Raw genomic sequence first — 525,249 nt, forward strand, 5'->3', positions numbered from 1 at the left:
CGTGTATGTGCCCCAGGTCCTGGGGCCCCTTTGGTGGCCGGAGCAACAAGATTGTATGATCTCCACCCAGTATAGCTGGCATTATCTGGTGCCGGCGTACAGGCAGGGCGCCCACACATCTTTTAAATCTTGCAAGTGGATTAACTGGAAAGTCTCTCTTGAACCCGCGCCCCGGGCACACGCTTTCTCCCCATGTTCTTCTCCAGGGATGAGGTCTTTCCTTTAACTTTTCCTACCTTGCGGCCTCGCCTCGGACAGCATTCACTGCACAGGATGTTTTTATTTTGTACCCAGCTCAGGTGGGAGTGTGCCAAGCGCACCTGCAGCGCCGCTGTTATTTTCCACCCAGCTGTTTCCTTAGCTCCGACCACGGGGGAAACGCATTCCACTGCCTTAGCAGCCCGTGAACACTACAGAAGTGCAGACAGCAGCGCAACCTCCTTCCCATGTTAACAATGGCTACTATGCAGGCTCTGGTGCTATTATTGCTGTGCAGGGAGGGACTCCAGCTCCTGAGGTCCCAGCGGCGTAGCCAGGATTGTCTAACCAGCGGGTTCTGAAGCTATTTATTTGTTTGGATTTATAGAGCGCCCAGCGTCCCGTAGGCATCGTGGCGCTGTTACAGTATATTCACTTAGTGCATGTTATGACATCTGTTACAAAAGTAAATGTAGACATTAAATGACAGTGTTGAGGCTGTTCCGATGTTACAGAGGAACAGTGTTAGAGGCAGTGCAGTGGTAGATGGTTTAGTTGGGCCCACCACAGTGACATTAGCATCTGTAAATTCCCATACACTCTGCTGAGTGGGCATTTACAGTTGTTGGGTGGGCCTTGCCCACTCAGGCCCAACCGTGTCTACGCCTCTGTGAGGTCCACCGCATTCAGCATCCCAGGCCCTGATGTCACTAATGCCAGATGACACTAATGCAAACGTGCATTGCACCTTGGGCAGGAGGCTCCAGTGCCCGGCCCCCTTGGCATGGAGCTTCACAGCGCTGCAGAGCAGTTTCCTCTCCAATTCAGGTTTCAAGCACGGAACACACCCCCATCACCTGATGACAGGGATCTGCAGGGGCCATATGCCCTTCAAACCTTGGTTTGGAAAGCTCTGGCCTCGTAGCTTTCCATTGTTTTATCCCTCCTGGCCTAGGATGTTACTTGGGCCTCCATCATCAGAGCTCTGGCACAGGATTGCTTGATTATTCGCGCTGCCAATCACTGTGGGGGCCATGTTTTCACTTTCGCTTCTGTGGCACTGTGGAGCTGTTGGGATTTGCACCTCTTTGCGCCACAGGATCTCGAAGGGCAGTGGGGTCTTTCTTCTGCCGCTTGAAACACAGGGCTTTTCTGCTTCCTCACCTACAGCCTGGCCTGGGTTGACATGGAGCATCAGGCATCTTTCCAGCTCTGACATGGAGTGCCTTCCCCTTCACCCCCATGCGGCTCGAGATCACTGTGGGGGACGCCAGCACAGCGAAACTGCAGGGGTGTGTTCCGCCAGCATGAGGCGCTTCCCATCTACACTGCCTTTCTGGCCTAGGTAAGCTTGTTGGGTCTTGGATCACTGTACGGCCATTATGTTATTGCTTGTATATCGCCGCAATGGCGCACTTTACCGTTGTCACCACCTGAGCACGGGATTCACAAAGGTCCATCGCCATTGCCTTCCTGCTCCGACATGGAGCACATCAAACATTTGCTGCTGTGCGGCCTGGGATCTCACCACCAGCGGCCTGGGAACTTCTAGGGAGCAGCGGGTGTTTTCTTCTCTTTGCGTCTCACCGCTCGTTGGCCCAGGTATGCTGTTGGGGCTGCCGGCCCAGCGAGATTTAAAGCATAAGCTGTAGTGGGCAATACATTCTCTTTTCCTTGTGCCGACACGCGGCCCTTCCTTACCTTAACCGCCGGCTCGCCCAGGTTAGCTTGTTCAGTGCGGCGGACAGCTGCTTCCCGCTGACAAGCGTGAGGGCCGGGCTGGACTCTCACCTTCCTCTTCATTTTCCTTGGGCGCTCCGGTGACGTAGCCAGGAACTTTCTTCACCCCTATGGGAGCACCTCTATTGACGTGGTGATGAACACTGCCTTATCATTTCCCTGCGGGCAACCGACTACACCAATGGGTTCTTCTCCTCCTTTATTCAACCGTTTCTTGCTTCTCTTTGCTGTTTAGTTTGGGGCAGCAGTGACGGACGCACCGCTTCTGTCTTCATTCATTCACTGAAACAGGGCATAGCAGACAAACGGGTGGCCGTACAACACTGCAGGGGTCCGTACTCCCTTGTGGCCATGGTTACGGTGGCCGACTATTGGCATCAAGCTGGACCCACGGGTGCTATTGTACACTAGCTCCTTGGGGGCCCAGGGGCCCAGTGCCTCAGGGGTTTGCCAGGAAGCGCCTGGTCTTCTGTGGGGGCAGGGCTGGGCATACCCAGACCATGCAAACCCTACCCACCTTGCTGGTACACGGGTCCCATGGCATCATGACCTGCAGGCCCGTGCTCACACGGTGAGGGCCAGGAATCCGCGTTATATTGCTGTACAAAACACCAGAATAAACAGCCACACAGACATGATTGTGTGGGAATAGATGCAGCCATTCCCTACCCTGCCGCAGTGCCCAGCCAGCTCTCCACTCGCCATGTAGTGCCCAGGCTGCTGCTTGATGTCGAAGGATTACCTGACATCGGATAACATGCTGGACAGGCAGGTTAGTGACTACTGCCGGAAGTGTGCGCCCTGCTCCCTCCTGGTGCTTTGTCAGTGGGCCCATGAAGGTTACTGTGTTCTGCTGCTCAGGGCTGCTGGAATTAATCTGCAAGTTGCCGCCCGCCTTGCTTTCACAGGCATTATTTTTGTTTGGGGTAGGTTTAATTTTCTCTTCCTGTCCATTCCCTTCAGGGAGGTGACTTTTCTGGAGGAGTAAAGGGAGGAGCGAAGGGTAGACTCGGTACTCCAGTGAGAGCCGATAGAGGGATGGAGGCCCGTGCAACATCAAGGAATGGAGCTGCAGGTGGCTAAGGGCACACTTTCATCTGGAACTTCTGATGGCCTTTTGCGCTGCGATTTTTGATGCGTTATTCAAGTATTTGCTATTGCCAGCTGGACATGGACTGTTGCATGTCACCCCCTCTTGGGAGCTTGGTAGCACCCAGGATGTGTGTAATGGTCACATGGTGGTTACCATGTGACCATGCTAATAAAAGGGACGAGCCGCTTCCGGCGACCTCTACCCGCGGCCCATCACTGCGAAGACCCTGTGAAACCAGCCCTACTGTGACAAGACCACACAGACCAAGAAGAAAACAAACCCACGACTACATACTCAACCCGAGAAGATGGAGTAATGAGGCTCAAGCCTCGGTATCCAAAAATCACCGCTGATGGATAAAAATCTATCAGCAAGAAGAAGAACAAGCGCTCGGCTCGTCAGTCGAACAAAGCACTGACTCCGGTGTGGTTATTTGGAGAACCCTGCTGCTGCTACACCAAATGCAGCAGGCCCAATGGCGGGGCTCTGCACGTGAACAGTGCCTCTGCTGGGCAACACCGTCCCACCTGATTGTCTCTGCCGGGGCAACGGGGTTGGAGGGGTGGGGAATAGAGAGTAAATAATTGTAATTGTAATTGTTTACTCATTTATAGCGTGCACCGGGCCCATGGGCATCTGGGCGCGTTAACAGGTTATATAGTTACGCAAGACATGGAAAAAAAAGTAGATATATATATACATATAATATTCGAAGCAGGCAGGTTACAAAATTACGCTTGGCATGGAGGTGAGGTACAGGTATATACAGGTGAATGGAGATCGAGGGGCTTCGAGGGTCTCCCCAAAAACTCATCCAAAAAATAACTGGCGATGCAACAAAACAGCACCATGACATGACTTATTATTTGTTGAGTAAAGGCAAAGTTTTGAAGAATCCAGTCGCAACAGGCAACTCGTGCACAATGTACCTCAAATAGCCCATATCGGCAGAGAACTGTCCCGATGCAATGCACTCAGAGTGGACGCCACTCTGCTGGAAATGCCCGCTTCACCCGTTGCTGTTTATTGTTTTTGGGACGCGCACTCCATGTAGCTAATAAATCTAATACTGGAGGTGCTACTCGAATCCTAAAACTGCCAACTCTTGCTACCTGGCCCTGCTAGACACCATTACCATGCAGTCAAATCAATGATACGAGACACCAGCAGTAAAATACAACTGAGCTTAATTAGAATTCAATAGAGAGAGAAGCTAAAACGGTGATTCATCAATTACACGTGGCTTTTCTGACTGCCCATTGGAGAATGATAGGAAACATAACCTAATGGTCCTTAACAACAAAAGCTCAAAACAAGAGAACTGCATGGCAGTACTTTTCTTGTGTTCCTCTGCCGCCTAGTGTTCAATAATCATAAAACACTGTGCCATTGGAAATAACGTTTGTTATTGTCTATGAGGCCCATTAGGAGTTCCACAGAGATTTTATATTTTACCTTCAGATACAATAATTACCTTAGTGATTCAATGACCCCTGAATCACTCTAGGTGTACTGTCTTAATCACGGCAGCAACTGCAGATTTGTTTTTAATAATACTGCAATAAATATTTCTGAAAATTCAAATACATGTGATTCACCTTTTTAGCTTTGGTTTAGTGCCACCTATACATCGAAACAGTTGCATGGGAGAACAGCAAAAAATGTTATTAAATCGATAGCGCATTTTATTTATTATTTGTTTTAATTGTAAATACTGGCTGTGTAAAACAACCTTATACTAATCACCACAATTACATCGATTACAGCACAGCGGAACGTTTCAAAATCTGCCGGGAACTAACCAACCCATACGGAGTCTCCTCCTCCCCAGGCCCTCTGCAACGCACTGGCCACACACTTTGCCACAAAAACCCAGGATATCCTGAACACCCTTGTTACTCAATCACACCACACCCATCCCACACCCTCTCGCCTCCTTTAACCCCTCACCCTGCTCCTTCCTCCCTCTCTTCCTTCTCCCGTCACACCTGAAGAAGTTACCAGAGTTGTCCGCTCCATGAAGGTCTCCTCCAAACAGGTTTCCCCTTACTCACCCAGAAACATCAAGGACAAAATTGGCTCCCATGCCCCCTCACGCGCTCACTTCTGCAACCACTCATTTGCCACTAGATCTTTCCCCTCCTGCCTCAAGCACTCCCTTGTGCACCGCCTCATGTCAAAACCTTCAGCAGACCCTACCTGTTCAGCCAACTACAGCCCTATTATCATCACCCCCTTCCTAGGGAAACTTCTGGAGAAGCTGGCCTTTCCCCAACTCAACTTGCACACTGAACTTTGTTGTCTCCACGACCATCAATCTGGATTCCGAGCATCCAGAGGCACAGAAACTGCTCTTGTGAACACCTGTGAAGAACTGCTTGCACCTCTGGACTCCAACTCCCCAGCTGTCCTCATGCTACTTGATATCTCCTCTGCCTTTGACACGGTAAACCATTCCATCCTCATACAAAGACCCCACTATACCCATGCTATCTCAGAACAGGCCCTGGACTGGATGACCTATTTCCTAACTGACCGCTCTTCCCAAGTCATCCTGGGCACCTTCTCCTCTCCTACCTCCTTCTCCACCTGTGGCAATCCCCAGGGTTCTATCCTCTCTCCTTGCCTCTTTAATATCTACTTTGCTCAGCTGACACTCCTCATCTCCTCATTCACCCCCAACTTCCAGTGTTATGCAGATGACACACAACGATTTTTGAAACTTCCTGCTGACCCTCTTGCACCTTCCATGATCCCTGACAGCCTATCTGCCATCCAGTTTTGGTGCACCTCCAACGATCTCTGACTCAATGACAGCAAACAGAGATCCTTCCCATTGGGACCCTTGCTCCCTCCCTCCTTATTTCCTTCACTCTAGCCTTCTTACATGAGGTCTCCCCGTGCTCATTCGTCTGAAGTCAGAAACCTTGGAGTCATCTTCGACTCCTCTCTCTCCTTCCTCTCTCAGACTCAGGACATTGCCAAAAAGTCCCACTTTCAGCTCTTCCTTCTGAAAGGAATTCTCCCTTTTCTTAATTCCCCCCAGAAACTCAATGTTACCCGAGCCCTCATTCTCGCTAGGTTTGACTATTGCAATAGCCTCCTCCTAAATCTAACTTCTTCCACACTGTGGCCACTCCGGCTAATCCTAAATAGGGCAGCAAGACTTATCCTTGGCCTTAAAGGATAGTTCCGGGACTTTTTTTTTATTGTCCCTACGGTTCGGCCATGTGTTTTTAAGCATAAATCGGTAGATCGTAGAAAACTTTCCTATGGACCTTACCCGACTTTTCGTCCATTAACGCACTCGAAATCAGCCGCCATTTTGTGATAATCCTATCATTTCCCCCCATCGACCTGGCTCACCTGCGTTTGCGGCACTAAATCAAATCCCCCGCCCCTGAAACAGACTTTATCAAAACATTCACATTCCCCGCCTCTATCCGTGACGTGACTGTGCTGCGTAGGCAAACGCGCCCAGGCGTCTTCTACGCGACTCCACACAGAACCCGGAAACCAACACAGATCAGCTCACAACACAGCGCGCCACAATTCGGAATATGAAACTGTACTTTTAAATCAAACCGCAAGATTGTAAATTTGGTAAAGTACATTTATTAGACATCAAATGTTTAGAGAATATTCAGCGATTTGCATTTTTATTTGCTCACGTTCCAAAAAGTTTGTTTTGAGGCACGCGATGTTCCTTTGCTGTACACAGGGTCTTAGATCATCTCACAATACAGCGCCACAATTCGGAATATGAAACTGTGGTTTAAAAGCAAACGGCAAGATTGTACATTTCGCAAAGTACATTTATTGGACATCAAATGTTCATAGAATATTCAGAGATTTGCATTTTTATTTGCTCTCGATCCAAAATAGTTCGTCTTGAGGCAAGCGATGTTCGTGTGCAGTACACAGGGTGTTGGTTTACGATAAAATAAGCTGACGGTCGCACTGATCATCGCATGGCTGTTCCAACAACGAGGCACTAGGCCACCACAACGGTCTGTATGTTGCATCTAGCCGTTAGTACCGCGTAAGGGCATACTTGTACTTGGCGATCGTCCCATAAAATGGTCAGGGTGGTAACGTTGTTCACGCGGAGAAGCAACTGGCGGCTGTAAAAGCCATCCGCCGGTGTCTGGTACTCGTGACACAGACAATAATGAAGGATGTACCTGTTTTAAAAACATAAAAAATGAAATTAGTCTCACCATCAGATCTTTATTTAAATTATTCATTTTATATATTAGGTCGGGAAATTATTTCATAGCTAGGACAGTGCAAGGATACTGAGACAGTCCCCCAGTGCAGGGGTTGACAGGGAGGCAGTGCAGGTGGAGAGTGGAAGGGCCCAGGACCGAGGTCGCAGACAGTGGACCAGTTGTAGCAGGGGAGAGGGAGAGAGAAAGCAGAAGCAAAGAGGAAGGTTTTGAGGTGCTTCCGTAAAAGGAGATGGTTCTCCTCAAGATAGTGCGCGGTACAAAACAATATGCCACATAGAACGAACAAGTACAACTTAACCCGTCTTTAAAGCTACTGTATAGTAATTAAATTGCGGTATAAAGTCATCTAAAGAGTTACTTACATTATATTTGCATTTTCCATTGTGTCTGTGCGTAGGGCAGCCCCGAAATACCACTCCTTCTATGCCAACGTTATTTCTTCTAATGAACGAACATTAAATGGCTTTCGTTTCTGAAATTATATTCATTATCGTTTACGTTATTGCACCACACCCCCAAAAAGAAGTCTTTCGGGATGGTCCCGGCCTGTCAAGGTCAAATAACAATAGAACCTTATACTGAGTCGTGGGCCATTCCGGCACCCGAGCAAAAAATCAAAGCAGCTGACCTTCACTTTGAACGAGCACACATTCCTAGTTAGCTACATTCAGTGTAAGGCCATCTCACAGGACTTGAAATTTACACTCCATCTTTGCATTTTGTGTGCGTGTATTTGCAGCCCCAGAGAACCATAAATATGGAGACATTCTATATTTTTTGAAAAATGATTTATATTACTGTTTGGTTTGATTCAATGCGCAAATGAACAAGGTTGGAGAGACACATTGCATGTACACTGAGCAATCACTTTTATTTACACATTACATAGATACACATATTCAATGGGCCTGCGACATGAGGAGACTCGAGAGCAAAGTCACAGGTGACACCCGGGTGGTTCGCACTACTGCACGGTGAAGGGAGGGGCAAGGGTGGAGAGACACATTGCATGTACACTGAGCAATCACTTTTATTTACACATTACATAGATACACATATTCAATGGGCCTGCGACATGAGGAGACTCGAGAGCAAAGTCACAGGTGACACCCGGGTGGTTCGCACTACTGCACGGTTAAGGGAGGAGCAAGGGTGGAGAGACACATTGCATGTACACTGAGCAATCACTTTTATTTACACATTACATAGATACACATATTCAATGGGCCTGCAACATGAGGAGACTCGAGAGAACAGACAATCAAATTACAATCATTTAAACCGTGATGTGTATTTCTCAATGAGCTCTGCTTTAGGTGGACATGGAACAGAGGCAATGTTGGGTGGCAATGCAGTTGTCCCCTGCACAGGTTCGTTCACAACTCCATGTATGTGCCTATCTAGGACATCAACAATAAGTCTCTCAATAAACTCATATTGCATATCCTGAAACACTGGTTTGATCACCCATTGTTTACTTCTTTTAGTGAAGGCCTTATTGTAGCAAAGCGTCCCTAAAGTTCCGGTCGTCCCTCTTTGTTGACGGCCAACATTATGGTTATGTGACAAGACCGCTAGAAGAGTCTGATTTATCATGCCCTCCATGCCAAAATGCAATCGTTTTGGCCTGTACTTTAGGCACATATTGTGGAACACCTCCAAATCTCCTGTGTGGCAGAATTCCGTGAGTCCCCTCAAATCTCTTGTTATAGTTTTATCAAATACAATCTTTTCAATGGCTTTGTGAGTGGGTGATGAAGGAATCAACCACTTCTTCTTCCGTGCCTCCTCTGTGGACAAATGGCCATGTTCACAATTGTGGAAATGTTGGTTCGTGGACCAGCGGTGAACGTTGCTACAGTGTAGCATTACTGACCGCCATTTTTCCAGTAGAATTTCCAACGACCCTCCACATGTTTTTGAGCTCCACCAAAGATGGTTGCTGATTGACTTGGACCACTGTGAAATACCTTGCATATCTTTTTTTTTACCTGCAGCCGACATTTTTTTATTGATTGTTTTTGCAAGATGCCACACGTCAAATTGGTGATTTATATTTTTGTACTCTTCTCTCATTGTCTTGGCAATTGAAACGTGTCTGTCCGTGGCGATCAGGTCGATCATCATTCCCCGCGATTGTAGTTCTTGCAATGATGCTACAAAGCCAACTTTCTCCATGGCCACTGAGGATGTACTTTGTGACACCTGCACCACCACCGAACTCACAATTTTCTTACTTTCCATGTCCTGAAAGTGGTAGGTGCAGTACTTGGCTGAAAATCCTGGGCTGTCGCACTGTCCATCACCGGCTAGCCTGAACCGTTTGCCCGCGAATGTACTATCAATAGACATTTTTTCCATTCTCCAAGCTTCGCTAATGGCTGGAAATAGATAATCGATTTGGTATTTGTAGAACTGAGTTTTCGCAATGAAATGGATTCCCACAAACTGAAAGAAATACTGTAACTTTTTAAAACTTGAACCACTAAAAAGTGCGGCCGCTGCACAAAGTAGATTGCCAGCTGACAGTTGCCCCAGCATGGGTTGTGCAGACCATGAGAAAGGATGATATTTTGTACAGGTGGCATGTATTTTGAGGTTAGTGCCTCGAATTGCACGAGTCACATTAATCAATGGCTCCCCACATACTTCCCCACCAACCGAATGCCGACATTTCATCATAATAATAATATCAATCAAACAACTATCGAATACAATGAATTTGGCCTCTTTCCTTATACTGTCACTCTGCATCCCAGCTGGTTCGGCCTGTAACGTTGAGGACATGTCACTCACATGAAAGGTAGAATCTCTGATATCGTCTTCCGCTATGTTCAGTGATATTGATGGTGTTTCATTGTCGTCCACTTCATTCTCTTCCATTGCAACATCTGTTCCTTCTCCGGCGATGGGTGAATAAAACAATTTCTTCAACTTTCTCGCGGTCTTAGTTTTTGCGGGTGTGGATTCTGTGAATTGATCTCCCACTGCATACGAACTACCATGAGGACATTCACTATCAATGGCTGGTGGTGGTATAGCTCCGTTGTCAATCACTTCATATTCTTCCCATTGGCACGATGCATCTCCAGTCTCAAGTCCCTGCCAAAAGGTTTGACAAGCAACATCTCTCGTTCGCTTCACTGTCTGTGTAGATCTAGTTCGTACACCCACTCGCAACTAGAGGACAGATTGGAAAAGGGATGTTCAGTTTAAACACAACTTACAGTATTGAACTATTAACAGTGAAAAACAACATAATATAGTGACCAGGACACTAACCTTCTTTTGCTTTCTTTTCTTTGAAACTTTCTTGCCTCGAACTTCAACATCAGGACGCTGTTGCTCCGACTCGTGTGTGCATGTCTCCACTTCTTCTTGTGCTGCAACGACTATATTTTCATGATAAGCACATCCATCACGCACTGACGCTTCATCGACTCCCTGAAACATAGAACTTTCATTAGTATGTATAATAATATTGAAAACACAAAATGTACTTGGGGACCAATACCCACGTACATCTCAATAGCAAAACACGAATGAACGCATTGTGTAGAACATTCAAACGACAATTATTCACGCATTGTTGATCTAGTTAGATGGAACTGTCAAGATCCATACCTCGGGCTCCTCATAGACTTCCATTGATGATATTATTGAAGATGATGCTTCAGTAACTCCCTGAAACACAGTAATTGCATTAGTATGGTTTTCTATTTTGTTAAAAAGAACATAAACTTTGTGCAGGCGTCAACGGCTCATCTAAATAGACCTGCACAATTGATCAGTTGTCTAAAATAAATAATGGATATCTAAATATGATTCGATTTGCTCGATCGTTGGAAGTGTCACCACCCAGAGATCTGCATCAACTACTAGGGGTGATGTTCTTGTAGAAGAAGCTCCGTCATCTCCCTGAAACATAGTACTTGCGTTAATAAAGAAGGAAGTATAGCGGATGTAATCACGTCATATGATTTCGCTTGATCGAACTGTCAGTATCCATACCTCGAAATGCATAAGAACATCAAGGGACGATGTAACTGCGGTGCACACTTCTGCAAGCTGTTGCGCCGACCCGTAACTGCATGCTCCCCCTTCTTCTTGGACTAATGCTCCATCGACTCCCTGAAACATAGTACTTTCATTAGTAATTAACACAATATTGAAAAAAGAAGACACATAGGAGGGCAACGACAGAAGGACATATCAATGGCTAGAAACGAAAGAAACATTGTGTGTAACAATCACGCTACAAGAATGCAAGATCTGATGATCTCCATCGATGGAACTGTCCGGAAACGTACCTCGAGCATCTGAGTGACATCAACGGTTGTCGTCAATACGTTGGACTCCTCAGCATCTCCCTGAAAGACAGTACTTGCATTATTTTGGATAACAATAATTATAACTGAAAACAGAGACTAGAGGACGAGTACTAGGGTGTACCATTAGGTAAAATAATTACACGATAAATTAAAACTATTGATTTACATGCCTAAAACAAGTCAGAGGCAGAATAGCTAAGTAAGATTACCCGATAGGCGCTTGAAGTGGCTGATGACTGCAATAACGACACGGATGGAGAATCTTCCGCCTTCATATTGAGTGGATACATAAATGGGGAAATTATTGTTAGCTAATGCTACACACTACCGCAAGGCCGAGAGCTAAATCCGTAAACTTGACTCACCAGTGGAGGGATGTGGACGAATAGAGTGGGAATAGCGGTTGAGAGCAATTTTCGCCTCGCTTCCGGTGTGTTCTTCTTTATTAGCGATGATGTGGAGTACATGTCTGAGCTAAAGTGCCTGCTGCAGATGCGGTATCGATCACCCCTCTTGTCCGCAAAGACTTCTAGGACTCTACTTTCAAGCTCAGACGGTGGATATCCGCAATATCAGACCCATTCTCTTATCTGATCTATTGTCTTAGGGAAAACATGCATTATAGTACCTTCAGATTTGTTATGGGTCTTCGAAGGGCAACCGCCAATTGGACAGGCAGGCATTGTGGAAAGTTCTGAAAAGTAAAGATCAACAATTTTCTATGAATACCAATGTGTTAAAAAATTAAATGACACATAAAAGGTTCCATGCAAGGTTCGTTTTGGTTCTTGGAACTATACACGTTATTCACATGCGGATAAGTATTTGAATAACTTTAAAAAAATAGAAAAATAATTTGACTAAACTCAGAACATGTGACTAGTTCCTTGCATGTACTGTCTTGAACGAAAAGAAAACATGGATGCAATTTGATGTTTACTAGCAAATAGATATAAATTAAAAAATTGGACGCAAAATGATTATGGTACATGGCCTTACCTTGACGAACAAACAGTTAGATGCAGGGATCAGAGTAGTTTCTTGTCGTAGAACAAGGAGCAGTTCACAGGTTGCAAACTGACGAGTTTGCTCAAAGTGGTCACGGAAGTTCACAGAGACGAAGAGCAGATAACCAGCACCTTCACGGGTTGACTAGCAAAGCGCAAAGAAGTTCTCATTAGAAATATGAAGTGGGTTATAAACAATTCGAAACAGGGGTGTGTTTGTGAATGAATGACGTGAATATGTCGTGGCATTATGCGGTTTGCAGGGGGGTGTCCAGCGTGAGGGGGGATGCTTGGCAGGAGACACGGGGTCTGGAGGTAAACTTGGGAACAACAACCCATGCTCTATAGACCATTTTGAAGTGTACATGGTCTTTGGCACCTCTTGGCCTTTATCGCTCCCTGACAGCTCCACTTGCCAGCGCAAGTACCCCGGTGCGAACTGCCTTTGATAGGGCGGGGGGGGTGGATTGGAGCGGTGGTCGTGCAGACAAGACACAGGAAGACTCGTGAATGGAGACACACTTATGTGGATTGCAGGGGGGCGTCCAGCGTGAGGGGGGATGCTTGGCAGGAGACACGGGGTCTGGAGGTAGACTTGGGAACAACAACCCATGCTCTATAGACCACTTTGAGACCACTTTGAAGTGTACATGGTCTTTGGCACCTCTTGGCCTTTATCGCTCCCTGACAGCTCCACTTGCCAGCGCAAGTACCCCGGTGCAAACTGCCTTTGATAGGGCGGGGAGTGGATTGGGGCGGTGGTCGTGCAGACAAGACTCGTTTGCCGCAGGGCCTCACCAAGGAGAGGCCATCTAACTGCATGTAAGAGGCAGGCTGCAGGATCTAGTACATGGAAGGCAGGGGGGTGAGTTTATAAATACCTCAGCCTCCCAGGAGAATATATGGGTGCAGTTCACTCTGGAGACCCTGGATGCCTAGGCAGTTAGTCAGCAGCAGACTGGCCTGTGGTGGCTAGGCGGCACGGGCCAGAGGGGGTCATCTCTGTACCCGGTGCCCAAAAGGATGATTTATTATGATCAACCATATTGATTATTTACCTATAACCATGTTTTGTATCAATAAAATCCAACGGCCTTTTATTGCCAAGGCTTGAACAAAGTGGTGTGGTAACAACCATTGTTAAAATATATGTTGGGTTTTATTTTAGATCTTATTTTCAATTGAACATAAATAATAAACATTACACATTGTAAAGTTCCGGTTGCAGCACATCCAGGGAAAATCTGCGGTATTGTCCACTGTCGCTGGGGAAATGTTGTCTAATGGCAAGTACCGCACAGGCAGGTATTACTCTCCGAACGCGGTGTCCGAGCCTCCCGTGAAGCCACCAAGTGAAGCAACGATAGGCCACCAGCCTGTACCACCTGTGAAAAAGAAAGATGCAAACTGTATTAAAATGACAAAACTTTCTTATCAATGTCGATTCAGGTAAAAAATGTCATTCTGCTTTGAAAAAAATTCTATCTCGAAAATGCACAATATGGAACCAAGTGGCATCACTGACATCACAACCAGAGTATACTTACTCGTTACTCGGATTACGCGGACGAACAGTGCCGTGAAGTTCGTGCATAAGCACCATCATCATCCTCAACACGGTCCGTGAGAGGCAGGCTTCCCTGAACTCTGGCAGCTCGGTGATGCATTGCGGACTTGGCTCGCCTTCCGAAATGTAGGCCAAGCATCCGGAATTTTCACGGCAGCAGCAGTTCTCCTCCTCAGTTGGCATTAGCTCGCACCGATTGCACGTGCACCAGGTGGAGACGCCGTCCATGCGACATGGTCCAGGCTCTTCATCCGTTGACTGGTCCTCCCAACTGCCGTCCGAATCCCCATCGTTTTCGCGTGCTTGCCTTTCCAGTAGTTCCTCCTCGGTGTACGCGGGCTCGTACATATACGGCATTATTGTAGCCATTGTGTGGTAAAGAAAGTAAAATAATTTACAGAGATGGTACAGGTGTTCACAAGGCCTAGAAGCGGCGAAGGTAGCTGACCAGAGCACAGAAACGAGTCACAGAATACTCAAAGTAACACAGAGAGAGGAATGGAATCGAAAATCTGCTGCTGTGTGTTGTGAAACGGTGTGTTTATACTTATTGAGGAAAGAGGCGTCCTGCCATTTCCATGGCGACATTTCATTAGCTGAGGCGCAGCGATTGTTGACACGAAACGTGCTTTGGCGTTGGGAAATGGGCGGTACGCGTCTGCTGATGTCAGGCTCAGGGGCGGGGGATTTGATTTAGTGCCGCAAACGCAGGTGAGCCAGGTCGATGGGGGGAAATGATAGGATTATCACAAAATGGCGGCTGATTTCGAGTGCGTTAATGGACGAAAAGTCGGGTAAGGTCCATAGGAAAGTTTTCTACGATCTACCGATTTATGCTTAAAAACACATGGCCGAACCGTAGGGACAATAAAAAAAAAGTCTCAGAACTATCCTTTAAGCCCAGACACCACATCTTTCCTGCCCTAAAAAGTCTTCACAAGCTCCCTCCCGGTTGCTGCACGCATTAAATTCTGCATCATCCACAAGGCTGTCTGGGGCCATGCCATACTATCTTCAACTCTCTCTTAATAAATACTCTCCCTCTAGACCTCTACATTCCTCTGGCAACAACTCTTTGTGGGTAAAGCGTTTTGCTAAATAGAGGGCAGTAGGTCGATCGCTTTCCTCAGCTGGCTCTCTCCTATGGAACAGCCTCCCCATCCCTCTGAGACTTGAGCCGGACTTTCTTAAATTCCGGAAGCTCCTCAAGACGTTCCTCTTTACCTCCTCCTTCCCTCCTCTGCTAATCTCACAGTTGCTCTCATTGGTATACTGGGCCCTTATGCATCCTCAGGGCCCTTGGCTGCCCACACCTAATCGCCCAAGCTTCTGTCTACCGTCAGCACTTGCCCCTGCACACGCTTCTGCCCTGGAGACTCGCACTTACACCCAACACGGCTCCAGGCCATGTAGCACTTACCATACCTTGCACTTCATCTGTGGCTCACCCACAAGCACTGACACCCCCGCACCAACCCCCACTGCCCTCTTCCTTGCTGCACTTGCACGTTCTGAACACTCACCAGGCATAGTAGGTTTGTCCTTTTTTCCCTCCACTGTATTTAATATTTTTGTGTATTTTAATGTGTTTCATTCCCATATTCCCTCCCTGTTGCGCTTTTGAACAGAATTTACTTGCTGTATAAGCGCCTAACAAGCATACAATAAATAAATAAACAATAAATAAATACATATTTAAACACTCAAAGTTGTTAAAAAATACAATCCCAAGACTTATTAAAAAACTGGCAACCCTCTTACCTTCCTGCCCTCCCCTCCAGCTTCTTAAAAAAGAAAAGGCTAACATTACATTTCAATTTAAGATCTCAATCATTTTACACTTAGAAAACAGATACAAATATAAAGTGCAGTTTTATACAGTAACAATCATCCAATTTTTCAAGTATTTAAAATTCGAATGCTTAGAATTAAATCCAGTCATCCGTTAAAATACAGTTTATAACAAATTTGAAACCCAGATCCTTCATGGGTTTAAGAACATCTTGAATTAAAGTGCAATGATTGACCTTAGCCCAACCCCCTGCCATTTACATTTGACCATGTAAGTGCAAGACTAAAGTGCTTTTTGTACACTACTTAGATGCCAAATACTTCGCAAAGTTAAAGTGCCTATTCTTAAAATAAGGTGCAATGAAGATACCAAATCATTCTAAAATGTAAAGTCCTTTGCTTAGAATACGGTGCAATTATGGTTCCTGCCCCACTCTCCCTGTTATTTAACCACGTAATTTGATAGGCCAGCTGCCTTGAGCCGTTTAATCACACTACATGTCAACCCAGTTACCTCCCCACTCGTAACTACATTATACAATTCTAAGATATTGATATACTGAAGTCCTGCACGTACTTAGCCCACAACTCTTTAATGGCAGCAGAGTTTCACATTCCATGATTACGTGAAATCTTGTTCGGAGAACACCTTGACTCTTACAGCAGCCACACTCCCCTGCAGAGACATTATTAGGGAGGCGGGTTTGTAAAACATACCCTGTATGTAAAACATTCGATCTCAATCTCAGAAACAGAGTCCTGCAATAGGAATTTGGAAACTTTTTCAGCGAAATTGCCTGTGTGCCTCTTCTTCTCTTGTCTACCGATAGCGGGTTTTTATACAGAACACTATCATTTGTGCAGATCCAATCCTAAAGGGGGGTTCCCCACCTCAAGACCGCTGTTTGAACACCTTGCAAACCCACCGCCCCCAATGGCTTTTCCGTACTCGACGGCAGAGGATGAGACACTGTTACACCAGAGACTCCTGGCACCACCCCATCAGACGTAGAATACAAAAACGTTATCACCTCCCAGTCAATCTGCCCTGAGCCCATCCTTACCGTACCCTCCTTGTCATCAACCCACCATCCGGTGGAGCTACAAATGGGCACAGTTTGGGATGCGCAATCCACCTTTAAACCACAGGTTGAAAACACCTCACCCTCAATGGCTTTTTGACCAACACAATGATTTTGGTCACACCACTTTGGGTTGTGGCATTCACCATTGCCATAGCCTCGTCCTCCGTCAGATGAATGTTCTTTAGGAACTTTCAGGATCCAGTTCTCTGCTTATTTCGACCATTTTTTTTCTTGAAGTTTTGCTTCCAGCGTGACTGCCCTCCTTTGATAGCGCATTTACATCTGCAATTAAGCTATCATATTAATTGCAGCTGTACATGCTCCATAGGTTTAATAAAAAAAAGTCTTAACCAAATGTGCCTTTGGCCATTTAATTTATATCTGCTCCTCAAACTGAAGTCCTGTTAAAAACAAGCATTGACAAAGCCAACAGTTTGGACTTTTGTAGGTATTAGATTACATTTACCAAGCACTGCGATAATCACACCATACCCCAGCTATAGCCAGCTTACCGGCAAGTTGTACAATTATGGCTGTGCTTGGCAAATTCCTATGCCATAACCACACACAAGTCAAAACCCTTGACTTTGCCAATGCTTGTTTCAAAATCAATTTCAATCCTCGTTTTGGGGAAGGAAATGGATTATGTACAGTAGTGGACCATAGTGCTCCTGTACTTTTTTCATAATACACAGGAGTGACATTTATGATACCTCTTTGCATTATATTGGAAAAAAATTAGGTTACAAGGACACTTTGTGTACTTTTTTCTTTTTTATGGTATCATTTTGTATTCCTTTGTGATATACCTAGGACAGGCTGGTGGCAGTGAACTGTGCTTTACAACATTTTCTTTTTTTTAACTGTGATAATGCAATGTTGGGGAACATACGCTTAAAATGGCTGCTCCTTGTGTTTTAATACCTGTCCTTTGGTCATCTTCCTGCCCTCAAAAGATTGAAAACCTCCAAATAAAGACATTTACTTTCACAGGGTTCAGCATTTTATTCCTGCTCAGTACTGTGTGACTGAAACAGGTTAAAACTGGGATTCCTAGAAGGGGTGCATGTCTGGAGCACAATATTCAAAGCCCTGAGTCCAGAATCTGCCTAACCCTTACCATGTTTCCTTCACTAATTCATCTGCCGTTTACTGGGTATCATAGTTGATTGTGGCAGAAGCAGTGGTCATCATCCAAGGTCGGTTGTCCTGTGCAGCTGTGAGGTTCTTTGACAGTGGCGGCTCTGTTGTTTGGGCAAGGGGCACCACCCCTCTCACCTGAGTGGCATTCATCACAGTCCATTATTTGCAGGGGAACTGTGCTGCCTGCTTCTGAGCAGGGGTACATCCCCTGCTATATAGTTTTGTTTGTACTGCAAATCCCTTTGTGCTCTGCAAAGTACAGTTGCAGCAAAAATGAAATGCTGTCGGGGCGTTGGAAGTATGGCCTCATTGCCTATCATTATTGCGTTATCAGCTTAGACACACTAGCTGACAGGAGAGGAGTACCTATTTCCAGCTAGTTAGACCTAGCCCCCATTCCCTTCCTGTTGCTACAGTACTGTGTATGCGCTGCACAGGCAGCCCCGCCTCTAAACCTATCCATTCAGGCATTATTCACTAATGGACTGCTAACCTTCATGGTTTTCCTGCATCCCTGTTATTTCTCCAGCTAACGAGATCTAGATTCCAGGTGAGAAAAGCTGTGGCACATTTAGTTGCATTTACAACTGCCTTTTTCATGTGCAACACAGATATCTCTTTGTCAAGATATCTCTTTCCAAAACTGCCACTTTCTCCAGTGGCCCAGGGGTCGCAACACAGGCACTAAGAGTAACAGAGGGGGAGCCAGGGGTAGCAGATGCTACCCCTGGCAGCCCCCAAATGACATCTCTGAATTAGAGGAAACGAACATTTCACAAATCTCTAATGAGTAATTCATTTGAAGAAACATCTCGTGAAGTGGGCATTAGAGAGAAAATACATACTTTGTGTGTATGGCTTGTTTGGGATGCCGTTAGCACATACACACTTTTTCAAATTGTTGCATCTCTTTAATCTGACATGATGACAGTCTAATTGCACTGGTGAAACTTTATAGCTGCTGAATGTTGCATTTTCTCTGCCTTCCCTGGGTACGTCACACCACAGGGAAGCAGAGGAGACCATGTTCCCTACCCAGAGGTTTGCACACCGCTCATCTACAGGCCTATCACATTGACAGCTTCTTGATAAAGAGAGACCTCTAAAGCTTTCCTGGTAATACACCCACTACTCCTTTTGTGTCATGGAACACTGCTGCGTTCAATGGTGGGGCTTTGCCATTAATAAGGCTAGTACTAAGTGTGATTCTTGTGATTGAAAATGCAGGCATTGTAGGTCTGTAGGTCTGTTACTGCGACAAACCCATGTTTTCTGAACTGTCAAGAAACAACCCAGGGGGAAAAAGGGAATGAGGAGCCAAGGAAAGTTGTGGAGGGAGACTGAAAACCAGTTATTTATTTATTTATTATTAGTGGAAGATGGTGCGAGGGTTGGGATTAATTCACAAAAATGTACACAGCAGCAAATGATCAGATGCTGATGGGCATCTCAGATTTGCATCTGCTGCCTTACAACTGCTTTACAAAGACTACATCTGTAGTGAATCTGGAGCTTTTTGGGTGTCTTTTGTAACGCCTTACCTGTGGACCTTGACAGGAATGTTGTGTATCCCTCGCCACCTCTGCTAATTGGTGCCCTCTGGTAGATAACAGAGTGAAACAGACTGATAGAGGGAGTGGGGCTGGGAATAGAGGAACTCACATTATTCCTTCAGTTGATGAGGACCCTGCTTCTGGATGATACAGGTACTCCTGCGGGAGAAGAACGAGTATGAGCCCTGCAAACATAATGTGCCTCTTTCTCTCTTTCTCTCTTCCCTGCAAACCTCTATGCCCCTGGTATCTGAATAAAGTTGAAAAGAACTTTGAAGAGAGAGTTCAAGAGGGCGTGAAACCGTCGAGAGGTCCCCGTGGATGGTGTTAGGCCGGTAGCAGCTCCCCGGCGCGCCGGGATCGAGTCTTCTCGGAGTCGGGTTGCTTGGGAATGCAGCCCAAAGCAGGTGGTAAACTCCATCTAAGGCTAAATACGGATGCAAGACCAATAACCAACAAGTACCGTAAGGGTATCTGAAGATGTGGAGAGCTGAGGAGTATGGCAATCTAAGGCAGTTGACTTCACTCATTGGCTGAAGAGACCAGCTTCTTCATTCCTTCCCCCTTCTTGGATGGTTCCCAGTTACTTCACTGGGTAGTTTTTGTCTGTCTCTTTGTATCTTTTAGTTTCAGGTGTCTCTGGGTATCTGAGATGTCTTTCCTTTCTGGCTTTCAAGCTTTTCTCTTTTATGTCTATGTCCTTCTTCTCTGATTCCTTAGGTTTATCGTATAATGTCTTTCTTTTCCTTGGTTTTAGCAATGTTCTTCTTTCCTAGCAGGTGCTCACAAACAGAGCGAGGAACAAGACATAGGAGAGAGGTGTAACTATTTTTGTTACTTGATAGTGGTTGCTTGTCCTTATCCCATTATCCCATTGGATTTAGGCTGGTCCATGTGCACATCCTGATGCCAAATCGACCACCAAGTTCATGGTGAGAGAAGTGTTTCCCCGATAGGGAGTGTGCAGAATCCTTAGGAGTGACAATGGCACCCACTTCTTTAATGGGTTGTTTAAAGAAATTGCAGCTGTTTAGGAATAAAGCACAAGCGGTGCTCTATTTAGCATCCTCAAGCCAAAAGGATTGTAGAACGGATGAACGGCCTATTGAAAACAAAATTCTCCAAGTTCTCCAGCTTAAGGACCCAGCCTTGTGAGGATCATCTCCTCTACCCTCGTGAGATTGTGATGGAAAGACATATGCACATGATGCTAACTCCTGTGTGGAGGTCCTCAGATGCTCACAGGGCTGCGTAGATCGTAGGGGATGAATTGCATTCGTATTTATCACAGTATTTATCACAGTTAACCAAGTGTATTAAATACCTTTCTCAACAAATTCCCCAACGGCGGTCGGAGGATGTCAACAATAGTGCTGCACCAGATTCTACGAGTTCCCCAATATTACAATTGTTCCAATAATAACAAGGGGTGCATAAAAAATGTCATGCATAAGTGGACTGAACCTTGTTATAATGGTCCATACACTGTAGTATATGCTACTCCTGTTGTTGTCAAAGTGAAAATAAACAGTGTTATTGGGTGCAGTCTGATGTTCATAAACCACCACAAATTGAGCCTCCACCTATAAGCGTCATGACAGAGTGTTTCTAAATTACTATTGGTGTTTGATGATTTTGGAATCTGAAATATCACCAGCAGTATTAAGTGTATTATTCATTTGTTCTTTTAATTCTTCTGTTTTTTTTAAATTATTGAAGACAGTTTTTGTGCTTTCTTATGTACCATGCTCATTCAAATGACTACAAGTATGGATCAATATTAAAAACATGTGTTCTTTGCATAGTCGCAGTGCTATATTGTATCCACTTGTGTGCGGATTTGCCTTTGGGTATATATATATATATATATATATATATATATATATATATATATATATATATATATATATATATATTAGTGCTGTTATATGGGTAGGCCATATAAAGGGGGGTAGGAATGTAGTAGAAGTGCTTCAAAGGAATGTACATATGTTCGAAATTTTGACAATTGTTTTGAAGCAACAACACCAAATGATGAGTATATAATCACAGTGGTAAACTTTAAACAAATGAAGGTACAGGATACGTTAGTATGGGATTTGAAAATACAAGGGAGAAGGGGTTTGGAGGATGAAAAGGAGTATGGCCAGTTCAAAGGGATTGTGTTTGATACAGTGTCCAATGTGCACCACCCAGAGGTTAATAATATATGTATAGCTACATGAATTCAGTGGAGATACAGAGGTATAATGGTAGTTGTTATGTCTGCTCCCTCATCCACCATGTATCGTGAGCATCTAAAATGTTACACCTCAGGAGATATCACCCTTGGAGGCTCAGATTTTAGTGCACTTAGCATTATGTCAGGTTTGAAGTCTGTTCTAGGGACACAGAGTACAAGTTCTACTAATGGATAAAGACGAAGAGAAGTATGCAAAGAATAACAGTGCCCTACAATGCAAGCCCCGGCCCATGCTGAAACTGGATGGAGTGTTGTTCATGTTAAAATGATGGGAAAAGGCAGTGGTCAGCTGTAGAGAAGTGGGGTTGACAGGGTTTGGAGAAGAAGTAATATGGAACATCAACAAGAACTGTTTTGAGATATGGTCCGTACACATATCCAAACTAACATGGATTTAAACACATGAAACACTGGTAAAAGTGCAATCAGGGGATGAATACCAGTTTTGCTTTCGAGGGCACAGAACTGTTCCAGTAGGCATGAACTTTAAGTGAAATAAGGCATTGTTCATTGTAGATCTCTGCATCTTCGACCCTGCACTCAGCTATCTTGGTGGTGCCAGAAGTACACTTGACAAGAGCATCTGAGGGAGAGATGTTACAATCTGTTCCACCATCCATATTATCACCCAAAGTGAAGAACAATAAGAGATCTTTGAAGCTGAGAAGTGAGAGGTTGAATTACTTGTTGGAAGAATCATCTAAGTTGCTTAAAGCAATTCCAGATAAATATCGATTGTACACTAAAACAGAAGTGTTCTTAGCGTGCCTCATGACCCCAGGAATTCAGGTGGCTGTGAACACTAAGTGACTGCTGATTGTCTGTTGGGAGGTGATCCAGTTGACGAATGACACTGAACAAGGACTTAATGCAATGAAAAGTGAGCTAAGAGTGAACTGGTTGATGACCCTCCAAAACAGATATGTTTGTACCTCCTGATGGCAATGGAAGGGGACGTGTGCAAGAAGATCAGGTTGTCATGTTCTACGTGCATACCCCCAAATGACACAGAGATCGGGTCCCTGACACCTATTGTAGGGGCATTGCATAAGTTGAAGAATGAAATGGAAAGAGAAGGAGGTTTACAATCTAAAAAATGGTTTATATGCTGTTCTCATGGGTGGTGTCCTAGTTTGAGGCACTGGTGAAGAAAAGGGTTGCGATCGTGATATTCCTGACGCTGGTGTTTTGCATGTGCCAGATGACGCTTCGGTGCTGTGTCAAGAGTATCCCAAGTAGCGCAAAAATGATAGTTACTATTGGGGCAGAATAGCTCTCCCAGGCACAAAAGAGGGGCAGGCTCAAACTGAGAATTTGAATAAGTCATTTATGCTTAGAAATGAACAACCTCTCCACCCCAAGGGACATTAACACCACCCCCACCAGATCCTGAGAACTACACAGACCATTGAGTGGATTTAGCGGGTGATGGGGATTGCAAATATCTTACATGCACAACAGAAAAGTATGCATGAGATGGGGTAGTTTGCATCCCATGTGTAGGGCTTGGGTTCCTAAGTATGAAGTGGACCGACAAAGAGAAAGGGACAAGTTCGTTAATGAGGGTTTAACTAAAGAGGGGAATGTTGGGATGCATGTTCAGACCACTGCCCCCCAGATGATTCAGATTGCAAAAAATATATTAAATTAATGGAGATGAACACAGGGCAGTGTAGGGGTAAGGGGTGGGGTTATGGGTGGGGGAATTGGTGGGAGTGGGAAATTACATAGGGGGAAATTATTGTGTAAAATGTAGGATACATATATATATATGACAGACATAACCTAAATTAACACTGTATTCATGAGAAGGCCTGGATCCCTGCAGGCCATGTTTTCACCGAAACACAGAATAACGAGGCATTGTCCCTCACCCCACCATTGCATCTCAACTCCCAAGCATGTCAGAGGAACATGTGTATGCCCCCACATCAGTTAGGCCTTTTAACTAATTAGGTAGGAATGCATGCAGCCGGAGAAGTGAAGGGCTGCGGCCTAGCACCAAGGTCGAACTCCTGGGAGTGAAGACAGAGGTCTTGGGATGCCAAAACATTAACTAAGATTTAGCGCACTACCATCCCCCATAATAATTGTCTCTCTATTGGAACTACCAGGGGCAAGATTACAGAAACTTTGCACCGGTGCAAGGGCAAAGTTGCATGGTATTAGCACTAGGGCAAAGTTTGCCCTATTTTTAAAAACACTAGGACATATTAGAAAACTATTGCACTATGACAAATGCACCTTGACATTGTTTTAGCACCTGGAGAAAAATTGCCCCAGTGCAACAAAGATACACTGTGGATGTGTTTTTTCATCAGGGCAAAGTTTGCTCTAGTGCTAATACCATTCCGTATTAGCACTAGGGCAAACGTTGCCCTGTTGCAATAATGAAGTGAAAATCTATCTTTTTTTCCCAAGAGCAATTTTTGCCCTATGCTTACACCAGGCCAAATTGCACTTGTCATGGTGCAATCGTTTTCCAATATGTCCCAGTGTCTTAAAAAATAGGGCAAACTGTGCCCTAGTGCTAAACCGTGCAATTTTCCACTTGCACTGGTGCAAAGTTTCTGTAATCTGGCCCCAGATGTGCAGGAAAATAGGTTCTAGATTATTTGTGAACTGAAATGATTAGTGGAACACTCCGTTTATTTTCAGGAAGCAGAATTGATAAGGGAAAGCGGGGAACAACATGATCTACGTTTTGTGCAAAGGAGAGCTAAGAATGATGCCGATACAGTGGGGAGGGCATGATGGGGGCTTCAACGTGTCTGGTATGACAAAAGGGCCACTTTGTTTACAAGGACCAGACTGATCTAAAAGTTACCTACTAAGTTCACATTGACAAACAGGTGTATGTCATGTGACTAGGATCGAAGGTTTTGGTTCAACAATAAAAGAAAGAAAAAAAAGGAGTCTGCTGCCCTGGTTCCCATGCCCGTAAGTGAAGGGAAACGGCATTGCAGAGGAATGGAGGAGTCGGCGGCACACAGCGAAGTGTCCTCCAGCAGGTAAATAAGGGGTTGGGGGAGTGCGGGTTACCAGAAATGTCCACGGGAGAAAAAAAAGAAAATAAATTTCATTTAACTGAGTTTCATTTTGTTCTCCCTCTGCCATTTCTCATTCGATCAAATCATGGACAACTGCTAGCGGATGTTAGCCAATTGCTTTTTAGCATCCCTTGATGGACAAAGATGTTACCCACATGCGGTGAGAAGGAGCGAGAAGACATCAGAACCAATTGGAGGATGGGTTATATGTAATCATTAGCATGTATATAGGCGGCAGCCAATGAGGCTGGTATATTAACACTGTATATCGAGTGTATCATACGTGATGTTTTGTGTGTTTATAATCTGAATTCTGTACGATAGACGTCAGAGAGCTCTTGGCAGTGGATTCATAATACCCTGTCACTTTTTCCTTTTGTATTCACAATAACAGCTCTTGTCTTTCTCAAAAAAGGGTACACCTAGCCTTTTTCCCTAGCTGGTTGTATTTTCTCAGTCTGATAGTTGGAAGTTGCCCCACATAAGTAATCCTTTTATCCCTCTGTAATGAATCAGGAGTAAGACTCGGTCGGACACAAGGGCAGGATGTTGATTTCTATAGACTTTTTTTTAACACAAAATGTGTTGTAAAAAGCCCTGTCTCACCCTATCACTATGAGATGGTTTGCCTTCCTCAACAGAACTAAGGATGTCAACTGTCAGAATGTCCAAAAGCAGAAGAGTTCTCTGTCCTGTGTCCAAAATCCTAACCTGACCCTTCCATCTCAAACCAATGATAACTTGAAAAGGGGTAAAGGACCTCATCACGAGTCTGGCGGTAACCCTTAAATGCGGCAGTAGTGCTATTACCACTGCATTTAAGGGTCTACCAGATTAATGCCTTGGCGGATTTCCCCCCAGCTCTGAGCTGGGGGGAAATCCGCAGAAAATTTGCCGATTTTCGGCGCTATTATCGCCAGCGGGAAATCCGCCGGCAGTAATAGCGCAAATTTTCCCCATTGGGTCCAATGGGGGATGAGGAATTCCCAAATGGGCCCAATGGGGAATGGGTACTAACCATTCCGCCAAACCCGTGATCCGGCGCTAATAGCGCCGGGGGTTTGGCGGTAGGGCTAATAGCACCAGCGGTAATAGCGCCAGCATTACCGCCCAACTCGTGATGAGGCCCATAGTCTCAAGTGAGCATTCATGGTTCTCTCCACAGTTTCAACACAAAGTTCTAAAGTGAAAAGGTACAAAAAGAAGTTCCACAATCACCTGGGGCGCCTCCCTTCCCCTGAGTTTCTCAGCACAAGCACAGTTCTTTTCCTCACGGATTTGTACTTTTGCAGTTCAGGGGGTATGGTTCCCTTACCCTGAATTTCTCACACTCAATGGGCACTCTGTTGCTCCTTGCCTTTAGAGTTCAAACAACATTTGCTCCACAAGGGTATAACTTCCTTCCCCTGGAATTCCCAAATTATCAAGGGGTTGCTTCCTTCTTCTTAATTCTCACAGTCAATCACTCTGCCTAGTATACTCTGCTGCCAGGCCTTTCCCTTCATACACTTTGGGTGTGGGCCCGAGACCCGCAGTTACATTGCCTGGTATGTTTACTTTTATTTATTTTATTTTTACTTATTGGACATTTGTATGGCGCCTATACACAAGTATTTCCAGGTGCCACAAGACCAGAAGGGGGCATAGGATATCATAAGAAAACAACAATAACAAAGAGATGGTGACAATCCGACCATGCAAGTGCTTGAATAAGGAGCTAAGTGCAAGGGGGTTAGGGAGCCAGAGGGAGAAGTGCAAGGGTAGGGGGAACCTGTGGGGAGGGGCCGGCAAGTGCTGTTAGGCCAAGGTGGCTAGTGCTAGGGGAAAGGGGGATGGGAGGAAAGTGCAGTGAACAGGAGGAATGGGTTGGGATAGTCTGCAATAGGGAGCCCGAGGGCATGTGCTGTCGAAGGATGCTGTGAAGGACTGGTAGGGAGGTGGTCTGATCCCTGTATGACTCTGAAGGGACCAGGTCCCAGGTGCAGTGGCAGGTGGAGAGCTCTGCAGGGGAGGGGGAGAGGGAAGAAAGGTTTTGAGATGTTTCAGGAATTTAAGAAGATCCGGCTCAAGTCTGAGCGGGAGAGGGATGCTGTTCCAGAGGGAGATGCAAGCCGAGGAGAGGGATATATCTCCCATTCTCTGCTTGGAGAAACATTTGAGAGTTGGAGCCAGAGGATTGAAGGATTCTGTCTGGGTGGTATTCAGGGGGAGAGAACTGGATGTAGAGTGGTCCCAGGCCCCAGACAGCCTTCTGAATGATGCAAAGGTTTTTGAATGTGATCCTTCCAGTCACTGAGAGCCAGTGTAGAGACTTTAGGGCTGGAGAGATGTGAGGGCAAGGATAAGTCTCTCAGTCCTATTCTGGATTATTTGGAGTGGGTGAAGGGAGGAAAGAGAAAAATTGAGGAAGAGGCTGTTGTAGTAGCCGAGCCTAGAGAGAACCAGGGCTCTGGAGACATTGAGCTTCTGGGGGCAGGTGAAAAAAGGTAAAATGCCCCTGAGGAGATGATGCTGGAAATATGACTTGTTGTCAAGGTCTGTGATGTGTGTAGAGAAAGAGAGAGAGGAGTCAAAGATGATCCCAAGGTTTTTTGCCTCACATGTGGGTGAGGGGAGGGGACCCAAGGAGTCTGGCCAGAGAGTGAGGGGGAAACTGGGAGCATGCAACACAATGAGAAGGATCTCAGTCTTGCTGACATTGAGGCAGAGATCATTGGCAGAGCACCATGCCTGAATAGCAAGCAGGGAGAGGAGGAGGTAGGGCACGGCAGCCAGAAAGAGAGCTGTGAGTTGTCTGTGTGATACTGGAGGTAAGGAGAGTAGGTGGGAATCAGGTGGGTCAGAGGGGCCAGATAGATGTTGAAGAGCCATGGAAATAGGGTAGAGCCCTGAGGGACACCACAGGTTGAGAGTGAGGTGGAGGAGAGAAAATGACCCATTTGAACCTGGGATGGTCTGTTAGAGAGGAAAGAAGTGAACCACGCCAGTGCTCTGTCCGTGATGCCTAGGGTATCAGAGAGACGGTTTACGAGGATGGTGTTGTTGACAGTGGCCCTCATTACGACCCTGGCGTTGGACCATGGTGCTAATAACACCATGGTCCATGCCGGTAACTTACCAACTCCGCCATGGCGGAATGGGGAATTACCGCCCCATTCCGAGGTTGGCGGGGCGGTAATTCCCCATGCCACCATGGCCCTTCCCCGTTCCCATTTTTGCCCCATAGGGCTCAATGGGAATGGGGAAGGCGCTAAGTACGGTGCCGCAAATTGCAGCACCGTACTTAGCACCAAGGTCCCTTTGCGGGTTGGTTTTTAACGCCTGCAAAAAGCAGGCGTTAAAATCTCCAACCCGCAAAGGGACCTCGTAATCAGGCGTTAAGGGGTTAACGGCGCCGCCACCTTTTACGGTGCTGTTAACCCCTTAACGCCAGGGTTGTAATGAGGGCCAGTGTCAAAATCAGACGCGATATTGAGGAGGATCAGAACAGAAGGAGAATTAGAGTCCATATTAGAGAGTAGGTCTTCTCAGGTGTCCAGGAGAGCAGTTTCAGTGCCTCTGGCTTCCCTGAAACTGGACTGGTGGTCATGGAGGAAGCCCACCAATTTGGTGTAGAGGGTCAGTTGGGGGATGACCAGCTTCTCCATGAGTTTGCCCATGAAAGGGGTGATTGAGATAGGTCAATAGCGGGGCAAGAGGAGTCAGCAGATGACTTTTTTGGAAAACAGTGCACAAGGCAGTGTTTGAAGGGCTGAGGAAAAGAGCCTGTGGCAAAAGACTGATTTCAGAGATCAGCCAAGGCAGGGGCAAGTGTGTCAATGTTTTCCATGATGGTTCTGGAGGAGCAGGGTAGCACCTTTTTAGAGGAGACTTTCATAGAGATGACAACTCTAGATATCTCATTGTCATGACCACTGTGAGGGGACACAAGTTATGCCACAAGCAGGCACCCACCAGAACCCTGAGGGCCTTAAAACCACTGCAAAGGGGCTCCTGGAGCCAGTCCTGGCACCTATGGCACTAGGCTCATATGTAGGAAGGAAGGGCTGTTCAAATTAGGTCCATTTATGTACATGGGCCTTTAAATCCAACATCGAAGCACCCACACAGTCTAGTTCTAAGAACCAAGCCATGCGGTCTAGTGTTTTGGGTCTGGCAGGCCTGGAACTGCTTTCCCTGGCACTACTTTTCCTGGGCTATATAAACCACACCTTGACTGCCGAACACACTTCGTATTATTCTGCAACCCGCAGCGTGACGCTCACTGTGTCCAGCTCCTGGTCTTCAGCATCTTCCTGTAATCCTGCAAGAACAAGAACAAGATTATTCTGTTTTACCTGAGAAAACACCATCCAGCACTCAGCATCTCAACTGGGCTGCAATCTGTAGAAACCGAGAGAAGAAGAAACATCACTCACCTGTGAGTACTAGCTTAAGGACTTCCGACGAACAGCTACAACAGCTGTTGTTCGAACATTGCGACCTGCAATAACGAGAAAGGGAAAAACAATATTAGAACGCGCGCTTCCAAAACATCGAATTCCATCAGTCTTACCTGAATTCCATCGCGCTACACCACGCTTCCATCCGGAGCACCACAGCAACATCTGCAAAGGAAAAGAGACATTCAGGTTTGCTTTCAATATTAAACAACCACACAGCACTGTACTTACCTTAACAGATTCCGGGGGCCAGTTTTTCATTGCGCTCTCATCCACCCACAGCACCACAGCGGCCTGTGAGAAGAAAAAGAAAACACAGGTTAGCTTTAAAAGACAATAAAAGGCGCTGCGCTTCGTGCTTTCTCTTACCTAGAAAACATGCCTCTCCATCCGGAACGCCAACATCAAGACCTTCGCACCTGAATAGAAGGAGATAAAGACATTGACAAATTCCCACATAAACAGAACAAAGACTTACAATTAACAAACCTACCTGCCTACCAGCAGATTCGGGGTCACAGCAGGCCTGGGCCCAAGGAAGGCGTACTGCACAAGTGAAGCAACTCGGGCAGCTCGCCAACAAACGTCAAGCGCCCCTGCACAAGAAATGCAGGACGGATAGCTCACCCTACAAATAACTAAGATTCATTATTCAGCACTGGGCAACTACACATCCAGGGTTCCAGATCTCAGAGCCTTCCAGATGCCCCCGGGGATATCAGTTGAGCGTAACCCATGGCTATCAATAAATATAAGATGATTTAAGAAAAACTGGTTTTGGTTGATACCTGAACTTCACTGTGGTGCAGTAATAGATGGGCGCAGAAACCCTTTTTCACTTTTTGCAAACGGAGTGGGGGAACTCTATGTCTCCGCTCTCTGCTCCCACCAGTGCGACACTGTAACACTTTTATGCTGTATCAAGTCAGAGAGGTCCAAGAGTGACTGCACAAAAAGTTCCCCCGAGCTCCATTAATTTGGATTAGTGGATTGCTGCCCTACCAGCTGCTGGAAGTGGAGAGGATGGGGAGGGGAGATATCTGATTATACGGGGCTACTTTAATCATAGAGAAATTTGTATTGTCAATTCATATTTTCTGAACAACGCAATCCCGCTTCATGTGCGCAAACTTTGTACTCTAACTACACCCAGGTGGGAGGTCTTCATTTTATGGGGTGGTGATTTTAACTGTGTGAGAGATGTAACACTAGACCGATCCCTCGCCCCCCGTGATTACTCTCTCCCAGCAACCACTGCCCTAACACAGCTTTAGGGGACCTACACCTCGTCGATGTCTGGAGGGAGTTGCACACAGAAGCTAGAGGGTACTCCTACTATTCTGCTCCCCACAAACTACACACTAGAATCAACTACCTCTTTACTGGGTCAGGTCATTTAATTGAATTCCATAACGTGGAATACTTGGGCCGCACATTGTTGGACCAGTCTCCTCTTATGGTGGAGTGGAGCCTCGCCACCCCTGGACCCCCTGTCCCGACATGGCTTCTGCCCACAAGTGCGCTGTTCGATGAGCCCTTTAGGAAAGAAATGTTAAAATCCTTGACCAATAGCTGGGGCACCATCTGGGAAACAATGAAAGTAGTAATAAGAAATAGGTCATAGCGAGTGCTGGGGGCATTGGCGCAATCTACAGGAGGGACTAGACACTACTGAGGAGGATATCAAAACACTAGACACCCATGGTCTGAAATGTCAAGCGATAGAAGAAAAATTACCTGAAATTCACTGTAGGTGTCACAAGGCATGGGGAGGCTATCTAAAATTGACTTTGCCACGAGGATGGCCCAGGTCCATATGGAGGGAGACAAACCTGGGAGACTATTGGCTTGGCTTTGCCAATGGGAACATTCTAGACCCCTGACCACATTGCTCCAGGACAAATGCAGGGCACTGTAAGTGACTTCAATCCAGCAATCCAACTAAGTCAATGCTTAGGGTGGGATGCCCAATGGAAGCCCTTATTTAGATATTTTTATGTCAAAGATCTTTGAATCTGGATGATGAACCCTTATATAACGCCCCTCTCTTTGACTCCCTCTGACCTCACTGAGCCAAGAAGTAGGTTTGTTTTGTAAATTAAAAGTTTTATTTGAAGAATTAAACAATATATATATCACACTTTTATGAACAAAATAATTTTCGAATAGCACACTTATGAATATGGATGGTAATCAACAACGGATAATATTACAAAAGTAACCATCTCTTTAATCACTTATGGAGTAGGTATATGAAGGATACTGTAGCAGAGAATACTTTATGTGATTAAAGGAAATGCAATAATGGGAAAGAATGCAACACAGAAATAAACCTGATATGATTTCAACAAAAGATAATATGATCACTTTTTCCCCTGTGACTACTCACTCCCCCGCTATGCAATATGAAGAGATGGAAATGAGGGCACTCAGGTTTCAGGGATACAATCAATAATGCAGTTCAATTCCAGTTTCCCGAGCAAGCTTAGAGAGACACAGGAATGGTTTTAAAACACAGGTCAAAATGCTTTTGAGTGTGATTGCAATGGATGGGAAAATATGCTAAATTGATTTATTTTAATTCACTAAAGAGATTCAGGATGAGTGATAGTTACTTTAGATTGGTTCAGGTCAACACTAGCAATGATTTATGAATGATTATCAAATTGGAAACGAAATTCAACAGTGGAAAGCAAGAAGCAGCTATTTTTACAAGTGGTGAAATGGAGCTGAATTGCAATTCGTGGCAATTTTTCTGCGTGCGTAAATCGCGATTATGGAAAAACTATGACAAATTGGAATGTCGTTTTTGGTTTGCTGGAAAGCTTAGGATCTTAGCTTTAAAATGACAGTTACGTTTTCTTTTACACAGTGACAGGATCAAACGATGGCGGCACATGAAAGAGTGGCCTGAAGAGCTTATGGAAGAAGCCAAACCAGGCAAAAAGGTGTGAGTGTTGGCTGGCCACCTGCAAGAGTAATGGTGGCAGAAAAGTGGTGGACAAGGGGAACCCAGCATGAGGTGATGCCCCCATGTAATAATGCAAAGCGTACTCACAACAAGAGGTTGCCTAGCATTCTTTGACAACAATCCTCACAAGGAAGCGGTCATTGTGCAGGATCTCAACTGCTGTAGGAATAGTGAGAGGAGCACTACTACACCCATTTCCCCAGCTGCTCCATACCATATACAAAGGGGATGTAAAAAGACAGAAATGAATAGAAACCTCATGCAAGAAATGTTATTATATCCTTAATAGTGTAGCACTGAAACTGAGGTGGTGTCTCTTAACAGCTCATCCTACATAATGCTAAGCAACTGCTTTTACTAGTGACATAGTGACTATTCTAGGATCCACTTGTCCTGCCAATGCCAGGGAAACCTCCAGTTAAAAGTGGAATACTGGAAGGAAGGATTTTTGAAACTTATTTTAGCTGCCTTTGGTCCTAATCCTGAATGCGCGTACAAAGAAAAGATCCTTTGCTGTACCACTGTTTGGGACATGAGGGGGAAAAGAGATTGCTTGAGCCTGTTAAAGTTGAAGGAGGTGCTACCTCCGACTGTTTGCAGAAAAGCTAGAGCAAGCTTGCTAAGCACTTTGAAATAAAGGAAACAAATACTGGCTAGATAGAACTTTGCTATAAGGGAGAGAAAAAGGGAGAACAATCACTGTGCTAAGAGGCTTGGCAGTGAAAAGTGAATTTGGGCCATGTCGTGAGGAACACCTTTGCGATTGATTAATGATACAAATCATAAAATTAGACAAGAGTTGCGGTGAAAGAATGTTCAAATCCTAGAAAAAGCCATTAAATAATCAAAAGAGGTGGAACTCAGGGAGCTATGCATCAAGCAATTGGACTCTACCACCAAAAAGGGACTTGATGAAGTAGGGATGACCTTGAGAGGTACTAAGCCACCTAGGGAGACTGCATGGCTGTTTACAAGTGGAATAAACAGACAAAAGGAATTGAGATATTCATACTTGAAATCTACCACTTCAAAAAGGAAAGGATCAGAAAATAAGCCTTCTCTGCCTACTCCCCAAGACTATGGAACCTCCTCCCCATCAGCATCAGGGTCGCCCACACGCTTCTACAATTCAGAAAAGAACGTAAGACCCACCTCTTCAAGGAGTCTCTCCTCCTCAACATTTAGGCCATCACGTTGTACTCGTGCCACCTGACTCGCTAGACGCCATCCGCCCCTCTCCTCACTGCCACCCGCTACAGCTTTACTCCTCCTCTGTCCCCCTCTGCATTCAACCCTTGCTGTATATCTGTTCTGTAGTTACCACTGAAAAGTGCCCTGTTAAGCATCTTCATACAGCCAGTGACAAGAAGTGCAAGTTAAGAATACAAAAGGCTGACTATTTGGGTCACGAGATAGCCGCAGATGGTATACGAACAAAGAAGTCTTCAACCAAGACCATTGAGAACATGCCTTGGCCCTCTAGCAAAACCAAACTACCCTCAGCAGAAGTTGCCTCATTGCACCTACCTAAACCTTCCCATTTGCATGTTGAGGGACATAATATACCTGACCCTCTGGAAATCTAGGAGCGAGGAATGCAGAAAATGATCCTGCAGGGACATCATCTGGCCCTATTGGCTGAGATAGAAAAAAAAAATCTTCAGCTCAGGAAGGGCATTCTAAAAGTCTCTTCCAACCAGGAAGACTAAGAGGGTTCTTCTAGGCCATCTAGGGGAAGAGACAGTGATCATTTTCAAGCCTACGAGGAAGAACCCACTATTATCCAACCGCTAAAATGGGATCATGGAAAAATAAGCCTGAGCAGTCCCAGAGAAAAGAAGAAAAAGAGAAACCTATGGCCGTACATCTAGAAGGCATTCCCGAAATCAGTATGATAGGGAAGACCCAGATCACAACAGGGAATGGGGTTCCAGCAGTAGCTCTAACTCTGAGAGAGAGAGTGGACTCAGGTTCAAAGATGTAAAAAGGGTAGATTACAAAGGAGTTTCATCAAAGACCCCATAAAACAAATAAAAGGCATCAAAAGTGTTATGACCCATTATCATAAAACCATGAAATATTCTGTGCGGGAACATCCAGAGTTGTATGAACAAATGATGTCCTCATTAGAATAAGGAATAATTTCAATAACATGGAGTATGCAAAATGGTCATTCTCTCCTGAGTTCTCAGCTTCTTTGCTGGGTTGGAGGACTAAATCCTCCAGAAATGACAAACCACTTTTCAACACACAGAAAAGCCCAAAACGTTGCAAAGATGCATACAATATGGTGTGTGGCAAGGACCAATCTCCAAGAGACTTTGCCCAAGAGTTGAAGCGAGCATTCCCACATTATGTAGTCATTACCAGATTTGTTGGTGCCCTTCCAAAATACATGGTCACCCAATAAATGAGGGTCGGCGATGATTTGCAAAGTCTTGAATAGGTGATTTCTCAAGCTACAAGGATGTTTGAGGTTGTGAAGGCAGCAGAAAGTAAAAACAACCCCAAAACTCCTGAACCACCTAAAACACCTACCACTGCAAAAGTGGCAGCGGTAAAAGGTGCTCCTACTCTGGATCTCTATTCAGGGGGCTTGATGAATGCTCCATATACTACCAAACAGAATGACCAACAGAGGCGGCCTCCTGCCCGGTCCCAATCGAGCGGTGCTCAACCTATTCCTCTTGCACCTGTACAAACATAAGTCCATCGTACATGGGTTCTAGACCCATATTGAGCTACAGATTCACTCTCCCGAAGCAAGGAGGTATCAACATAAAGGTACAGTTCCCCCGGGAAGTTCTGATTTGAATTTATCATGGCAAAGAAACCTAACACTCACTCCAAATCAAAATTTCCAAAATACTTACCCTTGGAATCACATTTCCAAAACAACTTTCTGGGAATGTGGTAAATAATTCATAAGCATATGTGCTTCTGGAATTATAGATTTGATCAAATAGATCTGAATGATGTGTATGTTGGGAGACCCCATGACTCCTTCTCTGTGTAAATTGCAAGCACAGAAGAATTATTTTGGTAACCAAATGATTATCCCCTGGGGTAAATACCTATAAAAATAGAAACACCATTGAATGGAATCTAGCAAACATGAATGTTAAATATACATATTCCTTTTGCAGGCCATGCACATGCAGGAATATCAAGTAGCCTATCTTTAAAGTAAGTTTCCTAGAATGCTGTTTAAGATATATATATAATATATAATTGTACTTTTATAATGTGCTTAATACCCAAGACGGTTTCTAAGTGTGAGACTTGGATTCAAACCTGTGTTGCTATGCATTGTCTTGCTTCCAATACAAACGCATTTCCCCTGAGCCATCAGCTTGGAGATGCTCACATGTCTATAGGGTACAGAGCAGGTGTTTATTTTCAATGATTAAGAAGTAGAGAGATTTAAATATGTAGGAATGTTCTGATTTAATTTTATTTTTTCCAAAGGAAAGCCTTCACCTGAACCCTCATACATTTCTCAATCCATTGCGGATGTGTGCTCAGGGTATAACTAATGTATAGATGATGATGTGTGTGTTTACAAAACTTTTGAACTTCATTCAAGTTAAATGTAGCAGTGAGACTCCATTTGCCCAGAGTATTGCTTATGCTTCATTGCAGTAATCATTGACATTGGGATTTCATTGATGTATAGTGTGTTTATATTTAAATTGATTTAATTATTTCTACGTTATTAATAAGTAGACCTTCTGTGCAACCTTGGGTGGTTCTTGTACCAAAAGTGGCAGGAGGCTGTATGAATCAATATTTATTTAATTGGGTGTTCCAGGTTCATTAAAAAAACTGTATTAAATAAGTATAAATTCTGTGTGCCTGATTTGGGGTGGGTGAAAAATTCCTCAGAAATAGTTTTCGCCCAATTAAAACATCCTACAATTCCACTTTCTTCATCTCCATGTACTATTTACCTGTTATGTTGTATTCACAGTCTTGACCCATCTGTTCTTATTTCTTTTATTTATTTGCATTTCCCAGATCCTGGGGGTTTTCTTTTTAGTGAATTTCACTGAGCTATTGTTTCCTCGTTGGATTTTGTGTGTCCTTTTTCTGAGTTTAAACCCAAATCTAGGCCCCCCACCGTTGGTTCTCTAACTGTTCAAAAGTATTAAGGATTCAGCTACATAGATCTGAACATTAATGGCTGAAAAATAGAAATACACCAAATGATCAATCTTTCTGCACTTCTTCAATCATACGCCTCCTCTCTTGAACAATCCAAGGCAAATTACTTTCAAACACTTATTTAATCTGAGTCTCATTCTCCTAAACCTTTCTTTCCTACCCTTAATAAAATACTTGCCCCACCCACTTCTGATCTCTCTATTTCCACTCTTACTACTGATGACTTTGCTCATTTATTTCTATAAGTCATGATTCTGTCATGATCTCTGCTTCCAAAAGGTCAGGGTTTTCCCAACTCCCTTGGAAGCAGATCCATAACCCAGGTTCCGAGGGCCAACCAGTCCCAATTGGGACCTTTTGGACAGAGTCCTGGCGCAAGTGGCACCAGGCTCATAAATATGCCCAGTCCCAGCGCTGGAAGCGCCGGGCTCATAATGCTTGGGTGGACTTACCTGCAGCAGACCATGCTGCTTACTTGCCTGCCAGCTGAGCCTCTGATCCTCTTCTGTTTGGAACTACTTTTCCTGTTGGGTGGGGCAGGAGCCACTCCCTAGATTCAGAACACTGGAACTCTTCTGGAAAGCAGGAACTCTTTTCTTACCGAGGCGTGGCTGTGGAAGGAGACACCTAAGCACTACAGGAGGCTATTTAAACCACACCCGGTGGATGAATCTTGCTTTGCGTTATTCTGCATCCTCTGCAGCAGGACGCTCATCGTGTCTTCTGCATCGGATCCTGGGCCTAAGGAAAAAGGCTTACCATCCTGAATCCAGTCTTCAGCAACACCTATAAAGACAAGAAAGAACAGGTTAGCATTCCGGCGTCTGAAAGACAAAGGCTTACCTACTCTTCGTGCGCTCCGGAGGTCTTCACACTGCATCCCGGCATCTGAAAGACAAAAGCTTACCAACTCTTTGCACGCTCCGGAAGCCTTCGGCGCTGCATCCTGCATCTGATAGACAAAACAAGGTGCGTTTAAAGACATTGGGGAACTTTAATACTCACGTGCCATTACTCTAACCCAGTGGGTATTCCGGCACCCTGCAGCCGCTCCGAACTCGTACCTGCAAAATAAAAGACAGTTAGAGCGCATCGTGAAGCAGGCAACAAGCGCTTACTTACGTGCTTCCAGGCGCTTCTATTCATCACACGGACTCCATCTTCAACTCACTTCAGCCCGTCATCCGCCATCGCCGGAATCTGCAAAACAAGAGACATCATTACTAAAGACTTTAAAGACAATAGAATTACTCGAAACTTACCGTTCGTGCAGTAAACGACGGACAGCAGTCCTCTGAAGTCAAGAGGCCTGCGCTACCGATCCAGTGAAGAAACTGGTTACAGCACCCTGCCCCGAGGCAGATGGAGAGCTCGGCATTCACTTACCTAAGGTGAGAGCGTTAACCTTTGGGGGTCTACAGGAGAGCAACAAAGGAAAGAGATAGGGACACCCCAATAACCCCAGTTCATTAATCCCATATTTTCTATCTGCAGACATCTTACTCTTGAAGTCAGGCATACAGTGCACAGAGGTCCAGCCCAAAGAGCCAACCGGGTGCTACACATCACCTTTGAAGATACGGTAGTCGCCCAGTCAAGACCGGCGCCTCTGCGAGAATCAGGTGAGCGTTACAGAACGCAAAGCCTACCGCAAAACTCTCGCCCAGGCGCTATGGAAACCTCGGATACTGACCACCTAGCCCGGTTACTTGGGGAACTGAGGACGGAAGTGCATGCAGCTCGTCAGGAAACAAATGCTCTAAGAAGGGAACTAATTATTTCCAAGGAGAGAACAGACGGTCTTGCTAGACAATTGCTACAGTCACAAGCTGGACAAACCCTGTTACCCGCATCAGTGGCAAATCTTCCTTCAACATCCTCTATGAATCCAGTGCAGATCAACCTACCTGGGAATGTACCTCTGGCTCCGCCCGAACGATTTTCTGGTGACCCAAAGAGGTTTGCAATATTTATCAGTGCCGGTTGCATTTCTTATGCCGGCCAGCAGCCTTTCCAACTGATCAAGCTAAAGTAGCTTTTGTACTTTCATACCTTAGTGGCAATGCGGCAGACTGGTCTATCCCTCTAGTTAATCAAGATGATCCGGTTCTCCATGATTTTCAAGCCTTTCAGCTTAGTATGGAAAAACTGTTCGCAAGACATTCACAGGGGCAGGCCTTGGACAATGAGCTTCTTTCGTTGCGACAGGGTAATCAAGACCTTTTGGCTTATATTGCATCTTTCAATAGACTAATAGTGGAAACTCAATGGCCTGAGGACAAAAGGATTACGCTGTTTTATAGAGGTCTACGTGGAGAGCTCAAAGACGTTTTAGCCCAAGTAGTGAATCCCCCACAAGACTGTTCGGATTATATAGACTTGGTCATTCAAATAGATCGTAGACTGCAGAACAGGAAGGCCGACCGTTCCAAGTTTGATGCTCGAGTATTTTCCAAACCGCCAACTCCTTCCAAAGGAGTAGACTCCGGGGAACCCATGCAAATAGGGGGTCTGAAAGGTCCTCTAACACAAAAGGAGAAAACAGTTGCAATTATGCCTATATTGCGGAAACTCAGGGCACTTTCTTCGAGACTGTCCGGTGAAACCTGCCAAGAAGGCAGTAGGAGCTGCAGTTACCAAAGTTACAAACTCTGAGCAGGGAAACGACCTCGCCCGACAAGAATAGAGGTCCGCTTGCCGAGCGTGAAAACCAGTTCCGTGACCTCGCATTTCGTGATACCTATGGTCCTCATTAGCCCTGATAATCCGGATCGATTACATGCAATTGAAGCTTACGTTGACAGCGGTGCCATCAGCAATTATGTGGATCATGAAACGGTTTTGAGGATGAATCTAACTCTTTGTCCCAAGGCTGTAAAGGACGTCATTACTACAGTGGATGGTACGGAGATAGCCTCCGGGCCTGTAACGCATACCACTCAAGAGGTGACGCTAGTAAGTCAAGATGGACACCATGAGAAGATCGTGTTCGATGTGATCAAGGCCCCTCAGTTTCAGATTATTCTAGGAATACCTTGGTTAGAGAAACACAATCCTCTGATCGATTGGCGAGCAAGAACGGTCCAGTTTCCAGAATGTGTCTCTACTTGTCACCCTCCACCTGGTGTTGCACTGGCAGCAATTTCTTCAGAGACTCCCCAGTTACCTCCCGAATACCTTGAATACCAAGATGTTTTCCGAAGGATCAGGCTAACACTCTACCTCCTCATAGGTCTTATGACTGCCAGATAGACCTGATACCTGGATCTACTCCTCCTTGTAGTAGAATTTATGCCCTCACCGAGCCTGAGAACCTTCACCTTCGGATCAATACCTGGATCAATACCTGGCGAATGGGTTTATTCGTCCTTCCAAGTCCCCTGCTTCTTCAGCTTTGTTCTTCGTTCCAAAAAAGGAAGGAGACCTTAGAACTTGTATCGATTATCGCTCCCTGAACCAGATCACCGTTAAGAATAGATATCCGTTACCTTTGATCCCTGAACTCCTGGACCAAGTCAGAAAAGCATGCATATATACAAAGCTGGATCTTAGAGGAGCTTACCACTTGGTACGAGTAAAAGAGGGCGATGAATGGAAGACTGCCTTCCGCACCAAGTATGGGCTATTTGAATATCAGGTCATGCCCTTCGGACTTTGCAATGCCCCGGCCGCCTTTCAATATTTTATGAACGATGTCCTCAGAGAGCTCATAGATGTGTGTGTTGTTGTTTACATTGACGACATCCTCGTTTATTCTTCATCGGAATCTGAACATCTAAAACACGTGAAAATGGTCCTCGAAAGATTGCGTCAACACAAACTTTTCGCTAAGTTGGAAAAATGTGTTTTCAACGTGACTGAAGTTGAATTCTTGGGATTCATATTATCACCTGGCGGAGTACGTATGGATTCAAAGAAGGTCGATGCAGTTCTCAAATGGCCATCACCATCCTCCGTAAAAGGTGTGCAAAGCATGTTAGGCTTCGCTAACTTTTACCGCAGGTTTATCCCCGAATTCTCTCGAATAGTCCAGCCCATCACTGCCTTGTTAAAGAAAAACAAACGTTTTGAATGGTCTATCGAGGCGGAACAAGCTTTCCAGGATTTGAAGACTAAATTTATCTCCGCACCAATCTTAAAACACCCTCGCCCCGAACTCCCCTACATCGTGGAAACTGATGCTTCAAGCCTTGCCATGGGGGCAGTTCTATCACAAAAGGACCCGGTAACCAATCAGTTGCATCCCGTGGCATTTTGGTCCCGCAAATTCTCGCCTCCTGAAATCAATTACACGATTACTGACAAGGAACTTCTGGCTATCAAGTCTGCCTTTAAGGCTTCGCGGCATTATCTGCTGGGGGCCCGACACACCGTTACTGTGATTACAGATCACTGAAACCTGCAATATTTGAAAACCGCAAAAGCCCAATCCTCTAGACAACTCCGTTGGGCATTATTCTTTGCCGAGTTTGACTTCATAATTACCTATCGACCTGGTACAAAGAACGGTAAAGCTGATGCCCTTTCTCGGATGGGAGTGGAAGAACACTTGATCAACCCTAAACCTGTACCAATCATTCCCGAACAAAGAATTCTGGGTGTAATCGCCACAGAATCCATAGAGGAAGTTAAGGATAAAGCCAGGCAACTTGTAACTCCAGCAGACATACAGAATTGGCATCTGCAGGGAAAGGACTTTGCAGTAAAGGACAACTTATTGTATTTCCAAGAACGATTATACCTACCCAGCACAGATTTACAGAAAAAAATAATCTCCTGTTATCACGATTCTTTAATGGAAGGTCATCCCGGTATGGCCAAGACCTCAGAAAAGATCAAGCGCTACTTCTGGTGGCCGTCTTGGAAAAAAGATATCAGAGACTTTATAATGTCCTGTGGAGTATGCGCCCAAAACAAGAGTCAAAAGGAAAGACCAGCAGGCCTCTTACGCCCTATTGACATCCCACCTCGCCCTTGGCATACGCTTTCTATGGACTTCATCACCGATCTACCTCCATGCTCTGGATATAATACGATTCTAGTAATCGTGGACTTATTCTCCAAGATGGCGCATTTCATTCCGCTCAAAGGCTTGCCAACAGCAGCAACTCTGGCCCGAGAATTTCTCGAAAACATCGTCCGACTACACGGTTTTCCTTCGGTTCTAATTTCGGATCGAGGTAGTCAATTTATTTCTCATTTTTGGCGAAGTTGCTGTCGGTCGGCTCAAATTGATGTGAGACTATCAACCAGTCACCACCCTCAGACCGACGGACAAACCGAGAGGACCAATCAAACTCTGGAACAGTATTTACGCTGCATGCTGCAACAAACTGAAAAAACTTGGAAAGACATCCTTTGGATAGCCGAATATGCCTACAATAACTCTGTCCATTCGGGAACTGGGAAAACACTGTTTTTTCTTTTGTACGGCAGTCACCCTCGAACCTCGGAGTTGGATCCCCTCCAAGATCTTGAAACACCAGCAGTAGACTACCTGCATTCTACAATCACCCAAGCCTTTAAGGAAGCTGTTTCTCACCTTCAAAGGGCTAAAGAACAATACAAGAAAGGAGCAGATCAACATCGGAAGGAAGCCCCTCAATATCAAGTAGGGGACCAAGTCTGGTTATCCACCAAATATCTACCTCTAAAAGGGCCACGCACATTCAACCCAAGATACCTTGGTCCCTATTCCATCACTACCATAGTAAATCCAGTAGCGGTCAAGTTGGACTTGCCCCCGCACATGAAGATACATCCGGTCTTCCACGTCTCTCTATTAAAACCCGTGCAACCTCAAACCCGACTAACTAAATCTCCAAAACCCATCCTAATTGATGGAGAACTCGAGTTTGAAGTCAAAAGCATTCTGGACTCCAAGATCTCCAAATCTAAACTATTTTACCTAATTGACTGGAAAGGCTACGGCCCCCAAGAGAGATCCTGGGAACCTGCTGAATATGTCCACGCTCCTCGCCTAATCAAAAGATTTCACCGAACATTTCCTGACAAGCCAAAACCCCCGGAGAAGCCCGGTTTGGGAGGGGCCTTGAGGGGGGGTACTGTCATGATCTCTGCTTCCAAAAGGTCAGGGTTTTCCCAACTCCCTTGGAAGCAGATCCATAACCCAGGTTCCGAGGGCCAACCAGTCCCAATTGGGACCTTTTGGACCCAGTCCTGGCGCAAGTGGCACCAGGCTCATAAATATGCCCAGTCCCAGCGCTGGAAGCGCCGGGCTCATAATGCTTGGGTGGACTTACCTGCAGCAGACCATGCTGCTTACTTGCCTGCCAGCTGAGCCTCTGATCCTCTTCTGTTTGGAACTACTTTTCCTGTTGGGTGGGGCAGGAGCCACTCCCTAGATTCAGAACACTGGAACTCTTCTGGAAAGCAGGAACTCTTTTCTTACCGAGGCGTGGCTGTGGAAGGAGACACCTAAGCACTACAGGAGGCTATTTAAACCACACCCGGTGGATGAATCTTGCTTTGCGTTATTCTGCATCCTCTGCAGCAGGACGCTCATCGTGTCTTCTGCATCGGATCCTGGGCCTAAGGAAAAAGGCTTACCATCCTGAATCCAGTCTTCAGCAACACCTATAAAGACAAGAAAGAACAGGTTAGCATTCTGGCGTCTGAAAGACAAAGGCTTACCTACTCTTTGTGCGCTCCGGAGGTCTTCACACTGCATCCCGGCATCTGAAAGACAAAAGCTTACCAACTCTTTGCACGCTCCGGAGGCCTTCGGCGCTGCATCCTGCATCTGAAAGACAAAACAAGGTGCGTTTAAAGACATTGGGGAACTTTAATACTCACGTGCCATTACTCTAACCCAGTGGGTATTCCGGCACCCTGCAGCCGCTCCGAACTCGTACCTGCAAAATAAAAGACAGTTAGAGCGCATCGTGAAGCAGGCAACAAGCGCTTACTTACGTGCTTCCAGGCGCTTCTATTCATCACACGGACTCCATCTTCAACTCACTTCAGCCCGTCATCCGCCATCGCCGGAACCTGCAAAACAAGAGACATCATTACTAAAGACTTTAAAGACAATAGAATTACTCGAAACTTACCGTTCGTGCAGTAAACGACGGACAGCAGTCCTCTGAAGTCAAGAGGCCTGCGCTACCGATCCAGTGAAGAAACTGGTTACAGCACCCTGCCCCGAGGCAGATGGAGAGCTCGGCATTCACTTACCTAAGGTGAGAGCGTTAACCTTTGGGGGTCTACAGGAGAGCAAAAAAGGAAAGAGATAGGGACACCCCAATAACCCCAGTTCATTAATCCCATATTTTCTATCTGCAGACATCTTACTCTTGAAGTCAGGCATACAGTGCACAGAGGTCCAGCCCAAAGAGCCAACCGGGTGCTACACATCACCTTTGAAAATACGGTAGTCGCCCAGTCAAGACCGGCGCCTCTGCGAGAATCAGGTGAGCGTTACAGATTCTTCTTATGTTGCTATGATAGAAGAGTCTGTATTTCTTATTTCTTCTGTCCCTGATTATTCCTTTTCCGTTGCATGCCTATTTTTGAGTTCAATGTTGTCCCTTCTATTTTTCAGACTCATCGTATTGCTGCTCATATGGACCCTATTTCTGATTATTTTATTCAATCAACCATTATTGTTAGTTTGTTTTGTTTGTTTATGTATTTATATTGTGCACCAGATCTGGCGGTATCAGGGCAAGAAGGTTACAGGAGGGTTCGAGGCTTGGGCTACAACAGTGGGTTACACATGGCAAATAAAAACATTAAAATCAGAGACATCAAAATCAGAAACATCATTAGATTTGGATTCTCCTTTACCAGAGTTAAAACCACAAAAAACAAGAATGCAGTAAATAAAAACCACGGTAAAAACCATAGAAAATTACACTCTATTCAAGAAGAACAAAATAAAATTCAGCTTTAGCTATTAACAATTAATAGTACAACATAAAACCACAAAGACAATATTAGAGTTTTAAAAGACGAACCCCATTTAAAATACCAATAAAAAGATTTTAGAAAGGTCTACCTAGCCGTTTCAATCGTTCTCTGACAAACATACAAATGTCTGATATCAAATTAATTTTATTAAAATTCATTAATAAGCTCATTGCTTTCTTAGTATATCTAATTCCTTTATTTATAAAATTGTTTTCTGAGCATTTGCCTTCTGACATCGTCCAGTATAGGGTAAATCAGCAAAGGATATAAACGGGTTTCTTCTCGGCCAGACCCATAGGCTCACTCTTTGGGGCCCCTCAGTCAGTTCATTCTTGCCAATAGAGGTAATATGTTTAAACAAATCAAATAATTAACATTTTCCTCCTATGCTCCTGAGATCTATAAGTGGTTACGATGCTCCTGTCAACACGGCTCTTGCATGCTGTGGCAAATTATTACATTGACAGTAAACCGCACATTCGTGTCAATATGCTTGCGTAGTCTAGCCATACCACCTTGTCTTTAAGAGTACGCTTGAGAATAGCCGGGTTATTAACTTGGCTGAGTACCATGTCCCATTTCTTTGCCAGCATAGTCACATATTTGCACCATGTATACTTCTGCTGTGCTCGAGATGAGCGGATTTTACTTACCCCATTTAACCTCTTGGAGTTTTTCACATCAAATGTGTTTGTTTTGACAAAAGACTCAGAAACACTCTATAAAATGTAACAGCACACGTCTTTCATTAAACTATTTCTTCCTGCTTCTGCTCCAATTATTTCTACTTTTTTCAATCTTTCTTTTTCTTCTGGAAATGTTCCTTCTGGGCTTAAATGAGCTTCTATTATTCATTTACTTTAAAAACATTATTACTCTATACAGAACCCTCACATTTTCATGCAGTGTCTCTCCTTACTCATTTGTCTAAATTGTCAGAACAGCTTGTACACTGTCAACTTTTTCCTACCGCAACACCCTCTTTCCTTCTTATCAATCAGGCTTTTGACTGGGTTTCTTCTATTCTGGTTTTGCTTTATCTTTGTTCAGCGTTTGACACAGTTGATTATCTTACTCTGCTTGTCACCCTTTCTTCATGGGTCTTTCGGGAAATGTTCTTCTCTGTTGTTTCCTCCTATCTTTCTAATCGCTCATTTACACTTTCTTGGAAGGGTTCCTACTCCCACCCCTTTTGTCTCCCTAATGGTGTTCCAAAAGGCTTGTTTCTTGGTCCACTTTTATTTACACTTTATACATCAGCCATGGTTTCCTTAATTTCAGATCATGGCTTTCAGGTTCATCTCTATGCTAATGATGCACAAACTCTGCTTACATTTCTCTTTTTCAAAATGATTCTATTCACAAGCATCTCTCTTTTCTTTCCACTGTCCTCTGGAAGTCCTCGCTTTCCTCGGTCGTAATCCCCAAAAAACTGCTATCCTATTTTTGCCTGATTCTTCTGAGACTTGTCCACCTTTTTATTTCTCCACCACCCCCTCCAGCTTCCTATTTCTCACTAGGTGGTAATCTTGATTGTATCTTTGATTCTTCTTTTTCACTACAGGCACAGATTGCAGTTGTAGCCCAATCTTGTCATTTTCATCTCTTTAATATGGAGACATTTCATCATTTGCTTACATTTGATTCAACAAAAACTCTTCTACAAATGATTGTTCTATCTTATCTACATTATTGCTGCTCTCTTTACGTAGGTCTTACTAACTATGCTGTTTTTCCTCTATGCTCTATTTTACACTCTGCATTAAGGATTCATTGTGGTTTACTTTTTTCGTCTAATGATACCACTTATTTGTCTCATCTTCATTGGCTTACGATTAAACAGCAATTCAAGTGTCAGTTCCTCTGCTTAGTTTTCAAACATATAGATGCACTTTCACAATCTTATCTTTGTTCTTTGATTTTTCTTTATCACCCTACCAAACATCTTTAGTCAGCATTAGAATTTCTGTCGCCCTGCCTGTGTTTCCTCGTGTTTTCTTTACATTTCAACTTCTTGCTCCTAAACTATGGAACTCCTTACTCTAAGACCTTTGTTCCTGTTCTCCTTTATCTCAATTTAAAAAAACATTCAAACTCATTTAATAATGACCCTTTTTCTTGAATAGTCATGTGAACTATTACTGTGGACCATGCTTGTTTTCTTTCATTACTCATTTTAAGATCCTTATCCAACAGTAATAAACATCAATGTTTTAATACCATCTGATACATTCGATCACTCGCATGTCAATACCTAGGCACAAATGTCACCCCTGTTTCCTGTGAGACTCGTTTTCTGCCTTTGGGTTTTGTCATATCCTCTCTCAAAATACATTGTGCCTCCTCTCGAGCCTTACGTACACAACCTTTGGAGTACCCCCTAGCCTGAAATCTTTTACTGAGCAAATCACATTCTTGTTCATATATATCTGACATTCTGCAATTCCTGTTGGCTCTATAGAATTCACCTACAGGAATATTACTAAAAGTTGATCTTGTATGGCAGCTGCTTGCATGGGCGTAATTTTATGGGGGTTGCAGGGGGGTTTGTCCCCCCATCTTTCATGGCACAACATTTTGTCCCCATTCATTTGGCTGGGGCACCTTTTCTTCAGATGTCATGTCACCCCCAACTTTTTCAGCAAAGTTACTCCACTGGCTGCTTGCAAATAATGTGGAATTCACTTCAGTCGGTTCCCTGTAGGTTTTAGTTGCTAATCGTCCTGTTGACACATATAATGTTAGATCAAGAAAATCTCTGCCTGTTCTGTCGACATGTCCTATGAATTCAATACCAAAAGTTTTTTTGTTCAGGTATTCAATAAATTTGCTAAATCTCTCCACAGTTCCATTCCACACTAACAATAAATCGTCTATATATCTTTTCCAACGCTGAATTTTACCCTGAAATTCATTCTCATTGTAAATTTACATATGCTCAAAATAGCCCATGAATAAATTGGCTAACAAGGTTGCATACTTCACAGCCCCGTTCTGTGCATAGTAATTATCATTGAACAGGAAGAAATTATGTTTCAAAGTGAATTCAAGAAATAGTTTGAGCATATCAACATACTCACTGTTGGAGGCTGAACAATTCCAATAAGTAAAATCTATAGTTTGAATTGCTAGATTGTGTTCAATAGTGTCATGTGTGACTACATGAGATTGATTGCATGTATCAGATGGTATTAAAAAATGTGTATTTATTACTGTTGGATAAGGATCTGAACAAATACATTGGGTATTGGGACAGTCCCAGTGGTTGAAAACAGGAAACCCAGATAAACTAAGACCATACCAACTGGCTTGGTGACAAATGGAATATAAGAAAATAATGTGACGAATAAAGAGACTCAATAAATGCGTATATATAACATATCTGTCACGTACTAATCTCACCTCTTTTTGCGAAATATGTTTACATGAAATGTATTGAATTCTGTTTTGAAATAACTGTGTGCATAATTCAATGACACACCAGAAATATTAAGTTTTGTTAGATGTTTTTTGTTTAGTGACAAATACATTTTGATATATATGTACATTTCTAAGAGAATCGATGTCTATTTCCGAATTGTTGGTAAATAGAGAAAGTATGGTACTGACCTTCTTGTGATAAAGTGGATTGAGAAAGGGGTAGTTGCTCTGAGCTGTTCTTTTGTTATATATTTAGTCCCCAGATCAGATCGACCCCCCGAAAACAAACAAGAGGGAAACCTACTCAGACAGTAAAACCAAATACATTGGGGACAAACCAAGATTTGTGTACACTCATGCAATGACCATTAAGATTAGATTATGTGCTTCATTTTTTACACTAATTGTGGAAAGGAAGAGTGTCAGTGAATGGCTAAGATGCATGCAGAGAGGGTCTCTTAAATGTGGAACATGCAGTCTATGCAGATATGCATTGAGTTCTGTCCCCATGTTTATATGCCATGGAGGAATCATTGCAGAACTAAATATACAGTTGATGCGGTTCAATTTATTTGCAAAAAGGTGTATGTCGGTAGTACTATCCATGAACTTCACATAAGAATTAGAGAGCATTTGTCCAGTTTGGGGAGTCAAGATCCCAAACTGCCATTAGCAGAACATTGGCAGATAGAACACCAGATGGACAATAAGGTGGATATCAAATTTGTTGGGATTCAGAAAATGTCAAGTGCCAAAAGAGGTAGAGATATGGAATACCGTTTAAGACAGCTAGAATCCAAGACAATATGCAGGTTACGCTGCACAACTTTGGGACTCCATATGGAACATGAAAAGCATATGTTTCTGTAATTTGAATATATCTTATTTTCTATTTTCTCTTTTATTACTGTGTTTGTTTTCAGTGACTGTTTATTCTAATGGCTTTCTGAATTATCTATGATGTTACATTTGGAAAATGCCATGTAAAATGGTATTTTATAGCCTATCACTACCACCTATCCATGAAATCGGAGCATAAAGAATTGTGTTGTAGGAATGTGGTCCTAGATGAAGCCATTTTGAGTGAGATATGAGAGATGGGGGTCATTCCGAGTTGGCCGGTATCCATGGTGCTGTTAGCACCATGGCTGCCTCCCAAACCGGGTTCGGTTCCGGTCTGGTGGAATGGGGACTTTCCGGGTCATTCCGACCCTGGAGAACCTGGCAAGTCCCCATTCTACCAACCATTCCCCATTCCCATTTGAGCCCCCATAGGGCCCAATAGGAATGGGGAAGGCGCTAATAACGTGCCCGCAAATAGCAGGCCCGTTATTAGCACCCTGGTCCCTTAGCGGGACCCGTAAAGGACATGTGGTCAGACCACACGTCCTTTACGGTTCCCGCTAAGGGACCTCGGAATTGGGTGGTATGGGTTTACCGGCACCGGTCTCCTTACCGATGCCCGGTATTCCTTACCGCCCAACTTGGAATGAGGCCCATGGTGTGTCATTTATTTGAAATATAAATAACATGAATTTGATATAAAAATATTTAAAGATGACATGGTTTCGAGCTGCAGACTGTATAACTATTTGTGAAGGTCATTATAAATGGATTAGGCCACCCTCTTCTCATATGCATGTGCAGTAACAGAATATGCTTATTTTAATGTCTACGAGTCTGATTTATAGGTGCCTTACAGTGGGGCATCATTCAATCATAGGTGGGGTTTACACTCAGACCCAACTACAAGTGGGTAGTGAGAGGACAGCAGAATTAACAATATTGCCCGAAATGATATAAATTAGATTAGCAGCATACCATTAGAAAAAGCCAACAGAAGTGTGAGTTAGATTTATTCTTAAAATACGGCTTTCAAATGCAGTAACCAGATCATTACAATTATTACTTTTGACATCAGACTTGGAGTGTTAAAATGGGCGAGAATTTGGATAGTTAAATATGTGCTGTCTCTTTAAACCGCGCTGGTTTGTACTGGTTTGTGCGAAATGGCTCTGAAATGCAGCAACATGGACAAGGGTCCCTGTTAGAGGGCTCCAACATCCTGTATAATATTAGTTTGGAGTGCTAAATAGGCGAACATTTGGCGAGGTAAACAATGTGCTGTGTCCTTAAATTAAGCAGGGCTTATGTGATTGCTTCATGTATAGGTAGAGAGTCACATGATCCGTGATTCTGCTACTTAAAAGGTTGCTAAAATGGTGCACGTGAAAATTGTTCGTGGACGCCGGATGGAGGCAGGGTTTTTGGAATTAGAAGGGACCCTTTAGCTCTCATGAGCTGTATTTTGAGGTAAGAGTAATGGATAACTATGAAACATGTAATACGGTGCAACTCTTTATATTGTGCGATTTTATGGACATGAAATTTATTTCAATCATTACAGGTTAAAATATTTCAGATGAGGACTGGAAGATTGAACCAGTATATTATAATGCACTGACTATCAGTTATAGTAATCAAGTATGAGGGTAAGCATACAACGCTGAATATCCAATAATATATATAAATAATCTACTCTGAATGCATTTGGGACATACGAATTATTTGATTGTCTTCTTTTTTACTATTGTAGGTAAATATCAATTACTGAGTGAGCATCCGTTATGTGCTTTTAGCGGACTGGAAGTCCTAAATGAGAATTTCGGGTTTCACTTCACAGGCTAGTTGATGCACTGCATATATAGGTGAGCCAGTGAGGATGTACATGCTAAAGAAATATGGTATAGTAGATTGATTGCAGGCTTTAAACTGAAATGCTATGGTTATAGCACACAATAATATGGTGTGTAGTATACCAATTGGAAGGGAGGTGACAATTGAAATGACTAAAAGCTAAGAGAATGAGGCCAATGTTCAGTCCTGTTTATCACGAGCAGTAAGAAAGTCACGAAACTAGATCATTAAGATTATCTCAATGTGGGATCTCATTTTGACTAGGTTATCAGTAGAACATTAACTATTAGCAAGTTAGTTGATCAGACTTTGTTTTGTGAAGATTCAGCTAGATGTCCTTTTATAAGGCACATTAGCATAACAGGGGTTATAATTTGAGATGTGTTGATCCGGTTAAAATATTTGCATTTATATAAGCAATGGGGCTCCCATAGGAAAAAAGGAAATAAGGCAAAAAAGAGGCTGTGTGAATTGCTAACAACATAAGTTAGAATGTTTCAATGCATCTTATGCGATGGCGATGGTGCATTCTGTTAGGATATGAAGCATGCTGTATTGATAAATAAATTGTCAAATTACAATAATAGGTTGACTAATGTTTGATTCTTTTTCTTTCTTTTTATCTCTTAATGTTTTTGATGATTATGTTTATGCATCTGTTCTTATGTGTTACGACGATTATATTGCTCTCTGTAAAACACTCGGCCTCATAAATAATGTTTAGGTATCATTGGTATCATTAGATACATATGTTATGAACTTTTGGTAGACTGACAAAGATAGTCTGGAGTTTATGATTTATGGTTAAACCATTACGCATTTGGAATACTATCAAGAATTAGAGATACTTTTAGAGCTTTGCCTTGAAAAAGACCAGAATGGTCGAAACACGTGTTGGCAAGAGTTGGTAAAGGCTGACAATGGTTATAGTTGAATAGGACCACTAAAGGATCTATTATGTACTAAGAGACACGTGTAGTCATATTTATTCTGGAAAACACATCATTGCCATTGGCAAGAGTTGGTAAAGGCTGACAATGGTTATAGTTGAATAGGACCACTTAAATAACTAGTATGTACTAAGAGACATGTGTAGTCATATTTATTCTGGAAAGCACATCATTGCTGTTTAAGATATAATAAATACCTTTAAAATCTAACAATCATAGGGCCTCATTACGAGGTAGGTGGTAAGGGATTACCGGCACCGGTAAGGACACCAGTGCCAGTAATCCCTTACCACCCTATTCCGAGGTCCCTTAGCGGGTCCCTTCCTTAACGTCTGGTTTTACCAAGCGTTATGGATGGGACCCGTTAAGGGACTTCCGAGCTAATAACGGTACCGCAAATTGCGGTACCGTTATTAGCTCCATCCCCATTCCCATTGAGCCCTTGGGGGCTCGAATGGGAATGGGGAATGGTTCCCGGAATGGGGACATACTGGGTCCTCCAAGGTTGGAATGACCCGGTAAGTCCCTATTTCGGGAACTCGGACACGGAATGCGGTAAGGGGGTAGCATTGGTGCTAATAGCACCATGGCTACCCCCAACCTCGTAATGACCCCCATAGTCTTTTGTGAGGATTAGAAACAAGCGCATTGAGCCTTGCACATATGTACAAGAAAATCCTGTAAACACGTTTGGTAATACTCCTGGGAATTGTCCATAAATAGAGAATAATTCTCATTACTTTAAGGTGTGGAGAAACAGTATATAAAGTGTCACTGCATTAATGCCTTGCTATATTTTTTATGTGTGTGTTAAACTTTAAGTCGATCCCAAATAGATCATAAAAGTCATATACAATAATTTAAAGCAGATACAACTCAATGCATGAAAGAAATTCATCAATCTCGGAAAAGACATATTTTATTTAAAAATAAATACAAATGTGAGTAAAATATTTCCAACATATGTTCTATTAAATAAAAAAAGAATAGAATGCCATCCTCATATGTGCGCTGGAGATGTATAGCCTTCTTGATGGGTTCATTGATTGGATAGTTGGCATTTGTATTTAAATCATAAGCAAAACAATAAAACATTAGCACATATCAAAGTACTTATATTCATAAGAGACTGAATGCAAGCATTTCTTTTAAAAATGGTTTATTTACAATCCGCATCATAATATACTTCACAAGAAGTCATCATCTTCAGTTTTTGGAATGGTATTAGATGCAATATCGTTGCAGCCAGTCGTTATGCATTTGCCAGGTGGTCCTCTCCCACCTGTGTATCCCTGCAAGCCAAGCTGTCCCATGTATCCACGTGGACCTACCAGGCCAGGTGTTCCATCAAAAGCGAGACCAGTTCTTCCTCTCTCACCTGACATGATTTCAGAGAAAACAGGTAATATTGTATTAATTCACTATAAAAATATTGTACAATCGTCTGTACAACAAAAGTCAAAGATCACAAACCAAGCATGCACATATGGTATGGAAGGAGATGGTGGTGCAGGCCACACTTCAAGAAAGCCAACATGGACCACTAAGCAATAGTGCATAGGGACAGGAAATGGTAACATGTCTTCAGGAACAGCTTTGTAAGGGTCAGGATGTAGTGGAGCATTCCACTATTAACCTTACTAGTTCTCTCCTCAGGTGTGCAAGCTACATCCTGCTATCGATCAGGCTCTTACTTTTCAAAGTCTATCATAGCCAGTCTTGCCACTCAATTGCCACATAGACAGCTATGGCATAACAGATGAAAATCCAATGCAACAAAACAAAATATGGTTGCTGTTCATCTTAGCTGGTCTGCCTATGCTGTAGACGATGTAGGCACATTTATTTTTTTAATTGTAATATTAGTTGTATCAAACAACCTTATATAAATAATCACATACATCACACAGTCACAAAAAATACAATATTACTCATTTCCTGCTTTAAAACAGGCTGGCCTCTGCAATCACTCTTTTGCCACAGGCTCTTTCCATCAACCCCTCAAGCACTCCCTTGTGCACCCTCTCCTAAAAAAGCCATCTGCTGACCCTTCATGCCCAGCAAACTATCGACCTATCTCTATCACCCCTTTCTTGAGCAAACTCATGGAGAAGCTGCTCATCTCCCAAACTGAAGCTTCACAGCAAAATGGACGGCTGCCTCGATGATCACCAATCTGGTTACAGGGCAGCCAGAGCCACTGAAACTGCTCTCCAGAACACCCGAGAAGTCCTACTCTCTAATCTGCTTCTGTTCTGATCTTCCTCGATCTCTTGTCTGCTTTTGACACTGTCAACTACTCCATCCTCATAAACTGTCTCTGTGATACCCTTGGCATCATGGACAGGGCGCTGGCGTGGCTTACCTCTTTCCTCTGGAACAGACCCACCCAAGTTCAAATGGGTTGTTTTGTCTCCCCCACCTCACTCTCTACCTGTGGCATCCCTCAGGGCTCTATCCTATCGTTATGGTTATTCAAAATCTACCTGACCCCTCCGGCCCACCTGATCTCCTCCTACTCTACTCACTTCCAGTGTTACACAGATGACACCAGCTCTCTTTCCGGCTGCCTTACCCTACCTCCTCCTCCTCCTCCTCCTCTTCCTACCTTCTACCTGACTGCTTGACTGCTATTCAGGCATTGTGCTTTGCCAATGATCTCTGCCTCAATGCCAGCAATACAGAGATCCTTCTTATTGGGACGCCTGCTCCTACTTTCCTCCTCACTCTCTGGCCAGACTCCTTGGATCACCTCCCCTCACCCACTTGTGAGGCAAAGACCATTGGGATCATCTGCGACTCCTCTCTTTCCTTCTCTCCACACATCGCAAACCTTGCCAAGAAGTCAAATTTACAGGGGCATTCTACCTTTCCTTACCTTCCCCCAGAATTTCAATGTGTCCAGAACCCTGGTTCTCCCTAGGCTTGACTACTGCAACAGTCTCTTCCTAAACCTTTCTCTTTCCTGCCTTTGCCCCTCCAAGTAATCCAGAACCGAATAGGACTGCAAGACATATCCTTGGCCTCAAGCCCATGGACCGCATCTCTCCAGCCCTAAAATCTCTCAACTGGCCCCCAGTGACTGCAAAGATCAAATCCAAAACCCTTTGCATCATCCACAAGGCTGTCTGGGGCCTGGGATCTCTATACATACAGCTTGCCCTCCCGAAATACCACCCAGTCAGAATCATTTGATCCTCTGGCTCCAACTCTCCACCGGTCAAAAGTTACTCCGAGCAGAGAGTGGGAGGTAGATCCCTCTCTTCGGCTGGCACCTCCCTCTGGAAAAACATTCCTCCACCCCTCAAACTTGAGCCAGCCCTTCTTAAGTTCTGGAAACGTCTCAAGACCTTCCTTTTCTCTTCATCCGTCCCTCTCCCCCTCCTGTGCTAAGCTCTCTATCTGCTACTGCGACTCCGGTCTGGTCCCTTCAGAGTCATATAGGGACCAGACCACCCTCCCTACCAGTCCCTGCCTGTTTCCTTTGCCAGCACGTGCCTTCGGGCACACTTTCCTGGACTATCCCAACCCAGTCCTCCTGTCCATTGCACCTCTCCCCCTCTTTCCACGCCTGGCCTGAATAGCACTTACCAGCCCCCACTCATAGGGCTCCCCCACTATTAAACTTCTCCCTCCACCCCCTCGCACTTATCACCTTGTCATGCATTTGCACGGTAGGATTGTCACAAGGTCAATACAACCGTTTCTTTTGTTGTTTGTGTTTTCCTTTGCTTCCTTTGCTTCCGCCCACCCCCTTCTTGCCGTGTGGTGCCCGAAAACACTTCTGTATAGGCGCATAGAAATGTCCAATAAAATAAAAATAAAATAAAACACATAAAAACATTCAACTTCAATCTAATACAACTTCAGGTCTAATCAACACATACATATTGGTAAAATTACCAATCTAATTAAAAATGTCATACAAGTTCATCAAATAGTCTAAAATGCAATTCAAATGTCAACACATACTCAGCGTTAAAACTTTGAACTTCCCAACAATTCATTCTATTCCTTTCCTAATAAGAAGTGCAATGCAAGGTTATCATTATTTACCCAATAACGCCCAATTATGATAAAAAAAACACTCATACATCACTAGAAAATCATCATTTCATCTTTACCATCTTAGTTGCATGAGCCCTGCAGCATTAAGCAGTTTAATTACGTTACAGGTCAAACACGTTTCCTCACCACTACTGAGTCGGCTACAGAATTCCCTCCCATTCAAATACCTAATGTCATGGACGTGTTTTGACCACAATTGCATATGCATTTCTGGCTGATAGCATAGTGCATAATTGCATAATTGCATGGCAATAATGAAGCTCGTGAGTGCTATTAGTGCTTGGGTTACGTGTCTAGCACAATCGGTCCAGATTATTGGAGATAGGTATCCCCCAGCCTCAGAGGATTCAGTATTTCTGGCAGAAGAAGGCAGTGATTCAATTCCATCATGTACATTGGTGCTACTACAATTTGGATTTCAAGTCTGGAGCTAAGGCCAAGTAATGGGGTAGATATCATCTGGCCTGAAAATATATGAAAAGGATCCGTATTGAGCCGGATTCCATGCCATGTGTTGGTCATGGTGGTAAATTGAGTGTCCCCGGCATTCTTTATGTGTTTTTAGGCGAAGAGCCAGGTTTTGAGTGCCTTCCTGAAAGCCATGTAGTCTTCACTGTGTCTAATAGAGGGAGGCAGTGAATTCCACAAAGTTGGCTTCTGGGTTCAGTAGGCGGACCCTCCGATACTAGCCAAATTGCAGGTGAGGACCACGAGGAGGAGGGCGGTGCTTGAACTTATTGTGCAAGTTGGGTGGTAAGGCGTAATCTTTTCTTGTAGGAATTTGGGGTCTGCTTTGTGCACTGCTCAGTGGGTAATACAAAGGAATTTGAAGGTTGCCCTTTATCTTATTGGGAGCCTGTGTAGGATGTGGCAAGCAGGTGAGATGTGGACCCTTTGTCCAAATGCGAGAAGCAAGCTGGTGAGAAGGTAGAGATCAGGTGGGGCAAAGGGGCCAAATTAGACATTGAAAAGCCAGTGTAAGAGGCTAGAGCCCTGGGGAACACCACATGTGGAGAGAGAGGTGGTTGAGAGAAAGGAACCAAGTTGGACTTGGGAGGGTCATCCAGGAGGAAGGAGGTTAGCCACTCCAGGGCCTGATCCGTGATGCCCAGGTTCTCACTGAGTCGATTGGTCAGAATGGCATGATTCACTGTGTCAAAAGCAGAGGAAAGCTCAGGAAGGATGAGGACAGAGGGAAGGCTGAAGTCACAATTAGAGAGCAGATCTTCATGGGTGTTCAGTAGAGCAGTTTCCGTGCCTTTGGCTGCTCTGAAGCCAGACTGCTGGTCATGGAGACAACCAATAGATTTGGTGTGGAGAGTAAGCTGGGAGATGGCCAGTTTTTCCATGAGTCTGCCCAGGAAAGGAGTGTTGGAGACCGGGTGTTAGTTTGCCGGTCACAGAGGATTGGCAGAAGGCCTTTTAAAGAAGGGCTGCCAAGGGAGTGCTTGAGAGAGGGAAAAGAACCAGTGGCAAAAGGGGGCGAGGGTGTCAATGGCGTCCTTGATGGCGCTGAAGGGACAGCAGGGGAGCACCTGTTTGGATGACACTTTCATGGATCAGACTTGGCTAAAAACATCACCGGGTGTTTGTCAGAGAGAAAGAGGAGAAAGGAGGAGAGGGAGCGGTGACCAGAGGTGGGACTAGAGAGGTTGAGGGAGAGGAAGAGAAGAGAGAGGACAGGATATCCTGAGTTTTAGTGTTAAAGCGAGAAGCCAGAGCTGTACAGAGGGCCTGGGAATGAACAGGAGAGGTGTAGACTGCAGAGGAATTGGCCAGCTCTTTGCAGAATTTAAAGAGTTTGGCTGGGTTGTTAGAAGACGCAGGCTTGCTTCTTGGAGAGGACATAGAGTCTGTATTGCCTTTGGAGCAGGCGGTAGGCCAGTTTGTCAGAGAAAGCACCCAAAGCCCTTGACTTCCTCTCAGCCACCCAGCACTTGCGTTTCAGGGCTAGTTATAGCAGGTGAGGTGGAGTGAGCGGGGTGATCCTGGGCAGGGGCACATGTAAGGTTGAAGAGAAGGGGAGAGAGACACGCCTCTTGGGCTACTCCAGGGTTTTCTGGGTCTGGAGAGGAGAAAAAGGGGAAAGATGAGTGAGTTGCTGTCTATTAGTAAGTAATGAGGCAATCCAGGTGAGTGCTGAATCTTGTATTCCTAAGGAGTGCAGTCTGTCAAGGAGGATCAAGTGGTTAATGGTTTCAAATGCTGCAGAGAGCTCAAGAAGAATAAGTGCTGCACATCCTTCTGAGTCTGCTGTGACTTAGAGGTCATCCGAGAAAGAGTTCAGCATGATTTCTGTTCCGTGGCGGGGACGGAAATCTGATTGTGTGGTGTCTAGAAATTGTTAGATTCCACAAAACCATTGAGCTGTGAGTATGCAGTGCAGTTGATGTGTTTTGCTTGGAATCGGGTGTTGGAGGTGGGCCTGTAGTTGATTGGTAGGAGAGGGTCAAGAGATGCTTTTTTACGCATAGGTTTGACATGCACAGTTTTGAAGGATTCTGGGAAGTTGCTGAAGGTGAGGGAGTCATTAAGAATGGACCTCGCCAACTCTGCTGCACGGGTGGAGGTGAAGATTTCTTTGAGGGGAGAGGTGGGATGAGGGGGAAGCCAGAGGGTCAGCTGATGGATAGTAGTTTCACAAACTCCTTGCAGAAAGAGCAGAAAAAAGAGGTGGAGGACGGTTGGATCTAGTAGAGCAGGTGCAGGACGAGTGGACAGGATGGAGTGTTTGGCATTGAGGGTGGCCATCCTGTCTAAGGCTGTTTTGTGGAAGTGTTCAGACAGGGAGTTGCAGAGCGTTTATGAGGAGGCAGTCAGACCTGCATTGCAGGGTGGGTTCAGGAATACTTTGATGATCCTGTGGATGGAGCTCTTTGCTGCCGCCATGGCAGCTCAGAATCCATTTATAATAATAGACTTTGTTGGCCTTTCGGATCTCTGATTTGTAATTTCTGTGGTGGTGGAGCAGTACTGATTTGCTTTGCGGGTTTCTGGAAGCTTACCATTTGAACTCAAGGGAGCATTTATGGCTTTTTAGTGTCTTCAGGTAGGGTGTGAATCATTTGGAGTTAGGTCCTTTGCGGGAGGGAGCATACTTGGAAGGGGTTAGGGAAATGAGGGAGTCGTTTAGCCAGGAGTCGAAGAGCTCTATGGATAAGGGTCTAGTTGTGGTCAGAGTGAGGGAAGGGCACTTAGCAGTGCCTCTGCCCAATCCGGTAGAACCTTGACCTTGTTCCAGAACTTTTACTGAGATGTAGGGGTAGAGGATAGCTTGGGTGCCGGTGGCGGTGTGAGGAGAGAGAAAGGTATGGCAGAGTGTGCTGATTAGATGAGGGGTTGGGGGGGTGGACGTGGAGATCAAGTTGGAAGAGCTGAAAATAAATTGTGTTGAGGGTGCGGCCAGCAGTATGCATGGCTCCTCTGATATGCTGGGTGAGGTTGAGTGCCTCTAGGCTGTCGACCAGGGGCAGAGTCATGGAGTTGTTGGGGAGGTCGAACCAGATGTTAAAATCTCCTAGTAGGGGGTTTGCAGGGTGGTTAACAGAAATGGCTGCTGTTGAGTCGCATAGGCTGTTGGCGAAGTGTCTGGCAAAGCTGGGGGGTTTGTAGATGAGTAGGAAGCTTTGTGAGAGAGTAGGCAAAAAAGAGAGGGATTCACAGTTAGCTGTGCTGAGTTGTTTTTCAGTGGGGGTAATAGGTAGAGGTTTGTGGAGGATGTCTAGTCCTCCTCCTCTACAAGGTCTATTGTGGGTGATGAGTGAGTAGTCAGGTGGGAATGCTACATGAACGTTAGGCTTGAGGTCATATGAGAACCAGGTTTCTGTAATGAAGATAAGATCGGCGTTCTCAGAGGTAAGGAAATGATAGATGCTGTGTCTGTTCTTGGCTATGGAGTGGGCATTGAAGAGGAGGCAGGAGACATTTTGAGAGGTAGTGGGGCAGAGTTTTCCCGGGTGTTCAAGGGTCACAGGTCTGGGATGGTCAGGGTCACCGGTGGGTTGGTGTTGGGGTTGGTGTTGGGGAGAGGGTTAATTTTGTAGGGCAGGGTAATAGGACGGACCAAGTTGGTCAGGGGGATACTGTAAATAGGTGCATGGAAGGTTGTGGGTGGTTAGGAACCGGAAGAGAGGACAGGCAGTCGTGGGCTTTGACTGGGTCTTTGACTGAGTAGTGGCATAGGCTGGGCAGTTTGTTTGGAAGCAAAAGGCTCAGAGGATTAACTGTGGTGCTGAGATGTGGTGGGCCATTCAAAGGTGTCTGGCTAGGTGTTATTGCAGATTGGTGCACCAGGGATGGGAAAGGGGAGAGGAGGAGGGTTGAAGGAGAGACAAAGGGGATGCTGTCTTCATGGAGGGAGGTTGGAAGCAATGGTGACAGAGGGGAAGTGGTGGTGGGGCTTGGAGAGGTGAGGTGAATCGATAGGTGCAGGTTGGGTGAAGTATGTAGAGTTGATGGCGAGGGGCATCGTCTACCTCTGAGTTTTGTGAGTTGGGTGCTGAAAGAGTGTGCGAAAGGGGGGTCTGCAGGGAAGGAGAGGGGTTAAGGTGATGGTTCGGGAAAGGGCGTGCCAAGCTGAGAGAAGGGAAGGGGGTGCCTTCTGAAAGTGGTTGGTGTGATGGAGAGGGTGGTAGGTAGGTGGGCAATGCTTGCAGAGGGAGGTGTGATCAGGGCAAGGGATGTGGAGGTAGCGCCAGAGTTGGCAGAAGGCTTAGGCTTGGACAGGGGAGGGATTGGGCATAATCTGCTGCAGCACCCCCGGGTTCCCTCCGGGGTGGGTTTGGAGAGAGTGTGGGACAGGACGAAAGTGTGTGTGAGGGAGGGTGTCTGGTTGGAGGGTGGACGAGGACAGGGGGGGTGAATTGTGCAGCGGGCAGCCCCCACTCATGTGAGAGATAGACTGAGAATGAAGTGTGGTGGTCTCTGTGGTTGTAGCTGTGGTGGCGAGGAGCAGGGGTGTGGCGAAAGAGGTGCAGCGTGTGTTCCTGAAGGTAAGCACAATGGTTGAGCTGGAGGTGGGGCAATGTTTTTTGGAGTGCCATAGGGCTCCTCCGGTCAGAGAGTTGGATGATAGGTGGTGGGATGCTTTGGGAGGGGGAGGCCTTCCACCTGGTGGAGCAGAGAGGGAAGGTTGGGGAAAGTGAGGTATTAGGCAGGGGTTGATGAGAACGGTGCAGGGATCAGTTGTTTCTGGCTGCAACAGAGTGCCCATCTGGTCTGAGAGTTGGAGTGTCAGCACTGAGAGGATGAGGGAGGCTGTGGGTTCTGTGGGAGGGAGGGCGGGAAAGGAGGTTCAGAGGTGGGAGGGAGGTCAGTGGTGGTAATTTCTAGGGGGTAGGCAGTGGGAGGCTCATGGTGGGCCAGAGACCTCCTCTGGTCAGTGAGTTGGAGGGTGTGTGGTGAGTGGTGGTGGTGATGGGTCGAATGAGTGTGGGGATTGAGTGGAGGGATCAGAGGTGAAACGGTTTTGTGGGGTGTAATGTGGGTTCAGGAAGGAGGGTGCGAGGGTGAAGGATGTAGGTCTGGTGACGTGTAATTGGGAATGTCTGAAAGTACAGTGTCTATGAGATTAGGGTAGTGTATGGAGAGAGGCGGTGTGTCTGTGAGGGATTCTGGGTGTATGTGGTACTGGGCTTGGGAAAAAGGGTGCAAGGGTGAAGGATGAAGGGCAGATGGAGTGTATTCTGGAAGATCTGAGAGCTCCTTGTGTATGTGAGTAGGGAGTCATGTGGTGAGAGGTGGTGCCTGTGTGCATGATTCCAGGTGAGGAGGTACGAGGATGAGTGGTGTAGGGTGGGTGTGGTGTATTCTGTGAATTGTGGAGTGCTGGAGAGCTGCTCTTGTATGGAAGAGGGGTGGTGTGTGGTGAGTGGCAGTGTTTGTGTGAGTGAGTCTGGGTGAGTGTGGTAGTGATGTATGGGAAGCGGTTGTTGGGGGTAGAGATCAAGGTTGTCTGTGTTTCTGGCTTGAGTATGTGCTGATCAGCATGTTGGTGTAAGTGTGTGGCTGAAGGTTCACGGCCTTGGGGGTACTGGGAGTGGCTGTGGTTGAGATATAACCGTAGGTGGGAAAGATACATTTGAGAGAATCTGATCAGTACTCGAAAATGCCCAGATGTAAGGCTACAGAGAAAGGGCCTAAAATGGGGCACAACAGTAAATGCAGCAGTACCCACGCCTGGGACACCTGGATAGAGGCAGAAAGTGCCTAGAATGGGGGCACAGCAGTAAATACAGTAACACCAGGACTTGGGACACCTGGATGGAGGGAAAAAGGTCCTATAATGGGTAACAACAGTAAATGCAGTAACACCTAGATTTGGGGCACCTGGATAGAGGGAGAAAGGGCTTAAAATGGGGGCAGGACAGTAAATGCAGCAGTACCCACACATGGAAGACCTGGATAGATGGAGAAAGCACCTAGAATGGGGGCTCAACAATAAATGCAGTAACAACAGGACTTGGGACACCTGGATAAAGGGAGAAGGGCCTAAAGTGAGGTACAACAGTAAACCAAGTAACTCCTACATTTGGGACACCTGGTTAGAGGGAGAAAGGGCCTAAAATGGGGGAAAAACAGTAAATGCAGTAACACCTAGATTTGGGACACATAGATAGCGGGAGAAAGTGCCTAAAATGGGGGCACAGCGGTCAATGCAGTAACACCTAGATTTGGGATACCTGGATAGAGGGAGAAAGTGCCTAAAATGGGGCAGACCATTAAATGCAGTAACACCTACATATGGGACAACTGAATAGAGGCAAAGAGCTCCTAAAATTGTGGCACAACAGTAAATGCAGTAACACCTAGATTTGGGACACCTGGGTAGGGGGGAATGCTTTAAATGGAGGTACAACAGTAGACAGTATGCAATTGGCTAAAATGCAAATTATGGTTACCTAAAACAATTTGAATGCGAGATATCTCTACCTAACACAATCTGCCCAAATGCGAGATATGGCTAACATAATCTGCCTAGATGCGAGATATGGCTGACTGACAAAATCTGCCTAGATGCGAGAAATAACTGATTAACACAATCTGCCTAAATGTGAGATCTGGCTGACTAACACAATCTGCCTAGATGTGAGATATGGCAGACTAACACAATCTGTTTAAATGTGAGATATGGCTGACTAACATAATCTGCCTAAATTCGGGATATGGCTGACTAACACAATCTCTCTATATGTGGGATATGGCTTACTAACACAATCTGCCTAAATGCGAGATATGGTTAACACAATCTGCCTAGATGCGAGATATGGCTGTCTAACACAATCTGCCTAGATGTGAGAAATGGCTGATTAACACATTCTGTTTAAATGTGAGATCTGGCTGACTAACACAATCTGCCAAGATGCGAGATGTGGCAGACTAACACAATATGCCTAGATGCAAGGCGTGGCTGACTAACACAATCTGCCTAGATGTGAGATATGGCTGACAAAAACAATCTGCCTAAATGCAAGAAATCGCTGACTAACACAATCTGCCTAGATGCAAGACGTGGGCTGACTAACACAATCTGTCTAAATGCGAGATAAGGCTGACTAACACAATCTGCCTAGATGTGACATATGGCTGACTAACACAATCTGCCCAAATGCAAGATATGGCTGACTAACACAATCTGCCTAGATGCAAGATATGGCTGACTAACACAATCTGTCTAAATGTGAGATATGGCTGACAAACACAATCTGCCTAGATGCGAGGTATGGCTGACTAACACAATGTGCTCACATGCAAGATATGGCTGACTAACACAATCTGCCTAGATGCGAGATATGGCTGACTAACACAATCTGCCTGGATGTGAGATATGGCTGACTAGCACAATCTGCCTAAACCCGAGATATGGCTGACTAACACAATCTCTCTAGATGCAGGATATGGCTTACTAACACAATCTGCCTAAATGCAAGATATGACTGAATAACACAATCGGCCTAGATGTGAGATATGGCTGACTAACACAATCTACCTAGATGCGAGATATGGCTGACTAACACAAGCTGACTAGATGCAACATATGGCTGACTAACACAATCTGCTTAAATGTAAGATATGGCTGACTAACATAATATGCTTAAATGCAACAAATGGCTGACTAACACAATCTGCCTAGATGCAAGATATCGCAGATTGACACAATCTTCGTAGATGTGAGATATGGCTGACTAACACAATCTGCCTAGATGTGAGCTATGGCTGACAAACACAATCTGCCTAAATGCGAGATATGGCTGGCTAACACAATCTACCTAGATGCGAGATATGACTGACTAACACAATCTGCCTAAATGCAAGAAATGGCTGACTAACACAATCTTCCTAGATGCAAGATATGGCTGACTAACACAATCTGTCTAAATGCAAGATATGTCTGACTAACACAATCTGCCTAGATGCGAGATATGGCTGACTAACACAATCTGCCTAGATGCAAGATATGACTGACTAACACAATCTGCCTAGATGCAAGATATGGCTAACACAATCTGGCTGGATGTGATAAATGTCTAACAAAATCTACCTGGATGTGACATATGGCTGACTAATACAATCTTTGCGAGGGGGAAGCGTCTTGTGGCTGGTCCCTTGGGAAAGAACAGCCTGCCCACACTCAGAAAAAGTAAACGGATACACAACCATCATGGTCACCACAGGTTAGGGCAGTGCAATAATGAGGTGGTCCCACCACTATGCTCATGATGGCTAAAGGGAAACAGAAGAAGACCAGCACTGAAGCTAAAATCGAGCACTATGCTAAATCCATACAGTCCACCCCCAAACAGACTAAGCAGGAAACCGCAGACAACCAAGCAATAGAGCAGTATGTCTTGACACCCACAGATGCCATGCAAGCCATTAATAGCTTGAAGATGGCACCAGAAACTAAGATCGACACAGTGGGAGTAGACGTGGAATTACTCCGTCAGGATAAGCACCAAATATCCTTCGGGCTGAGCATGGTGGAACAGAGAATGTCAGACTCTAAGGACATAACGTAAAGATGGTTCTCAGAAATATTGGGTCCTTCTGGCCTCTCCAATTTCTCCTTGATAGAAAGAGCTCACTAAGTACTAGGAAAACCTCTGCCACCTGGCGGCCTCATCCGTTGTGCAATAGTTGCCAAACCCCTCAATTACTGTGACCCTGACACAATTCTACAACAGCCATTAAAAAGGTCCTGCTGATACTTAATGCTGCCACGGTCAACACATTCCCAGATTTCACGAGGTTAGTGCAGAAAGCAAGGAAGTCTTTCGAGGCGGTCAAGAAGAAACTGCAATCTTGGGAGGTCAAATACATGTCATTATTTTAGGCAAACCTCAAAATTTTCCATGAGGGAAAAGCACACTCCTTAGGGAATCTGCAAGATGCCTGGAATTGGATGTACACACACCTCACTGCACCCGGACCACATAAGCACCGCAAATTATGTGCTGGTCAGAAAAACAACCAGTCGGAGAGAGAACCATCAATATCTGGGGAAAGCAGACCCAGACGATATTCAAACGATGAACACATAGACAGCCAACAGGGAATATTAGAAGGGATCTCACCAATGGGCTAACGTGCAGAGGAATGCAGAGATGCTGCAGCCATACCACAAACTGGTCAATCAGGGATATGGTCTGACACCACAGATAAGCATATAGTGCTGGTTCAAGGTCGGAAGCTGTGACAGGTAGATGAATTTGAGAATAGTTGGGGTTGTTGGCTGGTTGACAGATACTGCATGTTTTGAAGGGGTATGGCTGTAGTGGTGTGAAAGGTGAAGGGGTTCTTAGCCGTAGATAACTTTATCAGTTGGAAAGTTCATAAACAGATGATACCGACAAGTTCAGTTATGTAAAGGGAACATTCAATGTAATGCGCGGCCGATAGCCTTACCAGGAATTGCTCTAATTCCCCCACATGTCTGACTTGCAATGTTAATGGGGTGTGCGAGAAGCTCAAACCGAGTGTGGTTCTGAGATATTCAAACAGAATTAAACCAGAAATGGTGTTTCTTCAAGAGACTGATTTGCAAAGAGATGACTGTTCTTCTCCTGAACCAATTACTCCTGAGTGTACCATGCAGGCTACAAAGGTGGCTCTAGAGGGGTGAAGATGTTGATCAGGAAATTCTCTCCATGGTTGATAATAAAAATTGTAAAAGATAACAGCGGTTGCCTTCTAATAATCATGGGGAAGATATCAGGGAGCAAAATTGGGTATCCTTAACATGCCAACACACACCATCGACACATGGATCATAGGGGAAGACTTCAACGATTTCAATGATCACATCCAAGATCGATTCACCAGAAACATAGGGTAGAGGGGGGGAAAACTCATGTTTTTTATTTTTTCACACCCGCCGGCTCTATACGCAGATCCCTGCTTCAGCTCTACATACATTACAGAACTCCCAATCCAAAGCGAGATTTGAGGCTGCCCCCGTACTAATGAAATGCTCTGGAAATCACAGATGTCATTCACTCAACAATGATAGAATATTTTGAACTTAACACCACATCCGTGAATGAACCAATGGTTGTATGGGAGGGATACATGTTAGTGTTACGTGGGTACCTGGTATAGATATTAGCGGCCAGGAAGAGGAAACAAAATGGGAACCTCATCAGATTAGACATGGAAACTGAAGACAGGGCTAGACGATCCTAATAGACCCCTCTCCTGAGGCTCAACGAGCCCTAACAAAAGCACAAGGAGATGCCAAACAAGCACAGTGGGAAACTAGTGGGCGTATTTATGAAGCAGGGAACAAGTCCAGGAGAATGATAACATGGCTAGAGCGCACAGACAAATCCTCCCATCACGTTCGGGGAATTCATCGACTCTTTCACAACATGTTATATGTGGCTCTACTAATCACCTTATATACAGCAGTGCACTTGGGCGAGTGATCTGATACATACATGTGGCCTAAAAAAACTATTGGAGTCATAGAAAGCTGACCTGGATGTGGAGATGGGAGAAGAGGACATTCTGGAGGACATATCAGATTTGAAGTCAGAGAAGGCCCCAAGCATGAATGGTGATAGATATATGGAAAAAGGCTGGTGACCAAAATTGTCGAGGCACTGTTACAGATGATTAACCAATGTAAGGCAGAAGGTATACTACCTCCTCATCTTCCGAGGGCTCCATCATGTCCTTTCTTAAGAAAAACAAACCCCCTAACCTTAGAGAATCTTCATACCGACCGATATCACTAATCAACACTGAAGCAAAGATCTGCTGAAAATTCAAGCCAACTGCCTGCTCAGGCTGATTCAGGACCTGATTCATACAAATCAGCGCAGGTTTGCCTGCAGTCCATCAACAAGAATGAACATTTGCAGAGTGCATATTGCATTATTGCACATTGCAGTGACATCCTGACCGCCATTTGCCTTAATACCAGTAAGACTGAGATCCTCCTCATTGGGACACCCGCTTCCACCTTTCCTCTCGCTCACTGGCTGCCCACTATGGGCCCACTTCCTGCTCCTTCCTTTGAGGCTAAGAACCTTGGTGTCATCTTCAACTCCACACTATTCTTCTCTCCTCACATCTTTGATGTCTCTAAGAAGTCAAACTATCAGCTGCACCTCCTCAGAGGTATTCTTCCTTTTCTGACTTTCCTTTAGAAGCTCACTGTCCCCAGAGCTCTGGTCCTCTCTAGGTTGGACAATTGCAACAGCCTCTTTCTAAATCTCCTGCCTCTACTCTTTGACCTTTTCAACTTATCCAGAACAGTACTGCGAGACTTATGCTTGGCCTCAAGCCCAGGAATTGTATCTCTCCAGCTCTAAAATCTCTTACCTGGCTCCCCGTAGCTGCAAGGATCAACTTCAAGACCCTCTGCATCATCCACAAGGCTTTCTGGAGCCTCGGACCACTCTACCTCCAACTATCTCTTCCAAAACATCTTCCTTCTCAAGCTTTCCGCTCATCCACCTCCAACTCTCTGACGGTCAGATGCTTCTCCAAGCAGAGAGTTGCAGCAGATCTATGTCCTCGGTTGGGGCCTCCCTCTGGAACAGCCTCCCTGCCTCTCTCAAACTTGAGCAGAACCACCTCTGGTTCCGGAAGCAACTCAAGACCTTCCTTTTCACTTCCGCTTTCTCTCTTCCTCTCCCCTTCTGATGCACCTGACTTCTCCCCGCACTGGTCACCCTATGTACTCGGGCCCAGGCTCCTGCATGTCCAGTTTCCCTTGCACTGCCTCCTGGCTCCCCAGCACTTAAGGGTCTGTATCTGCAACCCCACAGTCCCTTCTCTCTGCATGTATGAGCCACCCGCTGGCTGCACTTATGAGGTAATTGCACTTCCCCCTTCCCCTCCCCCCTGGCACTTCTCTCATTCCCTCTTCCCCGCACTTGCGCAATCTGAATGACACAAGGCCTAGTAAGATCGTTATTTTGCCCACCCTTTGTTTCCCCCTGCTTGTCTTGTCGCACCTAGAAACACTTGTGTACAGGCCCATTATAAATGCCACATCATATCATATCATGTCATATCAAGTCTGCTTTGAGGTGGACTCCCAAGGTTTTGATTTGTTTCAGAATGAGGATGGTTGTTCCGTCAATGCTAAAGGAGGAGAAGGAGGTGTCCAGGTGTTTGACACATTGTGGCGATCCAACAATGAGGAGCTCAGTTTTCTCATCATTTAAGCACAAATTGTGGGTGGCCATCTAATTTTAGGTTGTACTGTACACTGAATTGATTGTGGCAGTGTCATGGGCATGATTGCCCATGATGCGGATGAGTATTTGAGTATCATCTGCAACGTTTCTCTAAATGGTCTCCTGTGTGTCGAGGAGATCAAATATAGGCTTTGTGTATGTGTTGTAAAGTGTGGGTGAAAGGCAGGATCCTTGTGGGACACCTAGTGGAGCAGGGATGGGATCGGCTGCTGATTTACCGTTGAATAATCTGGTGGTGTGCCCACTGAGGAAAGTATTGACCCATGAGGTGGCATTAGGGGAGAAATTGAAGTATTGGCTGAGATGATGGCAGAGGATGTTATGGTTTACTAGGTCAAATGCAGCTGAGAGATCTAATAAGAGGAGGATGGCTAGGTTTCCCGGATCTTATCCATTTGGATTTTTAGATCTAACAAAGCTGTTTCTGTGCTGTGCTTAGGGCGGAAGCCAGATTGCCTTTTACCAAGTAGGTAATTTTTCTCCAGGGATTGTTGGATTTGAGCATAGGCTAGGCGGTCAAGAACTTCGAGTGGGAAAGGGACGGTGGTGAAAGGACAGTAGTTGGTGGGGATGCAGGGTCCTAGGGAGTTTCTTTTAAGAGTGTGTGTGATCCAGGCAGATTCTGAGAGCCAGGTGTTATTAGGTTTGTTGGGTTTGAGAATTTTATTTTTAATCGGAGCATGCAGGTTGAGCATCTGGAGCTGACAAGCATAGAGTTGGTTGGCCAGGTCTTGGGTAGAGTTGTTCTGGTCAGATCTGGGTTGTTTGACCGAAGTCAAACAGTTTGTGGAAGAATTGTTCGTAGACGATTCCACCGCAAATCTGTTTGACCTTCACTGAAACAACCCCAATTCATGTGCTGGTAACATCCTCACACTAATCCCCCTCCCTTACTTACCTTCTTGCCGGGCGCCGGTGCTTATTCTACAGCCCTGCGGTATCAGTTCCATCCCTCTAACACAGGCCAGAGCTGACACGCAGGGTCCCTTTTTTTATTGCTGTTGAGTCCCCAGCTTCCCATGTCAAGGGAGCGGGGGACAAACCTGAAACCCCCAAACCCCATAATACTGAAAATAGGGAGTGGGGAACACTCCCGTAGCCCCCGCTCCTCATGTTCGGTAAATTAGGCATTCAAATAAAAGGTACACCCCAAATTCGATCAAAACATCCATACACACATTTTTCTTTTCAAACAAATTGGGTGTTAACTTCAGGTCGAGGGTGTTTGCTCTAAGTGTTGCTAGGAGGGAGGGCCATAGATCATCATGCATAAAATTGTGGGTTTTACAGACTTGTATTGGTGTCAGAGCAGTAGCAAGGATTTTGTGGTGCTTGGTCAGGGAGAGACTGAAATGGATGAGGAAGTGGTCAGACCAGGGTACTGGATCAATGGTTGTGACGTTAATCCAATGCAAGGTGCACCCTTTGTAATGAGTGGGTGCATATATTAGTTGGTGAAATTTGTGTCTTCGAGCACTACTGTAAGGGATGAGGCTAAGGGTCATGTGTGTCATTGTAGCCTAAGTTAAGATCACCCAAAATTATGCACTTGGTCAAGGGTTTCATAAAGAGCGTGCTAAGGAATGGGATATCTATGTCAGGACAGCTGGCTCTGTTAGGTTGTCTATAGATCAGGAGAAGGTTGAATGTGGTTTAGCAGTCTGTGGTGAGTACAAGGAGCAGCATTTCATACCATGGAATGGTGGGTAAGGGGCAAGACCTGATGATTTAGCTTTGAGGGCTAAACCTCCTTCTATTTATTTTAATTTTATTGATCATTTATATAGCACTTATACATTTACAATAAAACATTTCAAAGTACTCCAATGCAGGGAGGGTGAGTAGTGAAGCTTAAAATTCTTAATAGGCATTGGATCATTCAAGAATGTGCAAGTGCTAAGCATTTAGTGGTACCACATAGAACGAAAGCAAAACAAAATGTAACAACATGTGACAAAAATATTGCACATGCCCGAAGGTCGTTACAAGAGGCAAGAGCTAAACATGAAATAGGGAGAGAGAGAATGGGGGGGTAGTAAGAACAAACAGAATTAAGCGCATCTGACACATAGAAGAAGAGACAGGGGTGAGGAGAGTATAGAATGCACACTCAGAGAAATTACTGCAGATGTTAAATAAGGCATAAAACACAGAAGAACCAATGTGGCTGCAGATGTAGGCAAAACGCCTAAATTCAACTTTTAGCTAGAGCACAGAATATACAAGAACCAATGTGGATAAGGCACAGAATATACAAGAACCATTGTGGCTGGCTGCAGATGTGAGCAACATGCCTAATTTCAACTTTTAAATAAGGCACAGAACACACAAGAACCAATGTAGCTGCAGAAGCAATGTCACATGGCAGTGGAGTCATGAGAGCTGCCTATTTACATGTACAGTCATCAGGTGAGTCTTTCTGTTGATGGTGGGCCAGGCTCCGGGCTCTGGTGCAATCGGCAGGATGTGAATTGGAAGGCATCCAAGAGGAGTGGAAGCGGGGCACCGACCGGGTCTTCCAGGCGCAGACAGGAGCCTTATTAGTCTGGCCTTAGGGATGTGGGCCGGCGTTCGCCTGCCGGTTTTGTATTTGCCAGTAAGATGTAGAAACTGGTCAATCATACTGCAGCATCAGGCTGCTTCAGGTACGGCAGCAGAGGGCAATAAATCAGGCAGCAATATTGAGGTGTTAAGGCCAAACAAAGAAAAGGTCAGGCACGATGGTTACAGAGCCCCACGAAGGCCCTCACATCCTGCCCTCAAGGTGGGGGAGATCAGGATGCAATATGGTAGTGAGCACTGAATTTAAAAGCCAGAAAAGCCAAAAAATGGCCCACGAGCACTTTGCTCCAGCGAGGGTCTACCTGATGGAGAAATGAAGACTGCATCCCCCTGTGGCAAGCTGAGCCTCATGGTGAAGGAGGAGGCTCAGTGAGGCCCGAGATGTGTTGGCATCCAGCTTCTGTGCAGGTCGAGGAAGAGTGAGGGATAGAGTAAGACTAATGCAGCAGATTCACCAGGTGCGAGGAAGGGACCCAAGGACCATCCAGGACCCCAACAGGCACAGACAGTGTCTTCCTAGCCCTTATATGAGGCTCTTGCATGAGGGCTTGCGTTCGCCTGCTGACTTCCAGGGCAACAGACTTTGTTGTTGCTTGCAGCCAATCAGCTCAGCCTACAGGAAGAGCGTGAGGGACAGGGTCAGGCAGAGTCGGGCCTATTGGAAGGCGTTAAGGTGTTAAGGCAGTCTGCCCCAAAAGGTAGTGTAGTTGGGACGTATGGCTGGGAAGAGCAGGGGGCCAGAGACGTTAATGAGCCAAGATTCTGGGACGTCTAAGAAATCCAGGTGTTGTTCGACGATCAGGTCCTGTATGACAATGGCATGTGCGCCTAGTGATTGAGCATTAATTAAGGCACATTTTAAAGCCCCTGTTTGCTTAGGTAGTGGAGCGGAGGAGGTGTGAGGGGGTGCTTAAAGTGGTTTGTCAGCTGGCAGTGGTGGAGGAGGGCTGATCCGAGAACCTAATTCTGCCCGTCTGGAAGTTCCTAATAGGGGGAGGGAAGAGACATGAATAGGAAGAGTTCTAGCCCGTAGTGTCTGATGGCAGGTTAAGCCCAAACTAGGCTGTGTACTTCCAATGTCTTGGGTTTGTAGGAAAGGTGATGGGCTGTTGCTGCGCTTGGTTAGTGATTTGTACAAATAATGGTGACCAGATGCTGTGCGATGATGGTGAGGGAGGAGGAAGGACCGGGGCCAGGGTGCGCTGGGCGATGTTTTTCTAAATTGGCTGCTGGACGGCGCTTGGTTGGGAGTCTGCTGTGTAATATTGATGTCCAATGCCTGGGGATGGGGAGCAAACTGCGCAGTTGTGGGGTGCAGAAGTAACAGGGAGTCAAGATCAGCATGAGTAGGCATCCTATGGCATGAGGAGGTGGGAGGGAGAAGGGAGTAGGTGCATTGTAAGGAGCTAGAAGTGACGTACTTCAGCATCAGAAGTGGGGGCTGGAGCTGGACACTGAGGGGAGGAATGGAGTGGTGTGAAGGGGGTGATGGAGGCTGATGTGGGAAACAGCAGGGAGAGCTTTGGAGAGGAGTGAGCTGGTGTAGCTGCCCTGGTATTTGGGGGAGAACTATATCAGTATAGGGCTGTCTGGTGGCGGGTGCCTGTTAAGTACAGGCAGTCATGGGATACCGTTGGCTGTGTTATACAGTTGCACAGTGGGTGAGACAGATCAGGGAGTGGGGAAGAACAGAGGCGGCACTAATGCGGTGAGGCCTGGCTGGAGGGCCTGGGAGCAAAGCAAATGTGGCTCAGCGCAATGGGGTAGTCTAATGCAATTTGTGGGCGAAGATGCATGGAAGGGGGGACGCGGGACACTTGCAGATGGTATACGAACTTAGCGGGTTGTTGGGGGAGCAGCGTTCTGATTTTTGAATGCAGGCGACATTTAGGGAATGCAGTAACAGCTGCAGGTGGTGAGATGGGCATCGGAATAAAGTAGTGCATTGCGGGACACCTATGCAGTGCAGTATGATGTTCCGGAGATACAAACCAGCGAAAGGCGGGTGGGAATCTCATCAGAGTTGGTAAGGGGCCATTAGGCAGTATGATCACATACGGGCAAGGCAGACTAACGTGAGTGAGCGAGGATCTAAAGCTCCTCTTACCTTGGCGGTGATTTTGAGCCTCTGGTAAATGAAGCAGCAGAACAGCAGCAGGGCATTTCAGATGGTCGGAGCTGGGCGAAATAGTAGAATTTACTCTGAACCTTCTGACTGTAATGGCCAGTAAGGACACGACAGGCTTGGATAGTCTTGTGACTGTGCCTTTGGACTGGGCTGGCTTCACCTGCCTGCTCAGGCTGGGTTCCTCCTCATCATCAGGAGCCAGTCAACCGGCACACACGACGGTGGAGGAGGGCCCTGGGGCACACAGCCTACTCTGTGAGGCTGACGCGGTGGCCATCTTAACAGGGATTATGGCAAGAAGAGCTCTTTAGATACATAGAGCTGGCATGCGCACTGAAAACACAAATTGCTGATCTCAGGCCACTGCCTTCTTTATCTTCTCTAGAAGCAAACGTAATGGCCGTTATATCTGGCCATAATATTATTCACCTCCATGTCCGGACTGCAGATGAAAGGCAAATGGGTTGCTGATGTGGACCCGCTAGAGCCAGAGGAATGGGTGGAAGCATTGACGCATGCCAAAGAATACATTATCCCCTCAAAGTCACGGATAACACAGTTCAAATACTTACATAGTTTATACTACCCTAGAGACAAGCTCCATAAATAGGGCTGTACTCCCAACCCTTGTTGTATCTGATACAAGACAGAAATAGGCACATTTATACATACAATATGGCACTGACCAGTGATACAGATTTGCAGGTCCAAAGTAGTAACACACCTGTCGAAAATCCTTAACGAAGAGATACCGGCAGACCCCAAGCTGCTACGTGCTGGGCATTTGCGGAGGAGCCATACAAGCCGGCAGATATGGCAAATTATTCCTCACAGCTGCATTGGAGTTTGCCAGGCGTAATATTGCATGGCGATGGGACAGCACAGAAACAAATTGTATTTCAGAATGGAAGGCTGATGTGGATACCTGTATGGCTCTGGAACAACATATTTATAGAATGCGGGGGTATCCACAAACACACTACAAAATCTGGCATAAATGGGCAGAGTCTGAATAGGGAGGACTGGGGGATCCGATATGCAGGATGTTGCACTGCATTGCTGTTAGTTAGCCTAAAAGCTGAATGTTGGTTGCACAGTATAGTATATACAAAGAGCATGTCACTGTTTGATTGACTTACTACCTTGATTACGACAATGATCCAAAGAAGGTTACAGAGCATATACAGAAAATGACTTTAGCATGGATACGTTGATCACTTGGGGGAATGTTGGCTGAACACGGACATGCAACCATAATAGTACTCATTCATAGGTATGATTGTCATTTCGCCTACTGATGAACTTATTATGCATTTTTCACCAATTGATTTACCACTGATCATTGTCTTATTTTCTGTTTTGTTCACAGTTCTTTTCTTTATAAAGCTTAATAAAAAAAGATGTATTTAAAAAAGTAAGTGAAAGAAGGATCCTGACTATCCCTTTTTAAATTTGCATGTAGTAGCAATCGGCACACGTACAAGCATGCAGCTTTTGCCGCACTCCGAATATGCAGATGCATTGCTCTCACAGGGTGAGCTAATGGATGTCCAGAATAACAGAAGGATGATCCATACTCAGATTCAATAAATTAATTCATGAACCATAACAAATTCATAAGAAATATATATGGATTGTTTACAAGAGTTAATTTGACTAGAACATTCCTTTAAGATCGTTGAACGAGGTTCATTTTATATAGATAGGTTTTTTGTCAAAATGTGTTAAGAAGAGCTAGGATTCAACATTTGACACATGAAAGGATATCTAGAACAAAAGGAAGAAATTCCATAAAATGTGGAAATAGATTAGAAGTGTTTGTTGTTTTTAGGTGTGATTTGTCCTGATGAAGACCTATATGTAATTTGTTGTGGGAAAGGTAGAAGGAAGGCTGAAACATTCTGTCTTTGCTTTTTGAAGTTCTGTTGGTTAATATATGAGGGTGTAGCTATTACCAGGGCAGTTAGGTAGACTATTTGGCTGTACTAGGGGTGAGATTTCAATGTGTAATATATAAATGACATATTTTCTCATTATGTAAATATGAATAGTGAAGAGTCCATTATTAGACCTATCGGGATTTTAATATTGTATAATAGCAAATTCAATCTGAGACATTTTTATCAAGAGCTGCATCTGAGTGGATTTGCTATGTTTTAATCGATAGAAGAACTGCAATCGTTTTTTTTTTGTTTTTTTATGGTGGTGTGGCTGCTAATACTGATGAGCTTTTATATGGTGTTTCACAGGGAGCTTGTCTGTCCCCAACTCTATTTAATATCTTTAGGAAACCTTTATTTTCTATCCTTGATGAGGCAGGTGTCTTTTATACAAACTACCCTGATGACACCCAGATCATTTTAAAATTGTCTGTGTTTATACAGCTGATACTGCTATGATAAATGCTGGCTTCGATCTTGTTCAGTGCTGGATGGTGTATAATGATTTGGTACGTAATGAGACAAAGACTGAGTTACTTCTTGTTGGTACGCGTCAAGGATTGGATAAGCTTCCAGCTACTTATACAAATTTCCTGTTAGCTGGTTGTCTCATAGAAGTACTCCCTAAGGTTAAAACCATCAGAATATATATTGACGCCACACTTTCAATGAAAGAACAGGTCAACTCTGTTTGTTCCTTTTCTGCTTATTATCTCAGATTGCTGGCCCGCATTTGGCCTTATATATCTGAAAGTAATGCTGCTACCTTGGCTCGAGCAATCGTGGGGGCAAAACTGGATTACTGTGGCAGCCTACTTGCAGGTTAATCTCAGAACAATCTTTCAAAGCTGCAAGTAGTGCAGAATAATGCAGTGAGGACAGTGGCTTGTTTGAAGCGCCGCAACCGTGTTACTGAGGCAAGGCGGGGTTTATACTGGCTTCCGGTGGGAGAGCGGATAAAGTTCAGGCTTCTTACCATCACACACAAGTGTTTGTTTGGTAATGACCGTAGCTACATGAAGCAGGGACTATCAGTGAAACAGCATGATAGGGTTTTAAAATCCAGTCATATGAATGTGTTTGCCACAACAGGCTATAAATTGGAGAGAGCTGGTGAACTCTCTTTTTATTTTTCGCCCCTGACTTATGCAACCGCTTACCAACCCATTTGCTGTATGAGTCATCTTTGCCTCTGTTTAAGAAGCCATTGAAAACCTTCTTTTTTACTAGATTTTTAGGCTGTATTTTTTGTACCTTGTTTTTATTTGCTCCTTCCTCTTTTAGCCTTAGTATTTTAGCTTTCAGGTATTTTATTGGCTCTGCTGCTTTTGTTTTTAGCCTGTGTTTATTCAGTTTGTTGTGTTTTCATCTGGTTTGTTTTGTGTATCACCTGTTTGCCCCCTGGCCCAAGGCGCTCTACAAATTAAAAAATAAATAAAATAAAGCTTACATAAACAGGTTAAGATCTGTCATTGTGATGCAGCACAAATGTGCCTCTGTCTTTTAGGTTTTTTTTTAATTTGTTTAATGCATTTGTTTAAATAAAGATAGATATATTTTTGAAAGAAAGATAATGTGCAATTGCTTTGTGTGTGCTATTCAAGGGGTACTCGCCTAGATAATTAATAACCTTTCTTTGATTGGCTCATAGCAGAAAGTATTCTGCAGAAAAATGATAACCAACAAAGAAATCCTAAAAAATTAAAAATGTTTTCCAGACCTGATTCTTGTATTTTTTATAAGTTGATTAACCCTTGATTATGGGGAAGCAGTGCTCCTCTGAGTGTTTTACTCCTCTACACAAATAGCCTCTGCACTTAAGAAAGAGGCGGCCCTTAAGCAGTGGCCATTTTATTTAGCCAGTGAAAATATACTGCACTAAAGCGCATGGAGGAGGTTTCTGTAGGAAGAAGGATATAACTTAGTGTACGCATCCACAGAATACTGGATTGCGACACTGTCTTGATCTGTTGGATCAGATTATTCTTCGCAAGCAGAACGGTGCCTGGATTGAGGAAATATGCCTCGGGGCTCGTAGAGGGCCAAGAGATTCAACCCAACAGCTTGAAAACAAACTTCTCTATTTCCTCCATATATATCTCCCTCCATTTCGCAGTCTATTTTACCCGCTATTTTTAGATTCTTCATGTTCATGAAAGCCTACAGATAGGGATGGATACATGCTGTGTGGTCATCGTTCACCAACGCCGAGAAAGAAAGGCAGCCAAAAAAGAAGAGACCAGTTCTGCAATGGGTAAGATGTATATGTTACCAAACAAGGGACAGAGAGTTACACCCAGGGCAACTGCCAATGCAATTGTATGTAAATGAGAACAGAGGGAATTAACCCTTCAGGAAGAGGTTGCATAGAAATCCTGAAATTCAGCAAAGAGGGAGGTCGAAGATGCTCAACTTTGCCTGCCAATGGAGCAGAACAACATGCTCAACAGCTTCCAGTACCACCTAGCAATATGAGGATACTGACACAGATGACAACTTCCAATTGCCATCCCTACCCCTACACCAGCCGGTGCCATCCTGTCCCTCTGAAGACCTCAGGCCAATCAGAAACATCAGACGCATTCGCCTTATAGAGCCTTGACAGTCGCACTCACTCAACCTTTATTGCTTCAGCATTCAAAGAAAGAAGCTTGAGACATTCGATTTTGTAAATGGGCCATTATCAAAACTGAAAACAAAACAAATTCAAAATAAGAATTTTACTTTTTTTGGCCTCTCCTAAGCAGAATATATATTGTCAGCACAATGTCAAAGCTGACTTTTCACCATGAAGAACACGCTGGGGGACTGTGATACACAGGAGATGTGGCTTTAAGTAATGCAATTGGCCCAACACCCGCTCATGATCTTGGCAGTCTCCCAATCCCGGTCCTCCACTGGCGATTTGCCTCCAGTGCCACCAACGTCCCCCAACAATGAAGATGTGAAGCTTAAGGTGAACGTATTTTGTGATGACAAGATTTCATGAAACGCATTGATACGGTCAACAAGATTAAACATTATGTTGTTCATCTATTCTGTTTGAAATGAAATGTTGGCTTTATATATACATTTATATTTTGTTAGTAATGCATAGATTGTTTTTGGCTCAACATATACCATTAAACTATCACTGTCATGTGTTATAAAAAAAATAGCTTCAGTAAAATTACCTCTGGGACCTTGATCTCCTTCCGCACCAACAAGGCCATATCCCTTTGGCCCCTTGTCTCCTTCATCCCCTGGCTCCCCTAGAATTCAACAAAAAAATAATTGATTTGAGTTCTAGTCATGACTCCCTTTTAACGAAGATTGCTGTGACTTTCATGCTGTTGTACAAAAGTGCACACTCCATGCCTTTATTTATGAAAGGGTTCTGCTTCTTTGATCCAAAATGCACCAATTCTTTCTTCTGAAAAGCGTGCTGGATTCAACACACATTGAACATAGAGTAATAACAACGCAATTACAAAGCAGGGCTCGTTGATATCCAAGAACCAAATTCTCTCCTAAAAAAGGTCTTATTTGAAGTGGGTGGTGTCTGCTCTATCAGAATTGAGCCTGCATCATGCTATTGCCATCACGTACATTTTGGAGGAAGTAGTTCTATACACTTCAGTCCCTTTAAACCCAGCGTTGGCAGGTGATCCTGACCGTTAATGGCCTATCTGCCTGATACTTGCTAGGCCCCAGTGACGTGAGTCCTCGGCAAGTGGTTGGGGACACTAACATTCAAACCCAGGCACTAACGCAGGGATTAATGGCATTGGGACTCCAACCTGCTGTATGGGGTACAAGTGGTTCGTTTTTCACAAAACACCTTGCCCATTGATGAAGGGGTGCACACCGTCATGCAACATTTCAACATAGGAAGGCTTGGCCTGTGCTAAAATGGTCACCATGGACAGCCTAGCGTGGCTTAGGAACGAGCAAGCACCCCATTCGGAAGGAGCAGGACTGGTGGGCATGTGAAGGAATGGATTAGGCATGGGAATGGCAGAGTGCAGGCAAGCCACAGCACACTCTAAGATCCAAGAGGGAGGTCATGTTTATATGTGTGAAAAGAAGAAGCAATAGACTGGAACCTTGAGGTACTCCACATGTGAGATTGTGGGGTGGTGATCTGAAAGGAAACATGAGTGTTTCTTCTGTTCTCTCATTAAGGGAGAATGTAATCCAGTATAGGGGAGTTCCCTTCACCCCAATGTTCTCGAGTTTTTAGCAGGATCTCCTTACCGAATGCAACAGGGATGCCCAGTAAGATGAGTGCACTAGTTGAATCACTGCCAACGTTGTTCGCTAGCATGTCCAAAATGGAGAAAATTGTGGATTGTGTTTCTCTAATTGGCCTGAATCAATGTTGTGATTCATGGAGGAAGTTAAATTTCATAAAAAGTGTTCTAATGAAAGGTTTGTCGGCGATTAGTTAGCTGGGTTGTTTGGGCTGGCTGTGAGGATTTCCGTGGGTGGCTTAAGGAATGCTGTTTTGAAGGTGAGTGGTGTAGTCTTCTGTTCAATGGAGATATTGAGCAAGCAGGGATAGGAAGTCTGCTCCATGTACTGGTTGCTTAGTTACCATTTTGTAAGTGTTGGGGGGACACTGGTCTTCCGAAGAGCATGCTACATTGCTGGGGTTGACTGTGGAGTGGAAATTGTGAATAACAAAAGAGTGCAAAGAAGTACAATTCGACAAATCTGTACATACCACTTCCATGGTAGGATAGGGCCCAATTGGGCCTTTGATGCCAGGTAGTGTTTGGTTTGTTACTTTTGTTTTGCTAAAGTGTGTCAAGGTGGAGTATAGCTTTCACGCCCAGGCAGGGGATGTGGGCATGCGATTTAATGGCCGCTAGCTCGGGCTGGAGGCTGTTAAAGCACATGTCCAACCCCCCCCTCCCTGCGGGGCATGAAAGCTATTTGCACCCTGGAATTTACCAGGGTGCGGATAGGTTTCTTCTTTTTTACTTCCGATGGGAGATCAGCTCAGCACAAGCCCATTACCTGTCGGAGAAGAACATTTTTTTAAAAAAATGGATGCAGCCATTGAAATGGAAAACGGACTAGGCCCCTTTTTGGATGGCGGCGGCCATGGAAAACATGTTCCAAAATGGCTGCCATCCTCCGAAAAGGATCATAGTCCCTTTTCTATTTCAGTGGCTGCAGCCAGACGGGAGAAGCTCGGGGACCGGAGTGTAAGGCTCCGGTCCAACTGGTAAGTGTGGGGGAAGGAGAATCAGGTGATTTGAGGGCGTGGAAAAGGCAAAAGGCAGAGGCTCCCTGTTGGCTCCCCACGTTAGGAAAAAAATAGGGAAAAAAACACCCCCTGAGGAAGGGCCTCGGGTGGCTGGAACAGTGGCCTGGGATTGTGTATTCTCGCCCGCTGTTCCAGTCACATGATTGGTTGGCTCACCCTTTGCGGGTGCGAATCAGTTTGGGCCAGGGTTTTGGAATTACATTAGAAGCTGCTGGGTTCTTCAGTTCTTGGGTGATTTTTGAAGATTTCCTTCTGAGTGTTTTGCTTTGATTCAACATGTTAGTAGTGAGTTTATTTTTACTTTGATGGTTACTGTTCTGAAATATTACAAGAACGTAGGTCCGATTGTCCTTTGCAAGTTTTCTTCTGATCCATATTTTCATCAGCTTTTGTTTTTTCTTTTTGATTTTTGATGTGATTCCACTTGTGAGTACACCATTTGCTTTGGAAACCAGTTGTTTTTGGGAAGCTTATTTATCATATTTCTGGTACTTTGCTACCCATGGTGGTGTTTATCGAATTGTGAATGTCATTGAGTTGGTCATCCAATGTTGTGGTTAAAGTTTCAGTTGTAATATGGAGTTTCGAGGCTTTAAGATTTTACAGATAGGCATCAATGGGATCTTTTTCCATGGTCTGCTAAGAGTCATTTGGAGAGTTTTGCAAGAGTTGATTTTTCAGTAAAGATGGTGAATGGGATACAAAGCTGGACTACCCAAGAGACGCTGATTAGGGAGGAAACAGTAGTGGAGTTCTCATTACAGAAATGCCATCAAGGGGTGTCCAGCTTCATGGGTGCATCCTTTTCCAATTGTTTGAGGTGACGTGCAGTGAGGTATTTAGCTGCATTTTTCTCCTTTAAAAGCCAGATGTTAAAATCTACCAGTATGGTGAGGTGTTGCTTGTCTGTCGACAGATAAGCAACCACAACAGTCAGGTTGTCTCCGAAGGAAGGAATGTAAGAAGGTTGTCTGAGAAGGAAGTATCTGTGAGACCTAGCATATGGAGATTTGCATTCGAGAATATTGCTCAAGATTTTATTGTAACATTGATGGTGTATCTGTGAACAAGTGCAAAAGCTCCTCCTCTCATGTTTTTCATGTTAGTAAACTTAATTTTTTTGCCTTTGGGAAATGTTTTGTGCATGACCGCTAAGTGTCCCTCTCAGAGCCATGTTTCTGTGAATAACAGTAGGGTTATTTTTCCTCGCATAAAAGGACATACATATCGGCACAATGATTGGCAATACATCAGGCATTGATGAGGAGATGTCTGGTACCAACGACTGATATATGGCTTCTCTGAGAGGAGTTGAATCATGCATTCATTAGTTTTGTAATTATTGTCCGAAGTTTCTTAGTTGTTACCTTCATCCTCAAATAGGCTGACTAGTGTGCACAGTCAGGTTGTTCTGGTTCCAATGATGGATTGCAAAAGGGTGTTAATGTAGAGGAGCAGACATGTACATCACTGAAAGACACTGTCCCCTCACCTCCATCATACTGGAACAATAGTAGAAGAGCCCTATGTGTGACACCAGGTATCATCCCAATGCTGCATCGAGTGTATGAGAAACAATATGCACTCAGACAACTGTATCGAATGTACACTCGATATGAAAGGATAGTGGGAGATTTGCGGGAACCACTAAGCTTTGAAGAACTGTAAGGAAAATCTAACAGTTGCAGAGTGACGTCATGAAGGAAAGACACAAGGATGCACTGAAATGATACGCAAATAGTCAAAGAATGAAGATGTAACTGAATTAACAAGAGAAACATGTAATTGAAGGTGAAGAAATCATAAACACTGAGAAGATAAGTGAGAAGAGAATTAGTAGATGTATATTCACAGAAATGCAAGGTAGAAGTGATGTGTAGAAGCTTGCAGCAGAAGAAGATATAACATGACTAAAGCAGTCATGAGGACAAGATGGACGTTGTACTCATGTTCAAACCAATCAAGCTACCTCAGAGAAAGACATGGGCTGCACAGTCAGGAGATGCTGAAAAAACAGCTGTGTGTGAGGAATAAATAGAATGTCTAGTAGCCTGGGATCAAGTATGCCACATCAAGGGATAATTGCAAGGCACAAATGGAGTTAAGAGGATACGCCATGTATGTAAGACATATTTCTCTTAGATTAAGCAAAGAAGAAAACATCTGCAAGTGCCAAGTACTGGACAATCAAGGATGCAGAAAGCCTATTTGAGGTAGAGCAACCAAGCCACCAGAGTCTGCGAGGAGTAATGACATCAAGCCTTTTTGTATTAAATAGCACTAAATAAAAGATCAAAATGGACAAAATCGTTGTCTCCTCACACGTGATTTGGAAGTCGAAAACAAGGGCTATTCATTAAGCCTCAGACGAAGATAATAGTGTACCTACACTCCCTTGAAAGCCCCAGAGAAGAGCACAGGCTACAAGGTCAACTACAAGGGAGCAGCCTTGGCTTAGGGCCTGCCCGATGAGAGATGATGGACTAATTGGGTAAGTGGGTAGTAGTCGGACGTTGCTCTCTGCACCTGAGTTTTGTTTTGCTTACGTGCTGCTAACGAGCCCAAAGTCCAAGGTTGGGAGAGAATGCCAACCAATCATAGGGGTCTATGTAGAAACATGCTATACAGTGTTGCACAGGCCAATTCGCTGCTGTTATTCTACTATAATCCCTCCCTTATGTATTTAGTGGTGGTTCAAGGCATGCTTACCAGATAAGGGGCATCCAGTAACGTTACTAATACTTATATGACATATAGGTACATCTTTTCCCTTCACCAATCCCTCCCTTCAATAGGTTTTGAAGTTTGTTGCGAAGGATGACATCATTGATTACGCACATTGAGGTATACAACCTTTGTATAATCTGATTGTTAGTGTGAGTGCGTGGACTACAGTTTGTTGTTCGACAGATTGCCCTACTTTATTTGAGCTGTTAAAGAAAGTAGTACTTTTCCATATTCTTTGAGTCTGCCCGGTTATTTGGGTCTGAGATCATTATTCGTAATTCCATTGAGCACACAAGACGCTCCTAGGTGCTACTGTGCATTGCTCTTTGATTTAAGGCGTTATCAACAGTGACTCCTGGAGTAGCTTGTTTCTGGAAATTGCACCAGTTGGTGGTGTTGATCTACAAATTAACAAGGACGTTGCTTGATGTCTGTTGTGGTTTCTGCTGCTTTCTATTATTTCATTGGGAAGGGAGCTGCTGGCCTTTGGTGAGAGTTGGTTGTTTGATGCCGCTGCAGGAGTTGTTTGCGGAGGTATCTGGAGATGACGGCTGGTAAGGGTCTTTTGGGGTGGTGTGGCTACCTCCATTGTCCTTTTTGGACTGATTTTGTAGACATAGTGAAAATGGGCTTCTTGGCTTGTGAGGGTACAATGGATAAGGATAAGAAGGTTCTGTAAGGTACATTTCCACGAGGTTTCCTGGGTAATATTTGAGTGATGGTCCAACTTGCAGCTCTTGGGCTCCCGGTGCGTCATTGTAAAGAAAGGAGGGAGCTAGTCTGGCAAGGTAACAGTGAAACTGATTAAGCGACGTATGAGCCTGGCTATGCAATGATTAATACCATTGAAGAGCAGATAATAATATCTCTGCAGAAACTGATTTACTGATACGTAGGAACAGTTGGGCTGTGCAGAACCGGTCTGTGCAATAGTTAAGGTGCTTAAGACAGCAAAACTGTCTGGCTATCCAATAGGTGATTTGATTCAGTAACACTGAACCGTTCTACAAACATTTTTTTTAATCAGCAACACATAGATCTGGATGTGCAACAGTTGATTTGTTTAGGACATGAAGGAAATCGGGTCGTGCAACAATTGATTTGATTCAGCAACACATATATCTGGCTATGTGACAGCTGCTTTGGTTAAGCAAAAAGTAAGACTGGCTGTGTAATAATTAATTTGATTCAGTTGCAAATGAGTATGGCCATGTGGAATAGTCTGGCTGTTCCAACATAGATATGGCTCAGCTACGAACAGATCATAGTATGCAAGAGGGTCTGGCTATGCGAAAGTAGTGTTGCTGTGCAATCAGGATTTAACTCAGCCCTATTTACGTGTGGCTGTGTAATAAGTGATTTGATTCAGAAGTAGAGAGGTTTGGCTATGAGTCTTGTCAAGCAGCAATTGATTTGGTTGAGACTTCATGTAAAACTGGCTGTGAAAAACGGAATGGGTAAGCAACAAATAAAGCCTGATACGTAACAGGAACTTGTCTTCTTTAAAGCAGATAGTGGAATGTAGGTTTCCGTCTACCTCAATGAAAGAGAAGCAAGCACAGCTATAGCTGAGACAGGGGGCACTATGGGTAATGGATGGAAATCAGATCAGTTTCACCTCCAATGGTTTCAGGGGTAAAGTCATTAATCACTGCTGGTGGTGGTGGTGGTTTGGGGGTGTCTCCTTGCAAGCATGGTCAATGGTGTCTACATGCACAGGGGACAAGCAGTGTGTTCGGCATGAATTCACGGCAGGGGGTTGACATGGGGTCTCTTTGCTGAGGCTACTGACATACATCAGGGTATACTTCATATACGATTTCCAAACCATACATGTAACACATCTTCATACTCAAAAAAATACAAATGATTTATACTGTAATAAAGCCAGACCTATTGACTTTGCCAATGTTAGTTTGGCTTTTAGTGTCAGCTCCTAATATCATCTTGTAGATCGTGTACACTGCTTAATGTTCAACCTGTTCAGAGAGATGGATAAAAGCAGCACTCAAATGAAAGAGGTGTGTAGGAGAAAGCCCTTACCTTTGCCTCCTTGCTTTCCGTCATCTCCTTGCTCTCCGTAAATGCCCTCGGGTCCGCGTTCCCCCTTCTCTCCATCCAGCCCAGGCTTCCCCTTTAAATGAATGCAGTCAGAAGTGGGTAGCAGTCAGTTTCCTTCATTGTGAAGCAGATACCAAAGCAATAGAAAATCTCCATGTGTTGGTACCCAATATAGATCTGCCATTTTGAAAGATTTATAAGAAAACTGCCATGTCAATATTGACACAGTAGAAAGGACTTCCTTAATGAAACATTGCACACGCACTGGCTGATTGGTAAATTCTATCTCCATTTCTGTTGGAAATGTCTCTTCTTGTGTGGCACATGCAATTGTATGTGCCTTGGCACCTAGTACGCAGATACCAATTTACAATATTGTGCAACAGGGTACTGGAAATCAAGTACTGGAAATCAAGCACCCGGCACCTTTAAATAAAGCTTGGTTTTCAAAGGCAAGCTCTTATTGGATCCCAGATCAATGCTGCAGTATGCCAGGTCAAAAGAGGAAGGCAACAGCTGTCATCATGGTGTGCTCCTCTACTAATTGTTACACCAGCCTATATACGTGGTGGCCTGTAAAGCAACTTGGACAGCAACAGCACACCCAGGAACAAGTGCCGCTACCTCCATAGATGCACCTCTGTCTCCTAGCTGGAAGTGTGTCACATTTAAGACAATAAATATTGTGTAAAAAGAGCCAACAGAAGTGGAGCCAAAGTATTAGTCTGTGAAAGTCCAGATATATGGTCTAATTCACAAGCTCGCCTTGTGTGTTCCAATGAAATGGAAGGTTTCAAAATGAGGCACCAGGTTTCCAGTCAGTGGGGCCTAGATTTGGAATTTTACACCGACTAAAATATGGAAGATATCACGACAGTGGAATCTCAGGCATTCTCTGAAAATGTGGCTGTTCGGTTTACCTGTGCTCACATATCACTAGTGGCATGATGTATCATTCAAAAGACTCAACGAAACTCAACCATGTTAGGAGAATTTAACTGAGTTTTGATGCCCCTAGCAGAACTCCACTCGTGATATTTCCATGTCAACTCCCCGCCTCCCTCATTGCAGGGGAAGACGGGCCACTTGTTCATGTAGTGGCAGGGGGCAGGGTAAGAGTGGTGGAGGGAGAGAGCTCCCCTAGAGGTCGCCCCTAAAAAACAGAGAAACAGCTTCAGTTTGCTTCCAGCACCGCTGTGATGGACTGGCGCCCTACATTACACCCCTAGTTCTCACCACTAAATGAGATTAAAGTTGATTGAGTTCCAGTTACACATTTTTAAGACTGGACTGCATTTAAGACTATATGCAGAGTCATATCTCTTTCTCTCTTGCTCTCTCACCTTCTCTCGCTCTCTCTCTCTTTCACACACACGCAACACTTAGATATGAAAATGTCATGCATGGCACGCTTTAAATTAATCCAGAGCTTGATCTCAGAGATCACGAACTATGCACTTCAACGCTCCTGGATCTCCGACAAAGAATTTGAATTTCTAAACAAAGCCCATGGTTCAACCCCCAAATTCTATGCCAATCCCAAAATCCACAAGGATGCCATCAAACCACCGGGCAGACCTATTCTAGCAGGATGTGGTACTATTCTTGAGCCAATTTGCCAATTCATTGATAAATATCTTCAACCCATTAGCCAGCAAACGGCCACGTACCTTAGGGACAGTACTTCTGTGATTTCGCTTTTTGAAGGCAAACTATTTGACTCTTCCACGAGCTTTCTGGTGTAATTTGATATTGTAGCACTATACACTAACATCCCTCATGATGAGGCTACTGAATGTATACGTTCCAGCCTGACACGGTATACAGTATCGAGCCAGGCACCAGTGGAATTCATTATGAAATTACTGTCAATATCTCTTACCAAAAACTACTTCAAATATCGAGATCAGTATTTTGAACAAACCCAAGGCACTGCCATGGGGGCAGCATTTGCCCCTAGCTTGGCCATCATACTTATGGCTACTTTTGAAGAAAAATTATTTTTTTCAAACCTTAATCCATATCGTCAATACATTGACAGCTGGCGCAGGTATATTGATGATATTATTTTCACATGGCACAGTACTGCAGACAACCTTAATGCTTTTCTATAGTGGCTCAATCAATGCCATAATACCATTACATTCACGATGACTATGAGTAACATTCAGATATCCTTTTTAGATCTTCAGATTCGCCACCAGGCCAATAAACCCGTCTGTTCACTAGTCACCAAACCTACTGATCGCAACACTGATCGCAACACTTTACTGCATTTCAACAGCTTCCATCCACGTACCCAAAAAGAAAGCCTACCCTACTCCCAGTTCCTGAGACTCAGGAGGAACTGCATGTTACTATCTGATTACGACCATCATGCCCAGATTTTGACATCCAAATTCAAACAACGGGGGTACCCGAAAAAGCTAATCTCAGATTCATATAAACGAGCTAGATTTACCCCAAGGGATATTCTTCTTGAACCCACAAATCAGCCAATACAGGACAAATTGGTCTGTGCCCTTACTTACAGTCCACATACCTTTCTCATAAAAAAAATCATTAAGAAACATTGGGCTATGGCACAACCTCTACTACCAGAAGAACCACTACCAATTTTTGCCATGAAAACGCAAAAAAACTTGAAGGACCAACTAGTCCATGCTTCTGCCTCAATAAAATCTTCAAGATCCACAACTACTAGCTGGGACCTTCGTCCCCTCACAGGCCACTTTCCTTGTGGTCCTTGCTCAGTATGCAAATTTGCACTCAAAATCATAGCTTTTTTACTTAATTGTAAAACGTGGGATTTATGTCATCATTCGATTTGCAAAACAACCTGGCCTGTATATTGCATCCAATGCCCATGTGGGCTTAAATACATTGGCAAAACTAAACACCTTGTCCACACTCGCATCACAGAACACCGTTCCCGTATTAGATGCAAAGCTATCAATTCTTCCTTGGTAAGCCATTTTATGGAATATGGCCACTCCACCGAAGACCTTCGTTGATGGGTCATTGATGTGGTCAAGAATGCTGCCAATCCCCACCAAGTGCTGGCCAATAAGGAAGCATGCTGGATCTTCCTTTTGGACACCATTGAACATGGTTTAAATGAAGCATTTCCGCTTTGGTAGGGCTGCCCCATGCTGACATTCTTTTTAACAATTGCCCCGTAGGTGCATACAGTTTTGTTCTTTAGTATCCTACTGCTTCATTTATTTTTTGGACTATTGACAGTTCTTCCATTTTATCTAGCGACTTGCAGTCCATTCTATTATTTATTACATATTTACTTTTCCTTTTTTCCTTTTCTTCTCCACCCCTCTAGAGCTATTTTTCGACCTGCTATAGATCAGAGCATTGTTCTTTTCATTGGGTGACGTGCCCAGACATAGCATTCATAGCAATTTTATATTTTTTTTATTCTTCTGGAGGAGTTGTCTTGTATCTGATAACACTATATCTCTTCCCCTCGCGTCCCTCATTCCACACTCATTCATCTATAAGTACTCTTTTGCTTTCCATGAATGCAATCATTAACGCACCAGGAACCACACCTCCTTGACTTGGCGTAGCTGTGTTTTCGCCCTCGCGTCAGACCCAAAAATACGTCTGGCAGCAGAACGGCGGCGCATTCATTGCGCAGCCAGACAAATTGCTGGCCACAGGTAAGTTAAGAAGAGATACTAACTTTTGTTAGGCTATTCTCGATCCAGACAAGCTCGCGTTCTTACCCGTACGCTTTTGTTTCATAGGCTTGCTTACTTTTTGTTTTCGGCATCGGCATTCCGCCGCCATGGAGTGAGCTTCTTGGAGCCACCCCTTCATTCACAGGCTTCTTTTAAACCAACGGCATTGTCCACCACGAGCCTGCAGCATCCAAAGCAGGTATGTTTTACCTACTTAGGTACCTGGTGTCATTTGCAATATTTTCCTGACTATTTAAGCAGGGCACATAAAGAAATGCAATAAATTAACACTACCCTGGCTGTATTTACCTCTACTAGATCTCGCTGAGCTTTAGTGGAGACACCTTGCTATTGTTGGAGGGATGACCTTTCATAATATGGCAGCTTCACATGCTTATGCCTGAGATTGAAGTTACCACTCTGGTAGGTAGCTACGCCTTATTCTTATCTTATTCTTATCGGCCTCATGTCTACCTGCTATATACCTATTTGGCACTTTTTTCCCCTTTCTACATGCATTGCATAAATTCTAACAGGAATGGAGTTATCCATTTCATTCTGCATGCGGTTGATATCCGATATTTTCTTGAGATCTCCCCTGCTGTACTTGGTCACTCTCTTTGGGCACACTGACTGGGTGGAGGATACACACTAGGACTAGGTTGATGGTGAACTCCTTGGTTTAACCTCTCAGGAGGGGGCAATGTCCGGTTGTGCACAGTTCACATAGTGTCCCTCTTCTTTTTGAGTACCGTTCATGCTTGAGCTTGAATGTATTACAATATGGTTGTATTTTAGGGGCTGAAAAATAATCTACTATCCTGACGAAGGTGGTTTATCTTTTTTATCACACCACCGAAACGCCAGTCTAGCCGCTGCTCATACACGAGGGCTGTGACTACACTCGTGATCAATGATGGTGGCTAACCACGCTTGTTATCACTCATAGTAGCGGATGGCGTAGTACAACATATCAGCCACATTTCCTTTTTCTGCATTAAGCTTTGTGACTAATATCTAGGCAGTACCAAATCAAAGATTTGCTTTTTTGTCGTCTATATTTCATTACAGACTGAAACAATTAGCCTCAACTAAGTCAGGGACAGTTAGTTATTTTTGGAAAAGTCCTGCAGACAAAATAGTGTGGTACAATATTTGTGTCACATTAAGCCGGATTGGCTACATTTATTTCATTTTTTCTAAACTGCATTCCTGCATTTTGTCAAATATTGTATGTTGTATTTGTCAATTATAGTGTGTTGCTTATCTGCAATAAAACCAGCTCTGGTCAACATTCTGTGTATTAATACAGTGGTTATATCTGTTTCTTGATTCTTTATGATATTCACTTTGCGATTGTTGCTTTCAACATTTTTTATGTACCATTGATATATTATTAACACACTTTATGTATATGGTCTTGATTTGTCTATTTTTTAATATTTTTGTCAATAACCATATACTGCACAAGCAGAGCATGATCGGTACCATATGTTTCTTTAAATTGTGTGATTAATTCATTATAGTAACCAGCTTAGTAATTACTGGTAGCCTTTAAACTATTTGACAAATTGTGCAAACACGGGAAAACCTCATTGTTTATCTTAAATTAATCATAACCACGCCCAATTATTCTGCACAATTTCATTTTCATAGACTATATGCTGCACTGTACCATGGCAGAAAGGGGCCAACCACACGCAAAACAGTCTTGCCTGTGCCCCCAATAGCAGTTTAGACACACACGGCTAATACATAGCCCCTCTGCACAGAAACACAATCCACCCCAGATAAGTGTCATTCTGGTAAAATGGCTGCATCAGAAACGTAATATAGATTTGCAACCATTTGTCCATATTTCCATGTTGCCACAGTGATCGGGAAAAAACATATTTCCACAAGTAATTATTGTTGTTGGACAAATGGGTAGAGCAACTAGAGCACGGAATCTGCAGCAAGCACACTGTTCCAAAAGCCAGAACATTGTTAATGTGCAGTATTCAGGCCTCCTTGCAGTCTTTATCTTCATCTCTATGGCAGAGGGTTTTGGGGAGACTGTACACCAATACATGCCCAGGTGAAACCTCTTTTTCTGACCAAAGATGATTCAACCAAGGGGTCAAGGGTTCACCACCTTATGTAGTCCATTTTCCCAAGTGGTTTGGGTAATTTAAAACCTTTTGAAAAGGTCCAATCCTGGTTACTGTTGTAGCAGTCTTTGCCTGATGATGTCAGCATAAGAGTGTTTTGTCTGCTGGAAGCAGAGAGGTGGCCGGAAATGTGAGTGGCCTAAGCAATTCCCAGATGGTAGAACCCCTCTCTTGGCTGCAACCACAGCCAGGCTACTGGCAATCCTCCTCCACGCTTGTCTGTCTTTTGTCAAAAGCAATTCCAGCAATTAGAACCTTGGTGAGAACTCAAACCTTTCCTGGCAGGGCTCACCTTTGAACTGTGGTTACCATCTAACCTTGTAGGCATATGTCCTGTCTTCTAGGAAAGGTAATAAGCCATCCCTAGGAGAACAATGGAGAATGTCTAATGCTGGACCCACATGCCTAGCTTGGGAAGAACCCCTCTCTCAGACAGCTGATACGCATAAGGCGATGTAAGTGGAATGAGTCACTGGAAAACCAGGATAAGATTACAATTACACCAAAGGGTTTAGCTAGTTTATTTTATAATCCCATAGACCACCATACCAAGCCATATATGGTTTGTATTTATTCATTAATCAAACTGCCGCCAGGCGATGTACAATTGCATTGAAAAAGACCAATGTGAAATTTAGAATAATGTTTTTCTCGGTCCTACATCCTTTGGATGGCAACGCCGTCAAGTAGTCATAAATGATCCTTTGAATTTATGTGTAGACTGCTCTCTTTTCTTGTAGATTTGCAACCAAAAATGAGTTTTCACTTTTTAGAGAATTAATCAGCTGGGATACTTTCTAAAAGGCATGCCCCTCCCTTCTGCTAACATGCTTCTAGCATGCCAATTGCAAAGGGGGAGTCATATGTGGATCTGGTAATTTCCCCCAATAGCTGGCATACCCATCTGGGTACAAACGTTCCAACACAAGTTTGTAAGAAATGGGGCGCTGTCTGAATCCATTCACTAGAGCTTGTGAAATTTCACACGAGAAATCCCCCCAGAAGATGGTAATCCCTCACAGTTGGTATTTAAGAATTGTTATTTTAAGTCAATTGATCAAATGGCCTAGTTGATGGTGAGTAAGCTTGAAAGAAGCATAATATGAGCCTCCAGTCTCACAGATGTTCTATACCAGCGTAAAGGAAAGTCATGATTCTATTGAAGACACAGAATGTTAGTATTATCCGGCTAATGCAATCACACGGTGTAAGGTTGCCAGTAAGGCGGTTAGAAGTGAGCATATCTGAGCATGCCAGTAAAGCGTAGAGACTTTGCATGAATCACAAGTGGTTGAAGGAACATAACATGTTTCGTTGCTTGCCCACCCCAGAGTTGATGAGGGGCCTCCAGGTCTTTGTACGTCTCCTGTCCTGCAGGGATGGTGTTAAGCCAGATGGGTCTTGATGGGAGTTTTCCAGTGGCTGACAGAGGCGGGCACTGAGATTTCATGATATATTGAGTTACTTGTAATGCAGCTAAAGCTAGAGGACGTCGAGATGAGAGGGAGCCAGCCAGGGAGTAATGGTGCACTGGGATTGGTGGAATGGGTTAGGAGTTAAAGGCCCCACGTGCCATTTAAGGTGAACTACAATTTGACCATGTTTTTTAGAGTGATATTGCTATTGATGGCTACTCGAGTAAAGTGAGAGGGTACTATCTGCCGTTGCATCTGTGTCTTTAATACAATCATGGCTTTCTTAGGGCTAGCATGGAAAATATGCATACGCTTGGCTAAGTTCTATGTGATTTTAATGAATGAAATTATAGAGAATGCATTTAGAACCAAACTTTAATAACGACAAAATATTGATTATTTAAATCTTTTAAAAGTTTCCCCCCCAAACCCATATTCCTCCATGCTTTTAAACCCACCCCAATATATTTTTTAATTGTAAATGTTTTTATTGTAAATTCATTCTCTGTTTTCTATTCGTTATATTTACTGGATACCTCTTGGATAATGCAGTGTTCCAAGGACTGTTACTAAGAGATTAGCAGATTCTTATGAGAGAGACAAGTGGTGTTTCTTAAGGCTTAATCAGAGAATTACCTTATGCTTCCTAACAGCTTTATTTTATTTATTTTATTGTTTAGTTTCACTGGGCATTTGTAAGGCACTTATACAGCAAAATATAGTGTTTCAAAGCACCCAGTCGCATTGTAGCAAGATACAGGGCGGTCCTACTAGGCAATGTGAACATTCGGAGCATGCAAGGGCAGAGAGAGAGAAGGTACAGGGTAAATCGGCATGTGCAACATAAGGGGGAAGTGTTAGAGAGCCAGTTTTAAGGCAACAGGCAACTGCCAGAGGGTCAGTTGCAAGGTCTAACGCTAAGTGCCAGGCTGTGACGGCTAGGTGTAGGTGGGATTTACTGCCCAATAAGTGCATGCCTGAGAGAAATCGAAGGCTGGTGGTGCCCGAAGGCAAGTGCAGTGGGAGGCGGATGCTGCAGGTGATTGGACAGAAGGCCAGGACTCGGAAGGAAACATAAGGTCGCAGGCCACCAATCACAGCGACTGTGGGGTTTAGCACAGGCGGGGGAGAGGGCAGAAAGAGGAGAGTCTTGAGGTGCTTATGGAACTTGAGGAGATCCAGCTTAAAGAATTTGGGAGACTGTTCCAGACGAGGTAGCCAGCAGAGGAGAGAGAACAGCCACCCGTCATCTGTTTATAGAAGCGCATGGCAAGCAGAGAGTTGGAGCCAGAGGATCAGAAGGATCTAGAAGGAGAGTATTTGGAGAGAGTGAGTATCGTGGTCCCCGGCGTGGTCCCCGGCATGGTCCCCGGCCCCAGACAGCCTTATGGATGATGCAGAGGGATTAAAATGTGATCCTTGCAGCAACCGGGAGCCAGTGGAGAGATTTCAGGGCTGGAGAGATATTGTCCCTGGGCTTGAGGCCAAGGATAAGTCTTGCATCCCTATTCTGGATTAGCTGGAGGAGGCGGAGAGTAGAGGAAGGTAGATTAAGGAAGAGGCTGTTACAATAGTCCAGCCTGAAGAGTACCAGAGCTCAGGAGACATTAAGCATCTGGGGAACGTGAGGAAAGGGAGGATGAGTTGGAAATGGGCCTTCTTGACAAGGTCCAGGATGTGAGGAATGAAAGAGAGACAGGAGCTGAAGACAACGCTCAGGTTTCTGGATGCAGAGGAAGTATAAGGGTGAGGGCCCATATAGGGTGGCCAGTGTGAAGGGAGAAAGGCAGAACAGGAGTCCTGATAGAAAGAATCTCAGTCTTGCTGGCATTGAGACAGATATCATTGGTGGTGCACCAAGACTGGATGGCGGACAGGCAGTCAGGAGTGACAGAGGAAGTCAGAAGAGATGCAGGGGGTAGTCTGAAGAATAGTTGGGTCTCATCTGCATAACACTGGAAGTGCAAGGAGAAAGAAGAGACAGGGTGAGCAAGAGGGGCGAGATAGATGTTAAAAAGTCAAGGTGAAAGGATAGAGCCCTGGGGAACACCACAAGTGGCGATAGAGGTGGGTGAGTAGAAAGAGCCCAGGATAACCTGGGAGGAACGGTCAATGAGGAAGGAGGTCAGCCAGTCTAGTGCCCACTCTGCGATACCAAGGGTATCATGGAGTCATTTAATGAGGATGGATGGTGGACCGTGTCAAAAGCAGATGAGAGATCGAGAAGAGTGAGGACAGCGGGAGAGTTCAAGTCAAGAGATGCAAGCAATTTTTCACGGGTGTTCAGGAGAGCAGTTTCCATGCCTCTGGATGCTCAGAATCCAGATTGATGATCGTGCAGGCAGCCAAAAAGCTCAGTATGCTGGGACACATGGCAGAAGAGCAATTTCTCCACAGGTTTCCCAAGGAAGGGAGTGCTAGAGATGGGGCGGTAGTTATCCGGACACAAGGAGTCAGCAGAAGACTTTTTCAAGAGGGGGCACACAAGGGCGTGCTTGAGGGAAGAGGGTAAGCACCTGTGGCAAAAGAATGATTAAAGAAATCAGCAAGTGCAGTAACAAGGGAGCCAATGCCGTCTTTAATAGTTCTGGAAGAACAGGGGGAAACCTGTTTGGAAGAGACCTTCCTAGAGCAGTTAACTCTGCTGACCTTGTCCAATGTGATAGGAGAGAAGGAGTAAAGAGTGGATGAGTTAGGAGGAGGGTCTGAGATGGGCAGGGGGATGGGAAGAGGGTGGGAGAGATAACTCAGGATGTTGTGAGTTTTAGCAGAGAAGTTGGTAGCCAGTGCAGTGCAGATGGTGTGGGAGGGCAGAGGCAAGGTTCAGACCGCAGATGGATTCGCTAGTTCCTTGCAGATTTTAAAGAGTTCAGCCATGTTTTTAGTAGCTCCAGAAATATAAGCCCTTGTCTAAGAATGAATGGAGAGACGATATTGCCTTTGGCAAGGGGACAGGCCAGTTTGTCAGAGGATGAGCTTGAAGTCTGCACTGCCGTTCAGCAGCTCTGCACTTGCATTTCAGGGCTGCTAGATCAGAGTCGTACTAAGTGTTATGCTTGGTGGCCGGATTCAGACAGATTCTCATGACAGGGGCAAGAGTATCAAGCGTTAGTGATAGCAAGGTGGAGATTGTTGAGGACGGAGTCAAAGGTTGAGTCAGTAGAAGGAGGAGGGGGGATACAGGTGAAAGCAAATGCAGCAAATACACTCATTTCATCGGATGGATGGCTGCAAATGAGGCAGGCAGAGCTTGGGGGAGAGGTTCGGTCACAGGGCCGAGAGGTCACATGTGGGAGGAGAGGAGGGAGGGGTCAGACCAGGAGAGGGAGGGGGGAGAGAGAGGTAGAAAGCAAACAATCAGTATGGGTGAAGGCATCGAGAGTTTGTCCAGCCGTGTGGGTAGGACCAGAGGGGAGAATAGAGAGGGAGAGAGAGGTGCAAAGTTCACGGGGTGCAGTGGAGGCTGTGGTAGAGGAATACAGGTGGAAGTTGAAGTTTGAGGTAGGGCCTAGGGCCCCGTAGATAGTAGCAATGGTCAAAGAGGAAGTAGGAGAGATGCCAAGGTTGCAGACAAAGCTTTCAAAGGAGGATTAAGGTTGGGTGGGTATGAGGGAGGAAGGGACCGATTCAGGGAAGATCAAAGCTACTCTACAGCCAGCACGGTTGGGGCAGGGTTTTGAGATAATCTTGTAGCCATCAGGGACAAGGGAGTCAAAAGCAGTGACTGAGCTGGCATTGAACCACGTCTCGGTCAGAGCGAGGATGCCGAGATCAAAGTCTTCTAAAAGGAGACAGATGTCGGAAGAATGTTTGATAGCAGAACGTGCATTAAGTGGGCTAAGGTCAGCCGGTCACCACCCTTGAAGGATTTCCCATGTGGGGCACAGGGGGGTGGTACATCTGACAAAGGTGGTGAAAGAGGAGCAGAAAGAGAGGAGGGAGGGATAGTAGGAGTGGGAAGGAAGTTGATGAAAGATGGCAGGCGCCGGTCGAAAAGGGGGAGATTGGGTTGAGGACCCTGAGCCATGATAGTGCCATTGTCATAGACATTAAAGCACACCTGGATGTAACTTTGCCAAAGAGCACTAAAACATCACAAAATGGGGATGCAAAAATGTAAAAAGCACACCTAGATATAACTTTGGCAAAGAGCACACAAATAGCACAACATTGGGTTTCAACAATTTAAAAAGCACACCTAGATGTAACTTTGACAAAGAGCATTAAAATAGCACAAAATGGGCATGCAACAATTTTAAAAAGCACACCTAGAAGTAACTTTGCCAAAGAGTACCAGTGCAGCATAATAAAGAGTTATGCACAGAAGCAGCAGGATATGGGTGAGATGACCAGAAACTACTCATGACAAGTGGTAGGCAAAGGCAGTTGGCAGTGAGGCTTTGTAAAAGGGAAGACAAGAGTCAGTTTGCAGTCAGTAGGTAGTCAGGTGATGTGTTATAGGCCAAGCAGCTGATCTGGTGTCCACAGATGACACATTGTCCCTGGTCTTGGTTACAGGCATGCAGTGAGTTTGTTGTTTTTGCATCTATGGCTAGGAGGGCAGCAAACGCAGCGGCATGGGGGGGCTCCCTCCAGTGCCAAACAAAGGCCTTTTGTGTGGGCTTTTGCTGTGGGCCGGCATTCTCACCTGCCAGCTCCCGGTAGGCCTGTTCACATGCATGGCTTAGCCAATCAGGTGCCTAGTATTCACAGAGGAGCCATGGCAAACAATGCAGCTCTCGTGGCACTCCAGTGCCTAGAAAGAAGGTGCCCATTACCAAGAAGGAGAAACCTGCAGCAGGAAATGGTGGCGAGCGTGCCCACATGTGTTGACCTCACCTTAGAGGCAGCTGGGTCATGGTTGTTGGAAGAAAATGCACAACGGCGGAATTCTGCCACAATATGAGACATGCACGCAAGTTCACACAATAAAGTGTGCATGCTGTCCAAACAGGCTTACCTCGCCAGGGGGGCTGCATGAAGGCTCCAGGAACGGGCAGTAGAGGCAGGGTTGGAGAGGAGATGAAGGCAAACACCACGCCATAACTGAGAAAGGATGAAGGCACAGACAGGGGCCTTTTGTGTGGGCCTTTGCTGGGGGCCGCCTTTCTTGCCTGCTACCTCCTGGTAGGCCTGTTCACAAGCAGGGGCAGCCAATCAGGGGCCTTGTATTCACAGAGGCACCATGGCAACCAGTGCAGCCATCTGCGGCACTCCGGTGCCGAGGAAGAAAGCAGCCATTACCAAGAAGGGGAAACTCGCAGCAGGAAATGGTGGCAAGCACGCCCACGCGTGTTGGCCTCACCTTAGAGGCAGCCGGGTTATGGTTGTTGGAGGAAAATGCACAACAGCGGAATTCTGCCACAGTATGAGACATGCAGGTCACACAAGAAAGTGTGCACACTGCCCAAAAGGGCTTACTTCACCAGGGGGCAGCAGGAAGGCGCTAGGAAGGAGCAGTAGAGGCAGGGTGGGAGAGGAGGTGAAGCCAAACACCACTCTGTAGCTGAGTAGGATGTAGAATTATGATGCCCATCACAGTTGTATTGCATTGCCAGTATAGCATAAAAGGTTTAAGGCATCCTTGATGTGAGACATCCATTTAGGCTACCTCGGAAACTTGCTACATGCTCCTGAACTCATTATGATTCTTTACCACTCAGGCCATCAGAACAACCGGTTGTATGCCTTTACGTGATTGTCGTGCAGGCGTAAACACATGGATTCCAATGGTATATGCCTCACATTTACACATGGTAAATATCAGGCCAATTTCACTGGAATCCATTATAAAACGCTACCTGCAAAGCATCATTTGGAAGCACCACTTTATTTTTCATGAACTGGAGAGCAAAAGTGAAAAGTGTGCGGATTTTGCATAGATTTACTGTTCACGTTTATACTCTGTTTTGTAATTGTTGAAAATGTATATAGGGGACTCAACAGAAGTGCTATCCTTGGCGGTCCCCTGCATGCAAGTTGCATTTTATTATAAGAAACTCCCTAACTGTGATGTTGTTTGCACTTTGGTATTCCCTGCAAAATCCAGAGATTGCTGAGTAAACACGCAGATGCGTTCTTTTGTTTAGAAAACCTCAACCGATGGACACGTGAACGTTCATACATGAGGTTGTAATACAGTAACTTTGTGCACACATTTGCTAGTCTAGAATTCCTTTTCTCAAGGATGTATTCAAGGTCATTACCATTGCTCGATGGACATTATAGGGCAGGTTGTTCTTTCCACAATGCATTAGGAATGTTGACATCCCATTACATTTGTTTTTTATTGCTCATTTACAGTGTGTGTTTACTTTTGTGAAGCATGAGCAGTGAGTAAACAATTTAATTTTAATTTTGGAAAGATCTGTCATTTCAGAATAAATACTCAGAAGAGTCCTTTGTGAGCCACTGCTTGCATAAGAAGAGAACAACCCCATAATTATATTGAAGTGATGCTGTTTCTTATGCATACAGATTGGCTTAATGCTAGCTCGTTTATCCTGCAAGGAAACATACATCCAAATGCTTGCCTTTTAAAGCGTGCTGAAATTTGAACCATTACCTTTGTATGGGTCTACCACCTTCCGCTCACAAGATGTTTTACACTATGACTTCCATAATCCCTCACCATTACCTATAATACCTGGTGCTGAAGAGATCTGTCGTCCAAAACATCTGGAGAATCAGGTCATCTTCAATACTCCTATTCCCACTTTTAGTGTCCAAGGGACTGCACCTAGGTGTCTTATTTCAAAAATTAAGATCTATCAGCCAGTGCGTACTTTGCACTCCTCTGGGAAAAATCTCCTGGCTGTCCCCTTATCCAAATGCCTCTCCCGGGGAGACCGATGCTTCGCCATCAGGGGCCCCCAACTCTGGAATGCACTTCCAGGAGAACTGCGAAATATGTAATCTATTATTCCTTTCAGATAAAACTAAAAACATACCTGTTCTAGTGGTTGATGGGTTCTGTGACTGTGTCCCAATGCGAGCAAAGGATTTTAGCATCTTCGCCTAGATGCAGTTTACTGCTTGGTTCCGAAGGGATATGCGCATTACAAATCCCTAATCTAGTCTAATCTAATCTATACATTATTTACTCACGAAAGAAATCTGCTTTCCAACCGAACGCTTTCCTAAAAAAAATCTGTTTTTTTTTCTGTTGTAACCCCTTACCTCACATCTGGGGTGTAAAAGGCCTCACCTGTCGAAGAATCCTCCTGTGCTTACTATAGGAAATGGGCTGGCCTTACCACTGGGGAGGGAGGGGAGGGTGTCAATACTGCGACACTGTGATTAGTAGTAATGAGGATTACTGGGAAGTAATTGGAGCATTGCCACCATCTCACTCTTTCAAATTCCAGAATTTACTCATGATGTATACCAAAGACTTTATTAATTTATATAGCGTAGCCCAAGACGCCCGGAAGCATACAGGTGCTAAAAGATGTTAAGACTGAAAACAGACGCACATACACAACATCAGGGTACAACACTAACCGATAACCCCTACCAGTGAGGTAGATCTATCTAAATAAATGTGCCTTTAATCTCTTTGTGAACTCGTTCAAGGTTTTAGTTTCTCTCAGGTCGGTTCGGGTGGAATTCCATGCTCTCTGAGCTGATACGTAGAAGGCTCCTTTACTTACAATATGAAGCTTGCATCTAGACACCACCAACAAATGAGTGTTATTTGATCTGAGGGAATTCACAGCAGGTCTCCAAGCTATAGATTCCTCCAGATCCTGTGGATTAAGTCCATTCAGTCGAAATTCTATTCTAGCCTCAATGGGAAGCCAATGGAGCTTCTGTCTTGCCTCTGAAATATGAACAGACATAGGCAAGAACAGACAGATGCCCTCAGCATTGCTACAGGACCAACCATCCTAAGGAAATATAACTAAAAGGAACTGTATGTGACAACCAGGGGAAGAACCACACCTGACTTGATAATGACTCCTACTGACCGCCGGCTCTGTTCTTAAGGGGCTCACAGTCAAGTGAAAAGGAGCAGGATATCAAACCGTGGGCTTGAACAGCCAAGAAACTTTGGAGTGCCCCAAGCTGTAGGACAACCAACAAGGAGAGGGAGCCTAAGAATTGAATGACACATAAAATGTAACCATATCCAAGGAGACTCAACCAAAGGAATCCCTCACCGACCCAATGATAATTCACCTGGAACAACCTGACCAGTTCATATGCCTAAGCCGGGGGCATCCTGAACCCTCAACATAAGCAGCGTAATATAGCACTAGACCAGCAAGAGGAGATTCTGAGGGGGAATCACAGAAGAGAACCACGTCTAGCGCTTAATCAATCTCAATTCAAGTGATACCAGCAGGCTCGCTCCTTAAAAATATTGAACACTGGTAGACATCTATACTTGCAACCAAAATAAGGCAATCCCAGAATGAAAGCCTGACCTGCAACAGAATCTAGAAGCAATTGCCTCCCAAATATGAACACAGAAGAAAAGGAATCCAATTCTGCGCACTCTTCAGAACGCTACCACCATAAGACAACAAAGAATCACACTGCAGACACTACTGCTGTAAAACACATACATAGGGACGCGAATATGCACAGACAAGAGTAAGAGCCAGCAATGCAAAGAATCCCATGCTTTCTGTCAGGAGGGACCAGTCTTCATTCCAAAGCTCAATAGATGGTCTTTGACCAGGACCATGACCTAGGCAACCGATAAAAGTGCTGTGCCCAGCCGTGTTGTTCATCCGTTAGCATAGCCACTGGAAGATGCCTTCCACCCCTGTAACCTTGATCGCACATGAGCAAATTCCAGAAACTATTTCTGCACCTTCTATCCAACCACCCAATCTATATTGTCCAATAAGGAAAATAGTCAATGAACGCCACGTACACAAGGGGCCCATTGAACCCTCTGTAGGCATCCCAGGATTGTGTAGACTGACCCCCTGTGGGTGGGCATAAAGTAACAGAGTGGGATGTTGATTTGATGCTTTATCCAGAATTGTCATAGCTGAGAGTGGTCAAAACCATCATCCGGTGACTCACTGCCTACAGACATCTCATCCCAAGACTGCAACAGGAGGTAGGTTTAGAAACGCAAAATCATCTGAAATATCTACGAGGGCTCCATGCACCCAGCACCTTGCTTGTGAAATGACCCAATCATTAATACTTATGTTGTGACAAGTGAATATCATGGACCTAGCCAGCAGAAAAAATCACAATATTCTCCTCTTTACTTCACTAAATGCGGTAAAGTGCAAGTAGTTGTTTGATTTTCATTGGGGCCAGCGACTGCTCACCTAAAACAAAAACAAACACTATACCCCAAAGCTAGACCCAGGAGAATGTAATGCTCAATATCAAGCATCATCCCCAGCCACAGTATCTCACAAGGTGCCTAGCAGTCAACTATCATTAAACCATGTGGTGTGCTGGAGCTGATCTCGGAATGGATCCCCAGTACTCCACATCTTCCCTGCCCTCATTAATGGAGACAACAAGTTATTGTTCTAAGTCACCTGTATGTAATATGTTAGATATCCAGTTGTTAACAAATCCATCTATAGCTCAATCAACAGTTTTTATTTCCTGTAATCATTGCTTTGCTTCAAAAGATTAGTTTATTTAATTGCCAAAACATTAGATAGTCAATCCACTTTTCTAATGAGAAAACCGCCTAAGAATTGGCAATAAGACAAAAAGCCACTCCCCCCACCACAAAAGAATACTTCTACAACCATTTTGATTCCCCCTTGTTTCTTCAAATGAGATTGTTAGTTTACTTGGAAATCTATAAATCTCTGGGCCATTTCTGGTATAGAAGAAGCCCTTTGGGCAGTATCAGCCAGAACGTTTGCAGATTGCATCACAAAAGCTAAAAACATCACTTGTCAATACATCTTTTCACGAGGGATTGAACTCCTCTATATTTCAATCTTATTGAGAAAAAAATCAGTGGACCCCTTAGGATTGAATAATTACTGTCCAGTGGCAGGCCTTACTTGGCTGTCAAATATTTTAGAACAAGTGGTAACATCCAAACTCCAAAATGTTATCAAACGGAATTTGACAGCTTTCAATTTGGGTTTTGCTACAGCCATGGCATGGGAACTGCAATATTATCAGTTTGGGGCGATATCCTGGAATGTCCCAATCAAGGAGACATGGCACTCCTGGTGATGCTGGATATTTCGGAATCTTTCAGCACTGTTGATCCTGCTATTCTACTTTATGGTTGACACGACTGTGCATATATTTTGGCTCATGTTTTGAAATAGTTTTGCTCCTTTTCACAAGATAAAACTCGGCAAGAAAAGTGAGTTCTGTATTTGTGCCCATGTTAACATTTCTCTCAGGCCCTGTTTAACATTGTTATCAAGCATGGGCATAGCTATCATTCATCTGCCAACTACATTCAATCTACATATATTTCAATGGCCTGGACTCTAATCTTGGCAATCTTCATAGTCTGGATGAAGTTGAAACCTGGATGCTCAATAATGCCCTGCAATTGAACCCCAGCAAAACAGAGGTCCTTCTTTTGGGCTCTATACATAAATTGTTGACCCTTCCAATATTTGTCCCTCTCCCGCATTGATTATTTTCTACTTTACATTCTTATGACTTATGTCCTCAAAGTAAAACATTTGGTTAGTCATTGCTAACAGGATCTGGATGTAAATGTTCAAATTTACCAACTTCTAAAAACCTCCCTTAATAAGCTCTCAATCCTTCAAAGAGTCGCTCCTTATACCAACTCCCTATTGTAGTTAGCACTCCCCTTAATTCTAGCATTGATTATTGTAATTCGTTATGTTTTACATTGCTGTTTATCGTTTGGAACAACTCCTAAAAGTCCAGTACTCTGCAGTCACTCATATGTCAACTATATTGTTTATTTGCAAAAAAAGAATGATCAATATAGACCATTTCACTCTGCTCTTTTTGATCTGAAGAACAATGCTTACTTGTGATCCACATATCTAAAATGTAAATACAAGGCTGCTTGCAGATTTGCTGTTGCAGCACCAGAACTCTGCAATGCTCTACCTTTACCCATCCAGCAAATGGAAAATGTTCTGCAATTCCGCAAGGCATGGACAACTTGGCTCTTTTGTTAATCTAATCATCCTCCAAGGGTTTCCTGCAACTGGCTGTGGACTGAGCCTTATTACAGTATAGTCTGTACATGGTGCATTACACATTTTATTTCAAATTAATGTAATACAGTGTTGAGAGGGTGGCCCTCGATGGCATAGAGGATCACATCTTGCAAGCTCATCCACCAGAGGTGATACAGAAATGTAGGACACTATCATCAGATGAATCCATGTCACAGGGGATACCCTACTCCTGTCCTGGCCTTTGTCTTCACTTGATATTTATTTCAGTCCATTGTATTCACTTGCTATGACCCAACACTACAACTCCCATTTGCCCAAAGATGTCTTCTGGTGACATGGAGTCATTTGGGAACCCTAGTGATTGCAAGACATGTAGTGGAGTTCAGCTGCTATGGATGAATGAGTGAAGATAGGGCTACATGTTGTGTAGGCAGGGGTACAGTTACAGGGTACATGATGTGATGGAGAGTTACTTACCCAAGAGCCATGTCCATCAAGCTATATTTGTCTCAATGAAATTTGGATGAATGCTTGGATGACCCTGGAATCATGAGTTAACACAGGAAACCAGGCACAGAAGTGTGCGTTGGTGAAGATGGCATTACTTGTCATCTGTATACTAATAGTGTGCTGCTGGTCCTGGTCCCTGTAGTTCTACTGTATTGGAGCAGGGAGCACAGACCAGGGCACCAATGCAATTAGCAAAGCCTGAGATTTGATCATGTTCAGCCTGAATGGCATTGATGGCTTCCTGGGTAGTGGTGAGGGAACTATGTCCATGTGCCTGTTGCAAACGTGCAAGGACCACCTGTGCCAAGTCCCACAGAAAAGGTAGGTTGGAACAGTCCAGGTAACATTTGACAGAGTGTTGAAATGTGCCAGTTGCAGAGAAGGGCAGGACTTCAGGAGTAGTGGCATGGATTTGTGGAGCTTGGTAGCACTTCGTATGTCAAGCCTTATCACCTGCAAAAGGTGTGCAATGCTGCCTGTGTCAAGGTGGCGGACTGTGATCAGTTGCTATCTGGGAAGCTCTACAGTGATGGCCTGACCCTGGATATGTCGTTCTCCTGCCACCTCAATGTTTCCTGTTTCCTCTCCCACTGTATCAGCAGCTGTCTTCTCCCCCCAACATCCCAATGCATTCGTACACATGGTGGTTCAGCACTCTGTTTCCCAGCATGGACCGTTTCTTTGCTTCCCCTCGTGTAGGCCTTTTTCAGTGAGGTGCAGTTGGTGCGATGCACCTGTGGTTCTTTATGGTGTGATAGTGGTCAGGTGGTAGCAACTGACTTCCTGATGGCCTAATGATGCTACATAGACAACAGCACAAATGCAATGCAATGGCGTAAAGCCATTTTTATTTGCTTGGAGGGACTGCATAAGATTAATGTGTGTATTGTGCCTGACTACACGAGTGTTACATCTTCTTTGCAGGCTCTGCTGCCATTCTCCGTCCAGATGTTTCCATGTGTTCTGCCCTTCTGTTATAACCAGCTCTTCTGGGCTGGAGATACGTTTGGAGGGCTTTTCTACGTTCTAGATGAGCTTTGAGGCTTCAAGGGGCAGTGTTTACTGCCACTGGTATTTTAGGGATATCCCTGCACTGGTGGATTTCCGGAGTTGCGTCTCCAGAGTTTACTACGCGTTCCACGCGCATTTCTTTTTCCAGCAATATCAAAGGTGTTTGGGAGCAGACAGTATTGACATGAGGCATGAATAAATAGCACCCATTTTACCATTACTGCTGAGATTGTGTTGAGGCCTAAAGTCTGCTAGAAATGTTCCAGAGAGATTGGGGAACATTACTTCTGAGCTGGGTGCTAAGCTGCGATGGGCTTGCACCATGAATAGAATCATTCATCTTGTTGGGAGAAGGAGGTTAGGGAGAGGAAAAATTGTGTTAACTTTAACAAGGGAAGGGGCAGGGATAATGTTGAGGGGGAACAATCATTTAGTGCAGGGAAAGTACAACTGTTGTTGATGTATTAAACAAAAAAAGAAAGAATGAGAAAGATCGAGAGTCGCTGGTACTTTCGATAATGATTTAACATCAAACTTACACCACAATGTAGAAATTAAATTCCTTGCACTGGGATAGTGTAATTTAATAATATATGGGAGATGTTTCAATTGACAGAAATTGAAATGGTGGCCGTTTTCAGCTGTATTCATTTTCGAACTATGTTCTATGGCCAAAGTTGAAATCTGTCCAAGCAAAGTGCCCATTTTAATAAGCTCCTAGCCAACACATGCAATGTCCTAATACGATACATACACTTCAGAGAGAACATAGCGCACCGGCTTTACAGTGCAGAGGGCTCAGAAGGGAACAATATTGCCATTCTTCATTGACTTTCAAAATTATTTCTGCTTAATATGAGACACAGGGCTGTTTCTACAATTTGTAGCAATTCTATTAGTGGAAAAACATTCAATGTGGTCAGGAGTATGTCCTCCCAAACAGAACGGGGCATAAAAAGAAACAACATGAGGACAGACTCCTTCCAAAAAGAACAAGGGATAAGGTAAGGATTTCCCTTGAATTCAATTCTTTCAACATGTACATGAATGACGTGTCAATCTCCTTAGACAAGTCACTACCACCCAGACTGATGCTGGAGGGCACACAGCTTTGTTGCCAACCATGTACTGATGATCTAGTTCTTTTGTCACTGATAGAACAAGGCCTCCACCAAAGCTGCCCATTGTCAAACATAACTGTGAATTTAGGGTGGCTGTATATCCACAAAGCCAAGATCAAAGTGATGATCTTCTAGATAAAACCAAAACAAGAACCAACCAATACTAACTAGTTAAACTTAGACTGGGGCACAATTGAGTGCACATCCAAAGCATCTACCTCGGAATAATATTCAAAGCCTCCATAAGTTTAAAAAAGCTATGAAATACCTGCAATTAGCATCCTCAGGCGGTGTGTCCACCAATTAGGTTGCTCAAAACCTGGGTTGTATCTAACGATCCAAGCCCGGGTTCTGAGCAACCCGATCACCGGAGGAACCCGCAGGCCATCTTCCTTCCCTCTCGCCACTGTCCCCCTCTCCAGTCTTTCTGACTCTGTTCCACACCTCTCCCACTTACCTGTAGTGGGGGCTCTGCAACGGGCCCAACTTCCAGTTCCATGGGGGCCATCTTAGATGAGGAATGGATACCTTTGAATGCATCAACAGGTCACACAATCGCTGCAACCCATTGATGGATATGAATGTATTGCTGTTGGCAACTGGAGGGTTAGCATCGGCCTGCTAGTAGCAATGAGCACCCTTTCGGGAAGCTTCAAAGTCTGGTGCCAGAGCTCGGTTTTAAGGCACTCGCTTCACTCGGGCCTATAACTTGGGCCCCAGCATGTTACCAGCTGGTGAAGCCATGTGAACGTGTGCTTATTGCCATATTAGCTGCCAAGGAGAAGGCACCAGCCAATCAGAGGCAGAGTAACGCAAGCTGAATCTCATTGTGTATAAGCCTGCATTCCATCCTGTTGCCAGAATGTTTCTGCCCGAGCACATTCAAATCCACCATGTCTGCTTGACCCAGTGCCCCTGCTAACCTCCCACACACACATCATATCCCCACACTCTCACTTACCTGCTCTGCCAGCATCCACTCCCAGTTCATCTTTATGCATCGCCTCTCGTTCTGCCTCCCGCATCATAGACATAGAAGTCAGGCTCCATTGGATCCCATCTTCCATTTCTATAACAGGTTCCTCTGCCACCCACACTCAAACCCTGGGTCCACTTTTTTAAAACACTATTAGCACCTCAGCGATCAGCGATTAGTGCTAATACCAATAATACCTGCAGTGCTGCGCTGGATCGGATGGTAGCGACACTGCGGGCACAACATCAGGTTCTCACTTCATTCAAGCCTGTAACTTAAGCAATGGGCCATTATCGGCCAATCAAGCCCACCACTGTGGGTATACTCGCTTAAGAAAATTCCAAGCAAGCATTATATGCTATCCAATCCTAGCTCCATTGTGTGAATACGTGGTGAAACTCTGGATTAAGTTATATGACTGTGTAATGAAGCCTAAACTGTGATGTAGAAGTGAGGTCTGGGTCTGTAATACACCAAAGACTAAACAAAACGGGACAGCAGCCCAACTAAATGTTAACACCTGCTCTTCTGCTAACTCCCAACAATGCTTACTGAGCAGAAGTAGGGTGTGATCTGACCTATTACTAGCCACCATAAAGATACGAACAGCAAAGTGCAAGATACGTCTAAATGTAATTAGTACCCGGCGCACCAAACTTACCTTCGTATCCACGCACTGATTACTGCTTTTTCGACCCTTACCTGCCGGTAATCCCTCTCACGTCAAAGCGTATCCCTCGTGCTGGTGAACTGCATATTGCATTCTCCCATTTTGCCGCCATGGAAAGGGAGAAAGGACTACACATAGTCCCTTCTCCCTGTTCAGGCCTGTAACTATGGGCACCGTGGGCATTACCTGATGCGGTAATGGCCCCCCATCCCTGCCCCCTGCTTGGGGCTTATTGCCTAAGCAACAATGGATCCTTCCAGACCAAAGCACTCAACACCCATCTGCAAAAGCAACAAACACAGAAGATGCTACACACATTCAGGAATCAGAAACTTTGTCCGCCGAGAACCCCAGAGAAATGAAAGGAACTTGAAAACATTCAAAGTAGACGAACTCACAGAAGATGTGAAACAGAGCTACATCACCGACTGTGAATCCCAGACTCAGACATAAACAAAATGAAATGCTACAAGCTGATAAACAGAAAATACACAAAGATTATTACATTTTTTGTACAAAAAACCTAAAGCAAGTTGCCAAATACAAGTTCAGTACAGATTCGAAATTCAGGGCATTCGAGTAGTAAGGCTTAGAAAGCAGAGCAAGGTCGGAAAATGTCAACAACGTGACCTGTTACACTGCCCCAAATACAAGAAGACAAGGACACTACCGCGAATGGTTCTCCAGAACGATCGATGCATTCACAAATCTTAAAGATGAGCAAAATATCTAAATCTTGTTCAGAGAAAACCCAGAAACAGTCGAAAAAGCAGGAAAATATCTGGAAACTTGCAATACCATAAGAAACTCAAGACCCCACCATATTTGCAGCTAATCTGCAAGCGTTGGCAATACAAAGCATTCATGAATTTCATTCAATTGAATTAGCAGCAGGAAAACATCAGTTTCATGAACAAACCCTTTGTAGTCATCAATTCAAAGGGCGTTCCTGCATCATTGGCTCAGCATTTTACAAGTGCATGCGCCACACTGGGACATCTTGCTATTGACACTCTCTGCAGTGGGCGAGGCAGCTGAGGGGAACTGTGTGCACACTGACCACATTAGTGTGACCTACAAAGGCAGAGTGGGGGGGGGGGGTCACAGAGATTATGACCATTACTCACATTCTTTTCAGATCTGTGCAAGACGTGCATTGCACTTTGCCAACAGTAGGATCTATTAGCAGGCACTCTTACATTTGCACAAGACAGCTCTTGCAATTGGCTTATGCCGCCACCTACAAAATCCCCATGTGCCTATGACTCGCTTGGCGCACTCCCCTGCCATAAAAATGTAAATGTGTTTAAGAATACTTTGGTCCTTGTTCTCCACCAGCTACACAATTCAGGTGTACTTTAAACCTCTTTGGCATGCACTCATTGATGAAAGGTCTCAGCAGTTACCTGGGGGTTGTGCTTAGTACAGTGCATCCATGCACTCTAGCACGCTGAGGACACTGTAAACTGCGTTGTTCTTTCATATCTCCCAGGCTATTCTGCTAATTTACAGGCCACACCATATGGGTTCACAAATCCTTGTCAGTCTGGTGGATCCAGAGAGTTATACCTCATAGTCTGAGCATATTATCATAGTGTTATTTAGAAAACATGTTCATTTGGATTCTCGTCATTTGCAGATCCAGTGGGCCTGTGCTTTCTTGATGTAAGAGGCTGAGTATGAGTATGGTCATAACAGGCAAAGAGGCGCTATCTCCAATGCTGACTGCTTTTACTACCTGCTATATTATGACCCATTAGGTATTTATGGCATGTGGCGTTACTTAGGAATACAACTGTGGTAAATAGAACAAGACGAGGTGAAATATCCCATAAAAATCCTAAAATGTTTATCTCCACACAAAAGGTAGGTGGTACAAATTACAAAATTCTCTAGATAATGAAAAAGTGCTTGTCCTATATGGAAGGGATCCATTATCACATCCCTTCGCTTAAGGAAAATCAAATCTGCCAGAGAACCCCAAAGGGATTAAATAAATTAGCACCTCTAATGCCCCCATCTCACCGACTTTACAATGCAATGCAGAGAAGGGTAGGTGTTACCCTTCTCTGCATTGAGTAGCAATGATCATTGGCTGTATTATTCAGTGATGTACACAATCCATTTCTATCCTAAAAGGAGGGATGGAAATGGATATATCTTTCTTTAAAAATACTTCCTACATATTTTCGGACATACTGCTTGCGGTTTGTCAGAAAACCCACATGTGTTGCTGCCTGGAGGGCGTGACAGTTATAGTATAGTGAGACCCTGATGTTAACGCATCGTTACAACCTGTGGTATGACAGATGCACGACAGCTCGCCCCAATAAGAGGATCAGTTTGGGATTTCAATTTTTCATCTGGATGCACAAATCCTGGATGATGAAAAATAGATCTTAGATTGTCTAACCCTACTGTTTACAGGATAAATCACAAACTGCTGAACTGATGCATAGAATTCCCAAAAAAAGAGCAGACGGTGGCTTGCATTGAAAATTGTGCAGATTATGACGCCAGGTTATCAAATTTGGGTAATCTGAGGTTATCCGCAATATTATGACGTTGACACCCTCCCGGCGATAAGGCACGCTGATGTTTTGATTTTGATTTCCTATAATGAAAAGGAGTGCTATCACTTCATTACAAAAGCAAAACTTTTAAATGATCTGGGATGGGTTTATGATGTTTAGCCCAAACCTTGGGCGAAGTTAAACATTGCAGAATGTGTTTATGGCGCGTTTTTCCTCATAATCATGGTCCATTTACTGGGAGTATTCATGTTATATCTCCTAAATGCTGATGTCTCTTTCTTGTTGAAGACCAGTTAAGGGGGTATTGGCTTTCTACAGGAGAAGCCACAGCTGGCCTTGTGTTGAACTGTGTTTTACAGATGTTTGTGATGGTATAACAGACTCTCACATGTAGTGCGCAAACATCGCTCTGTTTCCCGCTCTATCTCTTCTGCCTATACCTTATTTTCTATGAAATTGTCCTTCAACCCACAATATTTACTTACAGTTTCTCCAGCTGGTCCAGGAGAGCCGACTGGTCCAGGGGGCCCCATAGGCACATCTCCATACAGTGGGCAGGCACTTGCACAACTCCTCCTTACAGAATGTGCGTAAGTTGACATTTGTTCCAGAAAAACCCTTTTGCACACTTCGATCACCCGGGAGGCTGGAAATGAAAATCCCTATTGGTAGAAAATGTCAGAATTATAAAACCATTAGGACACTCTGTACACATCCCATTACAGACATTTAATATATATTTCACTTAGATCTCAATAAATGTCTGTAATTGTGCTTCTATTATAAAAGTATTTTTTTTTGTATAACTTGACGAAGTTCCTTATGTAATTGTTCTTATGTAACTGATTCAAGTTTGCAATACATTTCTGGTTAACAATGTCTAGATCGATTAACTAAGAGAATGTCTAAGCAAAACCCACATATTTACACACAACAAACACCCCAAGTTAACTTCAACTCATTGTTTTTTTGGGTATTCAAATTTGAACAAATACATTATATCCTGAATATGTATTCCAGCTTGGCAATAATACCTAACGAGTCTCATTTATCAGGAGCAAAATGTCACTTCAAGGCAAGGTGTTTTTTATTCAATCTGTGCTTATTATTTTAAAAGTTGTATTTATTAGAAATGTTGTAAGGCGTCCTGTTGACTTGTAGGAGTCGGTTCGGGCAAATAGAAATGCTAATAAAATGAATGTAGTTAAAAAATTCATTGTTCAACTACAACCGTCTAATGACAATGTAGTTTTAAATGCCAGAAAAGCCCACAAAGAAAAAGATGACAGTGTTGTCAGAACCAATTGCACAAGCAATATGTTTGTGAATCACTTTAGACGTAAAGCCTTGAGCACAGATTGAGGAACGCGTATGCCATGGTCTGCCTTCTTTCTAAATGGCATTGGTACTTCCAGCATGAGTTCATTTTCTCATACCATATATCTTACAAGTGCACTACCTAGTCCGGCTTATTGGGATGTGTGTGCAGACAGCAGATATGCTAACTGGGACACACAGATATGAGCTGCTCCACTGCCACAGGTTCAGATGTGTGCAACAACTGAGGGAAGCGAGGCATGGGGTTCCATCCATTCACATATTTTGGAAGCCTGCCAATCACGTGAGGCCGCCATATTAAACCTCACCAACGTCTGACTAGACAGACCCCCTAGAATTCCTGACAGACATTTATTTTCGTCTCATATCTGAGCAGAACTGGGAAATCTTGGGCTCACAGAGGAATCCATTTGATAAACAAATAATGTCGTGGGTGGAAGGTTTAGAATTAATCTTAACAAATGGCACTGCTCTGGGAAAGATTTCACAACAATGTTTGTTAGCCCATCTGTTCCAATGCAGAAGGCTACCAGCCTTAGGAAAATCCGTCTTGTACTGCCACCAGTAGGAGCAGTCCTGCCTGAACCCTTTGCCACAACCCCTTTTCACTAAAACAGAAGGGAAAGTGGGCACCAGCACAGCTCGAAACAGCTGGATCCATGCACATGCTTGCACGCTGTATCCTCAGTGAGCAATTTGGGCTGGATGGTACACATCTGGATCAGTTAATCCAAGTGATGCTTGGCCTCCGTAACCTAATGAGTTTCATCACAAGATGTTCGTACTTGGTGCTGTTATCAACAGCAGTCTTGTTATCCAGCCACTAAATGTGTTTTTTGGATTTGTTGGCGATTCTCCTGACCCATTCCAATCAATTGGTGAAATCGTAAAGGATTTGCTTCTTCGGCACTTCCACTGCCTACTTCAGATCCAAAATCCTATCTGCAGACTGGCTCTAAAGCTCCAAGAAACACTTGGAGTCTGGGAAATGTCGGCAATATACCAGCGATCCATTTCTAAATCCACCTTCTATTTTACTGGTGGTGAACCCAATGCTGACCTTTATCCCCAGATCCAGACTCCTGAGAGGTGGCAAAAAAGCAGAAGCTCCATCGTTTTCTGGAGAAGGGGCTAAAGGCTGCTCTGGGACCTCCAGGTGGAGAATACAGAAACCTGCTGCTGCTCCATAAGGTGGAAGGTTCCAGCATCAAGGTGGGACTAAAGTCTACTCCAGCTCAGAGCCACTCAATGACATAATTATGTTTTACTTGACAAACCACTGCTTCCTCGTCATGCTCACCAGTGCCATAAATGCTTGAGCAGGTAGTCAATATGTAGACAAGGGTTGCGCCAGGGAAAATTTGTTTTCTTCAAGTTAAAGGTCTCGGCCCCTGTAGGGTGTGTGAGTGTTCCCCTGTAGGGTGTGTGAGTGTAGGAGGAACAATTCCTGTATATTCAGAAACAAAAAGTACTGACCAGATATGACATACATTTTTCTATTTCTGTAATTATTCACAGAAACATTTTGTGCTTTTGTCACCTTATCAATTTTCAAATATGAAAATATGACTACTTTACATAAAGAAATGTCCTCATAGATCAGGAGGGGCATTATATATAATAAAGCAGCCCTATAGTTAAGGTGAGTCGAACAACTTGGACATGAAACATTGACTTGAAGCCTTTTTGCGATGCCAGAGATAGCCAAGGGTATCAGAAAATGAAATACAGGGGAAAAAGCCATTTGCCGGTCAAAAAACATGCAAATGCCATCAGTCTACAGGATGGGGGAGGTAAGAGGACACCAAGTGAAATTTGGGAGTTGGAGTGGGTCTAGGGACTGAGTTTGTAATACAAAGCTGTTCTGTAGCCTCCGCTATGGACAGAATAGCTGCGAATAGATGACATTTGAAAGAAAACTGCATCACGGAAACAGTGTGTGTTGTGGGGAGAATGGGGGGATGGGTCAGGGCAAGGGGGTGAGAAGGCCATCATGGGTGTTTGGGGAGGGGGCACAATGGAGGGGGACACTTGCAGAGGCCCTCGGGGGCATTTTTATTTTCTGACATTTATCCGATATTCACGGCTATAATAAGACTACAGATAGGCGGGGGGAATCTGTAGTTCTGTAGGCATGGCTATAGAAAAAATAAATGATATGTTTACAGCTACAGGGATGTCGGGTGGAAAATCACTTCAGTCATGGCCATTAACACAATAGGCATCTGGGTTTCCCATCCATGCAGTAACTGGACAGACCCTGCTTTTCTTCAAAGCGAGGAAGGGGCCAGCCCTCTCAGGCCATTTAGCCTAATAAATTAGCCCTGTTACAAGACTACTTAGAGGAACAAGGCCCGAGGGAGCCAGCCCCTTCCTGACATTGAAGCTAAGCAGGTCACTTCCCGTTACTGCATGGACGGGTACCAGTCCACAATCCTAAATGCTGTGTGTTTCAAAACACAGGCCTCTTCATTATTTATTTTACCATGCTACTGTCAGTCCTTGAAAGTATTGAACTCAGAAACCCTTTTTGTTGCCTTTTGCTGAATTGCATACTGGTATTTGTAGTCTCCCTGTCAAGATGGGGGGGAATAATGACACCATTTTACAGTTTTCTATAAGGATTTATATATTTGGTTCACACTATGGTTTTGTGTACTTTTCAAGTTATCTTTATAAAGCAGAGTATTGTTGAAAGCCAGACATGGGGGTGAGGAGGGGAAATGATGAGAGGGCAAGTAAGTCATGAGTATTTTCCCATGATGTGGCAAGAGAGTTTGCAATCCTGGACACTGGTGCAGTTATTTGCCCCTGATTGTGTCTGCTTTTCAAAGCACAAGCAAAGGACACTTATGAGTGGAGAGCGTAACTTTTTTTCAGAGGGCGGATGCAACCACTTGGTTTTTTTTAGGTTGGCAAGCTTGCTCAAATATTTGGCTACCATGAATTTACTCAGGTTGTCATGTTCCCAGTGCAGATGCTTACCCACAAGCACTTGTTTCGTATTGGGTTTTTGATTTCCAGTGAATATTTCCTGACAGATTGTTGGGCTGATCTGTGATGTCATCTTTGTGGTTTCAGGTGGATTTTGCTGTATTAAAGGGGTTTCGTTGAGTTAAGTTCTCACCTTAATGTCCATCCAACTAGAGTTTTTTCCTATAATATATATATGTTTTAAATATTTTCATGAAGGCAAGAAGATGGAGGACTTCCTCTGGTCACAAAAGCAGGAGGTAGGAATAGTGACCCTGGGCACGAAGGCAAGTAGATAGAACACTTGCTAGAATACCAGACAAACAAATAGGGTGAAAGGGGGAAGCACAGAGACAAGCAGCCAGGTGTAGGAGGTGCAAATAGATCAAACAAAAAGCTGGAGAGCAAACTAAGCAATGGAAAAGAACAGTAAATACATATGTCAGTATCTCAGGCACTGGGGTAGATCAAGGCACATCCTACTTTTGCTGCCAGGTCTCTTATCTGATGTGCATGGTGAAAGTAAGACCATGCCTTGTGCTTTTTCTTTCCATGGGAATATACTACTACTGTTGTATTGAGAATGCATGAAATTCCATGCAGGTTGCCCAGTGTGCATTCAGCCTTTGTCATGAAATCGCACCCCCACCCCCTTTGGACCTCCTGGTCCCTTCGACAACGTGCCCCAATGACCCCAACACCCTCTCAACATGGCGGACGCAGCTCCTTGGTGCACGGTGCAGTTTTCAGCGCACCTAGATAAGCGCCACGCCCCTGCGGGTCTGCACGTGTCAATGCGCTCACAATCCTGTGTTCGAGTTCCTCCCTCCCTCCTCGAGATTCCCCCACCTGAATTGTGCCTTCCTGGACTTAGGCTACTGTGTCTTCCATGGCCCCCTTCCAGGATAGCTCTCGCGGTGCCCTCGAACTACCTACCGCTTGCCCAGGACTTTCGGAGCTTAGCTCACAACTGCTACTGCCGTGGGTTCCCTTCCAGGGCCGCTTCCGCGGTTGAATCGGGCCGGCTTACCGCTTACCCAGGATTCCGGAGCTTCCGGGTCTTGCTTGCAACGGCGGCCGCCGCACTGCGGCTTCCCATCCAGGACTGATCCAGCGGTTGCCCTCGGACTACCTCACTGCCTACCCAGAATTACTGAGGCATTCGGAACTTACTTGCAACGGCGGTTGCCGCGCAGTGGCTCTCCCCTCCAGGACTGTTCTCGTGGTTGCCCTTGGACCACCAACCACTTACCCAGGATTTCTTCTGAGGTTCCAGACCTCACTGCTGCTACGTTCCACAACTCTCCATCCAGGACTGACCTCGCAGTTGCCAGTGGACTATCACTCTCAAAGGCTGAACCTCAGGTTACCTGCCACAGACAGCGTGGAGTCTGCTGAAGCCCGTCCTTATCTTCAGGACACCCGCAGCTCTAGGAAAAGCGGGCAGACAACAAGAACGAAGCCAACCAAGCCTAAACAGGTGAGCCCCCAACTCAGACGTGACAGCCTTGGACGCCACACACCGATACACAAACAGATCATATCTGGTTTTGTGATCTATAGAGCTCACTCTCTGAGGCAACAATAGTATGGCTTTATAAGCAACATTCTAACCCAACACCCTATCTTGCATGTAGAAGATCTGGCTTTTTGGACTTGGTAGGGATAATTTCAGGGTGCAGTAGGCTGTACAGCACTGGAATACATACACAGCCGCTAAGAAGTGGAGCTCAATAAGACAGCTCTGCAACAAGACTTTGCAAGGGGAAAAAAGAGAAATAGGGTCTCTCAGGACCGCAATCAATACTTGTGGTCCTGGTGAGACGTCAGGTGAAGGTTCATCAGTGAAAAGCTTGATTAGCCAGGTTAAGTGAAACTGGCGCATGCCAAAAGGTCAGGATGAAACTTTCAGTGTTAATTGGGAAACAGAGTTGACAGGTTGGTTCTACATGTTTTGAAAGACTTTCTTTTGAAAGTCTGCAGTATTGTAATGTATTTTAGCTGAACATAGGAAAATGCATTCAGGCGATTGGAGCATTTTGTAGAAATGTAAAAAACAAAGACATCATGTCGGTAAAATGTTGCATTCACACACTCTGGGCTTCAGCAAGATTATCAATTGGTATGGTACATGGAAAGAAAACTATAAACATCGGTTCTGGGCTGCTATCCAGTATCTGTTTTTATTTACGTAAATAGTCACTGATGTTCCAGTACATTATAAACAATGTTCTGATGGACTGCAATGGACTACATGTTACCGAACGTAGCTTGACATGGCTCCCAGGAAAGGACGGATGAGACTGGATATAGATGTGACTGGAGAATATTGTTGATAAAGGTGACTGCAGAATATGTAAACTATGTTTTCGAGAAGCATGGCTGATAAATAGTTTAGGGTAATATGTAAAACAAACAAACTAATAGTGATATAAAGGGAAGATCTGGGATGGATGAGCAGAGCTGTTTGGAAATGCCACTGGATGCTGTTGGAGTGAGGCAGAGCTGAGGACTAAGCTAGCTGGGAAACATTCTCCATTCTGGATTGTAGAGGGAAAGGGGGGACATTGCTCCTCTCTTTCTGACCTGGGATTGTTGCAGCTTTTTCAGCACTAAAATTGATTTTTGACAATAGAGGCTCAAACACCTTCTCCTTTGGACTTTTTGAGATAACTGCCCTTTTTAGCATACTGTGTATGGAAGCATCCACCCCTTAACTATAGTTTAAACCAAATGAAGCTTCTTATTCAGATGTTGCTTATGTTTGAATCATGATGTACCCAATTGAGACCAAATCTCTTGTAAGGCTTTGTTATGTCTATTAAAGGACATGGTAGCCTTTTTGGTGGTTTTTGACATTGGCTTTGATATTTTGTAGATTTTGGGGATTTTGTTCATGATATTATGGCTGTGCAACTCAATCCTTCCTCCAGTTTCAGGATGTGAGTCCTCTGGTCTCGGCTATCAAAGAGGGCCAGTGTTAGTATGCGAGATGGTTTACCTGTTTCTAATATCACACTGAGAAAGAGGAGAGGTATTGAAAAGGCAGTTCAATTAATGAGGTATTTTAGTGTCAATTGAAGAGCATAAGATTGACTTTGAGAAGCTATTGTGGTTTTTGTAGGCTGTCTCATTTTTAACTAGACATATTAGGTAGAAAAAGATAAAACTGTTTTCATTGATAACCTTTTTCATATTGAGTTTGTTATGTGTAGTCACAATAGTTCAAATGTTTTTCTATCACTCATTTCTATTAATAAACAGAAATGCACTTTGCAGGAGAATGTGAGACCATTAACTGTGTGTTCTTTATTGTGAATCAATTCACCTTCACATATGTTCATGAATTGAGAGTGGGGCTTCTATTTGAATAGCAGTATATTGTCTTACAGTGCATTTTGATAAGGAATGGGTTGGTGGCAGTGTGAAGAATCAACTTCCAGGGCACCAGTGGTTCAGGGATCAATATTGGCTTCTAAACCATCAATCAGCCCCACACCTCTAGTACACCAGAAGCGATCCGAACAGATTGGAAGCACAAGTCAATTATAAACCTCCTTGTCCAATTTTGTTAACGTGGGCAGAATGGCAGTCTTATCTCCACAAGTTTGTGGATCACTGGTTAGTTGCAACACAGCATAAATACAATTATTACCCAATGATAAAAGGCACTGTACAGTCAAGGGTGCATCCAAATATCTACTTGAATATTATCACAACAGACAGTTCTAGCACACTCAAAAATACAACCCACCCTGTGAAGGAATACAGAGGACAGACAGTTTCAAGAAGGACAGGGGATGCACTACATATAATGACAGGAGGGTATTCGGTAAAGTAATTAATCACAATGTTCAAGGATACTTGGTCTCAGCACAAAAGGAGCAATTGGTCATAAAATGTTACTAGGGGCCTTTGGAGAAGGACCAGGAGGACAGAACCACATGTACCTTGTGCTTGTAGAGGTTCTTGGTGCTCGACAGCATCAAGTCGGTTTCAGGGCACTTTGCAGCTTCTGCAACAGAGCTCAAGATGGGAGACAGCTGAGAGTATCAGGCGGCAGGCAGTTTGGTGAGCGAGGGTGGACGGATGGCTGCAGACTGGCCTACACAGCGGCTCGGCATCAGGAATCATTGTCTCCGTGCTGGTTGGCGTGCTGAAGCACTGGTCGCGGTGTCTCGGATGGCGTGAGTGACTGCGGCATGACAACAGTCAGGGGTGCAGTCGGTTACCGGTCATGGGGCTCGACTGCCTTAAAAATGTCCTTAAGTTGGATGCTGGTTGATGCTTGTCAGTGCATTCCTCCTAGCTTCTTCACTGGGCTCAGTCGTCCTTTAAAGCGGATGGCCCAAAGCTGAAGAGAGTGTTCCAGGCAATAACCTTGTCCTTCTTTCGGTTCAGAGACTCTCTGGCTCTTCCCACCTAGGAAGCTTGCTTGCAGAGCATAGCAGGGCACGCTATGTGCTTGCTGGGTACTGGTCCTGGAGCTGCTAGCGGGTCATCTGGATTCAGTATCTCCCTCTGTTCACTGGGAGATATTTAGTGGAGGGATCTTACTTCCCTGTTGGAAACCCTGGCCTTCCTTCACTGGTGGAAGATGTAAGGCAGGCTGTACCTTCAGTCAGGGTGCACTATCAGTCCTTCTTATCACTCCTTGCAAAGTCTTCAGATGATCTACCAAAAGAGGGGCTCAACCCTCTTTTAAAGCCAAATGGGCCTAGTGATTGGTACAAGTCTACCTTAATGAACCAATCCTGGGTCCCCATCAACAATATTTTGTTATGCGTGAGGTCATATCCAGAGTGCTTTACAAAAGGAAAGGTAGAGGGGTGACAACATGTACTACTAAGTCCCACCCCTCTTCCTGTCTGTTGTGGATCAAAGTGTCTCTCTCTGGTTAATTGAGCTCTCTGTGGCTCCTGATAAAAACGCAGTTCTCCCTTGAAGTTATGGCGAGAAGAGACCTTCTGTCTCCATCAAATCACATACTCGTACCTTCCTGAATTGGGTCCCCCTGCGGGGATGACCACTGTAAACAGATGTCCCAGACATGACATTCACTGGCCTTCATACTAAGCAGCGGCAGCTGACTTCGAGTTGACACAGGTGCATATCAAAAGGGTGTTGGTGTTGGATTTCCTGTCCCCTTAGTCAGTTCTGCGACCGGTCTGCTTAAATTAACTCTCATCAGTATGGGCTGTCACCAGCAGGCAGACTAAGGATAGGGTGGAGCCTTTGATATTTAATTAGGCTGGCCATGGCAGGAGGATGGTGTTGCCCTCCTCCTCTTGCTGCTTTCATGTACTCCTGCCTGTCACATTCCAACTGAACATGACAGGAGGACTGGCCTGTAGGCTGTGTCCACAGAGAGTGCACGTGACTATGTGTTTTTCTGTGCCGTGAGCATAGGAAAATGTGTGCAGATTATCCCCACACATTTTCTGAGGTTTATCTCCCATCATTCAATTTCTTAAAAAAATATTTTTAAAAACCCAGGCAAGTGCACACCCGCCGTGCAGATGGTTGAATTCCTCACAGGGAGGATTAACAGTAAACCCGCTATACATCACATGTCATTAAAACAGTCCTGTGTGATTACAGGCTGCTATTTCACTGAAGGTGTTATTGTCTACTCTCTCTTTGATGCACAGTGACAGGTATATGCGTTTTGCTGCCTCTTTTCCTACCACAACCCCAACTGTGGGGTCTAGCACACTCCCTTTGGGGTGGAGGAAAGGCTCTGGTTGTAGAGGTGATAAGAATCATGTCAGTATGGTTGTGCACTTTTGGACAACCTGAATTCAACCAATGTTTTTTGTTATTGGGGTCCCTCATGCCGCTATATCTAATCACCCCCCTACTCCCCTACACTGACATACAATATACATGATATCATATCATATGATATTTTATTTGTATTGCGCTCATACACACATGTTTCAGAGTGCAAGGAGGCAAGGGAGGGGCACAAGGGAGGACAAAACAATGATCTTACTAGGCCCAGTGACATTGAGAAGGCGCAAGTGCAGGGGAGAAGGAAGGGGGAAAGGTCAAGGGAGAGGGGAGAGGTGAAAAGTGCTGAGCAAGGGATAAAAACAACAACTGGTAGTGCAGCCAGCAGGGTGGCATGTGCTAGGTTTAAAGCGCAGACATGGGGTGTCTGATAAGTGCAGGTAAGGGGACTGTAGGGTTACAGATCAAGGCTGAAATGCAGGGGTTGCCAGGAGGCACTGTGGGTTTGTGGATGTGTGGACAGTGACCTGGGCCTGAAATTAGAGGGTAGCCAGATGCACAGAGCCAAAGCGGACAGATCAGCAGGGGAGAGGAAGAGCAAAAGCAGAAGCAAAGAGGAAGGTCTTGAGGTGCTTCCGGAAGATGGTTCTCCTCACATTTTGGCAGGGAGGCTGCTCCAGAGGGAGGCCCCAGCCGAGGAAAGAGCTCTACCCCCGACACGTTGCTTGGAGAAGCGACTAACCCCGAGGGAGTTGGAGGTGGAGGAGCAAAGAGCTTGAGTGGGAGGGTATTTACAGAGAGAAAGTTGGAGGTATTTTGGACTCAGGTCCCAGAAAGCCTTGTGGACAATGCGGAGGGTCTTGAATTTAACCCTTGCGGCCGCTGGGAGCCAATGAAGAGATTTCAGGGCTGGAGAGATACGATCTCAGGGCTTAAGGCCCAGTACAAGTCTCGCAGTCCTGTTCTGGATGAGTTACAGGGGGCAGAGAGCAGAATCAGGCAGGTTTAGAAAGAGGCTGTTGCAGTAGTCAAGCCTAGATAGAATCAGAGTTCTAGAGATAGTAAGCTTCTGGGGGAAGGAGAGGAAAGGAAGAATACCTCTGAGGAGGTGCAATTGATAGTTTGACTTCTTAGAAACGTTAGAGATGTGAGGAGAGAAGAAGGGTGTGGAGTCGAATATGACCCCGAGGTTCTTAGCCTCACAAGTGGGAGCAGAAAGAGGGCCAAGGGAGGTCAGTCAGAGAGTGACAGGGAAGGAGGGCATAGGTGTACCGATGAGGAGAATCTCTGTCTTACTGGCATTAAGGCAGAGATAATTGGCGGAACACCACTCCTGGATAGCAGACAGACAGTCAGAAAAAGAGAAGAGGTGGCAGAAGGGAGCCTGAAAATTAGCTGAGTGTCATCCGCATAGCACTGAAAATTGGAGCAGACAGCGGCAATGCGGTGGGCGAGGGTCGCCTGATATTGGTGGAAAGTATACATATGCAAATATATGTATATGTAAGTGGTCGATTTGATCAAACGTTCATGACCAAATTCTAGAATTTCAAAAGTAAGTCTTGTAAAACATGAGATACCTCAATTTCAGGTGGTTAGCTTAAAGAAAAATGAATCATATCATGTATGTTATGTACCGTATTTATAATGTGCAAACACATTTCCCTAATGGGTATCAAAGAGGTGAAAGAAAGTTGACCCAGTAGTCGTAATATATAACATAATTTGTTATGACTATATAATATTGGGTTGGAGACAGAGATCTTGTAGATCAGGCTAAATTGCTTTCACATATGAAAGGGAAGGTTTGGGCGTCTTATGTTTGGCACTGTTTGACAAATCTGAATGAAATTTTCCAAACAAAAATACAAAACCAAATTTGGATATTTTGAGAAACTTTCATTACCATTTCATCTAGGGTGAGGGGGGCAAACCTGCAGAGGTGTAAAAAAATTCTTTAATTCTCCATTCCTAACATGGACAATATTTCTGTTGCGTGGACAGCCCGAACTGGCGGGCAGATTTGAGTCCAATTTTTACAAGTTGTGATAATCCAGAAAGTGTACTTTCACATATTTGGTGCAGTAGTTTGTTTTAAATATGTAAAACACTGACCAAATTGAATGAGTGACATTTTGTTTCTGTTTCCAGTGTTACTTCCTGTTCTTTGTGTTTGCAAATTATTTTATGACATGGATTGTCTAGTTGGGAAAGGAATAATTTGGTTGGTCGGTGGCACGCAAATGTTTTCAAAAAGCAATAATTGTGGTTCGCAGACATTTTTTGGGTTGGATGGTGAGTTTTGCAGAAGAATCAGCATGCTTTTGCAATTCCTGGGGCATATTGCACTCCCCTGCGACTCCCCTCAGTATGCCTAATTTTGTAGCGATCAAAGAGGAGGGTAATATGTTGCAAAAACAGTTTTTAAAGTTCTAATTTTACAACAAAATGTCCAGATGAGAGTTGTGTCTCAGACACATAGGATAGGTGAGGGGGTCAGTGAGAAGTTCAAAATGCCCATTAAAGCACAGAAAAAGGAAACCGCTGTTTATTGTCAGGTACTCAACCCAGAACTCAGGTCCCTAATCTTCTGTGAGCATAAAAGGGGAATTTTGTAGGCACCTTGGCTGCCTCTGATTTTATGCAAGGTGTGAGGGGCTGGGACATGGTCAAAGACCAATCCCCATGCAAATCAGCCACTGACAATGGCCGCAGTCCATTTCCAGTGGCCGACAGACCCACAATTGTGGTGCAGTGGAAATTGGGCCTTACAGCTGTACAATCCCAGTGGCCAATTCGGTTGACACATGAGGGAGCTGGGAATACCTAGGAGAAAGTGGCCAATAATCATTGTGGCCACAGCCAGTGGCTCAAGGAACCCTAAATGGGTAAAAGAGGCCAATGGGTCTGACCACAGGATTGTCAGGGCCTGTGGCTTATCCAAAGGTCAAACCCATGAAAAGTAGCCAACGGACATGGCTGCAGGTGGCGGCCAATGGCCCACGGTCCCAAAGGTTATGTGGCCACTGGATCTGGCCACAGGCGAGGCTCAGTGGATTCTTCATCTGGCTTAGCAGGCCATGGGACATGACCAGTTCCGAGGCATGTTCTTGGCCCTAGCTGACATAACCATTGCTCATGGACCCATAATAGAATATGTGGCTACTGCGTCCAGCCATAGACCAAGCCCAGAGATTACTTAGTGTGGTTTAGTGGTGTTTGGGACATGGCCAATGGCCAATGGTCAAGTCTCGGGCAAAGTGGCTCATGGACCCACTGTGAAATATCAGTGAAAATACTTTGTAGCACAAGAAAACAAAACCCCCAAAATTCATCATTTATGGTGGATCCATAAATCGATGCTGCACTGCTCATGACCCATGACATCTCAGAAGATACCACAAATGATGCCACCATAACGTCCCTTTGACAACGCTTTTTTCACTGTTTTTTAATAGGGGTTTATAACAGCAGTTGATTGCCCCTTTCACATATTATACCTATAGTTAATATTATTTTGTATAGTATAACACTGGAAAAGTAATACAGCCAATTATTATGAAAATTGATCTTTCAGTGATGTGTCTTTCAAAAGGCCCAACGTTACTAAGGTCAAGAAGGATGATAGCTTTCATCCTACAATCCTTAAATTACAGCACCTGTGATAAGGCAATGTATTATGACATATAAATGACAGATAAATGAAAAGAAAAATCTCACCGGAGGTCCAAGCGATCCAACGTTCCCCGGGATACCGTCATCACCAGGAACACCTTGCTCTCCAGGTGGGCCCCGACGTCCTGTCTCGCCCCCTAAACCTCTTTTACCCATCTGTCCTTCAGGCCCCTGCTGTCCTCTGTCGCCACCCTAAAAAGGAATAGCCAATGTTGTAAGAAAGTGACATCTCATTCTCAGAGGTTACACCAGTGAGGGTGCACTACTAGGTTCTACTTACAGTTCCCTTGGGTCCTTTGGTTCCCTTCTCACCCTGTCAATCAAGCAGAAGATGTATTTCAGTTTTCCTTCAGGTAAAGTGCCTATCGTTATGTTGTTCCACTTAACTTTTTTCACGTGTAAGCTTAAACAATAGTGTAAGCTTAAACAATAAGGTACACTTTGAGGTATGGTCAATCTCTTTGGAAGATAGCAACCCCTTAGCCCAGTGGTATTCACACATTTTTATACCGAGCCCTCCCTGAGTAAAATATTCTTCCCCTTTGGCCCCACAAGCTACAAATGCTTATATTTTCTATTAAAACTAGCCACTGTAACCCCTTTTTAAAGAGCTTGGCACCTACTCACCTCCACACATCCTTCGGGCTCCGCTAGAGGGGTCAGCCCCACAGTTTAAAGACCACTGCCTTAACCACCTACACAGAGCACGTGCAAAAGGCAAGCAAACCAGACAAGACAAGGAAACATGTCAGGCAGTAACCTTGGAGAAATAAAGGTAAGAGACCAAGAACAAAGTGTCCCCCATTCCGCTAATGCTTGCTATGGCAGGGTATAAAGCCCATTCGTAAACAATACCATGATTGCATACTCATCCCTGCAGTTGTTTTGTCAACCCATCAGAAGAGAGTGTTTTTAGCTCAGTCCCACTAGGCAGAATGGACCATGAAACATGATGACAGCTATCTTTGAGATGTACAGATGAGCTGGGGCAGAGGAGGGCATTGCTGCTTTTGTAGGCTTTAGTCACAATATGAGGTTTGGCCGAGTTACTCTACCATGTATGGAAATGTGGTCTACAGCAGTTTTACGCTTTTCACTCTTGCATTCATCCATTCATTTATACTCATGTACAGTGCAAAAGCCTGTGCCATCAAATCTGTTTTGGAAAGATGAGCACAGCACTCATTCCCGTGGTAGTGTTTACAGCAGCAGTCACTGAAAACCCACAAATCAAGTAGACATCAGGGCCTCAAGCGACATGGTAATTTCGTGGTTTAAGATTTGTCATTTTCCTTTCAAGATCTAAGGCAGAATTGGTGCTTCTTCTGGATAACGTTCTCTGTCGGCCAGCGTAGAGGCTCTGCTCGACCACCCAGTTCAGCCATTCGCATATGTTCACACACTACATACACCCATTATAAAGGAACTGGGAAACTATGGAGTACAGTGAGCAAAAATGTCTTACTTTAGTGTCGGGATACAGTGAAATGAAAGAGCAAAATCTAAACTGCATGTGGAAAGGTACAGATGTCTCCTGCCATGAGTATGGGAGTGGGTGGAGTTCAGACAAGAGCATGGGCCCCTGTCTCCTATTGCTTGTGTGATCCTCAAAGGATCCCAAGAATGCAGCCAGAATAAAACATGGTGGGAAAGAAAGAGCAGAATACGGAAAGATATTTACTGCATAAATGCTGCCAGGTCCACATCAAGGGAAAAGGGAAAGATAAAACACTAGGATACATGTAAAAATGGGGAGTCACCTAAGGTTTTTAGGAGAAAAGGGGCCATCATTGAGCAGTGGATAGGAATGCAGTGGGAAGGTGCCCTTACGTGTGTAAGCATGGAAGTAATAGTAAAGTGGATAGCACACACATGTACTAGTTGTAGCCTAGGGAAAGGTTTGTACAAAAACATGGGATAGAAAAGGAACGAAATAAAACAGAGTAGGTAGATGAAAGAATCTTATGCCTTTTTTTCCATATTCATTGCCCAATCCAATCTGTTATTTATCCCACACCTTTCATCGTTTTGCCAAACTCATTCTTTCTGCGGCAAGGGCTGCAAATGCAAGAATAAAACCTGCTGTTACAGAAAAAATACAGTTTAGATGCAGCGCTCCTGCTAGCTCCCTGTCACCCTTTCATCTCACCTCCCACCTGCAGCACTAGAGCATGATGTAAGTTGGGTCTGGAGAGCTTGACTCCAACAAGGATAGAATTACGAACATTAGACTGGCGTAGAGGCAGACAGGGAATTTATGAAAGGTCTCTGAAGCATGATGAAATGAGCTGGCCACTTCAATCTGAATAGTACACGCCCAGCAAGGCCTCAGCAGCAGCTCAACTTCGAGGGCATAATGTTCTTCCTTCTCTCACACTTCACACAGCAAAACTATCAAAAGGTTGGAGTCTAAACTAGCCTGCGAAGAGAAGACTCACAAGCAGTCCTTCTCCTGCCACACCCGACCATGTGGATCTCAATCCCAGTAGAGGCTCGAAATGCCCCCACCATCCTCCGGGTCTACAAAACACTAAAAACCTGTCTCTTTCAATAATACCTGCCAGATGAATAACAATCCCTCTCTGCATCCACCAACAGTACTGCGTAACTGTATAAAATGACAAGCTCAATTCTGGCACAATCCTGTTGTAAAGCACTCCGCTGCTCTTGAGCTAGGCTCGCACTTTAAGCAATAAAAATAAATAAATATCAGGAAGGCAAATTGGGACAGAGATCAGGAAATTAGAAATATTGATTCAAATTGAAAGATCACATGGAAAGAACAACAGTACTGGTGGCCGTTGCTGTGTTCAGAATGAGAGATGGTTCTCTATTTTCCCAGGGAGTGTGTTTCTACAAAATCAACTATCTGTTATGAATGGAAAAATAGCATCTCCCATGGGAGATACATGATATGATATGATATGGCATTTATAACGTGCCTATACACAAGTGTTTCAAGGTGCAACGAGGCAAGGGAGGGGGAACAGCGACAGCGATCCTACTAGGCCAGGTGTCATTCAGATCATGCAAGTGCATGGGGAGGGGCAAGGGGTAAAGTGCAAGGGAGGGGCAGGGGATAGTGCAGTACATGGGATAATAGAATAAATAACAGTAAGTAAAAGTACGGCATGGCTAAACACGAGCATACCACATGGATAGTGAGGGATTTATTTCTGCACATATTTCCATCACTCAGCATGTGTTATTGTTAGCCGATCTGTATGCAATGTTTAAGAAACTGAATGTCACAAGTGCCCCAACTGCCTGTTGACAGCCAATCCTCCTCAGAAGATAAAACCCTTCCTCCTGCCGAGGGCTTCAGAACCACAGTCCATGCCCTGGTAATCGATGGGCAAAACACCCTCCGAACCAGTTTTGCAGCCCCACTTATGGACACCCAACACATCACAGCCTGACTTACTACAGGAAAGAAAACATTCAACCACATTTCTCCCATCCCAAGGGAGCTGAACTGGCTGGCTATCTAAAGGACAACTACCGCTCACGAACCTACCATCCTAGCTGCAGAACTATGTAGCTGAGCTATTGCTAGGCTCTAGATGAAACTGGCATTGAAGGAAAAAAAAACAGGAAAAAGGTCTTCTCTTGCGAAGCCACTGCCTACTGGAACACCACCTTGGTGGGAATCTGGACAGCACCAATGTTGTTGCATGTCAGGAAGGAAATCAAGAGCATACCCTTCTGTCAATGTCTTATTGCAGTCCCACATCACATCCCACCCCTATGGCTGGAACATTCCATGTCACATACTGTAACCCGCTGCTCCTTTACCATATAGGTTATGTTATGTTATTATGTTAATATAAACTTATAAAGTGCAAACCTACGCCAATAGAGGCATCATGGCGCTAGGAACCAACCAAAGAGGAGAGCAGCAGGAGAGACCAAAAAGAGAAATGAGAACACCAGTGGCTTAAGCAATCTTAAGCAGATGGTTCTTAGTCGAGCGAAGGGAGCATGGCAGTTTATTTCAGAGGATAGCCGCTGCCACTGAAAAAGCTTGTCCCCCCATCGACGAGCGTTTGAACATGGGAACCTGAATCAGGTGAGCATGCTCTGACCTTAGTGCTTGAGTAGGCTTCTAAGGATGATGCTTTTCCTGAAGGAACTCTGCACAAACTCCATATAAAACCTGGCAGACAATGCAGAGCACCTTAAACTCAATAAAGCATACCACTGGCAACCGGTTCAGGTGGCGAAAGACTAGAGAGATGGAATCACGCAGAGGGGTGCCAGTGGCAGCCCTTGCTGCAGAATTCTGCAGCACCTGAAGCCTATTGAGAAGGTAGAGGGGCTGGGCTAAATACAAAGAATTACAATAATTTAGTAGCCCAAGGATGGAAGATGTTACCACCGGAGCACAAAAGTGCATGGGTAGAAAAGGGGGAACCTACCACAAGATTTTAAGTTTGAAACATCGATTATTGCAAATCAAACTTACCTGAGCTTCTGCCTAGAGAGACACAGCGATTTTACAGGCCAGGTCCTTCACCGCGCAACTGGGGTTGGAAGCAGACCAAGAGAAGTGGGCCAGAGGGCCTCAGTCAGGAAAGAAGTAGAAGAAGGAGATCCAACCACCAGAACTTCTGTTTTGTCAGCATTCAGCTTCAGCCAGTTATGGGTCATTCAGCTACCCACGGACTCCAGGCAACCGCGCAAATGAATAGCTGCGTCTGCCGCTGCCAGATCAAGACGCATAACGATTTGAGTTTTATCGGTGTATGAATAACAGAACCGGTGGGACTGGATGAGCCTCGCCAAGGGCTGAATGTAGATATTAAACAGTATAGAGGAAAGAGCGGAACCCTGGGGGACCACACATGTGATGGGAGTAGGATCAGATTGTAATGGATGAAGAGAAAGTGACTATGAACGATTGCCCAGAAAGGATCCAAGCCAGACCAGGACAGAGCCAGACATCCCAGCACTAGCCGCTCGAAGAAGCAGGGTGGGGTGGTCAATGGCATCAAAGACCACAGGGAGATCTAAAAGGATCAATGCACCCACCCGTCCCTAGTCGGACAACCGAGAAAAATCAGTGAATAGCAGAAATAACAGCAGATGAACAAGATAATTTGACCGCATCAGTAACAGTAGGACCAATGGCAACAACAACGTTTATTATCGTAGAGAGAGGTTTATCATCCAAAGTTGAGTCAGACCTCATTTTCTTTGTCGCATTAATAATATCCACGGAGACAACAATGGAAAAACTGCCAATGAGGGCCTCAGATCTTCAATTGGAGGAAGGTTAGTCTCAGCCAGCAGTATATGACACCATAGAGGAGGTAATCTCCTGGTGAATAGTCAAACCTTTGTCCAACAAATAGTTAGAGAGTGAATCACATAAGGCTTGTTAGGGGGAAATAGTGAGATGCTTGGTAGTGAAGGAGGACAGTGACCTCATATTCTGAAACAGCTCTTTGGGCTGATTCAGTGCAGCTTCTACGGGATTTGTAAAATGGAGGCGTTTAGCCTCAGAAATCGCTTTGTGGTAGGTTACAAGCACACTGCGAAATAAAACGCTCAAACCAGAACACGATCCATCCCTCCACTTCCAGTCTAGTTGCCTACAGTGTAGCTTGAGCTCAGCTAGATGTGGAGTGTACCAGGACTCGGCTGGGTGAGAGCAGGGGTGGGAAGGCCACAGAGGAGCTAGTTTATTAGCCGTAGATGTAAAAATTCAAGACAAACTTTCAAGATCCATATAAACTGAAGACAAACAAGCTTGACCAATCTGGGCTGAGATGTCAGTTGAGTTAGTCAATGGCCACTTACACCAAGGAAGATCTTGGGTAGGCCTGGTGACACAATTCACAATAGTATTAATACTAAAAGGCACCAAAAAGTGGTCAGTCCACAAAACAGGAAAACCAGAGCACACAGTAACCAGTGTTGCTGTTGAGAAAATAAGGTCAAGCGTTTTACCAAAGTTGTGGGTAGGCTGTAGAACCAGCTGAGGGAAGGCTAAGTCCTACATAGCTGTTATAAAGCCAGTAGCAGAAAGATTGGAGGGATCATTAGGATGCAAATTAAAATCTCCAATGATAAGAATATTTGAAAAGCACAATTTAAGATTTGCCGCTAACTCAGTAAAGGCCAAAGGAAAGGAGGAATCAAAAGTGGGAAGACAATAAACTAAAAGGACATGAAAAGTTAGAGGCTGAAAGAGCTTGCCTCCATTTAGGGAGAATGTGCAAAAGGCACAGTTATAGAGTGAAGTGAGGATAAATAAACAAGTGCTGAGCCGCCTCCAGGCCTCAATGAACCTCTGTGCTGACAGAGGATTTTATAATTAGCAGGCACAGCTTGAGCAATATCCGGGCCTGATGATTCAGTAAACCAAGTTTCATTCAGGAAGAACAAATCAGACTGATGCTCATACAAAGTATCATAACACTCCATCCTATGGGCTGCCAAAGAATGCACATTGGCCAAAAGACAGTTGAGCTGCTTTGAGCCAGCAATAGGAACTCCCCCAAAATGTACTGATCCCATTATAATATTTTTAGGGAAGCTAGTGTTGCTGGGTGCTAGAGTATGCAAATCAGTCCTGGAGTAGCACTTACCCAGCGTCTTACTTAAAGTCGTAGCAGAAGTCCAAGGCCCATCCGAGGCATGGACGGGCACAGACGAGCTCACCGTTTGCACACCTTTGGTGCGTATTCAGTGTGCCCGCGGCACCCGTCTGCTGCGCTGACGTGACTGCCGGCACATAAGTGCTAGCAGAGTGATCATGTGATTGCGGCAGACGTGGCCATAGAAAACAGACTGCTGGTAAGCAGGCAGTCAAAAAACGGCTCCAAAAGAGCTAAAATGCACACTATCAAAAAGAAATATAAATCCTAGGGAAGTTTTGGGTAAGTAACAGAACCCAATAAAAACACAAGTAATATTATTCCACAAATTAGTTAAGGGCCACACAGAAGAGCTGCAGCTGCCTCCTCTGGTGATACCCTCAATGAAATGTACAAAAAAAGAAATGTTTCATTTGTAATTTTTTCTTTAGGTTTGTAGCAAAAGTGGTGGTGCCTTGTATTGGCCTATGTTTGTTACAAAGAAAAATCTACTACTGGAGAACTCAGGAACCAAACATTCCTCCGGGTAACCAGACAGACGTTGGTTCTGCTTTAGCAAACGTGGAAAAGAGAAACGAAACCACTTGCTACTGAACCTACTTCAAGGAATCGCTGAATACATCTCTGAATGTAATATTGCTACAGCTGTAGTGATCATATGTGGCTATTTGCCCAGCCAACTTAAACACAAAAAGAACCACCTCAAGGAGCGCGTACTACATTAGCCAATAACCCACCTAAAATGTGAACTCCAGTTGTACTAAGGAATAAGAACGTGGCACCCCTAAATTATGACACATATCAATAGTGTGTAGAAAAGCAGTTATTGTCAACAATTATAAATGAATGACAACAAATCAATTGAAACATTTGTCCAGCCCACGCCAGGCTCCATTTTGCTGTGCTCTTTAGTCTCCAAACAATGGAAGATGACTATTGGTGATTGATGGTGGGAACCTGTGTGTTCCGTGCCTCTGGAAAATGGCTGGTCTACAGAGGTAGATCCAATAGGAATCTGCAAACACCAGCACATATGACCCTGCAAGCTGCCATTGGTCTCACGAATGCATGTAAAGACAGAGCTTCTTGGCCACTATGATTCGTTGCCTGTTCACATGTTTCATGAATGTAGTAGCATGCAGAAGGGAAGCAATGTGTTGTACTGAAGAACAGCATATGTTGTGTTTTATTTGATTTAAACTCTTGTAGGGCACTGCCCCTACCCAGAGTGTCTTTGAGCACCTTGCACAGTTCAAAGGTTACAATGTTATCAGGACATGGCAGGAAGGTTAGGATAGTCAGGGGTGGCCTGGTTAGGATAGTCAGGGGTGACCTGACAATGTTATCAGGACATGGCAGGAAGGTTAGGATAGTCAGGGGTGGCCTGGTTAGGATAGTCAGGGGTGGCCTGACAATGTTATCAGGACATGGCAGGAAGGTTAGGATAGTCAGGGGTGGCCTGGTTAGGATAGTCAGGGGTGGCCTGACAATGTTATCAGGACATGGCAGGAAGGTTAGGATAGTCAGGGGTGGCCTGGCTAGATTAGGTGTGGGGAAAGGGGCGTGCCATGGCTGAACCACACTGCACGCAGCGGGTGCACCCAATTTAAACACCAACCTACTTGAATAATAAAAGTGACACGTGCTAAATAATAACAGGCAGCAATCACTGTGCATGTGTGTGTATAGACATATTTCAAACTCCTTGCAACTTTATTGATTTAACATTATTTAATGGCTTGCTACCATTGTTAAGTTTACAGGGCTTCAGTAAATATCTTCAGTTCTGAAACAATACCTACCTTAGCGCCTTCTTTTCCCTTAATGCCAGTGATGCCAAGAGATCCCTAAAGATAAAAAAAATATATCTTTAAGCAGTCCGTATTAGAAGCATCTATCACTTTCTTCTGGTTATCCGCTGATTAATTACTAAGTAGTGATACTGCTATTGTTTGATAATGATCATATTTAGGATTCGCTTACGCATTTCAAAAATAAATAATGTTTCCATCAAAGTCATTATGTATCTACAAGTCAAGTTAAGACAATGAGGTCAGGATAAGGGAAACTCAGGCTGGACGGTGTAGGATCTTTACAGATCAGCACGCTGCAGCGGGTTGGCGCAGTTCAGGGCCATTCTTATTAGTTATGGATACATCACGCAGAGAGGGGAGAACAAGAGCTACAGATTTGGAAGGGGCATCATGCTACATACTCAGCTGCCGAATGCATATGCAGAATGTGTGCATGCCCTGCTCTGACTGTGGGCGCTTTCCGGTTGGCTGCAGGTATTGATAGGATTGGGTATGGAAACAGGCAGGGGACAAAAGATCACAGTGTCTGTCCACTGTCCTGCAAAGCTATTGCTCTAATGGGGATCAGTCTCCTTAAAGACGCACTGTCCTATGGCACAATCACTGCATCTGCTCTCATTTCCTTATCCCCCCATGCTCCGAAACCTGGAAGTCCTTTCTAACAGCATGAAACATTTTTGATGAAATGTTGCCATGTGATACTGATACCTTTAATCCGAGTCGTCCTTGTGGACCAACATGACCCTATAAAAGACAAAAGAAGAGATTTGCTGGTTATTTATTTTTTCCTTATGTTCCTTTGACAAATGTAATGATGTTTGCCAAGGAGACCCTAGCCAATTGAGCACTTGGTTTTCTTTGTTTGCGGTCAGTATTTTTATGATCGATCACCAAATAATTTTCAAAAATGCTAGAGAGCATCTGAGCAGTTTTTTTTAAATGAGAACCTCACAAACATGCAAAAAGCCAAAAAAGAAGCTACTCACAGCCGCTCCAGGTGGCCCGATGAAGCCAGGTCTACCAGGTCCTCCAGCCACGCCTTTTTGTCCTTGAGCTCCCTGCACAGAAGGCACAAAGTCATTACAAATAAGACTCAGATGATATTGGTGCATGATATAAGATTAGTTTAAATATTTCAGGTTTAAATGTCTGCAAGGATCACATTCTAGATACTTGAAGAGGAAGATTTCTCCCTGATTAGCATCCAAGAAACGTCACTCTTCTAATCAACCTATACTGAGGATCCCCCCTCTGAAGTGATCAACTTGTGGCGTCAGGTCATTTTCCAACTCTAGCTTGAGTTTAGACCCCACATCTGACAGTAGTGTCACACCCTTTTGAGTTCAAATGTGTAGTACCTCCCTAGGTGTATTATACCCATTATGTGTTTGTTTATTTTCGTTTTAGTGTTTAGATGCGGTTAGTTTTGAAGTGTTGCACTCAAATTAAATTATAATGGAGTTTTTCTGCATTACTGTGGTTAATGAAATGATTACAATTTAAGCATTGATTTCAGCACAGTTGTGGTCGTTCTATGAGAGATTCAATTGATTTGATAGGTTAGGTTATTTATAACACGCTTAATACCCAGAGGTTTCTAAGCGCAGACCCGGGATCGAACCTGTGTTGCTCCGTGTCGTCTTGCTTCCAAGGCAAGCATGTTGCCCCTGAGCTATCCTCCCGAGATGGTGAGGAGAAAGGAAGCAGAGCAGAGCTGGCCATGGAGCTACTTGAAGACCTGCTTCGCACAGAGCAGTTGGCTGTGGACTACACCTATGAGGATTCACCTTCAGATCTGGGCACAGGCTTGGTGATGGTGTGGCAGCACACTTTTGAGGAATCAAAGGAGTGGCTTCTACCGGGATCAGACAGAGTGAGATGTAGAGTAAAGGCTGGCATCAACTCAGTGACCGTCTGATGCGGCTGTGAGAGGGCAGGATGCCAAAGATGTCAGCAACAACCAAAAGACCAAAGCAAGGGTGGTGCACACATGCATGTATTTCTTACAACCACGGGAAACAAACGTGCTACTTGTGTTGTGCCGCAGCCACCACAGATGAAAGGAGAAGGTGGTGGCACACCAAGGGAAACACCTATGAGTCGCTCCAGACAGGGACGTCATTTGGGGTCGCATGGCTACCCCTGTGGTCTCGCTTGCTACCCGATAAAAAAAAGAAAAAAACACTTTTTTTCCTTTTTTAAAAAAAAATGTAGACTGCTGGTCTGTGGCCAGCATCACATGGCTCTTTGTTTGTGGAGTGGCTTGATTTCTTTCCGGGCTCTTAAAAAAACAGGGGGTTCTAAAAAGTGTAACGCTTGAGCAGTGACCCTAAATAAGAAAGAATAGGAATAACAAATAATTTGTTTTTCTGGAATTCTATACAATCATTGCTAGACTCATTCATTAAAGGTTTATTTCAGGCACACTTCAGGGGTAAGTCACTGATTTAGTCTATTCTTAAACACCTCAACTAAGCCTTTCATCCTTCTGAGGTCGATAAATGAGTACCAGTACAGGTTGGTGATATTCTATGCATATTTGTTCTATATAAAGCGCTTGAGCGTAAGTGCTATATAACACACATCATTATCATTTGGCCTATAGACGTCAACTTGCATTCACAGTCATTTGGTAATATGGGCCTATACCCACTGATATTAACAATACATATGGTGATGCATTCTTCTGAAGAAATGTATATCACATTATAGTGATATCGTAACCATATTTTTCATAGTGTACTGAAGAACAATGCTATGTGATGCCACTTCCTGTTTTGTCAAGGTTTGAAAGGTCGTGTTTCATCGCTTCCCGTGATGTCACTTCGGGGTGGGGCCAAATGACATCACTTCCTGTGATGTCATCAGCAGCCAAGAGTTGTGTGATGTCACTTCCGCTACCCCTGGCATTTTGGTAAATGACGTCCCTGGAACCAGAGCCACTGATCTGGAGAGTATATTTTCGCCAACTGCTTCTTTTCGGAAAGTGAGAGGTAGACTGAGCCAGTGCTCTTATGCGAATTCTAAATAGTCAAGTGGATAGAAACTTCCTGGCTACCCCTGCCAGCTGTAATTCAAGGCTGCATCTACAGTTTGCCTTGTTCCATAGTCCATGCGCACCGGCTGCTACTGCTTGCTTGTCAGCATCTGCTACTCTTTTAATTATCTTCATTGATAAACCGTCTATCACAAACTTACTAGATTTTCCTTACCATGTGAGATCAACACACAAGGCATCACATTTAATAGCCCAAGAGGTACGAAACAGAATATAAAATTTTCTGAAGGTTGCCTCTCTTTAACGCCTCATCTAATATCGAATGTGCCTATTTTGATTGGGACTAGCCTACTGCTCCCTAATATTGAATGTGCCTATATTGATTGGGACTAGCCTACTGCTCCCTAATATTGAATTTTCCTATATTGATTGGGACCAACCTGTGGTCCCCATTACTGAATGTGCCCATATTGACTCCTATTGCGTATATGGCAGCCCTTTATAGATTCACACTTATCCTTGCTACGATACATCCTCTACCCAATATCGACTTCTTATCCCACTTCCCAACCAAAGACATCCTACTACTAACATCTCAGCCACCCCTCACACTCACCATGACCATTGCCTATGAAGGACTGAATCAGGCACTCCTGCCTAGCCAGCCACTCAGCCCATTAGAATGGATTTGCCGATTTGCTGCACCGCCCACACCTTGGAACCCGTGCCCAGTGAACGTTAGAAACCGGAGACTTGGTTCCCGGTTCCAAACCCCCAGGACTACCACCACTAAACACCCCCTTCACTCTCCCCCCAACCAACCACAAGTCAGCCCTATGCACATCTTGGACAGTACCCTAAAAACCCCTACAAGCAGAGTTGAACACCCTCTGATCAGAGGTGCCCTCATCAATGCTTGGTCGATGGTTGCCCACGCGCTTGACATTGCAGACCTTTTCTCCGCTAATAAACTTCATTTTCTGGCTATCACTGAAACCTGGCTGCATCAGGCAGCATGCCCTGCTCTCTCCCTCGCCATACCTGAGGGCTAATCTATATTAAGGAACGAGAGGGATTCAGGTAAAGGAGGATGATTAGCCTTTATTGCCAAAACATCCCTTGTCTTTAGAGCGACCGCTTCGTCCAGGTTCCGATCTGCTGAACTTCTGTCAATAAAGTTCCAACTCTCACCAACACAAACCGTCCTCATGCACCTCATTTATAGGCCACCAGGCCTCATCTTCTCATTTGAGGAAGAGATATCTGACCTCCTGACTAATAATACCAAAACAGGATCACAAATCTCGCAACTAGTGTTTCAACACAGAATCAGAGCCCCAACACATAACAAAGGTAGAACCTTGATTGGTTTGCGGACCACAACTGCTGCACCTCCATCCTCACTAATGAACCTACTGCTTGGTCAGACCACCACATCATCACCTTCTCCATCCAAGGGAAGGTGCAGCCGAGCACCTTACCAGTGACCATCTCACAAACCCTCGCCAGGAATAACCGCAATATCACTATGCAAAGCCTCCACCTTCTAATCCACAATATCCTCGCCCCGACAAATTACGCCAGCCTAGTGTGGATAAACTTGCAGATCGCTATAACAAAACACTTGATTCAGCAGTTGACATTATTGCTCCCATCAAACTTACTAAAGCCAAACCGGCAGCCCACCTGAACAAATGGTTCACTCCTGAGCTTAAAATCCTTACCAAACGAGCGATGGAAGCCACATGGAGAAAAACACCTAACCCGGCCAACAAAGCACTACTCACGGTATCAGCCTCCTCCTACAAAACCTCCATCCTCAGAGCTAAAAAAGAGACCTATGACAACAGAATTGACAATGCCGAATCTAGAACAAAAGAGCTCTTCATTATCCTTAGGGAACTCGAGTCCCCCTCCACACCTACAGAAACGTGCAGGAAAGACGCAGACTGGTGTGAGAGAATACAAAAAGCTCTAGCAGACACATTTTCATGCTACAATCCAAAATCGAACAGAAAAAGACGAGCCTTGCCAAAAAAACAAACTCTTCTCCAAGATCCACCCCTAAAACTCCCACCTGCCCTCCCTTCTCCTTTACCCCTATCACAACCAAAGAAGTGGAAAGCATCATCATAGGCCTCAAGCCCTCCAGATGCCAAGGGGACTCCTGCCCAGCCTCCATCATTCAGTAAGGCGCCAACAAACTGGCCCGTTCATAACTGCACTAACAGCCTCTTTCAAAACGAGCTCTGTTCCTAGTAGCCTCAAGGAGGCGTGGGTCATGCCCCTCCTAAAAAACAACCTTGACCCTAACAACCCCACTAATTACAGGCCAATCACACCTGTCCCCTACATCCTAAAGATCTTAGACAGAGTGGCCTACTTGCAAATCCAGAAGCACCTGGAAGAGAATAACCTTCTAGGACTCAGACAATCAGGCTTTAGGCCAAGGCATGGAACTGAGACTGCACTTCCGGACCTAAAAATCCAGATGGATGAGGCGAAGGACAAGGGCAAGCTAGCCATTCTTCTGCTGCTTGACTTCTCAGCAGCTTTCGACCTAGTTGACCACCAGATCCTCACAGAACATCTGACGGCTTCAGCTGCATTCTCCAGCCAGGCGACCGCCTGGGTCCAATCCTTCCTCACCAACGGAACCACCCGGGTCTTTGCGCCGGGGGCTTCAGCCCAACCTATCCCTATCCTTTGCGGCGTCCCTCAAGGCTTGTGCGTCTCGCCAACCCTATACAATATCTTCACTAAGCTATTGTTTGACCATCTAGATAACCTGGGTGTCACACACACAAATTATGCTGACAATATCCAGGTTATCATTACCTTATCAAGGCGATATGAAGAGGATTCCACACGGATTAACAAACTCTACCTGGAGATCCAAGCCTGGATGGCAGAACATGGCTTATGCCTTAACGGCGAGAAAACTGAGCTCCTTCTCGTCTGCTCCCAACCACGGCTAAACAAGCTGGACCCCCGTTATGCTTCTAGCAACATAGATTGTAACCTAATCACAGTAGCTAAAGAAATCAAAACCCTAGGGGTTTATTTGGATTCTACTCTCTCGCTCAAAAAACAAGTAAACCGCACAGCTCCTCCATGGCATATACAAATAAGCTTATCAATGCCTGCAAAGCCTTCCTCTCGGCATCCAGCTGCATTACCCTAGCCAGAGCGCTTGTGCTATCAAAAATGGATTACTGCAATACGCTTTTCCTTGGCACCTCAGAACACAACTTGAACAAATTGCAGGTGCTGCAGAATAATGCCCTTAGAACCGCTCTGAGTATCCCACGGCACTCTCACATCTCCAGCTTCAGACAAACTGCCCACTAGCTACCGGTTCGAGAAAAAATTACCCTTAGATCACTCGTCGTCATCCACAAATGCCTCTCTAATGACGCCCCTAAGTACCTGGCAGACAAATTTAACAAACACATATCAGCCAGACCAACTATAACGTTGTATTCTCACTGTCTAGCCATCCCCAAATTCTCCCTAAAAAAATCTGGCGGCTCCAGGTTTCCCGGTCCTAGCTGCCAAACAATGGAATATTGTACCTGTGAACCTTAGAGCTGAACCTTCTTTCTGGATCTTCAGAGCAAAAACTGGCTTGCCAACAAGAATTCTCCCGCTGTCTGACACACCAACCTTTGTCCTCACTATTGTATTTCTGCTGATGCCTGACCTTGACCACTATGTAACCCGGTCACTTGCACTTGTTGTTATTATCTTGTATGCCTTTATTATGTTGTAACCTACTCTGGCGCCCAGCTACCTCAGGGTTCGGTGCAGTATAAATAAAGAAACAAACAAACAAACAATAAATAAGGGGTCACAAGAGGCCAGTGGTAAGTAGCACCCCCATTTAGAGTCAAAGGTCCCACATACGATTCCTGATCTGGCAGAATCATCAGAACAACCTGTATGCAAAGAGAAGTCAAAGGGCCAGCAAACACAAGTGCTCAATATTGGAAGGTGGTCAAGAATTAAAATCCGGTCTAATAAGAAGGAATGCAGAGAACAACTTGTCAATGTACGTACTTTTCATAAAGACAATGTATGCTTGCAGGAGAAGAAGTGAAAGGGAGAGTTCTAACACAAATAGAATGAGAGAAAATGTAGGGCGCCCTATAATTACTTGCAAAGTTACGAATAAATGGCACTGTCCAGCCTTGATCAGGTCAGGCAGTAATGGAATTAAGTAGCAGGAAATCCAACCAACACTGTGGGCCTCATTCCAAGTGCGGCGGTAAGGGGTTAAAGGCACTGGTAAGGATGCCGGTGCCGTTAACCCCCTATCGCCGCATTCCAAGGTACCTTAGCAGGTCTCGCTAAGGGACCAAGGAGCTAATAACGGGCCCGCTATTTGCGGGCCCGTTATTAGCTCCTTTCCCATTCCCATTGAGCCCTATGGGGGCTCGGATGGGAATGGGGAATGGTTTTCGGAATGGGGATTTACCGGATCTGCAAAGGTTGGAATGTCCCGTTAAGTCCCCATTCCGACACCACAGACCCAGACACCGGTTTGGAGGCAGCTATTAGCACCATGGCTATCTCCAAACTCATAATGACCCCCTGAGATTCCAAAGTCAACTCATGATCAAAGCCCAATAAGAACAACAGTGGGGTTGACAAAGTGTCATTCTGGTTCAATGGGGGATCAGAGCTAGGACTGTACATTGGACGATGTGGCAGGAAGCAGGTAGTATGAATGTCGACCATCAAATGAGTAGACAACAGAACAGAATTATCTCTGAAATGCAGAGGATGGTTCGACTAGCAGTGCCAAAGCCAAATAATTGTGTTAAGTTCATGGAAGCGCTATCCCCATTACCTCACAAGTAAAGTAACCTGGACTCTAGAAATAGGCGTAGGGTGCATTGAGAATAGGTGACCCGTCAGTCCTGGAGATGTTCGGCCACAGCATCAGAGATTCAAAAAGCCTTGGGGTGATCTGAGCAGGCCTTATACTTTATACATGAATTGGGTGGCCTAAATTTGCTCCATAGATTTGATCCGTATAAAAAGAACAGGCTTGCCACAAAGTAAAGAGTGCAGGACCGGCATTGTGTAAGCCACACCAGGGAATATACGCATGCATTTTTTATTGCCCAGAAGTTTCACATTCTGGGGAAAGTGCTAATGGTCAGTCTGCAAAATGTCCAAAACAGATATTGCTGTATCCTGGTTTGCCACCATGATGGGTTGGTAAAGAGAGTAGCCTCTCCATAGTACTTTAGATTGTTTGGGAATATGATTGCCTTGGCTCTAAAGTTGCTTACCACTAACTGGAAAGGATCAGCAATTTTGCATACACAATATAATACCATGTTTTCTGTAAAATGGGATGGATGGAAAGTTTTGAATGAATCATAGCCACTGCCATTGATCTTGGCAACTAGCCAAACCATTCTTTTCAGCTTTCTACGACATACAGAAGGGTCACAAATATATATGAATAATGCTAAAACCCACCAGAAAAGGGGCATTGCACCACAAACTCTCAGGTTACATCCCTTCTGCACTGAGACCGCATAACACTCTGGACATGGTTTGGCCTCCGTCATGGTGTTGTTTGGGGTTTTGTGCAGAGGGGATGCGCTTCATCAGTGCTATTTCACTGTAGATGGTGCCAGTACAGAACACTTTGTACGCAATTTTATTTTTACTGAATTTACCAATAATACACGCATCATAGTTACCATTGCTACTCACAGTTAACCAGACCCAAAACAAATATTCCTTATATTATGTCACATACCTACACTGCATCTCCACAATATCATAGATGTTATTAACAGCCTTTTTTAATTGAAAACAAAAAACTTCGGTATTGGTGCGCTCAGTGAGTATTTTCACCAAATAATGGAGATCCACTACCTAACTATCATCAAACAATAGTTATTAATATTGGGATGGTTTGCAGCTTATACCTGCTTCATCTACCCTATGCCCTTGTGACAGAGTAGAACAATCTGTAACAGATAATAACCCAGTTTATAAAGATGCTTTTTTGGAGAGAAGTTGCACCATACAACTCTTGATTTTTATTTTTTATTTGGGTACTGAATTATATACACATACCTGGCAGCTGCTAATTGCTGGGGTATGTGGCTGGTGTTCTTTGAGTCTTTATAGAACACATTCATTTAAATGTCACAAAATTGACACACATATTTTCAATTTGGTTCTTCAAATGATCTTGTGACAATGCAGATTTAATTGGTTTTGTTTTGTTCTTTCTCCACCTTTTGTTATTTTCCTTTCTCCTTGTGTTGTATGACCACATAGGTGGATTATGTGTGACCAATCCATGCACTTAAGTGTGCTAGTCATGTACTTTAGGTTCTGTACAAATGTTTGAGAAGATTAATGTTTTGCCTAGACAAAACCTGAAATCGGTGAAACATTTGCACGTGCACTGGTATGTGACTGCTGGCACAAGGGCATAAGGTAGATGAAGCAGCTATGATCTGCAAACCATTCCCATATTAAACACTATTTTTGAATGATATTTAGGTAGTGGATCTCCATTTTCTGGTGAAAATACTTATTGAGCGCACCAAGACCAGAGGTTTTTGTTTTGTATTACTTGAGGCTGTTATGTTACAGCCTCAACGGAACAGATGCTGCCAGACTTCCAAGTCTACCAAATATCAATAGAACATATTGTTTTTTTAAAGAATTTTGTGAAATTCAGATTAGGTGTGCGCTGTGTTTCCCATAACACTGTGTATAATTCTGATTTGTGTAATTGAATATGGTGAATTGTTTGCTATTATATTTGCTCCCACTTTGTCATCCGTGTTCATGATCCAAAATAGCATTTAGTTTCCCTTTTCCCACAATGCCTTAAAGTCATGCATTTATCTGGATCATTGCAATTGTCCTTGTTCATGCTGCAGAAATGTTGTAGTAAACGTTGGTTTGGAAATGTGCAACCTTTTCCTGCCATTTCCTGTTCATTCAAAGCAAAGCATCATTTTAATGAAGAATGTGACAACCTTTTACTGACTGGGATAATCAAAGAACACAAAGGGGTTTGTTTTCATAAAATGCAAATCGCATGCAGAGGACATACAACCAGAGATGTATTTACAACAAGGCCTATTAGGCCCAGTAGAATGCCAGAAGAGCAGCATTTTATTGTAGTTCATGTTCAATGTACTGGTTGTCATTTTTTAAACATAAAGCCAATTTTGTTTCTCTGAGACTGGTTGATCCACAACACTGCAAGCAATTTTAAGCGGTTAGCAGTCATTCCATTTTGACAGTTAAAGTCTTTGATGGCCAAACTTATATATATGCTTGATATTTGCAAAAACTTTATTGTTACAGTGATCTTTTTGCAACTAAAATAAAATAGGAAACGCGTACCAAACACAGCATGCTTTAGGTATTTAGTGATTCAGTCATACAACTCTCAGATATATATTTGACAGATATAAAGCTCTTTGGGCCTAATTATCTTCCCAAAATGCTCTTTAATATGCAAAACAGCTAAAACTGTGTTGGTTTTATTGGTGCCACTTCATATATCTTTGGAGTTCTTTATAATCAATAGACACATACACTGTATTAAGCAATCACTTTTTTATTCTAATACATGACATGCATTTTTTCAACTTTTGCAAACATGAGAGTTTCCCTTCAGAAAAGTAAAGGTTAAAAATGATGCATCATTTTACAATATTAAATGCATACCTATGCTTACGTCAAGCACAGAGTTCTCATAGGTGGCATTAAAATGATGTTCAGAAGCAAGTACTAATTTCCTTCCCTGGACCCACATTTCAGAATTTTGTGGCCACACAAAAGGTGCAAACATGAAATAGATCATAGAGAAGTTAAAATGGCGAAGAGTAAATCTGAAAGCACAAGTGCATCAAGAAACCTGTAAAAGGATACCCAAAGCCATAGAAGGATGAGAACAAAAACTGTGTGCCAAAGGTACACAATGTTTCACAGCTGTAAAGGTGTCCTGTAAAGATAGCCAGTCAACCATCTTTACAAATGCTGCTCAGTCCTAAGCAGGCAAATGGCATCCCTGCTGGGCTTATCATTTGTCTTTGATGACATTCTGCTGCACGCTCAGTACTACCAGGAGAACCAACTGCAAATTATGTCAGACAATGCATAACTGTGATGCTTATAAGTAATCTTTACATTAACCATATTTTAAATACAAGGTAGGAATTTTACCGTGAAACAGAACTTCAGTCGACAGCAGGACATCTATATCTATACCCACACATCTTAAAATGTTCCTATGTATTGTACAGTCCAACCAACTCTATGGAGTTAACAAACATTTTAAATTACCTTAAGCGCAATCTGGCAAGACCCATAGTCTAAACCACACCAACACAGGTAATATTGTGCTGGAACGCCATCTACTGCTCAATTTTACTCTTGGAGTGTTGGGTATGTTGAACAATTGCTTAGACAGCAAGGATGTAAACAGTATGTACCACTTTATTTGTTTTAGAAAAGGTGCCTGCATTGTGCAGCTAAGAGGAAAGCTGTTGCTTCCCACACATGAATGTTCAGGGGTGCTCTTATCCATTACTCCACCGTGAGACTGCACAGCCAAAGATTCCAAGAACCTTCTCCAACTGTCTGTACTCTACCGAGGTGTTTATGCCCAGGCAGAGTTTGCAAATTTCGCTTCTGATGTTGCCATATTTTAATGGTGTTCCAGCCCAAGGGATTGAAGATACAGCGGCTGCAGCAGGTAACTTGCCTTATTTGCGTTTTGCCCCCTGCTAACACCAGAGCTGTAACCATGAGAAGGGAGTTACACTCTTTTCATTCAACAATTTTATGAGATGTGCCTGTACCATTTGTTTATATTTGCATTAATATTACAGACCAGTCTAGGTGCTTCTCAAAGGCAATTTGTGAGAGGAACCAAATATTGGCATGGAAACCAAAATTCCCCGTTCCAACTTCTCTCACTTGTGTCCTAAAGGCAGACAGCTTATGTTCTTATTGCTTCCTCTAAAAGATTGTTTTCGAACATAACCGAAAGTAGACAATTAACTCTAACAATTGCCTCTAGTGCACTCAAATACAGAACACACTGCCTTCTCCAAATCTTGTGCAGCATAGATCTGAAAACACTCTTTCAGCTAACATAGCATAGAAGATGACAGGCTTGAATTAATAATTGACTAATACCTGCAACCGTAAAAATTTCCTTATAATGGTATCAGGTAATAAAGTCCTCACATATATGGTCGCCATATATAATGTAACCAGGAAAAGGTATTTGTTAAATGGAATAATGCCCCAGCAAAAAACGGCAATTTGTTTGTGCCTTTTTCGCCAGGTGACATTTTTGCGGGGACATTATTACATGGAACCCTTATAATGATATGGATTCAAAATGGAGGCCAAAATGTTAAGTGATGTTAAAGGTATTTATATAGCGCACCGTCACCAACGGAATTGGTCCCCAGGCGCGCTGGCGGATCTGCAAACAGGAAGGAGGGTGGGTAAGGTTAGTCGGGAGGAGGGGAGTAGGAGAGTGGGAGAAGTGGTGTGCTGTTGGCTGCTTCAGCTCAGTATGCACAGAGTGCTGGGATTTGGTGCAAGTATCTGGTTAGGCGAGACCTTGTTTACTGTGGGTGCTGTTTATGTGTTTTTGCTGTGGTGTGGTAAACTGTGTGCGGATTGCTGGGAGAGAAATGGTTGTGTGACCTTTGTGTGGATTAAGTATGCAGAAAGTCGAAGGTTGGGTTAGTGAGGTCTGTATCCTGATGCCATGTTTGTGTCAGGTACTTCTGGTTCCATTCAGGATGTATCCCTGTGGGTAGGGTTGTTCCTGGTTCCAAATGGGCCATCTCGCTGTTGTGGTGCGGCGCTGATCCAGCTTTATCGTAGTGCGTATTGTATGGAGTGCCTACCATCTCCTACCATGGAGCGATAGGTGTGTTTGAACCTTTCCTTCGGGTGTGGAGCTGGGTTGGTAGTATCTATTCTCTTGTTGAATAATGTGACCCTGGTCGGTTGAAGCTTTGAATGGTTCAGGGTTGGAGTGCTGTTGATGGGGCGTCCTAGTGCATCTGTCTAGGTCAGAATGTCTATTCAGTCATTCGTTTCCTCTTGCCATGACTATCTTTAAGTTGGTTCTTTGGTTTCCGTGGGTGACTTCCTTGGGCTGTTGTTTAGTTGTTTTAGTTGTAGTTACTGTGTGATGAGGCATTGTGCTTCCCGCTGTATCTTGGTAGATATTGTGTAGTGTGGGTGCTTATTCTGTTTCTCACCCTCTGGGTTGGTGCTAATGGTATGGGGTTTCCTGTTCCCTTGCTATCTGCCGTGATTAGGTCTGTTGTGGGTGGTTATAGTTTAGGGTCATGGTCCTATTCATGAGACGTCCGGGTGTATCAGTCCTTTGTCTTGCTATGTAGTCTGTTTTTGGTCTGTTACGCTCACCTGGTCTCCACAGGGGCACCGAACAGGACTGGCAGGTCTATTGTTAGATGGCTCACGTGTCATCTCTGTATCTGTGCCCCCATGATGGTGCGCCTAAAGGGTTAAATGATGCGTTACTCAACTTTAAGGCGGAAGACCCACACTTGCCTCCCGTGGTCTTCTGAAAGCCCCTCTGCTATGTCTCACCTTTGCTTTAAGAATGGCAGGCTCTCCGTCCTGCAGCTGTATGCAGGGGCACATAGAGTTCTAGGATCCAGTTACTTCACTGATCCTGTCGAGTCTCAGACAACGTTGACTCAATGAGTAAGTCTTTACCATTAAAATGGTTAGACCAAGAGTTCAAATTGTTCAGGTTTTCCCTTTGTTGCCTTTCCTTTGTAGGTTTCTTACTGATGCGAAAGTTCGCAGAACGTAAGTTGTTTTTTCCAAGAAAAGGTAAGTTCGCACCAGCGTTCTGTGAGAAGTCTGTATATGCGCTATGACTCTTCTGTGGACTGACCTGCTGCTCTGTTATTTTGCAGGTGCTGTAGGACCGCATGACGAAGATCAGCGAATCGCTAGTAGGAGCGGCCTTCAGGTGAGTATGTCGCTGAGTTAACTGTTTTTTTGAATGGTGTTTTTCCCAATTTGCGCTAACCTGATGTTTCTTCTTTTCGTCCGACAGGTGCAGCGACTCCGGCGTGGTGGGTGAACGATCGAGCGGTTGCGGGATGGAGGTTCGTTGGTTTGCCAGGAAGAGCAGCTCTCAGGTAGGTACGAACGAGGCGCTGGGTAGGGATGTGGATCCTTGGTCAGCACGGCTAACCTGATGCCTTTTCTTCCTTTGCAGGTTGCTCGAGAAGGAACTGGACTGGCATTGTAGCTGAAGGTAACAGACACAGCGTTACGCTGCAGGAGTACAGAATAACGCGAAGCGTGTTCTGTACTAAAGGCGTGGTTTATATAGCTTCAGAAAAGTAGTCCCCAGGTAAAGTAGTCCCAGCAACCACACCCAGTAAATAGTTCCCTAGGCAGGTAGTCCCTTCAGCCTGCCTCAGATTGGCCCACAAGTGCTTTACCTTATTTGAAACTTGCCATGTTGGTAATGGCAGCAAGAGCCTGGCGCCAACGGCGCAAGGACCAAGTCCTGGAGGCCCCTAAGAGCGTCTTTGGGGCCTTCAAGGCCCTCATGGAAGTCGAAGTCCTGGGAAGGTTGGTCTGCACCTGATGTGTGGGGAAATGGACCATGACATGGTCCTATTATGGCTGTCTCCCAATAAGCCATTTGGTATGTCATGGGATATTTTCCTTAAGGTTTTTGCCTTAGTTACTTGGTGTGGATCAGGGCCTGTCTCTTCATTCATCGATGTTTTATTTGTGTGTGTGCCTCTGTGGCCGGGCTTTCTAGATATGACGTGAAGAGCCACGTTTTGAGTAATTTCCTGAATAGTAGGTGGTTTCTTGTGTTACAGATGTACTTTGGGAGGTCATTCCAGGTTTTCGGCGCTTGGTGAGAGAAGGAGGCTCCTCCAAGTTTTCTTTTGTTGTAGGATTTCGGTTGCAGGCGGATGTCAATGTTTGTTCTGAGCGTTCTTGTTGGTTGATGTAGGCACAATTTGTCTCTCAGGAAAAATGGGGTGTAGGGGCATACACGGACAGAGTTTGTTGAAGGGGTGGAATCTGGTGAAGGTGCAGGGTCTGGCAGAGGTGGAGTAAAGCTGTTGCGGGGTGCCTGCACTTATTTGAGCCTAGGGCAGCAGAAAGCCTAAATACATCACTGCATCCAACAATAGAACTTACGCGCTGTTGGGTCCAGAGCTTGCAATTTTCATCACTCACAAAGCAGAGTATAAAGGTGAAGAGTAAAGCAAGATGAAATCATCTTTACTCTTCACTTTTACTCTCCACTTTGTTTTAAAATGGATTCCTACAGAATCAGCCTGCCTTACACCAGGCGTAAATGCAAGGCGCATTCCATAGGAATCCTTTGGGGTTCCGCCTGCATGAACATCTCATGCAAACTCTGCTCTGCTGCCCCCTACGCCTTGGAAAGGCACAAAAAGGGGTGCAAAATGAAAACATGTTTTATGCTTAATGTTGTGCTCCAGTCAGTTCAAAATTACCCCAAAGTGTCTAATTGATTAATGGCTGATGAAACTGTTTAGACCAACATTAACTCTTTGTTGTCAACTGGACACAATTATCTTTAAAAAAACACGTACTGTAGAGGTGTGTTATGTGTTTTTCCCTAAGTACACAGCTCATAACATTTCAATACTACCCAACTCATTTTATGCAATGTCAGATGGATGAAAGTATGCATCATGAGGGCTTGGCATGTGGCTGACTCTGCCTCAGCCCTAAGGCCGGTCCAAGGTTTCTTATTGAATTGCACCCATGGTCTCTCCCTATTATAAAATAATTAACCACAATGGTCGTCATGGAAGCAAAATCAGCCGGATGAAAATTCATGATTGACTTATCCTCAGCCCTGCAGGCTTTTCAGAGTTCCATGTCTGAAATTAATATTCTCTGTATTGTAATATAATAAACTTTGATAATACTCAATGAATAGGCCTCCAAATTCTGAAAAAGGTGATTTGGGGATACCTGACACGTGACTGCCTCAACTGAAATGTCATGAAATCTTACAATTGATCAATTTAATTCACCAATTTACTCAACTTCAAAAGGAAGGTTGAGTTGGTCTTACCCAGACTCAAACCATGGTCCTGCAGTTTTCACATATATCTCAGCAGCAGCTGCAATAGCACACTCAGATATCTTACTATAGTGCTTGATGTGCTGTTCTTCTGGGTTACATTTGCTGATGCACAGGACTCCATTTACTCTGGTAAACCCCATTTCCAGCCTCACCCCATCTCTCCCTTACCCCTGGTATGTTTCTTTTTCCAGCATTTTAAGTTATTTTGTAAATTGTTTCTCCGACGAATGAACCTGAATCTGCCCAAACCTCTGCTGAACTCCCAGGAAGATGTATGCCTCTTAAATCAGATTCAAGCAAATGATGCCTCTGGAAAAATCATGGGAACCGTTGAACCTTCTTGAACCTCATTTAAGATTCACAGGGTCCCACAGATCACTTTTAAGAAAGTTCACTCAGGCCTACTGGTCAAAACATAGTATTATAGTTAAATGGAGACAGATAATTTGCACATGGATAAAAAGAAGTCAGAATTGGGCAATGAGATTTTTTTGAACAAAAACATTAATTTAAAAAATAAATGATATTACCTGTCTTCCTCTTGGCCCTTCGGGTCCCAGCTGTCCTGGTAGCCCTTTCTCTCCCTTAATTATTCAAAAAGGATGAACAGGGAGGTATTTAAAGCAGCAGTGTCAAGCTGTACATTGTCAATAACAAATGCACTTTCATTTTGATGTAAGTGAATTGTGAAAGCGCTTTACCTTTGTTCCAATATATCCTTGTCGGCCCTCTTGACCTTGAAATCCTTGGTAGGCCTAAAGAAAAGCACAGAAACGTATCAGGGCAGATATTCTGTCACTTCCCCCAGAGCGGCTTCATTCTATCGCTCTGTGAGCTGCTGCTTCCGGGTTCATGCATAAGAGGTACTGCCATGGCCCCAGCAGCTATTTCTGATTAGTCAGTGATGAGCCCCTGTGGCCAGAAATAGGTTGGCACATGTGAAGAGTGGATCTTGGACATGACGGCACACTGCACTAGTGGATAATGGATCAATTTAGATTCTGAGAAGTGTAACCCAAGAGGTCACGTATGTTCTAAGCTCTCTCTGAGGCCACACGGGTTTAACAACTACATTTCACTGCATATATGTGTGGGGAGATGGGTTAAGCGAATAACAGATGTGGGGGTTAATGGTGGGCGTTGGGGGTCTCCCCCAACATATATATGCAGAGAAATGGGGTAAAAGGAAAATAAACTGCATTTTCGTCTGCACAGTCATGCATTCGATACTTTAACATAGATCCGAATTGGGCGCCCATTATGCTCAGCTTGGAAGGGGGGGTTACATTAATAGCACCCTTTGGAGCACAGTCAACAATGGCTGTCAAATAAGGCATTGCTACTGACCGGAAACATGGTCAACATATCAGTTGTGACGGATTGGAAAAACCAGGAATCGTGTTTCATTTTCATTCCATTGTACGAGTGAACCAAGAAAAAGAGGAATGGAGCGCACTACAAGGACAAGGCTATTATCCCTTTGGGGGGGGGGCTTGGGCAAGGGGTGGTTGTAGATTGTTTGCAATTTAGAGAGAGGGACTGTGGCAGGGCGGATAGAAGTGGAGGCTTTTAAGCGCCGGTAGAACGCAGCTTAATTCTGGATAATAAGGCATTGCATAAACAGGGTGGTCGTCTGTTCTCTTAAGCATTGCTAGAATCAGGGAGATATTATGATTGCCACAGCGATGTTTTTCCATATGCGAGAGCTGCAAATGAAGAAGAATTGCCATGGTTGGGTCTGCACGATATACATGTGGGCGTAGGCCAGGATTCCCGAGAAATAAAGGTGGTGTATTCATTTTATTAGAGCGTTTCCTTTTTCATACTCTCAGAGATCAGTCTAAAGGCTGCATTATTCCTTTTAATCACGTGCATAAGAATAAAAGGCAGACAGGAATCTGCACAATGCATACATACTCATGAAGGTTCCACAAAGATCTGCCGAGATGTGAATGCATGTCAATCTGGCTCCCATGGCTTGAACCCTGTTAATTGGCCTCCTGTTTGTCCCCCCTTGTCGGAGTCTCTCTGCATTCCTCCCCCTTTTTGTACCTTGCTCCATTGCTTGGCAGCTTGGTATGTACTGTATAACCAATGCAGTAACTTTGTTGAAAATGTAGGGGGGCACATGACATCTAAAGGAAAGGGCCCCCTGCCAAATGAAATCAGTGTGCTGCTAAAGTTTGGGGACAAGCCCCCTTATCCCCCCTAAAATGGCGCCCAAGTATAACTCACATACATCCATAAATACCTAATGTTTTACTCTTCTGCTGCACAACAATAATAGTTTGCACAGCACTGGGTGTGAACATTCTAAAGCAAGCAATGGAAACAAACCACTTCCCACTTCTCTGTGCATATTTCACACACCTGTTTTATATACAGATGCTGAAAACACTCTTAAATAATTTTCTTTAAGTCTTAGCACTGTTAGCAAATGCAATTTTGCATTTCTGTACATTTCATGGGCAAACCTGTGATCGTGCAGTACTTTGAAGACATTAAAGATGTAGACACACAACAAGTGCTTTTGTGAAAAAGTCACATTCTTGTAGTCATTTCTTGATACAGGCATACATTTGTCCTGGAAAGAAAGGAAGAAGCATTCATGCTGCTGACCGTGTGACATGCTACAAATTGGATCATCTGAAGGGCAATTGACTGCAAAGAAAATGTTTTGTACATTTGGCCTCTGTGTTGCATCTAAATCATCCAGTGTGTGCAATCTTTATTATTTTTCCATGAATGTGGGTGCTGTGTGTGCACTTTCTAAGATGGCTGCCCCTGCCTTGGGCAGAGGAGCCATCCACTACCTGCAGTCCTGCCCCCTCTACCATTGGCTGCCTCACTACACTTAGGCCAATCAGGGGCACCGGCAGGCGGAAGCTGGCCCCTCCACTGAAGGCCCACATTTTAGGCCCATATCTAAGCATATCTAAGGCCCTGTCTGGGCCAGGGAGGGCCCCCACGCATTCTCCTGCACCACAAACTATGCTGCAGCCTGAGCACCCCAACAAACTTTTGAGCCTCCAGTGAGTGATGGTTGAACTATTCTTTTGCCTCCTCCCCTAGCAGCCTGGACTATATCTTTGTACGTCTCACTTTGCTGATCCTCTTTTCCTTACTCTTGTCTCTCTGGTTTGTGCTCTGCTCAAAATTGTTTTTAGCTGTGTGAATTTTCACCCTGAACCCTGATTCACTGCATTTGGGGCCTTTCATGAAAATTGTTTTTAGTTGTGTGTATTTAAATTCTGCACCCTGATGCACTGCATTTGTGGCTTTTCATTGATATTCAATTTTAGATGTGTGTATTTACATCCTGCACCCTGGTTCACTGCATTTGTGGCTTTTCATTGAAATTCGATGTTAGCTGTGTGTATTTACATCCTACACCCTGATTTACGGCATTTGTGGATTTTTTATTGAGATTTGCTTTTAGCTGTATGTATTTACATCTTGTACTCTAACTTCATTGCATTGTGTTCTTTGCTACTATTAGGCCACCTGTGAGATTAGGTCAGAACTGTGCAGTGCAGTCACCCTTCTACTTTCAACTTCCCTCCATCACCCTAATGGCACTCGCCATCTCTCCTATCTCCTCTAATTGCTACTCTATCACCTATCCCCCTCTCTCACTAAGTCCAGAATGAAAAAGCACAAAAAAGACATCTTGCGTGCAAACCCTGGCCTTCCCATCGCAGACACTTACATCAGCACAACCTCTAGAGATGTCTTCATGGACATCCTCTTCTCTGTCCCCTCTACAGATCTTTGGACACTGCATCTCATCTCTACTCTCTCCCCTTTCACTTACTCTCCCATTAATGGTGGGACCAAGTGGGAAGTCCTCTTGGCTGGCTTCTCATCCTCACACTGCATCGTTAATGGCTACCACACTGCCACTATCCTGGTTCAGGGTCCTCAACCCAACCTCCTACTCTTTGACTGGCTCCTGTCGTCCATGATTAACTTCCTTCCTTCTGCTGCCTCTCCCCTCAGCATTCTCACTGTCCCTCCTCCTCTGACCGTAGTACCATGCCCCTGTACTCCTCCTCAGAAAACCTTCAAATGCCTAGACCGCCTACACCTAGCAACTTTTAACGCCCACACTGCCAACAAACACTCTGCTGACATCTGTCTCCTTCTTGAAGACCCTGACCTCGACTTTCTCGCTCTCACCGAGACTTGGTTCAATGCCAGCTTAGTCACTGCTTTTGACTCCCTCCTCCTTGTCAGCTTCAAGATCATTTCCAAGCCTCGACCTTACCGTGCAGGCGGTGGGGTCACCTTAATCTATCCTGAGTGGATTCCTTCTTCCATTGGACCCACCCAACTTTATACTTCCTTCGAGAGCCTGGTCTGCAAGTTGGTCATCTCTCCCTCCTCCAGTTTGACCATTGCTACCATCTACCTCTCTGAATTGGCAGATTTCTGCTCCTCCTTACTCTCATTTACTTCCAACCTCCTGCTCTTGGGTGACTTCAACATCCAATTTGATGACTCTGCCTCAGCATCCACTCTCTTCATTGACCTTTGCGCCTCCCTCTACCTCTCCATCCTCCCCTCCAGACCAACCCACTCGGCTGGACAAACCCTGGATGCCATCATACACTCTGACCTCTCGCTCACTCCTAGTCACCCCTCTTTCCTGGTCAGACCATGCTCTCCTCTCCTCTCCTCCCACCTCCCACCTGGGTCCCTTCGGCCCTCCTAACGCACCCACAAAAGCCCTGCCAACCTCGTTTTTCAACATTCTGACCACTCACACCCAATCTCCCCAGAATCTGTCTCCCTCAGCACTTGCCTAGGCACACCCTCCGCACTGGAGATTCACATTTTCCGCCCAACGTGGCTCCTGGCCGCATAGCACTTACCATACCTTGCACTTCATCTGCGGCTCACCCTTCGAGCATGCACACCACAGCACTTACCCCACTGCCCTCTTCCTTCCTGTACTTGCACGTTCTGGATACTCACAAGGCATATTAGGTTTGGTCGTCCCTTCCCCCTCTATATTTTTTGTATTTAATTGTACTGTTATCCCATGTTCCCTCCCTGCTGCCCTGTGGGCGCTTTGAAACAGAATTTATTTCCTGTATATGCGCCTAACAAGTAAACAATAAATAAATAAATACTGGGTATAGCTTTTGTAGTTACACAAAAGAGTTTATAACTCGTTTTATGCACATCCTACAATCACACATGCACTCTTTTCAGCTGTCAGAGCCCCTCTAAACACAGCCCAGCTGTTGCCAGAATTACATGTTGGGCCCTGACAGAACGAGGGTGAGCCTTTCACCTCATATCTAAGCCTGTCTATGGTACCCTTACATAAGTATAATGAAGTATAAATAATACAATCTAATTCACCTCTTCAGGGATGTAAAATCTGTAATAAAGTGAACATGTCTATTTTGGCATAAATCCTAATCTCATTCCCATCTTTTCTTACCTCGATGCCCAAATCTCCATCTCGTCCAGGCAGTCCAGGATCTCCAACTATCCCCTGTTATGGAATGACAAACAGAGCCAATGAGCACAGGGAACAACCCACCTCTCATTCAGGTTACAGGTCTCTTCTGTTGCACTGTACCTTGGGTCCTTCGGTTCCGAGCTTCCCTTTTGGACCTGGAATGCCCTACAAAGGAAACAAATGCACAGGCACGGGAAGGCATTATTGTTAGAAGAGATTGCTTTTATCATTTCCTCAGAATTCTCAACAAAATCATATGTCATATCATGGCAATAGTAGGGCGAGAGCAGCCATATGTTTGTCTCTGCTTATACAGCATTGTCAAACCCCTTGCCAAAATAAGGCGTGTTTCTCATGTTTGTTCTGCTAGGTCCAAAAATATGCCCACCAAGCTCTTCAAATTGTCCGCCTTACAGTGTTTTTTCCAGTGTTTGCCCCTGTTTGCTGCATAGTTAGAAATATATGTGCACACTATATCATGTTAGCGCAACATATACTGTACCAGACAATAAGAAGACATCAATGACTTTTTACGGTCATGAAAATTTAGATATTTTTTAATATGAGCCCCTTTACAATTTAGGATCTTGTATTCCTATTTTGTTCATACCCTAAAAACGTTTTTTAAATAAATGCAAGAGTTTTTTGTCCAATCTAACGATGTATTTTCCCTAATACAAGTGTCAGATTTAAGTCCAGCCAATGGCAAAAATCAATTGTAGTGTTCGCCTAAAAATATTGATGCTGAAGCTAAGATGTATTTAAGAGGAACACTTCCTATGATGTGGTCTCCAGGTGTCCCTTGCGAGTTTGATAGGATAGGTTCAAAGGAGCAGATTGATTGCTTACTGGGAGTCCTTTCAGCCCAGACGATCCGAGTTCCCCTGGATCCCCCACGACGCCCTGTGAGAAATATAAGAATGCTGCATTAAAATAGGATTCAAGTACACATGATCATTTCATTTACAAGAGTTAATCCTTCTAGAAAGGTATACAACAGTTATACTAGAATTGAAAAAGACATTGCGCCTCATTACGAGTCCGGCGGTAGCCGTGCTGGAAAAACTGGCAGGCTGCCGCCGGACCGGTAATTCCATTCCGCCTCAGTGATTGCCGGAATCACTGGAGCATTACAACCCCGTTGACCCAGTAATTCTGGAAGTGGAATTCTGTAAAGCCCCATTCCCATGGAGTCCATGGGGATGGGGACTATGGAAACACCGGTCCCGTCTATGACAGCGCCAATGTTTCCATGTCGGCCTGCATGCGCGTGGTGTTACTTGCGCCAGGACTCGGAATCAGCTAGTCTGGAAACAACGGTGGAGGCGGATTTACCGGCACCGTTGTGTCCGGACCGGCTGACTTGAAATGAGGCCCATTGGTTCTGAAAGCACATTTAAAGAGGATCTTCTCTGATCATGCCTCTATTGAGTGCACAGTTAACGTTGCGACGTTGAAGTAGGACTTTTTCTTTTATCAAATCCAATTTTTTTCCGAATAGAGTTGCCAAACACATAATACAAAGGTACTCGTTCAATACCGATGGATTTTGTTGAGGATTTTATCATGGTTTCAAAATGAAAGAGTGAACAATTTGATTTTCATTGGACTACATAAATTATAAAGCATGGATGGATGCCAAAGAAATGGAAAGCAAAGGTGGCCTGTGCACTTTATGACTGGCATGTTATTGCTATCAAATTGAAAACAATGCATCAATCTTATATTATGGCTTTGCACCGTGTGAAGATCAGGGTGGGCGTGAGCAGGCAACACCTTGCATGAAATATTGCCTTACTCCATTAGGTCATGATTGGCAACTCCCTAGGTAATGGCTGGCTGGTATACGTTGTCTTTACACTTATGTTGATATTACCCTCATATTCTCAAGTTTCATTTACTTTTTTATTGATTGGGATCGTGTAGTGCATCCATATGACCACAAACAGCTGATCAAACTTTATATTCTCTTCAAGTGGTATTGGATTCTTATTTTCTTTTTCATTGCTCAAAAAATATGTAAGAGAGCACTACAGAACACATCTTGCTAGTTAACATATGACTGCACAATGTTCACATTCACAAAATGTCTCTTTACATTTGTGAATTCAAACAAACTGTTTTGAGTTTTGTTTTCAGACTGCTCACTGCTCAGTTTTTGGACACCTGACATCTTGATGAGGGTCACTGCATATCTTCAGTTCAATGCTAAGTTAAGGTCGCCATTTTAATTAGAGTTGTTTATTGTTGAATTTGCTCACTAAGACATACATTTACAGTGAGGAAAAAAGAGTAATATGACCAAACGTCACTCTCATATACAGTACAAAGGGATTCCGGTGGAGAGGAATTGTTGGAAGGCATCCCAGGCATTGATTGGAGAGTCAGAACCACAACTTGGATGTTGTCGGCATACAGTTGCAAGACAAGTTTGAAGAAATGAGTCATTTTTGCAGGTGGTTGTATGAAAGCCTGGAAGAGGAGAGGTGATGGAGACACTACAGTCTAGAAATAGGTTGTGGGAGAGGTAAGGACATATTTTAATGCAATCTGATGTACAAGAATGATCTCATCCAAGTAACGACTTTTGTGTGTGATGCCGAAATGGGTCTAAACAGAGGCCAGCAGAATGGCAAGAGCAGCTGTTTTGAAAGTAGCCAAAAAGAGTTGCAGGATGAGCAAGTCCAGGCGGTTCTTTTCAAGAAGACAGCTCCACATATCAAAGAGAGTAGATTCTGAGTTATGTGAGAGTTTAAAGAAAGGTTTAAAAGAATCGAACTGTAATTTTAAACAAGTTCTGCATTTGGGAGGGGTCATGTTTCTTCATTTCCTTACTTTTGTGAGGAAGGTTTGAATTTATGGTTCTCAGTTTACAATTTACCCCTTTAGGACCCAACAGAAATGTGTGCTGATCGCATTTATTTTGGAAATAATAGCAAAACAATTCAAGTGCCCTTCTCCGTCACTTTCATTGTATGGTAGTCAGCAGTAATCTAGGGGTCCAGTGGAGGCTTGTTAGAGGACGAATTGCAATGTAATTTCATAGTCTTGCAGAGAAAGAATAATCCGATTATTATGCTCGTCAGTGAGCAATGTCAGTGTTTACATTTGAAGAGTGATTGTCTCCTTTGGGGACATCTTCTATCTGTCTATAGCATCAGGGACCCCTGACACAATGGGACAGTACATGCGCTCTACAAATACACCTGTTAGGGTAGGTTTAAATCTGGGAGGGCCACACACTAAGGCCACCGTAGTATTGACACCAGACTGATGATAATATTGGATGTCTGGTCCACTCACAGAGTATACATCTGAGTTACTTTGGTTGATCCCCCCTCCCCAAAAGGTTGAAATGTTGGAGAAATTGAACTTCAAGGTGTGTAATACAGGAAGTAGACTCAGACATGTTCCACTCTCCATTGTATCTGAAATAACACTTATTTGCCAGGCCTTTAAGATCTAAGGCCATTAAAGTAATTGTCATTACCCATTTTAAAATGTATTTGTACACTCTTTCAGACTGCTTGTAGCCAAACTCTGGAATGAACGTCCAGAATGAGTCCGTCATATATCAGATTCGACAACATTTCAGAAAGAAAAAAAAATGATACTTTTTTAATGCTTGACTGCATTGTACTCTACTAGTAAGCTTATGCAAATGAAGACTTGCACATTGGGTCCTAGTGGGGATTTGCCACCCCCCGCAATTCATGATCTGGTGCAAATTGCGCCAGACCAATGCATGTATGGGGTAAATCAAAAAGGTGCACATGTTCATGAACTGTGGGAGTGGCCTGACTTCCCCTCGTATTATAATCCCAGTTTCCAAATCAAAGGTAAACATCTGCACTGGAAATGATGGATATCAGCTGGGATGCATTTCTTAAATCCGATTTCTTTATCATATTTGCCCTCTTCCCCCTTTAGTTAGTACCGTATTAACCTTTATCAATCAATTAGAAACTTGAAACTTAGAAATCAATTTGCTTGAGTAAATTTTACTACATTAGATAATTTGCAGACATTGAATGGTCTAACAGGGACTGTGGTCACTTTAGATAATCTATCAGATTGTGAAGAGGTCAGCTTTTAAGGAAACACCAAAGTACATTCCACGACAGGCCAGTTTCACCACATAAGCACTTTTGAAAAATGTGTGATAAATGATCTTAAACTACTTGATAAATCGTCTAGGTGGGTTGATCACAATGTGTCACTCATACAGAGAAGTACTATTGCCTCATTAATATCTGTGAGAGTATTGTCAACAAGGAGGCAGATAGTGGTGATTGTGTGGTACTTCAAGGCACAATTGATTATAAAATGTAAGTGGAGAGCTAACTGAGTGTTATGTTCACTTCAATCAATCAATCAAAACATTTTAATTGTTCAACCAGCATTAGATTTTCAAGCAATAATACAAGTTTAAAAACCAGTTCCAAGGACTTTTCATAAAACAGATAAAACATACCAATGAGAACAAATAGGTTTTAAAACGCTGAAGCGTCTAACAGAGGAGCATACAAACAACTGCTTTATGCCTTTCTACCACTTTCTCGGCTTGACTAACTATGCTTTCAAAATTAAATGAGCCACTGCAACGACAACCTCTTCATTAACTGAGCTAGACACCCACTCCATTGCTTCACATGTGCACATGACCCAGTCTTTTTTAGCATAGGTTTCAGCAATGTATTCCTATGGGTCACAAATTGTGAACATAAAAAACAGTTAAAAAAGGAAAGCTACTATTATCTCCCTTGGTGCTCCAGATGCACAACATAAGTCTCTTGGATTGGATACTTTCCACCTCCCCACATTCTCATCCATGGGCAAAGAGCCTAGACGAAATCTAATATTAAAAGCCCTCATAATGGGATTTGGGATTTTCTATAAATACTTTTCCTGAGATAAACAGTTAATAACTTGTAGGTAACAAGCAATCATAGGGATTTCAGCTGGTTTTTCTGACAATGTAATGTCCATGCTCTCCCATACTTTGTTTTCAGGTAGCTCAAATCTTGCTTTGTGATATTAGTCAGATAATCCCAAAAATGGGCCAAGTCCAAAGCTACAAATTCTGTCTTGACTGATCTAAACCAAATACGATTTTCTGAACTTGGATATGTATGAAACTCTGTAAAGTAGGTTTTATATATAGACGGGCAAGATTTGCCCAAATCTTTACCAAGAGCATTAGGGGTTTTAAAACACGCTCCTCAGATATAGTTCTTATAGCTAGTTCTTTCTGGGTCAGGATTGATGATCTTGCAAACGGAATCCATAATAATGATTTCGAAAATATGTTCCCACTCTTTGTAATGTGAGCACATGGACATAGCCCCAATGTTCTCTGTCATACATTTCTCCATACAGCTTTGGCTTGAAGGGCCTCTAGCAAGGCACCAACAAAGTGGTAACTGAAGCGGCGAGAAAACCAGACTATCCCTCCCGCTACCTGTTTTAAAAACACTGTGCTTTTATCCACCTGCGGCTTGCACAAGCCATTACAGGCAAATCTGATCCCCAAATAATCAAATGATTTGACTTGTCCAGGGGGGTAACCCCACTTAAGAATATCTTTCCGATAATCATTGTCTTAGTTTTTGACCCATTAATAAATACATGTTTTTTGGGTGGCAAATGTCTTCGACACCCTCCATTATTTCCCTCAGACCATTATTTGTTTGGAAGAGAATAACTGCATCACCTGCATTATGTTCATTTGTCAAGTCATACAATTGACAATGTTGTGGTCTCCTTTAAGGAGCTCTCTTCCAAGGCTCTACACACCAACTTCCTGACACAAACTGAATTTGAATTCTTGTGGAACCTGCATCCTATTAGGCCATCGATATACATGCTTCCTAAAATTAACAAGTCTAGGTCTCCCCCAATGGGAAGAACTATAATTGCATTGATACGTAGATTCTGTGAAGAAAAATTGGAACATGTGGATTTTTCTTGGTCCCTTGGTGGTGGCATTAACTTCATGTCTGCGTGATATGAAACATGTATTACAGATTGATGATTTTAAGAGTGAAGGTGAAATTCTTCTGGCAACATTACATTCTGTATCCTTGTGTACCTCTACAAGGCATAAGGGTGGCATTGAAGAAACAAGATATATTTGGACATTGCATCTTCATTTTTTTCAAATCATGTGGATGGCAATTTGAGTCTTATTGAGTTTATTTTGAATAACAATGTCACGTGAAAACTTCGAGGCATGGCTACTGGGGCAATATTTGACACATAATATGTGAACCTTATGATGGGAAGGTATGAGGCTACTGTGATGTTGGAGGTTGGGTTTATGATCTTTGCGCCCATCGTCTGACTATGGTTTCACTCTATAGATGACTTATTGTTATTTTGGTCAGGTAATGAAGAAAAATTTAAGTCTTACCTTGTTTTATTGAATCACAATCTATTTACTATTGCTTTCACCATGGAAATTTTAAGATCTTCAATAATGTATTTAGACTTAGAGATATGCTAAGTGCCAATTAGTCATGATTTCTACATCAATGGATATTGCAAAACCAATTCAAGTGCCAGAATTCTCCAAACCTCTGGTTCTCATCCCAAATACACAATCAAGGATATTCCATATTGTTAATTGATTAGCATATAGAAACTGGTCTTGAGATATTGATTCCCAGCTTGAAGTGGATATCATTTTGTTAGAATGTAAAGCAAGAGATTGGAGTGGACAGCTTGTCAAATGAACTACACAGAGAGTTTCCACCATTGCTAGAACAACATTATTGAAACAAGTTCAGGAATGACAGACAAGCCACTGGTGATGAATAACTGAAAACTAGGTTTATTACCAGATATTCATATGGCCACCTAAAAATTCATGAAACTTGACAGAGACATTGGTATTTGTTGGCAGACGATGTGGGTTTCGCCTGTTCCGGTGGTCCCTTGATTACTTTTCTTTTATTACCAAACTTAAAATATCAATTTTGTGAAAGTTATCTTCATTGCAGTCAAGTGGCATCTAATTCAGGTTCTGGAATGATAATTGTTCACCTGAATTCTTTAGATGCTGAAAATGCAAAACATTTGATTTTTCACTGCGAGTTAACATATCTTGTTCTGATAGACATGGACATATTAAATCCTCTGTTCAGCAGTCTATTGCTACACAAACACTTCTGTTATCTATGTCATTGCATGTCTATGTAACAATCAATATGTTGGCGATACTAAAGAGCCACTGAAGACACGGATCATACGCTGGCCATTAGAATTAGACATTTTGGTTAGCCCTGTAGTAACCCATTTTTGAGAATAAAATGGAGGAATTATAGCATGTTTCCAGTGTTTTGGCATTGAATGAGGGACATAAATGCCAAGAGGTGGCCATTTTTCACTTCTTCAATGTAAGGAACAGAAGTCCCTGACTCAGATGGGCGACTGGCATGTTTACTGGGTAATTAACTTAAAATGTTGGCCATAAATCCATGATCTGGATAAAAGACATTGGCCCTCATTACAACCCTGGCGGAGGACCATGGTGCAATTTGCACCATGGTCCATGGCGCAGAGCTGCCAACTCCGCCATGGGGGTTGGCGGACTTACCGCCCCATTCCGACCTTGGCGGGGCGGTAAGTCCCCAATCCCCATTTACCCTTCCCCATTCCCATTTTTGCCCCATAGGGTATAATGGGAGTGGGGAAGGCGTTAATTACGCCACCGTAAATTACGGTGGCGTAATTAACAACAGGTCCCGTAGCGCCATGGATTTTTCCGCCCGAAAAAACCAGGCGAAAAAACCACCATGGCGCTACGGGAACTCGTAGTATGGCGGAAAGGTACGCCATGCATTACGCTGGCATAAAACCCTTTCCGCCAGGGTCGTAATGAGGGCCATTGCCTTTTGTATGGTTCTTATTGTAATTCGATTGAGGCATTTATGTATGGGCTATAACAAGAATTCTGTTTACATCTGACTTGAATTGAATTACTGTAAATGATTGACTGCACATTTTGTCTGCCATATTCAATTTTCGTTTTGAATTATTGTTATATACATATGACAACCCCAGGTTTGCACGCTCTGTGTATAGTGCTCATATGCTAATAACGTACATTTAAATTTAAATGATTTTGCTTCAGTAACCACTGCATTATAAAAATAATGTTTTGATATGGACTATTTATTTAAGTGATATCTGTAGTTTAAATGTTAAAATATAGTATTTGTCACTTTAAACAATTGTGCAAAGTACTTGTAACTTTAAGCATTCATGCTAGTTGGTGACAAATTCAGTACAGCTCCAGCATTCAGTGTGGTTCGTCCTTGACAAAAGACTGTGGATGTTGGAAATGTTCTGTGAAGCATTGGCTATGCATGTTGTTTTTGTATTGCTCATGAATTAATAAAAGCGCCGAATTGTAAGTTGCGCATCATTTGCTTCTCGTGCCTTACTTGTGTATGGCTTTGTAGTGCAACTGTCTTGGTCTCCCATTTGGGAAACTCTTTTCTTTTTGCAACATGTGCCATAAGGAGCCTGAATCCCTTTCATGCACCGAGATGTGGTTATGTTGAAGGCAAAGGAGCTGCAGTGCACTCTGCCCTCTGGAATATCAATTAGTAATCAACACAAGCTACTACTCCATGAGTACCATTGAGTTGGGTGCCATTGAGTTCGGTAATACTCAACATCTGTTATCGTTCTATACAACTAAGATATCCCTGTGGGAGTGAATGTGTACTCTACAAACACACCGGTTATGTTGTATGATGTTATGTTATTCGGCTTCTTACCACTACTTTCAGAGGAAATGTGTACTCTCTCATTTCTGGCAGGAGAGGTAATGATGCCCACCTCCCTAGGGGATGATTAAGTCTATTCTCTGCTTGCTGTCTTTGATTAAAGAGCAAGCTGCTCATTGGCTCTTGCCTGTATCACTAGGTACTAATGCTCTGGGGTTCTGGATATAGATGGCACAGGAAACGCAATGGCTCACCCCTCTGGTGTTATACATTTGTTTGACCATATTATATGAAATGTGATTGTAATGTGCTCAGTCAAATTACACTAGGCCTGCAACCAGTCACGCAACAACTGGCAATGTGCAAATGTGATGGCCTGTGAACGTAATCACAAAAGCAGGCGAGTCTTAAGCTACCCATCCCTCTTATGTTTTCCAGTTGTGCTCAGGCATTCACACACCAACACTGAAAATCCATTGAAACAAGAAAGGCCCAGGATTTGTAGTTATCCTTATGTGTCAACATAGACCAGCGCAGGATGAATGCCCTTTGTAATGACCATGAGAAAAAGGAATAAAAACGCTATGCTTTAGCAACTGCAACTAAGCTAGACATCAATGACCGACAACGGTCCTTGAAAAACGTTTCTGACAATGTTTTTTACAAACAGGTATGACAAACAGGAAATGCAGATGCTAAGAAAAAAACACCATGTGTAATCAATCTGTTTCAACTATTAAGGTCAGTGTATCCTCCAGCCTCTAAATAGGAATAAATAAAAGTGACGGTACGGAAAACATAATGGAGATTTAAAACGACCATATTATCACTGTAGGTCCAATAGCATGAACAAGTGTGTTCTATGAAAAAACATGAAAACTCGGTTTTGCTTTCCCCATGTGCACAATAAGACTAAGGTCAGTAGCACCTTGTGGTTTCAGTGAGCTTTTTGTAAGTGTGTTATACAAAAAGGACCCTCACTCAATGGTTTGTGTTATGATTGCTGTTTTACAGAATTTAAAAGAATATTGTGGGGTAGTCATACGATTGTATTTTGTTTTGTGAATCAATTGTATGTCCTGATGAAGGCCCCGTGTACACTAAAAAAGAAGAGGGATAAAAGATGGGCAGATCTTTTTTGTACGGCCGAAACACCGTAGGTCGACAGATCCTTTTTCTATAACATCCTTTTAAGAGCAGAAACAGAGAGTAGACAACTCACCCACTGGGCAATGTGTGAACACACAAGAAACAATGTTAAAAAGGAGGATGGAGTGTAAAATTCAAATATTGTGATTTTTTCTGCATTAAAGATGCGTGTTTGCCATCCAAGTAGATCAGAAAAGTGAATTATATCTGCATAACAAACTCTGTTGGTAGTGTACACAACATGGATACAAATAAAAAATGTATAAGAATAACGTTCTGTTAATAGAAATATGCTGATTTCACAAAATGCCCTTTGGTTTCTAACTCCATATTGCACCTACTCACTTTTATGAGCAGTGCTTGGCCATTATTTGGCAATTTTGTAGAACATTGTAGTGTGAATGTTTAATGTTTGTGATATTTTGTGATTGTTTATTTTTGTGAATTCTGTGTACATTATGTGTTTGAATTAAGTTTATAGATCAGAAATAACGGAGCACATGTTTTACTACATAGAGGAGCTGAGATCCATTGCAGTAATTTGAATATACCTGCATTATGTCCACAGCGGGCTAACGACATTCTCATAAGAGGGAGGGGTATCTTGAGACTTGCCTGCTATTTTGATAAACGTTATGGTTCCCCATAGTCAGTGTTAAGCCCCTCCCCCCACGATAACACGAAAATGGGGGAAGACCCATTTTTAGATCATGTAAAAGTAAGACATATAATCATAGAAGCATTAGTAATACAGTAAGGTACGTGGTGATGTAGAGTGTGACACAATGTCATCCCCAAAGCATTTTGGGGGTGCAAGTTAGGTTTCAAACTTGACTTCTGTCTACAATAAGTTATTTGAGTGTACACTGAAGCCTTTTTGTCACTTCAGCAATGGTTCAAATTCACTATAAATGTTTGTTTATTTATTTAAATGTATAAAGCGCACACACAGCCTAGGGGCATCGAGGCACTGTTACAAGAAAGCGTCTTAGTTACATGACAAAAGCATAAGGTTACATGTGCAACATTTATGAGAGTGGACCCTTGCAACTATTCCACTGGTTGATTATTTTGGCCTATTAGCGCATTCCAATATCATGCTTATGATCACAGTGGATTCTTCCAGGCTCTCCACCCTACCGTAGCTTTTAACTGAGGGTAGGATTCCTATTGGTGAACCTCAGCCTCTGATCTCAAAGAAAGAAGACTTGATCCTAAAAGATGGGTACGACCCCATTATTCCCATTATGCCACTAAATTATTGGCAATTCGTTGAATAAACATGTGCTGTTGAAAGAGACCGTAAAAATTTGTATGTGCTTACCCGCAAGCCATCTCTGCCAGGTGAGCCTTCTGCGCCACGAAAGCCTTCATCACCCTAGAGGAGAAAGGCATTGTGATTAGAGCCATTGTATTCTTTTGCCACTGTGATATATCTGGGTGCTTGCAAGAAGTGGGGCACTTTAGATTTCTTTGTGGGACACAACCTCTGCCAAGAGCAAGAGCCCTGCTCACATGCACAACAACAGAGCTCGGTGTGAATGCCAGATTGTGCATTTGTCAACGATGGCCGATCAATATTTGTATCCAGATTTTCCATGCACCAGGAATAAGTAAATCAACATAACTTTCAGTCATCTTAGATGTCCCGCATGCCACATTGCGAGCCATACGATGCACAATTACAATAACAACAGCAAGTAATAAGCGTTATTTATAGCATCATAGAAAATGTGCTTTTTGTGTTATGGATGCCCAGCGCCATTAACATAAAGACTGCATAATGAGCAGCTTCGGCTACACACTTTGTTGCCTCTTGCGGCACTTCCTCTTGAGCCTGGATATGCACTCTGCTCTGCTGGTTTCTTATGCAAGCACTCAGTGGTAAACACACTAGTGCTGGGATTCTCCTGCAGACAGGCTACTAAATGTTATACCTCCCATGGATATATTGGTATAGGAACAGTAATGTGTTCGCTCTTTCCCAAAGCATGTGCTTCTGGTGCGCCCCGGGTGCACTTTCAACCAGCTGCATGTTGTACTTCTACTTAGAATTCCCATGTCCTCCATTTTATTGGTATGCATAACCAAAAGAATTTCTCCTTTACTTAGGAAGGAGAAAGGTAATTTAAAACACTATCGGCAGTTGAGTTTGAGTTCCACCCCCAATAATTTTAAACAAAATAGAGGCCTGTACTAATTGCCCTCGGACCATAGCACTGGACTGTTTACATTCGAGGTGGGCAACACAAAATAGAGTACCTCATGGGACCTCCAGGACTTTTCACAAAAGGTGAATTTTCAGTGCCAACTCTGTGCAGTTATCAGACGCCCGAAGCACTGCCATACATCGGGACTGAGAGTGCCGTCATGTACCAAGTTCATAGTAAACTGAAATCAAGCGCCCTATTCTCGAACAAGCAATCTTGGGCATTTTGGCGTGTGGTACGAGTGCCGCTTTCTGCAGAGAGAATTTCTAAATAAGGGTAAGCATAAGTCTTAACCCATTCTATAGTTTCAATATCCAAGGGCCAGACCTATCTTGTGCTACCTGTGCTGAACACACAGGGCCCAATTCATGGAATTATTTACGTGGAAAATAGGGAACTTGCGCATCAAATTGCGTTCAAAATCCTGATAGTCGATTCATGGAATCTAATGCGCTGGATTTTCCTGGGACTTGCTTGGATTTCACAGTGGCCTGGCACGCTGCTGGGAGGGGCCGAGTGCCTTGCACGTGACAACACGCTGAGCGTGGGCATGGCTTGCACAGAGGACTGGGAAGGGTGCGGGACACAGAAAATGAGGGAGAACAAAGGAAAATGTAGGTGTTACGAGGGACGGGCCACAGGCGTTCATCGCACGCCTACTATTGTACGGAATGATACATATTCATCGATCCGACTGCGAAACCTCTCAGCAGTAAAATTACCACGCAACACCATCATACTATCCGCCAACCAAAGGCAGGCATACAGACACTTGCGTATAGGATGCACAGTGCAGAAGTAAGATCAGGTATTGAATTAAGGGGTGTGTGTACATAGCCGGGGTTCCGATATTACTTAGCGGTGCGTGTACACAGTGTAGTGGGGTGCAGGAACGATTTACAGGGGTTCCCACTAACATTTTCGGAGTTTTACCCGAGTTACGATAAATCATATGCATGTTGTCAGGGTTCCAGCTACAGTTATTGGGGACCCCAAACAGGGTCCCCGAGATGCAGGCCTGCTTGCAAGGGACCCCACGCATTGTTTTGAGGGTGCATGTATTTGCGCGGGGGAGCACGCAAAGGTTGTTGTTTCTGGCTGTTTCTGCTTTGCGTGCGGGTGGGTCGGGGGTGTGCCGGCCGCGACTTGTGTATACGGTTACTTTGAGATGACATGGAGCACGCAGAAAAACATCTGTGCACCGGCTTGGGCAGTGTCATTCCCGGTGCACGCCCGTTGCAGGATTAATGCACACTTTTAACTGAATCAGGCTCAGAGTCTTTATTTTGCATTGTCTAGAATGAATTGCTGCAATTCAAAATATTCTTTTGCCTGCATGAGGTTTTTTGCAGCACAGCCAGCGTTAGATCCAGTAGTGTGGTACCGTCTGGCTAGAAGAGAGATCTACAGCAAACTCCATTCATTTGGGAAGATTAATTTTGTAGCCAATATATTGTTGTAAGAGTCAGCCAAAAACAAAGCAAGTAAGGGGCAAATGAACAACTCTGTCTAAAATCATTGTTGGTCAGTATAAAACCTGCCTTGAATCCTACATATCAATAAGACAATAGGTGGGAAAGCCCTTAACTCACTGACACCCAGGGACAGATACATAATAAAGAAACCGAGGATGGTGTCACAAAAGATAAATGATGAGTCCTCTGTGCCTGTGTCTCATTCCTGGCTCCTCACATATGGTGTCAGGGGTGGGGTTCTGACTCAGCTGATACAAACTAGGGAACCCATCAAAATCACATATTAATTTTCCAAGTGATTCCTTACATGATTTTGACAAAATGTTTACAAGGTGAGGAGTTCATAGTCAATGAAGCAGCAGAACAACATTGTGCTCTAAGCAGACACGAGCAGTATTCCTGAATGAAAGGCTGTTGTTCAGATCTGATGAAATCAAAAGAAGCTGTACTTCAGCTACAGGAAACACTTTACTTTTTGACTACAAAATGTCAAGGATCAATGCGTCAAAAAGGCCCTGGCTCTCTGGGCCAAGTCAATTGCAGTGCATCTGTGTTTTAACCCATTGCTGCATACCAGAAGCTAACTATGGCTACAAAACAATATGGGAATTCAGACGGAAGAGAGAAATCGAATTTGCAAGGAAAATGTAGTCACCACACGTTTAAAATGCACGTTTGCAAACTTCAAAAAACACTTGTTTAAAGGTGAACGTTAGATAAGGCCTTGCCCTTATCTAGCAATGTGAAGGGGTTTGGTGCTGTGAAACAGACATGGGAGCTCTTATTCAACAGGCTTTATTCTGATTTATAACAAAAATAAATAAAATAGGGAATAAAATTGCATTGGTTGCAGTGAGGGAAACCAGCCCCAAACAGGTTTCTGCTTGGGGGTTGCCAGCAACAGAAGGCCCCTCACAGTAGATGCTAGAACACACAAGTGATAATTGCTACTTTGGCTGACTTTCGTCTGGGCTGAGGCCTCTTACAATGGAAGTTCCAGGACACCAACCTGTGAAGTGGAAGCAGCCATAAACTTTCAATCAAACTGGGAAAACCCCTCCCCACGCTGGGGGGAAATCACAGTTGGAGGTAGCTGAAGAGAAAAAAATGGTCCCAGTGAAGGACAAAGGATGCCCATTTGTTTCAAAAGACTGTTTTATTAAGAAACTTTAATGATGGTAATTTATGCAACAGACATTCTCAGGAATGTAAAAAGTTGACAGTTTTAATGTAATTTTGTGGGTTTTAATTTAAGATGTTGTAGCCTTCACCGCCATATAGGGAACAGAAATGGCAGAGAATGAGGTATTCCAAGGAAAGTGTACATGATGCCAATGTACAATTGAACACTGACATGCCTAATGATAATCCATACACACATGTAAAGTTATAGAATGTTAGGCCAAATATTTCACACTAAAAATGACCAAAAATTGGTAGAAGGGCAAAACAATGTCTTACAAATTGTAGAGTTGGACTGGCAAGCTCTGCAGAAAATATGTAACCTGCTTATGTAATTTGTTAAGATGCCCCAACTGTATAAAAGTGCCATTTATGGCAAAACTGGATTTTAGCTAAAGTAACTGTGGGAGGTTGTGGATATTGTAAAAAAAAACTCACATCGTAAATCTGACATCATGCCCTTGAAACCCAACCAGCGGGGAGGAAGGCCGTAACTATCTCCCCCGACCAATCCAGTTGTTTAGAGGCATGCTTAGCTAAGCCTGCCCTGCCGTATAATTCTATGATGTCACCATGCTCTATAAAGAGGGTGGCTGACAAAACTCTAGACAGACTCTTTCCTGAATTTCCTGCACCTGCGTTCCCGATCTTCTACATTCATCTTGCCAGATTCCAGATCCCACTGCAAAGCCAAAGCATAGCTCATTCCAGATCCCATTGCAAAGCCAAAGCATAGCTGATTCCAGATCCCACTGCAAAGTCAAAGCATAGCTGATTCCAGACTCCACTGCAAGGCCAAAGCTTTGCTGACGATCCCAGCAAGGCCTCAATCCAGAGATTCCACTAAACAAAAATCCCAATAACAAAAGGGAAAAGCTGTGGTGTTCTTTTGGGAAGCATCCTGAAACCAGACTGGCTTTTTGCCCACTAACTGCATGCCTGCTACAACCCTGCCATCCAGCTGTCCTGATTATCCAGTAACCAGACAGGCCCAGCTGTTGCTGTTGTTCTGCTAGGAGAGTCCGCCGCTACCTGGTGACCCGAGCCCTGGAGTCCAGAACCCGGTTGATTGTTCCTAATTCCAAATTTAAGAGCGGACTGTGAGTATTCCCCACCACATAACACATAATCTACCCCATCTTGACTTTTGTCCTTGTGCCACTCTCTAAGCAACCTTATCCACACCCTGATAACTTGTATAGACTGTTCCAATTTTCTGTGCACCCTGTTCTTGTTTCCTAGTGTTAGCGCAACTTTTTATTCCCTTTATCTTATAACTCATCAGTAATATTTGGAGTAATTTAAATTAATTCCCACATAGATCAGAACCCGGTGGGAAAAGGTTGATGTCACAAGTCAATCTTTGAACATACCATGGCTTTCTTTAACAATATAGTTTAAATAATTTAGTTTAGGTAAAATGTGCCTTTCATTTTTAAAACAGATTTTCTCTTTTTCACTGCTATTTTCCTAAAAACTAACCTTATTCTGCCTTCCAAATCGCTCTCAATTCTCTAGCTATAGCCCTCCTTTCACTTCTATATTGTCCCTGTGCTGTGCATCTCTCACCCTGCCCAAAAACCGCATTCCGATTAAGTGTTTTTCACCCATTTTTTGAAAAAAACCGTTTGCATCTAAAACTGCAAACCAGAAAAAATGCAACTTTTCCATGTGTGAATTCGGCTGCACTGGGTTTTCAATTTCAATCTGTTTTGGTGATCTGTATGCTTTTGTGATACCTTACCTTATGGATGATAGTGAGATAACATCCCTAATACTGTGATAAAACATATGTATACCATTCTTTAAACACACCTATAATTAATTATTTTACAAAATCTGAGTGTTATTTTAGGCCTTTGCAAAGGTTTTAAAATATGTTTTTGCCTCTGATTTTGTGAGGGAAGGTTGGATTTGATTATTGGTGTGTTGAGGGAACATTGCAGGGGGAAACCTTAACTTGGGTGCTGTCTATCCTAATTCAAAAATTGCTCCTATTCATTTGTGCTTTGGATATGTTATACTACAAGGTTAACTAAGCGCATTGCTTCCATTTCCATTGTCATTATCACCCCATTGGTGATTGCTGTCGAATAGTAAAATGTGTGTGATTTTTGTGAATTTAAAAAATAAATAATTACTGTATTTTCAGCAACCGGCCTGGTTCCTGATCCATTGTGACCCAGGGTATTTGTAAAAGTGGGTGTGAGACGTATCGGGAACCGGCTCTATTTGAATTCATTGAGATTAAAGAAAAGCATTCCTATTGAGCACCACATCCCAGGCTAAGACCAAGTGTCCTAGTCCAGTGTGTGACGCCTGATTGGAATCCTTAACAATATGCAGTGGCGTTCCCCCCTTTGATCTTTTTTTAAGTCGGGTAACACCTCCCTCCAGCTCAGGAATCTACCAGCAACAGAGTTCTGTGAACCAACCTTCAAAGAGGCACACCCTAAACAAAAGGGCCAACCACACACAACAGTGTTGCATAACAAAAGGTCTGTGAGGTAGCAGGGTTGGGAAGGAGGTGGGATTAGACAATCAAACAGAACAGAATTAAATGGTTGAATAGTTCCTACATTTTGCTTTTCTGTGGGCTTGTCATTCCTGTCTCCTCCACTTCTTGCTCAGCAAAGCACGTTTGGTATGATGCAGGAAGACAAAGCATGTGCTCCACAGCAGAGGCAAGCTTTGCTTCCTACCCATCCTTAGGGAACAGTAGGGGTGAACTGCTGTTAGACCAAGACCTGCAATCTCTGCCAGCGACTATGTTTCCCAGGATCCTCACTGGACATCAAGCACTCCTACACGTGCTAGATAGCCTCTCCTAGCAGGGAATGAAGAGAACAAGGGCTGATCTTGTCCCAGAGCCGCTGGATTAGGACTCACAGTACCAGAACAAGTGAATCAGTTGGATGCCCACATTCTACTGTATTGGAGCATCAATAAACCAGAGTTTACCGCGTTTGAACACCTTCAAACCACCAGGACTGACAGTGCTGTTTTTGGCACTTTTTCACACCTCCTTTCCACTGGTGTTGCTGCATTCATCGAACCGTCTCGATGCCGCATCGTACGAAGCAGAGCACATCAACTGTTTGGCTCAAACAACTGGCTCACCACTGTGGATGACTGCAAACTGCCACCTCTTTCCCCATCATTTGGACCATCAGGATCACAGCTTCAAACTGCCACGGAACATGACGAACTGCTGGAAGCATTTTGCCACTCGTCCACCAGACAAAGTGGTTACCAACATCTCAAACTGGCTCAGCTTTCAAACTGACTCTTGTGAACCTTCCGAACTGCATTGCTCGAATGCTTCCTTCGAACTGTATGGAGGTCCAGTTTGAACCGATTCCATGCCAGCTCGTAGCTTGGACTAGCATGACTCACCCTATCCAAACTTGTTCAACCTGCAAAGACACTGTTGCCCCACCAAAGAACTGATAAAGTTACTATTGAAAGGCCCCAGTCCCCTTTTGGGAACCTGGAGACTCCTAAGATACCCATGGGCACCCTTCATGAAGACATACACGCTTTGGTGACATTGTTTGCAATGTCCTGCCTTTGACTCCTGCTACATTACCCAGAGTGCTTGCATCATCTACATTCTGCCTATTATGAGTTCTTTACACAGGAGTCTGTTCTTGTTAATGTTTTTAAGGCCATGTATTATTGCATATTGGTGTGCCTATTTAATGTGTATGTATTTGTATAGAACCTTGAATGGAAATTCCTTTATTTCCGACTGTTGTACTATTGATGTTTGGGTTGCTACTGTTGTGATGTTCACTCCCCTCTTAAGAGTATATCCTGCCCCAGCCCACACTACCACAAAAGGCGAAGGAGGTATATCTCTTGACTTGTCCTGTTTCACCTTTATCATTGGGATCCCTGTTGGTTTACAGCAGAGTGAGGGCTGAGTAGGAAGTTCAGCCAATACTCACCCTTGTATTCCTGCAGAGCAGTGGTCATTTCATCATGGATACTCCTTTCAAGTAACTCAGCAAGATGAAAGGTTGAGCTCTTGCTACTGCAGTAAAACCTGCAGTTTTGATTCCAGGCATGTCCTTGCGTAGATGAGCACACGAAGCACAAAGGCACTGAAACCATTCAGAAGCGTATGGTGTCGTAGATGAGCACACGAAGCACAAAGGCACTGAAACCATTCAGAAGGGTATGGTGTCGTAGATGAGCACACGAAGCACAAAGGCACTGAAACCATTCAGAAGGGTATGGTGTCGTAGATGAGCACACGAAGCACAAAGGCACTGAAACCATTCAGAAGGGTATGGTGTCGTAGATGAGCACACGAAGCACAAAGGCACCGAAGGGTATGGTGTCGTAGATGAGCACACGAAGCACAAAGGCACCGAAACCATTCAGAAGGGTATGGTGTCGTAGATGAGCACACGAAGCACAAAGGCACCGAAGGGTATGGTGTCGTAGATGAGCACACGAAGCACAAAGGCACCGAAACCATTCAGAAGGGTATGGTGTCGTAGATGAGCACACGAAGCACAAAGGCACCGAAACCATTCAGAAGGGTATGGTGTCGTAGATGAGCACACAAAGCACAAAGGCACCGAAACCATTCAGAAGGGTATGGTGTCGTAGATGAGCACACGAAGCACAAAGGCACTGAAACCATTCAGAAGGGTATGGTGTTCTTTCATCGACAGTCGTTTATACGACTGCTTTTTTTACGAGTACACTTTGCCGAAATAATTCATCGACATTTTGGGGGGTCAGATAAGGAGTTGGGGGTGTTGGGAATAGTTAAAAATAGGTGGAGGAAGGGTGGTTAGAAAAGTAATTCGATTACTTATTTCGGCAAAATGTATTTGTAAAATTACCAGTCGTAAAAATGACTGGCGATGAAATGACATAGAAACTTCAGAAAATGGTCATTCCCAACATGAAAAGCAAATGCAACTGATATCATGGATGTTGGACATTTGTCTTGCATTTGACAAGGATCAGAAAGTACACAGGTCCATGCACTGTGGAGTGGACGAGCCCGATCACTTTTCTGAGTCACAGAAGGCATTCTTGCTGTGTTTCTGACACTCTGCTAAGCGCACTGAGGATCATAGTCTGCTTTGCATGGCAGAGTGGGTGCCACACATGGTCCAGGGCCACGTTATCACTGCTACAGTGGGTTTCAGTGGAAGGACCCAAGCAGGAGGAAGGACCGCTCTGAACCCCCAAAGGCACCCTCTGGACACACCGGCCACCAAAGTTGCTTCCCCCTGGCTTCCCCTTTTGCCTCAAACACACTGTGCTATTGAATTTAGCGTGTGCGACTATTCCTACACATGGGGAGATAGCTGCCAGGTGATGGTATTATTGGGGCATTGGGGCTACACTTAGTATGCGATAGACAGATCTACACATGTTGGGGTACATATGGTGACTACAACACCTGTACTATGGCCTGTTAGGGGCATTTAAGTCTACATTTAGCATATAATAGCAGCACATGTGAGAGTATGTTTGCATATAATTTGCATATAATGCATATAATGGCATTATAGGGACATGTTTGTTTACAGAGGAAGGCAGCTGTGAATGTGAGGGTATAGCCTGGTTGCAGAGATTAGATTAAGGATATAATTGGGGAATTTAAGGTCTGCTGAAAAACTATTCTTCAAAGCTTTCAGCATTCGTGTCCCCCCCTGTATCACAAACATCCCCCCCCATATTATTTCTAGGGTCATGCGCAGCAAGCCCAGCATTACTGTTAGAAGGGCACCTTACAAGACCCCTTTCCTTTTCCTTACATAGGTGGCAGAAATATGATTGCGTCATTTGGGTTGTGCTTGCACCTGCAAAGCTATGCCTTACAGAGTGTGATGGACCAGGCATTCGATGGCGTTATTGGCACATGTGCGGATAACACATGGGGTAATATGGTACCATGTGTTGACTAGAACAGGGATATAATGGCATTACTGGGACATGTGAGGCTCACCTTGGCATTGACACCTACTGACCTTGCCAATGCTTGCTCTGTTCTGTAATGACCCTAGAATTAGAAAAAAGAGCCACATGCACGGGAACATAATGTAACATACATCGCTCACTAAAAATGGCCTTACCTTCACTTCAGTAAATCCCCTTATGCCTTCAAATCCGGGCTCTCCTTCATCCCCCTGTAATGTGAAAGCAGTATAACTTTACAAGGAGTAAGGGCTGCACAGACACCCTATGCACATACTGCACCACGCCTACAGCACTTGAGCTTCTTTGCTTTGATGCTGTACATATGACACCAAAGATCCACCCCATTGTCATTTCCGAGTTATAACATTCCACTGGTCAGTAGACGACCCAAGATGCATTGGAACAACATTTCCCTTGGTAATTATAATCCAAGCTATTTCCCAATTCATCCCTAGGGCAAGAACAAGAGAGAAACGGGCAATGTTTGGGAATTGTGTGAAACAAAGCATATGAAAAGAGGGGGGGCACCGCCCAGACCTTTAACTCATAAAGCCACCATTATGGAATCACAATACCTTTTCTGCTTCTGGGCCAGTCTCTCCTCTCCCTCCTGGTGCGCCTTGAACTCCCTAAACAAAGGTTTAAAAAGGTTGAACTAACAAAAAAATGCATCTCAGTTTGCTAACCAACTTTCCTGTCACTCCATGAACCTGATGAAAAGGAAATGAACCTGCAGTGAGTCTGGGAGTAGTGCTGCATGGAAAGCCAGGACACAGCAGGTATTAAAGACAGTGGGCCTCATTGCATAGTTGCCGGTATAGGGCCAGGATACCAGCAAACGGTGTTACCCTTACCAGCGCCTGATCTTCCGGTATTACCAGCAGATTATAGCTGCCGGCAAAAGTAATTCCCCATTCCATGCAATGCCTGGATTACCGGCACCGGTAATACCGATGCCGGTAAGACCAGCTTTTTTTGCCGGTGGGATGCCTGATATGCCTCCATGTTTTAACTGGAGGTAAAACAGGCACCCCACTGGCAGTCCGGAATAGTGCCGGTAAACGTTATTACTGGAACTTTAATTCCCACCGGCAAACTTATAATGAGTCCCATTGTCCCCACACTGCTAAACTAAATGCTATTCTGCCACCAACTGACCATCCCTGCAGGGTGGAGGGAGCTCTCTGTTGTCTGCAACTTTAACCTTCTAGCCACATTCTATTGGATGGGAAGGGCTCCATCTCTCTCTCTCTCTCTTTATCATTTATCTCTTCTCTCTCTCTCCCACCCACACACACACACACACACACACACAGAGGTTTCACAGAGACTGGTGCTTTCCCCCCCGCAGAGCCGATGGAGCTGGTGGCTCGGGCCATATTTGCCGGGGCTCATTTCCAGGCTGATGGGGTCGCACCGACTCGTTGTCTGGCAGTAGTATCAGGTAGAGCTGCCTTCTGCCGTGTTTTTTCTGCCACTATGTACCACTGGTGTTAACAAATAGGCATGTATCACCCAGCAATTGCAACATTTACTGCCAGGTGGTACGTGTCACTGATTATGCAGCTCAAAATGTGACAGACCCTGGATGCCCCAGATGTCTGGCCCTCTTTCAGAAAAAGTCACACTTTGCTGGTTTTATGATTGTCTTACTTTTCTTACATAATTGTCAAAACGAGGAATCATATTTACAGGTACTTATATTTACAGAACTAAACATTATGAGACTGGCAAAGAACTTACTCTGTTTCTCAGTAGCTCAATAACCCCCTTCAATTGTGTATTTAAGAGCGCTTAGCATGACTAACCAAAGATGGCGGTTTCTTTCCCAATTAGGAACAAAAATGCATGGGCACTATATTTATTCCACATTAGTAACCAGAGGCTCTATTTCCATTATTAGCCCTTTTGCACTAAGGTATTCAATATCTAGTTTTCACAAAACTATAACTAGATTTCAACATTTGCCATCCGTTCGCCAATCACCATCTAAAACCCATAAAGTGCTGCCATCTGCCCAACTGGTGATCTTTGTGGAAACATTCCTTTTGCTTAATGCTTGTCCATCTGATTGTGATCCCAGGAATGGGATGTATTCTGCCATCCAACACTGTGCATGATACCTTAGAATCCAGAAAGAGCAGAAGCAGCCGTGCTTTGCTTACTCCTCCTACTCCCCTGGGTGTGGCAGAGGGTACCTCGCTCCACTCTAGTGGGAGTGCAGAAGGCCAGAATCCTTTGTTCAAAGGATCCGCTTTTTGTTAGAGCTTAATACCTCAAATTAGGATCTGTACACTGTGCTTCTTCACCCATCACTTCTGGCGTACTCAAGGACCCCTCTGCCCCCACTCTTTTTCAGCATATAACCCCATCTGGTTCTGAACAGCCAACATTAGAGCCCAAGCCTCCATGAAGGAGCAAACGTGGTCAATCGTCACATCGCTAGCTAGCCCAACAAATGCACGACTATGGACCACCGCAGGGATGGCATTATTATTCAATGGCCAACAGTGGATTTCATCTTATTCAGGGCAAAGAGGCAATTTTGAATTGTAGCCCTATTTTCTTAAACACCTTTAACATGTTTAACATCTGCATACAAAAATGTTTCTAACTAGCCTTTGCTATGCGCTATAGGAGATCCGTGAAGGAGATCAGATGGGGATAGCACTCACTCCACCGTAGGCACCAAATAAAAGCACAAGTTCACTCATTCTCTCACGCACTCAATAACCCTTTCCTCAACATAAAACCATGAATACTTAGAATAAATTGTCTTGTGAGGATGTGAAAACATATATTGGAACAATGCTTAAAATATGCAGAGAATTCTCATCAGTTATCAACAAAATACACATTGTTTTGGCCATATTGTATGTGTCAGCCTTGTTATTACTTACCTTGAAACCATCTGCACCAGGTAGACCTTTAAGCCCAGGATCACCAAGATCACCCTTGACAAAAACATAAATATACGTTAATTGTATCACTGGATCACTTGTACACTGGAAGTATTTTTGCTGAATGCTCTCTTACATGGACTTCGAGTGAGCCATTACATTATTCCTCATGCCATTCCTCCGTCCTGTAACCTGTGGTGGGGTGGGCTTTGCCGGCATCGGCCTGTCAACCTGATCCATGGTAGGAGAAAGTGAAGGCTGAGGGCCATTACCAGCAAAGCCCCTCACCAAACGACACTTAAGAATATCAGCCCTCTGGACTTTCATTCGGGGTGCTAATAGGTTTTTGTTTCCTAGCAATTTGGAGCATGTGCATCACGCATGTCCAATTTCATTAAGAATGCAAACCAAGATGGCTGTCTACAGAAATAGTAAAGCAGTCTCAGTTGTGAGTCATGTTTCTATGTCTAGTGCTGCCCTCTGGGGGAGAAAGAACTGGAAGGGGAAAGAGGCAGTGGCAGAGAAGGTAAGTTAAGGTAAGGGGGTGCTCTGGGGTTGGGAAGGTGAGAGGATTGTCGGTGAGAGGCACGGGAGACTGAGCGGAATGAGGGAGGTGGTAAAGAGGGCCCTGCAGGAGCAGGTGACCAAAAAAAAGATGGCAGACGAATGAAGAGGTTCCTCAGGCAGTCATGTAACAGGGGCTTCTCACTGGTGGGCACAGCCTGTGTTCCTGGCCTCCAGATTGCCAGGCACCTAACCCGCGGGTGCTAATGATATCTCCAGATGTCACTCTCTCCTAAAACATTTAAAGATCCATAGATAGGACACATAATATGAATTGCCAAAATCCCTCAAACCCTTTTATCCTTGTTTTGGTGTGACCAGGCTACTTCGTTGTAAAATGTGCATAACAAAAACAAATTGAGCCTGAAAACGTATTGAATTACAATTCCGTTTGAACCAAGAACAAGGAACACACTGCTGTGTTGCTGATAAACATTCGTAATCAAAGGAAGAGAAAGAAACAACAAAATGTGACCATCTCTGGATAACCCACAAATCACCAATGTGCTACCAGCAATACATTAAAGCTGTTGCCTTCAAATGCGCAGGCAGTACTGTAATAGCAGTGGCTGGCAAATGGTAAGTTCATGCCTACACAAAAACCATAACTATTGGCTTTGACAATACTTTCGTTCTTTCACATCTGTCAATTGCCCCAAAACCAATGCTCTTGAACTGCATGCACATTAGTGTACAATGTTTCCTTTCTACCGTATATTCAAGGGAGGAAGTGCATAACAGGACCCTCATGTGTGCAGGAATGGGAACCTACCATCAGGAGGAGAGTCCCATCCCGGCACCCACATGGATGTTCGAAGCCAATGCATAATTCAGCACCAGGTCTGTGGTTGATAATATGTAGGGCCAGGTTGCCACAGTTTGGGACCTGAGTATTGCACACTGGTGGGCCCACATGAGTGCAGTGCTGAGTGAACATCACAGATGCAGACATTTGTGAATCCAATAAACACATACACAAATGCATGAGCGCCAGGGCCGGTCCAAGAATTGCTCCTGACCTTAGGAAATTGACGTGTTGCTTCCCACAGCCACTAGCCACAGGACTGCATCTGCTACTTGTATTGGCAATAAAGGCCCTTCACTTATGAAGCCTTGCAAGGTCTTACAATTCTGCTGCCCAGGTTCTGATGAGAAGTTCATTATTTCAAGTCTTAAAAAATGCTAAAGATTAGAAGCTGCCTTCATTAGCTTGAGCGACTGTAAAAACTATGGTTTTCACGCCAGTCAACAAAGAAAATGTAAAGATATTAGCTCCCTGGTGCATTGTTCACTGCATAAACTTCATTTCATGAAAGCAGTAAAAAATCTGGAATGCCGGTGTAGTCCCACTGCAACCCTTTCCAGCACCGGCACAGCTGGCCATCTGTTAACCGAGGCACTACATAGGGCGCAAAGCTTCCTTTACAAAAATCTAGCAACTAAATGACAGATATTTATTCAAGGGTCAGCACCATTATAGTTCTCCTTCTGATAAATGTCACTGTATGAAAGGCCTGAATGTGGAATCTCTGTAAAAAGACCAGATTCAATTTCTTACAGGCCCAGCAACCTATAATTTAAAAAAAACATGTACAGGACATGCTGATCAGCTAAGCCAAGCATATTACAAGGGCCTACCATTTGGACATTTGATTATGAACTTTTTTTGTTTGTTCTGTGCTTTATATATTATTAAAATACAAACCAAAAGGCTCCCCAACAGGAGACACCGTGTGACACAGCAGGGTTTAAAATAAGTACGTTTTAAGAGCCTTGCGAAGAACCCAGCAGGTCTGTGATCTCATGCAGCTGAGAGGGAAGAGGGTTCCGCAGAGAAGGAGCTAGGACAGAGAATGAACGGCCCCCCGCCCGAGCCCTGGAGAATATAGGGACCAGCAGCAAATGAAATGAGGCGGAACGCAGCCGCAGGGAGGGAATATAGGTGACCAGCTTTGCCTGCATGTGTTCAGCCCCTGAATTATGAATTGTGCGGTGCACAATGCAAAGAATCTTGCAAGGAATGTGGCTCTTCTCTGGGAGCCAGGGAAGCTGTCATAAGGGGGTGGAGGAGTGAGACAATCGTATGGTGCCCAGTGCCAACCCAGCTGCCACATTTTGTAGCAACTCCAAACTTTGAATCAAAAAAGCCGGTTGGCCCAAATAGATCCCATTACAGTAATCCAGGGATCCCATAATAGATGCAGTCACCACCTTAGTCCGAAGTCCCAAAGGAAGAAAAGGCAACGTTTTCCTCTGAATCTTTAACTTGAGAGTGCCGCAATTACACACCCACGAAATGTGAGCTTCCCTGGAACCGGATGATAGGAGCTTAATGCCAAGACTCTTAACTGATTTGCTCGGTTTGGGGTTTATAATGCTAGCATGCTGTTCCAAGGATTTGGAAACACTGCATCGCCTTGCAAAGCTTTAAAAAGCCAGCGGTTGTGACTTTAAAATGCGTATTTAATACTCTACACAAGCCAAAACTATTGGCTTTGGTAATGCTTGTTTTCACATGACTTCAGTGCAAGGAACAGATATAAATCAAGAAGCTGAAGGCACACTCGGTTATAGCTCTATTGTAAAGGCAACACATTTACAGCTACAATTAAGGCATGAACTCTCAGCTGACTTCTTAAAAATGACACTGGCAGGCCAACGTTTGATGGTAGAACTACCTTATGGCTTCATCACTACTCAGCGCTCAAAAAACCGGTGTAAAAAAACCTGCACGTTAGTACACCCTTTCACGCTGTGTATTTCATGGTATATGAAAGTCAGATAGAGGAGAGCTGTCAAGATTTAGTAAATGTGGTGTATTTTATGATGCAGGGCGATAGATGCACTGCTTTAGTAACTTTATTGTGTCCATGATTGCTAGAGTAGAGGACCGAATAAACGAAAATCAAGAGACACAAAAGAAACATAGTATTCCTTTTAAGAAATTGATCAGATCTTTGATTCAGGTTGATTTCCACAGTGGCCCTGTGATTCTCGCGCGCTGTTGATTGACTCGGAGGCCTGCTCGAGGAGTAAGTGGCTCATTTCGGAAGCAGCTGAACAGTGCAGTCGTGCTAATACTGTCTGCTTGTTCATTAAACCCAGACATGCCATAGGGCCAGGTCTGCAATGATTCACGGCTTCAGTGCTCGCTGCTGCGGTTCGGATTCGCATAAAACAACGGGAAGAGGTACCTAATGGCCGTGCATTTAGTCATGGCGTGGCAATTATTCACAGCTATTGCTTCATAACCACAGATGCCGTGTCTCCTGCCAGCAGCCGGAACATATGGGTCCTGAGCAGTGCCTGCCCTGCCTGCTACCAAATGCGAACGGTGCAGCTCTTTAAGACACCAATGAGCTCAGGAAGTTCAGTTACTTGGCAGCTGCAATACAACACAGATGATTTGAACTGTACATAATTGGAAATTGTGACAACAGCCGGACTCCTCTAGCTCACGCCAGACTTCAAGTCTTCTATACATCTATGCAACGGGGGCAGGGGGGGTTCAATCAATGGATTGGCAATCACAATATCGGGTCCTTTATACAGAAATATTGTAAGTTGGTTGTAATAGTGCCATCGATATGCTCAGCCCGCTCCCACACACTGCCGCCCACCCACATCCAAGCAGCTCTGATTACAGATGTCAAAAGTGTTCCTAGTTTTCTTTTCAAGAAGGAAGGATTCTGCACAGTATGTTTCAGTGTTATACCAGTATGTAATGTCTACTTCGAACAATGTACATTGTACATATTCATTTATTGATATACATTACATGTGTAAAGGGCGTTCTCAAAAGAGCTGTACATGAAATGTAAACAAAGTGACCACAACAAAAGAAAAAGTAGATTGCTAATGGCGCCACAAGAGTCATCAATTAAGAGTGGGGCGAGGCCATTTAATGAGTCATGTTCCAGGTGCAGAAAGTGGAAAGAGTGGGGGGTGTGCATAGGGGGCGGAGAAAGGCTTTCCAGAGTTTAGGAGCTAGAAGAGAAAAGTGCGACAATGCGATGGAGCACATGGGGAGATGGAACAGTTAACAGATGAGGAGAAGAAGAACAGAACGAACAGGTGTGAGTACAGGGTGACAAAAGCACCAAAATAAGAAGGCGCAAGGCCATAAACACATTGTAGCAATCACCCCCGCTTAGCGGGGTGTTCACGGCAGATAACAGCCCGCGAGAGCCTCGGTTAGGGCTCAGGACCGTTACCGGACCTTTAACCACCCCCCTAAACAGGGGTTATTGCTATTCTTACCCTGGGGTTCATCCAGGGTGTGAATACTTTTTTTTTTTAATTACTGGAGATGGACTAGCACATAGCGCAAGCCCAATCTTCAGTGAAAAAAACAAGATCCCTGCCATGACAGTATTTAGAAAAAGGACTCTGTCCCTTTTTTATCTCTATAGCGGCCTGAGAAAGAACAGCAGTACCGAGAGCGCAAGAAGTAACGTGGAGGAGGGCGAGAGGGACTGGGGAATGACTTGGGAAAAGAGGGTGTAGTGGGGGAAAGTGGTAGTTTTGGTGTAGGGGCCAGGGAGAACAAATGGTGGGCACCCGGAGAAGGGCCTCAGATGGCTGGAGGAACACAGTCGGTACACTGTGTGTTCTCACCCACATTTCCAGTAATAGGATTGGCTGAGCGCCCTTGCTCAGTGCAAATACATATAATAGAAAGATAGTCAAATCAGAGCCAAGAAGAAGAAAAGGCGACCCAATGAAAGAGACGAGAGATGTGAGAGCACTGTGGGAGACAGAGTGCATGAACTTCAGAATTATGCATCTACTGGTATTACAGAGGCTGAGCAAATAGGAAGTTAAATAGTCAAGACAGGAAAAGATTAAGGTAAGAAAAGTTTCTTATTGGTCTGGCAGGGGAGACAATCACAGAGTTGTTAATATTATAGAGTTGGACGCGACAGCTGCTGGTAAGAGAAGACAAGTGAGTAGAAAAAGTCAGTGAGGGGTCGTAAATAACACCAAGGATGTGGCAGGAGGAGACGGCAGAAGTGAAGTGTGTGGGGAGAACATATGCTTATTTGGGAAACAGGTAAAGGGAGAAGGGGCAGGGAAAAATAGAAATACATTTTTGGATGAATTAAGATGTAATGAGTAAGCAAAAATCCATTGTTTAATGACAGTGAGACAGTCAGAGGTTGGGTCATGCAGAAGAACAGAGAAGGAGCAGAAGAAAAAGAAAAATTAAACCATGGGAAGATGTAACAGAAGAAAGAGGACTAGTTTAAAGAGATGATAGAAGGGGGCCAACAACTTAACCCTATGAGAACCATAACATAATGGCATAGGGGAGGAGGAATCATCTACCCATCTAGCAGAGGAGGGGCGATCTGAGATGTAGGAAGACAGCCAAGCAAGCGCAGAGCCAGAATACCAACAGGAGAGAGCGGTGAGGTCAACTGATTCAAAAGCTGGGGACAAATCCAATCAATAAGAGATTACAGTTTGTTCAGACGAGCAGAGTGAGGAAGTTACTGACATGTCTCCGAGCTGTTTCGGTGGAGGGAGCAAAAGAGAAATACGACCGTGGCAGTGGTAAGTGAGGATGAGCTTTAACATAGCCAGAGAGTTGGGTATAGGCCACACATTCAAGAAGTCTAAAGAGAAATTGACGAAGAGATATAGGATGTTAGCTAAAGGGGAGAGATTGGTCGCAAAGGAAGGTTTTTTGAGAATGGAGAGAATGGAAGCATGCTTAAATAAAAGAGGAAATTCAACAAAGGTGAAAGAAGAGTTAAAGGTATGGGAGAAGACAGAGAAATACCAAGTAAATGAGAGCCGATGTGCCAGGGGAATTGGATTAGCAGTGGGGTTTGACCTTGTGAGGACAACAACAAGAAATGGCTGTGTTGGCACACTGGGCCTCATTCCGACTCAGGCGTTAAGGGGTTTACGGCGCCGTAAACGACGCCGACCCTTACCGCCTGATTACAAGGTTCCCTTTGCGGGATGGCTGTTTAACGCCTGCTTTTTGCAGGTGTTAAAAGCCATGCCGCAAAGGGACCTTGGCGATAATTACGGCACCGTAATTTACGGTGCCGTAATTATCGCCTTTCCCCATTCCCATTATGCCCTATGGGGCAAAAATGGGAATGGGGAAGGGGCCATTGGTGAATGGGGAATTACCGCCCCACTCAGCTTGGAATGGGGCGGTAATTCCGCCATCCACCATGGCGGAATTGCAACCTTAGCGGCATGGACCATGGTGCTAATAGCACCATGGTCCTCCGCCAAGGTTGTAATGAGGCACACTGGCCCTCATTACGACCCAGGCGGTAAGTTACCGCCTGGATCGTACCCTTACCACCATGGCGTAAACTATGTTTACGCCATGATGGTTGGCGGATTTACCGCCCCATTCCAAGGTGAGTGGGGCGGTAAATCCCCATTTCCCATTTTACCCTTCCCCATTCCCATTTTCGCCCCATAGGGCATAATGGGAATGGGCAAAGGCGATAATTACGGCACCGTAAGTTACTGGGCCGTAATTATCGCCAAGGTCCCTTTGCGGCATGGATTTTAACAGCTGCAAAAAAGCAGCCGTTAAGAGCCATCCCGCAAAGGGAACCTTGTAATCAGGCGTTAAGGGTCGGCGCCGTTTACGACGCCGTAAACCCCTTAACGCCTGAGTCAGAATGAGGGCCACTGTCATTAATTTGTGCACGTAAATAACGCATTTACATATGCCAAACAACTCAGGCGTTAAGGGTTAACGCCACCGTTAACCCTTAACGCCTGATTCTGATTTTAACGCCTGCTTTTAGCAGGCGTTAAAATCCATGGCGCTAACCTGCCATGGTGCTAATTACGCCGCCGTAATTTACGGCGGCGTAATTAGCGCCTTCCCCACTCCCATTATGCCCTATGGGGCAAAAATGGGAATGGGGAAGGGAAAATGGGAAATGGGGATTTACCGCCCCACTCACCTTGGAATGGGGCGGTAAATCCGCCATCCACCATGGTGTAAACAGAGTTTACACCATGGTGGTAAAGTTGGTGCACTTAGCACCAAGGTTGTAATGAGGCCTATTTACTCAACGTCTCGTCCATTCTAAGTTTAAACAGTCGAAAGCTGAAAGCTCTTGTTTCCCCCGTATTGCAGCCAAACAACGGAACTCACTCCCGCCTGCCTTGCGAGCCGAGCAATCATACTGGACTTTCTGGAGAGCCCTAAAAACATGGCTGTTCGCACAATCTTCGAACTCGGGATTGCCCGGTCTACTGACTTTCTTGACACCTATTGTAACTTGTTATGTAGCAGAGCCTTGATGCCCCTGGGTTTAGTGCGCGTTATAAGTGGATAAATAAATACTCTTCAGCTCTTTTCATGCTAAAGCGTGTGTGCATTTCAACATGAAAAGCTATATGTTTTTATTTTGAATCATATACAACCCCTGGTTCAGCTATATTCTATTTCTCAGAACACAGGTATATCAAATGATGTCACACTAAAAGGTGTACGCTGGGATGCTAGCCAAAGTAATACAATTGTGTGCCTACACACCAGCTTAGAACTCCAATATCAAACACCTTCATCCAATATTCTAGTGTATATGTACCATGTTTCTATGTCGAAGATATGGGACAAGTCCTTATTTTTAAAAGTACACATCTAAAACGTGATGCTATTTTAAAAGATATCCGTAAACAGACTGGCACCCTATAAACTGAAGTGGTATCCTACATATTGTTACAAATAATATTGTCTTCAGAACAAAGCATGGTTATATTTATTTGTTTGTTTATCTGGGGACACAGCCTTACACGCGTCTCCGAGAGCAGGGATGGGCAAGGCAGAGGAGGACATTAAGATGGAGGCAGGATGTTAAATTGTCTTTGCATGACGCGTCCTCAAGCTGACAAAGCCTTAGGGTGGGAGGAGCCCCCAGTGCGCCAACTCCTAAATAGATGTTGGCAGCTGAATGAAGACACATTAGGCACACACATGTCCTTATGTGGGAATTACCCCTGGTTATAGCAGTGACATTAGATGGGAGCTGTCTCATGAATCTGCACAGTTGTGCAGGTCATTCTTGTCAACTGAGATATCCCCGCCAAGACTGAGAGGGAGGGCAGGGTTTTACTCCCTTCTGGACTGTGTAGTCTGTGTTTGCTTGAAGGTGTGGAGGTGGAGATTCAAGAGCATGGAGTCCTGCACATGTAGAGATCTCTTGTATCTAATTGGACTTATGAGTAGTGAGCTCCGAAAGGTTGATCTCAGGAATCTTGTTGGTTAATATTGTAGGAACCTCCTGAAGAGGAAGCCATAAAAGAGTGCACATAGATGGATTTGTGAACACGACATAGAGGGCCTCATTACACGGTAGGCGGTAAGGGTTTACCGGTACCGGTATTTTACTGGTACCAGTAAATCCTTACCGCCTTACTACGAGGTCCCTTTGCGGTTTGGGGAATTTAACTCCTGCTTTTTGCAGGCGTTAAAAACCAACCCGCGAAGGGACCAGTGGAGCTAATTACGGTACCGCAATTTGCGGTACCGTAATTAGCGCCTTCCCCATTCCCATAGAGCCCTATGGGGCAAAAATGGGAATGGGGAAGGGCAATGGTGGAAGGGGGAATTACCGCCCCGCCAACCTTGGAATGGGGCGGTAATTCCCCTTTCCCCCAAGGCGGTGCCGGTATTTTTTCCGGCATGAACCATGGCGCTAATAGCGCTATGGTTCACCGCCAACCGTGTAATGAGGCCCAGAGTCTTTTACTCTTCGCAGGCCAGCGCACAGACTTCAGGGTTGGTGTGATGTGATCTTGAGATTGAAGGCTGTGTGAAAATGCTGTGTGAATGTGCATGTCAGTGACGTGAACAGCTATGCATAACAGAAAACTCACACCTTGATGTACGAGTTGTTAACATGTAGTCCTTGTTTTCCTATGTACATTACATCTCAACAGTCTTCCTCCTCCTAGCACCTGACAAATTGATGGTGACCCCCCTCTGAGACAGACACATCACTGCCACGTAGAAAATGGGGACCCCACTGCTCCCCCATGGGCAGGGCATAAATAGCATCACTGGGTCTTCCTGTGTCTTCTCTCTAGCAATAGGATGACATAATAATGACACTCCTTAATGAAGATAGTGATCTCTAAAGGGTCTCTGAGCAGATCCAATGACTGGTCTGAACCGCAATTCCGGCACATCTTATGTAACTCCGCAATTGGATGCATACATTGTTGAGGCACAAAAACCTCGGCCATTCGTCTCTTGTTATCTGTAATTGTGGTTGGATTAAGTGTCTTGCGATGACACCATTGACATTGAGGGAGCAGATATAGCAAGATGGGCACTGGGATGACACTGGAAATATATTAATGAAGATCCTTCCACACAATAGTGGATGAAAGTGTCTGTCTTTGTCTGATGGTCTGGATGTCCCTTCAGAGGAGAGACTACAGGTAACCCCAGATTGTATTGAATAGACCGAGGGCTGCAACACACAAGTCCAAGCATGGGCGTAATTTTAGGGGGGGAACGGGGGTGTTTGTCCCCCCAACTTTCATGGCACACCATTTTGTCCCCATTCATTTGAATGTGGCACCTTTTCTGCAGAGGTAATGTCCCACCCAACATTTTCAGCAAAGTTTCTCCACTGAGTCCAAGAGGCATCATTCTATATTAATTCTGAAATCACTGGAATCAATGTCTATAGCCGCTGTCGCTGTATAGAGTCTGTCGAGACCTACATTGCAGCTCTCAGGACACTGAAGACATGTGATTTTGGACTCTCCAGTTCCCCTACAAGGGACCAGTTGGTAACCTGTACTAATAACCCCAGAGTGCCGGAGAAACTCCTGATTCAGGACATGACAGCAGACTCTTGAGGTTGCCAGAAGCATTGAACAAACGACCCAATACATGAAGTACATGAAGGGGCAAAGAAAGGCTCGAGAAGGGGTCACCGTTTGTGCTCTCAAAGCCTCAAGGAAGAGCCCGGAGGGGGCGAAGGAAATAAAATGCTTCAAATGTGGCAGCAGTAGGCATCTGGCCACTAACCAATTTTGCCCGGTGAAGAACACTGTCTGCATTAAGTGCAAGAAGAAGAGGCCTTTTGCGCGCATGTGTAGGGAGTGCACAGTCAACACAGTGGAAGCAGTTACTTCCAGCATGCGGCAGGAACTGGATGACGTCCAACTGGCTCCGACAAAAGCCAGACATGTGTTTGAGATTGTGGCCATTGCTGGAGTAAAGAAGGGCCCCGTCAATAGTTTGCTGGTGAATGGAAAAATGTCTATGAAAGTGGATAGTGGATCGCCATGGACCATTATATCAGTGAAGACGTACACTGATGAGTGGGGCAGAAGAATAAATGAGCTAAAGGAACATGACATAATGCCTTATGAGTATGGTAAGGTAGAGATTGGGCTATTAGGAATGTTTGAGGCGCTGACAGAGCATAAGGGATGTAAGGATTTACGTTGCCATTGAAGAATCTTCATTACTGGGATGGGATGAGCAAGCAGAGTTGGCCATCAGGATACAGGAAGACTCGAAGAAACCTGTGACGGTGCCAGAGTTGGAAGACAAATGGGCAGAAGAGTTTCCTGAGGTGTTCTCAGAGGACTAGGGGAAACTAATAGACTTTGAGTACCACATTAGAGTTAAGGGCCAAGCTAGCCCAATAATAAACAAAGTGAGGTGTGTGCCTCACCACATGAGGGAGAGATTAAAAGAACAACTCGCTCTCATGCTTCAAAAGGGCATAATAGTAAAGATTGAGAGCTCAGAGTGGTTGCCACCTGTGGTCTTGGTTACTAACAGAACCTTAGGGACTGCATGGACTGAGGGAACTTAATAGAAATATTTGGGTTCACAAGCATCCACTACCTATTATATAAGAGGGATCAAGATTTGAGTGGTCAGAGGACTGTGACAGGGCAGTTGCACAGCCATCTTTGTGAAAGCTTTCCGCTAGGGATCACACTATTCTTACTGTGGCGGCCAGTGGTTTGGGGCAACCTTTACTCAGAGCAACAAAGGTGAAGAGGAGCTTGTGGTGGCCTTTGCCTCCAAACCATTGGAAGGGGTAGAGAAGAATTACTCAGTGGATGAAAGGGAGGCATTGGCAGGTTTATTGGGCAATTCTACATTTCAAGTTCTTTTTGTGGTGTCAACACTTCACAGTGAGGTCTGACCATAACCCACTCTTTCAAATGCGTTCTAGTGTGCAGTGGGGGAGTGCTTCCTCCAGGATTTCGAGGTGGTTGGTAGATCTCCAATCTTTTGATTTTCAAGAGTGTTATTTGATGGGTGGTATGAATGCAGTCGCTGATTGTCTCTTGCACCTTTCTGTGGGGTCAAGGGCGTTCTGAGAAGATAATGGCTTTGAGGAAGGCATGGTGGCAAGTGTTGTCCATGAAGCAGTTGGACTAAAAGAGTGGGAGTTGGCTGAAACAAGTGATGATGTCTTGAGATGTGTTAAAGAATGGACTGTGTCTGGATGGCCGCATAGGGAGGTGTTGGATAGGAAGTTTGACAATTGGTTTGACGTAAGGGAGGAATGGTTGATAATTGGTGGAAGGCTCAGGAAGTGACTCAAGATAATACTGCTTGAAGGGCTCAAGGAGAAGTTAGTAGTTTTGGCTCACCAAAGTCACGTAAGTGTGAGTGGCACCAAAAGGAGGTTGAGACAAATGAATCAGTGGCCGTCTATGGATAGGTGCGTGGAAAAGATGGTAAGGGAGAGTGTGGCATGTGCTGCCAGTGACTAAAGTGATATTGTCTGAGAAACACCCCTTATTCCAGTGCGTGTGCCACTGCAGCCTTGGGGCAAGGTGGCACTGGATAAAATGGGGCCTATACAATGATTAGGTTCTGGTTACAGATTTGTATTTGTCTTAGCTGATTACCATTCTAAGTGAGCCGAGTTGAGATGTGTGTGAGAGGCAACCACTGTGGAGATGATTACATTTTTGGAGGATGTGTTTTATAGGGAAAGTTTTCCACAGGAAATCGTTAAGGAAAAAGGTGTGCAGTTCTGTTCGGAAGCAATGCGAAAATCTTTGGAAGGGTATTCCATTAGGCATACACGCACTGCGCTTTACCATCCCAGGGCAAATGGATTGGTGGAGCGGATAAAGAGGTTAATCAAAGGAGGCATTGCGCTGGCTATTGGTGCCAGTTTGCCATGGCAGGAGGTGCTTCGGCATATGGTGTGTGAGTTCTGTAGCACTCCTCATTATGTGATTAAGGTATCACTGTTTATTTCGCTCAAGGGTCGTGAACCAGGGACATAGTTGTGTCTGAGTTGGTTAGGTTTGAGTACAGATGTGCAAGTGGATAGGGAGAAAATTGGCTGGGTTATCAAGCAGGGACAGGAGCATTACAAGAGAATTGTTCACTATGAGAAAATGTTCATGAGCACTAAATGGTCTGTGGGGGATTCTGTTTTGATTTTGAACAGTAAATTCGTGAGGTCCAAGAAAATTACTGCGGTGAGAAATGGGATGGTGATTGGTGAAGGTGGTGAAGTGTGGTCAATGGGAAGGCTGGTGCAAGAGGAGGAAGGGAGTGATGTTCAGGACAGAGAAAATGGTGTGAGGACAAGCATGAGAGTGAATCACCAACCAACCTGACAACAGGACTATGTATGTTCATGAAGTTCTTTGTTTTAAGTCGCTATGTTGGTTAGAAGGTGTTCAAGATTAATGTTGCAAAGATAGTGCTGTTTTCTTTACATGCACAAGTGTTATTTCAAGTCTAATTTGACAAAGCTGTTTATGTTTCAATACAAGTTTCAAGCGTAATATGTTATGAATCACTGACGCAGGACCTTCCCAACCATTCAACCATTGGTTAAAATCGTTTAAGGGAGGGAGATATGTTATGATGTGTTCTGTCATCCGTTCCAAGCAGAACGTTTATGTCGGCTTGGAACTGTTGACAGTTATGGAAAGTACGGGGAGAGCTTAGTAGCGATGGTCCTGCACTCCATAGGCCCAATAGCGAATTTAACTCGGCACAGTTTATGGGGCTTATTCCTACAATGTTCTAATAACAACCTCTGGATATTACCAGGTGGTAACTTCTCATGGCCCTAGTGGACGGCCTGAGTAACTTGGCCCAATGGTTCTTACCCCCTGGAAACAGCCTCTCATTATAACTGTTTGTACAATCTGAGCTTCCGTTGTCTCTTGGTCAGGCCCTTCTTTTGGTTGTGCGTGAATTCCTGTAGGTTTAATTGCCAAACCAAAGTACACGCTCACATTTTGTGTTCATCCTTTGAATCATTAATTAATCCATTTGGTGTTCCTTTATTCTTGTTTAGACCATTGCTCTTGCGCATGCGCAAACATAGCCGCGCGCAAGTAGTACCTTCCTTAACAGGTAACGGCAGAAGAAGCAAGCACGTTCGTGAAATGGCAAGGTGTTTTCCCAGCTGGACCGTCCAGCCTGAGAAATGCAGAACTTCAGGGATATGATGGGATATGTGTGGGCGCCAACAGAATGCATTCTCTTTGCGCATACCTCTTACCCACATCTTGTCATTAGCACAAAAAAGTCCTACCACTAGACACAAAATACAGGGCTAATACAAAGCATGCTGGCATCTTCTTGCTCTCCCCAGGATTTTTGTACCTTTATACCCAGTAATCAAATTCCTCTTTTTGTTAACTTGTTTGCATGAAACAAGGGCAATGTTCCTATTTTAAAGAAGCTAACGTGCAACACAGCAATGATCTGTCTTTTATCCATGTACATTGAGCTCTGTACGTACCCTTTCGCCGTATACTCCTCTCATTCCCTTTTCACCCTTAATGCCCTGTTCGCCCTATAAGAAAAAATATGCCCCCATTAGCAATGTAAACTCAAACCCCGAAATCTAGCAGGTCAGCATGTTTAGAGGCAGGACTTACTTTTGGGCCATGGTCCCCAATGTTCCCGTAGGTGCCTGGACGGCCACGTTTCCCCTACTCAGAAGAAAGGTCGTTATTTCACCACTTGCACAAATGCAACAATCATACGCTGACTGCTGCGTCACAACTTAGAGATTGTATGCGGTACATATTCATCTAGTTTGCTGCATAAACCAACATGTGAGTATTTTTGCGATTTTAAAATAAATATCGTAGGTACAAACTCATATATTCTCTTGTGATGAAATGCCATTTTAAAAAACGATTGCTCTCAGCAGTCATTTCTATGCTTGTAAACGGTGTTGGGTTTTAGCCACTGGAAAACAGATGCATGTGTGCTGTGCACACTGTCCTCTGACTGGGACTTAACACAGGTCTGCATGAACCAAGGGCGCTCCACGGTGGCTAGGTGAGACCCTCTGCTCCTAGGAGCTGGACGTGGCAGCTCAGACTGACACCATGTCCTCCAGTGAACAAGGCAATGGTCCCTCGCAGAACACCTGACCTGACATTGATGGCATAGAGGAATATATATGTGTGATCTTAGATGTAAGTCTCCCCATACCTCTGCCCAGCCACGTGGTTAGGGATCTGCCCATAGGTCAGCATTGCAAGCTGCTAGTCTCTGAAGCGAAAGGTACAGGAAAGAAGACCTGTGGCTGCTGGTAGCTATGGCAGAGGCATGTACACATCCCACTCATCACGTGCTAATACATTTCTGCTGCTCCAGTTATGGTACAGAAACAGCTCTACTCAAAACTGCTCTGATGCTCTGGAAGCAACAGATGCTCATCTTCTGGAGTTATTAGCACCTGGGCAGTCTTTAGCACTGTGGACTACCACACCATGCGGCAGCGCCTCTACCAAGTAGCGCAAATTCATGCTTTTATAACCAAATACACTGTTTTCCCAAGTTTCTCTCTAGCTCTCTGCAGGCTGCCCGCCGTTTATAAAGGCTCCAGATAATCCCAATAGTTTGAATTATCCATCACCACTCCCCCACAGCATACGCCGCTATATCAATTCTACGCTGAGCACTGTCAGGTCTGCATTGGCCTAGGGCATGCGGTATCAGGCGTGGCAACAATAATGACACAACACTTCTTAACGGTGTCTAACAAGTAACTGTTTTATTGGCACGTGCATACCTGGACTCAGGTCACATGACCTCACTGCCTTGCATGTGTGCCCCTGTTATATGGTGCAGGGTGCAAGTGCGATGCTACATCCCCCCTCAAAATAATCTAGTCCTACCTCATCTCCTCGATCCATCTTCTTGGGCACTGGATGGTGCAGTGAGGTCTGTTTTCAGGTTGTGGATGAGCCAGTGCTTCATGTTGGCCCTCTCTAGTGTCGGTGTGATCCTATGACCTTGACTCCTCCTCATCCCCCGTATATCCCGGTTTGTCTCGGGTACGGATGTCCTCATCACTCTCATTGGTGCCCACCTCTGGGTAATAGCTGTGTGTCCATCTGAAGAAGGACGCGTTTCTGGTCACTTGTTTGCTTGATCTTTCAGCAGTGACCATGGATCCATTCATGCTGGTGATGATCAGTGGGAGAGGGTCAAACGGTGGGTCCCTTTGTGACGGGCCACCTGCCTCGCGATGATGCAGTATTCCACCTTGAGGTGACTTGTGAGTGCCTGGCGCCTGAGATCCGCAGATTCTTTCATCTTGTCCTTTGCTTCTTGGACTTTCCTTCACAATTCCCGGTCCTTCAAGTTGGGTTTGGTCATTCGGACCGCGTGAGGTATCTGGGAGTGCACAGGGCGGCCTAACATTAGTTCTGCTGGGCAGGTCCCAGTGGAGTCCTGTGGTATGTTGCGGTAGTCTCGTAGGAGCTGGTACAAGGATTGCTCCACGGGCATATGGGTGATGTTGGATATCCTCACCGCCCCCTTGACGTAAGCCATAAATCGCTCTATGGTCCCATTAGACTGGGGCAAAATGGGGTAACTTATCTTTGCCGGAAGCCCATGCATTTGGCAAAGGTCTGGAAGTCATTGCTGTTGAACGGTGGGCCGTTATCATATTTGACCACCTTGGGAACTCCGTAGGCTGAGAACATTTTATCTAAAAGGGGGACCACTGCTGTGGTGGTTGTAGATATTAGGGCTTCCGCCTCCAGGTATCTCGAATGTTCATCGAGGGCCACTAGTATGTGCTCTCCTGATCTTAAAGGGAAAAAAAGTCAATCGCCACCTCTTCCAATACTGCTCCCGGGAGCAGCATGATTTGCAAGGGTTCTGGAATGACAGTGGATGGAGGCTGAGGCATGTGTGGCATGCTTAGAGTGTTCTCTCAATGACCTTGTCCATGCCAGGGAACCACACTTTGCTTCAGTGCATGCGTTTTGTCGACACTATTCCCCTGTAACCATCATGTGCAATGTCTACTGCTCTCTGGTGTAGGTGAGATGGCAGTACCACCCTATCCTGATTGAAGATCAAACCAGAAGGTGACACGGATAGTTCATCTTTCGACCGGGCCAGTGTTCTGTAAAGGGTTGCATCTACTGCTTGGTTGTTTGGCAGTGATGCTTGCGCAGCTTTCCACATTCCATTCTGGATGCAGAAGGTCACAAGGTCTAGGGTCACGTCTTCCGTGGTGCACCTTGTCAGTTCTTACATGGGAATTGCCTGTGGCACGGCGTGCTGGACAACGTAGTTGACATATCCGTCGGTCCTGTCCCTCAGGGAGTGTGTCTGCCAGAGGGTGATGGGATAGGAAATATGCTGGGTTCTCTTCTTTCCCCAGCTTGTGGAAAATGTTGAAACAGTATTCTTTCAGGTAGAGCCCCCATTTTGTAATTCCGGGAGGCATCTGTGATGATGGCTTCCCATACATGGTGACATTGGCTTGGTGGTCTTTGATGGCAGTAAATCACTTAGCATACAAGAACAGCTGAAAGTCCTCACAGGCCCATACTATCGCGAGTGCTTCTTTCACAGCCTGCGAGTATCGTTGTTCAGCGTCCATGAGGCTCTTGCCAGCATAGGACATGATTCTCCTACTTGCGTGTTCACTGCCTGAATATTGCACTGAAATAGTGCCTAGCCTTATGGGCTCGTGTCTACCTTCTGTTTTTATGTGTAGGTTGGGGTCGAAGTACGACATACAGACAGCAACAGCAATGTCTTCTTTGATTTTCCCAAATGCTTTCTTGGTGTACAGTTTCCCACGAGAATGGTGGTCGTTTTTGGCCAGCGACCGTTGTGGGGCACTGGTGAAAGAAAAGTTCGGAAGATACCTTGTACAGTAGCTTGCTATTCCTAGGAAGGACCTCACTTGTATGATGTAAGTTGGACGAAGAGCTTCTATCAGTGCACACATTTTGGCCAGATCTGACTGAAGGCCTTTCTCAGAGAAGATAAGGCCAAACAATTTGAGTGTTGTTTTGTTAAATGCGCACTTCTCCTTGTTGAGTGTCAGGTTTGCATCGCCGAGGGCTTTGCATACTTTCTTGAGTGTCATGTCATGATCTTCCTTTTACTTGTCGAAGATGAGGATGTCTTTGCTGTAATTTATGCAGTGTGATATGTGACATATAATTTTCCAGATCTCTTCCTGGATGACTGATGATGTACTGAAGTTTAATCATTTGTAACAAAAGAGTTATATATGTGTCGTGAAGGTTGTAATGTACCAGAAGTCCTTGTTCAGTTCGATCTGGTGGTACCTCTTGTTCAGGTCCTGGAGAAGACTGTGGCTCTGTTTAGCATGTGTATCATGTCAGTGATACGCAGCGATTGATGGTGCTCCCTCAGTATGGCCTGTTTGGTTGTGCCATATCCACACATAGCTATTACATTTTTGGCACAGGCACGACCAGCGAGACACAGGGAGTGGGGCCAGACGCTGGTTCAATTACGTCTGCCTCAATGAGAGCCATAAGTTCCTTTTCAACTTGATGTTGGATGTTGAAGGGTATCAGTAGTTTTGCGTGACGGGTTTCTCTGTTTTGTCTGTGTAGAGGAATCTGGTGTCCTCTTAGTTTTCCGATTCCTTTGAAGAGGTTCGGGAAGCTGTTTTCCACTCTGACGATCGGTGAGACATATTTATAGGCCATGATCCTATACAAGATGTGGATGAGCCCCATCTGGATCACCGCTCTGAAGCTTGCGAGAATGTGGATGAGAATGTGTACTTGTTTGTCCTTATATTGGCAAGATGACGTGAAGGCCCCCAGGCATGGGAGCAGTCGTTTGGCCCGTAAGCGTAGATGTCCACCTGGGCCTTTTTGACTCTTGGGCCCTGTGTTAGCTTGCGATATTCATATTCAGGCATCACATTGACGGTTGCTCCTGAGTTGATCAGGAAGTTGAATGTTTGTCCTTGTAGATTGATTGGTAGTGTGGAGCTGTGTTCCGAGGCGACAGGGTTTCCCTGGGTATATAGGTAACCCCTTCTTCTACGTTCTGTGCTTGACTGAGACTCTGACTCACTTGTTGAAGGTGTGCTTGTGTGCAGGTGGTGAACTCAATGCCTTTCTTTCCTGCGAGTGTTTGGGGGGGCGGAGGCGAGTGCTTCGTCCTGGTGTTGTGCCTTTCTTGGTTGGATCTCCTCTCAGAGAATCTGTTTTTGTCATCTGAATATTGTCGAGTAAGGTGGTGTCTGCTGTATGGGCACCCAGTGAGGGGTGGTTTGTGTGCAATTTGTGCACCACTTGGATTCATTGTCTGGCTAGGGTCCCTACCTCCAACTCCTGTCTGTGGAGGGCCAGCATTAACAGCTCGGGCTTGCACTGGGCTGTGCTGTGAGGCAACAGTTCTGAGGGCAGAGCCAGGTGGTGGGGAGTGCTCGTCCTCTTCAGCGCACAGTGAGTCTCTGCCCCCAGGGTGCAGTAGGCCTGTGAGCTGCAGTGCGTTCTCAGCTCCATTGACTGAGGCGCATTGGCACTGATGCGCGCTGTCCCAAAAGGCTCCTGTGGCAGTGCTGGGGCGGGTTTCCTCTGCTCGCCACCAATGTCAGGTCTGCATTGACCTGGGGCGCGCTGTATTGGGCGCGGCAGCAATGCTGACACAACACTTCTTAACAGTGTCCAACAAGGAACTGTTTTATTGGAACGCGGCACACGCATACCTGGACTCGGGTCATATGACCTCACTGCCTCGTATGCGTGCCTCTGTCTTATGGTGCTAGGCGCACACGTGATGCTACACACACAAACCAACAGCATCAATGCCATGAATTGGAATGTTGGGTTAAGTCAAATGAAAAATACAACGCACCCCATTAACAGTCTGGTGGTAGGTGTAAAACCAGTGGTATTTAGAAGTAACACCTGTTTACTACTCTAAATCAGGAGGTAATCGATATTTACCACCTGTGGGAATGGTAAACGAATTTGGAATCAGGTAATGCGGCTTAACTTATAAGTAAACTTTCAGGCCCCTCCACACCACTTCATCGTCAGTGTTATCTTTGGTCAAACCATGTAATCGAGCAGCAAAGCCGCGACTAACCCACTGGTATTGCTTGACTAAGCGATCTGAACTGTTATGGTTGAGGCATCTGTGAGCACTTGTGTGGTTGCCCGTTTTCCCGGCAGCTCAATTATATATTGGTCTGGTCTATAAAGTGGTTCCTACCTAGGTTTGACCGCATGGTGCCCAAAATTCAGCACTAAGACTTGGACATCAATCCTCCGAACTCTGGAGCACCTTCACCGGCTGCCTGGGAACTGCACCATCATCATGAAGGGAAATCGACACACCAAGACCTTCATGGAGAGTCATGAAATACACAAGTAGCCCAGAGTACTCCACCCCCAAACTAAAGGGTTCTCTGTTGAAAGCCTTTCCATAATGACCAGCCTTTAACACTCCGGAAGGATACCACCTGCACACGGCAGGATCTCAGAAACAGCACACTCCCCACTCCCTTCCACTCTGCACACAATGCTTTTTACCCCCCTAAATGCCAAAGTCATGCCAAAAAGTGCCACCAGGTAATTCAGTACTGCATGGTATGAATTCACGTATTCCTTCAATCAACCCACAACATTTTTGTTTATTAAACAATTCCTGTTTGGAAAAGGTTTTGCTTGTAAAGCTTCAATTTCAAGGCACTGAAGGGTCCCCTTTGCAGTGCAGTTTTGTCGTGCTGTGTTTGGCCATTTGGATGAATGCCGAAACTAAAGTAAGTATATAGAAACACAGAGTGAGTCTTATTTTAAAATGTGAATGAATGGAACTCAGATGAAGGAATTATGCGTGTTTACATTCCATAATAAAGTGCAGAAAACAATACCAGATTTCCAGCTCTCCCCAGGTCTCCAGGTGTGCCCTTGTGCCCTTTGAGTCCCTAGGCAAGAAGAGTCAGAAGTGAGCATATATACTCTTTTCACATCATAAACAAGGCTTAAATGATGAAGGCCCTCACTGCAGCTCGGACAGTACCTTGGGCCCTGTGGTTCCTTGCATGCCAGGCATTCCGTGGGAACATTTGCACCTTGTGGGGTCGCCGCCAAGCCCCAGTTCTGCACTTCCACCGCACTGAAGGAAAACAAATCAGGAGACATAGTTAGGGCGTTGGTGCCTCGGGAGAGCTTTCTCGCGTTGTAATCTACAAAAACATACAACATTACAAGAGAAGACCCCTAAAAGTGGTTGGTTGTGTGTAACTATCTTATTCCACTGACACAGCACAGTAATCCATCCCTGAATACAATGCATGTATTGTGAAGGAGAAAGAACAGCGGTCTGATCCGTAAGTCACATGACGTAGAATAGCCTTAGTGCAAATATCCAGCAAAGCTTGTTCAGTGGCACACTGGCACCACGGTGTCCACCAGGTGCCACATGCTGCCCATGATGGAACGCTGAGTGCAGGTCCCTGCCCATTCGGAACACCTCTGGCATAGACCTGTGCTTGGCTCTGCCAGCAGGCCGGACCACGGTGAATGGGGGAACTGCCATGCAAATGCCTGGGCAAATTCAACTGCTCCTTCCCCCCTGCAGTCCTGGAATCCCACAGCCCTGCTCCACCCACCAAGCTCACTATAAAGCCACCGGGCATCAGCTTGCCTGCTAGTCGGCACGGGTAGTATAGCTCAGTGGCAACACGCTCATCTTGGAAGCAAGACGATGCAGAGCAACACAGGTTTGAATCCCGGGTCTGCCTTAGAAACCTCTTCATATTAAGAGCGTTATAAGAAATCAATTAGTTCAGGTTTCCTGCCCAGAAGGGAATAGATTACTTTCTTAATTCCGCTTACCCCAGCTATTTTACTGCCCAGCCAGAGGCATAGCCAGGACTGTCTAACAAGTGGAGGCTGAAGCTAATGTAGTTGTGCCCACTGCAGTGACATTAACATCTGTAAATGCCCACATAGTGCTGCTAAGTGGGCATTTACAGATTTTGGGTGGGCCTTGCCCACTCGGGCCCTACCCTGTCAACCTCTCTGTGCCCAGTGGGAGCAAAATACCATCTACCCTGGCGGTTGTATTTTTCTGTAATGGAATCTGCCATTTTTGTGGGTGAGCTTCTATTCGAAATAGAACTTTTCTTTCTGGTAGTTCCTCAGATATGCATTGATGTTGCAGAATGAGCAGCTCGTGAGAGACATTTTTTACAATAAATGTAATATTTAACAAGCTTTTGTTGGCAGCAATTGCATGTCTCACTGTACAGAAACTAAAAGTTAAAAGGGCATGAAATGCAAACTTAATGTGCAGTGTGTGGGTCACTAGGATGATACAGGTTCACGGTGTGAATTAAGAATCCTCCTAGAATTTCATCAGGATATATTTCTGATCGTCGTCTACAGCAAGCGGGCAGCTGGGTGTTCACGATGTTTGTAACCACAGGTTGCGGGTTTACTAAAGGGTAGCCTCCCAACAGTTACAAAGCTCATGGTAAGTTATCTCGTTTTGTGCTTATGGTTTAAAGAAAGCTATCATTTTAGACAGGCACAAGGATGGTGCTTCCTGTCACCCTTTAAGGCGACCGGATGCAATAAGAAAGTGCGTTTGATGTCCCTGTGGCTGTTGTTCGAACCAATTCTTTCATTGATCTCTATTTAGCCAAATGCCAATTCTGTGCACCAAGGAGTGATACATCTAGTATCATCACTTTAGTAATGTGATGGCCTTTAGATGAAGAGCAAGTCTTTCATCAGTGTACATTAGCTTTAATGAGGTCTGCTTCTGTAAACAGTCATAGGGCTTGGCCTCCTTAGCTCATAGCTACCTGTGCGGATGCCCAAGCCCACGCTAACCTGGGGAACTTTCAGGCCCCGTACACCTCCAAACCATGAATAGGAGGCTGCTGTGTCCCTAATGGCACTCCCTCAAACCTGGCATTAGGGCTATACAAACACCTGAACTTGTCTACACATTTGAAAGGGCAGCTCTGTGTCAGCTGCGAATGGCAGCAAGTCCTCCATTCTAACATTAACAGTTGTGCAATAAGATTTGATAGGGGCTTTTGCTTTCGGAAAGCCCACATACATCTTCCACCCGTAAATCTGCATCTTCTCTCAAGATGGAGTCACAAACACACCCCTTCCCCCATTGAAAAACAAATATTTGCATGATGTCATGGATAAAAAAAGGGGGTTCTTTTCCTTTTTTAGAACTTCACATGTTACTACTCACAAGCTGCAGGTTGTGCTTCTTTAAGACTACACATGAAGTTACAGAACAAAGAGGGGACTGATTAGTCTTACATTACTTAGCATTCTGTTACTTGTACACTCACATTTTGAATGGGGGAATAGAACTCTGCTGATAATCCTTTTGCTTGATGTATTTTCCACAAGGATGTATCTATTTGTCAGATTTGTTCATTTTATTTTTTTACAAACCAGAGCTAAGAAAAGATATTGTCAGTCAAGGGCCCCAATTGCAGACTGGACTCAAATCAAAGCTCCTCTGCGTAAGGAGACTGTGCAATCTTGGGCATATCATTTTCTCTTACTGCACCTCATCTGCCAAAAGTGTTAAACCATGAAGTTTATAGTCTGCAATTTTCGACAAAGCATCAATCACAGTTTCATATACTATAAATATAGCGCCATTCATAATGTTAGTGCCCCCAATCGTGTGCACGTTACAACGTTGTTGTTGCTGACAGGCGCTATTTCCATATTGTCTGTATTATTTTAGCATTCTTACAACTTAAGAGTTCAACGAAATTACATTACTTCCTTTGTCAATGTGTTTTGATCAGTTTAATTGTGTGTAATTGAAACATTGTTTTTTTTCTATATCCTCTATGAGGAATTGCTCGTCCAGTGCCTGCTCCTTATGTTGCACTGCAGCTCCTCACACTGTCCCACCAGATCCTAGCATTGCCCACTAGTGCAGGCACCACACGCTGTCCACCAGTAACAGCTCCTTACACCAGCTACCAGTGCCCCAGTGCCAACTCCATTGATTACCCTGGATTACTTACGGTGAAACATTTATACAAAAAGGTCTGGGTGGAAAAAATGCCATGTACAGCTTATCTGAACCAAGTTCATACTCAGTAGAGGGACTCCCAAACTTCAGTTTAATTTGTAAAACTTGGGGTTTCACCCTAAGTAATCATGGGTAATCCAGACATGGACCCCTTGCTCACTGTGCCTTAGAGAGGTACAGCTTCACCTCACTAAGGAGGCGCAACAAAGCCAAAACACGTGTCTGGGCTTGCTAATGGTACTCTTGTTCAGAGGAGAATTGCCTAGCATTTTGGTGCTGGACTGACCTTGGTGGTGGGACCAGACTGATATGTAGATGCATGTGTCTCCTATGTGAATGGTGCAGTGAGCTAAAGCGTGGTTGTAGACCCTCCTGGGTGGAAGACATTCCATGCGTGCCACAGGACCCTGGAGCAGGATTTCAGTTGTTGAACTGATAAGGCAGAGCCATTTTGAGTGCCTACATTGTTATACCTGTTGCTCCATGTCACTATTTTATGGTGGTCATTTGAGCTCCACTGTACATTGAGGTGGAAATGCACATCACATGTGTACAGTTTAAAGACACTCTGATATGCCTTCATAATTCAAGGCAAGTAGGCCACAGTAAATATTGAATAGGATCAGCAAGAGTCCATTTGACTGGATACAGTTGTCTTTTGAGAGAGATGTGAACCATTTTAATGCTGTCTCCTCAATACCTGCAACCTCTAGGCAAATTAGAAGCACACTTGGTCGATACAATTGAAAGCTGCATGTGATGCCAGAAACCACTCCATATGCATGATCATGTCAGAACAAACCTTGTCATGCGAAGCTGTTCCTGGCATGTGATGTGCGTGAGGAATTGCCATGTGCACTGCTGCATCAGTACTCTGATTGCAATGCCTGCCATGCAGTGCCACAGAGCAGGTCTGTGTCGCATATGCCCTCTTGAATGCTGTAGTGACTGCCCAAGACACTGCAGCACAGAGGTGACATTTAAGATAGGCACCCCTGTTATAAAATATCATGATTATAAGCAGCCCATGCTGGTGGCAAGGTAAACTCTAAATATAAGCTATGCCTGAGTTAAGGCATGGTGCATGGCAGTGGTCATAATCATTGCAGCCATATCAAAATTGATATCACACACATACGTCAGCTCCTGTGAGCTAGCTCAGCTGTCGAATGTCATATGAATTCTGGCCAGGCAGGCTGGTCCTGCAAAGTGACAGGACAGCAACCTGAATGGCGTTGTCTCTTCTTTGATTTCTTTGTTGGGGTAGATAACGCTCTCAATCAGAGACAGCTGCTCCACAGGAAGCTGTCCTGTACCCAGGTATCCAAGGAGCACACCCATTCAAAGGGTGTAGCCTCACACCAGGGTGCTTCATAGCAAAGAGGCCTTTGATCCTATTGAGAAGGGAAGGGGGATGGGTCAGTGTGGACAGGGAGAGCTATGTACAGTTGCAGAAGAATTCCACCATAATGTTTCTCTCAGCCACTCTCTCTCCTTCCTGTCTCCTCTAGCACAAAGCACTTTGCTTGTGTTGATAGAAGGGCAAAGTCCACTCATTCCAATAGCAGGGGTTGGATCCCTAAAACAGGCTAGCTGTTGTCCAATCGCCTGTGTACTTTTACCTTTAAAAGAAGGGGTCGCACACTACTACTTTGATTCACTGTGGAATAACACCTGAGAATGATTCATTGGACCTCTTTTGGGAAAGTGGTACTTTCCAAAGCCCTCAACCACTGATGTGAAGGCAGAGCAGTCCAAGGCAAAGGAAAGCTCTTCCCCTACACACTTCCAAGGCACATTCGTGAGTCTTGCTGTGGGCCAGGACCTGCCACTCTGCATCAAGGGTGGGATGGCAGACCCTGAAAGGACACATCCTGTCCTTGAGACCCTGTTGTGGGTCTTACAGCATCTGGAAGACCAGATCAGATAAGGCTCCCTGTTCTGCCGCCTCAGAGCTGCTGAAACTGCTGTCAAAAGCTGAGCTCAATGCTATGGATGCTGTTGGATCCTGCCGGTGCTACTGTCTGGCCTACTTCGAACTACAGTGCATGCATCTCAAGCTCACTCAATGCCACAGCGTGCCCTTGCTGAGCCGTTCCCCTGCTTGGCTCGAATCAACCACTCGCTGCAGGTACGTAACTGAAACTGCTGGAGAGTCCCTTGACAACTTGAACCAGGGGTTTCACCACAATTCGACCTGACACGCCCTCAAACCGCTGCTTTGCTGAATCGCACACAGGAGCAACAGGAACACTTTTTCAAACTATCACCGTCTGCCGATTTGAACCATCATTATTCGACCCTTCCCAGTGCTAAAAACTCAAGCCGACCCAACTCGACCTCAGATAGATTCTGGTGAGCACCCCATCCTGCCTCACGGAAAGCTCTTTGAACAGTATATTGCTACTATATCGATTCCTGCTTGATGCCCACTTACCCCTTGGGCCCACACGATCCAACATTACTAAAATGAGCTCAATCCATTCACATCAGTGCTTGAAACCGGTTTGGACACCGTCAACCCGCCCAAGACCCAAAACAAGGTACTATTGAACTATAACTTCCACCCATGGTCCATTTTGGGACCGAGAAATTGGTTAGATTACTTTTGCACGTTTTTCATCCAAAGACATATCCTGTCTTTGATTTATAATGTTTCTATCATCCCAGTCTTCAAACTTGGAGTGCTGCATTCTTCTATCTGTTGCATCATCTCTGTTCTTTCCACAGGGGTGGGTTTTGTACAATTTTTTCTATGTAGTTTCCTTGCAGATAGTGTGTTTAATTAAAGCATATGTATTTGTATAGAACTTTCATTGGACATTACCTTTATTTTGGGCTGTATTACTGTGCTATTTTGGTCACTACTGGATCACATTCACACCCCTCTATCTAACATAGCCTTCCCTTGGCCCATGCTACTACAAAAGGTGAAGGAGGTATATCTCTTCATTCTGTCTGCTTTACCTTTATGAATGCATTGGCTCTTGGTTTGTAGAAGTGTTAATTCTGGGTGAGCATTTTATCCTCTCCTTGTACTCCTGCAGTGCAGAATCAGGGCTAAACCTGATTATATGAAGCTGTCGCTGGCATTGGATGAGGTTATGCCAGCATGCAAGGTTGAGTCTGGGCCTATGAAGCTGTTTCTGTCACTTGACGGGCATTAGGTTCTACATGACAACATGAAGTGTTATGTGTACCTTTGGGGCATTAGTAAATGGAAGTACTAGTATTATATTTTTCGGTGTCCAGTCATTTGGTCGACTGAAAACTGGTCGAATGACATTTGGTCGACGCAATTTGGTCGAAAACCAAATGGTCGAATTTTTTTTTTATTTATATATTTATTTTTCGGGTTTTCGTTTTTTAAAAAAAGGGGTTTTTAGAGAAAAAAAGGGGGTTGGGGGGGACCCGCCCAAAAAAATAAAAAAAAGGGGTGAAAATAAAAAAAACAAAAATCGACCATTTGGTTTTCGACCAAATTGGTTCGACCATTTGTCTGGTCGACCAATTTTTTGTCCACTAAATGTCTGGTAACCATATTTTTCATATTCATATTTTCTGTATAGTGCTAAACAACATCACATGATAGGTTTTTAGCACTAAGAAGTGGGAGAAGATTAGAGGAGAGATATATTGGGGACACAATAGTGTGGAAGGAAAGGAGACTTGGACCCATATGTTGGAAGGAACAAGTGGTTCTTTAAAGCTCATTTGAAACTCAGTCAATTTTGATGTACAGATGCAACAGTTGTGAGCTCCGAAGGTAAGAGCTGTGGAGTGAAGGGATTTAGTTCCAAATCATGGTAGTTCTGGACGACTCCTGATTCTAGAAAGTTGTAGGAAGACGTCATTAGTCCTATGGTGAGTCTATAGATAAAGTAGCCAAGTGCATCCTGACTAGTGGTGTACCGAATATGAGATTTAAGTATTTGGCCGAATAACGAATATTTTGGCTAGTATTCAGCCAAAGCCGAACACAGAGCCGAATGGTTGCCTTTTTTAATGAAGTTATGTAGACAAAAAAAAGTTTTGTAAATTAAAAACACATATGTAGATCCAGTCTTTATCGCATTTCTCTTCTTCGTTGTCTACAGAAAATGTTTGTGTAAACCATGAAAGGAATATATTATCAGAAAATAAACAGCCCAACAACAGCACAGTTTGTATCTTTATTCACTTGTTGGGCAGGACCCAAGTAACTAAGACTAGCTCAAAAGTATAGTATGAGTATGAGGGAAGACTGGGATGTGTCTACTCATATTTTCAAATGTTCCTTTTGGGCCTGCCCATCTTTATGCTCCTGACTCCAGCAAGGCACTGACACACAAAGGGGGTGAATGAATCATTTAGCACCCTGCTGCCGACTGAAGTGCAACTGAATACAAGCCTTTAAAATGCCAAAGCCATGCTTTATAACTGTGGTACTGAGTGAACACGGTCATTTGAAAATGTATTTTCATGAATAGATAGTATTTTCATTGTTTTCCGGGTGGGGTATGTTTGTGGTGTTTTGGGACAAGGTAAAAGGCACCAGACAAAAATATATAGGGAATGCTGAGTATTCCATTGGACTCGGCTGGCCCTATAGGGAAGGTACAGTGCTTTTTTTCAGAACATTAATTGGTATGTGCATGTTTGTTTTATTTATTTGCTTCACTTGCACATCCATTTGGTCCAATAATTCTAACTTGTTAATGTGTCTAATGCTGGGAGGAATATTTCTGGTGCCACAGACTGGGGTATTTTAGTAAAAAATATGTTTTGTAAAGCTCTTGATCTATTGGATATCCACATTCTTTTAGTAACATCTGCCACTTTTACCCAATTTAAGGGGACTCATTTTGGCAATATGAGAAGGATGCAGGGCAGGAATTGTAAACTAAGTTTCGATATTACAAGCACATCTCTGCTGAAGGCACACTTCCCAATGAGCCATCTAACTTGATTTATTACCTTGACCTACAGGCTGAATACAGTTCTTTGCTGCAGGCACACTACCCCCTGAGCTATTTTACTCAGGGTATGGAACTTCCTGAGATTTGATTTGATTTGATTTAGAATTTATATTGTTCATGTCTGTGAGGAACCGGGCAGGAACTGCATCTAGCCGCATATGTTCTGGAAGTCATAAAGGGATTAAGAGATGATATTAAAAGAGACTGGAATAGATCATTGAAACAAGTGAGTTTCAGAGGGATCTCTGCATAAATTATAGTAATCCACTTAATTATATTTCTTGGATTGGAATTGGTAACTTTAAGATTACTCACACAGGTCATCTGCAAATATGCCCTAAAGAAAATATCCTTTTCCAATAGCGACTTTGTATACTATTGTTCCAGCTTAATGGTTTTCAACTGCAAAATACAAGGGAGACCAGAGACATCTCATTGCGCATTCAAAATATTGAGAGTTTTTCTTCAGCTCACCCTTTCCCAGCATACCACCAGATTAAAGTCTGTCTGTCCAGCACGTGAAGGGCAGAGACTTTTTTTGCACTTCCACACCCCTTCTCTGCATGTTTCCAATCAGAAACGTGACAGAAGCATTTGTTATATGATTCTTTTACAGGATCAAAATGACATTCTTGAATGGTTCCAGGCAAGCTTAGCAGTACTTCATATATTTTCTAGGGTAAACTATTTGGCTTTCAGTGAAAATTAATTAAGTATTGAGCCGGAGTCAAATAATTCATTTTCAGCTGGGAATTCGGCCAAATTTTAGTACACCGCTAATCCTGACCATGGATGTCTTTTTAAGTGAAGCCTAGAATCTTTTGTCAACAAACACTGAAGGGCATTCAGGGAACACTTGATGTGGTCTATCTTTTTAAGCCCAAAAGTGAGCAATGCAGAATAGTTTGCAACCCGTTAAACTGTGTGTAATGTTTTGGTAAGAAATCTAGACTAGAGACTATTGCATTATTCCAGCTTGGATATGCCACCTGCCATCACCAGGGTAATTCAATAAAAAATTAGTTTAGGAAGGGGGAAGAACCCTTTCAAACATCACAGATGGTAGAACATGGATTTTATGTTAACATTCACTTGAAAGATTAAATGATAGCTCACTGATGTGTTATTGCATTTTCTGGTACATGTTCTGATTAATTGATCATTGTAGCATTTATTTATTTACTGCATTGTTCACTTACATATCTGTTTTAAGGAATTGTATGATTAATGGTTTATATAGTATAATGTAGCCTTCTACTGGTTGATATCTCACTCTTGAAAACAATACCTAGAATTCAGGACTGAGTGTTGGAAGAGGGAGTTCCTAAAGCCACAAGCGAAAGGTACATGAAGTCAACAGGACCAATCCACAAATGTAATGTAAAGTGGTCTTATATAGCGCTCTTCTGCCAATAATGTTGGCCTCAATGTGCCAAGCTCTGTAAGAAAGGAGGGAGGGTGTTTGTCAGATAGCAGGAAGGCAGATGCCGAAACCTTTGATGTTGATAGATGCAGGTCGGAAGTTCCCATTGCCTGTTTATTGATATGAGCATCTCTAAATTGTATGTGGTTGGTACTGACTGGGCAGGTTAGTCATGTGGGCATCCGCCGGATGATGGAGTGTGAAATTTAACAACATGGTTGTTGATAGAAGATCGATAGGATCTGAATCAATTAAATACACAAGACCTAGGAGGTCATATGTAGGAGTGTGAGAGGTGTCAGGATGCACAATATTAGCAGTGAGGTGTTAGTTGAGTGATGAGGTGGGTGGAGCGTGGGAGCAAGGGTGTTGTCACTTCCTTGCTCTTGGTGATACATTTCACTCAGATTAATTGTACGGACCATTGCCATGCAGGAGAGGTTCCATGAATCTGCTTGGTTTCCCGCAGATAGTGGTGCCAAGAGTTCCAAAAAATGCTTGCTGCAAATTGGCACAAAAGCTTCTGCTGCACAGTATTTAGTCAGTTGCTATTATTTTTAATTTCTTTCAAATTGGATGGTTTAAAGGCCAAGTCTTGAGCTGTTTCAGATGCTTATCCTCAAAGCAGAGATGTTCGAGCAGGGTGTTCCACAGTTTTGTGGTTAGAACTGAAAAGGTGGATCCTCCTTGCCAGTGTTTTCCATTGTCATTCCAAGATGTCTTCCCATGGTTGACATGGTTGCAGGGTCCCATACTCCTCAGGTTCCCAAATGCCAGCATTAGTGTTGTTTAAACAGGTGGTTGGAAGGAATTTAAACATGAATACTTTACTGTATGAAGAAGACAAACACTTACATGATGGTGACCTTCAGGGACTTCCTGGAGCGTTTGGTATACCTGTGTATCATGAGTGTGCATTTGAAATCCAGTTTCATAACTATTTAAAATTTGAGCTAATGCGGCTATGTAAATGTTGAAAATGATCTGCAATCGTGCATGTGGCAAGCTGATGTTTGGGGACAAAATAAGTGGAATAACTCAATATAATAAAATGTTATTTGGGGAGACAAATGTGTGTATTTTCCGAAAATGCCATGTTGAATTTTAGGGAGAATGGGAGTTTGTTTACTAAAATTGAAACACTGGTGTTTGGCATTTAAACCTGATAGTGAAAGATACTGAAAGATAAAATGCATTTATTTACTAAAAAGACTGATTTAAAAAAAAAAATGTAATACCATATTTGCTGAAAATATCTTGGTGGCAAAATTAGCGTATTCTCAAAATATTTCAAACTGACATTCGCGAGATGATTCATGTTGACTTCATTACATGAGTGGCTGATATTACGTCAGGGAAATGTGTGCTTTAAATTGCTAAATGTGGTCCAATTTATTAAAAACATTTCTTGGAGAAGGTAAATCATCGCAATCGCCCCCAAACTGCACTGGCAAGGCCCATGCCTGATCAGCAGAGCTTTTATGAATGGACTCATTCATTAGAGGCCCTTCAGAACTGTCGGTATAACCCTTTTAATTTTGCCCAATTTCTTTGGAGAACTGTGCTGTAAATGCTCGATCCCTTCCTTTTTTTCATAATTTGCTCGGGTGGTGGGAACCATGCCTTCGTCATTATCTTTGCTTTTTTGCTTGGCATTATTCAAACCTTGCAGTTACACCACAGGAGCTTGAATCTTTGCCAACTGTCACTGGTGACTTCCTCTCACTGCTGCTCCTGACAGAAAGACACCAGATATGTATAGGGCACCACATAGGCATTTAGTAAACATTTACTTGAATCTTTGCTACATCTCTTGGCAATTCCTTCCGCAACACCTCCAAAAACATCAGCCGGATGATTCTCCCCTTCCCAATCCAGGCACCACCCCAGAGATCACGGGCCACTAGAAGTTCTCCCACCAAACGGGCAACTGTTAAACTGCTCAGTGAAGTGGACTCTTACATTTGCCCTCAAAACATGAGTAAAACCTAAAAGCTATATGTCTTCTTTGATAGATTCTCTCAGCATTTCCTAATACCAAAGGCATACTTTCCTGACATCTGTGCTCCCATATTTACCATAAAATCGTCTCCATTTTATCCGTTTCAATAACATTCACTAATATTCTTTGGAACTCATTTGAAATGGAGCAGAATATTAAATGTAAGCTTGAAAGCCTTGGTGTAATGCTTGTACGTCTCCATTTAACTTTCTGCCCCATTTCGATGCAGTGAGAAGGAGAAGAAGAGGCACGCAGCGGAGATAAGATCTCTCCCATGCTCTCCTCGTCCGTCTCATCGGAGCGTTCTGTGCAAGCTTGCATGAGATTTTCAGTTAGATTCTATAGGAACACATTACTAAACACCAACTGCAAGACATATTTCTGGCAGCTTTTACTTTTTCACAAGGCAGAGAGGAAAATACAGGGGGTCAAACAAGATTGCTTCGCGTTCACTCTTTCCATGTTCACCCCACCTCGTGAATGTTGAAAGTTGCATGCAGGGGACCCAACAGCATGGCTCAGCTGACATTGGTAGTCCTCCACAAGCAATTTACGATTTTTGTAAATTAGGCCATTTTGTATTATAAAGCTATAGTCCAAACTTCTGTTTTTACTAAGCAAGCAAATAGTCGGGGGTACTGTATATAAGGTAGCCCCCTTACCGGAGCCGCCAGCGGCCTCATTCGTTCTTTAGCCAGTATCTGTCAGGCGGAGGGGCAGGGTTTTGCATTGCCCGGCGCAACACGTTGTTTTTGGTCATGGGTGTTCAGAAAGCGGCCGGCCCCATGTCTCTGTGGGTGTAGCTGTTCCTGTATTGGGTGAGCCGCCCCAGGGCCATCCCGCCCCTGTTGTCGCACTCCGTCCAGCTGAGGTTAGGACGTTATTAGCCCATGTGCGTTATATGCTACGCGGCGCTCCTGTGCGCTGTAGCATTTGTGGTCCATAGGTGGCAGTGCAGCTCCCTTAAAGGGACCGCATTGCTATTACTGGATATATTACTGGATATATCTGTTCTGTTCCTCCTGAGTGCTGCCTGAGGGCAGCCTGGTTTGTTTTTTGGAACTTTCTTTAAAAGTAGGTGCAAGGGAGGAGGTACCAGGGTCAGTGTTATTAAAGACTGGGGGGCTCATAGAAAAAATGGTGTTTTCTTTATGGGGTTATCATTCTTTAAGGTGAACAGGAAGAGCTGAAGCCTCCTTATATTATAAGCATATTGTTGGGGCGTGGTTCTTTTCCAGGGCATACCATTTTAGTGGTAATTTCTTCCCTAGGCAGGTGCTGGCTCTGGGGTGTTGGGCAGCTAGGTGACCATTTAAGGGGCATATTTTAGTGCACAACCATATTATTACTGGTGCCATGGTGGGTCAGGGAGGTAAGAAGAAAGGACTGGTGGATGCCAAGGCGCTTAGGGAGGCCCTAGAGATTATTAGCAGGGCATCCAAAGCCCAGCTGGAAGGGGCGGTGGTTGATGTTACGGGAGGGAGAGATAGATGGGGGTAGGCCGCAGCGGAGAGCAGCCCCGCAGCAGGTACAGGAGAGGTCTGGGAATCAAGGGGTAGGAAGCTGAGGAGGGAGAATGACAGGAGAGCATCCAGAGGGGGAGTGTATTTGGGTAAGGGGCCAGACAGGGATCTGGGGCATGATGAACAGGTGCAGATTGGAGACTTCAGGAGTTTGCAAAAAGGGGCAGGTGGGGTGGGGCAGGAAGGTGGGGGTGTTGGGGTACAGAGAGGGGTGACAGGACAGAGAGGCAGGGGGGAAAATACATGCAGAAGAGTGCAGCTGGGAGGAAGAGCGAGAGGTCCCCATCAATTATTGAGGTTAGGGAGGGGTGTGGAACGCCCCTCCCGGTTAGGACGATTTCGGGCGGAGGGCACAGAGCAGCCCCTGCTGTTGCAGAGGATGAATAGGGAGAGGTATAGGAGCGGCCCCTCCACGAACTGCGCGAGGCAGTCTAGAGGGCACAGCACAGCCCCTAGCGAGGAAGACCACAGGGTGGAGGAGAGGACACCTCGCCCGAGAGAAGCAGACCAGAAAGGAGTTTCTGCAGCCCCACCGAGAAGACGACGAAGGAGCAGCAGGGGAGACGCTCCGGGGTCATAAGAGGAGGAGCTACTCTGCCTGAGCATGTGCTCGCAGCAGCAATGGTATTCCATGGGTTTTGATGAAGGGATGGAAGAATTTGTGGGGCACTGGGCGGATGAAGGATATGGGGCAGTAAGGAGTAGGGGGAGGACGAGAAGTGTACTTAGGTGGGATTGTGAAAGACAGGAGCAAGAGGGGTCGGGGGCAAGTGGTCGGGGGAATAATTGGCTGGATGAGACTGCTGACATGTTTTGTCCCCGCAGCAGGAGCTCATTAAGGAAAAAGACGAGGAGCATCCCATTGGAGGCCAGGCTGCAGATGGGCAATGGCAGGGCGGAAAGAGGTGAGCGGGAAGGGGACTTGTCAACTGCATTGCAGAGGGGGGACACGATAATGGGTGCAAGAAGGCAAGGGTCAGGATTGCAAGGGGTGAGGAGAGAGATTGGTGTACAGGCTATTGGAGCTGTGGTTGGAGCAAGGGAGAATTGCCCGGTGTAGGTGCAGATAGACAAGTCGATTGAGCCATTGGCGCTCGAGGTACAGGTTTCAAAAGAAAAAGAGGCAGAGGTGAAGGGCAAGGAGAAAAAGCTACCATACATGGGCATTACGAAACCTTTGGGAGCACTTTTGATGACAACAACGAAGGATAAGATACAGGCAGGGGAATTTGTGGATGTGTTTAAGTTGCTTCATAGGGAAGTGAGAGCCAAAGAGGGTTCTAAGGAGGAATAGAGGGAGCTGGCCTCGCACCCAAGGGTACCGGTGATGATCGAGAATTGGTCATCAGCATTTATTATCTACGCAAGTGTCTATTGTGACAAATTTCCAGAGAGATGTGTGGCCCTCTTGAAGTACATGGAAATGATTAAAAAGGCATTCACGAGTTTTGGGGGCTTCGCCTGGGTGCATTATGATGAGGAGTTTAGAGCAAGGATGGCAGAGGACAGTCAGGTGGTTTGGGGGGAGATAGATATGGATCTCTGGTTGCAATGGATGGCGCCGACGAGGCCAACTTCAACGGTACACACGGCAAGCAGCTTGCCTGTGCCTTACCGGCCCTTTATTGGTCGCCCCGTCCTGCAAGGGGGAGGAGGCAGAGGTCAGCCCTCAACAGCATGTTGGGCTTTCAATAAAGAAGGCTGCACTAGGATAATGTGCCAATTTAAACACGAGTGCAGCAGGTGTGCGGGTCGGCATCCGATTACACAGTGTTTTCAGGGAGGGAGCGGAGGGAAAGGGCAAGGAGCGGGGCAAGGAGGTGGGGAGGAAGGACCATAGGGCAGTTAAGGTGGGGGGTTTCAGTGTGGGGCATCAGTTTATCAGAAAAGGAAGGGGCACGCAAAGTTTGGGAGGAGATTTTGTTGGGCGATCTCAAGGGTGTAGGAGAGGGGTGAGGAGGAAGACGCTTAGGCAGGGCGGGGTGTAGGGCCACGGGTGGGATGTAACTGGGAAAAATTTTAGGGGGTGGTGGCCGTCGTTGGGAGGGCGTGGAAGACGGTGGCGAAGCCCTCATGCTTGCCGCTCGACAAGGTGAGCAAGCTTTGGGGGGACATGAGGGGGTTATAGCGGCACAGAGTTAATACGGAGAGAATCCCAGAGGTTAAGAGGATATTACAACTTCGAGCGTACAGTGGTAGCCACGGTTCGCAGGAGGGGCAGGATATAGGGAACATGATAGGGCAGGAATTGAGTACGCACAGCACGGGAGGAACTGGGCTTCTTGCATGGGCGGGGGTGCGGGAGCGCCCCTGATGCAGCCGGGAGAAGTGAGGAGATATGACTGCATGGAAGGGGGTGCATGAGGGCCCCTGGTGCAGATGGGAAACATGGTGTAATGGACGCAAGGTGCTGGAAGAATAAGCTATAAGGATTGGACTGCATTGATGGGGGTGCAGATTTGGCCCCTGGTGCAGTAGTGGAGAGGAGTAATGAGGAAAAGGACCTGCATGGATGGGGGTGCACGTGGGCCCCCGGTGCTGGCTGGGCAACATGGTGCAATAGTAGGAAGGTGATGGAGGGTTGGGGGCAAGGGTGAACAGGAGGGTAATAGGATAGAGGTAAAAGGGGGTCGAAGTGGGGGTAGGTGCATTGTTTAAAGGAAGGGTGTTAAAGGTTCAATTTATAGGGGGACAGGTAGGAAAGGACCGGGGGTGTTTCCATAGTGGGAATAAGGCCGTGGTCAGGTGAGGATGGATTGTCTAAGGGAGGTGTGGGTAGCGGTGGGGGAAAAGGAGTAGGAGTTGGGAACTCATTGGTTTAGGATGGGTGCGGCATCTGAAGGTAGTGGGTTGGGGCTTATCCGAGGAAAGCGAAACATTTGGGTTGGTGCAGGTCTGGGAGGTACAAAGGGGATATTAGGGACTTGGGTAAAGGGGCTGTTTGAAATATGCTCAGGGGTCTAGGGGAGGGCTGAATGTGGTCGGGTGCTCGTGACTGGAAAGTGACATTTTAATTTCTGTTTCAGATGCTTTGCGGAGGCCGGGGGAGATGCCGCAGATTTGGTTTGTGGGCCACTCAATTGTCAAGTGGGCCGGAAGGAGGTGGAGAAGAGAGTTTTTGGCAGGCAATTGGGTTGCAGTTACAGACTTTGCAGGTGGAAGAGATAGTAAGGAGTTGGAAGCAGAAAGAGGTGGTGGGGGTGGGGCAGAGAGAACACCTCATGGAGGGTTTTTCTGTTGCCGGGGGCATGGCCCCTTTAGATGAGGGGGAGTGAAGCACAATGGGGGAATTGCGCAGGAAAGGATGGGGGTGGTGCTGTTTGCACAAACGGGTAGCCCAGGGGAACAGGTTTTGAAGATGGAGGAGCATGGCCCCGGGTGAAAGCGGGACGCCTTGTGAAGATGGTAAGGAGATGGTAGGGACCAAGGGATAGGTAGGGAGGTAGTGGATCTAATTAATCATTTATTTGTTGGGGGGAAATGAAAGTGATGAATTATCAAATTGGTTGTTAAAACATTTTTGTTAGTCTGTAAGGCCAAGGAGCCAGGTTAATGGTTATTTGTGAGCTTTGGCCTGTCACATTAAAGCGACCTTTTCCACTACAAGTGAGTCTGGGTGTTTTGTGCAGTAAGCCACATGGGGGGTACCGGGGTGAACGCAAAGCATTTCCCCGGGGGTGATTTTTGGTGCTGCACAGGTCTGCGAGCTGGCCCACGCATAGAGTGCCCTAGAGGGTATTTAAGGGGGCAGGGAAGGTTCTGGAGCAGGCGACGGTTAGGACGTGAGTTTTTCAACGCCCTCCCACCCTCTTATGCTAGGAGGTGAATGGTTTTAAATTTCGAGGTAAGGGGGGGCGAGGGGTTCCTTTTTAATTAGGAAGTTTTTGGTCAGTTTTACCCCGCAATAGTTTCTCGGGGCTTAGTTGTTAAGAGTCATAAAGGGTTCTTGGGCAGTTTTGCTGTGACAGGCTGGGGCAGTAGTTGGAGAAGTTGTGATGTAAAGTTTTCGTTGCTGAGGTGGCAGGTCAGTCTGGATGCAGGTCATAGGAAGAAGGAGTTTGGTATAGAGGGGAGTTCTATGGTATTTAAGTTGTTGGTTGGCAGGGGCATGGCCCTTTTAAATGAGGGGGGAGTGAAGCACAATGGGGGAATTGCGTGGGAAAGGATGGGGGTGGTGCTGTTTGCACAAACGGGCTACCCCAGGGGAACAGGTTTTGAAGATGGAGGGGCATGGCCCCGGGGAGAAAGCGGGACACCTTGAGAAGATGGTAAGGAGACGGTAGGGACCAAGGGATAGGTAGGGAGGAAGTGGATCTAATTAATTATTTATTTGTTGAGGGGGAAATGAAAGTGTTGAATTATTAAATTGGTTGTTAAAACATTTGTGTTCGTCTGTAAGGCCAAGGAGCCAGGTTAGCAGTTGTTTGTGAGCTTTGGCCTGTCACATTAAAGCAACCTTTTCCACTACAAGCGAGTCTGGGTGTTTTGTGCATTAATCCAAAAGCAGACTTCTTTAAACCCTTCTTACAGAGAAAATTAAAGGGAGCAAGGACAGAGATTTGAGGAACTCCACATCATACAGGAAAAGCAGGAGACAGCTGGCCAGCCCAGGAAACACAAGAGCTCCGATCAGAACGATATAAATGAAAGCATTGTATTAATGACCCAGAAAAGGTCATAAATAGAGGTGAAAGGGTGGATAAAAGGAGAGTGTGATCAACAGCATAAAAGCAGCAGAGATAATCAGTAAAACTAGAATTGAAGTGAATTTAGAGTGATGTGTGAAAAAGAAATAGTTTGCAACATAAAGCAAAGCCGTCTCAGTGGAGTGAGATGGATGTAAACCTGATTGGTCGAGAGGATTATCAAGATGGGTGGAAATGTGAGCATAAACTACACATTCAGGAGTTATTCATAGGAAGGGGGAAGAGAAATAGGATGACAATAAGAAGGAAATGAACAATCAAGCATGGGTTCCTTGAGAATAGGAATAATGAATGCATGATTAAAATTGGAGGAAGAGATTGCTGTAAATAAGGATAGACCTTAGGAATAAGAGACAAAGGCAAAGGATCAGAGGGAGAAGCAGTAGGAGGAGCACAAGCCAGAACATTGGCCATGTATGAATCAGACAGTACAAAGATGAGGCAGACGCAGTAGCAGAAGGGCAATTAAAAAAAAACATTGCAATGATGAAGATGAGATAAAACTGAAGACTGAAGAAGAGGAACTTTAGCTGTAGCTAATGTAGCAACAACTAGGGGAAAGGAAAGAAGATAAAAAAGGCTGAAGAGAAGACAGGAGATCATGATCAATTACAATTCCGGTCCTCTTCCAGCCTCATTCAGCACGACGTAGGACAGAATGAGACGTGAAAGCGCGTGGCTCTGGCGTAAGCAATGGTTCAGGACGCCTAGAAGGGTGAGAGGCATTCAGGCAGGAATGAGGAGTAGAAGCATACCAGCAGCAGAATATGCAGATAAACAGGCAAAGTCATCGAGTGGAGGAAGAGGAGCAAAAAGGGAAGAAAGAACGTCCAAGGAAAAGAGAAGAATAAGTCGGAGACACTGGCTTTGGTCAAAAGGAAAAGGAAAGGAGAAAGCAATCAGAAGAAGAGAAACAGGAGCAGTGGAGGGGAGAGTGCTCACATAAAACTTCTAACATGTCGTTGCTTCTTCATCTGATTTATGAATGTCTGGACTCCAAGTAATTATTGAATGCAAATCACAGCAAATAGTATTCAATGTAGACCCCTAGATTAAATAACAATACTCATTTCAGGTGCGTGATTTGCAGCTACTTAGTTTTGATAGGCTTCATCTTATTTTAACTTTATTTACTTTATAGCTGAAGCCATGATATTTCTGTAATTTGGATATTAATAGGTATCACCTTGAAAAGTGGACTTTGCATGTGTTTTTTAATTCCTTTTACCCTAGCTTAACCCTCACATTTTCCATATTTGTTACAGTGTTTGGAGCTCCAAGAAATGGGGGAGACTTGTGATTTTGTGCAACACCCCATCTGTTAATGAGAACCACAATGCAAAGCTTCCCTGCTGTTAATGGTCACCCTAGCAAGAAGATGGACCTCGGGTTAACAAAGTGTGTTGAAACTCTGCTTGAATGTCACTTTTATAAGATGCAATTAATGTGGATCTGACTTTTTGTTAGGCAAGATCTAATCTCAGGTTGGCTGCCACAACAGTACAACATGAAATGCTTTCGGAACACGTTTGCACATCGTCTTTGTGCACATCATTTTCATTTAAAAACGAAAGTGTAGTCAAAGGAAAGATGGAGGACTCAAGACACATCTTACCTTTTAAAAAGGTAAATCCTCTTACCATCAATCCTAGTGACAGCGAAAAGTGCAGGCTTAGGAAATGCTGCTTTTCTGAAGGCTATGTTATTACCACGCCAATGAAAGCAAGTCCCCAACCGCCTAATGGAATGCAGATTCTATCGCTTGGGCGTACCTGGGAACATTATGTGATCTGACCCCTGATGCTGGCCTTTGACAGAGCTGGGCCCAGGAAATCTCCTGTCACCTCCTCAATGGACAGCCCAATCAACTCTCACAAGATCTGAGCACATCACAGCTCCGCAACAGAGGGCAGTGACCTGCAAGGGGATGAGGACCTGCATGGGGGTGTGAGGGAGTGAGGTTGACAAACTCAGAATCCCTATCTTAAGTGTGGCGATACAGGGCGTTGATCTTATCAGAAGGTACGTAGTGGCACATATCTGCGGGAGTGGTTGATTGCAATATTTAGGCCTGCCCCAACTAGGCCTGTGGGCAAAGAATTAACAAATCAGATTAAAGATTTAAGTGCTGATAAAACGCTCATGCATCGACAAGAACCTGCAGCCTTCATGTCATTAGGATCCAAATATTTGAACTTCATCAAATTTAAAGTGAGAGCACAATTGTATTCCTATTTTCCAGCCTGGAAAGAGAATTTACCACGGAGCAACTTAGATGGGAGCTTGATGAGCCTATATAAAACACCTTCTATATTGTACTGAAACCTTTTGCTAAGGGGTTTAATAGGAAGATCTCACAATCCCTGTTCAAATCCTTCCAGCAAGTAACAATCAAAATCAAGCAAAAGCATTCGGACAATACTTGGACCATTCTTGCCTTCACCATATTACTTGCATGGAACTTTCCCTCCAATGGGAACGCAGTATGGCCCTGCCCCCTCTCACACTGCATGCACTGTAATCAAAAACTAAGCACAGCACAGGAGCACGGTGAGTACTCACGAGGTCGCTGAGTTCACAGCACCCTTCAGAGGCAGCTTTTTCGGGATCACAGTGTATCTCTAGCTGTTGTATGTCCACCTGGAGGCGAAAATGCAAATTGTGAAAAGGTTAGGAATCAAAGGAATGTGCTCGACAAATCACACATATGTTCTTGACAATTGAGCTTAGATCAGGCAATAGAAGTACATACAATAAACCTTATCCAACGAAAAGTATTCCTGACCTGAACCGCCCTACACTAGCAACCTCACCATTCCCAGTAACGGTTCATGAGTGACACTAACATGAATATGCATTTGTAGAAGCTATGCTGCACCCAGCAATGATGGTGCAATGTTGTTTTTCCATGGATTTTCAAAGCGCTATTGCACTGTGGCTCAGAAGAAGCAGCGCCAGAGGGAAGCGTCATTGCATGAACCCCAAGGTTTTCACACATAGTGAGACGGGGAAGGCAGTGAGACAACCCCTACTCTGCCACTGACCGTGTTCCTGCAGGTCTCCTTACACTCCACCTTCTTCTCAGGCCTTGTTTATTACAGCCACAGCAGGGGTGTGGAGGGCACACAAGGCAAGCACAGACAGGGGCAGAGCAGAAATGCCAGGGGAACACGTTGTCCCTGCTGAAACCAGATTGCCCCTCTGCCCCCCATCCTCGGCTACCCTTTCAAACAGCAGCAACCCAGAAGGGACACAATGCACACTGTGACACCAAGCTCTGGCACTCCTGCCCTCCATGGCCCCACCTGCAGGCCTACCTGTCAGGGAATAGGACGAAATGTCCGGAAAAAAAATTACCAACCCCACCAAAAGACCTAAAACACACACCACGAAAAGTTCTAACTACCAAAAGTTTGAACTTTTCGTGGTATGTGTTTAGGTGTTATGGTGGGGTCGGTATGAAAAACATTTTTTAAAAGGCTGCGGGGGCCTACGGGGGCCGTCCCCCCCAACACCCCACTCACTACAGTGCGCGGGGGTTGTGGGGACACCCCTGAGCTCTCCCAACAGAACAGGAAAAAAATAAAACAGGGGCTGCAGGGGTGTCCCTGCAACATCCCACTGACTATACTACACAGTATAGTGAGCGGGGGTTGCTGGGGAAACCCCTGCATGTTCGCATGGGAAATGTACAAACATTTTGTGTTCGTACATTTCTCATGCAAACATTTCCGTCGCGGGAAATACAGCCTCGGTCACTTCACGCAGATCCACCTTTCAGGCCCAGGAGAGCACCTGGGGTACATGTACTAAATGAGCATACTTGAAAGTGCCCTTACCTGGGTAAGTAGACCTTAAAATACTAGCCTATCAGGACTCTAATCTTACCTTACTATGCTAACTGGCTAGATGGGATCTGGATTTACTGTGGTAGTTAACCTGCTAACTGGGTCTAGTTGAATCTGGCCCACGAAAGGCAAAACAATTCGCTCTATCAATGCTCTTTGTGAAGTTCCCGTAGAGTCATTGCCGTGAATGTCCTAGACATAATGACTGATGGCAGCAATATTGCTCCCCTCCACTCCTGCCGGAACATATGTATAAAGGGCCTTCAAATTGTTCCCTAGCCACTTGGTGTCCCACACTACTATATGGCTAAATATATGCTCATTTTCCCCCTGCCAAAGTACCATGAACTTTCCGCAAATCTACAGGAATAAATGCCACCCTGTTTGCGGCTAGCTGTCATTGAAAATGCTTAATAGACACAGGGTAGGACTAGGCGATGAAATCGTCTCGGGCACCAATGAAAAAGTGGGCCAGAGTTGCAAATGGCTATTCATTCCTGTTGTGACACTGTTTGAATAGTACCCAATGGGGAGTTTTTTTTATATAAATGTGATGCAAATTGTACATTTTACAGAATTCCTATTTCAGCAACAATGGTCAAAACTGGTGTGCAGTCAAATATCGAGAAAAAAAAGGTTGAAAGACAAAAATGTCGAAAAATAAATGTCGAAAAAAAAAAGTCGAATTCCTCTTTTTCTAATTATATATTTATTTTGGTGTCCGGGAATAAAAAAAGGGTAAAACAAAAAAAAAATTAAAAAGGGGGGTTTTCGAAAAAAAAACATCATAAATAAATATTCGACTTTTTTTTTTTACCTTTTTTTCGACATTTTGACTTTCGACCTTTTCATTTTCGATTATATCACTATAAACAGTCAAAACTATTAGCAGCGTAGTGACGTACCCAAAAAATGGCCCACGCCAGCATTTGGTGTTTTTGGTTTGGCTATGGGCCTAGGGGTGTTGCTAAGTCTGGAAAAGATCAGGGGCTAAGCTAATGTCGGGACTGGCAGGATTCGGGGCTAGCTATAGCCTTTTGGGAGTAGTCCCTGAGTTTCTATCCGGGGCTACAACCAAAAGACCCGGGGCTATAGCCCCCTCACTCCCCCTAGCAACGCCTTGGGCCTACTGCCCTATAGGCCAGTCCGAACCTGAATAGACATTATTACAGTGGGGTAAATAACAAGAGCACGAAGGGATTGCAGTGAGCAGGAACCTGCTGTATCAGAATTTAATTTGGTAAACAAGAGAGTTGAGAATAGAGGATATACTTGTAAAATTATCAATGCATCTATTAGGAAACCTATGACAAAACAAGGAAAGGCTTGATTTCTACTTACTGTGAGACTAAACCTGCCCAAGACAGGGCCCACCCGGAAGTTGCATTCATCACAAGTTACTGCAGTGATAGCCATGTTTTGGTTAACTTTCTTAAGAAACACTGGCATATATTAACTATGGCTGGGGGGCTTAATACATACATTGGTGCAAAACCTAGTATCTGGAAACATTGCAGCATACAATGGGCCTCATTACGACCCTGGCAGAAGACCATGGTGCTATTAGCACCATGGTCCATGCCGGTAAGTTACCGACTCCGCCATGGAGAAAGGGGGATTTACCACCCCATTACAAGGTTGGCGGGGCGGTAATTCCCCCTTCCTCCATGGCCCTTCCCCATTCCCATTTTTGCCCCATAGGGCTCAATGGGAATGGGGAAGACGCTAAGTACGGTGCCGCAAATTGCGGCACCGTAATTAGCACCAAGGTCCCTTTGCGGGTCCCTACTTTAACGGCTGGTCTACACCAGCCGTTAAGGTCGGGTCCCGCAAAGGGACCTCGTAATTAGGCGCTAATAGGTTAACGGCGCCGCAGCCTTTTACGGCGCCGTTAACCCATTAGCGCCTGGGTCGTAATGAGGCCCAATGACTTGCTTAGAACAAAGGCAACAAACCAGTGGATTCTTTCGATGTGGGTGCTGCAATATGTGCCAGTGCACTCCGGACAACACACTAAGACCTAATTACACTCATTTCAGTTTTGAAATAAAGCAATTTGTGAATGGTTGCATCAAATGTGTAGTTTATGCTATTTTATGCTATTGTATGTGTTTGCAGCTCAGCAACACAGTATACATTGGCAGCATGATCAGAGAATTAGAGAATTATGTGACAAGATACGCAAACATCTCAGCATTATTGGCAACCAGGACCTGGAATTACCTTTGTCACAGCACTGGAATGAGATGCATCAATTGGATAATAAGAGAGGCATTATATGTTTGACAATTGACAGTGTCAAGCAATCGACAAGATGTGGCACCAGAGAATTAACACTAAAAAGCCTGGAGACCAAATATATCTGTACATTGAGAACAACAACAGAGGGTTTGAACAAGGACACTGAATTGAATGTTTTCTATGATAATGTATTCTTTATTTCAAAAAACATATATACATGTTATAATGTGTGGTCTGACTCATATGTATTTTAATGTTCTGACTAACTTGTTGTCCAGTGACATGAACATATTCGGAGAATTATTAGATATGATTACTGTTATGTATCAATACATGACTAATATGATTGCCATTCATTGAATCTATTGACATCATTTAATCATGGAATAAAAGCATATTTACATTTAAAATCTCATCCGTCATATTATTTATAATAATAACAGACATTCTCATGTTAATGAGGTATAACTTATCAATGCCACCAAGGCATTCTGTTCACACATGACATCATTTGTTTTGCTTGACGGCGTTCATAACACAAGAATAAGATTTCAAATAGAACCAGTCGCATATATACACTCGCCTGTCATCAGACTGATTCTTTTTAACGGGAACAGCAACTTTCATGGCAATGATGAACAATCGATTCCACAACCGTGGTTTCTATTACCGCTGCCATGACGTTTTTACATATGACATCAAAGGCGATGTGTGATGATGTCATTTATAATATATAAATAGTGATGCAAAATGGTGCCATGGTGCACACGCGATACCCCATACAGATGGCGATTACGCCGGGGTGCACTACATTCTAATAATCTGTGTGAGTATTCTCATGGCAACATGGACTAGCACCTTATTTCATTTATTTTATGTATTTAATATTGCATTAACTTAATATTTTTATTGTGTTTTTTTAAAATGTAATGTTTAAAGCACAGACCTGGCTCGAGAGCAGCAGAGCACTGTACAGAGTGTTGGCAGCCAGTATTTGGGCTGGCACCTTTTAACAGTAGGGCTGTACTGTGATTTGAGGCCTGTGCTTTGGTATGTGCATCCATTGGAATTAATCCTTGGTCAGGAGAAGGGAACTCGAGTTATCCAACTGCCTGTTTCATGTTTAAAATGTCTAAAATGCTCTTTAATTTGATGTGCTTCATTCACCCTTCCTTCTGGTTGCCATTTCGATTAAACCATAGTTAAGGATGCCCCATCAGCCATCTTGTTGATTTAAAACATCTCAACTAACCAACACCAGAGACTAAGACCACATCATGGCTTCCACATGCCAGGGCAACAGCATCCACTGGCATGCACTAATATGATATTGTATTCTGTGAGTCTTGGGAGGTGAGCCTGCTATGCAACATTCCTCCTAGGTGTGGAGGTAATCGGGACCTCACAGGGTGAGACTCTCCTTGTGGGGACAAAGACTTCCGTTCCATCAAGGAACTCCCTACACCCCTTTTTGAGGAATCAATAAAAAACACCAGAACCTCAACAAGGTCACTCCAAACTAGTTACTGTTTGTTATTGCAATGTCACCAATAATGACCAAGAGCAAAGCCCTCATGCTGTGAAGAAGAAGAGTGTGCAAACATGCAGAGACCCAGTGGTTGGCAGCCAACCACACTGGGATGAAGAAGATACAGTGAGGAAAAAAGAATCCTCAACAAAAAGAGACAAAGGACTCTATGTGTACGCTGGGGAGTACCCAGTGTTTCCTCATAAAAATAGAAAGGAAGTCAATGATGTCAAGGGAGCCCCGGAAGTTCGAACCTGGGAACCCAGAAAAGGCAAGAGATTCTGGGAGGTCCTCAGTTGAGAGGATGCCGAAGACCATGAAGAGAAGGAGACGCAGAGGAGGCAAAGAGCCGAGTCGTGTACATGCAAAGCTACTGGAGGCGGTGGCGTGACCCAGAGAGGGTGGACTGTGTGGATGCTCAAACGCCGAGACCGTACCAGGAAAGGCTCTACGGAGCCGGTTATCGAAGGAACAAGTTAACGGTGGAGGCATTTGTGTCAGCCAAGTGAGCTCTTGCCTGCAGGAAGAACTGGTTGGAAAGAGGAGGTAACGGGAGCAGCGGGAGACCGGGAGGGGAACAGGGAGAGGAGAGTATATGCCATGAAGTAAGGAATGTGAAGGGACTATTCATACTCGTCCCAGGACTTGCAATTAATTGACAGCCTGTGAAGAACCCCAGAGAAATATTCCTACTTATCACAGTATTGGGGAACACGTTAGCAAGTAAAGAGTACCTAAAGATTCGACCTACTCATCCCAGTAAGTGGGAATGCTTTAAAACAAGTAAAGATGAGAAAGCGCATCATTCTGTGCATCCCATGGAGAGGGAAGGTCAAGTAGGGAGTGAAGAGCACAAGGAGTCTCAGAATTCTTGTCCAAGAGAGAGAACAAAGTTGGAACCTCGTGAAGAATGCTTTGAAGCTCAATATAGTCAAGCTAGGGGAGGGTTCCACGTAAAGCCAAGGGTGGGAAACAAATCCAAGACATTGCAAGGATCACAGAGGAATAAGGGTCCAGGTCCAAAGTGGATGAACAAAGGAACTTTTTGTACAGAAGAAACAGGACACCCTAGAGGAGCAGGAGTCCCCTTAAAAAGTTAAAGGAACTGATTTACAGCATTACCAAGAACTATTTGAAGATGAACTAATAAGGCCATAGAAGCTTGTCCAGGAGAAGGAAGGGCTTCTCCAGGACCCCTCTTTTGTGTTGAGCCTTTTTGGTTAAGTGATAGGTTCAGGAAAGGATAGTGTTGTGATGGAGGATGGACTATTGATTTGGACGACACCACTGATGATGAGCACCATAGTTCGTTTTCTGTTAGGTGTGGCAAACCCCTTTATGTTAGGGCTAGATAGGCCGTTTATTTATTATTTAAATAAAGAGATCAGTAACTATGCCGCCATTTGGTCAGTCTCCTTCTTCCCATCTCCTTCTTCTGACCTACCACAAGGGGTAAAGTGGCGCACTCAGCCCTAACACTTTTACAAAACACAACGCAACGCAATCATAAAGGTAAAACAGGGAAAGTTATGAAATATACCTTGTTTGCCTTTTGTGGTAACATGGGCTGAGGGAAGGGTATGTTCTTAAGAGCAAACAAAGGGGGGTCTGGGAATCTCTCTACCAGCACGAACACAGCCCAATGACATGTTCTTGGGTGAATAACCCCTGGGAGAGACTCTACCAAGTCTTTAGCTCACTGTCCTTTTCACAGAGAAGAAATTTCCCCGCATATCAGCCTTTTTCCTGCCCAGGGGCAGTCCAGCGCCAAAATGCTAGGCAATTCTCCTCTGAACAAGAGTACCATCAGTAACCCCATACACGTGTTTCAGCCTTGTTGGGCATCATCAGTGAGGTGAAACTGTTGCCTCTCTAAGAACAGTGAGCAAGGGTCCACGTCTGGATTGCCCTGTTAACTTAGGGTGAAACCCAAAGTTAATGTATGCAAACAAAGGGGGGTCTGGGGATCTCTCTACCAGCACGCACACAGCCCAATGACCTGTTCTTGGGTGAATAACCCCTGGGAGAGACTCTACCAAGTCTTTAGCTCACTGTCCTTTTCACAGAGAAGAAATTTCCCCGCATATCAGCCTTTGTCCTGCCCAGGGGCATTCCAGCGCCGAAATGCTAGGCAATTCTCCTCTGAACAAGAGTACCATCAGTAACCCCATACACGTGTTTCAGCCTTGTTGGGCATCATCAGTGAGGTGAAACTGTTGCCTCTCTAAGAACAGTGAGCAAGGGGTCCACGTCTGGATTGCCCTGTTAACTTAGGGTGAAACCCAAAGTTAATGTATGCAAACAAAGGGGGGTCTGGAATCTCTCTACCAGCACGAACACAGCCCAATAACCTGTTCTTGGGTGAATACCCCTGGGAGAGACTCTACCAAGTCTTTAGCTCACTGTCCTTTTCACAGAGAAGACATTTCCCCTCATATCAGCCTTTGTCCTGCCCAGGGGCAGTCCAGCGCCGAAATGCTAGGCAATTCTCCTCTGAACAAGAGTACCATCAGTAACCCCATAAACGTGTTTCAGCCTTGTTGGGCATCATCAGTGAGGTGAAACTGTTGCCTCTCTAAGAACAGTGAGCAAGGGGTCCACGTCGTTTTATGTTCTTAAGAGGGGTGTGAAGGTGAACCAGTAGTGACCCAAATAACACGGTATTACAGTCCAAAATAAAGAGAATGGGCAATCAAGGTTCTATAAAAATATAAACACTTTAATCAAACACACCATCTGTACATAGAACAAACAGAGAATAATGCACAAAACCCCAACTCAAAGGAAGAACACAGATGATGTGTGAGTGTGAGAATGGAGTAAGTAGCACTCTAAGCGTAACTCCAGGGGTGGTATGTAAGGTAATAACATAAAAAGGATATCTTGTAGAAAACAGGAGCGATCATAACTTAACCATTTACCAGGGTCCAAGTGAACTGAGGGGGCAGTTCAGAGTCAACAGTACCTGGATTCAGTTCTTGGTGGGCTCATGCAGTCAGACCCAGGGTTGAACGTTGATGCGAGCTGATCAGGCTCATTTGGGCACGTAGGATTTTGGAGGCCCCAGCAGCAAGCGGGCATCGAGAGGGGCCGAATGCAGGTGCTCTCTGTAGTAGGACGGTGGCTCTTCAAAGATGCTGGTCAAGGCGGTCCCAGGAAAGCTTCACAGTTGGCCAGGCTGCGTCATGCTTTAGCCACTGGGGGGATCGATGAGTGACACTCCAGCGGTTCGAGTCGGTGTGACACAGTTGTTGAAGTGGTCATGTTGGGTGCATCGATGTGTGATCGATGAGGTGGCAGTTCAAGTGCTAGCTGGGCTGATCCATGGTTGTAGCCCCGGGTTGGAGTCAGTGTGTGACTCTCCAGTGATTCGGTTTGGGTCCTGGCATTGAGCAGGCACTTTGGGCCTACCAGGTGATGAGCTTTGGTTGGGATACAATGCTTTGTCGAGCTGGTCAAAGGTGAAAGCAAATGTTTGATTGATGGTGGAGCACAGCAACCATCGCCGGCTACTTCCCTCTTGTTCACGGTGTGGTAAACACAGAACGGCTGGTTCTGTGTGGTGCACATAGAGCTTCAGTTGATCTGGTCCTCTGGTTGCTGTGTAGCCCTTTCAGGATAGGATGGTTCCATTCAGGGCCTGCACTCCCTGCTTAGGAGATTCCAGCACAGAGTGGTAAGTCCTGATTCACAGCAGAGGTTTCTCTCGATGTGCCCTAGGAGTGTTAGGGGGCATATCTTCCTTCTGTCTTGGATAAATCCTTCTTCACCTCAGGCTAAGGCCTTTGGAGAGCACAACTATCTCAAAGGAAGTCTGGTGAGCTCTTTAGAAGGAATCTATGGCCTTAAAAGAACCTGGGAGCATCTGAGTGAATCTGCAGAAGGGGTGCAAGAGCCTTTCTTTTAAGAGAAAGGGTCCTCAAGTGATTGGACTAAAGCTAGCTTGCCTCGGTGGTCCAATCACTGCTCCGGAATGGAGTGGACTTTGCCCTGTTGATGTCACAATCAAAGTACCTTGTTCCAGAGGAAGTGGCGAGGACAGGAAAGAGAAAAAGGGACAGTGAGAATCAAAATGGTGGAAACCTTCTCCTATTGACCAGAGCTGTCCTGCCTATTACAATCTCACCCCTTCCCTTCTTACTGAGAACAAAGATCTATAGAGATTCAGCACACTGGTGTGAGGGTACTCCTTTTGAATGGGTGTGCCCCCTTGATGCCTAGGCCCGGACAGCTGCCTGCTATGTGTCTGTCTCAGGTGGAGGGTGTCACCACCCCTCACAAAGAGATCAAAGAGGGGGCCCAGCCTTCCAGGTTATCGTCCTACCATTTGGCAGACTACACCCGGCTAACCAGAATACACATCACCTTTCATAGTGCAGCTGGCTCCCAGGAGCTAGCACACATGCGATATCTTTGGAGAGTACAACTATCTCAAAGGAAGTCTGGTGAGTTCTTCAGAAGGAATCTACGGCCTTAAAAGAACCAGGAGCAATTGAGTGAATCTGCAGAAGGGGTGCAAGACCCTTTCTTTTAAGGGAAAGGGTCCTCAAGTGATTGGACTAAAGCTAGCTTGCCTCAGTGGTCCAATCACTGCTCCGGAATGGAGTGGACTTTGCCCTGTTGATGTCACACCCAAAGTGCCTTGTTCCAGAGGAAGTGGCGAGGACAGAAAAGAGAAAAAGGGACAGTGAGAATCAAAATGGTGGAAACCTTCTCCTATTGACCAAAGCTGTCCTGCCTAATACAATCTCACCCCTTCCCTTCTTACTGAGAACTCTTGCCTGATGGCAATTCCTGACACGCTCACACATTACATCCACATAGCACAGCCACAACTAGAAGGCCTTCTGGTACCCAATCAGAATGAAGAACTACCGTACACACAAATACTATGCCTGTCTTCACAAGCCTATATTCAAGTATTAACGATGAATCAACAAGGAATTTCACAGATGCCAATATCACCTCAACAAGCAAGCCCAGGCAGGTCGGAGATGGGAAGGGCCTGATGAAATCTGCCTTACTATGACCACAAAAGAGTAAAACTGCACCAGCACTGACACCAGGCAGATGTGCAAGTAAGGGAAACACAAAACTCTGACAACTCTGCGCCACCTTTCCTTTCGTAAGGCTGATGAAATATCAAAACTACTTCTCCGTTAGACCTGCGTGAGATCCCACCAACTCGAAATAACTGTGTCACCCACATAATCTACTTAGCAATGGCAAGAAACTATGTAAATGTCGAACAGTGCACTGTGTACAACCAGCCTGACATAACCAGAGCCAACAGCAGCAGGATCATCAGGAGTGGCACAAACCATGATGAGGACAAATAAAAACACTTTGCCAAACAAAACCATACACATTTCCAATCTTAACCGCTACCATAATAATCTGCAAAGCACCTGCAACAGTACCACAAGCAAAAGCAAAGAATATCGCTGCAGATGAACATATCTCTGTGGTTTAATATGATGCATGATGGGAAGAAGACAGTGTCAAGGAGTTTAATGATGCTTACTTAGTCCACTTTGATTTCTTGCCACACCATGTTGTTTCTGACCAGTTTATGCTTGTGTTTATGATTGGTTACTTCAGTAGTTCAGACTTTCAAGGACTATGACCTTGGTGGTGGCTGCAGATCCTTTCTTGGATATGTACTGACATAGGAAACTACTTCCACCGTGATACTCAACATCTCTGCAAAGCAGTGGGGCAAGCACCTGTTATATTAAACAGCTGCATTGTGTGCTAGCTAGGGTACTGACTGGCATCATGGGGAGGGCATTGCACAGGAGCAGGTTGGGTGACCTGGATTGTGGGATTTTGCCAGTCTCTGCTGGCACGCGGCAGCAATATTTCAGAATAAAGTTTACAGTGGCGTGAGAACAATTGTTTTCTGCAGCTGGGTGCTTACTTCCACAGAGCAGAGCTATTCTCAGTTTGAGACGGAACCGATAGTGATCCTGTTGGCAATGTTATCTGATTCTGTACGGCCACTCTTTCACAGTCATAGTGAAAGACAAGCCACAAGTGCCACTGTTCAATAGGTCCCCCAACCCCACCCGACTTCCTCACCTGATCGAGATATGGCCCATGCAGCAACAGGATACCAGTTCCAGGTGGAGTACAACGGAGGGGCTATCAACTCAGCATTACTTATCAGAGAACCCCAAACCTGCCACAAGGCCAAATTAAGTGAAATCGAACAAGTCCATCTGATAATGGAAGTTGCAAGACCGTAGTGCGCTCTCTGTCTGAAATAGTAACCGTCGCCCAACAAAGTGAGTACCTACAGGAAGCCGTCAAGGCACACTTGTCGGATCTACAGAAGAACATGGTGGCTGAGAGTACACAAGGCTTAAAAGAGGCATAAAAAGAAGTATAAGACCTTCCTCAAAAACAAGTTTGCAAAATTGCAAATGTTGCCGTTTTTTGGCCAGGTTGATTTTTAAACTTATATCTTAACCACCCCGAGCGGCCTTCACACTTATACTCAGTGGTCAAAGTGGACGGGAGCGGTGCACCTCTACTTTTTTAAATTAGGTTTTACTGTTCCTATACTTTTATTTAAAAAAGAAACCGTTCCGCATTGGTTTCAATTTAAAATGAAAGTGTAGGAAGAAGTTGAAACGTGCACGTTCCCCTAAACAGCAGGTGTGCTTGTTTGGGGAGTTGGATTGAGCTTGGGAGGGGGCATGGCACTGGGGTTTCTGAGGAGTGGGAGCAGGTCAGCAGGGAAGATAGTTCCACTACTTCTTTTCGTACACTTCGACCACTGCTTATACTCCCTTTTCAACTTTCACTTTTCGTTAAAATGCTTTTTAACTTTGAACACTTACTTTCCCCAATTCCCAATACATGTTTTCATTCAACCTCATTCAGATCGGTAATTTTGTGAAACGTGTTTTTCCAAGTGCTATTTGCCATGTTAGGCGGGATCTGCTGGTGTCAACAGATGGCATGCTACCTGAGAGAAAGGTGGATGAAAAATCATGTGCACTCACGCCGAAGCTGTACACTTGGGCGTGCTGGTCACCAAGGCATTATGGAAACAAAAGCAAGGATTCGTGTAAAAACATGTCTCACAGGAAGTAACCCTTTGGTGGAGGCTGAAATTGCCCATTGCCCACCTCTGTGAAGCCACCGGAATTGGGGATAAGCCTGCTCAAATGTGACTTGTGAACTGAGCATGACACTCTGGGAGAAAGGGCGCACCCTCTATGTTTCCCAAAATTGTCAGCAGCTGCTGGCGGGGAGTCATACATCTCCGTTTACCTCGAATTTGAAGTGGTGTAATTGCTAGGTGCTGACACTGTACGACCGAAGTTGGGGAGCGATGCACAGTCTGCCCACCCAGATCAAGATGGATAATGGCGGCCATTTCATGGATGGGATTCAAGACAAACTTAGAAGAACTCGACATTACATACCCTTGCATTACTCCAAGGTGACCACGGGTTAATGTAGAAGCAAAGCATTTGACGCCAAGGACCAAGAAAGTGCAACAGAAAGCAGCCCTAGAAGAAAAGCACTCTGAACTGGCCTTATAGCAATACCTCGTGGAATGCCAGTCTACACCGCATATTTCCACAGGTTGTGCCCCTGGAAATATGGTGCTTGCAAGAACAGGTATTGAAACCACCTTGGCACATTGAAACTGTAGTCCAAGCACACTGCCCATGGCTGATGGTTTACAAGAACAGAATGGGAAAAAACAGAGGATTGGTGCCCAAAGAGGTGCCAGGGCATAGGAGATAGGCCTGGGCAATATAGTCCTGGAACCAAAGTGACAACCAGCGAAGAAAATCGAAATGTTTTTTAGGCCCCTTTCCGCACCATCAGTGAAAGAAAGGGTACCATGAAAATTGCAACCTGAGGTGGTAGTACGTTGAAAAGAAATGTATTAGCACTCTCAAAAGTTCAGCTGAAAAACAACTATTTGCCAAAATACTCTTTCTATTCAACTTCAAGCAGGACTTTCTTGTCTTCTCATCTGAATACATCAGATGAGAGAAACAGAAATTAAGTACTTACTTCTGTAAAGAAAGTATGTAAACATTGTCTCTCAGCAATGCTAACACAATTCCAGAATAGAGTCCATGTGTGTGCCTGGTGGACAGATGAGCGTTTGGGGAAGGCTTTGTTCCTGTTGGACGGGCCTAGTGAAAGACCTCATAACACTAAGGTGGGTGTCAATATGGTTGGTATAAAAGGAGTCACATTTCAGGGAGAGCAACGTGTATCTCCACCAGCCTTGCTCTGTCATTTCATTGGGTGAGGTGGAATGTCCTATCATGAAATTGTAAGCCGTATTCCTCTTGTCAGTCAGAAGCTGGGGTAAGTTATATGCCATTAACAATAGTGTGGGAGCCCTTCTACTGTGAACAAACATGGTTCGAATGACCTGTTCTATAGAAGGTCTATGTCTCACAAAGGTCTACAAGCACGTTTCATCTCACTGGCCCTGGTTTTTTGAACCATGTTCGTTCTCAGTAGAGGGGCTCTCACAAACTTGTTAATTTTGTAATACTTGGGGTTTCACCCTTAGTCACTGAGGTTTATCTGAACCATCAAGAACTTCATATGGTATTATTGACTGCCAATTGCCCTCTCAGTCCACCTTTGGGTCATAGAGACTGATTAGGTCACCTTTAATCTCTTTTGCAGAAGAACATGTCCTTTTATAAACATTGTGGTTTTTACTTACTTGACTTACCCCTGTAGAGAAGCAACTGCATGCCTCTGCAGGAAATCCCACCCCTGTCTCCTTTTTTTGGAAGTCAGAGACTGCACCATGTTTGACACCAGCAGTTGTGCCAATTCCGCAGTGAGTGTTTGAGAAAAGGTATGCTCTTAGAAAACCCTATCGAATGTATCCCCGAAGAGACAACAATCTGAGGGAGGAACTCCCTACAGGAATATGAAAAAGAGTGAAAGAGAAGCCAGTGACATCACAAGAGACGAGCGTGATGCACTAAGAATACTGGCTGAAGAGATTTTATGGATCTGGTGGAAACTGATGACGAAGTTAAGAATAGAGTAAACTTTAATAAGCAGAAAAGAAGATTGCACCCATGTGAAGTGCTATAGAAATGTGACCATTCAATGATTGTACAGAGGCTGAAACGCAAGTAGACTAAGTGATCATAGAAGCTTGTAATACGTAGTGAATAGACTGCAGGGGAAGCCATCATTGTATAGAAGCTAGCATCAAAACAGAAGTAGCCAATGTAGGTTTTCTATTCTCGAAAGCAATAAATGTTAGAAGGATGAATCATCCCTTATCGAGGGACAAAGAAACAACACCAAGAGTGCCAAGTTTGATTCTTTTAAGACATTTGAAAGCGTAAGAATAGACCAGAATCATGGTCTCTTGTCACGTGAGCTCAGGATGGAAATAGAGTTGAGCTTGGAGCCCTAGAACAACGATAGTGAAAGCCTGAATTCCCATATATTCACAGAGACAAGGATACTTTGCAAGGCCAAGTTCAAAGACAATCTGCATGGCAGAAGGCATGGGTGATGAGAGATGTTGAGCTAATTGGGTGGGCAGGTAAAGTCAAGTTCACCTCCTGGCACCTGGGTATTGGCTTACCTGCTCCTAAATTAACCGAATGTTCCAAACATGGCACAAGCATGTCAACCAATTGTAGAAGGCCGTATAGTGAAAGGCCTTATAGTTTGAGAGCCAATGATATACCATGTACTGAACAGTGTTGAAGATGACATGTTTTAGAGGTTGGCATAAGTTGTCCACCTGACAGTAGACCGCCAATCACAATCCAAGCCCCTATAGAAAGTATACTTAGATGTTCCCCTTGAACATATCACAATCACTCATAGGTTTTTCTTATTTGCCATGAAGTATGACGTATTTTTTGCATACAAGTATGTTTTATGTGAAATTTGTTAAGAGCTGTACGGAAGTACGTTGATGTCTGTTGTAACCTCCCTGTTTTAGATAATTGTTAATAAAACAGCAACCTTTGCCATCTTCCTGAATTGGTTTGATTATTTGAACTCAGAGTTATTCTGCGAACCACATCCATTGCATGCACGATACTAAAGAACCATATGTTCACACCCCTGAATCATGACCCAGAGTGCTACATTTTTCAATCTGTACATATTCTGTGTTCTTTCTTCAAAGATGTGTTTTGTGTAATATTTTTCTATTTAGTTATTTTTGCAGATGGTATGTTTCATTAACGTGCATCTATTTATATAGAACTTGAAAGGACATTCCCTTTGTTTAGGACTCTTGTACTATTGATGTTTGGATTGCTACTGAATCACATTTGCACCCGTTTATAGCCTACCCTCAGCCCATGTTACCACAAAAGACGGAAAAGGTACATCTCTTAACTCAGCCTGTTTTACCTTTATGATTGGGATCACTCTTGGTTTGCAGCAGTTTGAGGGTGGGGTAGGCACTTTAGCCACAACACACACTTCTACTCCTAGAGGGCAGAAATAATTTGGTCGCACCAACAGTTCACTGTCATAAATTGTTTAGTGCTCTGCAAAGATAGACAGTGATGAAGAAAAAAGGTTGCAGGATGCAATTCAGGTGCTACAATGTCATGTTCTGACAGAACTGTGACAGTTTCTTTATTCAATGGGCCTCATCACAAGTTAGGCGGTAGCCCTTAAATGCGGTGGTAACACTATAATTGCTGCATTTAAGGGCTGGCCTGATCACGAGTTGGGCGCTAAATGGGCTGTTTTGCCTCCCACTTTTTGCTGGAGGTGAAAATCCCATTTAGCACCCTGTTTTCAGCACAATTACTGCCGGCTGTATCAGCGTGCAGTATTTGCACCGAAAATGCCCCGTTGGACCCAATGGGGAATGCAGATTTACCGTTAATGCCTAATCCAGTATCCGGCGCTAATAACACCGGACTGGCTGGTGCTAACGCAATTACAGTTGGGCAGTATTGCCAGCTGGATACCGCCCAAATCGTGATGAGGACCAATGCCTTGGTTTCTACTATGACTGCTGTTGATGTATCAGGATGTCAAGAATTATTGTGCCACCAAAGGCCTCTTTAAATGTTTGAGACATATTTTCTTACTTTTTGAGAGACAATGAGAATACAGGATGTCATACAAAGATTAACTGCAATATATGTGGGATGTATTGACCCGCTATGCTATGCGGCATCACCCTGCCAGTTTTGGGGAAAGAAACAGCAACAATGGCGGCAAAACCCTTGTGCGTGCCAAAAACCTACAATAAAAACCTACAAAAACCGTGTGCTTCAGCACACAAAAAGAGGGATGCACAACCAGCCAACCATGGTGCATGTGCAGTGGAATAGAGCACACCCTGCAGAAATGTGCCAGTGGGCTCCATGACCAGCAAACAGAGTGCAGAGAGAAAAGCAGCACTTTGCAAATGAAACCCAAGAATGTGCCTACAAATGACATGTGCTTTGTTGCCAAAAACTCCAAAATGCCTATAGCACAACACTTTTCAATCTTCACAATCTTGCCTGGTGCTAAAATTCATGTATCAAATGAAACACTGAAAAATACAAAGTCTGAAAACTGACAGCCTATATGCCAAAATCTGGGTGCAGTACCCGGGGCCACCTGAATGACAGCTGTCAGAGGAGTACTGAGGAAGCTTTAAAATGATCTAAAACTAAAAAGTCTGCTGAATTAGCAAACATAAACAGGATTGTTGCCAAAAAGGAATACAGATTTTAGTTGTGATTTTGATTCCACAGATTTTAAGGCCAAGAAAGAAATGTATTTGTATGTGATGCAACAAAAGTGGTTTTTGCTAGGTGTAAAAGTCAATTAGCTTGACTGAAGCTGCCAGAACTGGAAAAGCAGGTTTTTGTCCCAGACGGAGGGCCTTCCCCTCAGCAGAAACTCACTGGGAGGTGTTCATTGCAGGTTAGAACAGAATCTTGTCTACAGAAAGGAAAGGAACAATGACAAAGCTGCAGCCCAGGAAATTGGAAGTGTGAAAGGGGTCGTAAAAGGGCCTCTGGAAGGAACAAGCAAGGAGGGGGATGCCTTGGACTGCAGGGAGACAAAAAGAGGCGGAGCCAAGCGACCATCTGTTGCTAAACATGAACAAAGAACACATTTTTAAAAGACTCATAACTTGTTGTTCAAAGTGGTGAAAAATATAAAAATGACAGAGTTGTTAGTTTAATTTCTGGCTGCACGTGTGAAGAGGCGGTAGAACTGTGTGACATGTTCAGGACAGGAATGGCAAGATATGTGGTTTTATGCAAAATGTATTACTGTTAGAATTGTGAAAATTTACACGCATATCCCCATGTTAAACACGCACACTTGTGGAAATTTGCATATAATTTGGACATAGGGCCTCATTACACGGTAGGCGGTAAGGGTTTACCGATACTGTTAAGGGCACCGGTACCGGTAAACCCTTACCGCCTTACTACGAGGTCCCTTTGCGGGACCCAACCTTAACAGCTGGTGTAGACCAGCCGTTAAAGTTGGGACCCGCAAAGGGACCTTGGTGCTAATTACAGTACTGAAATTTGCGGTACTTTAATTAGTTCCTTCCCCATTCCCATTGAGCCCTATGGGGCAAAAATGGGAATGGGGAAGGGGCATGGAGAAAGGGGGAATTACCTCCCTGCCAACCTTGGAATGGGGTGGTAATTCCCCTTTTCTCCATGGTGCTACCGGTATGGTACCGGTGGCAACCATGGTGCTAATAGCACCATGGTTTACCGCATTACGTGTAATGAGGCCCATTGCCTTCATAGCGAAAAGGGCAAAATTCTGTAGAAAGGGGAGACAAGATCTCACCACTGCAGGGTTTTGAGGAATAGCTGCTATGTAAAATATGGCATCTTTGTGTGTGATTTGTATAAAGGTGACCAATGAAGAAATGTACATTCAGTATAAAATCCGATTTTGAGACAATGGCTAAAGGGAGGTCTCTGAGGATTGTAAAGCAAATCATAAAATGTGACATCACCCAGCCTTGATCGAATCACTCAAATTGCAAGGCGGAGATGAATTGTGGTCCTATCCCAGCTCACAGGGGCAAGTTTAGCTAAGCCGGCACACACACCCCCTTTGTGATGTCATTCTATAGCATAAATAGAGACAGCTGACAACACATAGGGACTCACAGATCCAGCCACTTTCCTGATTCCGGCGGAGCACTCTGATCCAGCTTTCTACATCCAGCTTTAAATATTCTTCCAGATCCAGATGCCAAATCGCTTGCCAGCAATAGAGACTATTCATTTCAGCAAGGCCCCAAATCCTTAAATTTATTCTCTCCACTCAGTAAAGTGTTGTGTGGTGTGAGAAGGCCTTTAGAACCAGTATCCCAAAATTCTCTGGCTTGCCACCACTAGGCTTGCCTGAGGAATTCACCATCCAGCTGATCCAAATACCCACCGACTAGGAGAGCAGATCCTGTGCCAATCGGGCGACCGGCCTGGGGGATCCAGTCCCATGCCTGTTGTGCTGTCTTTCCTAGACCAGACCCAATCCTGACCAGAGCTGATGGTCCTATTTATAAAACTTATCCTGTGAGTATGAATAGGAAGAACTGTGGCTCATAGCATATGTACTTTGCATAGTCTTATCCCTATCTCAGACCCATCCTATCTTTTATTCAGAACCAGTATTGTTAGGAGTATCTTTGCCTTGTCTTATTCCTATCCAACCCATCCTATCTTTCCTTCAGAACCAGTATTGTTAGAACTATTTTTGCGCTGACCCTTTTCTCATCTGAAGAAGTCAAGTTTCCTTATCAGGTGGGTCACCCTGATCCAGGGACTGTAAGCTCCCTGTGTGGTATTCGCGTCTTCATAGTCATCCTCTAGTGTAAGCAAACCCATTTGTCATTTTCAAAAGTGCATTTCTGTTTTCCATTCTCACGCCTATTTTTATAAAAACGACCTTTACTAAAACCTCCTTAACTCCTTCAGTTTAACTCCTACTTGTACCCAACATCCATAGCTATCCATAGAACCCAAAACCGTTAATCGAGAATATCGCACAATGAAAGGTTTGCAGCGATTTTAAAAATCTAAAAGGTTTACACGTGTAAAATAGCTTTTTACTGCTTCCGACTTGGACCTTAAAATTTCAATTGTTTTCTGCTGACCAAATCATTGCTTGTGCTTGTGTGAAACTGTTCAAAGCGGCTCCCATTGGAATTTATAACAATTTCAGTAATTTTGACCATATTTGGTGTTTTTGCCCAGTCCATTCTAAAGACAAGTCTGACAGCTGACAAGTCACTTCTGTTTTTCTCTTGTGCTTGCTGGGGGAAAGTGGGACTGATATTCTGTTGGATTTGTGCCATTCCTGAATACCTGCTCTCTTTTCCCATCTATTTACATTGCTTATTGGGGGTTGTGGGTGTGGCGGGGGAACTTCTAACCATAGTGCTATCTGATCTGAAACCAACACAAAAGTATTATTTCTGTGCTGCACTTGTTTTGCTCATTACTTACTTTCTCGTGTGTTAAAGATATTATTCAGTGTTCTGTCACCCTTTGGTGATTGTTGTTTATCTATTAAAACATATTGGGCCTCATTATAAGAATTGCGGAATGGGTGGCGGACCCGTTAAACCCATTCCGCAATATTACGAGGTTCCCTCGTGGGACCCGATGTGGATGTCTGGTTTTACCAGACGTCCTTACCGGGTCCCGCGAGGGGACCAGGGAGCTAACAACGGACCGGTCGTAATCGGCCCGTTGTTAGCACCCGCACCCATTCCCATTGAGCCCTACGGGGGCTCAAATGGGAATGGGGAAGATCCGGGCCCGGGTTATATGATATGATATGATATGGTATTTGTAACGCGCCTATACACAAGTGTTTCAAGGCGCGACGAGGCGGGGGGGGGAAACAAGGGAAAGACAGACAAACGATCCTACTAGGCCAGGTGTCATTCAGATCGCGCAAGTGCCGAGGTAAGGGGAAAAAGGAGAAAGTGCAAGGGGAGGAGGTGGGGGGGAAAGTGCAGTACAAGGTAAGTAGCGTAAAATAAATAATGAATAAAAAGGGCCAGCTGGTGGCAAGTGCGAGGTAAGTGCAGAGCAAGTGCTGGGAAGGGGGCTGTAGGGATACAGTGACAGTCCCACGGTGCAGGGGGGGCCAAGGGAGGCAGTGCAAGTGGAGAGTGGCTGGGCCCTGGACCGAGGTCGCTGAGAGTGGCCCAGATGCAGGTTAAGTGCAGAATTCAGTGGGGAGTTAAGCAGGTTTAGCAGGGGAGAGGGAGAGAGAAGGCAGAAGCGAAGAGGAAGGTTTTGAGGTGCTTCCGGAACCGGAGATGGTTCTCCTCAAGTTTCAGGGAGGCAGGAAGGCTGTTCCAGAGGGAGGCCCCTGCTGCGGAGAGAGATCTACCCCCAGCTCGTTGCTTCGAGAAGCGGCTGACCATGAGGGAGTTGGAGACGGATGAGCGAAGGGCTCGTGACGGAAGATATTTAGGAAGAGAGAGTTGAAGGTATTTAGGCCCCAGGCCCCAGAAGGCCTTGTGGACAATGCAGAGGGTTTTGAACTTAATCCTCGCAGCCACTGGGAGCCAGTGAATTAGGTTCCCTAATGGAGGAATTACCGGGCCCTCCAAACTCGGAATGGCCCGGTAATTCCCCATTCAGGGAACCCGGACACGGTTTTGGAGGCAGCCATGCCCTTATTAAGGGCATGGCTACCTCCAAAGTTGTAATGAGGCCCATTGTGATTAAATCTTAAATACATAAATAAATATTTACCTTTGTAAACCAGCCTGATTCCTGGTTCAGTGTGACCAAGGGGGTTCCAGGAGAAGGGTGTGATATGAGTGGTATATCGTTCAGAATATTGAACTTTTAGACAAAAATAAATAAGGATTTCAGTTGTGCACTGCATGCCATGCTTTGACTTGGATGTGTGCCGGATTGAAATCACTTACATATATCAGCAATAAAATGATGAAATGCAAGGCCCAATTTACACAATGAGACGTGGGTCCGGTGCCTGCTGGGCATAGAGACCCAAGCTACTCCTCACTGATGAGGCCCAACACAGCCAAAACATGTTTGGGGATGCTTGTGGTCTCATGCAGAAGGGATGTGAACTAGCAGTTCGGGCTGGACTGCCACTTTTGGGGTGAGACCAAGCCTGATTTGCATATGGTCTTTCCCCTTCGGTAATGGCTTGGCAGGTGAAGAAAGATGGTCTGGAGGGTTACCCAGAGCAATGGCAGAGGTTAGGATTAATTCCAAACCTTCCAGCCATCACCTCTTTGTTTTTGCATAAATATAAAAACCTGCCATGGCGAGCAAGCTTTAAAAAAGTCTAATAGGTGCTTCCCGCCATGTCTTAGAATGGAGATTTCCGAGTCTTGATTCTATCTGAAGACATGGAGACAACACATTCCAGTTATTCTTTATTTTAATTTCAGAGAATATTTTGTGAACAGTCTGTGGAGGTTCTGGGGTCGACACGAGTAAACTTATTTTCCAAATTCAAGCCAGTGAATGGCTCGTAAGGCTGGTTAAGAATGGCATCATTGTGTACGTATTTCTTTACCTACTGAGCATTGCAGTAGATCACTCTGGTAAGGACTAAAGCCCTAACCATGTGCACCTTTTAAAAAAGAAAACAATTTCCTTATTCTAATAAAAGCAAATATTGCTGCTTCATATTAATCTGGCCTTGAAGACATATGGTGGATTTAAAGATCACCTAAGGTTTTCAGACTTTGCTAACTGCTGACGTCGTTTGGCCTATGAAGATGGGCAACGCAGACAGAAGTAGGGGTTATAAAGCAATCCTTATGAACATCCTTAGTAGTTGGGGTTTCAACTCAAGATGAACACATCTGCCATATTACATTCAGCATGGTACCCGACAAAGCACTATTCGAACAGGCTAATGTACCCAAGCTTGCACCACAGGACATGGAGGTGTTGGAAGCAACCCATGACCTGACTGACATTAAATGAGCAACTAATCATTTGAAGAAAGGGAAGACTCCCAGAAGCAATGGATTCCCAGTAGAGGTACACAAAGAATCTAAGGACATATTAGGCACTGGAAAATGCCATACTGCCGGAATCACTACGGGAGGCGAGGATTGTGCTCCTTCCCAAAGCTGGCCAAGATTTACCAAACTGCGGTTCATATCGACCACTGCCCATGATAAATGTGGACAACAACATGCTTGGGAATGTTCCTGCCAAGTGGTTGCTAAAAGTTGTCACTAGCCTTATCCATCATGACCAGGCCGGCTTTATGCTGGGAAGGAACAACCTATTAAACCTACATAGGCTGTTCCTATTGATCGAACAACTCAGTAAGGGTTAACAAATGTTTGCCATAAAAAGCCTAGATGCCCATAAGGCCTTTGACTTGATAGACTGGTGCTGTATGCGAGAGACCCTGTAAAGGTTTGGGCTGATCCCAGAATTCATTAAACGGATCTCATTACTATAAACCTTGTCACTCCTAGGATTAAGAGAAACAGGAATGCATCAGAGAGATGGCCGATAAATAGGGGAAAAGAAAGGCTGCCCACTTTCACAACAGTTTTTTTGCATTAATTATAGAACCATTAACATGCATAATCAGAAATAAATGTGCAGATGATCGAATCACTGTGGCACAATAACACGTGAGCTGGTTATATGCCGACAACATATTACTAGATAACAAATATCTACCTATTACTACATACCAAATATCGTATTCAAACAGTGGAAAGATTTGGTGCACTATCAGGCCTACTGATAAAGCTGTCCAAATGAATTTTATATCCTTTGCCTGGTGTTAAGGCCAAATGGCTAGCCGATTAGCCCCTGCAAATTGGTAGTGAGAAGTTCAAATACATCAGCATCAAAGTAAGCCTTTTAAAGGAGAGAATAGTTGAAGAGAATGTCACAGAGCTGCTTCCCAGCTTTGAGAAATCTATTGATTTCTAGCTAAGATTCCCCATGTCCAAAATGATACTCCTCCCCAGAGCTCTTAATTACTTTCAATGCCTGATGGTAGAAATCCCCAACTCTTTCTTTGACACGCTAGGCTGCAGTTTACGCAAACTCTACTGGGAAGGCAAATCAGCCAGTTTCGGGCTGAAAACTCTGCTACTCCATCATGACCAAGGGGGAATAGATGCACTGAATTTCTTGTCCTATTACAAATACACTAGGTGACCCCTTGGTTCCAGCAAGATGAACCTGACCCAATCAAGGGTCTGTCTAAGGCAATAGTTGTCTTGATTCACCTGCGTAATATTCCCGTATTATCTAAGGGCCAATCCATCAAAATGCAAGAATCCTTCAATATATTGCGCTGAATCTGTATCAGTGTGGCACAAACAGAACTGCATACGGTCGTTTACATCCAGTCCACGCCCACCGAGGGTGATATACTCTCTCCGATTTGACCTTACTTCATCGGAGCAAAATCTCAGATGGTGAAAACACCAGTAAACATTGGACAGATGATATATGATATGTCATTTATAACGCGCCTGTACACAAGTGTTTCTAATGGTTAGTTTATAGGCTTTGCAGACTCTTGTTAAAAATGGAAATTGGAAGCAGCCATTTCCTGGCCTTTTCCCAATATTTTGCACGCACTTTCCACAGAAACCGTACACCAAATTAACCAAATATCTACACTAGGCAATGCCAGAGAGAGGGTGTCCACGTTATTTAAAGTCTGCGTGAAATGGAAACCGAAACTAGACAGGACTCTTGCAATCAAATCTAAGTGAGGACGCGACATTGGGAGGGTGTCATCAGAGACCGAATGGGGTAGGGCACGTGGCGACACAAAGAAAGGCTCCCCTAATGCCAGATTCCCGCCCATTCAATATCAATTCCTTGAAAGGGCTCATCTGACCTGCGCCAAAATGAAATACCTGAATACAGATGAAGCGGCGGAATTCCCTAGAAGCCGACTAACAATGGGTTATTTTATACATATTTGGTGGAGCTGTCGAATGCTAGGCGTGTTCAGGGTTAACAGAAGAGCTGGGTAAAAGAGATTAAATGTGGGCTATTGGGATTGTACTCACCCCAGCGTGAGGATAAACTGATGCCAACATTCATTTTGCTTGGTCTTGTATTAGCCAAAAGTAATGTTGCGTTATGTTAGAAACAATCTGCCACCCCCAAACTAGCAGACTGGAAACGTGATGGGGTGAAGGGGAGCCTGACTTCAGAATACAGAAAGGGGAACATGGGGTGGATTAAATGGTCTGTTGTATATGGAATAAGTTCCTAAATATGTCAGATTACATATTAGCTGTGCACCCACCCCGAGCCCTGCTACAATGCACTGTAATATCTCAGGAGAGCAATAGTAATTTAAGTGAGTATCCCCCAATTTGGATGATTGTAGTATTGGCGAGTATATGTGAGTTACCTTTTGTGACCTGTAGATTACCACGTAATATTTGTATAATGATAAGACATGCACATCCAGTCCAAGAAACACACTCTGGTGTCTGCAGTTTATGTTTTCAAGATAGTGTTCAATTGTTGCTGTATTAGTGTTTCCTTTCTGTCACTACAACTACCTTATGCAAGTGTGCTTAGTAAAAATAAGCATGCAAATAAATAAATACATACAATTCAGTATGATAATAAATAAACTATTGGCCATATCTTGGAGTATTACATGGTTTTCTTTTCTTTTCGCTTTTCATTGTGTGTTATTCTTTTCACTAGGGTAGTTTGCTCTCGCTGAGGAATCTGAAAGTAGATTGGGAATCAGGCAAGATGTCATTACATTTTTAATTGTGCCCCAGCTGGTAAGTGACCTGCTCATCAATCCACTTGCTAATGAAAAAGAGTTTGTAAATTGATCAAACTTTCAACCAGATCTTTTGTGCCTATATGTCCTTTTAGGCATTGTGTAACCAGTGCGTATTTAATAGTTTTGGGAACTTCAACTCTTGGGAGGAAGACACGAGTACTGCTATTGTCAGAACCCCGGTGCCCATTAGTTTATTAATGCAGTTGACTGGTCTTGATTGGGCAACAATCCAGAAGTCTTATTCTTCCTCCCTCTTTGGTGTTTCATTGTTGGAAAATGTTTTGCATTTGGTGAGGGATCTTAGGAAGGAAAGTATCTTGAGAATCAATATTGTCAAAGTATATGTTTTACTCCAAGACATACCTGACAGTCTTAATAGCCTATTTAGTTGATGTACATTTTGCATTCAACTTCTATTCTCTTCCATAATTTAGTCTTGATTTCTGCACCTTCTCACTTCACACAGACTTCCTCAGTCACTAACACAAATAAGCACTGAGGCGGGAGGAGCTGGCCAATCAGAATGCTCTCAGCGTGGGCTGTATTTACAAGTACAAGCCCATATTCTGAGCTGTCTGAGGCTCGGCTTGCCAACCGCCCCATTCTCTCCTGCTACCACAAATCACCTAAGCACCCGTGAAGATCACACCCAGGTGTTTAGAAGACTGTAGAGCAGAATGTAAACCTTATGCATTGATCCCTCAAGCCAGGCCCTACTTCTACATTCCTTTTTCATTGTTGATGACATCATGGTGATCAAAGAAGAAGAACTGATTTGTGGCTTAAGGGATCCCACAGAAGGTTTACTTATAGTTTGTTTGTCATTCCTAACAGCCCATAGCAGTCCTTTGTTCTTTGCAGGTGCTAATGGTGGTATTCACCTCAACGGCAGGCCAACACTACCAGTAACAGCACTACTGGCCAGCACTAATAGACCCCTAATTTGCTCAGGCGCTTACATTGGGGGAGGGGAGGCCGCCTCATTGAATATTGCCTCAATATATTTCATTTTCCAGTTATAAAATGTGCCCTTAGGCTTTAGTATGTGGAAGTAGAGAAACTGACTAAGTTGCCCAGAAGGGGCTGAAAGCACACAATCAATCCCCCACCGTGCACACGACTCTCCATTAAGGAGAACGTTGGTGAGCAGTTCGTCAGGCATTCACATTTTCAAACATTTTTCTGAGGAACCGTATATAATCTGAAGGTATGGACCCCAAATCACAAATGGTAGCTACTTACTGAGACAGATGACTCCTTAACAGATCTTTTGACAATTGATGTATATCCATTCCTGTTCACCGGACTTTGCTCGTTTAGAGGAACAGCGCTGACCTCCTGGCAATCAATGAGCAATCTGGCCCGGTCGCCTTTCACACTCAGTGCGAATTTGTGCCATGAACCATCAAACAGCATGCCCACTTCACTGAAAGTCCTAAACATGAGTGTCTTCTGCGGGGTAGCATAAAAGAAATCCAAGGTTTTTGAGTCTCCTAGGAAACGAATCCCAACTTGCTCGTTACCATCGGAATCATTAATTTGCCACAGATTCCAATGCCTTTTTGGAGTGTCTTTCAACATCTTAAATGTAGCGATGACAGAATAATCTGCAGGCAGTCCACCTGGGTAGACAGAGCTATGGAAAAAGGATAGATGTGTCAAGAGCCAAGGTAAAATAAGGAGAAGATACACATGAGCAAGCATGATTTGCATACCATGCAGACACAATGTTGATGTCTAGTGCACATATTTGACTTGTTGATTCTCATTTTGCAATCTTACCATCTCACTAAACTTCCAAAAAGTTGTACTTTTTGTTGCAGTCTTTTCAGGTGAAAGTACACATTTGCCTTACCAGGGTTAGCTCCACTGTTTTTCTTTCTCTATACATGGAGTCCAAATAAAGGCACTATACTGAGGGCCCTGGTGGTCTGACTATTTATCATCACTCCTTACAGATTTCCTGTTCCTACAGGCTGCAAGTAGCCCTCAATGCTCGCTTCAACCACCATGCTGCCTGTACATGACCTTTCTACCTAAATGCATAGTGTATGCCTTTTATGCAGGATACCGCCCTCTCATGGGAACCAGAGACTGAATTGAATTGAATTGATATTTTATTTGTATCGCGCTCGTACACAGGTGTTTCAGAGCGCGAGTACTGATGTGGCTTTATTGTCCTTTATGTCTTCCCACTTTGGTCTATACCCTTACTCTGGATGTACAAAGGGTGCCAGTTCTCTCATATAGCACCGATGGCTATGTTCATTGTGTTCCTTTGCAAGGCGTCCTTTTAATCCACAACACAAGTAATAAACAACACAATTAAGGCATTCAGAAGGAAAATAGAAGCATATGCATGTGACCTTTTATGACCTCCAGAAGACCAGGTAATGGTTGAGAGATGAAGAGAACATGGTGGAAGGCATACCACAAAAACTGTTATCGGCTAGACATTATGGTTTCCTAAGTCCTCCTTATAATTCCTCTTTAGTATTTGTTGTGTCTTATTATTGGACATTGGACCCCACCAGTTTTTAACCACAAGACAATACACGGTTTTTCATTAACCCTTTCGATCCCAGGACAAGCATATTACCCCGGAGCAATCCTTGTTGTGGATTAAAATACATGCTACCTCTACAAAATTCTCCTCTATGACCTACCATTCCCTTTGGGCACTGTGGGCAAGGGGGATGTGTTCATGGCAAACCTATGTCAATGTCAAGTGGACATTTGTCTTACCAATAATAACCAAGGAGCATGAAGTCATTTCTGCAGCCAGGATAGTGTGCTAAGCCAATCTGGTGGCTCGAAGAGCGGGTGAGAAAACACTGCTCTTTCCAGCCACACAAGACCCTTACCAGGGTGGTGACAGCTTGATTGGGGAAAGGCAACAGGGAGTCTCTCCCTGTTGCCCCCACCCTCCCCAAACAAAACTTACCCCCCCTCTCCTTTCCTCCCCACTTAGCTGCTGGACTGGAGCTTTGTGCTCTGGTGCCGGCATTCCTCCCGCCAGCCACCATAGAAATGGAAAAGAGACTTAGTCCCTTTTCCTATGGCGGCTGCCACCCCCCACCCCTTGGGAGACTGGCAATGCGCAATATGTGCAGCCAATCTCCCAAAACAAAAAATACATGTGCACCCATGATGAATGGCTATCACCACCTTGTCGGGGGGGGGCAAACATGGGCAGTAACAGCCTGCCTAAGCTCCGTCTGGCTGGTTGTTACCGGCCATGTCCACCCCTCTGACATAGGGGTGGTTGACATAGCCTGTGTGACTGCCAGTGCAGACGTTATGAAGGGGGCATGGCCTGAATCGTAATGACTAAGTCAGCCGCAACATATATCAAAAGCTTGTGTGAGAGACGCACAACAAGAACACCTGCCCTATAGTATCATTTGAACTGTAAAAGGAATAATTCCAACGATGAGAACGTAATCTGTTTACACAGCAGGGTTAAAGCGCATTGCTGTAAATCTCACACTGGATTGTATTAAATGTTGATGTTAGTCTGTCTTCTATGGCTCACAATTGGGTTTGTAAGAAACTATTGCACACTCTGTTCCACTACTAAGTGTTAGGCACTTATATTTGATCCAACTACACTATTTTGATTTAATCCACGAAACACTGGTGGCATTTTTATATAATCATTGTAATTCTGTAGGACGAATTTAATATGTATTTCACACCAAATAAACCACTAAATAAACCAAACTTCAGAATAGGTAGACAATTGTTGAAATGAATCCCCTCAGACACCAACATTTTTGCTCCACATGAAATGCAGGGTGCTCACTTTTCTGAATATGTAAGAAACCCTCTAATAGAGACCTAGTCCCCCATGGAGAAGGGCCTGATAGAATATTATTGAGGATTTGCCCCATGGGTTACTAGGGAAGCCTGTCTTACAAAAGATGCTTGATAGGAGGGGAAACACCAATAGCTCTAATGATAGAAGTAGGATGGACCCTTAAAGGCACTAGCAACCAGCAAACATTGTGTACTTGCTTCTTTTAAGGATCGGTTGTGCACTGTCCTTGCCTGAAGTGGGTTTCTGTCGTGTAGGGTGCACATTGGCATAGATTAACCTTGGTTGTGACAGCTGTGAGTGTGCAGCAACAACACTCATTGATCTGTACAAGGGGTGATGTGAGCAAAAGACTGGGTAGCCTTTTTGGAATCTCCATTTTGTTTTCCTGCAGCGGTATGAAACGCTTCTGTATACAAACAATTTCCATCCACAAAATGAGGGTGAGACTGACTGAAAACAAAATAGTAAAATAATGCAAACAGATTTGCAAAAATCGAGAAACCGCAGAACATATAATGAGGGACTATGTTAACATGCACAGTACAGTACATTGTACAAAATACAGGTTGAATATTGGAAATAACTGGAATCCGTGTATATCTTTATTTTATTCCATACCTTGTCTTCTTCTTGAGATGAATGTTTGGATTTATTCGGAAAGCTGAAGCATTTACATTTGAGCCCTCAACTGTGCTTACAGATGATTCAGAAGACAACCTAAATTCTTCAAGAAGATCAAACACTGCAAAAGAATGATATTTGTTCTTAGCACTTGAAGCAAAGTTGCTAACCGAAGGTAACTTATTTACGAATGTCCACAGAAAATGTAGGGTTACGTACTGCAATCACTGTCTGTGATTATTAGTAGCACACACTACATCGGCATAACTGTATGAAATACACTGACAAACAGTAAAACAAGCTTTAATTTAAGCAATAAGCCCTGAGTTGAGGGGGCATTACCACTTCAGGTAATGCCCCGGGGCCCATTAACACAGGTCCCAGGGCATTTCCTGAAGCGGAAATGCCCTCCAATCGAGGGGCTTATTGCTATTAGTACTGCGGCCTGTGGTTCCATGGTACTAAAATCATCATTATTCAGTTTCGCAGCCAAAAAAGCAAACAAAATTGGCCGCCATGGAACGGTATTTGAAGTCTGTTATCCCTTTCCATGGTGGCCATTGAAAAGAGTAACAAAAAAAATATACAAATAAGATAGCCGGCATGGAACGTCAAAAGGGACTACATGTAGTACCTTCTCCCGTTCCGTGGCGAACATTAGAAAAATAGGGAAAAAAAGAAAACAAAATGGCCGTTCCATGGCGGCCAATCGCGGGTGGGAAGGAGCAGCAACCGTAGCCTTGTCAGGCTGGTAAGTACCTGGCGAGGACCAATCAGATCGATTGTAACAATCTGATTGTCCCTCGCTGGGTACTGATACAGCATAATATTCCAAAACTTTGAAAGAGGCTTATTTTTGTTTCATATAACAATGAAAGTACAGAAAATGATATTATAATATAGGATAAGCCTTAAAGACTGCCGCTTGAGTCAAAATTGCCTGACTCTAAGTTGAGTGCCGTGAGTTAGGAAAGGGCAATTATTCTGAGCAATGTAGATCCCTGCAAGGTCTATACAGCAATTAGCACATTGTCATCAACTCATGAGGCAATTAAAAGGTACTAGAACCCTTAGGTGCAGGCGCCACAAAGTGCATTGCACACAGCATTTCCTGCGCACCCTGCCTCCCTGAAGGGGAGCAAGAATGAGTAAGAAGAGCGCAGTGCTGAAAGTTCAAAAGGAAAGGGAGAGCGCATAGTCTCACACACACTCTCACACACACTGGGATTTTCACGACTTCTGGAAATGGAAACAATGTGCTCTGCGACCCCGCCCCCTTCCTGTGGTGGTTTAAAGTAGAGCAGCACCCTATCTCTTCAGGGAAACCAAAACTGGCGATTTGAGTGAAAGCAAATGGTACTTTAGAAACGTAAGAATGATCACATTTTACATTTGAAATATGCCTGGAAATTGAATCAGCATCGCTGTGCTTTTTTCATTAGTCCCAATACTCACCATAACACAAACATGTCTGTAAATCCGAACACATATATAGCCATTTGAACACTTTGGCGACATACGATGTGACGTTTGGGCTGCACGGAGCTTGTAATAATTTAAATATTCAGTGGTCTTGCCAACCCCTCTGAATCCTGCTTGAGGTGAGAGCTCCTGCTCGGGGGCAACTTTTTGCAACTGCTAGGCTGGGCTAGCTTAGCCTTATGGAGTTTTGGCCTCGGGGCGGAACGGCACTCCATCAAGACACACTGCACAGGAGCTCAGCTCAGTCTTGTTCCACCCCATTTCCTACCCTGGTGCTGGTGACCTGTAACAGCCAGTCCTCTCCTTCTGCTTCAGTAGAGGCAGCTCTCGTTCCCGGTGGGTAGGAGCTGCAGTGGCGGGTCTCACAAACAGAGCAAACCTGCACTGAGAGATAAAAAGACTATGGAGGAGGAATTCAGGAAGAAGTGAGCAGCTGCACCAGCCCCCAAAGGGGGCCATAGAGGTGCAGTTGGCATAGTGGGCTTCCCCTTTGGCCCGCAGGTTGTCTCCACTTCTCTGGAGGAGAGGCCAGAAACAAGGGGGCAACTGGGAGAAAGCCCTTCCAGTCCAAAGGGGCCTCCGGACGATTTTCCCACCTACCCTCACACAGCGTTAAGTACGTTTGGTTCAAGTGGTTAGGTAGGTTAGGTTATTGGCTCTGTTTCTTCTTTGCTGTCACAGATGCAGAGTTAATGGCCGATCCTAGCCGAGGAGGACTCACGCTGCGGGTGGTAGCCTTTAGCATAACTCGCTGACTGAAGGAGCCAGATAGTGGTCTGTTTTTATTCCAAATAAACAACTTTGTAAACCGTTATTTAAGGTACACTACTCAAGGGGCCTTAGTAGGGCTAGCCTCGCTATGTGTGTGTTTGCTCTCAGTGTCGCGTCAGATCTTTAACCACGCCCTCTGCAGCGGTCTACCGCCCCTTCCCTATCCCTATCCTGAGCTATCAGTACCAAAGGCCGGGAGGAGCATTGAGGAAGATGAGCAGCTGCTTTCATTTGACAGGCAGCCATGTCTGGCTCTTCAGCAGGTGGCCACGCTCTGGGGTTAATCATTGACCCCACGCTGAGCAGTCTGATTGGCTGAGAGGCAGTCAACAATGGAATTCAAGCGCTGATAATCATGTACATGTACCTCACCTTTACTAGTTTATTCGCCATTAAGGAATTGTAATTCGGCAAGATTAGTAATGTCGTGAATTAAACAGAGTATCAACCTAAACAAAATATCTCTAACAAATGGATTTCTTTGAGTGGGCCTTCATATAGCCCAGCCAGCGTGGTGAAAGGGGGGGGGAGGTTCCATTTTGCCTCTCTTCCATGCGCTGCCTTGCCTGGAAGCGGCTCCCATACTGTGCAGCATGGCGCAAAACACCAGTAAATGCACACGTAAATTACGCCCATTTGTACACTGCGAGATACCTATTGGCACTGCTAATAGTTGGCACACGGTGTCCACATGTATGCAAACATACTAGAAAGAGAGGTGTTATGATATGAAAACAGAACATGGATATATGTAAAGCAGCCTTTGTATTCTGTGGGTACACCTACCTCTTTCGGGCGGTACTTGTAAATCCTGGCCTTTTGAAATTCTGATGATGGCGACCAAAGCTGCGAGTACCAGGGATTTCATTGTGAATGTTCTCCAGTTCAGGAACCTGGTAAAGCAATGTTTAGCGCACATTTAATTCTAACACGTCCTACAGCAATCACAATAATCAGGGATGCAGCTACCACCCCACCCCCACTCCCGCGGTGTCCATTTAATTCATACATGTATCCTCAGTCATTCGTAGGGGGTAAGATGCTGCTGCAAAGCCACATCTGGATGAAGACATTCTGTCACCAGTGCTTGCTAACTAGACATTTGGGCATACGGGGATCTAGGTACACATCTTGCCACATCACACAGCATCTCTACAAGGCACTTCCGGTCGCAGAAGCACACGTTTCCACATACTTAGACCCCCAAATATTAGCTTGAAAAGAACAACTAAAGAAATCCCATCAAAATCTCACGTCTTTCAATCTTGAATAAAATGATCCGGATCACTTCAGCTGTGATGCTATATGCCCACGGCGTCTTACAGACCCATTGCCACTGTGTGGTTTCTTCAGAGCGATTGGTGTACCTTGACTTTTACCTTGTGAATGTATGTTGTATGGATAGCCTGACTCACCCTTTGCAAAGTATTGGGCAATTCATTGTTACATAACGAATGCCTCTAATGTTATGTTATCTTGTATTTGTGTAGTGCCTGCTGCCATAGTTTATTTATTTATTTTAATTTTTATAACGTGCCACATGCCCGTGGCCCTCAGAGCGCACAGAGTTTATGGCTTCGAAGAGCTTTGCCTGACAGAGATGCAAAGGAGGAGTATGATAGAACATTCAGTGGTAATAGGGAGAAGTAAAGTCATGTAGATAGTTGGGATGAGGGCAAGGGATAGATAGTACACTAAGGAAGGCATGAGAAGGAAAACGTAGAGGAGCTACGTGTACACTTGTTCCGAATCTATCATGGGACTCAACTGTATTCTATGGGGCGCAGCACCAAGACGTGAGATAGCTGGAGAGGAGGTGTTCTCTTCGTAACGAGGCTATGTTTGGAAGTTGCTCACTGCATGGTGACCCTGGCCATGTTAAAGCCATGCCCAAAAAAGCACATACCGCAAAGCCCTTAAGCATACTTCCCTAGGCCTCCAACAACATGTGTGAGGGATTGTATGTCAGAAATCCGATTTGCCAAGTTTACACAATCTCCATGAAAAGTAAGGGAAAAGACTCAAATTGTTCGGTTTCCTCATTTATGTCATGGTTACCAAAAGCCTATGCTCGCGCGCAAAGTTCTTATGGCAGGACTTTGAGCAATCCACAGTGGCATGGTGAGCTAAGGCATGTACAGAACCATGCCCAAGGAAACACAGTATGCAAAGCCCCTCTACTTTCTCCCCTATGTCAGAACGGCCACAAATTACTAGATTCTATTAACAAATTACTAGATTCTATATATGGGAAAGCTGAGAGGAAAATATGGGCACATTCATCTGATGGTGGGATTACAACCATGGCTTCCTTGGGAGCAGAAGCCCAGTCCAGCCTTCCTGGAGGTTCTGGAGACCTGATAGTGCCTTTAAGGTAATGGTTCTATTGGTGTGTGAGGCCAGAATCCTCCTAGTTTGAGACTTGGCATTTATAGGAATTAATTTAGATAATCCAGCCTTTAACTAGCCTTCTCACCCTGGGCTGCTGTTACTGTGTACTGTTAATACAGGGCGTCATTGTGAGGATTTCGACCATCTGCACGGTGGGTGTGTGCTCGACTGGGCTTGTATGACATTTTAAATGAAATCGAATGATGGATAGTTCAACCGCCAGAATGTGTGTGGGCCTAATCTGCACACATTTTCCAATGCTCAACGCATGACAGACTAACAAAGGCTCCATGGATCCACCCAGTCCTTTTGTTGACCTCTCTAGCTGGTGGCAGCATTTGAATACTAATCAGAGTTTAATTCAGAAAGGCCCACATGGGGCCGGGCTGCAGAGGCTAACAAAGGAGACAGGAAACCCCAACACCCTTTAAATGCACTGTGTAAACCTGATGCCAGCTCCCGCCTTCATTGTCGATTGACAGGGAAATATCATGTCTGGGACTGCGTGTTTACAGTAATCAACTCTGCAGGGAGACCCCATTCAGAAGGTGGAGTATGTGGTTTGACAGAGACAGGAAGTCTGGTCTCACCCCAGCTTCAAGGGAGACCTGCTGCTTTAATCGGGAACCACAGAGAGCTCCATTAACCAGAGAGACACCTTGAATGACAACAGACAGGAAGGTGACTGGGACTTAACATTACATGTTTTCACCCCTTTACCTTTTCTGTTCCAAATCACTCCTATTATGACCTCACACATACATAAAATTATTGGTGGGTACCCAGGATTGTTTCATTAGGGTAGGCTTAGCCTACACCAATCACTGTGGCTCATTTCGCTTTTAAAGAGGGCTGAGCCCCTCTTTTGGCAGATCATCTGAGGACTTTGCAAGGAGTAACAAGAAGAACTCAGCATTGACTGACGGTATAGTTTACCTTACATCTTCCACCAATGAACGAAGGCCAAGACTTACAAGAGGGAAGCAAGATCCCTCCTCTAAAGATCTCCCATGGAACAGAGGGAGATACCAAATCCAGAGAACCTTCCAGCAGCTCCAGAACCAATGCCCAGCTAGCACACAGCATGCCCTGCTAGGCCCTGCAGAAAGATTCCTAGGTGGGAAGTGCAAGAGAGTCTCTTTACCAAACCAATGATAAGGCAGCTGCATACAACACTCTCCTCAGCTTTGGGCCATCCGCCTTAAAGCATTACACAAGCCCAGTGAAGAAGCTAGGAGGAGTGCATCGACAAGCATCTACCGACATCCGCCTTAAAGGACATCTTTGAGCCAGTCGTGTCCCTCGAGGTGCAACAACTGCACCACTGACTGTTGTTATGCTGCGGTCGCTAAAGCCATCCACGACGCCTCGACCAGTGCTTCATAACCGCCGACCAGCACTGAGACAATGATTGCTGACCCTGAGCCACCGTGTAGGCCAGCCTGCAGCCGTCGATCCAGCTTTGCTCGCCGATCTGCCTGCCGCCTGATACACACAGCTGTCTCCCCTGTGTTAAACTCTGTCACAGAAGCTGCAAAGCGCCCTGAAACCGACTTGACCCTGTCGAGCACCAAGAACTCCTACAGCACAAGGTACATGGTTCTGTCCCCCTGGTCCTTCTCTGAAGGCCCCTCGTGACATTTTATGACCCATTGCTCCCTTCCTATTGAAACCAAGTATCCTTGAACTAATGTGATTATTTACCATCCAGACTACCCTCCTGTCAGTATCCAGTGTGCATCCCTTTTCCTTCTTTGAAACTGTCCTCTGCATTCCCTTACAGGGTGGGTTGTATTTCGAAGTGTTGTTAGAACTGTCTGCTGTGATGATAATAATCAAGTATATATTTGTATACAACCTTGACTGGACAGCCCCTTTTATTATTGAGTAATAATTGAATGTTCGCTCTGTTGCAACAAACCAACGATCCATGACCTTGCAGAGATAATCCTGCCGTTCCGTCCATGTTACCAACATTGAGCAAGGAGGTTTATAATTTGCTTGTGTTTCCAATCTGTTTGGATCCCTTCTGGTGTAATAGGTATGGGGCTGATTGATGGTTGAGAAACGGATATTCATCCCTGGACCACTGGTGCCCCGGAAGTTGATTTGTCACAGACATGCGAATGTTAGGTCAAAACGAGATGTATTATCTACTTAACTGATTAGATTTCGAGGTCTGCTTTCCGTTTTTGTTTTTTGCATATTTAGTGGTTTGCTACCCCTCATGTTATGGCTGCTTCAAGCACGGTTTAAAATTAGACATTTAAAGCCAAACATAATGTAAATTACCTAAGCAGCTAGTATGAAAGGAAAACTGGCATCATATTTACCCACCCTCCCCTAAAAGCAGTGATTAAGTGTGTACAGTAGCATTCAGATAGATTCTAGGATTATAGTTAATGTGAATTTAGCTAAGGGAAAATAACACTTGGATCCCAGAAGGGCAAGACATTACAAACATGTTTCTAAGGTTTAAATCATGACATGGCACAGCAAAACATAACACAGTGTAGCATACCCAGTGTCCAATGGCTAATTTCAGGCTAATTGGCCAGCAGTTGCCAGTCTCTTCCATGCTGTAACTTTTGTAGCCATCCTGAGCATTCTGTGTCTCTAGCAAGTAACCCAAATCAGGTAGTCAATGGGCGTGATTCATGGATTTTTTTGCGTGCTGAAAAGGGACTTTGTGCACTTTTCAGCGTGCATGACTCCTTTTCCTTATTCATGGTCTTATTTTGTTGTTTTTCCAGGACTCTGAACGGGTCTGTCATGTCTTTGCGTGTAGTCAAGCGCTTTGTGCGACACTCCTGGCAAAGTGTGGGATGGGCCTACACGCAGAGAAATAAATAGGGGGAAGAACAGGCATATTCCCCATTCTCCTGGCAAAATGAGGAAGAACGTGGGTGTGTTGAGGGACGGGCCACGCAAAGAAATTGCATGCCCAGTCGAGCGCAAACCTAACCGTATTTCTGAAATCCAACGTGCAACTTCACTTTGGGAAAAGTTACACGCTAACCTTCTGGACTCACCGACCACATGATGGGAGGCACAGAGCACTGTGCCCATAGGATCCGATGCGCAATGGTAAGGTTTACATAGCAGTTTAGGGATGACAGCACATAGTTAAGGTGTCACTAGGAGTTAGGGGTGATCGTATGCAGATCAGCATGGTGCAGCCTTGAATTATGTGATTTCGCACGCAGGTTTACCGGCCGCTTCCTTGAGTTATCCAAAATGGTATGCAGATTATTGGGGTGCAGGTTGGGTTATACGCAGTGTCGACCGGGGTGCTGCCTCGGTTGCAGGGCGACGGCCTGCAATATTGCCTAAGTGCTTGATGATGGTGATAAGATAGGTGCAAAGGTTTGTACATGTCTCTAGTTTTGGTTTGCATGGGGGCGTGTTGTGGGCTTTCCGGGCGCTACTTGTGCCTTAGGTTACTTTGCAGTTATAATTCTATAATTCCATGAATACGCGGAGCGGGCAAAGACACATGGGAAAATCCTATTGAAAACATTTTTGTAAATCAGGCCCTAATTCTCCATTTAGCATGTGTTTCCCAAACATTCCCTGACTCACCTGGTGGTAGTTATCATTGAGAGGTCAAAGGCAACTCTTCATAGGGAAAGGGAACAGACACTAATATATAAAATCACAGAAATATTGTGAAAATATGTGCCTTATCTGCTGCTGCAGAAAAAGTATAATTTCAATACAAAAATAAACACCAGCTATAAATACAGTCCCTTGGAGTGTCTATTGCCCTATAACCACAAATTTGTTGATGGCCCACCAATGTCCTCACAAGAGATTGAGGGAAGGTGAGGGCACCAGTCCTGGTGTCCTTGCAAGCTCGACCCGTTATATGCCAAGTAACAGCTGTCTGCAGGCTCCTCCACAGACTCCTCAGGTTGCTGGCTGTTTTTGTGTAAGTGGACTCACCTCTTGTCAGTCTGGGTAAGAGGTTTGACCAAGTCAAGCAAAGCTTCTGAAGGGTACAAGCGTGGATCCATGCTACCTGGTTTCCAAAAACTTTCTTTTAGGAACCACAGACCATAGGCTCTTCTAGTGACCCCCGCTCTTGGTGTCCAGTGTTTGCACGGTTTCCTGATAAATGAAAACAGTGACAGGCAGCAAGATCCTCTAAGAGCTGCGCCTGTCAGGTCAAGAGATGAGAGCACTGCTACTTGGCCTCTCTCCGGAGAAATGAAGAAATCCAGTGTTTTCCCAACACAGGCTGAGCTTTGCTGCCAGAAAGTGTTTTTTGAAAGATGCAGTCTGTCAGAGATTCTGCAATCTTCTGGAATAGTTCCCATGATTAACACGGTATGGGTGCAGCTCCTTGGATGAAATAGGAATCTGGAAGGTGAAGGGTCTCTCAACTACCCAATCCCAGTGTTCCATCCATTCAAAATGTGCTGGACACCCAATCAGTGGGTACCACCATATTTAAAATTTCTCAGGCACCTTCCTAGGCTTTCGCTTTGGCGAGGGATCTGATTCATGCATCCAGCCATATTTCCATCAGGAATTGCAATCCTTGCTCTCCCCGAGGCAGGCTGAGCCCGTAAACCTGCAAGACAAAATCTGCATCTCGCTCACTCTCGTAGGATGCAACATTAGGCTTTTCAGTTGGGCCAACCCCATGGTAGAGCCATCTTTACCCATCTATAATTTGCAACGGTTGCCATCAATCTTCGAAACCCACACACCATCTGTGCTAGGCAACATGCACAGAGAATGGCACCTTTTGGACATTCTAAACTTATAAGGTTTGAGTCCTTGTAGGGGCAAATTCAATATTTGCATCACCAAATTCTTTTATGAGGACTGAGTGGGGGAAAAGCTGGTAATCCACAGAGAAAATTGTGAAAAACACGGGCCTCCGAACATAGGTACAGCTTAGGTTTTCTAGAGTCATTGTTGGTCATCGGACCTGTGGAAACACTAGCAAGAAGTGGATTCCTAGTGGTCTAGAGAGTGGGTGCCACCGGCTCAGGGCTGGTAGAGAAATTGCATCTTAGACTGCCTTCCTGGACTCAGGGAACCTTTGGGGATTTCTCTACTACAGATACAGACGTACGGCCAGGAGCAAGAAAGCCCCACTGGTTCCTTGCTCCCGGGAAGGAGAGTGAACAACATCTCTGTGCTTCAGATCACAGCCGTGTTTCTGCCTTTACCATTCACATCCCTCTGCCTGCATGTAAATCAATCAGAAGTTGCCAATTCTTGGTGTGGAGGTCGCTAGAGGAGGAAGCAGGGCAGGGAGCCAGCAGGGCTTCCATGAGCTTAGCTTGAGGTCATTCTGCCTCTAAATCAGGTGGTGGCCTCAGCTTGTGCAGAAGTCCATAGGAGTGGTTGGAGCCCCCCTCTTCCAGACTGTAAATTGAAGCCTGGACGTTTAGTGCCCTTATCCCACCCACCACACACATATCATTTATTGTTCTTCCAATGGACAATAAGCATAAAGTGTACCACTTGCGGTATTCACCTGAATATTATTTACACTATACTCAAGAAAGACCCATTTTCCTATGCCCCTATAACTAGAAGTAAATGCGGACAACGTGTATTCATACTGTACATAGAACTGTGCTTGAGGAGATTACTACTCCAGGCCATTGCCTGTGGCACTAGTTGAACAAGTTAGCTTAATAAATATATCATCTCTGCAATACTATGTCTTGTTTTTTCATAATTTGTTTAATACAGAAAAGTGTGTATATATGCACAGTGAGCCATCGAGCATCTCTACCACACTACTGCAAAGGGAATTTGTCTCCTGTTTATCCAAAGGGCACTGAGTGGTTGAATCAGTCCAGCATGGTATTGGGTGCTTAAGTATGATGGGCAGATGAAAATATTATGTTAATTAAATGTGAGAGTCATCATGTTCAGCCATACTACTCATGTCTTCACAAATACCAGCATTGTGTGTGCATAATGCTACATGGTGTGAGTATAGGGTACATAGCAATCATATATAAGCAATGTAGCACACACAAGGGGATAACATTCCCAAAATGATTAAAGAGATATGTTCTCATATTACCTCTTTAGATATGTATGTAAAAAATCTGCAAGCATCCTAATACTTTACAAATCACAATTGCCAAAGTGTCTCAACAAATGATTTAAACAACAAGCTTTGACAGAAAAAGAACATTCAATTATTCATAATAACATACCAAAAATGTTTACAGATGATGTCTAGGTATAACAGCATTCTGTTGTTCTAACACAAATTAATTCTAAAACTCAGAAAATGTCCATCGATCTTTTAAACTGCATAATTAATCAGATGTGTTAAATATGCAGTGATGAAGAAGTCTCAATGCGTTTCGCGTCTCAACAAACCCTTTTTCAAGAGAAGAGGATATAAACTTCCAAGATTATCTAATAAAGAAGAAAACTTACAATTAGTATAAAGCAATTTTTCTGAAACTGTATTTAAATTTGTTTGTATGCCTAAGAAACTAACCTCATCAAATTAGAGTAATCTTCCAAAGATGTATGTTCAACCTCTAAGGTATTGACAGTGATACCAATGTTCTTCGACCTAGGTGTTGTGCTTCTCCACTACAAATTCTTTAGGCAATATGCCCCCAGACTGCGGGTCATTAACACATAAGGTAATGCCCCTGGGGCCTTCTTTAAGGCCCTCGCTATGCTTGGCTATGCTCTGTAAACTCGGTCCCATAGCGCGTGGGTCTTAATGAAGGCCCCGAGGGCATTACTTTCTGCGGTAATGGCTTGCAGTCGAGAGGCATATTGCCATTAGTAACCCAGCCCGTTAGATCGGGGTACTAATGTTTTTATTTTTTCCTGGCTACGAGATGCTTTGCGTTCTGGAGCTGGAAAAAAAAAGTTAAAAAAATGGCAACCACGAACAGAAAACAGAGTCCAATTTCTCTTTCCGTGGTGGCCATAGTAAACAAAGAAAATGGCTGCATGGAAGCAGAAAAGGGACTACATGTAGTCCCTTCTCCCTTAGCATGGTGGCCATTGAAGTAACTTGAAAAAAAGGAAACCAAAAAATGGCCGCCATAGAACAGGGAGAATGGACTACACTTAGTCCTTTCCCCTTTCCATGGCGGTCATTCCAGATTGAAAATGCTGTCGAAGATGGGAGTGAGCTGCCCGCTGTTCCGTGATTACCATGCATTAAGACTCGGAATCCAGCCAACCACAGGTAAGTCTTTTTCTTTTGTTGTCTGAGCCGGGTACTAATTTCTAAAAACATCAGTGTAATCAATCTCTTAAGATGAAACCACATTAAACCACATTAGCGGTACCACTCCAACTACAGTGTTCTTTACGAGAAACGTACATGATCTGGTAACACCCAGCACTGCTAAACATTTCAGTAATCTTTAATTGTTATACAACACAGAAATTGCAGTAAAAAAAGGCTGTGGTACACATCTTTATATTTGCTTTTCATGCCACTGTGTGGTCCATGTATTCATTAACAAATATCTCTTAGGAAATACTTAAAATGTCCAACCATGACGACCATGGTTATGTTATGTTATGTTATGTTATTGTGCTTATACCGCGCCAAAGCCCGTAGGCATCCAGGCGCCGAGAGAGCTGAGTACAGAGAAACAGAGACTCCGCAGGGGATTACTCTAATAGTAGAGATGCGTTTTCAGTTGCTTACGAAACGCAAGAAGATCTGTTGTCTTGCGCAGGGATATGGGCAATGCATTCCATGCCTTAGCTCCCTGGGTGTAAAAGGCCCTTCCAGAGCCTCGAGAGCGTTTAACTCGGTGCTGAACCAAAAGATGGCCTTCAGCTGACCTGAGGTTTCTCTTGGGCTGGTATATGGTTTTCATATATCTCAGTAACTTGAATGGCTAATTTGCAAGTGCAAAGGCCATAATACTGTAGATCTGTCCTCATTCAGATTTGCTCCAGCATAGGCAACTGTAGAAGTGAAAGCTTTCATGCATACAGATAATATAGCCTCATAGAGAGAGGGAACGGGTCATTATCATGGGATAATGACCTACCACCAAGTTATAGCCTGAGACAAAGCCGAAAGCCATAAATTGGGAGAGGGTCATTATTCCAAGCGATAATGACCCCTTCTGACTACATGTTTTGTAGTTTTGGTGGTGAAAAACATTGTACTTTAATACTAAGGAAAGTAAATAGACAAACCATTTTAGCAAATAAAATGTGCTTTGATTTTGTAGTATTTAAAAAACAAAGTTGTCTCCATGAGTGATGCATTATGACTGCAACTTGGTTAAACAACAGCAGATTAACATGAGCATGTATTAGACGTTGTGAAAAACTGAACGGGACATCTATAGGAAATTGAAGAGATTTCCCCATGTTTTAGCTCTCTCTTTGGTGTTTTCAATAAGATGTTGCAGAGGAAAACGGGCATTGGCAATGTCAACCTTTTTGGGATGTTGCGTAGGCATGGCAAAGGCACTTGCCAGGCACTGCCGTAGGTCTATTAACTGGCAGTTGATGGTAGCAGGTGCAAAATGATGCGAACAGGGGTGTTGCTGGATCTGGAAAAGATCTGGGGTTAAGCCAGTGTCAGGACTATTGGCACGCAGGGCTAGCTAGCCTTTTGGTTGTAGCTCCTGAGCTTTTATCCGGGGCTACAACCGAAAGACCCCGGGCTATAGCCCCCTTCCGCCAGACCCCCCTAGCAACGCCTCTGGGTGCGAGTACCTGGGCATCTAACAGCAGTGCCTGGCAAATGCCAACCACTTATACACAAGCCAAAAGTGTTGGCTTTGCCTGTGCAGGTTTTTAAAAGGACTTCAGTGAAGGGCATACATTATGCTTATAAATAGAATGGCTGAAGCCAGACCTGGTTAAGAAATGTTTATTACTTTCAAGCGCGTTTACAAGTCCAATTAAGTCATCAACTCTCAGAAGACTGCTTTGAAAAAACAGTGGCAGGCCCATCAAGTGTAAAATGTGATGGCAAGGCATGATTAAAGCAAGCACAATGGGTTCCCATGAGGAGGTGTTTGTGTATTGGGCGGGGAGGAGCAGGAACTGTTGGGAATGGCTATAGGGATTGGCATGGCCATGGGCTTTATCATGGCTTGGGCACATGCAGTCATGCAGCCTCCCAATCCACTTTTCCAGGTCACCTCCACTCTTGTGACTACCTCCCACGATAGTACTAAACCTATTGGCCCCTACCTACTACTCTCTTGTGGGATGCACATTTTAGACCACTGCCTACTACTAGTATCTGGATGCCCACCTCAAAAGTCTTGCCACTTTTAGTCAAGCGAAATGTACCGCTGCCTGGTTCACCTCAATTGCCTATGCCACCACCACGTGTTACATAGATGCCTAGGCTGTACCCTGTGCTTTTGCCTGCGCCAAATGTATTGTTGCCTAGACTGCGCCCACTGCCTGTACATGTGCCTAATGTATTAATGCTGACATTGTACCCTCTACCTGTGCCTCAGCAGACTGAATTGTTTTCCTAGAAAGCAATCCTACCTGCCCACCCTTTGACGCCTAGAACAACATAGAGACTACCCCCACGCCATCACCTGCCTGCAAGATCATGCCGCCTAAACACAATCCCATGCTACCTTCACCTATGCTTTTGCCTCTACCCATGCCCATTAACATACCACTGCTGCCCTTTCACATGCCTCCAATACCGTGCACCACACCCACTGCCCTCCACCCAGACACCAGCACCAACAGAGTCAGTCGTCTCTGCCTCACTGACTGTGCCCAAGCCCCCGCTCAATCTACTACGTCCAGCCATTTACCTCCCCCTTGGAAAAAGTCTCTACCCTGTGCCTTACCTTTTGGCTCTCCACACTCCTCCAAAGCTTCCCCCAAGGCAGGCTCAGCCATCCACCCCGACTCCCTAAGCATCTGCCTATCCCACCCTATGCCGTTCCTCCCCCTCCTCAATTGGACTAAACCCACAGACTTTACCCCTGGCACCAAACTTTACAGATAGACGACTCATGCCTACAAACAGCCCCCCTCTCACCCCATCCTCTAATGCCATAGCCATCAATGGCACCACACTATTTTCCTCTAACACAACCACCACCCACCTGTGAACCAGCCCCCCAGTCTGCACAGGGGACACCAGATTACTACGCCTCAGATCCTGTACATACCTCACTAAGTACATGAGCACAACCAACCCCCAGATAAGTACGATGATACCTTCAACAGTGGCTTCACCTCAACCCCTAGCACCACCAACACCCAGATGAGAGCTTGCACAGGGGAAACTAGACTTCAGCGACTCCACTCTCGCACAACTGCCCCAATCACTGATACACTACCAGAGACCACAGGAAATCACTCAATCCCACTGCCACTCCCGGAGGTCTGCACCTCCTGCTCTCTTATTCAATACCCTGCCACTCACTCTTACCACACTGCTCAGCCCCACCATTACCAAACCTGAGCACCTTGCCTGCATCCTCATCAATGCTCGCTCCATTTGCGTCCATGCCCTAGACATTCATCATCTCATCTTGGAACATGACCTTTATATCCTTGCATTCACGGAAACCTGACTGCATGATGCAGCTAGCTCGTCACTGTCTCCCGCCTTACCTAATGGCTGTTCTATCCTCAGAACAGATACGTTAGATAACTTAGGTGAAAGAGTCACGATTATCACCAAACCACAGTCCCATTAAAATAGCACCCCTCCCTATGTTGTCCGCTACAAACTTCTACTCACTAAAATTGGGCCCAGCCCTCAAACCACTGTAAACATCGTCCTCCTCTCTCACCAACCCAACAACATCAGCACACCGGAATCGGACATCCCTTCCGTCATAGCTCCAATTCTCAAACCTAGCACGAAGCTCCTACTCCTAGGTGACTTCAACCTGTGCCTAAATGACCCTACTGCTGTCACTGTCCCCACCCATAGGAAGGGCCGGACCCTTGACTGGATACTTAACATCTACCTCCCAACCACGGTCTTATCTATCTGCTCTGTGCCCTGCTCGGATCATACTCTGATCCATTTCAACCTTGTGATCAACACCATCAAAACCCACAAAGCTAACATCCACGCCTCCATCACTGCGAGACACACTCACAAACTCACCTTAGAGATGTTGGAACCCACTATCTGCACCTCTCTGGTGCTGCTACCTGTCAGTAAAGAACATGATACTATCCTCGCTGCCTAGAATTCCACCCTCCTTAATGCACTCGATCTGCATACCCCCCTTAAAACCACAACAGCAAAAAAAACGAACAACCATAATTGGTTCACAGAGGAACTATCCACCCTCCAACAACTGAAACAAGCCCAAGAACATCTGTGGAGAAAAAAAACTTCCACGCTTAACAAAGAGACCTTTCTCAAAATCACCAAATCCTTCAAAAACCCACTTGGAAACACACAACCTCCTTGGCATGCGTCAATCAGGTTTCAGACCCAGACAACCCTCCTGGACCTTAAGATTCAGTTGGACAGCATCTGCAATGCAGGGAATCTTGCCATCCTCCTTTTAATTTACCTATCCACAGCATTTGATCTTGTAGATCGCAATATCCTATGTCACCACCTCACCTCCACCTTCAACCTCTATAGCGCCGGCGCCAATTGGATCAACTCATTCCTGAGCTAATGAAACTCAAGGATCATCGGTGGGTCGGAAGCAGCCAATCCTATCGCCGTCCCCTGCGGGGTCCCCTAAGGGTCACGCCTCTCACCCACCCTATATAATATGTACACAAAACCTTTCTTTGGCCACCTGGACACCTTGAAATTCCCTACACTAACTTTGCTGACGATACACAAGTACTTCTCAAACTCACAGGTCACCATGAGCTTGATTCCACCAACATCAACCGAGTTTATAGTATCATTCAGGCATGGATGGCCACCCACCACCTATGCCTAAATGATGATAAAACAGAGCTCCTTATAATAGGCTCCCTGCATCACCTTAAACTTCTTGAGCCGGCCTTCGCCTCCTTCTCTATCGATGGAAACATTACACCTGTTTCTAGTTCTGTCAAAACTCTAGGAGTCCACCTTGACTCTGTACTCTCCATGCACAAGCACGTTGTTGCAGTCTCCTCCTCTGCAGACTACTCTACTAAACTCATTAACCGATCCAGAAAATTCCTTTCCCCTGAGAGTTACCTCACCCTTGCCAAAGCCAACATAGGGAGTGAACTGGATTACTGCAATGTAATCTTTGCAGGAACCTCCTTAAAAAATGCAGCTAAACTAAAAATGATCCAAAACAATGCCATTTAGGCAGTTTGGGGCCTAAGTACATCCCACCATATATCACTGGTGAGACTTGAAGCTCGCTGGCTGCCTGTCAAGGCACGCATTGAGTTTAAGATCCTCTCTATCACCCACCGGTGCATTCACAACACCGCTCCTACCTTGCCAAGCACCTATCCAAAAAACACCATCCACCCTGCCTGTGGTCCTCCACGTCCTCCTCCCTTATGACACCAGACAAAGAGGCTGAGGTGCTAGTTTCACTGTCATAGCTCCTACCTTATGAAACGCTCTCCCCACATCCTTACTGGATGAACCCTCTTGAATTTCTATAAAAAACTCGAAATTGCCCTGTTTAACAAATATGACTAACTCAATACCGTTCCCCGCACTCCTCTGTAAACGAGTGCTTCTTTTTCTTTTCAACCAGCATCCTATTTTGATACTGTACTGTGTGGTTGTTTTCCTTTTGCTTTTTTATCTCTTATTTCTGTAACCAATATAATCTAGCGCTGTGATACTTCCTGGTCCTAGGCGCTACCAACAAATGCATTAAATAAATGGGCAGTTAATGGGTGGGCAAATAATCAAACAACACCTGCAAGTTTTATGTCCCTCCTGATATGCCATTTCTCACTATCAGTACTCTATTGCAATATTGTTGGCTTATGGGTGGCGCTAAAGTACCACGTAATAGACCAAACCAAAAAGGTCCTACCTCAGTGGAAGTGTCATGCTGAAAGAAATCTTGCCTGTAAATTACATTGTTACCCTGAAATTACCCTGTCTGATTTGAAGACAGAATGCTCAGAATTCAGTCAATACCAGTAGTTATTGACTATATTCTGAACATTCGGATTGACAGGAGGCCTAAAACCATCTCCATGTGCTAATATGGGAAAATGAAGAACTTGCAGTCCACAGTCTGCTTTACACAAATTTCATTTGAAAAAGCCTAATTGTTGTATGTAGTCAGTTATATACCAATAGGAAAGGCGGAAGATATTCCACTGCTTCCTGTACAGGTTATTGGGTGATAATGGAGCACACACAGATATCTTTGTATGGGTATAGAGACTAATGGTGAATATTATATTAGAAGAAACAATGTAATTTGAAGAACAGCATACATTTATCCCAAGTTGGAAGCATATGTAGAACCTGAAATATATCAAGAAAAGTGGTGTTAGGCAAGGTGTCATGGTTTCTGGGTGAGATGATGAGGGCGACTGGGAGAGCTGGAGGAAGCCATGTTGGCTCTTGGTACCCAGCAAAGCCTTTTTGCTGATCTTGCACCCAGTCTCAGGCTGGATGAATCGAGTTGTTGGTAAGATGTAACAAGCAAGGGCACTGGCTGAGATCCAAGAACAGGGTGCAATGGAAGGGAATAGTTTCTTACCTGTAACTCCATTTCTCCAGCATTGGTATCTTTCATGGATTCACATGCTTAGACTATTCCCCGTCGACTGACTGGGAACCCTCGGTAAGCTTATAAAGCCGTTTCCCATAGGAAAACATTTGACACTTTTGTGTCCTATCTACGTCGGTTTGGGCTGCGCACGCACGCCCACTAGGACCTAGTGGTATAAAAGCCCCGCCCCCGTAGCTCCCTTCAGATTTCGCGCCCTCCAAAGTAGAACGGGGTGAAACAAGAACTACAAGACGATTGCATGTAGGGGAGGCCGGCGGGCGCATGTGAATCCATGAAAGATACCAATGCTGGAGAAATGGAGTTACAGGTAAGAAACTATTCCCTTCTCCAGCATTGGATCTTTCATGGATTCACATGCTTAGAATAGAATTCACAGCAGTGAACCTGAAACAAGGGAGGAGGTGTAAATGCAATCCGGCACCCACCCCATCCTGCAAAAGGTGAATCACAATCAAATAAGATTCGAAATTAAAACGTGCCACAGTACTGCACCAAGTAATATTCGTATAAGCCATAAAAGAATACATAAAACACACGCGTTTACATCTATACATATATTCTGACATATATATATATATATATATATATATGCATATATAAATGCATATCCAAACCAGCGTAGACCCTTCTCGAAGAAAAGGGCTTACCTTACTGAAAAAGATGTTGCAAGACTGCTCGTCCCATTTGTATCTCGTCCGCATGCTGTCATTCGAGGCAGTAGTGGCGGGTGAATATATGAGGCACTGACCATGCTGCTGCCCTACAAATGTCTGTCAGTGGAATCCCCGCCCACAACGCCGTCAACGACGAAGTCGCCCTGGTTGAGTGAGCTCTCGGACGTCCTTGTAGCGGTTTCCCCGCTTCTGAATGACAGAAGGCAATCGTTGACGAGACCCATCGGGCCAGTCCTTGTTTTGAAATTGCCTTCCCCTTTGCCGAAGGCCCATATGCAACGAAGAGTTGCTGCGTAGATCAAAGTTGTTGTGTTCGATGAAGGTAAAATTTTAGAGCTCTCTTAACATCCAAGGTATGTAAGACCTTCTCCGCAGCTGATGAGGGGGTCGCGAAGAAGGTGTGCAGGACAATGGATGAGTGTTTATGATAAGTCGTTGGAACTTTCGGGATGAAACGAGGACTTGTTGACAAAATCACCTTGTCTTTGAAAAATCTGAGATACAGAGGGTCTATGACCAATGCTTGCAACTCTGAGATCCGTCTAGCCGATGTTATAGCTATTAGAAAGGCCAACTTCCATGATAAAAACTTCATCGACGATGTGGCCTTTGGCTCAAAGGCTGGTTTCATTAACCCTGCCAGTACCATGTTCAGGCTCCACGTCGGTGGAAAACGCTTAACCGGAGGGAACGTCCGGAACAAACCTCTCAAGTAGTGCTTCACTAACCTGTTGCTAAACAAGGGCATTGATTTCCTCCCTCTTGTGAACCTAGAGATGGCCGCCAGGTGAACCTTTAGTGATGAAAAGGACAATCCACTCTTCACCAAATGTAGAAGATACGGAAGAAGCTGCTCCGGAGTAACCCTCAGAGGTTCCACTCCTGCCTGTCCTTGACACCACGTACAAAATCTTCTCCACTTACACCTGTAAGACTTGTTGGTGGAAGGGGCCCGCACAGCCTGTACTATCTTCCGACAGTCCGAGGGAATATTCAGGGCACCAAAATCTGAAAAGTCAGGAGCCAACCTGTGAGGTTGAGACTGCTCGGATTGTGATGCCACACTGTTCCTTCGTCCCAGGACAAGAAGTTGGGAACCTTCGGGAATGTTATCGGATGATCCGCTGACAGGTGAAGCAGGTTGGAAAACCATGGCTGTCTCGGCCAACACAGCGCGATCAGGATGACTCAGCACCTGTACCTGCGTATCCACTGCAGAGTTCTCCGTATCAGAGGAAACGGAGGGAAGGCGTAGAGGAACTTGCCCGTCCATGGGAAGGAAAACGCTTCTCCCACAGAATCTTCCTGTGGCCACCTGCTGGCGTACATCTCGCACTTCTTGTTCGTTTTCGTGGTGAAGAGATCCAGCGGAGGCCGCCCCCATTTTTCGAAGACCTTCGACAATTGATCAGTGTCTATTTCCCACTCGTGAATCTGGTCCATATTTCTGCTGAGCGAGTCCGCCTGCTCGTTCCTTACTCCTGAAAGGTGATGAGCTACGATGGATATATCGTGTTTTAGAGCCCAGTACCACACCTTCTGAGCCTCGATGGAGAGGGTTCTGGATCGTGTTGCTTCCTTAAGTAAAACATCGCCGTGGTGGGCCCTCAGGGCCCAGCGTACCGCTCTCAATTCCAGAACGGTGATGTTCAGGAGAGATTCCTTCTGAGACCAACGGCCCTGTGTCTGCAGAGTGCCCGTGTGCGCTCCCCAGCCAGTTAGGGACGCGTCCGTCACTACGGTGAACCAGAACTCCGGCTCCTGTAGGGGTACTCCTTTGGATATATTCTGAACTCTCTTCCACCACCGAAGAGCTAACAGGAGCTCGTCGTCGTCGACGGTCAGCCTGTCTGACCAGAGGCCCTGAGTTTGCGTCCAACGATCCGCTAAAAACTGTTGCACTGGCCTCATGAACAGGCGGCAGTTGGGCACCAGAGGAATGCAGGACGCCATAGCCCCCAGGATTGATGTATATTTTCTCACCGACAGTCTGGAATTGATTTTCAACTGACTTGCCAATCGACTGAGCCTGGTGATCCTGTCGAGGGATGGTCTGACTAACCCTAACTGGGTCTCGAACTGTGCACCCAGAAACACCAAGCTTCTTGACGGCGTTAACAAGGATTTTTCAAAGTTTATCGCAAACCCCAACCATTGCAAGAGGCTCATGGTGTCCTGTAGACTCCTGTGCATCGACATAGGGGAGGACCCCCTCACCAACCAGTCATCGAGATACGGGTATACATGGTGGCCTTGCCTTCTCAGCCATGCTGCCACCGGAGCCAAGCATTTCGTGAACGTTCTGGGGGAAGATTTCAATCCAAAGGGAAGAACTGTGAACTGGTAGTGAGTCCGTCCTACCACAAACCTTAGGTACTTCTTGTGTCGCCGACACATCGGTATGTGGAAGTACGTGTCCTGCAGTTCCAGAGACGCCAGAAAATCCCCTTTTTGAACTGACCGGATCACCTCCTGGAGCGTGAGCATCTTGAACTTTATCTTTTTCAACGATTTGTTTAGCTCGCCCAGGTCTAGGATGGGACGCCACTTTCCATTTGGCTTTTTCACCACAAAGTATCGGGAATAAACCCTATAACCCTGAAAGGAATATGCTGGCCTACCGAAGGGTCTCTCCCTCTATGTCGAGAATCTGGAATTCCCCGATGCTCCCCTGAGGGACGAAAAGACCGGAAACTCTGACCACTCTGGAGGGCCCCCAAGGAACTCGCTGCTTCATGCCCTTCAGGGCTTCGTCGACCTTCTCGCCAAAGAGGAGGTCTCCTTCAAAAGGCATATCCACTACCTTGTACTGCACCTCAGGTCGGAAGTTGGTGCATTTTAGCCATGCTTGCTGTCGGAGAACCACACCGCTGTTCACCTGCTTAAACCCTGACTCCGCAAGGTCTACTGCGATGTTTATGGCATGATTTTAAGCCTCTTCACGTTCCCTGACCAGCAACATAGCTGCTTTGCGATGTTCATCCGGAAGATGTTCCAGTATAGGAGCCAGCCGATGCCACATCTCCCTGTCGTATCTAGCAACTATGGCTAAAGACTTGGCTGCCTTCACTGTCGTAGCACCTACCGACAGGACTTTTTTGCCGAAAGCATCCTGTCATCTGGCATCACTTTCCAGGGGGGTCGTACACTTATGTTGAGCCCTTGCCTTTCTCGCCGCCGCCGCCGATACCACAGAGTCAGGAGTTGGTTGTGAGGAAAGGCACTTGGGAGTAGAGTCCGGGGCTTTGAATTTTTTCTCTAGACGACCCTTTATTGCTGGCTCTGAGAAAGGGTGACGCATGGTTTGAAGTCCTTCCTTCCACACATGATCCAGGATGGGCACTGAAAACACCGACCTTCTCCTTTTCCCCATGTGGTCGAAAAGAAAAAAGTCCTTTTTTTCTTCTTCTTGGGCCAGCCCGAATTCCGTACAAGCCCTGGCCATCATGTTGTGAAATTACCCGATATCGTCTGGGGGAGACGGTTGGGCCGGGCTCCTCGAGGCTTCCAATTCTGCATCGGACTCCCAGGTCGGATCCCTGGAGGGGGAAAGGGAGACCACTGATGAGGCTCTGCTGCCTGATTCCGAATCCAACAGTTCCCCTTCCTCGCGGCGTGGGGCCGAGAGGTTTACTTCCAGCGGCACTGCCGCGGGGGTTGAAGGTGGTGGGCGGCGAGACGGGCCCGGGTCGTCGACGACTGACCTGGCCGGAGTTGTTCGAGGTAGTCTGTCATCCAGTGTCTTCAGCAGCGTTTGCAACGTGGACAAGACCTCCAATGACAAAAATGATTGCGGATTGAGCAGGGGGACAGAACCCGGAATGCTCCCAGAGAGAGGTGTGGTAAGTTGTAACCCCAGGTCTGCAGGGACAGCTATTCTCTCACCCTCGTCTCCCGAGGACACCGACAAGACCTCTTGCTGTAGAAGTGCCTCTGGCAAAATTGGGTCGAAGACCTCTGGACGCCAAGCCTGTTGCAGGATTTCCACTGACGAAGCAATAGTCAGCCCCGTCATCAACGTCATCGTTGCCTGCGGTCCAGGAACTACTGACGTCAGCGGCAGAGAAGTAGTTGACGACTCCCTTACCGTCGACGACGGTGGTGGTCGTGCAGGCTTATGCGTTGTTCCCGCCTTTTCTGAAATCGACCTGCGTTTCTCTGCCTCTCGACTCGAGGCCAATCTATGACGATCGCCCGAGGAGGATTTAGATTTTTCTTTGTCTTTCCTCGCTGAAGATGAGGACGAAGAGGCCTTCTTCGAAGAAGAGTCCCTGGAATGGCCTACTGACGTTCCGATGTCCACCGGTCGCGATTTCTTTACCGGGGGTTCTGACGACGATGATCGGCGCGGGGCCCCTGAAGATTTTGACACTGAGGCCGCGCTGCGTGTGGAGCCCACCTCCGAAGGCGGGTATGCCCCCGCTCCGTCGTTCAACCATACTACAAGTCTGCAACTCCGATCTTTAAGAGTCTTCTGGGAGAAGCCCTTACATATGTCGCACTTGTCAGCCGAGTGATGAGGGTGCAGACAGTATATGCAGTCCATATGTCCGTCCCCCTCGTACACCTTCTTTAGTCCGCACGCAGCGCACGAGCGGAAAAGTGCTTTTCCCGACATCAGGAGAAAAACTGCAACAGCACAACTTAACCAAGTAGAAATTACACGAGGTGAATTACACGGTTGAAATCTGAAGGGAGCCGCGGGGGCGGGGCGTTTATACCACTACGTCCTAGTGGGGCGTGCGTGCGCGGCCCAAAACGACGTAAATAGGACACAAAAGTGTCAAACGTTTTCCTATGGGAAACGGCTTTATAAGCTTACCGAGGGTTCCCAGCCTGTCGACGGGGAATATTCTAAGCATGTGAATCCATGAAAGATCCAATGCTGGAGAACATTATTTTCATAGTAGACAACAGAATATGAAGATTATAAACAACAACTTTATAAGTTCAGGAGCCTATGAAATAACACGTTTATAACCCTTTTCTTATGATGTGTTTACCACACTCTCCTGACAGAGACTGACCACGAAAAGCACATGTTTACACCTGCCCATTGATGATGATAACAAGGCCCTGGTAAGTCTTGGTTGCAAAAAGGGACGATCTACAACTTCAGTTTAGACTAAATTACACAACAGGACAGCACAAGGAGGAACCTCCGTGCAGTTTGGCAGGCAATATAACATCTGTAAATTCGGGGTTTAGTAGGGATTTGTACAGGCTATTGTTTTGTTTTCTAATCACCTTTGTAATAGATCACATTTGATACAGCTTGTTGGGTTAACCTCCGTGTTCCGGTATTCAGGTGATGTGGAATTGATTCTGAGTGTAGGTGAAGAACAGCAGCCCCTCGCTGGTGCAGTGGCGTGGGTACACTAGGCATGGAAACAGCCCTAGGGTGCCGACACAGGGGGTGCTCAGTGTGGAGCTGGACACCCTATTGAGGGTGAGGCCAATCAGTACCTGCTAAGTGATGGGGGAGTGAAGTAACTGCTGGGTCCCACAGGTTCACAACCAATGTTGCCTCTAAGCTGTGCGCATGTGCGCTTGCCCAGCTTCATTCTGGGTGCTGCTCAGAAGAATTTTAGCAGCGCACACAGACAATTCCCTCCTATTCATAAGCATGTAATAAGGGACACCCCACAGCAACTGCATAATATTTGCTTTCTCTCAAAATGAAGATAAACCACTAACTAACTATTTTTGATATTCTGGTCTAACCTATTTACCGTGCCCTACTATACAAGCTTGACCTTAAAAACCTAAAAACCCTAAAAACAGAATACCCCGACAAGAGGTCACAACCGAATATGAAAAAGTGGCTGTATGAATAGAACATATAACTCAGATATGCCTGCACACATTAACCAAATTATCTTCCCTCCCCACCGATGACTCCTATACTTGATTCTACCACATGACTCTAACTCCGCCCAAGGCCACATTCATATATTACCAAATAACCTTGACTCTGCATACCATAGCTCTGCAAAAGGTTACCAGACTTAGATACTAGTCTTATTGTGTGTTTGTTATAATATGAATGAGTTCAAGCACACAAATTTCTGTTACTCATGGTGCCTTAGCAAAAGCATTACCCACACTTTGTAGCCCAAGTTTCAGCTCAAATATTGGATACTTATTGTAAGTAAGCAGTCTACTAGGATGTGTAACCTCATCCCATGCTTCCTATTCTTTGTACATATGTCACATAAGCACTTTGAAAAGCCCCCCTTGCAAGTTAACGCATTATGAAACTCAAAGATGAATTTGCCCTTTAAGGATTTTCAGTAGGCAAATGTCATGGCCAGCGTCTCCTACTTTAGCATTGCTAACATTACCCTATGAGAGGAGAACAACTTTGCAATATCATTTACTTGGCCTCCAAGGGATAATTGGTATTGACTCTGCCTGGCATTATTTGTGTATAAAATAGGCAACAATATGAATGTTTTTCACACAATCTGCAACCTTTCAACATTTTCAGAGTTCAATGGAGCATAGACCTTAACAAATGATATGTTAACTCGCTGCTATACAATAATGGTTGCACTGAGCACTTGTATAATCCTACTCAACAACTGAAAGGTGGGGTATGTTGCAAACAATCTTGTATGTACTTCATAATAATTATGCACATGCAGATTTATGAAATGTTCTTAAACTCCACATAATGTAATTGTGAGGCTTTAAATTGGATCTGTTTTGTAGGTATGCAAATATCCCAGTTAGTGTTTTACTGCTGTAATACTGCTATAATACCTATTAGGCAGAATCACATGCAGTACCCTTGGGGAACACTACATGCAATTGAGACTACATGTGTCAGTACAATTTCACCATTGATATAAGCCTGTACTACACCGTTATGTGGTAGCAGTGGCTGAGCAGCCAGACTTATATGAAGAGTTGAGTGAGCAGTAGAACGAGTTACACATAGAACCAACAAATACAGCGATTCAAACACGTTCTCAAGGTTTCTTGGTAAAAGAATATACATTTATTTACAGTTAGTTTTAAAACATTACACTAGCAAGAGCAGCTCAATATCATATACTAATAAACCACAAATACACAACCAATAAGTTACTTAACAAGTTCAGCTCCCCTGAAGTGGGAGCAAAATGGCACTTCTGATGCTTTAAAAAGGGGTAAAAAAGACAAGGTTATAAGAATCAACAGGACAAATACTTTCATAGGCAGGGCAAATGGTTTCAGTAAACTACAACCAGCAATTCAGTTCATAGGCCTGGGCCAAAGTCAATGGTTCAGAGTCTTTGTATAGGATAGCACAGTTCTGGTAGTAAACGGTTAAGTCTTTGCCACGGATCTTGGTCAGACGAAAAATTAGACGAATGTTTAGGGAAGGACAAGCCTTCGAAGTCGGGACATTTTCACAAACTTTCCCTGTGGCCGAAAAAATTTCCGGACCGCGTTTGCACAGTACCTTAGAAGTGAAAAAAACCTGTAGCTGAGGCAGTTGTTCCTGGCAGTTCGAACAGATCTCGCTGTTCCTGAGCTTCAGTCGTGGGGACAAGAAGGAGGATGTCGGGAGGTACTTGCACTGCCCAGGGAAGTGGCCACAAGCTTTGCAAAACGTTGGTTTAAGGTGTGAGTGCCTTGAAGTCCACAAGCTGGTTTCCTTCCCCCTGGCTATCCGATTTTCAACAGCACTCTGAAGAAAATTAGACCAGGATGGGGACGGTGCCAAGGTGGCTTGCAAGTTGGTTGTTCCCACCAAACTCAAGGGAAGAAGTTAACCTTGAAGGGCTTCTCTGTCGATTGGAGTTTCAGGCAATTCGGACCTGCAGCAGGGCTTCACCAGTCGTCCAGGAGTTGGTGCAGTCTGCTTCCTTCAGCTAGTCTTCGATTCTTTCGTTCCAGTGGACGACTCTGCTTTCCAAGTCCCAGAGACCTGCTTTTAAACAGTTTTCCCTGATTCATTCCAGCCTGACTGTCACTCACACAGTGGGGTGGCTGTCCTTGCGGGACAGCCAGCCGACCAATCACACCATAGTGCATTTAGGTCTCCTAGGAGACTAAGCACAGGGAGTTTCGAGGCAGCTCCCTCACGTCCTGTGCATCTCAGACACTCAGGCGCCAGAGGAGGGCTTCAGCACTGAAGCCCGCCAAAGTCCAACAAACAAAGGGACCAAACCTGGTTTGGCACACAGAGACAAACACAAGAAGGACCTTTCCTAAAGAAATGGCGAAAAAAGTTGACCAAAGTCTGTTTTTACAGATAGGCCTTGGGCGCCATCTTGAAAAACATGTCTGACCCGATTTTTAGCTACCGTTGTTAGCGGTCGGGAAAAATCATGGTAGTTTGATCTAAATCACTGCCACCAGCCATTTAAAGTAGGAAAGGGTAACATTTGGCTGTTACATGAGTGTTTTGACTCAGGGGATGCTAGGCAACCCCTCCAGCACTCTATAGGAAGATAGTGTGTGCTGGGTCTGTAAATTTAAAGAGACTAGTAAAGTCAATTTAACTTTACATGCTCTGGGAGACAGTAGTCAGTCCCAGAGAAGGAATTTAAACCTTGGGAGTCTGAAAGACACCCCTGTGCCACTGCACTGAAGGTGCTGTATGACACACAGAAAAAGATGATGCTTATGGAGTTGTGTTACAACTCCACATCCAAAGAAAAACAAAAGTAAAACGCACATCAAAATACATGGAAGAGTGGGGAAAAAAAGGCTCACACTCTTCCCAGGTAAAAAATCAAATCCTAGAAAACCAGCAAAGTTATTGGGGGTCTCAAAAGGTAAGGGAAATTAGCGCATTCTTGAGAAATCTCCCTAACAATCCCTCATTTTGTACAGAGCCCTGTCAACTAATATTTGAGGCCAGTATAGGAGCCGGGGAGGGGAATGGGTGGAAGGGAACAGGAGAACACTCTTTTAGGGTGAAGAACAAATCAGCAACTTTAAAAAAACAAATCAGATGTTTTGGCAGTACAGTGAAGGAAATGTTTGTTTGCTAAAGAATAGGAAACTATATTAATAGTCTAGGAAACTTGCCCTTCAACTGCACCTTCTCTTTCTGTCTATGCTCAGCTGCTGAGGGCTTTTCAATTCAATCATGGGTTTGCATGTATCGCCTCTAGCATTCCCATGCATCTTGTTCAACTGATAACAGTGAATTTCAGAGGAGTAGTCCCTAGTTAAAGAAGAAGGTACACAATATGTTTTACCTATGAGCATTGCTACTTTTGACAGGGCAAATATATGTAATGTTCTTCAACAGGGCACCAGAAGAAACCTCTGTAAGGCTCTTGTTGATTTTTGTCGAGGGATGTGGTGAGCAAGGTTGGGCAAAACTATAAGCTGTATTATGTGCCCTGTAATTTAACGTCCTATGTCAGGGTTACAAGCAGGGTTCGCATACAATGTTACTCCATACCTGGGATCACAAGATTTCTCAGGAAGTAAGAAAGTAGTTGGCTTTTCCAGTAGGGATATTTCATGCTTATTAAAATATGTTCTCTCCCTTAAAATTCCTCTTGAGATCGGGCAGTAATATTATTTGAGTTTCTACCAATGCCACTTCTCTGCTGGTCATTGATTCAAAAAGATATCAGTGGAACTTTGTGGGAAGAAGCAGGGGTAGATTCCTATATGTTCATGGCTTCCCGTTTTTGTTAGGCACATTGCCCTGTTTTTAGGGAGCAAAGTGGATGGTGTATATGCCTCCTGACTGTAAGGCTGGTTTTGAGTAAATGTTGTCACAATTCACAGACCAACATAATCTGGATAGTGAACAGAGGCCCAGGAATTCTGATCATCATATTCTGTGGTGCAGTTATTCTAATGCAATTATTGTGCTTACACAAATTATGAGAGGCCCTTGAATTACTCCATTAAAGTGGCTCATTAAGTCTTATTGGCATGTTTTCTGACAAATTCCTTTCAGTTACAAATATTCAATTTGTAAAAATTGCATGTCTGAATTTCCGACAGCCACATCAGTGATTAGCTGTACTTGTTTTTTTGTCACAAACATGAGTTGTTTCCCAATGGCATTAAGCACTTTCTCTATTGTCTCTGAGCAGTGCTGACAAGTGAATAGCCACAACTAAACCTATTGTTTATCCTGAGCATGCAAAGCTTTTCTTGTGCATACACGTTTTTCTCTCTGTGCAGGAGTACTTTTGTTAGGTACTATGGCATATCTTGAAGTCATGGACTGGTTGATGAGCTCTCCTTATAATCACATATAAAATATTTTTTATTTAGCCGATATTTTCAGAAAAAGAATTGTAAGATGCTCCTTTTACACTGATTTATAAAGAATTGCGGTGGTTGGGAAGGGGAAATTGCCTTCCAAACTCTTCAGAGATGGTATCTCACAAACTACGCATGCTCACAAAGTGGCAGACATCGTTATTCAGTTGCATATGTGGAAAATAATGTGCGCACAAAGAAAAATAATTTCTGGACTTAGAGAAAAATAATTAGAGGGAGCATTGACCTTGACCAATGAATTGATGACAGGTGCATGCTCTATTTTTGGTTTTGGAAAATTGTTGTTGTGCTTGTGGTACAAAATTACAGAAACCATTGTTACAGAAGAGTGAGAGAGAGGAAATAGGGGTTCTGAACTGAGGATATATCTGGTAGGCATAATAACAGGGAATGCTACAGCATGAAACTGCCAAATCACAAAAAATTATTTTTTCAAACCTCTCTGTGATAATGGAGATGAGAGTTGCACTGGGTCTAGCCACATTACCCACCTGTTCCCAATCATGAACGAAATTACAATCTGAGAAACATTCAGTAAAACGCCCATCGTAATGCAGCCGCCACAAAGAATAGAATAGGTTGCGCGCCACAAGTAAGGCGAGAAGTAGTTGCGTTCATGAATGGCAGCATGCAAACGGCACGAAGAACACTACATAGTAGAGAAAGCACTGAAGTACCACCATTACTTAGACCAAACCCGGCAAGGCCTGAATTTTGAAATACTGCATCCTGACATAAAGTTGCTTAACACAAGAATTAAGGCCTCATGATGTTCAGACAGTAGCCCAAAGCACAAAGGTCAGTGTGTTGAGAGGAGTTCTGCTTAGAAGCTGAAACCACAAGAGATAACGTTTCCCATGACACAGAGCTTGCAATTATCAAAGTGAATTAGTTTCACTGGTGTCAGTGAGAAATAGCTATATCCATGATTGCCAGGTGCAAGTAGCTACCGTGCCAATTGATCCCATAACGAATGAATATACATCACCGCAAGTGGCTGCGGAAGGAAAGCACTCCCACATTTGGATAGCAGAAACTCCAATTAATAGATGAAATTGAGCTCTGAACAGTGGTTCTCTACCACATGACTGAAACAATGGTCATTTATTCCAGGCCCAATTAGATAGTGTACCTGCGACTTCCTTAGCACATCAAGACACAGAGACAGCATGCAAAGGCCAGGAACAGACTGGCATAATGAAAAGGGTTAATTTCTTTAAACTAGATCACAGCGATCCGCCCACCTCTTCTTCCCCACCACGTACCTTGGCATTGCATAAAAGTGCGCGAGGCCAGATGAGCAAATAACCGCCCGGTTTGTTTACTACACGGAGGAGAACTAACATCACCCCGTGTATGAAGAAGAAGGAAAGATTTGGCTGACAATCTTAGCCACATCCAGCATCTTGAATGAACACACCCTGACCAATGCAAATATGTGCATTACTGCAATGCAATAGAATACATTCCAGAGTATGCTAGATAACATGCCGAGTTGAAGGGACGACCTGCTTGATTCATACAACCTTAAGGAATGTGTCCTGAAGAAGATGATGCATGAAAAAAGATGTTATCGAAACCGGTCGACCAAACCTGTGTAGATGCCTCCGAACCAAAGGAGACACAAGTGAAAACTATTGAGAAAATAGATTAATCTCCCAACCACTATGAGATTAAGCCTTAATAGCTTTTAGTGTAATATTTGTGTAACATCCATAGATCCTGAGAATATACACGTGCGACAACCAGGGTCTATCATAACAAACATCAGTTATTACAAAGATACCCATTTTTATTGAAAAGAAGAGGGGGGTGACAAATTAGCCGTCTCCTCTCTAATATGGTCTTATATTAAGATACCCATGAATGGTTCATGCACACTTCACGTAGGCCGACTAAATCATTCTCTGAGGAATCCAGTCCCATGTGAACTGCCTGACCATCCGTTGAACATAGGATTGGAATAATTATTCCAAACTCTGGTTTTAAGGAACAAGCATTTTTAGAATGTGCTGGATAAACAACTGCTAAATGATACCAGAGTTTCATTGTAGAATTAGGGCCAGCTTCCCTCTTCCTATCCCTATTAGATAGGTGTTGCCACAGCGTTTTCTAGGGCAAGTAACACCATGAAGGGAAAGGGTGTTCTTCTAGCTAGGATAAGTGTCAGGAAACACATTAGTAGTTCGGGATTGAGATGAAACAAAGGCCCGAGATACAGTTGAATATTGTCCATTATTGTCAAACAAAAAAAGAAAAGGAAAGGAATGAGGTAGAGGACCGGCAAAAAGATGAAGCTAAATTGGTGCAAAAGAAATTGTGAAAGATAACGGTAGAGGGAGCAATGATAACAAACATTGAGGGACTAAATTATGAGCAGGAATGGCAACAACAAGGGGCGAGCGGATATCCGTTAGGAAGAGGAGAGAGTAACTATTGTCACTGGTGGGTAGGTGGTATGCACTAGGGGGAAAATGGTACGGGTTTGGAGGTGGATATGCTTGAGGTTTTGGTGGGATGGGACCACAATATGAAGGTTTTGGAGGTTTTGGAGCACAGTGTTAGATGTGTGAGAGGATCAGGCATTATGCACAGGCATGTAGAAGCAGTGTGACAATGATCAATGTTTTGCAGCAACCTGGACCAAGAGGGGGGCCTGTATTTCCCCCGCAATATTCTGCACAGACACAGCAAATGCAGGGCCCATTTCAATATACATAACAGCAACCATTCCCACAACATAATGCGCAGCCACATAAGCAAACACAGGTCCAGCGGCAGATACTCTGGACACAACAGCAGGAGACACCCCAGATACAGCAGCTACAAGAACCAGAGCAATACATGAATCCATTACAAATGCAAAAACAACAGTCTGGACAGTGGGACAGGAATATACTGTCACAAACTCCAGTACCCACGACAGGTAGAGCGACAGTGGTGGGAGGGATCCCCTTTACAGGAACAGGGAGGAGCATTTACCCACGTAGAAAAGCCCACAGAGAAGCTTGATGTGTCCAGTGCTATCGGTAACTCCCGACCCAGCAGCGAAACCCTGGGTGGGGGTGACAATAGGGGATAGGATGTGTTCTTTCTTGGTTGGCACAGGGGCAACACAATCTTGTGTCAGGGAAGGAGGGTTTCCACTGTCACAAATAACAATGGATGCACAATTATTCTCTGGGACTATGACAAAGGTTCCATTCACAGCATAGCTACCTATAATAGTGGGAGAAGATACGATGGCTGCGCCATTGCTGTATTCTCAAAAGGCACTGGTTAAAATATTGGGAAGAGACCTGATGAGCAATTAAACATGATCATTTCATTTACTGAGGAAGGTATAGTATGTTCAACACCAGGCATTTATTATGCACATGCAAGAGGACGCAAAGCATTACGGGGGATGCCCTTACATTCAGAATTATTCCTTTATGGGGTAAAGGTGTTGTTAGGAGGGCTTCCACAAATGTGGAATACATTTTTACGATTACACACAGAGTTTTTGCTTAGATCAGAAGTACCCACAAATGTGGCAGAAGGGGGAATCAAAACAATACATTTAGAAGCAGCAATGTTGAGAGAGGACAGAATAGTTTTACACAGTACAGATGAGCAAGGTGTTAACTGGCACTCAGCCTCAGCACTGGTCTCAGCACAGCAGTTGAGCGACATGACAGATGATGAGATATTTGACGACAGTGATACAGATGATGAAGTGATTTTTGAAATGTCTATTCCATAGCAATTGCAAATGCAGTACAGGGAAATACCTCAGATAATACTGTTGGCTCAAAGGGCACTGTGAGGGGTCCGCCATGCGAGGCTGACAACTGTTCTATATTTGTTCAAAATATGTCATTTTATTAGACCAGGAAATAATATCAAAATGCCTCACTTGCCTTACTCTACTGTGGGTTTCCCTACCTAACAAGACTAAGGGAACACATTCTACCACAGGAATGTTGGCCCTGACACTAAACATCAAATACAAAAGAAAATATATAGCAATTCAATTAACATCCACAGTGACATTCGTAATATATGGGTAACCTTTTAGAAACCTGGGTGAACTCCCTTCCCCAGAACTCAAGGTATATTCCTATTCAATGTTCATCAAGAAAAAGAAAGTATAAGAAAATCCGCATAGGTAGCAAAGTCTCAGTTCAGTTCTTAAAAAGTCAATATCAAGGTAAAGATTTCTCAACCACAGTTCCAACAATAACAAAAGTTCTTCTTCTGATGAAATAAAGACTTTCCACTTCCTCAGAATAGCATCAATGTTTTTCCCAGCCACAGTGCCTTTTTACCACTTCCATTCATCCAATAAGCCTTTACACAGTTCAAAAAGAAATGCAACTTCTAGAATGTTAATGGAACAAAGGTCTTGGTTAACAATGATCAGTCATCTGTTCAGGTTTGGAATTCACAGTAGGTATGTTTGTCTGGATCATGTATTAGTTTGGCTGCTGTAATTCAACAACTTCACTTCTACCAAACAGTTTACCATGAGGACATTCTCCTTGATTCCATACCGTTCCACTTCATTTGAACTACTGAAGTCTTGCATCTATAGACAACCCAAATATACCACCATAGTTTCAATACTTTGTATTGTAAAGACAGGTTTGGCTTCAGTACTTTGTATTGTAAAGCGAGGTTTGGCTTTAGTACTTTATATTTTTAAAGACAGCTTTGGGCATGATTCATTTTAAGGTACTGCAACATTTTAATATAGGCAAGACACTCTTCCTCTAAATATCTCTTCAAAAGGAGCAGCCTCTTTGTGTCTCTTGCCTTTCTACCACCGTGACAACTTCAGTATTGTATATAAGCAGCAAGGTTTACCTTCCCCAACATTGCCTTCACCTCTTTGCCAATGTCAGCCACACAATTACCCAGGAGCCTTGGGCCCACTCTTGACTTCAGGTAATGCTTGTACACTTGTACCTTAGGCAGGTTTGATCTTCTATTATGCTCACAGTATTTGTTAGAACAGTTTCTGGCTTTGAGAATGGCTGCTTTAAGGCTCAATAAGGGAATGCTCTTGACTTTGGCAATGCTTGCGCACTCTCTAACTGCCGATATAGAATTTAAACACTTGACTTCTTTCAGTAACAATGATTGTTTGTTTCAATAAAGAGGTAAAGTTCACTCTTCACTTTCAAAACAAATGTAGGCCCACGCACCCACTTCCTCATGAAGTTTAAATGCTTTAAGTGTTTAACAATGGTGTTCCAGAATATGTCCTGAAGAAGATGATGCATGAAAAAAGATGTTATCGAAACCGGTTCTACTTAATGAGAGACACGCAACCAGTAAAAATCATTCTTCATTTGGGAAACAAAATGAGGTATACGTGTCCACTTCTTCATGAGTTTAAGGAATTAACAATGTCCTTTGGTAGCATTTGCCTTCCCGCGAGTAAAAAAAACATTTCCCTTTCACACGTAAGTGCTACTTTCCATTGTTCCCTTATTAGTAAAAACTAAGAACAGCTTAAGCTCACTTCTGCTTCTACGCGAGTGAAGAAAAGACTGGATACTGTTGCTGGCAGTGCTTGCGCAAGGAATCAGAATGCCAGGTTTGACTCACCGACTTCTGTGATCCTTGTTCTGTGGGTTGCTCGACTTCCACGACTTTGGGCACAACTTCTACTACTTCTGGCTTCACAGGGACCTACACACTTCCTATGATCAGGTGTCGCCGGTCTGGCCACTCGATCAAGGAGCACCTCTCGCTCCTGGTACCTGCGATTCGCCCACAGCTCCTTAACTCAGTCTCCGACACATTTACTGCACAGCAACCACGGCAGTCACGCTCACATGGGGAAAGACAGACTGTCTGCACGTTTTCCACTGTGCAGCCTCTGTACTTCAGAGTTTGGGGAAACAGGACCCTCTCAGAACAAGCAGGTGCAATCTGCTGTATCCAAGTTTTGGCATCCCTCTGGTACTCACACTTATGCTTGATTTGCCAGCTCTGTGCCTTCTTCTTCCTGCTTCCACTTCTACTGCATGCACTTCAGTCACAGGTCCAGCTCCTTCGAATTGCATGCACCTCAGGGGGCCTTTTATGCCTCTCAAGTTCCTTCAGGTGTGGGCTGTTAGGCCTAGTCGCCTGGCTGTTACTACAGCATGCCTCTTTAGCCCTCTTCCTCATCCCAGTACTGATGAGATTATAGGACATGTAGTCCCGAACAACAAAGTCAGTTCTTTTAAGTGTTTGTTTGACTTTAAGGGTAGGTTTACTTGCCCCAAGGTTATTTAAAATTAAACATTTTGAATTTGTTGGTGCAAGGGAAGATAATTTAATTAAAGCAACATTTCTAGACTCCTCTACATTATACCTTTGGTGGTAAGAAAGTTGTTTATCCTGAATAACTTTAAAGGATCTTTCCATTCATAAGGCGTGCTCAGATATCATGATACTTGTGTTCAGGATCACAGGTTTTATATGTAGGTCAGGGACATTACAATGACAACATGCCATTACATGTTTTGGAAACCTGGAAAGGTTTTCTTTGTCAAAGGACAAATACTGTGCCTCAGCCAACGGGATCTCCTCACCCCCCTCGGCCTTGTCTCCTCCCAGGGGATCCTCCAGCAGTTCACCACCCCCAAGGCCAAGATCAGGAAGCATCTGCCTTTGCCTGCCCACCTGAGAGGTGATTTTAGGCAGGGTTTCAGTGAGGATTCTTCAGAGTACCTTATATTTTGCAACAAGATCTACCAAAGGTACCAAGTGTACTATGGACTTGCATCCCCTACAATGTAGGTCTGCTAAAAGGGATTGGAGCAGTACAAATAAATTGGAAGGAGGGACATATGTAACCCCAGAATTAAACAATATTCCATATCAAGGGAGGCAAACAAAGGTATTTATGAAACGATTGCCTCCTTGATTCGACAAGATATCATTGTGCCATCTGAATCCCCATGCAACACGGCAGCATACCCAGTGAAAAAATTGAAAGGAGGATCTTGGAGATTTATACAAGATTTACACCCCTTAAACAATTTTGTAGAGGCAAAATGTACAGTTTTGCAAAACCCAGCTACAATTTTGTGTAACATTCCACCTAATGCCTCACATTTTGCAGTGATTTATCTAAAAAACGTGTTCTTTTCTATTCCATTGTACACAGACTCTCGATATCTTGCAGCATGTATGTACCGCAGGATTAGGCTCCACCACACAAAACTCTTACTGGGGTCCTGGGAGTCCCCCAGTGTTTTCAAGAGAGCGCTACAGATGGACTGGGGTAATGTACAAACACCCAGCACGATTATACAGTATGTTGATGATTTGCTAGTGTGCAGCACCACAGAGGAAGAGTGCAGGACAGACTCAGTAACGCAACAGCCTCTTTCTAAATCTGCCTGCTTCTACTCTCCACCCTCTGCAATTCATCCAGACCAGGACTGCAAGACTTGTCCTTGGCCTCAAGCCCAGGGATCTTATCTCTCCAGCATGGAAATCTCTGCATTGGCTCCCTGTGGCTGCCAGGATTAAGTTCAAGACCCTCTGCATTGTCCACAAGGTCTTGTGGGGCCTAGGGCCTCAATACCTCCAACTCTCTCTTCATAAATACCTTCCTACTCGAGCTCCTCCACCTACTTTGCTCCTCCACCTCCAACTCCCTCAGGGTCAGTCACTTCCCCAAGCAATGAGTTGGTGGTGAATCTCTGTCTTTGGCTGTGGCCTCCCTCGGGAACAGCCACCCTGCCTCTCTGAAACTTGAGGAGTACCATCTCCGGTTCCGGAAGCACCTCTAGACCTTCCTCTCTGCTTCTGCCTTCTCTCTTCCTCTCCCCTGCTGATTTCCTGTCTGATACTGTACTGGTCACCTGGCTACTCTCTGATAGCGGGCCCATGTCCCTGCCCGCCCTGTTGCACACCCACGCTGCCTCCCGGCAACCCTTGCACTTGGGTCTGTATCTGTAACCCTACAATCCCCATACCTGCACTTTGAACACCTGCTGTATGCACTTACCCTTGCACCTGCCACCTGCTAGCCGCACTTCTTGTCATTGTTTTGATCACATGTACAGCACTGCGCCGTCCCCTTTCCTATGGTATTTTCCCCTCCCCTCTCAGATGCGCTTGCGCAATCTCAATGTCACTTGGCCTAGTAATATTGTTCTCTCTGTCCTCCCTCTGTCCCCCTCCCTTGCCTCATTGCGCCTTGAAACACTTGTGTATAGGCACATTATAAATGCCATATCATATTATATCATATCACATCACTCTCTATCCCCACCCACCCTGCCACCACTCTCTCTAACCTCACCACCAACAAACCCTGCCACTACACTCTCTATCCCCACCCACTAAACCCCACCCACCTTACCACTACTCTCTCTAGTCCCACCCACCCAAACTACCACCACTCTACCACAACCCACCCGACCATCACTCTCTCTACTTCCACCCACCCTACCAACACTCTCTCTGCCAATACCCACCCACCCTACCACCACTCTCTACCCTCACCCACCCTACCACCACTCTCTCTACCAACAACCACCTATCCTAGCACCACTCTCTCTACCTCCACCCACCCTACCACCACTCTACCACCATCCACCCTACCATCAGTCTCTCTACCACCACCCACCCTACCACCTCTCTCTCTACATTCAACCTCCCACCCTATCCCCACCCACGCACCCTAGCACCAGTCTCTACACCCACTCACCCACCCTAACACCACTCTCTCTACCAACACCCACCCATCCTAGCACCACTCTCTCTACCTCCACCCACCCTACCACCACTATACCACCACCCACCCTACAATCACTCTCTCTACCACCGGCCACCCTACCACAACCCTCTCTACACCCACCCCCTGACCCTACCCTTACTCTATCACTACTCTCTCTACCAAGACCCACCCCCTACCACCACTCTTTATCCCCACTCTACCACCCTGCCACCACTCTCTCTACCTCCACCTACCCACCCTAGTACCTCTCTCTACCCCCACTCACCCACTCTAGCACCACTTTCTCTATTCCACCTACCATACCACCACTCTACCACCACCCACCCTACCATCACTCTCTCTATCACCACCCAACCTACCACTACTATCTCTACCAATAAACACCCACTTTACCACCACTCTTTATCCCCACTCACCCACCCTTCCACCACTCTCTCAATCAACACTCATCCACCCTAGCACCACTCTCTTTTCCCCCACCCAGCCTATCCCCACACTTTACCTTAAGCCAGCCACCCTATCACCTCTCTCTACCCCATCTCACCCACTCTACCCTCACTCTCTCTATCCCCACCTACAATACCATCACTCTCTCTACTGCCACCCACCCACCCTACCACCAGTCTCTCTACCATCACCCAGACACCCTAACACCCCTCTCTCTAGCCCACACACCCTATCATCACTTTCTCTACCACCACCCAAACTCCCACCACTCTCTCTACCCCCAATGTACCACCATTTACTCTATCCCAGTTTGCTCAATCTACCCTTACCCACTGACCTTACCTCCACTTTCTCTACCATCTCCCCACTCACTCTATCCCCACCCACCCTATGCCCAGTCTCTCTCGCCATCCACCTACCCTAGCCCCACTCTCTCTACACCCACCCTACACCCACTCTCTCTACCACCACTCTCTCTACCCCCACTCTCTATACCCTCACTTTTTCTACCCCACCACCCTATCTCTATATTCTCTACATAAACTCACTGGCCCCACCTTAACTCTCTCTACCCCCACCCACTCTACCTCCACTCTCTCTACCCCCACCAACCCACACTACCCTCATGCAACCAACATACCCCCACCCACCCTACCCCCACTCTAATGACTCAAACCCATCCACCCTATCCCTTCTCTATAACCCCCACCCACTCATCATACTCCCACTCTCTCTACCTCCACCCACCCTCCCCTACTCTCTATACCCCCACCAACACACCCTACCCCCACTCTCTGGTAATGGTTCATTGAGAGGCCACCCGCAACAAGGGGAGTTCCTTCTCTCCGAAATCAAGGTGTCATCCCACAAACTGTTTAGTGGATTATTTGTTCAGCCCTATTTCCAATTCATCTCATGCTCCTTGGATCCCTCCTTCTGTGCCACCAATGAGCCAAGAACCAGGCTGGTGTACAGGAAATATATTTGTTTTTATTTGAATGATAGGTAATGGAGATCACACTAAAATTACACACGCCACCGTCTTTGTGGCTCACAATCAAACTTCTTTTTACATAAATAAATCACACAAGCTAGTTTGGAAAACACAATCATAATAATTTACTTTATACAGATTTCCCTTCAAGGAATAATCAACACTGCTCAATGAACTAAATCAATTTACATATGCAGTGCTGTGCAATTTCGATTTTCCTGTGCGCTTAAAAGGCTAGCAGTTGGGTGAAGCGATTTGTACAAATATTCATATCACAATTATTATTTTACTGACATGTTTGCTTTAAAATAAATGCAGGTTGATTTAGCTGATTGTTTTTCAGTACCCCCCTCCTTTGGTCTGTGCTGGTGAAAATTGGAATGATTTAGGAATGTTTTATTTCAGATACCCCTCCACTTAAAGGCCTGTGTTGGGGATGCTGGACCGAAAAATTGGGATGATTTAGGAATTTTGTATTTCAGACCCCCTTCCACTTAGAGGCCTGTGTTGGGGAAGCTGGACAGACAAATTGGGATGATTTAGGAATTTTGGATTTCAGACCCCCCCTCCACTTAAAGGTCTGTGTTGGGGAAGTCGGACAGCAAATTTAGATTTTATTTTAGGGACTAGGACACCCCGCTTCCTCAAAGAAGTCTGGGTCACAGGACAATTAGGTTTGCCCAATTAAATTACAGGCTATATTTTTCAGCATACACTAGGAGCGAGCTTTGTTCATTTTGAATGTTAACAAAAATCAAACTGTAGTGTTTTGCTAAATGGGAATTAAGTTATATTCAGTCAAATAGGATAAGCATCTACACAGTTGTTCACGCTCCCTCCCACACCCACTATAAAGGGAAAGATTTTAAGGCAAGCAGATTCCCCCACATTTTGGTTTCTAATGGCTCAGTTCTACTTACATTGAAAACATCTGTTTAAAGTTCAGGAAAGTTAGCTGCATTTCAGGACCCTCTTTGAGTACAGGGCAGGGGTCTGGTCACACCACTCTCAAAGATGGTCCCCAGCTCTTCGCAATAGGGCCCAGTCAGCTTTTAGGGATCCTCAGTAATAGGCAGCCCCTCCCATATGCAATTTCAGCAAATCTCCATTGCGCTGTCAGTTGGTAATTTTTAGCAGCCCTCCCCGTCTCGTAGTGCATTAACTTTATATACCAGTGATGACAAAGTCAAGATTTCAATATTGGGCACTGCCCTGAAAGAATTCTTGCAACCAGGATTGGAGAGTTACCCGCCTCTCCCCCGCCCCCAAGTCTAGAGTCTATCTAAGGATTGGGTTCAGAGTATAGAACAGAAATATGGCAACTCCCATTTCAAATCCCCTTTTTTTAATGTCAACTTTTTGGCAGAAAGTCGCTATATGGCACATAATTTATTAGTAGCTGCCATAATGTATATGTATTCTGCTTCAGCTAATCCTGGCAATTCAATAAAATGACAGCCGGGTTCGCACCTTGTTGCACGGGCATGTGGCAATTTCCCACCGTTTATACATAAAGCATAATAGTTATGAACATGCAATTTACTCTCCAAATACCTAATTTTATCTTCCAAAAGTCCACCAACTCTGAAATTTGGCACTTGTTCTCTAAGGAATGCAGGTGGATGAATTGTATTTCTACAAAATTGCCTGGGATTCATCTTGAAAATGACACATACATGCATGCAGTATGACTTGTGGTTGCTTAAAAAAATGCATATGTTATGATAGTCTTCTTAAACTAATGGGAAATCGTCATGTTATGCAAATGTTCTCTCCTTTCTCCAGGCCATTTGCCAGAGCTTCCTCGACTGTATTTTTTTTGTTTGGATTTATATATTTAATAATATGCTTATAACAATAAAGTTTTGCATATATAATCACATAAGATCACTAATTAGTCATGATAAAATACACTTTAAAGGTAAAACATAAATATACCATTTGATAACTCAGTTAAAATATCTAATATCATTGCATAAAATGTCATCATGTAAAAAATTAAGTTCATATCATGTCCATCAAGTAGTCTGTGCCACATACATATTGTTATTATATTTCATAACCAGATCAGACTGTCACACTCACATAATATATGGTAAGCAGTTTCTAATGTGTTTACCCCACAGAGTCTACAGTATCTGAGTTCTTTTTGGATACCAATTTTTGCTCTGAATATTATTAGTACTTACATATGTTAAATTTAAACTTCAAATACCACCGAATAGTATTACAATCTGTATATGCACATTGATAGGATGGTTTACCTTCTCTTGTTGCCAAATGATCAAGAAAAAACCCACTATTTGCTTTTTTAACTACCATTTGATCACTATCTAGATCATATATCTTTATTTTCACTTTACGTTTTACCTGCGTCATACTGAATAACAGGCAGCCAAAGGTATCATTCCCTATCCATTTATCATAGACCCCTCTCCATCTATGTAATGTTAGGAAGTCAGCATGATTATCTGCACACCTATATTGTTCCATTAGCTTCACCGCAAATGTATCATTATTGAGTCTTGTCAATTTGACATATAACATAGCAGTCATTAGTTGGATATGACTGTTAACACTATTCAATTCACATTCTAATAAAATATATTCATACGGCAGGTTTTTGGGCATCCTCAAAAAAATCTTTAGAACTTTAGCTTCAAATTTATCCAATTCATTTTTAAAATAACACCCCCAGATTTCAGCACCATATACCATACATGATACAATTTTGTCAGAATATAGTTTCAGCACAGTACCTATGGAGATATTCCCTTAACATCCAATAAATTAGCTTAAAGCCATAGTGGTGGTCATATACTTTCTTTTGGTTTCATTCCAATGTTTTTTCCAATTGAGCTTGTTATCAATAATAATACCAAGGTATTTATATTCATTTACAACTTCAATCCATCTCCTATATATTAGCCACATTGGATTTTTGTTTTTATTCAAGATTTTACTTTCGAACTTCATAATTTTAGTTTTATCAGTGTTAATGACTAGTTCATTCACATTAGCAAACCTTTCAAGTTCATCCAAATTTTACTTGTAGTCCCTTTGGTGTGTAGTCTAATAGAAGTAGGTCATCGGCATACCCCAGCCATCCAAGCCTCACTACCTCCATTTTGATATCATTCATCTGAGTTTTTCCTACCTCTCTTAGAAAATCAGCCAGATATAAATTAAAACGTGTCGCCGGTAAAGTGCAGCCTTGCTTAACACCGCGTAATGTGGCTATATCATCTGAAAGTTTCCCTTCTAAGTCAAGACAAACTTTAACAGACATATCCTGGTATAATAATGGTATCATATAAAGCAAGCCAGGCGGAATTCCCCATTTTTTCAATTTAACCAATAATTTCGTCCGCGAGACCGTATCAAAGGCCGCGGAAAAATCAATATAGGAAACATAAACAGGCAATCTTCGAGTCTTCCATGAGTATTCCACTGCACTGACTAAGATGGTAATGTTGTGGGATGTCGATGACCTCGCTCTAAATCCTGATTGATTGTCAGGCAGAATCCCACAGCTAGATATCCATTGATTAAGCTCAGTTAACAATATTTTAGCAAAAATATTTTCTGGGATATCTAGCATAGCCAGCATTCTATAATTTGCATTCTCTTTACGTGATCCTTTTTTATATATTGGCAGTATAATGCCCCTCTTCCATGAATCAGCCACCTTTCCAAATCTTCCAATCTACTGAAATATAGTATACAGCACTTTAGCCCAGAGTTCAGGAGATCGATTCAACAGGGCATTACAGGTACTGTCAGGTGACACAGCTCTAGAATTAGGCAATTACTTTATTAATGATGTTAAGGAGGCAACCGTATATGTTCCCTTCTAGACAATCGCATCATTATTATGACTTTCCACATCGCATTCCAGGCTCCCCAAGGTATTCTTAACATAGGCGATCCAGCTACTCTCTGGGAAACAATTAACAGGAAGAGTTTTTTCTTTTTTACTGTTAATAATGTCCCACATGGCTTAATCATTTTTATTTTTTGCTGCATTAGCCAAGGTGAGTCATATATCTTCTTTTTTCATATTCAGATGAGTTTTTCTCCATTTATTATACTGAATCTTAAGTTTGCGTATCCTTTCAGTTCCGTTTATTTCCTTCTCATTTATACATTCACGTATATTTAATCTAAGCATTTTTTTAAGTGGATATCATTATCAAATTTCTTGTGGTGTGTCAGGTTCCATTTTTCATTTACTGATCTATACCTTCGTTTTACCATAACTGTCGCCTTAATTTTACCCGCAACATATTCAAATTCACTAAAGATCTTACTCTCCGGTTTCATAGGCGTAAGTTCATAGGTCTCAATAAAATATTTGAGCAATTGTATTGCCATCTCATTCCCTTTTTCAATATTCCTAGGGTTCCATTTAATTTGGTTCCATGCCGTATTTACTCCAATCTCTCCATTCATTTGATACATACTTCTATTTGTTACTTTATCTCTTAACAAGAGATATAAGGGCAGATGGTTACTTTCTTGTCTGCATCCAACGGCCATATCGCATACAGCCTCCAGGGCTCTTTTATTCACAATCATAAAGTCAAGGGTACTCATACTCTTTCCACATATCCGAGTCACATTTTTCACGCAATACCCGGGGGTATTACTGTTTAAAACAGTCAGTTGATATTTGTTAAAAAGGGATATCCATGCATTGTCTTCCCTAGAGTTATTTCGTGTAATAAAGGGTTCAGAATGATGTTGTTCTGTTATTATCTCAGACACATAGTTGAGTTTTACATTTAAATCGCCTACAATAATAAGTGGTATCTTGTTACTATATTCTTCAAGAATTTTAGTAATTGTTAATATATTATCTTTATTATACTTCCCTCCAGGCGGATTATTTATGTTGAATAGTACAAATGTATCAATGGTTGAGGATATACAGGTTACTATTACTATTAGTACCATGTTAGTGGATTCCTTATGTTTGATTCCACTCCATGGTTGTTTAATTGAGGTCATTAGTCCTCCCTTGGGGCGTCCTCTTGGGCCTTGAGAGGCATTGCTTGCAAGATTACTGCGTCCATCCAGTTTGCATTAATTTACAAGCCATGTTTCTTGCAAAGCAATGATTCTAAACATGCCAATATTATCTAAAAGCCCATCTTCACATGTACAGTGGGCATTTCCTTGAGTGTTCCAAGATAATATAATCTCATTTTCATCAGGGACACACATCGAAATGGGATTTAAATGCTACGGAAGTCACTGCCAATAGCCATCTGGAATTACTTTATCAATTGGTCTATTAGCTGTTTCTACATATGGCATCTTAGAATTCATGGTATTAACATTTTTCACTTTACCCTCTTGGTTATTCTTACTCACTATATGTTTGCGAGTTTCTTCCCCATATTTTACTTTTGGCATAAAGCTTTCATTTCAAGTATATCCTAATTTCTCAAACAAATCACCTTGACTCAATATAAATACCTGAATAGACCATTCATTGCACCATACATTTGTCACAATTCTAGTAGAACTCACCAACTGGTCGACAATCTTGAAATCGTCTGATACAATCATCCACAGGGGGACAATGGAAGAACATAATGCCAAGATTTGCTGTCTATTAAGGACAACAATCTCAGCTGTATCAATTTTTTCAATTTGAAGTACCCGTGTCATATCACTAGACTCGTCCCACTCTTGTATCTTTGTTTTTTCAATCTTGTCAGTGACCTTTTCAGATTATTGAAGTTTACCATTACTTGCCACTCCATTCTTCCATGATTTAGTCTTTTTCATACTTCCCTTTCTTCCATCTTCCTCATACGGACCTGTTGTGTTCTCATACAACTTATGTACATCTGTGATTATTTCATCAATGGTTTCAGAATTTGTTTGCTTTTTCTTTTTTCTCATTACCACTTTCTTAGGTGGACCTAACAGCTCTACTCCAGCTTTATTCGGTTGTATCTTTGGGGAATTGATAAAGAATTATCTAATGTCGGTGTCATTAGCCTTTTTTAGTTTTTTGGTTTTGTCTTTGTTAATATTTTTCACAAGAGGCTTATGGATAACGGCTTTAAGCTCACCGACAAAGTTGACTTCTTTATATATTGCTATTATTATTATTATTATTATTATTATTATTATTATTATTATTATTATTATTTTTGGCTCCAACTTTTTACACTTCTGATTTTTTCCAGATTCAGATATTTCGATCTTGTTGATTTCCACCATATTGTCAACCACAACAATACATCCATTGATGGCCTGTGTAGATTTGTTACCACTATACATGGCTGCGTGTCCATATCTTCTTTTCTTACTATCGTTTTTCTGATTTACTTGTCTTTTGGAATTGATATGTTTAAATTTCGCTTTATTCCCGCTTCCTTTCTTTTTCAACACACTATATTCAGCTACATTATACTCATTATTGCTCTCATGGGGCATACTGGGTTTACTTAAATCATGAGTATTTGCGTATACATTCGCTTCAGCCTCTTCAATTTCAATTATAGTGTTCGTACTTTTATCACATACCTTGTTTGTTTCTTTTACTAATATCACATAGTAACAATGAGTGTATCGCTAATTTACTTTCTATCGAATCACATTTTTCCACAAGTGCAACTAAAATATTTTTGTGCTTGGAATAACTCTTCTGAATTCATACTCATAAAGCTTGTCTCATCTAAAATCTCTACTTTACAAGCGTTCACTTTCTCTTCATGTGGGCTTTCCAATTGTTTCTCAAACGTCTTATTATTAATTGCTAGATGTGTTTGTCCAATGACTATTAACCCAGAGCTTGGGTCAATTTCAAACCGCTCTCCAGGATTTAGGAGCTCAATATTTTTGCAATCAATATCTTCTCTCAAGATTGTAGTACAGTATTAATACTCTCAGGCATACTGTAATTATCTGGGGAGGTATTAATCATCTCTTGGTTCGGTGAGGTTGGTATTAGTATTTGAGACAGTAATTTACTACCGATACAGGGAATGCCATAGATAACTCATTCGTAATTTCTAATGTACTGCATTCAACTTCTTTGAGGGTCATCAAAGGTATGGCTACTTGAGTCACTTTAGAGCCAGGCTGCTCAATTTTGCTAAAAAAAGTTGTCATTTTTGAAAGTTTACAATCGGTCAGCAGCCCATGTTGAGTAATTATCTTGCGTTTACACGCATGATTAATTTTAGGTTTGTTCAAGTTTTTATAGTTACTAATATTCGCTTGCTTCATTTTATGTTGTACTGGGTCATGCCATTTTTCGTGAGGATTTTTAGTGGAGCATAGTTCCATATCTTTGTTTACAGTGTAAAATTAACTTAACACTAAACAGACAATGTATATACTCAATACAAATTAAAAAGCTATCTAAAACAAAATAAAATCAAGCCCTTTTCCACCTACCGCACACCGCTCACAGTAAACAGTTAACAGTGTACTTTCATGTACTTCTGTAGGTGCGCGGAACTCTGGGTATTTCAGGCTTCATGGAGGGGATGAGAGGGAGGGGCCTTGGACACTGATCCAATCACTTCGTTTCTACAAGGCAAGAGGGAGGAGTGTCAGCACGAGCGCGTGTACCAAACGTGACATCACTAATATTCGAAAAGATGCAGAAAGCATCAAGGTCTCATTCAAAGGACACTGCCATAGGCAGAGTCAAGTCAGAACTCTTGTGCAAGGCAGATAGGGAATATAGTTACTTGGACTTCTTGCTAGTCAGGCAACATCCGTGTTGCTGTACAAGACGTCCTCCTTCTAGCAGGGCTGCGCTGCAGTAGATCAGTTCTGTATATGTCATGCGTCAGCGGGCTCCAGTGAAGACCGAATGTTTCCACAGTTAACAGTGTACTTTCATGTACTTCATGTACTTCCAGGTGCGCGCGCAGGTGCGCTGCACTCTGGGTATTTCAGGCTTCCTGGAGGGGATGAGTGGGAGGGGCCTTAGGCACTGATCCAATCACTTCATTTTTGGACTTCTTGCTAGTCAGGCAACATCCTTGTTTCTGTACAAGATGTCCTCCTTCTAGCAGGGCTGCACCGCAGTAGATCAGTTCTGTGTATGTTCGTCAGCGGGCTCCAGTGAAGACCGAACGTTTCCACAGTTAAGAGTGTACTTTCACGTACTTCCAGGTGTGCGCCTGTATTTTTATTAGCCTCTTTGTTGTTTGAAGTTGGTCAGCTGCAGGTCATAAATACAAGGTATGCAAGAGCTACACAGAGATCCCCCACTGCAGGCCCTGCCAATATCTGTGATCCTGTCCTGTTATCTGAAGTGGACCACCATTTCGATCTGAAAACCTCATGTTTTCTTGTATTTTTCACGGAGTTCAGTTTCCCTTGATTGCAGCTCCTCTCACATTTCAGTCACGCACTGGCTATGCCATTTGCCCTGCACATAAATTATCCTTCAGAGACAACAGGTCAGGCTACTCTTTATTGCAGTTGTAATTATCTGGGATGTAAAATCCAGGATTACAGTGGGGGAAGCCTTTGTGAAGTCTGCCCAGCAATTAGCCAAAGGGTCTGCTTTGGGCCTCAATGAATTTTACTGACCCATGGAAACAAAGTGGCCTTTTCTTTTCAATTGTTGTCAGTATTTTGCATATGAAGCATTATATATATCACATCTTGTCAACACACACTAAGGGCCTGATTGACAGAAATGTCTGCCTTGATCCCGCAAATCCTCGGTGCTGACATCGACTGTGTGTGGCCCGACACGCAAGGTTTCGAATGCGCGGTGCGCATATTCATGGAATCCAAATTGCAAAGCAAGACAATCCGCAAAGAAAACTGAGCTACGTGAGGAACGCCCACAACACGCCCCCAAGCAAACCAAAAACATAGCCATAGACCAACATTTGCGCAAACCTCTGCGTCCACCCACTGACCCACCATCCAGCACCTCTGCAAAACTGGGCGAGCTCTGTCGTAAGTCAAGGCTGCACCCCTGCAAAACCACGCGAAATCCCTCGTAAGTCAAGATTGCACCCCTCTGAAAACATGCAAGCTCCCTCATAAGTCGAGGCTGATTTTTGTGGACAGTGTAGGGAAGCCTCACAACAGACAGACATTGAAATGAGTGCCCACTAGCGAAAAGGTCTGGGCACCCCCTTTTTCAGGTTGTACAAGAGCTTTGTTTTGTATATTAAATATGAAAATGACAACAAGGCATTATTAGTCCGCTGCCACAGAGCTTGCTGTCTTTATCTTAGCTAGTAGCACGTTATGACCATGTAGTTCATCATGTGTGATGCATTTCATGTACAGTGTTCATCCACCAACCTCATTATCTACCGCCTATTTTACATGCTTACATTCACATGATGTCCCGCCTCACATTGGCCATCTCATCTTATCCTCCAGCTTATTCACACATGGGTGACGGCATCTTCACCTTGTGTGACTGTGAAATGAGTGGTTAGGCTTTCAATTACTGCACCCCATCTTTGGTTCAATACACGTGATGTGCGCATGGCATCAACATGAGGTCAGTAGACTTCTTTGGGGTCAGCCTGGTCCTTACAAACAAGGAGACTGTGCTCTCATCCCAGACACAGAGGCACACCCATCAGGCCTCCCCACTGCAATCTTATTGACATTGGCATTGCCTTTTGCTCTCTCTGGTACAAATGACGGATCTTGTTGTTATCTTTTGTCCCCTTTGTCGGGTACTGTTCTGGACTGTGTACTGTGTCTGCCCCCTTTGTCTGGTACTGGAGGAAGGATAGCTCATGGGCAACGCATTTGTCTTGGAAGCAAGGCAATGTGGCGCAACACAGGTTCGAATCCCGATCCCGCACTTAGAAACCACTTGCTGATATTAAGTGTTTTATAAATTAACAATAAAATAAATAAAATAATCCTCCTAAGGGGTTGGCCTGGGGTTCCTGCATGTCCAAATGTTCCATCTGATTCATAATGGATTTATGATCTTTCTTCCTGGGAATCTGGTTATCCGTATGGGATGGACACTTTCCTGGGGGGCGCTGGTGTCCTGATTCTCAGCTCATGTTTTGGCAGATCAGGATCTCTGCCCTGGCTCCCATGGGTATGACCTTCACAATCGGCAACAGCTCTATTCCCAGTTGACTGCTTGCATTCTTGTTTTATTGTACAAAGTCGTTACTTTATGTATTTGTATGTGTGTAAACGTGCCTGTTCCCGCCCTTGTCTGGGGATTGTGATGTGATGGTCAAGCAAGAGAATAGGCATCATTGTTCTGTGTTTCAAGCACAGCCTGCAAGGATTGAAGCCTACTGTTGAATACAGTGTTGGTTCATGTTCTGTATTTCATCCACATGCAATGTATTGTATGTGGCACTTCTGCAAAGCAAGTGGTTCTTTTCACTTGAATATGTAAGTGCTTACACATTACACCTGTCTCCCGCCAGTCACCTCTACCCATATGATTCCCATGGCCCCCTATGTCCATCCCTGTGGATTCCCCACATGTTAGTGTTCATTCCACGATGTGGTTCATTTATTTGGGTGTGGCTGGGATCTTTTCGTGCTTCCGGACAACAAAATGTATTCTGTTGTTTCCATTTGCTATGACTGTGTTGGTGTTGGGTGCATGTTGTTTTATGTGTAGCGGACACACACAGTTTGCCTCGCACAGACACACATTCTCAGGGTATTGTTATGGGAACAGAGGATATGCCCCAATTCATCATAGAATGGCACTAGGGCTGTGGCCTATCTGTGTCTGCTCCCCAGCGACAGGTTTTCACGTAAAGTATGATTGCACCTGCTGGTTGTGAGCAGCCTCTCTCTGTAACCTTTAGCCAACCAAGGCCAAGGGTGGTACCTGTGGTTGAGAGCAATGTCCCACCTTCATGTCAACTGGTACACCACGCTGTGTGGCTACATTATGCAGTACACATGCTGCAACAATAATTTTACAGACTACTGGTGGGGTATATAGCAATACCCCACCTGAGTGGTCTTGAGAGCGGCAATGCGATTTAAGCACCCCAAATGTGTGCTCCACTATACCCCTTGTGGCCACATGATCTGCATTGTATCTTACCTCAGCTGGTGTGGCAGGATTGCTGTATGGCGTCATGAAGAACGGTGATACCGGGTAGGCACTGCCCCCTGAGAATGTTTACATGGTTGTTATTAGCATTTATTTTCATGGTCTGTTGTTCAGAGTGTGACATGCATGCATGCATGCATGCATGTGCATGTAATTTCATACTCAACAATGAGCCAGGTGTTGCCATATTTTCCCAATGCCAGGGCATGGTGGAGTGTTGACTGGCGGTAAATGTAGATCCCATGCGTGCTGACAGGGAAATTGGCATTTACTTGCATGATCACTCCATTTGCGTCACAGACAACCTGCATGTTAATGTAATGCCAGTGCTTGCAATTGCAGTATATGTCCTCTGTCATTTGGGGGGGCCCCAGCACAACATGTGTACAGTCTACTCCAAGTACAGGTGAAAAGTGTGCTACCGCATAGAAATCCTGGCACGCTCTCTGCCTTTCCTTTGCATGTATATGTGCCTGTGCAAACCACATGTGATGTAATGCAGGCCAAGACCTGGTGGAGACAGCGGGATTTTGGGCCTGTTACATCCCACCAACTATGGCAGTGGTACGCTGGAATGAGCCAGTGGCAATGAAATGTAGTGCTGTCAACACCTTTTCAAGGGGGGTAAGAGCCAGGGAGCAGATGGTGGATGATTTTAGGTCCTGCTCTCACTCCATGACAAGGTCTAGGATGATATGGGGTGGGAACCGGTACCTGGCATACAACTGGTCATCAGGCATGCTAAACAGAGTGGTGCGTGTAGCAAAATAATGGGCCTGGGAATCCTCCCCCTCCTTCTGTGTCCAGGGACTACCTGCGATTACATCGTTCATCGTGGCTGTGTGATGTTGGTGTAGTGTGCTTTGCATGATTTATATGCATTGGCTCCATTGCATGTTGAACTTTACGCCTGCTATCATGTGGTGGTTGGTTCACAGGGTTTGCATGTGACTTTTCCCAACATAAGGTTGTGCTTCGGAATCCATGAATTAGTTTGTATTTGTGGTGTATTGGGCATGCCATTGCTTTGTGTGCCGTCCCTCAACACACCCACATTATTCCTCATGCTGTGTCGATAATGAGGTATGTGCATATTCCGCCCCCTAGTTTTGTATCTGTGCAGGCCCCATCCACACTCTATGATGAGTCTCGCACAATGCACTGGACTGCATGCAGAGACGTGCCGGGCCAGCGCGGAGTCCATGCAAGGAATCAACAATGAAGGGGGATGGGTTTGCATGCAGAATGGCCCTCAAAGTCCCTTTTTCCCCCCCAAGGTATTCCATCAATTAGGCCATGAGTCTTTTCCCAGACATCTTTATGTTAGCTGGTGAACATTTTTCTCATGTCTTGCTTTAAAACTGCAAACGAACATGCAAAACCATTTTGGTGTCAGTGTTTGAAAATCCTCCTTTTCATGTGAAAGAGGCCTTTGAATTTATCCTGCCACTGTGAATTAAAAGGCTGGTTTTGCTTTTGTAGTGATAGATAGGCCTTTTTCACACAGCACTTCCTTGAGTTACTTGCAGAAACCCCCACATGCCCTTCAGTTCCTTTTGTTGGGGCCTTCGATCAAACTCCACACTGTGCACCCCCACCCCCTCATTCCTCTCTGACCCCCTGGCAAATTTAAAAGTTGGCTCCCCTTATAAGTATGCATGTTAAATCATTATGTTTTGTGCATCTTTAATAAATATGATACACATGGTGTGCTCAAGTGTGTCTGTGCCTGGTGTGAAAGCTGTGGTTCCAACAGGGGTCTCCTTCTAGGAGATTGCCTACATTCTGTAGCTATGCATAGTCTTCCCTATCTGCCTTTAGTACCAGAGAGGTTTTGCAGCTATCGTGGAGTGCATTTGTAACCTGCAAAGCATTGCACAGTCTAGAACCTGAATATTTGCATTAGCCCCTTTGACCTTAGGGAATCTGTGGAATCTGTGCAGAAAACATCCATCTCCTTATCAGCCTTGAAATGTGTGTCTGATGTTGGGGGACATCATGTTCCTTCACAACATATTAAGCTCCAGCCAGCACTCAATGAACTAACACGAGCTTTTAAAAAATATCTTGAGTAACAAAGATCAATAACATTATTTTATTCGCATTCCCCATTCCATGATTTAAAAAAAGTTCAACAAATTTATATAAACATAAGGGAAATATACTTAAAAGGAAATATGTAATTACCGGTTCATCACCACATCACAATACCCGAGCAGTCAAAAGCACAATGAGGATCTGGACCTCTAACATACATTACACGCAAGAGGATGCTAAAAATATTGAGGCCAGCCTGCATATTGTCTGCATTTTGCATATATATTTTTGGTAGCACTTAACATGCAATTCATTTGTTATATTTTTGTGGATACATATTTTTGCAGCATTTTCATTTATAATAAAACGGGTACATAAACATGGTAGTGGACCTGTTACTTTGGCCCTTTAATGTGGCCCTATCAATCTGTTTGCATAATGCTTTATGCAATTATGACTGAGGACAAAAGCAGCGTTCACCCAGGTGGTACTTTGAGGAGCATGTCATAGCTTTACTACAAGGAGAATGTAAGCGTCGGGGTTATCCATCTTTATAATTTCGGGGCAGCCACTTTATACTTTTGCGACGTTTCTGGTAGTTTGGGGTATTTTTAATGAGAAAATGTTAATGAGGCTGTCCATTTACGTGTTCCCTTCTGTCAAGAGGGCCTAACTGCTAAGGGGCCACATGACTGCTGCCTGCAGTACATTGGGGGCTCCAGGGCACAAACCCCTTAGTGACTCCCCAAGATCAGGTAACATCAGACTCTGCGACTCATGGCGAACTAGATAAAAAAAAGGGCACAAACCGATAATGCGTAGGCTTGGGGGGGAGGGGGCAGTAGAAAGAAGACTATTGTGTGAAAGAGGAAAGTAAATAATGCATTATCAGAGAATCATTAGGTATGACGAGATCCATTCAAGAAACCTAATGGAGAGTGTGCCCAGATAGTAATCGGTTTGCTGAGGCTGGCAAGGGCAGTGCACGTGGCATTAGACGTGTTCCCTCCTTGTTGCCTTTCGCTCATTGTGGTTTCACTTGTTCTTTTCACCAATACCTTTGGAGGGACAGTTAGCAGCATCTTTCTGACACTTCACTGTGGAGTTTCAATGACACAAAGGGAGCTCTAAATAAGCTCCTGGTAAGAACAAGAATTGGTAAATTCAATAGGTCTGGGTTTTCTTGTGCACCTTACTGGCCAAAGCAAAGTCAGCGCTATTGGCTTTGCCAATGCTTTTTCTCCAATTGTGCAAAATGCAGGCAGCCTGCAGTTTCACCTGCTGGGAGGATATTGGGTCTGGTCATATATGAGATGCTAACCTTCTACAAATAGTTATAGTGAAGTTAATAATGAATACAACACCCGTACACACAGTGTAAAGAATGAAGATGCTCCATAGCCCTAATGGGAACATGCCATGGGATAAGAGCATTTAGAACATGTGTTTTATGGGAGGAGAGAGTGAGTAGAATGATTCGTTTGTGGGAATGATAAGTAGAAAGGAGGGAGTTGATTGCACACCCACACAATTCTAATTACGCACTAGAGGCAACCATTCACTACTGTTGCTGTAACACAGGTGAGGGGGAGGGATCTGAAAAGCCAGTGTGCTTGCTATAGCAATTGTATCTACCATTTCTCACCTCCAGATTCAGTTTGTAAACTCTGAGTACTAAACTTGCTCTGTGGTGGTGGTGTGGCTACTCACCACACTGTAATAAATGTTTCCTGATTACTTCTGTTTTGGTCACATATCCATTGACCGGATTCCAGGGGGAACGAGTAATGGTGCCAGTCCCGTAAAGACTAATGGGGTGAAGCGTCCTCATTCACACAGATACACCAGAGCTCATCCATGCCCTCATTACATCTGACAAGCTGCAGCAAATGACATTCCGCTCAGGATCATAATGATAACCAAGAAATTATTGGCATGGCCAGTTTAGCCACATTCTGGTCAATATTGGTGGGAATCAGTTGCAATTCGGCAGAGTTCTTGCCATAAAACCAAACTCACTCGCAGGGCACTTGTTGCCAGACCTGACCTTCATCCCGTTCATAACAGCATCCATAAAGCCAATTGGTCTAAATGCAGATGGAGAGTGACCTGGTTCGCTGCTGGCACAATGCATTAATGATAGCCTTGAGAACATCCATAAAATATTGACGAATGTATTTTATTTTATTTATTGAACAAGAAGGAGAGCCCTTCATTGAGAAATAATGTGTATGTGAACAAAAACAGAAAGTGGAGCCGACCTTTTGCAAGGCTATAAAGATGGCAAAGTGATAATTAGGTGAGTCTTACGGGTGGTGGAGGGTGAAGGTAAAAGGTACAATATGAAATTGGGCCAGGTTAGACTGGCAATATGGGCCATGCACAGTGTTTATAGAGTACAGATAATAAGGTACAGCTGAAATGCAAGATATAAAGAATGTATAACTGGGGATGGGATCCCCATCCCGCCAGAAGAGGAGATTGTGGGCAGATTTGAAAAGAAAGGTATGTTTAACATTATGAAAGAGGGGGTTCCAGTGAACAGGGGTAAAGAGAGAAAAGGAGATGCAGTACGCAGTGCGTGGAACACGGCGATTGAGTAGGGCACTGGGGCAAAGAGTAGGAGAAGGGGGGTGCCTAGTGACAGCGTTATCTAGAAAGGGGGTGGCAGGACATGTACTCATTTAAAAATCAGTACGAGGAATTTGAAGAGAGATTCTTCCTAGAGAGACAGCCGGCATGGAGGCAGTGGCAAGAGAAGGGAGAGGAGTGGTGGGGGGTGTACAGAGTGGCACATATGAACATTCTGGTGAGGTGGCAAAAGATTGCAGAGGGAGGCCTAAGAGGAGATGGAAGCAGCAGTCGAGTTGAGTGGAGTTTTAGTGGAAGGGTAGATAGGTAGATAAATGTTCCTGATGTTCAATGGGTTAAGACTTGCCTGGTCGGGTGCAGGGAGAAGCCGGTGGAGTTCAGGATCGCGGGTAACATAGGCCTCCAGGTTGTGCGCATTAGCGGCTGTGTGAGAAGATCTGGGGAAATGATAAAGGTAAGGAAAGCCTGGTTGAAGAATGAGGAGCAGGCAAGTAGATGACTTTGGTGTTAGAGGCGTTGAGCAGTAGACAAAGAAGTGCCATGCAACGTCCAATGGCCAAGACACAGCGGTGCGAGAGTCGAATTTGAGGGTAAAGTGGGAAGGAAAAACATGATCTGGGTATCAGACTCATGTGAGTCATACAACAATTCCCGCTGCAGACACCCTGAAGGGGGCGAAGCTCACACAGCCTCGCTCTGGAAAAGTCAAATCCCAGGGCATTCTGTGATCAGCCAACAGATTCAGCAACTAGGACATTAAAATAGCCCCCTTCCATCGATATCTTTTGGAAGACTTCCCTTGCCAAATAAAAAAAAGTCTTGAATTTCATCATATCCTACCCCCCCTTCCACTTTCCTGCCATCTCCTTCCGTCGCTCCCGCCGCCCTTAGTCAATCACAGACTAGGACCAGAAAGGAATTGTGAAATAGTCTTTTGAAGGTGTATTAAAATGGCGGCAAGTTTACCCTGAAAGGGCACCTTTTGCTTATGTGTCATTTATGGAGTGCTCCATACTACTTCCTACATGAAACCTATGGAAACTCTTCTGAAGGAATCAGCCTCCTGCACATGGCCTGGAGAGGTGCGTCCCAGTCATGGATGTAAAAAGTAGAGTAATGCTGTGAACTGGTATTCCACATGCAAAGGAGTGCATTCATATTTAGTTGAACTCTTAGCATCACCAATTGAAGTGACGAACTGCTGTCTTCCATTATGTATGACGAAAGGGTCGAGCTTCACACTTAACACGTGTAAAGGTTTACACAGGTGCCTGTGATCAAAGCGTTCAAAGGACTCGCTGCCTTCTTTTTCAATTCGACTAAAGCTGCATGACTGGCGAAATTGAACTTCAAGGCGCTATTCCGGCAGGTGCCCTTTGCATGTAGCCCGCAGTGACGTATACAGTGAGAGGGCTTGCCCTGTGCCACAGGACAGCCATTCTCCCCAAGGAATGTTGGACTTCACACTCACTCTTCTCCGTGAAATTCCACCCAAGAGTGCGTGGCATTCTTAACTCTGAGGGGCCTCTTCAGAGGGCAGGACGTGACAAATTCAACAGCACAACGCACCTCTGTTCTCAACCCGCCTTCGATTTTTTTTTTTATCGGATTCCATCTTCTGCAGAGGACGGTATCTTGTCAGGGAACTGCACATATATGTCATGCCCGGCTTCGCCTTCTGCATGTTTCTCATATGTTTGACCACTCTATCGTGACCGAGAAAAAGTCTGCCTTCGAAATTCTAATACCATTCTCCAAAAATGTTTGACATTTTATCTCTGCGACTTTTGGTGTTATGAACTCTAGCTGCTCATGAGGACATTTGCAGAACTAATACTGGAATTTTGTACCGATTTGACGCTTGTGATACCTTTTTAGTGAACGCGGAAGTACATTTTAGCAGTTTCACCATCACACTGATTCCGCAACACGTTTTAGTGCTTTGTGTTTGATGACATTTAAACACATTTTAAAATAAGATTGGGAATGCCAGTTTAAGGGTGACAGGTTCCTAAATTAGGCAACCCGCCAACCCTACTGTTTGAGGCAGTAGTCTACTGGTTTCTACGCAGTCCCACCGCCTACAGATTCGGGTGACAGATCCTACTGCTTTTTACAGGGGTAGGTCATGTATGTGACTCTAAGGCAGGCTGCTTGGGACACATTAGTTTGTCTGCACGGTGGGTGGTCAAGTGATGGCTTTGAGTGATGGGCTCAGACCAATCCACTGACCATGACAGCTACATGACTCTGCCCTGCACTCTGGCCGGGACAGGCCTTAGCTGAACCACCCGTGAAGGCAAGTGGCAGAGCATACCACCATCACACAGCATCTGCATGTCAGACTGAGGGGGGTATCAGCATTGGTCGAAGTGAGCGGGAGCGGTCGGGAGTGGTGCTCCTCTACTTTTTCAAATTAAGTTTTACTGTTCCTATACTTTTCTTTCAAAAAGAAACCATTCCGGAATGGTTTCATTTTTAAAATAAAAGTGTAGGAAGAAGTTGAAATTTGCACTTTCAGTTAAAAAGCAGGTGCATGTATTTGGGAGTTTCCATTGTGTTTGGAAGGGGGTCTGGTGATTGAGTTTGTGGGGAGTGGGTGCAGGCCAGCAGGGAACGTAGTTCCACTACTTCTTTTCATACACTTCGACCACTGGGTATCAGTCTCCATGTTGTTCAGTTATTCATCTTGCACCCCTGCCAACTCTGTGTGATTGCCGTCTGTGAAGTTAGGTAATTGAATTTGGTGTTAACTTACCATTCAGAATTATACATTTTAAAAATGTGAACATCTTTCCATGTTGTGCTGTTTGATGGGTTGTATATTTTAGAATGCCCCAGTGGTGCCAGCAATGTTTTTAATTTTCCTGTGATATAATTGTTATGCGAAGTATTATTTTTAAAACTTGAATAATCCTACATCTTTTCGGTCACAGAATGTTGGCAGGTATGCGTTGCTATACTTTAGCAATGGAACTTCCGTGCATGCACATATAAAATGGCGACCGAGCAGTGGGATTGTAGGAAAACACGGCTGCTCACTTGTGGCATTGGAAAAGTGACGTGGCCAAGTCCACCGTTCAATGAAGTAGTGAACGCATCAAAATAAAGTAGTAAAGCCACCTGGGACGTCACCACAAGAATGCTATTCTCTAAAGTGAAATGCGAACATAACTGTTTGATAGGGTTAATAACACCAAATATAATGGAAGATGAGCACTCGGCGAAGGATGGTTAATATGGAGAAACTCAAGGCGCAGAGAGGTTTGTTTACATCAACAGATCACGCATGTGTAATGGCACGCGCGCTGTCCATCAGCACAAGTGGCAGCCTCGACGTCCGACGGCCTTTTTTGTCGCTGCGTGCAGCACCTGCACGCCGTCTAACCTCCAGGCTTTTATTTTAGGGTTGAAAGGGAACTCCACGTTCCCACATCTAGTCATATTTTTAATAGAATATGGTTAATACCCGACATAATTTCCGTTTGTGCAATTATGTTTTCTTTTTTTTAAATTACTGATAAACACAGGCATGTCAGTGCTTACTGCATGTGGTCACAAATAGTGTAGCTTAAGGAAAATAAATGTTGTCAACCGTGAACCCATTCGCTGAACTGAACACCTGATTGTATGTATAAAAGCTTACTGAACAACACTAGCCTTTTCAAGCCTCTCCCGGAAAGTAAACATATTTTCCCCACTGAGGCTCAGGTCCAGTACTCAGTGGGTCACACATTCAAGATAAACACATGATATGTATTCTCACACCAACATATAAGGGACATGTACTTACTTGGCATAGTCTGCAGGAACCGAAGGCACGGAGGCTGCCTGATATCAGAAGACCCCTGAGAGCACAGGCCTGGGGCTGCTGAGAGCGTGTGGTTACTGCAAGAGAAGCGGGAAAGAGGCAGAAAGGGCCTGTGAGAGAAGGGACTGACCAGCCACAGCTCGCTGGCGCTCCCTCACACTAACCATCGGACTGCACCGTGCAGCCTGGACAGGTCTCCCTCTGCTCCACCTCTGGGGCCTGGGGACACTTCTGACTGGCCATAGGTGGAGTCTGCAGGCCCTTCCCCCTGGCCGGGCAACGTCTATTCAGCAAGATAAGTAGCAGTGGGTGAGGTCCTGGACAGTCGCAGGCTTGCATTCCTCTTTCTGGCATACTGCACCCTGCACAAAGAGGCACTGTGTCCCTGCTCCCCCTACCCTCTTCCCTGCGGCAGTCCATGCTCACTTCCAACGAAATGCAGGAGTTGTGCATCTCCACTCAAATGCTGGGGGCTCTAGTTCTTAACACAGCTGCATCCGATGAACAATAATCAATTCCTAAAGAGCACACCCAATAATCAGTGCAGTGGCCTGTTCTACACATTGTGATAAAAATGGTCCCAATTCACTCATTCAGTCACTCACTCGGTCACTCACATTATCTCTTATACCTGTATCAGGTAATATTATCCCCGCCAATAATATCGCTATATATATTGTCATCGAGAACGTCCATAGCCGACATTGTTAGTGGGGATAATTTGTGAGGTAAATGGGAGCCGGGTTGCAGGGTTTCCCCCGCTCCCTTTAAAATAATATGGGAGTTGCAGGGGTGTCCACCGCAGGTTTAATGGGTTAATATCGCCTCAAAAATATGGCGCCATTACTGTATGGCTATATTTTTGCGGGGATATTAACACATGGAACCCTTATACCACATCATTCTTCTAATTAGCCCATCTATAACAATACAAGCATTGCAAAGACTACCTGACTATCATGCACGCATGCAAAGTGGTAGCTTAACATCAATCTCGGAGTATAGAGTCCCCTTTTCCAGACTTTTCAGAATCAATCTGTGGTTTTGCTTTTTTGGATCACTAACTGGGTTGGGTTACTGATTTGATGGAGTGGGACTTCAGCACTACTTTCGGTCCCACTCACTGGAGCTCGAGTTATCCCTCAACTTCTTCTCGCAAATGTCTCTAAGTGATCGGTATTCTTCAGCACTAGGGGATGCTGCCCCTCTCACCTTGAGACCACTGCGCCAGCTCCGGCAAAAGGGAGTGGCCCTAATCCCTCCTTAGTCAAGATACAATGAGGGGTTCTGGGAGGATGTTGTGATTCCTCAAAAGTGTGATTCTTTCTCCACTGAGTCCCCAAACCCGTGAGTCATATTGAGCAATCGAGTGAATAAGAGGATGGGGTCACCACCCCGGTCTCCTTTATGTTGTTGGTGGTGCATTCTACAGGGCTCAGGAGTGGCAGGAAATGGCCTTCCTTATGGTTCACGACACTGGCAGGGAAAGCAGCCGCTCAACCTGTGTCCCTTTCCGCTGTACTGCAAGTAGGCCAGTTCTTCTTAAAATGATGACCAGACTTCTCACGGAAGTGATTATGAAGCAGAGGAATTATGTTAGTTGTACAGACAATTGATGTAGGGTCATTGCCCTACTCCCTGTCCTTACTAGTCTTCCCTTAACATATGTCACTGGCCACTCCTTTATCTAGGTAAACCATTCTGAAATAAATAGCTTATCACTGAGCATATCAGCAGGCAAGATCTTGCTTCCATACAAGCCGCCATTGCGTTGTAGGCCTCAGCTGCACTTAAAGTGCATTGCCAACCTGTTGTGAGAAACAGCCTGCTCATCAGTACTAACTCGGCCACCATTTGCATTTCATGATTTAGCTGCTCACTGTGACATGGATTTGAGAAAATATGCTTATTCCACCACTTTACAACAGTCCTAGGTTTACAGATTTATAGTCACCAAGAGACAAGACTCTTCAAATTCCCATTTCTCAACTTTGGGCTTGAATTCTGCCCTCCTTCTCACAGGTGTCTAGGATACATGGACATTCAGTACACAGAGCTGTTTTCCCGAAGGTATCTGGGTTCCCAACGGACATCTGTTAGCCTAGCAAGGCAATTGCAACACAAGGAAGTGTGGGGGGGGCGGCTGATATGAGCAAATTATTCACAAAGGACCCCTCCAGCCACCCACAGTGCTGCAACCACATCTGTTTGCTGGCAGGACCTATTCACTGCTCATTCAACAACCTGTATTCGGAGCCAGGAACCTACATACCCTAGGCCACCCTTACAAGGTAGTGTATTCTGGGTCACTTAGTTATCCCAGTAATAGAACTGTCCTTTCAGGACTGAGGGGCCACCCAGTGCCAACATTTTGGTGTATTGGTGCTTACAGTCTGAAGCCTGAAAGACCACCAGCACACACCACACACTCATTAGCGTGAGGTGCCCTTGCTGTAGAGTAAAGGGCTATGCAAGCAACAAGCTTGTCATAGCCTTCTGTGGTGATAGTCATGTAAAAACTCGAGCGTTTGTATGGAAACCCTGAGCTGTGCAGCAACTGCAATCTCAGACAACGGTACCGTGTTTTGAATTCATATAATTGACAGCTGTGAGTTATATTATATATATATATATGTTACTTGCTTGTGAGTACCAATTACGTCTTTTCTTAGCCCCCCACCATGCACTGCTCTTATCATCTCTACCTTTCTCTTTGAGTTCTCTCTTCATTCTCCTCTGCTCAAAACCATTTCAACTGTCTTCCTATCCCTATAATTTATTTTCCTCAACACCACCTCTCTTCTCGCTCTCTAGTCGCAAAACCTCCAACTCTAACTTTCATCAAACTTCCTCTTCTCGCACCTACCAGCCAGCACCTCTCTACTTCCCAGATTCAACATTCAACATCAGCTCCTATGTCTCATTCTATTGATATTGCTCTTTGGAATGCACAATCTGTCTGTAACAAGACTTCTGACTTCCTAATTTCCCATTGCCCCACCCCCTTGACATTATTACCCTTACAGATACCTGGATAGCTCCCCCAGACTCTTAAACCTTTGCTGCCCTTGACCCCGCCTTTACCTTCACCCACTCTACTCACGCAACTAGTAGTTGTGGTTGTGTAGGCTTGTTCACATTTCTAAACCTCCAATCTCTCCTTCACCCTTTTCTTCCACTATTTTGAATACACTATCTCCACAATCATTGCTCCTTGTGACATTCAAATTATAACTCTCTATCGGCCACCTGGTGCCATTGGTGAATTTATTTCACTCCCTTCCTCCCCATCCTCGCCGCATTGTCACTGGTGACTTTAACCTCCCCTTACTCTTCACTCCTCTATCCACTGACTTTAGTTCTCTAATCCTTAACCACTCGTCCTCTTAAGTCCACTCTGCCCATCCATTCAAATGGTAACTCCTTGACCTTATACTCATCTCCACTCATCCCTCCGGCTCTAATATCTCCACAGCTCCTTCTTCCTCTGATCATTCCATTGTCTTTGCCTCAATCGCTACTCCACTCTCTCCATCTACCACTTCCATTACCAAGCACAAGTTTCTGTCCACCAAATTCCCTATCTACCCCTCTCACCTAATCCACTCTCTCTTCTCCAATGCAAAATTCACTATTACATCCACTGGTAAAGCCTTCAATAACTTTAACGCTGCTATTAACATTCTCTTCTTCTCTCACTTCTTCTTACGACATTCATTCCTAATCCCCTCCATGACCTTGGATCACACCCACCATCCGTACCCTGAAAACAACAATGGGGAAAAACCTTTGCAATTGGCAAAGAACCAGACACTCCCCGGATCTCCAACTCTACCTGACTGCTCGTCAAAACTACTCCTCTGCTCTTAACTCTGTCAAACATGACTTCTATCTCCCTCTCATTTCATTTCAATCCTCTCAACCTAGTTGCCTCAAAGATCTCTCAACTCAGTTCTCTCACGTCCTCAACCCACCACCATCTCCTCTACTCTTTCTGCTAACGATCTTATTCTCTACTTTGCATAAAAATGTCCAACATTTGAAATAACATTGCAAATTACCTTCTATCCTCCCCACCTATTCACTTTTCTACACCACCTCTACCCGCCTGTCCTGAGATAATTTTATTCATTTCCCCCACTAAAACAGATGTGATTCTTGACCTTCTCCTCAAGGCCAACCCTTCATGTGCCCCAGTTGACCCTCTATCCGACTCATAGCTCCCAGTGTTTCTCCTCATCTTAATTCACCCTTCAACTCCTCTCTTGACAGTTCCACTTTTCCATCATCCTACAAGTTGGTTACTGTCCTCCCGTTCCTTACGAAACCTGGCCTAGATCAAACTGTCCTGCCAACGTTTGTCCTGCCTCTCTTCGACCTCACTATTCCAAAATCCTAAAGCGTGTACTTTTCAACCAACTCTCTAAGTTACTTGACACACACAACCTCCGAGATCCTCTTCAATCTTGCTTCCGACCTCTGCACTCTACTGAGTCAGCTCTCCTCAAAGGCAGCAACTACTTCTCTTCCACTCATCATTCTAACCTTTCATCTATTCTAACTTTTTTGGACATCTCTGCTGCCTTCGATACTGTCAACCATTCTAACCATCTCTCAATACTATCTCTCCTTGGCTTCAATGACAAGGTCCTTGATTGGTTTGCTTCACATCTCACCCACAGACCCTTAAAGGTGTTCTGGAACAGCCTTACCTCCCCACACAAGCCGCTTACTGTTGGTTTTCTCTCAAAGGGTCAGTCCTGGGTCACCTTCTCTTCACCTCTACTCTTAGCACCTTGATCTCCTTCTATGGCTTCTCCTATCAATTCTTTGCCGACAACACCCTTCTTCTTTCCATCTTTATCTGATGAGCTATGGTCAAAAATGTGTAGCTGTCTCTCTGCCATAAAATAGTGGATGGCATTTCACTCACTCATGCTAAACTCCACTAAGAGTGAAGTTATCTTCCTCCAATCCAAGCAGGCTATCTGTTCCTCTCCCCCACTTCTATTCTTCTATCCTGACTACCTTCCCTATTCTGCTTCTGCTCGTAACCTTGGTTTCTTCTTTGATCCATCCCACAACTTCTCGCTCTTCACCTCCAAATTGGTCACAACCGCCAGACTTAATCTCCTCGACATAAGAACAATAAGACATCTTCTTCTCTTCAACACTGCTAAGCACCCAATATCCTCTTTAGTACTCTCTCGATCTGAGTACTGTGCCAGTCTACTCTATGGCCTTCCCATCTATGCTTTTTCACCTCTCGACAAAGTCCTCAACTTTGCTGTCTTTACACTCTTCAACCTTTTCTGCTTACCCTCCACCTCTCCAGCCCATCGTCAGTTAGGCTGGTTATCTATGAGACAGAGGGCAAAGTACAAACTCATTCTCAGCATCTTCAAAACTATACACAGACTTGCCCCACCCGACCTAAAGGCCCGTCTCCACCCATACCCCTCGCTCCATACGATCATCCTCAGCTCACCTCCTTGCTGCCTCTCGTGCCCCTTGTGCTTCTTCTTGTTTCCGATCTCTTCCTCTCCTCGCTCATTTACTCTGGAATGCTCTTCCTCTCTCTCTCCACACTACTTACACTCTATCACTATTTAAATCCAACCCCCTGGCCCTCCACCTTTCTGAAGAACCACTTACATAGCATTTTACATCACCACATCTCCCTGTTCTCCTCTCTCCTTGCCTCTCTACAACTACATGCCACCTATCCCTCACCCCTTCATCCTCAAACGTAGCACTTGCTCCACTATCCCATTCCTATATAGTACACTACTGTTGTTGTCCCTGGTCAAATTTCTACCTTCCCTGCATCATCTGGTCTTAAATCCACATCCTCTCACCCAGTGTTTCGGACTCTGGTCCGTCGCTCAGTAAATCAATGTTAAATAGTTTTGTAAGCATTTTTGTGCCAAGAATGCATTGTTTTCCCTGTTATAGTATTAAATAAATCCTGCAATCGGTTGTTTCAGCATGGATAGTCACATCTCAATTCGTTTTGCTCGCTCTACCTTTCAGTGCAGCATCACAACATTCAAAATATTAGCTGGCAGAGTTCTGCAACCCAACTACGTCTTTCAAGCTAGCAATCGCTAGTTCACTGACATAGTATAAAACATGTTTTACCGCCGGTTTTGCATTAGCACCAGTTTAACAGCAGAAGCTTAACGCCAATAGTCATTTTCCCTCAGAATCTAGATACAGTCACAGAGAAGAACTGTTTGGACCATGCAGCTCAGTAGAATTTAAAAGTCTTCAACAACAGACTTTCTTTGCTGTTGTGACTCTGAACCCACAAGCGCCCAGAAGTTTGTCTACTAAGCTTGCTTTGCAAGGCAAACCACCTTGAAAATAATGCAGACTAGTGTGAAGTGAATTTGAAAGGGCCTAGTTCAATGTTGCACAATCCAGCAATAACATGAATATATACGCATGCAGAAAAGATTTGAAGGGAACCATTAGAATTGATATGATATGATATGATATGATATGGCATTTATAAAGCGCCTATACACAAGTGTTTCAAGGCGCAATGAGGCAAGGGAGGGCAAACAGAGGGAAGACAGACAGCGATCCTACTAGGTCAGGTGACATTGAGATCGCGCAAGTGCAGGGGGGAGGTGAATGGGAAATGTGCAGGGGAAAGGGGAGGGGGCAGTGCAGTATATAGGATAACAGTAAAATATGTAAGACAATAATAAAAATTGCGGCCAGCTTGTGGCAAGTACAAGGGTAAGAGCAGACATCAGGGGTTAAGTGCTAGTAGGGGCTCTAGGGATACAGAAACAGTCCTCAAGCCAAGAGTGGCCAGGGAGCAGTGTAACTGGCAGGGAGGGGACCTGGGCCCGAGATTAGAGGGTAGCCAGGTAATCTGTGCAGTTTCAGATTCAGCCAGGAGATCAGCAGGGGAGAGAGGGAGAGAAAGCAGAAGCAAAGAGGAAGGTCTTGAGGTGCTTCCGGAACCAGAGATGGTTCTCCTCAAGTTTTAGAGAGGCAGGGAGGATGTTCCAGAGGGAGGTCCCCGGAGAAGAAAGAGATTTACCCCCAACTCGCTGCTTGGAGAAGTGACTGACCCTGAGGGAGTTGGTGGTGGATGAGCGAAGAGTTCGAGGGGGCAGATATTTAAGAAGAGAGAGTTGAAGGTATTGAGGGCCCAGGCCCCAGAAGGCCTTGTAGACAATGCAGAGGGTTTTGAACTTAAACCTCGCCACCAATGGGAGCCAGTGAAGAGATTTCAGTCCTGGAGAGATACGATCCCTGGGCTTGAGGCCAATGACAAGTCTCGGAGTCCTGTTTTGGATGTGTTGCAAAGGGCAGAGAGTAGAGGCAGGCATATTTAGAAAGAGGCTGTTGCAGTAGTCTAGCCTAGAGAGAACCAGAGCTCTGGAGACAGTGAGCTTCTGGGGGAAGTAGAGGAAAGGAAGAATACCCATTCAGAAAGTGTTTTAATGTCTTGCCTTTCTCTTGCCTGTAAAGAAAACGAACCTTGAACAGTAGCCCTGGAATCCATTGGGGCAAAAGCATTGGTCCTTTTCAGAAGAGCACTTTGGTTTAAATAGGATTTTGTAGACATGGGAATGTGCAACGTACAATTTAACAAAGGTTCAAGTGTAAAACACAGGGGTTTCATGATCCAGATCAGTGGGTGGAGGATTCCAAACAGGGAGAATGAGGAAAGTGAATTATAAACAGGAAGGAATGATGGGGGGAAGTGATAAGGAGGAATGCAACGTTGTGTCATTCACTTGATACAGTGATAGTAATAATGGGCCATATGCTTCTCAGTGGCTCCAAGATACCCCCTGCAGAAGGTCAACATCAGCTGAGATGACATCCACAGATAAAGGTCGGTGTCATCAACAAATGAAAGACCCCTCTAAAGTGGAAGTGTCTCACAAGTCACCCACTTATTCCCACTACACAATAAGCCATCCATGACCGCTCGGGGATGGCGGATCCCGCCCAGTGCAGACCTTTTTTGTGCAGTAGTGCTCACATTGTTGGCCTGCAGCCTCAAAGACTCCCTTCTCTCTCTCTTCACTCTCATTGCTGTGAGGGGGCCTAACTGTGGCATACAGGGCTATACAAACACAAGAGTGACATACCTGGGTATGCACTGAGAGACAATATAGTAGAGTATTTTATCAGAGGATTAAAGTATTCCCTCCCACTAAACCCCTCCCTCATCATATGGCTCCAAAAGTGTGTCCCTCTGAGAGAAGGCCTGCACACCTAATTTGCCTTCCCCTCTGTGTCCACCTCATTTGCCTTTCATGTAAAATAAGCATAAGGAAAGGAGAGGAAGCCACTGTCAAGAAACAAGGGCTCCCTTGATGGCTAAAAGTGCCTTCTGAGGTCGTGGAAGAGTGATGTGTGTTCTACTGTGGATGATTGGCTGCATAGTTTGACGCTTCTCTCCAATAGAGAGAGTCTTTCCGAATCAAACAACTACTGAGTAGATAGGATTTTAACGATTTGTATGTTTGATATGATGTGTTCTTCCCCCTCTCCCTTCTTTTGCTTTCTTTTCCTTTGCTATTACTTCATGCAGTTTATGTTCTTGTAAATTTGTACTGTAATAATTTGTTTACTTTGATTAAAAATCAATAAACATATATTTTTTAAAAGAAACACCAATCCAAATCTTCCCAATATTGGTGAATGTATGATTGTCACTTTAGTGAGGATACCAAGTTCAACTGTGAACCTTTTCTGCTGCACATAAGAAACTGGCATTGGCAATGCCAACAGTGTAGGCTTTTGTGCAGACATGGGATAGGCACTTGCCAGACACTGCCATAGTGGTATTAACTGGCCCATGATAATCACAGGTGCAAAATGGTGTGAATACCAAGGTATCAAATAGCAGTGCCTGGCAAATGCCTAATACCTATACTATGCACAAGCCAAAACGGTTGGCTTTTCCAGTGCTTGTTTTTAACAGGACTTCAGTAAAGAATATGCATAGTGCTCATAAATCGAGTAACTGTAGGCTGACCTGGTTAAGACATTTTTATTACACCAGTAGCTCGTTGACAGCTCCAATTAAGTCATTCACTCTCAGAAGACTGCTTTGAAAAAACACAGGCAGGCACCTCGAGTGTAACATCTGATGGTAAGGCTTGATTAATGTGAGCTCAAAGAGTCCCCATGAGGAGGTGTTTTGGCCCGGAACTGGGAGGGAATGGTCATAGGGATTATCATGTCCAAGGGCAGTCAATGGGTGGGGAATGAGCCAAAAAACACCTGCAAGCTGTGTGTCCCTCCTCATATGTCCTTTTCCCTATCTGTGCTCTAATGCAATAGTTTTGCTTACAGGTGCGCCACCTAATAGCCCAAACTACAAAACCTACTTCTGTGCGCAAAAGCTTCAGCCCTTTGACAGTCACTTTAAAGGTTAAACCAATGTTTCGGTGGATTATCTTTAATATACAGACTTGCACGAGTTGCTGCGCTTTATCAAGCAGAAAAGCAAAGAAAGAAGACTCTTCTAAACAGTTTATAAATGAAGTCCTTCCATCTGGCTATTTCTATTAATTGAGTGTGCATAAAAGTTGTTATCGAAACTAGTAATAACTAGAACGCCCTGATGACGTCTAACATAGTGTAGACACTTCAATTTAAATAATGTAGTAATTGCCTTTTTGCATGTACATTACAACTTGTTTTGGTTGATGCCCAATAGAGCACAGCTGGCTAATTTGGTCTGTTAGTAAAGTGTATTGTGTTCAATATGGAAAATATATTAATTTTTTCTGAGTGATGAATTACATTGATATGAATTGTTTCCAAGTGTGAAAACATCTGAACTGTTTTAAGAGTAAATAATTCAATAGATATGAGTTTCTTTTATGCATGAATTTCTTTCATGTATTGAGTTTTTGAATTGCCATTTTCTAATGTTGATTTGTAAGTATGGTATTGGTATGGTATTGTTTATTTATAAAGTGCCTATAAACAGGCAAGTGTTTGAAAGCACTCAAGGAGGGTGGGAACACGGGGAAAAAACAATAGTCGCTCAGAGCCCATGATTTTCTGAAGCGATAAGAGTCTGCACAGGCAGATTATGTGGATATGATACATTTAACAGTTAGGATACAACACATAGGCCTGATGGTGATTCTGCTGTTTTTTCAAGTGCACATTAAGGGGTAAGACAAGGAAGGACAAAGATCTACAGGCAGAGCTGTAGTACAGTGCAGGCAGGGTGAGGGAGGGGCAGGGGACCAAGTGCACCCAGTCTCTAGAGACTGGGGAAGTGTGGAGAGAGAAGCTCTCCGGATGTATTGCAAGTGCAGTGAGTGAGTGGGGTGCAGGGCCCTGAGGCATGTGCAGTAGGACTGGCAGGGGTGCCTGGGACCTGTGAGACTCTGGGGTACACCAGGCAGCCAGCCAGTGAGCTGTATGGAAGGAGGGAGAGAGGGAAGAGCAGAGCGCTAGGTTAGGAGAGTGAGAGAGAAGGAAGAGGAGAAGAGGAAAATCTTGAGGAGTTTCCGGAACTTAAGAATATCAGGCTCAAGATGGAGAGAGGCAAGGAGGCTGTTCCAAAGGGAGCTGTCGCTCAAGAAAGGGATCTCCCTCCAAACCTCTGCTTGGAGAACCGGCTCACTCGGAGAAGGTTGGAGGTAGATGAGCGGAGGGCTCGGGAGCGATAGTATTTAGGAAGGCAGCGTTGAAGGTAAGTAGATTTTTGAGTTCTTCATATTCATGAATCGAGCACTGGCACCTTCAATGCATTTAGTTAATGTCAAAAAGCTTTCAGTCAACTGTATTGTCATGCACTCTTTTTATAAGTTTGTATGAATCCACTTTGTTAGAAATTATACTGTGTCAATACATAAACTTTGAAATAAGAAATACATTAATTGCATCAACATTTTATTATAATAATGAATTCTTGAAATATTTATTCTTATAGAATAATGTATAATTAATTGTAAAAACATGCGTTTGTATCACTTTTGTATCCTCAGACATCTTTTTTGTGAGTATGTTTGGTAAAGTGTATTAAAGGTGGTACTTCAGTGCCAAATAGGGGTGTGCACCTACCACCTACAGAAGTAACCAAGAGGGGATGGGGCCCCTCCTAGGGGGGAAAACATAGGCACACAAATAAACTGTAGTAACGTCACGAAGGACTCGCATAGACATGCGGTGTAGGGTTGCTCTGTGTATGCCATCAGCCCAGGGAGCTTTGGTATATTACTACGAGAATCCCAGGTAAACACACTTACCAGGGAGGCACCCAGGTTGGGCTTCACCCAAGAAACCTGCCCTGAACACATGATCAACACACCACGGATTAGGGAGGAGGGAGAGGAAGCTCAGGATGCGCGCCACGGGTAGACCGAAGCAGCGGAGAAGGCACTGGGTGATGTAATGATGGGGTGGCAAGCCAATCCCATGGCCACTCAGCAATAGAGCGGAAGTGGACCTGAGCCAGAGAAACATTCACATAGCTAATGCCTTTCGGCAGGATGATATGGGAATGTGGAAGCTGCACAGAGTGCCATGCCTGGGAGGACCAATCAGATGGAAAGTTTCTGTGTCCCTGGTAGATGGCCAGCCTTCGGAGTATCCAGCACAAGGTCTGTGAAGGCCATTAACCGGCAGGTGCAGTGTGAATGTCTCCCTTCCACCAGAAGCAGGGTGTCTCGTGTTTCTTCCGCAATGATGCTGACCAATGGCAGAATAATAAAGTCCCAGCGGTCAGCACAGATGTTATTTTACTATTTGCAAATTGTTCCCGGGAGGTGGGAGAAGTGATGTGGCACCACATGAGGAGGCGATGCCTTGGGATACTATTGACTTGTTTGTTCCAATCACATTCTACTTACATACTCTTAGCGGTAAGGATATGACGTAGTTTAGCCAATGAGTTTCATGGGAACGTTGGAAAATATAAACATTTGAGCTCCAACTCTTTCTAATGTCTTGACCATTATATTTGAAGTATAAAACTAATGTTCGCTGTATGCTAAGATGTCAGCTCTCATCAACCAGTTCCAGTCCAATGTTCAGTTTGATTTGCAGCGTGGATTCTTGCCCAACGTGTGCTCCTTTTTGGATTCCAATTTTATATGGTGGGATCAGGGGTCCCCTGTACAAAAGCAGGGCATTTTGGGAATTTATGGGAAGCTTATTTATTTGAACTCTTGGATGTGTTTGAGTTTCTCTGTCAGCATCATCAGTGTGATTAGAAGAAATGCTTCCTCAAAAAAAAAGGATTAATGGAATGAGTTTCAGTGATATGTTATAGGTGCTTTCCACCATCTTATCCCATCCCCCTCATTTTGCCAAATATGGCGTTGCAGAGTAGGGCCGACATTACATGTCTGCCTCCAGTTTCCGGTCCACCACACAAAAGCGGTACATTAGCACTAGCATGTATTTTCGCGTGGGGATTAATGCAATGGATTCCAATGTAGTCAGCCTGAAATTGCCACCTGGTAAAAGTAAGTGGATTCCATATGAATCCATTGTAAATTCTGACTGCCAATTGCACTTTGGAAAGGGAAATAGACTTGTTCACTAAAGCAGTGGAAAAGTGAAGAGTAAAGGCAATTTCTTTCTATGTTTCACTCCACACTTTTAGACCTCGTAGTCAAAATAAGGAAAATTGCACTGAGGGAACCTTTTGCACAAAAGTACTCGTGGTGGCTGTTGTCCCCTCCGTGAAATTACTGTGGGGACAACACCAGCCTCTTTGAACTTAACCATTCCTCCTGGTAGTATTCAATACTAAAGAGTACATATTATTGCAGCTTTTAAAACAGATAATAGATATCTAAATGGGTTTTTAATAACAGAACATGAAATATCATTAAAACTCACCACAGAATTAGACTTATTCATCACTCGTGCCCATGACAACTTAATAGAAATCAGCAATTAACACTAAAATTATTTATTTATTTATTGAGCCTTCGCAAGGTGCTTTATACAACAGAATTGTGTTTTTAAAGCGACCACAAGGCTAAATGGGGAAGGTCCATGGGAAATAACAACAGTGGCAAAAACAGTAATATACAGTTGTTGCCCTAACAGGCATTGTGGCATTCGGCCATGCAAGTGTTAATATCAAGGCATTAAGAGAGTCATACTTAGTGCAGTTATATTCATCAGTGTTTCCGCATTTGCTTGTGCAAACCTTATTGCACAAGAGTGACATATATTTCTAACGCACCAGAACAACTAGTTCAAACATGATGTTAGGGAGAATTCTCATTTCTGTGCTCATTCCCTTCAACCTTAGAGACCCCCAGCTCTTTTGCTGGATTTAGGACTTTTTAATTTTAATCCTGGAGTGAGTGAGACCTTTTTCTCACTCTCTCATGTGTTTTTACCTGATTTGGATTTTGTGTTTTCACTGTTTTTGGAGTCTGACAAACTCCATAGGCATCTGCTTTTTGTATGTTGACACAAAGCACCTTCAGTGCAGTGTCACAGAGAAATCCCTATAGATTTCTCGTAATGTTTAAATACCTTTTCCTGTGTGAACTACAGTTCCCAAGAATAGTAAAGTGAAATTGACTTTACTTACCTTTTCTCTTTGTAGGTTTAGCACACCCCATCTTATTTGGAGTGCTGGGGGGTTACCTTGTAGCCCCTTATCCTACTCTCTCATGTAACATTTTTATGTTACCCTCTCTACTTTAAATGGCTGGTGGCAGTGGTTTAATATTTCCTACCATTGTGCTTTTCCACCCCAGGCTGAACCCATGGGTGACCATTTTGTCAAAGTGGCCCCTGTCTTCTTTTTTCATCATTTTCTGTTTGTGAGGACTTTCTTGGGTTTTACTCTGTGTGTTGAGACAGGTTTGAGCCCTTTGTTTGTCTTACCTTTGGCAGGCTTCAGCCCTGAAGCCCGCCTCTGTCTCCAGTGTGTCTGGAAAGTCAGGATGTCATGGAAGGTCCCAAAACTGCCCTGTACTTTGTCTCTAGGAATGCCTGAATGCAACTAGTCCTGATTGTCTGACTGGCTGTCCTTTCAGGACAGCCACCCTGCTGTGTAATTAATAGCCTAGGCTGTGCATGAATGGAAGAAAATGCTTAAAAGGTGAGGGTTTTGGGACTACAGGCAGAATCAACCACTGGGAGAAACACCCAACAAAGAAACCATGAACAAAGCTTGCTGCAACCTCCTGGACCTTTGAATTGAGCAATGAAGCACAGCTGCTGTGCTGAACTCCTTTTTTAGCTCAACAGAGAAGCTCCAGATGGAACGACCTCTCCCCTTGGGTTAGGGGGACAACTATCCCCGAGATTTACTCCCCTGGACCACCCTCCCTGACTTGCTGTGCATCTCCGTTGCTTCGGAAGCCCAATCGAGTGCCAGGGGTCGAGTGTCAGTAGTCAAGTGCAATGTCTGCCGCAGAACGAATCTGGCTAGAAGCTGTAGAGGAGACTCCTAAGGACCATTCAGAAGCAGGACCTCCAGATCCAGCGTCACTTCACCACAGTGCAGGACCAAGAGCGCAAAGCGAGTCCAACCGGTATCCAAAATCCGCAAGAGTGTTATTTGCTAAGCAATGAAACCGTATAGTGCCGTTATGCTAAAAAGAGCCAGGAGCTGCGAACGACCTCCCAAGTACCGATGCAGGAGTCCTCCATGCATCCTCCCTCTTGTCCCCACGACTGAGGCTTAGGAATAAGGGTCTGCAAAGCTGTAGCAAGACAGAATCCAGCTGGACCACTCTTCTTCAAACCAGAGGTACTGTTTAGGCTTGGGGTACCTACCTTGCTGCCTTTAACCACGCTCTTCTCAGTTGGGAATTTATTGACTTACCTTTTAGAGTTCATTCCAGCTCTCTTCTCACATGCTTAACAGCCTGTGACCCTACACGTGAGTTTTCTAAGTTTGACTGTCCTGGCTCCCTGAAGACTCTTTTAGCCCATTGACTTTGATACTGTTTGTCCCTCATAGGTGGTAGCTTGTTGTATACTGTAAATGCTGGGAAAGGCTTATCTAGATTTCATTGGAAGATTTAGTTGTCCTCACATATACTGAGCAACTGTCTAACCTTTTCCCTCCCTAACCTTTCCTTTCTGGAACCTCAGAATCTGCAAAGTATACTAGTGAGATATATAAATGCCATTACTGTCCTTTGATTGAATTCACCTCAGGGTGTAGGAATTGTGTAAAAAGCATATCCAAAGACTATCCACTAACTTGTTTTGATTCTGAAAAGTACTTTTAAAGTATATAGTTTATTTAAAGATTGTTGTTAATTAAATAAATAACTATTTGTAACTGAAACCTTGAGTACCAGTGTCACTTGGCTACTTGAATTTACGAATTTCATTTGTTTAACTCTACAGCTCACATTTACCCCTCTTGAGGTAGGCCTGGCTGCTCAGTCACACTACCAACTTGTGTAGTACAGACCTATACCAAAGGGTGGGTTACCTAATACCAAGCAGATAAGTGCTGTGTAGTCTCACACAGCGTGACTGCACCAATTCTTTCCTAACACATGAGATTAAATATATGGGTGTATGTCAATTATAATGAAAATAAATAAAGCTAAAGGCAGTGGAGCATTGTACAGTAAACTTTGGGGAGTGCAATAGAAAGGTGGAGAAACCGTAAATGTTTTGACTACAATAAATGTGAGGTCATCATCAGTCATTGCAGAGGACGAAACAGGAATGGCAGCTAACAGGAATGAAAGAGGAACAAAAGGAGCCAGAATAAAAAAGGCAGAAAAGGAGAGAGGGCCACAGACGTGGGTCTAGATAGGAGAAAGGAGCAGGGCTAAAAAAAAGTTTGCAACAAAAAGTAAGGGACTACGGCAGTGAAACTGTAAAGGATGGGTAGCTGTCCGGGTCAGATGACTTATCCTCATCCTTCAGAAGGGCTAAAATTATTATAGTTGGTAAAGTACGGAGAGACATGATATGAGGGATGGACAATGTGGCAGGGCGAAGAGAGGGGACAGACAGATTAGGAGGGGACAGACCAGGAGGGAAACAGAGACAGACTGTTTGAGGGAGGGACCGGCTGGAATAGAATAAGAGGCAGACAGAGAATAGGAAGGAGAGCCAGAATTAGAGAGATTTGGAAGAAGAGACAGAGTCGAGGGCAGAGACAGAATGCAAGGGACAGGTTAGGACAGCATAGGAGGGAGACTCAAATCAGGAGGGAAAGACAGACTAGGAAGGAAAGACAACATAGGATAGAGTAGTAGGGAGAGACAGTATAGCGCATACTATTCGGGAGGGACAGAATGTGAGGGACAGACTAGGACAGAATAAGAGGGAGACAGTGAAAAGAAATGAGACATAGAACAGGAAAGACTAGGAGGGATAGACAGAGTAAGGGGGAGACAGATCTTGAGGGTCAGAGTAAGACAGAATAAAAAGGAGACACAAAATAGTAGGAAAAGGCAGAATAGGAGGGAGAGAAAGACTGGGAAGGAGAAACATAATAGGATAGAGTAGGAAGCTGAGACAGAATAGAAGATACTAGGTGGAAGAAACAGGATTTCAGGGATGGATTTGGCAGAATAAGAGAGGGACACAAACGGGGGAAGACAGAATATGACAAACTAGGAGGGAGAAATCGACTAGGAGTTAAATACAGAATATGACAGAATTGATGGGAGTGACAGACTAGGGGGGGGAGATACAGAACAGAACAAAATAAGAGGGATGGACAACAATAGAATTAAAGGGAGAAACAAAACTGGCGGGAGGGACAGACCAGGGCAGAATAGGAGGAAGAGACACAATAGGAGGGAGCGACAGAATGAGAGGGACAGGCTAGTACAGAATAAGAGGGCAACACAGAACAGGAGGGGGAGGCAGACTGAAAGGGAGAGAGAGAATAGGAGGCAGCAACATAATGTGAGGGACTGGCTAAGAGTGAGAAAAAGAACAGGAGGGAGAGACAGGATAGGAGGGAAAGAGAGACCATGACAGAAAAGGAAGGTGAGCAAGAATAGGGTGAAATCGGAGGGCGGGAGCGAGAGATGCAATCAAATGGAGAGACTAAGGGCCTGATTCATGAAATTATCTGCACGGAAAATAGTGTACTTGTGTGCCCAACTGCACGCAAATCCGCCTTCTTCGATTAATGGAATCGAATGTATAGTACTTTTCCTGGACTTCTGTGGAGTTCATGCTGGCTCGGCATGTCTGTGTGAGCTGTTGAGGGCCTTGTGCGAGACTCCAAGCAGAGCGTGGGCGTGGCTTGTGCAGAGGGCTGGGAAGGGGGCAGAAAACCAAAAATGAGGAAGAACTGGTGAAAAATTAGGTGTTCCGAGGGATGGCCTGCAGGCAGTCCCTTGTACACCCACAATTGAGCAGCACAAGACGTATTTGTGGATTCGATCGCGCAACATCTCGTCTAGGTAATGGCCATGCAAGACCTTCATACGATCCGCCACCCAAAGGCAGGCGTGAGTACACTTGTGCATAGGATTTGCAGCATGCTGGTGGGGTTGCATGTCAGATTTTGGGGTGCGTATACTCAATTGGGATTCCATTGTAACTTAGGGGTGCATGTAAACAGCATAGCGGGGTGCAGGAATGTTTTACAGGGGTTCACACGCAGATTTCCCAAGTTATTGCGAAGTTACAATTTTGTATACGCATGTTGTCGGGGTGCAGGATATGGTTACGGGGACCCCACGCAGGATCCCAGAGTCGCAGGCCTGCTTACGGGAGACCCCATGCTCTGTTTGAAGGGTGCATGTATTTGTGCTCGGGAAGGGTGCAAAGGTAGCTGTTCTGGCTGTTTATGCTTTGCGTGTGGGCATGTCGGGGCGTTCCGGCATGACTTGAGATTACGGTTACTTTGCGCTGTAAATTTCATGAATACGCGGGGCACCCATTTTTCTTTCCATGAGCAGGCCTGCGCAGTGTCCTTCTTGGCGGTCGGCCCCGGCAAGATTTCTGCACACATTTCCATGAATTGGGCCATAAGTAGGAGGGAGAGACAGAGCACACGTCAGTTGGGAAAGGTACACCCAGAATGGGAAAGGAGGGACTAAACTGAATCATAGTGAGAGACTAAGAGTGAGTGAGGGAAACAAGACATGAGAGAGTACTGAAAGGAGGGGTGAAAGACGGAAGATTGCAAGAGACTTGGAAAGAGACACAATCGTTGGGAAACAGTGATAGAAGACAGAAAAGGAAAAGTATACAGAGACTAGGAAATAAACTAAAAGAAGATGCCGAAATCAATGGGGAAATAGAAATAATGTGTGCGTGGGAGAGATAGAGCACACACAACAGGAAACAGAGAAATAGAAGAAACAGGCCATCTGGTTGAGAGTGAAAAGACAGAATAGGCGGGGCGGGGAAATAAGAGTCAGAGCTGGAGGGAGAGGAGAGACAGAAGTGTATAATGACGAAAGATAAAGGACATCATTTAAAGGGATGAGAAGGAAGAGAGAGAGGGAAAGTGGGAAGGTGAGAGAACAAGAGAATTGGTGAAATAGGTGGTCAGGACCGACAAGGAAGAAGGGAGACAGAACACGTGCAGCAAAGAAGGAACATAGAGAACAGCAGAGACACAATTAACATGGAGGGCTGGGTAAAGAAGTATTAGACAACAAGGCAACAATGACAACATGAAAGAGGCATAAGGAGGCACGGGAGGCGATTCATGCTGCACCACACTGCAAATCCCATTCTTAATCACTAACATTGTGATGATGTCAGGTTGGGAAGTGTGTGCTCAATCTACACACTTCTGGGTGTAAAGCTGCTGCAGCAGGCTACTGCCACAACCCTCCTGCCACAAAAGCAAACAGCTCAGCCCGCCCTTGTTTGCATAATGTTATTCTTATTGGACTAATTGGACTAACAAAAGAAAGTCCTGCTATTGAATTCATGGGACCATTCCCATTGCACTCTCCTTGGAGACTAGATGTTGAGAGGTATGCATGAGTGTGCGGGCACTTGGCCAGTTGGCATGCTACCTGCTCACAGCTAGCCCCCTGTAATCATGTGTAGAGCTGGTCTCCTGAAAACCGTATCTGTACCTCATCAAGCAACCTCACCAATCGGGCTCAGACGTGGCATGAAAAGTTTGAAGACCACTGGATTCAGGTCTGATCGGTCAAATAGACAATACATTTTCAAACCATGTGATAGTTCTGGGAATGATGGTATAAATTGCATTATAATAGTGGCATTATGGTTTCATGGCAATCTTCCTAGCTCTGTCTTCATTGGTCCTTTTAATTTCTGCCATGCATTATTGCCTACATACCAGATTAGAAGAAGTGACTGGAGGACATGAAAGGTGGACAGTTGTCTCCCTCTATGACTATGCAGATTACCTAATAGAGTGTAAAAGTATTTTCAGGGAGTATTGTATGCTGCCTCCGTGGGTGGGATCGATGGAAGCCCTCCAGGGCTCAAATCAATCGTAAAGCAGTTTCCATCCATAAAACATTCACCGGAAACCTGCTATATATGGGGTTACCTCCACTCTATTTAGTTGAATAAAATGGTCCAGAGGTCTAAACATTAGAGAGTGTCTCCTAAATATTAATGTCATAAGAAACAAACAAAAGGCACAACGATCGGTAATGAAGAAAATATTAAAAATAATACATCAGCATCTACATTCCCCTCTTTTGCACATTATGTGTAACATATACCCGCGTTATTCCTTACAATGTCACAGTATCACATATACCCGCATTATTCCTTAACTTGTCTCAATATTGCCTGCGTCATTCCTTACCTTATGGGTGAGAGAAAAAACTACTCGCACTTCGCGCTTGGCCAAGCGCAAAGTGCGAGTGGTTTTTCACTTACCCATATTGTTTAGTGGTATAAGGGTTTACTATATACCACTCACCACGCCTCTGGCATGCAATACTTTCAGGTTCAATGTTCTTTCATCGCCTGCAATTGCAACGCCAGGCATTTGATCATGTACATTCTAACAAAAACGTTAATCGATGTTTTTTTGGAGGGGTACCCACCGGGGGGGTACCCACCCCAACACCCTCCCCATCCCCCACCTATTTAGCTATTACCTACCCCCAAAACTATTTATCTGCCCTTCCCCCCCCTAAAAAATTAGATGAACATTTTCGCTGTAATATACACGTTGAAATGCCATGGGATGAAATTGCAGGTGATGAAAGGACGTCGTACCTACTTCCATCACCCCAGCACAAGAGGACACAGTTTACCCTTGCCTAAGCATTTTTCTTATTCCTTACCTTGTCACAATATTACGTGTTTCTAGTGGGACTGAGCTTTACTAATGCCCTCAATACCACCTAAATTTCAATATTCATCAGGGCGTTAATTTCTTCCTCTGCATTACTATCATATTTGTCTACATCTCTGTCTTCACGGTGTTCTAAATTTAATATTTTACTTTATGCTGTTACTGGAGGAGTGGTGCTTCACACTCTTCCCTTATCAGTGTGATGTCTACAACAGCAATAATTAGTCCTGTTAAAATGATGACTGCTATGATGAAGAGCTTAGCTTTGATGCCTTTAGTTACGAAACATGTGCCAGACGAAGGAGTGCATGGAGTGTCATACTGGTGAGGGACATGGAAGGCCTCTGTCTCCACATCAAACACTGTTTCTAGAATATGCATCTATTTCTTTACCTCAGAAATCATTTGAACCGGGAGTAAATCCTCAAAGAGATTTGCAAACCTTTTTGGTAATAGTGTTGACCAATTCACTAGCATCTTGAAATTCAAACTTTCTGACCCACACCCCTCCATTGACTAGAAAATATTGTCTGTCCTAACCCTAGTTGTAAGAAAGTAATTCATATCCCTGCAAGAGGGTCCTACTAAGACAGACACCGCTTTGATCTTTCCCAAATAATTGAGGCCCTTATATAGATATCCCAATTGTCCCCCGACCCCAGTTCGAGGGAGCATAACAATCAGTTTCTAACTCTATCCACACACCCAGAGCTATCCCTAGGGCACTGATTAGGAATCAGACTGGTTGTCCAGAAACTTGTACTTACCCCTCGTGCAGTGCATCACCCAAACCCAGGTTCATTCTGCCCACGGGCCTGGCAGAATTGGACTTTTCAGGGCCCAGACTCCTTCAATGAGCCCCCTCACCTGAACCGAGTACATCATCTTTTGAAAGCTTCAGCTGCTATACTTCCACATTCTCCTCCATGGCCACAGCTCTGCATGATTGTATACATCCACATGAATGCAGAGTAGTTGTTTATTCAGGAAGTCCCACTCGCTGTCACTGCCAGATTGTTCTACGTGCAATACTGCCAAAAGTATTTGGGTAGTTTTGCCAACACTCTCCAGTGCTAATGTGGTTAATATAATGCACCTTGGTGTATGTCCATCCTGAGGAGGATTCAGGCATTCACATGGCTCTGGCTCAGGGCACTTATCATGAACAAACCTGCCAGGAGTTTCAGGCAATTGATATTTAGGTCTAGTTTGTGCATGGGCATTTTCTCTGCACTTGACGCAGAGCCACATTTGAAAACCCAGCCAGTCTTTCTGGCATCTGTTTCCATCAAGTGAATCTGAGGTGGAGTAAAAAAATCACATGCCCATTCCTGGTGTCCATGTAATCGAGCCACTAGTTGAGTTTGATCTTAGCTTCCAAATCCAGGGGATCAGCTTGAGCATAAAAGAAGACTAGTTGAAGATGCCATTCCTTGTGTCAGTGCCCAGCCCTCCAATGGAACAGGTATTTGTATTTGTATTTATTGAGTTTTATATAGCGCTTTTAACCAAAGCGCTTTACAGAGAACAATATGCAATACATAACATAAGCAATGTGAGTCCATTTTAAGAATCATGTAGCAAAAAACAATAAGGGTCCAGGAAAATCTCTTGGATAGAGGAGAACGGAAGACCCACCAGCACAGCCAACTCTCTGAGGGGCGCTTGGCCCCAGTGAAGTACTGCCACTGCAAGTATGTCCTTCTTTAACTTCCTCTCCTTCCATGGCAGCCATATTAACTTCGCCAATTCCTTGTCCATTTGGAACCCTCGAAGCTCTAATTTGCAGATAGGGATCAATGCCAGCCACTGGCAGCAGGTCGAAGGCTGATTGGATGCGGATCATTAGTTCCTCCTGCTTTTGGGACATAAAGATCATGTCATTCAGATAGATAATCATTTTTAGTACTTGGGCTCCGAGGGCAGCCACTACTGGCCTAGCGAGTTGTGCAAAGGCCCAAGGAGCGGAGGATAGTCCAAAAAGTAGGCTTTCAAGTTCCCAATAGCGTCTGCCTTAAGGAACTGCAGAATCACCTTTTGGGGGCAGAGGACAATATGCGCCATTAGATATGGGCCCTACTAATTGGGGCACGCTAACCAATCACTTTTTCGCAAGATTTCGCTGAGGATGACCTTCATCTTGAAGTGGGAATATGTAACCCAACTGTTTAGGAACCCTCAGCTTTATAACCGGCCTTACTTTGTCCTTTCTGTGCACCAAAATAAGGTTGCTCAGGAAACTTTGTGGATGGCAAGGCACTTGCCTCATTGCATCCTTTTCGGTGGCAGCAGATATATCTCTGTCCATAAGCTTCTGTTCTTCTTGGGAGAATAGCATGGGATGCGGTGGCCTGGTCTGAATCAACTACAAACGAACAACTAGGATGGCCTGAACAATCAGACAAACTCTGATAATAGCCCCAACTGCGCACAAAGAGTGCTGTACAACCACCCACCCTTTTGTGTCTATATCGATGACCATGACAAAATAACCCTCTTTTCAGGAAGAAGGGGTCCTGCTGCCAGCTATTCAAATACCGGAATGCACGCCTGTTTCCTAAGGATTTGTGTTCCCCCTTGTAAGGGGCCAGACAAGCAGCTGGCCACCTCTGGCCATTCCAAAAATGCATTTGAAAAATTGATTTCCCATAGATGTTTGAGCCTTGTCCAGTGCTGTGTATGTTTTGAAAAAATGTACCCCCATTTCTTTATAGAACTGTTCTCAAAAAGGTGACCTTCTGCTGCAGGAGTGGCCTCCGAAGAGGCTATCCACCTCAGTTTGGAATCCATTTTGAGGAGCACATCTCTGCAATACGCCGCTAAAACGGCATAGTTTCAGTGCCAACCATAGACACCACTATCTGGGCCAGGTTTGTGAGTACCTGTTAGTCTACGTAGACACATGTGACAGATGCTCTTTCAGACAGATCCCTGATCTTTGCCAGAGGACCAGTAAGGTCCAATTGTTTACCCTTATAGAACTACTATGCACCATCCATACCCTTCTAAGAATTAACCAGCTAGCTATGAGTACCCAGATTGGGAGTGGTCATGACCTCTTTCTGTAGTGGCCTTTGTAGCCTTAATGCCATGAAGCCACTATTCAGATTTACGTAGCCCATCATGATGAACGAGGACGCTGACTGCAGTGCAGACTGAACATGGTCAGAAGATGGGCCATGTTGTCCTCAGTCAATGGTTGAACTGCTAGCAAGATCAACCTAGCTAGCTTGGGTCATGTAATGCCCACAAACAAATGGTCACTAATAGTCATCACTATGGTCTGGGCCAGTGAAGGTAGGCCCAGCTCTGTACTGCTGAGCAAAGCCCAGGGTATTGGCTCCGACTGGCTTAAGTATCTGATGCTGGGCGCTGTCCCCTTCACTATGAAGGCTGTTTTTAGTAATTCAAAATCAGATTGGCTCTCATGGGGGAGACCTCACATTATTAGAGCCGGTTGGGGTAGAAGATACTGGCTTCTTTGAAGCTGAGGTAATGCCCCCTAGCAGGACCTGATAGGATCTACCAGGTTATTTGTTTATCACACGGGGGGGCTCATGAGAGAGTGGGTGGTGTCCCACTGGAACCTTGAAGTGAACAGCCCCAATGTTCCTCATTGGCAACCAACATATGATACATGGCTTCACAACCTTCAACTACTGAGTGGCGCACCAACCTGTCACCTGGATCTGCCATGGCGCTAGCCAGTTAACTGCGCGCCAGCTGTCTAGATACTGCTTACTATGCTTTTTTGGGGGTAATATTCCTACATTTTACATTCTTCAATCTCCCACATTTAATCTGTAGCTTTGGCCAACCCACTTCTGCACAGGAACACCTGAAAGGTCCATACTGACAATTATTGGTGCCTGCTAAGGCTGGACCAGGAGGCTGAAGATGCCTGGGTGGGCGTCGGTGAGGGGGCAGGACTTCAGCAGAATTGCTGAGGGAGTGCACTTCGGATTCTCTGCTATTAATGCCGCGGAGCTGTCTCCACCAGGATCAGCTCTGGCATCTGCTGAACACTCTTTAGGGGTATAGGTAATGCCAGAAGGTTTCAGGTCAAACGCAGCTTCCCCACATGCTGCATGTTGAGGAGAAAAGAGTGCAGTGCAGAGCGTGCGCATGGGGGTATCTGCTCTGCCTGCCGCGTTGACCTCAGGCGCTGTGAGTGTTGACCCGATGTATGTGCAGACAGAGGTTGCTGACAGGCAGGGGTATGGGCTGAGATCAGTGCCTTGGTGTTCCAGGGGTTTTGTTTTATGTAATATTATGTGTATGGGATCAATTTCACACTATTTTGTGCTACTTCTGGATTTAAAGCCCTGAAGCAGAGACAATATTATGTGGGAAGAAGGGGCCAAGTAAAGCGTTATACCTCTCTGTATGGACCAAGAGTCATTATGCCGGATCCCGGGCTGTGTTGTAGCTGGCAATTGTTGATGAATGATTCTGTTTGTAACATCTTTGAAAGCCAAAAGTGTCAGATCCAAACATCAATCATGTATGCAGTCCTCCCTCAAACAGAGCGTTTAATTCTAATTTATAAATTCCCAATGCACTAAGCTTCGGAAGAATGCATTAACTGAATCCCTTTTTAATAATATAAATCGGCTAGTTTTCTTCATTTGTAAAGAATACACATTAATTGAATTATGCAAATCTTTCTACCTTGATTACAAATTGCTAATATGCATTTATAGATTCGCTTTGAAGTTTATAGGTGGGTGCATTTATACTAATCTCTCCAATCATCTGACCTCTCCAACCTGACAGACCCTTAATGGACTGACCGAATGACCACGAATGGAGGGAGCAATTGCACAAAATGGTGTCAAGAGATCCAAAGACAAAAGAAGCTTCGTTTCTGAAATTATCTTGGATAGTTTTGTTTGTGGCATGAGGGCTTCACCTATAAAGGTGGAGGTGCTGGTGGATGGGTGGGTCAGGCTGTTGGGAGATTGCTCTGTTTGAGTATGAAGGTAGTTCTGTTGATTGCCTTGCGAGACAATAAAGCCCTCTCCTCCTCTGCTTCTACCCAAGAAATATTGGGTGTGCAATGTTTCTCTGATAGCACCACTGAAGCGTCCATGGTGGCCTGAGACCAAGGCGTAGGAACCCCATGAGGGGGAGCTTCATAGCAAGCCTACACGTACTGGTGTGCACAAAGTGTCCTGGTTACAATGAGGGTGCACAAACACAAGAATATTCCAGGGGTAGCACAGGAGAGGGAATGCTTGACTGACAATACGGGATGACTTTGAGATGTAAGTGGGCGCTGGGACATGAGTGGTCTGGTAGAGGTGCAAGGGGGTGTGATGAGCAGAAATATGAATGTGTGAATGAGCGGAAGCATTCTGGCAATTGAACCAGGGGTGACAAAGTCTCTCAAAGAATCTAGATGAAGGGGGCAAACCAGGAAACAAGGTGAAACACGCACTGACAAAGCCAATCAATTGGGTGTTTAGTGCTGTTCTTTTCATTTTGCATTTATATGCACCAGGGGGCAAGAAGCAAAGTGCAAAGTTTTAAAGGAGGATGTGATAGCGAGTGTGGATGTGTAGGAGAATAGAGCAAGGGAGGAAACGATTGAGAGCGGGTGCATTGGATGATGAGAAAGAGGATATATGAGCGAGAAAGGTTGAGAGTGAGAGGGTAATAAAAGCGAGAATGTGAGAGGAAGGATGAGAGGGGTAGAGAGTGGGGGCACAGTAGGTGGGGGTGGCAGAGAGAGTTGGATGGGGTTATGGAGGGTGGGTGAGGGAAGAGAGTAGTAGGTGGGTGGGGTAGAGAGAGTGGGGATAGGGTGGCTCGGGGAGAAAGAATGGGGGTTGGCTTGGGTAGGATTAGAGAGAGTGGGGATAAGGTGGATGGGGGTAGTGTGATTGGGGGTATAGAGAGTGGAGGTGGGGTGGGTAGGTTGGTGTAGAGGGTGTGAAGATAGGGTGAGTGGGTGGGGGTAGAGGGAGTGTAGGTAGATTGGATGGTTGGGGTGGAGAGAGTGAGGTTGGGGAGGTGTGTTAGACAGGGTGAAGTTCATGGGGATAAGAGAGAGTGGATCTAGTGTGGGTGGGACAAAGAGAGTGGCGATAATGGTGGCATAGAGAGTGGAGATAGGGTGAGTGAGTGGTGGCATAGAGAGTGGAGATAGGGTGTGTGGGGCAGAGAGAGTCGAGATATTGGGGTACAGTGAATGGAGGTAGGGTGGGTGGGGGTAGGGAGAGTGAAGGTAGGGTGGGGGTATAGAGAGTGTAGATAATGTGGGTGGGGGTAAAGTGAGTGGAAATAGGGTTGGTGGGGGTAGAGAGAGTGGAGGTAGAGTGGGTGGTGGAAGAGAGTGAGGTGGGTGGAGAGTGGTGGCAGGGTGGTGTGGGTATAGTGAGTGGAGATAAGGTGGGTATATGGGGTAGAGAGAGTGGAGATAGGGCCGGTGTGGGTAGAGGGAGGGGAGGTAGGGTGGGTGGTTTAGAGAGGGTGGAGGTAGGGTGGGGGTAGAGAGAATGGAGGTAGGGTGGGTGTGGGTAGAGGGAGTGGAGGTAGAGTGGGTGGGTGGGTGTAAAGAGAGTGGGGGTGGTGAAAGACAAGGTGGGGTTAGAGTGGGTGGGGTAGAGACGAAGGGGGTGGGGTGAGAGGGTGGGGGTAGAGTGGGTAGTCTTGGGTGAGTGGGTGGGGTTAGAGAGAGTGGGGGTGGGGTGAATGGGTGATGGTCGTTGGTTGGGGGTAAAACACAGGAAGAACAAAGCAGCCTCATGAGGACTTCCCAAGAGTAGCCCAAACAAAACCCAACCATAACACATAGTGGGGTGGATAGAGAGCGTGGGAGTGAGGTGGGTGGCAGTAGAAAGAGTGAGGGTGGGGGTGTAGAGAGAGTGCGTGTAGGGTGGGTGGGTGTGGGGTCAGTGGGTTAATGTGGAAATGCAGCCTTGGGAGGACAAAAAGAGATCTGCTGTCAAAAGTAGCCCAAAACTTGCTCAATTGGCTGCAAGAAAATACCCCAGTGTGAAATCACTGTGCAGCTGGGGAATGGAAATCGGGACAACCAACTTGCTTCTTACAAAAATGCTGACTGGAGAAAGTATTGTTAGGGAACTTCTTATTGGGAAATACAGTGGAGGTGTGTGGAAATAGAGGTTTAAGTGGAAGTTTCATCCGGTGGCACTGCCCGTTGCTATGCCAACCAGATATTTTCAGTTCAGAACCCCCATTCCCTTGCTCGCTCTCTCTCCTGTAACAATGGTTTTTACAATTGTGTGGCACACGAGCCACAACAATTCACCAAAAACAAAATTGATGGTTCCAAAGCATGTCAGATTAGCTGACTGTAGTGAGAGATTGTTCACCAGAAAACATAGAGAATTTAATAACACAATGCTAATTAGACAAAGGGAGCTTCTTCATAATGGGGCATTTACTGGTGAGTTTGGCACATTTACAGGGGCAAGTTAGTCTGGTGCTGTAATGATTCAGACAGCATGATCAGTGCGGACTCAGTTTATTAGGTAGGGACCATCATCAGCAACCAGGCTACTGAAGAACAATAAACAATAGTTTATAGTATTTATATGGCCACAATATTGCTAATAAGCCGTTTGCTTACATCTTACTTGGTCTAACATGGCCTCCATGTCAATATTTCTGGTTTTGTTTTTGCTTACCCATGGGGGATTCAACAGGCTGCATGAATTCTGCCCCTCATAAATTTGAACAGTTCGACATCAGTGGCCGGGTGTGGGGTGAATCTGTAGACATTACTATTTCCATTGTGAGTTTCTTCCTCACTAGCTTTGGCATTTTAATCGGTTGATGAGGGATTATGTGTTTTTTTGGTCTTATCGCTCAATTCACATGGTTTGCATTATTTCACCGCGTCTTCTACTTCTTCAAACATCCCTGGCCACCAGTACCTCCTTCTACTCGATACTCGGCCATACTGCTGCCTAATGACCGTGGTGGGATAAGATGATCACCACTAAGAATCCTCTGTGATCTCATGGAAGACTTGCAAGTACTCCAGTGCTTCCTGAGTGATGGCATTCAATCTGTCTTATAGATCCTTGTGAAGAATGTTTGCCTCCTCATCCGTTTCTTTGGCGTGTTGCCATTCTTCCTTGGAAATTCTCAGCTGAATTGCAACAATAATAGACTCATGCACCTCAGAGGACCGTAGGACTGATGAGTTCCCTCTATCATTTTGTTGGTTCCGTTATTGGTAGTTGGGATAGGCAACTTGAAGCAGTGTTTCTTTTCCCTGGCGTGCAGTTTAACTTTGCATTATATTGCATTATCTCTACCATGGAGCGTTTTGAAACGCTTCTTTAAGTGCATAGGTGCTTTATAAATGACCAAGAAATAAATCCATCAGCCAATCCTTGCGGAGGCTGAGATTAGGCCATTTTTACTAAAGAAGTGGGTCAGAGGTTTGTGGTCCATTCTGATGATGATGGATAGACCACATACTAAAGTCTTGACATATTTTAAGACCCAGAATACCCCTAAAATCTCTCTCTCTATGGTGGAGTATCTAAGTTCCGATCCACCAACATCGCAGGATGCAAAAGCTATTGTTACTTCTACACCCTGTTGAAGCTGACTTATCACCCAACCCAGTCCTCCATCGCTCGCACCTACAGTGATTAAAGTGGATGCCACAGTTTGAACACTTTAAGAGTTGGGACTTGGTTTATATAATTTTATTTATTTTTGTCAAAAACCCCTTTGCAGCACTAAACCCATTCGAATCTGACATTATTTTTCATCAAACTCCTCAATGGTTTGGTTTTGTCTGCAAAGTTCCGAACAAATTTCAAGTAGTATTCCGTCATATGCAGAAAAGACCATTATTGATCTTTACTAGTAGGTGGTGGCACCTTCATTACTGCGTCAATTAGACTCTTTCTGGCAGGTGTGGCCTAGGTACCCCACCTCAGGGACCCCTATCCAGCATTATTGTAGCTTCCATGTGAGTACTTTCTTTCTGACCACAATCAGCACTCCATGTGACCGAGTGTAAAGGTAATGCTACTCTGCATCTTTTCCCGAGACAAGTTTGTCATATTGCAAGAAATATACTCCAGGTTGGCTTCCAAATAGGTTTTGCATCAATCTTTGAAATACTGCTGCGGCCGAGGAAAGAATGGCGTGCATTTAAATCTGTACGCTCCTAGCGGTGTTCCAAATGACATGTTGGCTCGTGATTTGTCATGTAGCTCAATCTGGTGGTACGCCGAAGAGAGATCTAAAGTGGTGAAATATCTTACTGGTTCCATGGTGATCAACATCTGATTCATATTGGTTATGGGGTATCTATCTACCCATGTGTTTGCATTTAGATCTCTCAGGCCTACACACATGTAGATAGTGTTATTCTTTTTTACATGCTATCACTATGGGAGCCTGCAATTCAGAGGATTCTTTTGGCTCTATCATTCCATCTCCCTATTCGTATTGCTGGTCTATACTTTTTGTGATGATACTAAGGACCTCATTACGACCCTGGCGGAATGGGTTTCACGGGCCCGGTAATGGTGGACATTATGCCTGTCCTCTTTTCTTCTGTGTTGTAATGTTCAAGCGCCCTGATGCCCTCGGGCTACCGGCGCTATACAAAAATAAATACATACATACATATATACTGTTAAACCCATTTCGCCCTATTACGAGGTTCCCTCGCGGGACCCGTTCTGGACGTCTGGTCAGACCAGACGTCCTTTGCAGGTCCCACGAAGGAACTAGCATGCTAACAACGGGCCCGTCATTAACAGTCCCCATTCAGGGAACCCGGAACATAGAAACGAGTTTGGGACATGGCTACCTACAAACTCGTAATGAGGCCCTAAGTGTCTATGTAAATGTCCTGTGAATGATGATTCGGCCTGCTCCCCACCGTACATATGGCGTAGGGTGCTTTTTTCTACTGCAGGCCTTTTCCTACCACACGATTGCTGTTTATGCCTTAGCAAAGCGGTTTCCCTCTTCTGCTGTTCGTGCTGGATGTGATGCTACACAGTTCGTGTTTGCTCTGATCTTCGTCCCGTAGCTCGACTATGTGGCTGAAGGTAACAGTTTGTGGGCGTCAATGCCGGCAGGGTCTTGTTTCAAGAGTCAGGTTCTCTTTGCCTCGTCGCCAAAATATGTAGTAAAGAACCTGACAAGATGATCAATTTATTAGCACTCTAAATGATCCAGTTGGGTTCCGGAACAATCCCCAGTCAAAGATGGGGATTGCTTCCAGAACCCAGAGAGTCAATCTTTACTACATCTAGCACACTGAGATTGTGTGCCCACAAGAAAGAGTTGGGAATAATGTGTCAAATGGAGAGAGCTTTAGGGAGGCCAAACAGAAGTACATGCTTGAGTGAGGTGGTATTGGTGTGCTGGCAAAAGTGTGAAAGCCTCCCCTGGACATGGTCACTATATGTGTAAGGCATGCACCAGCTGTGAAATACAATCGAAGTACCTGTGCAATGCTGGTTATGAATGCAAGCTAAGGAATGTGGGTACATGAGTCTTACCCAATCATAAACGTTTTGCTGAAAGTGGAAGGGTCAACGAAGTTGCCGAAATATTGTGGAGCCCCTACCAGACGGCTGAATTGTAGATAACAATTAACAAGGAATAAGAATGGACATCTTCTGCAGCAAATGTAGTCATTGAAGATGCTTTCAATGTACTTTACTGCAAAATGGCAGATAAGTGGCCCTTAAGCAAAGGGATCATGAAGTATTGAGAACAGTTGCAATTGATGTTTTTCCACACTCCAGGCTGCATTCACAATAGCAAGGGCATTCCAGCCTATACGGTGTCAGCCTGTAGCACAATGAACATGAGGCTGTTGTGAACAGCCACAATTGAAATTCTTTCCAGAATTGGACCATTAAGCCTAGTAAGGCATAGTGATAAGGTGCATAGTAAGGGGACTTTATGGGGTGAAGTTGTGTTAGCCAAAGTCTTCTTTTTAAGTAAAGTATGACAGAGGTGTACCTCAGTTGGTACACTCAATCGTGGACAAAACGTGGTGGCCTACAAGGCAAAGGCAGTAAAGAAAAACAGAGTGACTGCCGAGTTAGGCCTAGCATTTGGAATAACAGGTACTGCATCATGGGTCAGCAGAATGGTTCTTAGAAAATAATGAAACTACGGTCTGGTCCAATAGTATGGCCTGTGGCCATGTGCTCCCTGCAAGATGAGTCGTGGACTAGTTCAGGTGAGTCTAATGGAACAAAGGGTAATTGCAGATGCCTTGTCTCACTTACTCTTGGAAGTATAGGGGTTGGTGAGGGATGACTCATAGAGGGCTGAAACCCCGCTGTACGCAAGATTCTATTGCAGCACTAATCTGGTCTCAGAGGCAGCAATTTTAAGGTGGCCAAGTGACCTGTGACTACTGTGCAAAGTCTCTGCTGTGGGGCATGATCCATGATAAGCATCTACAGAAAAAAGCACCTTAGGACTGTCTGGATCTGGTCTGGCCTCTGACACCAAGAGACATTTGAACAATTTTGGTCCGATTGCATCCAGGGTAAAGGAAGAGAGACCTGTGCCACAACTCTTAAATGGTTTATTTGTGGAAGAAACTAACTTCCTGTTTAAACCACATGCAAGGTGTGCGTGGGAGCAAGTCATGGCCAGCATCCAATGTGATCAGTATTCACGCTATCCATGTGCTTCACTCTATCAAGAGGAGGGGATGAGGAGGGCATCTTGGATATTGTGAGGACAGCTCGCTGAGAGGGCTCATGTCAGCTGGTGAATGTTAGATGCAGCACTGATTGGTAGTAAGGTAGATCAGCTCAGTTTTGTGAAGCTGGAAGAGTGGGCACTAGAGAGGGTGCTGGGAGCATGTTAAGACACTGCGTTGTCATGCCTCCAGAAGACTGCCCTTTTTGGCCCATCCGACAGCTGCCTCCAAAGGGCTGGATTTCCAAGCCATCCGGGTGTTTCACCTCCCCCGAACCCTGCCTGGCACCACTCCCCTGCCCCTACTCCCTTCCCACCCGAACACACCTCCCTCCATATACCCATCACACTTAACTGATCAGGAAATGTTCTTCCTATTCTCCTTACCCACTTTCCCCTCGCAATCATGGCTCGCAAATGCTTACCTGCTTCACCGTTCCACCTTCCAGTCCATTAATGGTATTCAGTCATTTATTCAGCATTTCCTGTGTGGTTTGTTTGAAAGGCAACCCAGGAAACATAGTCTGAAGACCAAATACTGAAACTGTGCAGGGAGCTGTAGTGTGCAAAATGAGAGAAGATTGCATTGTATCTACCCCTTGTGATAAAGTACCCTTGTAGAGGAGGTCCCAGATATGACCTGCACCTGCCCCGCATTGTCAATTACCAGTAAAGTACTCGCTGAGGTACGTGACGTATGAGGATAAATGAACCAACAGAGAGCCGCACTGGGACTCTGCCCCGTATACATAAGGAGATCCGTACCAGTTGAAGCAGTTATAACACGACAACCCTGGGCAGCACTGTACCCCATCAGACAGCCATACCAGCCACTGGCACGAAACGAAGAGTCCCTACAGACGGTCCATGAAGAGACCCAAAGAGCCCTAATGGAAGGCCAGTGGAAATGAGACAAGGGCCTGAACAGACTCATGAATGAACAAAACGGCTATCGAAGACAAGCACGCCAGAGCGAGTAACTACGAAAATAAATGTAATGGACACAGGGAAGAGGCAATGTTAAAACGTAAGGAAATGTTACTATGAGACAATATGGAAGCAACCGCCCTGTTGAATGTGTGTAAATAAGCTTGAAACGCAAGATGCTAAGAAAACGATACTCCCTGCAATGCTTAGTAAAAGAATAGAGCAGCGAGCGCCAACCATATAACTACCTCAATACAGCACAATGTACACGTGCGACTCCATTTTGTGAAAGCAGAATTGTACCCAGGCGCCAGAGGCCTAACAGGCCGAGATTCGAAACCTAGCAGGGACCAGAGAAGGAGCAGAATCGAAACTTAGCAAAGAGAGGCTCATGCCGGGGAAATCGAGGTCAACCTGAGAAGGGGAGGTGAGCATGTGCTCACTGGACTCCAACTTCAGAGCATACCAGCTTGCCCGGGAAGGTCAAGATAAGAGAGGCCTATGCAGGTGGCTAAGCGAACACTGAATTAAATACATGAAAAGCTGGAAACTAAAGCATATTCACGGTGAACCAACACATGACCAGCCAGACGCGAAGATGTACCACCACCTGATGTCATCCAGAACCCGAGGATGCCATAACCTTCCCAGATAAGAGACTACAGATCCGAGGCCATATCCAGCAAACTAATTGACACATAGCCCTAAAACACTGATTGATAGAAAGGAGGAAGGGTGAATCTTGGGGCACTAGGCACCTGGGTGTCTATTCTGCATGCTGCTAATTAAAGTGGAGATTTATGTTTAGGAGTGTAACATGCCCAATCATGATGGACCATGTAGTCTAGGGTCCTATAGATACTGTAACCAATGAGACGTACTTACAGTGACGTCAATCACGAGTGTTGTAGAGGGATGGGCATAGATGCCCACCCGATAAGAGTTATCCAATCCACATGCTTTATTTCCATACACAGATATAACACCTATACTTAAGTTACCTTTCCCAACCAATAATATCGCATGATGTTTTTTTGTAGAAGTAGACGTCAATCAAGACCAATTTTGCCCATAAAAGAGGCTGTTTGACTGAAGTTCAACGAAGTCGGGGTAAGGCAGGTGTTCGGGATGCTGCTGATTTCCATAAGCTGATGTATGTATCATTAAATGGACTTCCCTTTGCCAATTTACTGAGTCCTGATTATTGAACCTTGCTGGAGTATTTGAATCCTGCACTCTGTCCTCGCATGGTGCAGCTATCTTGTATTACTAGTTTTCGAGGGTGAGTACTGACCAATGGGCCCGTCAGTAATTTCCTCTCCTCGTCAACACTTGGTAGCAGAGGATGGTTCCGGCCATCGATTATTGATAATCGATTAATATAGTTATAAGACATCTTTAAACCGACAGCACGAAGTAACTCTGGGCCTTCGGTTACATCACGAGTCCTTTCGTCATTCCGGCTGAGTAGGCTGAGAAGCTCCCCGTGGACAATGATAGTATAATCATTCCCAAAAATCTGCAGTGGGTCTGAAGGAACCCGCCTTTCCAAGCATAACCCTTCTCATTCCTAGGGGCAGCGGATCAGACGAAAACCTTAAAAGCAGGAAGAAGAAGGGGCGGTGATCCTGAAGTCCAGAGAAGAAAAGAGGCGATCGGTGAGTGAAACAACGAAACTCGTTATCCTGGCAAAGGTCTTATAGGCCTTAGAGTAAGAAGGGGAAAGGTAACGGAGGGTGGTGGAGAAAGCAAATAAAGCAGCTAGAAGCAGAGAAAAACTGTAAATCAGGGGGGCACCTGAAAGTAAAACGTAAAGGATACCGGGGGGGCACCCGAGAGAAAAACTGTAAAACAGGGGGCACCTGAGATTAAAACTGTAAGGGATACCGGGGGGGGCACCCGAGAGAAAACTGTAAAATTTGCCTTGTTCCTGCGCTTTAAAGAGTGGTCAGAAGGAACTTGAACCCAGACCCCACAGAGGGGTGTCTTTAGGCTACGATGACGTTTAAAGACGTCATAAAGGGGTTAGTTCAAATCCCATGACGGGTTAACAATTAGAAGGCAGGTATACGTATGACCAGCTGGCGTCTGTCTAGTCTGTCAAGCGTCTGTCCTATATGTCTTCTTATGTCCTTTATATGGCAAATGTGAAATTGTTGTACTGTTGATTAATTGTGATGTATTTTGGTTTTATGCGATTCCGTAATTGAGAGGGAATCGCCAATGAATTGAGAAGTGTTGAGTGAAACTGTTGGTGTAGAGCTTGGTGGAAAAGTCGGATTGGAGCTTGCGTATGTGCTGCTCGATTATAGTAGTAAAAAGTTAAAAACTGTGTGAATATTGTTGGAGACAAAACTAAGAATAGAGGAAGTTACCCCGCTTGCACACTTATGCAAGCAGTTTTCAAAACATGCAACAAAGCTGAAGAAATATAGCCAGCAGTGGGTTAAGGGCACCGCGAATAAGATGTTTATGCCGTGGCCCCAAAATGGGTCATTGTCTAAAGCTGTTTTGCAGCACATGACCACCTTCCTACATGCCACATATAGTGGTAAGAAGCTTGAGAAACGCCTTGCTCTCCTCGAGCTTTGGAAAAAGTTTGAACAAGTGAAAGAAGAAGAGCCACCCACAGATTGGATATTAAATGTATGTACGGAGGGGGGTGAGACGCCTACCGCGCCACCTGCCCCGCAGGAACCAGTTGCTGAAGGAAGTAAGTCGGAAGGTCTTTACCCACTAAGAGAACTAAAGGCAGCCACAGGTTATACCCTACATACGAGTCACCTGCATGTAGCAGTGACGAGACGAAAGAGAAGGAACAGGAAATTGACTCAGCCTCCATGATCCCGTGGAACAAAGAGAGGCGAGGTGAGGAAAGGAAGGACCAGCCACAAGCGAGTGCACCTCTCGATAGAGAGAGAGAGGGAAAGAAGCAGAAAGGAACCAATGAGTTCACATTTACAAAGGACGAATGGATGGGAGGGCAGATACTATTGAAATTAGATGGAAAAGGAAGCGATGATGCAAGACCGAGTGAACGGTCTGATGAGGCGCAAAGAAAGGAAAGGGAGAAAGAAGTGGATATGAGAGACGAGAGGGCAAGAACGAAGGATAGGTTGAGGCGGGAACAGTTATATCGCGAAGAGCAAGCTATACCGCTCAGTCACACGAAATATGCTGCCTATGACAAGTACAGGCAGAACATACTAAGATTAGAGGAAGAGAAGAGAGTGTATGAAAGAAAAGTGAAGAATCGAGAAGACGAGGAAAGTAGAAGGGCAAAGGAACGTAGAAAAGAGCGGATGAAGGAAGTAGATAAGGCTAGAGAGGAAGCAAAGAAGCGGAGAGAAATGGATGAGAAAGCAGAACGCAAACACAGGCAAAGGGTGCGAGATGTAGAATATTTGCAACGGGAAGTGAAAAAAAAACAATCCTGTTGTAGACTGGGAAGACATAGAAGAGTTCTTTCCTGCAAGCGATGCGGTACCAGGTACAAGCGGGACAATTATTGATGATGACTTCGACACCAGAAGCATCGGGGAAGCGATTGATAAAATATATGATGAGATGGGCTTGGAAAGAATCTCCCAAGAGGGAAGGGAAGATGAGTGCTTGTAGAGCACTCAGCTATATGACACTGAGGATGTCACCCGAAGTAGTGGGAGTAGGGGACTGTCCCTAGATAGACTAGAAGTTTGGCAGAATGAAGTTGATGCAAGAAGCTGTGTAAACTGGGAGTATTCAGAGTCTGACTCCGATGGGGAAGCAGAGGAAGCGGTGTATGATGAAGGGAGACAGTGCGAAAAGCAGCACCCAGGGAGCCGAGAGGTACGATGGTCAGATGCTAGCGGGTCCATAAATAGGACACCAGAGTCCGCTGGAGAGTCCCGCCCACATAAAGAAACACCCCACGGTCAGAGGGGGGCATCAGCCCCTGCCTATACAGATAGGTTAAGGGCATTGCCAGGTAGACGGCAAGGTGGGAACGCCACTCTGGCGAGAGACCGAGGAGGGATAGAGAAGGAAAAGGAGGATTGTGCATTCCAATTCCCACTGCTAGAGAAGGGGGAGAAAGGCCACAGTATATTCCATGGCCACACATGGACCGAGAGAACCTTAAAATAAGCTTCCAATGCTGATATCGAGAGCCAGAAAGTGGATACATGAGTTGGAGAAAATGACGGGGGGTTTCATGCTAGGATAGGGGACATTAAGGGTCTTCTAATTGTTATACTTGGTGAAAGAGCAGACGACATGTGGAAAAGGGCAGGCTACCCTAGGGTAACCATAACTAACACCTCTCATGACGGAGCGCAATTCAACAATTGTAGAGCAGCAGTGTGGAAAGCGCTGCGTACACTATATCTGGACACATCGGATATGGGAGCCATAATGACTCGAAAAATGAAAGAGTCAGAGGATCAGTTGCTTTATATCCAGAATTTTCAAGACGCGTGGGTGCTCGAAACGCATGAGTCTTGGACAAAATCTATCCCTGTATTTTACCATATATTGTGCCAAGGGTTACTAGAACTGGTGCAAAAACAGCTCAAGCTATGGGCCAAAATCCAGTTGACAATTGCACATTATTGGAGATTGTTGCAAGAAAAGAATCGGAAGAAAGAGGCAACACGTAAGGGAGAGGAGGCGAAGCTAGTGCAAAGGAAGCTCTCAAAGTATGCTCTCGAGGAAGCCATGCTGACAAGCCCAGCCGAATCAAGTGCACAACGTGCAACTAACCCACCACAGACCATCAGGGTAACGTGGGATTTTACCCAAGAGGAAGGGGTTATGGAGGAAGAGGATGGCAGAGTAATCAGGGAGGGTTTCGAGGGAACCAAGGAGGTTTTCAAAATGTTCAAGGTGGTATCCAGAGTGCACCAATGGGCAGTCCAACTATGCCAGATGGACAGATGGCCTGACCACCGTCAGTGTGTTGGCTATGTGGAGTGACAGGACATGTGGCGCGCATGTGCAGGAGCCAAAGAATGTGGTAGAACAACTAAGGGATGGGGGCAGGCATGGTGAATCAACCTGCTACCCCACAACAGGGCAATGCACAAAACTATACCATGCAGCAGCAGGCAGCTGGCTTGCAGCAAGGTGCACAGCAAGTGGTCCAACCACTGAACATGGGGAATGTACCACAAGGGCAACCCCAGCAGACACCGCCGCAAGTGTCTCAGGGCACTAATTCCGGTGGGGGAAACCCACAGGCATACAATGGACCGAACCTGTATATGAAATAGGACGGCTCACAGGGGACTCTGATGTGTTCTATCCTATCAGTGACACCAGACCCTAACAGGGAACCTAGGGTAAATGTCACCATAGGGGGGAAAGAATATTCCTTCTTAGTTGACACGGGTGCAACATGCTCGTGCATAACGAGAAGGCAAGTTCTCCTTGTCCGGCGAGGCAATAGATACCCAGAGTTTTCCTGGAGCTCATAGCAGAGTTACCTTTACTGATGCACTCCCAGTCTCCGTGGGAGAGTGAGACATGAATGTACCTTTATTGTATTCTCGTCAGTCCCCAGTAAATATCATGGGTCGGGACTTGATGACAAAGTTGAATATGACCATCTCATTCACTGAGGATGGCATAGTGTGCTCCACCCCAGGAATGCATTATTCAAATGTGTGCGAAATGATAAGAGCATACTCCGGACGTGCAGCCATGAGAGCCACACCACTGGAACCAGAAGTGTTCTCATATGGCGTACGAGTGCTTATGGCGGGGTTGCCAGGCCTCGTAAACAAAACTATGAGAACTCCGGATGAGTTTCTATTCAGGCCAAGAATACCCATGCACGAAGAGGAGGGACAAGTATTTCCCTTATTGATACACTCTGCCGCAGTGCAAGGAAAAGTGGTATTGGTTGAGGGATGTGACGATGAGGGCAGACCTTGGTGTGCGATTGTCGCCATCGAAGAAGGGTATCGAGTGACTGACATCACCGATGACGATCTGTTCGAAGAACACCATGACCTAGAAGAGACGCGGGTGGAAGTGAGTCTCATATTTTGGGTCAAAATGATCAGGCGGGAGGTACCACAGAGGATGATGTTAGCATTAATACGTCCAGAATACTTTGATAACAACATGGCCCTGGTGCCGGCCAAGGTATGGACTACAGGGCCCTATGACGTAGGTCTCCTGAAAGGGGCCGGCGAAGTAAAAATTAAACTGAAGCCAGGGGCAATTCTGCCGCGGGCACAGCAATATCCCATGTCCAGAGAAGCGGATGAAGGGATCGCAAAGACAATCTCTGCCATGATGAAGCAGGGCATCTTAGTGATGTCAGAATCACCTTGCAACACAGTGATTTATCCTGTCAAGAAATCAAAGGGAGGGTCCTGGCGTTTAATCCAGGATTTACGAGCCCTAAACGACATAGTTGAAGCCGAGTTCCCTCTAGTCCCGAATCCATCCACAATTTTGTGCAACATACCCACTGAGGCAAAATACTTCACGGTGATCGATTTGAAAAATGCATTTTTCTTGATCCCACTACACCGTGACTCACAAGATCTGACGTCATTTACCTTCAGGCAAATGCGCCTGAAAAGTACAAGGTTGCCACAGGGGTATTGCGAGTCTCCATCCATTTTCAACAGAGTCCTGCAAATGGACCTAAGCAATATTGCGGTGGACAGTGTTGTTTTGCAGTCTGTAAATGACATTCTAATCTGCAGCATCACTGAAGAGCAATGCCGACACGACTCAGTCCAGCTATGAACTATACTGGCTGAGAAGGGATACAAAGTGGACAAAGACAAGCTGCAGTACTGCCAACAGGAGGTGTTGTACATAGGGCAGCTAATCTCACATGAGGGGAAAAAGGTAACCCCAGAAAGGGCCGAGGCTATCATGAACACGGCCAAGCCGCGCACAATAAAGCAAATGCAAAGCTTCTTAGGCCTGTGCAATTATGTCAGAGCATGGGTCTTTGACTACAGTTCATATACCAAGCCCTTGTTACAGACCCTTAAAAAGGCCCAGGCAACGAGAGAGGAAATTGAATGGAACGAGGAAATGGAGAGAGGGTTTACAGAACTCAAGGGGGAAATTCGTAAGGCCCAGTCCTTGGGATTCCTTATTATGCTGAGGAATTCTATCTGTTTTCTCTTACTGATGGCAGTTTTATGACGGCAGTGCTAGCACAGCGAACCTCACTGGGCTATAAACCCCTAGCCTATTACAGCGGGAGTCTGGACCCGGTTATGAAGGGCCACTTCCCATGCAAACAAAATCTAGCTGCTGCCGCGTTCGCCATTGAGAAGGCATCATCCATTGTGATGGGATGTTCCATGACATTATATGTTGAACACTCGCTATTCACCATACTAGAGAAGCCAAAGGGCACGTTGACTTCTCAGAGAGCATCTACCTACGAGGTGATTATCTCTAATCCATCGATCAAAACAGTGCAATGTAAAACTGTGAACCCTGCTATGTTTATAGCTGAGCCAGTCCCAGAGGGAGAACCTGTGCATGACTGTGCAAATTATGAGGAATTCTATGATGAAATCCCCAGGGTAAAAGAAAATGCCCTGGCAGGTGGAGAGATCGTCTTTATTGACGGGTCTTCTAGAATCGACCAAGAAGACGGACAAAGGTATACAGGCGTAGCTGTAGTGAAACACATGGCGAATGGAGAGTTCCAAGTACTTGTCAGTGCACGAATACCATCTCATTATTCGGTGCAGGCTGCAGAGCTACTGGCACTGATACTCGCCATTGAGAACCATGCAGACCAGGAAGTAACAGTGTACAGCAACACCGCCTATGTGACGTCAACAGTGCACGCAGGATTAGCGTGCTGGAAAAGGAGGGGCTACCTCCGAGCAGACGGCACGCCAGTGCAACACGCTGCCTTGTTGGACAGGCTGATAAAAGCACTACAGCTCCCAGTGGGCATAGCGGTCGTGAAATGCGCCTCTCATACCAAAGGGACAGATTTTGTGTCACGTGGGAATCATGAAGCGGACACGGAAGCCAAACGTATGGCATCCAACACTGAAACAATCATGGACGTGGAGGTGGCACGTACCCATGAATGAATGATGGTAGCACGAGCCACTCCAGAAGCCTATAGCAATATGGGGCAGTCTCAATTAATGGAGCTCCAGGGGGAGGCACCTCAGGAGGAGAAAAATGTATGGAAGCATCAAGGGTGTTCTTTAAACCCCTCTGATGGATTGTGGAGGCAAGACAGCACTGGTAAACCAGTAATGCCTGTCGCCCTTCTAAAAGTAGTGCTAGAACAGCTTCACTACCCCATTCATATGTCAAAAGAATATCTTGCTGCAACGCTCGCGGAAGACTGGTTTATACTGAATTTAGCCAAGCATGTTGCATTCTTTGTGGTAAACTGCATTGTCTGCCGGCAATTCACTTCTGGGCACACATTAAAAGTAGTGAGAGGAGTCATCCCCAGACCAAATGGACCTTTCAGCACCTACATATTGAATATGTCGATATGATTCAGGTGTGTAATGGGTACAGGTATTTACTTGTGGTGGTGTGTCACTTTTCCAGATGGGTAGAAGCAGGCCCCTGTACACACCCTGACACTGCCTGTGCTGCCGAATACCTGGTGAGGGAGGTTTTCCCTCGGTGGTGGGTGTGTGAAGTAATAAGATCAGATAATGGGGCGCATTTTGTAAATGCTCTGTTTGAACAGATTAGCTTGTTGCTTGGTATAAAGCACAAATTCTCGTCGGCGTATCACCCAGAGGGAAACGGGATATGTGAATGGATCAACGGCTTGCTTAAGGAAAGGATAGCCAAGTTGAAGCTCACATTAAGAAAGAAATGGATGCACTGCCTACCACTGGCATTGTTTGCGCTTTGGAACCAACCAGGCTCCGACCATCATCTTACGCCGCACGAAATAGTTACTGGGAGAAGAATGAGAACTCCCCTTACCCCCCCGAGACAGAGCTAGATGTGATGCCCAGTCAACTAGGGAGGTTCTAGGAGAGGAGATGAAAGCCTATCTGGATTGTCTCACAACAAGTGCCACTGTCATTTCAGGCCAGCTGCAGCGACGGCGGAAAGGGGACAGCACGGCTCAAAACACAACAGATAGTGCTGATGCAGGCGCAACTCACAGCCCATGCGAGCCTCTTGTCTTCCCTGGAGATTGCGTCCTCGTGAAGAATTTCACAAGAAAAAGATGGGATGAGACGAGGTTTAATGGCCCGTTCATCGTAGAGGACTGCACCCCGTCAGCTGTCAAGCTCAAAGGCAGAAGAGCCTGGATCTTCCTAAATGATATAAAACCCTTTATAGGAGAGAGCACTCCTACTACATCTACTGCCGAGGAATCCACAGACAACGGGGAAGGACCACAGCACGTGCAGACAAGGTCTATGGCAAGGAGGAAGGACGCACAAGCAGAAAAGACAAACTAAAGAACTCATTATGAATTTGTGGCTATGCACTGAATTTTTCCTCTAAACACTGAGAGAGACACAAGACTTGCAACAAACGCACTGTGCAGCCAAAATCGCAGGTGAAAAAAAAAGAAAACCGCATGCTCTGAAACCACAGAGACACGAGTAGTTTGATCACGTTGAGCCACAAAGCATTAAACACGAACTCTCAGACTCTGATGAACAGTGAAATAGGACACTCCCGTAAAACTAAAAACTGTTATCCTGAAGCACCCAGTATAAAGGCTTTGTTTACGGACACATGGTTCACCCCAGCAGAAGCCTCAAGTGGGATGTGCTAACCTATTTTCAGCTGGTGGTGCTATCCTACCCGTCACTCATAGGCAGAGAAGTCAGCGTTACCGAATTCATTCAAGACCCTGCAAACAAGAAAATAATCGAGCAACTACTGACTGTCATAACAGAAACATTTATTGAACTGCCCGAGCACAACGGAAAAGACACAGATGCTTCCACCACAAGTAATCATTGACGAGATTACTTACACATTGTTCTTCCGCATCATCGAAGAATGTTCAGGACTTAACGGGAGAACTACAGATACATTGACATTATTAGAGATCCAAGAAACAATTACTTTCTCAACCAAGTGTGGTACAAGCTGAATCACGTGGTTGCAACTCACGCAGCAGGAAAGTGCAAAACTTGTTCTCATCAAAGAAGGGACTGTAAGTAGGACCCAGCAAACGAGGCACATGTCCCTATCACCTGAGGACATCCGGCTGGCGTACAACGTTCTATTTCGACTGGTCACAGACTATCCGGAAATGGTAGGGAGGCCAGCAGATGTTGATGTCATCACCTTTCTTAGAGACCCAGCCAACACCCTACACATGGGCACACTCCTCCAAGGCATTATGCTCCAGGTGGAGCTGTCCAACTTCCAGCGGGAATTCCTAGGGAGATTCCAGTGAGACCTTTCGCCGAGGGACAGATCGAGGAGACAAAGACTATTCACACTGTAAGGAGGGCCTGCGACCTAAGGACCGAAAGGATTAGAGCAAATGTCATTAACACCCACAGACAGTCGATATGCGTTTCATGTTTTCTTTTACCTCATTGATAACTTCACAGAACTAGTGGGCAGACCTAGCAATGTTGACATACCCACTTTTCTCAACGATCCAGCAAAGAATGCCCAACTGAACAGGCTCCTGAGGGCTATTGCATCACAACTGAGGAGCAACTATGGACATCCATTGCTGAGAAGAGCTCTAGAAGGGGGAGAACCCAGATAAAACTGTTATCATCCTCCCACCAAAAAGGAGCAAGAAAACAAAGACACAGTTCTTCATGCTTCCAACATAGGACAGATCGAGAAGAGCAGAAACGAGGATAACAACATCTTGTTCTTATTTTTCTTATTTTTGTGTTTTCTATGTGTTCATCATCGTTTTGCAGTAGAGCAAATGGGGGAGAGAGAGAGACTGTTCTACAACTCGACCTCGAAGAACCAAGTGAAAGGAACAGAGACACGAACTCCACTGCCGTGTTTACCTTTTTTAACCTTTTTCTTATTTTTTCCTACCTTCTCATATGTTCACTTTTATTTTTATTTTTTCAATATTTTATTTTTGCGTGATTTGTAACAAATCCATCCTTTCATGGGGTCACTGTGAACAAATTCCTGCATGTCCTCAGGGCCAAGGCAAGTTGGAAAAGTACCCTGGGAATGCAGTTCCCAAAATAATACACACTAAATATGATGTGTTGAATTCGGTAGTCTAACCTTTTTCCATAGTCTAGCAAAGGACCTATATTCTGTGCCCAAGCGATTACTGTCATCACTCGCAAGAGGGGGGACATTGAACTGCACTTATCACTTTAGAGGTTACTGAACTTTTGAGCGACGCGATTAGGACAAGGAGAAAAATAAACTATTGACTATGGACTTGCTTGAAATGGGGACCCAAACCAGTAACTTAGTCATGCCACCAGTGGAAGGGCGCCCACGGTTTTCTGGAAGGAGATGCTGTAAGCTGTCTTTCAAGGCCATCATATGTATATGCATAGTGATTATTGTAGTATTTTTATCATTAACTATCAGAACTGCATTTTTTATCGGTGCACGAAGCGTCCCAATGTCTGTGCATCCACCAGGATATGAACGTCTGGGCCCTACAAAAGCACCACGACCGTATATTGTCATCCCTGTTCCAAGAAAAGCTGATGGTAAAGCAACCGAACTGAATCTGAATGTAATAAGTAGTGATAGTTACACGGTTGAAGTTATGAATGATTAGAAAAGCTGGAGACAGGGTCAGCACGGAATGAATGATAATATAGCACTGTCCACAGCACGCACCCATACACTGAGTGCACAAGAACAAGGGCAAGTGTCAAGGGCTATGAGACCCCAGGCCGGAACAACCGAAAAAGAAAAGACACCTGTGGAACAAACAGCTCCAGAGAACAGGGAACCAAGCGAGGGACCAAACAGAGGTGGCATAGCAAAATCCCTCAGTAGAACGGAGAATGCCACAAAAGAACTCATTGGGAAAACACATGCGGTAGTCGAGTATGTGTTCCCGTTCATACTTAGTGCAAAGAAGCTACATGAGGAGCTGAGCAAGAAAACCACAGCAACTGTGATAACGAGCACACCTGCTCCAACGCCAGAAGTAGCCATCGAGTCTACGGATGGAAGGATGATAAGCCACATATGGTGTGAGAAGTTCTACAAGAGAGTGCAGGAGGGAAGGAAAAGAAACGCTAAACCCTCCCCTACTTCTGCAGTGCAGGAGGTGAAACATGACGCACTAAGGATAGTGCCTGAGAAACTACCTGAACGAAAGAGCAGTACAGATGCTTTCAGAGACATAGTGATAGCCAACTACAGAAAAAAGTTAAGAATCAAGAGAAGACCATATGAAACCGACAACGAACTGAATGACTACTTGGACAGCACCGCCCATCTTTGAAACAACATATGGTACCAGCACATGAAGAAAGTAGGACGAAGGCAGTCAGAAGCAGAATGCTTCGTCTGTGCGCTGCTGCCATACAGCATGGGAAAATCCAAGATCTTTGTGGCTGTAGAAATCGATGTCCGCACAGCCCGCTGCATGTCACACGTGGCAATGTGCGACACCAGAAGACAATTCATGGGGAGAGACGCCTTGTTGATATGGGCCAACGAAAAGGACTACCCTGATGAAGACGGGTTCGTCCAGTACATAAAAACAAGAAACAGGGCGCACACCAAGAATCATGTGATTAGATATGAAAACCCTTACGTCAAAGGATCAGGAATAAGGTGGGAAATAAACTCAAGACTGAACGCCCAAGGGAAAACGTCAGAAGAAGCTCAGATCTGGAAGAACCAAGGCCAAATGCAGATCTGGGGTTCAGTAGTTTCCCCAGACGGTTGGGAAGGAGTCGTAATCTGCCGAGCTTGGATGGTCCTTGGAGCCTGCCAAGAAGCAATAGAAAATTCACAAAGACTATGTTAACCACTATGGCCAAAATTGGTAAAACTGTTAATGTGGGTCGAAGACAGAGGAGGCCCGCTGCAAATAGTACCTCTGGAAAACCCGAAACTGTGCTTTAGAAGTAATGGCACAAGGAAAATGGGGGAGAATCAAAACTGTGGATGAATATATGAAGCCCCAGGAATGGCACAAGTAACCGCAGTCTTGATGGACTACTATTGGGCATGTGCATCCAAAGCAAACATAAGACTGCCAAAGAATTGGGGGGGATATGTACATTGGTCAATGTCCATGTTCCCGCACTGGTGATTCCAAAAAAGACCTAAATCTGGACAGCTTCCCTAAAGCAGATGCCCATCTGAGAAGAAGGAGATCCGCAGAGCTGATATCCAGGATGAAGAGAGAAAACTACTTTTCTGCCAAATCTGAAGAAGCATTCCATGCGATCCCATACGAACACAGGCTGTTCAGCCTAACTTCAACAGTATTCACCACAATGCTCTTGCCACACATCCAAATTGGAGTGAATGCTAAATGGTTGCAGATAACCAGATGGGTGTTATTGCAGACAATCAACACCACAATAAAAGGATTCAATGTGATCAAAGAAGAGCTAAGAGCAGTCAGACTGATGACCCTCCAGAACAGATATGTGCTTGACATGATCACAGCAATGGAGGGAGGTGTTTGCGCAAAAATTGGAGAATCATGCTGCATGTTTATACCATCACACGCTGAAGAAAATGGAACCCTCACAGAGGCCATAGGCATGTTGACAACTCTAAAAAAACAGATGACCGATGAAACGAACGAAGTGGATGATGACAGTTGGCTTGGGAACCTTTTCTCGTGGGTCCCGCAATGGATGGCTGATATATTCAAGTTCCTGGGAGCCTTGCTAGCCATGATACTGCTAGGATTTTGTGTTATCAAGATAATCATCACTCAATGCCGAAAACTGCAAGGAAAGCCATTGGGATGAAAATTATGGTCAATGTCAAACCAGGCTGGAAGCCCATAGACCTGACAGATGAGGAGATAAAGGACTTTGTGAAATCCAATGAACTTGCACCAGAAGGAACAAAATTCACTTATCCAAAGAAACGAAGAAGGTATGAAGGCAAATGGATTTACTGCAGTCCAAATGGACAATGTCAGCTGATGACATGGAACAAAGATGAGCACGTGAAAACAGCTGGAAGCTTGAAAGGAATGATACAAATATGGACTCCAAAGATGCACATGTTCACACCGCCATGTGCAAGCCCTGAAGATGACAAACAAGATTCAGAGGAATCAAAGAAGCTGAATATAAATGAGGAAGCAGAAGTGGTCGATGAACCGACCAGAGGGGGGAGTGTAGAGGAGGTCCCAAATATGACCTGCACCCCTGCCCTTCATTGTGAATTACCAGTAAAGTATTTGCAGAGGTACGTGATGTATGAGGAGCAAATGAACCAACAGAGAGCCGCACTGGGACTCTGCCCCGTATACATAAGGAGATCCGTACCAGTTGAAGCAGTTATAACAAGACAACCGTGGGCAGCACGGTACCCCATCAGACAGCCATACCAGCCACTGGCACGAAATGAAGAGTCCCTACAGACGGTCCATGAAGAGACCCAAAGAGCCCTAATGGAAGGCCAGTGGAAATGAGACAAGGGCCTGAACAAGCACGGCAGAGCGAGTAACTACGAAAATAAATGTAATGGACACAGGGAAGAGGCAATGTTAAAACGTAAGGAAATGTTACTATGAGACAAGATGGAAGCAACCGCCCTGTTGAATGTGTGTAAATAAGCTTGAAATGCAAGATGCTAAGAAAACGATACTGCCTGCAATGCTTAGTAAAAGAATAGAGCAGCGAGCGCCAACCATATAACTACCTCAATACAGCACAATGTACACGTGTGACTCCATTTTGTGAAAACAGAATTGTACCCAGGCGGCCAGAGGCCTAACAGGCCAAGGTTCGAAACCTAGCAGGGACCAATTAAGGAGCAGAATCGAAACTTAGCAAAGAGAGGCTCATGCCGGAGAAATCAAGGTCAACCTGAGAAGGGGAGGTGAGCATGAGCTCACTGGACTCCAACTTCAGAGCATACCAGCTTGCCCGTGAAGGTCAAGATAAGAGAGGCCTATGCAGGTGGCTAAGCGAACACTGAATTAAATACATGACAAGCTGGAAACTAAAGCAGATTCACGGTGAACCAACACATGACCAGCCAGGCGCGAAGATGTACCACCGCCTGATGTCATCCAGAACCCGAGGATGCCATAACTTTTCCAGATAAGAGACTACAGATCCAAGGCCATATCCATCCAACTAATTGACACATAGCCCTAAAACACTGATTGATAGAAAGGGGGAAGGGTGAATCTTGGGGCACTAGGCACCTGGGCGTCTATTCTGCATGCTGCTAATTAAAGTGGAGATTTAGGTTTAGGGGTGTAACATGCCCAATCATGATGGACCATGTAGTCTAGGGTCCTATAGATACTGTAACCAATGAGACGTCGTACTTACAGTGACGTCAATCACGAGTGTTGTAGAAGGATGGGCATAGACGCCCACCCGATAAGAGTTATCCAATCCACATGCTTTATTTCCATATACAGATATAAACCTATACTTAAGTTACCTTTCCCAACCAATAATATTGCATGATGATTTTTTGTAGAAGTAGACGTCAATGATGACCAATTTTGCCCATAAAAGAGGCTGTTTGACTGAAGTTCGGGGAAGTCGGGGTAAGGCAGGTGTTCGGGATGCTGCTGATTTCCATAAGCTGATGTATGTATCATTAAATGGACTTCCCTTTGCCAATTTACTGAGTCCTGATTATTGAACCTTGCTGGAATATGTGAATCCTGCACTCTGTCCTTGCATGGTGCAGCTACCTTATATTACTAGTTTTCGAGGGTGAGTACTGACCAGTGGGCCCGTCAGTAATTTCCTCTCCTCGTCAACACTCTACCTTCCCCTTGGAACCTGCAGGGGGTTAATCAATGGGAAAGGGTGCTATCTTGAGATAGTGGATACAGGGGATGCCCAGGCTACCCCCACTGGATACCCGCAGGCAGGGGAGAGTCACAGAAATATAACCCCTCCCCCCACTCATCAACCTTACAGGTGGAAAGGGTCGGGAGGAGGATGGTCACAGAGGCACCAAACTCCTCACCCTTGACCTTATCAGTGACTGGAATAGAGAAAGGAGGTTGCCAACGCCTTTTAAATAATCTCTTCCCGATAATATGTATGTTTTCAGAGAGCAGTTCAAGTTCCCTAGCTAGAGCCAGGACTCCAGCAAATGAAAGGAAGCCTTACCACTTAAGGAATTAATGGTACATCCCGTTAGGATTGCTTAATAAAGAGGAAATACATTTTGTCCTGCAGCATGGGCGCCGGAGGAATCCGTTTCCATTGTGACTCATGCCCACATGGCCTGTGGAAGACCCACAGTAACAAAGTTGCACCTGAACAGTGCGAAGGTAATTCCCACAGAACTGGCAACAAAGAAAAAAACAAACAGCACTGTTTCTGTAGCATTCGTGTTACAAACGTGCAAGTTCTCCTCGACCAAGTAAAATTAAATTCAGTAAGCAATCTCACCAGCTTATCTAGAGGTTTTGGATTTCAGAATCACAGCTAGAAGAGCATTAAGACCAAACTCACAAAGGCAATCTAAAGGGGGCTCCTAGGGAAGAGACAGGGATTTCAGACCTGCCCATAGCTCCTCTGAATTCCAATAATGAGGCAGGCCTTCATGTAAACTGAGGACAGCCCCCTTCCAAATCACATGACCCTCAACCCATGGCCCAATCAGTCAAGTACCCATAGCCCTCAGCATACTGGTGTCCTCAACACCATAAAGCAGCGCCAAAGCAGAGGAGTGAACCTAGTATATAATGTTGCCAGTCCAGCGGTATGGGATGTTCGAGTAAGAGTTGGAGGAAGGAGTTTGGTGGAGATTGAAGAGGGAAGGAGAACTAAGAGAAGGGCCGCAGAACAGAATCTGAGGTTGAATGGAAAATCTGGATGAGGTTAGAGAATGAAAGAGGTGTCATTGGGAGGAGGAGAGTTGCTGAAGAGTATAGAAGGTGTACAATCAGTGAGTGTGAGAGAGAGAGAGAGAGATGTTGCGGAAAGCAAAATATCTCTACCACACTAGTGGAGGGGGTGGAGGCAAGGCATCCCTAGGGAGTAAGATCAGGGCATATTCCAGCGAGACAGTTTAGTCCAGGAAGTACTTAGACAATGCGGGAGGAGGTACAAGTTGGTGCAATCTCACTGTGGGTCATGGGACGTAAATTAGAGAGAGTTCATCAGGAAGTGTGCCAAGTACCAGGATCCTGGAGCAGAGAGGTGATCCACTGAAAGCGAGCACCTAAGGCCCCATCCCCAAAGTCAGCAAGTGCTAGGTGCTTCTATAAAAACCTCCCCATTGCCTGGTCTATCAGAACGAGGTCTGCAAACTCAGCCAAGCCCAGAGAACACTGGTCCCCGAAGACTGCATGACACAAGGCAACTATCCGCCAGTCACAACAGTCGAAAACAGCATTGCCACTCCCATAACAACAGAGGGGAACTGCATGGGTTCAGGAACTTTTTACCATTTTTGTTTTCCCACTTTGCGAGTACTCGCATGGTGTGCTTTCAAACCTCTGCAGTGTCTCGAAAAACGTGTTGGAGAGCGGAACAAAACGTCTCTCTCATTTGCACAAACTCCTTTCTTTTCAGCTTCTGAATTTCCGGCGACTAATTGGGATCTTCAGCCCCTTCCTGAGTGCACAACCGTTGCATGGGCTGAGGATTCTTTGAAACCGTCGGGCGCAATGAAATCGGGTAACGCTGTGCCAAAATGTATGAACCCTTTACAAAATGATGAAGCAACAAACGAGGTGTTTAACGAGTTATCCTCAAACAGCCACAATTCTACCACGGCCTTAAGTGCTCATTATGAGCCACGTCAGGACGCTGAGCTTGATCAGCTACGTGATCTGCAAACTTTAAATGACTCAAGAAGCTGTATTTTGCCTTGTCCGCATATAGACCCGCGTCTTTGTGACCTAACTATAAATAACCTTCAGTGCAACACTCAGGACATCCTCAACAACCACAATTGCACCACGGCCTTAAGTGCTCATTATAAGCCATGGCAGGACGCTGAACTTGATCAGTTACGTGAACTTCAGTGCAACACTCAGGATAAAAGCATGACAGTGCAACTGATCGCCACGCAAACTGAAACCTCTGCAGCTCAGTCGGCTGCAAATAGCAGGGCGAAAGGGGAAATGCTTTTGCCACCACTAACTGGACTGATGATAATGGTCAGAGATGCTCGCATTCCCAAACAAAACCCACAAGGAAAAACTCATTACAAGTGGTAAATAAATTAGTACAAGACCTAATGAAACTCAATCAATTGCGAAATGGGAATAAAATTGGTGAACCAGTAGAAGTGACCACGGCAAACTTTGAAACAAGCGTGAGAGCCACAATGGAAAAGTCACTTGGCAAAATGTGTCCAAGTGGCCTCTCCAAACGCAGGCGTTTGGACGACAGTGACCCTATTGGGATTAACTGTTCACAACAAAAAGCGCCAAAAAAGCAGAACACAGCTATGCTGAACATCGACCATCCTTCCTTACCGAGTGAGGTGGGTGGAAGAATTGAAGCAAAAACACCAACGCGGCCAGCTCAACAACATAGTTCTGAATCATCATCTGACGACTCATATAGTGAGTCTTCGTTTATGGAAAGAGATTTTCCAAAAGTAAGGCGGCCACAGCACAAGTCTAATACAGGTAGGACTGAGGTCCAGCCTAATACTGATGAGATTGTCAAAAAATCAATCAAGACTTAATACCTGTGCTGACATCCTCTATGTCCATGACCATCAATCCATCCATCAAAATGTATGAGCATATAAAAGAGATTATGAACGATCTAAGTACCTTAGTTGCCTTAATGAATTCCAAGATGGTGACTTTAGAATGTGATAACACCCTATTTAAACATACAATTTATGATTCAACAAATAAAATTGTCTCTTCTCTTGCGGCTCTGGCAGACCAAAAACGGAACAATAGTGATGATAAGAAACTCTTGGCAGAGGGAGCCAAAGAAGCTTTGTTCCTTTTTAAACCTCATAATTGCAACGTGCAGTTGATGTCTGGCAATCAGGAGACCCACTGCACGGCGAACTTGATCAATACTGCCAGCATCACCAGCAAGAAGGATACAACACCTATGGAGTTCACAAACGAACCTCATGTACATACAGAGAAGGCCCCTATGTTGCACAAGGCTCACTTTAAAGCTCTAAACAGTAATCTCGAACAGCGGGGTCCTCAAGACCTGGCCCCAGACAACGAAAAAAAGAGTTGCCCGCTTCAACCAACATCTTGCCTATGAGTGAACCTGCGGATTTACCGAGAGGAAAGGAACGTCTCCCTACATGTGGAGATGAATTAATGTCCTTTGCCACTGCTCTAAAAAGTGTACAATCTGCAAGTAATTTGGACAAGCAACTTCCCACCTCCTCTGAAGAACTCATAGGGCCAAATGGGGGCGTAATAGATTTGAGCGCTGAGACTGCCACTTCAGACAATCAAAAGGTTATAGTCTTCCCGGTCTTTAACTGCAAAGCTAAAGAGGGCTTAAATCTCCCCTGTCTAAAACCAGTGCCAGCAAAAAAGTCTAAAAATCTGAAAGCAAAAAAAGGAAGAATGTCAAACAACTCAAGAAAATTCCTCCGAAATATCAAAGCTGTGTGTATGACCTTACAGGCCAAATCCTCACAAGATCAAAATGGTATCCAGACTTTAAAGGAACGCATGCCTGGCGAGCTAAGGGGAGACCTAAATAAGATGGTACCTTTAAAAGAACCTGAATCAGTGAATCAAAATCTAGCTGCAGCTCTTCCTGAACCTTCTACCAACGTTGAAAATGTAATTAATTTACTTGATCTGTCAACGTACAAGGACGATGATATAACCGATCTACCGCCTGAAAGTGATATCGCTGTTGACCTGACGGAGGATCTTCCATACGCATCTGTACCTCAGACTGCAGGTGTTGCCTCAACTTCTCTCGTGTGTACATTAGTTACTCCACTTTCGACTATCGTTTCTATCCCTGTGACACCGATTAGTCCTCCGTTCATGACTATGAGCCAGAAACGAGAAAGGTTAACAGATGCCTTCAGCACTACAGGTGTGACCTTTGTAAAGGAGAGGCTTTGGTCCGCTTCGACAGCTGCAAAACCAATTACGCTCTTAAAACAAAAAGCGCATCTCGCAAACAGTATGAGACCACGTAAACAAATTAGAGATTCTGTGCATTCCGCACACAAGTGGGTACTGACCGGGATGGCCGGAGTTGTAGCACGTCAACTTCCGATGTCAACAAAGTGGACTTTAACCACTATAAATACTGCCTGGTTCTGGAACGAATTGAACATAACAACGATGAGTTGACATTAAATCAGAAAAATGTGCTGCGTTTACTACATTATGTACTGACTCTGAGGATGGTGGAGACAAACGACATAAAATTTGTGTATTTTTTCAATGACAAACAAAATTATGTGGTAAGACTACACATTGATTCACAAATTGTATGTAATATCCTATTAGAAGCAACGTCAGCCCTTATTTCAATGGGCTTTGACATTATGGAGACTCACTTGGAAACACTCTCCGACAAAGAACGCCTGCTTATGAAGGAGCAAACCCATCTAAGAAACACAAATAAAGATCTACAGATATGTGTAAAAAAGTACATGTATCATGCATGTTTAAAAAAGGCAGTCAAGAGGAGGCATCTGGAATAAATGAATAAATGACCCCAACCAAAATCTGTTACCTGTTACCTCAACCCATCGACCAAATTAAAATCACTTATGCGCAGAAGATTAACCCTTCTTCGAACACGTTAAGCTCGGCACCCACTGCCTCTGTGGGTGGGTGTGACCAGGACTGGGGTTGGTTGTCGACAGCTTTGACAGAACAAAAGCAAAGATAATGCCATGAGATGCCCCTTAAGGCCTCCACTATTGTAGCCAGCTGGAACACTCAGGGCATGTACACCTGCGTACTTGTCCCAATCCACATTCCTTGTTGTGAGTTTCTGAGAGGGAGGAGGATGGCCTGAATGCACTGTCTGCCTGATTGGCTGACTGACTGCATGAATGCCCTTCTGTATGATTGGCTGCTGAGAGTGACCCAGCAGTGTGGATGAGAGACAAGATAGTATATCTGGGGACCTCTCACCACTGGAAATTGTTCAGAAGCTGTGTCTACACTTGAAGAGTAACTAGAACTGCTGATCCTTGACGCCCAGCTGGAAGAAGAAGACTTGCTGTTGCATTTGCATAGACCTGATCTGAAAGCTGCCGAATTCGTCAAGCACTGATCCAAGAGAGGACCTGGTAAGGCGCCCTCTTCCCGTGCTCCGAGGGACCATCGAGCACCGCTAACCTTTGCCGAAGCTATCTGGAAGTCAGACCCTCGAAAGGCTGCCGACCCGAGACGGGACCACTGAGAAGAACGAAGCAAAGCACCCGGACTTCGCCGCTTTCGAAGTCTATTGCCGTCGACCAGGGTTCGCAGGTTTGTGTAACCGCTGGAGGCCCGTTGAAGTTGTGTTGCCCAGCCGTGGGGACCACTTGACGCCGTGCCGCTGACTACCGGAGCCGCCCGCTCCTTTCCCTAAGAACATTTGAATCCAAGGACTCCCTTGTCCACAACGTCGACCGCTTTGTCCCGCCGGACAAATTCTCGGACGACCGACACGCCGAGGAGAATCCGCCAGTGGGTTTCCCGCCACCTGAAGGCCACAAAGACTTCGACGACTCGACGCCCTTGTTGGGCCACAGTTCTTCTGAAACCCTTTGCGGTCCTGAACAATCCATCGCCGAGGTGCCCCGCACACCTCTTCCTCGCAGGACGTCGCTGACGAGCACCGCCTGGATCGACATCGGGGTCTCGGCACCCTTGAACTTCTCATCGCCGCCGTCGATGACAAGTTCACCATCTTCGATGCCTCTCGACGATCCGTGGCTCCTGCTTTAAAGGGAGTCACTCAAGAAGGATCCTTCGACGCGTCTTCGAAGAACTCTACTCCACCAGGTACATTGGGGGGCTAAAACCTTAATAGGAGGAAATAAGGCTATTGAACAATATATGGACTGGGCTTGTGCTATATATCTTTATTTTACAGGTTGCCCAGGTGTGGGGGATCTCCATACAGAACTGTGTCTATCGGTATAGGCCAGCATTCTGCCTATTGTTTCAACCATCTTACATTCCTTCCTATCTCTATTGCTGGTGTCCTCGTTATTGATCTGTGTGATATTTTAACCGTACAGTTGATGCACTTTAATGAGATTCGATAACATTGGTGGTACCACTTTAGAATTGTATATATTTATCATTGTTGATTTCCGAGTACAAAGTGTGTTATTGTGATCGTGTACATACCTTTGAATATTAATTATATAAAGACTGTGTTTTCAGTAATACAGTGTGTGGACATTCCTTTGTGGGGGTTCAGGGACTACACTGTACTTAAGAACCAGCCTGCTTCACCTCCTGAGAAGCTAGGCCTTGATTGCTCGACTACGTTACCAATAATAGAGAATCTTGGCTGGGGTCCTCTGTGCCTCTCCTCTACCATATAGAGAGCGGAAGTACAGACACCCCCCTCCAGTCTTTACAGTGAGGTCAAGAAACCTTATTCTGCCCATAATCTACCGAAGTTGTGAACCACCCCAAAGGCCTATTGGCTGTCAGTATATATATTCACTCTAAGCCCTTTGGAAAGTTCACAAGCTCGAATCAGTGCAATGATCTCTGCAGCCTGTGCAGAGTTATGTGAAATTCTCTTGGTTTCCACAATCGTGCTTAGTGTAGTGATGGCATAAGCAGCAGTGGATGTACAATCCGGAAGTTTGAAGCAGGAGCCATCGCATAACAGCTCCTCTTGAGGATCGGTCATAGGTGTATCTTTCAAATCAATCCTGCCTTTAGTTTCTTGTTCTGTGGTATAAAGGCAGTCATGTGGCATTTCGTCACTGCAAGCAATATCTTGCGGAAGAGGTTACAATTCAGCCGGATTTAATACACAACATCTTTTAATTTGTATATGCGGTGCAAACAAGATCAATTCATATCTCGTTAATCGTGCGGAAGTAAGGTGTTGTGTTTGCGTTCTATTTAATAGAACGTCTACAGAGTGAGGTACCAACAAGGTTAAAGCATTGCCTAAGACCATACCCTCGCTCTGTTTTGCAGATGCAGCAGCAGCAGCGACAGCTCTCAATCATCTCGGCAAAGCACATGCAATAGGATCAAGGGTGGAGGAAAAGTAACCGCACGGCCTATTCTTCCCCATGTTCCTGCGTTAACACAGCCAAAGCACATCCATCACGTTCATGCACATACAACTCGAAGGCCTTTTCATAATTTGGTGTGCCCAAAACTGGTGCTGAACACAGTTCAGTCTTGAGCAGATCAAAAGCTTTCAGGTGTTCCCAGTTCCACGGCAGTGGGAAAAAATTCCCTTTTTGTCAATGCCAACATTGGTTTGATCACTAGTGAGAAATTAGGTATCCACTGTCTACAGTAAGAAGCCATTCCTATCAAGGCTCTGACTTCCTTCTGTGTATTTGGCACAGACATGCCAGAAATGATTTTAATTAGTTCAGGTGTCAATCTTCTTCCCTCTTTTGACAGGAGATAGCCTAAATAGTCGACCTCCTGTTGACAATACTGAAACTTTTTCAGTGAAGCTTTATGTCCCTGTTTTGCTAGATGAATAAGCAATAACACAGTGCCTTCCTTGCAAGCACTTTCTGAGTCTGCAGCTAAACGAAGATCATCGACATACTGTAGCAATGTACAAGTGGGAGGCAACTCAAGTGTATCGAGCTGCTCTTTCAAAGCTCTACTATAAATGCTTGGGCTCTCCGTGTGCCCTTGTGGCGCAAGAGTAAATGTAAACGAGCATCCCCCTAGAGTGAATGTGAACAGATATCTACTATCCTCATGTATAGGAATGCTATAGAAGGCATTCTTAAGATCCACAACACTGAAATGAGTAGCAGACGCTGGAATCATGTTAATATCATCGTTACATCAGGTACAATTGGAAATTGTGGAGCAACAATCTTACTAATAGCACGTAAATCGATAATAAAACGGAAAGGAATTGCATTATCCCCTTTCTTATACACAGGTAAAATCGGACTATTGCACAAACTTCCTGCAATTTCTTCAATTACCCCACGGTGTACAAAATCAGAAACTATACACTTCAAAGCAACTTAACTCCTGCTTTCAAATAGATTTTAACAGGCTCAATTTGTAAAATACCAACATCATTGTCATCAGTTGCTAACACACACTCCGGAACTTCACTAAAGGTCTAGTCAGAAACTGTGAGGCAGAAAATTGCTGTGGTGAAATCGTCAAACGCACTCCATCCGAAGAACAATGAACTATCGCATTTAATTCCTTCAACAGATTCAGCCCCAAAAAATTCTCATCGTTGTCAAAAGAAATGGACAATGATCCGTAAAATGACCCAGTGAGATCGGTACCGGCAAAGAAACCGGACTAACCACTGGCGTACCAGAAAACCCTACAGAAAAGTTAGTCTGCCCTCATAGTGAAATGTCTGGACCCCGTGAATGGTCAATGGAACACTTCTGTGCCCCTGTGTCTATCAAAAATAGATGCTTCCTATTACCCACCATCATTTCGACATAGGGACCTTTCTGATTAACGGGAATAGGCGTTGGTTCCAAACCCTGCTTCGGGCTGTCCTAACGAAACAATATATCATCAAAGGCAAGATATTCAGAAAGATAGGCAGTAGAAGGATTATCTAAGATATTTCTGCTATCTACATTAGGTTGCTGATTATTTTGCGAAAAGGACTGAGAATTTTTAGCAAACTGGCTTCTTCAAGGACACCCTACCCCAGGGTGGCCTCTGGGTCATCTACCCATGACACCATATGTTTTAATCGACCTCTGCTGGAGGATTGGGCATTGTGCTCGCCAATGACCCTCTTGTCTGCAATAAGCACATTGGTTCGCGTGTACACGACCCACCGGCACATTACCTTGTGGAACATACTGTCCTCTAAACTGTGTACTATCCCTTCTAGGCCCTCTAACTATCTGTTGCAACAATACCTTAGATTTCTGATCTCCTTTTTTCTTTTCAATCCTTTCCTTCTCGATATTGACTCTATTCTCATAATACTGAGCCATATACTTCAGACTGAGATTCAGCTTGCCAAGCACTCTCGGAAGTCATAATTTGTGACTGGATATTAGGCAACAATCCGCGCACAAATTTTTCCACGAATAATCTTTATCCGGACTCGGTGCTTAAATCCTGTCTGCTAAAATGTGATTAGAACCGATCAAAGAATTCGGTAGCGCCTTCAGATTTTCCTTGGGTACAAGCAGTGAGTTTGTCCCAAACAATCCTTCTCTCTGGAATTAAGGTCTTCAATGTTGCTACTATTCTATCAGGCAAAGTCAGTATCACCTGTGGTGGTCTTTCAACAGCTTTCCTTTCACTATCTTTCACTATCTTGTCTAAGCAAGCTATCCCATGTGTCACCCAACCCCGCTGCATCATTTACAGTCCTAATCTGTTTCCATAAATCAGCAGGTAGGAGCACAGGGAACAACAAATCTATATCACCCAGAGTGAAAACTGACGATTGTAAGACAGATTCTATTTCTTTGTAGAATCCCGTCGGATTTTTCCTAATGTCTGGAATGGACTGTCTAATAGTATTAACTTCCTGTCTTGAGAACGGGGCGTGGACAAACTGTGATACATAATGTGCATCAATATCATAAGTGGCTACGCCCTTTGCGGCATTAGCCGGAATCTCAACTTTAGGGACAAATGTCGGAGGAACCTCTCTCATAGGCAACTGAGAAACAGGCAACTCTGAACGCTTACTAAGCAACAGAGCTAGATCGAGCGCTAAAGTGGTGGGAGCAGTGTCAGATGCGAAAGCTCTCTTATAAATATTTAATAATTCTGCAGAACAACAAACCTTTCTGTTTATACATTCATCCTGTTGGTATTCTACCATTACTATCACTTTCCTCTGTCATATACTTCTACGGGAGGTATCGACATGTCAAAAATCCATCTGAGTGCATCTCTTGTATGAATTCGTGTTTCTTCACTCATCGATTTACAAAGAGGAAGGAACCATTTCTGTACATAAAAGGTATCCAAACAATTGCCATCTTTTTCATCATTCTGTAACCTTTCTAACTCCCTCCTAAACTCAAAAACCCTCTCGACGTGCTCATATACTTTCTCTGCAGTATCTCTTGAATAAGCTAAAACATTAAGATCCCTCAACCCTTGTGGGATATTTATGTCCTCCAATATATTCCACATTATAGTCAAATGTATTCCCATCCCTTCAATAAAGATATTTTTCTCTGGAAGACTTTCTAGATTAGAGAGTGTAGCTAAGACATCAAATCATTCACCTTTCTCTATGCATTTTCTAGCCCATGCATTCAAGTCTCTCTTTCTCTCTTTAGAAACTGTATTACGAGTTACAATTTTTGATTCACCACTCGCTCCTCTATCAACTATAAGTGGAGCAGAACCGCTTGGAAAAGAAAGTGTAGACAAATCCTGTACAACGGGCGGTGAAGACACTATTACTGGTGCCAATGACAAATCTACTGGAACTGCAACAGTCGGCAAAGGTAGAGGTACAAGTGGAGGAACAACAACAGGGACCGGATCAATAGCCGGCAGTGGGGGAGCAATAGGAGGAACAATAGGAGGAGCAGGAATTAATACAGGAGGAGGGACGATAGCAGGAAGAGGTAAAGCAACATGAATAGGTACATAAGGAGGTGGTGCAGAGGCACCGGACCTACGTTAGTTTAAGAGTTTATGGATTAGCTCATCTGATACATGGAAATCTTTAGATGGATATATTTTCTGTATGCCAAGTTGAAAAGCCCTATCCATATTTCTATCAGACTCTGACTGTTTCTGCTGATCATATAATAATGCCTTTTCGGCATTTGACAAATGTCGGCCTGCATGTTTCTCTTTACTTTTAAGCTGCTGCATAGCTTCTTTTTTCCAATTTTGTATTACATCAAATGCTGCAGGTCTTGCTTTTTTCTTTAACAATATAGATTCTAAGTAAACTATACGGGAAATCTCAAAGCTAACATTGATTGGTCACTGAAGTTCAGAAGCATGTCTAGTTTGTCTGTGCCAAATATCATTGAATACTATGCTACCGATGCCGTACTTACAGTACATAGTACATGCCGGCGACCCCGTCTGTGGTGCCGGATGGCCAAATTCCAAAGATTTTCTGTCTCTGCGGAATAACGCCCTGAAACAGGCAGACAATTTCCCAGGCATGTCAGATTACCGGTGTTACCTGGCAATAATTGTACTTGCGAGAACAATACTCCAACCAAATATCAGGATAGTTAGGAATCAGGGCACAACTCACCTGATTCAAAGGACAAAGGGAGGTCCAATCGGATTACAAAGGACAACAAAGGACCCACGTGGTTGGTGATTTCGGCAAAACTGCCCGCCTCGATATATGGACCCTCGTCAAGATGCCGTCTCGGACTGCGAAATCACTGTCCAGGGATCGGGTAGTGCAGTACTGTTGAGGTGTCGCATCTCATCCAAGAAGGGGCCCCCCTTCTCACCGTCCGATCCGGGTCCGATAGCCGCTTCAACTCTTCAACGAGATGGCAGCAATCGTGAGGGTCCTTATTCGGGCACCATCTGAAAGAATAAGGAAATATCGAGGCTGAGTACCACAAAGGAAATACACCAATCACTGGCTGAAAAGATTCACGGATCTTTTATTACTGTACAGTTTACAAAGTGACATAGATAGCTATCTGGCCGAAGCTGCTTCATATTCAAATCTAAAAATAATCCTTTAAAAAATATACATAGACCTCATAAAGCAAACATTATAATATAAAAAATATGTACTAGAATCCTTGCTTGGGAAGCAGCATGGTCCTGGATTCCTCAAGGTCCACTTGGATGCAGATGCCAGGTTAAATTGCTCCTGTGTATGTGCATGGCTGCTCTCAGGGCAACAGCAGCCTAGAGGGGTCTCAAAGTCCTTCTTAGCTGGGCCACGTGTGCCAGAAACAGCACAACATGTTAACAGCAGAGTGGGGTGTGAGGATTTCGACCATCCACACAGTAGGTGTGCGCTCACCTGGGTTTTTTTAAATGTTATTAGAAATTGAATGATAGTAGATGAACCTCCGGAAAATGTGTGGAGCTAATCCGCACACATTTTCCTATGCTCACAGCACAACATATATAAATACCTGTGTACTGTGGGTGGACACAGCATACAGGTGCTGTCCCAGCTGTTATATTTAGTTGGGATATGACAGCCAGGATTTGTCATGATGCCTGCCCCCGAGAAGCCAGACCAGGCCCAGCAACCCCGGAAGCAGGCATCATGCCGTTTGGAGCATGCCCAAAAACCCCAGTTAGGGACTGTTTGGGTGCAGTCCTGGCGCCTATGGCGCCAGGCTCATAAGGATAAAGTCAGTCCTGGCGCCATGGGTGCCAGGCTCATTACAGAAAACCTACCTAATGCAGACCATGCCGCATACTTACCTGGTGCAGACCATACTGCACGAAGCCACAAGCCAAATGGGGCTTAGGAGGGACTATTTTACCCGAGGGACTACTTTCTACTCGGGTGGGGGCTGTGGAAGAATACTTACCTGGGACTTCTTCCAAGGCAATTTAAACCACGCCCGGACAGCCGCACGTGCTTCGCGTTATTCTGCATTCAGCAGCGTAACGCTCACCGTGCCTTCAGCAGCTTCCAGTCTTCAGCCACGCCCGCTTCAGTCTTGGACCACCTGGAAATGAAAAGAAAGAAGAAGAGATTTAAACTTGAAACCTTACCTGAATTCTTGATCCATCGCGCCGTCGATCTTGAAGAAGAAGTCATTGCACGCGCGCCGCCACGCACCTCGCAGCGCCGCGCTGAACTCACCATCCAGTGCAGCTTTTCCTCACTCCATCGCAAACTCTGCACTTCCAGACCGCTCTCCGATATCTAAGGGGGCAAGAAAAGCCAGGTGAGCAAGGAATGCAAAAGGGCAATACAAGCTACCCCCAAAGACTTACCGGATTACCACAGGGGGGTACTCACCTCATCTCAGGTCGGCGCTCTGCATCACCGCCGCACCCCGGCCCCTAAGGGGAAACCACTGGACATTACAAGCTACCCCCCAAAGACTTACCTGATTTACCGCAGGGGGGTACACACCTCATCTCGGGTCGGCGCAGTTAACTCTGCATCATCGCCGTGCCCTGGCCCCTAAGGGGAAAACCCCTATAGACTTACCTGACTCTCACCAACTGCCATTTGGACTCTTCATGGTGGTTAAACCGGCAACCTACAAGGAATCGGAAAGAGTGAAGATCAGACATTTGAACTCTTACAAACTATTGGATTCTAGAGTCAATACTGGAACTCACCAATTCCTCCACGCAAGTGATGTAACTGGTCGTCTACGCGCCCCTGCGCTCGATGCAGGATGGAGAGCTCATCTTTCCAAACCATCAGGTGAGATTAAGAGGGAACATCAGGAGTGGTCAGTGGGCAGACAACGGGAGTGGAAGGTGGGTTAACGCTCAAATTACGGGAGGTTAATCCCCTTTCTCCTTTGCAGAAAGATATTCATACGAGCCGACAAACGAAGTTAAGTGGGTCTGTCCAGTCAGTCATCTCGGCTCTACGTGGCACCAGGCCAGTCCAGATCAACGCCCCCGTGGGAATCAGGTGAGCGTAACAGAACGCGAAGCCTACCCATAAATACCCACCTGGGCGTCATGGAGACCTCGGAAATGGATCAGTTGGCCCAATTACTAGGGGAATAAAGGACCGAAGTGCATTCCGCCCGCCAAGAAACTAATGCCCTCAGGAGAGAACTGATAGTATCAAAAGAACGAACCGATGATTTGGCCAGACAACTATTGCAAAGCCAGGCTGGACAAACACCTCTACCAGGACTCGGGGCAAGTCAGCTGAGTAACCCTGTACAGATAAATCTACCTGGAGCCGTTCCCTTGGCTCCGCCTGAACGCTTTGCCGGAGACCCAAAAAGGTTTGCTATATTCATGAATCAATGCCGCTTGCACTTTTTATGTAGACCTGGAGCCTTCCCGAACGATCAAGCCAAGGTGTCCTTTGTACTGTCATATCTCAGCGGCAGTGCGGCGGATTGGTCCATTCCACTAGTCAATCAGGATGACCCGATTCTTCGAGATTTCCAGGGTTTTTGAACAAGCATGGAAAGACTATTCGCCCGACACTCCCAAGGACAGGCTTTGGATAACGAACTTTTATCCTTACAGCAAGGTAATCAGGATCTTTTATCTTACATTGCAACCTTTAACAGATTAGTAGTGGTAACCAAATGGCCTGAAGCCAAGCGAATCACATTATTCCATCGAGGGCTTCGAGGAGAACTCAAAGATGTTTTGGCCCAAATCGTGAACCCGCCTCAAGACTGTGCTGAATATATAGATTTAGTGGTCCAGTTAGATCACAGACTTCAAACCAGAAAGGCTGATCGAACCAAGTTTGAGAATAGGGTGTTGACTAAAACCCACGTAAGCTCCAAGGGAGTAGATGCCCCAGAACCTATGCAACTCGGGGGGGTTAGAGGACCCCTAACGCAGAAGGAAAGAGAAAGAAGACGGCAACTGCAATTATGTCTCTATTGCGGAACTACTGGTCATTTTCTTCGGAACTGCCCTGTAAAACCACCCAAGAAAACTATAGGAGCAGCAGACGAAAACCATTTGGAACCTGACTCGGGAAACGACCAAGCCCGGCAAGTGTAGAGGTCCGCTTGCCGAGCTTAAAGAAGGACACTCTGACCTCGCATTTCACCATACCCATGGTCCTTGTAGATCCAGAGCAGCCATCACGCATGCACGCAGTAAAGGCGTACGTTGATAGTGGAGCCATAGGAAACTATTTGGACTGTGAATTGGCTTCCAGGATGAATCTACCTCTCACCCGAAAGACCACTGCCGATGTTGTCACCACAGTGGATGGAACGGAAATTGTCTCTGGGCCCGTAACTCATTCCACTGCAGAGATGACATTGCTGGGTCAAGATGGGCACCGAGAGGTTATGGTGTTTGATTTGATCAAGGCCCCATAGTTCCAACTGATACTGGGAATACCTTGGTTGGAAAAACATAATCCCTGTATTGATTGGCGAGAGAAGAGACTAACCTTCCCAGAATGTGCTCACACCTGCTACCCAAAGAAAACTCTAAACTCAGTCCTGGCCCCAGTAATCCCGACTGCCATGCAATTACCTGCTGAATACCAAGACTTTCAGGATGTCTTCCAAAAGGAACAGGCAAACACTTTACCACCTCACAGATCGTATGATTGTCAAATAGATCTTGTACCGGGAGCACAACCACCTTGCAGCATAATCTATGCCCTTACGGAACCCGAAAATCTCCACTTGCGCCAGTACCTTAACCAGTACCTTGCTAATGGTTTCATTCGCCCGTCCAAGTCCCCTGCATCTTCAGCTTTGTTCTTCGTACCTAAAAAGGAAGGCGACCTTAGAACATGCATAGACTACCGCGCTCTGAATCAGATAACCATCAAGAATCGATACCCATTGCCTTTGATCCCTGAACTACTAGACCAGGTGAAGGACGCCTGTATATACACTAAACTAGACCTTCGGGGGGCATATCATCTGGTATGTGTCAAAGAGGGCGATGAATGGAAGACTGCTTTTCGCACCAAGTACGGATTATTTGAGAACCAGGTGATGCCTTTCGGACTATGCGATGCACCAGCAGCCTTCCAATTCTTCATGAATGATGTCCTCCGAGAGCTTATCGATGTTTGTGTGGTCGTCTACATCAACGATATCTTAGTATACTCCTTATCAGAATCCGATCATGTAAAGCACGTCCGAGCAGTACTAGAGAAGTTACGCCAGCATAAATTATATGCTAAACTGGAAAAGTGCGTCTTTCACACTATGGAAGTGGAATTCCTTGGATTTATTCTGACCCCGAGAGGAATCAGGATGGATACACGTAAGGTGGATGCAATTCTTAATTGGCCTTCACCAACCTCAGTCAAAGGCGTCCAAAGCATGCTTGGCTTTGCTAATTTCTACCGCAGGTTTATCCCGGACTTCTTACACATTGTACATCCCATTACAACGCTATTGCGAAAGAATAAACTTTTTGTGTGGACATAAGAAGCCGAGAACGCCTTCCAAGAGATAAAAGCAAAATTCACATCTGCCCCTGTATTAAGACACTTGCGCCCTGAGCTTCCATGCATAGTGGAAACGGATGCATCCAGTTCAGCCATGGGAGCAGTGCTCTCCCAAAAGGATCCCGAAACTAACCAGCTTCACCCAGTGGCATTCTGGTCAAGAAAGTTTTCGGCTCCCGAATTAAACTATGCCATTACTGACAAGGAGCTGTTAGTCATCAAGTCCGCCTTCAAGGCTTGGCGGCACTATCTGCTGGGTGCCAGACATACCATTACAGTCATCACCGATCACCAAAACTTGCAATACCTAAAGACAGCTAAGGCCCAATCTTCGCGCCAACTCCGTTGGGCATTGTTCTTCGCCGAGTTTGATTTTGTAATAACCTATCGACCAGGTTGTAAAAATGGTAAAGCAGACGCCTTGTCCCGGATTGGAATGGGAGAAACTCAAATAGCCTTAGAACCCGTACCCATAATTTCCGAACAGAGAATCCTTGGCCTAACGTCCATACATACACTGGAGGACATTCAAGAAAAGATCCACCAGCTCTTTGATTCAGTTGCCTTACAGGACTGGGCCAAGAAAGGTCCAGAGTATTCTGTCACCGATGATTTACCTTATTACCAAGGCCGGCTATTTCTGCCACAAAAGGAACTACAAGAACTTGTCATTTCCCGGTACCATGATACCCTACTGGAAGGACATCCTGGTATTGAAAAAACTGAAGCCAAAATTAAGAACTAATTCTGGTGGCCCACCTGGCGCAAAGACATTAAATTGTTTGTCATGTCTTGTGGCATTTGCGCCCAAAATAAAAGTCAAAAGAAAAGACCCACTGGACTATTACAACCTTTGGACATCCCACCAACTCCTTGGCATACCTTGTCATCAGACTTTATCACAGATCTACCCCCGTGCAATGGCTTTAACACCATTTTAGTTATTGTGGACCTTTTTTCTAAAATGGCCCACTTTATTCCTTTAAAAGGGATACCTTCAGCTTTAGTCCTGGCCAAAGAGTTCCTTGAAAACATTGTTCGCCTACACGGCTTTCCATCCGTGTTGATTTCGGACCGGGGCAGTCAATTCATTTCGCATTTTTGGAGAAAATGTTGCCAACTGGCGCAGATAGATGTTAGGCTTTCCACCAGTCACCACCCTCAGACCAACGGTCAAACAGAGAGGACCAACCAGACTCTTGAGCAGTACTTGCGTTGTATGCTACATCAGTCTGTGGGTACTTGGAAAAACATTCTTTGGATTGCCGAGTATGCATACAATAATTCCGTACACTCGGGAACTGGACAAAGTCCTTTTTTACCATCTATGGACACCATCCTCAAACCTCGGACCTTGATTCGCCCCAACACTTGGAGATGCCTGCGATGGACCATCTCCACGCAGTTATTACACAAGCCTTTAAAGAAGCAACTGCGCATTTGCGAAAGGCTAAGGAAAAATACAAGAAAGATGCGGATCTGCACAGGAGTGAAGCACCGCAATACCAGATAGGGGACCAAGTATGGTTGGCCACTAAGCACATCCCACTCAAAGGAACACGGACCTTTAATCCTAGGTATTTAGGACCTTACTCCATCAAGGCCATCATTAACCCGGTGGCTGTCAAGTTGGACCTACCTGCTCATATGCGGATTCATCCCGTTTTTCATGTGTCCCTTTTGAAGCCAGTACAACCAGGACAAGACTAACCAAACCACCCGATCCCATCCTCATAGACGGAGAGCCCGAATTTGAGGTTAAGAGCATCTTGGACTCAAAAAGAGTGAGATCACAACTCTTTTATCTAATCGACTGGAAAGGCTACGGCCCTCAGGAAAGGTCTTGGGAACCTAGTGACCACGTGCATGCACCTCAATTAGTGAAGAAGTTCCACCGAGAATTTCCTAACAAACCAAGGCCAAGGGGAAGAACGACTTTAAGAGGGGCCTTGAGGGGGAGTGCTGTCATGATGCCTGCCCCCAAGAAGCCAGACCAGGCCCAGCAACCCCGGAAGCAGGCATCATGCCATTTGGAGCATGCCCAAAAACCCCAGTTAGGGGCTGTTTGGGTGCAGTCCTGGCGCCTATGGCGCCAGGCTCATAAGGATAAAGTCAGTCCTGGCGCCATGGGCGCCAGGCTCATTACAGAAAACCTACCTAATGCAGACCATGCTGCATACTTACCTGGTGCAGACCATGCTGCACAAAGCCACAAGCCAAATGGGGCTTAGGAGGGACTATTTTACCTGAGGGACTACTTTCTACTCGGGTGGGGGCTGTGGAAGAATACTTACCTGGGACGGTTTATAGTCATAATATCGAAAAAATAATATTGAATTACAAAAATGTCGAAAAAAAAATGTCGAATGCAAAAATTTCGAAAACACATACATATAATAGAAAAAGTCATTAATTCGAAAATAAAATGTCGAAAAACAAATCGAAAAACCAATGTTAAAATAACTATGTAAAATGTAACACATACTAACGTTTTTTATTGGGGGGGGGTCCCCCCCCAAACCCCCCATCCCAAACCCCTACCCCAACCCCCCCCTCCTCCCCATCCCCCCCAACATCCCCCATGGATATACCTTTAATTTTTTTAAAAAAATATTTAATTAAACATTAATTAAATAATTAATTATTAAAAAACCCCATCCCAAACCCCTACCCCAACCCCCCCTCCTCCACATCCCCCCCCCACCCACCATGGATATACCCTTAACCATTTAAAAAAATTATGTTTTATAAACTATAATTAATTAATTATTTAAACATTAATTAGAAAAAAAATTGAAAAAAATTCGACATTTTTGTAATTCGACATTTTTATTTTCGATTAAATATTTTCGACATTTTGACTTTCGACATTATTGTATTCGACATTATGACTGGACACCACCTGGGACTTCTTCCAAGGCTATTTAAACCACGTCCGGACAGCCGCACGTGCTTCACGTTATTCTGCATTCAGCAGCGTAACGCTCACCGTGCCTTCAGCAGCTTCCAGTCTTCAGCCACGCCCGCTTCAGTCTTCAGTCCTGGACCACCTGGAAATGAAAAGAAAGAAGGAGAAGAGATTTAAACTTGAAACCTTACCTGAATTCTTGATCCATCGCGCCGTCGATCTTGAAGAAGAAGTCATCGCACAAGCGCCGCCACGCACCTTGCAGCGCTGAACTCACCATCCAGTGCAGCTTTTCCTCACTCCATTGCGAACTCTGCACTTCCAGACCGCTCTCCGATATCTAAGGGGACAAGAAAAGCCAGGTGAGCAAGGAATGCAAAAGGGCAATACAAGCTACCCCCAAAGACTTACCGGATTACCACAGGGGGGTACTCACCTCATCTCGGGTCGGCGCTCTGCATCACCGCCGCACCCCGGCCCCTAAGGGGAAACCACTGGACATTACAAGCTACCCCCCAAAGACTTACCTGATTTACCGCAGGGGGGTACTCACCTCATCTCGGGTCGGCGCAGTTAACTCTGCATCATCGCCGTACCCCGGCCCCTAAGGGGAAAACCACTATAGACTTACCTGACTCTCACCAACTGCCATTTGGACTCTTCGTGGTGGTTAAACCAGCAACCTACAAGGAATCGGAAAGAGTGAAGATCAGACATTTGAACTCTTACAAACTATTGGATTCTAGAGTCAATACTGGAACTCACCAATTCCTCCACGCCAGTGAAGTAACTGGTCGTCTACGCGCCCCTGCGCTCGATGCAGGATGGAGAGCTCATCTTTCCAAACCATCAGGTGAGATTAAGAGGGAACATCGGGAGTGGTCAGTGGGCAGACAACGGGAGTGGAAGGTGGGTTAACGCTCAAATTACGGGAGGTTAATCCCCTTTCTCCTTTGCAAAAAGATATTCATACGAGCCGACAAACGAAGTTAAGTGGGTCTGTCCAGTCAGTCATCTCGGCTCTACGTGGCACCAGGCCAGTCCAGATCGACGCCCCCATGGGAATCAGGTGAGCATAACAGGATTACACCATGTCCTCTCAGAAGGGGGAGGGCAAAACATTCCCCCTGCCATGGCCAGCCTAATTAACTAACAAAGGCTCCATGGATCCGTCCTGTCCTTTTGTTATCTCTGCAGCTGGTGGCACCTTCACATGAGAATCAGAGTTTAATTCAAATAGGCCACATGGAGCGTGGCTACAGAGGCTAACAAAGGAGGCAGGAAACCTCAACAACATTTGATATGCACTGTGTCAACCTGAAGCCCGCTGCCGTCCTTAGTATCAATGGACAGTGAAATGTCATGTCTGGAAATTTGTGGATTACAGTAGCCATCCTTGCAGGGAGACCCCATTCAGCTGGTAGGAGTATGTGCTTTGACAGAGACAGAAAGTCTGGTCCCACCGCAGCTTCAATGGAGAGCTGCCGATTTAATCAGGAACCACAGAGAGCTCCATTAACTAGAGAGACCATTTGATCGACAAAAGACAGGAAGATGGGCAGGACTTAGTATTACATGTTTTCACCCCTTTACCTTTTCTGTTGCAAAGCACTCTGGTTATGACCTCATGCATACAGGTGATTGTTGGTGGAGACCCAGGATTGGTTAAGTAAGGTAGGCTTAGCCTACACCAATCACTGTGGCCCATTTGGCTTTAAAAAAAGGATCTGACCCTCTTTTGGGAAGATCATCTGAAGACTTTGCAAGGAGTAGCAAGAAGAGCTCAGCATTGAACCCAGGCTGAAGGTACAGTCTGCTTTATATATTCTGCCAGTGAAGAAAGGCCAGGTCCTCCAAGAGGGAAGCAAGATCCCTCCTCTAAACATCTCCCAGGGAACAGAGGGAGATACTGAATCCCGAGGACCATCCAGCAGCTCCAGAACCAGTACCCAGCCAGCACACATCGTGCCCTGCTAGGCTCTGCAGCAAGCTGCCTAGATGGGAAGTGACAGAGAGTCTCTGGACTAAACCAGGATAAGGCAGCTGCCTGCAATACTCTCCTCAGCTTTGGGCCATCCACCTTAAAAGATGGCATGAGCCCAATGAAGAAGCTAGGAGAAGTGCATCAACAAGCATCTTCCGACGTCCGTCTTAAAGGACATTTTTGAGCCCCTTGAGCTGCAAGCGACTGCACCGCTGACTGTTGTTATGCCGCAGTCACTAAAGCTGTCTGAGATGCCTCGACCACTGCTTCAGACCCAGACCCGGCAGACAGCACTGAGACAACAATTCCTGACCATGAGCCGCCATGTCAGCCAGCCTGCAGCCGTCCATCCAGCCTCGCTCGCTGAACTGCCTGCCGCCTAATACCTGCAGCTGTCTCTCATTCTGAACTCTGTCACAGATGCTGCTAGGTGCCCTGAAACCAACTCGACCCTGTCGAGCACCAACAACTTGTACAAGCACAAGATAAATTGTCCCCCTGGTTCTTCCCCTATACCCCCTAGTGGCATTGTACGACCCGCTGCTCCATTTGTGTTGAAACCAAGTATCCTTGAACTATTGAAATTAATTACTTTACTGACTACCCTCCTGTCAGTATCCAGAGTGCATCCCTTTTCCTTCTTCGAAACTGTCTGTCCTCTGCATTCCTTTACAGGGTGGGTTGTGTTTTGTAATCTGCTAGAACTGTCTGCGTGACAATAATTAAGTAGATATGTGTATACAACCTTGGCTGGACAATCCATTTTATCATTGGGTAATAATTGTATTTTCGCTGAATTGCAACTAACCAATGATCCAGTTGCAGAGATAAGCCTACCGTTCCGTCCATGTTACCAGTATTGGACAAGGAGGTTTATAATTGACTTGGGTTTCCAATCTGTTGGGATCCCTTCTCGTGTACTAGAGGTGTGGGGGTAATTGATGGTTTAAAAACCGATATTCAACCCTGGACAACTGGTGCCCCGGAAGTTGTTTCATCACAGGGGGCCCCTGAGGAGAGTCCTTACCGCGCCATGTATGCCAGAAGCAGAGCGGTGCTCATTGCAGCAATGGGGGTGGCATTAAGGCTCTTCAACATGGGCCGTGTATGCCCGAAGTGGACTGGGGATTCAGGGACAACCTGCTCGTGACAGGCAGGGCTCGCAGTGATGATGCAGCACTCCCCCTCCTTTCACATGGAGCGCCACATAGGGCTGTGTGAACTTGGGCAGGCAGTGGTAAGGATGTGACACACACCCCTTCAGCAGGATTGCCGAGCAGTGCGCCTGAGCCATGGCAGTGATAGTGCGGCACCTCATCCCTTTGCAACGAGGAGCAGTGTCGTGAGAAGTTTTGAGTCGCAGCATTGACATGTAGAATGGCACAGTTCCTGGCAATGGGGTGCTGCGTATCATCTGATCCCCGGCTGCAGCAGTGAGAAGCAGTGCACAGTACCCCATCTGGCCACGAGGCACAGCTAATTAAAGGGCATGATTAACCAGGTATATATTTTAGTTGGCGCTGAGAGCACTGGGCTCGACCCTCCAGAATGAGGGTCAAGCAGTTTCTAAACATTCTCTTAACAGTACTCTTCTCTGGCCATTCAGAATTCGACCTTTGTGATTGTTTGAAGGGTCCCTCTCGTGGCACATGTGCAGTGGGACCCTTCTTGATAAAATAAATAGACGGGCGCAAGTCTAAAAAACAACAGTCACAGAGCATCATTACGATTCCAGCAGACTCTGAGTATTTATCAGCGCCTAACTTCCCGGTGTCACCAGGATATTACAACTCCCGCAGCCCGGGAAATCAGGTGCTGGTAAAATGTAGGTCCCCATTCCCATAGAGTCCCAAAGGGGACTCAGAAGTGCCGGCACCATTGTTAGAGGTGCTGGCACTTCCATGAGGAGTCTGCCTACTGTGGCCGCTGCGCCCGGCAGGCTCAGACCTGTCAGGCACAGCGGCCACAGCAGGCAGACTTAGAGTTTGCCGATCCGGCAACAAGGGTGCCAGTGAGCTTACCGGCACCCTTGTTTCTAGACCGGCAAACTCATAATGAGGCCCAATGTACAGAAAAGGGGAACAACATAGAGAGAGACTAATGAGGAGATCCAGGAGAAGAGAGGACATGTAAGAGATTTCATCCAAAGGTTGCCATATATGTAGATCACCTGAGATCTTTGTAGAAACCTGCATGTGTACGTTCTTTGTGCAGTTGATAAACTGAGTAGCATTAATTTGGGTAACGTTATCATCTGTTATATATAATGAAATTATATGAAAAATAAATTAAATTAAAGTCATTTATAAGTCATTTAGATTCACAAACGGAGTGAAAAAATAATCTGGAACATTGCAGGGGAGGTCCTTGAAAAAGTGGACATTTTCCAGTACTTGGGAGTCATGATAAGTGGAAGTGCTAAAGAAGCACCGATGCAAGAATGGTTGTATTCGAAAGCCAGGACCCTTACCTCGCAAACTAAGTTGATTGACAAGAAATTTGGCAGATTCACATTAGTACCGGCAATTCACATTAGTAGCGGCAATAAACTTTTATAAGTCTAAAGTAGTGCCTGCCATTATCTATGGAGCGGAAGCAATGCCAGCTATTCCAGTGGAATTATGGATAAAGTTGGAAGGTCTACTATGGAGGAAAGTGTTGAATCTCCCTTCATCTACCCTGATGGCATCCATAAGGAAAGAACTCAGTCTGGTATCACTGAAAGGGTCAGTAGATCTGAATGGATTAATACTGTTAAGAAAGATACAAGCTCACGACAAAAAAATATATGAGATCATACACGACGAGATGACCAATGGCAAAAATCCTATGCTAAAGGATTGGGAAAAAAACAACCTGGACTTATTAAGAGAAATCGGAAGCTCTGAAGAAGAACTTAAATCCAACCCAGAGAAAACCAAGAGCCGAAAGAAAGAATGGGATTGGATAAGAACTTTAGAAGACGCAGCGAAAAACAAACTTACTGTGCACCTGCCTCCAAACATGCAACAATTAAACAAACCGGTCGCCTACCTAGTGAAACTGCCAAATAAAAAAATAAGATCTGTCTTTCTGAGAGCAAGACCGAACTTGCTGAAGACCAAGGAAGTCTTAAGAATAAGAGGAACCGTCAAAGAGAATATCTGTCGTTTTTGTCAGCAAGCAGATAAAGTGGAAACGATAAGACCCTTGCTACTATCATGCCCAGGGACTAGATCTAAAAGATTGATTTACATGGGCCATATTTTTAAAAAACGCAAGTACATCGGAAGAGGAGTATTGGTGGAACCGCATGATCAGTGGGATCTCGACGAAAACATCTATTACAGTAGGTCAATTTTTGCAGAACATCGGTTTGGATCAAGAAAACGGGATCAAACCAGAGAAAGGAGAACCTGATATATCCAAAACAACAGAGACTTCCTGAGGCAAGAAGAACAAACGACAATAGCAAATAAAACATTAGGAAATCCAGGACGCGCAATCTTGTAAAACATTGTATGAAAACAATTAAATCAAGTATAAAAAAAATAATAAGTCATTTATAAAAGCTCAAATCTTAGTTGGTCATAGGCACGCACAAAATAAGACCTTTCAATTAAATATATTTGTGTAGACCCAAGTGTAAGTAAAGCAGGCCCACCATGTAGAGAAGTGCTGGCACCACTGGTTTGGAATGCCATGCCTTTGAGGCAGAAATGGCAAATAAATGGCCATGTTACTTTTTGCGCAGATGCACATTTGCTTAATTGTTTTAATGTGCAATTTTTCAAGTGTGAAAGCAGAAATATATACTTCCTAAAGCAATTAATTTCTTAGGGCAGTCCAATCAGCTTCTTTGGAATCACTTTGGGCCCGATTCATGGAAATGTGTGCAGAAATCCTGCAAGGTCCGCGTGACGAGAAGGACTCTGCGCAGGCCTGTGTGCAGAATAAAAAATGTGCCTCCTGCGTATTCATGGAATTCACTGCGCAAAGTAACCATGTTCGCAAGTCGCGGCCAGAACGCCCCCGATATGCAAAGCATAAACAGCCAAAACAGCTACCTTTGCTTGCTCCCCTGGGCACGAATAAATGCACCCTTCAAACAGGGTATGGGATTTCCCGTAAGCAGACCTGCATCTCAGGGACCCTGCGTAGGGCCCCAGTAACTGTTTCTTGTACCTCGACAACATGCATATGAAAAATCATCACTCGGTCTTAACTCGGACTTAACTCTTTGTGCGAACCCCCATAAACCATTCCTGCACCCCGCTACACTGCTTACGTGCACCCCTAACTAAAATCAGAACCCAAGTTGCATACACACACCCCTAAATCCGACATGCAAACCCACCTCTGCGCTGCAAATCCTATGCGCAAGTGTATTTACGGCTGCCTTCGCGTGGAGGATAGTATGAAGGACTTGCATGGCTAATTCCCTGCTGAGAGGTTGTGTGCTCGATTCCATGACTACATCTCATGCCACGCAATTGTGGGAGTGCGAGGGACTGCCTGTGGGCCTGACCCCCGAACACCCACTTTTTCGCATTTTCTTCCTCATTTTCCATGTTCTTCCCATACTCAGCCCTCTGCGTAGACCTCACCCACAGTCTGCGTGGAGTCTTGCGCAAGGCGCTTGACGGCTCGCAGAGACGTGTGGAGCCTGCGTTAACTCCATGCAAGTCCTGGAAAAGTACCATACATTTGATTCCATTAATTGACAAATCCAGATTTGCGTGCAGTTTGAAATGCAAGTACCCTATTTTCCATGCAAATAAATCCATGAATCGGGCCCTCTGCCTTTTGGGGTAGCTAAAACCAACTTTTGTTAATGCAAAGTCCACGTAAAGTGCACCCTTTGCATTCAGGAAAGTAACAATCCCTGAAGTCCTACTAATCATGAAGCGCATCAAACCGTTGTTGTGTAAAGGGGACACATGCCCAGCCAACATAGTCAAAGACTGTGCGACAGCTCTAGCCCCATTTGTCACCACATTTCTTCACGAACAGCACCGTCCCGCTCGCCCTTAAGGAAGCTTGGGTTTGGCCACTATTAAAGAAACCCACCCTTGACCCCGACTCCCCCAACAACTACCGTCCAATTGCCACCGTGCGATTCCTGCTAAAAATTCTGGACAAGGTGGCATTGTGATGCTGGAAATGCAGCGGAGGGACAGGGCCTCCGTATCCTTGTCCTTTACTGCTTTTTATTGTGTGTTCTGTCGTGTTTTCCGCGCAAGAGTTCATGTGGGACACCTGGTGGGTCAGCTCTCTCTTTTGGTTTGGTGTACAGACCCATGGGATACCCTTATGGCACCCACGGGTAGGGGTACAACACTATGCCCCTAGTGTATGTTTTTGGGCACCTGTGTGTGTCCCACAGATCAGGGTATTGTATGGTGGCAGGCCCATGCTGAATTTGACAGATGCTCTGAGTATCCTCCATTTTGGGATACTCAGGCCCTGCCATTGGAATCAGTTGATTCCTGATAGGAAACAAGATGGCCCCCATGGCCTCTTGCTTTCTATTGCCTGTTACCTTGTTTTCCCAAAGTCCTGGGAAGCCCTGACTGTGTCCCTTCCCCCTGACCGGCTGTTGGGTGGAAGTTCCATATATGGTAGTGTGGGGAAGTGCTGACCAGACTGGCTGGAGCCTTCCCAACGACCGTATGTTGTGGGTATGCCTGTGGGTGGGACCGAGGTGAATGGAGTGTGTGACCAATATGCATTCTATGTTGTGGGTGTCTAGTATCTAGTGGTTGGCGCAATGACTGAGATAGCCCTGCCCGAAACCGGTATGAATGCAGTGTGGAGTGTTGAATGGCCGGGTACTTGTCCCAATACACATAACTTGTTGTGAGTGTCTGCAGAGAAGTAAATGGCCTGAATGCACTGTGTGCCTGATTGGCTGCCTGCCTGCATGAATGCCCTTCACCATGATTGGATGCTTGAGTATGACCCAGCGGAATGAATGGGAGATCAACAGTATATCTGGGGACCTCTCACTGCTAGGAATTGTGTTCAGAAGCTGAAGTCCACTATGACGAGTAACTGGAGTAACTGAAGCTTGACCTTGAAGCCCTGCTGGATGAGAAGAATTTCTGTTGCTCTCCTTCATAATCTGAAAGCTGCTGTGCCTCCAAGGACTGACCCAGAGAGGACCTGGTAAGGCGCCCTCTTCCCGAGCTACGAGGGACCATCGTGCACCAGCTGATCTTTGCCAAAGCTCCCTGGTAGACAGACCTTCGACAGGCTGCCGACCCGAGACGGGGACTGCTGCGGAATCCCAGGAGAAGCGCCCGGACTGTTGTCCGCCACTGTCAACGACCACCGTCGCCGATCGGAGACGCTGTGCTCCTGTTTGCCTAAGAACTTCATTTGATCCAAGGAGGCTCTCGTCCGCATCGTCGCCGCTGTATCCTGCTGGAGAAGGCCTGACCGTTGACGCGCCAAGGAGCATCCACCGGTGGGTTTCCCACCACCCAAGGACCACAGAGATGCCGCCGACTCAACACCCTTGCTGGGCCACATTTCTTCAAACTCTTTGCGGTCCAGAACTATCGATACCGAGGTGCCGCGCACGCCTCTTCCTTGCAGGACGTTTACGCTTCCCCGTCAACGAGCACCGCTAGGAACGAAGCTGCCACGTCACCGTCGTAGCTCACCCTGTTCTCTGTTGGACGTTAAACAACCCGTGACTCCTGCCTTAAAGGGAGGGCACTCAAGAAGGGCCGTTGATTCCCTGCGAGGAATGCTACAACGCCAGGTACTTTGAGGTTGCAGAACTATTGGGAAGTCTATTGTGAACAATATATGGACTGGGCTTGTATCTTTATTCTACAGGTTGCCCAGGTGGGGGGATCTCCACACAGAACTGTGTCTAGTGGTACGGGCCAGCATTCTGCCAGTTGTTCAACCATCTTGCTTTCCTTCCTCTCTCTCTGCTGCTGGTTTCCTCTTTATTGATCTGTGACATTTTGACAGTATATTTGATGCATTTTAATGAGATCTGATAATATTTGTGGTACCACTGTAGAGCTGTATATATTTCCCGATACAGTGTGCAGACATTCCTTTGTGGGTGCTTGGGGACTACACTGTACTTAAGAACCAGCCTGCATCACCTCCTGAGAAGCTAGGCCTTGATTGCTCTACCATAGCTACCAAACAGAGAATCTTGGCTGGGGTCCTCTGTGCCTCTCCTCTACCCAATACAGACACCCCCCTCCAGTCTTTACAGGCATACTGATTCAGTCCTATCTGGAAACTCACAACATTCTAGGTAAAAGACAATCTGGCTTCCGCCCACGTCATGGCACAGAATCAGCAGTACTGGACTTTAAGAACCAAATACTCAAAGCCATGGACAAAGGCAAATCCTCACTCCTCCTACTCCTGGATCTCTCGACGGCCATTGACTTGGTTGACCACAAGATCTTGTGTAAACACTTCACTGACACTGCTCACTTCTCCCAAGAAGCCACTGCCTGGATCAATTTCTTCTTGGAAGGCCGAGCTATGAGGGTCTTCTCTGACCAGGCTTCTGCCTCTCCATCCCCCATCGGGTGAGGAGTGCCACAAGGATCCTGTACCTCCCCACCCTCTACTACCTATTCACCCTCCCACTCTTCAGTGACCTAGATGAATTTATTTGGCATAGCCTTTACAAACGATACCGACCACACACAACTCCTTATTAAAGGAATAAAATCAGTATACTGGTGTCTCTCAACAGGGAGTAAGGTGCATGGGTTGTGTGCTATAAGACGTCCTACCTGTGCCATTGTTGTCAGTGTCACAGGAGTGGGAAGATGCAGAGTTCTTCTCTCAAGGTGCCTTCTGTGCACCTCTGGTTGTTTGGTCCTGTATGAATCAGGTCTGGCATCTAGCTGGTTCAGCTGTAAAAATCAACCTTATATAATCCTTTATTTTTACAGCTGAACCAGCTAGATACCAGACCTGATTCATACAGGACCAAACAACCAGAAATCTGCATCTTCCTCACTCCTGTGACACAGACAACAATGGCGCAGGTAGGACGTCTTATAGCACACAACCCAGGCACCTTACTCCCTGTTGAGAGTCACCAGTATACTGATTTTATTCCTTTAATTTTAGATGTTCGACTAATGGGATATACCAGTGACACCATCCAGTCCACTTCCAGAGTCCTGAAGACGGCATTAGAATACAAAAACATCCACTTCATGCCAGAAACACCACAAGTGTCGACTAGACAGATGTTTTGGTTATAACAACCACATTCTAAAGTCACAACTAGTACTAACCTCCACAGTGCAAACATTGCAACTGAAAATTGTGTATTATATGAATATTGAATATGATACAATTTGTATAAATTCCCATAAGTGATGGGTTTGAAACTGATCATGTATGTATAACGGCCTCATTAGGCCTTTTTATGCCACACTCGATAATAAAATGTGTTAAATGTGTAAATGTAAACCTTGTGCTCTCTAATTTATGTACAGATCTAATGATATGATCGGTTATATTGTGCTATAAACACTACCGGCCAGTGCCAGACAGGTGGGGTAGCCTATGTCCCTGTGTTCTATAAACTGTTGCGTACCCTCATGACATAGGCCCCCCATATAAAAAAAAGGGTTCTCACCCCTTATATATTAGAAAATCCCAATCAAGAAACGCATAACATTCAAAGCCCTCACAATCACACACAAATGCCTCGCCCATACCGCCCCAGTCTACCTATCAGAAAGATTACACCAGGCTCTAACTGACAGACCAAAACGTGACCAATACTCCCACCTACTATCAGTCCCAGTATTCCACACAGCTAAAGCTGGTGGCACAAGTTTCAAAGTATTAGCCCCAAAAGCCTGCAATACACTCCCGCCCAGCCTAAGAAACGAAGAATCCCTAACAGTATTCAGAAAAGTCCTAAAAACAAAACTATTCAACTAAACTACCACAACACAGTACCTTCCCCAACACTGTTCCTTGCAACATCTAAACACCCCCCCCCCCAACGTTGTCATCTAACGCTGTCTTGAATTGGTATAAATGCATATGAAATATTGGTACTAATCTGTACTCACCGCCACTGAAAACATCTGTCATAAACTATATAAGCAAATATTCTGTAACAGCGCCACAATGCCTCTGGGCTGCTGGGTGCTTTATAACTCCAAATAAATAAATAAATAAAAGTCAGTGCATAGTCATTTTTGCAGTACAAAATGACTTTGCATGGACTTTCCACTGCAAAAATAAATGTTGCAGTTCCATGAATCCGGGTTTGTGTCGGCAGTACAAAGTCACTTTTCAGCAGTGCAAAGTCACTTTGAACGGTGCAAAAAATGCTATGAATCGGACCCTATATAATGTGAAAAATGTAAATACATTTGCAAATTAAATTAAAACTGTGCATTTCATTCCAATATCAGTAGGCACCAGGGGAGATATTACCAAAACCTTTCACTAGTGCAAAATACATTAATTATGACTGCATTTTTGTACCAGGGCAAAGGACTAGGAATTGAGAAACTGTCATGGTGCAAAAATGCATTGGAAGAATATGTTTTCTTTAAACTAGTTAAAACTGATGAACTGTTTTCACTAGGGCTATTTGCAATGGTGCAAAGTTTCTGTAATAAGCCCCATGAGTCCAAATAATCTAAACGTTGCCCTTGTGAAAAAATAATTTGAGCAGTTGAATTTAACAACAATTTTCCCTGCTTGAATAATATGGAATTGAACAAACAGTTTTGCCACAATCCCTATTATCGAAAATATTTGTTTTTTTAACTATGCTTGCTGCATAACAAACAAACACGTAGCAAACACTTCAATTTTATGTTGCACATCAAACATAGTACATAGAGCCTTATTAATTTCTGAAGTAGTACAAACGTTTTTAGATAGTACGAATTGGGACAAAACACGTATGTTCGATTACCTTATATATGCAGGAAGTAATTGGTGCTAAATTTAATTTGCTCCATTTTCTACTGAATTGCCAAGGTTTGAAAATATGGCCATTGGCAGGAGGCTACTTTTACAGTGTATTAGATCTTCTTGCGCCTGAGGACATGCATTGGAGTGGCACTGCCCGCTTTTCCAGAGTTTGCTTGCCCATGTTAAGATTCAGGAAACAAGCTGTCAAGAGATAGAGGGGTTTCGTCAAATAAACGACGTATAAAATCTTTGAATTCACACATATTTCAACAAATTTAAAATATTAAGCATTTAAACATAATTTCGAAGTAAAACTTTACATTCTTCTGAGCTGGTATGCATTGTTTGTTTCTTACATATTAGATATTTTTTGGTTGCTCACACTGTGTTCGTGAACTGGATTTGTTGCATGCAGGAAAGCACTGACGTCGAATACGGCATCAGGTTTTAAAAGAAGGTGCAGGGAAGAGCTTCTTCAATGTACACGTTCTTCTTGGGAAGCGTGATGAGGCCAGGGCACATTTCTAAGGTTAGTGTTTGGTGGCCGGCCTCGTAATAAGATGCAACATTTCACAGGCTGCTGCTAGACCGAATGCAAACATATCAGCTGAGGTTAAAATGAACAAGTCCTCTCATATACTGGGGTGATTATGCTGTGAGACGGTCGAATGCCAATCAAGCGTAGAGTTCAGCTAGTTGAATGGAAATGGTTGCTATGTAGAATATTTACTCTTTAATAGTGATATGATATGATATGGCATTTGTAACGCACCTATACACAAGTGTTTCAAGGCGCGATGAGGCGGGGGGAAACAAGGGGAAGACAGACAACGATCCTACTAGGCCAGGTATCATTCAGACCGCGCAAGTGCAGGGGTAGGGGAAGGGAAAAAGTGCAAGGGGAAGGGGAGGGGGAAGTGCAGTACAAGTAAGTAGAATAAAAATAAAAAAAATAAATAGGGCCAGCTGGTGGCAAGTGCAAGGTAGGTGCAGGCAAGTGCTGGGAAGGGGGGGCTGTAGGGATACAGAGACAGTCCCGCAGTGCAGGGGATGCGATGCCAGGGAGGCAGTGCAAGTGGAGAGTGGCTGGGCCCAGGACCGAGGTCGGTGAGAGTGGCCCAGTTGCAGATTCAGTGCAATTTCAGTGTAGAATTTAGCTGGGGAGAGGGACAGAGAAGGCAGAGGCAAAGAGGAAGGTTTTGAGGTGCTTCCAGAACCGGAGATGGTTCTCCTCAAGTTTCAGGGAGGCAGGAAGGCTGTTCCAGAGGGAGGCCCCTGCCGCAGAGAGAGATCTTTCCCCAGCTCGTTGCTTTGAGAAGCGGCTGACCCTGAGGGAGTTGGAGACGGGTGAGCGAAGGGCTCAGGAAGGAAGATATTTAGGGAGAGAGAGTTGAAGGTATTTTGGCCCCAGGCCCCAGAAGGCCTTGTGGATAATGCAGAGGGTTTTGAACTTAATCCTCGCAGCCACTGGGAGCCAGTGTAGAGATTTCAGTCCTGGAGAGATACGGTCCCTGGGCTTGAGGCCAGGACAAGTCTCGCAGTTCTGTTCTGGATGAATTGCAGAGGGCGGAGAGTGGAGGCAGGCAGATTAAGATAGAGGCTGTTACAGTAGTCCAGCTTCGAGAGAACCAGGGCTCGGGAGACAGTGAGCTTCTGGGGGAAGGAGAGGAAGGGAAGAATACCTCTGAGGAGGTGCAGCTGGTAGTGTGACTTCTTAGAGACGTCAGATATGTGAGGAGAGAAGGAGAGTGTAGAGTCGAAGATGACCCCGAGGTTTTTAGCCTTGCAGGTAGGAGCAGGAAGATGGCCAAGAGAGGCCGGCCAATAGTAACAAGACTGCCATCAAATTCACCATTGCCCCCACTCACTTGGTGAAATGAAGCCCAGCTCCACTCGAATTCTCTTGATAGTCATAAGCAATATACTCTGAGCAGGAATGCTCTGCTGGACGGTTTTGGCACTGGCTCCCGATTTGAAGCCAGAGAAAAGTAAAGAGTCTAAAGTGAGCCTTCTTCCAGGTTTGTATACCTACAAGTGCCTAAGGGTTGGGAGCTGAGGTGACAGGAAATTTGACTTTACACGATCGTGCCTGTCACATTCCCTAAATTAAACTACAAACAAAGATGGCCACCATGCACAGTGAAAGCATGGCCCTTTTCAATGTTCATGGTGGAGGCAGAGGAGATTGCAGGCCAGTGAGGGGCCAGAAGAGAAGATAAGTGTGAGCCAGTGTGTGGGAGCTCTAGGTAGAAGGGAGCCCGGGGGGATGGGTGAAGATAGCACATCTGGGGCGTGGGGGGCCTCAGGAGCAATGTGAGTGACATTGTGCAGTGAAAGGAATGGGGCTGTCGGATAGTTGATGGCGTCCTGAATAGAATACTGGCTTTAGCATATAGCAAAGCGCATGCTCCTGGCCACTTGTTGGCTGCAACCTCTCCCATGCATTATAATGTGTTTTATGTTTACAGATAAAATCTAATACAAGCATTGGTATGAATTGAGGAGACAAATAAGATGAAATAACTGAGCAAAAATCACGAGCAATAGTAAAAGACAAATGAACAGGCCTCTGTTCAGGAGTGCATTGAGGGATTGAGGGAGGGGACTTGCGGTTATAGTCATAAAACTGTTGAACACTGTAACTTTTACAATATAATATATCATCAATGCCTAATCCCCCTCACTATCATGAGAGGGGGTTTAGATTCTATTAAAGACAAGGAGGTATTATACAAAGCTATCTTTACTACTGACACATAGCAGCAAAGAAAAAACCTTAGAAAAAAACAAATAACTTTTTATCAGTAACAGGAAAAACACAGTATTTCATTGCAAAACACAGAGAGTAAACCCAGTCCAAGATGGGGCTCAGGCCAAGCCCTTCTTGACCAATCAACAGGGACCCACCCCCATATAAGTCCCTTTCTTTAAAGACAACTCCTCTTCTGAGGCTGCATCTGACGCCATTGCAAGCGAAACAGGAAACGCAGACATTCCAACTGACAACTAGCTTTGTAGATCTCCTGTGCCAAACGGTCCAGAGGTATCCCAGAGATTTCCTTTCTTCAAATTCTTCAACCCGAAACTGCATAAAAACAAACAAAATGGGTGGGTGGGCGCGATAATACTCGCCTCCTTGTCTGATAGTGAGGGGAATTAGGCTTTCTATGACACGACAAGGAAGCTTCATATTATGCAAGTTCAAAGACCTTGCATCACATTAATAGCTACATGATCAATATGTTTATGATAAAATGTTTTGAATGTTTACTCCCTGAATCAATCAGCTGCTTTTAAAATCTGATCTAGACCTCCCCAAGGAAGGCCGCCTTGGAGGCCATGGCACCCCTCAAAGAGTGTGCCCCAAAGGAAGAATTGTCAATACCCGCCTCCATCACAACCCATCTAATCCATCTAGCCCAGGTGGCTGGGGATACTGGTTTAAAGGGTTAGCAGTAGGAAATGAGCAGCGGAGAGGTAGCCGGGGGCCGAAGCTCCTTCGTCTTCAACTCAAAACATTTCAAACACTGCACAACACATAACTTAACATTCTCTGGGAAATCTGGATATGAAACAGAAGAAATCATGCATTTAGTTCTTTTAGATGCAAAGAAAGTCACCCCTTGAGGGGTGAAAACCTTATTGGCAACATCCAGGGCTCTGACATCTGACACTCTTTTGATGGAAATGAGACACAGAAGTTAATTTTGAGAATAGTTGCTGCAAGGATAACGCCTCATTATGGGGGCAAGTAAGGAACAGATTCAGGACCTTATTAACATCCCAAAGAACAGAGTATCTGGCCCTATGGGGAACTTTAATTCTAATAGATTTAACGGCTTTTCTCACTAAGAAATGCCTCCCCACTGGTTCTCCTTTAACTAGAACATGACCTGTTGAGATGGCCGACCTGAAGCCGTTAACTGTTCTATAAGCCTTACCTGGTTCATAGACATAATTTCGAATACAAAATATTCGAAAGTCAAAAAGTCGAAAAAAAAACGTCGAAAAAAAAATGTCGAATTTTTTTTAATGACGTTTTTTTTCGAAATGGGGGGGTTCCCCCCCAACCCCCCTTTTTTTTATTTTTAGCTATTTTTTTCACAGAAACTAAAGCCCAAAAAAAAATATTGAAAAAAAAAACAATTCGACTTTTTTTTTCGACATTTGTGATTCGACTTTTTTGACTTTCGAAATTATGACTGGACACCACCTTACCTTCCTTGAACAATTGAACCAGGAAATTAACTACTTCTATTGGAGGGGCAGAAACGGGATCGAGGTGTTGATCCACACACCAGCCCACCCAGCGGCTCAATGCTGGGTGGGCTGCCTTAGTGGAGGTTGCCCAGGAATCCTTGATGACACTAATAGTCTTGCAAAAGGCCTCTGAAGCACCAGGAAGAGCTGAAATCTTCCAGGCCATAAGGGAGAGATGCCCCCGAAGGACCAGGTCATGAGGGAGACCCGCCGGATCCGTGAGGAGCCGAGGATGAAAAGGGAGAAGACGAAGGACATCTACCGCTAACTGTAGGAGAGTGGCAAACCACACCTGAGAGGGCCAAAAAGGGGTCACTATTATCAACATTGCCGACTGCCTGCGCACCTGCACCAGGGTTCTGGCGATCATGGTAAAAGGAGGAAAGGCATATGACAGGGGACCTGACCAATCTTGGAGAAACACATTGGTCGTTAAAGCCAGGGGGTCTGGCCTCCAACTGTAAAAGAGAGGAACCTGACAGTTGAGATGAGAGGCAAACAGGTCTATCTGAATTGGACCCCAGAGGGACATAATCATGGCAAAAACCAACCTGTCCAGCATCCAATTGCAAAAGAAAATGTAGGGTCTGGTTGTGTCAGCACTCTCCCTGGGTAGTGAAGTTCAAAATATGCTCATTGAATACAAAATTCACATGTTGATACAAGTTATATTTAATTAGGTGTAAAAGATAGCTGACGCGTGCTTCAACAGCATCCAATCGCACCTGTCCTGGAGGTAACGGGAATTCCAATCTGCCACAGCATTGCTGGCTCCCGGAAGACACTCTGCCTGCAATAGGATGTTCCTGTCCAGACAAAAATGCCAAACTCCCTTGTCAGATCCGCTAGGGCCTTCGAGCGGGTTCCCCCTAAGCAGTTTATATACCGCACCACTGAAACATTGTCCACCTGAAGGAGGACACAGCAGTTCCCCTGGTCTTTGAGAAGGCTCTTGAACGCAAAGGACCCCGCTAGCAACTCCAGACAATTTATATGAAGTAACTTCTCTTGAGCTGACCATTTTCCTTGAGTGGAAGTCTGACCTATCCTGGCCCCCCAACCGGACCTGCTGGCATCGGACTCTAGAACAACATCGGGAGACAGACCAAAGATCGCCTTGCCATTTCAGGCTGTCATATGCTTGAGCCACCATAGGAGCTCCAGTCTGGCATCAGGAGACAACACCACCATTTGGAAATACGACAGGTTCATGTGAAGATGCTTCCCTTCAAGCGTTGCCTCACTCTGTAGTGTAAGGGGGCCGGAAAGATGCCCTGAATAGAGGCGGAGAGCATCCCCACTGCCCTCGCTAACTGACGGAGAGACACCATTCCTTTCCTCAGAAGGAGGCAAATTTCCTTTCGAATCTTTGAGAGCCTGCTGTCTGGAAGAAGAAGGATGCACTGCCTTGAATCTATATTGAAGCCCAGAAACTGATGCATTGAGTAGAATGGAAGATTGACTTCTTTACATTGACTACAAAGCCTAGGTCCTGCAAAAGGGAGATTGTGAGATGCAAGTGACTCAGAAGAACCTGGAGATCCTGCACCAGAAGGAGCATGTCACCTCGGTAAAAGATAATCCCAATCCCCTTTGCTCTTAAAAAAGCCATCACAGGCTTCATCAGCTTGGTGAAACACCACAGGGCTGACGAGAGACCGAACGGGAGAGAGGTGACTGCCAAAGGTGAACTCCCCAAGAGAATTGGAGAAACTCCTGATGCGGGGGAAAAAACAGCACCACAAGGTACGCATCCTTGAGATCCAGCTTGACCATTCAATCCCGCGGGAGACGGGTGTCCCTCAGAAGGTGAATACCCTCCATTTTGAAATGTTAGTGTATTACAAATTAATTGAGGGCTCTCAGGTTTATAACAGGACGACACCCCTCCTGTAACGCTCACCTGGTTCCCACGGGGGCGCTGGTCTAGTCTGGATTGCTGTGGCCTCTTCTAGCGTGATGCGCAGGACCCAGAACACCGATTGGACAGGACCTCCAAATCGTGCTTGCCTGGCCCGTAGGAATATCCTTCTGCAGATGAGAAAGGGGATTAACAGTCTGCAGAATAGTGTGCTAACTCCCCCCTTTTCCCCTTCGTTCCGCTCTAACTTCCTCCAAACCCCAGTTTAAGCTCACCTTATGGTTTGGAAGGATGAACTCTCCATCCTGCTTCTGGTGCAGGGGCGCGCGTTCGTCCAGTTACTTCACTGGTTTTCAGAATGGCGCTGGCAAAATCCACTTGACTTTCCTGAGCGATGCGCCGTAAGTATGAAAGTTAAAAGTTCAAGTGAGGCCCCCTTTATGTTGTCTTTCTAACCTGTGATCTGTCCTTTATTTCAGGTGCAGAATGAAGGCGATGCGTCGAGGGGTTAAACTGCCAAGGTGAGTAGTGATGAGGGCGATCCCTCTAAATGTTCTTATCATTCCCCAGAAATGTCTCTTGTCCTTTCCCCATAGGGGCCGGGGTACAGTACCTGCCAACGGGGCGGCGCCGACCCGAAATGTGGAAGAAAAGCCAGTAAGTATTATGGCTGTTAATCAGGCTTTCCTTCTGTGTTCCTTCTGCTCACCTTTTGTTTCTTCCTCTCTCCCCTAGGTGCAGAGATGTGGCATCTGATGCTGACAGCCGCGATGGAGCCGGGAGATGTCTCGAGGACAGGTGAGTGAAGCGTGGCGCTGCAGCGAGCAACGCGATGCTTTTAAATGGAAGTCTTTCTTCAGGGATGCAGGCGAGAAGATTCCGGATGCAGGTAAGAAGTTTGAAATAGTCCTTGGTTTTCACCTTTCTCTTCTCTTCCTTCCTTGCAGGTCTTCCAGGTTCGAGGCGGGCGTGGCTGGAGTCCAGGAGCAGGAGCAGACACGTTGAGCGTTAAGCTGCAGGAAGCAGAACAACGCGAAGCATGAGCTGCTGTCTGGGCGTGGCTTAAATAGCCTCCAAAGAAGTCCCAGGTATGTATCCTTCCCCAACTAGGTATGTATCCTTCCCTGGCCACGCCCGAGTGAAAAAATAGTCCCTATGAAAAAATAGTCCCTTTCAGGTCTCAGGGAGGCCTGAAGCGTGCAGCATGGTCTGCTTCAGGTAAGTGCACAAAACACCTCCCTTGATGAGCCTGGCGCCTATGGCGCCAGGACTGATGTCCAACATGAGCCTGGCGCCAAAGGCGCCAGGACTGAGTCCAAAGAGCCCCTATAAGGGGCCGCTGGGCTTTTACCCGAGGGCATGATGCCTGCTTCCGGGGGTGCTGGGCCTGGCCTGGTGCTCTGGGGGTAGGCAACATGACAGCACTCCCCCCAAGGCCCCTCCCAAGGTCGTTCCTTCTGGAGGTTTCGGTTTGTTTGGGAAATTCCGATGGAACCTTTTTACCAGCCGAGGTGCATGTACGTGATCACTGGTTTCCCAAGACCTTTCCTGAGGCCCGTACCATTTCCAATCAATTAGATAGAAAAGTTTTGATTTTGAGATCTTAGAATCCAAAATGTTCTTCACCTCGAATTCAGGCTCCCCATCTATCTGAATCGGTTCTGGTGGCTTTGTTAATCTGGTTCCTGGGTGCACTGGTTTCAAAAGTGACACATGAAAAACGGGGTGAATCCGCATGTTAGCTGGTAGATCGAGCTTGACTGCCACTGGGTTGATTATAGCTTTGATCGAGTAAGGGCCTTAATACCTTGGATTAAAAGTTCGAGGCCCCTTGAGTGATAGGTGTTTGGTAGCCAACCATACTTGATCCCCTATTTGGTATGGAGGCGCCTCTCTTCGATGCAGATCCGCATTCTTTTTGTATTTCCCTTTCGCATGTTGCAAATGTGCAGTTGCATCCTTGAAGGCTTGAGTAATCGTAGAATGCAAATGGTCCACTGCGGGCATTTCAAGGCTCAGAGGTGAGTCCAAGTCTGAAGTATGAGGGTGATGTCCATATAGGGTATAAAAGGGACTCTGACCAGTTCCAGAGTGTATCGAGTTATTGTATGCATATTCAGCCACCCATAAAATGTCCTTCCAATTACCCTCCGATTGGTGCAACATACATCGTAGATATTGTTCAAGGGTCTGGTTCGTTCTCTCCGTCTGACCATCGGTCTGTGGGTGGTGGCTGGTCGAGAGTCTTACGTCGATTTGTGCCAGTTGACAACACTTTTTCCAAAAATGAGAAATAAACTGGCTTCCCCGATCGGAGACTAGTATGGACGGGAATCCATGCAAACAGATGATATTTTCGAGGAATTCCTTGGCAAGAACAAAGGCTGAAGGTAATCCTTTCAACGGAATAAAGCGGGCCATTTTGGAAAATAAATCCACCACGACCAGAATAGTATTGTAACCATTACAAGAGGGCAGGTCCGTGATAAAATCTAGTGACAGGGTGTGCCAAGGTGCTGGTGGAATGTCTAAGGGCTGAAGAAGACCGGCGGGTCTTGTCTTTTGACCTTTGTTTTGGGCACAAACTCCACAGGACATCACAAAAGATTTAATATCCTTTCGCCAGGAAGGCCACCAGAATTGTCGTTTAACCTTTTTCTCTGTTTTGGCAATGCCAGGATGTCCTTCCATCAGGGTATCATGATGACGGGAAATAACCAGTTCTTGCAATTCCTTTTCTGGCAAAAATAAGCGTCCTTGGAAGTAAGGTAAGCCATCCTTGACTGAAAAGTTAGACCCCCCTTTTGATCCAATCCTGCAAGGCTGAAGAGTCCAGGAATTGTTTCACTCGTGCTTGAATGTCTTCAAGGGTTTGAAAAGTGGTTATCCCCAAAATTCTTTGTTCGGGAATTATCGGCACAGGTTCTGAGTTTGTGTCTATTTCTTCCATTCCAATTCGGGATAGAGCGTCCGCCTTACCATTCTTATAGCCGGGGCGGTAGGTGATTACAAAATCGAACTCAGCAAAGAACAAAGCCCATCGGAGCTGTCGAGACGATTGAGCCTTGGCAGTTTTTAAATATTGTAAATTTCGGTGATCAGTGATCACGGTGATGGTATGCCGGGCGCCGAGGAGATAATGCCACCAAGCTTTGAAGGCGGACTTAATGGCTAATAGTTCCTTATCGGTGATCGCATAATTTATCTCCGGCGGCGAGAACTTTCTGGACCAAAATGCTACGGGGTGCAGTTGGTTGGTTTCAGGGTCTCTCTGAGACAGGACAGCTCCCATGGCTAAGCTGGACGCGTCGGTTTCGACTATATATGGGAGATCGGGACACGGGTGCTTCAAAATAGGTGCGGACGTGAACTTAGCTTTCAACTCCTGAAAGGCCTGTTCGGCTTCCTCGGTCCATTCAAAACGTTTATTTTTTCGCAAGAGTGCAGTGATGGGTTGCACCACACGTGAAAACTCCAGGATAAACCTGCAATAAAAGTTGGCAAAACCAAGCATGCTTTGGACACCTTTCACCGATCTAGGTGATGGCCATTTGAGGATGGCATCCACTTTCCCTGAATCCATTCGGACCCCTTTAGGTGTCAGGATGAATCCGAGAAACTCAACCACGGTGGTATGGAAAACACATTTTGCCAGCTTGGCAAACAGTTTGTGCTGGCGCAGTTTCTCTAGGACGGCCCTGACATGCTTTCTGTGATCAGATTCCAAAGAGGAGTACACAAGAATGTCATCGATATACACGACAACACAGACATCGATGAGTTCCCGAAGGAAATCGTTCATGAAGAATTGGAAGGCTGCAGGCGCGTTGCACAACCCGAAAGGCATCACCTGGTATTCGAATAGTCCATATTTTGTACGGAAGACCGCCATTCGTCGCCTTCTTCTACTCGCACCAGATGATAAGCCCCCCGGAGATCTAACTTGGTGTATACGCAAGCGTCCTTCACCTGGTCAAGGAGTTCAGGGATCAGAGGCAGAGGGTAACGATTTTTAACAGTTATCTGGTTCAATGCATGGTAATCGATACAAGTTCTAAGGTCGCCTTCTTTTTTAGGCACGAAGAACAAAGCTGAGGATGCCGGGGACTTTGACGGGCGAATGAAACCATTGGCGAGGTATTGATCTAAATATTGTCTCAAATGCAGATTCTCTGGTTCAGTAAGGGCGTAAATCCTGCTACAAGGGGGTTGTGCACCGGGCACCAGATCGATTTGGCAATCGTACGATCTGTGGGGAGGTAACGTGTTGGCCTGTTCCTTTTGGAAGACATCCTGAAAGTCTTGGTACTCTGGAGGTAGTTGCACGGGGACAGAGGTTACTGATGCTAGATTAATCTTTGGATTTTCTGGGTAGCTGTTTGTGCACAATCCGGGAAGGTTATTCTCTTCGCTCGCCAATCAATTCGAGGATTATGTGTCTCTAACCAAGGGATTCCGAGAATAAGCTGAAACTGTGGAGCCTTGATTACATCAAACACAACTGCCTCCCGATGGCCATCCGGACCTACAAGTGTCACCTCAGCTGTGGAATGTGTTACCGGTCCAGAGGCAATTTCGGTTCCATCTACTGTGGTGATGACATCTTTGTTGGTTTTAGGACGCAGAGGGAGGTTTATCCTAGAGACCAATTCTCGATCCACATAGTTTCCTATAGCCCCGCTATCGATGTATGCCTTTATAGCATGCAACCGTTTAGGCTGTTCCGGATCTATGAGGACCATTGGCACAATGAAATGCGAGGTCTGAGAGTTAGTTTTCAAGCTCGGCAAGCAGACCCCTACGCTTGCCGGGCGTGGTCGTTTCCCGATACAGAGTTTCCATGGATTTTATCAGTGGCTCCTACCACCTTCTTGGGCGGCTTAACTGGGCAATCTCGTAGAAAGTGTCCAGAGGACCCACAATAAAGGCATAATTGCATCTGTCGTCTTCTCTCCCGTTCTTTTTGAGTTAGGGGTCCTTTAACCCCTCCGATTTGCATAGGCTCCGAGCCATCAGCCCCCTTGGGGTTAGCGTGGGTCTTGGCCAACACCTGGGTTTCAAACTTGGACCGATCTGCTTTTCTGTTTTTCAGCCTGTGATCCAATTGGACCACTAAGTCTATATATTCAGTGCATTCTTGGGGCGGATTTACAACTTGTGCCAGGACATCTTTAAGTTCTCCGCGTAGACCTCGATAGAATAACGTGATTCTTTTATCCTCTGGCCAACCAGTTTCCACAATTAGTCTATTGAAGGTTGCAATGTAGGATAGAAGGTCTTGATTGCCCTGTCGCAGAGATAGAAGTTTGTCATCCAGAGCCTGTCCCTGGGAGTGTCGAGCAAATAACCTTTCCATGCTTGTTTGAAATCCTTGAAAATCACGAAGAATCGGGTCATCTTGAGTTACCAGTGGGACTGACCAATCGGCAGCACAGCCGTTGAGATATGACAACACAAAGGCTACCTTGGTCTGATCATTAGGGAAGGCCCCAGGTCTGCATAGGAAGTGCAAACGACACTGATTCATGAATACGGCAAATCGTTTGGGGTCCCCAGCAAAGCGTTCAGGTGGGGCCAGTGGCATGTTTCCAGGTAGATTAATCTGCACCGGGTTACTGGAAACCACAGGAGCGGGGTTCCCCCCGGAACCGGGTAAAGGAGTTTGTCCAGCTTGACCTTGCAAAAGCTGTCTAGCCAGGTCATCAGCTCTATCCTTTATTACAATCACTTCCCTCCTGAGGGCACTAGTCTCTTGACGAGCGGCGTGTACTTCGGCCTGTAATTCCCCCTGTAGTTGGGCCAACTGGTCAGTTTCGGAAGTTTCCATAGCACCTGGGTGGGAATTTGTAGGAAGGCTTCTCGTTCTGTAACGCTCACCTGGTTCCCACGGGGGCGCTGGTCTAGTCTGCATTGCTGTGGCCTCTTCTAGCGTGATGCGCAGGACCCGGAACACCGATTGGACAGGACCTCCAAATCGTGCTTGCCTGGCCCGTAGGAATATCCTTCTGCAGATGAGAAAGGGGATTAACACTCTGCAGAATATTGTGCTAGCTCCCCCCTTACCCCCTTTGTTCCTCTCTAACTTCCTCCAAACCCCAGTTTAAGCTCACCTTATGGTTTGGAAGGATGAACTCTCCATCCTGCTTCTGGTGCAGGGGCGCGCGTTCGTCCAGTTACTTCACTGGTTTTCAGAATGGCGCTGGCAAAATCCACTTGACTTTCCTGAGCGATGCGCCGTAAGTATGAAAGTTAAAAGTTCAAGTGAGGCCCCCTTCATGTTGTCTTTCTAACCTGTGATCTGTCCTTTATTTCAGGTGCAGAATGAAGGCGATGCGTCGAGGGGTTAAACTGCCGAGGTGAGTAGTGATGAGGGCGATCCCTCTAAATGTCCTTATCATTCCCCAGAAATGTCTCTTGTCCTTTCCCCATAGGGGCCGGGGTACGGTACCTGCCAACGGGGCGGCGCCGACCCGAAATGTGGAAGAAAAGCCAGTAAGTATTATGGCTGTTAATCAGGCTTTCCTTCTGTGTTCCTTCTGCACACCTTTTGTTTCTTCCTCTCTCCCCTAGGTGCAGAGATGTGGCATCCGATGCTGACAGCCGCGATGGAGCCGGGAGATGTCTCGAGGACAGGTGAGTGAAGCGTGGCGCTGCAGCGAGCAACGCGATGCTTTTAAATGGAAGTCTTTCTTCAGGGATGCAGGCGAGAAGATTCTGGATGCAGGTAAGAAGTTTGAAATAGTCCTTGGTTTTCACCTTTCTATTCTCTTCCTTCCTTGCAGGTCTTCCAGGTTCGAGGCGGGCGTGGCTGGAGTCCAGGAGCAGACATGGTGAGCGTTAAGCTGCAGGAAGCAGAACAACGCGAAGCATGAGCTGCTGTCTGGGTCGTGGCTTAAATAGCCTCCAAAGAAGTCCCAGGTATGCATCCTTCCCCAACTAGGTATGTATCCTTCCCTGGCCACGCCCGAGTGAAAAAATAGTCCCTATGAAAAAATAGTCCCTTTCAGGTCTCAGGGAGGCCTGAAGCGTGCAGCATGGTCTGCATCAGGTAAGTGCACAAAACACCTCCCTTCATGAGCCTGGCGCCTATGGCGCCAGGACTGATGTCCAACATGAGCCCGGCGCCAAAGGCGCCAGGACTGAGTCCAAAGAGCCCCTATAAGGGGCCGCTGGGCTTTCACCCGAGGGCATGATGCCTGCTTCCGGGGGTGCTGGGCCTGGCCTGGTGCTCCGGGGGTAGGCATCATGACACCTCCTCGGGTTTTGGGACCAAGAAAATTGTGCTGAGAAAAGGGGAGGCTGCAAAGGTGGCAGGAACCACTGCCCCCTTGAAAATGAGATCCTGAATCTCTGCATCCACCAGCTTCTGTTTCTCTTTGTTGAACAAGAGAGGGGGAGGCAGAGAGAGTTGACAGGGAGGGGAGTAAAACTCTATCTGAAGTCCCTGAACTGTCTGCAACACCCATGGATCTGAGGTGAGCTCCTCCCACCGATGAAGAAACCTTGCCAGCCTGCCCCCCAAACCTCTGTGGGAAGAAATATTTATGATTTGTGGTAATACCTGGAGCGGATCTCGCTCTATTTGAACCTCTGCCATTATGACCGCTCCATTGTGATCCTCTCTGGGGATAGAAGAATGTGTGTGATCCTCGAGCAGAGGAAGAGTGATGGGCTCCTCGGGAGGCATATTGCTGCGGGCGGGCAGAACCCCTATAGGAGGAACGGCCAGAAGAGCGGGCTCTTCCTCATCCAGCCTTGTCAAAATCCTTAGGGGTAAACACTTTTCTGATGTTGGACTGAGCCTTGTCCAGGGCAGTAAAGGTGTGGACATACACAGAGAGATCCTTAATAAACCTGTCGCCAAACAGATTACATTGGGCCTTAGGCCCCGCTTCACCCTCAGCCATATCCTGCAATTTAGGGTCGATGCGCATGAGGAGAGTCTTGCGCCTCTCTCTAGAGATGCCAGCATTAGAATTGCCGAGCAGGCAAAATGATTGCTACACCCAACCTCTGCCTGGACATCAATTGGGGAATCACTGAGCGCGGCCTCCTCAGTCAACTCAATAATTTGAGTCAGTGGCCCTAGCATATCTCATAACTTATCCTGACAACCACGGAGGGCCTTGTCATCTCCTTTCTTTGGATCTTTCCCCTTCTGTGACAAAAAAGCCACCATTGATTGGTCTATATCCGGAGTTAAGGCCACCTTATCGGGAATGACAGGCCTAGGACATTCAGATCTCAATTTGTTCTGGTCCCCTTTGGGGAACGGTCTCCTGATCCAATGATGCAGGAACAAGGAAACCACAGCCGAAGGAAGCCATTCTGCCGACCTCAGATGCTGGATGAGAGAGGGGTCGAAAAACGGAACCCCACTGTCATCCAACAACTGGCCTTGGGGCCCTTGTGATAACCCTACATGGGACCACTTCTACTTACGCCTCTTAGGTGGGGAATCAGAATCCTCCGAAGAATCAGGAGAGGATAAGGGAGTAGAGGTAACATGAACTGGAGCAGTGGGCTGTGAAAGACCTTCCCCGAGCCAACGTTTCAATACCCTAACCGGGAATTGGAAGGAGAGGGAAAACTACAAATAGGGCTTAGTTGCCCTTGTAAATGTTTTGATTTAGCCATACACTTTCTAGGCGCTACAGAGGGACCGGCTCAGGATTGGGGTGAAAATCATCTATCTTATTGATGAGCCTGTCAAATGCCGAAGCCAAAGTAGAATTCAAATTAAGCAAGGCCAAGTCCATAGAGTCTCTAATAGCCCTGGTGACAGACAGGGCTGTAACTAGGGACACCTCTCCCAACCCCCTCACCCCAGAGTCCTCCGGTTTCTTAGAAGGTCTAACCTGAGTGCTAGCATCTGCTACATCTGCTAAAGGGACCCCCCTCCAACCCTTTGGATGACTGCATAGCTCTCAACCCACATATAGAAAAACAAACTAAAGGCAAAAGAAGAAATTAAATGAACTGCCAAATACCAAGGAATACCCAGCACCCACACGTTCCAATGCGTTGACAGGGAACAATAAATAATGTTGCTAACACCCTGGGCAAGTAAAATCACACAGGTCAATCCAGCAGGCCCCAAGCAGGCCACCACACAGTTTTTTATTAACTGCACAAAGAACCAGCTGAGCCTAGAAACCAAGCAGGCCAGTCCACAAAGCGCTGTGTGCACTATGGAAAACGTCTGCTTTCCTTTATTCGGACACGTGTGCAACATGAAAGAAAATATGAGGAATTTCCTCACAGAGTAGTAATGTGCACAGACGCCGAGCAGGCCATGTAATAAAATATGAGGAGTTCTGTGAAAGAACAAATAACACTTCACAGTTTAACAAAATATACATATGCCGAGCTGATGAACACTGCCGCTCTTAATGCGCAAGACACCTAATGCCAATATCGAACACACAGTCGTCCGAGCGTCTGCCGAGCAGTCGAACGCTCACAGAACAAGGAACCAATTAATGAAATTGCCGCCAAGCAGGCGAGCGCCGCAGTTATTCAAAGGGGGAAGGGTGTGTGGGAGGGAACAGGACAAGGGCCGGGCACTGGGTGTAGGTGAGGCAGAGCCTCTGTCTCACCCCAAACCGCCAGGGAGAGGCCTGAGAGAAAAGGAACACCTCAACAGCATTCAAACGCGCCAACGCTACAGCAACAATGAAGCTACAAGCAATATATAAGATTCTAACATTCTTACAAAGTAACACTAAACACTCTGCACTAACAGAAGTACAAGTGTGTAAACGATTTGGACTTAGCTCATGCGACAGCAGCAAAGGAAGAGGAGTTGTGTTTAGAGAAAGGGACTTATGTGGGGGTGGGTCCCTGTTGATTGGTCAGGAAGGACTTGGCCTGAGCCCCATCTTGGACTGGGTTTACTCTCTGTGTTTTGCAATGAAATGCTGTGTTTTTCCTGTTACTGATAAAAAGTTATTTGTTTTTTCTAACGTTTTGTCTTTGCTGCTATGTGTCAGTAGTAAAGATTGTTTTGCATAATATGAAGCCTCCTTGTCGTGTCATAGAATCCCTTTTCACGTGTTACACTCTTGGGGCCTGATTCATGGAAGTGTTTTATAATGGCGCAATCCCATAGGAAAATGTTCCATGAATCAGGCCCTTGTACTACATTTGCTGACTCCCACACTTCCCTTCTTGTGTCCCTAACATTTACCAGCACTTGAGATTAGCGCCTTACTCACACCACCTGCACTCTCTGTCGGTTCCTATGCAACCATCATAATCTTTACCCTTGTCCCATCCCCACTCTCAACTATGAATGTCTGATCTTTGCTCTGACCCGAAAGCCTTTTACTATTACTATTATTATTATTAGTCTTATTATTATTGTTATTATTCACGTACCCGCAACCTGAAAGAATGATATGCTTTCTGTACTCATTTCCTTGAACCTATACTTTGCTCCCTACACCTATCTCCCACCAAATGCACTCCTCTCTTGTCCACAGAACGTTGCTATCTGTTATATTCTTGACATAGACTTGGGAGGCACTGGGTGACCATAATCCCCGGTTATCTCATCCCTCATGAAAGACTATGCACATATTACAGAGAAGACAAATTTAAAAAGACACTGGCAAATAGGGAGGATATTAAGAAGAAGGCCTGGATTAACTTTTCCGCAATGAACGTAAATCACCCGAATTGTGGATAATTCATAAATGACGAACCTCAGACAAACATTTTGAAAAGTTCATCTGACGTTTGTGGACATAGTTTAAAGGGGGACACATGGCTGAAGCTCTCATTCACCCTCAAGTGTAGAGATATGTAGAGTAGTAGTAGGATGAAGGGTAAGGAGAGGTAGTGAGTAATCGGGACCCATCCAGAGAGTGATATTTATGGTTGGTTTTGCTTAAGCAGCTCTGGGCATACCACTCAAAATTCAAAGGGTGTCCCTATAACTTGTGTAGAGAAGGGCAACGCAGCCAATAGTATACAGGAACTCTCTAAATGGAATGAATCAATACAAAACATTGATAAATTAATCAAATTAACATAGGAATGAATCCTCAATCATCACTGGGTCGAGAGCAACAAATAATGCAACATTTTATTCTGAGAAATTCAATAAATGATACATCTAAACACATACCACTCTTTATCACACCTAACTCAGGAGGATAACTCAGGGGCAACGCGCTCGCCTTGGAAGCAAGACATAGAGCAACACAGGTTTGATCCCTGGGTCCACGCTTAGAAACCTTTGGGTATTAAGTGTGTTATAAATAACCAATTATAATTATACAGAGAGAATATTTTCATCTAAACATCAATGATTCTGTTATAGAGGCAAGTGCTCCACTGCTGTTCACCGGTGCTTTTATTTTGTACATAATACACGAAAATACTCGACCCACCCAATGATTCCCTCTTCTTGGCTCAGTCACTGGTTAAGAAGGAGCGTTGTGTTAGCATATTTGAAGGAGTTTGTAGCAGTATGCTCTGAAACCTTAAGTAAAATTGGCATGTCTGAGATTGATCTTATTGACAATCCTGTTAAAGTGAAAATAAATTGTATAGAGAGGATTGGACTCATATCTTTATCGCACCTAACTCCAGAACATAAAAAAACTAGGTGTAACTGCTTCCCATTGGCTGAGATATTCCAATAGACATTACAGAAGGTCATTTCTAAAATGTAAGTTTAATCTCTATCTGACCTGAGAGGTTGTTGGCAAATGTCAAAAGCTTCCAGGGGCTACATTGTTTTGTCGCTTCTGTGAATCAACTGACACCAAAGAAACTCTAAATCACTTAGTAATACAGTGTCCAGCCCTAGAAGGGAAAAGGTTATGATATGATATGATACGTCATTTATAACGCTCCTGTACACAAGTTCTTCTAGACACGACAAGAAAAGGGAGGGAAGAGAGAGGGTGGACAAGACAAACAATCTTACTTGGCCCTGTGTCATTCAGATCGTACAAATGCGCAAACGAGAAGTGCAAGGGGAAAGGGAGGGGGGAAGTGCAAGGGAGAGGGGATGGGACAACAGGGCAGCAATTCTCTGAGTAAGTGCAGCCAGGGCAGAGCGGCTCTGGGTAGTGCAAGGAGAACAAGGGACTGTAGGGTTACAATTACAGCCCCTAAGTGTGTGGCAGGCCTGGAGGCAGTGCAAGGGCGAATGAGCAAGAAAGAGCCTGGTACCCAGTGAGACTCTGAGGGTAGCCAAGAAACCAGTCGGTACACCAGACAGGTAGGTCAGTAGATCGGCAGGGGAGAGAGAGAGAGAAACAGTGGAGAACAGGAAAGTGTTGAGCTGCTTCCGGAACTTCAGGTGGTCTGGCTCAGGTTTGAGAGGGGCAGGGAGGCCATTCCAGAGGGAGGCACCGGCAAAGGAGAGAGATCTACACCCCACTCTCTGCCTGGAGAAGCATCTAAACCATAGAGAGTTGGAGGTAGCTGAGCGAAGGGCTCGAGAAGGAAGGTATTTTGCAAGAGAGCATTGGATGTAGTGCAGGCCCTGGCCACAGGAAGCCTTGTGGTCAATGCAAACGGTCTTAACTTGATCCTTGAAGCCACCCGGAGCCAGTGGAGAGATTTCAGGGCTGGAGAGATATGGTCCCTGGACTTGAGTCCAAGGATAAGTCTTGCAGTCCTGTTCTAATTAGTTGCAGAGGGTGGCAAGTAGAGGAAGGCATATTGAGAAAGGGAAAGCAGAGGCAGGGGTCCCAATGGGAAGGATCTCTGTCTTACTGGCATTAAGGCAGAGATAGCTGGAGGCACACCAATCCTGAATCGCGGATAGACAGTCAGGAATAAACGATAGAGGAGAGGAGGCTGAGGGGAGCCTGAAGGAAAGCTGAGTGCCATCCACATAACACTGAAAGTTAGAGGAGAAAGTAGGGATCAGGTGGGCCAAAGGGGCCAAGTAGAGGATGAAAAACCAGGGTGAGAGGATAGAGCCCTGGGGAACGCCACAGGTAGAGAGAGAGGTGGAGGAGGGAAAGGGACCAAGTTGGACCTGGGAGGAGCTGTCCAGGAGGAAGGAGGTCAGCCACTCCAGGGCCTGATCCATGATGCTCAGGTTCTCACTGAGCCAATTGATCAGGGTGGCGTGTTTGACTGTTTCGATAGCAGAGGAAAGATCAAGTAGAATGAGGACAGACGCAATGCTGGAATCCAGGTTAGAGAGCAAATCTTCTCGGGTGTTCAGGAGAACAGTTTCCGTACCTCTGGCAGCTCTGAAGACAATCTATACAGGGGTGAGAAAAAAATTATCCCTCTCTACGCTGGTCATGGTCAGGGATGGTGATGTTTTATATTATTACCATATTAGTACAAATATCTTATGATCCACAAATAGGTTAGATCATTGTGCCACCACACTTAGACAACACTCTTATATCATTGAACCACATATTATATAACCGCTCTTATGTTTGACTGAAATACACATTTTTATTAAATGTAAAAATACATATATGAATAAAAAACTATACACAATGTTACTAAACACATTCTTAAAAAACACAGCACAATTTGTGAAGGGGTCAGTTTTAGTAAATAAAGAAATCTACATCAAAGTTGTAGATGTTTACGGAAAAACTCTTGTTGTTCCCTGGTCTTTCCAGATTGTCAATTGTCTGTCTGTGGCAAGACTATTGCCGCAAGCAGCTCTGAAACAGTGCATTAAATCCTTTTTGCTTTGGCTTCATTTGATTTTTGTGAGACCTGGAGATTCCATAAAAATTGGTCGGCACGGCACACTTGGCATCGCATTCCAGCCTTGTTATAAATCAGCTATATTTTGCACACTTCAGTAGATCTCCACAGCTTAACAGTCAAGTGATGTGTTTAGCACTGACAAGGACTGGCACGGAAAACCTATTGCCGCTGTAAACACCCTGGCGTCATACTGTGAGCAGAACTCCTCACCTTGCTGCCATGTCACCTTCTTCCAACACTATTGGGCAGTGTATACAGACATGGGTCCTTTTGCAGTGTCTCCATTGCCATTGTCGAAGGCAATGCAAGGCTCCTCTGACGTAGGCATGGATTACGCCTCACGCCTACTGGGCCATTCCTTCAGCGCATGTCCCGTTCCTAGGCAACGCACTGTCATTCTGTTGCCTGGTTGGGATGCCACTGCACCCTGCAAGGCACTAGCAATCAGTGACTCACGCAGGATTTAGGGCAAAGTTCTTCTCCCCAGGTGTGAGCCAGTAGTGCCAAAGAAAAGCAGTACCTTGCACCTCACTTCTCGTCTTCTGGAAGGGGGATCAGTTTGCCGCCGCCAGGGGTCGCTTGCCAATGTCTGCCGTCATCAGTCTGTGTTCCTGCAGTCCCAAAGCCAGAAGCTGCAGTATCTGGCCTCTGCTGAAACTCATCGCCAATGGTATTGAGGCGATTACTCCACTGCTGTTCAACAGTGCTTTTATTTTGTACATTAGAACATGTGTTGCAACCCCCAGACTTCAATGCTTATTAATGTATCTGAGGCATTGAATGGCATGAAAAGGTGTCACAATCAACCTATACCAACAAAAAGGCTTAATTTTAGATGATCCGTAATGTATCTCCGGTGAATAGAGCCAACTGGTGTTCACCAGTTTCAATGACTAGCCATGATGGAGAGGCATTGTCTTCTTCAAAGCCTAATTAGTAGGGTCACGCGTTGTGCTGATTTACAGCAAAGTAACACTGGGTTTATCAGGCATCCAGCCGAAAGACATCACAGATTGTCTCGCTCAGTAATGACCCAACGCGACTCAATCATGCTGCCTGATTTTCTTATGATCCTCGTTCCCCCCAGCGCCTCAATTGGCATGGTTTTAAAAAAAACAAGGCCCTTTGAAGCAAGGTGTTCAGATTGTGGTAAACTCATCCATTACTTCATAGTACCTCATTCGATGATAGCTCAAGAGATATCTATATCGAGCCAGATCAGGAAGGTGAGAGTGGAAGACACAAGCAGTTCCCTGTAGAAGAGAAATAGGATCATACAGAGGTTCCCTATAGAAGGGAAACAAATATCATAGTGGCAGACCAGTTCAAGCCAAGACTGAAAATGAGGAACAAGGCAACCAAAATATATGCCTGCTGCAACTGGACACCCATTAGGCACCCAGGCAAGTGTGGTTGTCACAGAAACTAAAACAGGTACACTGATAAAACTACACCTGATTCATTTCACTAGACGTGCCTGGCCCGTGACCTGGATAACATCCTGTATGACATTCTATCCCTATTCCAAGGGGTTTGATGCTTGAAGGTGAAAGAGGTGCAATTCGATAAAACAATCTAACCTATGGCTCTCCAGCACAGCTGCACACCATTTTGCATACAAGGAAAGGTGAAGAAGGAATTAACAAAACTATAACAAGCAGGGTTTTGCCTTTAGCCATCCACCAAGAAGGTTAAGTGGACTGGAGAATGCCATCTCAAAAGGTGGAGAACAGGAAGAGGTGGGGAAGAGTGTGCATCTGAACCTGGCTGGCAAGATTTTGATCACTGGCAATACACATGAAAAAGTAGTCATACCTCACTCAGCGTTTGCATCATGTATTGCAGCATGACAGATAGGTCGGGATATGAAAAGACATGTGGTTTCCAAACAAGCCCATCAAAAGGGATATGACATGTCAGGTATCCAGGAGAGCAGTTTCAGTGCCTTTGGCCTCCCTGAAACCAGACTGGTGGTCATGGAGGCAGCCCACCAATCTGGTGTGGAGGGTCAGTTGGGGGATGACCAGCTTCTCCATGAGTTTGCCCAAGAAAGGGGTGATTGAGATAGGCCAATAGCGGGGCAAGAGGAGTTAGCAGATGACTTTTTTAGAAAACAGTGCACAAGGCAGTGCTTGAAGGGAGGAGGAAAAAAGCCTGTGGCAAAAGATTGGTTTCAGAGATCAACCAAGGCAGGGGCAAGTGTGTCAATATTGTCCATGATGATTCTGGAGGAGCAGGGTAGCACCTGTTTGGAGGAGACTTTCATAGAGATGACAACTCTAGAGATCTCATTGTCATGACCACTGTGAGGGGGCACAAGTTGTGCCACAAGCAGGCACCCACCAGAACCCTGAGGGCCTTAAAACCACTGCAAAGGGGCTCCTGGAGCCAGTGCTGGTGCCTTTGGCCCCAGGCTCATATGTAGGAAGGAAGGGCTGTTCAAACTAGGTCCCATTTATGTACATGGGCCTTTAAATCCAACATGGAAGCAGCCACACAGTCTAGTTCTAAGAAACAAGCTATGCGGTCTAGTGTTTTTGGTGTGTCAGGCCTGGAACTACTTTCCCTGGTACTACTTTACCCGGGCTATATAAACCACACCCTGACTGCAGAACACACTTCATGTTATTCTGCAACCCGCAGCGTGAAGCTCACCGTGTCTAGCTCCTGGTCTTCAGCATCTTCCTGTAATCCTGCAAGAACAAGAACAAGATTATTCTGTTTTACCTGAGAAAACACCATCCATCACTCAGCCTCTCAACTGGGCTTCAATCTGTGGAAACCGAGAGAAGAAGAAACATCACTCACCTGTGAGTACTAGTTTAAGGTCTTCCAGCGAACCGCTACCACAGCTGCTGTTTGAACATTGCGACCTGCAATAACGAGAAAGGGAAAAACAATATTAGAACGCGTGCTTCCAAAACATCAAATTCCATCAGTCTTACCTGAATTCCATCACGCTACGCCACGCTTCCATCCAGTGCACCACAGCAACATCTGCAAAGGAAAAGAGACATATTCAGGTTTGCTTTCAATATTAAACAACCGCCCCACAGCGCTGTATTTACCTTAACGGATTCCGGGGGCCTGTTTTTCATCAAACTCTCATCCACTCGCAGCACCACAGAGGCCTGTGAGGAGAAGAAGAAGAACACACAGGTTAGCTTCAAAAGACAATAAAGGCGCTGTGCTTTGCGTTTTCTCTTACCTAGAAAACGTGCCTCTCCATCCGGCACGACAGCATCAAGACCTTCGCACCTGAAAAGAAGGAGAGAAAGACATTAACGAATTCACACCATAAACAGAACAAGGACTTACAATTAACAAACCTACCTGCCTACCAGCAGATTCTGGGTCACAGCAGGCCTGGGCCCAAGGAAGGCGTACTGGACCAGTGAAGCAACTCGGGCAGCTCGCCAACAAACATCAAGCGCCCCTGCACAAGAAACGCAGGACGGATAGCTCACCCTACAAATAACTAAGGTGAGAAAAGAACCCAGTGGGAAGGGAATCGGTAAGAGGGAGGTGGGAGATTCACCCATTAGAGACAGTTATCACAGATCCTCCCTTCTGTAAGTACAGATTCATTATTCAGCACTGGGCAACTATGCATCCAGGGTTCCAGATCTCAGAGCCTTCCAGACGCCCCCGGGGATATCAGGTGAGCGTAACAGTGAACTTTCATTGTCCTAGCCCATACAAAGATTTTCAAGCTGGCAATTCTCACATACGTGTCCTGGATTTATTGTGTGTCTCCCTTCCTTGGGGAAGTTTCATGGCAGGCAACTGGAAAGACTGGTTTTTCTAAGATCTTGCCAATCCAGCCCATGTGTTTTAAACTCTTTAATTTCTTATATTGGGTCCTGAATTAAACAAACCTGTGAAAGAAGATAGCCTATGTGTGTATTATCACCACTAACATAAACCCTTTACATTGCTAAGTAAGCAGCCTTTCATTAACAATTTGCTCTTAAACAGGCCAATTTGTCTTCAGTCAGCAAAGCCCATTTTTCCACATGTGTTAAAACTGCTAGTATTTCTTTCTTTAAATTCGGTTTTGCAGCTCCCTCAGCTGCCCCCACTGTCTTTGCAGCTGAAGTCATTTCCTTGCATGCAGGATTTTTATCTAAAGCATAGATACATTTGCCACTGACCTGGCTCACAGAGTTAAAGTCTCTTTGAACTGCTGAGCTTGGATACATTTGGAAAGAAATAATCACATGTTCCCGTGCAAGTGAAGTGAAGTTGCTTATTGATTTCTCTCAGAGCTGGTTTGACTGGCCTGTCACTCAGGAGTTATGCCTGGTTTTGGTGAAGCACAGTGAAATAACCTGGGCATGACAGGGCCTTTTGAATCACAGTGGTTTCAGAATGAACAAAAGTAATTAGCATCAAAGCAGCATGTTTAAAGGGTGAAAATCTTTCATTTTGAATGGTATTTTTGGCTTTTGTAGAAGGGCAGGCTTTCCTTTTCACTTGATTCCATATATGTTTCAGAACACACTGGCATACTTTTTCAGTGTGTCCCCTTGTTCCATTTTGCCTGGGGTGTGCTAGGCAGGATGGTGCAGCCATTTTATTGTTGCTGTCAAAACACAGTTTTGAGGTCCTGGTTTGCACAGGAGCCAGCGCAGCCAGGTTGCTGTTTCTTGCGCAAATGCAGCTTGGTGATGTGGTGCAATGCCGCTGAGTGGGTCAATATATCCCACAGTAGGGTTAAAGGAGGGTCAAATGAAATAAAGTTTATGACGACAAACACACAGAAACATCCACAAACAGAACACTCAACCTGGAATGCATGTGCAATAAGGTTGCAGGGCCAAACGTAAGTAAATGCATACCTACCCACACAACCTGCCCACACATAAGCAAACATCTACAACAAGCTCACCCCTCATAGAATAAGTTGGCAGTAAAGTGGAAGAGTTGAAATCACGAAACAAAATAAAGTGAGTACTTTTCAACATTTACAAACATCTGCAACCAGCACACGCAACAAGGAGCAAGTACACAGTGGTGTTGAGAGGATGACTATAATTCAGAGTTATACTGCGCAACTCATGCAGTGATCTGCAGCACCCAACCCACATGCAAACACACACAGACACACATACACACACACACACACACAAAACTGGACCATGTACAACAGTTCCCAATCTTGTATTTACCACAAAGGAATGCTTTCAGGAACAAAGTTCATAATGCATAACCACCGTCAAGCACGGGATGCACTGACTCCAGGATGTCTCCCTGCCTGACTCCAGGGCCACAAGGGTGGTGACTCAGGGAGCCTCCCTGAGTCAGTGTATGATAGGACCATTGTAGATATGGGGAGGATTCCCCTGTCACCTGCCGTTGGTCCCTGCTGAGTGGCCAGGGGCAGTCACTAAAACAGCAGAACACACCCTCTTTCCAACACAAAGAACCTGGAGCTCTCTATAACCAGACCTAAAGCATGAAAGTTGAACAATCCCACCAACCTTTTCCCTGGAATCAGTTTCACGTAATCAGTGTTAGGAGCAACGGTTTTCGTATTGCTCCAAGTGATCCTGCAACAGTTATCATTCCTTCAAAGGGCTGCATGGTGAACTATGCCCCGCGGTTACAATCTTATGCTTCCTACCTCACATTCTATCATGCAGGAAACAAAGCATTGTCTATAGGCAGTATGTTCACTTGCTGAAGTTACATTATTCCAGTGTCACTACACACACACAGTTTATTCATTAACAAAGAGTTTAAACAATGTACCCAGTGTTTCCCCTTTATTTAATTCATATGCTGAAGTATCAGTAGACCTAGACTCACAAAAGGCAGCACAATAGAAGGACTAGAAATGAAGAGTTAATTCCAAGATGGCGGACATGCCAGTAGTAGGCACAGTCCCTAAGCCCAAAGGTGTACTAATAGACAACAAAACAATCATAGCCCTGCCTCAATTACAAACCACGGGTGCACACCCTCACTAAATATCCCATCAAGGGGATTAGGAAATAGAGCATAAAACCCTGAGCTACAACTCAACCACTTTGGGTGGAAGGACAAGATTGTGTCAGGCAGTTGGGATGTGTTCGAATACCTCTTTCCTCTCTAACAGACCCTCCCAAGTTCAAATGGATCTTTTTCTCTCCTCCACCTCACTCGCTACCTGTGGCATCCCTCAAGGCTCTACCCTATCGCCATGGCTCTTCAACATCTACCTGGACCCTCTGGCCCAGCTGATCTCCACCTACTCTCCTCACTTCCAGTGTTACGCAGATGACACACAGCTCTCTTGCCGGCTGCCTTCCCCTACCTCCCCCTCCTCCACTTCCTGCCTTATTCCTGACTGCCTGAGTGCTGTTAAGGCATGGTGCTCTGTCAATGATCTCTGCCTCAATGCCAGCAAGACTACGATCCTTCTCATTGAGATCATTGCTCCCAGCTTCCCCCTCACTCTCTGGCCAGACTCCTTGTGTCCACTCCCCTCACCCACTTGTGTGGCCAAAAACCTTTGTATCATCTTTGACTCCTCTCTCTCCTTCTCTCCACACATCTCGGACCTTGCCAAGAAGTCCAATTTTCACTTTCATCTCCTTAGGGGCATACTACCTTTCCTCACCTTCCCCCAGAAGCTCAATGTCTCCAGAGCCCTGGTTCTCTCTAGGCTTCACTACTGCAACAGCCTCTTCCTTAATCTTCCTCTTTTCTCCCTTTGCCCCCTCCAACTGATCCAGAATCGGACTGCAAGACTTATCCTTGGTCTCAAGCCCAGTTACTGCATCTCTTCAGCCCTAAAGTCTCTACAATGGCTTCTGGTGACTGCAAGGATTACATTAAAAACCCTTTGCATCATCCACAAGGCTGTCTGGGGCCTGGGACCGCTCTACATCCAGCTGTCCCTCCCCAAGTACCTCCCAAACCAGAATCTTTTGGTCTTCTGACTCCAACACTCTGCAAGCCAAACGTTTCTCCAAGCAGAGGGTGGGAGGTAGATCCCTCTCCTCGGCTGGTGCCTCCCTCTGGAACAGCCTGTCCCTCCCCATCAGACTTGAGCGTGATCTTCTTAAGTTCCAGAATCTTCTCAAGACCTTCCTTTTCTCCACTTCCTTCCCTCTCCCCCTCCTGTGCTAAGCTATCCACATGCTGCTGCGACTGGGGCCTGGACCCTTCAGAGACATACAGCGACCAGATCACCCCCCTACCAGTCCTTCACAGCATCCTTCGCCAGCACTTGCCCTCTGGCTCCCTTTCCCCAGACTATCCTCTTGTCCACTGTACTTTTCCTCCCCTCCCCCCTCTTTCCCCTGGCACTTGCCTCCCTGACCTGAATAGCACTTGCTGGCCACCCACTTGGGCTCCACCCACTATTGTACTTCTCCCTCTCCCACTTACACCCTTGCGCGTATCATCCTGTCAGGCACTTGCACAATAGGATTGTCACAAGGCCAAAATAACTGTTTCTTTGTTGATGTTACTTTTTTCTTATGATATCCCATGCTCCCCACTTCTTGTCTTGTGGTGCCTGGAAACACTTGTATATAGTGTTGGGAAGGGGGAGACCCCGTCCCAGCCCCTAAGCGATTTAGAGTAAGGCGAGTTGTATTTGAAGCACTATGATGGGCCAGGGGGAGGGGGGACAATGGTAGGACCGCACCCCAATATAATCAGCGCACATAGTGTAGCCCAGGACAAGACCAAGACTGCCATTTTGTGTCAATGTTAGTTCATTTTGCATGGATGTTAGGAACTATAGTTAGGAGACAAGAACTGTGTGGCGAATGCAGCATTTCATGTACTAGGCCTTAAATTGCGAGACAAGGAAAACTTCCAGCCATGCCCGAGCTCCCATATCCGCAACCGCCATAAAGCTCATTGATTGTTCTAACAGTGTTGCAAAGGTTGTTTTATACCCGAAAGGAATTTTCCCTACAAGGCCGTGCTCATAGACCGGCACCTGATGTGCATGTTATCTCGCACTGGCCAAAGTTTGACCTGGCACACCCATAGGCGACCACGAGTTAAAGCCCATATAACTGCCTAAGTCCCAAGACCCCTGAATTTCATGGAAACAGGTGATCTTTGACCACTAACCCTAAAGTAAAAAGTCCTGAATGTTAAAAGAGAATGGACACTGCACGTCTTTGAGCTACAATCATATGATTTGCATTGCGAGGTGCTAGGAGGGATACATTATAGTTCAAAACAAGGGTGGAGACCTTGGAGCTGGCTGGCGCGGAAGGGAGTGAGTGAAATGTGTGTGGGGAGGTTAGAGTGCCCCAGAACATCCTTTGTGCCAGTCTTAAAGCCTGCCAGGCGCACAGTATAATGATGAAGTAGCATTGTGTTAGGAGTGTAGTTCATTTTTTCTTTGACCTTCGTCCGCAGCACCCACGTGATGGAAGACGGACGGACTGGGCTGGAACCAATGACCTGGCATCCCTTATGGGAATGCAGATGCTGTGTAGATGCACACTAACCAGCCGTGCGGGTTTTTACTGTATATATTGTGTCAGAATGACTGTGTCTCCTCTTAAGCCTCTGCTTGTACCCTTTTCGGCAGAACATTCTCGGCAAGAGTCTTTGTTGTGGTTGCTCTCATTTTTGTGTGAGATTAAAACTTTTTATCCTTACAAGATTGACGTGGACCTTTCTTCCCTTGTGGAGTGTATTCTCTCTGGCGTGAGCATTCATGGGCGTGCCTTTAGAAGGCGCCTTTCAAATATCCAGTGAATAAAATAAAAGAAATTACGAGCCAGTGTGGCGCTGCCCGATGACGGGCACACACGCGACGGAGTGACGTTGCACGCCGTCGCGTGCAGTACAAATAAACGGGGCGTTTCCCGGCCGGGCAGAGCGACCGGGAAGCCCGAACCAAGACGGACGTGTGGGTCTCAGTCCTTGCCGGGGCTTGCGGCGATGCGCGCGGGGGGCGCCAGTCACCTCCAACAGTGGCGACGAGTGGGGGAAACGATGCCCGGGCCGGCGGTGATCATCGGAACAATTTTTCACTGAAACGAGGTCGGAGTACAGACTTCGTTTCATGCCGCGGGTAGTGCGTTGCCCACGCGGCTGGAGGCCATTTTGTGCAACAGGCTGTGGGACTTCGGGAGGCTCCTGTTTGAGCCCTGAAGCGACCCCAAGCCTAATTTTTGGAAATCCTGGTAGCTGATGGCTACATCTACACGAGCTTATACCCGAATAGTGCATAGACTCAATTTTGGGTTTTCTACGTCGAGTGGAAGCAAGGAGAAGGCCCATCTTGGCTGGGCCTGCATAGCCTATTTGTCCTTGGCACAATTTTTGGAACAGCTAAAGGCAGGGTGCCTTTTTCATCCCCTTCATCATCATCCTGGTGGCCTCACCAGCCTTCATCCTCTTCATCATCACAGAGGTGTGCTGCAGGTGACTGTATCCAGGGGTGGTCCATGCTGAGGGTCATTTTGGACTGGGTGTTTGAGTTGCGGCTCCTGGTCAACATTCTGGGGGTGCCTGTGCGCTCAAACTCATGAGTGACACCGAGGACCAGGACGGAGCACACGGTGCGGCGGCGCAGCTACTTCCTCATGCCCCAGTGGCCCCGCAGGGCCGACAGCCTCCAATGCAGCAACCAGCAGCACCAGCAGGTGGTCAGGCAGCGGTTCCAGCTCTTCAACCCCCAATACAACCGGCTGCACCACCTGGTATTCAACAAGCCGCACCTGTCATGGCCCAGGTACGTGCACATGCTGCTCTGCAGCCCATCCCCGAATTTGATGTGTCGGGCCCGCCCTCCAGCTTGGGGCCCAGATGGAGAAGGTGGGTGGACCGCCTGGACATGTACTTCAGGGCTGCTCAGGTGGTTGATGACGACACCAGGCTGGCTACGATGTTATACTCAGCAGGGCCCTCTGTCCAGGAGACTTTTGAATCTCTGCCACAAGGGAATGGAACTTATGATCAAGCAAAGGCCGCCCTACAAGCGTACTTTCTGCCCCTTGCCAACGCGGACTATGAGCGGTTCGTGATGCTCTCTGCCAAACAAAAAGATGACGAGACCTTGGACACTTTCTATGGGCGCCTGAGGCGACTGTCGCTCGCCTGTGCCTGGGGTGATGCGGAGGATATGATTAGGACCAGGCTTATCCAGGCGTGCTCATCAGGCAAGCTCAGGCGCCAGGTGCTAAGGGAGCCCGGGATAACGCTCCAGCGCATCCTTGAGCTAGGAAGGTGCCACGAGGTGTCGGAGGCGAGAGCCGCAAGAATGGAGGCCGGGTCGCGCCCTATCAAGATGGAAGAGGTCTGCGTGATGTGGCGAGGGGGAAGAGGTGCCAGGAGGCTCGGTCGCAGCACCCGAGACAGAGCCGGGAGGGCAGGCGAAATTTGCCAGAAATGCGGGTATGACCTGCCCCACCAATCAGAATGCCCTGCAGCTGGAAAGACCTGTGGACGGTGCAGGTTGCCGGACCACTTCTCAAGGGTGTGTAGGGCGACTATGCCGGTATTGGTGCCCAGGGGCCAAGGCCGAGCTAGTTCCACTCGCCAAGGTCGGCCATCCAACGTCGCTCAAGTGGACCAGAGCGAGGAGGAGGCCCAGGTGGAAGAGGCGGAGGAAGAAGACGAAGAGAATATATTCTTTGTCTCAAGTGTGGGAGTTCTAAGAAGCAGGAACCGACGACAACCAAGGTGCGTGGTTGAAGTGAACCAGTCTCCAGTCCCGGTCCTCGTGGACACAGGGGCGTCGGTAAACATCATGGCCCGTGAACATTACAATGCCATGGATCAGCCGCCCAGGCTGGTCACACCCAAGGGCCGCATCTTTGCATTCGGTGGTGTGGAGCCCATCCCTCTGGATGGGGCATTCGTAGCAAAAGTGGAACACGATGGCTCTCACATCACAGCACGCTTCTACGTGACCCCAGTGAGTACGAATACTTTGCTAAATTGTGCAGCGGCAGAAGCTCTCGGCATCGTCAGCTTCGCGTACTCCGTCTACCTGGAAGATATTAATGATTTACTGGAGAAGCATGATGCTCTGTTCAAGGGGATCGGGCGGATGGCCGGGGAGCCGGTGCGGCTGCACATCGATGAGTTGGTACAGCCGATCGCTCTGAAACATCGGAGGGTACCATTCCACCTCCGTGAGCAGGTCTACAAAGAACTGGACAGCCTCGTCGATCTAGACATCATAGAAAAAGTGGAGGGCCCGACTCCCTGGGTGTCCCCTATAGTGGTGGCAAGGAAGATCAAACAGCCGGGCGCAGTCAGGATCTGTGTGGACATGTGGATCCCCAACAAGGCCATCAAGAGGGAGAGGCACCTCACCCCGACGCTGGATGACATCATTGCGGAGGTGCAGGGCGCTCGGTTCTTCTCGAAACTCGACCTCCGGGCTGGCTATCACCAGGTTGTCCTCCACCCCGAGTCAAGGTATATTACCACGTTCACCACACACCGGGGATTATATCGCTATAAGAGGCTGAGCTTTGGGGTGTCCTCGGCGGCTGAAGTATTTCAGAACATCATTCGGGGTGCCCTAGCTGACCTCGAGGGCGTCTTGAACATAAGCGATGACATTCTGGTGTTTGCGAGGACGGAGGTAGACCATCTGAGGCGTTTGGCGAGGACATTCGAGAGGCTGCGGTCGCTAGGACTCACCCTCCATAAGGAGAAGTGCGAGTTTCTGCGCCCCTCCCTGGAGTTCTTTGGGTTTGTGTTCAAGGAAGGATGGGTGTCTCCTGACCCCAAGAAGATACTGGACATACAGAAGGCACAACCACCGGAGTCAGTATCGGAGGTGCGAAGCTTCTTGGGCATGGTCACTTACTGTGGGCGGTTCATCAAGAACCTGGCATCCAGGTCTGAGCCTCTCAGGGTCCTGACAAGAAAAGACGCCATCTGGAATTGGGGCCCACTGGAGCAGGCGGCTTTTGATGACATCAGAAGTGCCCTCACGGCCGAGGACACTATGTCGTTCTTTGATCCTGCATTACCGTCGGAGATCATCGTCGACGCCAGCCCATTTGGCCTGGGTGCTGTATTGACACAGATTGACCGTGACGGCGGTGTCCGGCCAGTTGCGTATGCCAGCAAAGCACTGTCGGACGCCGAACAACGGTACTCGCAGATTGAGCGCGAGGCGCTGGCAGTGCTGTGGGGATGCCGCCACTTCCGGCTCTATGTACTCGGACGCCCGGTGACGGTAGTAACTGACCACAAGCCACTGCTGCCCATCCTGGCAGGGTCGTCATCCAAGCCGCCAGCACGCATTGAAAGGTGGATGCTGGCTCCTTTGGAGCATGGGGTGACTCTGGTATACCGACCGGGGGCAAATAACGCAGCTGACTACCTCTCCAGACACCCCGGGGTGCCTGGAGGAGGGGACCGAGACGCCTGTGAAGAGGAAGCTGAGGAGCATGTCCGAGTCGTGGTGGAAGCAGCCACGCCGAATGCCATGCCTCTTCAAGAGCTGGAGGCTGCGGCGGCGCAGGATGAGTGTTTCAAGGTGCTGAGGCAGTCCATGCAGCGGGGATCCTGGAAGTCAGCGCTCGAGGCCCTGGCTGGGCGCACTCAGGAGGCCCGGACTGGGTTGGAGCAATTATGGAAGGTCCGCGAAGAACTGTCCTTCTCAACATCGGGCCTGTTACTTCGGGGTGATCGGATTGTAGTTCCCCAGTCAAAGGTGGGAGAGGTGATTGCACTGGCGCACCAAGGTCATCAAGGGGCCGCCAAGACCAAGGCCCGCCTCCGGATGAAGGTGTGGTTCCCCGAGCTGGAACGCAAGGTGGATGACTTTGTGGCGGCTTGTGTCTGGTGCCAGGCAGCATCGCCTGTTCAGCGGGAGCCAGTCATCGAGGTAATGCCGAGGTGGTTCATGCCGACTTCGGGTCCACCACCATAGGCACCCACTTCCTGGTCTTGGTTGACGAGTACACCAGGTACCCCGAGGTGGAGTTCGTGGAGTCCGTGGTGTTTGAGCACGTGGTTGTGGCTGTGGAAAAGTTGTTTGCGGCTCATGGGTTTCCACACACGCTGTGCTCGGACAATGGTGCGCCATTCCAGGGTGAACGGTTTGCAGAACTAATGGTGTACTGTGGGGTGGTGCACTGGAAGATCACGCCTCTCTGGCCTCGAGCAAATGGGGAAGCAGAGCGTTTGATGAGAACTCTCAATAAGACCTTTAGGATCGCCCAAGGACAGGGACAGTCCCTACAGAGAGCCCTTTACCAATTCTTGAGGGTATACCGCACCACGCCCCATGTGTCCACGGGGGTGGCCCCGGCGGAGGCGATGTTCAGGAGGTGTCCTCGAGGGTTGTGGCCGGAGGTCGGAGAGCGAGAACCTGCGGTGATCGATGACCAACGAGTCGAAATGGACCGGCGAGTGAGAATTGAGCAAGAGAACGTGCGGAGGGGGCTTCGCCCACAACAGCTGGAGCCGGGCGATGAGGTCCTCATTCGCAATCGACATCCGCATGGGAAGCTCTCCCTGCCGTACGAGCGTGAGCCACTGGACGCCGTGGCGGTCAGTGGCTCCATGGTAGCTGCGTCAGATGGCCGGTCGGATGTAAGCTTCAAAAAGCTTAGGGATCCCAGAACTGACCCTCCTCCTGATCCAGACCTTGGAGGAATCCCGGAGGACGAGGGAGACCCACCCTGCATCCCGGAGTCCCCAGCCCGGGGCCCGTCGGTGGACAGATCACCCGTGCCGGAGGCGAGCCGGAGGTACCCCCAGAGGGCTGGGCGAGGGAAACCTGCTCGCCTCACCGATTACGTGCTGGGACATTTGGCTGATGACCAGAAGGGTGAGAACTGTTAACTAGGGGGACCCGGGTGGATGCTAATAAAGGGGTGTTCATGGCATCGCGGTTTGTGAATTATTCTATTTGCAGTGTTGTTTCGTTTGCAGTGTATAGTTGAATTGTGATTGTTGGTTCTCCCCGAAAAAGGAGGAGTGTGGCGCTGCCCGATGACGGGCACGCACGCGACGGCGTGACATTGCACGCCGTCGCGTGCAGTACAAATAAACGGGGCGTTTCCCGGCCGGGCAGAGCGACCGGGAAGCCCGAACCAAGACGGATGTGTGGGTCTCCGTCCTTGGTGCCGGGGCTTGCGGCGATGCGCGCGGGGGGCGCCAGTCACCTCCAACAGCCGGGATAAGGAATGTTGGACACGGGTGAGGGACAAGACAGTGGAGGATGTGATAACAGCAAAGGAGGAAGTTGGAGTACCAGCAGAGGAGATAGTGACAACAGAGGATGAAGTGGCAGTATCAGACAGGGGTTGGTAACAGCAGAGGAGGTGGTAACAGCAGTGGGAGTAGTGCTGGTAACAGCAGTAGCGGTGGTGACAGCAGTGGACGTGGTAGCAGCAGTGGGAGTATTGTTAGTAACAGCAGTAGAGGGGGTGACAGCAGAGGAGGTGGTAGCAGCAGAGAAGGTGGCAGTAAAAGGGAAGTGGTAGTAACAGAAGAGGGAGAGGTGGTAGTTACAGCAAAGAGGTGGTGACTGCAGAGGAGGAGGTGGTACTAACAGCATAGGAGATGTAACAGAAGAGGAGAAGGGGAACAGGAGGGGAGATAGCAGAAAGGCCAACAGCTCAGAAGAGGGATGAGGCCAATTTATAGCCATGAAGCATATTAAGGAAAAAGCAGGCCAGGTTTGCCCAACGCAGGGTGAGGAGATGGGAGAAGGAGCGACACCCAGGAAAGGTGGACAGAGGAGGGTACGTCAGGTTAGCAGTGCGGTTACCCCGAGACATCAGGGAGGAGGGAAAACAGCCCAGAATAAAGGGGAGGTGCTAGTCATCAGCAGTGGAAACTCCTGTAGCATCCTCCCACCAATGGAGAGACTGAGGGTCTTCCACCAACTGGTTCATTAGACAGTCCAGCAGTCTGAGAGCGTTTTTGTGATTGAGAATTGGGGGCAGGAAGCCCTTGTGAAACCCATAACACCACCAGGGTGTGAGATGTCATCACGCCCATAGTAAAAGACTATGGGCCCGATGCGTGGATTTTTTTGCATGGTTCAAAGTGACTTTGCACTGCTGAAAAGTGATTTTGCACTGCCGACACAAACCCTGATTCATGGAACCTTTGAACCGGTCAAAAATATCCATGAATCGGGCCCTTGGTTTTTGTTGTCATCCTACCCCTTTGCTTTCCCTCGATCCTGTTAATGGGTATACCATTAAAGGTTTGTGAACTGTCCTTTCTTAGTCCAATCTTTTGTTCATCCCATGTTCGCCACATGACACTAGTCACAAAGACACTCTCTGGCGCTCATGCAGATGTGAAAACTGTGCCCCAACCAGGAAACCCGTTTCTAGTGACCTAAAAAATAGAGTCTGGAATATTTGTTGTTGTCCACCCTTGTAATAAATATGTCCAATTAGCAAGTGTCATCAAATAAACAAATGATAGGTTGCCTAATAAGTGCCAGTCACTCTGCATCTGTCCACTCCTGATGCAAGGAAATGTCAGATCAGAAAGCCAGGCTATCTACACCTAACACATGTAATGCATTAATGTGCCCCACAGGCAAGCCTACAGATAAGGGGTGTATTGGACTCTTTTACTTAAAAATCGGCAAATGCTGCCACAAAATAAAAATCTGGAGTAAAAATACTCCAACTAAAAAATAAGCAACAGACACGTAGAACCTCATGCCCTTGCTTTCACCTACACAGCTCCATAGATATGCTTGGACCAGTAGTGCATGTGGTGCCACAGGAAGAAACTACTATTATTACTGCCTTATGGGAAGAAGTAAACATGTGTCTTTTTATGTGCAATGAATAACTGGGTGCAAAGAAATAATTATCACAAAAACATTTCTGTTTTCCAGATAAAACATTTTTACTTGCTTATAAAATACTCCCATTGGGAATTGGGCTTACATTTTTACTCCCTAAAAAAGCATGTCCGCATAAGAACGCTGAAACAGGTGAAGAAAGATATTTGCCCAAGAGCATACAGTTTTAGGGAAGCAGGGAAATAATAAGGAGTCATTTTGGTTTGGGTGAGTTTACAGATGACAATGCGCCGAAAAATAAAGAGATGAAGAGATTTTTAAGTGGAAATTGTGTGTTCCTTTTATTTGAAGTTGTAGCCTTTGCGACAACTTCAACTTCAAAAATTGCAAAGGCTACAACTTCAAATAAAAGGAACACACAATTTCCACTTAAAAATCTCTTCATCTCTTTATTTTCCGGCGCATTGTCATCTGTAAACTCACCCAAACCAAAATTACTCTGTACAAACGGAGTTGAGGGTCTCTAGGTCTCCATAGCAGCTTACTTCAATGCGACGACGGATCTAAACATCTATTCACTCTAAACCAAAATACCTCATATATTTCAATATATTTTCTATCAGGTCGCAAGGTACCAGTTCATAAGGTGTCAACAAAAAAGTCCCTCACTTCTTACGCATATCTTTCACAGAATAATAAGGATTAGTAGCATTATTTCACCAAATACATAAATGCTGTGTAAGTGAAATAACAGAGTTCTTTCCCCCCCCTCATAATACCACAGGGAGGTATATCAAATGATCATGAGCACTTATGATGGGCAATATAGGGCCTTTAACATTTTTTATTGGAAACCCCAGAATGCAGCATCTGCTGAATAGTGAATAACAGGCGCAAACCACTATTAAAACTACCAAAAGCTAGCGTATGCTTACCTTTAACAGAATAGCAATACAATGGTTACATTAAGGGTGTTGGAAAGCAGTACACAAAGGTTGCAAGCAGAAACAGGGTTGGCATTTGTTACACTGGAATGAGGCCTATGATTAGGATTGAGTTCAAAAGCCTGGGATTTAACTATTACACCATACTTCTTTTCAGCATTGATTCTGGTGTAATATTGTACTATATACTGGTGTTTACATACTTTTGGTTGAACGCAGAAGCCTGATTTAGAGCCTGGATTTCCCAGTTCTAATTTCAAAATCTTTTCTGCTAGATTGCATCTGCCCTCTTTACTCTTCTTCCCCATTTATTTACTTAAGGCACCACAGTTTACTGTGCTCCATTTAGGTCCAAGCATTCTTTGACAAAATCCCATATTTAAGGCTGGGTTATGGGACAGGAGTGACCATAGGCCAAGTGCCACCACCCAGTCCTTAATGGAGAGCGCAGAGGAGGTCAACAGAGGATCACAAAGGCCTCTAAATCCATCACCAGCCTCAGAGCAATTGCCACCTCACTTTGCTGTTGGAGACCCCGAGACAGCGTACGTCAGGACACTGAAAGGGTGGAAACCCAGGGAGACAGAATACCCAAGACTATGGAGAGTGACCATGGTGGCCCAGCATGAGGGAGTTATCTGATGGAGAGCAAATGGATGTGCAACTTGCAGGGCAGAGTGAGGCTGGGAAAGCAGCAGTTTAACCCCTGAACCTTAGATCATCTACAGTGAAAGGAATGTGCCCCCTTCTACCAACAGACTTCATGACCCTTTTCAAAGGTTGTACACAAACCTCCCCAATGATGTTGTGTTGTCCCATCTTTCAAAGCACAATATATCTGACCCAGACCTGTGACCTACTTATCCCTTAAAAGTATGAATGTCATCAGGCTCCTCTTGGTCAGTGCTGCTTACCAGTGGAAAGTGTACCATGCAAACAACAAATCTACTTTAAGGACTTTGTGCAAGGAGCTGTCTGTAAGATACATATCAGCATCAAAGATTTGCAGACATTGACAGTGGGACCCACACAGGAGGAAGATAATGCAGGCTTGTGCAGCACAAGACATCCAAACATTCAGCAATGGTTTCCTTTATGACATGCTTGAGCGGCAATTACCAAGTGCGCCTAGCAGCCATGAGAGTATCTTGAGTGAGCACTCATGGGCATGGAAGAGAAACTAGAGAGCACGCTATCAGCATCTGTATGGTGGCCAGTGGGTAGTGAGAATGACAAAGATTTGACAGACATGATGATGGATGGCCCATGTAAGGGTTTGTCTATGCATATCCACATTTATCAATAGGGAGGGCCTCATTATGACCCTGGCGGAACGGGTTAAATGGCTCCGCAAAAGGAGGTGGACCCGTTAAACCCGTTCCGCCACATTGCGAGGTCCCCTCTCGGGACCCAGTAAGGATGCATTGTAAAACCAGGTGTCGTTACCGGGTCCCGCGTGGGGAAGAGGGAGCAAACAACAGGCCACTCGTAATCGGCCCGTTGTTTGCTCCCTCTCCCATTCACATTCAGCCCTATGAGGGCTGAATGGGAATGGGGACGGTCCGGGCCCGGGTTCCTGGAGGGAGGAATTACTGGGCCCTCCAAACTCGGAATGGCCCGGTAATTCCCCATTCTGGGAACCAGGATCCGGGCGCGATTTCGGCAGCAGCCATGCCGCCAATAGCGTCATGGCTGCCGCCGAGGTCGTAATGAGGCCCGGAGTTTCTCATGAAAACTATTTGAATCTGAAGAACCAGTCACCATTTGCAGCTGCATTAGGAAGATGTTAATTTAGAACAGCAAGGAGCTGGAGGCAGAGAGAGCGAGCGAGAAGGAGGGGAGAAAATGTGTAGAAGTGGTAAAAGGCAAGAGAGAAGGAGGAAGGCAGAACGTGTGAGGGGGAGGTTGGACAGACATGGAGATCGAGATAGAGAGCAGAGCGGAGGAGGAAACATGAAAGGTGAGACTAAGAGTGGAGTTGGGAAAGGAAGAAGATGCAGAAGTATTAGAAGCTGGAAAGAAAAAGGTAACATCTGGAGAGGAGATTTAGAGATAAATATTAAAATGGAAGGTGTGGTAAAGCAAGTTGTGACATAATTAGGCTTGTTGGATTTCAGTAAAATATGATTTAATCTGATTTCAGCACCCCAAAATGTGTTTTCCCTTTTGGGGGTTTATCAGAAAATATCTAGTAGATGGCCTGGATACTCGTGGATTCCTATATTACAGTGAAAATTAAAAGCAAGTTCCGTGCTGTCACCTAGTAGAAATGTTCAGTAATTTTTGTACCATATTTGATTCAAACCGAAATAGGCCACATGATATGTTCCCCTTAAAATGTATTTATTGTCTGCCAATGAATTTTTTTTAAAGCAGCATTTTTCACGAAATCATTGGATTCACAAAACTACAGGGCAGAAAAACTTCAGTTAGTGACTCGTCAGAGAAGATCCAAATGGACTGCTTGATCAATGATCCGCCATCTAACACTAGTCTGTTCACGTTCTTTTAGAGGAATGGGTCAATGAAAGACCACTTCTATTCCCATAATGCAAAATGATTCCAGACTCGGTTTAACCATCTACTTAGTAAATATACAAACTTCTATTTGTTTACCATGGGGCCCATTGTAATCTGTGTGCTCAGAAGATTAGAACCCCCACAATTGATTTAAAAAAAAAAGGTTGGTCATGTCTTTGTCCTGCAATGCATCTTTGAAAATTAATATACCGATAAACCTACCTCTGACCCTCATGCACCCTCCTCTTCCTATTGTGTACACTGTGATTTATATTAACGTTGGATAGTGCAAGTGTTAGGGTTTACTGTTACATAATTTCAATCTCCTATTGTGCCCCTGTTAGGCAACTGTAGCCCATCAAATCCTTACTTGATTATTTGCGTTTATGTATGTGTCAATTTCTTTTTCTGTTATAAATTCAGGACTACAAGTCCAAGAATGCAAGGAAATAGCATTGGCTGCATCAGCATAATCTGTGATGCTTTACTTCAAAAGAATACTGCACAACATACATGCAGCAATAAAACATACATTATTGTCAACACTGGAAAAACAAAGTTGTCCGTGATTTGTTGAGGAAAAGAATTGGTAAACATTGATAAATACAGATTTTGACAAACATTGAACGCCCTGAAAAAACACCACCAGAATGAAACAAAAAACACTGAGTAATGTAAACCTCACGAGGAGGCGGTTGGGTGATCAGAATTGAGCCTGAAGAAGGAGGAACAGGGAGGGCCAGAAAGAGGCAACATCTGGTGGAGAGGAGGTTGGTGGAGAATTATAGATGTAGATGGAGGGGGAAGCTAAAAGAGAGACAGAAGAAGTGGAGGAGGGTGAGCTAGTAACACCATATGAAAGGAGTAGGAGAGGAAGAGACAATGGCCCTCATTCCGAGTTAGGACTACACCATGGAGTAAATAGCTCCATGGTTGGCAACCATGGAGCTATTTACTCCATGGAATAGCGGCATGGTGAATGGAGTAATTTCCGGTCCATTCCAAGGTTGGATGGACCGGTAATTCCCCATTCACCATAGCCCTTCCCCATCCCCATTTCTGCCCCCATAGGGCTCAATGGGAATGGGGAAGGAGGTAATTACGGCACCATAAATTACGGTGCCGTAATTTACTCCAAGGTCACTTTGCGGGTCCCGTAATTTACTCCTGCTAAAAGCAGGAGGTAAAGAGGGACCCGCAAAGGGAACTCAGAATACGGAGGTAAGGGATTACCGCCATCGGTGCCCTTACAGACGCCGGTAATCCCTTACCTCCAACCTCGGAATGACCCCCAATTAGTGGTAAGAACAGAGAGCGTTACGGCAAACTTTCTGCAGCAGAAACATATGGAGAGGAGGAAGATGGCTAAGAAAGCGAAAGAGGAGAAACTAGAAAGAGAGAGCCTGATGTCAAAACCGCCTATTCCTTTACTCAAGATACCATGTGACTTCCCACCAACATTCAATCTGGGACAGGTTATCCTGTACTCCTGAGGCCACAAAAGCGACCTGAATAGGGGCATCAGTCAATGGCAGAGATATGTAAAACACTGAAGAATGGCTGTACAATAGAAAACCACTATAACCATGGCAAAGCAGCATCCCCATGTGTAATATGTAATCAATTAACTTGTTTGTTCAAAAGGCCCATATAAAGCACTGCTCACTATCTTCCATGCATAGCATTCCAAATCAAACCCCATTCCTTAACTGTAAATCCATCTTCTCCAGACGTGCTACAAAACATGCACTCCCACAATGAATTCACTCCACACTTTCAGTGCGCCTAAGAAGAGAAAAGAAGACAGGCCTGCTTGCACTGGTATTTTCATGACCACATGCACAGATTTTGGCCAATCCCTGCATATTCTGCTAAATCACAAGTCACCCATGCCTTAGGGAGATGTTCCACACCCGGTGTGACAATTGAGTGTGACAACTGAGACTGAGAAAGTTACCAAAGGAAGCCAGATAAGGCTCTGGATAAATATAATGATATAGGGGGGTTGAAGGGAAGGAATTGGATCCTGGGAAAATATAGGCTCTACCATTTAACATTCTCTTTACAGACCAGGTTTCTTTGAAAATTCCCCATTCTTTTTTTTTATAATTTGTTTATTTATAAAACAGCGCACAGGAGAACATATACAGTAACGTTGCTTCTAACCTCACAGAGCGTATAAGACAAAATGTCCCATCCCCCCACCCCTGTGTTCCCAAGTGGGCATTGTTTCCGGGCCTCATTCGGCCTGACCAGGCGGCGAGCTGTCGCGCATAGAGTGGAAGGCTCTCGCGATCAGGCGTGGCTTGTAGGTCAGAGCCGGGTAGTTCTGGTCATAGTCCAGGACTGGTGCCCAAATATCGGTGAATCGGTGGAGCAGTCCCGCTTTGGCTGCCATGACCTTTTCAGCAACAGGATGTCCCAAAGTTTAACCCAGCAGAGGTTCATCAAGGGTCCTTCCGCACACTTCCAAGTGCGGGCCACTGTGATTTTGGCTGCTAACAAGAATTGGGATATCAGCGTTGCCCTCCTCCCTGTTCTCGGGTAAGAGTCCGGGAGCGGTATCCCCAGGAGGACTTGCTCGGGCGTTAGCGGAATTTCCACTTGGGTGATGTCCTTTATGGTGGCAAGGCATTGTGTCCAGAACTCCCTTATCTTGGGGCAGGTCTAGCACATGTGGAAGTAGGAACATGGGTGGCCGCAGAGACACCAACAGTGGGGGTCCAGGGTCTGCTGAAAGTGATGGAGGCGCAGGGGGGGGCGTAGTACCAGCGCAAAAGCAATTTGTGGGCGCATTCCCGGTTAGTGATGCAACGAGATGCTGTGCGCGGTCTTGTCCAGATGTCCACCAATGTGTGATCCTCAATAGCATGACCCAGGTCCGCCTCCTATTGGGGCATATAGGAGGGCCTAGTAGGGAGGGGGTCTTCCTGCAATAGTTTGTAGATGGCCGAGATCTTTCCCTGGGCTGGCAGGTCATTCACTGTGAGCTCTAGCACTAGCAGGGTAAGGGGTTGTGTTGCAGCCACCCGGGTCTGGGGGTGGGAGAACCAGTGCCTCAGTTGAGCATAAGTGAATCTGTCTGTCTCCGCTAGCTGGAAAAATGTTTTACAGTGTTCGAAGGTGAGGGGGGCATCCCCTTCGAAGAGCTGCCCCAATGTTTCAAGGCCTCCTGCCACCCAGTTCCTAAAGTTCTTTGGGTGTGCTCCCGGGGAAAAGGCTGGGTTGAGGAAGATTTGGGAGGATGCGCTCAAGCCTCCTGGGATACCTCGATGTCTACGGGCCCACTCCCAGGCCTTTAGCGACTGCTTCGTGGCGGTCAACACTCCTGGCCAACTCCGGCGTAGTGCGGTAGGAATAAACGGGAGAAAGCTAAGCGGAAGAGGGAGGTGGAATTGTTCAAATCTCTACCCACTTCGGGCGCCCAGTGGCGAGTCCCCATGCTTGAAAATGGGCCAGTTGTGCTGCTATTTGGTATTTGAAAATTCCCCATTCTTAAGTTCAGTCTACATTAAAGACTTGTCATACTTTTTTTGTTAAATAAACCTATTTGAACTGCACTTTTTGAGTCATAAATTGTCTGTTAATCCCCAGCCATGACCTCTCCCACATTTGGCAGATGAGGACTATGCAATATAGGGTACTAAGATGATATGCCAAAAATCAAACACGTTTGGTCAAGAGAGGAAGCCTGGATTAGAATTCACCAGTTGTGGTTCTAAACTCTGCATACCAGCCATGAAAGCGCAACCTTCCTCTGTGAAGGCGGGATTACAAATCAGATCTTCTGATTTTCATGTTTGCAAGTTATCCACTAGACCTCTTTTTATGCTCACCTTTTTCCCATGATCTCTTTTGTATCGTCTTCCTCCCCTATTCTTTCCTCTTCTCCTCTCTTTCTGCAGTTGGTGGGGTACTGTGTGCCTATGGTGTACATATGCATGTCGCAGTGCAGATGCAAGGTATCGTTGTATGTCCACAGAATGGGTTCTAGATTGATGGTGGGGACGTGCCTGTAAGAGGAGGTTTTGGGATGCTTGTGCATGATGATATGGGAATGGGCCTGTAGTGTTGTAGGGAGACTAGGGAGAGGTTCTAAGTCCATTGACTAAATATTATCATACGTGTATCTATACTTAACAAATCCCTAGCGCAAAACACCACTGTGATTGTACTCCTGCATGCACACAATCACCACATTTTAGGCCAACAGAATCACGGAGGAACAACCTGAAAGACCACAATACTCTATACCAGATGACAGGGAACCCTTGTCATCATCCCAGCACTCTTTCACACCGCCCTGGAACCCGTTCTGTAACAAATCTGGAAGACACTCCATACGACATATGGCCAAATAACAGTGAATCCTTACAACCAGCACTCCCAGAACTCACTCCCTCATACCCTGCCCAAACACCTGATTTGGTAACAATATTCCTTTTGCTAATGTGCAAATTCACGAGACATACATCCCCGTTAGACATCATATTAAACAACACCTCAAACGTGGATGCTCTGGAGATCTTTCTACAGCCCTATGGTGAGGGATTTAAAACCATGTAACATAATGGCAAGACAATGTTTCCAACCAAAATATAGACCAAACACTGTAAAGGGTACCTGTGGCAGAGCTGCCATGCCACACTCAAGGGTGGAGCTAGGCTAGCAGTGAGGTATAATTAGTCCCAGTAGTTACCCCCAGCAAATACACCACACTGATATCCTGAAAACAATGCACTTTATTATAAAAGTGCACATTGACTAACTATAACTTTACTTTGGATTAAACATGACCCATAGTAAAACACAGGGCCTCATTCCAAATATGGCGGTCCAGAAACAACAGTGCTGGTAAGCTTACCATCACCCATGTTTCCGGACCACAACACTGCGAGTTTGCCTGCAGTGGCCGTTGCACCTGCAGGCAGACTTTTCACGGAAACACCGGCACCGACTTCTGTTCCCTATGGGACTCCATGGGAATGGGGAGTTACCAAACCCACCCCCTGAATTCCCGCATCACTGGAACGTGTATGTCCCGGTGGCACCGGGAAGTCAGGCAGCGGATTCAGTGTTTAAGGGTCGGCGGCAAGCTACCGGTGGCACCAGCGGGTCACAGTCGACCTCGGAAGTAAGCCCACAGTGTATGTATAAACACAGTAGAGGGCCAAGGCAGACCCTGCACATTCCTAAAGCAAATGTAACCCTGATATGTGGTGGTAAGCATGGTACATGTAAGGCTAAGGCATCGGGAGGAAAAGGCTACCCAAAACAACAGTACAATGCATTTACATAGTCATGATCAGGACCCAAAATGCCAACCCATCTATAGTCACAGTAATCCTCAAAGCCTCTCACACATAGTAAAAGTATACGTACCCAGGAAGACAATGTGCCTCATTACGAGTGTGCCAGTCGGGTAACAACGGTGCCGGTAAGCAGACCGGCACACTCCGAATCTGCGGGCAGCTGCCATCCCGCCCGCCAGGCCTGACCTGGCGGGCGGGACAGCAACCGCTCGCAGAGTTTCATGGAAGCACCGGCACCATTATCAACGGTGCTGGTGCTTCCGTCATCCCCATTCCCATTGAGTCCCATCATGGCTACCGGCGGACTCGTAATGAGGCCTAATATGCTAGATACAGTAACTGGAGTGAGTACAATGGGTTAACACTTTCCAGACCCATGAGGCCACCGACAGCCAGAACAGGATTACGCTTGCAATACCAGACCCATGGAGTCTCATTACACTCTTTAAAACTAATAAATACATACATAACCAACAGTTATACACAATAGCCGAGTGCATTTCAGTAGGCAGGAGTAATACAGTGATGTACAGCTACACAATAGATTTGCGGTATATGCAAAAATTGTAGTTCTTGGCAGACAACTCCAGGCACCCAAAGGGGACCCAGGAAACATGTCAGTGTTAAATATAAGTGTTCAGGTAAGTACCGTAGCAGAGTTTAAGAGTGGTTGGAAAGTTCCCCATAGGAAACACTGGGACAAATCCAACAGGCAGTGCCGCTGCTATGCAGAAAAAGCAGGTAAGTCTCTGTTGTACCCCACAGATACAGAAAAAGGTGCAACCAATCCCAGATAGCATCAGAGGAGGACCTCTTGAACAGCTCCAGTCCAGGTTTTAGTCTCAAAAGACCCAGGAAGGAAGCAAAGGAGGGTTCAGACCAGTGTAAATCAGTGGTAGAGGGGGATCTACAGAACCTGGTAAGGGCATGGGCAGTCTGGTCAGTCATACTATTCCCAGCATCTCCCTTGGCTGTGGGCCATCCCTATATCGCAGTCTGGGAAGATCCGTGAAGGACTCCGCATGTCACAAATTGCTTCAAGAACTCACCAGCTCTCGAAGGCAGTTCAAGCGTTTTTATTTTGGAGAATAGTTCAGGAGATAGTTACATTAGAAAGGTATACATTTCTCTGCTTTAAGACTCGTGTACACAGAGCAAAAGGTCATAATCAAGCAGGCGTTTGATGTCTCTGTTTCAAATGTCTGTGGGTGCCCTACGGTTCGTGTAAGGTCGGCTCGATTCCCAAAACCTTCATCTTGTCAGAACAACGCTGCTGGAACTGACTAGCTTTGGAGATCTCGTGCCATTGTACCTGGAGGCGGTGACATGTTACGTAATGCATGTCTTAACTTTTCTCTTGGAATGGCCCACACATTCCTTGTTGCATGGGGAATCTGAAATGTAGATGGTCAAAACTGAAAGGAAGTTGATGAAACGTCATGTGGTTATTGTACTGGCAACTGTATGTTGTATTCTGCCCATGTACGTAGATACTGCACTTTGTATAAGCGAGGAAACCTTAGGGAAATGCAGGTAGCCACATGCTGGTAGCAGCAGGGGTAGTCGTCGCCATATTTGAACAGAGTATATTTCTAAGATTTGTGTTCCTTCTGTGTGTCACTTCTGGTATATTTGTACTAGACTACTGTGACAGGTGAATGTTGTGATGAATCTCAGACTGTCATGGCCACTGTCAACTTGTATTGTTTTTGGTTGGAGCAGGGAGCCTTTTCTGACTAGCATCTGCTCTAGTCTTTGCCTATTCTACAGTGCTCAGTGGAAATCATTTCTTGGCAGAACCCTTGGACATCATGTTGGCTTGAGGTTGGCGGGCTGAGCTCACAGTACAGTCATGACCGATTCTAGCCCCTCAAGGAATGTTCTCAATAGATAAATGGGTAGGGCACTGTGTGCCCTGAGAATAGCACTGGTTGTGGTCACTTGTCTCAATAGATTCTTTTGTAACGTGTTGTTATGTGACAACAGTTCTCAATCCAGAAAAATCACATTGATCTTGCGGAGGACTATGGTGAATTCCAGATTGTGTTGCAATTGTGGTGTGTATGAAAATTGGCAAGGGGGAAGCCCCATCCACAACATTGTCTGCGTAACCTGTGCTCTCTTGCCAGGGGTTTGTGTATTAAATGTGGCTAGGAGCAGATTTGCTAACGATGGGCCACATTGTGTACTAATGGCCGTGCCACGCGTTTGCAGGCACAACTCTTTCTCAACAATGAACACATTGCTTTTCAATGTGAAATCCAGCATGTCACACAGCATTGTTTCGTGTTCCAGAAAATTGCCACATCAATTATACAGGTATGTATTCACCATACTAATGCCTGGATGGTGTCTGATGGTTGTGTACAGTACAGAATTTTGACCTGGGTATTGTGGTTATCCAAAGTGCTTTCTGGCTGCCAGCTGACATTCAGGTCCCATGGTTCATCTCCTGTATGAGGGTAAAATTGTGGTGGACTCTTCTTAAAAATAGTCAATTTACTCCATAATCTTTTTGTGCCCAGGACCCCATCTCAGAGGCTATGGGTATGCATGGTGGAAATGGTACTAGTGTATGGTATTTCGAGAGGGCACAGTTCTGGGATAGCTGGAAAGGGATAGAGTATATAATAGAGTTGTAGATGGATGGAATTGGGTTGGTGGTAAGCTTGACGCAGGCTTGCTGGTCCCTGAGTTGTTGATGGCCTTCGTGCAGGTAGTCTGAGGTGGCCATGAATTTCAACCAGTAACAAAGGAAGAATTAAAGACTTTTCAGTGATCCGCGCACAGCTCCAGGTGGTGCTTATATCCCACCTAAGACAGCAAATTGCATCTTTCCATTGCACAATGAGCATATTACTGAGTCATAACAAGTCCTCATTGATAACTCATGGGGCCTAGGGATTTCCCCAAAGACTGGAAACAGGTAGTGATGCACCCTCTGCTAAACACAAAACATCTGGACTGGGAAGGCCCTTCCAGCTTCTCTCCCATATCCCAATTGCCCTTTCTGGTCAAAGAGTTAGAATGGGTAGTATCAGCTGCCTTCAGGTCATGCCGAAGAACAGGGGCGTCTGTAGCCTGCACACCTTGCATGTGGATCTAAGAGCAGCACAGGGCAAGCTACATCCACGATGCTTGATCTAACATGTACTCTATTGGTGAACAGTACATCAGTCCCCTTAATCCTCCTCGATTTGTCTGCAGGGTTGTAGTGTAGGCTGGCATTGCATATTCAGCAAGACATAACCTCCCCTTTGTATTTTATCTACAGTAGTTTCCCCCATGTCCGCGATGAAGGGGATACCCATCCGGTCTTCACAGAATAAGGCAATGCAAGCCATGGAATGTTGGTCAGGTTGGAACCTTGTGTTCCCTCAGGGTTCCAAGGACTGCAGTTCAGGGATTCATGATGGGAGATGCTACTAGATGGATGCCTATACTTTGGCTCTTGCCACTCCTTCTGGCCTATATGCTGTAACTATAATAAAGTACTTACCCTTTGTACTTTCCAGTTCCCATGTCATCACTGCGTCCTGACTGCCTTCCCTCGAACGTGGCACAACAAGGGTTTCATACTGATTTAATGCCTAAGAACGTGTAGCTTTGACTGGTGAGCCCTGAAACAATCACCTCAAATCTGACTTCCCCAGCGCTTAACATAGGGCCATTCTTTTTCCCATCTAACCCTATGGCCTGTGTTGTTCCTCCGCGATAGTCGCTCTTAACATTATTATTTAATCTTTATAACAGGCCAATGGCAGACTTGATTAGACATATCGGCCATCAATCCTTGAACGATGCTGATGCCACCCAAATCCTGGCCAGACTATCTGGGGATAAAGGGTCCTTGGCTGGTGATATAAGGGGCTGTCAATAACACAAGGTAGATTGGATGGATACTAATTAATTGAAAATGAGTCCCAGAAAGGCAGATGTTCTCCCAATTAGTGCAGTGGAGAACCCATGGGACTCCACACTGTGACGTGAACTCCTGGGGAAATATCTGCAACAGGTCAATATGGTAGTGAATTTGGGCTTAATTTTCACTCAGACCTTTCAATCACCAGACAGATATTCTCTGTACTAAACGCTGTTTATGTTCAGCTATGCTCCCAATCCTGCCATTTTCCGCACAAAATGATGGCCACAGATGGATGTGTCTCCTCTTGGTTAGAATTTAGCAACAGCATATATCTGCGCCTGGGACAGATAATCAAATAACGTGTTTGCAAAGAATCCAGAATGTGACAGCCACACCTATTCCCAAAATCAAACAATTGCACCTGGAAAGGCTCCCCTACACAGGCTACCAGTTGGAAATGGAAAACGGTGCAATTCATGTCTTTGTTCAAAAGTAAAATTGTATCCATCATACTTTGGTGGTATACATCTAGACTAACTCTTAAATCTCAGTCTACGCACCCACTCAATTTATTTAGGACTTTTAAATCTAGAACCGGTGGTAGGGCTTTCTCTTGCAAGGAACTGGAACACACTACCATTGCAGTTCGGAAGGAAGCCTACCAACCTTCAGCAAAACCCGAACGACATGGCTCTTTGGACAATAGCACAACTATTGCAGCCAAACCATGTTTCAATAGTACCAGTATGCCATTATATGATACGTGTGCTTTACAAAAATACAAAATTAAAAAATCTAAACCTGTAAATACTGCACCAAGAAACATGATGCCTATTACTGTTCGTGTGCCAGAATGCGCTGCCAGGCTTACGTTGCTAGAAAATAAAATATCACAATGTCTACCATCACATTCCCGAGGGCTGCCAATAAAATATTTATTTTAACTGATCAAGCATGTCATGGTTTTCATGAATTGCTACAGGGCATTGAAAAGAAAGTTGGACTTCTTCAGTATGCTAACACGTGAGTAATGTTAAGGCATTGCTCAATGTGCCAGGAAGTCTGTGGAACTGCTACTGAGGTGCTTTGTGTATCAAGGTGCTGCAAACGTTAGCAGTGTGCCACTTGGTATGCCATCAAGGACGTTATTTAGGGGTCGTGATGCAAGCTCCTGGGCTGCGGCCAGACCATGTGGCTCTTTACTTCTGGAGTGGCTGGCTTTCTTGTTCAGGCCCCTTCAAAAAGTAGAAGAGTAAGAACAGGAGGGCCACAAGTCTAACACTTTCAGCACTGACCCTAAATAAGAAAGAATGGAAATACCAAACAATGTGTCTTTCTGGAATTCTATACAATAATTGCTAGACTCATTAAAGGTTTATTTCAGGCTCACTTCAGGGGGTGAGTCAATGATTTAGTCTGTTCTTAAATGCCTCAACTCAGCCTTTCATCTTTCTGAGGTCGCTAAATGAGTACCAACACAGGTTGGGTGATATTGGGTGTATATTTTTTCTATATAAAGCGCTTAAGCGTAAGTGCTATATAATAGCACATCATTATCATTTGGTCATGAACATCTGCTTGCATTCACAGTAATTTGGTGATATGGGCGTATACACACTGATCTTAACGATATATATGGCGATCCATTCTTGTATGAAATGTACATCACATTATAGTGATATCGTAACCATAGTTTTCGTAGTGTACAATGCTATGTGATGCCACTTCCTGTTTTGTCAATGGGTGAAATGTGTTCCATCGCTTCCCGCGATATCACTTTGTGGTGGGGGCAAATGACATCACATCATGTGATGTCATCAGGGGTCAAGGGTTGTGTGATGTCGCTTCCGCTACCCCAGGCATTTTGGTGAAATGGTGTCCCTGTACGCCATGGTGATTCCAGTAGCAGCAAGGTCTTTCTGATTATGCCATGGTGATGCTCAAAGTGACTTTCGTCTGCCAGCAACTTCCTGAAAATTCCCTAATAGGTCACTGGTGAGACTTAAAGTCGCTAGGAGCTGTGATGAAATTACTACTGCTCTGCAGAAGTACATGGATGAGTAGTGGCTAAACCGCCTACTCAGCCTACTGCTCATAAAGGTGAAACCGGCACTGCCTGGCAAGTATACTGCCTTTGCTACTTTTGGTAACGTGGGCCAAGGTCAGGCTATATCTTCAGTAGGGGTGGGAGCTGACACATTTACAGCACAAACAACCATGGTAAGGTGGCTCAAAATAAAGGAATGTCCAACCAAGTTTCTATGAAAATAAGGACAATCAATGCACACAACTAATTAAAAAAACAAAAAAACCCACCCAGTAAAAGAAACACAGAGAAATGCACACTTTGAAAAGAAAGGGCACTCTGGGTTAATGAGCAGGCATGGTCAGACAAGAGATCTGAGCAGCAATGACACTGTTCAAGAATATGCCTTTGAAAGGTAAGGAAGAGGGCTTATAAGTCACTATGGTCCTATAAAGTGTACCATGGGGACAGTGCTGCTTCAAATACATTTGTCACTTTGTTTTGGATGCTTGACAGTATCGAGCTGGGCTTCTGGGCTCTTTCCTGCACTCAAGCCAGCATAGAGATGTTTGAATCGCTTTGATCCAGTTCTAGCCTGCATCGAGTTGACTTTGCGGCAGGCCGCTGTGTGGGTCAAGTCAGTGCTTCAGACGATTGGAGTCATGTGTCCCAACAGCTTGAGTCATCAGATAAGTCGAGTCAAAACGATGCTTCCGTTGAGTGGCTGGGGCAGGAGGAGTCAATGGCTTACACCGGGTCAAATCAGCTTTCAAGGCGGGTCAAAAAGAGGCTTCCTTTTCGGTTGTGTCAGTGCTTGGGATGCAGCTATTTGGATGATTCCACAGTGCGAGTCGGCGGACGAGTCACAGTGGTTATGCGTTTCACTGGGACGAGTAGCCATTGATACAGCTTGAAGCAGCAGGTGTGTGGTTCAGAGTGTGTATTGCCAAAAGCAGCAATGCAGATTCTGTAGTGTATCAAATTGAGTTGATCATATTAGAACCAGCTCAAAATGATCTGTAGGTGATAAAAAGGGGTTCCAGCTGCTTCTGGACTTCCGATCCTTCTTCTGAGAGTCCAAAGATGAATTAACGAAGGAGAGGGTTTCCTCGATTTATAGTGACAAACTATAACAGGCAATAGGTCCAACGAAAGCCCGTAGTCAGAGGTTAAATCCAGGCTGCTGTAACAAGTGTCCTTTGACTTCTGACACCAAACCCAGAGTGGAAATAGGGAGGAACAGGAAGTAGTAGATGCCATGATGGTGGAACCCCTCTCTCTTAGCCTACCTCTTTCCTCTGGATACTATAACTCTGCCCCCTTTTCATGTCTGCTGACTTCAAATGGACTCCAATGGTCAATACCCGGGTGCGAGTGTGGCTTTATGTCATGTCAAAACTGCTTTTGAAGCACTGGACCTCCCTGGGAGGGTTTCTGTGCCATGGGAGTATAAAAAGGCAGCTTCCTGTCCGTTGTTCCCTATAGCTGTTTTGGGGATATCCATACCAGATAGCTAATACACATCATCTTATAACTGAGCACTGCTCATCAAGCTGATACTAATATGATATTGAATTCTGTGGCTGCATAATTATGTGACCCTATTAGCCACCATACCGTAACTGGCATGACTTATATTTACAGTTTATCATGCCACCAGGCCCACTAGAATACATGGTTATTATGGTTTTAAACAGTGGTTCAAACAATTAAAACACCACCTCTGCCAGTTGGTACTTTGTGTGCCAACACCTGTCAGGAATGCACATGTGACCTTTAATCCTGCTCTGCTGCCACTGCAGGTCTGGTCCTGGGGATGTCAGATACTATCTTCGCAAAGGCACATGAGTGACCTATAATTTGTGGCTTGGAGCATGATAAAAGTAAAGTGCGTTCTGTTTAGCAGACTTCTCTTTCAGTGACATAATTACCAGTATGATTGTATTTATAAAAATCAAAAAAGCTCATGCTTTCCCGTCCTCATCAGGTGGCATTCTGTCCTTTCTAGCATTGGGACTGCTTCTCAATGTACCACAGGTGCTATCAGTTTCGAAATCATGGTAGCATTCCTCAGCACGACGGACCATTGAACTAAAGGGCTGAAACCCACGGCTACAAACTGCAGAGGATAGTGGGAAGGGGCAAGTGTAGCTGAGGGGCACCTGTTTCGTGTTGTTGGGGATGAGAGGACTAACCATGCAGACATAAGGATGCTGCTTTGGGAACAAGTGTTTCTCTTGGTGTGGGTATGACAGCTTTGAAATAAAGGCTGTGGTTGTTCTCCAACATTGATTCAAGTCTGTTGCATTTCCAGGATGGGGCTGCATCTACTGGCATGCCCAGCACAAGTCAACCAGGTTCACCTTTGACAGGCTGCAGATATAATTCAATGCAAAACTATTGTGGGAATGTGTCTTGCTCCTGTCTAAATGTATTTACCGCAGATTATCTGCCTATTGACAAGACCCATCAGTGAAAGCCCAGGTGCACCAGTGAGCCAGCACAGGCCTGGAAGTGTGCAACCTAGGCAGCTCAATACATCACATGCGTACAATCTGGCACAATAGGACTTCATTAGATGAGCATGCCTTTCTTTCTTTTTTTCTCTCTCTCTCTCTTTCTTTGACTTTCTTTCTTCCTTTTTTTCTTTCTTTCTTTCTTTCTTTCTTTCTTTCTTTCTTTCTTTCACTTTCTTTCTTTCTTTCTTTCTTTCTTTCTTTCTTTCTTTCTTTCTTTCTTTCTTTCTTTCGTTCCCATTCTCTTCCTTATGTTCAATCTCCATTCCCTTGCATTCTTCCAGCATTTCTTCTTTCCCATCCATTGATCCATAATGTGTGTTACATCCATTCACTCACCTTTCCCTTCTGTTGCACCCTTCAGTCTCCTTTCCTTTCCATCCGCCAATGAAGCTATCCTTCATCTGTTCATCTATCCATTTTCCCTTTCCACATCATCCAAAAGTTATCACTTTCTCCATCCATCCATACATTTACTCTCTTTTTATCCATCGATCCATTCACTATCCCTTTGTCCACATATTCATGCATCTGTCATTTATTCTTCTTCCTATCTAGCAATCCACTCCGATCCATACAATTTCCCATTTCTCTTGCTTCCTTCTTTCCTTGGAATCTCCCTTTTACATTCCTTAGCATGCATGTTCTCTGTTCTCCTTCCTTTCCCTTTTACCTTCCCTTCAACCTCTTTTCGCCCTTTCTCTATGTCGCTTTGAATTTCTTTTCCACTCTTTTTCTCTCCATTGGTTTACTTGCCCCAACTACATTTTTCCTTTCTTTGTATTTCTTTTGCCTCTTTTATGTTATCATTGTATTCTAACAAAACTTTATTAAATCGGATTGCTCTATTAACAAAAAGAAAATATAAACATGACACAAAGAGAAACAATCATAAAAGGAGCACTACAAATCTACCGAAAATGTAAAACTGAGCACGATATCATAGATAAAACCATCTTAATAAAAGCCTCCTTAATAAGGTCACCAAACAATAATAACGTTTAAGAATGGGCAAGGTTCAATAAATGAGACCATCTCAAAAGAACATCCTTCACAAAATCATATAAACTGTAGATAAAATGACTCTCATTAGAATTCATTATAAAAAATAGTGTGCCAACAGGACCCAGAGGAGGAGCTGTGGGACTCTGAGGCTTGGGGGGATGAAAAATCGCAAATTCATGTTATTTCTGCTTTTTGAAGGCTGCACAAAATCGACCAAATAAATCTGTCTTTTTGTGCCCTTCAAAGAGCAGAAATTTCACATACAACCGATTACCTAGATGTCATTTAAAGAAAGCGATTGGGACAGAACGACGGCATCTTCGTCCAACGCACATCGCAAGAGGCACACAAACACTCAGCAGGGAGAAGAGGATAACGCGCAGGAAGAGGGCATACCCACGGGGAACCGAAGAAGTGGGAAGCAGACCGTGGAGAGGAAACTTGCCTGCCGGTTTCTGGGGGCTGCTGCGCTGACATCCAGGCACTGGGAGTGCGCAAGGAACAACAGAATATCCCGCTGATCATGAAGAGCCGACACAACTCCTGGGAGATGCACAAACAACCGGAGAGACGAGGCCAAAGCCCTACAGGTACAAGGGTGTCTAATCTAAAGGTTGGGTTGAACCTGGGAGCACATGGTGCACAAAGTGGAGTGAAGGAAGACCAAGCACTGGGGCTGAGAGTCATATTGGAGAGGGTCTGGGACCCAACACGTTTTTCAGAAATAAAGGGCACCCACAGACTTTGGCAGGAGAGTAAACCAGGACTGTGGAGTGAGGGAACAGTGAAGAAGGATGCTAATGTGAAGAAACCAGTGAAAGGGGTCTGGGACCCATGTGAGAAATAGATACTCCAGTTTGTAAGGAGGGGAACTATGAGTATTGAAGAAACAAGAGACATTCGTAAACCCTGGAAAGAGAGTAAACCAGGGCTGTTGGATAGAGAGAGATTGGAGAACAAGAGCGTTGAGAGTGAATACATGAAGGGAGTCTGGGACCCTGGCTGGGGTGAGTACCCCAAACTATATTCAAGAGGAATACAAACTTTGTAGGTGTAGAGACCACTCAAAGACTGTGGCAGGACAGTGAACCAAGGATGTGGGTGAAAATGAATGCAAAGAGACAAAACTGGAAAGTGAAGAACCTGGTGTACCCTACTTGGCAAGAGAGTGGGCCAAGAAGAAGGGTATTGTGAATGGGGTCTGGGACCCACAACAAGTTAGAATCTGGTGTACCTGACTTGGCAAGACAGTGGACCAAGAGGAGGGGCATTGCGAATGGGGTCTAGGAGCCACAACAATTGCGAAGAATAATTGCAGCGCAATTTGGGATAAAGAGCCAGGCTATTTCACCTTGTCGCAGCCCTGGAAACAGTTCTGTTCACAAAAAGTAAACCTTGTGGAATAAAATAAAGGCTTTGGGGAACAGGAATCAAACCCCAAGCCTTCTGGAACTCCTGCACAGCTTGGGAGAGAAAACCAAGCTCTTTGTTTGGAGCAACCTTGGGAGGTACGTCTGCGCACACGGGACGTACCTCCCAAGGCAACTGAGCAACTGAAAAGGCTCTGAGGGACAGGGAATAAACCGCATCCTTATGGAACGTATGTTTGCTTTTCTACACTTTATTTTTTAACTTTCAATTTAAAACTATAATATCGGGCTGCAGGTCGGCCGTCAAAAGACCTTTCCCTTTTCACCTTTTTCCTAGGTTTAGTTTGTGAGGGATAGGATCGGTTTTGGAAATTGGATGGTGGACTATAAGTTGGACATCCTGACACTGACAGTATCATTAGTTAGTTTTGCTGTGGTAGGGAAACCCCTCGTAGAGAAAGGGCCAGTAGGACTTCCTCCAACCCTTCTTATTTGCCTTGAATAAAGGTTTGTGTCGATCAATATGCCACCATTAGGCCTGTCTCTTACTCCCAAACCCTCACATGTATTACAAATGCATTTCTTTTCAAGCAGAGACTTATCCCACTTGCTTCGACTATTTGAGGGAAGCATATTCACCCTGATCAATAGCATCGTTCTTCTACACTCTGCAGATTTAATGGTGCATATTTCACCCCCATGCATCATATTTACACTGTAGCTAGCACACAGTTTTAATGACAATAGGGCGCTCACGTTTTGCCTGCTCCTCTCTTTGTCATGCCTCAATGCTTTCTGCTTTGCATTTATATAACATGTGTCAGAGAGGAAAACTGAATGATATCGAAATTTTGAATCCCCCAACCAACCAATAGTTTGTTGGCTTCTCCGAAACAAATATATTTATTGACCCTGGAGAGACTCTGGTATTTCCCCCATTACAGTGTTCATATTTGGATTTTACGAAAGGCCCAGATACCCTTCTGGAAGCAATGAGCGCACCTTGCTCTCAGCTGTGATGCTAAACTAGGCAGCCCCAGTTCTAAGTGGAGCGTGCAATTTGGGGTGCTTTGCAGGAGGCTTAGTCATTTTTTCTAAACGTTTATTTTGTGTCACCTCAATCTGCAAGCAGAACTCGCTCTATTTCTATTTCCTTTCTTTCTCTCTTCTATCAAGTTCTCTACTCCCGGCTCAGCAGTAGCAGGGCAATGTTGTATGATCTAACTTAAACCGTGTCTCAGAGCTCAAAATGTAAATGGAGCCATGCAACATTAAGTAAAGTAGAGCTGCACAATTGTGAAGGTTCTTACATTTGTTTATGTTGGCGTTGGTACTTCTAGCACCCTTCACAAACCTTGTCAGCAAGAGTAGGATCCTAAGTGAACAAGATTACAAAGGTCTGAGGCTGAGAGGAGTGGGGAGGGAATGGACTTTATTAAGACCCGGCCAACCAGCCAACAAGGTGAGTTTGTAGGAGAAGATAGAACACTTTATGGGCTGATTCATGGAATTATTTGCGCTGAAAAACGGGGATTTGTGCGCCATTCTGCCCGAAAATCCCCATTTGTTAAACAGGGATTTGCGGCCTAATGGCGCACAAATCCCCGTTTTTCCGCGCAAATAACTCCATGAATCAGCCCCTATGCATTTGTTATGTTGTTGGCATGTGAATTAATTTTGTTAGGCCTAGAATACATAACTTGTTAGAATGATTTTACTTCACAAAAACACAGACCTTTTTGCTAAGAGAGAATCAGTGAGCAGGGATTTTCAAACCGTCTATCCAATGTGGGAGGCCTGTCCTAGACACATGTCAATGTGTGAGGATACGCCGGTATTGACTGGGGAGAGGATTGAGGACCCGCGTGGCAGAGATAACCACCCCTTACAAATATGTGCAGGAAGGTTGGGTGTGTTTTGCAGACTACAATGCATGCTAAATGTTCTGCCCTGTGCATTCAGTGAGTGAGGGGCTACTGCAGCACTTTGGCACCAAATCTCCAAGCTTTTGGTTTCATTTTTCCTGTAAAGGCAATCCCTGTCCCACATCAGGGCCCCTTTCTCCAAGGGCCACAGCATTTGTGGCACAATAGGTGCGTTCTGCTGCCTCCAGAATCCTCATTTTTTAAATGTTGCATGGGCCCCGTATCTGCATCCATGTCATGCAGCTTCTATTCCTGTTGTTCAAGCAAATGAAGTGGAGGGTCAGAGGTGAGTTTGGACTAGAGTGAGGACACCGTCACCAAAAGGTTTGTTCGTTTCTGCATATATTTTCGGCACCATCCCTGAAGAGTTTCACCATGGCTGTACTGGCGTTTATTTGGGAATTGAGAGCATACAAAGTTGTTTTAAAGGGCACAGTGGCATATACTGTATTGAGACAGGCATAATGAACAGGCACTTCAGAGTGGCGATGTTGGCATACACCATGGGTACCATCATGGAAGACTGTTACAATTGGAATACTAGTTTGTCACAAGTATCATTACTATGTGCTTTACAGTGTTTACAGTGTCAGTGCTGAAATATGATGTAGGTATAAACACAAAATGGTTTCACAGTGCTAATACTGGCATATATTTGGGCACAGGCAGCTTACAAAACTATTGTACTGGGCAATGATGGCATATATCGTAGACAAAAAGTTATGAAAGTGGACTTTAACATGGTAATGTTGGTTCATAATGTGGGCACCATCATAAGTGTTTCACAGTTGCAATGCTGGTAAGTATTATTGGATTTTTTTCATGTATTACTCTGCAGAACCGATTGCAAATTGTTTACCACTTTTAACTGACTTATTCTCAAAACTATTGTTTTAAAATGTACCATTTAAATGCATTATTTTAAAAATGTTCTGAGGAGAACCCTGTAATTTCCCCCCTACATCTACATACCCATAAGCTATCAAAGTTAGAGCTGAACAAATTGGGGCTGCTGATACTGTTGCATCTATCAACGGCCTTCAATTTGCTAGATCACAAGATCTTGCTTGATCGGACGGCCACTTTTTGGGTGAACTCTCAGTAGAGGCGATTAAAATGCTAAAGTCCTTTCTCGAGGGTCGTCGTTCAATAGTTTACTGGGGTGGAAACGCCAAAATTGAAATCAATACCTGTGGAGTCCTCCAGGGGGCATGTCTCTCTCCCCTACTTTTTTTGATTTTAATAATTTTTTTTATTAAGGTATGTAATATACAATCATATAGTCATAACTTCATAAACATAATGCAGTGAAACTTTTACATGAGAATAGATGAAACAATGGTAAAGTGGAAGTGTTCCAGTAGAGCAATTAATTAAATACACTGTGTGCAATGTGAAATTGAGCATATAAGGAACAAATTGTCAATATAATTGAAAACTTACACATAAGAACTATAGCACAGTGTTGTGCACAACTTAGTATGGAACAAATTCTGCATTATGATGTCTAAGTGGGGGGGGAGGACAAACATAAGACTGACATATGACGAACACGACATATGGAGGGAGGGGGGAGAAAGGGAGGTGGTAGGTATTGATGAAGAGAGGCACATTGGTATATAATGCAGTAAATATTCAGTCAAGTGTCCAGATTAGTATTCGCATATAATAATCTTGGGAACATCAAAGGAGTGTGAGAGATTTGGAGAAGTCACATTCCATGCGTGGTTACATTAAAATGGTTCAGAAATCGAGTAAAAAATGATCACTTAGCATTAAACTTAGGTATAGAGTTAAGATTGTTTGCCATGCACATTTCCATCTTTTGCGTGAGACATATGTTATTCCACCAGCTTCTTATACATAAGGAATGAGAGTCTTTCCAATTGGCAGTTATACTCTTCATAGCCAAACAAATAAAGAGATCATAGAGCCTGGAAGCATCATATGGCAAGTGGGTGGTAACTGCCAGGCTACCTAAAACAATATTCATAAATGAAAGTGGTATATCGGTGAAAAAAATAGAGGTAAGGTATTTCCATATTTGTTGCCAAAACTTAAGGGTATGGGGACATGAGAAGAACATGTGCTCATACGATGCAGGGGTAGCTCCACAAGTCCAACAATTGTCATTGTCATTAATATTGGATAGAAATAATTTGGCTGGTGTAATGAAAGCTCTATGTATAAAGAAGAAAAAATGTTGGGAGTTATTTGCTGATGTTGAAATATATTTGATTCTAGAGAAGAGCTTAGTCCATGTGTAATCGTCTAAAACATAGCCAAAGTCGTCTTCCCATTTGTGGCGTATCGAGCACAACTTCAGGGATGATATAAGGATGTTGTAGAATTTTGAAGCCTTTGTGTCAGTGGGCATAGTAAGATGTAGCAATCTTGAGGCATCAGGAGTCAGAATATCATTGGAGGAGCTGTGGAGAGCGTCAAAGCAAGAATTAACTAATTCATTATAGAAGTTGTAATCTGTGTTGGGGATTGAGAATTGATTTTTAAGCTGCTGAAAGGAAAGGATAGATGATTTATTTATGATTTGTTGTATAAATCTAATACCCTTTTTCTTCCAGGATTTTCTATTTAGGGTTTTATTCTTAATCAGTATCTTATTGTTATGCCATAGGTAAGGAGAAAGGCATTTTTTTGGGGAGTGTGTCTGTGTGAATAAAAAGAGTTGGAGGGCTGATATTGTGGCTCTAATGGGTTCTGATATAGCCAGCGAGGAGTGCTTAAATATATAAATGAGATCGGTGATTTCTACAGGATACATTAACAGTTTCTCTATGGTACACCATGTGGCAATGTCTGATGTTATGGGGCAGGCAAACCAATATCTAGCTTGCTTCAAAAGAAAGGCAGTGTGGTATGCTTTGAAATCTGGAAACCTGACACCTCCTTTGTCATATGGTGCCTTCAATTTGGTTAAGGCTATTCTTTTGCTTTTGCCCTCCCCCCATAGGAAATTTAGTAGGATAGAGTAAATTGATTTATAAAAGGAAGGAGATATCGGAACACATAAGAGTTGTAGATAATATAAAATTATTGGTGATAACATCATCTTGATCGTATCTAGTCGGCCCCACCAGGACAGATATAGGGGGGACCATCTGGATGTTAATTCCTTAAGTCTATCTAGTAATTGTGTGTTCTGTTTAATGGTGTCTTGGATGGTAGGAGCAAATCTAAGGCCTAGGTATTTAATAGAGGAACTGCACCATTTAAAACCAAAGGGGTCTATGTCATATTTAAAGCAGTAGGGATTGAGGGGCATAATTTCTGACTTATCTTTGTTAAGTTTGTACCCTGAAACTGAGCTAAATTGGGATAGTACTTCAAGTAAATATGGGAGGTGTGTTTTGGGGTTTTTGATGAGAATAAGGATGTCATCAGCGTAAGCAGCTATTTTAATGTGGGATGTGCCACTTGCTATACCTGGAATATTGTTATTGGATCTGATTAGTTCTATTAACGGTTCTAAGGAGAGGATGTATAGAATAGGTGAGAGGGGGCAACCTTGTCTAGTACCTCTGCTGAGGGAAAAAAATGGGGAAGTAAGACCATTAATACATATTGAAGATTTTGGGGATGAGTAAAGTAAACTGACTAGAGAAATGAACTTGTCACTGCATCCGTGCCAGCGGAGGGATTGGAACATGAAGTCCCAGCTGACTCGGTCAAAGGCTTTTTCAGCATCTAGTGCTATAACCGCTGCGCCCTGTTTATCTTTTTTATTTTTATTAGATAGGTGGATAGCATTTAGAAGGAGTCTGGCATTGGAAGAGATGTTGCGCCCTTTAACATAGCCGACTTGTTCAGGTTTGACAAGAGAAGGAAGGGAGGATTCGATCCTGTTGGCTAAGATTTTTGCAAAGATTTTACTTTCTACGTTTATTAGAGAGATGGGCCGATAATTACCTGGTAATGACGGGTCCTTATCGGGTTTGGGGAATAGAATAAGCAAAGCTTCTGAGAAGGAACCTGAGGATGCTTCTTGGGATATAAAGTAAGAAAATAGATTTTGAAGCTTGGGTATGAGAGATTGAGCTAACCTATCATAGAATTCTGTGGAAAGGCCATCTGGACCTGGAGCCTTGCTTTTACCCAATCCTTTGATTGCTTTGGAAATCTCAGGAAGAGTAATTACAGAGTCTAAAGAGGATAAATCAGTTTGGGGGTAGGAGGATCTATTAATATTATCAAAAAAGGACGTGATGTTATTATGGGGAATGGAGTTCTCGGGAGTATATAGTTTGGTGTAGAAGTCTCTAAAACAATTTAGTATATCTTTGGGATGGTGATGCACATTGCCTGAAGAGTCTTTGATGTGGGATATGAAAAATTGTTCCTTTTTGGTTTTTAAGTAAGAGGCCAGTGTTTTTCCAGCTTTGTTGGATGTTTGATATATTTTCGTTTTGTATTTAAGAATTGTCCCTGCAGCAAGATTTGTGATCTCTTTATTAATTGAGAAGCGTAAAGTCAATACTTTGTGGAGATTGGTAGGGTTGGAAACACTATAATAGTGTTGTTCGGCTGTAGTTAGCTGAGAATAAAGGTCATCTAAGTGTTTTTTGCGTAGAGCTTTCATTTTTCCAGAGTAAGCCATGATGTGACCTCTCAAGGCAGCTTTAAAGGCATCCCAATTATTCACTACCGAAGTGTCTCTGTCTTGATTATCTGCATAGAATTGTTGAACAAAAGACTCTACGGATAGGATGAATTGAGGGTCTTGTAAAAGAAAATTGTTAAGCTTCCACCGAGATGACGGTTTCCGAACATCAGAAAGACTGAAAGAGGTACAAACAGGGGCATGAACAGAAATAATTATATTTTCTATTTTGGAATCTATAATGGTACCTGTAAGGTTTTTAGTGGAAAAAATATAGTCAAGACGAGAGAGAGTATTATGTGGGGAAGAGTGGAAAGTATAGTCAAGTTGAGTAGGGTGAGATATTCTCCATGTATCAATAAGACCAGTTTCGGCTAAGCATCCTGAAAAGGATTTGTGTGTTTTATTATTTTTGAACAAGCAGCTAGATTTTCTATCCAGAAAAGGATCAAGGACTTGATTCATATCTCCACACATAATTAAATTGGTAAAGTTTTTTTGAAGTATCATATGTTTGATGGTGGTCCAAAACTTGGGATCTGGGTTGGTGGGGCCATAAATATTCAGAATGGTAACATCAGTAGAATCTATATTTAGTTTAGCCCAAACCCATCTGCCATCTGTGTCCGCACCTTGGTCGAGAACTTTGTATGATAGTTTCTTGCTGATTAAAATAGCTACCCCATTTTTTTTAGCAACAGCAGGACTAGAAATGATTTCTTTGATCCAACGGGACTTCAGTTTCAGTGTTTCTCTAACAGATAAATGTGTTTCTTGTATACAAGCTATGGAGGGGTTTAGTTTGTTGAGATGCGAGATGACCTTACACCTTTTGATGGGATTATTGCAGCCTTTAATGTTCCATGTGACACTTTTGAAAATCATAATAACAGTTTAAATGTTATGATAGCATAGCGATAATATAAGACCATATACATGCAAATGTTAGGTGCTCTAGAACAGTGTCTGAAATAGCATTTGTGAACCATATAGATGCAAATAATGAGTGCCCAAGAACAATATTTTGAATACAAATTAATGAGAAAAGGACACATTAGGAAGACACATGAGGTAATAGGATGAGGGTTGGGGTGTCTGATCATAAACGGTTGCCTAATGGCTTGGAGATATGGAATAGAACACTGATCAGACTGGGAAAAAAAAGGAGGCTGGGGGAGTTTCAATTTGTAGGGAAGGGTGACACCCGCTGAGTCGTCAAAAGGGAAGTAGAGCGACTCAGGATGGAAGATGGACGTCACGAGGCCACCCGTCCCACGTCATATATATAGGAGATAATCATGGCATTAAATTTGTAATAGTAAGGAGAGAAAGGGAGTAAAACGTTCATGTAACAAAAGAGGAGGAGGTACTTGCAGGCGAGGTAGTGTCCATGTTATCGGAATTGATGGATCGTATAAATGCTTTTAGGTCTGCTGGTTCTTCAAACATTCTGGTACGGCCTTCATATGTTATTTTGAAAGAACAAGGGTGGTATAGCCCATAACGTATATTGAGCTGTTTCAAGGCTGGGCGAAAGGATAAGAATACTTTCCTGCGCTGGGCCGTGCTTTTAGCGACATCCTGTGAAATGAAAATCTTAGAGCCATTCCATATAAGGGATTTACGTTCCTTTGCTGCAGATATAATGAGCTGAAGTTGGGAGTATTCCAGAAGATAAAAGATCATTGTTCTGGACGAAGGTCGAGGAGAGGTGGAAGTAGGTAGTTGGCCGACTCTATGAGCACGTTGAATATTAAGTGTTAGATCAGGGGGTAAGTGAAGTAGCTTTGTTAAGAATGTTTGCAAAAAGACAATGGTATTAGTTCCCTCTGATCCCTCTGGCAGCCCTGAGATGCGGAGGTTATTACGTCTGCTGCGATTTTCCAAATCTTCATTGTGTTTTTGAAGTTCTTTTATTGCATTTTCCAGTTGTGTTACTTTAGATGTAGTTTCTTCTACTAGACCCACTCTCTTCTCCACCTCATCCATTCTATTCTCAAAACCCCTCCATCTGTCGTCCAACTGTTGTAATTTTAAATTTGTAGTCTCTATGAAGGGTTTGAGTGATCTAATCTCTGCCAAAATGGCTTCCAAAGCAGGGTCCGAGATGCCCAACGGAGGAGGTGAGTCACTTTTGGGTCTCTTGAGGTTGGCGGTGAGAGTATTAGGTTCTTTGGTAGTTGAAGTATTGTTTTTTTTGTTGGCCGCCATGATATTGGCTGCAAAATATGGATATATGAGCAATTGAGAAGAGCTTGGTTAGCAATATTAATGATGCAAGGTAGAGAATTGCAGAAAGTTGTTACATGTAGAGCAATAGTAGGTTCCGTTTCAAATAGAAGCTATTTTGAGAAGGGCTTGTGATGGTAAGCACATATATATGGAGACTTTAAATAGCAACTTCGTGGGGTTCTATGTACCGAAGTTTACAATTATTACGTCCATATTATTTAGGTAGTACTACTCCTGATGCAGGAGGTTAATAGAAGCACTGTTGAATAATAAGGCGTAAACTTAGGTGTGAGTTGAGAGTGCTATAAGCCTTGTAGTGGTAGGAAGCTTCCAGTTAATATGGGTAGCCAGTTACAGTAAGGTTCTATTTAGAGTTGTAGTTATACCCAGTTCCATGCGTATTCCAACATGTTGAATGCATGGTTCACATATATTTAAAGTGACCAAATATGAGCAAAAATAGAAAGGGTTGTGTCTCACAAGTGGTAAGGTGTGGTAGAGATCCTGCGAAGTAAAACAGTGTTCCTTTCAATGTTTCTTTTTTTTTCCCTTCATTTAGTCACAAAAGTCTCAGAAATTGTGATAATGAGATGCTCTGGGTCTTATTTGTGTGGAAGGGTATTGCAGAAATATTGTTTATAATTAGACAGTCTCTGTATATTGTGGCATATGGTGGTGGAGTTTCTTCTTAAACAGTACTGAACTTCTTAATCCTTTTTTTTTTTTTTTTTTCATTTTTTCCTCAAGGGAAACTGTGCTTATAGTGCAGTTACTCACCGGCACCAGAGGCGGCTCTTTTGAAGCAAAGAAGAGAGGGAGGGCCGACCAGGCCGCAGCCGGCGCGTCACAGTTCACGTGACGCCGACACTTACTTCAGTGAAGGCGGATAACGGAAGGCAGCTGCGGCGGTCCCCGGAGCTGGATTGCTGGAGCTCGCAACGCGGCGAAGACGAACGTGGAGCAATGCTGAATTTCCTTCAGCAGTTCGCGTGGGTGGTCCGAATCATGGCGCAGAGAAGAAAAGGTAAGTAAAGAGGGAGAATATGCGGGGAAATGCCGGATTTAATGATCGGTGGGACGGAGCTGCCAGGCTACACCACCATCTTCGTTGGCGTCAAGCCACGCCCCCTCCCTCCCCTACTTTTTAATATATAAATTGTACCACTGTGTATGGATTTGGAGAACCTGGATCTCTTCTTCTGGAATTATGCAGACGATTTTCAGTTGGCACTCGAGATCAGTGGGAACAATGAAAATGATCAGCGAAAACTGCATTTGGTCTATCAGACCATCAAGGGCTGGATGACCACTAATGGATTATGCCTAAATGCAGCAAAGACAGAGATCATGCTCTATGGGTCTCGGCATGTCAGAGACAAGTTGAGCCAGGCCTTTGTAAGTGTTATGATCTATGGTAGCCAGATTACAGTGATGTCTAAGGTAAAGACCTTAGGTACTTACCTGGAGGCCAGCCTAGATAGCGGTGCGCATCGGGAGGCAATAGTGAAAAACACTAATCACCTCCTTAAAGTGTTGCGGCAAGTTGCCCCTTCGGTCTCTAAGGAAAACCATGTGAAGCTGAACAGAGCCGCGATACTTCCACGGGTAGACTATTGTTATGCTCTCCTAAGTGGGACAAATAAAGTAGATGTTCAGAAATTGCAACAAATACAGAATGCCGCAGTAGGCATCATACATCAGATGAGCTGTGCTGAACTTACTTCTGCGGCACAGAGTAATCTGCACTGGCTGCCTGTCTCAGCAAGGATCCAGTTCAAGTTGTTGGCCATCTGTCCTAGATGTGTCATCAGTAATGCCCCAACATACCTTAAGGATAGGTTGAATGTCTATTGCCCAAAAAGAAACCTTTGATCTGCCAAGACTTGCCGCCTAGAAGTTGATCGCATAAAAAGAGCCTGTGGAAACGGCCATGCCTTCCACGCATGGGCAGCACAAGCTTAGAACACCTTACCGGAACGTCTGTGTAGGGAAGAAAACCACCTGGTGTTCAGGAAATTGTTGAAGACCACTTTGTTTGAGTAATACTGGGAACTGGTCGGGTCACTTTCTCTGTTAAGGGCGCCTGGATGCCTTCGGGCTTTGGCGCGATTTAAATCCGTTAACATAACATAACATTTGTTCAAACTCCCCTGCACCACTAGTTTGTATGTTCTTATTTAATAGAAATGTGAACACCTCAAATGGAAATAAGGAATAGCTGCCACCAACCTGCAATCATGTTTAATGGTGATGTCCCTTCAGAATCCTCTGCCTCACCTGGCACCAAGCGCTGATGACGGGAGAGTTCCACTGGCGACAGAATGAGCGGTTGTACATGTTTGCATGAGAGGTCAGGGCGCAAGTGACACCATTAGCACATGAAATAGCAGCATTTCACTTCTGAAAGGTATTGGGCCTCATTCCGAGTATGGCGGTAAGGGATAGCGGCCACCAGTAACGAGACCGGTGGCGGTGATCCCTTACCGCCATACTCCGAGTTCCCTTTGCGCCCTCGCCCTTAACGCCTGCTTTGAGCAGGTGTTAAAGTCGAGGGCGCAAAGGGGCCTCCAAGCCAATAACGGTGACCGTAATGAACGGTCACCGTTATTTGCATCTTCCCCATTCCCATTGAGCCCTATGGGGGCTCATTTGGGAATGGGGAAGAGCCTTGGTGAATGGGGAATTACCACCCCGCCAACCTTGGAATGGGGCGGTAATTCCGCCATCCACCAAGGCGCTGCCGGTCCGGGTACGGCGTCAACCAAGGCGTTAATAGCGCCATTGGTTAGCGCCGTACTCGGAATGAGGCCCATTGTATTTTTTTATATATATATGCAAGTATTTAGGTTCATAGTAAAGCGTTATATACATGCATATCCCGCGCTGAGACCATCCACCTTGTATACAACCACTGTTAAAAATGATTGTATGTGTGTGTTATTGTCTGGTGATTGAAATATAATATACTATGGCGAAAATGCGTTGCATTGGAATCCTTTGAAACTTATAAAGCCTTGACATGCATATATTATTGGTTCCTGCTTTATAGAAACCTGTGATAAAACACTGGGTGCTAATATTCAACTATTTTGTGCTGTATCACGGCACAGTACACTATCTGTGAACATAAAACACACGATCTAGGAGACATGGGTTTAATGTTTTTATTTTTAGAATGATTGGGTATTCCCCCGGTTGGTATAAGCTTGAGTGATTATTAAAGACAGCATTTCTTTTTTAGTACATTTAAAGTTGACGTTTCTTAGTCGGCCATACGGTGGAGCCTTTGATTCATGCGTCAGCTGTGGCAGGCTTACACATTTCTGCAGCCCCAATCCATCAAGGATTAGTCCACAATGACTCACTTGCCAGTAAGTGGGTGTGCAGCAGGTCATGGATTCGGCACAGCAATTTGGCCCAGTGTCTGAATGATATCATAGCCACTTAACGTTGTTCAGAACTGCCCACACAGTTAGATGAATGGAACCAGTTCTGGCCTGAGCATTCCTTGGCATGCATTGCGCAGCTGGCGATCAGAAGCTGTCCTTCACAGATATAATGAACATATGTCATGCCATAAGTTAAACCTGAATGATGAACTCTTCAAATAGTTTGTGGGTGTTGGGAATTCGTTTGAATTCATGCTTGAGGATTTCTAATCCAGGAAATTAGCACAACTGCCTATCTGCCTATCTGTAAAGCAATCCCCCCACAAATGCACAATTCTGGTGGTATTCGCTGTTTCCATAGCAACAATCTGGAGCCCTGTTATCTAAAGTGGTGCACACATCATCCATGCAGCAGTGTACATAGTTAATACAACATCATAAGCAGCCAGCAGCATCAGGTTCTATTAAAGCCAGCATTGGAAAAGCCAATACTTTTGACGTTTTTAGTTGTTTATTGCATTTTACATTTAGCATGGAGGGAAAGAATGAGGAATACATAGCAGCACAGAGAGGAGGACATGACAGCAGTGGAGGGAATGAAGAGCAGTGGAAGTGGGTGTGAGAAGCACTGTGGGGGGAGTGTTGTGGCCTGAAAGGAACACTGGACGCAGGTAAATTGCGTAGTAGTCTTTATTGCCACGCAAAATGCACAGGTCTAAATGCACAGATGAATATAGTATAACGAGGGTGCCTAGGAAAACTGCTGTAGCTCGTTTATTACAGTGGAACTATGTCTCAGTTAATGTCTGCCTATTTAGTCAGGCTGGCTAACACTGCTGTTTGACTCACTAGATCCTCTGGCAGAGCTGGCTCAGGAGGACTGGCCAATAGAGAGAGCGTGGTGTTGACGTGTGCACTTCAGGCTGCAGGCCTGGTTGCATAAAGAGGTTTACCGGGAAGCATCCCCCTGTCTCTAGGTCAGCTGTGAGTCTGGCGGGCCCTGGGAGGTTTGCAGGCTTCCCGCACGAAGTCTAGTGAGATCTCGTTGCCGAGATCTCATGAGTAAGGTTCCTCACATATCTCCTATGCATCTACTGCATGACAAAGTCTCTGTACTTGTTTGATCTTCTTTTTTCAGGCTGGGGTCGACTCTCACAGGGTGAGGATTTGGGTGGCACGGATTCGACCTCTGGCGCTGCTTCTAGGCCCTGTGACCTTGGGGTTCTTTTGCTGCGTCGTTCTTCTACTTCGGGTGTGAGATCCTTCATGTGGTCCCTGTCACGACCTTTATACTCCATGTTCTGTGTCTCCATTATCTTGGTGACCTTTGTTAGGGAGAATTCTCAGAAATGTGCTCATTCCATTCTACCTCAGAGACCCCAGCTATTCTGCTGGACTTTAGGACTTTTAATTTCTAACCTGGAGAGAGTGAGCCCTTTTTCTCACCCACTCATGTATTTTTATTGTGATTTTGGACTATGTGTTTCTTTTAACTTTGGAGTCTGACAACTCCATAGGCATCATCTTTTACATTGTGACACACAGCACCTTCAGTGCAGTGACACAGGGAAGTCTCTTAGATTTTCGTGAAACTACTGTTTCCAAAAGCAGTGAAGTGAAATTGACTTTACTTAACTTTTGTAACATTCTGGACCCAGCACACACTATCTCACAATAGGGTACTGGAGGGGTTACTTAGGATGTTTCTCATGTAACATTTTTATGTTACCCTTCTACAATTAATGGCTGGTGGCAGTGGTTTACTTTTTACTACCATTGTGCGTTTTTACCACAGGCTGTGTTCGCAGCTGCAGTAAGGCACCCAGGGGTGCCCATTTTGTCAAAATGGCCCAGTCTTCTTCTTTTGCCATTTCTTGTTGGAAAGGTCCTTTGTTGAGTTTTACTCTGTGCCCCGAATCAGGTTTGGTCTCTTTGTTCATTTTGCCTTTGGCGGGATTCACAAGTGAATCCCACCTCTGGTTCCAGTATGTCTGGCAGGGGCAGGAAGTGAGGGGGTGCCCAAAACTCCCTGTGCTTAATCCCCTTGGTTACAGGAATGCACCTTAACGTGATTGGCCGACTGGCTGTCCGGCAAGGACACCCACCCTGCTGTGCGATTGACAGCTAGGCTGGAATGAATGGGAGAAACCTGCATAAAAGGCGAGGCTTTTTGGCTTGGAAGGCAGAGTCGACCACTGGACAAAGGAATCTGAAGAAGAAACTGAAAGAGACACCTGCTGCAACTCCTGGACCGTTGGTTTGCTTGGTGAAGCCCTGCTACTGTGCTGAAGCTCCGAATTCGCCTTCACTAGAGAAGCCCTGCAAGGACACCTTCTCCCTCGGTGTTGGTGGGACCAATCAACTCCAAAGTAAGCCCGTCTGGACATCCTCTCAGAGCTGGCTGTACTTCCACTGCTGCTGCTGCTGGAACCGAAGTGCCAGGGAGAGGTACACCAGATAATGTTCCTTGCTTTTAAATCAGACCCGAGAACCAGGAAGATCCTCCGGACTTCCCTGAAGCAGGACTGACCAAGCCTGAGCCAACTCAACAGAGTGCTGGACCCCAGATGCGAGGAAAGTCCAGAGTGGTATCTGAGAACTGCACTGTGGCTATTTGCTGTCAGACACGAGGAGCTGAAACACAGAAGGACCGCTGAATTGAAGCTTGCCTATTGCTGCCGCTGACCTTCCCATTGCAGAGCAGGAGTCCCCAGACGTCCTCCCTCTTGTCCCCATGACCGAGGCCCAGGAACAACAGGATCTGCAGAGCTGTACAGGAACAGAAGCCAGCTGGAACAATTTCTTCTAACCAGAGGTACTGTAAAGTCTAACAGAACTTACCTCTTTGTGTGTAGCCTTGCTTGCTCTCAGTTGAGACCTGTCTTTGTTACTTTGCATAGTTGCAATAGCTTTGCTCCTCACAGCTTGTGGCACTTCAAGTGATTCTATTTTCAACAAACATTTCTAAAAACACTGTGCAAGACTTTTTACTCACCTGCAAAGAAGATCTTCAGCTCCACTTGACATTGGTCAAATTAACAGTGACTGTCCTGCATGGGGCGTAGCTTGGCAGCCATGGACTAGGCTGCTCTCCAAGAGAGCTCTGAGGATCTGAATATTAATCCGAAGAAGCACGCTCACTTCTAGCAGGAAATCCAACATGAAAACGCCACCAATGCAATATGAACATACGGAGCCTCTGATACACGTGGCTGCACAAGAATCTTGAGGAAATAGTCAGAGTTATGCAACATTGTTGCCCTCTGTAAGCGCTTCGGGCTGGCAACAAAATGGAGGCTGTTCCGCAACAAAGGAATGATCAAAGCAACGGCCGATACTGGAGCGAGGGCCGATGAGGGCAGCGGAATTGGTACCCTTTGCATGCTACAGCTGCAGCTGGTCGAAGACATTGTGGACTAAGCAGGGACGTTAGTTCACTCGACTGCCTCGAGTCACCCGCCCTGGCATGCCCGGGGGTCTATTGCCATGGTGCGTTGGCCTAGAGCACCCGTGCGGGCAGTGAGCGAAACCCCCAGTGCCCCGGAGGCAAAAGCACGTGAGTACTGAGAAGCGGAGCGCCTGCAGGCCTGTTGTGCCATAACCGAGCTCTGCGAAGTCGGGAGGCGTCGAGGAGGCCTGGGGGCAGCGGAGGACCATAAAGTCTGCAGCGGACGTCCCGTGTGCAGGATTAGCCGCGTGCGTTTGCAGCAGCAAGGGAGGCACCCGAAGTGGAAGCAACAATAAACAACATCGGAAGTGGCTGAGACCGCGTACTACAGAACTAGGATAGCAATCACGACTTGATGGCAAAATAAAGATCATAGGAATAATAGAGGAGCTCTGCGGAGCACCACCACAGTGCCCCCCCCCTGTTAGCAAGTGAACAAATATAACATGGTCAATGGACTATCAGACTACCCATGAGAAGGAAGGGGGGCAGACATGTTGCACTGTGGGAAAGCGAGATTTTGGGGGTAGCGCATGGTGGAGGCAAACCCCCTACCAGAGGCAGCATATAACAGGTTTTGTTGAGGACAGAGGCAGCTGGCAGAAAGTCCACCCCTCATAATCGGGCGACGGGCGCAAGGAAAAGCCAGCGAAAAAGAAAATAGACACCCCCTGCCAGGTGGGAGAAAATAGAAGACCGCCAGAGGTGGACATTGACCACAACAGGGCATTGGACGCCCTGCTAAACCATAGCAGGTCGGCAGGCATACCGCTTAAACTGTCTCACACTGGCACATTGCCACCCTATCCCAGAAATTAAGGCTAGACGCAGAACCAATAACCATCATGTATTACTGTTCATGACACAAATGGCGGGCATAGGGGGATGCCTCGAGAGGGCTGAGACAATGTTCCAGTACCGGATTAGCGCAGTGCCAGGACCCACATTGAACAGATAGGTAGGAAGCTCAGTGAGCAAGAGCCGCAAACTCCCCACATGGTGGACTGGTAGACCAAGCAATAAAAGCACACGTTGGCAGTGCCAAAGGGAGCTCCACAGCTACGAAGAAGAGGCTGAGGGGAGGCACAAGAACCCAAACACCTTCGAGGGAACGTAACCTTGTGCAGTGAACGGGCGGTGCAATGTCTTTAAAGGGAGGAAAAGCTAAGGGCAATCAGCCAACAATGGACATATTCACCAAATCGCAGCAGTCCCCGACCACCCCAGCACAAGCCATGGCTACTACACCTGCAGACCCTGCCTCACCGAGAGACTATCACAAGATCCTCGCAGCCATCACGGAACAAAAATCCTTGTGTGGGATAGCTATGGCGGATCTGAAAGAGGCACTGGAAACCAAAATCGATGCAGTGGGGATAGAGGTCAACTTACTGAGGCAGGATGTGAGAGCGCTTGCAGAAAGGACGAGTGGCCTAGAGAGTGCCGTGAAAATCAACACGAATACCAGCACAAACAATGCCAAGGAGGTCCACATATTGAAACAACAAGTGTCCAACCTGGAAAACCGAGCAGAGGAAGCCGAAGGGCGAGCGAGACACAATAACATATGCGTGGTCGGCCTACCAGAGGGAGAGGAAGGCCAAGACCCTACAGACCACGTGGAGAACATGATTATCCAGGAAATAGGGGCTAGCAAGCTCTCCCAAGGGTTCGTGATGGAACGCGTGCACAGGGCCCTGATGAGAAGGCCACAACCCGGAGCCCCTCGCCGTGCAATTATAGCAAAGATCCTGAATTACAGGGACAGTGAGAAGATCCTGGAATTCTTTCGGAAAGGAGGGACGATAACAAGGGCATAACTGGATTACACTATGCTGGTGCAGAGACAGCGCTATAGCTATGTGGCGATAAAAAGGAGACTGCGCACAGCCAGATTCAAATACATGCTTTTGTTTCCTGCGAGGCTCAAGATTTTACACAAAGGCAAAGCACACTTCTTTGATACCCCAGAAGACGCGGCAAATTGGTTGGATACCCATGGCTGCCCAGAGCATGGAGATGATCAGGAGCAAGACGAACACGATAAGTGATACAATGCCACGCAAGATGTTGTGGGGTGCAAGGGTATCTGGGGCAGAGACATTGGACAGGGATAATAAGGGGCACAGTTAGAAATGAGAATACTGAGTAACTATAACATGTAACATTTGGACTTGTTGGACTGGAATATAGACTGCAAAAAGTAGATCTGAGCGGCAAGCGTGCTTTGTTTGATAGTTAATGCAGGAGTCACAGGATGGAGACAACCTATCCCCAGTAGATAGAGTAGTAGAAGCGCCACTAGGGCGATATCTCCCTGATGTGCCTTGAGTATGGGCAATCGCCAAGAAAGGGGCTAGATGCGGGGGTGCCTGAGATCCAGGGATGGAGCTGGGCAACAGTTGGGAGGGGGGAGGAACAGAAGGGTGTTGGAGACCAAGTTGGGGCAGGGAAGGGAGGGTTGAGGGTTGTTGGGGAAGTTGTTGGGGTAATGGTTAAGGATAGTTTAAGTTGGGGAACAAGCTTACATACGTGAGCACTAGCGCTTGGGGGAGGGGTCAAAAAGAGGCAAACATTTGGGGACGGGAAGCGATTGGAAAATGGGGGACCTTAAGGTAATTTCTTGGAATGTCAGGGGGCTGAATTGCCACCTAAAAGGATAAGGTTATGATGTATCTGAGAAGGCAGAAAATAGACATAGCCCTAATACAGGAGGCTCACCTCACAAAAGACAAATTAGAGATGGTCCAGAAAAAGTGGAGGGGGACCCTTGTTGGGGCAACATATTGGACCTATGCCAGAGGGGTGATCAGATGGGTAGCACTACATGTCCCATTTCAGTTACTACAGTTTACAGTTGAAGTGGATGGGAGGATGGTGATAATGCGGGGGCTGGTGGAAAATAAAGAAATATGTATTGTTAACACATACGCCCCGAATCAAGATACTGTGACATATTTCAAGGCCCCATATAAGAAACTGTGCACTGATCTTGGTGGGACAGTGATCTCGGGGGATGACTTCAACTGCACATTAAACCCAAAGGTAGACAGATCAAATAATAGACAAGACAGACCCACCCCCGCTGCCAGAGCCCTGCAGACCCTGTTAACAGAGTTTCAGCTAGAGGACGTATGGAAGGTGCGCCACCCACAAGAGAGGCAATATTCGCACTACTCTGCCTCACAGAATTTGTACACAAGGCTAGATTACATGTTTGTCATGCAGGAGGTAATTGCAGACACAACATTGGTAGAATACAAGGCGAGGGTCCTATCGGACCACTCGCTGCTGGTCCTAATATGGCAATACCAACTTCGGAGGGCCAGCATCCCAACCTGGCTACTCAGAGCTGAAGTGCTGAAGGACACAATGTTCAGGGAAGTTCTGAGAGAGGAGATTGTACACTACTTTGAGACTAATACTGGGAGCGTTGAGGTGACTGGTACCCTATGGGAAGCTTTTAAGGTGGTGGTGAGAGGGATAGCAATAAAGGGTTGCAAGGAGGCATATTAAGGGAATTGCGGGAAGCCAAAACAAATATAGAGATAGCCCAGTGCAGGGGGGGCTGCACGAAGGAGGATGCTGAAATTAGAAGCCAGCTGCAACAACAATATGCTGAACACTGGGATAGACTATGCAACCTGAACTATAGAAAATATGTAGAAAGGCAACATGCAGGTGGAGATAAACAAGGAGGGATGTTGGCATGGTTGTACAAGAGAGAGATCCCCAGACCCACAATTAGAGTAATACAAGGAAAAGAGGGACACGCTGGAGGATATAGGCCTGCCATGAATAAGTGCAGCAGAGCGAGAGGACCTAGATGCCCCAATCACTTTAGAATAACTGGAAGAAATGGTAACACAACTACCCACCAGTAAGACCCCAGGGGACGACAGACTCCCCAGTGAATTTTATAATAGTTATAGAAAAGAGGTGCTCCCCCCGTTGCTAGCAATGCTAAATGAGGCATATGAGACGGGATGGCTACCAGAGAGAAGCGATCATCATCCCACTCCCCAAACTTAATAAGCCAGGTACAGACTGCGATCGGTCAGACCATTATCAATGTTAAACCAAGATAGCAGAATTCTCACGGCAGTGTTAGCAAACAGAATGAAGCGGATTATTAATAAACAAATACACCCGGATCAAACAGACTATGTACCACATAGGAACATATCCGATAACCTTAGGCGACTCCACTGGGTTATAGAGCACATAAAAGAAGACTTGGGCGAGATTGCAATTGTCTCACTAGACGCAATAAAAGCCTTTGACTCGGTCAAATGACCCTGGCTGATGGGAGCCTTAACCAGCTACGGCATTGGTTTCGGGGTACCTTAAATGGGACAAACTACTATATAGCACACCGCTAGCCAGGGTGAAAACGGGAGCGATTATCTCTGAAAGGTGGCAACTGGGAAGGGGTACCAGCAAGGGTGCTCATGGTGCCCGATGCTATACATCTTAGCACTGGAGCCTTTGGCAATGTATTTGAGGCAGCAGTATGAGGGAATAGGGATTAGTACAAAAGGAGAGCAGCATTTAGTTTCCCTACATGCAGATGACATCCTGCTGTATATAAGATACCCCGAAGAGAATCTCCAATATATCCTGGAAGTGATGGAGCGGTTTGCGACGCTGTCCGGAATAGCAGTGAATCCCCAAAAATCATCTATATTCCCATTGGGGAGGTATGTAGGGGACCCACAAGAACAATTACCGATCTTACAGATACCATGGGTGACAAAAACGTTTAGATATCTGGGAATAAACATTTATCATACGGTAGAAGCGGAACACCGGTATAACACTGAGAAAGCGGTAAAGAACATCGAGGATAGTATGAGGTTCTGGTCTAAACTCCCTTTGGCAATGATGGGAAGAGGGGCACTGCTGAAGATGGTCGTATTGCCAAGGCTATTGCATTTTTCCAAGAACATCCCATACCTGATACCAAAGCAATTTTTCATTAAGCTACACAGCATATGCAGGGATTTCCTATGGCACAGGACCAGGAACAGAATAGCTCTTTGTAAGCTGCAGAATGCGCACGATAAAGGGGGCATAAAACTGCCGAACTATGAGGTCTATTACCTAGCTACCCAATTACAATATGTGGCCAAATGGTTATCAGAAAACCTGATCTCAGAATCACGATTGTTGAGAACAGAGTGAGCCCCGTACTTCTTGAAAGAAATGATATGGCTGCCCGAAGTAGAAGGGAAAAAGCGCTCAAAGATGTTGTTACTGGGGTGGCAAGTATGGCACAAATCCTGCCAGGCCATGGAGAATCCGGCCCTGTGTCCCCCGCAAGTACCGTTGGTCGCACTGACGAGAGGGGATGAGCAGCTACTGAAAGCGATTAAGAGGCACTGGGAACCAGTGGGAATTGTAACGATGGGAGTCATATGGCAAGAAGAAGGGATTAAAGTATTCGTGACGTTGGTGGAGGAAACAGGGTTACATGAAGGGCAATATATAACATATAACAGAATAGTACAGTGGATCAGGGCTACATGGTCGGAAGTAACACTAGAAGAACAACCTGACGCCACCATAGAACCCATGTATAATATAGCAGAGGGAGGGCACGAGATATCCAGGCTATCTGAGCTATTGATGTCCAGAGTGGATAAGGAAGTGGCACAACTGAGAATTGACTTGGAGGAAGACGCCAGGATACCCATGAGTGATGGGATGTGGGAACAGGCCAAATGGTATCATAAGAAACTATGTAGGAACGCAAGGCTACAACAAATACAGCTATGCGTAACCCACAGGGCATATATGACAACCCAGACGATAGCTAAGTTCAAAAACGCAGGAAGACAAACATGTCCCAAATGCCAGGTGGAAAATGTGGGTATGACGCATATGTTTTGGGCATGCCCCGAAATTGGGAAGTTCTGGGAAGTAGTAGCCCACTGGCTTGAAGAGAAAGGGATCAAGATAGATGTTAAATCAGCATGGGCATGCTTGGTAGGGGGATTCCCTAGGCCGCGTAAATTAAAACATGTAAGCAAATTAAAGGACCTGGCATACATACTCGCTAAGCGTAGAATAGCCATGGGATAGAAGGCATGCAACAGACCCAGAATAGAAGTCTGGTGGAATGACCTCCAGAAATGGACCGAAGCTAAAACAGTAGCATGGCAAGAAGCGGGTAACAGAGGGGGAGAGGAAGAGGCAGAAACCCTGACAGCCTGGAGATATTTAGGGCCACACTAAACAGGTCCACCCAGGACTGGTCGAGCGGGCGAACAGTAAGGACACTATGCCTGTCCGTACTGTTCGCAGGCAAGTTGAAACTGTTCTAAGAACACACACTGTGTCCGGGATGTCCGTAATCAAACGTAAAGGGAGGTGTCCTAAGAACACTACACCTGTTTGCACTGTCTGCAGACAAGTTGAAATTGTTCTAAGAGCACACACAGTGTCCGGGATGTCCGTAATTAAATGAAAATGGAGGTGTCCTAAGGATCCGTACTGTTCGCAGGCAAGTTGAAACTGTTCTAAGAACACACGCGGTGTCCGGGATGTCTGCAATCAAACGAAAATGGAGGTGTCCTAAGAACACTATACCTGTCTGTACTGTTCGCAGGCAAGTTCAAACTGTTCTAAGAACACACACGGTGTCCGGGATATCCATAAATAAACAAAATGGGGGTGTCCTGAGGACACTATATCTGTCCGTACTGCCTGAAGAACATCTACGTACATGCGACCACACCCGTAAGTTCTCCAAACATTGCGCCTGTCCGTAACTGTCTGTCTCACTTGTGTCGCACTTTTAATTAGTTTCAGGACCCGAACACTGTCCGTAGAATACCTACGCGCATGCGCACGACCGTTCCCGTGTATTTGGTGTCCTGCGGACACCCATTCCCTTTGCGGACATGTTCGCGACGCCATCATGTGATCGCACCCACGCTGAGTGTGTGTCCTGAATTGCGGACACTGTCCGGGTCCCGGAACATTTTAAAAGTACCTTTTCAGGCAATCCACAGTATTTTATAGTACAAATTCAACATAGCACATGTCCCAGACAATGACTCTGACTTTTTACATACTTTTTGGAACTTTTTGAGCCTTTTTGGGGTGTTCGATGTGTCCGCGAACAGCACGGGAGTCCGCGAAGCACGCACCCGCACCCCTATAAAAGGCCACACCCCAGAGCTCATCCTCATTGTGTTTCTGGCTATCTGACAGAACACTGTGTACTTTGGCTGCCAATCTTCCAGATTTTGCTGAAACCTGATGGCATCCATGGCTCCTCTACTTCCACCTGGTGCTACATCTGCCTCAGCACCACCCCCACTCCCTCCACCACCACCACCTCCCCAAGGGCCTGAAGAGGGGAACAGGTGTGAGGATGTAGAGGAGGATGAAGAGGATGACGAGGATGAGGTAGTGGAAGTCCCTACTACCAGCACTCGCCGTGAGTCTTGGGTGTGGTGGTTATTTACCATTCATGGTAACGTACCCAAGGCACGTGCGAACAAGGTCACCTGCAACCAGTGCAATATGGTGCTGAGTCGTGGGAGGCCTGGTTCATACAGCTTTGGTATGACAACTATGAAGCGACACCTAAGGTCGTTCCATGGTGGGGTCGTTCGCAAGGTTGTACCTTGCGAGGAGCATAGTTGGTTGAGTTCCTCTACTACATCCTCCGTTTCCGCTCCTCTCACCACAAGAGACACTCCTGTGGGAGAGCGCATCCCTCCAGCTGCCTCACAGGCCATTCACAATGCTGATGACCCTTACCTTTTGAGGGTCACAGTTTTGTGTATGTACTGCAACGCAGTACTCTGCAGGGGGGAGAGACTTTGAAGTGCTTTCAAAACTACGGTCTCAGAGCACTAGAAGACCTGCCCACTACCTAAGTAAGGCCCACCCTACATCTTCCTCTCTCTACCCACCCTTTCTTATCCCTGTGGTTGGGGTCCCCCCTTACCCTCCTTTCCCCTCCTTTCCTAATGTGTTGTGTGTAAAAAACCCAAACATATATAAAACAACAAAAATAAAAAAAAAGGCTCTTTTCAGAGCCACCTTTCACAGTCTAAAAATAGAAGTGACAAATAAATGGAGCAGGGCCCTGTGCATTTTTTAGAAGTCCGCGGACAGTTCGCGAACATCAACAATTTTGGGGTGCTGCCCTATCAAAATCATTGCACTTTTCTCTGGGAGGAAGTGGTGGCTCTGAAAAGAGCCTGTTGGTGGTGTTTTTGTGTTTTTGAAAAACTTGAAATAGTCAACACCTACTGCAAAATGGATGGCTGTAATTCCACAAAAGGACGCAATGCATTTTGTACATTTCTCAGAAAAATCTGATTACCAGCATAAGTAAGATGAACTCCATCTCTGCAAAAAATGTATGTGCTACGAAATATAATATTTTCATTGTGGAAAGAGGACATGTCAACATCTCCTAGAAAGGCACAAACAGCCTTATTAACATTCTGCCTTGCTTTCTCCATTTGTGGACCAAATGAAGAAGAACGCAGCCATATTTGTCTCTGCGCAATATGAGAAAATATTACTTGGGAATTTGGAAACATGTCCATGACCTCCCCAAGTCCTTCTTTCATCGCAAATTGAAAAGAAATTCCTGACACATGTCCTAAACTCTTCCCTCCACAATGAATTATAATTATGTCTGGATGAAGCTCTGTCTGCAAACTAGTACAGAGAGGTACCAAGTCCAGCCACTTCATTCCACACACTCAATGCCGATGCACTTCCACATGAGGGAATCCAAGATCTGCAGCTACTCCACAGCATTGTGCATGCACCTCCATCCAATATATCCATGAGTCTCCCAAAATCCAGACAATCTGTTTTCTGAAACACACAGCCATAGCTAACTGTTCTTCTCTCAGGAAAAATACTTTCTGACAAACTCTCTCCTTACACAACACACCCACTAAACATTACTGACCAATCAATTGCTCTACTCATTCTCATTTGCATGCCTCTCCACCCCAAAATCCCTGTATGTAATACGCGATGTCCGCGGACTACCGCCATGTCCGCGTACATATCGTAACTTGGACAGCCCTTCTACCATTTCTACTTCACTCTCTGTGCCATTCCCTCATTGGATACAGCTAACCAGTCACACAACCATCCACCAATCACATCCAAGACCTCTACATCTAACTCCATCATCTGAGTTCAGCACCTCAAATGTACTGTAGATCACTCTGAGTACAAGTCTCATATAATTGGAAAGCACCTACTACAAAAACTAATGTACAAGTCTCCAAGATTTCTACTTGCAGCTGCATGCATATCCACATGCATGAATACAAACTACAGGTATGCATATTTTCTGCACAGTACATGTACAACTCTTATAAATGAATATAAACAGAGTAACTGCCTGCCACTTAACCTGTATAGCCTATAAAATGAACTTATTGTCATTTTTTCCATCTGCTATAATCAACTGTCACTTCCAAACCTGTCTGCTATCTAATTTCTTTTTACACACACACCTATCTAAAAAATTATAATATTAGAAGATGGAAGAAATAACAATATAATTGTGGAAAAACACTTAGTAGTGTATCATAAAATTACACACAGCCAGTAAAAATTCATGCATCTTCATACACTCACACACATAGACACTTTCATTGAAATGGTCCCACCTGCAATAACACCACTACCTGTAAATCACATCCTTCTACTTTATTACCCGCAGCTTCACAAATATACATATTCCATGCTTTTCTATACAGTTTCTGCCATTTACCTAACACAAATTGCAAAATAAATATAACATTATTTCTTCTTTCTCCTAACATTTTATAACACAGCTTTAAAAAACCAAGTGAATTTCATACACTTAATATTCTACTCATTTACAAAGCATGTTGAACTAACATAATATAAATAAAATATAAAGGCTGCACAAATTCAAATGAAACTGCATGCATACACTATGTTCAGAAATCAAACAAGAATACTACTACAAAGACATAAAAATGAATCTCTCAATTAACATCACTGCTATAAACACACAAAATTACTGACTTCTTTCTTATACAATTGCGGGTGAATACCACTCTCCTGGAAAAAAGCAACATCTGAACTACAAACACCAACTACAAAGAAATTTCCCATTTCCGCTCCTTCCATCTACTAGCCCCCCTGCACTGGAACTCCTTATCTCGCTCACTCTGCTCTATTTTTACCTTTTCCTCATTCTACACTTTCCTCAAATCTCTCCTTCTCCATTCCCCACCATGAAACCCATCCCACCTTCTTGCCCCCTCCACCCTTGCTGTATTGTATTGTATTGTATTGTATTTTGCATTTATATAGCGCCTTATATACCATTGGTATGGTCTGAAGGCGCTGGTTGGTTGAACGCCCTTGGGAACCGAGGTTCGAGTCAGTAGAGAGGGTGAAGAGAGACAAAAGGTGCGTGTGCGCACAGAGTATGTGTGCAGCTGGTGCGGGGTTATTGTGGTAGCTGCTTCTTAGCGGTAGGTGTGGTGGTTGAGAGGTCAGGAGAATGTGTACGCTCTGGCAGAATTAATCCAGCTCGAGAGTGGCTGCGTTAGGCCTGAGGAGAAACGCCTGGCTGGGGGTGTTAAACCAGCGGTGGTTACTTAGAGTGATGGGGAGTGAGCGGGAGATGTTGATATGAGAACAGTTATACCGAATGGTGTCATAGTATCCCTGTGTTCTATTTGAGTGATGGTGTAAAGAGGAGAGTAGGCGTGAGGTGTGGTATGATATATGTTCATTCGAATGTTCCCGCATATCAATACATATTATGTACGTTCCTCACACTCAGCTATTCCCTACACTCAGCCAATTCCTACATTCCGCCATTCCCCACACTCAGCCATTCCCACATACTCAGCTATTCCCCACACTCAGCTATTCCCCACACTCAGCCATTCCCACATACTCAGCCATTCCCACATACTCAGCCATTCCCACATACTCAGCCATTCCCATATACTCAGCCATTCCCCACACTCAGTGATTGGTTACTAGTAAGAAAGACATATCCGAAACAAAACTGATACTGATCCCTTTCCTCACCGAGGATTCCCGGCCTGACGACGGAACATTCATGAGCATGTGAATCCATGCCAGACACACGCTGGAGAACAACAGCTACAGGTAAGCAACCTGTTCTAACTAGTATTTCCTTAATCATCTCCCTCCCCTTCCCTCCCCCCCCATTCTCACCTTTAACCCCATCTGTTTCCCTCCTCCTCCTCTTCCCCACCCTTCCCTCTCTCTCACCTCTACTTCACTACTCTCCTTCTCCCCTTCAGTTTAATTGCTCTACTTACTGTTTTCTTGGTCTGATTCTCAATTTTAAATTGCTTCCACCGTTACTATTATAATGTTAATTGTTATATGTATCCTCTTGATATTAAAATGTATTACTCAAACACACTGTGCAGGTGATTCATGTAATTTATGCACCAATTAACGAAGATTTGTGTACCATTGTGCCCACAAATCACCATTTATTAAACAGGGATTAGCACGCAGAATGCCACACAAATCTCAGTTTATCAGAGCACAAATAACATAACTCAGCCCCTAGAATATTAGTATTACAAAACAAAGAATTGTTTTAATTTTATACCATTTGATTTACTATTAGTGCTTATCCTCACCACTAGCTCACTTTCTACTGTCATCTGAACCGCAGTATAGTAACACACAAATAGAAGAATAGCCTTCCCAACTAATTGTAGCTGCCCAATGCACAATCACGCACCACCAGATACATCTTTACCATCATACTCCAACACTCATGCATACAGCACACATACATTGCACAACAGCCCAACCCATACCTTCTATTTTTCTGTTTCAACAGACCCCACAGAATGCCTACCAGAAAGCAAGTCCGTAGAAAGCAACGCAGAAATAGAGCAAATGAAAATAAAAATGTCTAAAATAAGCATCCATCTCTAGCAGAGTTTGTACAAAAAGTTCAAACAAAACAGCTAATACAGTCATTTAACAAAACTAAACAATCTTCCAGTACAGAAACTTTGCGTCCTCTATCAAAATGTAAAATAAAACAGAAAATGATTAACAGAAATGCAGCTACCACTACTGCTAAAACTGCTCCTATAAATCTTAATATAGTAGGAAGTAACCATACCAAAAAAAGTATGTTAGCAAAAATGGTCCACCAGAGTCCTTCAGAATCTTATAAAAACAGGAGACACATCATGGACAACCCTTAAAAACTACCGTAGAAAATTAATCTTAGAAGCTTTGATAGACAGTGCAATCCTTTAATATTATTTATTTTAGTGCTAAACAGAATGAAACCACTAACAAAAAGAATACTAAGGGGGTAATTCATAGAATTCGGCACACAAGTGGCGCACGCAGCTCGCGCACAGTGTGCGCGTGCAGCAGTCTGCGCCAGCCGCGTGCGCCAAAACCCATTTCAGCGCACAGCATGTTCATGGATTTCAATATCCCTAAGCAGCCATGGTGCAGAGTGGTGCTGCAACCCTGCAGCAGTGCCTGTTACACCCCCGACCCCGCCCTGTGCGCCATGACCAGCGCACAAATCCATGACATGGCGCAAAGGCCTGTGGACCAGCAGACAGCCCCCAACCACGAAAAACGCATGTAAAACTTCCCGCACATGCCCCACAATACACGTACCCCTCCCGCGGCAGCAAAAATGCATGTAAAACTCCCCGCGCACCCCTCAGAATGCACGTACCCCTCCCACGGCAGCGAAAACGCATGTAAAACTCCCCGCGCACCCCTCTGAATACACATACCCCACCCGCGCCAGGTAAATAGTGTAGAAAAAGCACACCCCCTGTGGCGTGGGCTGCCTGTGGGGCATGCCCAGGGTGGATGGGGTGCCTACGTGTATTTGGGGGGTGCACGGGATGTTTTACACGCGATAGGCCTTGGCCGAGCAGGGTACGTGTATTTTGGGGGTGCATGTGAATTCGCAAACGGGATAGGCCTAATGCGAGCGGGGTACGTGTATCCTGAGGAGTGTGCAGGGAGTTTTACATGCGTTTTTGCTGCCGCGGGAGGGGTACGTGTATTCTGAGGGGCGCGCAGTGATGATTGCCAACACCTGGTGTAGGCAGCGTGACTGCGTGGCCTGTGAGACCCCCCACTATGGCAGTTGTCCGCTGAAATGACCCAGTGGCCATAAAATGCAGGACATTGAGCACCTTCTCCAAGGGGCTCAATGCTTGGGAGCACAGGGTGGGTGATGTAAGATCATCTTCCTACTCCCTGACCAGGTCTAGGATGATACGGGGTGGAAACCTATACCTGCCATAGACCTGGTCGTCAGGCATCCCAAAAAGGCTAGTCTGGGGAAAAAAATGCAGGCCCTGGCTATTCTCCTCCTCCTGAGGTGTCCCACGATCAGTGCTGCAACAAATGGGGCATTCATCGTAGCTGGATATACGTGTTTGTTGTTTGCACGCACTTTTATACTGTGCGCAGGGACGCTTCTGCCTGCCTTAGTTTGGCGGACTTGTTGATGCCTATGCGCGTCTTTTGGCGTGCGCGGGTTTCCCGTATTCGATTCCATGAATAAGTGTTGTTCGCGTGCATGTGGGCATTCCGTGTATTTCCCTGCAGTACTGCCCCAGTTACGCCTTCTCTTTCACACGTTGTTCCCATTCCGCATGTTACGCCCCGTGTCCCGCCCCCTTTTTGGTGAGTGCGCCGACGTTGTGCACTTTCCCTGTGCACGTCGCGCACGGCGTTCGGGATGTTGCAATGACATGTGCGCCCATGTGCACCACGCACGGATTTGGCGCACATCCTGGGGAAAACACGCGCAGGCCCTTCCTTGAAACGCACGCGTGCGCTTGCTTTTTCACGCTTGCGCCAGCTTGCGCTGTGATTTTCGGCGCACATTTGTTCCATGAATCAGCCCCTAAATTACAAAAAAGGCTTCTCTATGAAGGAATGTCAACAAAAATAGCACCTTAAATATCTGTGGAGGTGAATGGAGCCACACCACAAGCACAGAACCATATTTCAATGAAGAAGCATACAAACAAAATCAAACAAACACAATTGCCATCTATAGCAGTGGACGAGGTTATGAAAAACTTAATAATACCATAATGGAACAAGAAATACTGCTTACAAAAATATCCCCAGAAACCTCAGAATCAATTCTCCATTCGACTGAACCAGAACGTCCAGTATACAAATGGCCACGCACATCAATGTGTAACATTGCCAAAAAAGCTTTCAAATCTTTACGCCAGTTTCTCAATCAATATGTGAAAGGCAAAGACAAAATCAAAATAAAACTGCTGCAAAATATGGATACCTGTTCAGTGCGCAAATACACAGGACAGCAAGGACATTCATTGGCCTGCATTTCAGGACCTATTTGCAAAAGCATCACAATGATATCAACACATCATTCAACTATAAAAAATCTACGGCCTCATTACGACCCCGGCGCTAAACCATGGTGCTATTAGCACCATGGTCCATGCCGGGGTCCGCCATGGTGAATGGCGGAATTACCGCTCCATTCCAAGGTTGGCGGGCGGTAATTCCCCATTCACCATGGGCCCTTCCCCATTCCCATTTTTGCCCCATAGGGCTCAATGGGAATGGGGAAGGCGCTAAGTACGGTGCCGCAATTTGTGGCACCATACTTAGCACCAAGGTCCCTTTGCGGCATCCTACTTTAACGCCTGCTGAAAGCAGGCGTTAAGGTTGGGTCCCGCAAAGGGACCTCGTAATCAGACATTAACGGTTTAACGGCGCCGACACCTTTCACGGCGCTGTTAAACCCTTAACGCCAGGGTCGTAATGAGGCCCCTAGTCTATAAACTCTACTAAGCTAAAAGTCCTGCTTTAGCACTAGCCAATTTAAAAAAAAAATTCTTCATGGTACAACCAAAGACCTACTCGAAGAAATCAATCATATCCAGAGTAAATATTTTGGAAGTGAAAACAAATTACAAAATGCAATAGCTTTAAAACAGACTAGCACCAATTCTGCAATTGGTAACCTTCTACTACACACATACAAAAGAGAAATACTAAAACTCAAAAGTACATCCGCTGAAGTACCAAACCATGTGTGTGTGTGTTGCCGCAGAACTTTTTTATAAAAGTAACACAAAAACTATAGACATAACATACAAAATAGAAGACAATGAAGATTCCAAATGGTTTGAATTAGCTCTCTACCTTATAACAGAAAACAAATATGAAATAACTGACCCCTTAACACTTTGCAGTTAATGCACTACAAAACTTGACAACAATCAAACTCCTTCAGATGCTATCACAAATAATTTGGAATTATTCCCTCTACCAAAACCCCTGCAACAACTCAATTTATATGAGAGCATCATAATTCAAACAGTGCACCCATTTCAAGCAATAATACGCCTTCAACCAAAAACAGCAAAATTACCTCCCTCTGAATTGGTGAAAGGCATTTGCGGCAAAGTAGTATATTTACCATTAGATCTAAAAGAAAATGTGCACACTCTGGGAGTGCAACGTCCAATAGAACAATCTTTAATTGTCTTAGTAAATGGTTTAACTACAAAAGACAAAAAAAATTGGCAACAACTGGTAGACTTACATAAAGTCAGACAAGCCTTGCAATATATAAATATTGAAGAAAACTTTAGGGAAACAACTGAAATATTTCAAGATTCACCAGAAACTGGTCAATTTGAACTTCTAGATCCTGCTACAGTATCCAATATTTTAGACCATTATACAATTCATCCATTACACTCTAATGACACCATAGATGATGCACTAGAAACGTACCAAATGCGACAAACCAAATGATCACCAATCAGCATATGGGAAAAAAGTATAGAAGCATGTGATTTTCCTCTACTCTTTCCTGCTGGCAAAGGAGGAAGGTACGATGATAGACCCACTCAGATAACAGCATCAGAATAATGCTCATTACAAATGTATTCTCAAGATCCCAGCTTTAGACAAAATGTGGAATACATATTCCACCTACGCTTTGAAAGTGAACTAGCAACGCTGTTACAGAGTTGCACACACATTCAAATCAGGAACCCACTTTCAAAATATGTCAGCTATGCAATTACTACAAAAAGTCCAAGAAAAAAGATGAAGTTTTACAATCAAGCATTACAAATCTGTTAGCAAACATGCGTGGTATGAAAGAGTACTGGTTCCGACGTCATGGAGATGTACGTTGTATGATAAGAAACCTTGGCCCACCCACTTGGTTTGTTACATTAAGTTGTGTAGAATATGCAAGGGAAGATCTACATGATTTCCTATGCATATAAAACAAAAACAAAACAAACATAAATATACTAACACCTGGAGGACATTGCTCTGTAGATCCTGTTAATGTTTCAAGATATTTCCATCATTGCTTCATTTCAATGCTACACTTTATTTGTAATAAAACTGTTCCTCCCCTCAGAGAAGTGCAACACTTCTTTTGGAGAAAAGAATACCAAGCCAGAGGAGCACCACATATCGGCATGCTTTTATGGATTAAAGATGCTCCTAAATTTGGTCAAGACATTGATGCCACTGTGTTACAGTTTATTGAAAAATATGTCACTTGTGAAATTCCATCAAAAGCAACAAATAGTGATCTTCATGCACAAATTGTACAATTTCAAAGACACAAATGTGGCAAATATTGTTGTCACAAATACAAAAACAAAGGGAAATACTACACCAAATGCCGCTTTGGTTTCTCTAGACCAGTTACAGAAACAGGTGAAGTGAACAACTTCATGTCTTCAGTTAGACATAGTGTTAAAGGTAAATCACTTAAAAATACATATTACATAAAAAGAACAGAAGAAGCAAAATATATCAATGATTACAATGCAATCATTGCCCTATTATGGATCGCAAACATAGATGTGCAGTACATTGCAGACAATTCCACTGCAGTTGCATGATATGTTACAGCCTACTTAACCAAAGCAGAAAAAACAGAGCTTCAATACCTCTGGAATGACCTGTCATCAGACAAAACACTGTCTCAGAAATTGTACAGCTTGGGCATAAAATTGCTCTCCCGGAGAGAATGTGGCTGCTATGAAGCTGCAGATCGTTTAACCAGTACTGCTTTGTATGGAACATCTGAAAATATAGTATGCTAATTCTTGATCCTGCTAAATCTAGAAAAAGAGTTCTGAAATCATACGACTACATAGAAACAATAGCCAAAAATGATCCCAACAGCCAAGACATTTTGAAAAACACTAGACACATTCTACCCAAACAGAAGTACCACTTTGGAAACCATGCGTCTATACCACATAGCCCAAAACTTCACATACAAAAATAATATAAAACCTGATGGAAAAAAAGGTAGATACAGAGTGACAAATTGTGAAGGCAGCTTAGTAAATCTTAACAAACCAAGTTTAATTAATTATATAAAATTGTCATTAAAAACTCCTCAACATAAAGAACTATATTACATGTCCCTGCTAGAACTCTTCAAACCATGGAGAAAAGAAGAACAAATACTAGATAACTATGACTCCTATGAAGACACTTTCAAAGCAAATGAAAGCACTATCACCGATGTAAACTGTACACAGTACAAAACAATGTTGCACAATGAACAGCAACATGAAGAAGAACTCCAGGCCCAACTAGATAGGGACACTCCTGACAGAAGTCAACCTTCTGTAACAGGAAGCCAAGAACCACTGGGACAGCCACTAATAGCAAATGAGGCAGAATTAGCTATGACAGAAGTAGAAAACACCATGTGTCAGTATGAAGATACAGAAGACTTAAGTACACTACAATCAAAACTAAACAATGAGCAGCGTAGCATTTTTCAAGAAGTAGCAAAAGAAATTGCACATGGTGCACAACATGAAAATAAAGAATGTACCTGCCAAAATTACAAACCTATACTATTAGATGTCAGTGGTGAAGCTGGTTCAGGCAAAACATTCTTAATCAAAATCATCAGCAAGTGCCTTCAACAATTGACAAACAACAAACTGTCAGCTTTTGTAACTGCCGCCACAGGTTAAGCTGCCTACAACATAGGCGGTGTCACTTTACACTGATTACTACTCCTGCCAGTAGAACACCAAAACAAATTAGAATATTACAAACTTTCTACAGAAGCTGCAATGGAACTAGGCAGAGTGTTAAAACAAATGAAACTGCTACTAACAGATGAAGTGAGCATGGTCTCCAACCTAATGTTGACTTTGATTCACCTCAGATTACAAGAAGTACTTAAAACAAACTATGAATGAATCTAGGGTGCCGAATTTGGTGGACACTCGTGGTGGAAGCTGGTGCCTGGCAGGCATGGTTGGAGACAACTGTGGGCCACCTGTGGATTGAGCCCCCCCTTTCCTAGCCAGAGCAGAGCAGAAGATTGAACGCGGGACCAGGCTGAGAGGCTTTTGAACATAGCCTGAGGTGTCCACTTCCGCACCCATAACCCTGAAACCATACAGAGGACACACTGAGCTCCTGTCTAGAGCCTGGTGCGGTCTACAATGGGATGGACTCCGGGGGGTGATTGGTGGCCTGAATCCGGTGAATTGGGAGCCCTTGGGTCAACGGTCCAGGCTAAGCATAGAATAGTCTGAACCCAAAAGAACAGGGGGAAAGTTCCCCCAGAACTGGCCTGGTTGCTTCAGGACATAGACCCCAAGTTGGTTGGGCCCCCTCGGGTTCATAACGATTGTGACCCGCTGAGCCCCTCTCCCCCATACCCCCCACATCGGGAAAACAGATGCCAAGAATTAAACCTAAAGGCGTTCCACGCGGAGCTCGGAATACGCAGTTGGAATGTTTTTAGAGGCAATACCGGACTGAAGACCCTCGGAGCGAGACGGCGGAGGAGTGTGGTCCACAGCAATCTACGGACACCCAGGTGAAAATGGCTCTGAACAAAGAGGATCTCAAAGAGTGCCTCCAGGGAATGGAGAATAGGATAATGGAGGCCCTACAGGGGCATCTGAAGGCAATAAGGGAGGAACTTCGATTGACGGTACAGGAGCTGAAGAGGGACATTACAGACTTGGGGACAAGAGTCGATACAGTGGAAGCAGGTATCTCGGAAGTAGCAGAAGATTCAAAGCAATCCAGCGTACTCCTGGAACAGATCTCGAGGGTGACGCACAATTTAGAACTTCAGGCAGAAGATCTTGAAAATAGATCCCGGAGATCCAATATACGAGTTAAAGGGGTTCCGGAGTCGATTGGTGACAAGGATCTGAGAGAAACTATGCAATTGTGTTTTAGCAGTCTCCTAAAGGAGGCCCAGCCGGAGGATATACAAATCGATAGAGTGCATAGAATTGGCCCCCCCTTGAAAGAACCAGGGGCCAGGCCCAGAGATGTCCTCCTGGAAATGACTTCTTACACGATTAAGGAGGAAATCCTTTGTGCAGCAAGAAGCTCGCAAGTGGTCACCATCAATCAGGCTCAAGTCCAGCTGTACCAAGATTTAGCCCTCTCAACATTGCATAAGAGGAGATTAATGGCTCCGGTCACAAAGGCGTTAAGATCCAAAGGGATCAGTTATAGATGGATGTACCCCTTTGGCCTGCAGTTTCTCTGGGAGGGCAAACACCATCGAGTCGATACCTGCGAAGAAGGAGTTGAACTCCTACACCTGGAGGAGGAGGACCGACCCCCGGACCAGATTCCCAACTGCAGTCACAGAAGTGGGACTCTAAAACAATGGGAGTGGTCCACGACTCCTGCGAAGAAGCGGGGAACGGAGGGTGCAGGGAGATCCCAACTGTCAAAGTGAACACGAATTTCTTGAAGAATGAAATCAGTCAGAATCTGGGGGGGAGCTGAGCCGGGCTCTGGATGTATAATTATCAGTTGCCATGATTTTTATTTTTGTCTCAGGGACCGAAGCCTCCCACGGATGGTGCGAGGAGATGAAACCGATCTTGGAATCAATGCAGGAAGATCATAGGACCTGGAGGTGCACTAGAGGGAGGAGAGGTTATTTCCAACGCCCTCAGATGGGTGCGGAGAAGATTTGGTTGAAGTTTGTTCTGAAGGGTTTTAGGGGGTGGGGGAGAGGGACTCGCGGGGGAAAGTGCGAAAACCAACATGTCTATTTAGGTTCAAGGGTCGGCGTGGATCGGTATGGACCGTGGTATAGGGTTGATTGGTGGGAGCTAATATGCTGGAACTCTGTAGATCGTATACACAAAGTAGATGGCTGAAATGAGTGCAGTCTCGCTTAATGTGCAGGGCCTCAACTCGCCAGTTAAACGCTGTTCTATACCGTCGAGACTGGTGAATATGCAAATCTCTATAGCTATCCTACAGGAAACGCACCTTCTCCCGGTGGACGAGGGAAGACTAAAACACAGGGCGTTCTCTCGCCAATACTTCGGGGGGAAGGAAGAATAGGGGGGTGGCCATTCTGCTTGGATCCAACCTGATCTTTAAAAAACGGGCAGTATACATAGACCCGGAAGGCAGGTGCTTAATCTTGAAGGGGACGATCCAAGACGAACTATATACTTTAGTTGCAATCTACTCCCCTAATGATCGACAAGATCTCTTCATTAGAGAAGTTCTAAAAACTGTGGGGGCCTGGTGCGAGGGTCAGACAATAACAGGGGCCAATTTTAACTGTGTCATGGACCCTGTTCTAGACAAAACCCTTCCATCCAATGCTGCAGATGAAAGAAATAGACAGGCGCTGGGTAAACTCTTTAGGGATCTGGGAGTCATAGAAACATGGAGATTCTTTCATGGTCAACTAAGGGAGTTTACCCATTACTCAGCTGTACATAGGGGGTATTCTAGAATTGACATGCTGTTAGTGTCCTCTACTTTCTACTTTGGTTCCACGTATTACTAAAGTGAACATAGAAGCCCAGTATATCTCTGACCAATCCCCGGTTCTGATGCAAATAGAAATTGCCCAATCTGTCTACAGAAGCCCTAGACCATGGCGCCTGAATGAATTCATTTTGAAAGACCTGGCCTTTAGGGCACACATGGAAGAGATGATTCGAAATTACTTTCAGGAGAATGATAACGGAGCGGTAAACTGGGGAACAATCTGGGAAGCAGGAAAGGCCGTGATACGAGGGGAATTCATCTCACAGACAGCAGCGTGCATGAGGGAAAGGGATCTCATTAAAAAGAATTTGGAAGCAGCGCTAAAAGCGGCTGAAACTCAGCACAAAGCTAGGCAATCCCCAAAAAGAGCAGTCAGGAAGGCAAGAGCCCAATTAGAGGCACACGTAGCGGAACGCACAGTGCAAACACTGTTTAACACCAAGCAGACATACTATGTTCATGGAAGTAAAGCTAATAGGTTCCTTGCAGCTAAGCTTCGCAAACAAAACTCCCACAACTATATAGTACAAGTAAAAAATTCAATAGGTGAGCTGTGCTGCTCTGAGAAAGGTAAGACCGAGATTATTGAGAAATTTCACCAGGAATTGCTAGAAAGGGAGCATCTAGACCCTCTGGCTCAAAGAGAGTATATATCAAGAATCTCCCTTCCTCAGGTCACTCAGGAAGATGACATCTTACAGGCACCCATAACTCCACAAGAAATCAGCGACACCATATCTGCATTACCCCGTAATAAAGCCCCGGGTCCAGATGGTTTGGGGGGTGGTTATTACAAAACATTCCGCGGACAACTACTGTGGCCCTTAACACTCTTGTTTAATCATATAAGAGAAAGTGGAGCGGTCACGCCCGATATGGGTGATTTCACCACCATTCTCATACTCAAACCCGTAAAGACCCCACGGACTGCTCTAGTCATCGTCCAATTTCGTTACTTAACACCGATGCTAAGCTCTATGCTAAGGTTCTTGCTACCAGACCTGCGTCGGTTCTGCCTAAAATGATTCACCCACATCAGGCGGGGTTTGTAGAAGGGAGGCACACGCAAGATAATATCAGGCGGGCAGTGAACATACTGGATCTGGGAAGTAGGTCGGGGCAGGGATTCGCTATTGCCGCTCTGGACGCCAGGAGGGCTTTCGACAGCTTAGATTGGAATTATTTGGAGCTGGTGCTGGAAAAGTTTGGATGCACCCCTGGCTTCAGAAGGATGGTGTTGGCGAATTTCCACTGCCAGAGCATAGTTAATAGTAATTCCACAGCCAAAATTAAAATAAGCAGAGGGACTAGGCAGGGCTGCCCTCTCTCGCCCTTAATATTTGCCATGGCGATTGAGCCCATAGCTGAAGCGATACGACAAGACCTAGACATAAAGGGGGTTATTTGTGGTGGGAGCATTCATAAAATAGCACTGTATGCGGACGATATAATGTTGTTTCTAGGGGATCCCGCGTAAACACTCCCCAGAGCACTGGACATCCTACAAGAATTTGCCAGAATTTCGGGCTTTCGCATACATTTTTCCAAATCTAAGGCCCTGAATATTACAGAGAAGGAAGAAGTAGCCCTAGACCTGGGAGTTAGGTACCCCATATTATGGGAAAAAGAGTCAATAGAATATCTGGGGATTCAATTAACAAAGAATTATAAGAGTCTCTATGGGATAAATATACCCCCATTGCTAAAACACCTAAAGGAGGATCTACATAGATGGGATACACAGGAACTATCTTGGTTTGCTCGGATTGCAGCTCTTAAAATGACCTTGTTACCTCGCTTCTTATATGCAGTGAGCTCGCTTCCGATTGAGATCCCCTCCAAAATATGCAAGGCACTGCAGAGGGATTTGGCCTCCTTTATCTGGCATAAAGGGAAAGCAAGAATTCAACGAGATATTCTAACAAGGCCTCCTCTCCTGGGGGGACTGGGTGTCCTGGACATGTTAAGGTACTCCTTAGCTGCACAGATAGCACCAATGCTGGGGTGGGGTAAGGGAGAAGCATCAAAGAGCTGGGTGGGTATTGAACAGAGCGTGACCACAATCCCGCTGGGGGCATTGCATGGTCTCAAGAGAGCCGATAGAGAAGCAGGGGGGCACCTATGAGAAGCAACTAAGGTCTCGTTAAAAGGTTGGGACCGAGCACTGAGAAGACAGAACATTGCCCCAGGGCTAGGACCATACTCCCCTATGGCACATAATCAAAGCTTCACACCAGGCAGGCCGCCCGGCTTTTGGAAGAATTGGAATCAGGGGCTTCCGCTATGTTTGAAGGACTTTTACCAGGAGGGTAATCCGCTGCTTTTTGAAGAATGTAAGCAGAAATTCGGATGTAGAAGAGATAGATAGGTATACCTACATCCAGATCAGACATTGGCTAGCATAAAAGGAAGTTAAAAAAGCAGCCATAAGGAAGCCAGTAGGTTTGGAACTAACACTACATGAAGGAGAGGATGTGAGAGCTCTCTCTAAACTGTATAACTTACTGGACAAAGCGCAAATTGGTGACACCTACTCGTCTATGGTCAGATGGGCGGAAGATATAGGGGGTCCCATCACTGAAAAGGAATGGTCTCAAATATGGGCAAGGTCACAGCAGGTCTCCACATGCTCAGCTGTCAGGGAAACTGCACCCAAGATTTGTTTCCGGTGGTATTTGACTCCTTATAGACTTCATAAGATGAACTCCAGTTACCCCCCCTGTATGCTCGAGAAACTGTGGAGGTATTGGTGATCTAGTTCATATGTGGTGGTCTTGTCCGAAGGCAAGGTTATATTGGAAAGAAATTTTGGGCCACATAAAGGATATCACTGGGAAGCAATTGCCAACCGCACCTAAAGCGATCCTTTTAGGTACTCTAGTGGAAGGTGTATATCCCGCAACAGGAAACAATGCAATGCTTATTACCCATCTTTTGATGGCCACAAAAATGACCTTGGCACAGGCGTGGAAATGCCCTGAAGGCCCAATGGTAGCCTGTTGGTGGGTTAAGGTTTAGAATGTGCTAGCCATGGAAAGGGTGGGTGCCCTGAGGGATGACAAATATCTGAAGTTCAGAGACATTTGGGCCCCCTTCCTGACTCATGTCAGAGATAGAGAGGCATATTTATTTAGGCCAAACCTTCTAAAGGCTCTCCAATTTTGAACATGACCAAATCAAGAGCAAGAGCCCCGGCGCATTGCAGCTGCTTCCTACTCAATATTTAACAACCCTAATCGCTCGCGGAAAGCGGGATCCATGCCATCAAGGAGCGGGGGGGGGGGGAGGAGGGTGTTGGGGGAAGGGTTTATGAATTGTTGTAGTTATTGTTTAATGTTGTTCCAAAACATTATGAAGAGGTAAGGTTCTATGTGAATGTGGCTACAATATTCCATGCAGACTAGGGTACACCGAAGGGTGGGCCAGCAACTGAACACAAAGTTCCCTGGGAGTTTTTTTCAGGGGAGAGAGACTAAAGCCTAATGAAGTCATGATGTGATTGATACGCTTGATTATCATTATCGATGAATGAACTCTTGAGAACCTTAATGTATGCTTGGTTATTGCTGACTTATACTGAAATACTAATAAAAATATTTGTTTAAAAAAAAACGATATTACTATATAATATATAATATATATATTACTATATATCGCATTATTGTTTTAGGAGATCTTCTTCAATTGACAACAGTGAAAGGTGAACCAATTTTTAAAAGCTTAGGACACAAACTCTGCCGGAAAACTGTTGGCAGCATAGGAAATGCCAACCTTTGGCAATATTTCCAATACAGAGAATTAACATAAAACATGCGACAGTCTGCAGACCTCACCTATGCCAACATTTTAAAAAGTATTAGAGTTGAGGTACTATCTCAAAAAGCACAAGCAATATTAAAAACCTGGCACATGCATGCATTTTATGGCCATAAGTCATGTGCTAGTGATGTTATGGAACAATTAGCGCACTTGTTCCAAATTCAATGAAACAATGTTGAAAAAAGAAATGCAACCAATAATTGAAATTTCCTCCACAGACAAACTGGACGTATATGGTATGACACTACCCATGTGTCAACAAGCCACAACAAGACTAAATACCTTAGACAATTTCTATCTGCAATACAGCTGGTTTGCAAAAAATATTGAAATTATCCTCAAACTGTAGAGTAATGTTTAAACGTAACCTTGACGTGGAGCAAGGACTAGTTAATGGAGCACTGGGTACAGTTGTTGGCTTTTAAACATACCCACGTGACAACAACATTCAGTTTGTCAATATTCTCTTTGACAAACTTTCAGAAGTAAAAAGGATAGGGCGCTCAACATCTCGATTCCTTCTCTTCAAAGACGTGCATTTACGCAGAGAACATTCCTCTAACTCTAGAATACGCAGTCACCATTCATAAATCACAAGGTCTTACCCTAGACAAAGCATTGATAGATATTGGTAACACAGTCTTTAAAGAAGGCATGAGCTATGTAGCATTATCACGCTTACGTACACTTGAAGGTCTATTTCTAATGAACTTTGATGCAAGTAAAGTAAACGCTGATATTCCTTGCATTTTAGAATACAATAGACTACGTTCACTATACACCCCCATCTAAAAACATATCCTGTTCCACAAAAAAGAAAACGTTGTAAAAGAAAAATAATTCGAACAGAAATGCAACAGGATCTCACTGCAAATCCTCCAAAGAGACGAAAAGAAGCTAATACTTCATCAAATACCACAACCAAAGAAGAATCTATTACTCAAAGAAACTCAGGTACTTCTTCAATGAAGCAACAAACACTCCGAAAAAATGACATGGACACAGACCTATCTGCTCCATTCAAATTTTCAAATATAACTGCTGTAAGTTGCATGTAGCAATGAATATTCTATTTCAATTACCACCAATTGTTGACAACATTTACTTACACAGTACAGACCAATTGTGTTTGCAAATGTTAGTACTTCATAGAAACGCAACAAACAATCCTGACAACACGTATAGTGTTCATGGCTTAAGACATGAATTGGGCTACTGTGCTGGAATGGTGAAATTCACTATAAACGCACAAGAAGATCCACAAGAATTTCTAATGTACTTACTACAAGTACTTGAAAACAAAAACATACCTATAAATGACATTTTCCAGATTTCATACATGTGGAAACATACATGCACTCTCTGCAACAATGTGACATTTCAGCAACTTGTATACCACGGTAGATTATGTACTACCTGCAATTCAGATAATTGCTCCACCTTACTAATACAAACACATAGTAAATACATAATACTAATGCTTCTAGGTTACAATGCAGATGGTACCAAAAACAACTGCAAGCTGACTGGATTCAGACATGGTCAAGTATCACTTGGTAAGAAAACCTTCACAACAATAGGTATTATCTACCATGCAGGAGCCACAACCACTGCAGGTCACTACACTGCATATATTAAAAAGAAACCTGGATGGTTTGAATGTAATGATAGTACCATTACTCTTAAGCAGAGATTACCGGCACATTTTACAAATGCTTATTTAATCTTCTTAAAACCAAAATGTTATAACTAATCTGTACTAAAACATTAACAAAATTTCAATTAAAAAACTATAAACTGTTACAATACGCCAACAGGTATCTAACTGCCCCAAGATTCTTTAACAACCAAACAGATAAATGAATACCACTAAATTATAACAAGAAATAAACAGTTAGAAAATGCCAACAGGTATCTAACTGCCCCAAGATTTTGCAACAACCAAACAGATAAATCAATGCCACTAAATTATAACAAAAAATAGACAGCTAGAATACGCCAACAGGTATCTAACTGCTCCAAAAATGTGCAACAAGCCAACAGATAGAACATCAGCCAAAACCAACAAATGAACACTGAAACAAACAAAGAAATATACTGTAGCATAACAAATAAGGGTTTTTTTTTATCTACCACGCAGGAGCCACAACCAATGCAGTTCACTACACTGCATATATTAAAAAGAAATGTCGATGGTTCGAATGTAATGATAGTACCATTACTCTAAAGCAGAGATTACCAACAAATTTTACAAACACTTATTTAATCTTCTTAAAACCAAAATTTTATAACTAATCTGTACTTAAACATTAACAAAACTTCAATTAAAAAACTATAAACTGTTAGAGTACGCCAACAGGTATCCAACTGCCCCAAGATTCCATAACAACCAAACAGATAAATAAATACCACTAAATTATAACAAGAAATAAACAGTTATAATATGCCAACAGGTATCTAACTGCCCTAAGATTTCACAACAACCAAACAGATAAATCAATACCACTAAATTATAACAAAAAATAGACAGTTAGAATACGCCAACAGGTATCTAACTGCTTCAAAAATATGCAACAAGCCAACAGATAGAACATTAGCCAGAAACAACAAGTGAACTCTGAAAACAAACAAACAAATAGACTGTAGCATAACAAAAAAAGTTTTTTTTAAATCAGAGATGGATTTTGTTTCCCACAGACCCAATGATTTGAAAAACAAACACAGAAACTGAGCAAATAGCACAGTACAATGGTTTGTAATCTATTAAATATGAGGGTCGGAATGAATAAAAAATGTCTATTATTCAATGCTATAAGTCCTTACAAACTACCAATACTGACATGCTCTTTTCTTTTATCACAGAAATTCACAAAGAATATATGTACTCCAGTTACCAAACCAAACAGTAAGTATATTACAATAAGTACAACTCATAAATACTGCTCCATAACACAACCATTGAAGCAAACAGTGCATATAACTTTGGTCTTGGGTACAGGACTCTAGGACCTGGCCACAACCACCGCAGCATATCACACCCATGGTAGCTTATAATTTAGGTACTTATAACTTTGGTCTTGGGTAGGCCCTGGCCACAACCACCCCAACATATCACACCCATGGTAGCGTATAACTTCGGTACTTATAAATTCTGTCTTGGGTAGGCCCTGGCCACAGCCACCGCAACATATCACACCCATGCTAGCTTATAACGTTGGTACTTATAACTTTGGTCTTGGGTAGGCCCTGGCTACAACCACCCCAACATATCACACCCATGGTAGCTTATAACTTCGGTACTTATAACTTCTGTCTGGGGTAGGACCTGGCCACAGCCACCGCAACATATCACACCCATGCTAGCTTATAACTTCGGTACTTATAACTTTGGTCTTGAACTTTGGTCTTGGGTGGCCTACGGCCTTCGGTCATGCACCCAAGACTCTAGGCCCTGGCCACAACTACCGCAGCATAATACACCCATAGATCACACCCATAAAATCAAACATTTTAACTATGTCATATGGGCAATTTTTATGTCCGCGGACACCGTGTGTGTTCTTAGAACAGTTTCAACTTGCCTGTGAACAATACAGACAGGTATAATATCCTTAGGACACCTCCATTTTTGTTTAATTACGGACATCCCGGACACCGTGTGTGTTCTTAGAACAGTTTCAACTTGCCTGCGAACAGCACGGACAGGTATAGTGTCCTTAGGACACCTCCATTTTCATTTAATTACGGACATCCTGGACACCGTGTGTGTTCTTAGAACAGTCTCAACTTGCCTGTGAACAGTACGGACAGGTACAGTGTCCTTAGGACACCTTCATTTTCGTTTAATTACGGACATCCCAGACACCGTGTGTGTTCTTAGAACAGTTTCAACTTGCCTGCGAACAGTACGGACAGGTACAGTGTCGTTAGGACACCTCTATTTCCGTTTAATTTCAGACATCCCTGACACCGTGTGTGTTGGTGATGTCATCTTTGATGTCCTGGGTGTTAGTGTTAGCAGTGCACAGTGGCACGAGTTATGGTTGCTTATGTTACCATAACTGCCAAATTTCAGGGGTTTTTCGGTTTCACTTTGAACCATAACGTCCCTTTAACAAAGTTTTTTCACCGAATTTCATAGGTTTTTAGTAGCGCAACTTAACCATAACGTCCCTTTAACAAAGTTTTTTTTACTGAATTTCATAGGTTTTTAGTAGCGCAACTTAACCATAACGTCCCTTTAACAAAGTTTTTTCACTGAATTTCATAGGTTTTTAGTAGCACAACTTAACCATAATATCCCTGACTTCATATACATGTAACATAGAACATACTAACCCCCTCGTAGTGATTTTCTTGTCCGCGGACTACCGCCATGTCCGCAGACATATCGAAAATCTGAGCGTGGTGAATGTAAATTTAAATAGTGTGCCCCATTTCCCCTTTGAAGTTGGATCTGAAAAGAGCCGGGTTTTTTTGGGTTTTTTACAGATGCTTGACAGACACCCGTTATTTTGTATTTTTTTTCTTGTTTTTATTTCTTACTTTACTCCTAAAATCTTCACATAACCTTCTCCAAAGCAACCCTTACATTCCAAAATAGAAAGGCATTTCCTGTAAAAGATAAAGAAATGCCATCTTCTTTAAAATTAACAGCATTACTGGCATCAATATTCTCATTATTACAGAAGAACATACCAGGTCTAAGCATTAAGGCACACATGCCTCGGTTGATGACACTCCTAGCAATGTTTTGCTGAGGACAAAAAACTGAACTATTGTCCCATATTGCCCTAGGTAGTAATCCAGAAAAAATTACTTTCGCATTTGGAAGGATCTTCATTACGGCTTGAACCAAGCGTTCCAAATCAGCCAACAAAGTAGGGGCACTGACGTTGCCCAAATGGAAAGCACCATAGTGCAAAACTACCACATGCGGACTGTTCATCGTGGCCATAGCCTCACAAACTTGTACAATTCCCTGTACATTGCAATCAGGCACAGTGCTCCACACCACCTCCACTCCTTTCACATCAAAGTTCTTTGCAAAATGCCTGCCTTGAGCGTACTGCTGTAAACCATACACAAACATATCTCCAAGCACCAACACCCTGACTTTCTCTACTTCTGCCATCTTCACCACACACAGTCTCTTTTAACACAAATCCACAACCTCGACATCTGATTGGCTGATCCGTACAGTCTTCTTTCCATGTTGGATTTCCTGGAAAAAATGAAGAATCTGTTACTGCTCCAAAAAAAATACAACAAAGCAAAGTATAAAGCATTAGCCAGAAACAACAAGTGAACACTGAAAACAAACAAACAAATAAACTGTAGCATAACAGAAAAAGGTTTTTTTTTTAATCCAACATGGATTTTTTTTTCTCCCACAGACCCAATGATTTTAGCAACAAATACAGAAACTGAGCAAATTGCACAGTACTCTGATTTGTATTCTACTAAATATGAGGGTCGAAAAAAAATAAAAGTATATTGCTTATACAATGTAATAAGTCATTACAAAATACTAATACTAACATGCTATTTTCTTTTATCACAGAAATGAAGAAGAAAAACATGGACTCCCATTACTAGACCAAACAGTAAGTATACAATAATAAGGACAACCATAGCAGCATATCACATCCATAGTATATAATACCTTTGTTCCTTATACATTTGTTTTTCACCCAAAGTTATAAGCAAATATGAATGTGATATGCTGCGGTGGTTGTTGCCAGGGCATAGAGTCTTGGGTGCATGGCCAAATGGCCATGCACCCAAGACTCTATGCCCTGGCAACAACCACCGCAGCATACACATCCATAAAGTCAAACATTTCAACTATGATCTATGGGAAACTTTTAATGTCCGCGAACAATGTGAGTGTTCTTAGAACACTTTGAACTTGCGAGCGAACAATACGGACACCGTTTTCAGGACACCCCCTACGAACATTTCAGAACAACGCGATAGTTCTTAGAACACTTTCAACTTAACAACGAACAATACGGACAGCGCCCTAAGGACACCCCCTACGAACATTCCAGGACACCGGGAGTGTTCTCAAAAACGTCTTCAGAACACCCCCATTTTGTTTATTTGCGAACATTTCAGGACACCGCGGGTGTTCTTAGAACACATTCAACTTGACAGAGAACAATACGGACAGCATCCTCAGGACACCCCCTACGAACACTCCCCGGACACCGCAAGTGTTCTTAGAAGCGTCTTCAGAACACCACCATCTTGTTTATTTGCGAACATTTCAGGACACCGCGAGTGTTCTTAGGACACATTCAACTTGACAGAGAACAATACGGACAGCGTCCTCAGGACACCCCCTAAAAACATTCCAGGACACCGGGAGTGTTCTTAGAAGCTTCTTCAGAACACCACCATCTTGTTTATTTGCGAACATTTCAGGACACCGCGAGTGTTCTTAGGACACATTCAACTTGACAGAGAACAATACGGACAGCGTCCTCAGGACACCCCCTACGAACACTCCCCGGATACCGCAAGTGTTCTTAGAAGCGTCTTCAGAACACCACCATCTTGTTTATTTGCGAACATTTCAGGACACCGCGAGTGTTCTTAGGACACATTCAACTTGACAGAGAACCATACATTTGTTTTTCATCCAAAGTTATAAGCAAATATGAATGTGATATGCTGCAGTGGTTGTTGCCAGGGCATACAGTCTTGGCCAAATGGCCATGCACCCAAGACTCTATGCCCTGGCAGCAACCACCACAGCATATCACATCCATAGAGTCAAACATTTCAACTATGATCTATGGGAAACTTTTAATGTCCGCGAACAATGTGAGTGTTCTTAGAACACTTTGAATTTGCCAGCGAACAATACGGACACCGTTTTCAGGACACCCCCTACGAACATTTCAGAACAACGCGATAGTTCTTAGAACACTTTCAACTTAACAATGAACAATACGGACAGCGTCCTAAGGACACCCCCTACGAACATTCCAGGACACCGGGAGTGTTCTCAAAAACTTCTTCAGAACACCCCCATTTTGTTTATTTGCAAACATTTCAGGACACCGCGGGTGTTCTTAGAACACATTCAACTTGACAGAGAACAATACGGACAGCGTCCTCAGGACACCCCCTACGAACACTCCCCGGACACCGCGAGTGTTCTTAGAAGCTTCTTCAGAACACCACCATCTTGTTTATTTGCGAACATTTCAGGACACCGCGAGTGTTCTTAGGACACATTCAACTTGAGAGAGAACAATACGGACAGCATCCTCAGGACACCCCCTATGAACACCCCCCCGGACACCACGAGTGTTCTTAGAAGCGTCTTCAGAACACCACCATCTTGTTTATTTGCGAACATTTCAGGACACCGCGAGTGTTCTTAGGACACATTCAACTTGACAGAGAACAATACGGACAGCGTCCTCAGGACACCCCCTACAAACACTCCCCGGACACCGCGAGTGTTCTTAGAAGTGTCTTCAGAACACCCCCATTTTGTTTATTTGCGAACATTTCAGGACACCGCGGGTGTTCTTAGAACACATTCAACTTGACAGAGAACAATACGGACAGCGTCCTCAGGACACCCCCTACGAACACTCCCCAGACACCGTGAGTGTTCTTAGAAGCGTCTTCAGAACACCACCATCTTGTTTATTTGCGAACATTTTGGGACACCGCGAGTGTTCTTAGGACACATTCAACTAAACAGAGTACAATACGGACAGCGTCCTCAGGACACCACCTACGAACACTCCCCGGATACCGCGAGTGTTCTTAGAAGCGTCTTCAGAACACCCCCATTTTGTTTATTTGCGAACATTTCAGGACACCGCGGGTGTTCTTAGAACACATTCAACTTGACAGAGAACAATACGGACAGCGTCCTCAGGACACCCCCTACGAACATTCCAGGACACCGGGAGTGTTCTTAGAAGCGTCTTCAGAACACCACCAATTTGTTTATTTGCGAACATTTCAGGACACCGCGGGTGTTCTTAGAACACATTCAACTTGACAGAGAACAATACGGACAGCGTCCTCAGGACACCCCCTACGAACACTCCCCGGACACCGCGAGTGTTCTTAGAAGCGTCTTCAGAACACCACCATCTTGTTTATTTGCAAACATTTCAGGACACCGCGAGTGTTCTTAGGACACATTGAACTTGACAGAGAACAATACGGACAGCGTCCTCAGGACACCCCCTACGAACACTCCCCGGACACCGCAAGTGTTCTTAGAAGCGTCTTCAGAACACCCCCATTTTGTTTATTTGCGAACATTTCAGGACACCGCGGGTGTTCTTAGAACACATTCAACTTGACAGAGAACAATACGGACAGCGTCCTCAGGACACCCCCTACGAACATTCCAGGACACCGGGAGTGTTCTTAGAAGCGTCTTCAGAACACCACCATCTTGTTTATTTGCGAACATTTCAGGACACCGCGAGTGTTCTTAGGACACATTCAACTTGACAGAGAACAATACGGACAGCGTCCTCAGGACACCCCCTACGAACACTCCCCGGACACCGCGAGTGTTCTTAGAACAGTTTCACTTTGCTTGCGAACAAAACGGACACATATTGAGTCCTTAGAACACCCCCCAGTCAGTTTATTTAGAACATTTCAGAACACCCATGATGTCCGCAAACAAATCGAACACAAAAAGAACGTCTAACACATAAAAAACACAACTTTCATCCTATCTCATACACTCCCACCCTCCTCAAACACTCCTACACACCAACACACTCTACTAAATACACATTTTGAACAAAGTTTCACCGCGCTGTCCGCGGACGTCCGCGAATCCAAGATGGCGGGCGCTACCGAAAAATCTGACGCGCTTCACGCTCCACGCCGTCCAATCAGCGAACACGTTGCATGTCCGCGAACATCACGCAAGACGATTGGCCAATCAGGACACTGTCCGCGGAGCGAACAGGGAAGTGTGTCCGCGAACCGAACACAGATATCACTAATTTTTTGTTACCTACTTTTTGGTCATTTTAAAAAAAACTGGATGGATTTTCACCAAATTTGCAAAAGCACGCTTTCGGGACCAAGCCGCTGCTCCTGGTCCAAATTTGGTGGAAATCTGTCCAGCGGTTTGGGCTGTAGGCGCGAGCAACATTTTTTTCCCATTCAGTCTATGGGAAAAAAAAAGTTTTGGGACCCCCCTATAACTTTGCCCCCCCTGGCACTGCTAAGACTAACACCCAGGACATCAAAGATGACATCACAAATGTCATTGATGACAGCACTGATGACATCACATGTGTGTGTACTTCTCATGAAATGTGTGTAGAAGGGATTCTTATTATGTTGCGAAAAAAGTGTCAAGAATCATTGCAAGAAATATACCCTAATAATTGCATTGAACGATGCATTGATATAAATAGCATACAATTATGGGGTTCTATCTAGTATACTAAGCTACTCATACAGAAACATAACATTGTGTGCAGCGTACAAGATGAAGGTATGATATTCGTAATGTTAATATGTTGAATAATGAAATGATAATTGTTTTCTTAATAGATTTTTGTGTACTGTGAAATATGTAATAAGTAGCTAATAAAACCCATGTAATACATAATTGCATTACTATAGACAAAACACAAAGACACAAGAACACATACCAATATGGGTATATACAGGGAAAGTGAAGTTAGCAAAAAAGCACAAGTAGTAGCAGAAACAATTCATAACTTAACTGATTAGTTTCATGAAAATAAATGATTGCTCTGTTTCAAAGCTGCTATTTACCCTATGTATATGTATCACTTGATGTGATTGGACCCTAAGGAAAGTAGTGAGTACAATGTATACAAATATGACCATATACAGGGAAAGTACAGCCATAAAAAAAACAACAGAACTATCAGAAAGTGCTCATAAGTCTAGTGATTATCTTTATGCACAAAAAGGATTGCTGTCTTTCAAGCTTGTGTTTTCCCATATGTATATGTTTCATATGATGTGACTGTACTCTAAGGGAATTACTGTAAGAACCTACTAGAAGGATATGTCTACAAATAAAATAAAATTCTTAGTTTCTGACTGTTACTGAAGAAAACCATGTGGCCTAGATATGTCAGCAAAAGAAAAAATAGTGAGCCGGACATGTGATGTCATCAGTGATGTCATCAATGACATTTGTGATGTCATCTTTGATGTCCTGGGTGTTAGTCTTAGCAGTGCATGGTGGTGGCGCGAGTTAAGGTTGCTTAGCTTACCATAACTGGCGAATTTCAAGGGTTTTTCGGTTTTACTTGGAACCATAACGTCCCTTTAACAAAGTTTTTTCACTGAATTTCATAAGTTTTTAGTAGCGCAACTTAACCATAACGTCCCTTTAATAAAGTTTTTTTCACTGAATATATATATATGTATATATATATATATAGATATATATATATATATAGATATATATATATGTTCTTAAGGTGGGACGGTGAAGCGAGTGAGCTGAACTCCCTTCTGCTGTAGTAGTGCCAGACTGCGGCTCCAAATGCCGCCAGTAAACTTTGGAGTTCCAAGAAAAAATATATCACACTGACAGTGAATGCCTTTGTAGATTTATAATAGTGCGATTCATATTGACAGGGAGATTTGTTTCATTGATTTTGATTTTTTTATTTGCCATACACATATTGTAGTGAGCTCCATGGTGAAAAGCTGGAGAGCAACTTAGTTGTAGTTACATTATTCCTTTAAATGCATTTGCATTTCTCCATATCTCACTCTCTCTTATTGCGCAGAATTGTGGTGTGGGATTGTGCAAAAGGGGGTGTTAGATTGGCATGCCATGCCTGTGTTGAGCCAAATAATTAAATAAATAAAATATTCTACATGTTGGAAATGAAAGGCTTTCAAAGATACTAGGAGTTGTGACATACAGAGACATAGAAACGGGAGCCCTTTTTGCACGGTAGAGAGACAATGTACAAAAAGATGTGAATGTTGCAAGCAGTTTAATGAAAAAAGGGTGAGGTAGAAATGGCGGCATGCAGTGAAATATATGCACAATGGCAACTTGTGGTATTGATTGGCATGAGAACAAACTCTATGACAACACTGCTGTACAAGAGTTTGAGGACAGCTGCAAGGACTAAGACCAGTTATGAATAGATCTATGGTCGGACCCTGCGCTCTTGAGTGCAAGCTTTGGGGCACAGAAGTCCTGTTGTCAATTTTTCTAAATTATGAATTAACTATATATGAAAGTAAAATAAAAGCACAGGGTATTTTTAACATTGCTTAACAGGACCATACATATTTGATAATACGACCAGAAAATAGATTACCATTGTTTTTGCCACAAGTTTTTATCACATCAACAGTGCAAATGGAAAGCCTTAGCAGCCCGTATCTAATAGTGGTGGACAGGAAGAGAACATGTGTTTTCTTGTGCTTATGCTGGAAATCAAAGACTTTTTTCACTTCGCTAGTGAAGTGGCTACCTTGGTCTGACTCGATCCTTTGGGGTAGTCCAAAACGTGAGAAGATGTGGTTGATCATCAGGGCAGCTGCTGTTTCTGCCTTGCAATTTGGGGCCGGGAGACATTCCACCCATTTAGTGAACAAGCATGTCACGGTCAACATGTACTTGTTCCCCCTAGAGGAGCGAATCACGGGCCCAATAAAATCGACTTGTAAATCTGACCAAGGCAGTGTCATCCCCCTCTTTTGGAGAGGCGCACGGTGTGTGAGGGATGTTGGCTGAAATTGTGCACACACAAGACACCCCTTCAAGTATTGGTCGAGGTCCTGCCCCATGTGTGGCCATTATGCAACCTCTTTTAAGATTTCAAGGGTTGTATGAAACCCCCTGTGACCGGCTGTGGCCGCATCATGGGCGTGACTTAGCATCAGGCTTCGGAATGAGGTAGGGAGCACCCACTGATCATGGCCATCTAGGGATCTCCTTACCAACAAACCATCTTGGATTCGAAACATTTTTGGACATTTCATCAACACTCTGAGGTCCTCTTTCCCCTGGTAATCGGTATCTGTCAGGGGAAAGTTCTCAGGGTCCTCAATGTGTTGATAAAACTTACCAATTATTGGATCCCCTTTTTGAGCCGTAATCAAATCAGCATCTGGGGTCTCCTTACTACATTGTGCAGTTGAGAGTTTATTGTGAGCATTTGTCTGGGACCTAGTAATAGCAGTGACCTGTATTTCCCCCAACAGGGACTCGATCTCAAGTAAATCCCCTTGGATGGCTCTGGTGTTGCCAGCTGATCATCTAGGTCATTTCCAGTTTTGTCTGGTCCCTCTACTTTAGAATGATCCTTGATCTTTTTCCAATAGATGATCATCCCATTTGAGGTGACCAGATCATCACTATTTTGGATTAATTTCCCATGTTTCAATGGTTTGTTATTAGCAGATAGCATGCCTCTGATTTTCCAGTTAACCAGGTGCTCCACGAACCCGTTCCGTACATAATCCGAATCTGTGATTATGACCAGTTTGTGGAGTTGATGTTGGACAGCATTGAGGATGGCTTGATGCACAGCCATCAACTCTGCCACTTGACTACTTCGGGGACTGACTTTGTTCCCAGCGGAGGGTTCTGGGACATCATTCACCCATCCATTCCCTACGCCTGCCACAAGTTCTTTTTCCCCGTTGTCAACATGGTAGGAGCATCCATCCACGTAGACAGTGTGCATTCCCTCACACTTGTCTTCTTCAAAGACTTTTTGTGGGGAATTAAGGTATGCCTCCATGTCATCCTTGGTTTTTAGACTTTCGTCCTCGAGACAGTTTTTTCTGGCACAATCATGCAAGTCAGCCAGACCTTGCGTGAGGGGACTCTTCTTGTTTTGGCCATATCTGACCTCCACAGGAAAGCCTTGCATTGACAGGATCCAGGAAGTAATTCGGGAATTACTCACATTTCCGGCCCGGATTCTGTCACTTTGAAGATATTGCAGTGGCTGGTGTGGAGTCTCCACTATGATGTGTTCCCCCTGGATAAACGGGCAGTAATTCTTCAATGCCCACACCATTGCCAGGAGTGCCTTCTCATAATCATTGAATTTTTCCTCCACAGAGGATAAAGTATTACTCGCATAGGAGATTACTTTATTAACCTTGTCATGCTTTTGATATAATACTGCAATCAAGCATGTATTTGAGAACCCTGTCTCCAAGAAGAACTCCTTGTTTCTGACAGGGTAAGCTAGGCAAGGTGCTTGTGAGAGGCTTCTTTTGAGTTGTCTTACTGTCTCAGCTTGTTCTGGACCCCACTCCCACTTGACCCCCCCTTCAAAAGATGGATCAGAGGTCTTGTGATGTCTGCGTAGTCCTCAATGAACTTTCTACTGTAAATAATGAGCCCAAGGAGGCTCCTTAGATCCCGCAGAGTTGTGGGGTCTTTTAGTTTCTGGAGTGCTTCCATTTTCTCTTCCTGGGGACAGAGACCCTGAGAAGTAATCTCATGCCCCAAGAAATTGACACGGGTTCTGCACCACTGTGCCTTTTGAAAGGAGAGTTTTGCTCCGGCAGCCCTCAACTTTGTCAGAACATAAGGGATCTCTGCTATGTGTTCCTCCACAGTTAAGCTTTTGACTAAAACATCATCTACATAGGCCAGGTTACCCCTTTCACCCAAGTCGGGCATGGCCTTGTGTAGAAAAAATGTAAAATCATTGCCGGAGTTAATGTCTCCGACGGGAGTCCGGGTCCATGTGTACTGCTGCCCCCCGAAGGTGAATGCCAGCTTGTATTGGTCCTCCGTGCTGACAGGTACAGTCCAGTACCCATTGGTCAGGTTTATTGCAGTGAATACCTTTGACCCCTGGATCTGGGCCAGCCCTTGGTCAATGTAGGGAAGAGGCCATCTGGAAGTATGGACCCATTTGTTTAGCTCCCTAAGGTCAGCACAGAGTATCCACTGGCCGTTTGGCTTCAAAATCCCCAGCACCGGATTATTGAAGGTGCTGTGGACTGGACGGATTATCCCACGGGACTCAAGGTTCTTAATTATTTCAGTAAGGGACTCCATTGATGCGAGAGGCAAGCGATATTGCTTCACAAATACTGGAGTCATGCCAGGGTTCGTGGGAATTGTTGTTGTGTGGATGTCAATGCGACCACAGTCATATGAGTCCACCGCAAAGAGACCTTGAAAATCTAAGAAAGGGGGGGCGCTGTAGGATGCCGACGAAAATGGCCACCTAGCTGTGTAGCTGCGCCCTGTATAAGAAATCCTGCTACAAATCCTCTGTAACCAGAGTGCTAATATTAAGGTGTTGCGAAGAAAAAGAAGGCGGAAGCAAGTATGCACCAGAAGGTACCCTTGTGAAGATCCAGTGACCAGTGAAGACGCAGAAAAACCAAGCTGCAGAGACGCCGGGTCCACGCTGGAAGAAACGCTGGTGTGGACCGCTTCCCCTACCCCCACCCAGTCGCAACACCCGGCCCTCAGGCAAGTGTGAAAAGTTTCCATGCCCAGATTAGTGAAGCCCTCGAAGCGGAGCACGACCACGGCACCGAGGAGTGAGCCCTCCAACACGCTGCAAGACGAGCGCTGCAGGACACACGGGCATGAGCGCCAGAGCTGCCGCAAGTAAGTCGGAGTGTGGGCGCCCCCTCCCCGGAGGCCGCCGTGTGCGCTGTGTGTGAGCGGCGGGCCGTCCGGGTCGAGGGTGCACCCCCTCTGCCCAGTGACTGTACGTTGGGTGCTGGTGGCGAGGGGGAAAGAATAAACATGAATAAATACGCGCATTGCTGCAGGGTGGTCTCCCGGCCTGCACAATTAAAATAACTGTACCACAGGTATACAGGGTGAGCAAGGAGAGACACGGAGCAGAGAGACACTTGTGCCCCCCCCCAGTTGCTGACTCACGACCCATAGAAGTGAATACCCCACAGTGCAAGTGAATACCCTGTTATGCTGGGCACAACGAGCAACATACACTAAAAGACCCTGTCTGAATGCAAGGAACTCAACTGGAGGGAAGTACAAGATAAGTGGCCCTTAACCTGGTGTTGGGTAACCCAGGACTATGACAGAGGAAAAGCTGTGGAGCCACTCTACACAGAACATAACAATATCATAAATAAACCCAGCCCAGAGGCGATTGTCCACAGCTACAATCCGCCCTTAACCAATATTCCCAGAGGCAATAAGACAAATAAAAAAGGGGCCCATGGATGCATTTACAAACATCGCAATGGATGACACAAATGTAGAGATTTCATGACCCAGCACACCTGAACCCAAAAACTTGCCAGACTCACCGCCAGACCCATACATGGTGGCATTACAGACAGGATTTGCTGCAGTAAACACCAAACTAGACAACATAGTGTGCACCATATCATCCATTAAGGCAGACCTCCAAAACGTGAACGCCCGGGTGCTGGAGACTGAAAACAGGATAATCACAGTTGAAGACACCCTCATAAATCCGGGCAAGGACATGGAGACCATCAAGAAAGACCTGAAACAAGTCCAAATGAAGTATGAGGACTTGGAATCTAGGTCCCGGCGCAACAACATTAGGGTGGTTGGGCTGACAGAAAAGCAAATCAAAGTGCCGATAGAAGAAGTAATCCGAACAGTCCTCCCTGAAGCGCAGCTGTCTCAACAATTCTTAATTGAGAGGGCCCACTGGGCACTGGCAGCCCCACCTAAACCTGGAGCCCCACCACGCACAGTCATCGCCCGTATCCTTGACTACCGGGACAGAGACCTGATCCTACGATTGTCACGCGAGAAAGGTACCCTTACATACGACTCCACCAGAATACACATATACCCAGACTTTTCAAATAGAGTACAACTTCGACCAGGCCAAAAGAGCACTCCGAGTGAGGTCCATCCCCTAGGCGACGTTGTTTCCCACTAAATTAAGCCTGCAATATGCTGGGAAAACACACTTCTCTGAATCTCCTGAAGAAGCTATGGGCTGCATCGAACGCAATATCCCGCAATCGTCGAAAGACAAGAACCCACTACCCGGAGCAAGTACATAAAGACATGCCACATGCATGACAACACCTAAATCATCCAGAACTTCTGGATACACAAGTTAACGGACGCGGCGGCCCAACGGACGGTCTATTTGGCAGGTGAAACAGGACAGAATAACTGCACAGCGCCGCCTACATGTTCAACAGTTGAAAGTTTACAGGGGTTCTACACTGTCCAGTTGGGGGGGCAGTGAGGGTGGGGGGTGGAGAGGGAGTTGGGCCAGTTGCCCACTAATTGAAAGGGAAGAACCACTGTGTGTAAATAAGCTTCATAATAGACAGGCCGAATCGAGACCTATGTTTACCCGGGGAGGAGAAGTAAACTACATACACGAAAACACTGACGGAAAACGGCACGAATGGAGAAGTGATGGACGAAGCGACAGAGCACACCTGTGACAAGATAATTAAGACAAAGATGCAGGACATTAAATTGCTTACCTGGAACATACAGGGTCTGGCACACCTGATAAAAACTAGGAGGATACTTGCATATGCAAGTCACCCCATGTAGACGTACTTCTACTGCAAGAGACTCACGCCACAAACAAAATCACAGAAATATTTGCACGGAATGGGGCCCCATAAAAATAGCTACAAAATATTCCTCTATGGCCAGGGGAGTGCTCACAGTGGTGCACAAGCGGGTCAATTTCCAGATGTCCAAATCACTGGCCGATGAGGATGGTCGCTATGTTATCATCTGGAGGCAACTGTACAATAGGGAAGTAATTTTGGTTAACACATATGGCCCCAATGTAGACAGCCCAGAATTCTACCTATGCCTTGTTGAACTCATATCTCCTCTGGGGACAGCAATGGTAATATGGGGAGGGGGGTGGGTGACCTCGAAACGTAATACTAGACCCAGAACTGGACCGCTCAACAGGAGGCCGCAAACAAAATAGTAGAGAAGTAGAGAAGCACTGGTGCTGAAGCAAGCTATGCTGACCCTACCCCCTGACGGACGTCTGGAGAGAAGTACATTCGCGCAACAGGGAATACACATTCTACTCTGGGGAGCATGGGTCTAGCTCCCACATAGACTATTGGCTATGTTCCCCTGGATGGGTTGCGGAAACAGAAGAATGCACGATCCACCCGCGTACACTGTCGGATCACTCCCCAGTTCTCCTAAAGCTGACCCTGAAAGATATGGAGCATACTACTCGTACATGGCGCATGCCTCCTGACCTACTGAAAGATGACGCGGTACTTGAACCACTAAGGACTGAAATAGAGGATTTCTTTGAACGAAATTCAGGAACAGTGCCGACCCAGAACTCAATCTGGGAAACTTTAAAAAGATGGCAGAAAGGCCAATTGATGGTGACAGCATGTGGGGCCCTGAGAGACATCAGAAGGGACTCAAGTCAAACTGAAAAAGAACTTAGAGACCTTGAGATGACACCAACCCGAGGCCGAAGAGAAGACACATCTGCAAAAGATACAAGTACTATTGGAAAAATTTCAGGCCCTAGGCGAAAAAGAACTATACTATATAATCCAACCAATGAGGGCGAGAAAATATGGACAGAGGGCAACAAGGCAAGCAAGGCAATGGCAAATTTAATTGGGGCGGAGCAAGGATCTAAATATATTACAAGCATCAACAACCCCGATGGGACAGCGCAAACGACTCCAATGGCAATTAATGAAGTGTTCAAGCTATTCTATGTTAAACTCTATACCAATGCGGACACAGTGACCCTTAGGGAACTACAAACCTATATGGAGTCCTTTCCTGTGCCTAAACTGGGGGAAACCGAAAGGGCACTGCTGGAACTCCCATTGTCAATCGAGGAAATAGAACACGCAATAAAAGACCTACATGCAGGTAAAACCCCCAGATCAGACGGTATCCCGCTAGATTTCTACAAAACATACAAAGCCGAGATGGCTCCAAAACTGCTGGAAGTCTGGGAAGAGGCGCTCGATAGGGGTGAGCTATGGAGTACCATGAGAGAAGCGACAATAACAGTCCTGTTAAAACCACACAAACCTCCTCAGGACCCTGCGTCTTACTGCCCACTGTCATTGATCAACTCAGATGCCAAAATCTATGCCAAAGCAATGGCAAATTGGCTGCTCCCGCACATGAATAAACTAATTCATACTGATCAAACAGGATTTATCCCCGCCAGGTCAACGGCACTGAACTTGAGAAGGTTTTTTGCAATCACATCACAAATGGACCCAAACACTAAGGTGGCAGCAATCACCCTTGACGCCGAAAAAAGCAGTTGACTCTGTTTCTTGGAACTATATGTTTGCAATGCTGCGTAAGCTGGGGTTTGGACCTGTATTTATTGGGTATATCCGTCTTCTATATACGAAACCGGTAGCAATAGTAAGGACTGACAACACTCTGTCATCACCCTTTCAGCTAGAAAGAGGCACCCGACAATGTTGCCCCCTGTCCCCTCTCATTTTCGCACTCACGATAGAGGGCATGGCTGCCAAGGTTAGACACGAACACCTGTGGAGGGGCATTCGCATCAGGGGGGCCCCCCAGCTCCTTTCACTATTTGCAGATGACACAATGTTGTATGTACGCTGCCCGGAAACCCATTTACCCCCAATAATGCAGGAAATTAACATCTTCTCCATGTACTCTGGATATAACATTAACCAATCCAAGTCAGAAATAATCCCACTGACGATGGCCACAGTACAATCACAAGCCACGCAGATTTCAAATGGTCCCCCGTAAGTGCGCGATATCTGGGAATACTAATGGCCATCGACCGGCAGACACTATACACAAACAACTATGAACCCTATCTACAACTCCTAGAGCACAAACTAGCTGTATGGGGGAAACTCCCAATATCCATTTATGGGCGGGTGGCCCTGCTTAAAATGGTGGTGGTACCCAAGTTGTTATATATGTTTTGTGGTATACCCATGTGGCCCGGCAGAGACTTCTTTCAGAGATTGCAAAGACTAGCAACAAACTTTGTATGGGGAGGAAAGCAGGTTTGACTGAGTTGGCCCAAAATGTGCGAAAGATATGAAACAGGCAGATTGGCAGCCCCTGATTTCCTGATATACTACCATACAGCTCAAGCACACTTTGCGAAATACTGGGGGGACACCACGGAAAAACACGCACATGTGCGGGTGGAGAAATTTACGGTAGCCCCAGCTAATATCCAAGCGATGTCATTTGTAAAAAGTAAAGTGAACATCACAGAGGTGGACTTGGTGAACTCATCAGTATGTGCTTGGACAGCACTATTCGCAAAGGTGGGCTGCACAGACCCATACTGGCCATTCACCCCCTTGTGGCATTACCCCGATTTGGAACCCACATTTGACATGGCCCTACTGCGCAAATGGGACCCAGACAAAGAAATGAGAATAGGAGATTTATACCCAGATGGTAAATTTGCAACACTTGCAATCGTCCATGATAAAGTGTGTTCGGGCCTCATTACCAGGCTGCAGTACCACCGTATGAAAGCAGCTTGCAGGAAGAAATGGCCATCGTTCCCCGAAGTCATGTCACGGGATCTATATCAAAACTGTATGGTGCAGCTCAGAAACATACCCCATCTGGGAATAATATAAAACTAAAATGGGAACGGAATCTAGGTAGCGCCATAGAAGATGCCCAATGGGCCAGATACTGTCAACACACCAAAACTATCTCAATAAATTCCAACTTTAGGCTAATCCAGTTCAAAATGCTGAACCATCTGCACATGACTCCAAAAAAGATCTCCAAGTTTAACCCTACCCTCCAGGTGACATGCCCCAAATGCAATACTCACAACGCAAACTCAATACACATGTACTGGGAATGTCCCCCTGTGAAAGCCTTTTGGGGGGAAGTGTCAGAAAGCATAAGTGACATTACTGGTCTAGACATCCCAGCCATCCCACGCAAATACCTTCTGGGGGACATAGGGAAACATCAGCCAAAATCCGCAGACTGGTGGCCATTGCGGGTGCTATGGCCAAAAGAAACATACTACAGCTATGGCAATTGAAGAAAGCCCCCACCCACAAAGAATGGCTGAAGAACCTAATATACATACAAGAATCAGAGGAACAATACATCAACACTGTTACACCTACCAATAGACCAAAAGATATGTGGGCTCCCCTGAAATCCTACCTCAGAGATGATGGGGAGGATAGCTCAGAGGATTCCCCACGAAACTCATTAGACTAATGTAACTATTTGCATGTGCGCTGTGGAAAAGAAATTATCGTCTTTTCTGTGTAACTATTAAATTCAATATCAAACTATGTATAAGCGTGTCATGCCTGTCAGAAAAAAATCAAGGTTTAAAAAAAAAGAAAATCTAAGAAAACTTGTTTAAATTTTTTCTTTTGGTCCAGAGTCTCACAGGCATCAGCTAGGTTGACTCTCTCTTCAACCATCTGCCTGAAGCCTGGAAAGACTTCCGGTTTTGCTATCTCAGCGGCCTCCTCCAGCTGGGTGGAGAAGTCCCTGGTCAAAGTGCTGATTTGGACCGGAGGCTTCAGGTGGGGAAGGCAGTCCTCGCGGACCTGAAAGATCACCTCATCCCTCCTGAAGTCACAGGTCACATCTTCCCTACCATAAGGGCATGAAGTGTACACCAGGAAATTCCCCCCATGCCGGGTGAAGATCCTGTCTGGTGTTGTGTCATCGTCACTATCACTGTCAAAACAGTCCTTGAGGATTGGTCCTAACAGTTCATTACCTAAATCTATGGAAAAATGTCGGTCATCAACCGCCATTCCAATAATGGTGCCTGCGGCTAGAGTGATACTCTTTAAGTCGCTGTTATCCACCTCTATTGGAATGGTGTCATGTTCTATATTGACTAGTGGTGTCAGGTTTACCCCCAACCCTTGCTGTTGGAAATAAGCATTAAGATAGGCATCAGGGTTTTTCAGTTTCTGTCCTCTTTTAACTTTCACTTCCAGGGAGAATTGTCGGGTCCTTTCTGGGATGGTGACTTCCAATCCAATCTGAATTTCAACTGCATAAGGCAGCAGTTGAGCTGACATAAATGCTTTCTCTGGGTCATCAAAGCCCATGGGATTACCCGCTAATCGGGACCAATCTTTGAAGTTTATTAGGTCCAAACTAACGGCAAAGCGATTGAGAATGTCACAGCCTAAGTAAAATGCAGCGGGGACATCTCGCACGACCCAACAATTATGGACTATGCTCTTGTTGCCTATGGAAATTCTGAGCATACACCTGCCAGGCAGGAGATGTTTGGATTGGGTGTTTCCAGGTCCATTTCCCATTTGTCTATCAGTTTGAATGTGGGAATTGCTGGATCTTGTGGGAGTTTGCGGAACATGGCTTCGCTGATGAAGCTCTCACCGTTATTCACACACACTCGGGCGAGAACAGAGTCCTTCCCTTCATTTAACTGAATAGGGATGAACAACTGCTCTCCAATTTTCCAAATATCAGCCAGGCTTTGAGCTGATTTCTCATCTTTCTGGACTATAGGAGTGGGATTTTCTGATTGTGAATTTGTAAAGAATTTCAGAGTGTTTCCTTCCAGTGTGGAATGCCACCTTAGACTGGAAGGAAGGTTGATTTTCAGAAATGGAGAGGACCCCCCATCCCCAGTTTGTTGTCCTACTGCAATTACTGTCACGTCTGGGATTTGATTATTCTGGAAGTGAAATTCTATTTGGTTAGGTTTTTGTTCAACCATGTGGCATGTGCCGTTTAAACTAACATGGTTGACACTATGTTTCAATTTTATTGGTCAGCTAGTCTGGGTCCAGAGGACCTTGTTTACACAATCTATGAGGGGAGACAACCTACGCAGGATGTTGTTCCCTAGTAAACATGGGAACAACATCCTGCGGATCTGGAGTCGCAACTATGACCGGGTGCTTCACCTTGCCTCTGGAGTCGCAACTAAGACTGGGTGCTTCACCTTGTGTCGTACAATTTTAATATCCAAATCCGTAGTCCCCTTGACAGGAATTTCCTTCCCGTTGAAGTTCTGAAGTTGTCCAGGAAGAAGAATGAGAGGATTTCTTTATTGGCATTTTGTCTTAAAACAAAACAAACAAACAGAATGGCCATGCGCCGGCCATTAGGAAAGAACAAAGTCACCCTCAGCCCCCCCGCCACACCCCTCCCCGTGCTCTAAACTAGACAGTGTCCCTGTGCCCAGGATATTATCTCCGTGGTGTAGTCCTCAAGAATTGTTCGTTGAGTATCGGACTGCCATTTGGGTCTCTTGGTGAGGGAGAAGATTGTGAGTCCAAAGCATCATTTGTTGAAAGCAGGTACGAGACGAATGGACCCCAGATGTCTGGCGGGCGCATGTTTAGTGGTAGAGTCTTGATGTAGTCGGTTTCCACATCCTGGCAATAGGTTATGTCCTTCAACCAGAGCTCCAGACTTGGTGGTGGTCCCCTGCCTCAGTTGTATGCAATTCTCCTTCGTGCTAGGACTAGCAGTAGGTCCGTCAGTTTTCTCACTGTATTCGGTAGCGTCTGGGTCAGGCATAACAGTGCCATTTTTGGTTCAGGAACTAGCTCTGTTCCTATTATTGCAGAGGTTCTTTCAAGTACTGCGCCCCAAAAGGAGGCCACCAGAGGGCAGGACAATGCCAGGTGAAGGAAGTCTGCTGCAGGTGCCCCGCATCTGGCGCACTCTGCTGATATGGAGTCTCTCTGGGCGTGTAGTTTGGCTGGTGTGTGATAGATTTGATGGAGGTAGTTGAAGTGGATCAACTTGAATCTCGAGTTAATTGTTACTTTTTGAGTGAGCCTTAGCGTGCAGGTCCATTCTTGGTCCGAAATTGTGCTTTCCAGTGTTTTTTCCCATCTTTTTTTTGTGTTTGGGCAAGGCGGGTTCTGTTTGCTGAGGAGAGCCTTGTAGATGCTTGTTACTAGGCGCCCGTTTCCTGGGCTTGGATTGTATTATGAAGAAGCAGCCAGGTGGGTGGTTGTTGCGGGAAGGTCAGCATTAAATGCCAAGGTACCTGACATGCGAGTGTTGCCACTGGAAGCCAAAGTCGTCAGCAAATTCAGTGGTGGCAGCGGTAAGTGGAAAGATCACTGATTTGCTGTTGTTGATCTTCAGGCCTGAGAAGCACCCAAACTGTATTACTGCTCTCATTGCCGGGTTCAGGTTTTCATCTGCGTTCTGCAAGAACAGGGCTGCGTCGTCTGCATAAAGTGAAATGATCATCTTGTGTGGGCCGAATGAGAGGCCTATGTGAAGGTGGTGCATGCGCATATCGGAAGCTAGGGGTTCCATAACCAAAGCGAACAGGAGCGCAATAAGTGGGCAGGCCTGTCTGGTCCCCCTTCTTAGCTGGATGTCGGCTTAACTGAGACCCCCCAATATGATATTAGATGTTGGCTTTTTGTAGAGTAGTGTGATTAACTGTATAAAGCGCTTACCTAGGCCCATCCTTTCCAGGACTGTGAAGAGGAAGGGCCATTCGACCGAGTCGAAGGCCTTCTCGGCGTCCAGAAGTACCGCCACTGCCTGACTATCTGGTTCGAGGGCTTCCATTGCTCCATACATTCTTCATATTCCATAAGAGGTGTTTCTACCAGGAACAAAGCCTGCCTGGTCTGCTAATACCATGACGGGCATAAGGGGAAGTAACCTCTTGGTTAGTATTTTTGCGAAGATTTTATTATCCAGATTTATCAGTGAAATCGGACGGTACAAGCCACACTCTTTTGGGTCCTTACCGGGTTTGTGCAGAAGAATTATGTTGGCCATGTACAGTGAAGGCGGCAGTTGGTCGTTGGACAGCGCCTCGTCATAAACCTGTAGGAGCAGGGGGGCCAGGAGGTCAGTGTAGTGTTTATAGAATTTGCGGGTTAGGACATCCGGCCCCGGCGCTTTGGTATTAGGCAACTCCTTAATGACCTCAAGGATCTCTTCAGTGGTGATGGGGGCATTTAGTGGTTCCCTGAGCTCTGGGTTGACCCAGAATAGTTCTACTGTGTCTAAATACCGTGCTAGCTCTGTTGGGTTGGCGGAGTAGTCCGAGTCATATAGATCTTGGTAAAAGCTGCAAAATGCTTCGACAATGTTGTTTGCCGAGTGGATGGTGTTCCCTTTGTGGTCCAGTGCTGAGTCAATTGCAGTAGGTGTTCTGTCGGCTGCTATGAGCCTTGCAAGAAGTGCACCAGGCCGCTGTCCTTCGCCGTACTGCCGGATTTTGTGGTTTCTATCTAGGAATTTCACTTCTCTTTCGGCTGTGCCACAGAACATCTCCAACTCCTTCTTAATTGCTGTTAGCGTCTGTGAGTTATTGTCGATTGACAGCGCTCTTTCGAGGTATTTGAGACGAGTTTCACTGGCGTTCAATTCTCTTCAAATTAGCTTTAAGGTTCCGCATTCTTTCGTGATGCAGACCCCTCTGGTGAAGCACTTCAGTGACTCCAATAGTGTCCCGACTGAGGTCACCGACCCCTGGTTGATGTCCAAAAACGAGATCAGTTCTTTCCGGAGCTCGTCCGCAAAGGCAATGTCTTGCAGCGCTCTGGACTTGAATCTCTATGGGGGCCTAGATTTGATTGTTTGTGTGGTGTTGCATTCTAGTGACACCATGGAGTGGTCCGATAAAGCTCTCGGTAGGATACGGCAATCCCCCCACTGCAGGCGAGTATGAGCGGACACTAGAAGGTAATCAATTCTTGAGCTAGTTTGGGGAACCCAGGAGTGAAACGTGAAATTGTTTTTTTTTGCCTCCAGATGTCGACCAGATCATAGGCCCCGCAAATTTCACTAATTTGTAGGCTCGCTTTGGTTTGGGCCGTCACCACGTTGTGTGATTGATCTCTGGCTGAGTTAAGGGTCGTGTTGAGATCTCCTCCCCATATGATTTTGGAACGTCTGGACGTGTTTAGATGGGTCATTACCCATTCGAAATTGCTGGGGCTGTCTGTGTTTGGGCCGTATGAGTTCACTAATGTAATTTCCTCCCCGTCAATTAGTCCATGCAACAGGAGTGATCTGCCTTCTGTGTCTTTTTTCTGGGAGATTCGTCTGAAGTTGATTGCCTTGTTGATAATAATTGCTACCCCTCTGGCGTATGACGAGAAGGAAGCGAAATAGCGGTGGCATCCCCAGTCTTTCGGCCAGGAGTGTTCGGTCGTCGGCCGTAGGTGGGTTTCTTGAATGAACGCTATGTTGATTTTATGTCGGCGAAGGTACTGCGTCATTTTTCTCACTTTCGCTGGCTGGTTTCCCCCCTTAATGTTCCATGTGGCTACTGTGAAAGCTCCGTCTTTTTATCTTTTTGTGCGAGCGGTTTCTTACGAATAGCAGCTGGATGGCCGAGGCGGTGGATCCTGGCGTGGCAGCGCTGGTCCGGGTGCGGTCCTCTCCTGGGCGGCGCATGTGGTGAGCCACAGCCTCGGTAAAACTTCACAACTCCCAAATTAAATGAAATCCCTTCCCGTCCCTCGCGAGCAGCCCCCAACCTGCTCATCAAGATTCCCCTTTCTTCGAACATGTAACTTATGAACTTGAACATTGCTGTGCTAGGGGCGCTGGATCCTCCCAAGTCGCGTGGCCTCAGGGTGTTCTACCCTAAATTGTGTATACCAGTGGTGTTAACTTCATATTGGGTTGCATTCTGTTACCTCCACTTGCCTATGGCGGATTCCTCTGGGCTCTTTCTCTTTGGGTGTGAGCTTGGTTGTTCTCGGGTGGGCGGCAGCCTGCTTGATCAAGATATATGCTTGCTTCTTCGGGAGATTGAAAAAACTGGGTCTTTCCCTGATGTTGCACCCTCAGTCGGGCCGGAAACAGCATTGAATAGGGAATCTGATTGGTGCGGAGCCTTTGTTTAATGTGTGTAAAGGACCTCCTTTGCGCCTGGACGGCTGGCGAGAAGTCGGGGAAAAGTGAATAGTATCACCATCATGTTGAAGATCACCTTTCCCCCTAGCCATTCAAAGTATTGCGTCTCTATCTTTATAACTAAGTAATTTTGCAATTATTGGTCGGGGTGATGCCCCGGGAACAGGTTTGGATGTCGGTATTCTGTGAGCTCTCTCGATGCTTCTCCCTCACCTCTATTATCCAAATGTTGTTCCTTCTGGAACACCCTTCAAAATCTTCATTTCGTGCATTGGCTGTTTTCATTTGGGCCTCGAGGGATGACATCTGTTGGTCAAGGATGCTACTCCATCGTCGAGATTGGAGATTCATTGCTCTGCTTCGTCCAAGCGCTCATTGTGGGTATCCAGCCGATGTTGCACTTGATCCACTTTCGAAGAGAGATCTAGTTTGCTATCGAGATTGCTGACACCTGATTTCAATTCTAGGAGGAGTGCCTTTATGTCTAGCGATTGAGGGTCACTTTTTCTTCATGGTTTGATGTGCATGGCGCTGAGTCGGGTTCACTGTTGTGTCTTGGCGTTTTGGCTGACATGCTGGCTTCAAAGATCAGTTTGCATTGCGGTTTGTCTGTTTTCCCCATTGTGAGAGCGTGCGGGCAGTGTTGTTGGTCGCTCTATTGGGGAGTCTGGTGGGTGGATGGCGCAGGGTGGTGAGTTTTCTTTGGGGGGGACTACCCAGGTTATTGGGGTTTCCGCGCCTCTAGAGGTGTTTGCAGGTCACTTTGTTACCCTGAAGTGTTGATTCGTGTTCGGCTTTCCTTTCTCGGCAGGTGTCTCCAGAAATGCCAAGAGTGGAGGGGTATCGTCAGCGGGACAATGCGCTGGTGAGCCGCCGCTTTGCGTGGGAGCAGTTGTGCTTATTTGCTTGGCCTCCTGCCTTGTATTGCGGGAGGACGTTCAAATTGTTCCTCGCCAGAGGTGTGTTTGCGATGCTGTCTTTGGGTTGCCGAGGTAGAGTCTTTCACCGGAGGGATGATGGGCTGTTTGATGGGGGTCAGCCAAGGAGAGTGTTTGTTCTTTTTTAAAAAAAAATAATAATTTCCTCCCCAACCTGGGGGGGGGGGGTCAGTGGGACATGCTCTTGGATGTGTGCCGCACTGGTCACAGCTTTTCACTATGTGGGTAGGCCCAGCTCCCCCCCGCACGTGCCGTACCTGGGGTCACTGCCTGGGACTCTCCTCGCTGCCGTTCCGCCGCTGGCTGCAGCTGTGGTCTCGGGGCGCTGTTGGTGGAGATGCTGGCGGGGTGTGCGGAGACTCTCCGTGGGCCCGGCGGAGTCGCAGGCCCTCTGCCTCCACGTCCCGCTGTAATGTTGGAATGTTATGTAGCAGGTCATGGCTGGGGCGTGGGGATGATCGCCTGCACAATGTTGCTGGCACTTTCCTCCTTAGGTGCCGCGCTGTTAGTTAATCTTCGGGGGGGCGCCGGCTCGCTCCCTCCGCTCCTCACCAGAGGCCTCCGGATCCAAGTCCCACGGCACGCGTCTGAGGCGCGGGCCACACCCAGGGTCCGGCTGGGTCTCACGGTGCAGCTCCTAGCGTGGCCGGGGACAGGTCCAGATTTCCACCCCATCCGCGGTGGTCAGCAAGGAGTTTCGCCGGGCTTTGCCTGCTCGTGTGTCCTCCGGAGCCGCACGGCCGTCACGGGTGCTCTACTGCAGGGCCGAGGGGGGACCGACGGGAGTCTCCAGGCCCTCGGATCATCCCCGCCTCCCAAGGGCCTCCCACGGGGGTTGCCTCTGGTGCTGTTGGGGTGTGGGGCCAGGGCGCCGCTTCGGCCCTGGCGATCGATGCAGGTTCCGCCCACCTTCCCTCGTCCACAGGCCTGCCGGAGCTGCACGACTGTTACTGCTGTTTCGCCGCAGGGCCGAGGGGGGCGGGTGGGCCCGCGGGTCTTCACCAAGGCGCCGCTATGCATCAGGCTGGTAATAGGCTGTTTTGAGCCTCTGGGATCGGCTGGCACCCGAGCTGATTTCTTCTCCACCTGCTTGTCGGGGGTTAGAGGCAGTTTTAAGGAGTTAAACCACCGGTAAATTCAGGATTGGTAAGGATTTATATGAAGGCCTTGCGGGAGCTCACAGAGGAGTGGCCATCTTGTTCGGGTCTCTAGCGCCCTCTAGGGGTGAGAGGAATTTCATATTTCTCCCCCCTTCCCGAATTCAGTTGGTCAAAGGCCTTTTTTGACAGAAGGGTAGCTTGGGATCCAGTGTCCACCAGTGCCAGAATTGTACACTGCCCCTGTATTTGAACCGGGGCAAAGAATCTTCCCTCCTCTCCTCAAGGGGGGAAGATAATGTACATTTTTGGACAACTGGTGGGTTAGTTTTTTGGTTTTGGACACTGACAGAGAGGTGATTTGGGCGGGATTCGGTCTGGAGTCTTGGGAATCTGAAAGAAAAAGGTGACAGCTAGATATGGGGGAAGTCTTGGGTTCCCCTGGTCCTGGTTCTGGGCTGCCCCCCCTTTTTGGAGGCAGTCACCAGGATGGGTTTGAACCAGGGGATTTTCATGCTGTTGATTCTGGGGTTGGATGATGGGCAGTGCTAACTCAGTCCCCACATCTACCCAGTCTGGAGTGGGATCCCTTGGGACCCATTTTTCTTTGGGAGGGGTTCCCCAATCTCTGAAAGAGAAGATCCTTTTCCCAGGATCCTCTGAGGATTCCTCTCCTTCAAACTGGGTCGTTTTGGGCTCTTTATTTCTCCTACCCCCTCTCTGCTCCTTGGGTTGCAGGAGATTTTGGTTCCAGTTCCTGGGTTTCCAGGGGCTTTTTACAAGTGGGGAAGGAAGCTTCCTCCAAGGCTTTACATCCTCCTTCCCCTTGTGCCTCCTCCCTGGGAACCGGTGGGTTGTCGGGGTTCTTCCCCCGTTATTGCTCTGGAGCACCAGGTCCTGGATTTAAGGCATTCTGAGCTGCCATGCCCATCTGAGGGTTCTGTTGAGCCCTCAGCATGCAGCCCAGATCCTGTGCCATGTTTTGGACCTGGCACTCCAGTTGGGACACCCACTCTGGCTGGTACGGGGTCCTCATGTCTCCCCTGGGTTGATCCCGGGAAGGTAAGCTATCCCTTCTCAAAAAATACCTTGGGTTAGGAAAATGTGGGTACCCCTCCACCCTTGCCCTCCCCTCTCCCCCAGATTGGGCTGTCTGGGCTCAGGAAAGTGGGGATAGAAGGATGGATTGTTTTGGGCGTTACAGTTTTGCTGGTACCTTGGGAAGAAATTCTGTCCGGTAATTGGGGGTTACTGCCCTCCTGGGAGAAGTGGGGAGGGAAGTTCCCTGGGCTAGCTGGTATCTGGTTGGACCCCCCCTTGGGCTGGAGGAGTCCACACTTAACCCAGGATGGGTCTATTGCCCTTGTAGCGTGGGCTGATATAGTCAGGGGAGTTAGGGGTCCCATTTGTGGGGTTGCCTCCCTGGCTCCCTGTTTGTGATTGGCCCGAGGGCCTTCTGGGTTTGGGATTGTTTAGATTCTGTGTGGGCAGGTTTTTAGGCCCCCCCATCTCTAAATCTAAAATGGGGGCAACCTTCACCTCCGCCACCTTAGCAGCAGCAGGGGTGTTGGTTGTTTTGGGGCTTTTTGGATTATTTTTATTTTCCACTGGCTTTTGCACCTCATAAATGCGTGTGGCTTGTTCAATGACCCAGTCTAGTGATCTTTTCTCGTGAAAGTCCCTCACTAGCTGGGTCATGATGTACTTGGGCAGAGCATGGAAGAAAGTATTTACAAACTCTTTGCTGTCAGTGCGCACCCTTCTAGTGGTCTGCGCAAAGGCACGCTTTAATTCTTGAACAGATTCTTGTGGGGCCTGATCTTCCCCACATTGCAAGTTATAGGCCGCCTTGCAAGCCTCCTGAGGATTCCTGTGCACAGAAAAATGTTTTAAGATGGCGCCCTATAGGTGGACCATCTGGAATGGTTCTGATCCTCCAGCCCCGCAAAGAAGCTGGAGTAATCGGGAGAGAAGGTCCACTTTACATATTGAATACAGCTTTGGCTGTCCTTCAAATGGAAAGTGTCCATCATTTGTTCAAATAGCTCACGGTGCTCTTACACCGAATATTTCGCATTCTTATGATAGGGCACGATGACGATCCTAATGGCCTTTATCTCTTTGAAGGGATCCTTGAGCAAGGCCCTTTTGACCTTGTTGGCTTTTTTGGTTTGGGTGACCCTGGTCCACTCCTCCTCTGACTCAGAGGCACTGCTACCAGAGGTGCCTGTCTGGTCTTCTAGGCTCTCCCGGATTCTGCAAGCTGGGGAATGGCTGGCAGAATGTGGGGGCCTAGTTTCTTGAGTCCTGGGGCGCTCAGAGGAGTCTTCTGATTCCTCCTTGCTCCCAGGATTTGCTGAATACCCCCCCCCCCACTGTCCTAGCTGGACAGAGGTTTTCAGGATGCCCTTCGTGGGCCTACTCTCATGGAGTTCCCCACTAAACTTTACCATCTGATCTCTGGTTAAATGGTATTTTTGAGGATCCATTTCTCTGACCCTCCCCTCATTGGAGTCTCCCTGATCAGAGAATATGACCCTAACACTTGGGAACCCATACCCAGATGCCCGCCCATCTATTCCTGGGAGGTGCTGGTCTCTAAGCCCCATATTCCTCATTGGATTGAAGTCTGCCATCCCCGTGGCCCTTGGCTCATGTGCCCCAGTGGACATGGGTGTGGCAGAGTCAATGGGGTTGAAGAGATGAAAGCCTCTGGTACTAGGGTTCCTGAGGTTATGCTCATTTGTTTCCCTTTCCCAGCAGACCTCATCTCTCTCAGCCCCTTCTCCCTGTTGCCATGCAAGAACCTGACCTTTCTGTTCCTCCATCAAGGCCTTGCTAGTCTCTATCAGTTGTTCTTGCATAGCTACCTGTCTGTGGAGCCTGTCATTTTTCTCACAGAGAGCCTCATTGTCTCTCTGTGCTTCCTGTGTCAATTTAGAGTACTAGGCCAGTTTTTGCTGCAGGAGGGTTACCTCCTGAGTCCTGTCCTTACTGGCCTGGTCACTCTTTGCCAGAGCATCTTCCATCCTCCAGGAGTGCTCTAACAGTTTTGTATAATCTTTTTGGAGCTCACCCAGTCCCTGGAGGGCCAGGTGATTTTCTTCTATCTTATCTTTTAAATAACTGACCTCCTGGCCTAAGGTGTCCCTTTCCTGAATAAGAGTACCCCTCTGGGCAGCCAGATTGTCTCTTTGTTTTTGGAGTGCACCAGCTTTCTGGCGCTCTTCATCAAATTCTGCCTGGGTGTCCAGGTCTTTGAGAATTAATTTATTATTTTCTTCTTTTTCTTGGTCTAGGCGGTTTTGCAGGGTGACTACCTGCTCTGCACATGCCCTGTTAAAATGTATTTGCTGTTCCAGCTTTTTCTGGCTCTGTAGTAGAGAGTATACACTTTCTTGGCACTCCTTCTACAGGGCCAGCACTTTGGTATCCTGCTCTACCTTCTCCTGCTGCTGGATATCCATATCTTCTTTTATTTTTATTAGGTACTGTCTGGTTTAATTTTTTGATTCATGGCTCTTTTGTAGCCTTGGCTCTGCAGAGTCCAGATCAGTATGGGCTTTTTGTAATGATTGTAGTTGCTTGTTTGCCTGATCTAGGTTCTCGGCATATTTGTCCTATATTGCTCCAATGTGGAGGTACAGATATGCTGCTATTTTGGCAATCTTACTTTGCTCTTCTTTTACCTTAGGGGCCATATACAGTTCAATCAGTGCCATATGTAATGGACCCTGACCCTGCCATATATTTAATCCTGTTGCAGTGGCCTGTTCCATAATTTCCTGCAACTACACATTCTGATCCTGCTCTGTCCATTCACCCCTGACAAATAATTTGTGCAGTAGGTGTTCTTTTGCCATATTGATTTCTACCAAGGTCGCCATTCCGGAAATATTAATTTCCTTTCTGACTTACAGGAGTTTATTTTATCTTTGCAAAAGAGACCAATTCCTTACAGCGTTCCTATTGAAGGGTGATTTTCACAGTGTAACACAGTGTGGTAGTCCAACAGGGTTTATATACCCCGTTAGTTAGCACGCTGTATTAAGCTGTCACAAGTGGTATGTCTAAATCAGAAATCCCGACATCAAGCCCCCAATCTTGTAAGCGATTCCAACCCGGCACTTCACCTAAGTCAATGCCTAGCGTGTGATGCACAGTTGAAACCCATAATTAATTATTTGTGTCTATAAGTTCTTTTATTTCTGTACGATGTACCACTTATATCACGCCCCTCTCTTTTAACCCGCCCTCCCCCCCCGGTCACACTAAACCAGGAATCAGACTGGTTTGCAAAGTTACAAATATTTATTTATGTATGCACACTATAATGAGTATACAATAATCACCAACGGGGTGATGTCACACTAAACGATCTCTTTAATCACAAGAAGTAATGATGGGAAAAAACAATGCAGCACAGAAAGAAGACTTTTGGTATGGGTTCAAATCAAATAGCAGTATGGTTACTATTTCCCCCTGCAGACCCCTCGATTCCCCCAAAATGCAACATAAAGAAATGGAAGGAGAGAGCCCAGATTTCAGGAATGCAGAATTCAATACGATATATCAATCCAAATTTCCTCCAGCATACACCAGAAAATAACAGAATTGATTGCCAAACTTCTCAAAATGATTTTAAAGTTGGCTTGAATGGAATGGTGAAAGCACTATAAATGGATTTAATTCACTAAAACTGTTTAAATACTAATGGGAGCCACTTTGTATGGTATCATACAAACACCAGCAATGATTATAGAGTAATGAGCAAGTTGAAAACTTAATTTTGAGGTCTGGTGCAATGAACAGCTATTTCACACGTTATAGAGTTGAGCCAAACGAAAGATTTGTGGCAAACTTTTCAGCAACTTTGAGATGCAGTTTTGGGTTAATCGGAAAGCTTAGGATGTTAGCTTCAAGTAGACACATACATTTTGTTTCTAGCATAAACGGTGAAGAAGTAATGGAGGTTCTTGTGGAGGTCATTTTTTTTCAGAAAGAGGCAAAATTGTAAAACAAGGATGCGCTTTTAAAATTACAAACAAGGTTTCTTTACACTAGTGGTAGACAATGAAGATGTAAACTACACGACAGCACAGCCACCAGCCCAGGATATCTCTGGATGGTTTTGCCTGCCAAGACGCTCGCCTTCTTCAGAAAATATATCAGCGCAAAGATGATTTTAACACTACTAGTACAGAAGATAATAGGGAATGAGATGGAGAGTTCCGGCAAGACAAAAATATTCTAACAATGCAGTTCTGGATAGAATAGAGAATGGGTTTGGATATGGATGACCATGGACAGTACACATTCTGGTGACAGTCCTATGCTAACGATACTCACTACCAATGCTTCATTGGAACCGTCAGGGATTCTGATCAAGGATTTCTGGGACAGAATGCTGGGCACACCGGACTGGACAGGTCAGGCGCTCTGGTCTGCAATCAGCAGGGCGCTCTGGTCACCGCACAGTGGGACTGGACTGGATCTGCTCTGGTTCTGGTTCACAGCTATCTGGTCACAGCACGGCTCTACTGGGTTGGATCTTTGGATTCTGGTCAATCATTCTTAGCAGGCAAGCAGCACAGCACAGCCAGGCTGTTCTTTGGTTCCCCTTAGAGGTCTGGGGTAAATTCTGGATTCTGGATTTTTAAGGCCAAGCTGAGAATGGTTCAGCTTTGGAAATGGGCCTTTCTGCTTTCAAAGTTCTGGAGTCTGGAGTCTGGAATATGGATGGATCTCTTGCAAAATGCTCTGCCAGCAATCAGTTGGTGGGTGAATGTGTGGTGTCCTTGTGAGCCCTCAGCTGTCTCTATTTATGTATTTCCTAAAGGTGTGGGTGTGCTGAATTATCCTAGGTGCACTCCCTAGATATTCTGTTGGCTAGGGTCTTTCCTCTCCCTTGATTGGAGAAGAAAACAGAATGTCATCATGACGATGTGGTTTATGAGGCAGGAAAACCCTCCCCTTTGTTTTTGCACATGAAATCTACTTTTCATATAATACATATTTAAAATGTTACATAATTGATAGCAATAGCATATCTACATCACATATTCTGTGGAGCAAGTATTCATCCAAGCCCCATCTCTGTAGGATCTTGGGTCTGGATTTGACACATTTTTGCACTTGTTGTCCGGGATACAATATCTATTTTGTCCAAACTTGGTACGCATGTGCGCATTGCATAGGGGCATAAGTGTGTGAAGTTTCATATTTCTGACATCAATGCATTTGCTATAAAACCACAATGTCTACAGTTATGTCCCAGAACATAGCACAGAGTTCTGTCACCTCTTAAAATGTGCACCCAAAATTTAGATTCAGAAGTCCGGGTTTCTATATTTTTAACAATTGTCCACAATAAATTATCAGTTTTATTAGAGATCTGATTTTTGTCCATTTGTGTATCAACAAAAAGGTCTATCCCGCCTCAAAAGGTTTCTTGTAGCTCAAGAGCAATCCCTGCCTTCTTCTCTGGCAGGGAGCACTGTTGACACTTTAATCTGCATACCCTTTCAGCCAAGGAAGGTCCTTTGTCTCTCCCAGGAGCAGCAGCCCAAATCTCCTCCCCTCTTCATCAACACCTGAATGTGAATTACTGGCCTTTTGGTGGGAAGCAGAAGGGAGGTGTCTTTCCCAGTGGGAGAAGTTTATTTGTAGTTTTGGCTGAATCAGGCTTACTTTAAAAGTAAATTTGTTACATTTTTCTTTGTTGAAAATAAACTAACAATTTAAAACAAACATCTAGAACGCTGATTCTAGGCTCTAAACCATGAAGTTTAATTAGTGACAACCTAGTTTGCTTTTGATAACAAGTCACTTAGATTTGAGACATTAGATCTTAATAGTACAACTTTTACAGTTTTAAAACAGGCTTTTAAAACAGTCACAGGCGGTCGCTGGTACTGCGCCCAGATTTTGACATCTTTCCCAGGCAGGCAAACTTGCTGTGAATGTTTTTGTGACCAATCCAACTTTCCTGGATATTGCAAATGCACAATAATTCCTTGGATTCCATAGCATGGATACCCAACAAGAATATTGTTTGCAGGTGTTTGGGACCAGCATTCTGTATTTTTTAGCAACCAAGCAAAGATTTTAAAGCAGATTTCGGATTTCTTTCAGCAAGCACTGCTTTTCATCTGTGCTCCATTTTTACAAGTTGGACAGCCCAATGACATGTTTCAGAGTGTGGTCTCCTTCCACCACTGACAACATGCGTGGTAGATTTGGCAGCCATCTTTTTGTGCTTGGTGGAGCGCAATTTCCTTAGGTTTTGGCGCGCATGGGATTTTCACTGCCATTTTGCTGATTCTGGTGCCACCAGCACACAGTGATGCCGCAGGGCAGAGCCTAGTGGGTCAAAACATCCCACAGTATGGAGTGAAATTTGTGTGGTATCTAAGACACTTGTGGCATGGATTGACATGAAAAAAAGACTTTGAAAACTCTTCTATGTGGAGTTTAAGGGAAGCTATGAAGCATATGATGAAGGATATATTCACAGTTACGAATGGCTCCAGGACAAGTCTCTGGACTCTGAAGTGCAAGATGTGACATTCGGAAGCCCAGTTGACTTTTTTTAACAATTTGAAAGGAAGTGCAATTTAAATAACCTTATCTAAGAGTAAATGAAACGAATATTGGTATTTTTGCAATTCTTGATATGAACATAAACTTTTGCTAAAATGACCAGAAAATAGATTAAAATCAGGTTTGCTTCTATTCTGTGCATAACTGCAGTGTAAATGCAAATCGATAGCTGCCCATATCAGCCCAGGGCTGGCGGCAGAAGATGGAAGTGGTTTCTTGGGCTTATGATGGAAATAAAAGGCTTTCACCAACATGCATAGACATTGGCTATTAAGTGTGTTATAAAAAAACTATCATGTCATATCATAGACTTAGCATGAGTTTCAGCAACATGCATAGACATAGAAAAAAGATTATTGCCTCTTGCATGGGCATGTGAATCCAGTGCTTACAAAGATATGAACGTGACCAGTCTTGTTTTGAGAAAAGGGATGATAGGCGCATGATATGATATGGTATTTGTAACGCGCCTATACACAAGTGTTTCAAGGCGCGACGAGGCAGGGAGGGAGGGATATGTGCAAGTGTGTGTGTGCATGTGTGGGTGTGTGTATGTTTGTATGTGTGTGTGTGTGTGTGTGTGTGTGTGTGTGTGTGTGTGTGTGTGTGTGTGTGTGTGTGTGTGTGTGTGTGTGTGTGTGTGTGTAAAATGCTTGCAGAATGAAAGGTAAGCATGAAAGGTAAGCATGATGTCAAGGTGGTATGTAGTAAAATACAGTACCCAAGAGAAACATTTGTGCAAATTGCTTCTTTTTATTTTAATTAGCGAGCTGTTCGGAGACGAGTTCAGTCTACCGTTGAAACTCCTTGTGTGTGGACCTTGTGAGGAACTGCTGCTACGGATCCTGGGTTCCTGTGCTGCTGTCGCTTTAATTTTTGGCCCATCCTACAAAAGCTACGTTGAAGCTCGGAACGAAGCACGGAGTTCGGAGACGAGTTTAGTCTACCGCAGTCCGCCGCACGTCCGCTGCTTGCCGCCTGCACGCCAGTGTGCCTCCGATAACAATCCGAGCTGCTGTTGTAAATCAGTGCAACATGGTGACTGCGAAGGAGGGCCCACAGACTCGGCATAAATCATTGTTACCCCGAAAGAAGCTGCCACAGAGACTCTCAAAGGAGGTAAGCCTGGTCGACCTGTCTGATCCAAACGACCCAAATGTTTCTAATGACAATGTAGACAACATGGAGGTCGTCAGACGTTTGGAGAGAGGCACAGTGCCTTCGTTAGCCTCCTTGTTCCAGACTTCATTGGGTCCTCCCCCCATGGTGAATGTATGCCCTGGAAATGAAGGCATTTTAAATTCCCAACGTGTTCGTTCTGAAAGCCGCTCAGCTGAGCCGGACACTTTATTCTCGCCTTCGGTGTATGTTGATGCCAGTGATGTCGCCCAAATCTCCCCCTTTGAATTAACTGACTCCGTCCTCCTGGCAATCAACATTCCAAATGTTTTAACTCAGACAAAGGTGCTGATGCAACCCTCCCTGGTTGAAAATAGAAGCCTCGGAGCGCAGTGTGCATTTTCATCTCCAAAACCTTCAGATGTAAAAAAAAACATGTTGGCGCTTTCAATGTTGCATAGTGTAAAGAAGGCTGGCATTCTCAAATCTTTTAAAGAAACAAAACCTGGGGGGGGGAGAGTACCGAACCCTTGCATGTTCAAATTCCACCTGGAAATGTTACAGTCCAGGTAATAGACTTAAGCCAAATGGTTTTATTAGAAGCGGATGCAACAAATGCCTTACACACTTTGCAGCCGCAAAAGTTGCAGGACACTCCTAAAAGCAAGCCCCCTACTGAAGTTGTCTCTACCGAACTTTCAGGACACGAAGCAAGGTTGGCAGCAAGGCTAAAAGCAGACTTTTTGGCTACCTACGAACGCCTAAATGACAGTTTTCGCCAAAATCAAACGGCACACACAAACAGGAAGGAGGCCGCGGATCACAACTCACCAGGGAACTTATCTTGTAATACATCAAACAGATCTGAGGCATCGACGTCAGCTTTAAATAATAATTCTCTACATCAAAGATCTTATGGAAATCTGGAGCCTTTAGTCACTAAGGATGTAGAGATGAGAGCTGTAATGAGCAATTCAAAGTTGGCCGGTCCGCCAAAGGAAAACACTGCCAATGCCAGATCTAAACAGGTGGCTTCAGAGGAAGCAAGACTCGAACATCCGTCTAAAAGCTCCCTATCCACGGCTGCAGGAATCCAAATTCATAATAACGTACTGGCCGCAAATCGATTGCCCTATTGCCATTTATGAAACTATACGAATCACTGCATGATGCCGTGTGTGACCAATTGTCTCTCTTGGCATCTGTCAATGCTAAGATCTAAACGCTTGAATCCTTTTCGCATTCAATTGCCCGAAGACTTGACAGCGAAGCTGAGACATCTTTAAAATGGCAAAGCAGACTATGTGATCTTGTGCGACAGGCAAACTGAGACAAATCGTCCCTAAACGATGCTGTAATTGAGTGCACAAAGTGGATGCGCCACAACATTCCAACAAAAAAACGAATGGGAAGCGGAGGGTTTGATGATCTGCCCAGACAATCACCAATGTCAGAAGTAATAAATGGAGAACCTAGTCAGGCCCCCAAAAACTGCCTTGAGTCTACAGGAGAGCCTGGCCGCAGCACGGCCCCGGTGTGTTCAGTCAACGGATCAACGGAAACTGAAAAGAACTTCCCCACAGTGCGGGAAAAGGGCCTGAAGACAAGCAAAGCAAGCGAGAGCCAAATGCCGCTTGCACAAATCAACTCCATGCCCCAGCAGGAAGCCCTTGACTATATCAGAAATGGTGTTGCCCTGGCCGTAACTCCAGAGCTGGAGCAAATACTTCGGGTTCGGCCACCTGTGCAAGGGGTGGCGAAAGTTGATCTAGGTAATTTAACAGAGAAACCTTCGTTTGGGATCTTCAACAAGTCCACAACGACAGAGAAAGCGAGTGAAAACCAACCTCTGAAAAAAAAGAGTGGTGATAAAACATCTCAGAAACGCTCTAACCAGAAGCAAGTGGCCAAACGTGCTCGTACAACGGGCAGAAAAAAATTCATACGGAACCTCTCAACGCCGCCGCACCCTTCCATATTTCTCCGTCCGGTGAAGTCAAAGGAGGCTTCACATAACTCCAAACACGATTCAGAAATAAAGTCGGCACCTCAACATTGCCCAAAAAGAGCAAGGGAAAACTCTGATTGCGATGACGACGAAATCTCTGAAGCATCCATCAACTTATGCAAGTTTTCCACGTATTCAATTGATGATGAAGAGGCCGATGATGATGCAGTTTCTACGGTGGAAATCTTACCAGCTGCCATGGGCAAAGCCAAAGAAACTAATCCACGGCTGGGAGAACCAAGTGTTATCCCATCGCAAGTCAGTGGTCCAGCAAACAAGAAAAACATAAAGATGTCTCTACCGCTGCCCACAAACAAGGATAAAAAAGAGCCGACTAGCAAATTGCCAGCTGCATCTGCTCAGCTAAATGCCTTGTGCAGTAAATTAAATCCGAAATTAACAAGAGCGCAAGCCGAAAAACTAGACAGAGGTTCCAAAATGAGGAACACAAAACAAAATGCTTCAACTGACAAAGGTCCTTGGAAAATACAAATCAAAAACTCTCTGCCAGAACAAAAAGAGGTAAACCTGAACCGACGGAACATAATAAAACCTCTAGAGTGCATCCCAACCCTGCGAGTTACTAAATCAGAAGACATAGCGGTAGTTGAATACATGTCCGAGGACCATCTGGATTGGGTCAACTTACATCTCAAATCTAGAACGCTAAGGTCAGCTGTAAAGGACGCTGCTGATGACTTTTTGTTCTTCGACTTTGAAGTATATTGTACTGACAACCATGATGAAGAAAGCACACACTCCCCGGTTGTGGAACAAACCGAGAATGAAAAAAGAAGAAAAGAAATGTGGGCTCAGATGAGGATAAAGCACTCACCGTGCCCAAAGGACGAAAGTCAAATCGGCCATTAGCTCAGTGTGGATTGTTTTGACGGCAATCATCAGTTATTATCATGGAACACCCAAGGTTTTTCCCACCTTTTCGATGGAAAATGGCAATTGTCGGATCAAATTTCTATTATATGTTTGCAAGAAACATGGCTGCGTGAATGTCCGGCGTGTGATGGCTACACAGTTCTCCTCAATCCGGCTGGAAAGAATTTATTTGGCTGCCCTTTCTCTGGCTTGATAACAATGATAAAAAACACCAATGACTGGAAGATTCTATCTGCCAAGAATCTAAACATGTTTATGCAAGTCACGACAATTCAAAATACTCGGTCCTCAAATCCACGCAACCATGTGACTCTGATAGTCAACATTTATTGGAACCATGCAATGATTTCACAATCAATTTTCATTGCAGCGGTTGTGTCTGCTGTTGACGAATGCTTACTATCATTTAATGATCCTATAATTCTAATATGTGGGGACTTCAACTATGCCTGGGTGAACAGTCCAGTGATAAAAAGTACAACATCTGGAACAAGGAGCGATGCTCAAATACAGGACCGTGGTGCCCAATGGTCCAACGAGATTGCCCTGAGAGACTGCTCTATGCTGAATGGTTGTACACGTGGAGACATCCCCCCAGGTTTTACCTGGAAGCAAGGTGAGTCCATGAAGACACTCGATTATATCTGGGTGTCCAGGAACTTTTTAGCTCAAGTAACATCTCTCAAAGTCATAAAGACAGAAAAGAGCGACCACGATGCCTTGTTGCTGCATTTGCGGAAAGCTCCAAAAATAGCTTCAAATAAGTATTCGGAGAGGATCACCATAAACAACGGAGCAAACAGACTACGCCTGAATGCACCCCAGTTGGCAAAGATGAAAACTAACTTTGCTCATGCAAACTCAATTACTTCAAGGATAAATTATCCACTGTTATCACATCAATTTAAAGTGAGAAGCAACACACATAAAGGGAACGATGTCGAAGCAAAACACATTTTTAATTCAATAATAAGTAGAGAAAAGAAAAAGCTTCGGGACGACATTAGGCTCCTAAAAAAAGACTACTCTGCCAGAGACAGCAAGCAAATACAAAAAAGAAGACAGCGCTACAGAAATTGGATTAAATCCTTTAATTTGATCAAGCTGAACAGATGCTAAAACTAATCTTACAAAAAGATAGTAGACATATTTTGGAGATCCTCAACACTGGGAGTGTCAAACATATTTACTCAATGTCAAACGGGGTAAATGGGGCAAGTTGGGTGGCGCAATTCACGAACATATTTGACGATCACAACTGTATTGACGTCCCTCCATTAATCCTAACTGCTGGAAGATGGAATGTGGCAGATTCAGAAGAAGATATTGAATGAGCAATCCAGAAGCTAAAGTCCTCCAGGGCGGCCAGTGCCGAAGGCATATCAAATGTGATGTTGAAAACTCAGTTCCGAATGGGCCAACCTGATGAGTATCCTTTTTGAAAGAATTGCACTGGAAAAAGTGCTGCCTGAATCATGGGCAAAGGCGATGGTTGTGCCGATATTCAAAAAGGGTAATTCGGGACGATCCCAACAACTATCGCCCGATTGCCCTTTTGGATACAATTGGGAAGGTCTTCGGTTATTTTCTTCAGAAACGACTTGCACGCTGGGCTGAAGAGGTCGCAGCGGTTGACTCACGTAAAACAGGTTTTACAAAAGGAGTGGGAGTTGAGCTCAATCTGGTCCTTCTGAACTGTCTAAAATTAGACACTCTGATGCGGAAGAGAAAGCTGTACATCGCCTTCATAGAACTGAGTCAGGCATTTGACAGCATCAATCGTAATCTTTTATGGAAGAAACTGCACGCTTGGAATTGTCCAAACGAGTTGCTGTCTCCACTGATTGCTCTATACTCTAAGACATCCATCAGAGTTCGGCTAAACGAGCAAGGCGACCTATCTGATGAGATTTTCACAAAACGAGGAGTGAAGCAGGGTTGCCCTTTAGCAGCCCAACTATTTAAGCTCTTCATCTCAGACCTGCCTTTGACATTAAATGACCTAAGGGTTTTCCCCCGTCAGTAAATGGACACAAGATAAGTTGGGCTATCTATGCAGATGACATTGTGCTCATGGACTCCACTCCAATTGGACTGCAGCGATTGCTAAATGCGCTACAACACTACTGTCTGCAAAATGACCTACGAATCAACATCAAAAAGTCAAAGATCATTGGGGTTGGACAAGGTACACTAAAGAGATCAAGTAAATTTGCCTGGAAGATAAACGACGAACTCCTTGAGACATCAGATAGTATCCGATACGTAGGTGTATTGTTCAACACCTCTATACGAGAGTGGGATTGGACACAGGACCTGTTGGTCCGCATGAAAATGTTTGCATTGCAGGGGGCAAAATTGCACGCAGCATACGGAAAATTTTCCTTGAAGCCAATCCTAACATTTTATCTTCAAAAAGTAGTTCCTGCGATAACCTTTGGGAGCGAAACAAGCTGGAATATTCCACAAGATTTGTGGGGTAAGCTTGAAGGGAAATTTTGGCGCAAAGTTTTGGGATTGCCAAATAACTCTTCAATTGTGGCAATACGATACAAGCTATGTATCGAGTCTCTTTATGGAGCCGTTCTGTGGAAATCAATCTCCACTTTAAGGAAAATGCGGTTGGAGGCAGTAGAAAAACCGTATGAAATTCTACACTCAGCCTCAGAGCATCCACCTGCCTTTCTACTGAAGGAGTGGGAGAAAAGATTACTTCGGCTATTAGACAACGCTGGCGTCTCCTTTGAGACAGTACTTCTACGTCCTCAAGTTGCAAAAAAGAAAATTCGATTAGGAAATTGGATAATAAACGAAGAGTGCCGAAACAAACTGGCATCCTCTTTGGGCCTTGGAAGCGCTCTAAACAAACTTGATGCAATCCCCAAATACTTGGAGAAATTCCCATCATGCTATCATCGGAACATGTTCCTGCGACTGCGTCTCAACCTTGATAAAACAAGGGAGATACAGGTGCTGAGGCGTGATCCGCTTGAAAAGACGGCACAGTGTCGGTTCTGTAAGCAAGCGACAGAATCTGTGCAGCACCTAATCTTGGATTGCGAACCAATCACAGCACATCCTGGTTTACACTTAGCACACTTTGCACCTTTGTCGGGAAACATGGATGCTTGGTGGTGTTACTTGATTGCAGGATTTAACACTCAGCTAACTTGTGCAATAATAAACTTTATGGATGCCCTGAGGATAAACAACACAGAGTGACATTTTTTACCTCATTTGGCGAGGAATTGAAACTGTAACTGTAACTAAAAGTTTTTTCTTTCTTTTGAATCAAACTAATGTTACAATAAAATAAATAAAAAAAATAAAAAAAATTGCTTCTTTTTATTGGGTAAATTGGCCACATTGTCGACATATATCAATACTATTTTTGCCCCAGTGTACCTTCAATACAAGTAGTACTAATTCTTTGGAGAAACTATTATTTCCCCACTATGTGGCTACTTGCCATTAAATAGGGCGGAAGCACCTTCTCCATCATGTGCTGACCACAAGTGTGATGTAAGCAGGAGAAGATTGTGATCTAGGTGTCCTTTCAAGCACATGAATGTCAGGGCATCTGTCACTCTCTTTACCAGCAGTGGCTGTGGGGTTGAAAGCCTATCTAGTGAACCATTGATAGATCAGGGAGTAGGACTTGGAGCTGATGTGAAC

General features: G+C 45.0%; 1 protein-coding gene across 1 annotated transcript; it reads right to left on the reverse strand.

The window, feature by feature from the left end:
- Positions 1–52,509: 52,509 nt before the first annotated feature.
- On the reverse strand, positions 52,510–307,026 carry LOC138453376 (collagen alpha-1(IX) chain-like). The gene is made up of 27 exons (XM_069606150.1): positions 306,812–307,026; positions 250,971–251,077; positions 247,929–248,052; positions 244,733–245,126; positions 218,663–218,740; positions 198,483–198,578; positions 198,334–198,387; positions 192,080–192,133; positions 191,941–191,994; positions 177,623–177,676; positions 175,298–175,351; positions 174,878–174,931; positions 165,231–165,284; positions 154,872–154,925; positions 154,143–154,187; positions 154,002–154,055; positions 149,251–149,304; positions 149,080–149,133; positions 133,379–133,450; positions 133,101–133,136; positions 132,381–132,425; positions 124,257–124,289; positions 124,022–124,168; positions 110,743–110,919; positions 85,038–85,128; positions 78,187–78,264; positions 52,510–52,986 (listed from the first exon to the last, which is right to left on the reverse strand). Exons 2-27 carry the CDS (start codon positions 251,050–251,052, stop codon positions 52,796–52,798), a joined length of 2,283 nt encoding a protein of 760 aa, XP_069462251.1. The 5' UTR covers positions 251,053–251,077; positions 306,812–307,026; the 3' UTR covers positions 52,510–52,795.
- Positions 307,027–525,249: the final 218,223 nt, after the last annotated feature.

The sequence above is a fragment of the Ambystoma mexicanum genome, chromosome 4p (assembly GCF_040938575.1).
Source record: "Ambystoma mexicanum isolate Mex_15411 chromosome 4p, UKY_AmexF1_1, whole genome shotgun sequence".
Taxonomy (NCBI): Eukaryota; Metazoa; Chordata; class Amphibia; order Caudata; family Ambystomatidae; genus Ambystoma; species Ambystoma mexicanum.

Coding starts and splice junctions, on each gene's coding strand:
- LOC138453376 (XM_069606150.1), bottom strand. CDS start 251,052: ATGAAATCCCTGGTACTCGCAGCTTTGGTCGCCATCATCAGAATTTCA. Junction 154,188..154,871: donor CTGGGCTGAAAGGACTCCCA/GTAAGCAATCAA, acceptor TTTCCTTTGTAG/GGCATTCCAGGTCCAAAAGG. Junction 110,920..124,021: donor TTGGATCGCTTGGACCTCCG/GTGAGATTTTTC, acceptor TTCTACCAATAG/GGATTTTCATTTCCAGCCTC.